Here is a 576716-nt window from a genome sequence, read left to right as displayed (position 1 = left end):
TTCATGCATCCGGCTATTGAGACATGAGACTAAATACAGCTGGTGCATCTTACTTTTAATGAAAATAATCCTGATAAAATACAAAGCGTTTTCTCTAATACTCATGAGTATTTACACATTTTTTTAAAGGACAATATGAGGTCCCAGGGGCTGGGAAAGAGTCATGTGTGCGCTTTGGGCTTCTTGAGACCCTTCTCATCAGGTGAGTCCTGGTGATATTCACACCTGAATCATAGGTGGAAGTGGCACATTTCCTCCATAATTCATCACCTGGCTCAACATGGCCAGGAGAACCCAGGCAACATGTCTCATCTCTTTCAGTTGCAAAATAGGAAGTGAACTAGAGTAGCCAGTGGGGATTTTTGCTTGCAAACTCAGAAAGGATGCCAAGGCAGAGTTGAAGGAAGTACTGACACTGGAAATGGGGTTCATTGATGCCAGGAGCCCATTCTCCCTCCCCTCTTCTTTGTCTCCCCATCTGTGTTCTCTGATGTTCTTTTCTGGGCATTATTCTATAGAAAATTCCTTTCCATGTTATGGCCAAGATGGTTGTTAGCAGCTTCTGCATGACATTCTGATTAGCAAACTCATCTAATTATTTCCATTTATTAAACAATTATTGGCTGAAAACCTCTGTTCTAAGTGCTTGAACTATGTTGGTAAAGGAAAACACTAGGCAAAAAACAAACCAGAACAGAACTAAATGTCATGGGATGAAACCCATACCCTGGCCATACATTTTTTAAAAGGGTTTATATCTTTTGCTTTTTTTAATTGGTTTTTTCATTAAGGTATCATTAATATACAATCTTATGAAGGTTTCACATGAGCAACATTGTGGTTTCATCATTCACCCATATTCACCCCCGCCCCCTGATTGCAGTCAGAGTCCATCAGTGTACTAAGATGTTATAGAATCATTACTTATCTTCTCCGTGCTGTACTGCATTCACCATGACCTACCTATATTATTTGTGCTAATCATAATACCTCTTAATCCCCTTCTCCTTCTCAACCCACCCTCCCCCACCCTTTCATAACCACTAGTCACTTCTTGGAGTCTGTGAGTCTGCTGCTGTTTCTTCCTTCAGTTTTTGCTTTGATGTTATAGTCCACAGATGAGTGCAATCATTTGGTACTTGCCTTTCTCCACGTAGCTTATTTCACTAAGCATAATACCCTCTAGCTCCATTCATGTCGTTGCAAATGGCAGGATTTGCTTTCTTCCTATGGATAAAGAATATTCCATTGTGTATATGCACCAAATCTTCCTTATCCATTCATCTACTGATGGACACTTAAGTTGCTTCCATTTCTTGGCTATTGTAAATAGTGCTACCATAGACATAGGGGTACATATGTCTTTTTGATTCTGAGATCCTGTTTTCTTTGGGTGAATTCCTAGGAGTGAAGAGGAGCCAAGATGGTGGCATGAGTAGGGAAGTGGAAATCTCCCCAAACCATATATATTTTTGAAAATACAACTATTCCTAAAAGAGAGACCAGTGGATACAGTACAACAGCCAGGCTGCATCTATATCTGCAAGAACTCAGCACCTCACGAAGGGGGCAAGATACTAGCTGTGGCCGGGCAGGACCTGAGCACTCCCCCAACTTCAGCTCCCTGGTGGGAGGAAAAGAGTTGGAGCGGAGAGGGAGTGAAAGCCCAGGACTGCTAAATAACTAGCTTTAGTAATCCTCACTGAGAGCACAGACAACACATTGCATGGTGTGCTGGATAATAGAGAAATGGAAAAGTAAAATCTGCAAACAAGTCCCCACAGCCGGCTCCCCTGGAACAAAAGAAAAGCGAGTGCTTCCTGAAAAATAATTCAAAATAAAGGTCATAACCATGCTGATGGACCTGCAGAGAAATATGCAAGAGCTAAAGGATCAAGTGGGGAGAGAGAATACAGAAATAAAACAATCTCTGGAAGGACTTAAGAGAGGACTGGATAAGGTGCAAGGGGCCATTAATGGAATAGAAATCAGAGAATGGGAACACAGAGAAGCTGATGCAGAGAGAGATTAAAGGATCTCCAGGAATGAAAGAATATTAAGAGAATTCTGTGACCAATCCAAACAGAATAATATTCACATTATGAGGGTACCAGAAGAAGAAGAGAGATAAAAAGGGAGAGAAAGTGTATTTGAAGAAATAATTGTTGAAAACTACCCCAAACTGGGGGAGGAAATAGTCTCTCAGACCATGGAAGCCCACAGAACTCTCAACACAAGGGATGCAGGGAGGATAACACCAAGACATATAATAATTAAAATGGCAAAGATCAAAGACAAGGACTAAGTATTAAAGGCATCCATAGAGAGAAAAAAGGTCACCTACAAAGGAAAACCCATCAGACTATCATCAGACTTCTCAACAGAAACCTTACAGGCCAGAAGAGAATGGCATGATATACTTAAAGCAATAATACTGAAGGGCCCTGAACCAAGGATACTGTATCCAGCTGAATTTTCATTCAAATATGAAGGAGGGATTAAACAATTCCCAGATAAGAAAAAGTTAAGGGAGTTTGCCCCCCACAAAGCACCTCTACAGGATATTTTAAAGGGACTTAAGGGACTTCTCCAGATGGAAGCACTCCTAAGGCTAAATAAATGAGAACAGAGAAAATAAAATCATAACAAAGAAAGGAGACCAACCAAATGCTAACTAAAGGCAAAAAACAAAATCAACTACTCACAAAAGCAGTCAAAGGAAACACAAAAGAGTACAGAATAAAACACCTAACATATAAAGAATGGAGGAAGAGGAATATGAAGGGAGAGAAATAAAAAATCATCAGACTGTGTTTATAATAGCATAATAAGACAGTTAAGTTAGATGGTTAGATAGTAAAGAAGCTACCCTTGAACCTTTGGTAACCACAAATCTAAAGCCTGCAATGGCAATAAGTACATATCTTTTAATAACCACCCTAAATGTAAATGGACTGAATGCACCAATTAAAAGACATAGAGTAACAGAATGGATTAAAAAAAAAAAAGCAAGACCCATCTATATGCTGCTTACAAGAGACTCACCTCAAATGCAAAGACATACACAGACTAAAAGTCAAGGGATAGAAAAAGATATTTCATGCAAACAATAAGGAGAAAAAAGCAGGTGTTTCAGTACTTATATCAGACAAAATAGACTTCAAAACAAAGAAAGTAACAAGAGATAAAGAAGGACACTCCATAATGATAAAAGGGTCAGTCTAACAAGAGGATATAACCATTATAAATATATATGTACCCAATACAGGAGCACCAACATATGTGAAACAAATACTAACAGAATTAAAGGAGGAAATAGAATGCAATGCATTCGTTCTAGGAGACTTCAACACACCATTCACTCCAAAGGACAGTCCACCAGACAGAAAATAAGTAAGGACACAGAGGCACTGAACAACACACTAGAACAGATGGACTTAACAGACATCTACAGAACTCTACACCCAAAAGCAGCATGATACACATTCCTCTCAAGTGCACATGGAACATTTTCCAGAAAAGACCATACACTAGGCCCCAGAAAGAGCCTCAGTGAATTCAAAATGATTGAAATTCTACCACCCAACTTCTCACAACACAAAGGCATAAAACTAGAAATAAAGTGTACAAAGAAAGCAAAAGGCTCACAAACACATAGAAGCTTAACAACATGCTCCTAAATAATCAGTGGATCAATGACCAAATTAAAACAGAGATCAAGCAATATATGGAGACAAATGACAACAACAGCACAAAGCCCCAACTTCTGTGGGATGCAGTGAAGGCAGTTCTAAGAGGAAAGTCTATAGCAATCCAGGCCTATTTAAAGAAGGAAGAACAATCCCAAATGAATACTCTGAAGTTACAATTATTGAAACTGGAAAAAGAAGTACAAAAGAGGCCCAAAGTCAGCAGAAGGAGGGACGTAATAAAGATCAGAGAAGAAATAAACAAAACTGGGAAGAATAAATCAATAGAAAAATCAATGAAACCAAGAGCTGGTTCTTTGAGAAAACAAACAAAATAGATAAGGCTGTAGCCAGACTTATTAAGAGAAAAAGAGGATCTACACACATCAAAAGAATCAGAAATGAGAAAGGAAAAAATCATGATGGACCCCACAGAAATACAAAGAATTATTAGAGAATACTATGAAAATCTATATGCTAACAAGCTGGAAAACCTACAAGAAATGGACAACTTCCTAGAAATATAAAACTTTCTGAGACTGACCAAGGAAGAAACAGAAAGTCTAAACAGACAAATTACCAGCAAACAAATTGAAGCAGTAATCAAAAAATTCCCCAGGAACAAAAACCCTGGGTCTGATGAATTCACTGCTAAATTTTATCAGACATACAGAGAATACATAATACCCATTCTCCTTAAAGTTTTTCAAACAATAGAAGAAGAGGGAATACTTCCAAATTCATTCTATGAAGCCAGCATCACTCTAATATGAAAACCAGGCAAATACCTGACAAAAAAAGAAAATTACAGACCAATATCCCTGATGAACATAGATGTAAAAATACTCAACAAAATATAAGCAAACCAAATTCAAAAATACATCAAGAAGATCATACACCATGAGCAAGTGGGATTCATCTCAGGGATGCAAGGATGGTACAACATTCAAAAATCCATCAACATCATCCACCACATCAAAAAACAGAAAGACAAAAACCACACAATCATCTCCATAGACACTGAAAAAACATTTGACAAAATTCAGCATCCATTCATGATAAAAACTCTCAACAAAATGGGTATAGAGGGAAAGTCCCTCAATATAATAAAGGCCATAAATGAGAAACCCACAGCCAACATCATACTTAACAGAGAGAAGCAGAGAGCTTTTCCTCTAAGATAAGAAACAAGACAGGGACACTCACTCTCCCCTGTGCGATTCAACATAGTATTAGAGGTCCTGGCCATGGCAATCAGACAAAACAAAGAAGTACAAGGCATCCAGACTGGGAAAGAAGAAGTCAAACTGTCACTATTTGCAGATGACATGATATTGTACATGAAAAACCCTGAAGACCCCACTCCAAAACTACTAGAACTAATAATATTGGAATTCAGCAAAGTTACAGGATACAAACTTAATACACATAAATCTGTTGCTTTCCTATACACTAATGATGAACTAGCAGAAAGAGAAATCAGGAAAACAATTCCATTCACAATTTCATCAAAAAGAATAAAATACCTAGGAATAAACCTAACCAAGGTGAAAGACTACAAGACACTCTTAAGAGAAATTAAAGAGGACACTAACAAATGGAAACTCATCCCATGCTCTTGGCTCGGAAGAATTAATATTGTCAAAATTACCATCCTGCCTAAAACAATCTACAGATTTGATTCAATCCCTGTCAAAATACCAACAGCATTCTTCAACGAAGTGGTACAAATAGTTCTAAAATTCATATGGAATTAACGAAGGCCCCAAATAGCCAAAGCAATCCTGAGAAGGAAGAATAAAGCAGGGGGATCTCGCTCCCCAACTTCAAGAACTAATACAAAGCCACAGTAATCAAGACAGTCTTGTACTGGCATAAGAACAGACCTACAAACCAGTGGAACAAAATAGAGGGTCCAGATATTAACCCAAACATATATGGCCAACTAATATATAATAAAGGAGCCATGGACACACAATGGGGAAATGACAGCCTCTTCAACAGCTGGTGTTGGCAAAACTGGACAGCTACATGTAAGAGAATGAAACTGGATCATTGTCTAACACCACACACAAAAGTAAATTCAAAACGGATCAAAGACCTGAATGTAAGTCATGAAACCATAAAACTCTTGAAAAACACATAGGCAAAAATCTCTTGGACATAAACTTGAGCGACTTCTTCATGAACGTATCTCCTCAGTCAAGGGAAACAAAAACAAAAATGAGCAAGTGGGACTACATCAAACTGAAAAGCTTCTGTACAGCAAAGGACACCATCAATAGAACAAAAAGGCATCCTACAGTATGAGAGAATATATTCATAAATGACAGATCCAATAAAGGTTTGACATCCAAAATATATAAAGAGCTCACACACCTCAACAAACAAAAAGCAAATAATCCAATCAAAAAATGGTCAGAGGAGCTGAACAGACAGTTCCCCAAAGAAGAAATTCATATGGCCAACAGACACATGAAAAGATGCTCCACATCCCTAGTCATCAGAGAAATGCAAATTAAAACCCCAATGAGATATCACCTCATACCAGTAAGGATCGCCACCATCCAAACACAAACAGCAGCAAATGTTGGTGAGAATGTGGAGAAAGGGGAACCCTCCTACAGTGCTGGTGGGAATGTAAATTTGTTCAACCATTGTGGAAAGCAGTATGGAGGTTCCTCAAAAAGCTCAAAATAGAAATACCATTTGACCCAGGAATTCCAGTTCTAGGAATTTGCCATAAGAATTCAGCAACCCAGTTTGAAAAAGACATATGTACCATTATGTTTTTCACAGCATTATTCACAATAGTCAAGAAATGGAAGCAACCTGAGTGTCCATCAGTAGATGAATGGATAAAGAAGATGTGATACATATACACAGTGGAATATTATTCAGCCATAAGAAGTAAACAAATCCTACCATTTGCAACAACATGGATGGAGCTAGAGGGTATTATGCTCAGTGAAATAAGCCAGGTGGAGAAAGACAAGTATCAGATGATTTCACTCATCTTTGCAGTATAAGAACAAAGAAAAAACTGAAGGAGAAAAACAGCAGAAGACTCACAGAACCCAAGAATGGAATAACAGTTACCAAAGGGAAAGGGACTGGGGAGGATGGGTGGGAAGTGAGGGATAAGCGGAGGGAAAGAAAGGGGGCATTAAGCTTAGCATTTATAATGTGGGGGGAGGCATGTGGAGGGCTGTGCAACACAGAGAAGACAAGTAGTGATTCTACAGCATCTTACTACACTGATGGACAGTGATTATAATGGGGTTTGTGGCAGTAACTTGTTGATGGGGGCAGGCTAGTAAACAATGTTCCTCATGTAATTGTAGATTAATGATACAATGAAAAACATTAATTGTATAGTTAAGAAAATGATAGAAAGGGAAGGGCCTATTAACACTATCCATGAAAAAAATGGAAAGAATGTAAATATAGATACAGGTAATAACAATTTTCCACAGAGAAAGGTTAGCAATATAAAAATACCTTTTAAGGATCATCCAGATCATTAACAATGATCTTAGAACAAAGGAAATAAACATAGAGGATTATAAAAAAAATTTATAGGAGCAGAATTCCTATTTTTAGTTTTTATGAACCTCCATATTGCTTTCCATATGGTTGTATGAATTTACATTCCCACCAACAGAGTAAGGGTTCCCCTTTCTCCACATTCTCACCAGCATTTATTGTTCTTTGTCTTTTGGATATTGGCCATCCTAACTGGTGTGGGGTGATATCTCATTGTGGTTTTAATTTGCATTTCCCTGATAATTAGCAATATGGTGCATCTTTTTATGTGCCTGTTGGCCATGTGAATTCCTTCTTTGGAGAAGTACCTGTTCATATCCTTCATCCATTTTTTAATGTGGTTATTTGTTTTTCAGGTGTTCAGGTGTGGTGTATGTATTTTGGATGTTAACAATTATCAGATATGTCATTTATAAGTATATTTTCCCATACTGTAGGATGCCTTCTTTTTTTAACTGATGGTGTCCTTTGCTCTACAGAGGCTTTTTAGTTTGATGTAGTCCCATTTGTCCATTTTTCTTTTGTTTCCCTTGCCCGAGGAGATGTGTTCAAGAAAAAGTTGCTCATGTTTATATTCAAGAGATTTTTGCCTATGTTTTCTTCTAAGAGTTTTATGGTTTCATGACTTATGTTCAGGTTTTTGATCCATTTCATGTTTACTTTTGTGAATGGAGTCTTACAGTAATCCAGTTTCATTCTCTTGCATGTAGCTGTCCAGTTTTGCCAACACCAGTTGTTGAAGAGGCTGTCATTTCTCCCTTGTACATCCATGGTTCCTTTATTGTATATTAATTGGCCATATATGTGTAGGTTTATATCTGGGCTGTCTATTCTGTTCCATTGTATATCCTTTGTTCTTACTGAATCTTCTTACATCCCCGAGAATTAAAAACATTACACCAAGAAAGACAAAAAGAAACTTAAGACAACGCCAGTGTCTGATATTGGGGCCAAATACAATAGCAGATCTGGATTCTAGAGATAGGGCATTTAATATGTTGGGCCAGTCTCTTGCTAAAGATGCTTTGACTGGCCAGGCCTAGGTTATGTGCCTGTTCCTGAGGCAAACATTGAGGGAGTCACTAAGATTGACAGTTCTTTACCAAGTACGAGGATTTGGCAAAGAAAGTGAAAAATAGGTTATGCCTGGAGCACCACCTTTCTTCCTAACAGCACCCCCACCCCCAGGCAGCCTACATCTCTTCCCCAGGAATCAAACTCACCTTTCCCAAGGGCTTTGGCTCCTGCCCAGTTCTCCTGCCCCCTTCTCTCCTGACCCGACCATGTGTAACTTCAGCACACATGTGGCTGATGGATATGATGCTTGCATTTTGGATTGCTGGACCACTTCTGTCCCTAGCCACCTTTCAGCAGCACTGCAAAATCATCACTGAACTTGGCATTGCCTATTTGCCTATCTCAGACCTGAAAGACCTTTACTTGGTATTCACTTGTGGAAGGCGGGGGTGGGGGGGGCATTAATTTTGTACTTTCCAGAAATCTCCGCTCTCAAAATGCACATCACCCCGGAAATGTTGCAAGAAACATAATCTTCCTACAGGGGTGTTTTCTAACTACCATCTGAGAGGAAACTGTTTGTCAACAGGGGAACGATACATGACGTGCACCTCCCAGAAGGGCTGGGTGTGGCATTCAGAGGGCAGGACAGCATAGGCACTCCCGTGGCTGCAGGGTGAGGGCAGCGCTCTCCTCCCAGGACCCAGCACACCTACCACACCTACCACAGATTGCAGAGCCATGCAATGTCAGCTACCTCCGGAAGAACGGGGGCCTGTCTTGTCTGCTTCCTGGCTTCACAAACCAGAGACTTGGCTTGTGGTGGAGCACTCAGTGAGATGATAGCAGATTTGTGGGTTTCCAGCCAATGCTTCTTCCACAGCATCAGGCAGAGAGCTGCCTGACACACCTCTCCCTGCCTCACAACCTGCTGCTCAGGTGACCTGCCCACAGCGGGAGCTTTGACCTCTCCACAGGCACCAAAAGCTGCAAGGTGGAAACTGACATGGACTCACCCAACAATAGCGGGAAAGCTGGTGCTGATAAATTACACTTACAAACTAATATAAAGCTCTTTCTTGGCAAAAAGAAAAGGCTAAAGAGATGGGATGAGGATTACAGTGTGAAATTTGAGCAAGACAGTAAAGTTGTTACTGAACCATGAGACATTTATTCACTGTGGAGAAAATAATAATAATACCTAACCAACAGCTTTGAAAATGTTAGAAACCACTATAGCCATAGACAGGTTCTTTCACTATACAGCTTGGGCTATGTTAAATCCTTTGTGAGATTAATGTGTCCCCTACAATATGTCATCATCTCTGTTCAGTCAGCCCCAGGGAGTCCTTAACCCCAAGTATAAGGAACACATCATCTCAAACACCCATGCAGGTTTCCAAGCTGCAGAAAGAAAATAGTCCTGAGCCACCAGAGAATCGAAAGAAGCAAAACTGCATGAAATGTCTCCTTATTTACTTTATTGGCTTTTTTAAATAAACTTCTAACAGATGTTCATGTGTATTAGTAAAGGTTTTCCAAAGAAACAACCAATAGCTTCCAGATAGATAGATAGATAGATAGATAGATAGATAGATAGATAGATAGATAAATAAATAGATACATACATACATACATACATACATACATACATATATATATAGATGATAGATAGATAGATAGATAGATATAGATTGACAGATAGATGATGCATAGATGATTGATAGATAGAAAGATAAATAGTTAAATAGTTGATACATAGATGATTGATAGATGATACATAGAAAGATAGATAGATAGATAGATGATAGATAATAGAAAGATGATAGATGATAGATACAGATAGATATAGATAGATGATGATGATGATGAAGATAGATAGATGATAGATGATGATAGATAGATGATAGATGATGATAAATAGATGATAGATAGATAAATAGATAGATAGATAGATAGATAGATAGATAGATAGATAGATAGATAGATAGATAGATAGATAGATAGATAGATAGATAGATATAGACAATGGATGAAGAGACAGGGTTATTATAGGTAACATGATTATGGAAGCCAAGAAGTGCCAGAATGTGCTGTTTTCAAGCTGGAGAACCAGGAAAGCTGGTATCATCATTCAGTCCACATGAAAGGCTCAAGAACCAGGAGCTCCAATGTCCCGGGTCAGGGGAAAATGGACATCCCAGCTCAAGAAGAGAGAGCGATTCAGCCTTCCTCCAACTGTGTGCCCCCTTTGGGCCTTGCACATTGGGGAGGGCAGGTCTCTTAATCAAGTCCACTAAATGAAAGGCTCATTTATTACACACACACACCAGAAATAGTGTTTTACCATCTACATGGCATGTTTTAGGCCATCAAGTTGACACATAAAATTAACCATCAGACCATGTAAGAAAGTAGTAAAATACTAAGTAAAAACTCAGGTCCAGGGAAAATTCATCAGAAAAACCATAGCAGAGGGAAACAACGGGCTACAGAAGCAGCCCAGTTGGGCCTACACATGTGGCTGGCATGCATGAGCCACCAAACGGCCCTGAGGCTCCTCATGGCCAGAGTCTTGGGATAAGTCAGGTACTCCACATGAAAATATTTGTTTTAATTCTTTCAACAACTCTACGAGGTGAGAACTTCTACCTCCTTTATGTGAGATAAGGAAACAGATTCAGAGAAAAACCTGATGGGTGTTCAAAGCCTGGCTTCCAGTCCTGATCAGCCTAACCCCGGCCAACGATCACACCACATGGCGGGGACAGCGCTGCCTCCCACTCGTGACATCATGTGACAGCACCTACAATGACTTCCTCACTGTAGTACTCAAAGCTTTGCCTAAAGAATACAGGTGCTGTGCCACAGCTCTGCCCTGTCCCAGATAAGCCTGCCTAGGAACTGGGCTGAAAACTAAATACTAAGAGCAAAACCTCTGCTGGATCTTTTATCTGCATGTGGTACTGAAGAGCTTCTCTAATGAGTCTGTAGCTTCTGTGCCACTAGGCCTAGGACACAGTCTGAAGTCCAATAAATGTAAGAGACTGTCTCTTTTGTGAATGTTATGGTTAGGAGAATGATAGAATAGACCCACTCAAAATGTATATATAGATGTCCTTGGGTGAGTGCTGCGTGTGGGTGTTTGATTCAAAAGATAGCCATCAGATTACTTGGAAGGTTAGGAAGCCATATATGTACCTCATAAGATCAGCAAATGTCAAAACTGCCCATTCTTGAAATATCAACAGCCACATAACATATCATTGTCAACTGGAGGTCAGTAGGTTGTTTTTTATAAGGGGCCAAATAGTACATATTTTAGGCTTTACAAACCATCTGGTTTCTCTTGCAACTACTCAACTCTATTGATGTAGCACTAAAGAAAACAATACACAAATGAGCAAGCATGACTGTGTTTCAATTAAACTTTAGGTACACTAACAGGTGGTAGGCCAGATTTGACCTTCTGGCCACAGTTGTGGGTCTTGCTATAGGCCAGAACTATCTAACAAAACTTTTTGTAATGATGGAAATATTTTATATATGCCCTCTCCAAAATGGTAGTCATTAATCAACCTGACCACCAATCAACTGAGGAACGGATATTTTTATTTTAGTTTAGTTTAGTTAATTTTAGTTTAAATAGTGACATGTAGCTAGTGGCTACACTCTTTATTGGACAGAACAATCCTTCAGTATAACAATCTGGAGTAAATACTACCTGTGCTTGCTGGGTCCCACTGATGGATCCTTAGGTTAGAATATTCCCAGTAAGTAGGGAAAGAAAGGATATTCAGAGCTCTGAAGAAGCATATGGCCTCTAGAAGGAACCAGGACCTCCTGGAGTCCAGAAGAAGGGAGCAGGGACTGAAATTAAGGTGTTCAATGGCACTGCCTTAAGGACTTAACTGATCTGTTTCCCACGGTCTTGAAGGAGAGCCACATGAAGAACAGCTCAGGTGCTTTTCCTTCTCTTCTGCTGTAATTTCTTTTAATCAGCCTCCACTCTCCAGTAAAATCTTACACCCACCACATCAAACTCTGTGATGGTGCTGTGACGGATTAAGGCATGACTCGCTGAATTCACCCTCTTTCTAATGGTCATGTGCAAGGAAACAGCATCTTGGGAGCGCTGCCCTGTGACTGAAGGCAATGAAGGGGTGTCTGTGAGGGGGAGCTGTGACTGGTGGGTGGTGAGGAGATGACAAGGGGCCCAGCACTGTGGAGGATAATGGCTGCTGTGCCAGGTAATGTCCTAAGGAATGGGAGCTCCAAGGAAAGGTCGGGAAACACTTAGGGTTAGCACCAGCAGCCTTAGGAAAGTGGGGTAGGGTATAAAAGTCATGTCCTCCAACCATTCTTAGCAACTCAAGATCCAAATAAGGATACAAATGGCACCCATAATATTCCTTTCTCCCCTTTCTTACACATTGTTGCTTTTTGCCCTAGCTTCTTCCCGCTGGCAAAGGAAAACGAAGTGATTATATCATCACTGCTGATTATAAAGTCAGTAGAATTAACAGCATCTGAAAATGACACCTTTCCAGTGTAAACCCAGTATTGCTTCATGACCTTGGCCTCACCGCATGGTTCTGGCTTAACGCATCTTCTCTGGGCCTCTCCCCCTCAGCCCGTGCAGAACGTCGAGACCCACTCAGCATCACACGTGGGGTTTGTGGCCTCAGGCCTGGCTCATCACAATGAGTGCCCCCTGTTTTAGAACATCTCCTTCTGCCCTGCTCTCTTACCGTCCAGTTTCCATTGCCCCTGTATCTCACACATTGGCCTTGCCTCTCAACAATAAAGACATGTCACCTCCACTCCTGGATGGCTCCATTTCTGCTATGTGAGAACAAACAAATAAAAACTCCTTCCTTTCTTAACAAGCTGAAGACTGGCTGCCCATGAACTGACCAGCAGACCCCCACTTGGGCGGACCAACAATGCCCCCCCATGCAGACAGCAGTGGCTGGGAGCCCATGTCTACACTAGGACTGGACCAGAAACCTTAGCCCAAGTTGGAAGGAGGACTTGCCACGAGCTGGAACTTGACCTGCTGAGCATTTGCAGGACTTTCTCTTCTTAAATGTTTTCTGATGGGCTGCATTCAAAGAGAGGGGAAACGTCAAACCAGGGTTAACCCCTCATCACTTGGTGCACCAAATACTATGTTTTGCACTCCTAGTCGTGTTGGGCTCTGGGCACGCAGCAGTGAGTGAGGCAGGCAGCTGCCCTCAGGGAATGCAAACCCTCTGAGGGAGCAGGGGGCACACACTGCACAAGCAAAAGCCAGACTGCGTCGTGGTGCCCTAGGGACAGCTGGGTAAAGAAGGCTAAAGCCAAGGATTAAAATGAATCATCGCAGCTACAATTACTACAAATAACCCCTTGTCTTGCCAATGGGTTTCAGCCCTGGGCAAGTTCACTATGGATTCAGTGTGACCAAAGAAAATGACAGCAAAACGTTCTTGGGGTGGAAGGGTTATACCCAACTTTATTTCCAGGTGGCAGGTCAGTCACTAAAATCTCATTCACTCAGAGCGAGTCTGCATCAGCAAGCTGGTCACTGCCTCGCAGCCCCTCTGTACTCGCAGCCATCCTCTGGGCCCCTCTGTCCACACAGCTGTCCCACACAGTTGTCCCGCACAGCTGTCCTCTGGGCCTCTCTGCACAGTCGTCCCGCAAGCTGTCCTCTGGGCCTCTGTCATCAGCACAGCCACCACTCCAGCCTCTGCTCTGCTCTCCGGCAGCCTTGCAGCCCTGCCACCATGTCGTTCCCAGAGCACTGGGCGGAGCTCTTTTTATAGAGTCAACAGCCATGTATTGCCCACAGGTGTGCAGTGAACTAGTCAACCAGGGCCAGGTGAGAATCCTGGCCCCAAGAACTCTCATTTTATCCACACCCCTATAAGGTAAAAGCTGTAACTTTTTTTAAGTAAAAGTCCTAAGTTCAAAGGCTCACTTCACCACTAACAGTCATGACTATCCAGTTATGTATCAAAACAGACATAATAACTCTTAATTCATGAAGCTGCTATAAATAGTGAACAAGTCCTGACAATAGATTATAACAAGTAATATAAAAGGAAACAAAATCATCATATTTCGATCATCATGATAAATAACTGATTAAGGCAAATATCATTAATGGAACCAAAAACAAAATTAGTGAGTGAAAATTAATGAGGAACTGGATATTTACATAGTCTCAAAGTATTTCTCACAAATTATTTATTAATTTTAAAGATAAATAATAACTTCAGAGTGAAGAACAGGATCAAATGTAACATCATCAGTGTTGGGACGAACCCACTTTGTGTTCCCTGTGGTATGTTGCCTTGAGAAGGACACAGTGTCACTTATGATGTGGCCCTGCCTGAACATGCATTATCTGAAATGTCAGGTAAACCCAGACTCAGAGGACATTTTAGAAATAACTGGCCTATACTCTAAAAATATAGGTGATAGGAAAGACAAAGGACGAGGGTCTCTTTCAGATTACAGGAGCCTAAGAGACATGGCAGCTTACTGCAACGTATGCACCCAGATTGGATCCTGAACCAGAAATTAAGTTGCTGCAAAAGACATTTTGGAACAACTGGGAAACTGAAATATGGCTTTAGTTTTGATAATAATATTGTGCCAGTGTTAAATTTCTTGAATTGGATAATAACTGTATTTTGGTTATGATTGAAAATGTCCTTGTTCTTAGGAAATACACACTGAGGTATTAAAGGATAAATGATAAGATATAGGCAACTTACTCTCAAGTGGTGTAGAAAAAGTTAGGTAGATACATAGACACATAGATGATAGATAGATGGAAGGCAGATGATAGAGACAGAAAATAAGTATAGCAAATATTTTAAAAGGTGAATCTTTATAAAAGGTGTATAGATGTTCTTTATTCTACTCCTGCAATTTATCTATAAGTGAAAATATTTCACAATTAAAAAGAGAAAGAATGAAAGATTATGTGTCAAAACCTCATAGAATTGGTTCTTATAAAAAAATTTTTCTTATTCTCTCTGAGTGTCTGTTTCTTCATAAGCATAACAAGGAAATACTACCACATCTTTCATGAGCTGGTGAACAGCATTAGCTAAAGTGTGAAAACACCAATTCCCAGGCTCCCGACAGAACAGTGGGCATTCAGTGAATGCAGGTTGACTTTGCAGTGTTGAGCAATTATTCCCAAAACATAGATAAAGAAAAACGGGTGGATTGCATGTAGTTCACCTTTTGTTACTAAAAAGAGAATATTGTGCTTCCAGACAGTGCCAGCTTTGCTCTCTCAGTTAAGACATATTCTGTTTTTGTTCTATTTTATTCTATGTACAAATGTGTTTTTGTGACTAATCTGACTTTAAAGAAGTTGAACATGTGAGCACCCTCTGTATTAAAATAATAATTTTAAAGCCCACATGTACTGTGCTGTGCTTGACATTTAAGAACACCTGAACAGAAGCCCCAGCAGGCATCTAAACCCAGTGTCTTCACTAGAAATGTGGATTGATTTAGGCAACTATCATTAATCAGACCAAAAGTAAATTAGTGGGTGAAAGTTCAGTGAAGAACAGGGTATTTACATAGTCTCAAAGTATTTTTTACAAATCACTTAATAATTTAAAAAACAAATAATGACTTCCGAGTGGAGAAATGGGATCACATGTAACATCGCCACTGTTGGGACAAACCCATTTCCTACACCCTGTGGTATGTTGCCTTCAGAAGGACACAGCATCGTTTATGAAGTAGCCCTGCCCAAGCACGCGTTATCTGAAATGTCAAGCAAACCCAGGCAGAGAACAGTTTGGAGTCTCATGTTCAGATATTTTCTGCCTGGCAGATTTTAGAAAATTAAATAGAAAATTAAATATATTTTTCAAATGTGAAGGGGATAAAGTACAATAAAGATTAGCATTAACAAGAGCAGGTATAGGCCAAAGAATAAATGGAAGTAAAAATTATCTTAGAGGTTGTTGACACTCTTCCAAGAACAACCACTGAGTACTAATACCTGTGAGATAAATTGTACACCCTCCTTGCAAGGTTCATGTTATTGTTCCCATTTGCTAGATGAAGAGAGTGCTCAGAGACTTACATATGCGCTCAGGTCACACTATTCACTGGAATCAAGGTGTCCTCTGCCCTGGGAGGGTTTTCTTTTCCTGATCTCCAATGAGGTCACAAAAATCAGCCTTTCACCTTAGGAGCTCACAGAAGCCCTTCTCTTCCCACTCCACCCCTTGCTCCTGCCACAGTATTATTGATGCTTCTGCTCTGGAAGAAAAAAAGGTGGAGGTTTGGAAGAATGAAGGGTCTATCTCATCCAGGTCACTTCACTCGCCTGCAGCACTGTCCCTCAATTTTCCTGGAAGTGATGACCCATTATAGTGAAAACAATACTTTAAGGAAGTTGGGAGATGTGAGTTATGAACCCAGCTTCTCCACCGCTATTGACTGTGTTCCTTTCAAGCATTGAGGAATTTGGCCATTCAGTCATTGAACTCTTGCAGCTCAGAGTGCTAAGAGGCAGACACTAAAGATGATGTCACACCAAGGTCCCCCAAATACATGGTTCTTAGAAATCTTCTGAGAGCTGGCAAGAAGCAAACTCAGAGTGGTTCTGGACCACATTCTTGAGACAGATTAGAATCCTAGACCCCAATGTGGAGCCACTGAAGGTGTCTCAGTGGCCTGAGTGGCATTATTTCTCATGAGATGGTAGTGCTCACAGCAGTGGACAATGAGGACTGGCAGTTAAAACAGACGGAGAACAGAAAGCTAGCTCATTGGAAGTTGCATTTGAAGATTTTTTACTTTTTTTAAATGTGCAATTTGTATCCATTTGTGGAGATGCAAAAATCCTCCAAAACAGTCAGGAAGGGAGAAAACACAATCAATACATGTCTGTCCTCTTGAAAAACTCTAGCCACATGGTAATTTGCAGGTTTCCAAGAGTCTGATTAAACATTTGCTCACGTGTTACTCCCAAAAGGTAGACATAATTTCCTTTTATGAGAAAACTCAGGTTAGTAGATCATGCTCAAAGGCACTCAGCCAGCAAGCTGCAGCCCTTTTTTCTGAGGCCCTTCCTTTCTGCACTCTTCCATGCTCCCTGGCTCTTTTGAAAGTAGCTGTAACCAAGTCAAACTCCAGTATTATCCCACAGAATTTGTCCCCAATATTGCCTTTATGTTAAATCAAAACGCATCTGAGGTTGCATTTTAGCCGCACGGGCAGGATGCTGTCATCGTGCACATGCCCCAGTCTGTCCCTTTGCAGAAAGGCTGAAAGTCTGTTTGAGAGGCCTTGTTTTATCTCCATCCCATGACAGCCTCATGTGGAAACCTGATTATCCCTGTCCTTTCATTTAAATCCCCTGTGGCATCAAAGGTTTCTGTTGTTGTTTTATTCCTGACAATAATCACCCTTTTCATAATAAAGTAGCAGCATGTGATGGGCTAGAAGGGAGGCAGCTCCCATTTGCACATCCATCTTGACTAATTAGCCACAAGCAGAAGAAAACAGCCCCACTCAGATGACTGATTTTAATGTGTTTCTCAAATTTGATTGAATGCAGGAATGCATCTTTGAAATATCCATCTTGTTGTCAAATGGTAATCATGGCACAGGGCTGCTTTATTACACAGAGGCAGAGCCAGGCAGTTACAGATACTGCAAATGACAGGCTCTATTGATGCGCTCTAAAAATAAAAAATAAAAAATTCCACCTGCTGGCACCATTGAAAGTCTATTTCTAAATGTTCTTTCAGCCTCCTCAAGACAAGGGGAACAAACTTTCAGAAACAGTTAGGTGACCCTGGTTCTCAAATGCAGGTTCCACATTCCAGGTCCCGTAGCAAATAGGACAGCATTTCCCTGACACTAACACCACCCACCATCACCAACGGAGTAAATATTTATAAATTTCAGTTAAACGAGACCTACGATTTCCCAACAGATGGAGGAAACCAAGTCTTGGGTCAAAATACCTTCTATGTCAATAGAAGTTAACTATGCAGCTGGTGGGCCCCAATGTTTGCCTGTCAAGTTCAGGCCCGTTTATCTGGGCCCCTCTAGCCCTGCAAAACTACATCTGTCCTGAGGGCTGAAGTGAGCTACCTGCTTGCCGGGACCCTCACAACAAGAGCCCTGGGGGTGGGGGCCAGCCTGGACCCCTCTGTGCCTGACAAGCTGGGGCACAGTGCATATTTGTTGAGCTGGCTTGGTGAGGAGTATTGATAGGCCCCCTGTGGCAGCAGAGCAGGCACAACACATTAAATCTCCTCCACAGTGAGATTTTATCCTCAGGAAGGAGCAGACCTTAACCACCTGCCAACCTGCAGAGGTATAATGGTGCTGAAGGAACCCCAAGCTTAAGGTGGGCCCAAAGTAGAAGGGGTTGGAGATGGAGAGCAGGAAGGGAGCTAGCGATGTTTTACTAGAACCTGGCTCAGAATTAACCTGGAGCTTGAACTGCTCAGAATCAGGTTCTGTATTTTGTACAAGGGCAAGCCACTCCAGAGGAGAACTTGCTGGGTGTGCCTAGGCACCTGTCGGGCTAGTCAGCCTCCGGGGGGCCCCCAGGGACCCCCAGGTGCTGGCGTTCTTGCTCCTGTGTGGCCCCCTCCCACAAAGAGAGGATGGAAGATGAGACCGAATGTCAGAAGAGACAGGCAGCTTCCCTCTTGGGCTCCCCCACACCTGCTCCAGCTTTCTCTCTCTCTCTCTCTCTCTCTCTCTCTCTCTCTCTCTCTCTCTCTCTCTCTCTCTCTCTCTCTCTCTCTTGCCATGAGCTCTGGGGGAAGTGACGATGTGAGCAGCTGGGGGCAGAGACGTCAGGGAAGGCTGAAGCTGCCCAAAGCCATGGGAGTGGGCACAGCACCACCCCTTCGGTCCCTCGGTGGTCCCACACAGCGGGGCCAGCCGACAGTGTGGCTGCTACCTTGTGACAGACCCTGACCCAGAACGCATGGCTGAGCCGCTCTGGCTTCCAGACACAGGACCTGCAGGTGGTGAGGCATGTTTTCAGCTAAGGTTTGGGGCAATTTGCTGCAGAGCCTCAGCTAAGCAGTGCTGCTGACAAGGCAGAGTGGGGTCTGTCTGTGACAACAGCCCACCTGAGGGTGAGCCAGGGTGAGCTGGGGGTACCTGGGAGATTTCCTGCAGTGCTGAAGTCTTGAAAGGCTTCATTTAGCCGGGCCGAGGGACAAGGTCTGCGATGCCTCCTCGTATTAGCATACTGTGGCTGCCGCAGTAGGTTACCACAACCGGGGAGGCTTCACCTCAGACAGCACTGCCTCACAGGGAGGCTGGCCTCCCGAGATCACAGCTGCAGCGGCGCAGGTTTCCTCTGGGGCTTGGAGATAAGGAACCGTTCCAGGCCTGTATCTTCACACCATCTTCCTCTGTGGAGTCTCTGTCCAAATTTCCCTTTTTTCTAAGTCATATTGGATTAAGCCCACCTAATGACCTCATTTTAACTTGATTACCTCTGTGAAGACACCATCTCCAAATACAGTCATCTTTGGAGGTCCTGGGGTGGGACTTCGAGGCATGAATCTGGGGGTGGTCACAGTTTGTCCCATAACACTCCCTGCCTCATTATTGGTAAGAAATGGGCAGCCCAGTGAGCAAGCAGCCTTTTTCAAGAGGGGAATCCTCATCCAGCAATCTAAGGCCCCAGTGTGAGTCACGTTGAGGAGTAGGGCTGCACCATTGCTCTCTGTGACTGTTCCCAGGAATGGCAAGAATGGACACGGTATTTCCATTGTCATTCCACCGCCCTTGCTTTTGAAACTATGCTCTGTCAGCCACACAGAGGTGACATTCAGTCAGAGAGGGCAGGTGATCTATATGTATATGAAGTCCTTTTCCTGTGGCTGCTTAGATTGAAATCTGTAATATCTTCCATTCTATCACTACTGTTCTTCTAAATGTGTACCCAGAGGCTATTCTGTGATGGCCACCTGCAAAAGTTAGAACGAACGTATTCCTGCGGCTGTTGCAGTTATTCAAATATAGGAGAAATATACGCTTTACTGAAAGATTAAATTTTGAAGTAGATCTTATTTTTTTAGTATCTGAAACTCGCTTTTGAACAGCTATAAAAGATGCCCGTGTTTTCTTAATGTCTGGGGGAGTGAGACACTTCTTATGTCTGTCAAGACTGGATTCCCTGCCGGCTGAGGCACACCACTGCCTGGGAGTTACTGTGCAGAGCTGCAGAGAGCAGAAGAAAGACAGCTCCCCCTCAGTCCACTGCAACCGGACTACCCATGTGGCTGGTGACATGAGACTGGGGCTGGGGAACGTGGATCAAGCACCTACAAGGGCATACAAAAACCGTTTCTTTATAAAAGAATATGACAACTAACATACGTCTCAGAGAAAATCTGGCAGACCCTTGAAATAGGACAGTATTAGAAATAATATTTACGTAAAACTTCAGTGCAAATTAGAAAACAGATATTAGTTTGGAAAGTGATGTATTGGAAATGTTGTTTATCCTAGTTGGGTTTTCAAAAGCTGGGCTACAACTTGGAAAGAAGCAAGAAACATTAAGCCCCTTCCAGTTCTGGCTCCTACTACAGGAGGATACTGGCACCTTACCCCAGCATCCCTGAGCCCTAACTTCCTGCTCTGTGACACAGACATGGCACTTCCTGTGTAACAGACATGTGCCAGGAACTAAAACTCTACCTTCAAGGAAACATGGTATTCAACTATATATTAAATAAGTATTATTCACTCAGATACAGCTCCAGGCACTGGAATACATAAGAACACAAAATAAAGACCTAGGGGGCTTTACAATACAGTGGAAGGCCATGGAGACCACAGCGTGGGTCCTGAAGGAGACTGGGAGTTGGAAACAGCTGGGTCGTCCATTCACTCAACGCATGTCGCTGTTGCAGGGAACCTCACACAAGCCTACACTGGGCTGAATATCAGTTACACCAAAGAAAAGAGAGGCCCTGTTTCTTCTGCCTCATGGGATTAGACTCTCCTTGGGAGCATAGACAATTAAGCAACTGAAACAAAGTATTACTTACAATTAAACTTAATCTGGATATAAGAAATCATCATAATTAAATTATATGACAAAGTGCTCAGCATAGGGTGGGCACTCAAAAACCCCTTGTTATTTTAAATAAGCTAAATAACTTCACTTGTGTGGGAATAATTTACAAACAATGCTAAATTGTAATGAATTCGGGAGCAAAGAAGGTTAACACAGGAAGTCTCGATGAATCATATAACCTTGAATTAAGTACAAGATCCTGGTCCCCCATCTCTGTGGACTGCTATTTGTCCAGCCCAGATGAATTTTTTTCTCCTAATTTCACTGTCTAGGAGAGCTCATTAAGAGATTTACCTGATCAGACTAAATGTTTCTTTCCTTAATCCATCTCATTACGCTTTGAACACCCCCTGGTACCGGCCTAAACATTTGAATTTCATAGCTTCCATTAATGCAAATAGAATCTCATCAAGGTCTAAAGATTCCTAGGAGAGCTGAGATTGAATGTCTTCATTTGGATGCATGAGATAACGGCATCTCCTTGGATATTTCCCTTGTTTACAATGTTTCCTTCGGTCAGGGGTGAGATCATCAGTGCTGTGCAAAATGAATGAATACATTTCAGATTCATTAAGTGCCTGAATAAACCCAGCTCCCTTTATTCAACTTCAGACCCATCCAATAAAATGCCCATGAGGAGATGAGGGTAGCAAGCAACCTGCATAGAATTTTCAACATTCAAATGTAATTGGTACTCAAGCCAAAATGAAGAGGAATCATGAAAGGAGGTGGGGAGGAAGTAATGGAAGTAATAGGAAGAAAGAGAACCTTGTCAAAAGTGTGGGACCAGTGAGGAATCTCCACTACTGGAGAAGACTGAATCACAGCAAATGTGGATTTGAATGCTCACCTCTGTTTTTACCAGCAAGGAGACCTTGATGGGCTCAGCTGGCATCTCTTTGCCTCTGCTTTCCATCTGAAAAGCAGGGATAAAAATCGTGACCTCAAAAATGGAGGAGGACTGAGAAATAGCAGAGTAGATATGTGCTTGACACACTACCTGGGGAATAGATTACATGCAAAGAACCAGACGTGCCATAGGGATTATATTTCTATGGGAATATATGAAAAAACCTACTGCTGATAAATTCAAAAACTTAAGGGTAATGGACAGTTTTTATAATAGTAGGAATTAATACTGAACCCAAGAAAAAGCAGACAAGATTAGTTAATTATTAAAGAAATTGAAGTATTGTGTAACAGTCTACATATACATACATAAGGAACAAATAGGCAAAATCCTTAAATAAAAATACCCAAAATTATTTTCCACAGAGTTCTAAAAATACTTAATGACCAAATAGGGTCTCTACCAAGAACACAAAATGCTTCAACATCCAAAATCAATTTAATAATATTCTCTGTTTGCAGATCAGAAAAGAAAAATCTATGATCACTTCAAATGATGCAAAACAGCAAAATTTAGTGTTTATGGTTAAAAATTCATCTGGCGAAGCAAGCTAGCCTGGTAAATGATAGCTAACAGAGACCTATAGCAAATACCATAAAGAAAGGTAAGACATTAGATATATCCTATTTAGAGACAAAAACAAGAGAAAGATGTAAATTCTCACTACTTCTGTTCAGTATGATATTGGAGATCCTACCAAAGGGATGAGAAAAATTTCTTCTAAAATTATGAATAATATTTAGAAAGAAATGAAATTGTCTTCATTTTCAAATAATATACCTTTTTTGGCAAATAATTTGGCATCTCTAAGAGAGTCAACAAAGACTCTATTGAAACTATTTAGAAATAAAACAGCAAGTTACCAGATATGACGTATTCTTTCCTAAAACAAACTCTTCACAGGGTCCTGAACTTTCAAGTAGGCCCACTTCCATGTTCCTTTTTGTGTTGCCGATTTTAGCAAGACTCTGATGTTGGTGTAGCCAGCATCCTCTGTCCTCCCTATCTGATCAGCTCATATGCCTGATCTGCCATACTCCAGGCGATAGCTGATCGTGCTGGCCTATCTTCAGCAGGGATGCCCACACTGTATTCAGAGTTGAATCCAATCTCATCCAGCACAAGACCCTATTGTAGTGCTTACATCCACCATGATGGCTCCCCTTTGAACAAAGTCTGTCCTGCCACGCTTTAACAAGTGTTGTTGGATAAGTTTTCTTTAACAGAAATATGATAGGCATACAAATGTCAGTATTATCCTTGCATACCAAGCAAAACTTAAAGCACAATAATACTCAAAAACACAATTCCATTCACAATAGCAACAGGAAATGTAAGACATTTGGAATAAATATTTTTAAGATATTTAGAAATTTGGTGAAAAAATTATAAATCCTACCTGAAAAAAAAAATGGAAATGTAGAAATGTAATATGTCTTCATAGCTATCAATACATTTATAGAGGTAGACATAAACATACAGACATAGATGCAGAACAGATCTAGAATACGGGTAGATACAGAAAAAGAAACAGATATAGATGGAGATGATGCAGATGTGCATGTAGATAGGTACAATCAGTAGAAACCCTAAATACAATGAAGATGTCAGTCCTTCCCCCAACTTATCTATAAATTAATTGCAACTGTGGTCAAAATCCAATAAAGTGATTTATGGAACTGGACAAGCTGAAATTTATAGGGAATAGAGATCCAGGATTACTTCTACAATGTGAATAAAAGTCATGAGGTAGTAGAATTTTTCTTATAAAATATCATCTTATTATTTAAGTAAAAAAGTGTGGAATAAATCAATAGGAAAAAAATCCAAACAGAAGCGCCATAAATATAATAAATTGATACACAACAAAGGTGACATTACCTTAAATAGGATAAGGATGAATTACTCAAGAAATAATGCTGGGAAATTGATTATCCAAATAAGAAAATACAGTAACTCAAAACATATAGAAAAAATAGTTCCATAAAGAATAAAGTCCTACATATGACAACAATACCTTCAAATTATAAGGACAAAAAATATCATTATGACTTCAAACAGAGAAAGATTTTTTTAAAAAAGCACAAACTACAGAGGAAAGATTCATAAATGTGACTATCCTGCATTTTAAAACTTCTATTCAACAAAAGACGAAGATGAGCAGAGTTTTAAAAAATAACTCACAAACAGGTTTTTTAAATATGTTGGAAAAGCATATATATGAAAAAGAACTATTATGAAGAATATATAAATAATGACATACTATATACAAATTATGTCAAAAAGACAACCAATAAAAAATTTAACAATGACATGAATAGTTATCAACAAAAGAGGAAGTCCAAATAGCTAATAAACATGAAAACATTCAGGTATATAAATAACAAATAAAATAATAAGGTAACATTTTATATCCACGAATTTGGCAAAAATCCAGAAAGTCTGGTAGCTTGTCGGAGAGAACAGGGAGAAGGATACAGGGAGGACACAAAATCACTGTGACCATGTTGGAGCCAATTTGGAACCATCTAACAAATCTGAGTGTGTGCATGGCTTTTACTTTATATTTCCATTTCCAGTGTTTATTCCAAAATAGCTTTTGCCTATATGCTCAAGGCAATGAAGAAGAATGCTATTTCAGCAAAAAAGAAAGAGGGATGAAAAAAGAAAGAAAGAGAAAGAATTAAACACCCTTCAACAGGAGACTAGGTAAATCAGCTGGCTTACTTGGACACTAAAATACTATATATAAATTAAGCTGAAAGAAATAGAGCTATTTATTTTTATGCATAAATCATAAAAACATAAAGAATAAAAAATATATAGGAGCAGGATTAAAGATGGCAGCGTGAGAGGAGAGACAGAGGCTTCCTCCTAAAACTGGATACAATTAGAAAATTGAATTGGCTCAACTAATCCTGAGAGAGCAACAGGAAAGAGGACGGCATCAGACTGCACACACCTGGAGAAAAGAGCAGACCTCAGCGAACAGGGTAATGTACCAGAGCTGTGGCTCCACAGGACCCGAGCCTTTCCCCCACCCCAGCTCACTGGCAGGAGGAAAAGAAACAGAGCAGGGAGGGAGTGGAAGGCTTGGTACTGCTGAATACCTAGCTCTGGAGATCTGCTCTGGGAGCACAAACCCACATTTCATGGTGCTTTCATGGAAAAGGCTCACATGACTACCAGGTTGGAGAGTTAATACAGGCAGAGTTCCTGGGGAGACTGGGATTCTGGCTGCTTGTGGAAAGCAGGGATCCATATCCGGCTGCTCTGGGACAAAAACTTATACCTGTGTGACCGGCCCACTGTCTTAGGCAGTGGAGACAGCACAGCAGCTGGGAAGCAGGGAACAGCTCTTTCCTCCCACCAGGCACCAGTACTGCTCCCCTGTGACCCCCGACATTGCTTCAGGGGCTTAGCAGCTCCAGAATAGAGCTTCTGGACACTAGAGGGCGCCATATACAAACAGGAAACGCCAAAGGAACCATATCCACAGTAAAATTATTAATACAACTCCCGAGAAAGATTTAAATGATATGGACCTCATGACTCTTCCTGAAAGGGAGTTCAAAATAAAAATCATTGATATTCTAATGGAGGTAGGGAAAGACAACCAAGAACTCAGGAATGAATTCAGGTCAGAGATCCAATCATTGAAGAACACGATGGAGGATAGTAAAAGCAGGTTGGATATGGTGGAGGAGACAATAAATGAAATAGAGACTAGAGAAGAGAACTACAAAGAAGCTGAGGCACAGAGAGAAAAAAAGGATCTCTAAGAATGAAAAAATATTGAGAGAACTATGTGACCAATCCAAGTGGAACAATATTCGCATTATAGGGATCCAGCAGAAGAAGAGAGAGAGAAAGGGATAGAAAGTGTCTTTGAGGAGGTAGTTGCTGAAAACTTCCCCAATCTGGGGAAGGACATAGTCTCTCAGACCATGGAGATCCACAGATGCCCCCACACAAGGGACCCAAGGAAGACAACACCAAGACACATAGTAATTAAAATGGGAAAGATCAAGTATAAGGACAGACTGCTAAAAGCAGCTAGAGAGAGAAATAAGATCACATACAAAGAAAAGCCCATCAGGCTAACATCAGACTTTTCAGCAGAAATCTTACAGGCCAGAAGGGAGTGGCATGATGTATTAAATGCCATGAAGCAGAAGGGCCTGGAACCAAGATTACTTGATCCGGCAAGATTATCATTTAAATTTGAAGGAGGGATTAAACAATTTCGAGATAAGCAAAACCTGAGAGAATTTACCTCCCACAAACCATCTCTACAGTCTATTTTGGAGGGACTGCTATAGATAGAAGTGTTCCTAAGGTTGAATAACTGTCACCAGAGGTAATAAAACCACAGAGAAGAAGGTAGAACAGCTAATTATGAAGCAAATGCAAATTAAATTAACTATCTCAAAGTCAATCAAGGGATAGACAAAAAGTACGGAATTTGATACCTAATATATAAAGAATGAAGGAAGAAGAAAAAGGAGGAGAAATAGAAAAGAACCTTTAGATTCTGTTTGTAACAGCATGCTACATTGAGTTAAGTTAGACTCTTAGATAGTAAGGAAAGTAACCTGGAATCTTTGGTAACCACGAATCTAAAGCCTGCAATGGCAATAACTACATACCTATCGATAATCACCCTAAATGTAAATGGACTGAACGTACCAATCAAAAGACATAGAGTCACTGAATAGATAAAAAAACAAGACCCATCTATATGCTGCATACAAGAGACTCACCTTAAACCCAAAGACATGCACAGACTAAAAGTCAAGGGATGGAAAAAGATATTGCATGCAAACAATAGGGAGAAAAAAGCAGGTGTTGCACTACTAGTATCTGACAAAATAGATGTCAAAACAAAGAAAGTAACAAGAGATAAAGAAGGACATTACATAATGATAAAGAGGTCAGTCCAACAAGAGGATATAACCATTATAAATATATATGCACCCAGCACAGGAGCACCAGCATATGTGAAACAAATACTAACAGAACTAAAGGAGGAAATAGAATGCAGTGCATTCATTTTAGGAGACTTCAACACACCATTCACTCCAAAGGACAGATCCACCAGACAGAAAATAAGTAAGGACACAGAGGCACTGAACAACACAGTAGAACAGATGGACCTAATAGACATTTATAGAAATCTACACCCAAAAGCAACAGAATACACATTCTTCTCAAGTGCACATGGAACATTCTCCAGAATAGACCACATACTAGGCCACAAAAAGAGCCTCAGTAAATTCAAAAACATTGAAATTCTACCAACCAACTTTTCAGACCACAGAGATAAAACTAGAAATAAATTGTACAAAGAAAGCAAAAAGGATCACAAACACATGTAGGCTTAACAACACGCTCCTAAATAGTCAATGGATCACTGACCAAATTAAAATGGAGATCCAGAAATATATGGAAATAAATGACAACAACACAAAGCCCCAACTTCTGTGGGATGCAGAGAAAGCAATCTTAAGAGGAAAGTATATAGCAATCCAGGCATATTTAAAGAAGGAAGAACAAGAACAGATGGACCTATTAGACATCTATAGAACTCTACATCCAAAAGCAACAGGATATATATTCTTCTCAAGTGCACAAGGAACATTCTCCAAATTAGACCACATAGTAGCCCACAAAAAGAGCCTCAGTAAATTCCAAAATACTGAAATTCTTCCAACCAACTTTTCAGACCACAAAGGTATAAAACTAGAAATAAATTCTACAAAGAAAACAAAAAGGCTTACAAACACATGGAGGCTTAACAACATGCTACTAAATAATCAATGGATCAACGAACAAATTAAAATAGAGATCAAGGAATATGTGGAAACAAATGACAACAACAACACAAAGCCCCAACTTCTGTGGGACGCAGCAAAAGCAGTCCTAAGAGGAAAGTATATAGCGATCCAGGCACACTTGAAGAAGGAAGAACAATCCCAAATTAATAGTCTAACATCACAATTATCGAAACTGGAAAAAGAAGAACAAATGAGGCCTAAAGTCAGCAGAAGGAAGGACATAATAAAGATCAGAGAAGAAATAAACAAAATTGAGAAGAATAAAACAATAGCAAAAATCAATGAAACCAAGAGCTGGTTCTTTGAGAAAATAAACAAAACAGACAAGCCTCTAGCCAAACTTATTAAGAGAAAAAGAGAATCAACACAAATCAACAGAATCAGAAATGAGAACTGAAAAATCACGACAGACTCCACAGAAAAACAAAGAATTATTAAAGACTACTATGAAAACCTATATGCCAACAAGCTGGAAAACCTAGAAGAAATGGACACCTTCCTAGAAAAATACAACCTCCCAAGACTGACCAAGGAAGAAACACAAAAGTTAAACAAACCAATTACGAGCAAAGAAATTGAAACGGTAATCAAAAAACTACCCAAGAACAAAACCCCAGGGCCGGATGGATTTACCTCGGAATTTTATCAGACACACAGAGAAGACATAATACCCATTCTCCTTAAAGTGTTCCAAAAAATAGAAGAAGAGGGAATACTCCCAAACTCATTCTATGAAGCCAACATCACCCTAATACCAAAACCAGGCAAAGACCCCACCAAAAAAGAAAATTACAGACCAATATCCCTGATGAATGTAGAAGCAAAAATACTCAATACAATATTAGCAAACAGAATTATACAGTATATCAAGAGGATCATACACCATGACCAAGTGGGGTACATCCCAGGGATGCAAGGATGGTACAACATTCGAAAATCCATCAACATCATCCACCACATAAACAGAAAGAAAGACAAAAACCACATGATCATCTCCATAGATGCTGAAAAAGCATTTGACAAAATTCAACATCCATTCATGATAAAAACTCTCAGCAAAATGGGAATAGAGGGCAAGTACCTCAACATAATAAAGGCCATATATCATAAACCCACAGCCAACATCATACTGAACAGCGAGAAGCTGAAAGCTTTTCCTCTGAGATCGGGAACAAGACAGGGATGCCCACTCTCCCCACTGTTATTTAACATAGTATTGTAGGTCCTAGCCATGGCAATCAGACAAAACAAAGAAATACAAGGAATCCAGATTGGTAAAGAAGAAGTTAAACTGTCACTATTTGCAGATGACATGATATTGTACATATAAAACCCTAAAGACTCCACTCCAAAACTACTAGAACTGATATCGGAATACAGCAAAGTTGCAGGATACAAAATTAATACACAGAAATCTGTGCCTTTCCTATACACTAACAATGAACCAATCGAAAGAGAAATCAAGAAAACAACTCCATTCACAATTGCATCAAAAAGAATAAAATACCTATGAATAAACCTAACCAAAGTAGTGAAAGACATATACTCTGAAAACTACAAGTCACTCTTAAGAGAAATTAAAGGGGACACTAACAAATGGAAACTCATCCCATACTCGTGGCTAGGAAGAATTAATATCATCAAAATGGCCATCCTGCCCAAAGCAATTTACAGATTTGATGCAATCCCTATCAAATTACCAGCAACATTCTTCAACGAACTGGAACAAATAGTTCAAAAATTCATATGGAAACACCAAAGACCCCGAATAGCCAAAGCAATCCTGAGAAAGAAGAATAAAGTAGGGGGGATCTCACTCCCCAACTTCAAGCTCTACTACAAAGCCATAGTAATCAAGACAATTTGGTACTGGTACAAGAACAGAGCCACAGACCAGTGGAACAGATTAGACTCCAGACATTAACCCAAACATATATGGTCAATTAATATTTGATAAAGGAGCCATGGACATACAATGGTGAAACGACAAGTCTCTTCAACAGCTGGTGCTGGGAAAACTGGACAGCTACATGTAGGAGAATGAAACTGGACCATTGTCTAACCCCATACACAAAAGCAAATTCAGAATGGATCGAAGACCTGAATGTAAGTCATGAAACCATAAAACTCTTAGAAAAAAACATAGGCAAAAACCTCTTAGACATAAACATGAGTGACCTCTTCTTGAACATATCTCCCCGGGCAAGGAAAACAACAGCAAAAATGAATAAGTGGGACTACATTAAGCTGAAAAGCTTCTGTACAGCAAAGGACACTATCAATAGAACAAAAAGGTACCCTACAGTATGGGAGAATGTATTTGTGACTGACAGATCCAATAAAGGCTTGACATCCAAAATATATAAAGAGCTCACCCACCTCAACAAACAAAATACAAATAATCTAATTAAAAAATGAGCAGAGGAACTGAACAGACCGTTCTCCAAAAAAGAAATACAGATGGCCAACAGACACATGAAAAGATGCTCCACATCACTTGCATCAGAGAAATGCAAATTAAAACCACAATGAGGTATCACCTCACACCAGTAAGGATGGCTACCATCGAAAAGACAAACAACAACAAATGTTGGCGAGGTTGTGGAGAAGGGGGAACCCTCCTACACTGCTGGTGGGAATGTAAATTAGTTCAACCACTGTGGAAAGCAGTATGGAGGTTCCTCAAAACGCTCAAAATAGACTTACCATTTGACCCAGGAATTCCACTCCTAGGAATTTACCCTAAGAATGCAGCACTCAAGTTTGAAAAAGGCAGGTGCACCCCTATGTTTATCGCAGCACTATTTATAGTAGCCAAGAAATGGAAGCAACCTAAATATCCATCAGTAGATGAATGGATAAAGAAGATGTGGTACATATACACAATGGAATATTACTCAGCCATAAGAATAAAGCAGATCCTACCATTTGCAAAAACATGGATGGAGCTAGAGGGTATTATGCTCAGTGAAATAAGCCAGGCAGAGAAAGACAAGTACCAAAGGATTTCACTGTCATATGTGGAGTATAAGAACAAAGAAAAACTGAAGAAACAAAACAGCAGCAGAATCACAGAACCCAAAAATGGACTAACAGTTACCAAAGGGAAAGGGACTGGGCAAGAGGAGTGGGAAGAGAGGGATAAGGGCGGGGAAAAAGAAAGGGGTCCTTACAATTAGCATGTATAAGGTTGGGGGGGGGCATAGGGAGGGATGTGCAACACAGAGAAGACAAGTAGTGAGTCTACAGCATCTTACTACGCTGATGGACAGTGACTGTGAAGGGGTTTGTGGGGGGGGACTTGGTGAAGTGGGGAGTCTAGTAACCATAATGTTCTTCATGTAATTGTAGATTAATGATAATAAAATGAATTTTATGTGTATATATATATATATATATACATATATATATATATATATAAAGTTGCAGAAGCATATGTACAATATCTTACTCACCAAATATGCAAAACCATACTATTGTTTAAAAACAGATACGTGCATAGGACAATTCTTCCTTTGGTATGGCAAATTAGCTCCTATTGGTGAAAACCTGTTGACAGTAACAACTAGGTAATCTTTGAAAAAAGATAAAAGATAAATAAGTGACAGCACTTGGTATTAAATAAAAACAGGCAGAAATTAGACAAGAGTTGCCACTTGGAAAAAGGGCAAAAGGAAAGGGTGAACTTCTGTTTTGTAGGACTTTCACCTTGAAGGTAAGCCCAAGACTGTGCCATGAATGGTGGCTAAAACTCCCGTGGAAAATTCATAGTCTCACTAGACAGAAGAAACAAGGGACATGTTTTGAGGGGATTATAGCTGATGGAAAAATGAGGGAGAAATCTCAGAAAAGAGAGAGCCAGCGAGAGAGACAGAGTCCTGTCTATGTATAAACTGCCTAAATCTCTGGCTGACCCTTGAAGCATTTATGGAAGGAATGTCCATGGGGTAGATATGGAGCAGACAAACTAATATGAAATATCTGAATTGAAGTTTGAGCTGCCACCACTACAAGGAAGAAAAAGTTTTATAGTTTCAGCCACTTACTTACCTGCTTAAAAAAATTAATTTTCCAAAAGACCTTAGAAATCCAAATTTCTACAACATATCAATCACAAATTCTATGGAAAATACTATTTTACCTCACCTATGGAGAAGGCAACCAGTTATTCTCAGAAGCAAAGGCAACAGAGACCAATTGCCAAATGATAAATTAGCAAACAAGGAGTTTTGAGGATTGCTAAACTATGCCTAAAGACAGAAAGCAAAGTATGGTCACAATGAATCAAAAGACAGAGTTTCAGAAGAGAAAGAGAAACTCTAAGAAGGAACAAATGAAAATTCTAGAACTGAGAAAACATGTATTTTTTTGATCACCCAATGTGCTTTGCAGCACCATGGGGATGACAGGAAAGTGTCCGTGTATTTGATAACCCTTTGAACCGTTCATAAAAATAACCCAATCTGAACACCAGGGTCTAGAAGAAATGAGAAGAGCCACTGGGCCCATGGGAAAAATATGTTTATGTCTGAAATCCATGGAATTAGAATCCTACAATGGGGAAGAGATAAGGAGAAAGAGCATATGGCACAGAACATATTTGAAGAAATATGGCCAAAACCTGCCCCAAATTATTGAAATTTATAAATATCTGGATTGAAAAAGCTCACTAACTCTGAGTAGGATTAAAGCAAAGAACACTGCACCAGGGCAGTGCTGGAGACCAGAGAAAATCATCAAGGTGGCCAGAGCAGCAGGTTGCGGATGGAAATGACTTTAGGAATGGCTGCTGAAAGAGGGTTGTAATGAGGGCTTCAGCTGTTTGGAATAAAATTCAAAAGTAAATCTGACCCTGTAAGTGGTTTTTATGGACTAGCAAGAGTCTCCTAATTATTCTGCTAGTGCTGTAAGACAACAGCAAATTAATAGAAATACTCGAAACAAGGAAAGGAGAGGATAGAATAAAATACAAATGTTGCCTTTTACTGAAAAAAGGTATAGTTTAGGAAGACACAAATATATGGGGACAAAAGTGATCAAAGGGAGAACATGCACTGTCGGGGGAGGTAAGGCACCATGAAAGATTATGGAAATGAAATGAGTTGTTAGTAGATTACGGTTGAAGAAAGAGCACACCCACGACCTGTGTACAGTGGGAGGAAGGGGAGCAAAACAGCAAGGAGATGGGGACAGGGGAGCCAGCAGGCACAGGTTAGTGAGGAACTCAGGGCACGTGGCAGTGTGCATCCTGCAATTCTTTAGTCTTTCCTGTGTGCTTAAATTTCTTTATAATAAAATAAATAAAACATGAAGATAAATAGAAACTCTAGAATGTTTATACCCTCCTGGCAATAAAAATGAGGGAAGCAAGGAAAAAAATGCTTTTACAATGCGGTGGAGATTTCTGGAGAGCTTCCCAGGGGCTCCTTGCCGGAGCAGCTGTATCTCTACCCCATTCAAAATGCTGTGTGCAGCTTCACCACACGTTCCCCAGAGATTTTATCTTTAAGCATGCCACTTACCTGCGGCACAGCCGCATTTCACACTGGACACTGTTCTGCTGTCACTATTACCTCTTTATGTGTCTTACTCTTTGGTGCACGGTCCAGACAGGAGCACCATCTGGAGCCAAAAAATGGACCTGTCCTCAGGGAGGCACTAAGCAAATGAATGAGAAACAGAGAGGGGATCACAAGTCAAAGCTAAACAGAATGCAGATCACACAGACCTACCTGGAAGCAGCTCTCTGCACTGGCTATAGACCCCAGTAATTTTAGATTCTGTAACGGAGAGAGCATTATTTCAGGGGCCTGAAGTCTACAATCTCCGTCTCTTAGCTCTAGCTCCCTAGATTGAAATGATTTCTCTCCTAATTCTGGTTTTGTCATGACCTCCACACCCCTTCTCCCGGCCCCTCCCTCTCCCTCCCCCTCACAGCTCTGCTCCGCTTGCTCCCTGATTCCCTGGACACCCTGCCCTGTACTCTCTCCGTCCTCCTCGGCAGCACCCCCTCCTTCTAACCACCTCTGTTGCACTTTCTGTCCTTTTTGTCTTGCTTGGGGAAATAATAATGAGGATGACAAACTGAAAAGAGTGAAGGTCTCAATGTATTCCCACTTCAGCCGAGTACACAAACATACCGGCAGGTTTGAAATAAGACCCACGGGTTAGGAAGCCAGCTGAGCGCCCCGTGGACAACGGGATGCCCGGGGTATGTTCTGTGCTGTGCTTGGGGACCCGGAGTGCAGGGAGAGTGGATTACAGGCTCAGCCTCCCCCAACAGACAGAGCTGACTCGGCCTGACTTTTGGCATCTGCAGGCATTTCTGTTCCAGTACTGGGAACTAAAGGGAGGGTAATTAGAAATTAAAGTGTAGATGAATTTGAAGCTTGGTACTTGCCCCATCTCCCTGATTGCTCCACCCGTCAAATGGGGACGTGGTAACATGGAAAGTAATATAAAGTGGAAGAGCAAAGACAGCGGAGACAGGAGAAAGGCTGACTTCAGGAAGCAGTCTGCGGCCTTCACTAGCCAGGTAACCCCAGGCCACCTGTTTTGTCTGTTCATTCATTTTTAGCAAAGGTGTGTGTGTGTTTGTATACATATACACACATAACATACACGTGTGTGCATTGTGTACATGTGTTTATGCATGTGTGTTGTGTGCACTCATATGTGTCCCACATGTTTGTGCAAGTGTGCATTTGTGCATGTGTGTACATGTGTGGGCATATAGTCACACATATGCACATGTGTTCACATATGCATTTGTGCATGTATATACGTATGTGTGTGTATACACATGTATTTTTTTGTATGTCAGACAGGCTTTTATGCCCCTTGTTAAGTCCAAAGATAATCACTTATATTTTCTGGTGTTGTTATAATCATATTTCTGGGGTTTTTTAATGTAAATATTGCTAATAGTAATGTTTCTGTTTAGCTATCACTCTACTGTGAAGATGAGGGTTTAAATTTCTAACATCCACCCCAAAAACTCTCAGATGGCCCTCCCTCCACTAGTCCCTCAGCATGCTTACAGCAGAAATTACGGCAAGCTCTATTATCTGCTTACTTCTTTAGGAACGTATCACTAGTGACAGCTGAGCCACAAGCCGTGACTGCATTTCTTTTCTGGTACAACTCTGCTTTTCCCTAGACCAAGTAAGCTTTCAGTCTCTTTCTGCTGACCTACTCCTCTGCCTCTTTCTTCTCAGTGGAAAGAGGGAAGTTCTGGGTTATCTTTTCTATCACTAAGGCACCCCTAACTCTTGCACAGACAGCTAGTCCTTTCATATGAAATCCCTCTGTGTGACAGAGCCATCACCCCAGACTTCCTCTGCTGAGGATTTTCCTCACCTCTCCCGGGAGGAACCATGCCAGGTGGCTAAAAGACTTCCCAAGGTGTTTTCCTTTCAGCACAAAGGGGCCTCTGCTTCTTTGGAGGAGGAAGCTTCTAACATTTTTGAACTGTGCAAATTCAGAGGCATGTGCACTTAAATAGAGAACTATGGGTATTTTCTACAGCCTAAGAAACATGCAAACAGATTATTTTAAATGTAGCTGGGAGTCCTGATGTTACTAGTATGCAGATTAGCAAATGGAATTTAAAGGTGCCACATCCAAGATTGCTTATTCAGCACCTCTTGCAGGCACTGTTCATCTCTTTATTGGCAATAGCACAACATAAAGTTCCAGAGTGTGATTTCAATGGCTCACAATCTGGGTTCAAATCCTGATTCAGCCTCTTACGAGCTCAGTGAATTTTGGAAAAGTATTTACTTGTCTGTACCTCCATTTCACACAGTAGCTCCTGCCTCAAAGAGTCCTGAGGAGGGTTACACAAAAAATCTGTAAAGGACTTAGGAGACTCTTAATCACAATTAAGTTATGTCATTTTATTTCATTACCATAAACATATTTCAAAAAGCTTGTGTAATTCCCACTCAAAGTCTTGGTTTTCACATATTTACCTGTTCTAGAAAGTTCATGTTGTGTCCCATGCAGAGGTTCAGGAATTCAGTTCAGATGGTTTGGAAGGAAATGTAGCATTTCCAGGAGACAAGCCTGTAAGGTGGGGGGCTGCAGATAAAGGTGGGTGGACAAAGGTTGACAGTGATAAATGTGAATGAATGCTCCCACTGCAAATGAGGACTGCAGGAGACTCTGGCAGGACTGTGGCTCTTGGAAAGTATCTCTACATTTTTCTTTATCATAACAGTAAGTGTAGAAACGTGAACAAGCAGGTAGACAATCACATAAATAAGTAAGTTTCCGGCGGAGCCAAGATGGCGGTGTGAGTAGAGCAGTGGAAATCTCCTCCCAAAAACACATAGATCTATGAAAATACAACAAAGAAAACTTTTCCTAAAAGGGAGACCAGAGGACACAGGACAACATCCAGACCACATCCACACATGCAAGAACCCAGCACCTTGCGAAGGGGATAAGATACAAGCCCCGGCCCGAGCGCCCCTCCCCCCAGCTCCAGGCGGGTGGAAAGAAACCGGAGCGGTTTTTTTTTTTTTGGCGAGTGCTTTTTGGAAGCCTTAAAGGGACAGGGACCCAGTGCTACGGAGGCAGGGCAGCAGGACCAGTGAGCGGGTGCCTGGGACCAGCAACTGAGGGCAAAGAATATCGCACATTTTTCCCTTTTTTTTTGGCAAGTGCTTTTTGGAAGCCTTAAAGGGACGGAGACCCGGATGCCAGGGAGGCAGGGCGGCGGGACCGGTGGGGGGGGTGCCTGAGACCGGCGCCTGAGGACGGAGAAAATCGCACGTTTTTCCCCTTTTTTTTTCTTCTTGACAAGTGCTTTGTGAAAGCCTTAAAGGGATAGGGACCCCAATACCAGCGAAACAGGGCAGCAAGACTGGTGAGTGGGTGCCTGAGACCGGCGCCTGGGGACAAAGAAAATCACACGTTTTTCCCAATACTAGGGAGGCAGGGCGGCGGGACTGGTGGGCAGGGACCTGGGGCCGGCACCTGAGGACAAAGAAACTCGCGCGTTTTTCCCTTTTTTTTTTTGGCAAGTGCTTTTTGGAAGCCTTGGAGGGACGGGGACCCAAATACCAGGGAGGCAGGGCAGCAAGACTGGTGGGCAGGTGCCTGGGAACAGCGCCTGAGGACAAAGAAAATCAAGCATTTCTCCCTTCTTTTTTTCTTTTAGGTGAGTACTTTTTGGAGGCCTTAGGGGGACAGGGACTCCAGTGCCAGGGAGGCAGGGTGGCAGAGCCGGTGAGTGGGTGCCTGGGACTGGCACCTGGGGATGGAGAGGGTCACGCGTTTTTCCCTTTTTTTAGGCGAGTGTTTTTTGGAGGCCTTCGAGGGATGGGGACCCCAGTGCTAGGGAGGCAGGGCAGCAGGACCAGTGGGTGGGTGCCTGGGACCGGCACCTGAGGACAAATGATATTGCGCATTTTTCCCTTTTTTTTTTTTTTTTTTGGCGGCTGCTTTTCAGAAGCCTTGAAGGGACAGGGACGCCGGTGCTATGGATGCAGGGCAGCAGGACCGGTGAGCACGTGCCTGGGACTGGCACCTGAGGACAAAGAAAATCGCGTGATTTTTCCTTTTTTCTTTTTTTTCTTCTTTTTCCTCTATTGTTGTTGCTGTTGTTGTTTTGGTTTGGAGAGTGCTTTCTGGAAGTCTTAAAGGGGCAGGACAGGACACTTAGACCAGAGGCAGGGAAACTGGGGATCTCTGAACACTCTAACCCCCTGGGCAACAGGGAGCACAGAGGCCCCTTATGGAGATAAATAGCATCCCGGCCGATCCCCCTCCAAAAGGGCTCCACCATTTTGGAGGAGCAGCCCCAGCCAGGCCACGGCCACAGCAACAGCAGAGATAAACCCCATAGCAACCGGGCAGGAAGCAGAAGCCCTGTCTGCACACAGCTGCCAAGCATAAGCCACTAGAGGTCGCTATTCTCAAAGGAGAGGAAGGCCACAAACCAAGAAGAAGGGAAGCTCTTCCAGCGGTAACTCGTACCAGCTCTGCAAACTATCTCTGTCACCATGAAAAGGCAAAACTACAGGTAGACAAAGATCACAGAAACAACACCTGAGAAGGAGACAGAGCTAACCAGTCCTCCTGAAAAAGAATTAAAAATAAAAATCATGAACATGCTGACAGAGATGCAGAGAAAAATGCAAGAGCAATGGGATGAGATGCAGAGAAAAATGCAAGAGCATTGGGATGAAGTCTGGAGGGAGATCACAGATGTCAGGAAGGAGATCACAGAAGTGAAACAATCCCTGGAAGGATTTATAAGAAGAATGGATAAGATGCAAGAGGCCATTGAAGGAATAGAAACCAGAGAACAGGAACGTATAGAAGCTGACATAGAGAGAGATAAAAGGACCTCCAGGAATGAAACAACACTAAGAGAACTATGTGAACAATCCAAAAGGAATAATATACGTATTATAGGGGTACCAGAAGAAGAAAAAAGAGAAAAAGGGATAGAAAGTATCTTTGAAGAAATAATTGCTGAAAACTTCCCCACACTGGGGGAGGAAATAATCGAACAGACCACAGAAATATACAGAACCCCCAACAGAAAGGATCCAAGGAGGACAACACCAAGACACATAATAATTAAAATGGCAAGGATCAAGGACAAGGAAAGAGTTTTAAAGGCAGCTAGAGAGAAAAGGTCACCCATAAAGGAAAACCCATCAGGCTAACATCAGACTTCTCGACAGAAACCCTACAGGCCAGAAGAGGATGGCATGATATATTTAATGCAATGAAACAGAAGGGCCTTGAACCAAGTATACTGTATCCAGCACGACTATCATTTACATATGATGGTGGGATTAAACAATTCCCAGACAAGCAAAAGCTGAGGGAATTTGCTTCCCACAAACCACCTCTACAGGGCATCCTACAGGGACTGCTCTAGATGGGAGCACTCCTAAAAAGACCACAGAACAAAACACATAACATATTAAGAATGGAGGAGGAGGAATAAGAAGGGAGAGAAGAAAAGAATCTCTAGGCAGTATATATAACAGCTCAATAAGCAAGCTAAGTTAGGCAGTAAGATACTAAAGAAGCTAACCTTGAACCTTTGGTAACCATGAACCTAAAACCTGCAATGGCAATAAGTACATATCTCTCAATAGTCACCCTAAACTTAATGCACCAATCAAAAGACACAGAGTAATAGAATGGATAAAAAAGCAAAACCCATCTATATGCTGCTTACAAGAAACTCACCTTAAACCCAAAGACAAGCACAGACTAAAAGTCAACGGATGGAAAAACATATTTCAGGCAAACAACAGTGAGAAGAAAGCAGGGGTTACAGTACTAATATCAGACAAAATAGACTTCAAAACAAAGAAAGTAGCAAGAGATAAAGAAGGACACTACACAATGATTAAGGGCTCAGTCCAACAAGAGGATATAACCATTCTAAATATATATGCACCCAATACAGGAGCACCAGCATTTGTGAAACAAATACTAACAGAACTAAAGAGGGAAATATACTGCAATGCATTCATTTTAGGAGACTTCAACACACCACTCACCCCAAAGGATAGATCCACCGGGCAGAAAATAAATAAGGACACACAGGCACTGAACAACACACTAGAACAGATGGACCTAATACACATCTATAGAAGTCTACATCCAAAAGCAACAGGATATACATTCTTCTCAAGTGCACATGGAACATTCTCCAGAATAGACCGCATACTAGCTCACAAAAAGAGCGTCAGTAAATTCCAAAATATTGAAATTCTACCAACCAATTATTCAGACCACAAAGGTATAAAAGTAGAAATAAATTGTACAAAGAAAACAAAAAGGCTCACAAACACATGGAGGCTTAACAACATGCTACTAAATAATCAATGGATCAATGAACAAATCAAAATAGAGATCAAGGAATATATAGAAACAAATGACAACAACAACACAAAGCCCCAAATTCTGTGGGACGCAGCGAAAGCAGTCTTAAGAGGAAAGTATATAGCGATCCAGGAACACTTGAAGAAGGAAGAACAATCCTCCCAAATTAATAGTCTAACATCACAATTATCAAAACTGGAAAAAGAAGAACAAATGAGGCCTAAAGTCAGCAGAAGGAGGGACATAATAAAGATCAGAGAAGAAATAAACAAAATTGAGAAGAATAAAACAATAGCAAAAATCAATGAAACCAAGAGCTGGTTCTTTGAGAAAATAAACAAAATAGATAAGCCTCTAGCCAAACGTATTAAGAGAAAAAGAGAATCAACACAAATCAACAGAATCAGAAATGAGAACTGAAAAATCACGACAGACTCCACAGAAAAACAAAGAATTATTAAAGACTACTATGAAAACCTATATGCCAACAAGCTGGAAAACCTAGAAGAAATGGACACCTTCCTAGAAAAATACAACCTCCCAAGACTGACCAAGGAAGAAACACAAAAGTTAAACAAATCAATTACGAGCAAAGAAATTGAAACGGTAATCAAAAAACTACCCAAGAACAAAACCCCAGGGCCGGATGGATTTACCTCGGAATTTTATCAGACACACAGAGAAGACATAATACCCATTCTCCTTAAAGTGTTCCAAAAAATAGAAGAAGAGGGAATACTCCCAAACTCATTCTATGAAGCCAACATCACCCTAATACCAAAACCAGGCAAAGACCCCACCAAAAAAGAAAATTACAGACCAATATCCCTGATGAATGTAGAAGCAAAAATACTCAATACAATATTAGCAAACAGAATTATACAGTATATCAAGAGGATCATACACCATGACCAAGTGGGGTACATCCCAGGGATGCAAGGATGGTACAACATTCGAAAATCCATCAACATCATCCACCACATAAACAGAAAGAAAGACAAAAACCACATGATCATCTCCATAGATGCTGAAAAAGCATTTGACAAAATTCAACATCCATTCATGATAAAAACTCTCAGCAAAATGGGAATAGAGGGCAAGTACCTCAACATAATAAAGGCCATATATCATAAACCCACAGCCAACATCATACTGAACAGCGAGAAGCTGAAAGCTTTTCCTCTGAGATCGGGAACAAGACAGGGATGCCCACTCTCCCCACTGTTATTTAACATAGTATTGTAGGTCCTAGCCATGGCAATCAGACAAAACAAAGAAATACAAGGAATCCAGATTGGTAAAGAAGAAGTTAAACTGTCACTATTTGCAGATGACATGATATTGTACATATAAAACCCTAAAGACTCCACTCCAAAACTACTAGAACTGATATCGGAATACAGCAAAGTTGCAGGATACAAAATTAATACACAGAAATCTGTGCCTTTCCTATACACTAACAATGAACCAATCGAAAGAGAAATCAAGAAAACAACTCCATTCACAATTGCATCAAAAAGAATAAAATACCTATGAATAAACCTAACCAAAGTAGTGAAAGACATATACTCTGAAAACTACAAGTCACTCTTAAGAGAAATTAAAGGGGACACTAACAAATGGAAACTCATCCCATACTCGTGGCTAGGAAGAATTAATATCATCAAAATGGCCATCCTGCCCAAAGCAATTTACAGATTTGATGCAATCCCTATCAAATTACCAGCAACATTCTTCAACGAACTGGAACAAATAGTTCAAAAATTCATATGGAAACACCAAAGACCCCGAATAGCCAAAGCAATCCTGAGAAAGAAGAATAAAGTAGGGGGGATCTCACTCCCCAACTTCAAGCTCTACTACAAAGCCATAGTAATCAAGACAATTTGGTACTGGTACAAGAACAGAGCCACAGACCAGTGGAACAGATTAGACTCCAGACATTAACCCAAACATATATGGTCAATTAATATTTGATAAAGGAGCCATGGACATACAATGGTGAAACGACAAGTCTCTTCAACAGCTGGTGCTGGGAAAACTGGACAGCTACATGTAGGAGAATGAAACTGGACCATTGTCTAACCCCATACACAAAAGCAAATTCAGAATGGATCGAAGACCTGAATGTAAGTCATGAAACCATAAAACTCTTAGAAAAAAACATAGGCAAAAACCTCTTAGACATAAACATGAGTGACCTCTTCTTGAACATATCTCCCCGGGCAAGGAAAACAACAGCAAAAATGAATAAGTGGGACTACATTAAGCTGAAAAGCTTCTGTACAGCAAAGGACACTATCAATAGAACAAAAAGGTACCCTACAGTATGGGAGAATGTATTTGTGACTGACAGATCCAATAAAGGCTTGACATCCAAAATATATAAAGAGCTCACCCACCTCAACAAACAAAATACAAATAATCTAATTAAAAAATGAGCAGAGGAACTGAACAGACCGTTCTCCAAAAAAGAAATACAGATGGCCAACAGACACATGAAAAGATGCTCCACATCACTTGCATCAGAGAAATGCAAATTAAAACCACAATGAGGTATCACCTCACACCAGTAAGGATGGCTACCATCGAAAAGACAAACAACAACAAATGTTGGCGAGGTTGTGGAGAAGGGGGAACCCTCCTACACTGCTGGTGGGAATGTAAATTAGTTCAACCACTGTGGAAAGCAGTATGGAGGTTCCTCAAAACGCTCAAAATAGACTTACCATTTGACCCAGGAATTCCACTCCTAGGAATTTACCCTAAGAATGCAGCACTCAAGTTTGAAAAAGGCAGGTGCACCCCTATGTTTATCGCAGCACTATTTATAGTAGCCAAGAAATGGAAGCAACCTAAATATCCATCAGTAGATGAATGGATAAAGAAGATGTGGTACATATACACAATGGAATATTACTCAGCCATAAGAATAAAGCAGATCCTACCATTTGCAAAAACATGGATGGAGCTAGAGGGTATTATGCTCAGTGAAATAAGCCAGGCAGAGAAAGACAAGTACCAAAGGATTTCACTGTCATATGTGGAGTATAAGAACAAAGAAAAACTGAAGAAACAAAACAGCAGCAGAATCACAGAACCCAAAAATGGACTAACAGTTACCAAAGGGAAAGGGACTGGGCAGGAGGAGTGGGAAGAGAGGGATAAGGGCGGGGAAAAAGAAAGGGGTCCTTACAATTAGCATGTATAAGGTTGGGGGGGGGCATAGGGAGGGATGTGCAACACAGAGAAGACAAGTAGTGAGTCTACAGCATCTTACTACGCTGATGGACAGTGACTGTGAAGGGGTTTGTGGGGGGGGACTTGGTGAAGTGGGGAGTCTAGTAACCATAATGTTCTTCATGTAATTGTAGATTAATGATAATAAAATGAATTTTATGTGTGTATATATATATATATATATATATATATATATATATATATAAAGTTGCAGAAGCATATGTACAATATCTTACTCACCAAATATGCAAAACCATACTATTGTTTAAAAACAGATACGTGCATAGGACAATTCTTCCTTTGGTATGGCAAATTAGCTCCTATTGGTGAAAACCTGTTGACAGTAACAACTAGGTAATCTTTGAAAAAAGATAAAAGATAAATAAGTGACAGCACTTGGTATTAAATAAAAACAGGCAGAAATTAGACAAGAGTTGCCACTTGGAAAAAGGGCAAAAGGAAAGGGTGAACTTCTGTTTTGTAGGACTTTCACCTTGAAGGTAAGCCCAAGACTGTGCCATGAATGGTGGCTAAAACTCCCGTGGAAAATTCATAGTCTCACTAGACAGAAGAAACAAGGGACATGTTTTGAGGGGATTATAGCTGATGGAAAAATGAGGGAGAAATCTCAGAAAAGAGAGAGCCAGCGAGAGAGACAGAGTCCTGTCTATGTATAAACTGCCTAAATCTCTGGCTGACCCTTGAAGCATTTATGGAAGGAATGTCCATGGGGTAGATATGGAGCAGACAAACTAATATGAAATATCTGAATTGAAGTTTGAGCTGCCACCACTACAAGGAAGAAAAAGTTTTATAGTTTCAGCCACTTACTTACCTGCTTAAAAAAATTAATTTTCCAAAAGACCTTAGAAATCCAAATTTCTACAACATATCAATCACAAATTCTATGGAAAATACTATTTTACCTCACCTATGGAGAAGGCAACCAGTTATTCTCAGAAGCAAAGGCAACAGAGACCAATTGCCAAATGATAAATTAGCAAACAAGGAGTTTTGAGGATTGCTAAACTATGCCTAAAGACAGAAAGCAAAGTATGGTCACAATGAATCAAAAGACAGAGTTTCAGAAGAGAAAGAGAAACTCTAAGAAGGAACAAATGAAAATTCTAGAACTGAGAAAACATGTATTTTTTTGATCACCCAATGTGCTTTGCAGCACCATGGGGATGACAGGAAAGTGTCCGTGTATTTGATAACCCTTTGAACCGTTCATAAAAATAACCCAATCTGAACACCAGGGTCTAGAAGAAATGAGAAGAGCCACTGGGCCCATGGGAAAAATATGTTTATGTCTGAAATCCATGGAATTAGAATCCTACAATGGGGAAGAGATAAGGAGAAAGAGCATATGGCACAGAACATATTTGAAGAAATATGGCCAAAACCTGCCCCAAATTATTGAAATTTATAAATATCTGGATTGAAAAAGCTCACTAACTCTGAGTAGGATTAAAGCAAAGAACACTGCACCAGGGCAGTGCTGGAGACCAGAGAAAATCATCAAGGTGGCCAGAGCAGCAGGTTGCGGATGGAAATGACTTTAGGAATGGCTGCTGAAAGAGGGTTGTAATGAGGGCTTCAGCTGTTTGGAATAAAATTCAAAAGTAAATCTGACCCTGTAAGTGGTTTTTATGGACTAGCAAGAGTCTCCTAATTATTCTGCTAGTGCTGTAAGACAACAGCAAATTAATAGAAATACTCGAAACAAGGAAAGGAGAGGATAGAATAAAATACAAATGTTGCCTTTTACTGAAAAAAGGTATAGTTTAGGAAGACACAAATATATGGGGACAAAAGTGATCAAAGGGAGAACATGCACTGTCGGGGGAGGTAAGGCACCATGAAAGATTATGGAAATGAAATGAGTTGTTAGTAGATTACGGTTGAAGAAAGAGCACACCCACGACCTGTGTACAGTGGGAGGAAGGGGAGCAAAACAGCAAGGAGATGGGGACAGGGGAGCCAGCAGGCACAGGTTAGTGAGGAACTCAGGGCACGTGGCAGTGTGCATCCTGCAATTCTTTAGTCTTTCCTGTGTGCTTAAATTTCTTTATAATAAAATAAATAAAACATGAAGATAAATAGAAACTCTAGAATGTTTATACCCTCCTGGCAATAAAAATGAGGGAAGCAAGGAAAAAAATGCTTTTACAATGCGGTGGAGATTTCTGGAGAGCTTCCCAGGGGCTCCTTGCCGGAGCAGCTGTATCTCTACCCCATTCAAAATGCTGTGTGCAGCTTCACCACACGTTCCCCAGAGATTTTATCTTTAAGCATGCCACTTACCTGCGGCACAGCCGCATTTCACACTGGACACTGTTCTGCTGTCACTATTACCTCTTTATGTGTCTTACTCTTTGGTGCACGGTCCAGACAGGAGCACCATCTGGAGCCAAAAAATGGACCTGTCCTCAGGGAGGCACTAAGCAAATGAATGAGAAACAGAGAGGGGATCACAAGTCAAAGCTAAACAGAATGCAGATCACACAGACCTACCTGGAAGCAGCTCTCTGCACTGGCTATAGACCCCAGTAATTTTAGATTCTGTAACGGAGAGAGCATTATTTCAGGGGCCTGAAGTCTACAATCTCCGTCTCTTAGCTCTAGCTCCCTAGATTGAAATGATTTCTCTCCTAATTCTGGTTTTGTCATGACCTCCACACCCCTTCTCCCGGCCCCTCCCTCTCCCTCCCCCTCACAGCTCTGCTCCGCTTGCTCCCTGATTCCCTGGACACCCTGCCCTGTACTCTCTCCGTCCTCCTCGGCAGCACCCCCTCCTTCTAACCACCTCTGTTGCACTTTCTGTCCTTTTTGTCTTGCTTGGGGAAATAATAATGAGGATGACAAACTGAAAAGAGTGAAGGTCTCAATGTATTCCCACTTCAGCCGAGTACACAAACATACCGGCAGGTTTGAAATAAGACCCACGGGTTAGGAAGCCAGCTGAGCGCCCCGTGGACAACGGGATGCCCGGGGTATGTTCTGTGCTGTGCTTGGGGACCCGGAGTGCAGGGAGAGTGGATTACAGGCTCAGCCTCCCCCAACAGACAGAGCTGACTCGGCCTGACTTTTGGCATCTGCAGGCATTTCTGTTCCAGTACTGGGAACTAAAGGGAGGGTAATTAGAAATTAAAGTGTAGATGAATTTGAAGCTTGGTACTTGCCCCATCTCCCTGATTGCTCCACCCGTCAAATGGGGACGTGGTAACATGGAAAGTAATATAAAGTGGAAGAGCAAAGACAGCGGAGACAGGAGAAAGGCTGACTTCAGGAAGCAGTCTGCGGCCTTCACTAGCCAGGTAACCCCAGGCCACCTGTTTTGTCTGTTCATTCATTTTTAGCAAAGGTGTGTGTGTGTTTGTATACATATACACACATAACATACACGTGTGTGCATTGTGTACATGTGTTTATGCATGTGTGTTGTGTGCACTCATATGTGTCCCACATGTTTGTGCAAGTGTGCATTTGTGCATGTGTGTACATGTGTGGGCATATAGTCACACATATGCACATGTGTTCACATATGCATTTGTGCATGTATATACGTATGTGTGTGTATACACATGTATTTTTTTGTATGTCAGACAGGCTTTTATGCCCCTTGTTAAGTCCAAAGATAATCACTTATATTTTCTGGTGTTGTTATAATCATATTTCTGGGGTTTTTTAATGTAAATATTGCTAATAGTAATGTTTCTGTTTAGCTATCACTCTACTGTGAAGATGAGGGTTTAAATTTCTAACATCCACCCCAAAAACTCTCAGATGGCCCTCCCTCCACTAGTCCCTCAGCATGCTTACAGCAGAAATTACGGCAAGCTCTATTATCTGCTTACTTCTTTAGGAACGTATCACTAGTGACAGCTGAGCCACAAGCCGTGACTGCATTTCTTTTCTGGTACAACTCTGCTTTTCCCTAGACCAAGTAAGCTTTCAGTCTCTTTCTGCTGACCTACTCCTCTGCCTCTTTCTTCTCAGTGGAAAGAGGGAAGTTCTGGGTTATCTTTTCTATCACTAAGGCACCCCTAACTCTTGCACAGACAGCTAGTCCTTTCATATGAAATCCCTCTGTGTGACAGAGCCATCACCCCAGACTTCCTCTGCTGAGGATTTTCCTCACCTCTCCCGGGAGGAACCATGCCAGGTGGCTAAAAGACTTCCCAAGGTGTTTTCCTTTCAGCACAAAGGGGCCTCTGCTTCTTTGGAGGAGGAAGCTTCTAACATTTTTGAACTGTGCAAATTCAGAGGCATGTGCACTTAAATAGAGAACTATGGGTATTTTCTACAGCCTAAGAAACATGCAAACAGATTATTTTAAATGTAGCTGGGAGTCCTGATGTTACTAGTATGCAGATTAGCAAATGGAATTTAAAGGTGCCACATCCAAGATTGCTTATTCAGCACCTCTTGCAGGCACTGTTCATCTCTTTATTGGCAATAGCACAACATAAAGTTCCAGAGTGTGATTTCAATGGCTCACAATCTGGGTTCAAATCCTGATTCAGCCTCTTACGAGCTCAGTGAATTTTGGAAAAGTATTTACTTGTCTGTACCTCCATTTCACACAGTAGCTCCTGCCTCAAAGAGTCCTGAGGAGGGTTACACAAAAAATCTGTAAAGGACTTAGGAGACTCTTAATCACAATTAAGTTATGTCATTTTATTTCATTACCATAAACATATTTCAAAAAGCTTGTGTAATTCCCACTCAAAGTCTTGGTTTTCACATATTTACCTGTTCTAGAAAGTTCATGTTGTGTCCCATGCAGAGGTTCAGGAATTCAGTTCAGATGGTTTGGAAGGAAATGTAGCATTTCCAGGAGACAAGCCTGTAAGGTGGGGGGCTGCAGATAAAGGTGGGTGGACAAAGGTTGACAGTGATAAATGTGAATGAATGCTCCCACTGCAAATGAGGACTGCAGGAGACTCTGGCAGGACTGTGGCTCTTGGAAAGTATCTCTACATTTTTCTTTATCATAACAGTAAGTGTAGAAACGTGAACAAGCAGGTAGACAATCACATAAATAAGTAAGTTTCCGGCGGAGCCAAGATGGCGGTGTGAGTAGAGCAGTGGAAATCTCCTCCCAAAAACACATAGATCTATGAAAATACAACAAAGAAAACTTTTCCTAAAAGGGAGACCAGAGGACACAGGACAACATCCAGACCACATCCACACATGCAAGAACCCAGCACCTTGCGAAGGGGATAAGATACAAGCCCCGGCCCGAGCGCCCCTCCCCCCAGCTCCAGGCGGGTGGAAAGAAACCGGAGCGGTTTTTTTTTTTTGGCGAGTGCTTTTTGGAAGCCTTAAAGGGACAGGGACCCAGTGCTACGGAGGCAGGGCAGCAGGACCAGTGAGCGGGTGCCTGGGACCAGCAACTGAGGGCAAAGAATATCGCACATTTTTCCCTTTTTTTTTGGCAAGTGCTTTTTGGAAGCCTTAAAGGGACGGAGACCCGGATGCCAGGGAGGCAGGGCGGCGGGACCGGTGGGGGGGGTGCCTGAGACCGGCGCCTGAGGACGGAGAAAATCGCACGTTTTTCCCCTTTTTTTTTCTTCTTGACAAGTGCTTTGTGAAAGCCTTAAAGGGATAGGGACCCCAATACCAGCGAAACAGGGCAGCAAGACTGGTGAGTGGGTGCCTGAGACCGGCGCCTGGGGACAAAGAAAATCACACGTTTTTCCCAATACTAGGGAGGCAGGGCGGCGGGACTGGTGGGCAGGGACCTGGGGCCGGCACCTGAGGACAAAGAAACTCGCGCGTTTTTCCCTTTTTTTTTTTGGCAAGTGCTTTTTGGAAGCCTTGGAGGGACGGGGACCCAAATACCAGGGAGGCAGGGCAGCAAGACTGGTGGGCAGGTGCCTGGGAACAGCGCCTGAGGACAAAGAAAATCAAGCATTTCTCCCTTCTTTTTTTCTTTTAGGTGAGTACTTTTTGGAGGCCTTAGGGGGACAGGGACTCCAGTGCCAGGGAGGCAGGGTGGCAGAGCCGGTGAGTGGGTGCCTGGGACTGGCACCTGGGGATGGAGAGGGTCACGCGTTTTTCCCTTTTTTTAGGCGAGTGTTTTTTGGAGGCCTTCGAGGGATGGGGACCCCAGTGCTAGGGAGGCAGGGCAGCAGGACCAGTGGGTGGGTGCCTGGGACCGGCACCTGAGGACAAATGATATTGCGCATTTTTCCCTTTTTTTTTTTTTTTTTTTGGCGGCTGCTTTTCAGAAGCCTTGAAGGGACAGGGACGCCGGTGCTATGGATGCAGGGCAGCAGGACCGGTGAGCACGTGCCTGGGACTGGCACCTGAGGACAAAGAAAATCGCGTGATTTTTCCTTTTTTCTTTTTTTTCTTCTTTTTCCTCTATTGTTGTTGCTGTTGTTGTTTTGGTTTGGAGAGTGCTTTCTGGAAGTCTTAAAGGGGCAGGACAGGACACTTAGACCAGAGGCAGGGAAACTGGGGATCTCTGAACACTCTAACCCCCTGGGCAACAGGGAGCACAGAGGCCCCTTATGGAGATAAATAGCATCCCGGCCGATCCCCCTCCAAAAGGGCTCCACCATTTTGGAGGAGCAGCCCCAGCCAGGCCACGGCCACAGCAACAGCAGAGATAAACCCCATAGCAACCGGGCAGGAAGCAGAAGCCCTGTCTGCACACAGCTGCCAAGCATAAGCCACTAGAGGTCGCTATTCTCAAAGGAGAGGAAGGCCACAAACCAAGAAGAAGGGAAGCTCTTCCAGCGGTAACTCGTACCAGCTCTGCAAACTATCTCTGTCACCATGAAAAGGCAAAACTACAGGTAGACAAAGATCACAGAAACAACACCTGAGAAGGAGACAGAGCTAACCAGTCCTCCTGAAAAAGAATTAAAAATAAAAATCATGAACATGCTGACAGAGATGCAGAGAAAAATGCAAGAGCAATGGGATGAGATGCAGAGAAAAATGCAAGAGCATTGGGATGAAGTCTGGAGGGAGATCACAGATGTCAGGAAGGAGATCACAGAAGTGAAACAATCCCTGGAAGGATTTATAAGAAGAATGGATAAGATGCAAGAGGCCATTGAAGGAATAGAAACCAGAGAACAGGAACGTATAGAAGCTGACATAGAGAGAGATAAAAGGACCTCCAGGAATGAAACAACACTAAGAGAACTATGTGAACAATCCAAAAGGAATAATATACGTATTATAGGGGTACCAGAAGAAGAAAAAAGAGAAAAAGGGATAGAAAGTATCTTTGAAGAAATAATTGCTGAAAACTTCCCCACACTGGGGGAGGAAATAATCGAACAGACCACAGAAATATACAGAACCCCCAACAGAAAGGATCCAAGGAGGACAACACCAAGACACATAATAATTAAAATGGCAAGGATCAAGGACAAGGAAAGAGTTTTAAAGGCAGCTAGAGAGAAAAGGTCACCCATAAAGGAAAACCCATCAGGCTAACATCAGACTTCTCGACAGAAACCCTACAGGCCAGAAGAGGATGGCATGATATATTTAATGCAATGAAACAGAAGGGCCTTGAACCAAGTATACTGTATCCAGCACGACTATCATTTACATATGATGGTGGGATTAAACAATTCCCAGACAAGCAAAAGCTGAGGGAATTTGCTTCCCACAAACCACCTCTACAGGGCATCCTACAGGGACTGCTCTAGATGGGAGCACTCCTAAAAAGACCACAGAACAAAACACATAACATATTAAGAATGGAGGAGGAGGAATAAGAAGGGAGAGAAGAAAAGAATCTCTAGGCAGTATATATAACAGCTCAATAAGCAAGCTAAGTTAGGCAGTAAGATACTAAAGAAGCTAACCTTGAACCTTTGGTAACCATGAACCTAAAACCTGCAATGGCAATAAGTACATATCTCTCAATAGTCACCCTAAACTTAATGCACCAATCAAAAGACACAGAGTAATAGAATGGATAAAAAAGCAAAACCCATCTATATGCTGCTTACAAGAAACTCACCTTAAACCCAAAGACAAGCACAGACTAAAAGTCAACGGATGGAAAAACATATTTCAGGCAAACAACAGTGAGAAGAAAGCAGGGGTTACAGTACTAATATCAGACAAAATAGACTTCAAAACAAAGAAAGTAGCAAGAGATAAAGAAGGACACTACACAATGATTAAGGGCTCAGTCCAACAAGAGGATATAACCATTCTAAATATATATGCACCCAATACAGGAGCACCAGCATTTGTGAAACAAATACTAACAGAACTAAAGAGGGAAATATACTGCAATGCATTCATTTTAGGAGACTTCAACACACCACTCACCCCAAAGGATAGATCCACCGGGCAGAAAATAAATAAGGACACACAGGCACTGAACAACACACTAGAACAGATGGACCTAATACACATCTATAGAAGTCTACATCCAAAAGCAACAGGATATACATTCTTCTCAAGTGCACATGGAACATTCTCCAGAATAGACCGCATACTAGCTCACAAAAAGAGCGTCAGTAAATTCCAAAATATTGAAATTCTACCAACCAATTATTCAGACCACAAAGGTATAAAAGTAGAAATAAATTGTACAAAGAAAACAAAAAGGCTCACAAACACATGGAGGCTTAACAACATGCTACTAAATAATCAATGGATCAATGAACAAATCAAAATAGAGATCAAGGAATATATAGAAACAAATGACAACAACAACACAAAGCCCCAAATTCTGTGGGACGCAGCGAAAGCAGTCTTAAGAGGAAAGTATATAGCGATCCAGGAACACTTGAAGAAGGAAGAACAATCCTCCCAAATTAATAGTCTAACATCACAATTATCAAAACTGGAAAAAGAAGAACAAATGAGGCCTAAAGTCAGCAGAAGGAGGGACATAATAAAGATCAGAGAAGAAATAAACAAAATTGAGAAGAATAAAACAATAGCAAAAATCAATGAAACCAAGAGCTGGTTCTTTGAGAAAATAAACAAAATAGATAAGCCTCTAGCCAAACGTATTAAGAGAAAAAGAGAATCAACACAAATCAACAGAATCAGAAATGAGAACTGAAAAATCACGACAGACTCCACAGAAAAACAAAGAATTATTAAAGACTACTATGAAAACCTATATGCCAACAAGCTGGAAAACCTAGAAGAAATGGACACCTTCCTAGAAAAATACAACCTCCCAAGACTGACCAAGGAAGAAACACAAAAGTTAAACAAATCAATTACGAGCAAAGAAATTGAAACGGTAATCAAAAAACTACCCAAGAACAAAACCCCAGGGCCGGATGGATTTACCTCGGAATTTTATCAGACACACAGAGAAGACATAATACCCATTCTCCTTAAAGTGTTCCAAAAAATAGAAGAAGAGGGAATACTCCCAAACTCATTCTATGAAGCCAACATCACCCTAATACCAAAACCAGGCAAAGACCCCACCAAAAAAGAAAATTACAGACCAATATCCCTGATGAATGTAGAAGCAAAAATACTCAATACAATATTAGCAAACAGAATTATACAGTATATCAAGAGGATCATACACCATGACCAAGTGGGGTACATCCCAGGGATGCAAGGATGGTACAACATTCGAAAATCCATCAACATCATCCACCACATAAACAGAAAGAAAGACAAAAACCACATGATCATCTCCATAGATGCTGAAAAAGCATTTGACAAAATTCAACATCCATTCATGATAAAAACTCTCAGCAAAATGGGAATAGAGGGCAAGTACCTCAACATAATAAAGGCCATATATCATAAACCCACAGCCAACATCATACTGAACAGCGAGAAGCTGAAAGCTTTTCCTCTGAGATCGGGAACAAGACAGGGATGCCCACTCTCCCCACTGTTATTTAACATAGTACTGGAGGTCCTAGCCATGGCAATCAGACAAAACAAAGAAACACAAGGAATCCAGATTGGTAAAGAAGAAGTTAAACTGTCACTATTTGCAGATGATATGATACTGTACATAAAAAACCCTAAAGACTCCACTCCAAAACTACTAGAACTGATATTGGAATACAGCAAAGTTGCAGGATACAAAATTAACACACAGAAATCTGTAGCTTTACCATACATTAACAATGAACCAATAGAAAGAGAAATCCAGAAAACAATTCCATTCACAATTGCATCAAAAAGAATAAAATACCCAGGAATAAACCTAACCAAAGAAGTGAAAGACATATACTCTGAAAACTACAAGTCACTCTTAAGAGAAATTAAAGGGGACACTAATAAATGGAAACTAATCCCATGCTCATGGCTAGGAAGAATTAATATCGTCAAAATGGCCATCCTGCCCAAAGCAATATACAGATTTGATGCAATACCTATCAAATTACCAGCAACATTCTTCAATGAATTGGAACAAATAATTCAAAAATTCATATGGAAACACCAAAGACGCCGAATAGCCAAAGCAATCCTGAGAAAGAAGAATAAAGTAGGGGGGATCTCACTCCCCAACTTCAAGCTCTACTACAAAGCCATAGTAATCAAGACAATTTGGTACTGGTACAAGAACAGAGCCACAGAGCAGTGGAACAGATTGGAGACTCCAGAAATTAAACCAAACATATATGGTCAATTAATATTTGGTAAAAGAGCCATGGACATACAATTGCAAAATGACAGTCTCTTTAACAGATGGTGCTGGCAAAACTGGACAGCTACATGTAGGAGAATGAAACTGGACCATTGTCTCACCCCATATACAAAGGTAAACTCAAAATGGATCAAAGACCTGAATGTAAGTCATGAAACCATAAAACTCTTAGAAAAAAACATAGGCAAAAACCTCTTAGACATAAACATGAGTGACCTCTTCTTGAACATATCTCCCCGGGCAAGGAAAACAACAGCAAAAATGAATAAGTGGGACTACATTAAGCTGAAAAGCTACTGTATAGCAAAAGACACCATCAATAGAACAAAAAGGAACCCTACAGTATGGGAGAATATATTTGAAAATGACAGATCCGATAAAGGCTTGACGTCCAGAATATATAAAGAGCTCACACGCCTCAACAAACAAAAAACAAATGACCCAATTAAAAAATGGGCAGAGGAACTGTATAGACAGTTCTCTAAAAAAGAAATACAGATGGCCAACAGACACATGAAAAGATGCTCCGCATCGCTAACTATGAGAGAAATGCAAATTAAAACCACAATAAGGTATCACCTCACACCAGTAAGGATAGCTGCCATCCAAAAGACAAACAACAACAAATGCTGGCGAGGCTGTGGAGAAAGGGGAACCCTCCTACACTGGCAGTGGGAATGTAAATTAGTTCAACCATTGTGGAAAGCAGTATGGAGGTTCATCAAAATGCTCAAAACAGACCTACCATTTGACCCAGGAATTCCACTCCTAGGAATTTACCCTAAGAACACAGCAATCAAGTTTGAGAAAGACAGATGCACCCCTATGTTTATTGCAGCACTATTTACAATAGCCAAGAATTGGAAGCAACCTAAATGTCCATCGGTAGATGAATGGAAAAAGAAGATGTGGTACATATACACAATGGAATACTACTCAGCCATAAGAAGTGGAAAAATCCAACCATTTGCAGCAACATGGATGGAGCTGGAGAGTATTATGCTCAGTGAAATAAGCCAAGCGGAGAAAGAGAAATACCAAATGATTTCACTCATCTGAGGAGTATAAGAACAAAGGATAAACTGAAGGAACAAAACAGCAGAACCCAAAAATGGACTAACAGGTACCAAAGGGAAAGGAACTGGGGAGGATGGGTGGGCAGGTAGGGATAAGGGGGGGAAGAAGAAGGGGGGTATTAAGAGTAGCATGCATGGAGGGGGAGGGAGAAAGGGGAGGGTGGGCTGCACAACACAGAGAGGACAAGTAGTGATTCTACAACATTTTGCTATGCTGATGGACAGTAACCATAATGTGGTTTTTAGGGGGGACCTGATATAGGGGAGAGCATAGTAAACATAGTATTCTTTATGTAAGTGTAGATTAAAGATTTAAAAAAAAAGAAAAAAAGAAAGAAAGAAAAGGGGGATTACTCCTTGATAGGATAAAACTATTGGTAAATCAAAGATAAACACATGCTTTAAATATCCTTAATGTTGATCACTTAAAGGGTGTCAGATGATCAGCCATGGAGGTACTCTTTTCTGATAATATTCCTTTCTCTTAATTAAAAAAAAAAGAAAAAAAAAAGCAGTTCCTGTGTGCTGACCTCCAATGAGTTCTACACAGGGGTATAGAGGGCATGTCAAAGTGTGGGCAAAGGGTCTGTTTGTTTCTATGCAGAGCTTCCGGCATCAGCACTCTCTGGAGGACTTGTGCGGGGGGATGATCATCAAAAAGCCTCCACAGGGATCCGGACAATGCTGCGGTTGTGGCTGCATCCACCCCACCGTTTCCTGGACTTGCCATAGGAATGAGGAGGAGATGTCTAGGCTGGCATGTGCATACAGTGAGACAACAAATTTGACTGGATATGTACTGTTGGAACTCAACCAGGAGTTGGGAGGGGTGCAAGTTGTAGCACTCCAAAATCTTATGACTATAGACTATCTACGGCTAAAAGAACATATGGGATGTGAACAGATCCCAGAAATGGGTTGCTTTAATTTGTTTGATTTCTCTCAGACTGTTCAAGTACAGTTGGACAATATCCATCATATCATAGACTAATTTTCACAAATGCCTAGGGTGCCTAAATGGTTTTCTTGGCTTCACTGGAGATGGATGGTAATTATAGATTTGCTTTGTTTATGTCACCGTATTCCTATTATGTTAATATGTGAGCGCAAGTTAGTTAGTAGTTTAAAACCTATACATGCTTAAGGTACTCTACAAGAAGATATGTCAAAGAAATAATCAATCCTCCCATGTTTTCTTCCATATGCTACCTCTATAGCTTTTCTTCTTCCTTCCTAATTACAACCCTTAAATAGAATTCGTGCCTCATATCGAATTTACCGAGTATCATAATTCCTCCAGGTGGTAAAGATACCTCGAGACAAGTGCTGGGCATAGTAGCCACAGGGCATAAATCTGCAAAGAAGTAAAAAGCTAACCTTTTCAAACAATATGGCTTCTCTCTCACTTACCAAGTTTACATTTCCCTGTATGGCCCCGGAAGATGACTGGTTAGCCAGAGATGGGTAAGATTCCTCAAGGGAGGAACAACCTAAGACAGGCACAGTCGCAGGGGGCCATCAGGTGAGAAATTGGGGATCAACAGAGGTGAGGCTCAGAACCTCACCCCCACTGTTTTGAGAGAAATCTGCATCCGTGGATGTTTTGCTGCCCTTGTCTAGCTTGGAGTAATGCTTAGTCCATAGGCACACACCTGATCATCTACATTTGCCCTCTTACAGCACTAAACTATGTTTTCTACCTTTATCTTGCATCTACCTACCACTTCAGCATTTTATTAAAAATAAAAATAATAATAATAATAAAGGGAGAAATGTGGGATCCACATATAAATCATGTATAAAAATCAAATGAATATTCATATTTGACCTGATTGTTTATAGTTCATAATGTGTGATCAAAACCTAAAGTTTCTGTGATGACTGCCCTTGTACTGTTCACCATGTAAGAACTTATTCACTATGTAAGAATTAATTCACCATGTAAGAACTTATTCGTTGTGCTTCAGAAGATTGGAGACTGACGAGAATTAGGCTTGAGATGGATTAATGATTGTGCGTTGATCACTGACCCCCCTATACAGAATTTTATTGTTGTTAACAACCATTTGATCCATAAATATGAGAGATGCCCTCTCAAAAAAAAAAAAATAAGTAAGTTTCCAAAAAGTCCTTGGACTCGGAGACACCAAGAGAAATCCATGACAAATGCAATAGTGATTGAAGGAGAATGGGTAGGAAACATGGCACAGAAATTTAAAAATTCAGTGAGCAACCAGTTACAAAAGTGGCTGTCAAACTCTGCTCAGGGGCCTGGTGCTCTATGAGGGGCTCCAAGGGTCCTGCCCCCATCATGTAGCAGCAGCATTTGTCACTGAACATCATCTCCCAGTTGACCAAATTTTCCTTAGTTTAAGTTTTCCCTCCACTAGTGTATCAGAGTTTCCTGTGCTTGTTCCTGTTTCTGGACCCCAGCCCTCCTGAACACACCTCCAGAGCAAAAATTAATCAGAATATCTGTGAGCAGCTGACACAGCGGCAGCCCTGGCTCAAGGCCGTGGCTACCTGCAGACACCTGGGGCCAGAATCTTACTGACCCCTTTGTTTTCAGGTCATCTGTGCATTCATTGCACCAGGGCGGGAGGCTGCTTTCCTCAAACATCCCTTGCTTGATTGATTACATTTCAAGCCAGTGCTTTCCATTTAAACATTTTTGCTTATTTCTTATTGTTATAAAAGTATATTGTTATTGTTGAAAATCTGCGAAGTATAGAGTAGCACAAAGAACAATTAAATCACCTCCAGAGATAGCCACAGTTAACATTACTGTACTTTCCAATAATTATTGTATGTATTTTTATAAAAATTAGGTCATTCTTCTCTGTAGCATCTTACAACACTGGTAGATAGTGACTGCAGTGGGGGGAAGGGAGACATGAGGACTTGATAATATGGGTGAATGTTGAAACCACAATGTTGTTCAGATGAAACCTTCATAAGACTGCATATCAATGATACTTTAATTTTAAAAAATAAAGATAAATGAGGTCATTCTTTTTTTATAAGAATTGGATACTTACTGTACAATGAACAATTTCCTGTTCTTACTCTTCCACCACCTAGCCTCTATCAACCATTATGGATTCTATCTTTTTTATATGACAAAATGCATTTAAAGTATTTAATCCTTCTACATGGACCCTCAATATGTTTCAGATATTTCATCACTAAAAATAATGCTAAAAATATTTCAAAGCCTCCTTTCATGTAAGCAATGTCGCCTTAAGCTTACCAACATACTATGTCACAGTACATTTAAAAAAACAGACATATACTCAATGGAATATTATTCAGCCATAAAAAGAAAAGAAATCCTGCCATTTGAAACAACATGGATGGATTTAGTTAGTACTATGTTCAGTGAAATAAGCCAGGCAGAGAAAGACAAATACCATATGATCTCACTTATTTGTGCAGTATAACAACAAAGCAAAACAGAAGGAACAGAACAGCAGTGGACACATTGAGGAGTCTAACCAAGGGGGAGGGGAGTAAAAGCACACAACAATTTGCAATCACAATATAAGTTTATCAAGGGGACTGCTGAACCACTATGATGTACATTTGAAACCAATGTAAGATTATTTATTAATGATTAATAAAAAATTTAAAAATAGACAATATCCTCTGCATTGGGAGGCAGAGAACTCTATCTTTAAAAAGATTTTAGGAAAGAATTTAGGAAGACTACTGTTTTAAATGGTTAATATTTTTATGGATGTTTGAAATAAGATAAGCTTTATTCATTTACTTGGAAATGTCACTTAAATGAATGGCCTCATTCCCCAAAAATGTCAAGGAATATTAAGAACATTTCACCTGACAGAATCTGATATAGATGAAATTAGAAACAGATAATAGGTAACTTTTCTTTCCTTTCCCATAGTATTGACTGTGACTTTTACACCCCAGAGAGAGCTTACGGACAAAATGGGGGTCAACACAGACGTAAGTACATATGGACAGTTGGAGGCAGAGGGGTTTATTACAGCCTCTCGTTAGACCTATGATGAAACTGAGGCTCGCCAAGCTACCGACTTCTCAAGGTCACAGGCAGTACTGTGGCAGAGCTTGGGCTTCGGACCCCAGTGTACACAGTTCTCATTCTCTATAGCACTGGCTTTGTCACCCCCATGTGCACTGCTGTCTCCCTGAAAAGTCCACCAGAATTAAGAGCTCATTCATTCAGCAAGGCAAGGTAATCAGCCCTATTTCGATGCAGACCACTTGCCAGTCTTAGAAGTGTCCCAGAGGGAAGTGATCAGGAAAGGGCACTTCCACATGTTTGGCCTCAGGTGGTCTTTAAGGTGGGGAATTCAAATTGCAAATGGATGTGGTTTATGATTTAGGATCTGTGAACACAATGTGGTGAGCATCATCAGCCTATCTTGATAAGTAAACAATTACATGATCAGTAAATGCTTGCTGAATTGTCCTGAGAGAAGAGTGGCTTGCCCATAGAAATTGGTTTACAGGAAATTCCTAAGTAACATGGAATTATCGATTGGCTGTGACCTTATCTTTCCAGAATTTCCAAGAATTTCCTGGCACAAAGTGTTAAATCATGTTGTCACAAATGGTAATTGTTCTCAGTCCTGAGAGTTGAATTACATAAATGCAGATGATTCCAATCCTCAGTACTTTAGGAGGGAGCCAGTAGTGAGTCCCTAGTCTGGGTGCTTGTCACCTTAGGAGAAGAGGTTACTAATCTCTGATTGAGGAGTTGCCCTAAATATCTGATAAATAGGCAAAGACACTGTGTCATAAGAACCTTATAAATTTCTGCCTCCAACAATTCCCACTTAATCAAAGGTCTGAAGAACATAAGGTCTGGGAAGACCCCTGCTGAAAGGTGAGCATCCCTAAAATCTTCATTCAAGTCTCAAGGTCAGGGCAGGGCAGCCAGGATCAGCCAGGATCACCTATCCCCTTTAATCCAGCCTCCGTTAATTTTTTTAATTTTTTTATTAAGGACCCATTGAATGCCAAGCACTGAGCTAAACATTTAGATACATCTTAAGAGGTTTGTGATCTAGTGAAGGAATCAGAAAAATATGCAAATAACTCCATTATGTGGAGTGAAGTGGTTAGGAAAGGTGATAATGTTTGTTATGGGATGAATGTTTGTGCCCCTCAGAATTAATATGCTGAAGCTTTAACCCTTGATGTGATAGTATTTGGATGTGGGGTGCTGTAACTCTGGGGGGGAACATCCCAAGCAAAATACCTTTGAAACCAAGTCAGTCAAAGGGAGAAATAAAGTTTAAGAAACCTGTTTATTTCTTACAAGCAGTTGCCCTGCATCTCTCTCAACCAGGTTGCAGCAGAAGAGAGAGCTCTACCCAATCTCTCTGGTCCAGATAAGCCCTTGCTCACCCTTCTGATTACCTATTGATACACAGATGAACCACTTCTCTCCACCCCTTGACTAAAACCAGGCAGAGATTCTGGAAGCATTGCAATTTTACCCACAGAGGTGATCAGGGTTGGCTGAGGTTATGTGAGGTCATGAGGGTGAGACCCTTCTGATGGCATAAGTGCCCTGAGGAAGAGGAAGAGATCTCATTCTTCCCCTCTGTCTCTCTCTCCTTAGGCATATACTAAGGAAAACAATGTGAATGCACGGGAACAAGATGACTGAGTACATCCCCACCACACACCAGATCTGCTGGGAACATGACCTGGATTTCTCTGGAACTATGAGAACTAAATTTCTGTTCTTAAAGCCACCAGTCTATGGCATTTTGTTATAGCAGCCTGAGCTGGCTAAGGTAACATTCAAACTTGGCCATAAAGGACAAGGGATTTTGCCAGGTGAGGATTGGAGAAAAGGTCATTTCACACAAGGCAGATGCAAGTGACCTCCAGAAGTGAGACATTCTGGGAACACCGGCAAGCGCAGTGTTCATGATGGGAACAGAGCAAGGTGGGTGGCGACCGTAGTGGTGGGCCATGTCTCTGAGAGATGTTTATGCCCTTCTAAGGAACTTAGTCCTTAAGCAGATGTGAGGTAGTGGAGATTTTTTTGTGTGTGTGTATCATTAATCTACAATTGCATAAGTGACATTATGGTTACTAGACTCCCCCCATCACCAAGTCCCTCCCACAAACCCCATTACAGTCACTGTCCATCAGCATAGTAAGATGCTGTAGAATCACCACTTGTCTTCTCTGTGTTGTACAACCCTTCCCGTGCCCCCCACCCCTTACATTATGTGTGCTAATTGTAATGCTCCTTTTCCCCCCTTGTCCCTCCCTTCCCACCCATCCTCCGCAGTCCCTTTCACTTTGGTAACTGTTAGTCCATTCTTGGGTTCTGTGAGTCTGCTGCTGTTTTGTTCTTTCAGTTTTTTTCTTTGCTCTTATACCCCACATATGAGTGAAATCATTTGTTACTTGTCTTTTTCCACCTGGCTTATTTCACTGAGCATAATACCCTCTAGCTCCATCCATGTTGTTGCAAATGGTAGGATGGTAGTAGATATTTTTTAATCAAGATTTGACATTGGCTTTATTCAGATATATCTGCACCCTAGAAGACTGATTTAATCAGGAGACCGAGAACCAGACACTTCCCACACAGGCTAGAAGAGACCTGTAGCAGATGAAGGAGCCAGGAGCCCCTCGGTGTCCCCTTGGGTCTGGCTGTGCTATGCTGACACCAGATGAAAAGCAGGTTAAAATGTCTGTTTCTGACGCAGAGGTCAGAGAAGCATTGGCTTTTTAAAATGCCCTTCAGCATGGTAAATGAGAAAACTAAGAATCAAAACAAAGTTTTTCTTATGTGACATGATTTTATCCTGAGTGAGCTAGTAAATTGCTTGTCATTCCTTACAGAACCACTCACCAAATTTACTATTTGGGCCAACCTGACCTTAGATCAGAATGTTTCAAAAGTGGATTCTTCTCTTAGTAATAAGCAGTAGCTTTTGATTGAGAGCTAGATACCATTAGCAGTCTTTGAAGTTAACTCTGGGAATGAGGGTAACTCAGGCTAGAATCCCCTGAACCTCAAATGCAAGCCTGCCATCTTCCAATCAGCTGTAGTGGGAAGTACTAGGAAATCTAAAGGAGGGACTCAAACACAAGTAAGGGAGGCTGGTCTGGGCAGCTGGCCTGCGGACCCACTGTGATCCCTGTTGACCTATGTTCTTGCCTTTGGGTCTCCTGGACTCTTCAATTTGACTTCTGAATAAGCTCTGTGCTCTTCCTGTTTTGCATTTGTGATTGGGTCTTAATAAATCTGCAAGGATATACTTGAGACTGATGTCATTTTGAAACTGTGTTGGCTGTTCACAAGGACACATTTGTGGGTGTGTCTCTCCAGAAATCTCCTTGGATGAATCTGATGTATATTACTGATTAAGAATCTGGTCTAACCAAGTCTTCATAGGAAGCTTTATAGGATGCCCAGACATATCAGATATTCCCAGTGCTAATGGGCAGGTCTTAAGTACTAAAAGATGTCAAGGGCCCACAGAAACGATAACCAGCTAAGATCCCTGAAGACAGAAATTCCCTGGAAAAGCAAGAAGTTTTTAGCCCTCCCATTTCTCATAAAGGTGCCAGCTGCTCCTATAGGCTGAGTGTTGTGAAAGTAATAGGAGAACTGGTGAATTGTACCTGACAATTATAGTGTTAGGGTAGGAGAAGTCAGCTGTGTGAACAGCTGTACAATTTTAGCTCTCCAGACTGGCCTTGACATGTTCCCAACTTCACTGTGCTACGTCTGAGCATTAAAAGGTCAATGAATTATCTGATGTCCATCTTCTCATGACCTGAAGCCTGTGGGGCATAATGCTACCAAGCAGGGCTGTTCAGAGGTCCAGGGACTGCATAATAACTGTGAGTTCAGCTAGGACTAGAATTCTCCCTGAGCGATGCACTCAGTTTTGGGCATTTACTTAATGCATGTTAGTCTCAACTTACGCACCTACAAAATGGAGATAACAATATCCTCAGAAGTCTTATAAAAATTAGCTATAAGACATCAAAAATCATAAGAGTTCCTATTTGTGATATTAATTCTGGACCAGAGCCATTAGCTGAACCATCTGGAGAAATCATTTCATGGAAATGAGGATAGTTTCTGTTTTCTGAAATGACTTTTTAAAAATGTATTTAAAACTCTCCAATTGCCACTCGCAAAAACAACGAAATTAATTTTGACATATGTAAAAATTATTTGCACACCATTCTGTGATCATCACCCCACCAAGATGACTCATTTTTCCTTGGACAAGCATGTGATACAAATCAAAGTGAAGCAGATAAATGCACCTGGCAACAGGGGGCCACCACAGTGTCCAGGCTGCACGTGCCGTGAATAATCTGAATTACCATGTTAGAATGGTCATCGAGTGTCTGAATATGTCAGCTTATGACTTCCACAAGTCAGAAAAAATGAAACTATAAATCAAAGTCTCTGGGGTAAAATGTTTAGTCTCTCTATGCTGTCAGCCATTGCGATAATAAATGGATCCACCCAAAATCCCAAAGTAGGATATTTTACTTCAAAGCATATATATTCACTTCTGCCTCCTGCCTTTCCAAATAGCATTGTATTGGAAATGTGAGAAAAAAAATACTGGAATTTCAGTATTTGATGACTGGATTTAAATTGAGATGTAACTATAAGGTTCACATCCATTAGCTTCAATGTATCTTGAGAAATATGAATTTAGAAACCCATTGCTTCAGCCTTTTCTGGCATACAAATAGTTCAAGTTGCAGCTTTTTCTCACCACTATAGCTATATGTACTCTCTATCCATCACCAAGGAGAAGACAAAGCTACAAATTGAGGACAGTTGTTTCTGATCCTGGCCCTGGACAGGAGCTCGAATCTTCCCACAACCATAGTGAACTCAATGTTAAAAAATTCACAAAGTACATGGGTGACTTAGTGTATAGAGTAGATGGAGCTGTTCCTACTGCACAGAAGAGCAGATTGTGTCTCCAGGAAGCTGAACAGCTTTTCCAAGGTCACTAAAGGCAGTGCCCAAAGGAATACAAGTCTGCAGCAAGCTGAATCCTGTAGTCTGAAATAAGAGCTGATCGAGGCTAAAAGTCAAGATGAGAATTAAAGGTGCAAGGTAGTGACCGAGCGCTTGGCAGCGGGAGTGGAGCGCCACTGCCTGGCTCACAGACGCAGCTGGCTGTGGTAGGAGACCTCCCCAGATGGACCCCAAGTCTAGGGCAGGAAATGGATCCGACAGAACCCACGCTGCCGAAGCACTGCATCCCGAAGCTCAGGGAAACACCCTTAGCCTCAGTCGACTTTCATTTCTGATGGAGAAACAGGAGGGAAAATCGTGCTGTCCTCTCAAGTCTCAGTACCTAGCCGTCCTAGTAGCCATTTTAGAAATGACTGTAACTGGGCTTAATCAACCACTCTTGGGGTTATCAGATGGGGAGCAGATGGGACAAAGGACTTCTCTCGAGGTCAGGGGGTATTAGACATTTAGAGGTTTTGCCAAGAAAAAAATCAGAATACTTTTTTCCTAATTATCAAAATTACTGTAATTTTCAGAATAATGAAACCACTAGTCATCTATTTAGGGACAATTTCACATCATCACATAAATTAAATGTGTGCCAGTATCCGTTCATTTGCCTGTTCTTGTCTGCACTAACCCACGGTGGAAACAAATAATATTAATAATAGATTGCCATCTTTGTACAAGCCATAGCCTGTCTTTGCCATTTTGTATATTCCACAGCAGGCAATTTTTACAAACTTTTAGTCAGTAAAACAGAAAAGTCATTTCAGGACTTTACATAAGAAAATATTCACTTGTTCCTGCAACTGTGAGAGAAGACAAATGGCAGTTGTCAATTTTCTTATATTAAAGTATTGGATGATTTTTAAAATCTCAAATCAAGATGGTTGTGTTTTTGCCAAAGTAACGTGGATCCTGCAACTTCTCAGGCTCTCAGACCCTCCTCATACCTGCACCAGAGTAAGACATGGACTGCAAGAGAAAAGCTGCGTCTGCTGAGCAAAGAGAACTCTGCTGATTGATGCTCAGTATTTAGTCAGGGATTATAAAGTAATGTCTGGACAAGCATCTCTATTACAGTCAAGATCTTTATTCAAAACACCAAGAGAAAGTGTCATGAAATATACAGGAAACTTCTGGCAGCATGGCATGTGAAGTTAGCATCAGCTCAGTCTAGTGGAAATGGAGCAGAATCACAGTGGCAAACATCCCACCCGAGAGATGAAAATTGAACATGAGGATATGAAGCTTGTTACCCAAGTCTCCGGAGGGTCTCAGTTAGGAGGAGAGGGAGCCAGAGCTCTGAGAAACCGAGGGCTTGAAGCCCAAGGGAACGCTGCAGTGCCCACAGGTGGGGGCATTTTCAGTGTGACCACAGGATGATAGAAACAGGGTCATCCATTGGGGTCACAAACCACCAAAGCCCTAAGAATGCAAACCCAGAACAGACTGTGCATTCACCTTCTCCCTCCAGAGTATGTCAACCAAATCCTGGTCCCAGGCTACCTACCTGCCACCTGTCCATTGAAGAACAAAGGACCATGTGATGGTTTAATTTAAATCTTGCTCTTGTGCGGTTGCTATTTGAATGGCTGTAGTGATCACTGTGTGTTTATACTTGGCCCCATTGAATAACAAGGAAATTAATTTTACAAAGAATTCATTGAAAGGTGTGCTGTGCCTCTGACTTAGTCTGCTGAGGCCCCAGCCGAGCTGCTGCATGGTGTGGTCATTACCTAGCTGCCTGGAATAGGGCAGCACCTGATTGCATTGTATAGAGAATTCACAAGATCCATTATTCCTTGAAATGTAAGGTTCTAGAGTCATGGAAACAGATCATGGGGGACCCAGCGAATCAGTAAGGATGACTACAAGGAGGAATTGTCAACAAAAAAAACATGTTTAATTGCAGTACACACAAATAATCTGTTAATATAAATATGGCTCCAAAATTCATGGAGCTAAGTATGAACACACAGCAATTAGCAGAGCCATCACATATCAGTATTGAAACTGTAAAGTCAACTTCAAGGTGAAGAGTTTGGACCTTAGAGCGTGCATCTCCCTCCCACCCCAGGACCCAACTGCTTCCATGGTAACCTGTCCATGGTAGCTCTGCCATCTGTCCTTTCATGAGCCACACCAGCTTATCTGCAAATGTGAGCAGTCTTTGGACAGTTAAGCACAAGGACAAATGTTCATTTGTAACCCTCCCCTCTGTTTCAGACTTGACACCCAACTGGAGGTCCCCAGTGGCTCAAGTTGACAGCTGCCAGTCTCTGCTCCCCGGTGCATCAGCACGATGTCTGCAGGGCTTGAAAAAATCAAGCAGACACATTTCTATCTTTTTATTCCCTTCAGATTCAAGACAAATAACTCCATTTCAAACATCCAATCTTAAATTCTGTAAAACAAAAAAAAAGGCCTCATAGAGTCAATTGATTCTGAGAGGGAGAAGCTAAGCTAACCAACCATTCCATGCTGAAAATTCTGTTTTGTGCCTGAGTCACTGAGGGCAACATGTAGCTGCAAATTCTACATGTACTGGCTCACTCAAAGTGCAAACACACTTACACACACACACGATCCTGGTAGTGTAACATAGGTAGCATTGGGTTCTCACCTCTTTTCTTAAAAAAATAAACTTTATTTCTTAGAACAGTTTTAGTTTCACAGCAAAATTGATTTGGAGAAAGTTCCCATATATGCCCTGTTCCCATTACATTCACAGCGTCCCCCACTATCAACATCCATCACCAGATAACACATTTGTTACAATTAATGAACCTGCATTGACATGGCATCATCACCCAGAAACCACAGGGCTCACTCTTGGTGGTGTTCGTTCTCTGGGCTTGGACGTTTAATGAAGTATTACAGTGTCACGTGGAGTGGTTTTGCTGCCCTAAAAATTCTCTGTGCTCTGCCTGCTCATCCCTTCCCTCCTCCCTAACTCCTGGCAACTGCTGATCTTTTTGCTGTCCCTGTGATTTTCCTTTCCCAGAATGTCATAGAGTGGGAAGCATGCAGTATGTAGCCTTTACTCTCCTTTTTCTAGTTTCCTGAGGTGGAAGATTAGATTATTGAGTTTAGATCATTCTTCCTCTCTAATACATGTATAAATGCTATAAATTTAGAAATGTGCTGCTTATCTCCATGTATTTGGGTATATTTCAGGTATTTTTTTCTTATTGATTTGTGGTTTAATTCCACTGTGATCTAAAAACAGACATTGTATGATTTCTATTCTTTCACATTTGCTAAGGCATGATTTTGGGCCCAGAATGTGATCTATCTTGATGAATATTCTACTTGAGTTCAAGGAGAATGGGTGACAGTCTGTTGTTGGGTGAAGTAGTCTATAGATATCAATTATATCCAACTGATTGATGGGGCTTTTGAGTTTAACTGTGTCCTTACTGATTTTCTGCCTATTGGATTGGCCCATTTCTAGTAAAGGGGTGTTAAACTTTCCAGCTATAATAGTGATTCATCTATTTTTCCTTGCAGTTCTATTAGTTTTTTTAATTGAAGTACAGTTGATAGAAAATACTACATTTGTCATAAGAATATAACACAGTGATTCAACAGTTACACACATTAAGTCCTCACCCCAACTAGTGCAGTTACTATCTGTCAATACAGAAAGATGTTACAGATCCACTGACTAAATTCTCTATGCTGCACTTCTATCCCCATGACCAATTTATATTAGGATTGACATTTTTGTGACCCCTCCTCCCTTTTCCCAACCATTCTCCCAACCCCTCCCCAATGGTAACCACCAGTCACTTCTTTGTGTCTATGAGTCTATTGCTGTTTTGTTCATTCTGTTTCGTTTTGTTTTTAGATTCCAAAAGTAGGAGAAATCACATGGTATTTGTCTTTCTATTTTTTTAGCTTATTATTATTTGGCTTATTTCACTGAGCATAATACCCTCTAGATTCCTCCTTGTTGTCACAAATGGCAAGATTTCTCTATTTTTTATGGCTGAATAACATTTCATTGTGTATACGTACCACCTCTTCTTTATCTATTCATCTGTTATCGGTGGACACTTAGGTTGCTTCCATATGTTGGCTATTGTAAATAGTGCTGTGATAAACAGGGGGTGCATGTATCTTTTCAAATCAAGGATTTTTTTGGGTAAATTGCTAGAAGTGCAATTACTGGGTTACATGGTGTTTCTTTTTTAGTTTTTTGAGAAACCTCCTGTTTTCCATAGTAGTTGCACCAACAATTCTATTTTTTGCCTCAGATATTTTGATGCTCTGTTGTTAGTCAAATACACATTAGAGATTATTATGACTTTTTGGAGTGTTGACTGCTGTATCATTATAATGCCCCTCTTTATCCCTGATGACTTTCCCTACTCTAAAGTCTGCTCTGTCTGAAATTAATGTATCTACTCTGCTTTCTTTTGATTAGTGCTCTCATGGTATATCTTTCTAGATATCTTTCCTTTTAATCTAAATATATCTTTATATTTAAAGTGGATTTCTTAAAGATAATGTATACTCAGGTCTTTTCTGAGTGGTCCTCTCTGACAATGTCTTTTAATTGGTGTATTTAGACCATTAATGTTTGAAGTGACTATTAGTATAGCTGAAATAATATCTACCTTATTTGTTACTATTCTCTCTCTGTTGCCTTTGTCCATTTTTACTATATTTGTCTTCCAGTCTTTTTCTATTTTTTTGGTTTACGTTGAGACATCTTCTCTCCTTTCTTGCCATATCAACTATATTTCTTTTTCTTTTTCTTTTTTTAACTTTTTCTAGTGGTTGCCCTGGAGTTTGCAATATACATTTACAACTAATACAAATACAGTTTCAAATACCACTAAATTGCTTTATGGGTAGAGTAAGCACCTCATAACAAAATATTCCTAATTCCATACACAAAAAAAAAACCCACAATTCTACATAATTGAATGCATTATTGCTATTATTATTTTGAACATACTGTGTCCTGTTATGTGAATTAAGGATCAGGAAAATAAAAATCTTTCTTTTATCTTCACCTATGCATATTCTGATGATTTTTCCTTTTTCTAGATCCAAGTTTCTGAACTATATCATTTTCCTTCTTTCTAAAAACCTTTTTTTAACATGTCTTAAAATATTACTGGCAAAAAATTCAGTTTTTGTGTATCTAAGAAAATCTTTAATTTTCCTTAAATTTGAATGATAATTTAACAATTTACAGAATCCTAGGTTGGTGGGGATTTTTCCTTTCAACACCCTAAATATTTCACTCCACTTTCTTTTTTGCTTACATAACTTCTGAGGAAACATGAGATGTCATTTTTATCTTTGCTATTCTACAGATAAGGTGTTTTTCCCCTATGGCTTATATCAAAATTTTCTCATCATTGATTTTTCTGAAGCTTCAATATGATATGCCTAGATGCAGTTTTTGCTTGTATCCTGCCTGGTGTTCTCTGAGCTTCCTGAATCTGTGATTTGGTGTGACATTAACTTAGGAAAATTTTCAGTCATTACTGCTTCAAATATTATTTCTCTTTCTCTCTGTTTTTATTGTCCTTCTGATAGTCCCATTATGCTTATGTTACATCTTTTATAATTATTCTACAACTCTTGGATAGTCTATCTAATTTTTTTCAGTCTTTTTTCTCTTTGTTTTACAGTTTGGGATGTCTCTACGGTCATATCTTCAAACTCAGAGACTCTTTCCTTAGCTATTTCCAATCTACTATAAGCCCATCAAAGACATTCTTCATTCCCATTACACTGTTTTTGATCTGTAGCACTTCATTTGATTCTTTCTTAAAATTTCCATCTCTCTGCTTACATTATCCATCTGCTGTTATGTATTGTCTAATCTTTCTGTTAAATCCCTTGGCATAATAATGTAGCATTTTAAAATTCCTGATGTGATAATTCCAACATTCCTGTGAACCCAAACCAGCAGGTTAGATTCTGATAAATTAGTTTCTCCTGAGGGCAGGCCTTGTTAAGAACAGAATGCTCTGACATGGTTCCTTTTTGTTCCCATGGCTAGAAGCACAAGGTAATTTTTCTCCAAAATTTATGATGAGGACCTGGTAGAGCTCATGGAAATAAAACTCATAAAATTATGGGAACTCCTTTAAGACTCAGTTCCCCTGGAAATTTTAATTCTCAGACTTGTGCACACCACACATCCAGCAACTTGTCAGTTACAATTCATGTTTGCCTACCCTGGCACTGCTTTCCACGGAGGTTTCAGCTCTGCTAAGCCATGATTCTTTGTCTCTTTCACTCTGCCTATCTGTCTAGCAACAGAGCTCTCTGACCTGTCCTCTCTGGCAAATCTAAGAGTTGGTATAGGATTTTCAGTTTTTCAGTTTCTTACTTGCTGTTAAGATGGAGTGGTGGCTTCTAAGCTTCTTATAGCCATACCAGAAAACAGAAGTCCTCTCCTCAACTCTTTTTAAGGCAAAGAACTGTAAGGAAAAATACTCATATTTTAGAAAAAAAATTCTGTTAAAATATTGATTACTCTGAGTTTCAGTGTGGTTTATCTAATCTTAATAAAGAAAAATTGTTCTGAGCTTGAGCTGAGAAAACCAACTCTTCTGATGATACTTTACAGCTTCCTTTCATACAACAGGACATTTATGGCTCTAGATGTGCATTAATTGTGGGGAATGAAGAGTTAAGTCTCCACTGCATTCAAGTAGCTCTTTCCTTAGCCCGGGTTTTGAGACACCTTGCCCACAATCTCCTTTTAAATACACTTCTCTTTTCTTTGTGAGATAATGATTTCTTTATTGGAGTCTGCCTTTAGTCTTTTGTTCAAACAGATATGGTATAAACACTCATGATCTTTTGAAAAGCCAGTTCTCTATTTAAAATATTCTCTTGATAAGCTAAAAGTTCATGAAAGAGATATATAATAAAGCAGCTAGGACAGAGAGGAAAAAGACGGTGGTGGAGTAGGCAAGGTGGAAACCTATACACACACACACACACCTAGGAAACAACTAAAGCAAATACAACTAACCCTAAAAATGACCTGAACACAGCAGAAGAGACCATGTACATGTGGTGGAGAAGAGAAGACCACATAGAGAACACAGAAATGGAAGAACCATGATGATTGACCTGGACCCAAGCTCCTCCCCCATCCCAGCCCACAGGCAGGAAGAAGAGGAATGGATGCAGGTGGGAAGAGGTGGCCCTGGAGATCTGCTCTGGGAACAGGAGTCCACATTTTGCATTGGTGACTAATGGGGCTGGACACCGGGGAGAGTTGGAACATTCTGGGAGGTTAAGACACTAGCCACTTGTGGAGGACAGGCACGATCTGCCAGTTTCATTGAGACCCAAAACAGAGGAGGAAGTTTGAAAGATTTCCCAGCAGCAGGAAGTGTGCCAGAGGGTTGGACTGGTCTCTCTCTGCAAGAGAAAAGGCAGGTGGACGATGCTTCCCCAGCCCTCCCTCACTCTAACAGGTCAGGCACTCTTGAGGGCCCCATACGCTCCATCCCCCTCACTGGTGGCTCAGCCCTGTGGTGCTTCCCAGCACACCCACCGACCCACTCAGCACAGAAGCTTGAGACTTTGCTGCCTGGCAGGCAGAGGGAGACTTTCCCAGGTTTCTTGGTGTTGTCTCATTCCAACCTGCAGAAGCCAGATCCAAGTGGTCCTTCCTCCTTGCTGGGGGCCCAGTCTGGTGCCACACCCTGCACCACAGCTGCATGCCTATGTTCCCTACACCTCTTTGTGACCACATGCCCCAAACCTGCACAACTGCCCCAAGGCTATGTAACTGCCCCACCTACCCCATTAGCCAGCAGTGCTGCCATTGCTGCAGGGCAGGCAGAGGGTGGCCTTGCCAATAGCCCAACAACAACAACTGGGACTCCACCAAAAAGAAGAATCAGGCACTGAAGAACAAACAGTCTTGAATTTCTGGGCACCGCAGGATGCCTTCTTCATAAATCCATTGCTCTCTAGACCAGAAAACATAGCAGATCCATCTAATACAAAGGAAGAAACACAAAAACCCTGACAAAATGAAGAGGCAGAGGAGTATGTTCCAAACAAAACAACAGGATAAGACACCACAAAGAGGGCTAAATGAAATGGAGATCATCAATCTTCTTAAGAAAGATTTCAAATTAAGAGTCATAAATATGCTCAATGATCTGCAGGAAAGTATTGAAGACCTCAGGGAGGAATTCAACAAAGAGATATAAGTTGAAAAAGAGTCACTCAGAGCTGAAGAATAAATTAACTGAAATGAAACACAATGGAGGGAATGATTAACAGATTGCTGCAAGTAGAGGAGATAATCAGTGAGACTGCAATTAGAGAAGAGGAACATCATGAAGCTCAGAAACAGAGAGGAAAAAGAATCTCTAGAAATGAAAGAATGACCACTCTAAATGAAACAATATTCACATACTAGGGTACCAGAGTTGAAAAGAAAGACAAAGGGATAGAAAGTCTCTTTGAGGAAATAATTGTTGAAAAGTTCCTCAATCTGGGGACAAAAATAGACACCCAGGTCCTGGAAGCACAGAGAGCACCTACTAAAAGGAACCCCAGAATGACAACACCAAGACACAATAATAAAATGACAAAGATTAAGGAAAAGGAGAGAGTACTGAAAGCAGCCAGAGAGAGATAAAAGATTACTTATAAGGGAAACCCCATCAGGCTATCAGCAGATTTCTCAAGAGAAACTTTACAACCAGAAGGAATGACATGAAAAATTTAATGTATTGACACAGAAGAACCTTCAACCAAGAATCCTCTACCCAGCAAGACAATAATTCAAATTTGAAGAAGAGATTAAACATTTCCTGGAAAATGAAGGGTGAAGGAATTTATAACCACCTAACTGGCATTACATGATATGTTAAAGGGTCTTCTGAGATGGAAATGTTCTTAAACCTAAATACTGTTCAACAGTGAAAATAAACCCACAGTAAAGATAGTAGACCACTTACTTACCAAGCAAATACAAAATTACAAAATAAAACAAAAGTAGTAAAACCAACTATATACAAAATCAGTCGAAGGATGCCCAAAAAATGTAGATTATGACATCTAATACTTTAAGTGTGGAAGAGAAAGAAGAAAAACTAAGTACTTTTAGATTGTGCTTGAAATACAGCAATCATCAACTTAATATAGACTATTACATAGTTGGGAGCTACCCTAGAACCTTATGGTAACCACAAATCTAAGGCATATAATAAATACACAAAACATTTGAAGAGAGAAATCCAATCATAACACTTAAGAAAACTATCAAATAGCAAGAGAAAAGCATGAGAGGAAGAAAGAAACAGAGTAGCTACAAAAACAATAAAAAATAATTAATAAAATGATAATAAGTGCATACCTATCAATAATTACCTTAATTTAAATGGACTGAATGCACCAATAAAAAGAGATAGAATGGCAGAATGGATAAAGAAACAAAACCCTTCTATATGTGGCCTACAAGAAATTCATTTCAGACCCAAAGACATACACATATGAAACTAAAGGGATGGAAAAAAATATTTAATGCAAATAACAGGGAGAAAAAAGCAGGAGTAGCAGTAGTTATATTAGACAAAACAGATTTCAAAACAAAAAAAGTAACAAGAGAAGAAGGACATTACATTTTGATAAAGGGATCAGTCCAATAAGAGGATAAAACCAATATAAATATTTACTTATTCACCCAACATAGAAGCACCTAAATATAGGAAACAAATACTAACAAAATTAAAGGGATAAATAGACTGGAACTCATTTCAATTTAGGAGACTAACCCCATTCACATCAATAGATAACCAGAGAGAAAATAAGTAAGGAAACAGAGGCAATGAACAACACATTAGACCAGATTGACTTAACAAACATCTACAGAATATTCTATCTAAAAGCATCAAGATAAAATTTTTTCTCAAGTGTACTTGGAATGTTCTCAAGAATAGATTACATATTAGGACACAAAAAGAGACTTAACCAATTCAAAAGATTGAAATTGTATCAAGCAACTTCTCAGACCACAATGGTATGAAAATATAAATAAATTATGCAAAGAAAACAAAAAAGCCCACAAAAGTATGGGGACTAAACATGCTTCTAACTAATCAATAGATCAATGAACAAATTGAAACAGAAATCAAGCAATACATGCAAACAAATGAAAACAAAAATACCACAATCGAAAATTTGTGGGATGCAACAAAACAGTTCTAGAAGGGAAGTACATAGCAATACAGGCTTACCTCAAGACACAAGAACAGTCCCAAATAAACAGTCTAAACTTACAACTAAGGACACTAGAAAACAAAGAACAAATGAAACCCAAGTTAGTAGGAGGAAAATAATAAAAATCAGAGCGTAAATAAAATAGAGAAGGATAAAAGAATAGAAAAAGAATCAATCAGGAATCAAACCAAGAGCTGGTTCACTGAGAAAATAAACAAAATAGACAAACCCCTAGCCAGAACTATCAAGAAAAAAAGAGAGCACACAAATACATGAAATCAGAAGCAAAAAAAGAATAATCACAACAGATATCACAGAAATACAAAAAAATTATTAGAGAATTCTACAAAAAATTATATACCAAAAAACTGGACAATCTAGAAGAAATGGAAACTCCTAGAAAAATATAACCTTCCAAGACTGACACAGGAAGAAACAGAAAATCTGAACACACCAACTCCCAGTAACAAATTGAATTTGTCATCAAAACACTCCCAAGAAGCAAAATCCAGGACCAGATGGTTTCACAGCTGAATTCTACCAAATATTTAAAGAAGGCCTAATACCCATCTTTCTTAAAGTATTCCAAAAAGTAGAAGAGGAGGGAATACTTCCAAACTCATTCTAGGAGGCTAGCATCATGCTAATACCAAAACTGGACAAAGATAACACAAAAAAGACAATTATAGACCAATATCCATGATGATCACAGATGCAAAAATTCTCCACAAAGCATCATCCATCATGATAAGTTGGAGTTATTCCAGGGATGCAAGGATGGTATAATTTTCATAAATTAATTGACATCATACACCACATTAACAAAAAGAAGGATAAAAACCACATGATCATCTTAATAAATGCTGAAAAAGCATTTGACAAAATTAAACATTCATTCATGATTAAAAACTCTCAACAAAATGGGCATAGAGGGTATGTACCTCAATATAATAAAGGCCATATGTGACAAACCCACAGCTAATATCATACTTAATGGTGAAAAGCCAAAAGCTTGTCCTCTAAAATCAAGAACAAGACAAGGATGTCCACTCTCACCACTTTTATTCAACACAGTACTGGAGGTCCTAACCCTGTCAATCAGACCAAACAAAGAGATAAAAGGCATCCAAATTAGTAAGGAAGAAATTAAACTATCACTATTTACAGATGACATGATATTATATATAGAAAACGCTAAAGACTTCACCAAAAAGCTATTGGAACTAATAACTAGATTCAGCAAAGTTGCAAGATACAAAATTAATACAGAGAAATCTGTTACATTCCTATATACTAATGAACTAGTAGAAAGAGAAATCAGGAAAACCATTCTGTTTACAATTGCATCAAAAAGAATAAAATACCTAGGAATAAACCTAACCAAGGAAGTGAAAGACCTATACTCTGAAAACTACAAGACACTCATGAGAGAAATTAAAGAAGACACAAATAAGTGAAAATATATCCTGTGCTCATGGATAGGAAGAATTAATACTGTGAAAATGATCATCCTGCCCAAAGGAATGTACAAATTCAATGCAATCCCTATCAAAATACAAACAACATTCTTCAATGAACTAAAACAAATAGTTCTAAAATTCATATGGAACCACAAAAGACCCTGAATAGCCAAAGCAATCCTGAGAAAGAAGGATAAAGCCGGGAGGATTACACTCCATGACTTCAATCCACTACAAAGCTACAATAATCAAAACAGTTTGGTACTGGCACAAGAACAGACCCATAAGTCAATGGAACAGAACAGAGATCGCAGATATAAATGCATGCATATACAGTCAATTAATATATGATAAAAGAGCCATGAATATACAATGGTGATAAGACAGTCTTTTAAATAAATGGTGTTAGGAAAAGTGGACAGCTACATGTATGAGAATGAAACTGGATTATTGTCTAAATACACAAAAGTAAACTCAAAATGAATCAAAGATATCAAACCATAAAACCCTTAGAATAAAACATAAGCTAAAATCTCTTGAACATAAGCATTAGCAATTTTTTCTTGGAAACATCTCTGTGGGCAAGGGAAACAAAATAAAAAATGAACAAGTGGGACTACATCAAACTAAAAAGTTTCTGTACAGCAAAGGACATCATCAGCAGAACAATAAGACAACCCACAGTATGGGAGAATTTATTTGTAAATAATCTAAGCAATAAGAGGTTAACATCCAAAAATATATAAATAACCTATACACCTCAACACCCAAAAGACAAATAACCCGATTAAAAAATTAGTAGTGAACCTAAACAGTTATTTCTCTAAAGAAGAACTACAAGTGGTGAACAGGCACATGAAAAGATGCTCAACATCACTAATCATCAGGGAAATGCAAATCAAAACTCACATCAATTAGAATGGCCACCATCCAAAGGAGAAGAAATAACAAGTGTTGGCAAGAATGGGGAGAACAGGAACCCTTCTACACTGTTGGTGGAAATGTAAATTGGTGCAGCTGCTGTGGAAAGCTGTGTGGAGGTTCCTCAAAAAACTAAAAATGGAAAAACCATACAACACAGTAATTCCACTTCTAGGAATTTACCTGAAGAAAACAAAATCCCTGATTCTAAAGGATATATGCACCCCTATGTTTCTCACCACATTATTTACAATAACCAAGTTATGGAAGTCACCAAAGTGTCCATCAATAGCTGAATGGAGAAAGGTGTGGTACATATACACTATGGAATATTACTCAGCCAAAAAAAAAAAGAAATTCTGCTATTTGAGAAAACACAGTTGGACCTTGAGGGTATTATGCTCACTGAAATAAGCCAGACAGAGAAAGACAAACACCATATGATTTCCCTTATTTGTGGAATATAAAAACAAAATAGCAGGAGACTCATAGACATGAGGTGATTGGTGGTTATGACAGAGGAGAGGTTGGGGGTGGTGTGAACAGTCTCAAAGGGGCACAAAAGTCTCAATCATAATGTAAGTTGGTCACAAGGATATTAGTACAGCATGGAAAATATAGTCAATGATTTTGTTACATCATCCTATGCTGAAAGATAGTAACTGCACTAGTGGGAATGAGTATTTAGTAATATGGGTAACTGTTGAACTACTGTGTTGTATACTTGAAATCAATATAAGATTGTGAATCAATGATACTTTAATAAAAAATAACCAGCCAGTGATTCTAGGGGTGCCAAGAGAGTCCCCACTTCTGCCGGTAGGAGCCATCACAAGGCTGAGAGTTTCAGCCCAGAAATTAGGGTCAGCCTGGCCAAAGCTGGGACATGAATGAGAATATACAGAAAGGAGGGCAAACTGTACAGCTTATGCACTAAACTGAAAGTTTTATTCACTGACCTTTAAAGAAGGGCCTAGTTAACTAAGCATACTTCTCACTAAAAGCCTTGTGCCAGTACTAACAAAAATCCATGATCAGATTTAATCCTCTGCAGGAGCACTGGAGCCTGAGTGCTAATGGAATGGATAGCAGAGGGAATGTCAATTCCAGCTCCTTGGGAAGCACTTTAGGAAGGTCTCCCCACCAGCCAGGGTTTAAAGTAAACACAGAAAAAATCAGAGAACCCTCAGTCTGGGGGCCTTCTGAAGGATGCCCATGCAGATTCTAGGCCTCTGTGGAGACAGCCTCTGGAACTGACCCCAAAAGCTGGTTTCCAGCTCCTAAGAGAGACCAGCAAGCACATGCCCTCGGGTTGCCAGCACTGTCTGCCGAGCAGCCTCAATCAGCCTCAAACCAGGATTCTACCCACAATGGGTCTTCTGGCCTGGCCAGAAGGCATACTGTTTTTGGAGTTTTAAAGGATAACATAGGGGATAAATGAGAAAGAAAGTCAAAAGATTCCAGTTACAGTCAACTTTACATGAATATTCCTGGCCTTTAATGAATGCTAAATTAATTTTTCACCTAATTCTTTCCAACTTTTGTCCTCAAGAGCAGAAATTGTATTCTTACCTCACCGCTCTGGGCACCGAGCATCTCATGTCTTCATGAATCTCTTATTCCTCTCCTCCAGGGGATGGATTCTCAAAAAGCAGTCCCCAGACCACAGCGTGTTAGAAAAGTGAATTTTTTGGCCTCATCCCAGATCTACTAAATCAGGAATTCTGGTGGCTGGGCCCAGAAATCATGTTACATCCATCATCAGCAGATTTGGAGACACTTCTCACTGAAGAAGACACATGTTTTCAAACTTAGCCTAAATCTTTTTCCTTACAATTCAGAAGTGCATGGACAAGGACATCACTGACAGAGAGATTTTGGACACATACAGGAAACATATGTGACAGGGAGACACGATGAGCATGTATATGTATCCATCTACAACTATGTATATATTATATATAGTATGAATATAAATATAATATACCTTTGCTTTAAAACAATGGAAGGATTCAGATATCATTGTATATGGCCTTTATCATTGTATATGGCCAATTAATACATGATAAAGGAGCTATAGATATACAGTGGGGAAATGACAGCCTCTTCAACATCTGTTGTTGGCAAAACTGGACAACAACATGTAAGATGAAACTGGATTATTGTCTAACTCCATAAACAAAAGTAAACTTGAAATGGATCAAAGACCTGAATTTAAGTCATGAAACCATAGAACTCTTAGAAGAAAACATAGGCAAAAATATTTTGAATGGAAGGCACTCAAGAAGGTGGCGTGAGTAGGGTGGCATAAATCTCCTCCCAAAACCATATATATTTTGAAAATACAGCAGCAAATACAACTATTCCTAAAAGTGAGACCAGAAGATACAGTACAAGAGCCGGTCTAAGCTACATCTGCAAGAACTCAGCATCTCACAAAAAGGGTAAGATACAAAACAGTGACCTGGTGGGAGCCAAGCACTCCCCCACCCCAGTTCAGTGATGGGAAGAAAAGAATCAGAGTGGGTTGAGAGTTGAAGCACAGGACTGCTCAAAAATAGGCTCTAGTAATCTGCACCGGGAGCACAGACACACACTGCATGGTGTACTGGATATTAGAGAAATGGAAAAGTAAAATTCGAGACTGAGACTGCAAGCAGGTCCCCACAGCCAGCTCCCTGGAATAAAAGAAAAGCAGGTGATTGAAAAGTCTTAAAGGGACAAGGGTTTAGCAGGTGAACAAAATCATACCAGCACACTCAGCCCAGCAGGCTGGGAATCTTAAGGAACTTCAGACGCTCTAACCCCCTGGATGGCAATGTAGCTCCGAAGCCCCTCACAGTGATAAGCAGCCTGCCATTCATTCCCCCCTGCTGGCACTGCAAGAAAACCGGCTGACCCACTACTGCTGTGGACCAGCCAGGGAGCAGCCCCACCCACAGCAACCACACAGAGTCTTCTACCAGCCCGTAGCTAACTGGGTCAGACCCAGAGGCTGCCACCAGCATGCAGTTACCTGGCACAGGCAGACAAAGTCGGGGCCAAGTACAGAAGGCACAAAGGGGCACTGTTCTCACAGGAGAATATGCCCAGCATGGCACCTCAGGGAATGAACCCAGAGACTGCTCAATGTGTGCGGCTAACTGGCACAAGCGGGGGAGAAGGGCAAGGTGACCAATAAGCAGGAAGAGACTTTGTTCTCCCAGCCAACACATGCGCCATTTGCCGGCAATCACTTCTATAGCTATGAAAAGGCAAAATAATCTGGTCCAGTCTAAAATCACTCAAAAAATGCCAGAGAGAGGGCCTGGGAAGATAGATATAACCAATCTTCCTGAAAAAGAATTCAAAATAAAAGTCATAACCATGCTGATGTACCTCCAGAGAAATATGCAAGAGCTAAGGGATGAAGTCTGGAGGGAGATAACAGAAATGAAACAATTCACAGAAGGACTTAAGAACAGACTGGATGAGGTGGAAGAGACTGTTAATGAAATAGAAGTCAGAGAACAGGAATACAGAGAAACTGAAGCACAGAGAGATAAAAGGACCTACAAGAATGAAAGAATATTAAGAGAACTGTGTGACCAATCCAAATGGAACAATACACACATAATAAGGGTACCAGAGAAAAAGGGATAGAAAGTGTCTTTGAAGAAATAATTGCTGAAAACTTCCCCAAGTTGGGAACAGAAATAGTCCCTGAGACTATGGAAGCCCACAGATCTCCCAACACATGGGACCCAAGGAGGAAAACACCCAGACATATAATAATTAAAATGGCAAAGGTCAAAGACAAGGACACGGTATTAAAAGCAGCCAAGGAAAGAAAAAAGATCACCTACAAAGGAATACCCATCAGGCTATCATCAAACTTCTCAACAGAAATCTTACAGGCCAGAAGAGAATGGCATGATATATTTAATGCAATGAAACAGAAGGGCGTTGAACCAAGAAAACTGTATTCAGCACAATTATCATTGAAATTTGAAGGAGGGATTAAACAGTTTCCAGATAACCAAAAGCTGAGGGAATTTACCTCCCAAAACCACCTCTACAGGATATTTTAAAGGGCCTGTTCTAGAGGGAAGTATTCCTAAGGCTAAATAGATGTCACCAGAGGAAATAAAATCACAGCAAAGAAAGTACACAAACCAAATACTAACTAAAGGCAAAAAATAAAATCAGCTATGCACAAAATCAGTCAATGGGAAGACAAAACAGTACAAAATAAAACACATAACATATAAAGAATGGAGGAGGAAGAATAAGAAGGAAGAGAAATAAAGAATCATCAGACTGTGTTTATAATAGCACAATAAGTTTAAGTTAGATGGTTAGATAGTAAAGAAGCTGCCCTTGAACCTTTGGTAACCACAAATCCAAAGCCTGCAATGGAAATAAGTACATATCTTTCAATCATCACCCTAAATGTAATGCACCAATAAAAACACACAGAGTAATAAGATGGATAAAAAAGCAAGACCCACCTATATGCTGCTTACAAGAGACACACCTCAAATCCAAAGACATACACAGACTAAAAGTGAAGGGATAGAAAAAGATATTTCATGCAAACAATAAGGAGAACAAAGCAGGTGTTGCAGTACTTGTATCAGACAAAATAGACTTCAAAACAAAGTAACAAGAGATAAAGAAGGACATTACATAATGACAAAGGGGTCAGTCCAACAAGATGATATAACCATTCTGAATATATATGCACTCAACACAGGAGCACTGACATATGTGAAACAAATACTAATAGAATTAAAGGAGGAAATAGAATGCAATGCATTCGTTTCAGGAGACTTCAACATACCACTCTCTCCAAAGGACAGATCAACCAGACAGAAAATAAGTAAGGACACAGAGGCACTGAACAACACACTAGAGCAGTTGGACCTAACAGACATCTACATAACTCTACACCCAAAAGCAGCAGGATACACATTCTTCTCAAGTGCACATGGAACAGTTTCCAGAATAGACCACATACTAGGCCACAAAAAGAGCCTCAGTAAATTCAAAATGATTGAAATTCTACCAACCAACTTATAAAACTAGAAATAAATTGTGCAAAGAAAACAAAATACCTTATAAACATATGGAGCTTTTAAAAACATGCTCCTAAATAATCAATGGATCAATGACCAAATTCAAAAAGAGATCAAGCAATATATGGAGACAAATGAAAACAACAGCACAAAGCCCCAACTTCTGTGGGATGCAGCAAAGGCAGTTCTAAGAGGAAAGCATATAGCAATCCAGGCATATTTAAAGAAGGAAGAACAATCCCAAGTGAATAGTCTAAAGTCACAATTATTGAAATTGGAAAAAGAAGAACAAATGAGGCCTAAAGTCAGCAGAAGGAGAGATATAATAAAGATCAGAGAAGAAATAAACAAAATTGAGAAGAATAAACCAATAGAAAAAATCAATGAAACCAAGAGCTGGTTCTTTGAGAAAATAAACAAAATAGATAAGCCCCTAGCCAGACTTATTAAGAGAAAAAGAGAATCTACACACATCAACAGAATCAGAAATGAGAAAGGAAAAATCACAACAGACCCCACAGAAATACAAAGGATCATTAGAGAATACTATGAGAATCTATATGCGAACAAGCTGGAAAACTGAGAAGAAATGGACAACTTCCTAGAAAAGTACAACCATCCTGGACTGACCAAGGAAGAAACAGAAAATCTAAAGAGACCAATTACCAGCAACAAAATTGAAGCGGTAATCAAAAAACTACTCAAGAGAAAAACCCCCAGGCCAGATGGATTTATGGTGGAATTTTATCAGACATATAGAAAAGACATAATACCCATTCTCTTTAAAGTTTTCCAGAAAATAGAAGCGGAGGGAATACTCCCAAACTCATTCCATGAAGCCAGAATCACCCTAATACCAAAACCAGGCAAAGACCCCACCAAAAAAGAAAATTACAGACCAATATCCCTGATGAATGTAGATGCAAAAATACTCAACAAAATATTAGCAAACCAAATTCAAAAATACATCAAGAGAATCACACACCATGACCAAGTGGGATTCATCTCAGGGATGCAAGGATGGTACAACATTCGAAAATCCATCAACATCATCCACCACATCAACAAAAAGAAGGACAAAAACCACACGATCATCTCCATAGATGTTGAAAAAGCATTCGACAAAATTCAACATCCATTCATGATAAAAACTCTCAACAAAATGGGTATAGAGGGCCAGTTCCTCAATATAATAGAGGCCATTTACCACAAACCCACAGCCAACATCATACTTAACAGCAAGAAGCTGAAAGCTTTTCCTCTAAGATTGGGAACAAGACAGGGATGCCCACTCCCCCACTGTTATTCAACATAGTACTGGAGGTCCTAGCGACAGCAATTAGACAAAACAAAGAAGTACAAGGAATCCAGATTGGTAAAGAAGAAGTTAAACTGTCACTATTTGCAGATGACAGGATATTGTACATAAAAAACCCTAAAGACTCCACTCCAAAACTATTGGAACTAATATCAGGATTCAGCAAAGTTGCAGGAAACAAAATTAATACACAGAAATATGTTGCTTTACTATACACTAACAATGAACTAGCAGAAAGAGAAATCCAGAAAACAATTTCATTCACAATTGCATCAAAAAGAGTAAAATACCTGGGAATAAACCTAATGAAGGAAGTGAAAGACGTATACCCTGAAAACTACAACACACTCTTTTTTTTTTTTTTGAGAGGGCATCTCTCATATTTATTGATCAAATGGTTGTTAACAACAATAAAATTCTGTATAGGGGAGTCAATGCTCAATGCACAATCATTAATCCACCCCCAGCCTAATTCTCATCAGTCTCCAATCTTCTGAAGCATAACGAACAAGTTCTTACATGGTGACCAAATTCTTGCATAGTGAATAAGTTCTTACATGGTGAACAGTACAAGGGCAGTCATCACAAAAACTTTCAGTTTTGATCACTCATTATGAACTATAAACAATCAAGTCAAATATGAATATTCATTTGATTTTTATACTTGATTTATATGTGAATCCCACATTTCTCCCTTTATTAATATTATTATTTTTTTTAATAAAATGCTGAAGTGGTAGATAGATGCAAGATAAAGGTAGAAAACATAGTTTAGTGTTGTAAGAGAGCAAATGTAGATGATCAGGTGTGTGCCTGTAGACTATGTGTTAACCCAAGCTAGGCAAGGGCAATAATACATCCACAGATGCAGAAGATTTCTCTCAAAACAGGGGGGGTGAGGTTCTAAACCTCACCTCTGTTGATCCCCAATTTCTCACCTGATAGCCCCCTGCGACTGTGCCTGTCTTAGGTTATTCCTCCCTTGAGGAATCTTACCCATCTCTGGCTAACCAGTCATCTTCCAGGGCCATACAGGGAAATGTAAAGTTGGTAAGTGAGAGAGAAGCCATATTGTTTGAAAAGGTTAGCTTTTTACTTTGCATATTTATGCCCTGTGGCTTCTAGGCCCAGCATTTGTCTTGAGGTATCTTTACCACTTGGAGGAGTTGTGATACTCGGTGAATTCGATATGAGGCACGAATTCTATTTAAGGGTTGTAATTAGGAAGGAAGAAGAAAAGCTATAGAGGTAGCAGACAGAAGAAAACATGGGAGGATTGATTATTTCTTTGACATATCTTCTTGTAGAGTAACTTAAGCATGTATAGGTTTTAAACTACTAATTAAATTGCACACACACATTAACATAATAGGAATACAGCTACATAAACAAAGCAGACCTACAATTACCAGCCATATCCAGTGAAACCAAGAAAACCAGTTAGGCACCCTAGGCATTTGTGAAAACTTATCAATGATATGATGGATATTGTCTAACTGAATTTGAATATTTTGAGAAAAATCAGACAAATTAAAACAACACATTCCTGGGAACTGTTCACATCCCATATGTTCTTTTAACAGTAGATAGTCTGTAGTTGTAAGATTATGGAGCACTACAACTTGCACTTCTCCTAGTTCTTGGCGGAGTTCCAACAGTATAGATCCAGTCAAATTTGTTGTTTTACTGTATGCACAGGCCAGCTTAGATATCTCCTTCTTCATTCCAATGGCAAGTCCAGGAACTGGTGGGATGAATGCAGCTACAACTGCAGCATCACCTGGATCTTTGTTGAGGTTTTTTGATGATCATCTTCTGGTATGTCTCTTCCAGAGAGTGCTGATGTTGGAAGTTCTTCTTCATATCGTATCTTAGTTCATTTTCTGGGTAGCCAAATTAGGCTTTGATCCTCTGTATAAACACAAACAGACCCTTTGCCCACACTTTGATATTACAACACACTCTTAAGAGAAATAAAAGAGAATACTAACAAATGGAAACTCATCCCATGCTCTTGGCTAGGAAGAATTAATATTGTAAAATGGCGATCCTGCCTAAAGCAATCTACAAATTCAATACAATCCCTATCAAAATACCAACAGAATTCTTCAAGGAACTGGAACAAATAGTTCTAAAATTCATATGGAACCACCAAAGACCCCAAATAGCCAAAGCAATCCTGAGAAGGAAGAATAAAGTCAGAGGGGATCTCACTCCCCAACTTCAAGATCTACTAAAAAGCCATAATAATCAAGACAGTTTGGTACTGGCACAAGAACAGAGCCACAGACCAGTGGAACAGAATAGGGACTCCAGACATTAATCCAAACATATATGGTCAATTAATATATGATAAAGGAGCCATGGGCATGCAGTGGGAAAATGACAGCCTCTTCAACAGCTGGTGTTGGCCAAACTGGTCAGCTATATGTAAGAGAATGAAACTGGATCATTGTCTAACTCCATACACAAAAGTAAATTCAAAATGGATCAAAGACTTGAATGTAAGTCATTAAAACATAAAACTCTTGGAAAAAACATAGGCAAAAATCTCTTGGACATAAACATGAGCGACTTCTTCATGAACATATCTCCCCAGTCAAGGGAAACAAAAGCAAAAATGAACAAGTGGGACTATATCAACCTGAAAAGCTTCTGTACAGCAAAGGACACCATCAATAGAACAAAAAGGTATCCTACAGTATGGGAGAATATATTCATAAATGACATATCCAATAAGGGGTTGACATATAAAATATATAAAGAGCTCACATACCTCAACAAACAAAAAGCAAATAATCCAATTAAAAATGGGCACAGGATCTGAACAGACACTTCTACAAAGAAGAAATTCAGATGGTCAACAGACACATGAAAAGATGCTCCACATCACTAATCATCAGAGAAATGCAAATTAAAACCACAATGAGATATCACCTCAGACCAGTTAGGATGGCCGCCATCCAAAAGACAAGGAACAACAAATGTTGGTAAGGGTGTGGAGAAAGGGGAACCCTCCTACACTGCTGGTGGGAATATAAATTAGTTCAACCATTGTGGAAACCAGTAGGGAGGTTCCTCAAAAAACTAAAAATCAAAATATCATTTGAGCCAGGAATTCCACTCCTTGGAAACAAAACTAAAAACGCAGGACCCTAGTTTCAAAAAGACTTATGCACCCCTATGTTTATCACAGCACTATTTACAATGGCCAAGAAATGGAAGCAACCTAAGTGTCTATCAGTAGATGAATGGATAAAGAAGACGTGGTACATAAACACAATGGAATATTACGCAGCCATAAGAAGAAAACAAGTCCTACTATTTGTAATAACATGGATGGAGGTAGAGGGTATTATGCTCAGTGAAATAAGCCAGGTGGAAAAAGACAAGTAACAAATGATTTCAGTCATATGTGGAGTATAAGAACAAAGGAAAACTGAAGGAACAAAACAGTAGCAGACTCACAGAACCCAAGAATGGACTGACGGTTACCAAAGGCAAAGGGACTGGGCAGGAGGAGTGGGAAGAGAGGGATAAGGGTGGGGATAAGGGGATTTAGCACATTATGATTAGCACATATAATATGGGGGGGCACAGGGAAGGAAGTATAGCACAGAGAAGATAAGTCGTGTTTTTATAACATCTTAATATGCTGATGGACAGTGACTGGAATGGGGTTGGAGGGAGAACACTTGATAATATGGGTGAATGTAGTAACCACAGTGTTTCTCATGTGAAACCTACATAAGATTGTATATCAATGATACCTTAATAAAAAAATACAATGGAAGGATAAACTTACAGCCTAAGACACCTTCTGACGGAAGGAAGGAGAGAGCCCAGGGGCTATGTCAGAGGCCTTGTACCAAACCAAGCATGTGTCCATTTACCCCTGGACTTGGTGCTCCTCTGGAAAGGTATCTTAAGGACTCATTAGCAGACTGTGAGCTGGCAAATGCACAAGGTTTCAGCATGGAGAGTAACAGCCACAGACAGGGCCAACCCCTATGTCCACCAGAGGACTGGAAGGATGGCCTGTCCACGCCCCACAGAACACTGTATAGTCACCAAAGATGGGGGCAGCACCTTAGAGCTCATCCACGTGTGTGTCCAGTATGTGCAGGAAGAGCCCACTAATATATGCACAGGTCTTGCGGAGAATGGGATTTGAGCATCTGCGTGTGTGTGTACTAGGTATCACATGTCATATGCACAGACACACACACTTTATCGTCTCAAACACCATGCAGGGACAAGCCAAAGACAAAGCAGAGAGCACCCTTAAGAGAGGCGGGATGTCAGAAGGGAGACAGAGCATGCCTTCTTTTACTGTTGATTTTAGAGTCATGTAAATATTTTACAAAATCAAAAACAAAACTAAATATTAAAAAATTAGTCTCTAGGGGGCGGAGCCAAGATGGCGGCGTGAGTAGAGCAGTGGAAATCTCCTCCCAAAAACACATAGAACTATGAAAATATAATAAAGAAAAATCTTCCTAAAATAGAGACCACAGGACACAGGACAACATCCAGACCACATCCACACCTGCAAGAACCCAGCGCCTTGTGAAGGGGGTAAGATACAAGCCCCAGCCCGGCGGGACCCAAGCGCCCCTCCCCCCGGCTCCCGGCGGGTGGAGAGAAACCGGAGCGGTTTTTTTTTTTGGCGAGCGCTTTTTGGAAGCCTTAGAGGGACGGGCCCCCGTTGCTGGGGAGGCAGGGTGGCGGGACCGGTGAGGAGGTGCCTGGGAACGGCGCCGGAGGACAAAGAATATCCCGCGTTTCTCCCTGCGAGACCTGGGGGCGGGTGCCTGAGACCGGTGCCTGAGGACGGAGGAGGTCGCGCGTTTTTCCCCTTTTTTTTTTTTTCTCTTTTGGGCGAGCGCTTTTTGGAAGCCTTGAAGGGACGGGGACCCCAGTGCTAGGGAGGCACGGTGGCGGGACTGGTGAGCGGGTGGCTGGGACCGGCGCCTGAGGACAAAGAATATCCCCCGTTTTTCCCTGCGGGACCGGTGGGCGGGTGCCTGAGACCGGCACTTGAGGACAGAGGAAATCGCGCGTTTTTCCCCCTTTTTTTTTTCTCTTTTCTGCGAGTGCTTTTTGGAAGCCTAAAAGGGACAGGGACCCCGGTGCTAGGGAGGCAGGGCGGCGGAACTGGTGAGCGGGTGCCTGGGACCGGCACCTGAGGACAAAGAATATCCTGCATTTTTCCCTGTGGGACCGGTGGGTGGGTGCCTGAGACCAGCACCTGAGGACGGAAGAAATCGCGCGTTTTTTCCCTTTTTTTTTCTCTTTTTGCCGAGTGCTTTTTGGAAGCCTTGAAGGGACAGGGACCCCGGTGCTAGGGAGGCAGGGCGGCGGGACTGGTGAGCGGGTGCGTGGGACCAGTGCCAGAGGACAAAGAATATTGAGCGTTCCTTCCCTGCGGGACCGGTGGGTGGGTGCTTTTTGGAAGCCTTGAAAGGACAGGGACCCTGGTGCTAGGGAGACAGGGCAGCAGGACCAGTGCGCGGGTGCCTGGGACCGGCACCTGAGGAAAAAAAAAAAAAATCGCGTGTTTTTTCTTTTTTTTTTCCTTTCTGTTCCCTCTCTCATTGTTGCTGTTGTTGTTTTGGTTTGGAGAGTGCTTTTTGGAAATCTTAAAGGGGCAGGACAGGTCACTTAGACCAGAAGCAGGGAATCTGGGGATCTCTGGGCACTCTAACCCCCTGGGCAGCAGGGAGCACAGAGGCCCCTTATGGAGATAAATAGTCTCCTGGCTGCTCCCCCTCTAACGGGGCTCCACCATTTTGGAGGAACAGCCCCAGCCAGGCCAAGCCCACAGCAACAGTGGAGATAAACCCCAAAGCAACTGGGCAGGAAGCAGAAGCCCTGTCTGCGCACAGCTGCCCAGCACAAGCCACTAGAGGTCGCTATTCTCCCAGGAAAAGGCTACAAACCAACAAGAAGGGAAGCTCTTCCAGCGGTCACTTGTACCAGCTCTGCAAACTATCTCTATCACCATGAAAAGGCAAAACTACAGGCAGACAAAGATCACAGAGACAACACCTGAGAAGGAGACAGACCTAACTAGTCCTCCTGAAAAAGAATTCAAAATAAAAATCATGAACATGCTGACAGAGATGCAGAAAAAAATGCAAGAGCAATGGGATGAGATGCAGAGAAAAATGCAAGAGCAGTGGGATGAGATGCAGAGAAAAATGCAAGAGCAGTGGGATGAAGTCCGGAAGGAGATCACAGATGTCAGGAAAGAGATCACAGAAGTGAAACAATCCCTGGAAGGATTTATAAGCAGAATGGATAAGATGCAAGAGGCCATTGAAGGAATAGAAGCCAGAGAACAGGAACGTATAGAAGCTGACATAGAGAGAGATAAAAGGATCTCCAGGAATGAAACAACACTAAGAGAAATATGTGACCAATACAAAAGGAAAAACATTCGTATTATAGGGATACCAGAAGAGGAAGAAAGAGGAAAAGGGATAGAAAGTGTCTTTGAAGAAATAATTGCTGAAAACTTCCCCAAACTGGGGGAGGAAATAATCGAACAGACCATGGAATTATACAGAACCCCCAACAGAAAGGATCCAAGGAGGACAACACCAAGACACATAATAATTAAAATGGCAAGGATCAAGGACAAGGAAAGAGTTTTAAAGGCAGCTAGAGAGAAAAAGGTCACCTATAAAGGAAAACCAATCAGGCTAACATCAGACTTCTCAACAGAAACCCTACAGGCCAGAAGAGAATGGCATGATATACTTAATGCAATGAAACAGAAGGGCCTTGAACCAAGGATACTGTATCCAGCACGACTATCATTTAAATATGATGGTGGGATCAAACAATTCCCAGACAAGCAAAAGCTGAGGGAATTTGCTTCCCACAAACCACCTCTACAGGGCATCCTACAGGGACTGCTCTAGATGGGAGCACCCCTAAAAAGAGCACAGAACAAAACACACAACATATGAAGAAGGGAGGAGGAGGAATAAGAAGGGAGAGAAGAAAAGACTCTCCAGACAGTGTATATAACAGCTCAATAAGCGAGCTAAGTTAGGCAGTAAGATACTAAAGAAGCTAACCTTGAACCTTTGGTAACCACGAATCTAAAGCCTGCAATGGCAATAAGTACATATCTTTCAATAGTCACCCTAAATGTAAATGGACTTAATGCACCAATCAAAAGACATAGAGTAATAGAATGGATAAAAAAGCAAGACCCATCTATATGCTGCTTACAAGAAACTCACCTTAAACCCAAAGATAAGCATAGACTAAAAGTCAAGGGATGGAAAAACATATTTCAGGCAAACAACAGTGAGAAGAAAGCAGGGGTTGCAGTACTAATATCAGACAAAATAGACTTCAAAACAAAGAAAGTAACAAGAGATAAAGAAGGCCACTACATAATGATAAAGGGCTTAGTCCAACAAGAGGATATAACCATTCTAAATATATATGCACCCAATACAGGAGCACCAGCATATGTGAAGCAAATACTAACAGAACTAAAGAGGGAAATAGACTGCAATGCATTCATTGTAGGAGACTTCAACACACCACTCACCCCAAAGGATAGATCCACCGGGCAGAAAATAAGTAAAGACACACAGGCACTGAACAACACACTAGAACAGATGGACCTAATAGACATCTATAGAACTTTACATCCAAAAGCAACAGGATATACATTCTTCTCAAGTGCACATGGAACATTCTCCAGAATAGACCACATACTAGCTCACAAAAAGAGCCTCAGTAAATTCCACAATATTGAAATTCTACCAACCAATTTTTCAGACCACAAAGGTATGAAAGTAGAAATAAATTCTACAAAGAAAACAAAAAGGCTCACAAACACATGGAGGCTTAACAACATGCTACTAAATAATCAATGGATCAATGAACAAATCAAAATAGAGATCAAGGAATATATAGAAACAAATGACAACAACAACACTAAGCCCCAACTTCTGTGGGATGCAGCGAAAGCAGTCTTAAGAGGAAAGTATATAGCAATCCAGGCACACTTGAAGAAGGAAGAACAATCCCAAATGAATAGTCTAACATCACAATTATTAAAACTGGAAAAAGAAGAACAAATGAGGCCTAAAGTCAGCAGAAGGAGGGACATAATAAAGATCAGAGAAGAAATAAACAAAATTGAGAAGAATAAAACAATAGCAAAAATCAACGAAACCAAGAGCTGGTTCTTTGAGAAAATAAACAAAATAGATAAGCCTCTAGCCCAACTTATTAAGAGAAAAAGAGAGTCAACACAAATCAACATAATCAGAAATGAGAATGGAAAAATCACGACAGACTCCACAGAAATACAAAGAATTATTAAAGACTACTATGAAAACCTATATGCCAACAAGCTGGAAAACCTAGAAGAAATGGACAACTTCCTAGAAAAATACAACCTCCCAAGACTGACCAAGGAAGAAACACAAAAGTTAAACAAACCAATTACAAGCAAAGAAATTGAAACAGTAATCAAAAAACTACCCAAGAACAAAACCCCGGGGCCGGACGGATTTACCTCGGAATTTTATCAGACACACAGAGAAGACATAATACCCATTCTCCTTAAAGTGTTCCACAAAATAGAAGAAGAGGGAATACTCCCAAACTCATTCTATGAAGCCAACATCACCCTAATACCAAAACCAGGAAAAGACCCCACCAAAAAAGAAAATTACAGACCAATATCCCTGATGAATGTAGATGCAAAAATACTCAACAAAATATTAGCAAACAGAATTCAACAGTATATCAAAAGGATCATACACCATGACCAAGTGGGGTTCATCCCAGGGATGCAAGGATGGTACAACATTCGAAAATCCATCAACATCATCCACCACATCAACAAAAAGAAAGACAAAAACCACATGATCATCTCCATAGATGCTGAAAAAGCATTTGACAAAATTCAACATCCATTCATGATAAAAACTCTCAGCAAAATGGGAATAGAGGGCAAGTACCTCAACATAATAAAGGCCATATATGATAAACCCACAGCCAGCATTATACTGAACAGCGAGAAGCTGAAAGCATTTCCACTGAGATCGGGAACCAGACAGGGATGCCCACTCTCCCCACTGTTATTCAACATAGTACTGGAGGTCCTAGCCACGGCAATCAGACAAAACAAAGAAATACAAGGAATCCAGATTGGTAAAGAAGAAGTTAAACTGTCACTATTTGCAGATGATATGATACTGTACATAAAAAACCCTAAAGACTCCACTCCAAAACTACTAGAACTGATATCGGAATACAGCAAAGTTGCAGGATACAAAATCAACACACAGAAATCTGTAGCTTTCCTATACACTAACAACGAATCAATAGAAAGAGAAATCAGGAAAACAATTCCATTCACCATTGCATCAAAAAGAATAAAATACCTAGGAATAAACCTAACCAAGGAAGTGAAAGACTTATACTCTGAAAACTACAAGTCACTCTTAAGAGAAATTAAAGGGGACACTAATAAATGGAAACTCATCCCATGCTCATGGCTAGGAAGAATTAATATCGTCAAAATGGCCATCCTGCCGAAAGCAATATACAAATTTGATGCAATCCCTCTCAAATTACCAGCAACATTCTTCAATGAATTGGAACAAATAATTCAAAAATTCATATGGAAACACCAAAGACCCCGAATAGCCAAAGCAATCCTGAAAAAGAAGAATAAAGTAGGGGGGATCTCACTCCCCAACTTCAAGCTCTACTACAAAGCCATAGTAATCAAGACAATTTGGTACTGGCACAAGAACAGAGCCACAGACCAGTGGAACAGATTAGAGACCCCAGAAATTAACCCAAACATATATGGTCAATTAATATTTGATAAAGGAGCCATGGACATACAATGGCAAAATGACAGTCTCTTCAACAGATGGTGCTGGCAAAACTGGACAGCTACATGTAGGAGAATGAAACTGGACCATTGTCTAACCCCATATACAAAGGTAAACTCAAAATGGATCAAAGACCTGAATGTAAGTCACGAAACCATTAAACTCTTGGAAAAAAACATAGGCAAAAACCTCTTAGACATAAACATGAGTGATCTCTTCTTGAACATATCTCCCCAGGCAAGGAAAAAAACAGCAAAAATGAGCAAGTGGGACTACATTAAGCTGAAAAGCTTCTGTACAGCGAAAGACACCATCAATAGAACAAAAAGGAACCCTACAGTATGGGAGAATATATTTGAAAATGACAGATCTGATAAAGGCTTGACGTCCAGAATATATAAAGAGCTCACACGCCTCAACAAACAAAAAACAAATAACCCAATTAAAAAATGGGCAGAGGAACTGAACAGACAGTTCTCCAAAAAAGAAATACAGATGGCCAAGAGACACATGAAAAGATGCTCCACATCGCTAATTATCAGAGAAATGCAAATTAAAACTACAATGAGGTATCACCTCACACCAGTAAGGATAGCTGCCATCCAAAAGACAAACAACAACAAATGTTGGCGAGGCTGTGGAGAAAGGGGAACCCTCCTACACTGCTGGTGGGAATGTAAATTAGTTCAACCATTGTGGAAAGCAGTATGGAGGTGCATCAAAATGCTCAAAACAGACCTACCATTTGACCCAGGAATTCCACTCCTAGGAATTTACCCTAAGAACACAGCAATCAAGTTTGAGAAAGACAGATGCACTCCTATGTTTATCGCAGCACTATTTACAATAGCCAAGAATTGGAAGCAACCTAAATGTCCATCTGTAGATGAATGGATAAAGAAGATGTGGTACATATACACAATGGAATACTACTCAGCCATAAGAAGTGGAAAAATCCAACCATTTGCAGCAACATGGATGGAGCTGGAGAGTATTATGCTCAGTGAAATAAGCCAAGCGGAGAAAGAGAAATACCAAATGATGTCACTCATCTGAGGAGTATAGGAACAAAGGAAAAACTGAAGGAACAAAACAGCAGCAGAATTACAGAACCCAAAAATGGACTAACAGGTACCAAAGGGAAAGGAACTGGGGAGGATGGGTGGGCAGGGAGGGATAAGGGGGGGGAAGAAGAAGGGGGGTATTAAGATTAGCATGCATGGGGGGGAGGGAGAAAGGGGAGGGTGGGCTGCACAACACAGAGAGGACAAGTAGTGACTCTACCACATTTTGCTAAGCTGATGGACAGTAACCGTAATGGGGTTGTTAGGGGGGACCTGATATAGGGGAGAGCATAGTAAACATAGTATTCTTCATGTAAGGGTAGATTAAAAATTTAAAAAAAAAAAAAAAAGAAAGAAAGAAAGAAAGAAAAGGGGATTACTCGTTAACAGGATAAAACTATTGGTAAATCAAAGATCAACGCATGCTTTAAATATCCTTAATGTTGATCACTTAAAGGGTGTCAGATGATCAGCTATGGAGGTACTCTTTTCTGATAATATTCCTTTCTCTTAATTAAAAAAAAAAAAAAAAAAAGCAGTTACTGTGTGCTGACCTCCAATGAGTTCTGCACAGTGGTATAGAGGGCATGTCAAAGTGTGGGCAAAGGGTCTGTTTGTTTCTACGCAGAAGATCAAGGCCTAGCTTGGATACCCAGAAAATGAAATAAGATACGATATGAGGAGGAGCTTCCGGCATCAGCACTCTCTGGAGGACTCGTGCCGGGGGATGATCATCAAAAAGCCTCCCCAGGGATCCGGACGATGCTGCGGTTGTGGCTGCATCCAGCCCACCGTCTCCTGGACTTGCCATAAGAAGGAGGAGGGAGATGTCTAGGCTGGCATGTGCATACAGTGAGACAACGAATTTGACCGGATCTGTACTGTTGGAACTCAACCAGGAGTTGGGAGGGGTGCAAGTTGTAGCACCCCAAAATCTCATGACTATAGACTATCTATGGTTAAAAGAACATATGGGATGTGAACAGATCCCAGAAATGGGCTGCTTTAATTTGTCTGATGGTTCAAGTACAGTTGGAAAATATCCATCATATTATAGATAAATTTTCACAAATGCCTAGGGTGCCTAAATGGTTTTCTTGGCTTCACTGGAGATGGGTAATTATAGATTTGCTTTGTTTATGTCACCGTATTCCTATTATGTTAATATGTGTGTGCAAATTAGTTAGTAGTTTAAAACCTATACATACTTAAGGTACTATACAAGAAGATATGTCAAAGTAATAATCAATCCTCCCAAGTTTCCTTCATATGCTACATCTATAGCTTTTCTTCTTCCTTCCTAATTACAAACCTTAAATAGAATTCGTGCCTCATATCGAATTTACCGAGTATCATAATTCCTCCAGGTGGTAAAGATACCTCGAGACAAATGCTGGGCATAGAAGCCACAGGGCATAAATCTGCAAAGAAGTAAAAAGCTAACCTTTGCAAACAATATGGCTTCTCTCTCACTTACCAACTTTACATTTCCCTGTATGGCCCCGGAAGATGACTGGTTAGCCAGAGACGGGTAAGATTCCTCAAGGGAGGAACAACCTAAGACAGGCACAGTCGCAGGGGGGCCATCAGGTGAGAATTTGGGGATCAACAGAGGTGAGGCTCAGAACCTCACCCCCCCTGCTTTGAGAGAAATCTTCTGCATCCGTGGATGTCTTGCTGCCCTTGTCTAGCCTGGATTAATACTTAGTCCATAGGCACACACCTGATCATCTGATCATCTACATTTGCCTTCTTACAGCACTAAACTATGTTTTCTACCTTTATCTTGCATCTACCTACCACTTCAGCATTTTATTAAAAATAAAAATAATAATAATAATAGGAGAAATGTGGGATCAACATATAAATCAAGTACAAAAATCAAATGAATATTCATATTTGACCTGATGGTTTATAGGTCATATTGCATGATCAAAACCGAAAGTTTCTGTGATGAATGCCCTTGTACTGTTCACCATGTAAGAATTTATTCACTCTGTAAGAATTCGTTCACCATGTAAGAACTTGTTCGTTATGCTTCAGAAGATTGGAGACTGACGAGAATTAGGCTTGAGATGGATTAATGATTGTACATTGAGCATTGACCCCCCTATACTGAATTTTATTGTTGTTAACAACCATTTGATCAATAAATATGAGAGATGCCCTCTCAAAAAAAAAAAAAAAAAATTAGTCTCTAAAACTTCCAAAAGAAGTGGAACCTAACTGTCATTCAGGTTGTAGCATAAGTGTGCTGAGAAGAATTATCAAATAACTAAAGATTGTTTTTGCAACCTCAATGAATTACAGCAAAGAATAAGAAAAACTACCAAAAAAACTTAAGCTACATTCACCAGCTTTATCATTAGCAGTAATGTTGATATTTTTATATTTTATACTAATAAATATATGTTACATAGTAGGACACAGCGATTATGTAATTATATATTATAAGAAATCAATATTCAAATGGACACAGATACAAGTATGAAATCATAGAAGTCGAATCAAATCCTGGTGATATAGAGTTTATAATTAGGAAGAACTCCTGGTTTATGTTTCTCCTTGTTTATGCAAAGCCTGGAACCTATGACAACTAACTCATGAGTGCCCCAGATGCCACCCAAGTACAATCCCACCCACAGAAGCCAGGGGTCTCGAGGCATGGGTAGTGCAGGGAACAAAGAGCAGGGCCTGGGAGATATTGTACCAGGAAGCAGAGAAGTTGCCCAGTACTGTCATCATGACAACAGAACAGAGAAGTTGTCTTGGAGGGACTGTGGAACCATCCAAAAGACTAACCACCTGAAAATCTTACTCAAAATACACACACACATGCTTGTCTCTGATTGGAAGTTGTGAGGACACCAACTCACTATCACAGAGCTGAGAGAGGACTTCTGCCCCCAGAGCTCTCCCACTCAGGCCACAGTGTTTTCATGGCCATGATTCAATGTGCTGGACTCTCCTACGTGAGAATGGACCACAGAGCCACGCGGCACCAGGGCCTGCCCCAGCATGCCCGGCAGCTCACAGAGCCGGAGCTCCATAACATCCCAGCCGCCCGCACACAGCAGACCCAGTCTCCGCTCACATACCGGGCTCCTCCAAGACCAGACAAGGGACAGACGAAGCACGAGTCTCATACTCAGGGGCTCAGCACCAAGTCAGGACTCTTGGCCCGGCCTTGGACTTGGCTCCTGGTCATGATGATAGGTCTGTCTTATTCCTAAAAATGGTGCTCAAGTCCCAGGGACAGGGCTGGCACCTCAGCACCCGCTGTGGATGCCTGCCTTGATTCCCAGTCCAGAACCACCAGAGAGGTGCTCCCTTGCCCTTTCTAGGAGTCCTGCCCGGACGCTGCAGCCGGGACCCAGTCAGAGGACTCTCTCATTCCAGTGACCACCTGCTTTCGCTCACCCCTGGATTTCTTCAGCTGTGCTCTCCTGCCTGCTGGACTGACCGACATTGACCCAAGGACTTCACAGACCAATGACCAGCCTGGAGGGCCATGTTGCTCATTACCTGCCTCAGCTACTGTGTTCTACAGCCCAACAGTCTTTCCTCCAGAATAATCTGTCTCCCTAATTCCTGACTCACCTGAGAAAACAAGCCTAATACCTGCCCCAAAACCTCCACTCACCTGTTCAGTGAACCGAGCTCATGGTGTCCAGCGCTGAGCCTGGGGCAGGGAGGGCAGGGCAGAGCGCCTGCTCTCTGGGCAGGCCTGGAGCGTGTGCCTGAGTGAAGACTGAGTGGGCCCAGGACAGGGAGCAGGTGGAGAGTCAGGGAAAGGGGAAGCGGCCTAGAGGCCAGGACAATGGAGCAGAGACCGGAAGGAAGGCAGACAGACCGCAAGGGGAGCTTGCAGGCAGAGAAAACACTATGCAGACCCCGAGGTGGTGAGAAGAGCAGGTAAGCTAAGCCACTGCTGAGAGGCCACGGGGCACACAGCCTAAGGCCAGGGTCTTACTCAGAGCGCAAGGGGAGCCATCGTCTCCAGAGATGGAAAGACGCACCCTGACATGGCATTTCTACAAGGTCGCTTTGCTGAAATGGATGGAGGTGATGAAAAGTCAGCCTGAGGAAACCCAGGCAGGTACCACAGGGGACATACGTGAGAAAGGGAAGTGGGCACAGGACACTGCCTCTGCTGGGGAAGGACCTGGGGGAATGCGGACTCACACCTGGGCCTGCTGAGGGCCAGGGCCCACCAGACACGGGGACACATACCAACTGCTAAAACAAACACTGGGGCACATTAAACACCGGAGTTTATTGGAGCAAAAATCAATTCAAATTGGGCAGCATCCCAATTTGAGAGGAAGGAGCACCAACCTCACAAAATGAAGACTTTCATCTGCAGAAGGGGCGGGACAAGGATGTTATACAGCAAAACAGTGGGCTGGTTGCTGCTCAGTCACTTTCCTTCAGGGAAGGGCAGGACTGCCAGGCAGGCCCCTCAGCGTGCTCTCCCACAATTCCCAACCGACTGGATTACCAAGTCACCACCTGTGTCCAGGAGAGACTAAACTAAGCAGAGTCTCAGTCTGCTGATGTGGGACTTAGCATGAGCAACTCCGTGGGGGGCCCATTGTCTTGCATTGGACAGCATCACATTCAGGATATAAGCCAGGGCTGGAGAAAGAACACGGGGCCTCCCCAGGGAGGACAGCCACACTGGATTGGGATTCAGGGAGAGCGGAGAAGCAGACCCCCAAGGCCGCAGTCTCATCATTAAAGAGGTGAGCCGGGAGGCTGAGATGGGCAGTCTCGGAGCCTCTGAGGAAGCTCACCAGAGCCAGGTGGGGAAAGCAGCTGACAAAGACAAAGTGCAAATGGCTGGATTCGGGGTTTGCTGGTGTCTTTATATAGTGGGATGAGCACAAGGCCGGAGTGGAGTGGACTCAAGAGAGGGGGGCAGCAACAAGAGGAAATACCAAACTTTTCCTGAGAACTGCAGAAACTGAAGAGGGCAAAGACAGGAGAGCAGCAGCATGAGTACATGTGTGTGCAGGTGCCTTCGTGTAAAGGGAGAGACTTACTGCCCGAGCAAGAGGGGGACATTAGTAGAATCAGATTCTCTCCTAGTCCAGATGATCAGGGTCGGGGCACACTGGGGTGGTGGTCAGTGTCACCTAGGGCAGGAGGACTCCCGTGGTCACTGTAAGGGAAGGAAGAGGGGCCAGAGGTGCTGTACAGACAGGGTGGTGCGGTGATGAAGGGCGCCCGCTCCAGCTGACATAGTTCCCTCAGTGAGACAAGGAGCAAGGCCAGTGAGCCAGGAGCCGAGGCTGGGCTGGAGGCCTGGCAAGGGCAGGTTGGCAAAGCCATCCCTTCAGCATGCTGGTGGGGCGGATTCCAGGAGGGGTGGGCCACGGAGGCCAGGCGTGCGGGGCAGGCTGACCCATGGTGAAGAGACCAACAGGGCATGTGTCTCTCACCATCTCACAAGCATTTTTACAAGGAAAAAGCAACAAGGAAAGATCTTAAGGGTAAAACATTCACATTGTGGCTGTGAACTCTCTGAGTACATTTCAAATAGGCACCAACAGAGAAAACAGAAAGAAAGAAAAGGAGAGTGAATATTTGAAGTGTCTTTCTGTCTTAATACCACCCATTCATTCTGCATTCCTTTTCCTTTTTGTAACATTGTGCAGTGCAACCACAAAATCAGGCGTTGTTACACTACAACCACAGCTGTTCAGGGTGATTACCTCGCTGGGAGAGCTGGGCATTGCACACATCTAAGTCAGGCATTTGTACCAAATGAAAAGAAGCCATTTCATCTTTTCCTAGCCTCTCAAGAAAAATGCCTTTGGTTAAAAGGGTCATTCAATTGCCAAGGAAACAATAACTTCAGATTTTCAGAACAAATAACACTTCAGGTCTTGTTCTGATTCACAGCATCAAGTTCTGCAGCATGTACCCTGCCCATCCTGCCAGGGGCTGAGAGCACTTCCACACGTGGTTGCCTTTGCCAGTGCAAAAAGGCACGAGTGGGTATTTCAAGACTGTTATGAGATAGCAGAGGCATAATGCAAACAGACTGGTCTTACTCAAGGGCATAGAGCTCCTCACAACACAGCGTCAACTAGACATGAGTGTCTACCAGCAGGGTTTTGAACAAAAAACAAACACAAAATGAATTAGTTCTTTAGTTTGAAACCAATCATTCACCAACCCTGTAAAATACATATTTCTGTTTTCTTCCTATCTAGGTGAGTATTTGTATTTACATTCATAAGGTAATTTTATTTCCTTATCAGAGTTTTCATGTACATTTCAGAATATCCTTGAAATGATAGGCCAACACCACAGAGGAAAACTGTGGTATGTTGGAAAGAATTAGGTCCCCGATTTTAAAAAACAATTACTCTCATTGGCATCTTATTTGACAGGAAGCAGGGAGTTGGTGTCCTGGGCTGCATTAGTAGAGTCCCAGTAATGATGGGGCAGAGAGGGCGAGAGGAAAACCCTCCTGCCTGGAGGCAGCAGCCTGCCAAGTTGTGGCTCAGCTGGAGCCAGCCAGTCATGACTTCAGACAAGCAGCAAGGATGTAAGTCCTGGGCTCCTGGCTGTAAAATGAACATGTGCCTCCAGAACCTTTGTGGTCAGACCTGCTGATTTTTTTCAAGAAAAAGGAGTTTACATTTCCAGATCTGTAAATACTGCCAACTATTCAATTCCTTTTCAGTTCACTGTGTGGGCCAAACCGAGCACGTATGCACGTCCAATCTCTCAGGGCCTCATGTTTGCAAATTCTGTATTAGATCCATTCCCAACTGTAATGCTCTGTGATCATTGCTGTTGGCAGTGGTTCTGTTCTAAGAATGTGATCTTGGTGAAGGAGCTCCTGGCCCATCTGTCACCCTGTCATGGGGATTTCAATCACCATCACAGCTCCTCGGTGGGCTCTGCCTTTAGGGGATGGCCACCGTGCTAACAAGGAGGCTTAGACGGAATGTGCTCACTGTTCCTGACACTGTGGTTCGGCTCCTGCTGCTGGGGTGGGCTGTCTTCAGCTCAGTGGCTGGCCACAAACCTCCGATCTGCTCTGTCTCACACTCCTGTCACTGCTACCACAGAAATCCAAAGGGCACAGAACTCCAACGGGAAGCAGAAGGGTCCAGAGCCAGAAGGGACCTCGGCAGCCCCAGACACAAGAATGCTCTGCCTTACACCATCAGGCCGACGGCAGCAGCCACATAAACTCATGTTTTCAACTCAGAGTAGAACAACCTTCTGGGCTCCATTTTGCCAAGGGTCCCCTGGGCTGGCTCACTAATCACCACCTCCCTTCATTCAGGCAGCCAGGCCCCTCCCCGCCCCGCCGATCCCTGCAAGGCCTGCACCCAGAAGGGCCTCGGGCTGTGTAATGCTCCCCTGCGGTCATCTCGAAATCTGTCACGTATCTTTGAACTTGTGTTTTTGTAAGTGAAATCTGCCAGAGGACCAAAACTCCCCTGAGCACAGGAGAGAAGAGAGAGGAAGGAAAGCTTGGGGTGGTGGTACCTTTCACAGGACTTTTCCCTGCCTTTTGAACAGGACAACCCACATTTACATGCTGCACTGGCCTGATCTCACCTGCAGAAATTGCCTGGTGACTTAAGTCTGTGGAGCTAGGAGGCTGTGGAAGGGAAAGCTGGCTGCCTCCATCAGTGCAGGGCAGTGCCCGCTGCTGCTGGTAATGCAGTCTCCCACTGGGAAGGACAGGCCTCCTAACCACCATTTGAAGCCAGGCTGCCCTACGGCTGGACCCATCCCAGCTCAGCAGCACCCCCACCCTGCCCCCCAGGCCCAAGCAGCAGCTCCATCCTGCCCATCCCCCATCAGCGGTCCCTCCCATCCCTGTCCCCGACGGGCACCGCAGCTGGGAGAGGACAGCAGCAGTAGGGCAGACATGGGGGAGCTGAGCAGAGGGGCCTCCACAGGCGGTACTCCAGGCATTGGAGGGACTTCTGGGGCAGAGCGTGGGCTCCAAGTCAGCTAAGCCCACCTTTCTGAGTGAATCACAATAAACCTTTATCAACAATTTTTGCAAACTAAAAGAGGAGAAGAGGAAAATAAGACAGAAAAGAAGTCCCTGAAATACCCGTGTCCTCACAGGCACAACCATTTACGTCAGGAGTGTGTATCCTGGGCCCAGGGCCAGTCGCAGACACTCAGGAAGCCCGAGGCCCCAGTCCATGGGTAGGCACGTGCACTTATACACATTTGTCAAGCCTCTAACATGCATGGACTATCAGGAGCATGCCCGGCTCCAGAATGTGCATTTTGCATACAGAAAATAAAAGTGACCCTGAGCCCAGATAACCTCTGGTGACTGGGCTGGGAGATGAGGAAAGCAGCTGGGCAGGAAGTCGGTACACTGTCCAAGGCCAAGAGGTCGTCAGGAAGGTGCTGATCCTGGAGATTCCTGAAGTGACTCCTCTCTGCCGCCCTGTGGCTGTGGGACAGTTGGATAACCTCGCCCAGCCTGTTCCCCCATCTGTGAAATGGGCATGCTAGCACATATCGCTGGGCTGCTGTAGAGGTTAATTGAGATAATATGGGCAAAGCCCCCAGCTCAGTCCCTGGTGGTCAGCAAGGGGCTTTAATAAGCAGTAGCCCCTTTGCCCCCCAGAGCCAACTTTCTCCCAGTGAGCGACCCCCACCACCAGTGCCCCCCACACTCCTGGGCTTTGCAATTTCCAGCAATCTGAACAGTCTGACCCTCCAGCCCAGGAATAAGATATCCCTGGAATTATTCCACTACTCTGATCCTTAGCTTCAGCTGGATGGATCACCCCTTGCCAGGTCAGCAGTTCTTCTTCACACCTGGCTTCACCCCGCAGGAGCAGGGACCCGCAGGCTTCTCGGCTCCCTGGTGGCTGGGGCCGGCCACTGCTCCATGCTGGCCACTCCACATTGTGCTGACACCCAAAGAACAAGATGCACCTTCCTGGGGAGGGTCTTTGTGCGTAAATGAACCCTGGGAAGGCAGTGAGGAACAATCCTCCAGTCGGACCTTGCTTCCCTTGGTCAGGGGTGTGAGCTCCATTTACGCAGGGCTGCTCCCCAAAATCAGGTGTACAGTTCCCCTCTGTCTACACCCTCGACCCCAGACCCCTAACATAAGCTTCACCTGAAAACTTGTTAGAAACACACATTCTAGGGCCCCACCAAGCCAACTGACTCAGGAGCCCCTGGGGTGAGGCCCAGAAACCTCGCTTGAACAAGTTCTCTTCAGGAGGCTGACTGGCACTCAGACGGCAGCTCCTCTCATCTGAAAACATGCTCGTGTTCCCTGGGGTTCAGTTCAACTACTGCCTCACTGTTGGAGGCCTTTGGGACTGTGCCATCTCTCTCCACTCAGGCAAATGAACCTCTCCCTTCCCAAGGCTCTATATACCTTTTCATACCTAATTTATAGCCCTTTTCACAGACAAACGATGTCTTGTGTGTCCCACCAGTACCTGGCAAGTACGTGCCATGTGCCCAGTGCTGGGGGTGGGGCATGAAGGACCCAGGGGGCACCTGGTGCTGCTCACCTTCCTGCAGGGCCTCAGACCCGAGCCCCGAGGAAAGCCAGGCACCGCGGTGTGTTCCAGGAGGTAAGTCAGTCCTCCAGAGAGGCTATGGGGTAATGAGGCTACTCCCATTCGGCAATGAAAAATCAGAAGCTCGAAGAGGCACCGCCCGCGTCTCGCTGTTGCCTCTGCACCCCTGTGCACATGCTCACATTCAGGCATGCTTGTGGGGGTGCACACACACTCTGGGACACTCTCAGGTCCCATTCTGTCCCTCCAGGAAGGCAGTCTTCTAGCCCTTTCAAAGGGCTCATCCCTTCCTTTCAGTGGATAACTTTTCTTTCGAGTCTCTGTCTTATCTCTAACAAACGCTGGGACCCTGAACTTGGTCCCCTGGCCATCCTCTATGCTGTCCTGCTTTCCAACTTGGTCTGCACATGGCAGGGAATTCAGCTCATCTCAGACCCGAGAACCCAGATGCAAGCCTCCGTTAAGCCATGCGTCACCTTGTAGGATCCTGCCACGTGACACTGATGATCATGAGTCCACCCACCCCCTTCCTTCCTTCCTTCACTCAGTACCCCTGCATTCTTCCTATACTCCAGTGTGTGGGATGGGCCAGGGCAAACTTGTCACTGTGTAGCATCTCCTATATGGACTAAGTGAACGGAGGCAGCTGGATAAAATAAGTTTCATTTAATTTTGCTATCGAATCTTCCTGAATTGGGTCTTTAATTGACTACTTCAAAGAAGGGGAAAAAACATTATTTGACAATGGGTAAAATCAATTTTAAATTCAATGAATTGGAGTCGATATGTCAAATAGACACATGAGATCTACAGTGTTAGCCAGGGGCTAGTGGCCAATGAGTAATGACCACCTCAGACACCCTCAGTCCAATCTCATCTCCATTTCTGTGGGATAAACTGGTGTCTACTTCTTTATCCTTCTGCATACCTGGCATTTTTTTTTCACTTTTAATATGTCTTTCATCAATCTTACAACACCCTTCAGAATTTACTGAGCCTCTAATCCTCCTTTAACAAGGGTTTTGGCCCCACTATCACACAACAGCCATAGTGAGATGACCTAGACTTTGCTGACAACATTCTCTAATTGCCTTTATCACCTGTCCTGCGGTCTGGGCTCATGGTCATCCCTAGGCCCTTTTCTGCATCCGTATGCAATGTCACCCAGTGCAGGCTGTCGCAAGCATCCAGTATTGTGGTGAAGAGACAAGAGCCCAAAAACTGATGGCTTCACTCCTAACTAGTCCCACCACTGCATGGCTGGCTGCCTTTGTTCAAGCAACTGAGCTTCTCGGGTCCACCTACTTCCCCAGGCATGGTGGGGATTCTGTGTGTTAAGTGTGCAAGGGATGGCATTACCTACCTGGCCTCAGTTCCACCAAAGCGAATGGAGTCCCCTGCCATACTCTGTCCTGAGCTGCATTTCCTTGTGTGGACAGTGCGTGGATTCTCACAGTAGCATTCACGGTTCACTGTGCCTGGTGGAGAACGCCATCGGTGCTCCCTGCTTCAGGTTAACAAGTGGCACCTCCCTGTCAGAGGGGGACAGCGTCCCCACCACACACAGAATGTCCACACACTCTGTTTTGTTCTCTATTCAAAATGCCTCCTTGCCAGAGCTACAGAAGAAAGGGCGCCTCCCCCAGCCCCACAAGCTGCCACGTTGCTCTGGTACATGGGACCCTAGCATTATGAAACACATTCAGCACTTTAAAACTGCTTCGTGCCCACACACTGTGCACCCAAGTGCATCTTTATTCTCATGCATTGTTTCTATTTATATACCTCACCTTAGATCAGAAAGGATTTGACACAGTTCACAGTGACACCCTCAATAAATAAAAGTTAGAAGGAAAAAGTAAGATTGAAGAAGAATAAGGCAGGAAACTAGAGCAAGCAGTTTAATGTCGCCAAGAGTGGGCCACCCATACTTGGTTCTCACCTTCCCGTAAACACCTGGTGCTTCTCCTTGGCCTTGAGAGGGACACACTGATGGGATCCCCAGGGTCTGTCAAGTGAAACTACAACAGAGGGAGTTTCTTCTTTGGGCTCTTGTGTGAGCAAGCCATGCAAAGCAGCCCATGTCTCCTGTCTAGACTGTCTGTCTATTCATGGCATATTTACTGACTTACAGTGTTTCATTCTCTTATCTCAAAATAGTGAAATGAGAATAATAAAGCAAGTCGGTTTTCTTTTCTCTGGTCTCTGAATAATTTCCTATATCTCTTTTTTTTTTTTTTTTTTTGAGAGGGCATCTCTCATATTTATTGATCAAATGGTTGTTAACAACAATAAAATTCAGTATAGGGGGGTCAACGCTCAATGTACAATCATTAATCCATCTCAAGCCTAATTCTCGTCAGTCTCCAATCTTCTGAAGCATAACGAACAAGTTCTTACATGGTGAACGAATTCTTACATAGTGAATAAATTCTTACAATGTGAACAGTACAAGGGCAGTCATCACAGAAACTTTCGGTTTTGATCATGCAATATGACCTATAAACCATCAGGTCAAATATGAATATTCATTTGATTTTTGTACTTGATTTATATGTTGATCCCACATTTCTCCTATTATTATTATTTTTTTTATTTTTAATAAAATGCTGAAGTGGTAGGTAGATACAAGATAAAGGTAGAAAGCATAGTTTAGTGCTGTAAGAAGGCAAATGTAGATGATCAGATGATCAGGTGTGTGCCTATGGACTAAGTATTAATCCAGGCTAGACAAGGGCAGCAAGACATCCATGGATGCAGAAGATTTCTCTCAAAGCAGGGGGGGTGAGGTTCTGAGCCTCACCTCTGTTGATCCCCAAATTCTCACCTGATGGCCCCCCTGCGACTGTGCCTGTCTTAGGTTGTTCCTCCCTTGAGGAATCTTACCCGTCTCTGGCTAACCAGTCATCTTCCGGGGCCATACAGGGAAATGTAAAGTTGGTAAGTGAGAGAGAAGCCATATTGTTTGCAAAGGTTAGCTTTTTACTTCTTTGCAGATTTATGCCCTGTGGCTTCTATGCCCAGCACTTGTCTCGAGGTATCTTTACCACCTAGAGGAATTATGATACTCGGTAAATTCGATATGAGGCACGAATTCTATTTAAGGTTTGTAATTAGGAAGGAAGAAGAAAAGCTATAGATGTAGCATATGAAGGAAACATGGGAGGATTGATTATTTCTTTGACATATCTTCTTGTATAGTACCTTAAGTATGTATAGGTTTTAAACTACTAACTAATTTGCACACACATATTAACATAATAGGAATACGGTGACATAAACAAAGCAAATCTATAATTACCAGCCATCTCCAGTGAAGCCAAGAAAACCATTTAGGCACCCTAGGCATTTGTGAAAATTTATCTATGATATGATGGATATTTTCGAACTGTACTTGAACCATCAGACAAATTAAAGCAGCCCATTTCTGGGATCTGTTCACATCCCATATGTTCTTTTAACCATAGATAGTCTATAGTCATGAGATTTTGGGGTGCTAAAACTTGCACCCCTCCCAACTCCTGGTTGAGTTCCAACAGTACAGATCCGGTCAAATTCGTTGTCTCACTGTATGCACATGCCAGCCTAGACATCTCCCTCCTCCTTCTTATGGCAAGTCCAGGAGACGGTGGGCTGGATGCAGCCACAACCGCAGCATCGTCCGGATCCCTGTGGAGGCTTTTTGATGATCATCCCCCGGCACAAGTCCTCCAGAGAGTGCTGATGCCGGAAGCTCCTCCTCATATCGTATCTTAGTTCATTTTCTGGGTATCCAAGCTAGGCCTTGATCTTCTGCGTAGAAACAAACAGACCCTTTGCCCACACTTTGACATGCCCTCTATACCACTGTGCAGAACTCATTGGAGGTCAGCACACAGGAACTGCTTTTTTTTTTTTTTTTAATTAAGAGAAAAGAATATTATCAGAAAAGAGTACCTCCATAGCTGATCATCTGACACCCTTTAAGTGATCAACATTAAGGATATTTAAAGCATGCGTTGATCTTTGATTTACCAATAGTTTTATCCTGTTAAGGAGTAATCCCCCTTTTCTTTCTTTCTTTCTTTTTTTTTTTTTAAATTTTTAATCTACACTTACCTGAAGAATACTATGTTTACTATGCTCTCCCCTATATCAGGTCCTCCCTAAAAACCACATTACGGTTATTGTCCATCAGCTTAGCAAAATGTGGTAGAGTCACTACTTGTCCTCTCTGTGTTGTGCAGCCCACCCTCCCCTTTCTCCCTCCCCCCCATGCATGCTAATCTTAATACCCTCCTTCTTCTTCCCCCCCCTTATCCCTCCCTGCCCACCCATCCTCCCTAGTTCCTTTCCCTTTGGTACCTGTTAGTCCATTTTTGGATTCTGTAATTCTGCTGCTGTTTTTGTTCCTTCAGTTTTTCCTTTGGTCTTATACTCCTCAGATGAGTGAAATCATTTGATATTTCTCTTTCTCCACTTGGCTTATTTCACTGAGCATAATACTCTCCAGCTCCATCCATGTTGCTGCAAATGGTTGGATTTTTCCACTTATTATGGCTGAGTAGTATTCCATTGTGTATATGTACCACATCTTCTTTATCCATTCATCTACAGATGGACATTTAGGTTGCTTCCAATTCTTGGCTATTGTAAATAGTGCTGCGATAAACATAGGAGTGCATCTGTCTTTCTCAAACTTGATTGCTGCGTTCTTAGGGTAAATTCCTAGGAGTGGAATTCCTGGGTCAAATGGTAGGTCTGTTTTGAGCATTTTGATGCACCTCCATACTGCTTTCCACAATGGTTGAACTAATTTACATTCCCACCAGCAGTGTAGGAGGGTTCCCCGTTCTCCACAGCCTCGCCAACATTTGTTGTTGTTTGTCTTTTGGATGGCAGCTATCCTTACTGGTGTGAGGTGATACCTCATTGTAGTTTTAATTTGCATTTCTCTGATAATTAGCGATGTGGAGCATCTTTTCATGTGTCTCTTGGCCATCTGTATTTCTTTTTTGGAGAACTGTCTGTTCAGTTCCTCTGCCCATTTTTTAATTGGGTTATTTGTTTTTTGTTTGTTGAGGCGTGTGAGCTCTTTATATATTCTGGACGTCAAGCCTTTATCGGATCTGTCATTTTCAAATATATTCTCCCATACTGTAGGGTTCCTTTTTGTTCTATTGATGGTGTCTTTTGCTGTACAGAAGCTTTTCAGCTTAATGTAGTCCCACTTGCTCATTTTTGCTCTTGTTTTCCTTGCCCGGGGAGATATGTTCAAGAAGAGATCACTCATGTTTATGTCTAAGAGGTTTTTGCCTATGTTTTTTTCCAAGAGTTTAATGGTTTCATGCCTTACATTCAGGTCTTTGATCCATTTTGAGTTTACCTTTGTATATGGGGTTAGACAATGGTCCAGTTTCATTCTCCTACATGTAGCTGTCCAGTTTTGCCAGCACCATCTGTTGAAGAGACTGTCATTTTGCCATTGTATGTCCATGGCTCCTTTATCAAATATTAATTGACCATATATGTTTGGGTTAATTTCTGGGGTCTCTAATCTGTTCCACTGGTCTGTGGCTCTGTTCTTGTGCCAGTACCAAATTGTCTTGATTACTATGGCTTTGTAGTAGAGCTTGAAGTTGGGGAGTGAGATCCCCCCTACTTTATTCTTCTTTTTCAGGATTGCTTTGGCTATTCGGGGTCTTTGGTGTTTCCACATGAATTTTTGAATTATTTGTTCCAATTCATTGAAGAATGTTGCTGGTAATTTGAGAGGGATTGCATCAAATCTGTATATTGCTTTGGGCAGGATGGCCATTTTGACGATATTAATTCTTCCTAGCCATGAGCATGGGATGAGTTTCCATTTATTAGTGTCCCCTTTAATTTCTCTTAAGAGTGACTTGTAGTTTTCAGAGTATAAGTCTTTCACTTCCTTGGTTAGGTTTATTCCTAGGTATTTTATTCTTTTTGATGCAATGGTGAATGGAATTGTTTTCCTGATTTCTCTTTCTATTGATTCGTTGTTAGTGTATAGGAAAGCTACAGATTTCTGTGTGTTGATTTTGTATCCTGCAACTTTGCTGTATTCCGATATCAGTTCTAGTAGTTTTGGAGTGGAGTCTTTAGGGTTTTTTATGTACAGTATCATATCATCTGCAAATAGTGACAGTTTAACTTCTTCTTTACCAATCTGGATTCCTTGTATTTCTTTGTTTTGTCTGATTGCCGTGGCTAGGACCTCCAGTACTATGTTAAATAACAGTGGGGAGAGTGGGCATCCCTGTCTGGTTCCCGATCTCAGTGGAAATGCTTTCAGCTTCTCGCTGTTCAGTATAATGCTGGCTGTGGGTTTATCATATATGGCCTTTATTATGTTGAGGTATTTGCCCTCTATTCCCATTTTGCTGAGAGTTTTTATCATGAATGGATGTTGAATTTTGTCAAATGCTTTTTCAGCATCTATGGAGATGATCATGTGGTTTTTGTCTTTCTTTTTGTTGATGTGGTGGATGATGTTGATGGATTTTCTAATGTTGTACCATCCTTGCATCCCTGGGATGAACCCCACTTGGTCATGGTGTATGATCCTTTTGATATACTGTTGAATTCTGTTTGCTAATATTTTGTTGAGTATTTTTGCATCTACATTCATCAGGGATATTGGTCTGTAATTTTCTTTTTTGGTGGGGTCTTTTCCTGGTTTTGGTATTAGGGTGATGTTGGCTTCATAGAATGAGTTTGGGAGTATTCCCTCTTCTTCTATTTTGTGGAACACTTTAAGGAGAATGGGTATTATGTCTTCTCTGTGTGTCTGATAAAATTCTGAGGTAAATCCGTCCGGCCCCGGGGTTTTGTTCTTGGGTAGTTTTTTGATTACTGTTTCAATTTCTTTGCTTGTAATTGGTTTGTTTAACTTTTGTGTTTCTTCCTTGGTCAGTCTTGGGAGGTTGTATTTTTCTAGGAAGTTGTCCATTTCTTCTAGGTTTTCCAGCGTGTTGGCATATAGGTTTTCATAGTAGTCTTTAATAGTTCTTTGTATTTCTGTGGAGTCTGTCGTGATTTTTCCATTCTCATTTCTGATTATGTTGATTTGTGTTGACTCTCTTTTTCTCTTAATAAGTTGGGCTAGAGGCTTATCTATTTTGTTTATTTTCTCAAAGAACCAGCTCTTGGTTTCGTTGATTTTTGCTATTGTTTTATTCTTCTCAATTTTGTTTATTTCTTCTCTGATCTTTATTATGTCCCTCCTTCTGCTGACTTTAGGTCTCATTTGTTCTTCTTTTTCCAGTTTTAATAATTGTGATGTTAGACTATTCATTTGGGATTGTTCTTCCTTCTTCAAGTGTGCCTGGATTGCTATATACTTTCCTCTTAAGACTGCTTTCGCTGCATCCCACAGAAGTTGGGGCTTAGTGTTGTTGTTGTCATTTGTTTCTATATATTCCTTGATCTCTATTTTGATTTGTTCATTGATCCATTGATTATTTAGTAGCATGTTGTTAAGCCTCCATGTGTTTGTGAGCCTTTTTGTTTTCTTTGTAGAATTTATTTCTACTTTCATACCTTTGTGGTCTGAAAAATTGGTTGGTAGAATTTCAATATTTTGGAATTTACTGAGGCTCTTTTTGTGAGCTAGTATGTGGTCTATTCTGGAGAATGTTCCATGTGCACTTGAGAAGAATGTATATCCTGTTGCTTTTGGATGTAGAGTTCTATAGATGTCTATTAGGTCCATCTGTTCTAGTGTGTTGTTCAGTGCCTGTGTGTCTTTACTTATTTTCTGCCCGGTGGATCTATCCTTTGGGGTGAGTGGTGTGTTGAAGTCTCCTACAATGAATGCATTGCAGTCTATTTCCCTCTTTAGTTCTGTTAGTATTTGCTTCACATATGCTGCTGCTCCTGTGTTGGGTGCATATATATTTAGAATGGTTATATCCTCTTGTTGGAGTGAGGCCTTTATCATTATGTAGTGGCCTTCTTTATCTCTTGTTACTTTCTTTGTTTTGAAGTCTATTTTGTCTGATATTAGTACTGCAACCCCTGCTTTCTTCTCACTGTTGTTTGCCTGAAATATGTTTTTCCATCCCTTGACTTTTAGTCTATGCTTATCTTTGGGTTTAAGGTGAGTTTCTTGTAAGCAGCATATAGATGGGTCTTGCTTTTTTATCCATTCTATTACTCTATGTCTTTTGATTGGTGCATTAAGTCCATTTACATTTAGGGTGACTATTGAGAGATATGTACTTATTGCCATTTCAGGCTTTAGATTCGTGGTTACCAAAGGTTCAAGGTTAACTTCTTTAGTATCTTACTGCCTAACTTAGCTCGCTTATTGAGCTGTTATATACACTGTCTGGAGATTCTTTTCTTCTCTCCCTTCTTATTCCTTCTCCTCCATTCTTCATATGTTGTGTGTTTTGTTCTGTGCTCTTTTTAGGGGTGCTCCCATCTAGAGCAGTCCCTGTAGGATGCCCTGTAGAGGTGGTTTGTGGGAAGCAAATTCCCTCAGCTTTTGCTTGTCTGGGAATTGTTTGATCCCACCATCATATTTAAATGATAGTCGTGCTGGATATAGTATCCTTGGTTCAAGGCCCTTCTGTTTCATTGCATTAAGTATATCATGCCATTCTCTTCTGGCCTGTAGGGTTTCTGTTGAGAAGTCTGATGTTAGCCTGATTGGTTTTCCTTTATAGGTGACCTTTTTCTCTCTAGCTGCCTTTAAAACTTTTTCCTTGTCCTTGATCCTTGCCATTTTAATTACTATGTGTCTTGGTGTTGTCCTCCTTGGATCCTTTCTGTTGGGGGTTCTGTGTAATTCCATGTAAATATAGATTATTTCCTCCCCCAGTTTGGGGAAGTTTTCAGCAATTATTTCTTCAAAGACACTTTCTATCCCTTTTCCTCTTTCTTCCTCTTCTGGTATCCCTATAATACGAATGTTATTCCTTTTGTATTGGTCACATATTTCTCTTAGTGTTGTTTCATTCCTGGAGATCCTTTTATCTCTCTCTATGTCAGCTTCTATACGTTCCTGTTCTCTGGCTTCTATTCCTTCAATGGCCTCTTGCATCTTACCCATTCTGCTTATAAATCCTTCCAGGGATTGTTTCACTTCTGTGATCTCTTTCCTGACATCTGTGATCTCCTTCCAGACTTCATCCCACTGCTCTTGCATTTTTCTCTGCATCTCATCCCACTGCTCTTGCATTTTTCTCTGCATCTCATCCCATTGCTCTTGCATTTTTCTCTGCATCTCTGTCAGCATGTTCATGATTTTTATTTTGAATTCTTTTTCAGGAGGACTAGTTAGGTCCGTCTCCTTCTCAGGTGTTGTCTCTGTGATCTTTGTCTGCCTGTAGTTTTGCCTTTTCATGGTGATAGAGATAGTTTGCAGAGCTGGTACAAGTGACCGCTGGAGGAGCTTCCCTTCTTGTTGGTTTGTAGCCTTTTCCTGGGAGAATAGCGACCTCTAGTGGCTTGTGTTGGGCAGCTGTGCGCAGACAGGGCTTCTGCTTCCTGCCCAGTTGCTATGGGGTTTATCTCTGCTGTTGCTGTGGGCTTGGCCTGGCTGGGGCTGTTCCTCCAAAATGGTGGAGCCCCGTTGGAGGGGGAGCGGCCAGGAGGCTATTTATCTCCGTAAGGGGCCTCTGTGCTCCCTGCTGCCCAGGGGGTTAGAGTGCCCAGAGATCCCCAGATTCCCTGCCTCTGGTCTAAGTGACCTGTCCTGCCCCTTTAAGATTTCCAAAAAGCACTCTCCAAACCAAAACCAACAACAGCAACAATGAGAGAGGGAACAGAAAGAAAGAGAAAAAAAAAAAAAAAAAAAAAAGGAAACAAGCGATTTTTTTTTTTTTTTTGTCCTCAGGTGCCGGTCCCAGGCACCCGCTCACTGGTCCTGCTGCCCTGTCTCCCTAGCACCAGGGTCCCTGTCCTTTCAAGGCTTCCAAAAAGCACCCACCCACCAGTCCCGCAGGGAAGGAACGCTCGATATTCTTTGTCCTCAGGCACTGGTCCCAGGCACCCGCTCACCAGTCCCACCGCCCTGCCTCCCTAGGACCGGGGTCCCTGTCCCTTCAAGGCTTCCAAAAAGCACTCGCCAAAAGGAGAGAAAAAAAGGGGAAAAACGCGCGGTTTCTTCCGTCCTCAGGTGCTGGTCTCAGGCACCCACCCACCGGTCCCACAGGGAAAAATGCAGGATATTCTTTGTCGTCAGGTGCCGGTCCCAGGCACCCGCTCACCAGTCCCGCCGCCCTGCCTCCCTAGCACCGGGGTCCCTGTCCCTTTTAGGCTTCCAAAAAGCACTCGCAGAAAAGAGAAAAAAAAAAAGGGGGAAAAACGCGCGATTTCCTCTGTCCTCAAGTGCCGGTCTCAGGCACCCGCCCCCCGGTCCCGCAGGGAAAAACGGGGGATATTCTTTGTCCTCAGGCGCCGGTCCCAGCCACCCGCTCACCAGTCCCGCCACCCTGCCTCCCTAGCACTGGGGTCCCCGTCCCTTCAAGGCTTCCAAAAAGCGCTCGCCAAAAAGAGAAAAAAAAAAAAAAGGGGAAAAACGCGCGACCTCCTCCTTCCTCAGGCACCGGTCTCAGGCACCCGCCCGCCGATCTCGCAGGGAGAAACGCGGGATATTCTTTGTCCTCCGGCGCCATTCCCAGGCACCTCCTCACCGGTCCCGCCACCCTGCCTCCCCAGCAACGGGGGCCCGTCCCTCTAAGGCTTCCAAAAAGCGCTCGCCAAAAAAAAAAAAAAAAAAAAAAAACCGCTCCGGTTTCTCTCCACGCGCCGGGAGCCGGGGGGAGGGGCGCTCGGGTCCCGCCGGGCTGGGGCTTGTATCTTACCCCCTTCACAAGGCGCTGGGTTCTTGCAGGTGTGGATGTGGTCTGGATGTTGTCCTGTGTCCTGTGGTCTCTATTTTAGGAAGATTTTTCTTTGTTATATTTTCATAGCTCTATGTGTTTTTGGGAGGAGATTTCCACTGCTCTACTCACGCCGCCATCCTGGCTCCACCCCCCCTGCTTCCTCCTATATCTCTTTTTATAAAATTACAGGTTTTTACCTGAAATTATATTTCTCAAAATGTACTTCCTGAGCCATACCTTCTCAGGTTGAGTGAATGTTCCAAGCCTAGACAACAAATGCATTTGACTTTTGATGAGGTTTCCAGGATTCATGCTGTATAAGTAGGATATTCTCTGATATTTAATGCATGGGAGCATATACAAATCATTCACATAGTGATGTAGAAGGTGTACACTACACTATAAAGAGGAAATAACTGCACCAAAAAGATTTTTAAAAGAATATGAACATTAACTTTGGATGTATGCACATTTTGATCTTTATTTGAGTGGATTCTTTCAGAATGCTGCATTCCCAAAGCCTCAGTGCCACCCCCTCCCTGTCTCTGTTCCCCTCTTCTTCCTTCAGGGTCTATCAATCCAAGCATGCCCAGTCAGTGCCTGGCATGGGGCTATGCTGCTCAGTGCCAGTTTATAGAGCAGATCATACATAGTAACTGGAAGAATTCCTTAGTTAGGCCTTATTAGTAGATACCACTTAGAATCACTATCTTTTATTTTTTGCAGAATAAATGTATTGATTTTTTATCCTCCACAATTAAGTAGGTCTAGCAGGATATCTATTAAGAGAATAAGCCTGAAGACAGAGGTTGAAATCACTTTGAAGCTCAATCTGTTACCCATCACAAAAAAGGAAAGAAAATACTGATCTTTTTTAGAGTAATGTCAGAACAGTGGCCTCCATGAGCACCCATCTGGTGAGCCATCAGCCACCATTCCACACACGTTCCCCCAGAGTAGCCTTCATACAATCAAACTTTCAATCCATGTGGTTTAGGAAAAGATATTTTTATTGAACAAGAGAATAAGTATTTCCAAGTGGAACACTTTTTGAAAACATAATCGTGATGTTTTCAGTTTGGGGAAACGCTTTTCCTGGGCTTCTGTGGTTTAGCAGTGACACCCAGTGGCCAGAGGCACCTGCAGACTACATAAAGTTCTCCTTTACCCCACATTAGTGATGGGAATCATGAAGACCTTTGAGGACCAGGTGTTGAGAAAGGCTTCATGGAAAAGACAGTGGCAAGTGCAGGATGGGCAACAATGTGTGGAGGGGGCATAGGGACATTCTGGACTGATGACACCAGCACTTGGTTGGTGAGAAAGGATAAAGCTTCAGGCCAATCCCAATGTCAACTCTGCCAGCCTAGCCCAGAGAAACAGGGGCCACAAGAATGATGTTTGCCAACTGGGCATAGATGGGATGACGGTAGGTGTTGATGCCGGACCATACCTCAGAGGTCACCAAGGAGAGGTCATCTGACATGCACACTACATCAGCCAACAGCTCTGAGGCTTGGACAGAAATGTGGGTCCCCTAGGCCAGTCATATTTCTCCATGACATTAAAACACATGGCAGTAAATTTGAGGAGATATAAAGTAGGGTGTGGGATGAAGTTAGAATATGCTTCTGATCTTAGTAAGATCTCAAACTGATACTGAAATGCTGGACACAGAATTAGTGCCGTGCTGTAAGTCGCAACCGCTGGAGGTAAAATCTAGTGCCAGCAATGGTTTGTTCCTACTCTAAAGGGAGGGTGGAGGCTGCAGACATGGGGCAGAAGCTAGAGGAGCTCTGGAAATTCTCAACGGTTACTGCTACTGATGATGAGCTGTTCTTCCTAGAGGAAGATGGCACCCCTGCCTTGGATCAAGAATTTAGAGTTGCTTTCACAATCTTAGGACATATTTGTCCCACCACACCTCCCCTTAACTCTCACAAGATGGTTTGTTTAGGCGTTTTTGTTTTTGTTTTTAAAGAAATTTTTTAAAATTCTATTTTATTTTTTAAATATATTTCTGTATTGAAGTACACTTGGTATACAATATTATATTTTTCTCAAGTATATGAGACAGTGATTCAACAGTCACCCCCATTATTAAATCCTCACCCCAACTAGTGTGGTTACGATCTGTTAACACAGAAAGATGTTACAGAACCATTGGTTATATTTTCCATGCTGAACTACCAACCCCGTGACTAACTTATGCTATGATTGAGATTTTTGTGCCCAAGGTGGTTTGTTTCTTAATCAGTACTAAAGGCAAAACATTTCAGTGGAAAACCATTCACCTTAGACCTGATTATATGGATGGAAATGTAAGTTCTATTGTCTATTAATTGTATAAGTTCAGTTAACTTTCTTAAATATTTTGGAACCCTGTTTCCTAATATATATTTAAAAATAATGATACTTACCTCATGACATGGTGGTAAAACTAATGACATGAGAAAGTTTAAAGTGCCCAGCACTTAATATGGAATTATTTTTATTCTGACATATTACTATAAAACATTTTGAACACACAGAAAAGTTGAAAGCATTTCACAGTGAACAGCCATATGCATCCAGCACATATATTCTACAGTTAACATCTAACTACACTTGCTTTATCACTAACCTCTCCAGCTCTCATTCCCATATGCATTCATCAATCCATCTTATTCTGTGATCATTTAAAAGAAGCAGACATCAGTTCATTTCCACACATCATCAACTAGAGGGCAATGTTCATTTATGCTCCTACTTTATTCTTTGGAGGTAAAGTTCACATACAACGAAATGCACAAATCCTAAGCATGATATTCAGTGGATTCTAATAAATGCTCCCACCCTGAACCCAAGCCCCTGGCACGATATAAAACATTTCCATCACCCCAGAAAATTCCTTCATGATGCATTCCAGCAAATTCCTGGCCCACCCTCAAAACCACTGTTCTGATTCTTTTTGTTATGTGTTCATCTTGCTCCATCTGAAACTGACCCAAAGGTACCCAGAACCTGTGTCACAAGCCTGGAAACCTTGCCTCAAGTAGACTTTCAGATAATAACCAACAGTTCTATCCCAAATCTATGCATTCTTCTTTATTGTTTGCATCTTGTTTTCTAAGAAGAGTTTATATCAGTAAGATGATGAAAGCAGGTGCAACCCAAGCCCTCCCTACATGCCCGACATTACCACCAGTGTGGGTCTGCACAGAGACGCTCCACCACCAGGTGGCAGCAATGGGTCGTCATGTAGCTCGGCAACTTCTCTTCACCAGCTTCAGGTTTACCAGCCATCCAGTCCGTAGTCACGAAGTACACTTTGTTAGGAGGAAGACCATAATAGTGATGAACAGCACCTATATTTAGGGATAGAATTGCTCAACAGATCGATTGGCTGGAAACAAAAAATCCACAAAGGAGGCTGGTTACTGTGTGAGATACCACTGAGGCCACATCTCTGGTCAGCTTTAGATGGAGGACAGATTTCACTGATCAGAGTGGACATGGCATAAATTCAAGGACTGATTATAAAATTCCAATTAAATAATTAGTTCCCAAACATTGGTGATATGTAAGAGGGATGAAAGAAAAGCACCTCACCGAAGCTTCACAAAATAACGGCCCCCTTTGGGGTAAGAGGGTCACTTACACACTAACTACATCTCCATCCTGGCTCTCAAATCTAATCTCAGTTGATAAAGGGATGTGAAAGGCTGAAAAACCTGGACTGGAAAGCCAGAAATGGTAGGATGTGAATCCAAAAATTACTGGAGAATATTATAGAAGAGCCAAGAAAGAAATTAGAGGAAGGTCCTAAGGGACATTTCAACACCCACTGATTTTTTAAATAAAATGTACAATGTTCTGGAACCCAAGAAGAGTTCATGCCAGGAACCAACTGTGTGACTGCAGAGGAAAGAACTAGAAAAACTAGAGTAGAATTTGCAAAGTAAAGAAGGTTGGCACTGCTGGTTCTAAAAGACCTTCCAGTGATTAGAGATAGTGACAGTGTAATAGGCATCTTTTCCAGAATTCATTGAGATGATGGAGGTAAAGATGCCCGCACTGGGGAGATATTATGGAGCACAACACGATGGCTAGAACAGATGGGCGCTTTGCAGAGCACAGAACGTGTCCCCTTGTGGCATGCACCATGGTTCAGGTGCAAAGATGATTATAGGAAGTGTGCAGACATTTGCCACAGAACAATGACACAGTAACAAGTCTCAATCTCAGAAACTGGATGATGGGTTCTATGCGATCTTACCTCACAAACCACAATTCCCACTCTCAATCCAAGGAAAAGCACAATAAATATTTGTACAGTTAGGAAGGGAACATTTCCTGCAGCTAGAGGCTGCCCCCACCCACCCAGCCACCTGAGCATACCCACTGCGCCAAGCCCCCACAAAGCACACCACCATAGCCTCATGCCCTCCAAAGGCTCCCTCAGATGGGGATGCCCAAGATTGCCCATAGTGTTCTCCACATAGCAGGCCCCTAAACCAACTCTTCCATGCAACCAAAGGCATGCTGTGCTCCAAAGGCTCTCTGGGGGCTCCTCCAGACCCTCAGCTCTTCCGTTCCAGGCCTCTGATGATGAAAAGGAGAAAGCCCTGGCTCAGGGAGAGTGGTCCTCAGACTCCCCTGCACCTCCCACTGTCTGTCCCATGTCATGAGCCCCACCTCGGCTTCAGATTCCAGTAGCAGCAATATCTGGGTAAAGTCATTGACAATTTGTGGTTTCTAAAGCATGTGCATTTATAGATTGTTTATCTGTAAGTCAAATAATGATGGATTTACATTCACAGCAGTGACATAAATTTTTCTTACCAAATAAATGTATTTAAAATAGTGTGACAACTTAAGGAATATTAATAAAAGTTAGCATTAAGGATAGAAATGGCAGCAACATGAAATGCCAAATGAATGGCAGAAAGTCAGGGAAATACTGATTTAAATGAGCTCATCAATCAGTTTTTGAAAACATACGGCCAATATTTTTTTTAAATGAGCAGCTAATTATAGCCGAAGACTCTTCTCAACAGTTTAAACTCTAAGTCAATTTTGTTATTTATTATTGTTCTTATTTTTTCTTTACAGCTTCAAATGTAGGTCTTTTATATTTTCTCTATTTATAAAATCCATTATATTTTATCAAATATTACACACTGGGGTCATTTTGCCCAAGCTCTTTTCAGGATCAAGTCTGCTGAAATTGAAGTCCATTCAAAATAACCTACTCATCCAAAGCCATGTAACTGGGCCCTAGGTGATACACGTTTCACAGGGTCCCTTTCCCTGGAGAATCAAAGCCCTAATCATTTGCAACAAGAGATGAGCTTTCCTTCATGTATTCAGTAATGTGGCAATTACTCTGACAGCTCAGGCTGACAAGAAGCACACACTACAGATCACCACAGTCAAATACATGCCAAGTCCCTCCCAAATACCCATTTGAAGGTGCAGAGTGTGGGAAAGACTTGTGTGCCCTCTTTGCACACCTTCTACCAGCAGTTCATTCATAAAGACATCAGTGAACAAATTCAAGGACAAACTAACGTATCAGGTTTAGATTAGAAATCTTTGTGTGTTCTTCTTGCCTTGGTTAATGTAAATATTTTGGGAAATCTCCCCCATTGTGATTTTAATGGCAGAACACAACAGTGTTCATTGCTCAGGAAAGTTGGCTGGATTTACTGTTCGCTGCTGGGAAGGAATTTGACAAAGAGCTGAGCGCTAATTAAGACACACAGGTGTGGCCTCATTTCATGTCAAGTGCTCCAGCCCCAGGAGGGAGGTGAACTGGCCCCTCTTTATGGATGAGGAAATGGAGCCGCACAATATTCAGTAACACCCCCTCCCCAGCCACTCCTGCAAGCGGCCCCATCGTCTCCCTAGTGCCCCAACAGAGCTGACATGTGACACTAGCAATTCCCTTCCCTTCCCTTTCAGATCAGAAGGGGATCAAGGGACAGGTGAAAGGGAAAAAGAATTAGTGAGAATGTTCGACATCTTGATCTGGGCAATGGTTACATTAGCTACACACGTGTAAAAATTTATCAAGCTGTACAACAATATTTGTGCATTTCATTGTTTGTACCTCAATTTTTTAAATAAATCAATAAATAGTAAAAACTGAGAAAAGAAAGCACTGGCTGAGCAAGAACAGGACCTTTCTAAGGACACGGCCAGCAGAACTGCACTGCACGAGATGGGGCTCTCGGGATCACATCCCATTCTCATCTTGTATTTCTTCCACTAGGTTCTGCCATCCTTAAATGGACTTTTCTCCACTTCCTTCTTTTTACATTATATTCCTTATGTGAAAAATATCTTAGTATTATTATAATAGGTTAACCTCACTGTTAGTGCCATTTTTCATAAATGCTCAAACTTGCATCGTTCCGCTTAAGGCGCCTGGCTAACCTCAGCTCTCTCCCTTCCTGTCCATCTCAGAAGGGGGCTCCTTGGCAGCCCGCCCTTCCAGAAACATGCCCTTCCGTCAGCCCTGCGCCTGCAGTCTGTTCTCCCTTTGCCCCTCTGTCCCCGTGCACCCAGCCCCGCACGTTCCTGCCCTGCCACCAGCCCAGCAAACCCGATTCCTCCTCCTGCCCTCAGCGGGAACAGTCTTCATCCCCCGCTGGCAAGGAGCAGAGGCTGTGTCATCAGACTTGGCAGAAGACAGAGGTGTGTGCTCCCCAGACCCCTTTCCCCTGTGTTGAGCACGGGCAGCCCTCCCAGTGTCGCTAGGGGAGGGACCTCGGGACCAGGGGGTGCGTATTCTCGCCGGTAACCCATCCTGTGCAGTAGACCGCACACCTCCTTGGGTCTTTTCTTCCCTCAGCATTTTGGGCTCCCTCATGCCAAACAACCTTCTCAGCATCCTTTCCTCCTAAGTAAAGAATCTCTTTGCTGGATCCTTATTTTCCCCTTAACTTTCTGACTTGCTTTTCTTTGCTGCCACAGTGGACGATGCACTGGAAATCACCCTCAACAGCGCAGGTTCTGCTCATTCACACCTGAATCCTTGATTGTCTGGCTTCCATCCAACCCACGGACAGAGACCCTGCAGGGGCCCTTCCAGGGTCTTCCGTGAGCCAGGTGTCTCCCAGCTCTGACCTCCCTGACCTGTAGGTCACGCTGCACCATGACAACCAGCCCTAACCTAACGTGCACAAGGTCTTTCACACTTCTCCCTGTCCTTTTCCTCTCCCTGGGATGCTTGCTTCTGTGTCGGTGGGCTCTTCCTCCTCCATCAGCTAGAGCTTTGAACTCAAACAAGATTCAAATTCTCAGTCCTCCAGGACTGGTTTGACCTCATGCAAATTATGTAAACTCTCTGAGCCTCAGTTTCCTCACCTGTAAACTGGGAAGCATAGGAACAATTATGAAAGCTTAAGTGAGAAAACAACTGTGTAGCAGAGGGTAAGTGTCATAAGAAATTCATGTCCTACCCATTTCCATCTCTGTAGCCCGCAGAGACCCTAGTACAGCGAGTCCTTAGTATATACCTGTGAACTCAAGCAGAATCAGGGGTCATGAAGAGTGGCCTGTTTCTGGCTGATGGGGAGGTTTGCTAAAGGGGGAGAGTACAAAGTAACCCCAGGACAGCCAAGTTTCTTGCTGGCAACTTCCTTGCAAAGACCTTGTCTCTAACCCTCTTCCCATGCGCCACCCTCCCACCCGCCCCGACAGTGTTTGCAAGCCCACGTGCCGGCAGGTGGTGGAATCCACCAAAGTGGGTGGTTAACTGAACTTTCCAAAAATAGCAAAAGCTCAGATGTGGATGCCAGGCTAAAAAGGGAGCATATTTTTGCCCTGCATGTAAAAAAACAAAAAGCCCATATTTTTAATGAACATTATGTTCTAGTATAAATGGTACAAAGTTGATAATATTATCATTTGCAATTTAGAATTTTAAGTTGTTTTCCTTTGACATGGAGTTTAAACCCACATTTATAAAACACTGAGTTACCTTGATATTTTGTTATGGCTAATAGTATATTTTTAGAATTAAAGCATCATTGCAAATTCTTAGAAATCATGACTACAAGACTGTTCTTAAAAGCTAATTCTAGAGGAAGAAATGACTCATTCCAAGATCCAATTTTCAAGTTTATCGAATTTCAGAACTTGTTTAGTGGGGCTTTTAATGCAAGGAAAAAGTGTTAATTTCCAATAAATGTCAGTACTCTTGTGTTAAAGAAGAATTCAGCTATCTTTCAAATCCTCTACGTTTTATTACACAACAGAACTAAAAGCAACCTGGAGGAACTGATGGGAACTATTGTTAACAGCTTGGCTGATACAAATCTCACAAATTGTAAACTTCCCCATGTAAAGTGTAGAGCTCTGTAGTCTTGAATATATACACAGAGCTTGCAACCTCCCCCACAATCTAATCTTAGAACATGTCATTCACCCCAAAATGAGACCCATTAGCATTCACTCCCTCTTATTAGTTGAACTGTGCCCCCCCAAAAAAATCATATGGGGAAGCCCTAAGCCCCAGGTCCTCAGAATGTGACCTTATATGGAAGGAGGGTCTTTGCAGCTGTCATTCACTAAATTAAGATGAGGTCATTAGGGTGAGCACTCACCCAGCATGGCCGCGGTCCTTACATAAAGGGGAAATCAGGACACAGAGACACACACAGACCCTGGGGAGAAGGCAGAGGCAGAGTGATGCCCGCACAGCCAAGGCGTGCCCCAGACGGGCCAGCAAATCCGAGAAGCCGGGTGAGAGACCTGAAGCAGACCTCCGTCGGTCCTCAGAAAGAAGCAATCCTGCCAGCCCCTTGACCTCGGACTTTTAGCCTGCAGACTGTGAGACAATAAATTTCCATTGTTTTAGCCACTCAGCTTGTGGCACTTTGTTACAGCAGCCCTGGCAAACTCACACAGTCCCCGTTCTGCCTGCCCCCCATCCACATCCCAGCATGGGGCAGCCACTCACCTGCCCTCTGCCTACAGTGCCTACTCTGGACATTCCATACAAATTGAGTCACATAGCATGTGGTCTTTGGAGACTGGCTTCTTTCACATAATGTCTGACATTATTTAGCATAATGTTTCCAATACTTATCCATGCTGCAGTTTCTTCTTCCTTTTTTTATTGATAAAATTATTTTCCCTCTTATGGATATACCTGCTTTGTTTACCCATTTATCAGTTGAGAGACACTGGGCCATTTTCACATTTGAGCTATTACGAATCATGCTGCTATGATCATTCATGCACAACTTTTTGTGTGGACATATGTTCTCATTTCTCTTGAGTATACACCTATGAGTGGAACTTCTGGGTCATATGCTAACTTTGAACATTTTGGGGAACTGCAAAATTATTTTCCAAAGAGGTTGCACCATTTTACACTCCCACCATCCACACACAAAATTTCTGATTCCTTAACATCCTCAGTAACATTTATTATTGTCTCTCTTTTATATTATAGCCATCCTGGTACATGTGAAGTGGTATCATTGCATGTTTTATTCATAGTTCCCAAATGACTAATATTTTCATGTGCTTATTGGCCATTTGAATATCTCTGGAGAAATAGTTATTCAAATTCTTCACTTAATTATTATCTGGGTAATTCAACATTTTGTATATTCGAGGCATAGATGCTTTATCATATATATGATTTGCAATATTTTCTCTCAGTCTAGGGGTTGTCTTTGTACTTACTTGATGATACTTTTTGGAATACAAAAGCTTTTAGTTTTTATGAAGTCCAATTTTGCTGCTTATGTTTTTCATATTGTATCTAAGAAACCACTGTCTAACCCAATGTCATGGAGATTTACTCCTGTTTCTTTAAAAGGAGTTTTATGTTTCAAAGAGTTTTAAATGTAAGATAAAAGATTTTACATTTTGTTCTACGAATCACCTAAAGTTAATTTTTGTGTATGATGTAAGGAGAAGTTGAATTCACTCTTTTGCATACAAATACCCATTTATCCCAACACTGGTTTTTGAAACAACCATTCTTTCTTCAATGAATTTCTTGGCCCCATGGTAAAATTCAGTTGACCATAAGTGGTTACAGGTGGTATATTTGTGGACTCTCAATTCGGTTCTGTTGATCTATAGCCTATCTTTGTGCCAGCATCACATAGTCTCAATTATTATAGCTTTAGAGTAAGTTTTGAAATTGAGAAGTGTTGAGTCCTCTAACATTATTTTTCCTTTCAAGATTGTTTTGGCTACTTTGGTTCCCTTGCATTTTCATATTAATTTTATGATCAATGTGTCACTTTCTGCAGAAAATCCAGGTGGAATTTTGATATAGCCTGGATTAAACCTGTAGATGAATTCAGAGAACATTGCCATCTTTAAAATACAAAGTCTTCTGATGCATGATTTATAGTTTTGGTGTACAAGTTCTATACTTCTTTCATTAGATTTATAGGTAAATATTTTATTTTTTTATGCTATTGTAGATGGAATCGTTTCCTTAATTTCATTTCCAGACTGTTCATCCCAGTGTATGGAAATATAACTTATTTTTATACTGATCCTGTATCTTACCACTTTGCTGAACTTGTTTATTAGTTCCAATTATTTGATACTGGATTCCTTATGATTTCCTACAGAAGATCATGTCTTCTGCCAATATAGTTTCACTTTTCCTTTCTAATCTGAAAATCTTTTTTATTCTTTTTCTTGCCTAATTAGCCTGCCTGCAACCAAGCTGAAGTGTGCGCATGGGCATCCTGTTTGTTCCTGATCTTAGAGGAAAAGCAACCAGTCTTTTGCCATCAAGGACGATGTTGGCTGTGGGTTTGTCATAGAAGCCCTTTATCAGGTTGAGGAAGTTCCCATCTATTTCTAGTTTGTTGAATATTTTTATCTTGAAAAGGTGATAGCTTTTGCCAGATGCTTCTTCTTCATCTATTGAGGTGATCATGTGGGGATTTTTGTCCTCTCTTCTATTAATATGGTGTATAACACTGATTGATGTTTCCCAGGCTAAACTAACCTTGTATCCTGGGATAAACTCCATTTGGTCATGGTTTACCTCTCTATAATGCTAGATTTAGTTCATTCATATTCTGTTGAGGATTTTTGCATCTATATTCATCAAAAGTACTGGTCTGTAGATTTTCTGTGTGGTGTATCTGTCTGGTTTGGGCATCAGGGTAAAACTGCGCCATATTATGAGTTGGAAAACATTCCTCCCTCTTCCGTGTTTGGGAAGAGTTTTTGAAGAACTAGTATTAATTATTCTTTAAATGTTTGATAGAATTTACCAATTAAACCATCTGTGCCTTTGCTTTTCTTTGTGAAAAACTTTTAAATTACTAATTCAACCTATTCCCTTGTTAGAAATGTCTTCTTATGTCAGTTTTGGTAATTTGTGTCTTTCAGGGGATTGGTCCACATGTCTACATTATCTAATGTGTTGTCGTAAGAAGAATGATTTAATGATGGATTCTGTATGTAAATATCTGTTAAGTCTTAATATGTGCCAGGAACTATGCTAGAGATTTCAGATCCAATAATTTCAAAAACAGTGTGCTTGCCTTTAAAGGGCTACCAATTTAAGGAGAAAGATAAACACAAAGAGGTAAAACCGTGTAGAGTGAGAAATACTGTTAGAGCTTGAGAAAAGTTTGGAGCTTATACAGAAAAGTAAACTGTGCCTGAATAACCAGGGAAGGAAGAGAAGATAAAGCTGGGTCTTGGAGAATGACCAGGAGTCTGCCTGAGGACAAGAAGCCAGGGCATTGCAAAAGAACACATTTTTTCCAGCACTCTCCAGGAGCCATTTTCCTCATACACTGCAGCAAGAAGTTAATTCTGGACAACCCTCACAAACCCAGGCCGCCATAAATCGTAAGGCACAAGGATGCCTCCAGCAGAATCCAGACAGCAGCTGACAAAGCTTGGAATCTACCTGCTCCTTCCCCTCCACCTTTCCACACCTTAGCAGGTAACTCCAACCCAGTAGCTGCACTATTCCGCTTTGTAAGCCAGAGAGCCTAACATTTACAGGACCCCAAGCAAGAGTCCAAACAGAGGTCCACATAGCATATGTATAAAATATCAAAGGTTACTTTAGGCTAAACAATCACTACATAAAATGCACATTCTGTCCACTTACTTTTTAAGATGCACCTTGGTAAAGACCTCAAGGGCTTAGGGCTTATCAGACATCTTGTCCCTGCTTGTCAGCACAGGAGTCACAGGCAGAGCTAGCACCCAGCCCTGGTGTCTGGCCCTCAGCTGGACCATGTCCCTCTCATCCCACCCCTCTCTCACTCCACCCTGAGAGAAGCCTTGCATACTGGGGTGTGGACATTACAGCTTGGAAACCTGAGTTCTGTCCACAGCTCCTGAAATCAGTCATTGTTTGGACCACTCTGTTGGGGGCCATCGAGAACACATGACCCACCAGCTGGCCCACCAGCTGGCTGGGGGACTCAGAGGCTCCTCACCCGCTTTCCCATCCTTGGAGTGTGGGTTCTGCTTGGCTTCCCTGCTCCCAGAAGCTACCACAAGGGCACAGCCTTGTGACGGTGATGTGGTATTGAGACCCTCTGGACTGTCTGTGTGATTGCACCATTAAGTTCTCACAAAAACTTTTAAGATCTGGGGGGTGCAGAGATCTCCTCTTCTTGCAGCTGCTCCAGATGAGTCTCATATGTAAGGTCCCTTGCTTACTGCACCTGCCACCTGCCTGTCTGGAGCAGCCTGCCCCTGTCTTCCATCTCTCTCCCCTCTGTGTATGGGGACTGGTTTCATACTACAGCTGAGAAGCTCTAGAGAAGCTTGTGAACCAACACACTCTAAGGCCCATGGGTGCCCACGTGGGTGGCATGGTCCACCCTCAGGAGGTCAAAGCAAGACATCAGCCTCCCACAGGCCCTGGAAATATCCTCAGAGATGTTTAGGATGGGAAATGCCAGTTCTAGGCACCCAGAATGTGGTCAAGGCAACTGGATTCCTAGTGGGTACACCTCTTTGGCTTCATGCACCCTTAGCCCTTGGTGGGCAGTACACGGGCAGCAGGGAGCCAGAGACTGAGAAGCAGAGGGACCCAGGGAAGGACACCTCTTGGCCAGGCGGAAGGGGGATTCTGGCTTGGATCCTGCTGAGCATCCTACCCTCCTACCATTCCCAGTCAGGAGCCAAGCTGTGCATCCCACCTCCTAAAGAACTTTCTCTTCTGTCCCAACACCACCACTCACCATCTGACCAGCCTTCTCACACCCACACTTGACACCCTCTGAATCATTCCCCACACTGTAGCCAGAGAGAGCTTCCTACATGCAAATATGGTGGTTTCTTTGCTTAAAGATTTTTTGATGATTTCTCAGTGCTGGTGGGTTGCACTAATCAAGAGAGATTTATTGCAATCATGTGGAAATAACTTGTTGGGTTAAATAAACGTATGTATGGTGAAAGCACCACTTAAGAAGTTAAGTGAGTTTGGGGATGTTTGATGTTCCATGTTCAGTTAGTAGGAAAAAGCGTACATTCAGTCAGATATTCCTGGGGACCACGAGGGCACCGTGACGTAGCCAGGCATCCCAGGAGGGGAGGTACACACTGCCCATTCGTGTGAGCACAGGTGAGACGAACAGTGAGCCCCTGAGGGTGTTCAGCCTGGTGAGCCAGGCCCTGGGTAAGGCCCCACTGAGCCAGGAACTCAGCAGCACATTGTCCTCGCAGTGATGTTACATGGGAACAGAAAGTGCCCTGAGAGCGACATGAAGAGTGGCTGGGATGGAGTGAGTTCTCTGGGCTTTGGGAAGGGTCCGCCTTGACAGAGGCTCGGATCACTGGGGAAAGGGCTTGGGGCCCTTAGATCTGCACCCGGCCTCGCGCCTCTCCGCCCCACCGGGAGGCCACTCCAGGCTCAAAGCCCTGCACATCCAGGGCGCATCCAGCGGCGAAGGCCCCTCCTGGCCACTTCGGGAGCCGGCTGAGCTGCCGGCAGTGCTGGCAGGGTGCTTCCCTGAACGCTCTGCTTGCCCCTCGCAGCTGCCAAAGCAGGGCATCCTGTCCCCAGGAGCACACAGGCAAGAGAAAAAATCTGCCCCTAACCTAGGCCTTTCCACGGGCTCCGTGCCCCTAGCCCAGCGCCTTCTCCGTGCGACCCGCTGCCCTGGCGCCTGCCCCAACCCCCTCCCTCCGTTTCCGGCCTCAGGGCCTTTGCAGCTTGCTCGTTAAGGGATCAAAATGCTCTTCCCTCTCATCTTGCATGGCTTTTACTGACTGTTTTCAGGGTTTCAGTTTATTGTCACCTCCGTGGGAAGCACATTCTGATGGAGCCCTCAAAACTAAGTTACACACTCTCCGAATGCGCTATGCTTCTTCACAGCATCCATCACATTTGTAAATCCTTGTCTAAAGCATTCAATTTTCTATTTAAAACCACAGTTGCCCACAGCTCCTTTGGCCCTGAGTGCTTTATTTTCAAGATAAGAGGAGGGAAGAATGGCCTTTTTAAAAAAAAAAAAAAAAGGAAAAGAAAAACTACATATTTGTGGAATGTTTTGGGCACAAGAAAAAATTCCCCAACACGGTTTGGATATAATGAAACCCTGAGAAAAATAAGCTGATCTGCATAACAAATAAATACAGACTATTTCCAGGCATGGTGGGTAGCAGAGACAGTAGAGAGCAACAAAGAGAGGGAGGGGTTGAGAGAATCCCGAAGGGATGTGCAGGAGGGTGGAGAAGAGAGAGATCAGCTTGCCAGGGATTCCCAGCGGAGGAGTGGGCAGGCGGAGCTGGCTGTCAAGTGCTGCTGAGGAAACACCCACTTCCTAGCTGCACCCCCCCCCCCTTAAGGAGAGTCACAAAACTGCCTTGTGCGATGATGTTTAAGGAAAATCAAGGGAAAGAGGTTGTGTCCATCATCTGGCCACTGGAGGGGAGCAGCAGGCAGTACTGGCAGTTTGGGCAGGGCTGGTTCCAATTTGCTGTAGAAGTCCAGGGACCAGCGCTCCACATCGCCACCTAGGTGACCTGCCGATATCTGCGTGCCACTGGACCGTAAATGCCAGGAAGGCAGAGTGCTTTCAACTTCAGTGCCAGACACATTACCAGTCTTCCTCAAGGATCTTTCAATGGACAGCCTGGCAGACTGGCTGACCAGCTGCACGCTTCAGGGACAGGAGCCTGCAAGATATGAGCCTTCCTTCAGGGAAGGGCAGCACTGCTCTGCGGGTGGCGCAGCTTGGAGAAGCCTCACGTGCTTTCCATCCTGAAAGGACTGCAGCCCTTTAAAGCCTTGGCGCAAGGACTATATATATTATATATTTATATATATAAAGAGATTCATTATAAAGAATTGGCTTATGTTATTATATGAGACCCAGCACTATATTGTCAGGTCTATTCCTCCATGACAGATCCCTGCCTGTCATTTATGTCTTTCACGGCCTATTTAATCCTTCTTGTTCCACAGTGCTCCTCACCATTCCTTGAAGATTTCAGTTCCTGGGTCATCTTCCACACTGAAAAGATTGTCGACATGATTCTTGGTGGTTTTGATAGCCACATGGATGATCTTTCCCTAGTCTCACCTCCCAGCTCCCAGACCTCCTCCCCTCCTGGGACCTGGTCTCCTACCCCGCCAGAGCCACTCGTGCCCAGGGCCATAGTCTACTTTGTTGTTTCCATCAGCTGCAGCCCCTGTGTGGACTCAGTGGTGTGCACCTCAGTGTTTTGTCTTTCCTGCCCTTTCCCTCTGGAATCCTACCCTGCTGCACACACGCCCTGACAACCAGACCACAAATGGATTCTGATGTCTGTTCGTATGTGTATACATGAGGCCCATAATACATAATTCTTTTTTTATTACAGTATCATTGACTTAGAGCTTATGAAGTTTTCAAATGAACAACATTGTGGTTTCAACATCCACCCATATTATCAAGTTCTCACCCCTCATTGCAGTCTCTGCCCCATCAGTGTGGTAAGATGTTATAGAGTTAGTACTTCTCTTCTCCATGCTATACTGCCTTCCCTGTGGCCTACCTATATTATGTGTGCTAATTATAATACCCCTTAATTCCTTTCTCCCTCCCTCCCCAACCCCTTCACTTTGGTAACCACTAGTCCCTTCCTGGATTCTGGTGCTGTTTTGTTCCTCCAGTTTTGCTTTGATTTTATGCTCCACAAATAAGTTAGGTCACCATTATACCCAGGTCTAAAGGTAGATTTGCCAGGAAATTGCCTTTCACTCTACACAGGGTTAGAACATGCTGCAGAGTCCAGAAAGTTGCCCGTGGGGAGGGTGGTCCTGCTCTTATTTCTGGGGTGTGTGTGTGTGAGTCTCTATGACTCTCTCTGAGCTGCAGGATGAAGGTATCACTGTGTAGCTGTCTCCCTGACGCCATGCCCATCTGTCTGTATTTTAGAAGTCTTCATCTCTTTTTCTGGAAGGTGTAGTCATTCTCTCAGGGGCAGGGGCATCTAAGTGGGCACCTATCCTGAACTCAGACTGAAGACAGAGCAGAAGTATAGCAGCAACAAAAACAAATAAATGAAACACACACAGCAGACTGCTCTGCATTTCAGGCATTGAGCAGATGTGTGATGACTGGCCTCAGACCCATCTTCCCAGCATCAGAGCTACCACAAAGGAGCATATGACTGAGGGCTCCTCCCTCACCCCAGCCCTCAGCCCCAGCCCCACCCACATTTGCTCACCTCTCTTCTTAGATGGGTGACTTTCCCTAATCTGTATCTGTACTATACATCTATATTACTTATAAGTCATTGTTCATTTGCAGAATTAATAGGTCAGTTTTCAGCCTGACAGCACTGAATGATGCTACAACAGGGCCACCCAAACCTGTCACTTTCTTTTCCCAAACCAGGCAAGGCTTCCTAGTATATCTGGAATTGGGCAAACCATTCCTGTAATTTGGATTTTAATCTGGGTGCATTACCTGGGTCTCTCAGGCCAATAGGAGTTTCCCAAGCACCAGCCTGACTGGCCTTTGTCTTGACCTCAAAAATGCCAAGCACATTCCTATTTTGAGAAAGATGCCCGTACCATTTTGCTCCTCTAGACATTCAAGTATTCACTTTGATTTCAGACTAAATTAGCAGATGCTCCAGTCACTTTCTATAGCATCTTGACTTATTTCCTTTTAGCATTTAGTTATATCTAAAGTTATCTTCTTCATTAATTCACTTCCAATTTTCATTTTCCCCCTCCAGGAGTTCCATGAGGCAAGGGATATCAGCTGCATTGAATTCCCCTGCCTAGAACAATATCTTGCATACCTTGTGAACAGTAATTGTTCACAAAACATTGTATAATGAATGAAGCAATGAATCAAAATGGAAATATTTAGAGGGAATTAATTAAGAATTAAGTTTTTCACTTTTGCAACATGAACAACTACATAAAATTTTTAAATTGCATTTTGCTTTCCTGGTATCTTTCCTCCCTATTGAATGGTTAAAGATTTCTCAAAAATTCGAGGACCAATTTTTAGTGTAAATTATGGTTCAAAGTGTCATACTCTTTCCACCCCTACCCTATCCCAACCAGCAGCCTCTGGAGACATGGCCACCTTTGCATCATTCACTTATATTTTACACCAACAAAGTAAGACTTTGGATAGCTATACAGCTGTAGAAATACAGTAATGAAGACTTTGTACTTGGGTTCTGAATTTGGCCTGTTGGTGAACTGAGTGACTGAGAATAATCTGCAAGTTACATAAAAGCCCTGACATAAAGAAGTATGGTGGGCAGAACTCCCAAATGGCCCCAGATGGCCACATCTCTATAGACTTTCCTCCCTTTGATTGTGGGCAGGACTTGTTACTGCTTCTCATCAATAGAATGTGGATGGCACAGATGACAGCTATCTCTCCTATGATTATGTTATATGGCAAAGATGAAGAAATTTTGCAAATGTAATTACGGTCCCTAATTAGATGGCTTTAAGTTAATCGAAAGAGATATCTTGGGGCTTGGACATCAGAGACTGAAGAAGTTAGATTCTCTCTCTTGCTGAGCTTAAAAAAGCAAGTCACCGTGAAGGCACTTATGCATATGTGAGCAGGAGGCAGAGCCCTTCATGATCCTCTCCCTTCTCTTGTTTTCTTCAGTCAATAGCATAATATTAACCCCTTTGTAAATACAGGGGGGACAATAACTTACTCAAGAAATAGTTTTTAATCTTTTGTTTTACACTAGACTACATCGTTTGAACTTTAAGAATAAAGAATTTGATGCATATGTGCTCTGGATCCCAACTCTTGGGATACTGAAGAATTCAAACCTAGCACCCACAGTTGGGATATTAACCAACAGGCTATGTTTGTTCTTCAATAGCAAAACAAAATTCAGTGGCTCAACACATCAAGGTTTGTTTCTCACTCATGTACTTCTGCTCTTAGTGAAACAACCGTCCTGCCCTGGTTGTTCCATGCAATGACTCAGTATCCAAGCAACTTTTATTTGGTGACTCCACCATCTCCAGTGGCATTCTAGAGCCACTTGTACCATACCAGCTTACCATGGCCAACAGTCAGCATCTTCTCTCAACTCCATGCGGGAGACAGCATGTGAGTAGCTTGAAATGGTGGGAGTACTTACACTAGGAGATTGGAAAATGCCAATTCATGTTGATTTTGTTCTCCAAGAGCTGGGTGTTAAACATTTACCAGCATCCACTGACCATCTGTCTCAACACATGGCCTTTAAGGTCACCACTCAGAGGATAGATCTTCAGAGTAACACACCAGCTCTTAAATGATTCAACCTGTAAAAGACACATAGGAATTCCAAAACGGCCCATGGGCCAGAACTGGTCACATGCTCTTGCCCAACTGCTAGTGAGCTGGAAAATGTGGGATGGCACAAGGATATTCAGTGAGAAGTCAAAGTCCCTGTCATGCTTGGAAAGGCAGAGTGCAGAGAAAGAGCATGTCCTCTAACAGTAGAAAATACCATTCTACCACATCTCAGGGGAGGCCAGCACTTCCATGGAAGCACAGAGGAAGAGGCAAAAATGTTCAGAGGAGACGTCAGTTACTTAGAATATAAAATAAAATATGTAGAAGCTGCTTGTGACAACTGCTTTCAGATTTTAAAGAAATTTCATTTGTATGAAGGAAAACTAAATTACCTGTTTGGGGATAGTTACACACTGGGTTGGACTGGAACAGAAGCAGGGCATGCAGTAGCGACTAGCAGATTTCTCCTAATTTAGATCAACTGGACCAGTGTTCAGTTCCATGCTGACACCTGAAATCAAGTCAGGAAAGAGCTGATCAAGAGGGGAAATTTCATATGCATCTCTGTAAAATAATGTTGTAATAATTAAATCCATTTGTCAAATTAGGGTCCTCCTAGGTGAAATAGCCAAGACGATTCATCATTTCATTCAGAGTAGGGACCTGGCTGTCCCAAGAAATCCCTGTTGGCTTTAAGATTCAGTGAATCCCAAACGGTCACTGTGGTGAAAAGGGGGGCAGGATAGTTCATGGAGGCAGGAAAATGAGAAGTTAAGAAAATAAAAGGGACAGCAGAGAAGGAATGGTCTTCAGAGAAGCAAAAGGGAATGAAGTCTTTAAGCCACAGTCCTGCATCTGCACCGGGGCAGAGGCGACCCAGAGGTTAAGGCTGAGTGTTGCTAAGGATGCCCTGTCTGGCACCAGCAGCTGCACGAAGCTGGGTGGAAAGGGCATGAGGAAGAACCTTGCTTGTGCTTAGGCATCTTCCCTGTATCAATAGCAGAGTACGTAGAATTCTACTCAAATGCTCAGATTACTCAAACATCCTCCTGTCCAAACATAGGATGTTTGTGTTTGCAGAGACATTAAGGGGAACAGCCATATTATTAAATGGGTTTAGTTGCATTATTTATGATTCACTTATTGCCTAATGGCAAAGAGACTTGAAGCCACTCACCATTTACTTATTCATTTGTCTACTGCTTATTATTATTTGTCTACTGCTACATCTATTATTAACTTGGCTTCAGGATCCTGGGGACATTGGACCCCTCCTTTCTCCCTAGGCCGGAACTGCCCACTTCTATTCCATCAGCGAGCCCTGGTGTCTGTGTTGCCCCCAAGAGCTTTCATGCTGAAGATGCGGGAGGCTTTCCTCTTGGGGGTGCCCTAGAAGGGGAAGACCATCACCCAGGGCAAGGAGACAGGAAGGCTGGCCGGCACTGTGGGAGCACACCTGCAGGACACAGAGAAGAGCCTTGCTGGTGTCAGACCTGCGATTTGCCAGAGGGACCACTAGATGGAAGTGGCTTCCACAGGTTGAATTCTTGCGTTCTAAGCAAGCACTCCACTTGCTCAAGCTGCAGAGGGAGCAATGCCAGTGGGATGCACCTGTCTGTCAGCCACCGTCTTGTAAATTGGCTGCCTTCTTGCTGGGGTAGTAATTGCCTGTTGATGACAACCTAATGCAAAGGTCTGAGCAGAAAGCGGCAGTTAAGACTGTCAAAACCTTGCTGTTTGTTTACCCAGGGTTGCTCACACAATTTCATCAGCTTTTCCTCACAGAATCCCTCTGAAGCCCAGCTTTACAGAAGAGGAACTTCCAGCCAGTGCTTGGACCCAAGGCCTGGCTGTCAGGTGGGGCACACCCAGAGCAGGGCCACCTCCCATGTAGCACCACTGAGCCCTGCCTGCCAGTGGGACCTGGCCCTGTGCTGCCCACCTCAGGCTGGCCCCAAGGCCAGAACCAGTGTACCTGCCCTCCAGCCTCAAGCCCAAGCCCACCCTGGCTGGCCCTTGTCTCTCACGGACTGTCCACCATCTCACTTGTCCAGCTGGAAGGCTCTCCGTGTCCTGGGGGCACCCCTCCCCTGTTCCTGCAGGGAAGGACAACCCCTCTGAGCATGGCCAGCATTTGCAGGTAAGGAAGGTGGCACTGAGATTTCAACCCCTGGCCTTGACCTGATTCTCACGCTCCATCACAGACCAACCTTGTGTCGCCCGTCCTGTCCCGGCCTGGCAAGGCTACTCTGCTGCATCCGTGGGGAGTCCATGTGGGGTGCCTGGTAGCTGCCCCTGTGCTCCTCCTCATGGGCCTGGGAGGGCTCACTGCCAAGCCCAACTGGCTGGGATTTTTATAAAGAGAACCAACTACAAATAAAGGCTACAGCTTTTTTTTTTTACTGAGGTATAATTGACATGTTAGTTTCAGGTATACAACATAGTGGTTCAAGATAGTATATATTGTGAAATGTTCAACACAATAAGTCTAGTTAATATCTGTCACAAAACTTTTTTCTTGTGATGAGAACTTCTAAGATTTACTCTCTTAGCAACTTTCAAATACACACTACAGTATGAACTATAGTTCCATTCTGCCCATTATATCCCCATGACTGGTTTATTTTATAACTGGAAGTTTGTACCATTTGTCCATCTGCCCATGCCTGCCTCTGGCGACCACCAGTCTGTTCTCTGTATATATAGATTTCTTTTTTTTAAGATGCCACATGTAAGTGAGATCATACAGTATTTGTCTTTCTCTGACTTACTTCACTTAGCATAATGCCCTTAAGGTCCATCTGTGTTGCACAAATGGCAGGGTTTCTTTCTCTCTTATGGCTGAATCACATTACATTGTATACATGTACCACCTTTTCTTTATCCAGTCATCCACTGAGGGACACGTTCATTGTTCCCCTGTGGTAGCTATTGTAAACAATACAAGCAATGGATAGGGGTTACATATACATATCTTTTCCAAGTAATGTTTTTGTTTTCTTCACATAAATACCCAGAAGTTAAATTGCTGGATAATAAGATAGTTCTATTATTAATTTTTTGAGGAAACTCAATACGGCTTCCTTAGTGGCTGCCCCATTTTGCATTTCCACCACTGGAGCACAAGGGTGTCCCTTTCTCCACATCCTCGCCAAAACTTATTTCTTATCTTTTTAAGTGTATTTTTTTGATAGAGAAATATATTGTGTATGTATATATATGTAACATATTGTGTATATACATTTACATATATATATAAAATATTAAATTGGTTTAAAGTACACAGCACAGTGGCTCACCAGTCACACACAGTATTTATGGTGTCCTTTGCTTTACAGAACCTTTTCAGCTTGATATAGTCCCACTTGTTCATCTTTACTTTTGTTGCCCTTGCCCGGAGGGATATGTTCATGAAGAAGTTGCTCATGTTTATGTCCAAGAGATTTTTGCCTATGTTTTTTTCTAAAAGTTTCATGGTTTCATGACTTACATTCATGTCTTTGATCATTTTGGATTTACTTTTGTGTATGAGGTTAGACAATGATCCAGTTTCATTCTCTTACATGTAGCTGTCCAGTTTTGCCAACACCAGCTGTTGAAGAGGCTGTCATTTCCACATTGTATATCCATGGCTCCTCTTTCGTATATTAATTGACCATATATTTTTGAATTAATATCTGGAGTCTCTATTCTGTTCCACTGGTCTGTGGGTCTGTTCTTGTGTCAGTAACAAATTGGCTTGATTGCTGTGGCTTTGTAGTACAGCTTGAAGTTGGGAAGCGAGATCCCTCCTGTTTTATTCTTCCTTCTCGGGATTTCTTTGGCTATTCAGGGTCTTTTGTGGTTCCATATGAATTTTAGAACTATTTGTTCCTGTTCGTTGAAGAGTGCTGTTGGTATTTTGATAGAAATTGCATTGAATCTGTAGACTGCCTTGAATCTGTTTATCTTCTTTAGGCAGGATGGCCATTTTGACAATATTATTTCTTCCTATCAATGAACATGGGATGTTTTTCCATTTATTGGTATCTTCTTTAATTTCTTTCATGAGTGTCTTGTAGTTTTCAGGGTAGAGGTCTTTCACTTCCTTGGTTAGGTTTATTCCTAGGTATTTTATTCTTTTTGATGCAATTGTGAATTGAATTGTTTTCCTGATTTCTCTTTCTGCTAGCTCATTCTTAGTGTATAGGAAAGCAACAGATTTCTGTGTATTAATTTTGTATCCTGCAACTTTGCTGAATTCAGATATTAGTTCTAGTAGCTTTGGAGTGGATTCTTTAGGGTTTTGTACGTACAATATCATGTCATCTGCAAATAGTGACAGTTTGACTTCTTCCTTACCCATTTGGATGTCCTTTATTTCTTTGTTTTGTCTGATTGCTGTGGCTAGGACCTCCAGTACTATGTTGAATAACACTGGGGAGAGTGGGCATCGTGGGCATCCTGTGTTGTTCCCAATCTCAGAGGAAAAGCTTTCAGCCTCTCACTGTTCAGTATGATGTTGGCTGTGGGTTTATCATATATGGCCTTTATTATGTTGAGGTACTTGCCCTCTATACCCATTGTGTTGAGAGTTTTTATCATGAATGGATGTTGAATTTTGTCGAATGCTTTTTCAACATCTATAGGTTTTTGTCCTCTTTGTTGATATGGTGGATCATGTTAATGGATTTTCGAATGTTGTATCATCCTTGCATCCCTGAGATGAATCCCACGTGATGGTGGTGTATGATCCTCTTGATGTATTTTTTAACTTGGTTTGCTAATATATTTTTCAGTATTTTTGCATGTATGTTCATCAGGGATATTGGTCTGTAATTTTCATTTTTTGTGGGGTCTTTGCCTAGTTTTGGTATTAGAGTGATGCTGGCCTAATAGAATGAGTATGAAAGTATTCCTTCCTCTTCTAAGTGTTTTATGGTTTCAGATCTCTGATCCATTTCAAATTTACTTCTGTGTATGGAGTCAGACAGTAATCTGGTTTCATTCTGTTGCATGTAACTGTCCACTTTTCCCAACACCATTTATTAAAGAGACTGTCTCGTCTTATTGTATATTCATGGCTCCGTTATCATATATTAATTGACCATTTATGCATATGTTTATATCTGGGCTCTCTATTTTGTTCCATTGATCAATGGGTCTGTTCTGTGCCAGTATAATATTGTGTTCATTACTGTAGCTTTGTGGTATAGCTTTAAGTCAGAGAGTCTAATAACCCCAGCTTTGTTCTTCTTTCTCAAGATTGCTTTGGCTATTCAGGGTCTTTTGTAGTTCTGTATGAACTTTAGGATTATTAGATCCGGTTCATTGAAAAACTGCTATAGGTATTTTGATAGGGATTGCATTGAATCTCCAAATTGCTTTTGCAAAATGGCCATTTTGACATTATTAATTCTTCCTATTCATGAACATGGGATAGATTTTTTTATTTGTGTCTTCTTCAGTTTCTTTCATCAGTGTCTTAGTGTTTTGAGAGTACACATCTTTTACTTCTGTGGTTAGCTTTATTCCTAGGTATTTTATTCTTTTTTTTTTTTTTTTTTTTTGAGAGGGCATCTCTCCTATTTATTGATCAAAAGGTTGTGAACAACAATAAAATTCTGTATAAGGGAGTCAACACTCAATGCACAATCATAAATCCATCTCGAGCCTAATTCTCGTCACTCTCCAATCTTCTGAAGCACAATGAACAAGTTCTTACATGGTGAACAAATTCTTCCATAGTGAATAAGTTCTTACATGGTGAACAGTACAAGGGCACTCATCACAGAAACTTTCAGTTTCAATAACGCATTATGAACTATAAACAATCAGGTCAAATATGAATATTCGTTTGATTTTTACACTTGATTTATATATGGATCCCACATTTCTCCCTTTACTATTATTATTATTTTTATTTTTAATAAAATGCTAAACTGGTAGGTACATGCAAGATAAAGGTAGAAAACATAGTTTAGTGTTGTAAGAGAGCAATTGTAGATGATCAGGTGTGTGCCTGTAGACTATGTGTTAATCCAACCTAGACAAGGGCATTAAAACATCCACAGATGCAGAAGATTTCTCTCAAAACAAGGGGGGTAAGGTTCTAAGCTTCACCTCTGTTGATCCCCAATTTCTCACCTCATGGCCCACCTGCGACTGTGCCTGTCTTAGGTTGTTCTTCCCTTGAGGAACCTTACCTGTCTCTGGCTAACCAGTCATCTTCCGGGGCCATACAGGGAAATGTAAAGTTGGTAAGTGAGAGAGAAGCCATATTGTTTGAAAAGGTTAGATTTTTACTTCTTTGCAGATTTATGCCCTGTGGCTTCTAGGCCCAGCATTTGTCTTGAGGTATCTTTACCACTTGGAGGAATTATGATACTCGGTAAATTAGATATGAGGCATGAATTCTATTTAAGGGTTGTAATTAGCAAGGAAGAAGAAAAGCTATAGAGGTAGCAGATAGAAGAAAATATGGAAGGATTGATTATTTCTTTGACATATCTTCTTGTAGAGTAACTTAAGCATGTATACGTTTTAAACTACTAACTAAATTGAACACACACATTAACATAATAGGAATATAGTTACATAACCAAAGCAGATCTATAATTACCAGCCATCTCCAGTGAAGCCAAGAAAACCATATAGGCACCCTAGGCATTTGTGAAAATTTGTCTATGATATAATGGATATGGTCCAACTGTACTTGAACACTCTGAGAGAAATCAGACAAATTAAAACAACCCATTCCTGGGAACTGTTCACATCCCATATGTTCTTTTAACAGTAGATAGTCTGTAGTCGTAAGATTTTGGAGCACTACAACTTGCACTTTTCCTAATTCTTGGTTGAGTTCCAACAGTATACATCCGGTCAAATTTGTTGTTTTACTCTATGCACAGGCCAGCTTGGATATCTCCTTCTTCATTCCAATGGCAAGTCCAGGAACCGGTGGGATGAATGCAGCTACAACTGCAGCATCGCCTGGATCTTTGTGGAGGTTTTGTGATGATCATCTTCTGGTATAACTCTTCCAGAAGTGCTGATGTTGGAAGTTATTCTTCATATCCTATCTTAGTTCATTTTCTGGGTAGCCAAATTAGGCTTTGATCCTCTGTATAAACACAAACAGACCCTTTGCCCACACTTTGATACGCCCTGTATACCATTGTGTAGAACTTATTGGAGTTCACCACACAGAAACTGCTTTTTTTTTTAAGAGAAAGGAATATTATCAGAAAAGTGTACATCGATAGCCGATCACCTGACACCCTTTAAGTGATCAAAATTAAGGATATTTAAAGCATGCATTAATTGTTGATTTACAGTTAGTTTTATCCTAACAGGGAGGAATTACCCTTCTCTTTCACTCTTTTTTTGTTGTTGTATTTAATCTACACTTACATGAAGAATATTATGTTTACTAGGCTCTCCCCTATACCACGTCCCCCCTATAAACCCCTTTACAGTCACCGTCCATCAGCATAGCAAAATGTTGTAATCACTACTTGTCTTCTCTGTCTTGTACAGCCTTCCCCTTTCTCCCAGCCCCCCATGCATGCTAATCTTAATACCCCACTTCTTTCCCCCCCCTTTTCCCTCCCTACCCACCCATCCTCCCCAGTCCCTTTCCCTTTGGAACCTGTTAGTCCATTCTTGGGTTCTGTGATTCCGCTGCTGTTTTGATCCTTCAGTTTTTCCTTTGTTCTTATACTCCACAGATGAGTGAAATCATTTGGTATTTCTCCTTCTCTGCTTGGCTTATTTCACTGAGCATAATACCCTCCAGCTCCATCCATGTTGCTGCAAATGGTAGGATTTGCCCTCTTTTATGGCTGAGTAGTATTCCAGTGTGTATATGTATCACATCTTCTTTATCCATTCATCTACCAATGGACATTTAGGTTGCTTCCAATTCTTGGCTATTGTAAATAGTGCTGCAATAAACATAGGGGTGCATCTGTCTTTCTCAAACTTGATTGCTGCGTTCTTAGGGTAAATTCCTAGAAGTGGAATTCCTGGGTCAAATGGTAGGTCTGTTTTGAGCATTTTGATGAACCTCCATACTGCTTTCCACAATGGTTGAACTAATTTACATTCCCACCAGCAGTGTAGGAGGGTTCCCCTTTCTCCACAGCCTCGCCAACATTTGTTGTTGTTTGTCTTTTGGATGGATGGTGTGAGGTGATACCTCATTGTAGTTTTAATTTGCATTTCAGTGGTAATTAGCGATGTGGAGCATCTTTTCATGTGTCTGTTGGCCATGTGTACTTCTTTTTTGGAGAACTCTCTGTTCAGTTCCTCTGCCCATTTTTCAATTGGATTATTTGTTTTTTGTTTGTTGAGGCGTGTGAGCTCTTTATATATTTTGGACATCAAGCCTTTATAGGATCTGTCATTTACAAATATATTCTCCCATACTGTAGGGTTCCTTTTTGTTCTATTGATGGTGTCTTTCGCTGTACAGAAGCTTTTCAGCTTAATGTAGTCCCACTTGTTCAATTTTACTGTTGTTTTCCTTGCCCGGGGAGATATGTTCAAGAAGAGGTCACTCATGTTTATGTCTAAGACGTTTTTGCCTTTGATTTTCTCTAAGAGTTTAATGGTTTCATGACTTACATTCAGGTCTTTGATCCATTTTCAATTTACTTTTGTGTATGGGGTTAGACAATGGTCCAGTTTCATTCTCCTACATGTAGCTGTCCAGTTCTGCCAGCACCATCTGTTGAACAGACTGTCATTTCACCATTGTATGTCCATGGCTCCTTTATCAATTATTAATTGACCATATATATTTGGGTTCTGGAGTCCCTAGGCTATTCCACTGGTCTGTGGCTCTGTTCTTGTGCCAGTACCAAATTGCCTTGATTACTATGGCTTTGTAGTAGAGCTTGAAGTTGGGGAGTGAGATACCCCCTACTTTATTCTTCTTTCTCAGGATTGCTTTGGCTATCGGGGTCTTTGGTATTTCCATATGAATTTTTGAATTATTTGTTTCAGTTCATTGAAGAATGTTGCTGGTAATTTGATAGGTATTGCATCAAATCTGTATATTGCTTTGGGCAGGATGGCCATTTTGACGATATTGATTCTTCCTAGCCATGAGCATGGGATGAGTTTCCATTTGTTAGTGTCCCCTTTTATTTCTCTTAAGAGTGATTTGTTGTTTTCAGAGTATAGGTCATTCACTTCTTTGGTTAGGTTTATTCCTAGGTATTTTATTCTTTTTGATGCAATGGTGAATGGAATTGTTTTCCTGATTTCTCTTTCTATTGGTTCATTGTTAGTGTATAGGAAAGCTACAGATTTCTGTGTGTTAATTTTGTATCCTGCAACTTTGCTGTATTCCGATATCAGTTCTAGTAGTTTTGAAGTGGAGTCTTAAGGGTTTTTTATGTACAATATCAAAACATCTGCCAATAGTGAGAGTTTAACTTCTTCTTTACCAATGTGGATTCCTTGTATTTCTTTGTTTTGTCTGATTGCCATGGCTAGGACCTCCAGTACTATGTTAAATAACAGTGGGAAGAGTGGGCATCCCTGTCTAGTTCCCAATCTCAGAGGAAAAGCTTTCAGCTTCTTGCTGTTCAGTATGATGTTGGCTGTGGGTTTATGATATATGGCCTTTATTATGTTGAGGTACTTGCCATCTATTCCCATTTTGCTGAGAGTTTTTATCATGAATGGATGTTGAATTTTGTCGAATGCTTTTTCAGCATCTATGGAGAGGATCATGTGGTTTTTGTCTTTCTTTTTGTTGATGTGGTGGATGATGTTGATGGATTTTCGAATGTTGTACCATCCTTTCATCCCTGGGATGAATCCCACTTGGTCATGGTGTATGATCCTTTTGATATACTGTTGAATTCTGTTTGCTAATATTTTATTGAGTATTTTTGCATCTACATTCATCAGAGATATTGGTCTGTAATTTTCTCTTTTGGTGGGGTCTTTGCCTGGTTATGGTATTAGGGTGATGTTGGCTTCATAGAATGAGCTTGTGAGTATTCCCTCCTCTTCTATTTTTTGGAACACTTTAAGGAGATTGGGTATTATGTCTTCTCTGTGTGTCTGATAAAATTGCGAGGTAAATCTGTCCTGCCATGGGGTTTTGTTATTGGGTAGTTTTTTGATTACCGTTTCAATTTCTTTGCTCGTAATTGGTTTGTTTATATTTTGTGTTTCTTCCTTCGTCAGTCTTGGGAGGTTGTATTTTTCTAGGAAGTTGTCCATTTCTTCTAGGATTTACAGCTTGTTGGCATATAGGTTTTCATAGTAGTCTTTAATAATTATTTGTATTTCTGTAGAGTCTGTCATGATTTTTCTGTTCTCATTTCTGATTCTGTTGATTTGTGTTGATTCTCTTTTTCTCTTAATAAGTTTGGCTAGAGGCTTATCTATTTTGTTTATTTTCTCAAAGAAGCAGCTCTTGGTTTCGTTGATTTTTGCTATTGTTTTATTCTTCTCAATTTTGTTTATTTCTTCTCTGATCTTTATTATGTCCCTCCTTCTGCTGACTTTAAGCCTCATTTGTTCTTCTTTTTCCCATTTCATAATTGTGATGTTAGACTATTCACTTGGGATTGTTCTTCCTTCTTCAAGTGTGCTGGATCGCTATATACTTTCCTCTTCAGACTACTTTCGCTGCATCCCACAGAAGTTGGGCCTTTGTGTTGTTGTTGTTTCTATATATTCCTTGATCTCTATTTTGATTTGTTCATTGATCCATTGATTACTTAAAAGCATGTTGTTAAGCCTCCATGTGTTTGTGAGCCTTTTTGCTTTCTTTGTAGAATTTATTTCTACTTTTATACCTTTGTGGTCTGAAAAATTGGTTGGTAGAATTTCAATATTTTGGAATTTACTTACGCTCTTTTTGTGAGCTAGTATGTGGTCTATTCTGGAGAATGTTCCATGTGCATATCCTGTTGCTTTTGGATGTAGAGTTCTATAATTGTCTATGAGGTCCATCTGTTCTAGTGTGTTATTCAGTGCTTCCGTGTCCTTACTTATTTTCTGTCCAGTGGATCTATGCTTGGGTGTGAGTGATGTGTTGAAGTCTCCTAAAATGAATGCATTGCAGTCTATTTCCCTCTTTAGTTCTGTTGGTATTTGTTTCACATATGCCGGTGCTCCTGTGTTGGGTGCGTATATATTTAGAATGGTTATATCCTCTTTTTGGACTGAGCCCTTTATCATTATGTAGTGTCCTTCGTTATTTCTTGTTTCTTTCTTTGTTTTGAAGTCTATTTTGTCTGATATTAGTACTGCAACCCCGGGTTTCTTCTCGCTGTTTTTTGCCTGAAATACGTTTCTCCATCCCTTGACTTTTAGTCTGTGCATGTCTTTGCGTTTGAGGTGAGTTTCTTGTAAGCAGCATATAGATGGGTCTTGCTTTTTTATCCATTCTATTGCTCTGTGTCTTTTGATTGGTGCATTAAGTCCATTTACATTTAGGGTGACTATTGAGAGATATGCACTTATTGCCATTGCAGGCTTTAAATTTGTGGTTACCAAAAGTTCAAGGTTAGCCTCTTTAGTATCTTACTGCCTAACTTAGCTCGCTTATTGAGCTGTTATATACACTGTCTGGAGATTCTTTTCTTCTCCCCCTTCTTATTTCTCCTCCTCCATTCTTCATATGTTGTGTGTTTTGTTCTGTGCTCTTTTTAGGAGTGCTCCCACTTAGAGCAGTCCCTGTAAGATGCCCTGTAGAGGTGGTTTGTGGGAAACAAATTCCCTCAGCTTTTGCTTGTCTGGGAATTGTTTAATCCCGCCATCATATTTAAATGATAGTCATGCTGGATACAGTATCCTTGGTTCAATGCCCTTCTTTATCATTGCATTAAATATATCCTGCCATTCTCTTATGGCCTGTAGGGTTTCTGTCAAGAAGTCTGATGTTAGCCTGATGGGTTTTCCTTTATAGGTGACCTTTTTCTCTCTAGCTGCTTTTGAAGCTCTTTCCTTGTCCTTGATCCTTGCCATTTTAATTATTATGTGCCTTGGTGTTGTCCTCCTTGGATCCTTTCTGTTGGGGGTTCCGTCTATTTCCGTGGTCTGTTCGATTATTTCCTCCCCCAGTTTGGGGAAGCTTTCAGCAATTATTTCTTCAAAGAGACTTTCTATCCCTTTTCCTCTCTCTTCTTCTTCTCGTTCTCCTATAATATGGATATTGTTCCTTTTGGATTGGTCACATAGTTCTCTTAGTATTGTTTCCTTCCTGCAGATCCTTTTATCTCTCTCTATGTCAGCTTCTATATGTTTCTGTTCTCTGGTTTCTATTCCTTCAATGGCCTCTTCCATCTTATCCATTCTGTTTATAAATCCTTCCAGGGTTTGTTTCACTTCTGTGATCTCCTTCCTGACATCTGTGATCTCCCTCCGGACTTCATCCCATTGCTCTTCCATTTTTCTCTGCATCTCATCCCATTGCTCTTGCATTTTTCTCTGCATCTCCATCAGCATGTTCCTGATTTTTATTTTGAATTCTTTTTCAGGAGGACTGGTTAGGTCTGTCTCCTTCTCAGGTGTTGTCTCTGTGATCTTTGTCTGCCTGTAGTTTTGCCTTTTCATGGTGATAGAGATAGTTTGCAGAGCTGGTACGGTGACAGCTAGAAGAGCTTTCCTTCTTGGTTTGTGGCCTTCCACTCCTGTGAGAATAGCGACCTCTAGTGGCTTGTGCTGGGCAGCTGTGTGCAGACAGGGCTTCTGATTCCTGACCAACTGCTATGGAGTTTATCTCCACTGTCGCTGTGGGTGTGGCCTGGCTCGGGCTCCTGCTTCAAAATGGTGGAGCCTCCTTGGAGGGGGAGCGTCTGGAAGGCTATGTATCTCTGTAAGGGGCCTCTGTGCTCCCCGCTGCCCAGGGGTTTAGAGTGCCCAGAGATCCCCAGATTCTCTCCCTCTGGACTAAGTGTCCTGTCCTGCCCCTTTAAGACTTCCAAAAGCACTCTCCAAACCAAAACAACTACAGCAACAACAACAACAAAAAATAATTAAATAATTAATTTTTTTAAAAAAAGAAAGAAAAACACTATTTTCTTTGTCCTCAGGCGCCGGTCTCAGGCACTCGCTCACTGGTCTTGCTTCCCTGTTTCCATACTATTAGGGTCCCTGTCCCTTTGAGACTTCCAAAAAGCACTCGCCAATAAAAAAAAAAAAAAGGCCGCTCCCGTTTCTTTGTTCTCCAGCATCAGCCTCAGGCACCCACTCACCGGGCCTGCCACCCTGTTTCCCTATTATCCAGGACCCCACGCATGCACTGTGTCTGTGCCCTGGTCTGAATGGCTGGGGCTGGGTGTTCAGCAGTCCTGGGCTCCTTCTCCCTCCCTGCTGACTCCTCTCCACCCGCCAGGAGCTGGGGGGAGGGGTGCTCGGGTCCTGCCGGGCCAGGGCTTGTATCTTACCCCCTTCTCGAGGCGCTGGGTTCTCGTAGTTGTGGATGTGTTCTGGATGTTGTCCTGTGTCCTCTGGTCTGTATTTTAGGAAGAATTGTCTTTGTTATATTTTCATAGATAAATGTGGTTTTGGGAGGAGATTTCTGCTGCTCTACTCACGCTGCCATCTTGGCTCCAGTATTTTATTCTTTTTGATACAACTGTAAATGGCATTGTTTTCCTGATTTCTCCCCCTGCTAGTTCATTGTTGGTACATAAGAATGCAAAGATTTCTGTAGATTAATTTTGTATACTGCAACTTTGCTGAATCCAGTTATTTAATAGTTTTTTGGCAGAGTCTTTAGGTTCTTCTAATATAATATCATGTCATCTGCAAATACTGACAGTTTTACTTCTTCCTTACCAATTTGGATGCCTTTATTTCTTTATCTTGTCTGATTGCCACGGGTAGGACCTCCAGACTATGTTGAATAAAAGTGGTGGGAGTGGGCATCCTTGTCTTGTTCCTGATCTTAGAGAAAAATCTGTTTGATTTTAGTTATTGAATATGTAGCTGTGGGTTTGTCATATATGACCTTTATTATGTTGAGGTATGTACCTCTAAATCCATTTTGTTGAGTTTTTATCAGAAATAGATTTTGAATTTTGTCAAATGCTTATTTTCAGCATTTACTGAGATGATATTTTTTATCCTTCCTTTGTTAATGTGGTATATCACATTCATTAATTTACAGGTATTGTACCATCCTTACATCCCTAGAATAAATCCCACTTCATCATGATGGATGATCATTTTGATGTATTTTTTAATTTGTTTTGCTAATATTTTGTTGAGAATTTTTGCATCTATATTCATCAGGGATATTGGTCTATAATTTTCTTTTTTTTTTTTTGTAGTGTCTTTGGTTGTGGTATTAGAGTGACGCTGGCCTCCTTGAATGAGTTTGGAAGTATTCCCTCCTCTTCTACTTTTTGGAATACATTGAGAAGGGTGAGTATTAGGTCTTCTTTAAATGTTTGGTAGAATTCAGCTATGAAGCCATCTGTTCCTGGACTTTTGTTGTTGGGAGCTTTTTGATTATGAATTCAATTTCATTACTGGTAATTGGTCTGTTCAGATTTTCTGTTTCTTCCTAGGTCAGTCTTGGAAGCTTGTACTTTCTAGAAATTTCTCCATTTTTCTTGAGTGTCCAATTTATTGGCATATAATTTTTTATAGACTTCTCCAATAATTCTTTATATGTCTGGGGTATCTATTGTGACTATTCCTTTTTTTTGTTTCTGATTTTGTGCATTTGTGTGCTCTCTCTTTTTTTTTTTTTTTTGGTAAGTCAAGCTAGGAGTTTGTCTATTTTGTTTATGTTCTCATTGAACCAGCTCTTGGCTTCATTGATTTTTTTTCTTTTGTTTTATCATTCTCTATTTTATTTATTTCTGCTCTGATCTTTATTTCTTCATTATGTCCTTCCTTCTACTAACTTTTGGATTCATTTGTTCTTCTTTTTCTACTTTCTTTAATTGTGACTTCAGATGATTTATTAGGGATTGCTCTTGTTTCTTAGGGTAGTCCTGTATTGCTGTGAACTTCTCTCTTATAACTGCCTTTGCAGTATCGCACAGATTTGGGGCTGTTGAATTTTTGTTTTCTTTTGTCTCCTTTGATTTTTTTATTCACCCATTGATTATTTAGAAGCATGTTGTTTGGCCTCCAAATGTTTGTGAGTTTTTTGTTTTCTTCATGTAATTGATTTCTGGTTTCACACCACTGTGATCTGAAAAGATGCTTGATACAATTTCTATCTATTTTAATTGATTGGGGTTCTTTATGTGTCCTGATATGTGATCTATTTTGTAAAATATTCCATGTACAGTTGAGAAAAATGGGTATTCTGCTGCTCTTGGATGGAATGTTCTGTATATAGTTAAACCCATATTATCTAATGTGTTCTTCAGTGCCTCTGTTTCCTTGATTATTTTCTGTCTGTTTAATCTGTTCATTGAAGTAAGTGGAGTGTTAAAATCCCCTAATATGATTGTGTTGCTGTCTACCCCCTGCTTTAGTTCTGTTAGTATTTGTTTTACATATTTAGGTGTTCCTCCGTTGGGTGCATAGATATTTACAATTGTTCATCTTCTTTTTGATCCCTTTATCATTATGTAAATCCTTCTTTGTTTCTTGTTTTTTCTTTGTTTTGATATCTGGTTTGTCTCATAAAAGTATTGTTTCTCTTGGTTTTTTCTCCTTTTTATTTGCATGAAATATATTTCTTCTTCCCTTCACTTTCAGTCTGTGTATATCTTTAGGTCTAAGATGCGTCTCTTGTAGGCAGCATAGAGTCTTGTTTCTTTATCCATTCTTCCATCCTATGTCTTTTGACTGGTGCATTTAGTCCATTTACTTTTAAGGTAATTATTGATAGGTATGTAGTTATTGCCATTTTAGTCATTGTTTTCCAGTTATTTTTGTATTTCCTCTCTGTTCCTTTCTTCCTCACTTATATGTGTCTCTTGTTATTTGATGGTTTTCTTTAGTGTTGTGCTTAGATATCTTTTTTTTTATTTCTTTTTTTGGGGTATCTATTATAGGTGTGACATTATGGTTACCATAGGTTTCTAAATACTTTCCAAAATATATAATAATCTATATATAAATAGAGTTGATGGCTACTCTATTTTGAACACAATCTAAAAGTACTATTTTTAATTCTCCTTCCTCCTCCACACTTTATGTAGAAGATATAAAAAAATCTACATCTTTTGCATATCCTTTCACTGATTTTTTGAATAGCTGATTTTACGACATTTTTTAACTTCACACATTTCATAAGTAATTGGTCTACTAACTTTACTGTAGGTTTATTTTCACTAGTGAAAAATATTCAGTTAACAACATTTCCATCTATAGAACTCCCTTTAAACATATGCTGTGAGGCCAGTTTAGAGGTGGTGAATTCTTTAAACTTCGTTTATCTGGGAAATTTTTATTTCTCTATCTGGGAAATTTTTAATCTCTCCTTCAATTCTGAATGGTAATGTTGCTGGGTAGAGGATTCTTGATTGGAGATTCTGCCATTTCAATATATTAAATATTTCATACCACTGCTTTCTGACCTGTAAAGTCTCTGCTGAGAAATCTGCTGATAGCCTTATGGAGTTTCCCTTATAGATAACTGCCTGGTGCTTTTAATATTCTCTTTATTTTTAATCTTTTCCATTTTAATTACTAGATGTCCTGCTGTTGTCTTCCTGGAATTTCTTTTGATAGGGGCTCTTTGTGCTCCCAGTGCCTGGGTATCTATTTCCTTCCTTGGATTGGGGAAGTTCCCAGCTATTATTTCTTCAAAAGGACTTTCTACTCCTTTGTATCTCTCTTCTCCTTCTGGGACCCTTAATATGTGGATATTGTTTCATTTGGAGTTGTCACATGGCTCTCTTAGCATCTTCTCATTTTTACAAATTATTTATCTCTCTATTCCTCAGCTTCATTGTGTTCCCATTCTCTAATTTCCATCTCATTATCTCCTCTACTTTCAGCAATCTACTATTTTTCATTTAAGTTAGGTATTCTTCAGCTCTGAGTGGCTCTTTTTCAAATCTTTATCTGTTAAAGCCCTCTTCAAGATAATACTTTTTCTCAGATCAGGGAACATATTTATGACTGTTACTTTGAAATCTTTATAAAGAAGATTGCTAATCTCCATTTCATTTAGTCCACATTATGGAGTCTCATTTTGTTCTTTAGTTTGGAACATATTCCTCTGCCTCATTTTGCCTGGGTTTCTGTGTTTCTTCCTTCATATTACATAGGTGCACTATAAAGCTACAGCTTTTTAAATTAATAAAAGCTACAGCTGATGGCTCAGAGCCCTGAAAGTCCATGTGGAATGGTCCCTCTACTTCTGCCACCAACAAGTGAAAGGTAGATATCAGGAGGAGAGTCTCATCCCATCTCCCAAAGGCTGTCCTGTAGCTTGATACTGACTAGAATAATGATGATGGTTGCGGTGGTGGTGCTGGTGATCATGGGGACATTGGTGGTGGTGATGGTGATGGTGATGGTGGTAATAAACCCAGTATTGGTGGTGGTGGTCATGGTGATCCTGGTGGTGGTTGTGGTGACATCTATTGGGAAGTTACCATTTGCTATGCTGGAGTCTGTATTATTGAACACAGTGTCCACGACCTGCTCAGAGAAGAGCCCTCCTGTGGGCACATGCACCAATGTGGGTACATGAGCCCCATCACTCACCAGGTTTCCAAGTTCTGCATGGGAGGGAACACCTGCTTAAAACAAGGACACTCCTAACACTAATTTCATGTTATATCCTTTTTTTTTTATCTAATAAACTTCATTTCTTCTAGAAAAACAGACTGGAATCATCATTTCTATTTTCACGAATCCAGTGAAGTTAAATTAAACCAGAGTGAAGGCCAGAGTGATGACTCCATAACCAGGCCTCAACTTAGAAGAAACCTTACGGCCCCACCCCACCAAACCCAGCTCTGCCCTTAGACAGGCAAGTACATTGTCTGAGATCACTACAATACTCTAGAGTGGTGTCCATGTACAAGGTAGCATGTGGCAGGCAGTGTCCTTGTACAAGGACATAGTGCCCAGAGTTCTGGGAGACAATGGGGTCCTCTATCATGAAGGGTGCCTTCTTACTGAAGGGCCCATGATGGGAGGGAGGCCACAGGGATGACACCTCAGGGCACTGAGAAGCCTGGAGCAGGCATCACAATCCCAAAACCTCTCACCACTCCTTATCCCAAATCCCAGTGATAGATGGAGGATTGTCCCCCCAACATGGGGCAAGGGGAAGCCCTGTAGACAGAACTCAGTGTTGTGATGAGGTGAGCCAGGTACGATGCTTTGTTGCCAGCCCTGAGCAGACACCCAGTCACATGCCATCATATGGCTGGTCCCGTGGGCTCCCTTTTCCCATAGTTACCCTCGGTTGTTGTGGAGCAGAGCATATCTGGTGCCTCCAGTGACCACTGTGCTAGCTACAGAATGGGATGGAGGAACATAGTATTCCCCAACTGTTGGCCCTCTCCCACTCTAGATGCTGGCTGCAAAGACTTCCAGAAAAGGACTTTACTAGAGAATGTGGCTGCCTGGCTTCCTGACACAATGGTAGTCTCTCAAAGGAGTCCCTACCTGGCCTGTCACAAACCAAGTTTCAGGGTTTGGGGCAGCTGCCCTGGGCTAGGGTAAGAGCAGCCTGTCAACATATGTCAGCCACCAATAGAATCAATTCCTATTCCCAAAGAGTGATTGTGATTCAGTTGGCTGATGCTGAACCAGAGAGCTCAGGGAATAGGCACAGGTGTGGAAGGCCCTGCTCAGACAGCAGCATCCACCAATTACAGCCAGTGTCCACCAGTGACCACTGGTGAGGCAAGGGTCACTCTTCATTACAAAAGCCATGGCTAAAGCCTGCAACATTAATTCACTGGTCAGTCACTAGAACTCTCCAGGGCCTCTTGGGACCTAACAATTATTCTCTCTCTTTTTCTTTTTTTTTTGAGAAGGCATCTCTCATATTTATTGATCAAATGGTTTTTAACAACAATAAAATTCTGTATAGGGGAGTCAATGCTCAATGCACAATCATTAATCCACCCCCAGCCTAGTTCTCGTCAGTCTCCAATCTTCTGAAGCATAACGAACAAGTTCTTACATGGTGAACAAATTCTTCCATAGTGAAAAAGTTCTTACATGGTGAACAGTACAAGGGCAGTCATCACAAAAGCTTTCGGTTTTGATCACACATTATGAACTATAAACAATCAGGTCAAATATGAATATTCGTTTGATTTTTATATGTCATTTATATGTGAATCCCACATTTCTCCCTTTATTGTTTTTCTTTTTAAATAAAATGCTGAAGTGGTAGGTAGATGCAAGATTAAGGTAGAAAACATAGTTCAGTGTTGTAAGAGAGCAATTGTAGATGATCAGGTGTGTGCCTGTAGACTATGTGTTAATCCAACCTAGACAAGGGCAATAATACATCCACAGATGCAGAAGATTTCTCTCAAAACAGGGGGGGGTGAGGTTCTAAGCCTCGCCTCTGTTAATCCCCAATTTATGACCTGATGGCCCCCCTGTGACTGTGCCTGTCTTAGGTTGTTCCTCACTTGAGGAATCTTACCTGTCTCTGGCTAACCAGTCATCTTCCAGGGCCATACAGGGAAATGTAAAGTTGGTAAGTGAGAGAGAAGCCATATTGTTTGAAAAGGTTAGCTTTTTACTTCTTTGCAGATTTATGCCCTGTGACTTCTAGGCCCAGCATTTGTCTTGAGGTATCTTTACCACTTGGAGGAATTATGATATTCGGTTATTAGATATGAGGCATGAATTCTATTTAAGGGTTGTAATTAGGAAGGAAGAAGAAAAGCTATAGAGGTAGCAGACAGAAGAAAACATGGGAAGATTGATTATTTCTTTGACATATCTTCTTGTAGAGTAACTGAAGCATGTATAGGTTTTAAACTACTAACTAAATTGAACACACACATTAACATAATAGGAATACAGTTACATAACCAAAGCAGATCTATAATTACCAGCCATCTCCAGTGAAGCCAAGAAAACCATATAGGCACCCTAGGCATTTGTGAAAATTTGTCTATGATATAATGGATATGGTCCAACTGTACTTGAACACTCTGAGAGAAATCAGACAAATTAAAACAACCCATTCCTGGGAACTGTTCACATCCCATATGTTCTTTTAACAGTAGATAGTCTGTAGTCGTAAGATTTTGGAGCACTACAACTTGCACTTTTCCTAATTCTTGGTTGAGTTCCAACAGTATACATCCGGTCAAATTTGTTGTTTTACTCTATGCACAGGCCAGCTTGGATATCTCCTTCTTCATTCCAATGGCAAGTCCAGGAACCGGTGGGATGAATGCAGCTACAACTGCAGCATCGCCTGGATCTTTGTGGAGGTTTTGTGATGATCATCTTCTGGTATAACTCTTCCAGAAGTGCTGATGTTGGAAGTTATTCTTCATATCCTATCTTAGTTCATTTTCTGGGTAGCCAAATTAGGCTTTGATCCTCTGTATAAACACAAACAGACCCTTTGCCCACACTTTGATACGCCCTGTATACCATTGTGTAGAACTTATTGGAGTTCACCACACAGAAACTGCTTTTTTTTTTAAGAGAAAGGAATATTATCAGAAAAGTGTACATCGATAGCCGATCACCTGACACCCTTTAAGTGATCAAAATTAAGGATATTTAAAGCATGCATTAATTGTTGATTTACAGTTAGTTTTATCCTAACAGGGAGGAATTACCCTTCTCTTTCACTCTTTTTTTGTTGTTGTATTTAATCTACACTTACATGAAGAATATTATGTTTACTAGGCTCTCCCCTATACCACGTCCCCCCTATAAACCCCTTTACAGTCACCGTCCATCAGCATAGCAAAATGTTGTAATCACTACTTGTCTTCTCTGTCTTGTACAGCCTTCCCCTTTCTCCCAGCCCCCCATGCATGCTAATCTTAATACCCCACTTCTTTCCCCCCCCTTTTCCCTCCCTACCCACCCATCCTCCCCAGTCCCTTTCCCTTTGGAACCTGTTAGTCCATTCTTGGGTTCTGTGATTCCGCTGCTGTTTTGATCCTTCAGTTTTTCCTTTGTTCTTATACTCCACAGATGAGTGAAATCATTTGGTATTTCTCCTTCTCTGCTTGGCTTATTTCACTGAGCATAATACCCTCCAGCTCCATCCATGTTGCTGCAAATGGTAGGATTTGCCCTCTTTTATGGCTGAGTAGTATTCCAGTGTGTATATGTATCACATCTTCTTTATCCATTCATCTACCAATGGACATTTAGGTTGCTTCCAATTCTTGGCTATTGTAAATAGTGCTGCAATAAACATAGGGGTGCATCTGTCTTTCTCAAACTTGATTGCTGCGTTCTTAGGGTAAATTCCTAGAAGTGGAATTCCTGGGTCAAATGGTAGGTCTGTTTTGAGCATTTTGATGAACCTCCATACTGCTTTCCACAATGGTTGAACTAATTTACATTCCCACCAGCAGTGTAGGAGGGTTCCCCTTTCTCCACAGCCTCGCCAACATTTGTTGTTGTTTGTCTTTTGGATGGATGGTGTGAGGTGATACCTCATTGTAGTTTTAATTTGCATTTCAGTGGTAATTAGCGATGTGGAGCATCTTTTCATGTGTCTGTTGGCCATGTGTACTTCTTTTTTGGAGAACTCTCTGTTCAGTTCCTCTGCCCATTTTTCAATTGGATTATTTGTTTTTTGTTTGTTGAGGCGTGTGAGCTCTTTATATATTTTGGACATCAAGCCTTTATAGGATCTGTCATTTACAAATATATTCTCCCATACTGTAGGGTTCCTTTTTGTTCTATTGATGGTGTCTTTCGCTGTACAGAAGCTTTTCAGCTTAATGTAGTCCCACTTGTTCAATTTTACTGTTGTTTTCCTTGCCCGGGGAGATATGTTCAAGAAGAGGTCACTCATGTTTATGTCTAAGACGTTTTTGCCTTTGATTTTCTCTAAGAGTTTAATGGTTTCATGACTTACATTCAGGTCTTTGATCCATTTTCAATTTACTTTTGTGTATGGGGTTAGACAATGGTCCAGTTTCATTCTCCTACATGTAGCTGTCCAGTTCTGCCAGCACCATCTGTTGAACAGACTGTCATTTCACCATTGTATGTCCATGGCTCCTTTATCAATTATTAATTGACCATATATATTTGGGTTCTGGAGTCCCTAGGCTATTCCACTGGTCTGTGGCTCTGTTCTTGTGCCAGTACCAAATTGCCTTGATTACTATGGCTTTGTAGTAGAGCTTGAAGTTGGGGAGTGAGATACCCCCTACTTTATTCTTCTTTCTCAGGATTGCTTTGGCTATCGGGGTCTTTGGTATTTCCATATGAATTTTTGAATTATTTGTTTCAGTTCATTGAAGAATGTTGCTGGTAATTTGATAGGTATTGCATCAAATCTGTATATTGCTTTGGGCAGGATGGCCATTTTGACGATATTGATTCTTCCTAGCCATGAGCATGGGATGAGTTTCCATTTGTTAGTGTCCCCTTTTATTTCTCTTAAGAGTGATTTGTTGTTTTCAGAGTATAGGTCATTCACTTCTTTGGTTAGGTTTATTCCTAGGTATTTTATTCTTTTTGATGCAATGGTGAATGGAATTGTTTTCCTGATTTCTCTTTCTATTGGTTCATTGTTAGTGTATAGGAAAGCTACAGATTTCTGTGTGTTAATTTTGTATCCTGCAACTTTGCTGTATTCCGATATCAGTTCTAGTAGTTTTGAAGTGGAGTCTTAAGGGTTTTTTATGTACAATATCAAAACATCTGCCAATAGTGAGAGTTTAACTTCTTCTTTACCAATGTGGATTCCTTGTATTTCTTTGTTTTGTCTGATTGCCATGGCTAGGACCTCCAGTACTATGTTAAAAAACAGTGGGAAGAGTGGGCATCCCTGTCTAGTTCCCAATCTCAGAGGAAAAGCTTTCAGCTTCTTGCTGTTCAGTATGATGTTGGCTGTGGGTTTATGATATATGGCCTTTATTATGTTGAGGTACTTGCCATCTATTCCCATTTTGCTGAGAGTTTTTATCATGAATGGATGTTGAATTTTGTCGAATGCTTTTTCAGCATCTATGGAGAGGATCATGTGGTTTTTGTCTTTCTTTTTGTTGATGTGGTGGATGATGTTGATGGATTTTCGAATGTTGTACCATCCTTTCATCCCTGGGATGAATCCCACTTGGTCATGGTGTATGATCCTTTTGATATACTGTTGAATTCTGTTTGCTAATATTTTATTGAGTATTTTTGCATCTACATTCATCAGAGATATTGGTCTGTAATTTTCTCTTTTGGTGGGGTCTTTGCCTGGTTATGGTATTAGGGTGATGTTGGCTTCATAGAATGAGCTTGTGAGTATTCCCTCCTCTTCTATTTTTTGGAACACTTTAAGGAGATTGGGTATTATGTCTTCTCTGTGTGTCTGATAAAATTGCGAGGTAAATCTGTCCTGCCATGGGGTTTTGTTATTGGGTAGTTTTTTGATTACCGTTTCAATTTCTTTGCTCGTAATTGGTTTGTTTATATTTTGTGTTTCTTCCTTCGTCAGTCTTGGGAGGTTGTATTTTTCTAGGAAGTTGTCCATTTCTTCTAGGATTTACAGCTTGTTGGCATATAGGTTTTCATAGTAGTCTTTAATAATTATTTGTATTTCTGTAGAGTCTGTCATGATTTTTCTGTTCTCATTTCTGATTCTGTTGATTTGTGTTGATTCTCTTTTTCTCTTAATAAGTTTGGCTAGAGGCTTATCTATTTTGTTTATTTTCTCAAAGAAGCAGCTCTTGGTTTCGTTGATTTTTGCTATTGTTTTATTCTTCTCAATTTTGTTTATTTCTTCTCTGATCTTTATTATGTCCCTCCTTCTGCTGACTTTAAGCCTCATTTGTTCTTCTTTTTCCCATTTCATAATTGTGATGTTAGACTATTCACTTGGGATTGTTCTTCCTTCTTCAAGTGTGCTGGATCGCTATATACTTTCCTCTTCAGACTACTTTCGCTGCATCCCACAGAAGTTGGGCCTTTGTGTTGTTGTTGTTTCTATATATTCCTTGATCTCTATTTTGATTTGTTCATTGATCCATTGATTACTTAAAAGCATGTTGTTAAGCCTCCATGTGTTTGTGAGCCTTTTTGCTTTCTTTGTAGAATTTATTTCTACTTTTATACCTTTGTGGTCTGAAAAATTGGTTGGTAGAATTTCAATATTTTGGAATTTACTTACGCTCTTTTTGTGAGCTAGTATGTGGTCTATTCTGGAGAATGTTCCATGTGCATATCCTGTTGCTTTTGGATGTAGAGTTCTATAATTGTCTATGAGGTCCATCTGTTCTAGTGTGTTATTCAGTGCTTCCGTGTCCTTACTTATTTTCTGTCCAGTGGATCTATGCTTGGGTGTGAGTGATGTGTTGAAGTCTCCTAAAATGAATGCATTGCAGTCTATTTCCCTCTTTAGTTCTGTTGGTATTTGTTTCACATATGCCGGTGCTCCTGTGTTGGGTGCGTATATATTTAGAATGGTTATATCCTCTTTTTGGACTGAGCCCTTTATCATTATGTAGTGTCCTTCGTTATTTCTTGTTTCTTTCTTTGTTTTGAAGTCTATTTTGTCTGATATTAGTACTGCAACCCCGGGTTTCTTCTCGCTGTTTTTTGCCTGAAATACGTTTCTCCATCCCTTGACTTTTAGTCTGTGCATGTCTTTGCGTTTGAGGTGAGTTTCTTGTAAGCAGCATATAGATGGGTCTTGCTTTTTTATCCATTCTATTGCTCTGTGTCTTTTGATTGGTGCATTAAGTCCATTTACATTTAGGGTGACTATTGAGAGATATGCACTTATTGCCATTGCAGGCTTTAAATTTGTGGTTACCAAAAGTTCAAGGTTAGCCTCTTTAGTATCTTACTGCCTAACTTAGCTCGCTTATTGAGCTGTTATATACACTGTCTGGAGATTCTTTTCTTCTCCCCCTTCTTATTTCTCCTCCTCCATTCTTCATATGTTGTGTGTTTTGTTCTGTGCTCTTTTTAGGAGTGCTCCCACTTAGAGCAGTCCCTGTAAGATGCCCTGTAGAGGTGGTTTGTGGGAAACAAATTCCCTCAGCTTTTGCTTGTCTGGGAATTGTTTAATCCCGCCATCATATTTAAATGATAGTCATGCTGGATACAGTATCCTTGGTTCAATGCCCTTCTTTATCATTGCATTAAATATATCCTGCCATTCTCTTATGGCCTGTAGGGTTTCTGTCAAGAAGTCTGATGTTAGCCTGATGGGTTTTCCTTTATAGGTGACCTTTTTCTCTCTAGCTGCTTTTGAAGCTCTTTCCTTGTCCTTGATCCTTGCCATTTTAATTATTATGTGCCTTGGTGTTGTCCTCCTTGGATCCTTTCTGTTGGGGGTTCCGTCTATTTCCGTGGTCTGTTCGATTATTTCCTCCCCCAGTTTGGGGAAGCTTTCAGCAATTATTTCTTCAAAGAGACTTTCTATCCCTTTTCCTCTCTCTTCTTCTTCTCGTTCTCCTATAATATGGATATTGTTCCTTTTGGATTGGTCACATAGTTCTCTTAGTATTGTTTCCTTCCTGCAGATCCTTTTATCTCTCTCTATGTCAGCTTCTATATGTTTCTGTTCTCTGGTTTCTATTCCTTCAATGGCCTCTTCCATCTTATCCATTCTGTTTATAAATCCTTCCAGGGTTTGTTTCACTTCTGTGATCTCCTTCCTGACATCTGTGATCTCCCTCCGGACTTCATCCCATTGCTCTTCCATTTTTCTCTGCATCTCATCCCATTGCTCTTGCATTTTTCTCTGCATCTCCATCAGCATGTTCCTGATTTTTATTTTGAATTCTTTTTCAGGAGGACTGGTTAGGTCTGTCTCCTTCTCAGGTGTTGTCTCTGTGATCTTTGTCTGCCTGTAGTTTTGCCTTTTCATGGTGATAGAGATAGTTTGCAGAGCTGGTACGGTGACAGCTAGAAGAGCTTTCCTTCTTGGTTTGTGGCCTTCCACTCCTGTGAGAATAGCGACCTCTAGTGGCTTGTGCTGGGCAGCTGTGTGCAGACAGGGCTTCTGATTCCTGACCAACTGCTATGGAGTTTATCTCCACTGTCGCTGTGGGTGTGGCCTGGCTCGGGCTCCTGCTTCAAAATGGTGGAGCCTCCTTGGAGGGGGAGCGTCTGGAAGGCTATGTATCTCCGTAAGGGGCCTCTGTGCTCCCCGCTGCCCAGGGGTTTAGAGTGCCCAGAGATCCCCAGATTCTCTCCCTCTGGACTAAGTGTCCTGTCCTGCCCCTTTAAGACTTCCAAAAGCACTCTCCAAACCAAAACAACTACAGCAACAACAACAACAAAAAATAATTAAATAATTAATTTTTTTAAAAAAAGAAAGAAAAACACTATTTTCTTTGTCCTCAGGCGCCGGTCTCAGGCACTCGCTCACTGGTCTTGCTTCCCTGTTTCCATACTATTAGGGTCCCTGTCCCTTTGAGACTTCCAAAAAGCACTCGCCAATAAAAAAAAAAAAAAGGCCGCTCCCGTTTCTTTGTTCTCCAGCATCAGCCTCAGGCACCCACTCACCGGGCCTGCCACCCTGTTTCCCTATTATCCAGGACCCCACGCATGCACTGTGTCTGTGCCCTGGTCTGAATGGCTGGGGCTGGGTGTTCAGCAGTCCTGGGCTCCTTCTCCCTCCCTGCTGACTCCTCTCCACCCGCCAGGAGCTGGGGGGAGGGGTGCTCGGGTCCTGCCGGGCCAGGGCTTGTATCTTACCCCCTTCTCGAGGCGCTGGGTTCTCGTAGTTGTGGATGTGTTCTGGATGTTGTCCTGTGTCCTCTGGTCTGTATTTTAGGAAGAATTGTCTTTGTTATATTTTCATAGATAAATGTGGTTTTGGGAGGAGATTTCTGCTGCTCTACTCACGCTGCCATCTTGGCTCCAGTATTTTATTCTTTTTGATACAACTGTAAATGGCATTGTTTTCCTGATTTCTCCCCCTGCTAGTTCATTGTTGGTACATAAGAATGCAAAGATTTCTGTAGATTAATTTTGTATACTGCAACTTTGCTGAATCCAGTTATTTAATAGTTTTTTGGCAGAGTCTTTAGGTTCTTCTAATATAATATCATGTCATCTGCAAATACTGACAGTTTTACTTCTTCCTTACCAATTTGGATGCCTTTATTTCTTTATCTTGTCTGATTGCCACGGGTAGGACCTCCAGACTATGTTGAATAAAAGTGGTGGGAGTGGGCATCCTTGTCTTGTTCCTGATCTTAGAGAAAAATCTGTTTGATTTTAGTTATTGAATATGTAGCTGTGGGTTTGTCATATATGACCTTTATTATGTTGAGGTATGTACCTCTAAATCCATTTTGTTGAGTTTTTATCAGAAATAGATTTTGAATTTTGTCAAATGCTTATTTTCAGCATTTACTGAGATGATATTTTTTATCCTTCCTTTGTTAATGTGGTATATCACATTCATTAATTTACAGGTATTGTACCATCCTTACATCCCTAGAATAAATCCCACTTCATCATGATGGATGATCATTTTGATGTATTTTTTAATTTGTTTTGCTAATATTTTGTTGAGAATTTTTGCATCTATATTCATCAGGGATATTGGTCTATAATTTTCTTTTTTTTTTTTTGTAGTGTCTTTGGTTGTGGTATTAGAGTGACGCTGGCCTCCTTGAATGAGTTTGGAAGTATTCCCTCCTCTTCTACTTTTTGGAATACATTGAGAAGGGTGAGTATTAGGTCTTCTTTAAATGTTTGGTAGAATTCAGCTATGAAGCCATCTGTTCCTGGACTTTTGTTGTTGGGAGCTTTTTGATTATGAATTCAATTTCATTACTGGTAATTGGTCTGTTCAGATTTTCTGTTTCTTCCTAGGTCAGTCTTGGAAGCTTGTACTTTCTAGAAATTTCTCCATTTTTCTTGAGTGTCCAATTTATTGGCATATAATTTTTTATAGACTTCTCCAATAATTCTTTATATGTCTGGGGTATCTATTGTGACTATTCCTTTTTTTTGTTTCTGATTTTGTGCATTTGTGTGCTCTCTCTTTTTTTTTTTTTTTTGGTAAGTCAAGCTAGGAGTTTGTCTATTTTGTTTATGTTCTCATTGAACCAGCTCTTGGCTTCATTGATTTTTTTTCTTTTGTTTTATCATTCTCTATTTTATTTATTTCTGCTCTGATCTTTATTTCTTCATTATGTCCTTCCTTCTACTAACTTTTGGATTCATTTGTTCTTCTTTTTCTACTTTCTTTAATTGTGACTTCAGATGATTTATTAGGGATTGCTCTTGTTTCTTAGGGTAGTCCTGTATTGCTGTGAACTTCTCTCTTATAACTGCCTTTGCAGTATCGCACAGATTTGGGGCTGTTGAATTTTTGTTTTCTTTTGTCTCCTTTGATTTTTTTATTCACCCATTGATTATTTAGAAGCATGTTGTTTGGCCTCCAAATGTTTGTGAGTTTTTTGTTTTCTTCATGTAATTGATTTCTGGTTTCACACCACTGTGATCTGAAAAGATGCTTGATACAATTTCTATCTATTTTAATTGATTGGGGTTCTTTATGTGTCCTGATATGTGATCTATTTTGTAAAATATTCCATGTACAGTTGAGAAAAATGGGTATTCTGCTGCTCTTGGATGGAATGTTCTGTATATAGTTAAACCCATATTATCTAATGTGTTCTTCAGTGCCTCTGTTTCCTTGATTATTTTCTGTCTGTTTAATCTGTTCATTGAAGTAAGTGGAGTGTTAAAATCCCCTAATATGATTGTGTTGCTGTCTACCCCCTGCTTTAGTTCTGTTAGTATTTGTTTTACATATTTAGGTGTTCCTCCGTTGGGTGCATAGATATTTACAATTGTTCATCTTCTTTTTGATCCCTTTATCATTATGTAAATCCTTCTTTGTTTCTTGTTTTTTCTTTGTTTTGATATCTGGTTTGTCTCATAAAAGTATTGTTTCTCTTGGTTTTTTCTCCTTTTTATTTGCATGAAATATATTTCTTCTTCCCTTCACTTTCAGTCTGTGTATATCTTTAGGTCTAAGATGCGTCTCTTGTAGGCAGCATAGAGTCTTGTTTCTTTATCCATTCTTCCATCCTATGTCTTTTGACTGGTGCATTTAGTCCATTTACTTTTAAGGTAATTATTGATAGGTATGTAGTTATTGCCATTTTAGTCATTGTTTTCCAGTTATTTTTGTATTTCCTCTCTGTTCCTTTCTTCCTCACTTATATGTGTCTCTTGTTATTTGATGGTTTTCTTTAGTGTTGTGCTTAGATATCTTTTTTTTTATTTCTTTTTTTGGGGTATCTATTATAGGTGTGACATTATGGTTACCATAGGTTTCTAAATACTTTCCAAAATATATAATAATCTATATATAAATAGAGTTGATGGCTACTCTATTTTGAACACAATCTAAAAGTACTATTTTTAATTCTCCTTCCTCCTCCACACTTTATGTAGAAGATATAAAAAAATCTACATCTTTTGCATATCCTTTCACTGATTTTTTGAATAGCTGATTTTACGACATTTTTTAACTTCACACATTTCATAAGTAATTGGTCTACTAACTTTACTGTAGGTTTATTTTCACTAGTGAAAAATATTCAGTTAACAACATTTCCATCTATAGAACTCCCTTTAAACATATGCTGTGAGGCCAGTTTAGAGGTGGTGAATTCTTTAAACTTCGTTTATCTGGGAAATTTTTATTTCTCTATCTGGGAAATTTTTAATCTCTCCTTCAATTCTGAATGGTAATGTTGCTGGGTAGAGGATTCTTGATTGGAGATTCTGCCATTTCAATATATTAAATATTTCATACCACTGCTTTCTGACCTGTAAAGTCTCTGCTGAGAAATCTGCTGATAGCCTTATGGAGTTTCCCTTATAGATAACTGCCTGGTGCTTTTAATATTCTCTTTATTTTTAATCTTTTCCATTTTAATTACTAGATGTCCTGCTGTTGTCTTCCTGGAATTTCTTTTGATAGGGGCTCTTTGTGCTCCCAGTGCCTGGGTATCTATTTCCTTCCTTGGATTGGGGAAGTTCCCAGCTATTATTTCTTCAAAAGGACTTTCTACTCCTTTGTATCTCTCTTCTCCTTCTGGGACCCTTAATATGTGGATATTGTTTCATTTGGAGTTGTCACATGGCTCTCTTAGCATCTTCTCATTTTTACAAATTATTTATCTCTCTATTCCTCAGCTTCATTGTGTTCCCATTCTCTAATTTCCATCTCATTATCTCCTCTACTTTCAGCAATCTACTATTTTTCATTTAAGTTAGGTATTCTTCAGCTCTGAGTGGCTCTTTTTCAAATCTTTATCTGTTAAAGCCCTCTTCAAGATAATACTTTTTCTCAGATCAGGGAACATATTTATGACTGTTACTTTGAAATCTTTATAAAGAAGATTGCTAATCTCCATTTCATTTAGTCCACATTATGGAGTCTCATTTTGTTCTTTAGTTTGGAACATATTCCTCTGCCTCATTTTGCCTGGGTTTCTGTGTTTCTTCCTTCATATTACATAGGTGCACTATAAAGCTACAGCTTTTTAAATTAATAAAAGCTACAGCTGATGGCTCAGAGCCCTGAAAGTCCATGTGGAATGGTCCCTCTACTTCTGCCACCAACAAGTGAAAGGTAGATATCAGGAGGAGAGTCTCATCCCATCTCCCAAAGGCTGTCCTGTAGCTTGATACTGACTAGAATAATGATGATGGTTGCGGTGGTGGTGCTGGTGATCATGGGGACATTGGTGGTGGTGATGGTGATGGTGATGGTGGTAATAAACCCAGTATTGGTGGTGGTGGTCATGGTGATCCTGGTGGTGGTTGTGGTGACATCTATTGGGAAGTTACCATTTGCTATGCTGGAGTCTGTATTATTGAACACAGTGTCCACGACCTGCTCAGAGAAGAGCCCTCCTGTGGGCACATGCACCAATGTGGGTACATGAGCCCCATCACTCACCAGGTTTCCAAGTTCTGCATGGGAGGGAACACCTGCTTAAAACAAGGACACTCCTAACACTAATTTCATGTTATATCCTTTTTTTTTTATCTAATAAACTTCATTTCTTCTAGAAAAACAGACTGGAATCATCATTTCTATTTTCACGAATCCAGTGAAGTTAAATTAAACCAGAGTGAAGGCCAGAGTGATGACTCCATAACCAGGCCTCAACTTAGAAGAAACCTTACGGCCCCACCCCACCAAACCCAGCTCTGCCCTTAGACAGGCAAGTACATTGTCTGAGATCACTACAATACTCTAGAGTGGTGTCCATGTACAAGGTAGCATGTGGCAGGCAGTGTCCTTGTACAAGGACATAGTGCCCAGAGTTCTGGGAGACAATGGGGTCCTCTATCATGAAGGGTGCCTTCTTACTGAAGGGCCCATGATGGGAGGGAGGCCACAGGGATGACACCTCAGGGCACTGAGAAGCCTGGAGCAGGCATCACAATCCCAAAACCTCTCACCACTCCTTATCCCAAATCCCAGTGATAGATGGAGGATTGTCCCCCCAACATGGGGCAAGGGGAAGCCCTGTAGACAGAACTCAGTGTTGTGATGAGGTGAGCCAGGTACGATGCTTTGTTGCCAGCCCTGAGCAGACACCCAGTCACATGCCATCATATGGCTGGTCCCGTGGGCTCCCTTTTCCCATAGTTACCCTCGGTTGTTGTGGAGCAGAGCATATCTGGTGCCTCCAGTGACCACTGTGCTAGCTACAGAATGGGATGGAGGAACATAGTATTCCCCAACTGTTGGCCCTCTCCCACTCTAGATGCTGGCTGCAAAGACTTCCAGAAAAGGACTTTACTAGAGAATGTGGCTGCCTGGCTTCCTGACACAATGGTAGTCTCTCAAAGGAGTCCCTACCTGGCCTGTCACAAACCAAGTTTCAGGGTTTGGGGCAGCTGCCCTGGGCTAGGGTAAGAGCAGCCTGTCAACATATGTCAGCCACCAATAGAATCAATTCCTATTCCCAAAGAGTGATTGTGATTCAGTTGGCTGATGCTGAACCAGAGAGCTCAGGGAATAGGCACAGGTGTGGAAGGCCCTGCTCAGACAGCAGCATCCACCAATTACAGCCAGTGTCCACCAGTGACCACTGGTGAGGCAAGGGTCACTCTTCATTACAAAAGCCATGGCTAAAGCCTGCAACATTAATTCACTGGTCAGTCACTAGAACTCTCCAGGGCCTCTTGGGACCTAACAATTATTCTCTCTCTTTTTCTTTTTTTTTTGAGAAGGCATCTCTCATATTTATTGATCAAATGGTTTTTAACAACAATAAAATTCTGTATAGGGGAGTCAATGCTCAATGCACAATCATTAATCCACCCCCAGCCTAGTTCTCGTCAGTCTCCAATCTTCTGAAGCATAACGAACAAGTTCTTACATGGTGAACAAATTCTTCCATAGTGAAAAAGTTCTTACATGGTGAACAGTACAAGGGCAGTCATCACAAAAGCTTTCGGTTTTGATCACACATTATGAACTATAAACAATCAGGTCAAATATGAATATTCGTTTGATTTTTATATGTCATTTATATGTGAATCCCACATTTCTCCCTTTATTGTTTTTCTTTTTAAATAAAATGCTGAAGTGGTAGGTAGATGCAAGATTAAGGTAGAAAACATAGTTCAGTGTTGTAAGAGAGCAATTGTAGATGATCAGGTGTGTGCCTGTAGACTATGTGTTAATCCAACCTAGACAAGGGCAATAATACATCCACAGATGCAGAAGATTTCTCTCAAAACAGGGGGGGGTGAGGTTCTAAGCCTCGCCTCTGTTAATCCCCAATTTATGACCTGATGGCCCCCCTGTGACTGTGCCTGTCTTAGGTTGTTCCTCACTTGAGGAATCTTACCTGTCTCTGGCTAACCAGTCATCTTCCAGGGCCATACAGGGAAATGTAAAGTTGGTAAGTGAGAGAGAAGCCATATTGTTTGAAAAGGTTAGCTTTTTACTTCTTTGCAGATTTATGCCCTGTGACTTCTAGGCCCAGCATTTGTCTTGAGGTATCTTTACCACTTGGAGGAATTATGATATTCGGTTATTAGATATGAGGCATGAATTCTATTTAAGGGTTGTAATTAGGAAGGAAGAAGAAAAGCTATAGAGGTAGCAGACAGAAGAAAACATGGGAAGATTGATTATTTCTTTGACATATCTTCTTGTAGAGTAACTGAAGCATGTATAGGTTTTAAACTACTAACTAAATTGAACACACACATTAACATAATAGGAATACAGTTACATAACCAAAGCAGATCTATAATTACCAGCCATCTCCAGTGAAGCCAAGAAAACCATATAGGCACCCTAGGCATTTGTGAAAATTTGTCTATGATATAATGGATATGGTCCAACTGTACTTGAACACTCTGAGAGAAATCAGACAAATTAAAACAACCCATTCCTGGGAACTGTTCACATCCCATATGTTCTTTTAACAGTAGATAGTCTGTAGTCGTAAGATTTTGGAGCACTACAACTTGCACTTTTCCTAATTCTTGGTTGAGTTCCAACAGTATACATCCGGTCAAATTTGTTGTTTTACTCTATGCACAGGCCAGCTTGGATATCTCCTTCTTCATTCCAATGGCAAGTCCAGGAACCGGTGGGATGAATGCAGCTACAACTGCAGCATCGCCTGGATCTTTGTGGAGGTTTTGTGATGATCATCTTCTGGTATAACTCTTCCAGAAGTGCTGATGTTGGAAGTTATTCTTCATATCCTATCTTAGTTCATTTTCTGGGTAGCCAAATTAGGCTTTGATCCTCTGTATAAACACAAACAGACCCTTTGCCCACACTTTGATACGCCCTGTATACCATTGTGTAGAACTTATTGGAGTTCACCACACAGAAACTGCTTTTTTTTTTAAGAGAAAGGAATATTATCAGAAAAGTGTACATCGATAGCCGATCACCTGACACCCTTTAAGTGATCAAAATTAAGGATATTTAAAGCATGCATTAATTGTTGATTTACAGTTAGTTTTATCCTAACAGGGAGGAATTACCCTTCTCTTTCACTCTTTTTTTGTTGTTGTATTTAATCTACACTTACATGAAGAATATTATGTTTACTAGGCTCTCCCCTATACCACGTCCCCCCTATAAACCCCTTTACAGTCACCGTCCATCAGCATAGCAAAATGTTGTAATCACTACTTGTCTTCTCTGTCTTGTACAGCCTTCCCCTTTCTCCCAGCCCCCCATGCATGCTAATCTTAATACCCCACTTCTTTCCCCCCCCTTTTCCCTCCCTACCCACCCATCCTCCCCAGTCCCTTTCCCTTTGGAACCTGTTAGTCCATTCTTGGGTTCTGTGATTCCGCTGCTGTTTTGATCCTTCAGTTTTTCCTTTGTTCTTATACTCCACAGATGAGTGAAATCATTTGGTATTTCTCCTTCTCTGCTTGGCTTATTTCACTGAGCATAATACCCTCCAGCTCCATCCATGTTGCTGCAAATGGTAGGATTTGCCCTCTTTTATGGCTGAGTAGTATTCCAGTGTGTATATGTATCACATCTTCTTTATCCATTCATCTACCAATGGACATTTAGGTTGCTTCCAATTCTTGGCTATTGTAAATAGTGCTGCAATAAACATAGGGGTGCATCTGTCTTTCTCAAACTTGATTGCTGCGTTCTTAGGGTAAATTTCTAGAAGTGGAGTTCCTGGGTCAAATGGTAGGTCTGTTTTGAGCATTTTGATGAACCTCCATACTGCTTTCCACAATGGTTGAACTAATTTACATTCCCACCAGCAGTGTAGGAGGGTTCCCCTTTCTCCACAGCCTCGCCAACATTTGTTGTTGTTTGTCTTTTGGATGGATGGTGTGAGGTGATACCTCATTGTAGTTTTAATTTGCATTTCAGTGGTAATTAGCGATGTGGAGCATCTTTTCATGTGTCTGTTGGCCATGTGTACTTCTTTTTTGGAGAACTCTCTGTTCAGTTCCTCTGCCCATTTTTCAATTGGATTATTTGTTTTTTGTTTGTTGAGGCGTGTGAGCTCTTTATATATTTTGGACATCAAGCCTTTATCGGATCTGTCATTTACAAATATATTCTCCCATACTGTAGGGTTCCTTTTTGTTCTATTGATGGTGTCTTTTGCTGTACAGAAGCTTTTCAGCTTAATGTAGTCCCACTTGTTCATTTTTACTGTTGTTTTCCTTGCCCGGGGAGATATGTTCAAGAAGAGGTCACTCATGTTTATGTCTAAGACGTTTTTGCCTTTGTTTTTCTCTAAGAGTTTAATGGTTTCATGACTTACATTCAGGTCTTTGATCCATTTTCAATTTACTTTTGTGTATGGGGTTAGACAATGGTCCAGTTTCATTCTCCTACATGTAGCTGCCCAGTTCTGCCAGCACCATCTGTTGAACAGACTGTCATTTCACCATTGTATGTCCATGGCTCCTTTATCAAATATTAATTGACCATATATATTTGGGTTCTGGAGTCCCTAGGCTATTCCACTGGTCTGTGGCTCTGTTCTTGTGCCAGTACCAAATTGCCTTGATTACTATGGCTTTGTAGTAGAGCTTGAAGTTGGGGAGTGAGATACCCCCTACTTTATTCTTCTTTCTCAGGATTGCTTTGGCTATCGGGGTCTTTGGTATTTCCATATGAATTTTTGAATTGTTTGTTTCAGTTCATTGAAGAATGTTGCTGGTAATTTGATAGGTATTGCATCAAATCTGTATATTGCTTTGGGCAGGATGGCCATTTTGACGATATTGATTCTTCCTAGCCATGAGCATGGGATGAGTTTCCATTTGTTAGTGTCCCCTTTTATTTCTCTTAAGAGTGATTTGTTGTTTTCAGAGTATAGGTCATTCACTTCTTTGGTTAGGTTTATTCCTAGGTATTTTATTCTTTTTGATGCAATGGTGAATGGAATTGTTTTCCTGATTTCTCTTTCTATTGGTTCATTGTTAGTGTATAGGAAAGCTACAGATTTCTGTGTGTTAATTTTGTATCCTGCAACTTTGCTGTATTCCGATATCAGTTCTAGTAGTTTTGGAGTGGAGTCTTTAGGGATTTTTATGCACAATATCATATCATCTGCCAATAGTGACAGTTTTATTTCTTCTTTACCAATGTGGATTTCTTGTATTTCTTTGTTTTGTCTGATTGCCATGGCTAGTACCTCCAGTACTATGTTAAATAACAGTGGGGAGAGTGGGCATCCCTGTCTAGTTCCCAATCTCAGAGGAAAAGCTTTCAGCTTCTTGCTGTTCAGTATGATGTTGGCTGTGGGTTTATGATATATGGCCTTTATTATGTTGAGGTACTTGCCATCTATTCCCATTTTGCTGAGAGTTTTTATCATGAATGGATGTTGTATTTTGTCAAATGCTTTTTCAGCATCTATGGAGAGGATCATGTGGTTTTGTCTTTCTTTTTGTTGATGTGGTGGATGATGTTAATGGATTTTCAAATGTTGTACCATCCTTTCATCCCTGGGATGAATCCCACTTGGTCATGGTGTATGATCCTTTTGATATACTTTTGAATTCTGTTTGCTAATATTTTATTAAATATTTTTGCATCTACATTCATCAGGGATATTCGTGTGTAGTTTTCCTTTTTGTTGGGGTCTTTGCCTGGTTTTGGTGCTAGGGTGATGTTGGCTTCATAGAATGAGTTTGGGATTATTCCCTCCTCTTCTATTTTTTGGAAATCCTTAAGGAGATTGGGTATTATGTCTTCTCTGTGTGTCTGATAAAATTCCGCAGTAAATCCGTCCTGCCCCGGGGTTTTGTTCTTGGGTAGTTTTTTGATTACCGTTTCAATTTCTTTGCTCGTAATTGGTTTGTTTAACTTTGTTTTTCTTCCTTGGTCAGTCTTGGGAGGTTGAATTTTTCTAGGAAGTTGTCCATTTCTTCTAGGTTTTCCAGCTTGTTGGCATATAGGTTTTCATAGTAGGCTTTAATAATTCTTTGTATTTCTGTGGAGTCTGTCGTGATTTTTCCATTCTCATTTCTGATTCTGTTGATTTGTGTTGATTCTCTTTTTTCTCTTAATAAGTTTGGCTAGAGGCTTGTCTATTTTGTTTATTTTCTCAAAGAACCAGCACTTGGTTTCATTGATTTTTGCTGTTGTTTTATTCTTCTCAATTTTGTTTATTTCTTCTCTGATCTTTATTATGTGCCTCCTTCTGCTGACTTTAGGCCTCATTTGTTCTTCTTTTTCCAGTTTCAATAATTGTGATGTTAGACTATTCATTTGGGATTGTTCTTCCTTCTTCAAGTGTGCCTGGATCACTATTTACTTTCCTCTTAGTACTGCTTTTGCTGCATCCCACAGAAGTTGGGGTTTTGTGTTGTTGTTGTCATTTGTTTCTATATATTCCTTGATCTCTCTTTTAATTTGTTCATTGATCCATTGATTACTTAGGAGCATGTTGTTAAGCCTCCATGTGTTTGTGAGCCTTTTTGTTTTCTTTGTAGAATTTATTTCTACTTTTATACCTTTGTGGTCTGAAAAATTGGGTGTAGAATTTCAATATTTTGGATTTTGCTGAGGCTCTTTTTGTGGGCTACTATGTGGTCTATTCTGGAGAATGTTCCATGTGCACTTGAGAAGAATGTATATCCTGTTGCTTTTGGATGTAGAGTTCTATAGATGTCTATGAGGTCCATCTGTTCTAGTGTGTTATTCAGTGCTTCTGTGTCCTTACTTATTTTCTGTCCAGTGGATCTCTGCTTTGGTGTGAGTGATGTGTTGAAGTCTCCTAAAATGAATGCATTGCAGTCTGTTTCTCCCTTTAGTTCTGTTACTATTTGTTTCACATATGCTGGTGCTCCTGTGTTGTGTGCATATATGTTCAGAATGGTTATATCCTCTTGTTGGACTGAGCCCTTTATCACTATGTAGTGTCCTTCTTTATCTCTTGTTACTTTCTTTGTTTTGAAGTCTACTTTGTCTGATATTAGTTCTGCAAACCCGGCTTTCTTCTCACTGTTGTTTGTCTGAAATATGTTTTTCCGTCCCTTGACTTTTAGTCTGTACATGTCTTTGGGTTTGAGGTGAGTTTCTTGTAAGCAGCATATAGATGGGTCTTGCTTTTTTATCCATTCTATTACTCTGTGTCATTTGATTGGTGCATTAAGTCCATTTACATTTAGGGTGACTATTGAGAGATATGCACTTATTGCCATTGCAGGCTTTAAATTTGTGGTTACCAAAAGTTCAAGGTTAACCTCTTTAGTATCTTACTGCCTAACTTAGCTCACTTATTGAGCTGTTATATACACTGTCTGGAGATTCTTTTCTACTCCCCCTTCTTATTCCTCCTCCTCCATTCTTCATATGTGTGTTTCGTTCTGTGCTCTTTTTAGGAGTGATCCCACCTAGAGCAGTTCCTGTAAGATGCCCTGTAGAGGTGGTTTGTGGGAAGCAATTTCCCTCAGCTTTTGCTTGTCTGGGAATTGTTTAATCCCGCCATCATATTTAAATGATAGTCATGCTGGATACAGTATCCTTGGTTCAAGGCCCTTCTGTTTCATTGCATTAAATATATCACGCCATTCTCTTCTGGCCTGTAGGATTTCTGTCAAGAAGTCTGATGTTAGCCTGATGGGTTTTCCTTAAAAGGTGACCTTTATTCTCTAGCTGCCTTTAAAACTCTCCTTGTCCTTGATCTTTGCCATTTTAATTATTATGTGTCTTGGTGTTGTCCTCCTTGGATCCTTTCTGTTGGGGGTTCTGTGTATTTCCGTCGTCTGTTCGATTATTTCCTCCCCCAGTTTTGGAAAGTTTTCAGCAATTATTTCTTCAAAGAGACTTTCTATCCCTTTTCCTCTCTCTTCTTCTTCTTGTACCCCTATAATATTGATATTGTTTCTTTTGGATTGGTCACACTGTTCTCTTAATATTGTTTCATTCCTGGAGATCCTTTTATCTCTCTCTATGTCAGCTTCTATGAGTTCCTCTTCTCTGGTTTCAGTTCCATCAATGGCCTCTTGCATATTATCCATTCTACTTATAAAGCGTTTCAGAGTTTATTTCATTTCTGTAAGCTCCTTTCTGGCATCTGTGATCTCCCTCCAGACTTCATCCCATTTCTCTTGCGTATTTCTCTGCATCTCTGTCAGCATGTTTATGATTTTTATTTTGAATTCTTTGTCAGCAAGACTGGTTTGGTCTCTCTCTCCTTCTCTGGTTTCTCTGTGATCTTGGTTTGCCTGTAATTTTGTCTTTTCATTGTGATAGGAATAGTTTGCAGAGCTGGGACTAGTGATGGCTGGTAGAACTTCCCTTCTTGTTGGTTTGTGGCCTTCCTCTCCTTGGAGAATAGGGACCTCTAATGACTTGTGCTGGGTAGCTGCGTGCAGACAGGGCTTCTGCTTCCTTCCCAGCTGCTATGGAGTTTATCTCTGCTGTCGCTGTGGGTCTAGCCTGGCTCGGGCTGCTGCTCCAAAGTGATGGAGTTGCATTGGAGGGGGAGCTGCTGGGAGGCTATTCATCTCTGTAAGGGGCCTCCATGCTCCCTGCAGCCCAGGGGATTAGAGTGCCCAGATATTCCCGGATTCCGTACCTCTAGACTAAGTGTCCTGCCTTGCCCCTTTAAGACTTCCAAGAAGCACCTGCCAAAACAAAACAATGACCACAAAAAAAAATTAAATTAAATTAAATTAAATTTTTTTTAAAAATGGCCGCTCATTGTTCTTTATTCTCTGGCATCAGCCTTGGGCACCCGCTCACCCGTCTTGCTGCACTGTTTCCCGAGTATTGGGGTCCCTATCCCTTTAAGACTTCCAAAAAGCACTCACCAAAACAAAACAACAAAAAAAGAAAGAAAAAATGGCTGCTCGCTTTTCTTTTTTTCTCCGGTGCTGGCCTCCAATACCAGCTCACTGGTCTTGCTGCCCTGTTTTCCTAGGATTGGGGTCCCTGTCCCTTTAAGACTTCCAAAAAGCACTCACCACACCAAAACAACAACACAACAACAACAAAAAAAAGATGGCCACTCGCTTTTCTTTTGTCGTCCAGTGCCAGCCTCCGGTACCTGCTCACCATTCTTGCTGCCCTGTTTCCCTACTATCCAGGGCTCTGCACTTGCAGTGTGTCTGCGCTCTGGTCCGGATGGCTGGGGCTGGGTGCTCAGCAGTCCTGGGTTCCTTCTCCCTCCTGCTCAGACCTCTCTCATCCCCCTGGGAGCTGGGTGTAGGGGTGCTCAGGACCCGCAGGGCCGGGCTTTGTATCTTACCCCCTTTGCAAGGCGCTGGGTTCTCGCAGGTGTTGATGTGGTCTGGATGTTGTCCTGTGTCCTCTGGTCTCTATTTTCGGAAGAGTTGTCTTTGTGATATTTTCATAGATATATGTGGTTTTGGGAGGAGATTTCTGCTGCTCTACTCACGCTGCCATCTTGGCTCTGCCCCATTATTCTCTCATTTTTAAGAAGCCTGTTTTTTCAAGATAATCTTTGTAGGAAAGAGGAAACTAAATCCAGAAAATTTCAGGATATTCTGGAGCTTCCTCCTTGAACTCAGCAGATGTTGTCAGACCTCAATCCCATGCACACCCTGCCTGGACAACACGTGGCCCAGAAACATCACTGAATCTTTATACACGTGATGAGAGGAGCCCGCTACAAAGGGGCACGTAGGAGGCTAGGCCTGGTGTCAGGAGACTGTGCAGCTGCATTTCATGAGTCCAGCCTGTGAACACTGATGTGCGGGTGCAATAATTCTGGTTAAGTGAAGCACTCCTCATCATAAGGCATCTGTGTTAAGTGAAGGGGCACGCAGCTAGGGTTGGCCCCTTTGCCTCAGGCCTTAGCCTCCTTCCCCTCAGTCCCAGAGGGCACAGTGGAGTCTGGGGACTGGTGGTCAGCCTCCATCCATCCCCGATCCCCCAGCATCTTTTCCATACTAAATAGGACAGAGTGGCCAAAATCTACTCCCAGTCTCCATGGCAGTGAGCTTTCAAAGCAAAGAGGAAGCTCCCTCATGGGCCTCATGGGACGAGGCTGGGTGGGTTTCCTGGGCGGTAGGCCTGGCTAGGAGCTGGGTGGGTGCTGAGGAGGGGTGGCAGGGACCAGGTACTGCGGGCAGCTGCGGGAAAGCTGACCTCTGGGGCTCAGTGCAGCACCTCCCCTGCCTCCTGGCTACCTCACAGCCTAGAGCCCAGACACTGCAGAGTGGGGGGGGAGGTGCCTGGGGCTGCAGCCCACTCCTGTCTTCAGGCCTTTTCTCCAAAATCTAGATTGAGAGGAAGCACATTCACTCAGCTAGAAGGCAGGCCATGCACAGCCCGAAGTGGGGAGGCCCCCGCTCAGGGAGCACAGGGAGGAGGCAGGGCTGTGCCCTCTCTTTCTCTTCTCTCTCCTCCTCTCCTTCTCACTCCTGCTCTCCTCTCTTTCTTTGTCTCTTCCTCTCCCCACTCAACCCCCTACCCTAGAGAGAGTGGACAGTTGTAACAGGTATAATATGACTCCTATAGAAAAAACAGCTCAAAAACAGTTAAACAAAAATAGAGGAGAAGTTATAAAGCCCCTCTAACTGTCAAAGAAATGAAAGTGAAATGACCAGAAGATATTCTAACGTATCAAAGGAAAACTTGTCCTGATGGTAGTGGCTGACATGGCATAAAATGCAGGCAAACAGGCCCCTTAAATCAGTCAGTGATTGGGGCTGCTTCCCCGCTTTGACCAACCCAACTAACAGGCTTTGTAAGCTTTACACAAATGTTCAAAACCCTTGACCCTCACTCCCATTTAACATTGAGTTCATTTTCATTTCTCATCCTCTATTTTCTTTTTTTACCTATTTGTACTTTAAAAATTGTCTACTATGATCAAATATTACCTTTTCATTGAGGTTTAACTGACATAACATTACATTAGTTTCAAATGTACAGCACAATGATTTGATATTTGTGCGTATTACAAAATGATCACAATAAGTCCAATTAACATCCATTACCACACATACTTACAAATTTTTTTTCTTGTGATGAGAATTTTCAAGGTCTAATCGCTTAGCTTCTTTGAAATATACAACCCAGGATTGTTAACTAGAGCCACCATGCTGAACATAGCCACCCCAGGACTTAATCATTTTATAGCAAGAAGTTTGTACTTTTAATATGTCTCATCTTTTTTGCCCACAACCCACCCGGTCTCAGGAACCACTAATCTATTCTCTTTTGTTCATTTGTTTGCTTTTTTTGTAGATTCCACATATAAATGAGATCATACAGTATTTATCTTTCTCTGTCTGATTTATTTCACTTCACATAATGTCTTCAAAGTCTATCATGTTGTCGCAAATGGCACAAATCCCTTCTCTTTTATGGCTAATGTTCCATTGTGTACATGTACGACATTGTCTTTATCCATTCATCCATTGATGGGCATTTTAGTTGCTTCCATATGTTGGCTATTATGAATAATGCTGCAATGAACATGGGATGCAGATATCTTTTGTAATTAGTGTTTTTGTTTTCTTCAGGTAAATATCAACATTGGTATAGCATGATGACATGGCAGTTCTCTTTAATTTTTTGGGGAACCCTCACTCTTCTTTTCCATAGTGTCTGCACCAATTTACATTCCCACCAATAGGGCTTGAGGGTTCTCTTTTCTTCACATCCTCATCAACATTTATTTCTTGTCTCTCTGATGACAGTTCTGACAGACATGGGATATTATCTCATAGTGGTTTTGATATGCATTTCCCTGATAGTGATGTTGAGAAAATATTACCTTTTCTGCCAAAAAAAGAAGCATTATCCTTAAAAAGTTTAGTCTCATTACAATAAACTCTTTGACCCTGTGATTTCATTTCTGGTGATAATTTCTGAGAAAATAATTGGAGATGCCATGAGAGAGGGAACTACACATGCGAGCTCTTTCCTGTTTTCACATGGTATGGTTACATTATAAAAATAATGACTAATATGTGTTTATTATGATAATACACATGTGATATGATATAAGCATAACAGTTTGATAATGATTACAAACATAAGTTAAGAGGTTTTTTTTATAATAAGGTAATTGATGGTTGGTGAGACTATAGGTAATGTTTAGTTTTTATACTGTAGTTGAATCATTTATTCAGTAAATATTTTTAGAGTATTTACTGCTGTATCAATGAGTTCCAGGCTTGGGGGTACAGCGCTGATTGGAACCAACCAAGTCTCTGCCCTCCAAATGCTTATATTTTATGGAGGAGAGAAAAACAGTAAGTATATTAGCCTGCTACCATAACAAACTACCACAGACTTGGGGAATAACCCACAGAAATTTATTGTCTCATAGGTCTGGAGGCCAAGAGTCCAAAATCAAGGTGTCTGCTGGTTGGTTCCTTCTGAGGGCTCTCCCCTCGGCTGGCAGACAGCTGACCCTCGTTGTGTCCTCACATGGTCCTCCCTCTGTGTGTGTGTACTCCAGTAGGGACACCAGTCATATTGGATTAGGCCCACTCTGGTGACTTTAACTTAATGACCTCTTTAATGTACCTATATCCACATATAGTCACATACTGATCTCAACATATGAATTTGAGGGTCAGAGGCACCATAAGGCCCATAACAGAAAATATATTAACAATATGTCAGATGATGATGAAAACCCAGCCCAGAGCAAAACAGGGGAAGGAAGGAGATTAGGAAGAGCAACTTTAAATGTGCTAGTCAAAGAAGATCTCTCTGATCAACTGGAAGGACAGGAATATACCATGTATTTGCTGAAGGAAGAGCATTCCAAGCAGAAGGACCAGCCAAAGCAAAGGTGAGAGGCACCTGCCATGCTCAGGGATGAGCGAAGAGCTTGACGCGGCCACGCTTTCCTGGAGTGGGTGTCAGTCTTGGGCTGGAGTTGCTTGTGCTGACCAGTGAGAGCCTGTTACCAAATGTTTTCAGAACTTTGTGTGCATGGTGACTCCACATGGCTAGCTTGAGATTGGTCACACTGGGAGTTCTGATACCATAGAAATTGGCAAATGTACAAGTCAGGGCTTTTTTCCCCCTGGAGAGCCCACTGTTAAGTATTTCCACACACCAGTGGATAAGGGAGAGAGTGGTGAGAGAGAGATTGAGAGCCGTAGTGGGAGGTCAGATCCGAGAACCGAAAAGCCATTCCAAGTGCACTGGCTGTGTCCTACATGAGATGAAGGGTCTCTGGAAGGCTTTGAGGAGAAAGAATTTTTCTTTTAAAGGGATCACTCTGCAGCCACACGGGAAGCAGACTGTTGGTGGATGAGGCTGGAAGGTAGACCAGCAAGGAGCTGTTGCCAGAATCCCGGAAAGAGGTGATGGTATCTTGGATCAGCAGCATAGAACTGGCTGTGTTGAGAAGAGACCAGACTCCAGTATGCTTATTTTGGAAGAAGGACACTGGCATAGGCTGCAGGATAGGGGATAAAAGAGGAATCAGGGCCTTGGGGTGCAGCTCCCAGCAAGAGGTGGGGAATGCTCTTTGAAGAAGAGCAGGTTCATGGGGTAGCCAGAAGTCTGAGATGGGCATGGACATCCCAGTGCATTGAAGGGTCGGCATGTGGATAAATATGCCTGAGTTTCAGAAAAGAGGCCCAGATAACACTATGTTTCTGTCTCGAGTATTCATTGCCTTTAATGAAAAATAAAACAATGGGACTTTTAATACAATGTCAGTAAGTTCTTTGGTGAAGTGTTGCATTTATTTATCACTAGAGGACAACATAAATTTTTTTTCCTATTTATCAATCTTAAGAGGGAATTAAAACATGTCTGGTAAAACAATGAAGAATATTAGGCTAACGAGTCAGGTATTCTAACCCAGAATGGCTTTTCCCATCACAGAAAATGTCAAATGATATTGGGATCATTTAGAGCAAGCCATCACAAGCAGGGAGATTTGAAAACTGACATGTTCAAAATGGGTGAAAAGGCCATTTTTTACTTGAGTTAGATCCACTATTTACTTTTGCATTTGGCCAAAAGGTAGGCAGAATATTGCCTATCATTTCTTCATGAATTAGCATGCGTATTGGTATACACAAAGGTCACAGTCAAGTACGGTCCTTGAGAAAAGGCAGCGTGATGTCATGATGTTACTATGGCCCCACCTTACTTACCTTAGACCTCTGTCTGCCTAGTTACAGTTTTCTAGAAAGGACATGAGGGACGGAGGAGGGAGAACACGTTTCCCAGGAGAGCTACAGGCTCAGAGGCCACATCAAGGCAATGAATAACCAGCTGTAACACATTAAAAGAAAGTTAAACAGAGTGAGGAAGGAGTGTCATAGTTACAGTGTGACTGGCTTTGCATGGGGGAAAGCAAAGGACAAGATTGATATAGACAAGATCCAGGGCCGGGAGCAGTTTCCCAGAAGAGAGAATCCCCAAAGGTAGCTCCAGTCGCTGCCTCCAGCTGCGAGCAACCTTCCTCATCAGCACCCTCCCCTGCTGCTCTGACCCATGTACAAGTTTCTTTCCGGGGGTGGCAGGGATTCATTCCCCAGCCACCCAACACCATTCTCTTGAGGGAATGTTATCTTCACCAACAGGTAAGACATCCACACAGTGACTCATTCCATCCAGCCCCTGGGTCTCTGTGCTCAGGACTTCCTGCCTGTGTTTACAGAACGCCATTAGTTACATGCCTCATAAAAGATGCTGAAGTCAAAAGACCTACATAAAATATATATAATGTGTGTATCTCTATTTTCCCAGATACTTGAAAGTTCCCAGCAATAAGACAAACATATTTGCTTGTTTATTTTTTCTTGGAAGAATCAAGGAGAACGACACTTCCCTTGTGCTCCTGAACAACCAAACTTTACATGTGGCCTTGGATATTCTTTTTTTCTCACTATAGAAACAGGTACAGATTGTAGCAAGGAAAGTAAAACATTTTAAAGGTCATGATGTGGCATCCATGTCAAGGAATAAACAGCAAGCCAGAAGCAAAAAAGCATATTGCTCTTTGCTCTAGAGTTCACAATTTAACATATGTGATAACAAACTAGCCTAATTGTTGAAAACTGGTTTTTTCAGTAGCAGAAAAGTATGTTCTCCAGTGAATTCTTATCTGGGACCCCAAAGCATGAATTCATAAAAGGTGACGGTACTGTTTGGACTGAGGTGGGAAGGGCTGAACCCCTCAAGTTTAGTGAGCCCTCACCCACATCGCACGTGGCTGTCACCGAGTTCCACCTCGCAAATATTTTTATCTTCAGACACATGTAAATTTTGACTGAGAACCAAATTTGCTTAATGCCCAAGGTAATTTAAAAAATCAATTTAATATTGAAAAATAAACATGCACGCCTACAATCCACACAGCAGCACACAGCCTCCCGCCCTCCACTCATCCTGGGAACATGGTCCCATCACGTCAGTCCCTTGCTCACACATCTGCAGTGCCTCCTGCCTGCACCAGAATGAGGCCTGAGCTCACCCATTGTGGCCGGGCTGTTTGCTGCCTTGCCCGGCCACCCGCTGTCTCACGAGGCACCCTCCTGTTTATTTAGCCAAGGCAGCACCAGTGGAAAGTCCTGGATGGGGCAAAACCAGAGCAAGGCACTTTCAAAGCCAAGGTAGACCAAGAGAGGGGTCACCTCTGGCACCCAAGGAATCAGATCTCTAAGTCATGCCTAAGAGGCCAAGGTGATGGAGGGGAAAAGAACACAGGGAGCCGGCTCTACAGGGTACAGACAGAAACAAGAGGGAACAAAGTCAGGGCCGGGACAGTGGGAGCGGGCTGCGGCCTGGGCTAAGCAGCCAGCTAGGGAAGAGCATCAGCACCAGGCCTGGCACTCTGAGAGCAAGTGGCAGGTGGCACCAAGAACAGAAGAGGGGAGCCTACAGAGCATTCAGCCACCGTGGGGAGGAGATACGGTCCAGAAGGAACCGCACAGGAAAGCCCAAAAGTGTGTACACAAGACAGTGAATAGTTAGACGCATCCTGGAGGGCTGTGTTGAGAGTCACATGGTGCCCTCAGACCCCATAAAAAATGAGAGCCACGGCCACAGACCCAGGAGATGTCGCTCTCCAAGGACACCTAACACTTGCTCACCTCCATGGATGCCTAACACTTGCTCGCCTCCAAGCTGTACTCATGCTTTCAACCTTGGAACCTCCCCCTGCCAGCTTTCCATAAGCTACCTCGATGACAGACCCAGCTGCTATGGAGGAAACTCCCAGGTACAGACTTCCCAAATGCCACAGCCAGAGATGTACTATACACAAAATACTTACATGAGTGTTTCTGAAAGTAAATTAAAATTTATGTAATAAAATAGGATGTTTCAGAACTATCCCTTCCACTGAGTTGGGCACAGATTTAAGGGATATCAGCCCAGACATGAAAGCCAATCCCATGTTGAGCTCTCCTGTGAGTGTGTGTGAATAGAGTAAAATGGACCAAAGACTGCAATCGGTGGCTCCAGGCTAAAGAACTAGAAGTGAATCAAATACCAGCAGAGGAAATGAGCGGAGAAGCTGTCAGAGGGTGGGGAGACCAGCAAACTCTGGATGGTGGAGGAAAAGCTCATTGCAATGTGCCAAGCGTCATCAGTGTCCAATGGCAGGCTAGGGGAAGGATGCTGAAATTGGAAACAGCAGGCCACTGGGCCTCATCACATTGCAGTTTTTGTTTCATGTGTGGATTTCATCAAATAGAGGGGCCTCTATGATAGGGAAGGCTTGGAAGAGGGATGGAGATACAGAAATAGCTGGTCAGGAGCTAGAGCCCACATATTAAAGAATCTGGACAGCACAAGGAAGTAGTTCAGAGGATGGATATCCAACCAATGAAGCATCATCTGGAAAAGATAAAAGATTAGGTCTCAGAGGAGGTGCATGGCCGCTAGCACATGGCCCCTCTAGCTGACCTTGTCACTGTAGTGTCATCTCAGGTTAGGGCCTTAGCCTTAGCTTCTCAAGTAGATGTTCAACCTTCTCTTTGAACTGATTTGATCAAGGACAATGATTCACATTAACTAAATACACAGTGCCCGAATATCCACTTATTCAATTATGATAAGCACCAGTCACCAGGACAGTGCAATTAAGATCACAGTGAGATGCCTTTATGAATGTATCAGATGGTTAAAATTTAAAGGGATGACAATACCAAGTACTGACAAGAGTGTGGATCAGTGAGAATGGCCTCTCATACTCTGCTTGTGAAAATGTGAATTGGTACAGCCACTTTGGAAAACTGTCAGCAGCTTCTACAGCTGAATACATGCTTGCTATATGGCCTGGCAAGTTTATTCCTAGATAACACTAAGAAAAATGCATGCTCCTGTCCACCAAAACTTAAGTACTACAAAGCGCAAGAGAAGCTCTATTCATTATTGCCAAAGCCTAAAATTAACCCAAAGGTGAATGTACCCATACAAGAGAACACTATGGAGCCATACAAAGAACAAACAGCTACTACCTGCACCTCCATGGATGATGAATCTCACAGAACACATCAAAGAACACATCATTTTTTCTGCTGTATTGATAGAGACGACACAGGGAGCCTTCTCGGGTACTGAAAATGCATCTGTTCAACATTTTGACCTACAGTGTGATAACATACATATATGCATTTATAAAAACTCATGAAACTATATATTTAAGAACTGTGCATTGACAACATGTGCGGCTTAAAACAAAATTAAAAGAAAAAGGAAAAGAACTTAATTAGATAGTAAGTGGAAGTTAAAGAATGCAACTAAGATTTTTATTAGATGAATAAGAACAGTTTTCTTTGAAATCAGAATGACAGAACCCCAAACACATAGACTGTGGAAATTCCCCACTAGACTGGAAGTTCATTAGCATCTAGGGGTGTCCTCAATGCCTGGAAAAGTCTCTGGAACATAATGCATTCAATAAATAAGTTGGTAATGAACAAGCAATGAACAAACCAAAGCTGATCTAAAGGAATAACTCAAAGAAGCAGCACTTCAAGATTAAAACAGCAAAATAGTACCTTGAAAGCTCTGTATGACTCTCTCCTTCTCTCTTTATATTTTATATCTTCATGACTATATCCTTTGTGGTGGAATTGAGGCTCATATCTGTGGCTCAAATCCAATTTGTTTTATTTTTTATAAATCTGATACATTTGGGAAACCTTGTAAACTAAATCTTAATTCAATTAGGAAATCCTGGATTTTTGCCAAAATTGGTGATACCGAAATGAACAATGGTGAACTGAAACTACTGTAATTGATGGATAAAGGCTGTCTTTGTCAAATTTCTCCAACTTAGTGAAACCTGCCCAGCAGGTAAAGCGTGGAAACTTGGAGAGCAAAGCCTCCCAAGTCACCAGTTTCAGGCTGTTACAGAAAAAGGTTATTTAACACAGCAAAGGTGGAACAAAATCCAAAGTAAGATTTCCCACCTGCTGTTGTTACTTGGAGAAACATCTCATCCAGTAATGCAGTCATCCAACAGGCTGGGAAATGTCGTGAAGTGTCACTTGATGAACTGAACTATTGCACTGTCCCATGCAACAGCCACTTCTAAATTTTGTCTTCCTTTTTAACGTCTCAGGCTTCAGTATTCCATTTGTAAAAACCCAGCAAGCACAAGTATAATCTGCTCAGGAACATCAGGGATGCCATCATATACAGCAGGGTCTCATGTCATGAAACTCATGCCAAGAGAAGCATGTGCATCCCATTGGTGCTGGCATCTGGAAGGGGCCACAGCCAGGCTCAGTGGCAAAGCATTACATGATGGACCAATGCTGTTCACAAGAGCAGGGGGGAAGAGCGCCACCTCTGGTCCTCCCTGGTAGTACACAGAGGTCTAGACTGGAATTGGGTAACACGGTGCAGATGAAGGGAGTGGATGGGCCAATTGAGCTGGGCCTGGCAAGGCTCTTAGCATTGTACAGTCATCTCAGTTCAGGGTCTTATCATCAGTCTTCTAGTGGAAGTTTTGCACATGTGTGAGCCCAAGAGTGATTTGTTTAAGGAAAATAATTCCCATTAACTAAATTCATAAGAGGCTGACATTGAAGCCAGATATCAACTTCTTAAATTATGATCACATATATCAATATTGATAACATACATTAGTCATATTCAACTTGTTGGGAAGCATACATGGAAAGTAAATCGCAACCTAAAAAATGCAATCCGAAGCAGTTGTCAGTTTGAAGACACAGACCATGGAGCTGACATGGCCTGAGGCCACTATTTCTCCTGGGGACCCCCAGCCTGTTGGTTAGCACACTGCTGCCCCTGCATAGAGCTGACCACAGCAGACCTGTGTAGGCTTTATCTACACTCTGTGAAGTGCAAGCCTGGAGTTTCTGTTAAATCTCTCTGCACAGATGTTAGCAGGCACCAGACTATGGCACATTCAAAAGTGTTCCTTCTTAGGGCAATTTCTGCAGACACTCAGGCTCATCCATTATGTAAGGATTGTATTTGCTGAGCAGTTAGGGTCTGACTCAGAAGTTCTCAGCAACAGCCTCTATACTGCCCACCATTTCTAGTTTCATCAGATACTAACAACCCTGGGACCTGTGGCAAGTCCATTAGCCTATTCAGTCTCAGGCTATGGGATCTATAAAACTGTGGTGTGTCAGCAGGGTTTAGACACGTTGACTTCTTGAGGCTACACCCAAATGAGATCAATGTTTTCAAGGAGAAATGAGCCTACAGCCTGAGCATTCATGTACAGCAGAACGACCATTTGCACAGAGACCCCTGGCATTGGCTGAACCTCTTCCTGACACAATCCTCTACATGTCTTCCACTCAGCCTTTCCTTAAGTGAGCATGAAGAGACATGCTTCTTGTCATACAATTGTTCCTTACATCAGTTTGGTAGCATACAGTTTACAAAACTTTGCTGCTTCATAACAGTTACGTAAAGCATTCATTATTCACCCCCAATTTATAGACTGGGACAAAGTAGTCCCAGAAGCTGTAAGTGATGTACCCTAGTTTCTATCCCTGATGATTATATGCTGTGTGCCACGCCAGGAGAATTGTAACTTCAAATCCAGTGCTTCTCCCAATAAACAAAGTGTCTATTTTCCTTTGCACAGTTTAGAGGGGATTACAGCCCAATCCATTCATGCACAGTCTGCTTTAAATCAGTATCACCACCATGTAAAGCAAGCAAGGTTTAAACACAACAAGATATAAAATGAAGTTTAACATGGTTCTGCCCCAGAGAAAGATTGGCTCAGGGTACGCGGAACTGCTGCATGGGTCCCTCAGTATCTGAAGTTTCCGGAAGGGGAAGCATGCCAAGGCAAACCTGAAACCAGGGATCCCATGCGTCTTCCTCGTGGATTGAAATTCAACACCTGCCTCCACGATGCACACCCTGCTATCCTTCCTCCTTCTCTTCATTTGGAAGGTGCTATCAGAGCTCGGCCCTGAAACATGAACAGCCCTGACACTGGACAGACTATATTGTGTGTCGTGGGAATATCAGATCCAGAAAGAGGTCCTTGAAGGCCTAGGTGCTGCTACTCTGGGAAGCTCAGCATGAATCTCTGACTCGCAGGCCAAGGACCTGGTGGTTGCAATGCACATAGGATGACCACAGGAACGCCAAGCAGGCAGTGCTGCCCAGCAGTGACAGCAAAGTCCAGAAGCGTGGCAGTGAATGTTTTTCTCCTTTTCCTCTTAACACCAATGTAAACCAGCTGATTAAACGACTTCCATTCAATCAAATCTATTCCTCTTTTCTTGGAAATGTGCCTGAATTGCCTATGAGGAAGACAAATGGAGTTTAATCACTGTATCTCGGACCAGAGAAGCCACAAATCCTGTCTCTGTTATCTCCTTCAATTTCTTTCCAGCAAAAAAAAGAAGAGAGAAATTCTAATACGTGCTGATTCACAAATATATTTCTGAAAAAAAAAAACAAATTAAAAAATTCACAGTGGCGCATCCCCTCATAGTGAGAGGGCCACCCGGCCATTCCTTAACACTCTGTATCTGAAAAGAATGTGCAGCCACCATGCCCCACTGCTAACAACCCTAACGTGAAACATCTTATTACGTAAAGGAAAGCGATTGTCCAAATCCAGAATGAAGTGAGGTCCCAGACCGGGAAAGCTTCCCACTGGTCACAGAGAGGATGAGGTCAGAGGCCGGGGAAATGGGTGGGGAGCCGGGGCTGCCACATGTATGGCTTTTTCCCTTTTTTTTCAAAGTAAAGCATTTGCCTATTTTTTCAGTTACTGATGTTCTTAGGAATATATTTTATTCCCATAGTAAGCAGTTCATGTAAAGAAGTACAAAGAATGCTTTCTGGTCAAGTCTTTATTAATGACTTAATTCCTTGAATTATCCTGGCATCCAGAGCCTTTGCATTGATTGGCAAGCTACATGAAGCAAGCCAATGTATCTGCCTCCAATATATTTAGCGTAAAACAAGGAAATTTTTGTATTTTTTATTTACCAACATAATCATTAATCATTAATATGAATACTTTATTTAATTCCTAGGGTGGGTTCATGGGACCAGCATTTTTTATCAGCCCGTTTTATCAGTGGGACCTGCAGCCAGGTGAGAGAGCCTTGCTCAGGTGTCCAGACAGTGGGAGCCTTAACCCATGCCCACCACCTGCGTGGCAGTGCCTGCCCCCTGAGCACAGCCTTGCCCTGGAAGTTACACTCAACTGTGCCATCGTTTATGATTAGTATTTTAAAAATAAACCATTAATTTGGGGATTCTGTATTATTGACTGAGAATCCGTACCTACTTTCCCATTTTCTGACACGAGCAGGTGTCAGAAATTGGGACATTGGAATGAATGAACTTCCAAACAGCAAGTTAGATGCACGAATAAACCACGTTCCTTTCCTCAATTTGATCACTTGAAATGTCTCTATAGTATATATATCACCTTCATTTCACCACTGAGAAGTGAAGAAAGCTCAATCTTTGTTGATATTTTCAAGAGATTTTTAAATAACTTTTTAATTTTGTAAAAAAGAAGATACTATATCAAACAATACCATCTTTTTTAAAAATTTTAAATCACCACAAACCCCACTGATGCTGGGGTTCTTATTCGCGAAGCCAAAGAATGAGCTTCACAAACACTCAAGGTAGGAGAGCAAGGAACAGGCTTTTATTTAGAGATACAGTGAGAAGACAGAGCTCCTGGCTCAAGCCAAGTGGGGACAAGAGAGTCTGTGGTTGGTGCATTGTCTAGGGATTTTATAGGCAGATGAGGATTTTTTGAGAACATGAAAGAAAGCTTAGGGGTGTGGACTTATTAAGTGGTCCCAGGATATTTACAATTAACTTGATATAAGTAACCTCCTGCCCTGTTGATTTCTCCCTGAGATACCAGTATCTTGGTCTGGGGGCATATGAAACAAGGCCACCTGCTTAGTCTGACCCCAAGGTGGGCTGAGGCACTGTTTGCTTAAGAGTAAATTCAGGGCAATCTTATCTTTAAGGTGGAATCCTTCTTGCTTTTACTGTGTTATGGCTGGGCTTGCATGAGGAATTAATTTGCCCAGTTTGCAAAATCACTTCATCAGATCTGAAAGAGGAAAGACAGCACACAGGCCTGGGCCTTTTAGCATGTTAAAGTGAATCTTACATAGGATTATAAATAATTAGCATAAAATAAACATGTGCTACTCTTCTTTGTCTGAGGAATATTAATTGATCTCACTGAAGAATGACTGTAGAGCTGAATGTTTAACAGAGTTCTGATAGGGGGTTTCCTTGCGTGTAGTTATATTGCTCTGACTGTGAATATCCTGCCTTGCTTTTCCCCGAGGCCCTAACCCTACTCTGACTACACCATGGTCCCTGTCTCACCATTATCAGAAGTAAGTGCCGTCAACATTTTGTTGAACTGTTGTAAAATCTCTCCATGTATGTGTGCGTATGTGTGTTTATATCTGTACATGCATTTGTGTGTATGTGCATAAAGTTACACAAATAGGATCATGTCCTTCCATGTTATTAGAAGGGTGTAATGGATATATAATTAAAATAATTCAATGAAAGAATTCTGTAGGCAAAAAGCCTTATTAAATGGCCAACACACCTGGGCATTGATCAGAGCTCAATGCTAACATATTATTTCAGCTTGGATTCTAAATGACACATACAAATCCTCTAATGGAAATCGAAAACTAAGGCTATAGTAACATACTTACTTCAACCATTCCGATTTGCAGCTGCTTCTTGGAAGTTGGGTAGAAGCTGTATTAGGTATTGACAATGTATCAAAGTAGAGACATTAAATTGAAAAGCAATAACCCAGTATTCCTTAGAAATTTCCAAATAGCATAATTGCCCAGCATTGAGTTGAAAACACCAGCCCTTTAACTGTGGATGAAGGGTCCACATCAAGCCCCAGAGGCCTTGTTTCACCATCACTGACACTTGCAGCCAGAGAGCATTCTTTCTGAAGTCTCAGCAGCCTAAATCCTTTAGCAATACTTCTGAGTCCCTTTTCTAGTTTTCTTCCTCTTACTGGGAGTAGAACATTGTTTTTATTTGTATTAACTTTTGCTGTTTTCAGAGGAATCCATACGGGGAGAGGGAAGTTGGCACATTTTTGCCCAGTGGATAGGTGCATTCTTTCAATGCAGGAGGTGCAGGTGCAGCGAAAAAGGAAGAGGGGAGGAAGGGCTGACATTTGCAAGTGTAGAGAATGAAATGGAAATTTTGGAGGGCTCCTTTGTCAGCCTAGAGATCTGACACCTTTCTGTATTTCCATCTAAATAGACAGAAACTTTGAGAATGGCCTTTACATTGTGAAGCAGATAAAAGAGATCTCTGGGTTCTGATCACCTTAGGTGGGCAGATGGCCCTTGAGAGCTGCCTGAACCCCAGGTGGGAACCCGCCCCCTCACTGAGCCCTGTTCTCCCCTGAGACAGTCCAGACCCACAACCCTTCCCCCTGCCCCCTAAGCTTCACAGAGGATGGTAACCAGCTTGCAGATTGTAGAGTCTGCTGGACCATCAACACCTGTCAGATGGCAGGGGCACCTGGACACAAAAGGCTTTTGTAGATCACTTGGCACCATCTGTGAAATGCTCCCACAGCTGCTGTCCACTTTCTTGTTGTGTTCCCCCTGCATAGAAAGTAGGAGAGAAGGGGACACTCAGATCTCATCAGACAACTAAGTGATGGGTCTTTCTTTACAGGGCAGAAAGGCAGCATCTCCACAGCTAGCAACGGCTGGGCAGCCACGAGGGCGGCAAGCCCATTCCATGGCCTCAGGAGGTCACCAGAATGGTGCTTGCGTCCATCTCATTGCCCGCTTCTCACGTGTTGGTGGGAGAACTGGTGTCTTGTGCCACACCATTTTATGCCATCTGGTTTCATGATGACAGTTGATTAAAATCCACAATGAGCATTGCTGTTTAATAGGACAGGAGAGATACTCAGCTGCTGAGTTCGGCTGTTTGGGAAAAATCTGAGAAAATATTTCTATTTCACTCTGTACCAAATGGCTAGTAACAATGTGTTACCTACTGCTGGATTGTTCCCCTCTATAGTCTATACTTTTTAATATAACAGAGAACTGACAGACACCAGATCCAAAGCACACACACACTGGCCCAAATCTCAGCTGTAGGCTTCCTCTCACGTAGGAGCACATCCATGCCTTGCTAGAAAGATCAGAATTTACCTTGACTTCAGAAGTCTTCATGCAGGAAATTTCATTACCTACTTCAGCATCCTTTTTAGGTAGGAAATCAGTTGCTCTGGTCTGGAAAGTCTTCGCCATGTTCTGGGTCAAAGCTTTTCTGGTCTCCAAACTAACCAAATCCAGCCATTAACTGTCTCGGGTGGTTTTCCGCTATCTCATTCACAGGCTGAGAAAAGCTTTAGTCTGACCATATACTCAAAAGGACTTAAAAAGGGTAAATTTCATGATGTGTGAATCATAGCTTGGTAGTAAGTGCAGAAAAAGATCCCACCCTATATACACAGTTTATGTGAATATATGCATATTATTTATGTATATATATGCGGGGTTTTTTTTGCTTGTTTACTTTCAAAGAAAATATAATTAGTATAAAGATTGCCTCACAGTAAAAAGCAGACTTTTGACTTTTTTCCACCTCCCAACTCCAAATTTTTTCTTTTACATGTCAGAACTCCCATCTATAGTTTTTTTTTTACTTACACTGACTTCTGCACAGTCTAGATTTACACTATACTGTGTTCCTATATTGACACTTACTTTATATGACCTTAAAAGAATTTCTTTATTTTTGCTGCTTTCATTATTTATTTTCCACAGCATTACAAAATCAAGTGCTTGTTTGGTACACTCTGCTGCATAACCAGCCAGAGGGACGGCCCAGTCTCTGCTCCTCCCAGACCTCCTCCAGAGGCATCACTTCTTCTTTAAGTTGTCCACACCTAGCCCCATCTCCCTCTGTTCAACCCAATGGCTTCCACCCCTCCATTCAACCCAGGCTCTCAGCTGTAGAGAACCATCATGCTGGGTGCACAGTGCACACCACCTGTTCCCTTGGGTGACCACCTTTGCTGTGTGTTGCCTGGTCCGCAGTCCACTGGCAAACTGCTGAAGAAGAGAAAACATTTTCTACTTTCTTCATAGTTCTCGTTTCTCTCAAGACGCTTCTTTACCTATGGAATCTAGTCTATGCACGCTGCTGAATTGTGGGACATAATGTGCCAAGGTCAACTTGAATTATAACCCTCTATTCTGGAGCCCTATTTGTCCTCTTATCAGCTGCACATGTACGAAGTGTGCTTTCCATTCCATCTCACACAGGTCACTGATAAAGACATTCAACAATACTGGCCCAGGCCCAACCACTGAAGAACACCTGTTCTGTTACTCTAGGTATTACTGATCCATTGATAGCCACTCTCCAGGTAAACACCTCCCGCCAGGTGCACTGTAATGCTTGCAATGCATTTTTCCCTTTGCAGCCTAACATATCTATCTGATAATATTTGCTTGTTCCAGGTGTTTTATAAGTGAGATACAAGCACAATTGTGATACAAGTCAATGTTTAATGGAATGTTAAATCATTTGTTATGTAAAAGAAAGAACTGTGAGGGTTCATTACTGTAACTTCCATTACTGTATCTTCCACGTAAGAGAAAATAAGGCAATTAATGGCTGTGTAAGGGAGGCCAGTCTTCACTATCCACTTATTAATGTTGGGGGAGAGGTGTTGTGCATTTTCCTCAGTTCTTGTCCCCGCCATGACAAAGAATTGAAGGGCAGAGACACAGTAGTGAAGCAGAGTAAAAGTTTTATTTAAAATTTCTTAGAGAGAAAGAAGTGCAGGCAACCTCAGAGAAAGAGGAGCATCCTGAAAGGTTGGAGAGAAAGAGTTTAAGATTAAAAGGTTACGCACTTAGAAAGTGTGGACAACCTCAGAGAGAGAGACACCCTGAGAGGTTTGGAAAAGTTAGTTACACAATCTGAATGCGGGTGACCTCAGAGAGAGGAGCGACCTGGAAGGTTGAAGGTTCCCCCTTTTAAGGATTTTTCAGGAATGTGACAAAGGGCTAGGGTGTGGGCTTCTTAAGTGATCTCAAGTATCTTTGATGAGACATTAAGTTTCTTATCAGTCAGCCCTCTAGGTAATTCTGCAAAATTAGCTTATCAGTCAAGACTGCCCTTCCTCCAAGGTGGGCAGAGTTATTTGTTTGCTAAAGAGTATGTTAAGAATCTTCTTAAACTTCCTGGTTTTTTTCTCAAAATGCAATTTTGGCTTTAAAGTGGGATCTCCCTGTCTTTATTATGTATTTATAGGTGGGCCTTTTAGCAGGCTAGAGTAAATCTTACAATGATCTAATTGACACAGTGAAGACAGGGGCTGTGCTCAGAAACTTTTCTTTATCTGGGGAATATTCAAACATTCAAAGCCAAGTTGCTCTTGACCTTTTGAGCTTTAATTGATTGACTCATTAAATCTGAGTCTTTTCTGGATTTCTAGTTTTAACTGGTTAACTGGGTCCTTTCTAGGGGGCTCATTAACAGGTTATTTGTAACATGCACTTCATGGTTAACTTTCAGGGGTGGTATGGAACTGAGAGCTATCACTAACACACTCTTCATTTTCTCTATGCCAGTTTTTTGTATTTGATATTGTTCCACCTTTGTTGCTCATAATTCAGAAGTTCTGACTCAAGTGCCATCTTTCCAGCTTATAACTCCTACTGATGCTGGGGTTTTTGTTCACAAAGCTGAAGAATGAGTTTCACAAACACTCAAGGTAGGAGAGCAAGGTACAGGCTTTTATTTAGAGATAAAGTGAGAGGACAGAGCTCCCGGCTCACGCCAGGAGGGAACAAAAGAGCCCGTAGTGGTGCGTTGTCTAGGGGGTTTTATAGGCAGTTGAGGATTTTTCGAGAACATGAAAAAAACTTAGGGGTGAGGATTTGTATCACCTGCCCTGTCCTCGAGCTGGGCTGGGTCATAGCCTGATTGCTAGGGTTGATAGTGGAGTCACGGGTTATGCTGCTACCCTTGCAGAACACTCAGACATTCCAGGCCAAGTTGCTTCTGGCCTTTTGAGCTTTAACTGCTCTCACTGAAGATGTCTATATCTTTACCCTAGAGAATTAGTGTGACCTTGACTTTGCATAATGCTTAGCACAGACTTTCAATAGGGACTTCTTTGCCCATTGTTACATTGCTCTGACTTTAAATATTCTGCCCTGCTTTTCCGAAGGCCCTCACCCTACTCTGACTACACCCACAATTCCTGCCTCACTACCTTAAAATAAAACTAGATGTAAATGGAACAAGACTGAGTTGAAGAGTGTTAGATCCTAAGACTGAATATGGCCTAAGCAGTAGAATTGTGTTCTTACTTTACCATCAACCCTCGGAGTCTCATGGTGGGATGAGATCTGCCCGGTGGTTTTGTTATCTTCTGGAAGACACTCAGTGCTGAGGAACTCTCAGACTCCAAGGTACCTCAGCCCCCCAGAGGATCACCACTGGCTTCTTCCCCCGGAGTTGCAGGGGTGCCACACTGTCCAGCCATGCCCTGGCCTGGCTCAGCCTCCACTCACAGCAGCGTGGGCTGCCAATCGGGCTGCTGGGCTCCAGTCCCGCCAGAGTCCCCACTAACCGTGTGAGCATCCACGGCGAGTCAATGCCTCATCTGCCACATGGGGGTAAAAGTTGTAAGTAATGACTTCAGGAGGCGTTTTAAAGATTGTAAGGTAATAGTGATGCTGGAGTTCTTGTTCACGAAGCTGAAGAACGAGCTTCACAAACACTCAAGGTAGGAGAGCAAGGTACAGGCTTTTATTTAGAAATAAAGTGAGAGGAAAGAGCTCCTGGCTCATGCCAGGAGGGGACAAGAGAGCCCGTAGTGGTGCATTGTCTAGGGGGTTTTATAGGCAGTTGAGGATTTTTCAAGAACATGGAAAAACTTAGGGGTGTGGACTTGTTAAGTGGTCGCTGAATATTTATAATTAACTTAACACAAGCAACTTCCTCTGATGACTTCTCCCTGAGATAACAGCATCTTGGTCTGGGGGCATATGAAACAAGGCCACCTGCTCAGCCTCCAAGGTGGGCTGAGGTATTGTTTGCTAAAGAGTAAGTTAAGAATTTTAATGTCTTAACTTCTTGGGTATTAAAATGCAATCTTATCTTTAAGGTGGAATCCTTCTTGCCTTTTACTGTGTTGTTTATGCCTGGGCTTACTTGCTAAATTAGTTGCCCAGTTTGCAAAATCACTTCATCAGATCTGAAGGAGGAAAGACAGAACATAGACCTGGGCCTTTTAGTATGCTAAAGTAAACCTTACACATGATTATAAATGGTTAGCATAATAAAACATTGCTACTCTTCTTTATCTGGGGAACATTAACTGATCTCACTGAAGAATCACTCTAGAGCTTAATGTTTAACATAGAGTTTTAGTAGGGGGGTTCCTTGCATGTAGTTACATTGCTCTGACTGCAAATATCCCGCCCTGCCCCCTCCGGAGGCCCTCACCCTACTCTGACTACATCCACTGTCGCTGTCTCAATTGGTTAGGGAAAAAACCACTTTGAACATTGTCTGAGACATAGTGATCAGTCAGCTTAAAAATTCTAAAATTCTAGAAGTCTATGGAATTCTTGCCCAAAATGCCTTCATCTAATTATGAGAAAACATTAGACAAGCCTGAACTGAGGGGCATTTTAACAAAAAAAATACTAATAATACTGAGGAGCTATCAGATTGGATGAGGCTACAGGAACGTATCAAATACATGCAGTGGGGACTGGTTTGGATACTGGGACAAAAAAAAAAACACTTGGTGATTTTCAACTAAAGTCTGCAGTTTAATTAGTATATTGTGCCACTGGCAGTGCTCTGGTTTTGATAAAGCTCCTACTGTCCTATAATATGTTTCCTACACACAAACTCTCCAGGCTATTTTTGCAACTGATCTGTAAGCCTAAAATTATTTGAAAACATTTTAAAATGTTATTTTTTAATGTAAAAAAATCTTAAAGTTCTGATAGTTTTTTTAAAAATCTGCCTTTGTGTCTGTTAACTTATGCCTCATTATGCCCCATGTCTTTGTTAGACAGGAAAATAGATAAGAGTGGGGTGGAGAAGAGAAAAAGACCCAAAATTAATCAATTAAAGCTCAAAAAGCCAAGAGCAACTTGGCCTATAATGTTTGAATATTTCCCAGATAAAAGAAGGTACTTCAGCATAGCCCATGTCTTTATTGTGTTAATCATGCAGGCCCAGCTTTTTTTTTACCTTTAATGAAACAGGTGGCTGACAGTCTCCCTGGGGTCACAGTATGTGGCCTGGAGCAAAGGGTGTTACTTGACATTTTGTTTTGCTTGGTTTTTAACTGCAGATGATTCAGACTCCATCTCCTTCACACTCCCAGGAAGGCAGTGTGAATTCCATGATGCATCCTGAATCAGTGAGCCCCAGAATGTGGATTCCAGAGGCAAAACAGAGGCCTCCTGGTAGCTGAGGCACACTTGCTGCCCTGCCAGAGCAGAATCCATCTTTAGAGCCCAAGGGGCGCCCACAGGCTGCTGGAAAGGGCCCACCTACAGCTGTGGGTCATTCTGAGGTGGCCCCTAATGGAGGTGGCCTGCCCACAGGCCTTCTGCTCTTCTCCTCACCCCTGCATGACCTGGGCTTTTGGTTTTTGCACTTCTCTCAGCGCCCTGGTCTGGAGACCTGGATTTTAGCTTCATCATCTCTTGCACCTTGAGTTTATTCCTCAGCTAATCCCTTGGCTTTGCAACTCCACTTTCCAAAGGTTTACACAACTTATGTTAGGGTCTAGGACTCCGGGGTTTCCCAGAGAACAAGACACACGGACACGGAGATGAAAATCCAAGCAAAGTCTTTATTCAGCCAGCAAGCTGGGGTCGACAGCCCCTCCCCTGACACGCAGGCCGAGTCCAAGCTGCCGACCCTGAAGCAACTTTGGGTATTGATTATATAGGATCTTCACAGCAGTTACATCAAAGCCCGCGCAGCTCTACAACTAATAGGTTTAAAACACACTCTATATTGTAACCAATGGGAAACATTGTAACCTTTTTAGGGAACGCGCCAGTTGCCTGCCCGCTTCAATTGTTATCTCTTGCTTACCCAAGCATATCTATGTGACTTATCACGGGTTACATCCCCAGGCGTTCCCTGGCTGTTGCCCACTTCTAGTTATCTAACTTAGGGTAGGCGCATTTCTCAGAAGCCTCGGGTAATTTACACAAGAAAAGACTGGGTGGCTCTCGCTCTAGGCAGTCAGGTTAAGTGTCATTAGTTCTTTTTCCTGACTTGATGCTCTCTGCACTCCGTTACATTTCCCCCCTTTTCTTGATCAGACTAAGGAATCTTCCGCAGCGGTGTCTAGGGCCTGATATTTTTGGTGAAGGACCAGGAGTTGGACGGTGTCAAACCTCTCCTGCAGAAACTTAAGCAGCCTGTTTATTATACACGGACTGATGGTAAGCAAAAACAGCAGGATGACCAGTGGCCCTGCAAAGGCTGAGAGGAGGGTAGCAAACCATGGCTTCTGCTTGAACCAAGACTCAAACCAGCCTTCGCTGCTGCTGCTTTCATATTCTTTATGCCGCCTGTCAAGATCTTTTTTTAGTTTGGCTAAGGAATCTCTGACTGCACCTGTCTTATCTACATAGAAACAGCATTCTCCTTTTAGGGCTGCGCATAGCCCACCTTCTTTTAAGAACAAGAGGTCCAGGCCTCTTCGGTTCTGTAGGACCACCTCTGACAAGGAGGTGCGGGATTGCTCCAGGTCTGATATTGACTGTCAGAGCTGTTCTAGGTCCCTGTCGACTGCCAGCCTCAGGGCTGTGAGCCCTTTTTCCCGCGTCGCAAGGGCTGCGACCTCAGTGCCTGCCCCTGCTATCCCTAGGGAGAAGAGGGTCCCAATGGTCAGGGCGGTAACAACCTCCCTCTTGCTCCGGTGGGGGCTCAGCCTTTCTTCCCAATAAGAAAGGAGAGATTCATGAGAATGATACATTAGGCGAGGTAGAATGGCCACCAGCACACAAAACTCACTGTTAGCATTGAACACAGAGGTGGATAGGGCCGGAGTGAGGCCTGTCTTTGAGCAGAGCCACCAGCCCGAGGAGGGTATAATCCACTTTCCCTGCTCCCATGTAGTGTTATTATAGGAGGAGCATAACTGGCTCTGGGTCGTCGGGACTGTGCCTACACACGTACCAACGACTGAGACTTGAGCGATTGTAAGTCCCCACGGTCTCCCGTCCCAGTAAGTGGGATGGGAGTTGTTGATAGTGTAGGAGCCATTTATCCCGATTGCCTCATAGAAGGGGGGTGAACCCGGGTAGCATAGCCAACAGGGATCGGTGAGGGAGGAAGTGGTATGGTTAAGAGTCTCTACTACTGCCTGTACCATTTCCCACATGGGATTATCTAACCCGGAGGGAGTGTGCTGGGCCCATAACCCAGAGGTCGATGGACCCGGTCCTCTCGTGGGCTCTGGAGCAAACGTTCTGGTCGGCATTTTTTCATCCTTTCTGCTCAGGCCCTTGTCCTGGATTGAAGGTTTCTGGGGATTTATAACTGGGTTGGGACCTACGGCGGCGGTGGGAGTTGACACGGTTAATTTAATGATGAGGGTCGAGCCGGTATGCCCCCCATATTTATAATACACCATTCCCCACGCTAGTCTGTTTATCCAGCGCGATACCTCAGTGTTTTTGCCCATCTCGGGGAATTGAACTCTTACCCAATCCTGGTCCGTTTTGTCACAAGCCTCGGTTTTGTAAAGGGTCATAGGCTGGTGACGAGGGATGCCCTTGTTGACATAAGTAAATTTGACAGAATCGATTTTTGTAACTGTCCATCTCCAATCCCCATCGTTCGAGGTTACACAGTCCCAGCTGGCACAAAAGAAGTCATGCCCCCCCCCCACAGTGCCTTCCTTTACCTGTTCCTGGGCAAGCATAAAACCCATGGGAGCGAGCCAAATTTGGAGGGATGGATCGGTAAACGGGGTTGATATGCCGAAAGCAGAAATACAGGTCAGGCCACCAGGTTCCGATTGGCGCACTGTGTTGTGTGGAGTTGATGACTTCCCCATTGTCACTATCAATCAGGGCTGTGAGCCCTTTTTCCCGCGTCGCAAGGGCTGCGACCCCAGTGCCTGCCCCTGCTATCCCTAGGGAGAAGAGGGTCCCAATGGTCAGGGCGGTAACAACCTCCCTCTTGCTCCGGTGGGGGCTCAGCCTTTCTTCCCAATAAGAAAGGAGAGATTCATGAGAATGATACATTAGGCGAGGTAGAATGGCCACCAGCACACAAAACTCACTGTTAGCATTGAACAGAGGTGGATAGGGCCGGAGTGAGGCCTGTCTTTGAGCAGAGCCACCAGCCCGAGGAGGGTATAATCCACTTTCCTTGGTTAATGGGGGTTGGTGCCTCTGATCCCCACAGATGTGGCTCCCGTGAAGATCCATACTAAGGAGCTTATTAGCAGGATCTCTTTCATCTTCGGCTTAAGTGTATTTTTAGGGGACTGGCAGGATGCTGCTGCACCTTCCACTCTTCTTTTCGGTTCCTTGGATCGTTACAAGGTAGGATCCGAATGTGGGTGTGGTGCACCCATGGAGCGATACCATCAACTTTGAGAGCAGTGGGGGTGGTAAACAATACAACGTAAGGTCCTTTCCACCTGGGCTCGAGAGTCCTCACTTGGTGTCTTTTGACCCATACCATATCCCCTGGGACTATGCCATGTTCTGGGCTCGGAATTTTCCCGCCCTCATAATATGCTCTGATCAGGGGCCAGATTTCCTGCTGCACTTTAGCAAGAGCTTGCAACACATTCAGATAGTCAGGGGATGGGTCCTCTGCACCAGGAAGCTGCACTCGCCGGGTTATGGGTGGAGGGGCCCCGTACATTATCTCAAATGGAGTTAAACTATGTACATAGGGGGAGTTCCGAGCGCAGAAGATGGCTAAGGGAAGGAGGGTCACCCAGTCCCCGCCAGTCTCCAATACCAATTTAGAAAGGGTCTCCTTCAGGGTCCGATTCATTCTTTCTACCTGCCCAGAGCTTTGTGGGTTATAAGCACAATGTAACTTCCAATCTACTCCCAAAGCTAGGGCTAGTCCTTGCAGGATTTTGCTAACGAAAGCCAGGCTATTATTGGAACCTATTGCTTCAGGGACCCCATATCTGGGGATGATTTCTTCAATTAATCTTTTTGCTACTACCTGGCTAGTCTCATGCTTGGTTGGAAAGGCCTCCACCCACCCAGAGAAAGTATCTACCATAACCAGCAAATACTTGTATCCATACTTCCCTGGTTTTATTTCAGTGAAGTCTATTTCCCAATTCCTCCCTGGAGCCCTTCCCCTTTCCTGGGTACCTACCGGGTGCAGCCCTCTTGGGGCTGGTCTTAGCATTGCACAGCTACTGCATTCTTTCGTGATCTGACGAGCTGCCTCATTCTGGTGGGGAAACACCAACTGCGCAGACTGGAAAAGGCTGAGCAGCTTTTTCCAGCCTAGATGGGTGGACTGATGCAGATTAGCAAGCATGTACTGCCCCAATGCTTCTGGCAGGATCAACCTACCTTCTTGGTCCCTACTCCAATTTCCCTCCTCAAACACTTTCCCCAAGACTTGTTTCTTAATCCACTCAAGATCCTGGGGGGAATACTCAGGTTTGGGTGGCAAGGCGGGCAGTTCAGGTATGGGTATTTTGAGGGCTGCAAGTACAAGGGAGTCCGAGAGGGCTGCCCTCTTAGCTTCCGCATCAGCATGGCTGTTGCCGATGGCCTCAGGTGTCTTCTTTGATTGGTGGCCCGGTACGTGTATAACTGCTACCACTTTGGGTTTTTCGACAGCAGCTAGTAGTCTTTGGACTTCTTGCAGATTCCTCAGTCCCTTCCCTTCCGCGGAACGGAATCCTCTTTCTCGGTAGATGGCACCGTGGACATGGACAGTGCCAAAGGCATATCTGCTATCTGTGTAAATGTTGGCTCGCTTGCCTTCTGCCCTTTCCAGGGCCTCAGCGAGAGCAATAAGTTCCGCCTTCTGTGCTGAGGTGCCAGGGGTCAGAGCAGCGCTCCAGACAACTTCACCTTCGTGGGTTACTACTGCTGCCCCTGCTCTCCTGACCCCCTCCTGCACAAAGCTGCTCCCATCCATATACCAATTTAGCTCACAGTTTGGTAATGGTGTGTCTTTCAGGTCTGCTCACACCTGGATAATTTCGGAAAGGATGTCTCTACAGTCATGGATGGCGGTCGTCAGATCTGGGTCTGGCAGAAAGCTGGCAGGATTTAGGGTTACCGGGTCAGAGAAGGCAATTCGTGGAGAATCTAGTAGGAGCCCTTGGTAGTGGGTGAGTCTTGCGTTCGTCATCCATTTTCCTGGAGGATGCTTGAGGATCCCTTCTACGGTATGTGGGGCTGTTACTCTCAGGTTCTGGCCAAAAGTCAGCTTGTCTGCCTCCTTTACCAGTAGAGCGATAGCTGCTAGGATATGCAGACAAGGTGGCCACCTGGAGGCCACTGGGTCTAGCAGCTTGGACAAATAGGCCACAGGTCTTTTCCATGGGCCCAGCTGCTGAGCCAGGACTCCTTTAGCCACTCCCTTCTTTTCATCTATAAACAGGATAAAGGGTTTTTCTGGGTCTGGCAGAGATAGGGCGGGGGCCCAGAGGAGAGCTTCTTTTAGTCTGTCAAAAGCCTCTTGTTGTTCCTGAGTCCATTGCCAGCCCGGCCCTTCTTTGGTCGCTTCATATAGCGGTCGGGCTATTTCTGCGTACCCTGGAATCCAGAGCCTGCAAAACCCAGCTAAGCCAAGAAATTCTCTCACTCCCCGGGGTGAGGAAGGGACGGGGATAGTCAGGATAGTTTGTTTCATAGCCTGCGTTAGCCACCTGGCCCCATTAGATATTTTGTACCCCAAGTAGACTACTGACCTCTGACAGATGTGGGCTTTCTTGGCGCTGGCTCGATATCCCAGTTTGCCCAGTTCAGCTAGCAAGTTTTTTCTGTGGCTTTTTCGCACTCTTCACGGGTTTCCGTGGCCAGCAACAGGTCATCTACATACTGCAGCAGTGTCACATGGGGGTGGCTCCTGTGAAAGGGCTCCAGGTCCTGGCTTAAGGCTTCATTGAATAAGGTGGGAGAGTTCTTGAAGCCCTGTGGTGGTCTAGTCCAGGTAAGCTGCCCTTTTCTCCCCCCCCACCCCCCAGCTCTTGCCACTCAAAGGCAAACAAAGGCTGACTAACTTCAGAGAGTGGGATACTAAAGAAGGTGTCTTTCAGGTCCAGAGTAGTATACCACACATGCGTGGGTGGCAGGTGGCTGAGTAGGGTGTAAGGGTTGGGCACTGTAGGATGGATGTCTTCTACCCTCTCATTGACTTTCCGCAAGTCCTTCACTGGTCTGTTATCTCTACTGCCAGGCTTCCTCACTGGAAGCAGGGGCGTATTCCATGCAGATTGGCAGGTTTTAAGGATTCCTGTCTCCAACAGTCTATGGATATGGGGTGCTATCCCTTTCCTAGCCTCTTCCGGCATTGGATATTGCCGGACCCGGATGGGTAGAGCTGCGGCTTTGAGTTGAACAACGACTGGGTATAGGTGTTTAGCGAGACCATTTCCTCTGGTCTTGGCCCATGTGGAAGGGAACCTCTGTAACCAAGAGTCCATTTCTCCCTGGCCCCCCTTTTCTTGATCCACCTGAAACAGACGATGTTTGTCGGCCAGGGACAGAGTTAACACATGCGCCAGTTGTAGGGGCTGCCCTTCTTTGTCCATGATTTTTATCCCTTCGGGTTCAAAATGAATGCGCGCCCCAACCTTGGTTAGTAAGTCTCTACCTAACAACGGTGCAGGGCTCTCAGGTATGACCAGAAATGAATGAGAGACCTGATGCCTTCCTAGGTCCACTTTTCTGCTAGTGGTCCAGGCACATTTCTTGGACCCTGTCACTCCCTGGACTATACTTGTGCGTCCTGGGTTCAGGAGACCGTGGGCCTGGTTAAGAACTGAATATTGTGCCCCAGTATCTACCATGAACCCAATGGGAGTCCCCTCCATGCACAGGGTTACCCAGGACTCGGAGAGGGGTGCCGAGCCCCATCCCCGTCAATCCTCCTCTCCTACGTGCAGGGTCTTAACAGGGTTCCCTCTTCCTTGTTCCCTCCTTTGGGGGCACTCCCTCTTCCAATGTCCATATCTCTTACACAGGGCGCATTGATCTCGTCCTAGTCAGGATTGGCGGGGTCCTGTTCCTCGAGGTGGCCTAGGGCCCTCCTTCACCCCGGCCAGGAATATCCTGGCCATCTCCTCCCTCTGCTTCTTGTTCTCCCTCTTCTGAAATTCTCTGTCTTCCTTCCTATTTTTCTCCTGCATTACCCATTTCTCTTTCCTCAGCCTTTCCTCTCTATCCTCTGGAGTTTCCCTAGCATTGAAGACCTTCTCTGCCTGCTGCAGCAGCTCTCTAATAGAGATCTCCCCCACGTCCTCCCGCTTGTGGAGTTTTCTCCGGATATCGGGGGCTGCCTGGTTGATGAATGAGAAGACTACAGCTGATCTATGTTCCTCTGCTTCCGGGTTTATGGGGGTATACTGCCTGTAAGCGTCAAACAGCCTTTCCAAATACGCAGCTGGGCTTTCCATTTCCCCCTGAACAATAGTTTTTACCTTAGCCAGGTTAGTGGGCCATCTGGTGGCTGCCCAGAGACCGGTCATCAGAGTCTGGCGGTAGACCCGGAGACGCTCCCTACCTTCTGCAGTCCCGAAGTCCCAATCCGGGTGCGTAAGTGGGAACGCCTCGTCGATGATGGGCTGGAGGGTAGTGGGTCTTCCATTCTCTCTGAGGACATTTCTCCTGGCCTCATTGAGGATACGCTCTTGCTCTTCCGTCATGAAGAGAGTGCGGAGCAATTGCTGGCAGTCGTCCCATGTGGGATGATGGGTAAACATAATGGACTCCACTAGACCTATAAGACACTTCGGGTCCTCTGAGAAGGGAGTGTTCTGAGTCCTCCAATTATAGAGGTCACTAGATGAAAAGGGCCAGTATTGATATTGTTGAGTGATGCCTGTACCAATGGCACGTACAGGCAGAACCGGCACTGCTCCTTCTGAGGTGGAGGAGGGAGCCTCCCCTTCTTGTTCCCTGGCCCCCCGAGGCCTTAACTGCATTCCTCCTGTTCTACCTGGCCCCCAGCATGGGGCCAGGGCGGGGGAGTGTGGGGAAGCTCTTTCCGGCCTCCTGCCTCCCTCTGCTGAAGAGTCTGGGGAAGCTGCGGCCGCCTGGTTCCCGCTGGGTTCCCCAGCCTCGTTTTCTATCCTCCCGGCAGCTTCACTCCTCTCCTCCACATACGGGGGTGGCTGCTCAATCGGCAGAAGGGAGTAGAGAGGAGAACTATCGGAGAGGACAGGCGGCGCACTCGGGCGCACAGGATTTCTGGCCCTGCGATCAGAGGGCTTTAATTTTTCCTGAGCAACTAGGATGGAGGTCTTTAGTGGGTCAGTATGAGGTTTCACCACCAAAAAGGGCCTCAGCCAGGATGGAGGGTTCTCGGCTAGATTTTCCCAGACCAAGATATAGGGGAGTTGGTCAGGGTGGCCCTCAAGGTCTGGTCGGAAGATAATGGTTTTGACTTTGCCGATAAGGTCCAGGGAAAGAGACCCCTGGGTCAGCCAGCCTACTCCAAAGGAAGGCCACTCGACTGAGCAAAAGGTGTCGAGCTTACCCTTCTTGATGCCAAGGCTCATATTTAAGGCTTGTTCCTTGACCTCCAGGAAGTGGGAAAGGATCAGACTCTTAGAAGTAGCCTGAGTCTGACCCATAGTGAAAAAGAAGAAGAAAAAGAATATGAGGGAGACTAAGCCAAAGGATGAAGATGCCACTTCAAACAAGATGACTGTTGTATGTGCTTGTGAATAGGTGCTTGTCGTTGCACAGTTTTTCTTCTGGGGGGACGCGAATTTATCTGGGATTCATGGCTGTGACCCCCTTATCCTGTCACGGGAGTCTTCTAGCGGCAGGCACCCTAATGGCTCTTAATTGCCCGACCCGTGCCCGCGGGGAATGATGTAGTAGCAGAATGGAGGAACGGAAAGAGCAGGGGAACCTTAGAACAAGGAAACTGAAACCAAATATGAAACCAAAACACAATAAAACAATCAATGATAACACCAAGCATACACACCACATCTGATTGCACTCGTTCAGACCAGTCCTTCTTTCACTCTGGTGCACACCACCCTCACCACTTTCAGGATCCTCAAAAACTCTCATGATTCTCCCGAAAGGTGTCCACTTGGACTGTCGCAGGGTGACGGAGCTCGATCCTTTCCTCCTCGGGCGCCAGGTTCCTGCCAATTGGACTTGCTTTCCTAAGGCCGAGTCACTCAAACCCTAGGGCCAGGATTAGTCACCTGGACTTCACCCAGGGTCACTAACCCGGGGGCCGGGACTACCAACCTGGACTCTCTCACTCAGGGTCACTAACCCGAGACCATACACAGGATGGCGACTCCCGCTTTATAATGGATTTATGCAGACACGAGGGGGCGACCCTCGAATTACACTGCCCCATCTGGACAATTAGACCTTACCTCCAGCCGTCCTTTGTTCTCAGGGAAGCTGCATGGATCCCGGATGAGCCCCCAAATGTTAGGGTCTAGGACTCTGGGGTTTCCCAGAGAACAAGACACACGCACATGGAGATGAAAATCCAAGCAAAGTCTTTATTCAGTCAGCAAACTGGGGTCGACAGCACCTCCCCTGACACGCAGGCCGAGTCCGAGCTGCCAACCCCGAAGCAACTTTGGGTATTGATTATATAGTATCTTCACAGCAGTTACATCAAAGCCCGCACAGTTCTACAACTAATAGGTTTAAAACACACTCTATATTGTAACCAATGGGAAACATTGTAACCTTTTTAGGGAACGTGCCAGTTGCCCGCCCGCTTCAATTGTTATCTCTTGCATACTCAAGCATGTCTATGTGACTTATCACGGGTTACATCCCCAGGCGTTCCCTGGCTGTTGCCCACTTCTAGTTATCTAACTTAGGGTAGGCGCATTTCTCAGAAGAAGCCTCGAGTAATTTACACAAGAAAAGACTGGGTGGCTCTCGCTCTAGGCAGTCAGGTTAAGTGTCATTAGTTCTTTTTCCTGACTTGATGCTCCCTGCACTCCATTATACTTGGGCCTTGTTCCCTTCAGAAACAGGCTTCCAGAGCCAGCTCCTGGCTAGGCTTGTAGCCCCTAGGGGTCAAATCTGTTGCCAAATCTATTCCTGCCACAGCCTGTTGGGGCCGACTTTGCCTGAGCACCTTCCATTTCTTAAGGAGACCAGACATCAGCTTGCTTTCTGACTTTCCTCTCTTGTTAAATAAAAAAGGAATTGTTAGATCCATCCTAAAATACACTGTGGACTCCCAAGTTTATGTCTAGCTCCATACCAAAACTACATGGTAAGCACAGAGCTCAGGGTGAGACTATCCATGGGTGCGGATGACCCAGCATGGAAGGTCCAGGCCACTCTGAGGTCTGTGACCCTGGGAGGCCATTAGGATTCCTAAAGGGCCCTTCTTTGCTTCACTGCAGCAGCATTTGGATCCTTTCCAATGTATCTTCGTCTCCCCTTGCTTACTACAGCCCGTCACATGGTAGGCATTGCTGGCACATTTTGGTTGAGTGATGAAGAGGATGCCAGGAAAGAGCTCAAGGTAACACTGGAGCACATAGCCAGGCAACACGATGTGCCAGCTCTGACTAATGTCAGTGAATGGGGCAGCCTACCAGCAGCAGTCTGGTGAAATCAGAGGTATCTGCCAAGAAAATATGGAACAGAACCAGAGCAGAGACACAGACTGAAGGAATCTAGAAGGAGCCCATAGTAAGGATGAGTTGGGTCTCAGGAGTGAGAGTTGAAACTGTTCTCCCAAGGGTGCTCATTCTTCCCTGGGTCCCGCCAGTCTGGGACAGGACAATCACAAGGCAGAGAAAGTGGGTATTGGTTTTATGTCCCTTCCCCAAAATCACCCTGGGGTCCCAGCTCACTAGCCCCTCCCCTCTGTTGGCAGGGTCCAATGACGGGCAATGCTGGATACTTTCTGAGGTTGCTATGGGCTCCGTCCTTTGCTCCCTGCTTCCATCTCCCCAGAATGGTGCTGCCCTCAAGGCCAGCTCTCAGAGCCGCTGATGTGCACTGTCAGCCTGGTGCTCCCCAAACCATGCTCCCTTTCAGCTTCTTAGCTGCTACTCTCTAGAGCCAGTTCAGATAAGCCCTCTGCAGGTTAGAGCAGAGCTCTTTGGGGGGCAAAAGCCAACATTCCTACTGAAAAACATGCACACCCCACCACCCTGTGGCTGGAGCACTTTATATCTCTTCTCCCTAAAAACCCTGTGCCTCCATGGGAACACCTGGATGTCAGTGGTGCTGTGATTCAGCATCTTAATTCTGGTGTCACTAGACCTGACAGCCTCCAGAAGCATCCCTACACATCTCCCAGGAGGCCTGTTGGGCCCCCGTGCAGATGGACTCTGGTCTAGAGCCCTGGGACTTGGAGGTTGCCTTCCCTCTGGGCCTTATGCTGACAGAGCCCATGGCCCTAGACCCTGAGAAAAGAGGGAAGCCTGGCAGCCAGCACACACCAAAGGGCTGTGCATCCTCAGTAAGGACCTCTTGGCATCAGGCCACTCAGGGGCGAAGTGTCACTGTGAGACCAAAGGGTCACATCACATAACCCCCTACAGAGAAAATCCAGAGGCACTTCCTCGGGGGACTTGTGCACAGATGTGCCCACCTCACTGCCTTCATTTGGAGACACACTAGGTCACATGCTTGGGAAGGGCCACAGAAGAGCAGCTGGGAGGCAGCAGCTGGGAGTCATCCTGTGGGTATCGGTGCACATGTACATGAGAGGAGGCAGAGGCCTGGCCGGGCCCAGAGGCATGGAGTGTGGCCCAGAGAACACCATCCAAGAGGCAGCAGCCTGGCAAGGTGGGCTGCAGTGTGATCCTGTGGAGGGGCTCCACGGGTGCGCGAACATTGTTATTTTCCTTAGTGTGCACCAATGTGTATGACTTGGTTCTCATTTTCCCTTAAATTCCTATGAAACTGTGAACATATATCAGGATTCAAAAGCTGGCAGTCATTCCACCCTCTAGGTACCTCCCAACACTGTGTTTTGCGGTCTGCAGCTTCTGTCCAGGTTCGTACACAAGAGGTGGAGCTTCAGGGCCACTGAAAGGCTGGCCTGGGTTGGGCACCAGGTGTACCTACTCTTCCTCCAATAAGCAGCTGGAAAAGAATAGCACGATGAAATGCTAAATAGACTATGTAGGAAAATCAGACGTCAGTGTGAGACTTGGCCACTGAGATGAGGAAAAGAAAGTCTCTGACATTCAGAGGTGTGAGGTGTGAGGACCCGAGAGGGCTGTCTGAACACGGACAAGAATCTCCTTTCTCTTTGCTTGGTAAATAGCAGGTTTTTAAAGCGAACAGTCCTCTATAGGGGATTATTGCTCAAGCAAGTCCAAGACTAGGACAGGAAGTGGGTGGGAAGGAGCGCTCTGGTTAGAGTCAGGTTTCCTGTGTGCTCTTTTTTGGGGGTGAGGTGAGTCATCTCATGGTTAGAGGAACAGGAACCCATGAAGTGGGACATTTTGCCTCCAGCATTCACTGAGACTAAAAATTGGCTTTTGGGATATATTTTATTTTGTAATGCAGGGATCTTTGGTTTAGCTCATAGAATGTTTTCTTATATAGGCTTACTGAAGTTTAATCGACATGGAATAAACTAACATATTTCAAATGTACCCTTGGTTGAATTTGATATATATGCACACCCATGAGGCCATCAGGGTGACTATCGAGACCACAAAACCTCCAAGTTTCTTTGTGCCCCTCTTTAATTGTCCCCTCCCAGATCTTTACCACACCGCTCCCCACCTGCTCTGTCCATGCAAACGTTGCTCTGTCTCTGCCACTATGGATTAATTGGCATTTCTAGAGTTCTCTATAAATGGACTCATCCAGTAGGTACTCCTTTTTTGTCAGGCTACCTTCATCAGTATAATTATTTCAAGATTTTTCCATGTTGTTGCAATGTAATATTGTGATTTATAAGAACTAATATGTTTGGTCATTCCAATGAGCAAGGTATATTTCTCAGATGTTTTTGGTGTTTTTTCTGTTTCTGGCTCACAGCTCCCCAAACCCTTGGAATTTCCTGAGCATAAAAGGTATGGGAGCATTTTTTGTTATACTTTTTGGTCTTATGTTCTCAGTTCCTGAAACCCCTTCAGAGCCATACAGCTGAAATGGGTGTCTTGTTATTCATGACAAGTCCCTTTCCACCACTGCTGGGTCTATGTTGATGAGATGACCTTTGGAGAGCACCCACGGATGGGGGCCGGTTGCAACAGGGAACTACCCTGTGACCAGAGGTTTGGTGCTTTCAGTCTCCCCTTCTTCTGCAACCTCAGGAGAGGGGAGAGGGGCAGGAGAGTGAGTTCATTCACCAATGGCCACAGATTTAATCAATCATTCCTCTGCACAAAGCCTCCATAAAACCCGAAAGCACAGGGTCCATAGAGCCTCCTCTCGGGTGAACACATGTGTGTCTGGGGAGAGCAGGGCTCTCGGAGAGGGCTGGGCAGCTCCTCCCCACTCCCCGAGGCCTTGCTCTCTGCTCTCTTCTGTGTAGCTGTGTCTGAGCTGCATCCTTTCATAACAAACCAGTAATCTGGTTAAGAAAAATGTTTCTCCGATTTGTGAGTCACTCTAGCAAATTAGTCAAACGCAAGGAGGGGGTCCTTGGGAATCTCCCATCTAAGCCACTACAGCTGTTGGGTCAGAAGCACAGGGGACAACCTGGGCTTGCAACTGGCCTGCGCAGTGGGGGTGGGGAGGCCTGCACGATTGAGCCTCTAACCTGTGGGATCTGATGCTCTTTCTGGATAGTGTCAGAACTGAGTTGCTTGCTGGCTTATACACACATGTATTGGAAATATGGTCTAGAACTCTAAGTTTGTGTATATATATTAAACTTCCTTTTTATTGATAAGTAATATTGCATTATATGGCAATAATACAATTTTTTTTCCATTTACCTGCTGTACATTTGGGTGTTCCCAGTTTGGGGCTATTACAAATAAGGCTGCTTTTGAACAGTGGTCTGTATATCTTCGTGTGGATATAAAGAGTAGAATGGCTGCATCATATGGCAAGTGTACAACTAATTCAAATTCCAAACTGCCTTCCTAGAAGCTGTATCATCTTACATTCCCATAAGCAGTGGGTGAGAGTTCTAGTTTCACATCCTGTTCAACACTTAGTATGATCAGTGTAATTTCTGCTACTCTAAAAGGTGTGTGATGGCATTTCACTGTGGTTTCAATATGCATTAATCTAATGACTAAGGGATTTTGAGTCAATCCATGTATCTTTTGTGAAATATATGTTCAAATCTTTGCCTGCATTTCTCTGAGTTGCTTTTTTGCTTAAGCATTTTGACATTTATATATATTGTGAATGCAATTTATCAGATATATGCAATGCCAATATTTTCTCTCAGTCTGTGGTTTATCTTTTCATTCACCAATGTTTTTCAATATGCACAAGTTTTTAAACTTTGATGAAGTCCAATTTGTAATTTTTTTTATGGATTATGCTTTTGCTGTCTTATCTATGAAATCTTTGTCTAACCCAAGGTCACAAAGATTTTTTTCTATGTTTTCTTCTGGAAGCTTTTTGATTTTAGGTCTATGATCTCTTTTACAGTAAACTTTATTTATTACACACATTAGAATCAATGGATTTTTTCTTTTTTTTCATATGGATATATACTTGGTCTACCATCATATCCTATCCCTTCTCTACTTAATTGCCCATTTGTTGAAAATCAGCTGGGTATATTTCTGAATTCTCTATTCTGTTCCACTGATCTATTTGTCTAGCCTTATGCTAAAGTAATATGCTGACAAATCAAAAACTCTAGAGACCAAGAGATCTCTGAAACAGAAGGGTTTATTGAGCCTTTACAGATGTTAGCCAGAGTAAGGACTGAGTCCCCGGACAGGAAGTTCCTCTTTACCAGCAACAAGGCCAGTTAACAGAAACAATGTGTCCACCAGATTCAAGAAACAGGACACATATATGAGGAATCTCAAGGAAAGAAAGTTCTTTAAATTAACGTTGGCTACAGATAAGGAAGGTGGGCTAACTGAAAGCAGGGAAAATCCTGGGACAGGTGGTTAATCCACAGACAAGGCTCGTGGATTGGTTGTTGATGAGGGTCAGACACTGGTCACAAGCAGTGGGGATGCCGTGGTCCTGGGGACTTTCTTCTAGATGATTGTTGAAATGACTTCATTCAGGAATGTGGAGTGTCTGATTTGCTTCTGCCTCCGGCTATTGACTGATGACCTTCCCTTGTCTCTTTCCCCTCATTCTCTGGCCCTTATGTCACTTATTTAGGACATTTCAGAATTTGTCCTTACCAAGGCTAACTACAGTGTTTTGATAATTATAGCATTATGGTAAGTCTAGAAATCAGATAATGTCAGTTCTTTAACTTTGTTCTTATTTTTCCAGGCTTTTTTAACTCCACAAATCTCTATACATTTCTGTATAATTTTTAGAAGTATAGGTCAATTTTAGAATTATGTTGTCAGTTTCTGCAAGAAAACCTGTTTCTATTTTCACTGATATTCTATTGAATCTATAGATAAGTGTGGGGGAAATTGACATCTTGACAAGGTTAGTCTTGTAACCCTTGAGCGTGGTATAGGCACACCTCATCTTATCACACTTTACTTGATTGCACTTCACAGACATGTATTTTTTACAGACTGAAGGTTTGTGACAACCCTGCTGCCAACAGTGTTAGCTCACTTCTGTATCACATTTTTATAATTCTTGCAATATTTCAAATTTTCATTATTATTACACTTGTTATGATGGTCTGTTATTAGTGATTATGACTCACTGAAAACTCAGATGATGGTTAGCATATTTCAGCAATAAAGTATTTTTTAATTAAGGTCTGTACATTGCTTTATGGGACATAATACTCTTGCACACTTAATAGACTGCAGTAGAGTGTAAACATAACTTTTATATAGCCTTAGAAACCAAGAAATTTATTTGACTTTTTTATTGCAATATTTGCCTTATTGCTGTGGCTTGGGACTTAACCCTCAATATCTCCAAGGTACGTCTATTTCTTTGTTTACTTAGTGTGTCCTTAATTTTCCTAATGTTTTTTAGTTTTCAATGTTCAGGTGTGTTACATCTCTTGTCAGATTTATCTCTAGATGTTTCAGATTTTATGTTATTTTAAATGGCACTGCTTTGCTAATTTCAGTTTTTTGTTGTTTGTTACTAGAATATAGAGATAACATTTAATGTATTTGTATCAATCTTGTGTCCTGCAACCTTGCTAAAACTACTTTGTTGATTCTGGTAACTTCTCCTATACAGTCCACCAGATTTTTTACATAATCATATATATCTTGTCTATGAATAAAGACTGTTTTATTTTCTCCTTTTCATTCTGGATAGCTTTTCTTTCTTTTCCCTCATCAAGGTAGTAGATTTACACTACCCTATTTGAGTGGCAATGACCTCCAGTATGCTGTTGAACAAGGGTGGTTATGAGGTAGAGCAGAGACATGGGACAAGCATCACAATCAGTTTTTCCCTGACTGTGATGAAAAATGCTGAGATTTAAATAATAAGACTGGTATGATTCTTACTATAGACGTAGTGAGAATATTAAAGCTAAGATTCCATTTTAAAAATCAGGGAGTTAGGAGGTAAGATTCCTAACATATTTTATGGTGATTAGCCAACAAATGACTTAAGGCAGGGCAAGCAGTTCTAAATGATATGTTTCCACTGCTTGAGGGTAACCACTATCTTGAGGAAGAACAGGATCAATAGATCCCTTGTACTAAGTTTATCTTACAGAATATCCAGGGGATGACAGTGGGTGGTGACATATGTCTCTCACCTGAGACACATCAGGAGACCATCTGCCAGCCTACGCTCCCCTGGCCCTTTACCCCGTTCTTGAAATCCTTAAAAATCTTAATCTTAAACCTTTAAACATGCCTCCTCTCTGAGATCACTTGCACTCTCCTCTGAGTGTGTACTGTCTTATCAAATAAACTTTCTTGTGGCAAAAGCCTGTTGCACCTGTCTCTGAACTCTTTTTCATGATAAAGACAAGAACTCACTGGATAGGAGGAGCACCAGTGGCCAAGCAGCCCAGCTTTGCCAAGGCTTCCCCGTGCCATGGCCCCCAGGTTCCAGGTGTGTGCCACCCTGCCACCACATGCCCAAGAGGAAGGTCAACTCCGCGGAGGGCTCAACGCAGGAGGAGCCCAAGAGGAGATCGGGGAGGATGTCAGCTAAACCTGCTCCCACAAAAGCAGAAACGAAGCCAAAAAAAAGGTGTCAAGAAAGGATAAATCTTCAGACAAAAAAGTGCAAACTAAAGGGAAAAGGGGAGCAAAGGGAAAACAGGCTGAAGTGGCTAACCAGAAAGTGAAAGGTTTACCTGCTGCAAATGGAGAAACTAAAAATGGAGAGTCCAGCATGTGATGAAGCAGGAGAGAAAGAAGCCGACTCTGAATAATACCATGTACCAGGGCTTATCAGTGGTCCCTTGTTTCCCTTCTTGAACAACCCAGAGAAATATTTTTATCAACTATTTTGTAAATGCAAGTTTTTTAGTAGCTCTAGAAACATTTTTAAGGAGGAAATCCTACCTCATCCCATTTTTTAAGTGTAAATGCTTTTCTTAAGAAGTGAAATCTTTAGTGGTTGTGTGTTTTTTTGGCACAGAAAATAGTGGTATATTGAATATGGGAGGTTTGATTGTCTTGGGTATCATTTTAACATTCCACAGTGGAGGTAGTTTTTATATCCTGTAATATAAACATACTAAATGGCAATTTAGAGTCAGTCATGCATTTAATATATCTAACATTTTAAATTACTTCTACTCCTGTGTTGTTTTCAGTAGAATTATTTCCTAAAGAAAACCACTCCTTGATCTTGGCTCTCCTGGTCAGAATTCCGTGCACTCTATAATATCTCTGTGGTCATCCAGTTTTCCTAGTAACTTTGTTAATGTGCTGTGGAAGATTGAAAATTTGTATATGTGGTGAATATGATATAAAATTGTGAGTTAGTGGAACTTTCACAATGTAACAGCATATCAACATTTGAAGAAAATGGTACTTGATATCCTATTAAGGAAGATTTGTTTCCAAAGTTTAAGCTGGAAAGTCTCTGTTATAACTGTTGAGAAAAAAAATCACTGCATGATTTTTTAGATATTCAGTACATATGTTAAGAATTGTGTACAAATTGAAATGCTTGTATACTGATCCTCAAAACAAAATCTCAATTATAAAAGAAAAAAAGAAAAAGAACTCACTGACCTCCACCTCCGTGGTCAGTGACTTTGTTACTTTATTACTTCACTCAATTTTCTCGACTTAAGCACAAGTCTTCATTCTCTCTGTCCTACTTCAGACAAGTAGGGAAGGGCTGCTGAGATCTCTGATTTGGGCTTGTATGTTCCCGTTGCCTGAATGACCCGGACAGGACTGCAGCTGTACGATTATGCTCTGTAGCAGCCTGCCCGAAAATGTCCTTTCTTTGCTTTGGAAGTTCTCAGAACATAATCTCACTCCATTCAGTGTTCTAGGGGCTCCCCTAAATCCTGGGGTGGTAGGGACTTAGCTCCCATGCCATATAGATTCAAGTGGACGCTGGACGCCAGGTGACCCTGGCTGAAGGAGTTGGCAAGGGATCTGCCCTACCTGGAGCAGGAGTTCAGTGAACTACCCTTTCCTTCCTCTGTCTGCTGACAGACAGCTGCTGCCATTCACTCTACCCACACTTTAATGAATTCCTTTCCTACCTACACCCTTTAACCTTGATCAAGAATTATTCTTCTGTCAGAGTCAAGAACCCTATCCCAGGTTGAGGTCTCACCTAGCGTGCAAGAAGATCTCCTAACAACAGAGCAATACCCTTGTCCTGTGAAAAAAGTTTTTTCATAGATGCCCCTTATCAAGTTGAGTAAATTCACTTCTATTCCTGATCTGCTAAGTTTTTTTTTAAAAATCAGGAATGGATGTTTGAATTTTACCACTTGCTTTTTCTGTATTGAGATGATCATGTTTTTTTAAAAATTTTATTAATATGGTGAAACAGTGATTGATTTCTTTAATATTTAACTTCATTCATAGGATAAATCTGGTTACTGTGTTTTAATACATCACTTTTTTTTTTTACATATTATTGAATTCAGTTTGCTGAATTTTGCTAAGACTTTTCACATCTGTGTTCATGAGGAATACTGGTTGTAGATCCTTTTTTCCACTGAAATATCTTTCTCTGGTTTTGGCATCAGGGTCATACTGGCTTTATCAGGTGAGCTGGGAAATACAGCCTCCTCTTCAATTTTCCAGAAGAGTTTCTATAGAATTACTGGTATTACTTTTTCTCTTAAATGTTTTGTGAAACTCACCAGTGATGCCCTTTGGACCTGAAATTTTGTTTGTGGAAGGCTTTTAGCTACAAATTGAATCTTTAATAAACACTGGAAGTTTTAGGCTATTTCTCCTGAAGTGCTTTGGCAGTTTGTATCTTTCAAGAGATTTGTTTACTTATCTAAGAAGTCAATTCTACTGGGATAAAGTTGTTCATAATGTTTAGTTTTTAATCTCTTATAATCTGGCAGAACCTGTAATGATGTGACCACCCTTATTCCTGATATTGATAATTTGTATCTTTTGTCTTTTTTTCCCCAAATTAGTCTGTCTGGAAGTTTGCCGATTATTCTTAGCTTCTCAAAAACTAACATTTGATTTTGTTGATTTTTCTCTAAAGTTTTGTCTGTGTTCTATTTAGTTTATATAATTTTGAATTTAATTTTATATTTATAGTTAATTTTTAAATTTAATTGTTATGTCTAATTTAATATTTAATTTCTGCTGTAATATTTATTATTTCACCTCTGATTAGTTTGGGTTGAATTTGCTTCTTCTAATTTCTTACAGTAAGAGCTGAAGTCCTTTTTGCAAGGCCATGCCTCTTTCCTGATACAGGTCTTAACTGTGACGTGTGGTCCTCACGGCTGACTGAACCATGTCCCACAGAATTCATACAGTGTATATTCATTCTCATTCGATTCAAAACAATTTCTAATTTTCCTTTTGACCTCTTATTTGACCGCTGGCTTATTTAGATGTGTGGCATTTAGTTTCCAAATATTTGGGATTTTTCAGATACTGACTTCACCATGTATCTCAAGTTTGCTTCCATTATGTGGAGAACATACTCTTGTGACTTGAATTCTTTTGTGTTTTTTGAGACTTCTTTTATGGCCCAGATTTTTTTTTTATCTTGAAGAATATTTCATGTCCACTTCGAAAGAACATACATCCTGCTGTTATTGGTGTAGAAGGCTCTCTTTCATTTAGGATAGAAGAAAAATAAACTCCAAAGTAAGGATATTTTCGTCCTCAACACATTCCTCTCCTGGGTTGGAAACTGGCAGTCTATCCGGGCTGTTTTTGCCCTGCAGATTTGCTATCATCATACAGTCCTTTAAAATAGGTAAATAATTTCAGCATTTAACATGGGAGTGGGTTCCTGCCAAAATTTGAGCTCCAGGGACCCAATAATCCCAACCCAATGACCAGGTGAGCAGGATGCCCCAGCTGGCTTTTACTATCCCAGAGAAAAGCAGGAGGGTGAGGTGGAAGCCAGATGTATGCAGGGCCTTTAAGGTAGGCATACCAGTTAGATGACTTTTTTCAGCTTGGGAGCCACTGAAGGATAGTAAGGGACAGTTATGTTGACTGGTAGCCTGAGGTGGGACTTGAGTCCAGGCAGATCATTCGCAGGCAGGGTGAGTGGCACAGGAAGGGGAGAGGTGATCGGAGACTGGCACCACTGTGCCAGGAGAAATTCTGAGTGCCTGAAGCATTGGTCATTTTCTGTCTTGGGTCAAGGAGGGGAACCACAGTGCCAGCTGCCTTTTGGGCATTAGGCAGGTCTGTCGGATTAAACTAGGTTGATTCAGAAGCCTCTGGCTTTTTTCCTTGACTATAAAAACATTATTCCTCTGTTTATTCTCATCAGATGGAGCTGTCAAGTGACCAAAGCACTGAAGAGGGAATAAAGACTGAAGCTCAAAATTGGGGGTGGACTATATGCTACACTTTCAGCTCACACGACCAAGAAACGAGAGGACCACCTCCCAAAAGTGTTCAGAATTGATCACTCACTACTTTGGAACTTATAATTCTTTGCTATTGGCTCTCTTTTCTGCATATAGTAACCCTAGTGAAATATGTCAGTACTTCCTAAGCATTTAGTCTTAGATACGATACATATTTGAATTTACCAGTTTTTTGTGTGTGTTTTGGTAGTGTTTCCAAGAGCAGCAGCCTTAAAACTGCCATAGCTATGGCATCCACAAAACTTTGCTTTGTTTGAGTCCCTTATGGCCTAGAGAACAGAGCGGCCCTTTCTCTACCTGGGAAATGTGCTTCCATTCCTCTTGCTTCTAGAACTCAGGATATTGCTGAGGGAGGTTACCCTATAATCTCTTAAAACTCTGTAGAGGGATTATATTTTGGAAAGAGGTAATCCATTTCTCACTCTTCTCTCAATTCAACTACATACACTCTAGTGCAATACACACACAAACACACACCTGCCCCCTAGGTGGCCAAGCACGTCAGGACATGACCACCAGGAACAGCTTTGCTGTTTTCTCCTTAGAGCAGGTGACTGCAGCAATACACAATACACTCACCTACACAAATGCACATGCACACACACAAATTCCTTTCCACTACCTGGGGTTACCCACAAGATCCAATACTCAATTGACAAATGGAGAAGCCATGAGTTTTTCCTCTTTCCTGAAGCATCTGATTTACTCTCGTAGATTAGTTACGTCTCAGCCAACCACTTACACTGGAAATGATGACATAGAAGGAAATAGAAAAATAGGACAACCCATGGCTCCTTTTCCACTCGCCTGGCCTTACCTGTCTCCTGCAGGAGCAGGTGTGCACCAGGAAGTGAAATGAAAGCAGTAGAGTTAGTTTTGCGCAGAGCGTCCACTGCTCTGGTGTGAATGCAGTACATGAGCAAGTGCAAGCTATGGATACAAATGTGTGATCTTGATGGGCCCTTGTACAGGTTACATTCCCTTACATTTCCACTTAAAGCTGGCATTGCACAATATGAATGGCTCATCAGTATGAAGGCAGATGGTAAAGTTCATGCTAATTGCTTAAATTTTTCAGTTTTTCTCTACTTAGAATGACAGTAAACGGCTAGTGAAAAACACTGTGACAAGTAGAAAGAGGCTGGCAGGAAAAGGGAAAAGCTTTATATTTTAGTACCTTTAACCATATTATTCCCCTAGATTTTAAACAAAAGGCCTGGCATTGTCATTTCTGTGGGACTGCATGCTGCTGGTCCCATGTCATGTTTCTGGTGGCAGTGAACAGTCAGAGGAGGGTGTGAGGCCTTGAGGCTCCCTCAGAAAAGCTGCTACTCTGAGCACCAGCAGGAGACAAAAAACGCTCAGGACACCTCTTCACTCTGCTCCCTGCCCACCTGCTGGATCAAGGGAGTCCTGCAGCCACCTTACAGCAGGTCCTGCCCCCCAGGTGGCCTAGCACGTTGGGGCATGACCACCAGGAACAGCTTAGCTGTTTTCTCCTTAGAGGGAGGTGGCTGCAGCAAGACCAGGTGGAGGCACAGCCCCCTGGGGCAGATCCTCCCAGGACCACTTGATGCCTTCATTAGTTATGGAAATGTGGACAAGCAGGTCCCTTTGGCCCCAGAGGGGTACCAGTGGCAGGAACAACTGTAGTTTGTGAGGCTCAAGTCCATTCCTGGCCACAGTTGGAGCACAGCTGGAGGTAGGCCCCTTCTGCCCTAAATCCAGGGATCCAGACTATACCTGGCACCCTGGGGTCTGGTGTGTGCCTGTGAAGAGAGGAAAATTCCGGATGTCACCCACACTCTTGAGCCGCTCTCCACCCTGCCTTGCTGTTACCCCATCTGACTTCTGGTGCCGTGATTGCCCCTGCTAGTTCCTTCACACAGTTCCACACAGCGCTGTGGCTCAGAGGCTGCTGCTGGAGCCACAAGTGTCCCCACAGGTCTGGACAAGGTCTCAGTCTGTAGGGTGACACTGTGTGAAGCTCAGAACACCCCACCCCTACTACCTATAGAACCTCTGGCCTGGGGCTGCTCCTGCACTTCTCACCCTCTGTCCTTAGGAGGACCTCCTTCCAGTAGGCCCCTCGCTCGCCCTGAGATCTGACCCCCAGCAGACCACTCCTCTGTCCATCCCGCATGCCCAGACTGGCCTGATGCTGAAAGCAAATACAGCATATGTGTCAGCTGGGAGCTCTTCTCCATAGTCAATGCTTGGGAATCTTAAGAACACAAAGCCTATTTCTTCCTCTTTCTGCTCCTTGGGAACCGCAGCCCATAGACTCATTTATATAGACAGAACACACATCAATCCCAGTCAGAAAATCCTATGTAGTTGAAAATCCAAGGATGAGTGTTCTGAAGAGGTTCATATTTCCAGAAAGCACTGCAAGGAATCCTAAACCCAATTGCATAATCCTTGCGTGGGTTGAGGGTGTAGGTGCAAAGTTATGTAAGTTCACCACCCAAACATCTCGGCAGGGAGGCAGAGAGATGCTTCCTCCTGACGATGCACCATGGGAAGGCACAGCTTAGTCTGATCTCACCAGGAGAAAAATGATGACAGATGGTGGCTAAAATAAAAGCTTCCTGACAAAGTGGCAGGAGAGCCACACCTACACATCCTCTTCATTTGCTACTAGGCAGCAAGCTGGGCACACGTTTGCTGAGGAACACTAAGTGCCCACACGAACTGCTCCTGCATTGAACTGTTCATAGGAGAACTGGGTGCTGGGCAGAGATGAGAGCACTGGTGTTGGTGTGATGACCAAGAACATTGTGTAGTGCTGGTATATTGGTGAAGAAGGCTCTTAGGTGGTGCTGCCGGGGCACAGATCCTTGCTTTGCGTTATCCTGGGTGACTTAGTTAATGTCCCTAACTTAGTTTTAGTCTCTAAAATGGGGGACACAATAGTACCTATCTTTTCGGTGGCTGTAATCTTAAGTGATTAGCGTTGTTTCAGAGTTTAACATAGTGCTTGGTATCTAGTAACTGTCCTTAAATATTAGTTATTAATATAATAAATAATTCATCCAACATGTATTTATTGTCTATTGGGTACATGAAGTTGATTACTATAATTGTTGGTAAAGCGAGGGAAAGAAAAAGAGATGTTTGTCTTCTGGTAGGTGTTGGAGGGGGGCCCAAAAGAAATGAACCATGGAAAGGGTGACAGGGGGGTGCTCATTCAGCCCACAGGATTGTGATTTTGAGACCCAGCATTCACGAACCTCTCCCAGAGGCCTCCTTTAGGAGGAGCCTAGAACCAAGAACCTCTTATCTAACTATGTCACGGGCCCTGCCCTCTCTTGCTTCTGTTCTGGCTCCTCTTCTGCCGAGACTCTCAGTCACGGAGGTGCTGTGGTCCTGACCCCTCCCTCCCTGACAATGGTTTCAGGATTCCTGGGAATCAGAACCCCTCTCCTGCATGTCTTCCTCAGTTGCTACTACCTGATGCCTCTTTGTGGACTCCATCCCTTGGATTAATGTCTGTTGGCTATTCAAATGGAACTGGCCCTGATCCAGTCAGTTGTTTTTAAGGGGCCCTAATCAAAGGACAGGATACGGAATGATAAGGCTGGAGTCTCTGTGGACAGTCCTCTGCTACTTCCTAAATTTTCCTGTGTCCTGTGCTTATGCCTGTGGCCCTGCCTATGAATTATCACTTTAAAGAAAGTGTACTGTGATTTTAAAAAAAGCATTAACACTTGATAATACACTACGTAATAGACCTTTAATCAGGCAATGGTTTCTTGGCTATGATAACAAGCAACAAAATCAAACAATAAATTAATTGAACTTCATCACAGGTAAAAAATTTTGTGCTTTAGAAGATATCAGCAAGAGTGTGAAAGAATAACCAGTATTATGTGAGAAAGTATTTTCAAGTCATATATATGATAAGGGACTTGTGCACAGGATATACAAAGAACTCTCACAACTCAAAGATATAAATGCAAATAACCTATCTGCAAAATGGGCAAAAGACTTGAATAACATTTCTCTGGAGAAGGTACGCAAATAGCCAAAAAGCACGTGAAAAGTTGCTCAACATCATTAGTTGTTAGGAAGATGGAAGCCAAAACCACAGTGAGATACCACATAACACCTGCAGGATGTCTATAACCAAAGACAGACAATAGGAAGTGTTGGCAAGGACGTCAACAACAGCCTCATACACTGATGGGTGGAAAACAGTACAACCAGTTTGGAAAGACACTTGACTGTTTCTCAAAGGGTTAAACATATAATTACCTATGACCCAGGATTTCCACTCTAAGGTATACACAAAGGAGAAATGAAAACATATGTCCACATAAAACTTATATATGAATGTTCATAGCAGTATTAGTTATAGCAGACGAAAAGTGAAAAACCACTTAAAAGTTCATCAGCTGATGAATATATAAACAAAATGTGGTCTACCCATGCAATGGAATATTATTTGGTGATAAAAAAGGAATGAAGTCCTGGCACATGCTACACCACGAGTGAAACTTGAAAACATTATGCTAAATCAAAGAAGCTGGACACAAAAGGTCACATTATTGTATGATTGCATTTATATGAAATGTCCTGAATAGGGAAATCCATGGAGACAGAAAGATTGGTGGTTGCTAGAGTGGGGTGAGGGAAGAATAGGGAGAGAATGTTAACAGATAGAAGGTTTATTTTTGCGGGTGATAAAAATGTCCTGAAATTAGATAGTAGTAACGGTTGTACAACTCTTTGTATAACCATAGAATTGTATAACCATGGAACTGTGGTTATACACGGAACTGTATACTTGACAGAGGTGAGTTTTATTGAATGTGAGTTATGTCTCAATAAAAATAAAGGACTCTACGTAAGTGTTTCTTGGAGTTACTGTTGCAGTTAATGATCTCACATAAAATCTGTTCCGTTTAAATAGCTTATCATCCTACAAAAAGAAGCGATGAAATCTTTGCCTGAAGCCAGCTTGTAAGTATAACGGGGAGAGAGTGATCTTGTTTCTCTTTCTTTTCCTATAAGGACACCTATAGAATTTGAGCCCCACCCTTATGACTTCATTGATCTTTTTTTATGTTCTAAAGGCCCATCTCCAAATGCAGTCCCAGGTTTTCAACTTGTGAATTTTGGGGGCAAAAAATTCAGTCAATATTCCAAAAATTTGTGTTGCTCATATGACATACTTTTTTTTAAGGTACTTAAAATTGTATAACCAGACCAGCAAAACCTGGATCTGCCCCTGATTATTCTCATTTTACAGAGGAGGAAACTGAAACTTAGAGAGAAGAGATTAGTTCTTGGTAACTGCTATTGAGTGGAGGGTCTAACCTGAAGCTAGTATGTTTGACCCAAAAGCTCGTTATTTGAAGTGTGGTCCCTGGGTCAGCAGCCTCCACATTGCTGAGAGCTTGTTAGAAATGCAGACTCTTCAGGTCCTGACTTGGACCCAGTGGGCCAGAATCTGCAGTTTAACAAGACCACAGAAGCATCTTGTGCATATTCAAGTTTAGTCAGCACTGCTGTAAGCTGGCCTGCCCTTAATGTGCATTCTTCATTTCCTTTCCTTCCAATACTGGAGAGCTTAGAGTGACTCTCTGCATGTTCCTCCAGGCCCTCCACCTCACTGCAAGGGGGGCTCAGTACAAAGGGATGTGCAGCACCGACAGGCTGGTGCTGCCCCAGGCAGGCCTGCCAACAGGAAGGGGGTGTCTGGGAAGACAGGTAGGAATGAAGTGGGATGCAGTGTCAGACAAGGAAAGAATGTCCCTGAAGGGGCCTCACTCTCTTGTTCCCAGCAGCAGTGAAGCTCCTGCTTCTGGGGTCAAGAGCAGACAGCATGGTAGTCCAGAGCCCTAGCCAAGGTGTCAGTGACAGCTGCACAAGGACATCAGGCATGGTGCTCTGCTATGCTCTGTGGACAAAAGGGACAAAGGTTTAGCTTTTGTGCAGTACGAGGAAGGGGAGACCTGGGTCACTGCAATGGGGTATAGAGGCCAATGCTCAGAAGTATCTGTTGAACTGCACAATTTTGCAAAACACCCCTACATGAGTGTATCTCACCTGTAAGGGAAGTTTGGGTTGCAATTCAGAGATACTGGGTCCCAGGTCTGCCTGCTTCCCTGGTACTGTGCCTTCCCCTACAACTGGCTGCCAGGTCCAGCTCATTTTGAAGCTCCACTAACAGTTTGGGAACTCAGCCCCCAACTCTGGTAGCAAGTCTGACCCTGCCCTCTGCCTCATTGTGACATCTCTTCCCAGCCCTCACTCCACTCCATTCTTGGACAGTGGTGCTTGCTGGGTTTTGGTGTCAGAGATGCTTAAGGATTTCCAGGAATCAGAGATTGTCCAGGCCCCTTCTGGGTCTTCATCCCAGGAGAGCAATTTCAACCTCAGCCTGGAGGTGGAACATTGCCACCTTCCAATCATTTTCCTAGGACATAGACTATCTTGCTTGGAAAATCTTCAACAGCTATCTGCTCTGAGTACACTGGACTATTCTGTGCTCCTGGTCCCCCACCTTCCACCTGATTCCTCCTGCTGCCTTTAACAGGCCCAGGTTACATGTGACCTATGAACTGGGGTCCTTCAACCTAGGGTCCTCTGGGGGGTCTAGGTGCACTGGTCTTAGTCCACTTCTAGGTCAACCCCTTAGTGTCCAGAACAAGAAGCAGCTTCCAAAATCCTGGGAAGGACATCCCTGCTCCTGAAACCTAGAGGTGGAAGGAGTTATAGAGATTCATTCATTCAGTGTGCTCTTCATTTAGGGAGCACTACCTCTATCAGCCAGGCACTGTCCTAGAAGCTGGGTGTTCAGTGATGAATAAAACAATACCCAGTACCCAGCACTCACTAAAATCACATTCTGGGGGAGGAGATGGATGGCAAGCCCACCGACAGAATGTATACTGAATATATGTATTTATCTATTTATGTTCCACTAATACATAATGTGCACACCCATATTTGTTTATATAAGCAAAACTTATATACACATTCATACATATATGCAGCTGATAAAAAATTTACAAATGTAAACAAAAACATAAACATTTCTTTATAAACAAACATGCAAATATATTCAAACAATGTACATACACATATATAAACAGTGATAAATGCTCGGAGGGATGAAGCAGGACAAGCAGAGCAGGAGGTCCTTGCCTGCATTTGGAGGGCTTAGGAGGGGCTTCCCTGGGGAGGTGGTATGGCAGCAGAGTGTGGGAAGGAGCAAGAGAGGAATCCTGAGGGAGTGCATCCCCAGGTAGGGGCCCGCCGGGAGGGAGGCTGAGCTGCAGTGCCCCCAGACCCAAGGCTGTGAGCACAGGTGGGAACTGGGCTCTGGGTGGGCGCCCGGGACTGAGCACTCAAGGCCTTGCACGTCGTGGCAGGGACTTTGCATTCTGTATCTAGATTGGTTTCCCCCTTTGTTAATGAGAAAGCTGGGTAGCAGCGGGGAAAGGCTCATACAGGCCTCAGGACACCTCATCCAAGCGTGAGATACATGAGGAGCATCCCCTCCAATGTTGATCATTATTCCGTATCTTTTCCCCGTGTTCTAGTCCTCAGAACCACATAAACATTAACCCAAATCTCTATTGTTGCTTAGGGGTTGTTCAAGATTAAGTGCGGGCAGATCAGCGGCCTGGGGCTGATTTGCTCGGGCCCCAGGCCCCAGCTTCCCTGCCTCTGCCCGCCAGCCTATATACTAGAATCCATCCCAGGGCTGCACAACCCTGGCGTCCAGCAGACCATCTTGGCAAACTAGAGAGCACATTGCATCAGCAGGGGCTTCTGGTAGCACAGCTGGGCCCTACTCTAGACCCCATTGTTTCTGATTCCGAAGGACGCAGTGGGGCACCGAATCTGCTGTGTTTCTAACAAGGTCCCAGGTGCTCCCGGTCAGGGATCCACCTTGAAACCCAAACCCCGTTCCCCGCATCCCCTCTCCCCCACTAGACATCTGGTGCATGGAAGAAGTTTCTGTTGGATTACAGGACAGAGAGAGCAACACCGGTCACTCACAGCTCATTCTCCAACATCAACGCTCTCCCCTGACCCGCCCCTGTCGCCCTCGACCAGCCTCGCCTGCAGCCAGGTGGTTCCCCCTTGGGCCGTTCCTCCCAGCGGGCCCGGCCAGCGCCTCGGGACATCCCCCTCCCCCGCCAGAGAGGGGCGCTCTGCTTCCCGGGGTGGAGGACCCGGGCACAGGCCGGGAGGGGCCGCCGCCCCTTACCGGGACGCTCGCCTGCGACCCGGCGGGACTCTGGGTAGCCGAGCCGCGGGCGGGCAGGGGCGGCGCTCCGGTGGGCGCGGCGCACCTTGCTCCCGGCGCCCCCGCCCCGCGCCGCGCCAGCCCCTCCCCGCGCCGCCGGCGCCCCCGCCCGCCGGCCCGCCCGGGACGGTTCCAGCCCCTTCAGTCCGCTGGGCCCCGCCGCTGTCCTCCGCCGGCCCGCGTGGGAGGACGATGGGTCAGCGCGGAAAAAGTGAATGAGGGCGGCGGCGGCGGCAGCGAACGCCTGACTCGGCCGGGCCCGAGCGCCGCCCGCGTCCCCCGGCCGCCGACTCCATGGACGCGCCCCGCGCCTTGGTGGCCAAGCCCCCCACCGGGTAAGCAGTCTGGCGGAGCGCGCCCGGGGGCTTCGCGGGGCTCGGACTCCCGCACTGGGCGCTCTCGGGGCGGGGTTGGGGGGCGGGCGAAGGGAGCCCGGGACGGGGTGCCCTCCCCTCTCCGGGCCGCGGGCCCGCGCCCTGCCGGGAAGGGGGTTGTATACTTTGTGCACCCGGGTCGTTGCCCAGGTAACAGTGTCAGGCTAAGGCCCGAGTACTTTCGCGTGGGCGCGTTTATGAGCGCGCGCCCTTTTTGGGGGTACCCGCGGGCAGAGCCCCCACGGAGCCCCGACCCTTGTTCAAACACCCCGCGTGTTCGCTCTGGCGCGCGGCGGGGTGGCAGACCCGGCCTCGGGCTCCAGCCCTGCAGCTGACTGGCCCCGTGTCCGCCCGCGTGCCAGTCGAGTCGGCCGGCCCAGCGTCCGCTCTGCCCGAGCAGGGCTGGGCGGGCTCCGGGACCTCGCAGGCACCTGGGTCCCGCGTTCCCGGAGCGGACCCTAGAGGGTACCGGCCTGAGGTGTTCAGCACAACTGCTCTCCCCGCCCGCTTTCTTTTCCGGGGGTCCCTTGTTAGTGTACAGGGCGCAAGGTGGGCTCGGCCCGGGGAGACCCCAGCGTCGCACTTAGAGGCGGGGCTTCCTTCCATCCTGCACTGTCTGCCGCAGCCCCGGCCTTTCAGAGTGTGTTTACCAATCTCACACCTTGCGTGCGTGTAGGGCTTACATGTCACATTACCATTTTACTCGCAGGAAGGGTAAACTTCCCTAAAACAAGGAAAACAATTCTGCCCTTCAACCGGATACGAGCGGACCATAACCCCACGCTCAGTCCAACCAGGCCGCAGCTTGTGGACCGCGGGTCGCGCGCCCCCGCGGCGTCCTGCGGATGGGTGAACTCCCTCAGGGCCCGAACAAATGTGTTATGAGTCTTGCAAATGGAATGAGTGGTTGGGTGGGCCCTGCACCTGCTCACCGGGTGGGTCCACTTTCCACTATAGCAACTGGTCTTCACGAGGCAGCTTTGGGGACACCTAATCTCTTTTCTGTGCAGTTGTGACCCACTGACTCACTCTGCCCCTGTGCCCGTTTGCCGCTGTGTTGCCCAAGTCTGCACAAGTTTGAAAACTGGCTTTTTTCTCTAACTCTCTCCCTTTAATGCCAGGAAAAGGTGAGCCAGGTTAGCAAATCAAATAATTCTGAAGCTGGGGAATGTTAAGAGAGATTTTTGCAGTGCACTTAGCGGTGGTTATGTAATTCCTTTTAATAAACAAATCTCCAAGAAAGAAATTAAATGTGGGAAATCCCTTTTCGTGGTCATGGGCACCCTGAAATGACACAGTTGGAAATGTGAAACAGAATTACCTTTAAATCTGTCTCTTTGGGAACCTATTTAATGAGTCTGTTTAAGGAGACTGAATCGTTGTCGCTAGCACCTTATGAACAAATATGACAGGGCATTTAAGAGGCCAGCAAAACTGTGTCCGAAGAATATCTGTAAAATCCTTTAAAGGACTCTGATTATACAAGTGAAACAGCAAATCCGAAGTTGGGGCTGTACTTTACAGCCTGGTACTATATAAGCAAGAGGTAAACCCTGGCCTGGTTCTGCACACTGCGTTTCAGAGCCCCCGTTGGCCTTCCTGCAAACTAAGCACTTTTGCCAGGGATAACAAAACATGAAATTGTTGTTGTTGATGCATTTGGTTCTTTTCCCACGGACTCCTCTGGAGCATCTCATCTGCTTGTTGGAACCTCCTTGTCCACAAAATGTAGACATGTTGCTTTTAACTTCCTTTATTCCCAATTATTTTATCATTTGTCATTTAGTTTTAGGACCTTTAGTGAAGAGACATCACACAAAAAAATCTCAGTGTGCTTTTTTCCAGAAAAGAATTACATGTTTAGTAATAAAGCTCTGTTGTGTTAAAATCAGAGGAAAGAAATGGTTTTGGGCTTTTTGTAATGTTTTGTATCGTTTTTGTGTAAGGATTTCCTCCCAGAAAAAATAGATTGGGAAGATCTCTGGAAAGGCTAGATTGTGAGATCCTTGGAAAGGCTAGGTTGTGAGATCCCTGGCTTTGGTGTATTGCTAGTGGCAGTTGGTTGGTTTTTCCCTGAAATGACCATTTCCTCTTCTCTGACCTGCCCCTCTTGCTGCCCACTTGCTCCAGGGAAATTTCGTTTCTCTCTGATACTACAGGGGATGGCTCTCAGATCAAACTTGGAGTAAGCTGCCATTTTTCCCCCACGATGGCAAACATCTGATGTGATGACTGAAACTGTCTCTAGCTCTTGTGTGATGTAGGAAAGGGCTGGTTGGGGAGCTGCGAATTAGGTGATTTCACCTTACAATAAGGTCTATAAAAGCCCTTCCTAAGGATTATGAAAGAGACAGGTAAGTTAGTGAATGTAAATAATCCCAAACTAAATTATTAATAGTTACTTTTAGTAACGCAATTATACATTTTTAGTTTGATTGAAATTGAATGTTTTTATTAGTAATTTCATTAAAGCAATGGCTTATGATTAACTTGTCTGGGAAAAGTGATCTTTTAGGAAGGAGGGCATTTGCAAAAACTACCAAGTCAGACTTGATGTGACTTTTGAGGAATTTTACAACTCAGTTGAAGCATAATGATTGATAGAATATTCTAGAATACAGGTAAAGGCAAATTGCCTTTGGTGAATGAAGTTTTAAAATATAAGTCCATTTAAGAATCTGTTTACTTTTAGTTTATCTGTTTGAGTATTTGTTAGATCCGTGAAAGTAGTCAGTTGCTGTGGGACACAGGGTTACATTTACCCCAGACCCTATTTGAGGAAGAGGCAGAATTGAGTTTGGCAGGGTACTGGTTAATTTTTTTCTCTATGGAGTAAACACATATTTCTGTAGAAGAGAATAGTCTCTAGTGACGTGAAATAGCAAAACAGCTGGTGCAGTTGATCAATGGCTATATTCAGAACTATGCTTGTGTAAAGGAAGTTGCTAATCAGTTGCATCAAAATGTGAGTTTCATCAAGACATAGCTGGTGTACATTTGCATAAATTTGTATTTACTCAAGTTATGAGAACAAGAAGTAATTTTAGAAAATTAATCGAACTGGGTAACTTGAGCTATGCTAGTGCTCTTAATGTCTGACATGATGTTAAGTATAGGAGGCCAGCTACTCTGGGAGGTAAAAAGGGGCCTGCACCATGACATTCTCTGTTTCAGCTCTTGAAAGCATACTAACGTGTACATCATAATAAGTTTAGGTTTCTAGGCCCTTATTTTTTTAAGGTTTCAAGGCTTTCAGTTAACAAGTTAGAGAATGTATTCAGTCTATAAAGTGATAGCATGTATAATTATCTGTTACATGTTCCATTAAACTGTCCCTGTTTAATTTGAGCTAATTTTTGAAAAGATGTTACTTTGGAGCTGTACGTCATGTTGGCAGTTTGTTTAAGAATGTAAAAGTTAGGTTGTTTGATACAAAGTGGAAAGAAGGCCTTGGAATTTTTATCTTTTGTAATTATAGCTTTTCTTAATAAATGATAGGAGTTGGACACTTCCCTATCACAGTAGCAAGTAACCTTAAGGCATCTTTAATATTTCCTATCTGGCTGTGAGGATAAGGATGACAAAACTAAAGCACAATTAATATTTGGTATGCAGATACCTGTGCAGTGTTGGCCTCTCCTGTGCCCAGGAGCTGCACCCTGTAGTCTGGCCTGCTGTCTGCTTGACTTTCCAGGCCCAGCAGAGCTGGTCATTACTGGGAGGCCAAGGTGGAGTGGCTGGCCCCCGGTACATGCAGGTCTGGGTTACGTGGCCTCTTTAATTAGCAACTGGGGGAGTGAAGTTATAATTTGCATGCACCCAAGGGTGCTTCCATACCTCTCAAGAAAGCAATGATCATAGGCTGTATCTATACACCATAATAAGTAGGTTAAGTTTCTAGGTTGTTTGTGTTTTGTTATTACAGTTATCATTAAATTTAATTTTGCCATTGATCAGAAGTTTTAAACAGTGAGTAAAAATATTTGATATCAGATATAAAGGTGACCTTTAGGGCTGTGCAGCTCCTGGCCTCTTCTGTCCCCAAGCAGGCCCGTCTGGAGAGATCACGTCCCCAGCCGGGAGAGACTTTGGAGCCTTTCGGGATTTTACAGGCTTCCATCTGGTTTCCCTGATGCGGTGGTCAGCTGTTGCTTGTCATGAGCATGTTTCCTACAGGCCAGTTAGAATAAAGTCCACAGCCCAAAAGCATTTGTGTTTAAAAAAGGAAACAAAAGGCTTTTCTAGCAGCTGAAAAAATGAATTTCTTTGGTGCATCTGATTAGACCAGAGACACTTTTGCACAAGTCCTTTTATGCATCTAGTCCCCATCTGAAGCCAAACCAGCGGAGCCTTTTTAAGATGTTTAAGATACACTGATTAGTTTAGATAAATCACTGAAGTCCTTATCCTTTAAAAAAGTATGTATGTATATGTAAAACAAATCCCTAAAGACGAGCCAGATAAATCAGGAGTTCTCGTTCGCTGATCTTCCCTCTTCCTTCTCACCCTGTTGCCCGGCCCTTGTCTCTGAGATGCTTTTTTCCTCCAGACAGCAAGCTGTCCTTTCTCAGGGGACATGAGTGGGCGTCCTCACACTGCACTGGGTGTGGCAGAGAGGACAGGGCCTTCCTGAGCCAGGGGAGGTACCTTTTCCTAATCCAAAATGCCATCTGCTTGGTCAGAAGCCCTGTTTGACTTCTCCTATGAAAGGCTGACAGGCAGGCTTAGAGGAAAGAACAGTGGCTCAGGATAGAGGACTTGGGTCCTCATGTTGGCTGTGCAAGATTGAGTTTACCCTTCTTAGCGGAGCCTGACACCCATCTTGATGTGGCTCCTGCCTCTCTCCCCAGCCCAGCGCTGTCTGAACAGATGTCCTGTGTCTGTTTCCAATACTGAAGCCTCTGAACACTTGAAATGGGGAAGTGAATTTTTCACCTTCTTCAGTTATCATGAATTTAATTGTTAATAGCCACGTGGGGCCATGGGTGCCTTTTTGGGCTCTGCAGCTCCAGCCTGTTCTGTCACTGCCCCTTTGTCCCTTCTGAATCAGAACGTCCCCTGGTTCCTCCTACTTTCTCTGTCCTTCGGCCTGTGGACCTTCTCCTCCTGGCCTGGAGTGATTCCTGCCCATTCACCCAGTGGCAGCTGGGGGCTCCCTCCGTTGGTCTTGGAGGGATGAGCTATGATGTTCATCTTGTCTGTCACCACTGCTTCCTCTGCTGGAAACCCTCATATGGGGTTAGGATTTTCCATTTACTTGTGTGGATCCACCGATTTCAAATCTTCTCTGAGGCAGACATGTTGTCCTGTGAGTTTATGTCGTGAATTCATGGCATAGGATGTGACATAGAGCTGTGACTCAGTGAGGGAGCTCTGCTTCCCGTGTGCATCATCAGCGTTGGGCAAGAGGATCTCAAGACTCATACAATTCGAAGTGTTCCCAGAAATTCTAAATACCTCTTTCTAAAAGAATCAACTTTTGTCTTAAACTGCTGCTTCCTCTTGTTTTTGCCAGACCATATGACAGCAGATCGATTGCCACCGAGATGTTTCAGGCTGATGGGCATGGACTCAATGTGCCAGCTGTGTGGTGCTGTTCTTTGCAGACCTGGGAGGTGTTAGATAGCTTATTTTGAGGAATAGAAAATGACTGTATTAGACAACCCAAAGTGATGGTGGCTGAAAGAGGAGATAGATAATTTTCTCTTTCCTTATTTAGAAGTCCACAGTGGTTGTCCAGCGCTCGTAGTGAGATGTGCTTGGTTTGAACGTTTGTGTCCCCCCAAGAGTCATACGTTGCAATTCTAACCCCCAAGGTGATGGTACTAGGCGGGGTGGGCCTTTGCGACGTTGTTGGCTCATGAAGGAGGAGCCCTCATGGTGGGGTTAGTGCCTTGTGGAAGGGGCCCTGAGGGCTCCCTTGGCCTTTCCGCCATGTGAGGACACAGTGGGCAGTCAGCAGCCGGAAGCGGGCCCTCACCAGACCTGCTGGCACCCTGACCTTGGACCTAACCCCTCCAGTGCTACGAGCAATACATTTCTGTTGCTTATAAGCCAGCCGGTCTGTGGTGTTTCATTACAGCAGCTGGAACAAAGATGAGGTGCCAAGCCATCGGGGAGCTGCCTCCTCTCTTCTCCCTGCTTCGCCCTGGTCAGTGTGGCTCAGGTGGCTCCCACCCAGCTGAAGAAGGGCATGGAAGAGGACTTGCCCTTTACTTCTAGGGTCTGACCCACAAGTTGCACAAATCCCTTTGCTCACATTTGTTCACCTGATCTTATTTTTTATTGTGGTAAAATTTATATAACATAGCTTTTCACCATTTCTACCTTTGCTGGCATTCATACATTCACACTGTTGTGTGCCTATCACCACCATCCACACCAGGACGTTTTTTCTTCCCAAACTGAGACTCTTGTTTCCATTAATCCCGACCTCCCTCTCCCCCAGCCTCCGGCACCCACCGTTCTGCTTTCTGTCTCTGAACTTGACTCCTCTGGGATGTCCTGCAGGTGTAATCAGACAGTATCTGTCCTTCTGGGACCGGCTTATCTCGCTCAGCACAATGTCCTCAAGGTTCATCCTGGTTGTGGCAGGTGTCAGAGTGCCCTTCCTTTTAATGGCTGCCTGATGAGTTCCTGCCTTTGCTTCTTTGTGTATACACCCAGAAGTGGGATTGCTGGGGCAGGTGGCAGTTCCGTGTTCAATAGCTGGGGCACCCCCACACGGTTTTGCACAGTGGCTGCACTGTGTAACATTCCTGCCAGCAGTGTGCAAGGGTTTGAGGTTCCACGCATCCTCTGCACTGGCTCAGTCCTAATTACCTGGCAGGTAAAGTCTTGGAGGAAAAAGGAACAGGAACCAGGCGGCTTGCAGAGTCTTTGAAGATAAGGTTCTCTAAGTCTTGTGAGGGCTGAGAGGAGCTTGCACGTAAGTGGGCAGCCGGGACAGGTGGCTGTGCCCCTCTCCTCCTCCAGGATTCTGGGAGACCGCTGGGTTCTTCAGAATGGGTGCCCTGGAAGTTCCTTGGCCTCTGCTGGGGTACACATGCTGATTGCTCTGAGTGTAACTCACAGGAAATGGTACAAGGCTCCATAGTGTGGCTGTGTTTCTCCCTGATGCAGGCCCTGACTGGCAGTTGGCATCTCTGGACAGCAATCTCCTTGTGCATCCTAGGCCTGGAGGAGGTGGGGACACCTCCATCTTGACCCCAGCCAAGAGAGCTCTGATACATAAGGCTTGCATTGACTGGGGCTTCTTGTGTGGAACAGATCAGGTGTGGAACAGAATAACATTGTTCTGATACAATGTCATGCATGCCACACCACTTCTACTTGTTCAGATGGGCTCCCCAGCCTGGAAATGTGGTTAGGCAAGAGGATTTCTGAACCTGGCCCCTTAGGGTGGCTGTGGCAGGAAAGTCAGGGTTCCCCAATCCTCTGGCCTGGGGAAAGTGCTTGCCTGCCATGATGAGTGTGTGATCGTGTGCATGTGAGAGTGTGATCGTGTGCATATGAGTGTGTGAATGTGTGCATGGGTGTGTGTGTGTTACGTGTGAACGTGAGAGAGTGTGTGGTTGCATGTGTGCTGTCTGTCCTGGAGGTAAGAGTGAAGTTCAAGCTAACTTTCGGCGCTTGGCAGAACAGCAGAGTCCCAAATCAGATGGGCAGTTTTTTCAAACCTAATGTTTGGAGAGTTGAATTTAAAAATAGCTTCAGTGGGAGTGATAATGTAGAAAATGTGCATACATTTGTTCATGTGGCTAATTTTTGAGAATTAAATATAGTTTTCTTGGCTGGAGCCCTGATTATTAAGAGCAAAATGCACTAAGGTTCAACAAACAAACCATTAGGTTGGAAAGAACTGATTCACTGTGGCCTGAATCTAGACATTTGCCGCTGAGTAGCTCCTTGACAAGATTCCCCGCCTGCCTGCCGCCTGCCTGTGTGCTGTCTGTAATTATCATATAGAACTGGTTCTGGGTAGACTTGAAAACTTTCTCCCTCCTATTCTGTGTCTAAACCACTTGTCCCTTCATCGTGGTGACCAGCGTTCTGACATCATGTAGGTAGGACTCTCAGAGAGCCTAATGATCTGCTTAGACATATAATGTGCTCGTGGGGCCATGAAGGCCGAGTGTTTCTCTCACCAACCCTGCTAATTCACGCCCTTTGCCACTTCTCACATGTATTTCATCAGTTTTAATGCACTGATCTGTCGTTGAAGAGTACGTCCTAATGAGGATATTAGGTGAATTTTACAATATTCAGAAAAGCAATGAAAACTAGTTTGGAAACCAGGCTCATTTAATTTGAAAAATATTTCAATTGGAATATTTCTTTATAATTCACCAAATTTTTTTTAACTGACTGTAATGTTTCTCACTTTTAGAATGGTGAAGTTTTGGTTACAAATGTGTCTAAAAGGAAACAAAAATGTCCTTCACAAGGACCTGGATTCTTTAGGCATTTTCATCATCTGTAGTCCTGGTATTTCCCAGCTGTCAGGACAGTTGTCACCTGCCTGCATGGGAGGTCGGCTCCCCTCTGGGCTGGCTGAAGTTGGTGGCAGTGCTGCTCAGTCTGGCCTGTGCGTGAGATTGTCACATGACTGAGTCACACGAGTCCAGGGTTCTACTCCTCATACTGTGGTCATCCCACTGCACAAAGCAGAATCCTGGGACACAGTTTCCAATGTCCCTTTGCTGAATGGCTTTGCAGGGCAGGAGATGGTCTTGATCGGCTGTTTCTGAACCACCTGCATTTCTCAATAGCATTGTTCTGAAGAAACGGTCCACTTATGTTCATGTGGCATCTTCCTTGTACTGGAGACCCATGCTGTTGCCCGTTGGACTGTAACAGTGTTAATGTATTTCTAGATGCATAACTGCAGAGACCTTTGGATGGGATTTTATTTTGTGAAAGAGATGTAGGGTGTGGTAGAAGAGGGTTGAGCGCAGCTGTCAGGAGCACAGTTAATGTGTCTGAGAATTAATGTCATACATCAGATGCAGACTTTGTAATTCCCCCAGCAAGATGTTCTGCCTGGATCTGGGCTTATGAATTAATAAATGTTTCATAGCCTCCCCCTTTTGTCCTGCATGTTGATGCAGCTCACAGTGTCTTTTTCCTGGAGATTTAATGAAAGCATGAGTTCTGCTTTGCACAATAAGTGAGCTTCCTTCAAAGAAGAAGCTGCACAGACCTGAAGTGTCACACATCGGGTGGTTGTGTTTTCTTGCGGGTGACCTCAGCCAGACCTGGGTCCAAGCTGGATTGTCCCACCCGTGACCTGGGTGTCTCTGTAACGACTCTCCTGTGGGTTCCTGTCCTCCGTCTCTGACCCCCAACAGGATGCTCTTAAGCACGAAGAGCGAGCCCAGGGGTGGCCCTTTGGAGCCAACTCACGGCTCTTTGTGTCTGGGGTTGCTGGTCTCTGCTGTATCACAGCTGACACCAAGGCCCGTGAAGGTGGGAACACTCGCCACTGCCATCTACAATTCACCAAACGCCCACCTGGAGTCCGGTTGGGGGCATTTTAGTGTCATCAAGGTCCCGTGCTCATGTGTTCTTGTCTCACCCAGGCTGACACAAGCCCAACCCCACAATCTGTTTTCTCATAATTTTTTTGAGCTTGTTTTTAGTCCTAATTCCCAAAATAATTTATCCTCCTTGATGATGTTTTACTTAACCTGTGTGGAACCCTCTCCTTCTGTCAATTATAACTGATTGTTATAAATGACAGGTGCAAATTTAGTTGGAAGAATATACTTCTGTCTCTTTATTTTAACTGTTGGTCTTTGGAACATGGTGCTCTTTAGATGAGGCATCTGAATGGCAACCCTGGAGGAAAATTATATGTTTGAAGTGTTTTCTTGATGTTTACTTTGCATTTTATGAGTTTAAGATTACACTGTATTCTTATGTCAGGGTTTAGACTTTAACTAGGAGATGAATGGAGGTAGTGGATGACCTGTTTTCAAACTGGGCTGGCTTTAGTAGGACACTCACACATGCAGGAGGGCATGCACATCACTTTCCTGACATTTTTCCTGGTGTTTTTAGGGTGCTAAATATTCATTGGCATTAAAAGGTGTTTTCATTTCTTTTGTACATGCAAAAGTGACATATCCTCGGGACAGAGTTTCCACCAGGTTTCACTTTTGTGTCCCTTTTTCTCAAAGTGGAATAGAGACTGACTGCTCCTTGCTTCCATGAGGGTCCGACATTGGAGCTGGGGGTCTTGAACGGGGACCATGAGCAGCTTGCACCCTGGGCACTTCTGAGATGAGGGTGTTGATACAAGAGCAGTGGTGGAGACCTAAGGCCTTCAGGTCCCCAGTGGCCACCTGCAGCTGTGATCTCTTCACCCCTCAGGTGGAGAGACTTGTAAAAACCTCCAGCTGGAGGTTGGTCTCCTGACTTGTGAGACCACTGAGGGTTTTTGGAGAAGGATTTTGCTTTTTTTAACATCACTGCATGGTATCCTTTACCCATTAAAGAGAGTATGAAATAGTATCTGAGTTCGGGGTTGTGTACAAACAGTGATCCACTCACAGCAAAATAATATCATAGGATGATTTCCTTAAGACATAGGTCTGAATATTGGCTAAAATGCAGAGCAGTTCTGTTTACCACTGGGAAAGTGTATACAGGAAAGGAATGCTGATCCAAACAGAGCAGCTCACAGGACATTTGCACATTCCCAGTAGAGCCTGATGTGTAGATAACCTACATCTTGATAAGTCTGTCCTTGTCACATGAAGAGCCATGAGCTTAGTCAGTTTGGCACCCAAGCACATTGACTTGGGATACACAGACATAGTTCCTCTTAAAACGACTCCATTTTCTGCTGAAGGAAAGAAATACTGATTGAGGGGCTGAACCCACCTCAGCTTCTGCTCTTTTAGCCTGGGAGGAGTGTGGGGCTACCCACACCTCCCCAACCCCGTGCCCTTGCTACATATATGTCAAAGCAGATGAGCACGTTAATCCTGTTCATGGATATGGACAACAGACTTTCCAGTCCAGGTTGGACCCACCTCTTGTGTCTCCAGATTTTGTAGAAGGGAGAAGGGCCTAAGAGGTTTCTCGTGTCTGTTCCCTACAAGTGAATGTAAGAGGCATAACCTGAAATTACAGTCTGTTGTATTACCTTTGTAATGGGGCTAGGAAAATATGCATTTATTTTAAGACATTCTCATTTGTGAAGTACAGGTTTTTACCACAGTGATGGAAACAATAGCTTATTTTTAAGAATGAGTGGTATATTATCAGTCTCAGCATTGCGCTGGGAAGATTGAGCCAGAGTTTAGCACATGCCAGAAAATGAGTCACCGAGACTGCCTGGCAGACGTGTTGCGCACCCAGTAGCCATGCTTTGCGCCCTGTACTGTGTGCCTTGAAGGTGGTAGCGGTGCTTCCTTGTCAGGTAGTGACAGCGCACTTGGGTTAACTTTGTATGTTTTGAAAGCACTGTTAGCAGCAGACTGACTGACTCTTCAGAGGAAAAGGAATGGTCTCATCACTTAGAATGTCCTTGGGTGGTTAATGTCTTCAGCGTTGGTAATGGGGGAAGTGGTGGCACTGCTGCTCTGTTGATGGGGCCCCCAGTTATTCTGTTAGCACCTCCCAGCACAGGGGATGAGAATCGGGACCAGGTGAAGCCAAGGCCTTGAAGAACAGCTCATCCACCTGGGAGGAACGTTGTTGGGCCATGACTGGAGGAGGCAGGGCAGTGAGCCAAGCTCGTCTGATTTGGAGCTGGGGTTGAAAATTGGGTAACGGTTGTCTTGGTGGAGAGGCTGAGACGAGGCCCTGTCGGGGAGTACACCCAGAATGAGTAGCAGGGGTGACGCCTAAGGCTGTGTCCTCCATGTGGGATTGACCCACAGGCAGCAGACCCCTGGTCAGCTGAAAGGGAGACTGAGGCTGGTACATGTCTAGATGCCGGATCAGTGGCTAGGGGCCAGCTGCTTCTGCTGTGACCTGAGGGCCTGCCCGGAGGTGGTGTGTGTGTGTGTGTGTGTGTGTGTGTTCATTTTATCTTGAAGAACAAGGGTGTCAGCCGGAGGTATTGAGCAGAAGAGCACCCTCCTTGTGGACGAAGATTGTTCTTTAAGATCAGACTGAGGCCAGGATGTAAGAGGACCAGAGAGGCACAAGGGAGTCTGGAAACCTGCTGGGACAGCCAGCGTTGCTGTGGCCCAGGCCGAGGTACCAGGGCTTGGCCTGGCCTCCAACGTGAACAGGGAGGGAATGGTGTGCCGGCCTCTGGGAGGCGTGGTCCTAGGGTTGCAAGGCTCCATGGGACACATCCAGGCTCCAAGCCTGGATACCTGGGAGAGGCCAGTGACTTTGGGGAGCAAACAGTGGGAGCTGGGTGCAGGGGAGTGAGGGAGTTAGGAAGACAGATAGTCACTTCCTCCTTCTCTCGGGGGTCCATGTGCCATGTGGAGAGTGGTGAGGAGAGGCTGAAGCCAAATCAAACAGGACTGTCCTTTGAGTGCTTGAGTCAGTAGAGGGCATGAGGACCCTCAGCACAGTTGACGGGCCAGCCAGGGCAGTTCGGAGTGCAGAGCAGCTCGGGCAGAGCCCATGGAGAGCCAGGACCAGCCCCACGCAGCCGGAGCCTGTGTTGCAGGGTGCCCACCAAGCTGTGCTTAAAGTGCTGTGTTTAAAGTGTCCCCTCACTCGGTCTTCACAGCAGCCCAGGAAGGGGGCCTGTTGTTTCTCAATTTTCATTCAGATGAGGAATGTGGGGTGCTTTCTTCAGCAGCACAAACACTAACTGAGGAACATGAGGCACAGAGAGGTTAATCAGGTGACCAGGGTCATCCAGGTGACCCGGTGGACCTGGACCCAAACCCAGCAGTCACATGGCCCTGCACAGCCTCACCCTGCTGTGCCTGTCGGGTATTTGTGGAGAGGTTGCTGTGGCCCTGAGGAGAGTCCTATGTCAGGTCTAAGGCAGGGAGGGTCTTCTTGGAGGTGTGAGCAGCAGGAGTGAGTGTGGCCCTGAGGGAGGCGCAGGTGTGGAAGAGGAGCAGGCATTCTGGGGTGGGTGTGGCTGAGCACCTCTTGGGGTGGTCTGGGTTATTCATTCCCATTTTATCCTAGTGGCGGTGGCCTCAGCCAGTGTTCCTGCGTCAGTCGTGCAGGTGGAGCTAATAACCTATGGGATTTGGGCCTAGGCCTGCTAAGTGAGCACGAACTGCTCTGCTTCTCTCGCCATGGGACACGCTTAGGGCCAAGTGTTGGGACCTGGTGAAGCATGATGCCTTCTGTGTTCTGATAATTGCAATCTGGAATAGACGTTGAAGGCAGGCACAACACTTGCCATATTCATGTAAGAAGGAAGCAAGGCCAGTGACCTGGGCTCTGGGGGTCAGAGATGCATAGCCTGTGTTTGCAGCAGGCTTGAGAGTGTGGTCCCTTACCTGTGTGCAGCAAGATACACGTGCAACTGAGAGTGGGCATCCACATCTCTGACTGCACCTTGACGTGACTGTGACAGGGTGTAGACAGCTGTGCTCTTAGGGAACTGCATGGGAGCACCTGTGATATGAGCACTTCTCTGTACTATTCATTTGCCCCATCAATAGACCTGATCATAGTCCATTATTGCTACCATTTTGGGTATGAGGACACTGAAGCCCAGAGAGGTTACTAACCTGCTTAGGGTTACAGAGCCTCTGCCTGTAGCCAGGAAGCAGTGTGTGGCCGCACTTGTGCACTATTTCATTTTTTAGTATGTTCTGTCTTCTCTGAGCAGGACTGCTAGCCTCCTGCTGTCCCAACCCCCATAACAGCACCTTGTATGTAGGGCCCAGGCTCTCAACACCCATGCCCCATAGAACCCAGAGCTGGTCTGAAATCCAGGCATGCTGCCACTTAGTGCTACTGGGACCTGTGCCGGTGCCCTGGGGATTATTAATCCTGCAGCCAGATTGAAACCAGTGACCTTAGAGAGAGAGAGAGAGATGGGAGAAGCTAAGCAAAATCTGGGATTCTTTAGTCTTCAGTGACTGACTTCTTTTCTGTTCCCAGCAGAGTGGAAGCTAGGGATTTGCAAAGTTCTTTGGAATCTAATACTTTATTAACAGCCAGCTCTGCAGCTCCCAGGCGGCCAGGCAGTGGGCCTCTGGCTGCAGGGGGGACTTGTCAGCAGCATCACATTCTTTCAGTGTCTTTAGATGGCCCAGTGTCCAGAGACAGGTGTGTGTGTGTGTGTGTGTGTGTATGTGTGTGCACACATGCATGTGGATAGAGATCCAAAGGTTGTCTCTGCTCAGTTTTGGGGAGGGTGATAGTGCAGCCTGTCTGGCACCAGGGTAGGGCAGGAAGGCACTGGGTACATTCAAGAAACACCTACACCTTGGCTTCCCTGGCCAGACCTTTGCAGCTGGGGGAGCACCGTGCACCAGTGCTTCCTCGCCTCCACCAGTATGTGCAGCTGTAGGGCAAGTCTGGTTGGAGAGTGTTATGGGAGGGGAGGGGAGAAAGAGCCGAGATGTGAGAAAGCATTACTACCGGCCAGCGGATTTGTCTCAGGGCTAGGGTGTCTTCTATACTCAACTCCAAGGAGGCTGCTCAAGGCTTGGTCATGGTTTTAAATGGTACGGGGTTGTGCAAGTGGTTTGGGGTCATGGGAATGTTACAGGGTCATGGAAATGGGTCGGAGCAAGCCTGCTGCTCAAAGGTTCACCCTCCATGTTGGTGGGAGTAGTCATTGCTGTCATCTAGTGAGTTAGGCTGAGACTGGTATGGAAGTGGTAGGGTCCTTTTAACTGTAATTTACAATCATGCACCATTTTGCAGCTTTCAAAGTACCAGCATCTACATTTTGTGGGCCTGCAAGGCAGGCGTTTCTTCCCCCACTTTCCAGATGGAGAATGGTCCTGTGCATTAATTAAAAGCGATGGAGAGGCCCGCCTTGCCTTGCCTTGCCTGTGTGGCCCATGCCCATGTGTGTGGGTGGCTAGAGCCCAGCAGCCCCTGCAGGAGCGTGCTCAGGCAAGAAGCTAAATAATTACCCTAGGTAGCAGGTGGCCTGGAAAGGCATGGTCTGATCCCAGAGGGGCTGGAGAACATGGTGGTGTAGTTATCTATTGCTGCAAAGCAAGTTACCCAAAATTAGCAGCGTGAAGTGACAGTGGCTTTCTTGGGCGGTTCTGACTCAGGCTCTTGTGGGGGATGAGGCTCTTCCTTTTGATGGGAGCAGGGTAAAAATGTGCCCATCTTTTGAAACTTTCATGTGGCAATCTGGGCTTGACTGCGTTTTCCCAAAGCAACTTGGTTAAGCCACTCATGAGGGCACATTAAAAGCCTGCCTGGAGGGGCCTCTGAAGGAGTTTTATAACCATTCCGCTGGAGGTGGCCCTGCTCCAGACCCTTTTCATGGTTGGCTTTTTCATGTACCAAGGCTGCATGTGGCAATTTTCTTTATACAAGTACATATTTTTGTTTACATAAAGACTTTCGAAATAATTAAAACTTGACCTGTTGTTAGAGGAACAACAAAACAATAGGTTGCAGTTACCCAAACGTGACCACATGTGTACCAGTCCCAGCCTCTTGCCCTGGTGTAAGTCCTGTCAATGCCCTTCACCCACTTAACTGCCCTGTCTGGACTGTGACTGGCATGGTCGCTCGGCCTGGACACTGAGTCTGCCTGCCAAGCATGAGGGGCTCCGTTCTGTCCTGGTGGCTGTTAACCATGGGTGTGCATTATAGGATCACAGCAAGGTGGGGTTTGTGAAAGTTATTTTTAGCTGAAATTCTCCAATTAATGTTTGTATATCAAAAATTTTACTGCATAACACTGATATCTGGGTTCTCTATCATGAACTTGTGTAAGAAGTTATATTTAAAGTAATTTGGGGAAGAAAATTTTAGTTCCAGGGTCTTACTTGTCCCTTTAATCCAATTTCATGTGTTCTTATTGTTCAGGATGGGGATTTAATAGAGTGAGAAGGTCAAGTTTTACTTTTTTTTGTTGAGATATAAGTAACCATATCATACTGTGTCCTTTTTGGTGTAAAACATCATGATTTGATAAATGTATATATTGTGAAATGGTTAACACAGTAAGTTTACTTAACATCCATCACTACACATAGTTATAAATACTTTTTTCTTGTGATGAAAACTTTTAATATATTTTGAAATCAAGAAGTGTGATGCCCCGAAGCTTGGCTCTTCTTTCTCAAGATTGCTTTGGCTTTTGAGGGTATTTTCTGATTTTCAGTGAATTTTAGGATTATTTATTTTATTTGGGTGGAAAATGCCATTGGAATTTTGATAGGGTTGCATTGTAGTTGAACATGGCTATCAGTAGTATGGCCATTTTAACAATATTAATTCTTCCACTCTGTGAACACGAAATACTTGTTTGTTGATATAGGTGTCTTCTTCCTGGGCAGCTTTTGAATAAAGACACCCTCAGCTCCTCTCTGGGAGGTTCTGATCAGACCTAGATGGGTGAGGATCCAGCAGGAATGAAGAGCTCCCAGGTGACTCAGATGGCCAGTCCTGGGTAAAGATTAATTGTTCACCCACCCATCACATCCTTAAATGGACGTATGAATAAAGATGTTGTTCCACCTCTCCTGGAGGCCAGTCTGGGAGTTCTGTTTAGTCTGAAAGAACTGTTTACATAGGCACAATTGTTCTCTGCTAAAAACATTTCTCTTCAGAGCTCTTTCTGTGTATGTTTTAGTTCACGTGTTTTCACCAAGTTGCTTTGGAAAAGGACAATCAAGTCCAGATTGCAAGCAAGCACTTCATTTTTTATTTTTCCCTCATTTAATCAAATATCTTCCAGCGTCTTAAAACATGCTCTGAATTAAAACATGTTTGTAAGATTGATTCTGTGTTAGTTTTTTGCCATTATGCTCTCCATATTATGGGAGTTTAAGAATGAAGAGATTGATTTTTACTGACGTAGGACCATTTTAAAATTTATTAATTAGTCACAGCCTTTTTAAAAATAAGAATTAATTAAAATGCATCCATGTGCGGACATCTTGGGTGTGGATCATTTGTTCCTGACTCGACAGAGCCCATAGTATGGAAGCAAGGCCAGGTCCCTAAACCTGTGGCTGTGACACATGCTGTAGCAGAGATGTGTGCAAAGTGCTTCCGGAACACCCAGGAAAGGAGCAATTTGTCCTCCTTAGGGTGGGGCTAAGATAACTCTGGTTTATTTTCATGAAAGGCTTTCTCAGAAAATGGTTTTGCTGGAGCAGTTCTTAAATACAACACTCCTTTCAGGCGCCAGCAGCAGCCCGGGGGGTGGAGCTGTGAGTGCTGCACTAAGATTAGCTCAGGCAGACACTGCAGGCTTCATGCAGGGGGGATTTTTTTTTTCCCCCTAATGATCAAAAGGAGACTGACAGTGAAGAGCTTTGGAAAAGTGCAGACATCTCTAAGACACTTCAGACTGGACACTTTTCAGAGAGGTTATTGAGAAGGTTGATGAGATGAGGTAGCACCTTCAATTCTCTGGCCCTGGTGGCAGTTTTGGACACATCTTTACAGACCTACAGACAGTGTGGGGCACTTACAGGGCACAATGAATGCGATCTGATGGACCCTGGGACTGTGTTGTCTCCAGATGTCATGTTTGCTTGGCTGGGTGGGTCCTGGCCCTTGCATAGAGGCTCCTGTCAGTGATGGTGTGGCACGGTTGGCCTATATCAGTGACTGGAGACAAGGCCAGGCACTCATGGGATTACTTCTTGGGCTCCATTTAATTCAGTTGCATTGCTTTTTTAAAGACACAGGTTTTTTTTTTTGATATCATCAATGTACAATTACATGAGGAACATTATGGTTGCTAGACTACCTGCATTATCAAGTCCCCACCACATACGCCATTACAGTCACTGTCCATCAGCGTAGTAAGATGCTCTAGAATCTCTACTTGTCTTTTCTGTGTTGTACTGCCTTCCCTGTGCCCCTGCACCCTACATTATGTAGGTAATGCCCCTTTTTCCCCCTTATCCCTCTGTTCCCACCCATCCTCCCCAGTGCCTTTCCCTTTGGTAACTGTTAGTCCATTCTTGGTTTCTGTGATTCTGCTGCTGTTTTGTTCCTTCACTTTTTTCTTTGTTCTTATGTTCCACAGATGAGTGAAATCATTTTTTCCACCTGGTTTGTTTCACTGAGCATAATACCCTCTCCCTCCATTCATGCTGTTGCAAATGGTAGGATTTGTTTTCTTCTTATGGCTGAATAATACTCAATTGTGTATATGTACCACATCTTCTTTATCCATTCATCTACTGATGGACACTCAGGTTACTTCCATTTCTTGGCTATTGTAAGTAGTGCTGCGATAAACATAGGGGTGCATATGTCTTTTTGAAACTGGGCCTCTGCATTCTTAGGGTAAATTCCTAGAAGTAGGATTCCTGGGTCAAATGGTATTTCTATTTTGAGCTTTTTGAGGACCCTCCATACTGCTTTCCACAATGGTTAAACTACTTTACATTCCCACCAGCAGTGTAGGAGGGTTCCCCTTTCTCCACAATCTCTCCAACATTTGTTGTTGTTTGTCTTTTGGATGGTAGTCATCCTTACTGGTGTGAGATGATATCTCATTGTGGTTTTTTTTTTTTTTAAGTGAAGGGTAGTTGACACACAGTATTACATTAGTTTCAGGTGTACAACACAGTGATTTAACATTTATATACATGATAATTCTAGGTACCAGCTATCACCATACCAAGTTGTTACAATATATTGACTATATTCCTTATGCTATACATTACATCCCAGTTACTTATTTATTTTACAATTGGAAGTGTGTACTTTTTTTTTTTTTGTGAGGGCATCTCTCATATTTATTGATCAAATGGTTGTTAACCACAATAAAATTCTGTATAGGGGGGTCAATGCTCAATGCACAATCATTAATCCACCCCAAGCCTAATTTTCATCAGTCTCCAATCTTCTGAAGCATAACGAACAATTTCTTATATGGAGAACAAATTCTTACATAGTGAATAAGTTACATGGTGAACATTACAAGGGCAGTCATCACAGAGGCTTTTGGTTTTGATCATGCATTATGAACTATAAACAGTCAGTTCAAATATGAATATTCATTTGATTTTTATACTTGATTTATATGTGAATCCCACATTTCTCCCTTTATTAATATTATTATTTTTTTAAATAAAATGCTGAAGTGGTAGATAGATGCAAGATAAAGGTAGAAAACATAGTTTAGTGTTGTAAGAGAGCAAATGTAGATGGACAGGTGTGTGCCTGTAGACTATGTGTTAATCCAAGCTAGACAAGGGCAGCAAAACATCCACGTATGCAGAAGATTTCTCTCAGAACAGGGGGGGGGAGGTTCTAAGCCTCACCTCTGTTGATCCCCATTTTCTCACCTGATGGCTCCCCTGCGACTGTGCCTGTCTTAGGGTGTTCCTCCCTTGAGGAATCTTACCTGTCTCTTGCTAACCAGTCATCTTCTGGGGCCATACAGGGAAATGTTAAGTTGGTAAGTGAGAGAGAAGCCTTATTGTTTGAAAAGGTTAGTTTTTTACTTCTTTGCATATTTTATACCCTGTGGTTCTATGCCCAGCATTTGTCTTGAGGTGTCTTTACCACTTGGAAGAATTATGATACTTGGTACATTTGATATGAGGCATGAATTCTACTTAAGGGTTATAATTAGGAAGGAAGAAGAAAAGCTATAGAAGTAGCAGGTGGAGGAAAACCAGGAAAGATTGATTATTTCTTTGACATACCTTCTTGTAGAGTAACTTCAGCATGTATAGGTTTTAAACTACTAATTAAATTGCACACACACATTAACATAATAGGAGTATAGTTACATAACCAAAGCATACCTGTAATTACCAGCCATCTCCAGTGAAACCAAGAAAACCAGTTAGGCACCTTAGGCATTTGTGAAAACTTATCTATAATATGGTGAATATTGTCCAACTGAACTTGAACAGTCTGAGAGAAGTCAGACAAATTAAAACAACCCATTCCTGGGGACTGTTCACATCCCATATGTTCTTTTAACAGTAAATAGTCTGTAGTTGTAAGATTTTGGAGCACTACAATTTGCACTTCTCCTAATTCTTGGTTGAGTTCCAACAGTTTAGATCCAGTCAAATTTGTTGTTTTGCTGTATGCACAGGGCAGCTTAGATATCTCCTTCTTCATTCCCATGGCAAGTCCAGGAACTGGTAGGATGAGTGCATCTACACCTGTAACAGTGCATGGATCTTTGTTGGGGTTTTTTGATGTTCATCTTCTGGCATGAGTCTTCCCAAGAGTGCTGATGTTGGAAGTTCTTTTTCATATCATATCTTAGTTCATTTTCGGGGTAGCCAAATTAGGCTTTGATCCTCTGTATAAACACAAACAGACCCTATGCCTACACTTTTATATGCCCTTTATATCATTGTGTAGAACTCATTGGAGGTCACCACACAGGAACTGCTTTTTTTTTTTTATCATTAATCTACACTTACATGACGAATATTTTGTTTACTAGGCTGTCCCCTATACCAGGACCCCCTATATACCCCTTTACAGTCACTGTCCATCAGCGTAGCAAAATGTTGTAGAATCACTACTTGTCTTCTCTGTGTTGTACAGCCCTCCCCTTTCTCCCACCCCCCCATGCATGCTAATCTTATTACCCCCCTTTTTCTCCCCCTCCCTTATCCCTCCCTACCCACCCATCCTCCCCAGTCCCTTTCCCTTTGGTACCTGTTAGTCCATTCTTGAGTTCTGTGATTCTGCTGCTATATTGTTCCTTCAGTTTTTCCTTTGTTCTTATACTCCACAGATGAGTGAAATCATTTGGTATTTCTCTTTCTCCTCTTGGCTTGTTTCACTGAGCATAATACCCTCTAGCTCCATCCATGTTGCTGCAAATGGTAGGAATTGCCCTTTTCTTATGGCTGAGTAGTATTCCATTGTGTATATGTACCACATCTTCTTTATCCATTCATCTATCGATGGACATTTAGGTTGCTTCCAATTCTTGGCTATTGTAAATAGTGCTGCAATAAACATAGGGGTGCATTGGTCTTTCTCAGACTTGATTGCTGCATTCTTAGGGTAAATTCCTAGGAGTGCAATTCCTGGGTCAAATGGTAAGTCTATTTTGAGCATTTTGATATACCTCCATATTGCTTTCCACAATGGTTGAACTAATTTACATTCCCACCAGCAGTGTAGGAGGGTTCCCCTTTCTCCACAGCCTCACCAACAATTGTTGTTGTTTGTCTTTGGATGGCAGCCATCCTTACTGGTGTGAGGTGATACCTCATTGTAGTTTTAATTTGCATTTCTCTGATAATTAGCGATGTGGAGCATCTTTTCATGTGTCTGTTGGCCATCTGTATTTCTTTTTTGGAGAGCTGTCTGTTCAGTTCCGCTGCCCATTTTTTAATTGGATTATTTGCTTTTTGTTTGTTGAAGTGCGTGAGCTCTTTATATATTTTGGATGTCAAACCTTTATTGGATCTGTCATTTATGAATATATTCTCCCATATTGTAGGATGCCTTTTTGTTCTATTGATGGTGTCCTTTGCTGTACAGAAGCTGTTCAGCTTGATATAGTCCCACTTGTTCATTTTTGCTTTTTTTCCCCCTTGCCCGGGGAGAGATGTTCATGAAGAAGTTGCTCATGTTTATATCCAAGAGATTTTTGCCTATGTTTTTTTCTAAGAGTTTTATGGTTTCATGACTTACATTCAGGTCTTTGATCCATTTCGAATGTACTTTTGTATATGAGGTTAGACAGTGATCCAGTTTCATTCTCTTACATGTAGCTGTCCAGTTTTGCTAGCACCATCTGTTGAAGAGGCTGTCATTTTCCCATTGTATGTCCATGGCTCCTTTATCGTATATTAATTGACCATATATGTTTGGGTTAATGTTTGGAGTCTCTATTCTGTTCCATTGGTCTGTGGGTCTGTTCTTGTGCCAGTACCAAATTGTCTTGATTACTGTGGCTTTGTAGTAGAGATTGAAGTTGGGAAGCGAGATTCCCCCCACTTCATTCTTCCTTTTCAGGGTTGCTTTGGCTATTCGGGGTCTTTGGTGGTTCCATATGAATTTTAGAAATATTTGTTCCAGTTTGTTGAAGAATGCTGTTGGTATTTTGATAGGGATTGCATTGAATCTATAGTTTGCTTTAAGCAGGATGGCCATTTTGACAATAATAATTCTTCCTACCCAAGAGCATGGGATGAATTTCCATTTGTTAGTGTGCTCTTTAATTTCTCTTGAGTGTCTTGTAGTTTTCAGGGTATAGGTCTTTCAATTCCTTGCTTAGGTTTATTCCTAGGTATTTTATTCTTTTTGATGCAATTGTGAATGAAATTGTTTTCTTGATTTCTCTTTCTATTAGTTCATCGTTAGTGTATAGGACAGGAACAGATTTCTGTACATTAATTTTGTATCCTGCAACTTTGCTGAATTCAGATACTAGTTCTAGTAGTTTAGGAGTGGATTCTTTAGGGCTTTTTATGTACAATGTCATGTCATCTGCATATAGTGACCGTTGGATGTCTTCTTTACCAATCTGGATGCCTTGTATTTCTTTGTTTTGTCTTATTGCCAAGGCTAGGACCTCCAGTACTATGTTGAATAAAAGCAGGGAGAGTGGGCATGCTTGTCTTGTTCCCAATCTTAGGTTGAAAAACTTCCAGCTTCTCACTGTTAAGTATGTTTTTGGCTATGGGTTTATCATATATGGCCTTTATTATGTTGAGGCACTTGCCCTCTATACCCATTTTGTTGAGAGTTTTTATGATGGATGAATGGATGTTGAATTTTGTCAATGCTTTTTCAGCATCTATGGAGATAATCATGTGGTTTTTGTCCTTTTTGTTGATGTGGTGGATGATGTTGATGGATTTTTGAATATTGTACCATCCTTGCATCCCTGGGATGAATCCCACTTGATCATGGTGTATGATCCTCTTGATGTGTCTTTGAATTTGGTTTGCTAATATTTTGTTGAGTATTTTTGCATCTATGTTCATCAGGGATATTGATCTGTAATATTCTTTTTTGATGGTGTCTTTGCCTGGTTTTGTAGTATAGTGATACTGGCTTCATAGAATGAGTTTGGAAGTATTCCCTCCTCTTCAATTTTTTGGAATGCATTAAGGAGAATGGGTATTATGTGTTCTCTAAATGTCTGATAAAGTTCAGCAGTACATCCGATTGGCCCAGAGTTTTTTCTGTTCCTGAGTAGATTTTTCATTACTGATTCAATTCCATTGCTGCTAATTGGTCTGTTTAGATTTTCTGTTTCTTCCTGGGTCAGTCTTGGAAGGTTTTATTTTTCTAGAAAGTTCTTTATTTCTTCTAGGTTATCCAGCTTGTTAGCAAATATATTTTCATAGTATTCTCTAATAATTCTTTCTATTTCTGGGATGTCTGTAGTGATTTTTCCTTTCTCATTTCTTTCTCATTCTGTTTATGAGTGTAGATTCTCCTTTCTCTTAATAAGTCTGGCTAAGGGCTTATCTATTTTGTTTATTTTCTCAAAGAACCAGCTCTTGGTTTCACTGATTTTTTTCTATTGGTTTATTCTCAATTTTATTTATTTCTTCTCTGATCTTTATTATGTCCGTCCTTCTACTGCCTTTGGGCCTCATTTGTTCTTCTTTTTCCAGTTTCAATAATTGTGACTTTAGACTATTCATTTGGGATTGTTCTTCATTCTTTAAATAGACCTGGATTGCTATATAGTTTCTGCTTAGAACTACCTTCAGTGTATCCCACAGGAGTTGGGGCATTGTGCTGTTGTTTCACTGTATAGTGCTTGATCTATGTTTTATTTTGGTCATTGATCCATTGATTATTTCAGAGCATGTTGTTAAGCCTCCATGTGTTTGTGAGCTTTTTTGTTTTCTTCGTACAATTTATTTCCAGTTTTATATTTTTGTGATCTTAAAAATTGCTTGTTAGAATTTCAATATTTTTCAATTTACTGAGGCTCTTTTCTGGCCTAGTATGTTGTCTAATCTGGAAAATGTTCCATGTGCACTTGAGAAGAGTGTGTATCCTGCTGCTTGTGGGTGTAGAGTTCTGTAGATGTCTGTTAGGTCCATCTGTTCTAGTGTGTTGTTCAGTGCTTCTGTGTCCTTACTTACTTTCTGTGTGGTTGATCTGTCCTTTGAAGTGAGTGGTTTGTTGAAGTCTCCTAGAATGAATGCATTGCATTCTATTTCCTCCTTTAATTCTGTTAGTATTTGTTTCACATATGTCAGTGCTCCTGTATTGAGTGCATAGATATTTATAATGGTTATATCCTCCTGTTGGACTGACTCCTTTATCATTATGTAATGTCCTTCTTTATCTGTTGTTACTTTCTTTGTCTTGAAGTCTATTTGTCTGATACAAGTACTGCAACTCCTGCTTTTTTCTCCTTATTGTTTGCATGAAGTATCTTCTTCCATCCCTGTACTTTTAGTCTGTGTAATTCTTTGGGTTTGAGGTGAGTCTCTTGTAAGCAGCATATAGAGGGTCTTGCTTTTTTATCCATTCTATTACTCTTTGTCCTCTCATTGGTGCATTCAGTCCATTTACATTTAGGATGATTATCAATAGATATGTCCTTATTGCCGTTGCAGGCTTTGTATTTGTGTTTAACAAAAGTTCAAGTGCAGCTTCTTTACTATCTAACCATCTCACTTTAGCTCAGTTATTACACTATTATAAACAGTGATGATTCTTTATTTCTCTCCCTTCTTATTCTTGCTCCTCCACTCTTTATATGTTAGGTGTTTTATTCTGTACTCTTTTGTGTTTCCCATGACTGCTTTTGTGGATAGTTGGTTTTATTTTTTGCCTTTGTTTAGTATTTCGTTGGTCTGTTTTCTTTGCTGTGATTTTATTTTCTCTTTTGACATGTATTTAGCCTTAGGAGTGCTTCCATCTAGTGCATTCCCTTTAAAATATCCTGTAGAGGTGGTTTGTGGGAGACAAATTCCCTCAACTTTTGCTTGTCTGGGAAGTGTTTAATCCATCCTTCAAATTGAAATGATAATCATGCTTGATACAGTATTCTTGGTTCAAGGCCCGTCTCTTTCATTGCATTAAATATATTGCCATTCTCTTCTGGCCTGTAAGGTTTCTGTTGAGAAGTCTAATGATAGTCTGATGAGTTTTCCTTTGTAGGTGATCTTTTTTCTCTCTGTGGCTGCCTTTAATAATCTGTCTTTGTCTTTCATCTTTGCCATTTTAATTATTATATGTCTTGATGTTGTCCTCCTTGGGTCCCTTGTTTTGGGAGATCTGTGGGCTTCCATGTTCTCTGAGACTATTTCCTCCCTCAGCTTGGGGAATTTTTCAGCAATTATTTCTTCAAAGACACTTTCTATCCCATTTTCGCTCTCTTCTTCTTCTGGTGTCCCTATTATGAGAATAATGTTCCTTTTGGATTGGTCACACAGTTCTCTTAATATTCTTTCATTCCTGGAGATCCTTTTATCTCTCTCTGCCTCAGATTCTCTGTACTCCTGTTCTCTGATTTCTATTCCATTAACAGACTCTTGCACCTCATCCAGTCTGCTCTTAAGTTCTTCCAGAGATTGTTTTATTTCTGTTATTTCCCTCTGGACTATATCCCTTAGCTCTTGTATGTTTCTCTGCAGGTCCATCAGCATGGTTACCACCTTTATTTTGAATTCCTTTTCAGGAAGATTTGTTATATCTGTCTCCCCAGGCCCTCTCTCTGGGGTTGTCTGAGTAATTCTTGACTGGACCAGGTTCTTCTGCCTTTTCATGGCTTTAGAGGTGGCCATGGGCAGGTGGCACATGTGTCAGTTGGGAGAATGAAGTTCAGTCCTGCTTGCTGGTTGCCTTGCCCTTTTCTGCTGTCTGTGTCGGTTACCTGCACAGAAGGAGCAGTCTCTGGGCTAATCCCCTTAGCTGCCATGTACAGGGCAGCCCTCCAGTACCCTGGGGCCATGCAGGGGTGGCAGACACGTAGGGGGTCTTCTGCGAGAACGGCGCCCCTTCCTGCTTTCCCAACCTTATCCCAGCTTCGGTCTGTGACAGGCAGCTGTGTGCCAGCGGCAGGATCTGGGTCTGCTGCAGTTAGCTGTGTGCTGGGAGGAGACTCTATGTGGTTGCTGTGGTGGGGTCGCTCTCCGGCTGCTCCCCCACTGTGGCAGGTCAGCTGGTTTGCTTTTAGTGCTGGCCGGGGAATTAATGGTAGGCTGCTTATAGCCATGAGGGGCTTCGGGGCTTGGTTACCCCCCAGGGGGTTGGGTCACCTGAAGTTCCTTAGGATTCCCAGCCTCCTGTGCTGAGTGTGCTGGGATGGTTTTGTCCAGCTCTTAAGCCCTTGTCCCTTTAACGTTTTTAAAAAGCACCCGCTCTTTTCTTGTCCCAGGGGATCCGGCGTTGGGCATCCGCTCACAGATTTTACTTTTCCGTTTCTCTAATATCCAGCACACCATGCAATGTGTCTGTGCTCCCAGAGCAGATTACTAGGGCTGGTTTTTTAGTAGTCCTGTGCTTCCGCTCCCTCCCCACTTAGATTCTTTTCCTCCCTCCAGAGAGCAGGGGTGGGGGAGTGCTTGGGTCCCGCCAGGTCATGGCTTTGTATCTTACCCTTTTTGTGAGATGCTGAGTTCTTGCAGATGTACATGTAGCCTAGCTATTGTACTTATCTCCTCGTCTCTTTTTTAGGCGTAGTTGTATGTGTTATATTTTCAAAAATATGTATGGTCTTGGGAGGAGATTTCTGCCACCCTTCTCATGCTGCCATCTTGAGCCTCTCCTTTCCACAATCCTCTTGTTGGGAGTTTTTCTGATGAATGGATGTTGAATTTTGTCAAATACGTTTTCAGCATCTATGGAGATGATCATGTGGTTTTTGTCCTTTTTGTTGATGTGGTGGATGATTTGGATTTTCAAATGTTGTACCATCCTCGCATCCCTGGAATAAATCCTACTTGATCATGATGGATGATCTTTTTTATGTATTTTTGAATTCAGTTTGCTAATGTCTTGTTAAATATTTTTGCATCTATGTTCATCAGGGATATTGGTCTGTAATTTCCTTTTTTTGTGGAGTCTTTGCCTGGTTTTGGTATTAGAGTTATACTGGTCTCATAGAATGAGTTTCGAAGTATTCCCCCTTCTTCTACTCTTTGGATTCTCTAATAATTATTTGTAATTCCATGCTGTCTGTAGTGATTTTTCTTTTCTCATTTCTGATTCTGTTTATGTGAATATACTCTCTTTTTTACTTGATAACTGACTAGGGCTTTATGTGTTTTGTTCATTTTCTTGAGGAACCAGCCCTTGCTTTTATTGATTCTTTTTATTGTTTCATTCTTCTTAATTTTATTTATTTGTGCTGTAATCTTTATTGTGTCCCCCCTTCTACTGACTGCAGATCTCATTAGTTCCTCTTTTTCGAGTTCTGTTAATTGTGAGTTTAGACTGCTTATATGGGATTGGTCTTCTTTCCCAAGGTGGGCCTGTATTGCAATATACTTTCCTCTTAGCACAGCTTTTGCTGCATCCCACAGATTTTGTGGTGTTGAATTATTGTTGTCATTTTGTCTTTCTGTAATGCTTGATCTCTGTTTTTATTTGGTCATTGATTCATTGGTTATTTAGGAGCATGTTGTGAAGCCTCCACGTGTTTGTGGGATTTTTCATTTTCTTTGCGTAATTTATTTTTAGTGTCATACCTTTGTGGTCTGAGAAACTGGTTGGTACAATTTCAATCTTCTGGAATATACTGAGGCTCTTTTTGTGGCCTAGTATATGATCTAGTCTTGAAAATATTCCATGTGCACTTAAGAATGTGTATCCTGCTGCTTTTGGGTATAGAGTTCTTTAGATGTTTGTTAGGTCCATCTGTTCTAGTGTGTTGTTCAGTGTCTCTGTGTCCTTACTTATTTTCTGTCTGGTGGATCTATCAATTGGAGTGAGTGGAGTGTTGAAGTCTCCTAGAATGAATGCATTGCATTCTATTTCCCCTTTTAATTCTGTTAGTATTTGTTTCACATATGTAGGTGCTTCTGTGTTGAGCGCATAGATATTTCTGACAGTTGTGTCTTCTTGTTGGATTGACCCTTTTATCATTATGTAATGTCCTTTATCTCTTGGACTTTCTTTGTTTTGAAGTCTATTTTGTCTGATATAAGCACTGCAACTCCTGCTTTTTTCTCTATATTATTTGCATAAAATATCTTTTTCCATCCCTTCACGTTTAGTCTGTGTATGTCTTTGGGTTTAAAGTGAGTCTCTTGTTGGCAGCATATAGATGGGTTTTGTTTTTATATCCATTCAGTGACTCGGTGTCTTTTGATTGGTGCATTCAGTCCATCTACAATTAGGGTGATTATCAATAGGTATGTACTTATTGCCATTGCAGGCTTTAGATTCGTGGTTACCAAAGGTTCAAGGTTAACTTCCTTACTATCTAAGAGTCTAACTTAACTTACTAAATATGCTGTTACAAACACAATCTAAAGGTTCTTTTCTTTTTCTCCTTTTTCTTCCTCCTCCATTCTTTATATATCAGGTATCATATTCTGTACTGTTTATCTATCCCTTCATTGACATTGGGGATAGTTAATTTAGTTTTGCATTTGCTTTGTAATTAGCTGTTCTACTTTCTTTACTGTGGTTTTATTACCTCTGGTGAGAGGTATTAAACCTTAGGAATACTTCTATCTATAGCAGTCCCTCCTAAATACACTGTAGAGATGGTTTGTGGGAGGTAAATTCTCTCAGCTTTTGTTTATCTGGAAGTTGTTTAATACCTCCTTCAAATTTAAGTGATATTCTTGCCGGATAAAGTAATCTTGGTTCCAGCCCCATCTGCTTCACTGCATTAAATACATCATGCCACCCCCTTCTGGCCTGGAAGGTTTCTGCTGAGAGGTCTGATGATAGCCTGATGTGCTTTCCTTTGTAGGTGATCTTATTTATCTCTCTGGCTTCTTTTAATAGTCTCTCCTTATCCTTGATCTTTGCCATTTTAATTACTATATGTCTTGGTGTTGTCTTCCTTGGGTCCCTTGTGTTGGGAGATCTGTGGATCTCCATGGCCTGAGAGACTATCTCCTTCCCCAGATTGGGGAAGTTTTCAGCAATTACGTCCTCAATGACACTTTCTATCCCTTTTTCTTTCTCTTTTTCTTCCACTAACCCTATAATGTGAATATTGTTACGTTTGGGTTGGTCACATAGTTCTCTCAATATTCTTTCGTTCTTAGAGATCCTTTTTTCTCTGTGTGCCTCAGCTTTTTGTATTCCTCTTCTCTAGTTTCTATTTCACTTATCTCCTCCACCATATCTAATCTGCTTTTAATATCTTCCACTGTGCTCTTCAGTGGTTGGATCTCCCACTAGAATTCATTCCTGAGTTCTTGCATATCTTTCTGTATCTCCATGAGCATATTAATGAGTTTTATTTTGAACTCCCATTCAGGAAGACTCATGGGGTCACTGTCATGTAAATCTTCTCAGGAATTGCATTAATAATTTTAGTTTGAACTAGGTTCCTTTGGCATTTCATAGTTGTATATGGTGCCCTCCAGTGTCCAGAAACTGTACCCTCTGGAGCTCCTCAGCCTCCGAAGCAATGTTGGGGGTTGCAGGGGAGCATTATTGGTGCCTGGGGGCAGGAAAGAGCTGTTTCCTGCTTCCCGGCTGCTATGCCTATCTCCACTGCCTGAACCAGTGAGCCAAGCACACAGGTATAAGCCTCTATGCTTTGCATTTGTAGTTGCTGTAGACAGATCTTCCATCTGGCTGGCCTAGCACCAGGGTAGGGTTTTCCAGTTTGCGAGCCAGGTGAGGCTGGCTAGGAGAAAGGTAGAGTAGGCTGCATATCACCAAGGGGGTCCTTGAAGCTGTGTAGCCAGCCAGGGAGCTGGAGCACCTGAAGATCGTGAAAGCTCCCAACCTTCTGGGCAGAGTGCACCCAGACAATTTTGTCTACCTGTCCTTTCCCCTGAGCAGTAAGCTCTGTGCAACCCTTGCCTTTTTAGCAGCCCTCTTGCTAAGTGCTTCCTTGTTAGGAAGTCTCTCAGACTGCTGTCCTTTCTTTTGTCTCAGAGCAACAAGATACTGATCCCTGCTTTCCACAAGTGGCAGGAATCTCAGTCTCTCTAGGAATTCTGCCTGTCTTAGCTTTCCAACCCCCTAATCACGGGAGTACCATGCAAGCAACATGAAATGCAGGTTTGTGCTCCCAGAGCAGATTTCCGGAGTTAGATGTTCAACAGTCCCAGGCCTCCACTCCCTCCCTGCTCCATTTCTTTTCCTCCCACCAGTGAGCTGGGGTGGGGAAGGTCCTGCTGGGCCACACTTTGGTACATTACCGTGTTCCGTGAGGTCTGCTCTTTTCTCCAGGTGTATGCAGTCTGGTGCAATCCTCTTTCCTGTTGCTCTTTCAGGATTAGTTGTATTAGTTAAATTTCATATTATATGCAGTTTTAGGAGGAAGCTTCTGTCTAACCAATCATGCCACCATCTTTAATCCTCTCAGTATATATATATATATTTTTCTGAAATGTTAGCAGAATTTTCCAGTGAAACCATATTGGCACCAAGAGTCCTTTTTCACAATGTTCTACAAGTTCAAGATTTTAAATGAGTATTTGGGATTATCTATTTTACCTTCAGTGAGATTTGGACATTTGCAATTTTTGAGGAATTGGCCAATTTAATATAAATTGTTGAATTAATGTACATGGGTTTGTAGAGAGCATTCCCTTATTATTCTTTAAATGTCTGTAGTTTTGTGTAATGATACCTTATTTTTCCTTCATCATATTACTAACTGTTGTCTCCTTCTATCACTTTGTTATAAGTTTATCAGTTTTATTGATCTTTACAAAGAACTAACTTTTGTTGCCATTTTCTCTTACCTTTATTATTGGCTGCCTTCTATGTGATTTTTGTGTTTTTTTTTTTCTTTTTAAAATTTGGTTCGGTTGAGCTTAGATTATTGACTTGAGACATTTGTAATGTGAACATTTGATTCTATACATTTCCTTCTACATACATCTTTATTATCATCCCATCAGTTCGGATTTTTTAAAATTTATCTACAAGTTCTTAGATTTCTTCTTATTCCATGGAATATTCAGAAGTATATTTTATTTAATTTGTAAGTACTTATACATTTTATGGTTCTCTTTCTGTTACTGATTTCTTGTATTATTCCAGTATGGTTAGAAATGTACCTTGAGTGTCTTCAATTCTTTTTGTATCTGGCAAGATTCATGTTAGTCTGTCTTGGGAAATAGAAAGCAATGTGTTTTCTGCTACAGTTGGGTAGGGTTTTAAAAATGTCAATTAGATTTGGTTGGGTGATTGTTCAGTTCTTCTGTAGCCTTGTTGATTCTGCATTAGTTATATTGATTACCAAGACAGGAGTGTTGTCTCAAAATTTAATTGTAAATTTGCCTATTTCTCTGATTAATTTTGTCAGTTTTTATTTCAATGCTTCATTGTTTGATGCACAGAAATTTTGGTACAGGGGAATCCCTCCATTGTCTCCAAGCATGAGGGTCATCTTGGTGAATTGACCCTTTTATTATTATATAATGCCCCTTTTTATGCTTGGTAACTTTCTTTGATTTGCCTGACATTTCCCTTTGTCTGATATTGATACAGCCATTCAAGTTTCTTTTAGTTAACATTTGCATACTCTGTTTCTCATTTTACTTTTAATTGTCTTTTTCATTATATTTAAAATCAGTCTCTTGAAGCATGTACAAATCTTCCTCTACTTACGATAGTGTTATGTTGTAACCTTATGATGGTTATGAAAAACTCATTATAAGTGAAAAAGCATTTAATACACCTAACCTACCAATCGTGATAGCTTAGCCTAGCTTATCTTTTTTTTTAAATTAAGGTATTATTGATATACACTCTTATGAAGATTTCACATGAAAAAACGATATGGTTCCGGCATTCATCCATATTATCAAGTACCCCCATACCCCATTGCAGTTACTGTCCGTCAGTGTAGTAAGATGCTACAGATTCACAATTTGCCTTCTCTGTGCTACACTGTCTTCCCCGTGACCCCTTACACCATGTGTACTAAACATAATACCCCTTATTCCCCTTCTCCCTCCCTCCCCACCTGCCCTCCCACAACTCTCCCCTTTGGTAACCTCTAGTCCCTTCTTGGAGTCTGTGAGTCTGCTGCTGTTTTGTTCCTTCAGTTTTGCTTCATTTTTATACTCCACAAATGAGGGAAATCATTTTAGCCTAGCCTATCTTAAATGTGCTCAAAACACTATATTAGCCAACAGTTGGTCAGAACCATCTAACGCAAAGCCTATTTATAATAAAGTGTTGAATATTTTATACAATTGAATACTGTACTGAAAGTAGAAACACTTAAGTTGTGTGAGTATAGGATGGTTGTAAGTATATTGATTGTTCACCCTTGTGATAGTGTGGCTTACTGGGATCTGTGACTTAACTGCTGTTGCCCAGAAACATGAGCGAAGATCATACTGCATATTGCTAGCCCAGGAAAATATAAAAATTCAAAATTGGAAGTAGTTTCTATTGAATGCTTATCACTTTCACATCATCATAAAGTTTAAAAAATCATAATTTGAACCATTGTAAATTGGGGACTGTCTGTATTTGAATAACTTTTTAGTTGAAGTGTTTAGACCATCTATGTTAAATTATTATATCAACCCATTATATTACATTAAACCATTAACATGAATGAAGAATATTGACCTGTACCTTTTCTTGATAGTTTTGGAGTTAAGTCAACTCTTCTTTTTTTCTTTATTGCCTGTTTTGCATTTGTTTCCCCTTTCCTGTCTTATTTTGAGGCATTTGAAATTTTTTAGTATTCCACTTTAATTTTTCTGTTGTTTTGTTTTGCATTTTTTATTTGCATGGTTTTTGTAGGGATTAAAATATGCAAACTTTTTACAGTATCCTTAAAATTAGTACTTCATCATTTCATGTAGAATATAACTTATTGTAATATAGGTACCATCCATGGTTATGTGTTACATCTGTATTACAAAGAAGTCAAAAAGAATAGTCTGTATGTTTGCCTAGATGTTTACCATTTTCTTGCTCCTCATGTTGCAAGTTGCCTCCTCATATCATTTCTATTCTGTCTAAGTAACTTCAGCAAAATTTTTAGACCCTTTTTTTTTGGTTTGCGTTCATTTGAGAATGTCTTTATTTCACCTTCATACAAGAAGGGTACATTCATTGGATATGGAAATGTAGTTTTACAGTTCTTTTTTCCCAGTACTTTAAAACTATTTTTCTATTTTCTTCTAGCTATTATAGTTTCTATAGTCATTGAATCATTCCCATATAAGAAATGTGGATTTCATTAGTTGCTGTCAAGACTTCTGCCTTGTCCTTGATTTTTATTAGTTTATTACATCTTGAATGTGAATTTCCTTGTATTTGTCCTGTGTACACTTTGTTCAGCTTCGTGAATTTGTAGATTCATGTCTTTAACCAAATTTGGGGAATTTTCTGCCATTATTTCTTGAAATATCTTTTTCTGCAACACATTCTTTCTCTTCTCCTTTTAGGACTGTTGACATGCATGTCAGACCTTTTGATGGTGTCCCGTGGGTTCCTGAGCCTGTGCTCATTTTTTGCCAGCTATTTCTCTTTATGTTATTCACATTAGTTAATTTCTATAGACATGTATGCAAAATCAGTGAGTCTGCTATTGAGCCTGTCCAGTAAGTTTTTTCAGTTACTGTATTTTTAATCTAAAACTTCTTTTGGTTCTTTATTTCTATTTTTTTTTTTGCTGAGACTGCCTGAATTCCCATTCATTTCAAGTGTGCTTAGTTCTTCTTGGAGTTTTTAATGATAGTTCCTTTAAAATCTTTATCAGATAATTCCAATATATATGTCATCTTGCTGTAGCATCTGTTGGTTGTCTTTCCCCATGTGCGTTGAGATTTTTCTGGTTCTTCATATGATGAGTAGATTTGGATTGCTTCCTAGACATTTTGAATGTTATGATGTTCTTACTTTTATTTAAATCTTATGGGAGTGTTGATATTTTTATCTTACCAGCTAACTGATTCTACTGCATTCTTACTTAAATTTATGCCAAGCTTCTTTCTGTGGTTATCATTTTGATGTTAGTTCTTCTTATAGAACCTTCATAGTGCATTCAGATCTTTCCCAGTTTGTGCTGCCATTGGTCAGTCTGGGCCTGGGTGGTGGTGTGTCTTGTAGCCTGTGGAATGCTGCTAAGGCTCAGGTCCATGGTTGTGCAGTTTAGAGATGCCACCAGGGATCCATAAATGACTTTGTGGACTTCCCTGAGCAACCCTGTTTAAAATCTCTTCAGCACTGTCTTCTTCTCTAGGCTTCCCCTTTTGGTCCTCCAGGTAGAAAACCAAGGTTGTATTTATGCTCCTTTGAGGAGCTTTTCTGTGATTGCCCACTTCTGGGGCAAAGCAGAACAGAGAGTGCAAAATGCACTGCGGTCAGTCCATCCTCTTGGGACCACAGATGCTCTGATGGTAAAGAAGAGGATTCCCCCCTCAGGGTTCCAGGCTCCTTGGGTCCCCGCTGCTGCCACTGTTGTGTGCTGGTACCACAGGACTGCTTGGGGGCTGGACCCATGAGAACAGACATGAGTGTACAGGGGAATCCCTCCGTTGTCTCCAAGTATTAGGGGTCCTTTCCTTCCCTTGGAGCTGGCACTAGAGGCTTTCTCCTGCAGTGCACACTGTACCCATGTGGGGTTCAGGATGTGTTTGAGTCCAGGACTGGAGGAAAAAAAAGGTAGATGTAAGAGCAGTTTGGTGGGTGGTATTGTTAATTCTGATATTCATCCCCTGTACTCGTCTTACAGTTTGCTTCTCAGAGTCCTCAACTAGCTGCTCCGTGCATTCTGGCCAGATTTTATAGCTGCCTTGAGTGGGAGAGACCAGGCATAGTATGTTTATTCCATTGGAATCACTTCCCTTTTTCTGTTAAAATGCATGTGCCTGACACATCCAGACAATGGGATTTTGTTCAGCACTAAAAGGAAATGAGCTATTGTGTGGTTGTGTTTTCCTGCATATATGTATAATAATAACCATATTATACACAGCAGTAATAGTAGTGTAACTCCATTCGGGTTCCTGGACCCAATTCCAGTGTGTGTAAACATGAGCGAGGGGGTCTTCCCACACATAAACCAAGCAATTCTTGAACACCAGCAGGGTGTTGGAGAACTCAACTCAATTCTGATGCTATCTGCCCGGAGACAGCACCAGAGTCCCCAGGTTAAGGGCTCCATCCTACAGGACTGTCCTTTACCCCCGATTCCAGACACCAGTCACAAGCCCCAGGCAGCTAGTGACCTGTGCTTCTGACCTACTGTCTATAGTTTGGAGGTTCCTACAGACTCCTGCTTAGGTTTGATTAATTTTTTAGAGTGGCTCACAGAACTCAGAAAGTTTATAAAGGATACTGTAAAGGATACAAGTTAACAGCCGGATAAAGAGAGACATAGGGCAAGGTCCCAAATAAAGGAGCTTCCGTCCTCGTGGATCTTGGGGCCGGGCTCCGTGGCACATGAAGGCCTTCTGGTTCCCCTGACTCTCCCCGACTGGTTCCCGAAGCTCTCCCCAGCTAAGAAGCAGGATCCAAGAGAGAGGAGAGAGATAAGCTCTTCTCAGAGGTTTTGTGAGGGCCTCATTGCCTAGTTATGATTGACTAAATTACTGGCCATTGTCTGATTCAATCTCCAGCCCTGCCCTTGGGTGGGGGTCCAAAAGTCTCTTATTAACATGACAAAACACATGTTTCACCTTTAAGACTGCAGTGTTTTCAGGAACTGTGGATGAAGACCAGATATCCCTGGGAGATATGTATTGCTTATGGCTCATTGTGGATAAAATGAAGTTCCCTATGGCCAGGATTGTCACCTGGCCCTGGTCGGCTAGCTCACTACACACATGTGGGCAATATGTTGCTATTGACTCTATATAAAGAGCCCCCGCCCAGTGCTCTGGGAGACACGGTGGCATGGCTGCAAGACTGCAGCAGAGCAGAGACGAGACTGGAGTGGTGGCAGCATCTAGGACAGAGACTGAGATGGCTGTGCGGTTAGAGAGGTGCAGAGGTAGGGACCAGCTTGCTGCATGCAGACTCGCTCTGAGTGGATGGGATTCCAGTGACTGACCTGCCACTGTGGGAATACAGTTGGGTATATATAACCCTTTCACCCCAGGAACATTCTACTGTCATTTCTTTGGTCACATGACTCCATAGCGAACTTGCCCGGGGCTGAAATCCGTTGGCAGGACACTCATTATCGCAGCTATCAAGTCATGAAAAGACATGGAGGAACCTTAAGTGCATGTTACTAGTGAAAGAAGCCAGTCTGAAAAGGCTATGTGCTGTATGATAACTATATGACATTCTGGAAAAGACAAAACAATGGAGACAATAAAAAGATTACCCCATGTTAGGGAGAAGGAGACGGATGAATGGGGGAAGGAAAGAGGAATTTTAGGATTGAAATTACTCCCATGTGACAGTGTAATGATAGAGAAATGTCATTATATGTTTGCCTACCCACAGACCATCAAGAAACACCAGAGTGAACCCTAATGTAGGTGGTGGTTTCTGAATGATAATGATGTTGGTGTAGGGCTTATCAGTTGTAACAAATGCCCACTATGTTGTGGGGTGCTGATAATGGGGGAGGAGGCTGTGCATGGGTGGGGACAAGAGGTGTATGGGAACACCCAGGACCTTCTGCTGAATTTTGCTGGGAATGTCAAAGTGCTCTAAAAAGAATAATAAAGTCTATTAAAATTATGCATGTGCCAGAGGATCTCATTAAGTAATTGTAAAGCCTGGGAAATATAGTTGAACATTTCAAGCAGTTAATTTTAAAACAGAGGAAATAAACTTACCAAAGAAAGTATGATGCCCTTTTGGAAGTACATTCAGTAAATGCCACACATTTCATGTCCTTTTCTGTAGTTAGGGCATGACTTAATTAGTTTATTCCATACACTGTCTGGGCTGACTCCCTTTCTAGAATTATCTAGGTTTTAGTAGATAACTTTAAAGACATGAAAATGTCATGAAGTTAAGTCAGAATTAAAGTGCGTATGATGCTTTTCACATAAATTTGTCATGTGGCCTGTCAGTAAGTCATTGGCTTTTTGAAAAGCTAAGCCCTTGGATCCTTAGCCTCTAAGTGCTGGGTTGGTACGCAGGGTGGGGCCTGCTGGTAATTTGAGAATAACGACAGCTGTACCAGTCCTCCCAGGGCCCCAAGTGGTCTGGAGCTGAGGGTTCCCCACAGGCTGCACGCTGTGTGGGCCCCGGCTGGTCATAAGGAAGCGTGTGAAGTCAATACTCAGCCTGTGCAGCAGCTCGGCTATTTCTGTTATTACCAATTATCTCCAGATTGAGACCCTCTAGAAAACAGACAAGACATGCTGAGGGATTTCCCCCCCTGGTTCTGCAGATCATAGCTGTTGTTCATTTTACTATTTCTCATAGTGTTTTGCTTCTGGAAGAAGAGCACATGGAAGAGGCTGGTTGTAATTCACTGGCTTTGATGTCTGGAATCATGGACCTAAAGCCTGGAATAATGGACCTATCTAAATATAGTGCTGTTGTCTCCTGGTGTGGCTGGAAAGGGGGGATGGGAGTGGCCATAAACGGGAGTGCCCCTGGCTCTGCGCTCTCACTGTGTGTGCTAGCACCGGCCTGCTTCTCAGTTTCTCAATTCAGTTAATCTCCAGATCAGATTTACCCTGCTCAGAGTGCATGTGTGTGGGAGTTTCTGTGAATGTGCAGCTTCTAAATTTATTTATCATTTGATATGGGTATTTAAGTTGGTGTTTGTGGTGCTGGCACTCAAGGTCAGCCACTGATTTTAGTAGAAGTATGATTGGCCTTTTTGAGTCCCCAGGGACCACACTTCTTACTTGGTGCCTCTCATGTAAGCGGACCAGTAAATAGCGTGAGACTGCTCTGCTCTGCCTGCCGACAGAGGCACCTCTCACTCCCTGAGGTCCTCCAAGATGGCCTAGGAAGATGACTGCGAGCTCACAAGTGCTCTGAGAGCCTGGGTCAGGGGAGATGATCTGTCTACTTACCTGCAGTCGTTTGTTAATTGCTTCTGCCTCTGCTGTGTATGGGGTGCATTCACAGATTGCAGCCCTACTGAGTGCTGGCAGCAGCCCTGTGAGGCAGGACTTGTTATCATCTCCGTGTGATGGTTGAGAAAGAATATGCCATCCTGGGTCCATCCACCATCCATCTGTCTGTATGTGCCTGTTACTAGTTAGTAGTTCCATACACACAGGTCACTGAGGTGAATTTTTCAGGACCACAGTATCTTTCATTTTCTTTCAGTGATGGATGACTGACTCACAGGGGAAAAAGACAGAGTAAAAAAAAAAAAAAAATTACCCAGAGAAAAAAATGAAAAAGAAGCTTTTCACTCATTAGATATATAAAATTAAAAAATGTGACCATAATGTTTACGTGGAAAAAGTAACAAACACTCTTTTAAGTAAAATTTCTTAAATTCTTTATCTTACACATCCTAAGTGTAAAGAATCCCCTTGTACACTCATTCCGATTCCCCAGTTAATAGTATTTGCATTTGCTGCATCATCCTCTCTCCCCCTTCCTTATTTTCATGTGTGGATGACACACACACACACACACACACACACTGTCACAGACACAGACACAGACACAGATGCACACACATACATGCACTCTGACACACACTCCCTCCCTGAGCAGGACACAGCAGTTCCTGAATTCACCGTTGCACCCCAGCCCAGCATCACCGCCTCGTCCCAGATGCACACACGCACTCTCTCGCACACACACATGCAGTCTGACACACACTCCCTCCCCGAGCAGGACACATCAGTTCCTGAGTTCACCCTTGCACCCCAGCCCAGCATCACTGCCTCGCCCCAGATGCATACACGCACTCTCTCACACACACACATGCAGTCTGACACACACTCCCTCCCCGAGCAGGACATCTGTTCCTGAGTTCACCCTTGCACCCCAGCCTTCCTGCTGTCTGTATTTGTAGCTTGTTCTCTGACCCCGAGATCCTGACCCTGTCTCGGTATTTATGCCCTGGTGTATAACTAGCCCCGTTGCCACACCTGTCGCCTCTTCAGTCATCTAAATCAGTACTCTTTCAAGAAAGGATAAACAAGGGAAGGCATACCTTTTAAAGAGGGTTTTTTTTCCCACTGAAGCAGTGAAGGTCATACCTATCAATCAAGGTTCAAGAGATTTTAGAAATGTTCTTTGAGACTTTGGAGTTTTAGTAGGTAGAAGAATTTACATTGAAATATGCATTTCATTTCTATAATTTTTAAAAATGACAGTTTTATCTAGATACAGTTCAGGTATTATGAAGTTCATCCATTTATTTCTGTGAATTTTTAGCAAACAAGAAGCCTCTGAATAGTTCAGACTGGGAGCGTGTCCTCATGAGCTCAGGGACCGCTCATGTCCCTCATCGGCATCCTGAGGGTGGAAAGTGCAATGATCTCTCCGGGGGTGGGTGGGGATGTGGCACAGTTTGCTGGTGATAGGATCCTGGTCCGTCAGTGGTGAGGGCTGCTGGCTGGGGCACCGTGCACTCCCAGGTGCCACTGTGTGCTGATGGGGCTCCTGACAGGGTGGTGGGGAGGCCCCTCCCTTGCTGACCTCAGAGGCAGCCACAGCCTTCATCTGTGGGCGAGAGCCAGCACAGTTCTGGGCCACGAGCCTTGCAAGCGCAGACCTGGCAGTTTCTGAGTCAGCCAAGGACGTTTCCTTGGATCCCGAAGCATCCTCGTTTGTCATGGCAGCCAGGGTCCTGCCCTGCTTGGCCTGTGGGCCAGCCTCTGGCCGCTGCCCTGGCAAAGGTTGGTGACAGAGCCTCACTAAGGGGCCACCTGCCTCAGGCCCCCCCCCCCAACTGTGGCGCTGTCAGCGCTTCTGGATGGATGTTTGTGAGTAGGAGCGGCAGCATCCCGTACAGGGCTCTTGTCCGCCAGCCTCACTCTTGACTTCTGAGTCCTGGTGACACTTCTCCCTTGTGTGCTGAAGGCCTGCCACTCTAGGGCTGGGACCCCACCCCTTTCCTCCAGCCCCACGAAGGCCCCTCCTTGGGAATAGGGCCTGAGAGGCAAAGGCCAGGCCCCACCTGTGGCCAGTGCATGAGTCACCGCACGTGGGGCCTCCCACCTGTGACACCTGTCCCAGAGTATGTGTACCATCCTTTCCCGGGAGGAGCACAGCAGGACAACCGGAGCTGCTGCCTATTCTCCCAGGGCTGCAGCGTCCGGGTCACAGCGGCTTGAACAGCCCCACGTCCATCACAGGCTGGAAAGGTACTGCTGTGGGTGGTGGCCATTGGCCAGGTCTATGGGTTCTGATGAAGGCACATCCCTTAGAGTGGCTGCTTTACTGTAGCCCTGTGGGGCCATCCTGTCCAGGGGGCCCAGTGTACATCTTCATTAGGAGCCCGGCACCTGGTTGGATGTCAGTCACCTCAATGGCATTCCTGCCAGTGTTTCTTGTGTTAGCTTTCATTAGTAGAAACCAAAGGGCATTTCCTAGGAAAAAGAACGGAGCTCATGGCTGTGTGAGAGTAAGTAAGGTGATGATAAGGGCTTTATTAAAGTAGAGAAGCCCATAAAGTGGAGCCAGGCAGATTAGAGGAAACAGGAAATAGAATTGGAGGTGGCGTGGGGCTAGAAAATGTAGCCAGGCTTCAAAAGCATAAAAAGTGTAGGCAGTTGTTTCTCTTTTCCACTGTGAAGTTGCAGCTGGAGCTTCTAACCTTCTGCAGTTCTTTGTCCTGCCTGGTGGCCTGCCTGGGAGCACAGAGCTCCCAGCTGATCAGGGAGCGCTATGGCTGGTGAGGGCCCTCCCACCTCATGGGGGCACAGCCTGGTGGCCTGGGTCTCATATTTTTTCACTTTTCCCAAGTGACTCCGCTGGAGTAGGAGAGACTGAGGATGTCTGCTGGGCCAGGCCATCTCTCAGACCTCTGCTTGCCAGATTCCTGGTTGGCAGACACTGGCTTCTGCTTCCCTCTGGGTGTGCCCTCATATAACAGGACCCCTCCTTTCTCTGGTGGAGCTGTTCTTCCTTGCCCCTCCAGATCTGCCCTGGGAAGTGGGGGGCAGTGGGGACAGAGCTCCAGAGCAGTCCGGCCTTGATGGACATGGCCCTGTGAGACAGGTCTGAAAGCAGGGTCCCCAACAATCTGAAGAAATTCTGTGTACAAGGGGTCTGACCCTGGCTTCCATACGGCTGCTAGTAAATTACAAGCAGCAGATTCCAGGCATCTGCTTTAGGATTTGGATCTGCACTCAGCCGTGTTCTTGCCTCTCCTGATACACTCCCAGGCCTCATCCTGCAGCCAGGAGGTGCGGTCCTAGGCCCACCTGGCTCTGGTAGCCCTCCCACCACTGGCCTGGTGTTGCCTGGATGCTCTCCGCATCTGGAAAGGAACAGACGTGTGACGGGCTCTGCTCCCACCTGTCCTGGTCCTCTGCCCTCCTCTGCAGCCCAGGCTGCATCTCTTCCCTTGCTCTGCTGCTTGGGAAGCTGGAGTTCAGGCACTGAGGCATTTAAGTACACAGCCAGATGATTTATTCTTTACTCTGTTAATCAATTGGTGTTTCCCACTTCAAAAACCACTATATATAAAAAGACAGACCTGAAAATCAAGTCAAATTATTTGTATCACAGAAGACTTCCTTCTGATGAAAGTGTCCGAATAGTCCTGTAACACCTGAGCTTAGCATGGTGCAGGGCCTCGGGCAGAAGGGCCATGTGGTGGGGTGGGTCTGGCGGAGGAGTGGTCAGCTGTGGCCGGCTTTGGGTGTGGGGACGAGGAAGGACAGCTGAGATAGAGGGGTGCTCTTCACCTGTCAGCCATTGTGGGAGGAGGAGTGTGTCTGGGAGGCAGATGTTGAGATGCAGTTGGTGTGAGTTAGAGGTCCCGGTGTTTAGGGAGCGGTGGCCTCTGGGGCAGGGCAGGCCAGGGACCCTCACCAGGTTGGGGGAGGAGAGATGCCAGCCTGAGGCTCCCCCAGGAGCAGTCATGGGGGAGGTGGTGTTTGAGGCCTAGATGGCCTAGAGCGACTGTACAGTCACCAGGAGAAGAGGCGCGAGAGCCAGTGACTGAGGAAGGTTGTGATGATGGTGCTGGGGCTCAGTCCTCTGCAGGGGAGCTGGTGCTCCCCGAGAAGACAGTGCTGGGCACGTGGATGGGTGGCTCAGTTACCTTAAGTGCAAACACCTAAATGGGTTTCACAAGGTGCTGTAATTCCAGAACCACTGATGTTGATGTATTTTTGGAATTGCACTTGATTATTAAAATATTGGGCAAGTTGACTATTTTAAATAAGTAAAATTAGTCTCTCCGGTGAAACCTGTAATTCATTTTTAGAATCTTGACTTTAAATGCTAGATAAATCCAGTCACTATAAATATGTGACGAATGTAGCTGCCAGGCACTCGGGAGGTAGGAGCTGCCCAGGATGGGTGTTTTCCTGTCTGAGGGCAGAAGCAAGTGTGGGAAGGTAAGTGAGCCTCGGTGCCTGGCCCCTGCTCGCCTGCTCTCAGGCATAGTTGTCTGGGGAGAATCACTGCAGATAGGGGTTTCCTTTGTGGTAAATGGGAATTGTAAACTGTGTCACATGCCGTACGTTATAATTTACACTGTGGATAGCCTTGTGTTTTGAGGTTGCTTTACTCTTGCGTATGGTTTGGCTTGTATTCTAGAAAAGAGAATGGTTGTTCGTGGAGGTGTTGCTGTCGTGTTCTGCAGACAGGCCTCAGACAGAGAGCGGAGTCACTGCCACATCAGCTTGCGGGCTCTTCCTTGGATTGCAGGCCGTGGTGTGCGGGACACACGCCTTGTCCCAGCCCACGCACCTGCTGTCCTCAGGCTTTAAGTGCAGGCAGGTGGACAGTGGTGAAGTGCTGGCTTTTCTGTGAAAACCTCAGTAAAGCCTCCTTAGAGTGAATGTCCCAGGCCTGTTGGTCTGCCTTGAGTGGCTGTTTGCTCGTTGTAGCATGCGGAAGTCTGAGCACAATCTCACTCTTGTCTCCGACCTGCAATGGGACTGCTCAGTCTCTTTCTGAGTGCATTTCTTCTCAGTAATCAGAATTTTCTTTTAAATGAGTTAACTTATATCAAATGATTTTAAATGTGCATTTACATGTTTTGGCAATTCTTTGATAGAGGGCCCACCCAGAAGTTGTTAATTCTCTAAAGTCAACTAACCCTTCTGGTACTGACAAAATTTTTTTCCCCTCAGCCTTTTTCAAGTGTTTGTCCATTACTTAGGTGACCACACATTTGTGTATGTATGCTTGTATAAATTACTTTAGCTACTCTGTGTTCCTTTAACTTTGGTATCATGAAAATAATCATACTCTTTCTCTTTACACCCATCATCTTCTGTAATATTTTATTTAAATAAAAGAATTAAAACAGAGGCTGCTGGCATAAGCACTTTGGGAGAGATACAGTGGCCACTTGGAAAGACTACCCCAAACTGGTGGGTAATGCTTGCATCTGGCTTCTCCAAGGATCACTCCATGTGCACTGTAGGAAGCTGTGGGAACACTGGGACAAAGAGGTGCACCTATCGCGTAAGATGGTAAAAGTGGAGGACCGTCCAGCTCCTCATGTCCTAAAAATGCACTCAAATTTATTCTGCTGGCCAGGAGTCAGCACAGTTTTCTGTAAAGGGCCAGATAGAAAATATTTTCCCATTTATAGGCCACGTGTCCCTTTGGGGGGGGACCACCAAGTTCTGCGGTTGCATGGCACAGGCAACCTTAGACCATACCTAAATGAGTGGGTGCAAATAAAGGTATATTTGTGGATACTGAAATTTGAATTTCATGTGTTATGAAATATTCTTCTTCTTTTGATTCCCCCCTGCAGCCATTCAGAATTGTAAAAACCATTGTTAGCTTGATAGCCATTCAAAAACACAGTGGACAGGAGTTTGCTGACCCCTGGGATAGACTGTTCTGCCTTCTCCGGCATGCAGTTAACCAGAGAATTCAAGACCAAATCTACCATTCATGCCTACTTTTTAAAAATTAATGAATTTATTTATTTATTGTGGTATCATTAATATACAGTTACGTGAGCAATATTGTGGTTACTAGATTCCCCCCATTATCAAGTCCCCGCAACATACCCCATTACACTCACTGTCCATCAGCATAGTAAGATGCTATAGAGTCACTACTTGTCTTCTCTGTGCTGCACAGCCATCCCCGTGCCCCCACCCACATTATGTGTGCTAATTGTAATGACCCTTATTCCCCTTCTCCCTCGCTTCCCACCCACCCTCCCCAGTCCCTTTCCCTTTGGTAATTGTTAGTCCATTCTTGGGTGCTGCTGTTTTGTTCCTTCAGTTTTTTCTTTGTTCTTATGCTCCACAGATGAGTGAAATCATTTGGTACTTGTCTTTTTCCACCTAGCTTATTTCACTGAGAATAATACCCTCTAGCTCCATCCATGTTGTTGCAAATGGTAGGATTTGTTTTCTTCTTATGGCTGAATACTATTCCATTGTGTATATGTACCACATCTTCTTTATCCATTCACCTACTGATGGACACTTAGGTTGCTTCCATTTCTTGGCTATTGTAAATAGTGCTGCACTAAACATAGGTGTGCATATGTCTTTTTGAAACTGGGCTCCTGCATTCTTAGGGTAAATTCCTAGGAGTGGAATTCCTGGGTCAAATGGTATTTCTATTGAGTTTTTTGAGGAACCTCCATATTGCTTTCCACAATGATTGAACTAATTTACATTCCCACCAGCAGTGTAGGAGGGGTCTCCTTTCTCCACATCCTCGCCAGCATTTGTTGTTACTATTCTTTTCTATATTGGCCAGCCTAACTGGTGTGAGGTGATATCTCATTGTGCTTTTAATATGCATTTCCCTGATAATTAGCAATGTGGAGCATCTTTTTCATGTGCCTGTTGGCTGATACAAGTACTGCAACTCCTGCTTTTCTTTCCCTACTAGTTGCATGAAATATCTTTTTCCATCCCTTTACTTTCAGTCTGTGTATGTATTTGAGTTTGAAGTGAGTCTCTTGTAGACAGCATATAGATGGGTCTTGTTCTTTAATCCATTCAGTGACTCTGTCCTTTGATTGGTGCATTCAGATCACTTACATTTAGGGTGATTATTGATAGGTATCTACTAATTGCGATTGCAGGCTTTAGATTCGTGGTTACCAATGGTTCAAGGGTAATTCCCTTACTATCTAACAGTCTAATTTAACTCACTTAGTATGTTATTACAAACACAACCTAAAGGTTCTTTTTTTTTTTTTCCTCTTTTTTTCTTCCTCCTTCATTCTTTATATATTAGCTATCATATTCTGTACTCTTTGTCTATCCCTTGGGTGACAGCTATTTAGCCTTAGGAGTACTTCCATCTTTAGCAGTCACTCCAAAATGCACTGTAGAGACAGTTTGTGGGAGGTAAATTCTCTCAGCTTTTGCTTATCTGAAAATTTTTTAATCCCTTCTTCAAATTTAGATGATAACCTTGTCATGTAGAGTATTCTTGGTTCGAGGCCCTTCTGTTTCATTGCATTAAATATATCATGCCACTCCCTTCTGGTCTGTAAGGTTTCTGTTGAGAAGTATGATGATACCTTGATGGGATTTTCTTTGTAATGTGATCTTTTTTCTCTTTCTAGTTGCTTTTAAAAGTCTGTCTTTATCCTTGGTCTTTGTCATTTTAATTATCACATGTCTTGGTTTTGTCTTTGGGTCCCTTGTGTTGGGATATCTGTGCACCTCCATGGCCTGAGAGACTCTCCTTCCCCAGATTGGGGAAGTTTTCAGCAATTACCTCCTCAAAGACATGTTCTTTTTTTTCTTTCTCCTTCTTCTGGTACCCCTATAATGCAAATATTGTTCCATTTGGATTGGTCACACAGTTCTCTCAATATTCTTTCATTGTTAGGGATCCTTTTTTCTCTCTGTGCCTCAGCTTTTTTGTATTCCTCTTCTCTAATTTCTTTTCCATTTACCATCTCTTCTACTATATCTAATCTGTTTTTAAATCCCTCCATTGTATGTTGCATTTCATATATGGAATTTCTTAATGACTGAATCTCCATCCTAAATTTGTTCCTGAGTTCTTGAATATTTTCCAGGAGCATGTTTATGATTCTTATTTTGAACTCTTTCAGGAAGATTGGTGAGTTCAGTTTTATTTGATCCTTTTTCTGGGGTTTGTGAGATTTTGGTCTGAACCAGGTTGCTTTGACATTTCATATTTCTATGTGGTGCACTCTAGTACTAAGAATCTCTAATCTCTGGAGCTGCTCAGCCCCTGGAGTGAGGTTGAGGATTGTAGGGGAGCAGCACTGGTGCCTGGTGGAAGGGAAGAGCTGTTTTCTGCTTCCCAGCTGCAGTGCCTGTCTCCAGTGTCAGAGCCAGTGGGCCAAGCACAGACGTGTAAGTTTTGTTTTCTGTGTATATGTTCTAGCTGTTGTAGGTGGGGCCTCCCTTGGCTGGCCCAAGGCCAGTGCAGTGACTGCTAGTTTGTGAGCTGGTGCAGGCAGGCCAGGAGGGAGGCGCAGTAGGCTGCATATCACAGTGGGGGGTCTGAGAGCTGAGTAGCCAGCCAGGGGAATGGAGGACCTGAAGCTCCTCAGAGTTCCCAACCTTCTGGGCAGAGCATGCCCAGACAACCTTGTCTACCTATCCCTTCTCCTACGCAGCAAGTTCCGTGCAAACACCACCCCTTCAGCAGCCCTCTCACTGCTAGGAAGCCTCTCAGAGTGCCCACCTTTCCTTTGTCCCAGAGCAGCAGGATGTGGATCCCTGTCCTCTACAAATGGCTGGAATCTCAGTATCTCCAAGTATTCCACCTATCTTAGCTTTCCAACCCCACTAATCTCCAGAGCACCATGCAATGTAGATTTGTGCTCCAAAGGAGATCTTCAGGGCTGTGTGTTCTGCAGTCCCAGGCTTCCACCCTCTCCCTGCTCCATTTCTCTTCCTCCCGCCAGTGAGCTGGGGTCGGGGAAGGTCTTGGGTCCCGCCAGATCATGGCTTTGGTATGTTACCTTGTTTTGTGAGGTCTGCTCTGTTCTCCAGGTGTGTGCAGTCTGGTGCAGCCTTTTTTTCCTGTGGCTATTTTAGGATTAGTTGCATTAGCTATATTTTTGTACTATATGTGGTTTTGGGAGGAGTTCTCTGTCTCACCTCTCATGCTGCCATCTTGATTTGCCATTCGTGCCTAGTTTTTTTTTCTGTGTGTATGTTCCTGGACATCTTAATTTTAGTCCCTCCTTCTCAGTACCTGGGTCTAAGAATTACAGGAGGTAGATTGAGTCAGTTGAGTCAATCGGACCTGTGGCAAAGAACTGTTGTTCCTTCTTCTTGGCACTTGCTTCTCCACTCTTGGCTCACCCCAGGGGTTGGTTCTCAAAGTGTGCTCGGATCAACCATGAGGCTTTTAAAATACTCAGAAGTCAGAATATGGATAGGGAGTCTGCATTTATCAGGAGCCCTTCAGGTGGTTGTTCTACATATCAAAGCTTGTGAGCCAGCACCCTGTCCTGCCCCATGGGTTCCAGCAGGATCTGATGGGTTATCCCATAAGGACTCCTGGGAGAGGGACTTCGTGTGGACAGTAAAGGATGAGCAGGATTTAGGCTGATGCTGAGTGGCTAATCCATGTTCCTTAACTACTGAGCTCCCATGGTAACTCTATAAAAAAAATTTTAACAAAAAATTAGTTGAACTTTGGTGTCGTGCTTTTGGAACTCTCTTTCACACTTGCAGATTTCTAGAATCGGACATTCTTTTTTTTTTTTTAAGTTGAACAATAAAATGTGTTGTAGGCAGATAGTAAACATTGAGTAAATTGCCATCAAATCAGTTTTGAGGAAGGAGACCTTTGGGTCGTGCAGCCCCTGCCTTGCGTGACTTTTGCTGCTTTATGTATTCCTTGCCTTTTTAGTTCCCCTGTCTTCTCTAGAAACACTCTATCAAATTCCAGTCTCAAAGATCTGATGATGGTTACTAAATTTATGTCAGTATGTTATTTCTCCCAGGAATATTTGTGTTTGCATTATTTCTGTTTATCTAATGAAAAGCAGTGTCCCTTTAAAAATGACTAAGCTTAGGCAAGCCAGATGTTTTTGTGTTCTGCCAAAATGCACTCTGCCTTCCTGGCCCTCTTTTCCCCATGAGCCTCCTGAGAATAGTTTCTGGCACATAGTAGGCACATGATAAATGTGTGAATGAATGAGCGTATTGAGGAAGTTCAGGACTCTGACCAAGGATTTGCGTCTTTGGAAGAAATCTTGTTTTGAAGTCTTTCTTGAAGGAACTACTTCTATTCAGTACCTCTGAGCCACTGCTGGCTCTGAATCTGCAGTGTTTGGGCTGGATAAAGAAATCTTTCTAGAGAAATATTTTGTCCTCTCTGCTTCTTCAAAGAGTGCATTTTACTTTGCTCCAGCTGAGCCTCATGTGCTCTGATGGGTGTCCAGACTCGGTTACTGTCTGCAGGTTATGCTCGGCAAAAAGTGCTTCCAAAACAACACAGGTGCTTTAAAACCCAACTCCATTTCAGAGGGGGTTTAAATAGACTTGAGATGGAAATATGCATGTTGGAGACACTTTGGTTTCTATTTTCCTAATTTGCTGACTTGATTAAATCCAGACACAGGGGAAGAGAAGTTATACACAGGCAAGCTTCTAACAACCTTCTGTCCCAGGCTCGTACAACTGGCATCTTGCTTAGGAGTTTCTTCAGTGCATGTTCCTGCGACACCTTTAATTAGGAGGACAGCACATACCTGGTTTCTTGACCAAAGATTCTCTGATTTAGAGGATTTGTATAACTGTGAACAACAATATTCCAATTGAAACTCTCCAACTAACAGACAGTGTCTATAAAGAAACTGTAAAAGCTCATTTCCCTCCCTGACCAGCTTGTTACAAGGCAAACCAAGGCCAGCTGGATCTGCTTTGGTTTCCACTCTGTCTGCTGCCCTGGAGGAAAGCACGAAGGAGAGCAGCACAGCCCCAGGCAGGGCTGAGCCGGAGCCCGCGCGCCTCAGCCAGAGCCCCTCTTCCGCGTGCAGGCCGTGGCTTGTCGTGGCAGGCTGCTCCCCATGTGCACATGGGCCTCACTCTGTGACCTGACTGTTCAGATGAGGGGCCCTGTGTGGTGGCTGCGTCTTGTCCTGTGTGTCACTTAGCACAACGTGACAGCCCCTGGCCTCCCTCCTGTGCCACCCATCTCTCTCCTGCTTTCCTGGGGCCTCTGATGTATGACGTGACTTGGGGCCCAATTGCTGTGAGCATAAAACTTCCTTCTGCCCCCTAAGGGGTGTTTGGAAACACGGTGGCTTTAAAGAGCCTGCCTGAAGTGGCACTGGGCAGTTAGCCAGATGCAAGCTGTAGGCAGCCAGGGACCTGGTAACCTCTACCAGCCCCTGCTTCCCCCTTCACTCTTGCTTCCCTGGGATTGCACGTACTAAGGGGTTAGCACGTAAAACTGTGTCCTGTTTATAGGGAACCTGGTTAAGACACCCTGTGTTAACTCTTCACTGTAAAAATAGGTGGTGATACACCTTGTAGAACTCTGAAGAGCAAATAATTTAAACCTATGTAATGCCTTACTCAGCTTGAACAGTTGAATTTGGGGCTATTATTACTGTTTGTGACCACTGTAAACGTGTGATATGAAAGACTTTTTGTGTCAGGATGAAAGTTCTGCCCATTCTCTGCTCTGGTGAGTTTCCAGTGGTAGAGTTGGTGGAGGAGTTCAGAAACTCAGAGGGCCTGCTTCTACAGAGGCATCATCCCCTACCGGGAATGGTCACCACAGCAGATCCTGCCTATTGCATTTGCCTTTGAGACTATTTCTAGGTAGGCTGGTGCTGCTTTTCACTCCTGGCTCTGTAATGCTTGTTCAGAATGTATCACTGTTCCAGGTTGCTTGTCCCCTTGGAGGAATGGGAAAGTTTCCTTATTGAGGCTGGGCATGAAGATAGGCCCAATGATGCATGGATTGACAGCAGCAGTAGGTATCCTGCTCTCTTGGGAGGGTCGGGGGGAAAACTGGCCAGGACGACAGGAAGTTTTGACTTGCTAATTTCTTGGAGGCCTGGTTTCCGAAGTGGAAGTGTGTCCCCCAGCATGTGTGCCTCCCGATCCATTGAGTTTGGGGAAGAAAATATTTATTTGTATCTTAGGTCCTTTCCAAAGCTTTATTTATTTATTTATTTTTGGCTATCTTTCTATTTTTTATTTTTTATTTTTATCAGTAATCTACAATTACATGAGCAAGATTATGGTTAGTAGACTCCCCCCATTATCAAATTCCCCCCACATATCCCTTACAACAGTCACTGTCTATCAGCATAGTAAGATGCTATAGAATCACTACTTGTCTTCTCTGTGTTGTACCTCCACCCCCTACATTATGTCTGCTAATCATAATGCCCCTTTTCCCCCTTATCCCTCCCTTCCCACCCATCCTCGCCAGTCCCTTTCCCCTTGGTAACTGTTAGCCCATTCTTGGGCTCTGTGAGTCTGCTGCTGTTTTGTTCCTTCAGTTTTTTCTTTGTTCTTATACGCTACAGATGAGTAAAATCATTTGGTATTTGTCTTTCACTGCCTGGCTTATCTCACTGAGCATAATACCCTATAGCTCCATCCGTGTTGTTGCAAATGGTAGGATTTGTTTTCTTCTTATGGCTGAATACTATTCCATTGTGTATATGTACCACATCTTCTTTATCCATTCATCTACTGATAGACACTTAGGTTGCTTCCATTTCTTGGCTATTGTAAATAGTGCTGCTATAAACATGGGAGTGCATATGTCTTTCAAAGCTTTATTTTTGTGCAATTTCTGTAATGTTTATAATATGCTAGTAATGTGTAAACATTTATAAGTAAATACATGTATAAAAGTGGGGGAAGAATCCTAAAGTACTTGTGGGTGGGGCCATGCTGCAGAGACTATATTTCTCTGGACCCTGCTCGCTGGTAAGTGTGGCTGTCCTGGTTAGACGTGTCCCTGCATTTGTCTTGTCTCGCCTTGTTTGTGCACATCAGCGTGACCACCCTTCAGGCTGGGAGGGCGTCTGGACAGTCGAGCTGGGAGGAGACCTTTCACGCAGCGATTTACTGCTGTAAAGTTGTACGAGGTTGGGAAGTTGTACAGGGCTTGGTATTGTGAAAATGTTTTAATTACAATCTGAATTATGTCAGAACAGAAAAGTCAGATTTAAGTAAATGAAACAGGTTTTTGTCCCTGAAGTTTTCCTTCAGACATTGACCTTGTGTGGCCTGTCTGTTCACCTGGAGGGAGAATAGTGGCAGGTGGAAAATGTTAAAAGGCAAGAGGGTATCTTTTTGGGTTTATCACAAGCTCCTCTGGAGGTCTTGACCATCGTCCATATTACATGCTTGTTTGTGATCATGTTAGTCATTCAGCTCCATGATAAACCATAGTTGAAGAGAAGGATAGTTGAAGAGAAGGAAGAGGTAAGATGTAAGTTAATAGGGAAGACGAAAATGGGGACCACTTTGCAAATTTGCCTCCTGGTACTCCTCCCAAGACAGCTGCTAACTATGTATCTGAATGGAAGTGTTAATCTCTTGGTCTGGTTGTCCTAAAATCTGTTCATTTGTTTCATGGAGAATAAGGTCTGTCTTTTAACATACGGCACTACTCATGCAGAAGTACTTCTAAACAGCAGCCCTGAAAAGCCAATTCTCGCTTAGTAAGTTAAGATAAGGACCAGTTTGGTCTTTAAAGCAAGAGCAAAAAAAAAAAAAAAAGCCAAATATCTAGTTGCTAAACAAAATGTGTAGGAAAAAGTAAATTGAAATACATAGTTAAATTTCAATCTACATTTTCTATACATTTGATTCCATACAGAAAGTGAAAAATGTATCACTTTGTAATTTGCCCACATACAAGGTATTTTTCACAAAATTAGGATATGCTAACACTATGTCCCACTAGATACATAAAAAGCCAAGATTTGTTTTCATAGGCAATGAATTTTATTAAACAGCATGTTAAATGATTTCCTGGGGGATTTATAAGGTATTACATATATAATTCCTTTGTGAAAGAGGATTGTGCGTCAAAATAAGGTTGGGAGACATCCATATACTGAGTCACAATTGGCCTGACGTCTGCATAGATTTAGAGGTGTGTCCTCATGCCGGTGCTCCTGTGGGCTGTGTTGGTGGGTGTGTGGCTTAACCTTGTGGTAAGACACCTGCCGATGCAGGTGAACAGTTGACCCATGAGACTTCCAGCTCCTGAGCAACAGGACAGAGCCCGGGCCCTGGAGGCGGGGTCACAGGAGTCAGGCCACCCGCAGAGCCAGGCTATGGGTGGCCTGTGCCTGCCTCCTGTCTGGCACTGTGGGCAGGGCTCCCCTCCCAGGGCCGCCTATTGTGGCTCTGGCTGAGTCAGCCCCCTACACTGACTCCTCCCGTTCTTGGTGAACTTGTGCATTTGGATCTTTGGACTGGGATAAGTTCTGTTCCCAAGGCTGGAAACAACCTGCCTCCACTCACGTGTGTGGAGCTCGGGCAACAGGCGCCTCGCCGTCACTGTCCAGTCCCCACTGGGTGGTCCTTCTGCCCTGACCCTCTTGGCTGTCAGCCGCATGTGCTCCTCTACCCCAGGGTTTCTCACCACATAGATGGTGTGCTGCGGTGGGCAGCTGGGGTAGCACCCCGTGCTCCTGCTGGGGCTTTCTGGGCGCATTATTGGTGTCTCTTCTTCTCTGTTCACAGAGCTATTTAATCCTTTATCCCTTGTTCCCTATGACTTGAGAGTGGTGGTGGGTGGCAGACATGCCTAGCCTGGGAAAAGCATTGTGACGCTGCAGCAGGGGAGCATGTGACTGTCAGGCCTGGGAAAAGAAAAAGGAGGGTAAGAAATCCCTCTGAGGTTCTGCTTTGTAGATGAACCACGCCTGAATTTTTTGAGTAGGGCATTGGACATGGTTGTAAAGCACTGGGCTGTGCCTTTCAGGAGAATTTCAAGGTAGAAACAAAGGCTGTGATTGACCTGCCAGTGGTAGGCCTTCTCTGCACCTGCCGTCAGAAGGAAGCTAGGACCTGACATCTAGGGCCTCTTCCATGCCCACAATCAACAGCTAACATTCATCTACAGAAAATGTAGTGCATTTATTTACATGCAGTTTCATTTGCCACAAACACATACCCATCTGTCTGTCCACCCATCCACACACCTATCAACCCACATATCTGTCCTACCAACCACTTATCCAGCCAGCCAGCCATCAGTCTGTTCATCTGTCCATCCTTCCTGCCTGCTTGCCTTCTGCCATCTTTCCATAAGTATAGCTGAGAGAACAGTATGTGGACCCTGCATGCACCCTTCAGCATGACATATTTTGTTTTACCTTAAACCCCACTCTCCTCCCACCCCAACTGGAGTGTTCGGTGTTACCAACTTAATGTACATTCAAAGTCATTGCTTTTTTGCTTCCAGCTTTAGAGATAGTTTTTCAAATGTATTTTGTTTAGCACTTGTATAAGACAGCCACCTTTACACAGAACATCCTTGTGCCTTTGTTCAGCTGTGCTTCCATGTTTGATCACACCATAGTTCATTTAAAAAGCCTCCTCAGGGTGGCCTTTGAGTTGTTCCTACTGTTACTTATGAACAGACCCCCATAGAATTGCCTTGTGTGCAGGTCCTCTCTGTCCCTGTGGTTTCATCCAGAGATTCTGAGAATGTAGGGATGCTGCAGTTTAGACCCTGAAAGCATCTCGTGGCCACAGGTGCAGAAAGACCTGGATTCGAGTTCTGCTCCATCACTTCCTAGTTAGGTTGTCTTTTGACAGTTACTGAGTCTAAGCCTCCATTTCATCTGCAGTACCTCCCTTGTGGGCTGTCATGAAAATTAAGTGAGCCACTGTGTAAGGTGCCCACCATAGGTACTTATAGCTAGCATTCCGTAAATAGGAGTTACCTCCTTCCCTTGTTTGAAATGCTGATAGTGCTCTGTATGGCAAACTGCTTTTTGTACAGGGAATCATTACAGAATATTTTGGAGTTGCCAAAAAGGTGTTCAGTGACATTAGGATTGTGTCACCGTCAGCAGTGCGATCCAACCAAACCAGTCTGGCTGGTTCCCTCCCAGCCTTTCCAGCCCTTGAGACCCATTAGCCCAACGGCCACACCTGGGGATGCCTGGCCCTCACAGGTACTGGCATTCGACTAAGAGCCCCAAGGCATGGGCGCACAAGTTACCACTGGCTGGGGACCTCCCGCTGCTGTGTGTAAAGACGAGACCAGTTTACCTACCTAATAAAAGGTTTTCCTTCCTGCCCATGAAGAAGTTAATAGGTGCCATCGTGAACAATTTCCTAGCTTGTTTCTGTTACCATTCAATTCACTTGTAATCCCTAAACCTGCAAATAGTTGGTAAACATGCAAAGGCCGGCTCCATGACTGGTTTGGGATCCTGTTTAGGGTGGCTGGTTGGGTCTGTCTCATGGGGTGAGGGCTCACCATCCTGTGTAGATCTGATGCAGATAAGAAGCTAAGCTGGGATTTTAGGGGACCTTGAAGATTAGCTCTGCCTGCCCCCTTTTGTGGCCCAGATGGTAGAGTGACTTACTGAACACGGCTCAGCTGTGGGAAGCTGGACCGAGGCAGTGGGTGATAAGGCCCCTGTGTGAGATGGTGCTGTGCGAGGGAGGGGCTGGAGGTCCTGGGAGCTTGCAGACACTTGCCAGCCCCCTTGGTCTCCGTCCCCAGTAGCCTCTGTCTCCTCTGGGTCCTCACCCCTGCCTGTCCTTTCTGTGCGGCTGTAGCTCTAGTTCAGGCCCCTGCCAGCCTTGTCCTGCCTGGACCAAGATAATTTTTGAAACATGCCCATCTGTCCTTTTATCCTCCCACTTAAAACCCACTGCTTCACATCTTGTTCTTAGGGCAGTGCTCTCCGGAGTGAGGTCTGTGTGTGGCCGTGTGGGTCTCCCAGAGGCCGGATCCCAGCACTTTTCTTAGGCTTCTCCTGCGGGGTGGACTCCCGCTACTTGTTGATGTGTTAACACAGGTGTGTCTGGATATATGCTCATCACTTTGAGTATTTGCTTTTTTGTTCCTAGCTTCCTGTGTGACAGAGTGTGTGCCCAGTGCCCTGTTGGTCACAGGCCTGGTGACTTGCTGGCTCACCATGCCTTGCCCAGCCCAGGTCCCTGCATGACTGAGTCTTTGCCCCATTGCCTCAGGCCCACCCCTAAGCCCAGGGGTCTTTTCCCGCATCCTGCCCTGTGATGTCACTGCAGCCCGTATTTCCCTTGCTCTGTCCTCAGCGTGTGACTGGTGACTCTCTTCCTGAGCATTATCTCTCGCCTCCACCCATTCATTCATCCACTTTATAGGTATTAATTGTGGATGTGTTATTCACCAATGTTTTATACCTGGGAATATAGCCATTAATATATACATGATGCTCTAGTGGGAAAGATGGATAGTAAAATCGTAACCATATAATTTCAGGGATGATAATGGAGCTGACAGGGAGTGGTAAGGACTGCTGTTTTGGGTAAGCTATGAGGGAAGCTTCTTGCGGGGGGGTTTCATTGTGAGTAGACCTCAACAAAGAAAGGATGGAGCCACGCCAGGGTATGGGGCAGCACATGCAAATGTCCTGGGCAGAAGCTGAGCTTGGCATGCACATGGTGTGGGAAGATGTGTGGCTGGAGCTTTGGGGAGAGGGCAAGAGATGAAGGGGGAGACAGCTGGGCAGTGGAGAAGTGGGTGCAAATCTTTTCTCAAGTTTATGGGGTGCCCTCAGAAGGTTCTGAGCAAAGACAGGATGTGATCTAAACCCACCTTCCTCACCCCTCCAGGGAGGTACTGCTAAACAATCTTGTCATTACCCCACCTGGAGCCCCCATGGGTGTCCTGTCATCTCTGGGAGAATGACCAGGCTCCTGTACTGGTCCCTGTGCCCCTTCTGCTGCTGTCCCCAGCACACTGTCGCTCCAGCCACAGGCATCCCTACAGCCCTCCTCCCCCCACCCTCTACGCCTTTCCTTCCTGACACACACCATTCCCTGCTGAATGCTTCTCTGCCCACTCTTCATGCTTAGCACAGCCTGCAGTCTCCTGATGCTGCTGTTCCTGCCTGCAGCTCCAGAAACGTTTTGTGTGAGGCTTAATCACATTACCAGCCTGTTGTCTGGGGTGGTGGTGGTTTTCCACCAGTGGAGCACTTGTGGCAGAAAGGGACCGTGTCACCTCACTTGGGGGTATCCAGGCTTTTACTACAAAGACTGACCCACAGAAGATAAACAGTAAATGCCTTTTTGATAAATGAGTGAGTAAAAAATCATCTAGTCTTCCTCCCTTTTCAATGCAAATTTTAGATGTGACACAGCCCTGCAAGTAAGATACACAACAGGCATTTCATAATGTTTTAGATGTTTGAAAATACTGTCTGGTTTTGACTGTTACAGAGCCATACTCTTAAATTTAACAAGCTCTGAGTTTATTTAGAATTGTAAATCCTAACTATCTTCATTAATTAAGTAAAAGTAGGGACTAACAGTATTCTTTCTAGTTATAAAAAAAAAACACATTTCAAAAACAGCTATCTTATTTCCAGGAAAAGTAATTTCAAAATTAGCAAGTAAGTACATTATGTTACAGGTAAATAAATCATGCATTTCCTTTGGTACAACAAATACACAAAGTCCTGAATGCTTAGCTTTAAAGTTTAATTCATTAATCGAAATGTTCCACATTGGTTATTGACAACCAGTTGAAAATACTTTCTTATAGGAACAGAAAGGAGAAATTTATTCAAATCTGAGTGGAGTTTTAGTACTTTTGTTAATGTATCTGTTTTTCTTCAGGTCAGATTATTTTGATAAACATAAAATGACTCTAGCTTCTTTGCTTTCATATTTTGTGTGATTGTTGCCAAATATTAGTAGTAACTTTACAAAACATAGTTTTAACTAGAATGAGTTTTACCTCTATGTTTAATAGATATGTGCATATTTTATAGATTTATCTATAATCCCAAATAACTTTTTCTCACATGAAAGCATATTCAGCCAAAATACTAAGTTTCCAAGTCTTAAGTTCTTGTAAAGACTAAACCTTTGTATATTGTTTTAAAGTATTTCAGGTATGCCACATTAATTCCTTGTTTCATCCGGCTGGCCCTCTGCCTTCTTTACATGTGCCTCTAACATCCTCAGGCAAACCCAGGAGGGAGCTGCCTATTTTGAAGGTGTCATTTGGACTCTGAATGGAATCGAGCGGTGCTTGGTGTCATAGTGTGGGTTTTACTGAGGGGGGAAGCAGCTGTTAGAAAACTGTTCTGGTAGTTTTGTTTCTTTGCATGTCATTAGGGACATAATTCTGTGTGTAACACTATGTCCTCAGCACAGGGGCCTGTGGGGGGTGGAGCTCCAGGGCACTGACCCCTTCCGCCTGGGAACGTGGGACCTTTGACTCCGGCTCAGCTTCTCATCTGCACCATGCCCTTGGGGAACACAGAGCCTCAGCTGCTGTGGGGCCGAGAGGTGTGGGGCGTCACATACCAGACTTACCCTTGCTGAGGTTCTCTTCTTCATTCCCTCCTAAAGTCTCATCTGTGTTCTGTGTGGTATAAAGAACAAACAGGTACAAGCAGTAAAGGGGACCCTGACTGTGCTGTGGCTTGAATGTAGCTTTAGACAGTAAGGGGGGGGAGATGCAGGATGCTGGACAGGAAGTAGTTCTGAGTAAGGCAGCCCAGTAACATTTCTCATGAGCACACCTGTTATCATTTCACCGGTTGGTGGCCTGTCCAGCTTTGTAGCTTCTCTGAGCCATCATCTCCTTGCTAGTAACTGGCGATGGTGTTGCTGGCCCTGACTGCACCTAGGATGACCGTGAGGACAGAGTGTGCTGGTAGCTGGGCATGGGAAGGAGGCACATAGGGCTCCCTGGAGCAATTCCCAGTGGATACCAATCTGAGCATGGACACTGCTGCCCAGCAGATCCATGCCAGCCCTGTAGTCCCCACCACTAATTCTCTCCGTATGGCTACGTCCACACACGGGTTGCTTCTCATGCTCTGCCGAAGCTCAGGGGACATAGCAGGCCTGTGCGGGAACAATTGCTGGTCAGCTGAGTGACCTTGGTTGAGCGAGGTGACCTCCCGGCCGGTGGTACTGCGTAGTGGCATAGGGTAACTCTTGCCACCTTCGTGTGTGTTGTGAGAATTTCATGAGATAACCAGTACTGAGTGCCTGGCTCAGTGCAGGCGACAATTCAGTGTGACTCCCCCTTCTTTCCACCCAGGCCCTGAGGACTCTTTGTCCTTCCTTAGGAAGTAGGTCTCAGAAGGAGGGTTTTCCCTAGTTGGGTCACTGATCAATCCTAGTACGTGCCAAGTATTTTTAATCTCTTCCACGGGTGAGCCTGTGTCTGGCCAAATTTATGACCAGCAACTCCAGCCTGTCAGAAATAAAGACCTGCTTTCCTGTGGATCATCACATCGTGAGGATGAGGGCAACTGGTCTGCCTGAAGTAAACAGGGCCCTGGATGATCGTGTTTCTTCGGTCACTAATAACTAATAAAGAGGAGGTACCTGGGGACCATGGTGTGGCTGGTTGCCCAGAGAATGTAAAAGTCCATGCAAATCGGCTGACTGATTACTCTACACCTGGCATTATCCCAAGCAACTTTACAGACTTTTTCTCCTTTTGTCATTGCCAGATTCATGCCAGCCCTGGAGTGGTATGAGGTACCTAGAGTTATATCTTCTCTAATTACATTTGCACTTGAAATATTCATTTTCAGGTAATCTGCAGTATTCTAAATAGGGTCAGAAATGGGATAAAATATTCAGATGGATTCAGACTTCACATGGATACAGTTTAGTTTTTTATTTATAATTTTAAGAAATGTTTGGCTAATAGCTTGAACTGTTTGCAGAGTACTTTTTAATTAAGTGGGGGGAGGGATGCATAAAGGTTGAAGTCAGTTTTAAGAAATAATCTTTAAAAACAAAGCTTTTAAATATTACCCTAGGGCAAAGAACTTAAGCCAGCCAGGTTTACCTGTGGGCTTTGTTAAGGCCTGAGGAAGACGACGAGAAAGTGTAAACCAAATGGAGTGGGGCTTCCCAAGGGTGGGTGTTTTCACCTTACAGTGCCCCTTGTGAGGTCAGATGGTGGCCTTGATGTTCATGAAAGGAACAGGGTCTCAGAGATCATTCTATCTTGGCCAGCAGACTCATGAGGACTCCCTAGGCCACTTGCTAGAGAATTCTAGGCAGTCAGGTTCTGGAATCTAATCTGGAAGAGTGGTGGAGAGGAGTGGGGAGCACATTATCCACTTGATTACCTCAAAGAAGATGGAAAAAGGAGAATGACAGCAGATCCAGGGTTATATGTGAGTGTTATTAGGATTTTGTTTGATAAATGGGCAGTTAGTTTCTTTTTTAATTTTCAATTTTGATTTTGGTATCATTAATATACAATCACATGAGCAACATTGTGGTTAATAGACTCCCCCCATTCTCAAGCCATTGCAGTCACTGTCCATCAGTGTAGTAAGATGCTATAGAGTCACTACTTGTCTTCTCTGTGTTGTACAGCCCTCCCTGTGCCTTCCCTATATTATGTCTGCTAATCGTATTGCCCTCTTTCCCCCATTGTCCCTCACTACCTACCCTTCCTCCCCAGTCCCTTTCCCTTTGGTAACTGTTAGTCCATTCTTAGATTCTATGAGTCTGCTGCTGTTTTGTTCCTTCAGTTTCTGTTTTGTTCTTAAGCTCCACAGATGAGTGAAATCATTTGGTACTTGTCTATCTCTGCCTGACTTATTTCACTGAGCATAATACCCTCTAGTTCCATCCATGTTGTTGCAAATGGTAGGATTTGTTTTCTTCTTATGGCTGAATAATATTCCATTGTGTATATGTACCATATCTTCTTTATCCATTCATCTGCTGATGGACACTTACGTTTCTTCCATTTCTTGGCTATTGTAAATAGTGCTGCAATAAACACAGGGGTGCATATATCTTTTTGAATCAGGGATCTTGTTTTCTTTGGGTAAATTCCTAGGAGTGGAATTCCTGGGTCAAATGGTATTTCTATTTTTAGTTTTTTTAGGCACCTCCATATTGCTTTCCACAATGGTTGAACTAATTTACATTCCCACCAACAGAGTAAGTGGGGTGGGATCTTCTTTCTCTGCATCCTTGCCAGAATTTGTTGTTCCTTGTTTTTTGGATGTTGACTCTCCTACCTGGTATAAGGTGATATCTATTTGTGGTTTTAATCTGCATTTCCCTGATAATTAACGATGTGGAACATCTTTTCATGTGCGTGTTGGCCATCTGAATTTCTTCTTTAGAGAAGTGTCTCTTCATATCCTCCACCCATTTTTTAATTGGATTATGTGCTTTTTGGGTGTTGAGGTATGTGAGTTCTTTATTTACTTTGGATGTTAACCCCTTGTTGGATATGTCATTTACAAATATTTTCTCCCATACCTTTTTGTTCTACTGATGGTGTCCTTTGCTATACAGAAGCTTTTTAGTTGGATATAGTTCCCATTTGTTCATTTTTGCTTTTGTTTCCCTTTTCCGAGGAGATCTTTTCAGGAAAAAGTTGCTCATGTTTATATTCAAGAGAGTTTTGCCTATGTTTTCTTCTAAGAGTTTGTGGTCTCATGACTTAACCTTCAGGTCTTTGATCCATTTTGAGTTTCCTTTTGTGTATGGGGTTAGACAATAATCCAGTTTCATTCTCTTACATGTAGCTGTCCAGTTTTGCTAACACCAGTTGTTGAAGAGGCTGTCATTTCCTCATTGTATATCCATGGCTCCTTAATCATATGTTAATGGACTACATATGCTTGGGTTTATATCTGGATTCTCTATTCTGTTCCATTGATCTATGGGTCTGTTCTTGTGCCAGTATCAAATTGTCTTGATTACTGTGGCTTTGTAGTAGAGCGTGAAGTCAGGGAGCGTAATTTCCCCAGCTTTTTTCTTCCTTCTCAGGATTGCTTTGGCTATTCGGAGTCTTTTATGGTTTCATATGGGGTTTAGAACTATTTGCTCTAGTTTGTTGAGGAATGCTGTTGGTATTTTGATACGGATTGCATTGAATCTGTAGATTGCTTTAGGCAGGATGGCCATTTTCACAATATTAATTCTTCTTATCCATGAGCACTGGATTTATTTCCAGTTATTGGTATCTTCTTTAATTTCTCTCATAAGTGTCTTGTAATTTTCAAAGTATGGGTCTTTCACCTGCTTAGTTAGGTTTATTCCTAGGTATTTTATTCTTTCTGATGCAATTGTGAATGGAATTGTTTTCCTGATTACTCTTTCTCCTAGTTCATCATTAGTTTATAGGTATGCAGCATATTTCTGTTTATTGATTTTGTATCTTGCAACCTGGCTGAATTCAGAAATTAGTTCTAGTAGTTCTGGGGTGGGTTCTTTAGGGTTTTTTATGTACAATATCAGGTCATCTGCAAACAGTGACAGTTTAACTTTTTCCTTGCCAATCTGGATGCCTTGTATTTCTTTGTTTTGCCCGATTGTCATGGGTAGGACCTCTAGAACTATGTTGAATAAAAGTGGGGAGAGTGGACATCCTTGTCTTGTTCCCAATCTTAAAGGAAAAGCTTTCAGTTTTTGCTGTTAAATACGACATTGGCTTTAGGTTTGTCATGTATGCCCTTTATTATGTTGAGGTACTTGCTCTCCATACCCATTTGTTGAGAGTTTTTATCATGAATAGATGTTGAATTTTGTCAAATGCTTTTTTGGCATCTATGGAGATGATCATGTTGTTTTTGTTCTTCTTTTTGCTGATACGGTCTATGAGATTGATGGATTTTCTAATATTGTACTATCCTTGTATCTCTGCAGTAAATCCTACTTGATCATGGTGGATGATATTTTTTATTTATTTTTGAATTCGGTTTGCTAATACTTTGTTGAGTATTTTTGCATGTATGTTCGTCAGAGATATTGGTCTGTATTTTTCTCTTTTTATTGGTGTCTTTGCCTGATTTTGGTATTTGAGTGATGTTAGCCTCACATAATGAGATTCGAAGTATTCCCTCCTCTTCTACTTTTTGGAAAACTTAAGGAGGATGGGTATTAGGTCTACACTAAATGTTTGGTTAAATTCAGTGGTGAAGCCATCTGGTGCAGAGGTTTTGTTCTTTGGAATTTTTTGGGTACCAGTTCAATTTCTTTGCTGATATTTGGTCTGTTCAGACTTTCTGTTTCTTCCTGTGTCAGTCTTGGATGGTTGTATTTTTCTAGAAAGTTGTCCATTTCTTCTAAGTTACCTACTCTGTTTTCATATAATTTTTCATAGTATTCTCCAGTAATTCTTTGTATTTTTGTGGTGTCCATAGTGACTTTTCCTTTCTCATTTCTGATTCTGTTTTTGTGTAGACTCTCTTTTTTTTCTTGGTAAGTCTGGCTAGGGGTTTATCTATTTTGTTTATTTTCTTGAAGAAACAGCTCCAACTTTCATTGATTCTATTGTTTTATTCTTCTCAATTTTATTTATTTCTGCTCTGATCTTTATTATGTCTGTCCTTCTGCTGACTTTGGGCCTCATTTATTCTTCTTTTTCCAGTTTAATTAATTGTGAATTTAGATTTTTCATATGGGATTGTTCTTGTTTCCTGAGGTAAGCCTGTATTGCAGTATTCTTTCCTGTTAGCACTGCATTCACTGCATTCCACAGATTTTGTGGTATTGTGTTACTGTTTCCAATCGTCTCCATATATTGTTTGATCCCTGTTTTTATTTGGTCAATGATCCATTAATTATTTAGGAGCATGTTGTTATTATACCTCCATGTGTTTTTGGGCTTTTTTGTTTTCTTTGCATAATTTATTTCTAGTTTCATACCTTCGTGATCTGAGTAACTGGTTGGTACAGTTTCAATCCTTTTCAATTTACCAAGGCTCTTTTTGTGGCCTAGTATGTGATTTATCCTGGAAAATGTTCCAGATGCCCTTGAGAGAAGAATTTGTATCCTGTTGCTTTTGGTTGGAGTGTTCTGTAAATATCTGTTAGGTCCATGTGTTCCAATGTGTCAGTGCCTCTGTATCCTTACTTATTTTCTGTCTGGTTAATCTGTCCTTTGGAGTGAATGGTGTGTTGAATTCTTCTAAAAGGAATGCATTGCATTCTGTTTCCCCTTTAATTCTATTAGCATTTGTTTCACATATGTAGGTTCTCCTGTGTTGGGTGCACAGATATTTATAATGGTTATATCCTCTGGTTGGACTGACTCCTTTGTCATTATGTAATGTCCTTCTTTGTCTCTTGTGACTTTCTTTGTTTTGAAGTCTGTTTTGTCTGGTACAAGTACTGCAACTCCTGCTTTTTACTCCCTATTAGTTGCATGAAATGCCTTTTTCCATCCCTTTACTTTTAGTCTGTGTATGTCTTTGGGTTTGAAGTGAGTCTCTTATATGCAGGTTATAGATTGGTCCTGTTTTTTTATCCATTCAGTGACTCTTGTTTTTTGGTTGGTGCATTCAGTCCATTTCCATTTAGGGTGATTATTGATAGAAATGTACTTATTGCCATTGCAGGCTTTGTATTTGTAGTTACCAAAGGTTCAAGGATAGCTTCTTTACCATCTGACAGTCTAACTTAACTCACTTAGTACACTATTACAAACACTATCTAAAGTTTCTCTTTTTCCTTCCTCCTTTTTCTTTTTCCTCCATTCTTTATATATTAGGTGTCATATTCTGTACTCTTTGTGTGTCCCTTGACTGACTTTGGGGGTAGTTGATTTAATTTTGAATTTGCTTATTAATTAATTGGTCTACTTCCTTTACTGTGGTTTTACTTTCTCTGGTGACAGCTATTTATGTTAGGAACAGTTCCATCTATAGCAATCCCTCCAAAGTACAGTGTAGAGACTGTTTGCGGGAGGTAAATTCACTCAACTTTTCCTTATCTGGAAATTGTTTAATCCCTCCTTCAAATTTAAATGATAGTCTTTCTGGATATAATATTCTTGGTTCAAAGGCCTTCTGCTTCATTGCATTAAGTGTTTAACGCTACTCCCTTCTGGCCTGTAATGTTTCTGTATGGAAATATGATGATAGCCTGATGGGCTTTCCTTTGTATGTGATCTTTTTTCTCTCTCCAGCTGCTTTTAAATGTCTGTCTTTATCCTTGATATATGCCATTTTAATTGTTATATGTCTTGCTGTGTTGTCTTCCTTGGGTCCTTTGTGTTGGGAGATTTGTGCATCTCCATTGCCTGAGAGACTTACCTCCTTCCCCAGATTGGGGAAGTTCTCAGCAATTACCTCCCAAAGACACTTTCTATCCCTTTTTCTCTCTCTTCTTCTTCTTCTGGTACCCCAATAATGTGAATATTGTTCCAGTGGATTGGTCTCACAGTTCTCTCAATATTCTTTCATTCCTAGAGATCCTTTTTCCTTTCTGTGCCTCAGCTTATTTGTATTACTGTTCTCTAATTTCTATTTCATTTACCGTCTCCTCTACTTCTTTTAATCTGCTTTTAGGTCCCTCCCTTGCATGTTTTATTTTGGATACTGTATTTTTCAAAGTTTCTGTCTCTTTCTTGAATTTGTCCCTGAGTTCTTGGATATTTTTCTTTTCATGTTCCGTGAGCATGTTTATGATTTTTATTTTGTAATCTTCTTCAGGAAGATTGGTGAGTTCAGTTTCACTTGGCCCTCTTTCTGTTTTTTTTGGGATTTTGGTTTGTACCAGATTCTTGTGACGTTTCATATTTGTAATTTGTAATAACTTGGTGTAGGCTGCACCCTTTAGTTCCCAGAAGCTCTACTCTCTGGAGCTGCTCAGACCCTGGAGCTATGGTGGGGGTTGCTGGCTTGCGGCACTGGTGCCTATCTGGAGGAAAGAGCTCTTTCCTTCTTTCCACCTGCAGTTCCTGCTTCCATTACCAGGGCCAGTGGGCTGAGCACTCGGGAGGAGCCTCTATGCTATGTCCCTGTATCTCCTGTAGGCAGGGGCACCCTCTGCCTTGCCTGGCACATGGCAGGGGCAGCTGATTTGCGAGCTGGTGCAGGCCGGGAGCAAATAGTGGCAGACTGTGTATCATGGTGGCAGGCCTCAGAGCTGTGTTGCCAGCCAGGGGGATGGAGCGCCTGAAGCTCCTGAAAGTTCCCAACTTACTTGGCTGAGTGTGCCAGGAGTATTTTGTCTACCTGTCCTTTCTCCTGAGCAGGAAACTGTGTGTAATCCTTACCCTTTAGTAGCTCTCTCACTGTTAGGATGTCTCTCACAGTGCCTGTCTTTCTTTTGTCCCAGAGCGACTGGTTGTGTTTGCCTGTTCTCCACAACTGGCTGGAATCTGAGTCTGAGTATTCTGCCTGTCTTACCTTTCCAACCCCACTAATCTCCAGAGCACCATGTAATGTAGGTTTGTGCTTCCAGAGCAGATTTCCAGGGCTGGGTGTTCAGCAGTCCTAGGCCCCCACCCCTACCCCACTCCATTTCTCCTCCTCCTGTCAGTGAGCTGGGGTGGGAGAAGGGGTTGGTTCCTGCCAGATCATGGCTTTGGTACTTTCCCCTTCTCCTTGAGGTCTGCTCTCTTTCCCAAATGTAGGCAGTCTGTTGCAGCCTGCTTTCCTGTTGGCTCTTTCAAGATTAGTTGAATTTGCAATATTTTCATATTATATTAGGTTTTGGGAGGAGGTTTCTGTCTCACCTCTCATGCTGCACCTATCTCTAAGCCAATCCTCCAAGCATTGTTCAAGTGGGTTTGATTTTGAACCATGAAGTGTTTTACATAGTGAGAAAACAATGTAGCATAAGACATAAAAAATGGAAATCGTGAGGTTAATCCAAACAGAAATAAATGAGTCTAACTATATAAAGTTGATAACACAACCATCCAGAACACTTTAATCTGATAATTTTTCAACAGAGTTTTCTGACTGCATCTTTAGTGGAACATATTTAAAGAACAAAATAAATAGCAAAGAGCATTTGGGCATTACCTAATTCAATTATACATGATAGAGGTGGTGGTATAATTCTGAAATAATTCTGTAGGCATTCCAGGATAGTATAAGAGATTAAAATGCATTGATGTTATTGGGCACTGAAGTTGCAGATGCAGGATAAGAGGGTTCCAAATAGCAGGAGTATGCTCTCGCTTTTATGTATGTTGTGTAAAAGCAGTGACACTTCTCTAGTAGATACATTAACTAACTATAATCTCCCAAATGGATTCTCGGGAAGTTACTTATTCCCGGTTTTCTTCAGGGTGAGTCTGGGGCCTTGTACCAGAAAGCAAGAAAGTGTTCAAGGCTGTGTCAGAAAGAACTAACAGTTGGATTGAAGGGCCTCCTACTGACAAGAATAATCAGAGGAATAGATTACAGTGTATTAATGTAAACACCCATGAGTCTATAGTGTTACTCTTGTAGATAAATAAAGAGAGAAAGGAGAAATAAATTCAGAAGAAGTAATGCTTAAAAAAAAATCTCCATTTTACAACCTTGAAGTAAGTAAGGATTATGATGGGATGCTAAAAATCACTGGGTAAAGGTTGTTGCACAACTTAGTATTTACACATTCTCAAGTGTTACCCCACAGGTTAACTTCTCCTTAACTTTACAATGGAGCAGTCTGGGAGCTAGCCCCTTAACCTTGTGCTCAAACTCAGCATCTCTGGTTGCAGGACAGATCTGACATTATGTGCTTTCTGATGTAATGCCACAAGAAATGACCAGTACTCCTCTTTACCATTCTTGCCAAAAAAAGTTTTAAATCTGAATCTCATAATGATGAAATACTTGGGCAAGTTGAGAATATTTTTCAAACAGCTGGAGTGAAATCTTCCACAAAACTCAATGCGATGATCCTAAAAGCCAGGTGGAAATGCAAGAGACCCAGAATAGCCAAGTGAATCTTGAATTAAAGAACAAATTTGGAGGACTTCCATGTTCCAATTTCAAAACTTGCTATAAAGCTATGGTAGTCAAGTGAGTATAGTACAGGCATAAGGATAAACTTAGGACAATGGGGCAGAATTGAGAGTCCCAAGTACCTTACATTTAATGGTTACTGATTTTCATCAAAGCCACCAAGTCTGTTCAATGAGGGAAAGCATCATCTTTGCAACAAATGAACCTGGAACAACTGGATGTCCATATGCAAAAGAATGAATTTGGATCCCTTAAATACGCTGTATATAAAAATAAAGTCTAAATGGGTCATATGCTAACATGTAAGAGCTAAAACATAAGTAAACCTTTATGGTTTAGATGAGGCAAAGCCATTTTAGGAATAACACCAAAGGACAAGTGAGAAAAGGAAACGTGTATTTTGGATTTCATAAAAATTAAAAACTTCTTTGCCTCAAAAAACACCATGAAGAAAGTAGAAAGACTACCTACAGAATAGGGGAAAATATTTGCAAATCATATATTTGTTAAGGACTTGTATCCAGAATATATAAAGAACACTTGCAACTCAACTAGAAAGACAAATGACTCAATTGAAAAGTGGCCAGAGGATTTCTGTAGACATTTTTTAAGGAAAGATATCTTGATGGCTAATAGGCATGTGAGAAGATTCTCAACATCATTAGCTTTGGGAGATGCAAATCAAAATCACCCACTTCACATTCACTAGAATGGCTATGATTAAAAAGACAGACAATAGCAAGTGTCCTTGACAGGATGTAGAGAAATTGGAACTTTCGTACATTATTGATAAGAATGTAAATGTCATAGCTGCTTTGAAAAATGGCTTGGCAGTTCTTCAAAATGTTAAAAATGGATCAACCATATGACAGAGCAAGTCCATGCGTAGGTAGGGATGTATAGAAACATATACAAAAAATTGAATGCATATGTTCATGGCAGAATTATTCATTATAGTCACCAAATAGAAGCAACCAAAGTGTGCATCAACTGTAGGATGGCTGGCCCTGGAAAACATTATGATCAGTGACAGAAGCCAGCCACAAAAAAAACACATACTGTATGACTCCACCTATATGGAATGTCCAGAATAGGTAAGTCCATAGAGACAGGAAGTAAATCAGTTGTTCCCCAGAGCTGGGAGATTGGAGGGAAAAGGGGAGTGACTGCTAATGGATTTGGGGGCTTCTTTTTGGGGTGATGAAATATTTTAGAATTGATTGTAGTGATGGTTGTAAGACTGAAAATACTAAAAACTGTTGACATGTACAGTGCAATTGAGTGAACTATAGGGTGTGTAAAATATATTCTCAATGAAGCTTAAAGTTTTTAAAAAGTCAGTGTCATGAACAATGAAACAAAACGAAAATACAGGGAAGTGCTTAGCTTTAGAAGAGAGAGAGTATTGAAATGCAATTTGTGAACCTTGATTGAATAAAGTAGCTGTGAAAGGTAATTTTGGTACATATGAGGGAAGTTAGAGTTTGGATTGGAAGCTAGATGATACTTTTTAGGTGTGATAAAGAGACCAAGATACATAGGAGAATGTCCTTATTCTTACAAGTTGCTTGCTGAAGTACTTTAGGGTGGAGTACCATTTATTCAGCAACTGACTTTCAAACAATGAAAAAACAATTATGTGTGTACATACACACACATAAGTATGCACAAAGAAAGTGAATTTTGGCATCTGGTCAGAGGGTATGCAGGTCTCCAACATTTTTGTAGTTTTGAAATTTCATTTTACAGATTCCAAATTTTGCACCGTTTCTATTCAGTCTAGTAGACTGTTGAGTACCTACTGTGTGCCTGGCACTGGGATGCAGTTATATAGTCAGGAAAGTAAAATCTAGTGATGTTTACACCATGGGGTACTTCATGAAGTGTGGAGAATTTGATATAATTTAGAGATAAGGTCCCTACCTTCAAGGAGCTTGGTCTAGATGCATCTGAGACTAGACAACTACCACTGAAAATAAATTCTAAATGAATCTAAACTGTTTTAAACTAGTAGTAGCAGTAGCTTTGCTTGCATTCCTTGGTCATTTGAGAATGATCACCCTTGAGAAGTTTAAACTGGCATGCCCTTAAGTGACTAGGAACATGCTAGAGTGAGTGATGAGAACCCTCCATCATCAGCAGTGTCCTGTGACTGACATAGAGTGCTACCATTTGACCTTTGCCTCCATAATATCATGAGCTAATGAACTACTAGGTGTGTTTTGATCTTTGAGTTCCTGAAATTCTTGTGATTTACAGGAAAATGGGATACCTGACATGTCACCCAAATTCTCCTGGTGTCCTTTCCTATGTATTTTTCTTATGTCCTATTTTGCAGGTGTGCCATAGGTCCTCTGCCAGCCAGGTGATCTTTACTAGTCAGGCTTAATCATTTCAAATTTAAAATACACACTGTAATCTCTTATCTGAACATGACTATCATTAAGTAAGTTTAATAGCTCTGTAAAAATCGACTTAGCACAAGTAAGACCTGTAATTGGTCAGTTATTTTAAAGTCATTTAAAGGAAGGAATCATAAAATATGACACATACACAGCCTAGTACTTTATTTTACCTAAAACACGTGGAAGTGGGTATATTAGCCAGTTCAGTCCCTCTCCATTTTAACAATTTGTCCTACTCTGTCTTCAAAGTGTTCTTGCCCACACCTAATTTGAGACTATTTTTAAAATAAAATAACCTTTATCAAATCATCTATTGTATTTTACAGAGTTTTCATGGAAACATCAAATCTTACTGTCAAACATAAATTTCACCAGTTTACATAATATCCCTTCTTTGATGTGGTGCCACGTCCACTTCTCGAGTGTGGGCAGACCTGCTGTATCAATTTCCTGTGGTGCCAGCAGAAGGGTGCCCAGCCCAGGGGGCAAGTGGGGCTGACATGCAGCCTGTCCACACTTGCCAAGCCATGCTTCCAAGGCTGTGTTTGCATGAAGGTGTGCCACCTCTTCTCAGTTTACACCTAGGCATATGCAGTATGCATGACCTAGCTGTATGGGTCCATTGCAACTATGTAAACCACTTCAGTAACACATGAACTGGCAGACTATTTTTAAAATAAAATAACCCATACTATTGTATTTGTGGAAACATCAAATCTTACTGGCAACTGAACTGCCATACATTTTGAACTGTTTTGCTTTGGTCATTGTAAAAGCCAGTGGTGGGAGAAGTTCCCTGAGCACGTCCCTGTCACTGGAGAAGGTCCCTGAGCAGCACACCCCTGCCACGGGCTGGCTGCCACACTTGTGTGTGAGGTGGACACAGCCTATGCTCATCAGACAGGGGGTTGCTTCACCTGTCAGGCTGGTCCCTTGAGGTCGGTGAAGGGTGCATCTACTCTCTATTTTATTTTTACTTTTATTAAGTTATATTTTATTTCATTACATTTCATTATGTTTTACTTTTATTTTTAAATCAGTTTTCTAACTTCATAATTTATATGTTTTATTTTTTCAAATGTAATTGACATATAGCATTGTATTAAGGTTAGGTGTACAAAATAATGATTTGGTATAAGCATTTATTGAGAAATGATTGCCACAATAAGTTTAGTTGGCATCTGTCACCCACATGGTTACACATTTCATGTGTTTACCTTTTGTGACGAGAATGTTTAAGGTCTTGTCCCATAGCCACACTGGCCTGTCTCCTATGGGTGACTGTCATCCTCAGGCTTGTCGAGGGTATGGGAGTTGAGCCTCCGTTCCATGTGGGTCTGGTGAGCTGGTGGCCGGGTGGGGACTCCATTGTTAACACTGATGAGTGAAAGAACCGCAGCAGTGACCGCGGAAGCCAGTCACAGCTCCTCCCAAGGAGCAAAGGCCAGCTCCCCGCAGGTCGGTGCAATAATGTGCCTGCTCCACTCTAAGAGTGAGGCGCCGCATCCTACTGTAAGAAACAGTTTACAGGGAGTAGCAGTGGAGTCTTTTGTAATGTAATTCAGATGATCTGTTATTGAAGGCTTTAAGCAGAATCCCTTCAGGATCTGTGGCTCCATCCTCACTGAAAAGGATTCGTGTGTGAAAACCGGCTCAGTCAGCCCTTGTAGGCTGGCATCTGGGGGGCACAGCGTTCTGGGCGTGCTCCTGCCTCGGCGTCCACGGCAGCCTGCCTTGCTTGTTCCCACCTCATTCCCTTCCCTAGCAACGATTCTGCTTTCTGCTAGACCCCTGCTGTTTGGGTCGCCTGATGGATGTGTGTTTCTGTGGCAGGAGCCCCCGGGAGCTGCCTTCTCGCTCCGTCTGTCATCACACATCAGAAACAGCCTGACCTTGCATGTCTCTTACTTGCCTCTGATACGGTGTGGTCACTGGGGATAATAGATCAGATTGGTAGCAAGTTCCTTCATTTCAATTTACTGAAGACTGGGTAAAGCAGATTTGGATAAATAAATGCAAATAAATGCTGCATATTTTAGAAAAGGGCACATTCAGAACCAGTCTTAACCCGGTTTATTCCAATGTATCTTGCAATCCTTAAGATTGTGGGGGTACTACCACAATCAGCTTGGAAGAGTGAGTTAATGAATTCTTTTCAAGGAGGAAAAGGTTGTAAAGTTTCTCTTAGTTAAATTTTTGAGATACTTCTGTAGCTTTGAGGAGGAATTGAATAACCTTCTCCTTAAAACTTAGACTAATCAGTAGGCAGCATTTTTGTGTCTATGGCCCTTATTCTATGTGAGGCTTCTTTTATTTTATTTTAAAAAACTTCATTTGCAATTAAAAATATTTTTCTAGTTCTTCTGAATTTAATTCATATTTAGATATTTATAGAGACTGGCTCAATTAGGGAGTATTAGTGAGGATATTTTGTATCATTAGAAAATAATCTTCAAAGAATCATCTGTTCCTAATTTGCGAAACACAACAGTTTATCACATGCATATTATGTGCTTTCAGATGCCCAGACTCCCCCTTGTGCCCTCCCACTGCATGTGGGGTGAATGATGAGTGGAGGACGGTCCTGCAGCATTTCTGAGGGAGACTTTGTGGACCAGGCCTTCTGCAGGGCTTTGCTAGTGTTTGTTGAAGAACCACAAAGCCCGGGTCGGGCAGGTGCTGGTCTTAATGTTCTTTCTCAGTAAGGATGCCAATTAAGTGGTGTTTTCTGTATGAAGACAGGGGTAGCATTTCATGCTATAAATCAGAGTTTTATGTGTATGCTTTGAGAAATGTAACCATTTCATAAACAGAAGATGTACAGAGGGGTATATTCATTTTTCTTTACATTAAACTCTTGTGTTTGCTTTGATGTTACAATTCTGTGTGCAAAGCCTTAAAAAAAACCCTTAAATAAAAGAACTCTTTTTGGTCTTGTATCAATAGTGATCCAAGTGACCAGTCTGCCTTAGAATAATTTTAATAGGGTCCATTATGGGCAGAAGTGACCTAGCCCATTGCTTAGCAGAGCAATGCAGAACTTACAGTGATCCACTTTGAATAGGTTGAGGAGAAAGATATACACAGCCCCAGAAATACCCTCATTTTATAGGAACTGGGGGAAGAGGGCAAGCCTCATCCAAAACAATATCACAAAAACCTCCTAAAGCCCCACTATCTTCTTCCTTTCAGCCAACTAGTATACTTCTTAAAGTTTAGAATTTAAAAAATGAATTCCTATTTCCTTTTCACTTCTTAGCTGTTGTGTATACCCTGCTAGAAGAAAGAAACCTGGGGAGGTCCTGGAGCAGAGGTGCTTTGGGTTGTTGAGAGGGAGAAGAGAACGTGGTCCCACCAGGTGGGGAGGAGACAGTGCCTGGAGAAGGCAGACACCCAGGAGGCCCAGGGCCTCAGAGTTCTCCGCCGCCTGAGGCCGCGCAGGAGCCAAGACCCAGACTTGACTGCAAGCCTTTGGAGGACTCAGCCCCATGGCTGGCCTCTGGTCTTTGAGGTGCCGGGCCTGTGATCTAGCTGGCAGGTGGGGAAGTGGAGGGGAGCAGCTGCTCCCATCAGGAGTGGAGGGCACGCCCACCGCAAGACTCAGGTGCTCACAAGTGTCAGCTGGTCACAGGCACCAAGTCCCAGAGGCCTGAGGTCCTCAGTGTTGGCAGAGAGGCTGAGCCCGGCTTGGCGAGATGAGTTCGCCGAGGCATGCTGGGCCCTGATGCTTAGGACTAGGGGAGTCTGCTCTGAGCCTTAAATATACTGCTGAGTTAATTAGAATGCTCAGATGACTTTCCCCAGTTGAGCTGAAGCGAATCCTGCTGTCTGATTTCTAGCACACAACTTCAGCTTGATTAGATAGGTGCCACTTCGATGGTACACAAGGAGCCAGCCACAGACAAAATAGCAGTGTGCGTCAGTAGAGTCAGTTCAGGGGTTAAGAGCAAAACATTTATCTCTTGCAAATAACCAGCCCAGAGCTTGTCATGCCAGCCAAGTCTCTAGTTGGTTATTAGTTCCTGGTTTCTGGACACATGCTCTGCTTTACCAGGTTATCCACTGGTTACCAGGATGAGGAGACAGTGCTTGCAAAAGGCTATCAGATAACTTGTCACAAGAACCTCCCTCAGGACAGAGACTTATGCTGGAGTGCAGCCCAATGACGTCAAGTTCTGTCTGTGGCAGGTACAGGCGTGCAGTCTCCTGTGCCCCCTGCACACCCACGCCAGCCCCACAGTGTCTGTGTGTTGGAGGTAGCTGGCCCATGGTGTTGGTCTGGCACCAGCTCTTGGGCAGTAGCACCTCACAGCTGAGTCAGGAAAACCAGCTGGCGCGATGCTGGGCAGAGACAGGCATGTCTTCCCAGGGGAAGGTATGGGCAGCCTTTCTAGGCCACTGCATCCTGCTAAGCTCTGGAGACCTCCGAGTTCTCTCTGGAGTGACCGGTCACCTTCCTTTCCTGATGCCTCTTCAGCACTTTGCTTGCTGTACCTTAACCTGTGGCCATTAGCTCTTGGCTCATGCCTGGCACTCCATCCTCTCTCAGTTCCCTGGTTGTGACTGTCCAGGCTGGATTTGGATTGTCTCTGGGTGTCTAGTTTTGGGGGGTCCTGGTCCTAGGCTCAGGCTTGACTCTGATGTCCCCTTGGGTGCTTGATGCCTTCTGCTGGCCATGCAGAATATGGCGCGGTCATGACTCAAACATAGTTATGTATCTGTCCCATATGTTTGGGCCTTCAGAGTTTCTCATTTTTATTGTATTCAAACCAACCTTTCAGTCACAGTAGCTGAGTGGTGGGAGCAACCCAAGTGTCCATCAGGGATGGAAGGAGGAACATGTGGTCTATTTATACAGTAGAATATTACTCAGTCTTTAAAAGGGAATTCTGACACCTGCTACAACATGGATGGCCCTTGAGGACTTTCTGAGTGAAAGAAGCCAGTCACAGAATGACAAATACTGTCTGACTCCACTTTTCTGAGGTCTGTAGGGTCATCAACTCATAGCAACAGAGAGTAGAATAGAGGTTGCCAAGAGCTGAGGAGGGGAAAATAGGCTGTAATTTTCTAATAGTTACAGAGTTTCAGTTTGGGAATGTGAAAACTCTGAGATAGGTTGAAAAAACAATGTGAATATACTTAACACTACTGATTGTATGCTCAAAATGGTTAACATGGTAAATTTTATGTTATATGTACTTTATCATAATTAAAAAGGCCTTTAACCAACCCCGACTGTCTTACCTTACTAAGTAATAGAGATGGCTGATAGGAGCACAGGGCTTCTTCTTCTTTTTTTAAAAATTTTTTATTATGGTATGATTGACATGCACTCTTATGAAGGTTTCACATGAAAAAACAATGTGGTTACTACATTTACCCTTATTATCAAGTCCCCACCCATACTCCAATGCAGTCACTGTCCATCAGTGCAGCAAGATGCCACAGATTCACTATGTGCCTTCTCTGTGCTACACTGTTCTCCCTGTGATCCCCCACACCATGTGTCCTAAACATAATACCCCTCAATCCCCATCTTCTTCCCTCCCCACCCTCCCTCCCATACCCCTCCCCTTTGGTAACCACTAGTCCCTTCTTGGAGTCTCTGAGTCTTCTGCTATTTTGTTCCTTCAGTTTTGCTTCATTGTTATACTCCACAAATGAGGGAAATCATTTGGCATTTGTCTTTTTCCACCTGGCTTATTTCACTGAGCATAATGTTCTCCAGCTCCATCCATGTTATCACAAATGGTAGGATTTGTTTCTTTCTTATGGCTGAATAATATTTTCCATTGTGTATATGTAACACCTCTTCTTTATCCATTCATCTACTGATGAACACTTAGTTGCTTTCATATCTTGGCTATTGTAAAAAGTGGAGCACAGGGCTTCTTGTGTGCAAGCTGCTGTGTAGAGTGGGTTCCCTTCCCTGCATCAGTCCCTGAATCCTCAGAACAGCCCTGTGTGCTTGGTGCTCAAAACCCCACTCAGAGATGGAGGACAGCCTGCGAGGCTGTGGTGCTGGCCATCAAGGGGCTAGAAGGTGAGCCCAGGCGTGAGGCTCAGAGCCCACTCAGGCCCCAGGATGCCCCATTGAACCCTCAGACTGAGTTGTTCCTTCTGTGGCTGGAACCTAGCACTCCACCCACCAGCTAGAGCACATGGCAATGCTTCCCTTGAAGTGAAGGGTGCTGTCCTCCCCACTGGGATTTCCATGGGCATGAGTGGTCAATATCCAGTCTGCACTAGAGGGCTGCTTGGTGAGATGTGTCCGACCGAATGGATGGCAAGGAGAGAGAGATAAAGGATACCTTTTTTCATTGAAATGCTGAATTCATGTATGATGGATAAATTTGTCTGCAAGAAATAGTTCTTTGTATGTTTTCCAAGGTGTTGATGAGGCATTCCCATGGAAGAAAATGGTTCTTGGGACTCTTCTACTAGGACCAGAGGTACTCATTGGCCAGGTGGTCATTCCAGGGACCAAACTTCCCTGAGCCCAAAAATACTCCTCTCGCTCTAATGGCCTCAGGAGGGGGGGGGCTCCAAGAGTAGTTGTCCTCATGTGCTCAGCATAATATTTTGGGCAAGTTTCTTAGCTTGGCAACTGTCCATTTCCAAATACCTAGCTCATAGTCCTGGAGGGAGGATTAAACTACGTGACTAGAAGGAAGAGCCTTGAGTGGCTCAGGCACTGAGAATGTGAGTGGGAGCCTGAAACACAGGCCAGCCCTGCCAGCCTCCGTGGCCGTGGATGGACATGGTGACCTCTGGTGCCCTTCAGTTCAAGTTTCATGATGTGAAACTGTCATGATTTCAAAGCCACCTTCTCTGCCTGCCAGCTTATTTGGAGCACACCTGAATTTTTCTTTTAACAAGTCACCAATGTAGTAATTTATTTCTCATGTAATTTCACAATGCTCATTAAAATGTAAACATGCCGTTGGCATAAATAAGCCCATTTTTCTTTACAAGCTTTGGAAGAAGTCTGCAAGTAAGGTGTTGTGTTTATAAACCCTAATCAAGTCAAGGGTTTCCTAGAACAGCAGCCTCAAGAGCTGACTGTCTTTTCTTCATAAACATTTGAATGCTTCATCATAAAGCATTTAATGCATTTTATTAGGCTGATATGAAGTCATATGACCATGATCTGAAGTCACACCCCTGTGCCAGGCTGTGCTGTGTACAGTTCTAGCCTTCTCCCACCCTTCCTGGGGCTGACAGCCGGGCAGCCAGGGCTGGGCTGCCTGCCAGGGGTGGGGTTCACTCAGAGCTTTGGGGAGTGACCCATGAATGGACGTGGAAGGACAGGGCTGGTGGAAAGCTCTGGGGACAGATGGAAATGCTGGCAGGGAGGGGAGTTGTTTGGTACATACGTCCTGTTGACAAGGAGTGGCATTTGTAATGGGTGCCTGGGACACCTCAGTGCGGGGCAGGGCTGCCTGGCTGCCCTTCTTCCAAGCTGCCAGGGACAGAGATGAGGGTGGCCCTGAAGATGCAGCAACTCCCTGGAGAGATGTGTTTTGGCCATTTGTCTCCCCGGTACAAGCATACAATAAAATGCCATCTTGTTAATATTGTTCCTTTAATGTCAGGTAGGAAATTTAAATGCTTGCTCTTCTGCATTAAGACTCGGATATTTAATTTTTTATTTATTTTTATTTTTAAATTCATGGAGTGATAAAAAGTTTGAAATATTTTCTGAATGCTACTAGATATTTTTAGTCCTTTCTGTTTAAAAATAAATGAGATACATAACCACATGGTATAATTCATAGATGTCTTATTTTGTATTTGCAGAGATCTTTGAAATTTGCAGACATCCATATTGAAAAGTAGAAAATGTGCTACTTTTACTAAAATAATTTCCTTCCAAAATTTTAAGTCACTCTGCAGGCAGGGTTTGTCTCTTGGATCTAACTTTGTTTTTCATAATTTAATAATGCTAATAATAATAGCTTAAAAATAATATTTCAATAGAGCTTTATGGCTTGCAAGATGTGCTTTGCATATTTCACATCACTGAATCACATGCTTTCTTTTATTGGATAACTTACCACGTCAAATAGACTTTTAGGTTCTTGAGATCTGGGACCATAAATTGTAGGATGATTTAGGTCACGGGCTCCCTAGAAAATACCTTTGTACATGATAAAGTTCTTATTACCTGTTCATGGAATGTATGAAGTTGTGTTTAGAATTTTATGTTCTTTGTATGTCATTCTTTCTGTGGCTGTAATTCATTCACTTGACAGGGATTTGTTGAGCAAAGGTTTTCAGCAAGCTGCCGGCAGCTTCTTGGTGGTGGTCACAGTTTGGAAAGAGGACAGCAGCTTACACACCGGAGGAGTGCACAGATTGCTGTAGAGCTGTGCAGAAAGGGTTCAGTATCCTAGACTGGAGCGTAATGTAGAGGTTGCAGAAATCACTTAGTTTGGCATGGGTTCGGAAGAGGGGAGGTTAGGATGGTATGGGAGGAGCCAAGGTTTCTGTTGGGCTTTGAAGGGTGGTGCAGGCTGAGGGACCTCTTCACTAAGAACTGAGGGCGAGAAAGCAGGACTTGGTATCCCAAGGAGGACGGCTTCGAAGGGGAGAGGGATCCATTGGGTGGGAGTCCCAGAGGTGGCAGCTGGCATGGAAGGCCTGCGTGATGAGGGCAGTGGGGCCGTGAGTGTCAGGCCACCATTTTAGGAAGTTCCCCCTTTAAATGGCAGGAGATGTGGAAAAAGGAAAGGACAGCAAGGGTGCGCTGAGCAGGCTGTGCAGGGAGGACTGGGGAGGCCTGGCAGGCCCGAGCCTGAGCGGCGCCTCCTGGGGCTGCACTGCCCCTCCTGGCCTCTGGGGGCGCCGTGTGGGCAGACCCCATGTGAGCACCTCGGGGTTTACGGGCTTGGGAACCTGAGTGGCAGCGGCTCATCTCCGCACTGCTTTGCCGCCCAGGGACAGCAGGGCCAGAAGGTTGCGCTTGCACAGGGCTGGGCCTGGGCAAGAGGGAGTGGGCCTGGACGGGGTCCCCAGCCGTGGGAGGTGCAGGTAGAAGGCGGAATCGCCCAGCTGGGTTGTGGACCAGTAAGTGGCCATGCCCAGGACTCCTGCAGGGGTGCAGCCGAGAAAGCGGGGGAGCTGAACATGGCAAGGAGCAAGGTGTCTGGACGGCCCTCGTTACTGTGTCATGTGGACAGCGTTAGGACAGCGGGAGGGGTCAGAAGTGCCCCTGTCCCGAGATCACACCAGAACGCCTTCCGGAAATCTGGAGGCTGACCTCGCGGGTACTTTGGGTGTGCGACCCTTTTCATTGTTTCCCTTTCACACCAGGATATTGTTTGTGGTGCCAAGTGCTGTGGGCAGGTGTGCGCCTGCACCTGGTCCCTGTTCAGGAGTGAGGCCCTGCAGGGCCAGAGGCCGCCACAAGGACAAGCCCTTCCACACAACACTCCTGCTTTCCCTAGCTTATTCTCCTTAACTTTTAATTTTGAAGAGTTCACAGAAAATTGGAAAGACAGTACAGAGAGGTCCTGAGCCCTGTCCCCAGATTCCCCTGTAGCCCATGGCCTATCACTGGGTGCGGCACTGGGGCCAGGAATCCATGGCCGCGTCGGGTGAGTGTGAAGCTGCCTGCACTTGTCACGGGCTTGTCCAAAGTTGGAGAGGTCCCCCCACCACAGAGACCACTGCCCATTTAGTCCACCTGTATAATTTTATCATTTACCTTTTGAGATTTTTCTTCACTGGGTAAAATGCCCTTGAGATCCAACAAGATTGTTGCCTTTCTTCCTTTTTATTGTGGAAGTTTAACTACTCACCAAAATCCAGGCGCAATATTTTTTGCAGACACAAGATTATGTGTTGGCTTAACTTTGATTGCGGGAATAATATGAAGTTATAGAAAGCTAAGAAAGGAAAAGAATCACCCATAACGTCATTCCTCTTGAACCACTGTTTTTATTCACCCCATTCTGTTTCTCTTTCACGTGTGCATAGTAACCATAGTTGAAAGGAATCACGCTGTTTCACACTTTAACACTGTGTTTGAAGCCCTCTTTTTACCTCCCAGGATGTTCTCTAAGGGCTGCAGCCTTAGCAAAGCCAACCCACTGCTTACTTTCTGATTTCCTGGCAAATGGACTGACACAGCAAGGACTTCAACATCTTACAAATTTTATGAAAGTGAATTTCATTTCAGTCTGTTCAACAATAATATAACTGGGATCAATCAGGAACAGGTGGCCTGCTTCCCTTGTTGATTATTCCTCTGTGCAATAGGACTACTTGAAGAAACCCCTGCGCCTACCTGTGGTGGTGCCTTCATGCATTCCAGTTCTCCCATCTCATATTTGAAGCCCAGGTCTCTGGCCTGTTAACCACAAGCATGGGCAGAAAGCAGGGTTGGTGCCTGGTAATGAAGGAAACAAGTCCTGTGACAGCCTCAGGCTCATGTCTGTGGCTTGGCTGCAGCCTCATCAGGTCCTGGGAAGATGGAGAATGTGGGAGTGTGGGAATGGCACCCTGGGGTTCCCTGGGCCAGAAAACTGGTGGTTGGAGAAGGAAGAGGAAGTTTCTTCAACAGGGGGAAGGTTGGCCCTTGGCTGCTGTGCAGTGATAAAATGATTCCCAAAGAATCATTCCTGTTGGGAAATAAAGAAACTCTGTGCCGTGAACACTGCCCTGTGCCTTTTTAGAGCAGGAAAACCACTCACACAAGCCGAGTGTCTTTGGGCTTTTGTGGTGGGCCTGCATGTGAATGGTCAGCTTCCCCCAGAACAGAAACCTGGACGGGCTAGGGTAGGGTCCCAGCTCCCTCCCCACACCACCTCTCAGTGGCTGTTCTGTGCGCCATCTGCAGTTCATGATGACACAGTTCAGCCCCCAGTGTAGTAGAGAAAAGCCTGGACAGCAGTCAACCCTGGTTATTTGTGAAGAAATGGGTATGGGATAGTGAGAATAGGACTTCATTATTTTTACTTTATTCACTTACTGTTAATATTTGCATTGTGCACACATGATTTTATATTTCCAACAGATCCAGTGATTGTAGCTCATATTTATGTTGAGTGGTTTGCGGTCTTCACGTGCTCACAACCCTAGAAGTGAGGTGACACCACCATCACCCCCATTTAACCACTGGGAGCCCAAGGCACAGAGAGGTGATGTGATACACTTGCTGCCTCCTGAAGCTGTTACAACAAAGGAACCAAGCAGGTTCAGCTTCAGGGGACAGCTTCCAGGGTAGAACCTCTACCTTCTTTTCTCTGTCTTGACATCAGTTTGTGCCATGCTTTGCTGAAGGGAAGTGTTTACTCATCCAGGTAGACGTGTGGACAGCTGACCTGGCCTGGTCTCCTTCTGGCTTTTCTCTCCTGGCATCTGATGACCATGGGCTGCTTCCTGGGGAGAGCCTGGCTGGTTTCTTGTGACCCTAGACTGGCTTTCATACCCATCATCAGATCCTTCCCCTGTGCTAGGCACCCATTTGAATGAATTAGTCCAGGTGGAGGTGCTGGTGTGGGCTGCCTGGAAAGTAGGTGCCTCAAAAAGTCCTGGGCATGGGGTCTGGACACAGGGTTAGCGTGCAAGGCAGGGTGTAGGGATAGAGCTCTAGGTCTGGGTGCAGGGCTTGGGGTTGTAGTGCAGGGGTAGCGTACAACCTGCTTCCCTGGCTCATGTCTGTGTTTGGGAGGGCACTTTCAAAGGAGGCTGCCAGGGTATCAGCTCTGCATATATGGCATGAAATTGGATCACCAGTACCTACAAAATGCACTGGCTTACATCCTTGAAGGGTTTTTAGCTGTGTTCAAATCCCATATTGACCTTTTTTTTGTTCATAGAGCTTGGGAACCTTAGCAGCAAGTAGGTGACCCTGAGACATCAAGTCATTTCGTGGGTGAGAAATTGGAGGTTCAGAGGGGTCAGTGGCCAGCCCAGTTTCAAGCAGCTGTCAGTTCACTGTCACTCTGGAACTTTTGGCACCTTCTTTGCAATATTCAATGAGAAGATGAATTCACAGGGACATCTGTCACATCCCACGTGAGAGAGTTAGACCCTGAAAACTATGGGGCTTTATGGATGGACCTCGGGAACCCGTGTAATGAGGACGATGAAGCTTCAGAGTACTTTGTTATCTTCCTAAAAACGTAGCAAGGACATAGTCACACGTGGCCCTGTGGCTGCCCAAGTATTTTTCCTTTCTTGCCTAGTCAGGTGTCCAGACTTCTATTTCATAAAATCTTTTCTTCTAATTGCAGTTATTTTTATGCAGTATTATTCATTTTTTAAATAGGAGACTAGCTTATTTCTCTTCTCCTTGAGCAGGATCCAGTTACTTTAACTACACATCAGGTTGTGGGAGTGTGACTGAGAAGCTGCCTGCCTGTTCAGAGTCAGTACATACAGCCTGTGCTGTCTGCACCCTCAGGGCCTCCACCAGGCACTTCTCTGTACAGAGGTCCACATGCTGAGGTGCAGACTTCTCACCAGCACTGGGTTTCTTATGTTCTAATAAGTTTAGACATGAGATTGTCCTGAATAACATATGTAAAATGTTGTCAAGTTGCAAACAAAGCATAGTAAGTACCAATTAGGATAGTTTTTAAAAGTTTGCATGTAATCTGCATGCTTTTGTTACTGAATTGACTTGTAAGTAGTCACTGAAACATTTAAAATACCACATTCAAGACTGGGTTTAGTTGTCCCTAATTCTAAAAGATGAGAGACACAGCAGAAGGCGCCATGGACCAGGTACTTATTCATTTGTTAATATATTATTCACACTCTGCACACCAGCCTTACCAGGTACTCTTCTAGGGGAATAAAAGGCTAGATCAGGTCCAGCCCCCACCCCCTGCCCCCCCACCCCCAATGGACACATGGAGAAGGATGAGCAACAAGACTTTTCCTCATGGGCCGTGGGGGTAATAAGACTTTTCCTCGTGGGCCTCGGGGGTAAGGCAGTGGTGTGCTGGTACATGTCTAACAACCAGCTCTCTAAATGAAATGGTAGTTTTATTATAAATTTTATGTACATGAAGGATGTACAATGTGTACTTCAAAGTACTAATAAAAGACTCAATCCACTTTAATGTCAGTTGCCTAAAGACAATTGATGAGACTGATGCTTTTGTTAGCTCTCGAATCCATCGACACTTTTCTGGCCACACTAATGAGATGATGTAGTTCTGAATGAATATTGGTGGATTGTTTTTCATTTATGACAAGTAAGACAAAAGTGAAACAAGGAAAGTTGAAACTTCACACTGTTTTCAGTGATGTGAGAGACTTCTTTGATGACTAGGAAGAGTGTATGAACACTAGGGACAGTTTGCTTGACATTTTATGCTATTCACAGTGCAGTGGCTACAGAAAAGACACCCTTTTAAGATAGATATGCATTGCGAAGATATTTTCTCCATCATGTTCCTAAGTGTAGGCCAGGAGTTGGAAAACTATGGACAACAGGTTTTGGTTCAGCCTGAAATCTGAGAATGGTTTTCAAATTTTTTAATGTTTAAAAAAAAAATCAAAAGGAGACTAGTATTTTGTGACATATGAAAAATATATGAAATTCAAAGTTCAGTGTCTATAAAGTGATATTTTATTGGACCACAGATTCATTCATTTATGAATGAATGGCAAAGTTGAGTAATTGGAAAGGAGACCGAATGTCCCACAAAGCCTAAAATACTTACTGTCTGGCTGTTTATGGAAAATGTTTGCTGGTCCCTTATCCAGACAGTCAACAGAACAATCAAGTGTTCCTGGTTTGCAGTCTTTGCCCATTTCCATGGTGAACACAACATAGCTACTTTCCAGCTCCCAGCGCAAGGCCTGAATGCAGAGCTGGCAGGAGATCACACTGCCTCTCAGGTCACGCATGTACCCTCAGAAGCCATAGCTGCAAATAACCTCCAGGGCACAGATAACAGTAAAATAATTAGGCAGTGGTAAGTGCTGATTTTTTTTTTTTTTTACATGAGGAACATTATGTTTATTAGACTCCTCCTCCCTTCACCAAGTCCCCCCCACATACCCCATTAGTCACTGTCCGTCAGCGTAGTAAGATGCTGTAAAATCACTACTTGTCTTCTCTGTGTTGCACAGCCCTTCCCGTGCCCCCCACCACATTATACATGCTAATCGTAAGGCCCCCTTTCTTCTCCCCCCACCTTCTCCCTCCCTCCCCACCCATCCTCCCCAGTCCCTTTCCCTTGGTAACTGTTTGTCCATTCTTGGGTTCTGTGATTCTGCTGCTGTTTTGTTCCTTCAGTTTTTCCTTTGTTCTTATACTCCACATAGGAGTGAAACCATTTGGTATTTGTCTTTTTCCGCCTGGCTTATTTCACTGAGCATAATACCCTCTAGCTCCATCCATGTTGTTGCAAATGGTAGGATTTGTTTTCTTCTTATGGCTGAATAATATCCCATTGTGTATATGTACCACATCTTCATTATCCATTCATCTACTGATGGACATTTAGGCTGCTTCCATTTCTTGGCTATTGTAAATAGTGCTGCACTAAACATAGAGGTGCATCTGTCTTTTTCAAACTGGGCTGCTGCATTCTTAGGGTAAATTCCTAGAAGTGGGATTCCTGGGTCAAATGGTACTTCTATTTTGATCATTTTGAGGAACCTCCATACTGCTTTCCACAATGGTTGAACTAGTTTACATTCCCACCAGCAGTGTAGGAGGGTTCCCCTTTCTCCACAACCTCACCAACATTTGTTGTTGTTAGTGCTGAGTTTTTATTACCTTTATTTCTAATAGTTTATTTAATCATAATTTAATTTTAAATAAGGAGCATGCTACTAACATTTCTAAAAAGACACCAGTTGGAGGCAGATTCAGAGCACACCTGGGTAGAGGTGCCTCAAGAAGGAAGGGGGTGTGTCTTGCTCTACCTAGGAATCCTCCACAGAAGGATTTCCTGAGCTGGATCTTTAGGGCTGAAGGGGAGATGCTGGGAACAAGAGGTGAGAATTCTCTGCAGAGGAAGGGGCAGGTTTCAGGGTAGTGGTGAGAGAACCACAAGTTCAGGGTGCTGGACTAAACATGGTGGCCAAGGGGGCTGGTGATACACCCTGAGCCCAAGCCCTGAGTAGAAAATAGAAAAGATGTGAATATGCATTAAGTTTGATGGACATTTTGAAAACAGAGAAAAAATGGTGTATATTCTAAACCAACATAATTTTTCCTTTGACTTACCTTAAGACACAGCATTCCTGTTTGTAGAGATACGGTGTGAGTGTGACCATGAGTGGGTGGGTGCACCTGACCTCCTCTCCCCCACCCCCCAGTGATGCGCCTGGTGACAAAGGGCATGGTTGATGGATTCTCATCATCTGGCTGTGTCTGCCTGCCAGGTTCCAGCATTGGACATCTGGTCATTACCTGAAACACCACACTACTGTTACTTGCATTTTTAATTGTTTTTTTGTGAAGTTTCAGTGTAATTTTGTTGAACATGGGGGGAGGGCAGGAATGTTGTCTAAAGGCAAATGGTTATGAGTATGTAGAGATGTTTACTACTTTATTTATTCAAAAGCTTTTTATTAGTAAGTTAGAATTTAAGTTGTAAATACCACTCGTGTCATGTTGCTCTGTAGTATTCTTAATAATGCTCTTTTCTAATACATCTTCTGTTTCCTTTTCTAGCATGTTAATGTTTCTGAAATAGAGGCTGCTCTTAGAATACCCTCATTGAAAGACTGTTTGTCTAGATGTCCCAGAATGGAGAAAATAGGACAATAATTCTGTATTTTTTTAGTAATACCACATTAAGATTTCAAAAGCTGGTGACAAAACTGTGCAGGCTTGTGGCATAATTTGTTACTATAGCTTCGCTTTATAAGTTAAAAAAAATAGTAAAGGGACTGAATTGATCTATATACAGTTTATGTGTTTTGAGGTCAGCAAAGCCTAAAAGTAAATTCAGTTGATACATCTTAGCCAAATTTATTTTCCACACTACTGTTATTTGCATTTTTAAATGTTTTTTTGTGAAGTTTCAGTGTAACTTTGTTGAACATGGGAGGGGTCAGGAATGTTGTCTAAAGGCAAATGGTTATGAGTATGTAGAGAAGTTTACTACTTTATTTGTTCAATAGCTTTTTATTAGTAAGTTAGAATTTAAGTTGAAAAAATATTAAGGTTGAACTTTTAATTTGGAGTCATTAAGTTCCAGGTCACTTTGCTGAGACCTAAGTAGCAGCAGACTAGGCTGCCAGGGAGTTGCTGGGGGACTCAAGTCTAGGGAAGGACAGCACCCTTGAGCTCGCACATGTTAAAGGACTTCCAGGCTCCAGGCGTCAGGCAGTAAGTTGGGCATTTTGCTTTATCCTTTCTGTTTTGATTTGAAAGAAGTAAAGGGCAAGCAACAGAGGTTGTCAGAACTGCAGGGAAGGGGTTGCTCCCTGGGCCTTGCTCAGAGCAGCCAGGTGCAGCCCAGGTAAGGTGTTAGGCAAACAGTGCAGCATGAGTGCACAGCAAGGTGCTGGCGAGTTCAGGGAGACATGCCACCCTGCGTCCAGCTTGGAGTGGGTGTAGTAGGGGTGTGGCTGCCCATAGGTTTGGAGGGCAGAGACAGGTGAGAGGTGGACTTAAAAAGCCAACTGTGCTGCCTTCCCTGCGAGAGTGCATCTGTGTGCCAGATGCCTCACCTGCTTTATTTTATATGCTGCACCCCTCACCTGGGAGTAGTGTGCCCATTTCTAGGTGAGGAACCTGAGCTGCAGAGGGATGGCTGGTACCAGCCGACCCAGGACCCATGTGTCTCCCACCTCAGTTCTCACCATGCTAAATTTAGGCTTGCCTAGGGGACTCTGAGCTTGGATCTGCTGTGTATTTAACACTGAGCAACCCTAAGGAGCCTAAACTGCCAACCCTGAGCATTTTTTATTTAGAGGGAGACAATCCCTGAGTTCTTTCAAAACCGTGTTCACCAGGAGGGAAGCATGGAGCCCACTGAGACCCTGTGGCCTGCCGCCCTCCTCACCTCCCTGCGGGCCCTGTGCTCAGCCTGCCGAGTGCAGCCAGGCCCAGCAGCTCACAGCTGGAAGGGTTGTTTCTCCCTTGCATGCCTCAGGACAGAGCTTCCAGTTCTCTGTCCAGCCTCTTGTTTGTATATCAGTCACCTATGGGCAGGAGCCAGGTTTCCCTGTTTGATCTTCCCACCACTCACCGTGGGGCCCTGAACCCCACCTTGCCGTGGTACAGGAGGGTCACCCTCAGAAGGCCTGGTGCCCCGTGGGTTTGAGCCTCAGTGAGGCTGTCTTCTTTGGAAGATACCTGAGTGCATGAGGCCTCTGGGGGCATGGTTCCAACTGAGCGAGAGATCCAAGTTGCCACGAGGTTTTTCTGGTGATGCCTAGGAAGTGAGTAGTTTTTTTTGGGTTTGGTCAAACTGAAGTGTTCTGGCTTTGGGGGGAGTGGAACGTGGACAGCCCACCATGAGGGGGGTGGGCCGGGCTGGGGCTGGTCAGGGCTGCGTGGGACTGGGGTGCAGTGGCCAGAAACAGCTCAGAGCAGGGGACGGCCGGGAGGGTAACTGGAGACGGGCTTGCCCTCCCCTTTCAGACTGCTGAGGCTGGACAGTCAGGGCCACACGTGTTTGGCTGTGTCCACCCTGACCTGCTTTTGTGTTGTGCTCTTGTTCTTTCTCTTAAAGGGGCCCCAGCCTTTGAGAGGTCAGAGATAAGAAGACTCCCTTCCAAGTGTTTGACTTGTGGTTAAGGGGACCTAACTGCTCCCAGAAATCACAGACTTGCAGTAAAAATTCTGGCACCCACTTCAGCTTTTTTTATGTGGTTGTTAGAGGTGGATATGGGGCCAAGATACCCTGGAGGAAAGAGAATGGAGGGCGGCTGGACTTGTAAAGTGGTGGAGGGAGGGCATGCCTCCCTTCCTCCCAGTCCACAAGGTAAGGAGGCCTAGGAGGCCTGATCCTCCCACAGGGCTGCTCCCGGCTGCTTGGTGGGTGGCGAGCCCCTGTGGATGGCGGGGCAGCCGCCCAGCCTCCATATGACCAGCGGGGTGTCACCCTCGTTCCTGTGGCCTGTGTTCAGTACTGCAGACTTCCCACACTAGGAGTGCTGGGGAAGAAGGCCTGACGGGCTCTGCAGCGCTGCACTTGGCCGGCGGGTGGCGGCGGGTCTGAAGGACTGGCTCCAGCAGAGCCCGTGGAAGAGGCCCAGCTCAGATTTCGCCAGTCCAGTGATCCTGTGGGAGGCCCAGGGCCTATTTTGAGTAACAGTTCCTGAAGCGGTTATCAGGTGTCATATTTTTAAAAGAGAATTAAAGGCACCCAGCGCTTAGCTCTTGGGCCAGAAAGTATCCTTATCGAAACAGACCGACCCTTGGCCTCTATTTCTGTGTGTCCTTTCATGTCTTCATTCCTCTCTGCTATTTTTGTTGAAGGTGTCTGATAATAGAATAATGTCAACCTAAATAAAGTTCCATTTCTATGTATTTTGGGCAGTTTAAGTTCAATTTATTAAGAGAGGCAGAAATGAGATTGCACGGTAATTGCATTTGAGGTAGTGAATATGTGGTTTAGCTATTATTATAGCAAATAGACCTGAGCTTGTTCACAGGAACTTCATGATGGCAGTGAGGTTGTGAAAACGGGCCTAGAAATCAGACATTCTCTAGGAGACATCAGGCGCAGGGACCACATGAAGGTCCTGTCCTCTCCCTGAACCATGATTTTATGAGTCCGTGGCCTCTAGTGAAAAGAGCTGGGTTCATTTTCCTGAGAAATTCTCAGAGCTATGTTCTGTTCCAATCAGTTACTGGCTGTGTTGAAAGCTGGCTAGTCAGATTTCACGGCTTTTCAGTTATTTACAAAAGCAAAGAGAAGTAGAATGGGCTTATCAGCAAGCAGCAGGATGCATTACGGAGTGTGTGGCATCCTATCTGTTTTCTTGCTTTGCAATTTTTATCTTAGGATTCCCACTCAGTTTTGTTCCTTTTTTCACACTTTGCTAGAAGGCATGGAATACAGCCTAGTTCCTTTTTTCCCACTGAAGGGGGAAAAAGGCAAGAGTATGCAGCTCAAAAGCAAACCGTTTATCCCTGTGATTTTCTTGCTGATCTGTGTTCTGCCATAAGTCTGCCGAGCTAAAATCAGTGCTCATTGGGCAGCATGTCTTCTTGGATGCAGATGTAAAACTAAGGGGTTTTCTGTCACTACAGATAATTAGATGTGTGTTACAACCCAAAGTGTGCTTACACCGTAAGGAATTTCATTATAGTTAATCTCTGTCACCTTTCATACTGGTGTATTCAAGACCTTAATTGCTGTTTCTATTTTCCCTGCTTCCTCTTGTATAGTAGACTATTTACCATTTCTGTTTTATCACATTGTATAATTTATTCCTTGCTTGTCCATAATTACCTTAATTTAATGCTTTAATTGTCGAACTCACAGCTTCCTGAGTAGTTTCATGGGATGTGGCTACTAATGGCAAACACCCAGGGACATGTTCAGCAAGCGCTGAGCAGAAAGTCATCACTATCTCTGGCTAGTGTTTTCTCTGGGAAGTAAGGTCAGCCCCTGATGCCAAGCCTCAGCCTAGGGACGCCCTGGAGGCACCAGCATCTGCTCGGCCCTGCTTCCTGGTTCTCAGAGTGGCGCCTTCTCCAGTCCTTCCAGACCACAGCCAGGCAGGTCCCAGGGAATACCCAGTCCTACCCTCCCCTCTGGATCTTACAGAGGAGGGAGAAGGAAGAGATTGAGTTTACATGATGGTTCTTTGCTTTTTCACTGCTCTTCTCTTCTTCCTCTCTTTTTGGGACCACTTCCATTTCTGAAGAAGCTGCAGCCCACTTACAGAGTGGGCTGGCCTCAGTGGGTGTGGGCATATCCCTGCCAGCACCCCCATTCTGGAATGTGTCTCGGGCAGGCCCTGTAGCCTTTAGTTCTTGTCCTCCACCAGAATGGCCTCATTCCTTGCCTGTTAAGAAGCTCAGCTCCACATGAGCTGAAGCTGCCCCTCCCCACCCTGCTCCCCACTCAGGCCTGACCCTCGCACCTGCTGGGGAGCCTGCTGCCCCGCCTGCTCTCAGGCTCCTCAGGACCCCTGGGGCTGCTTTTGAGGCCTGGGTGGGGGTGGTCACAGACTATGGGGGAGGAGCCAGGGTGTGTCCTTTGCAGGGACGCTGCTGGTCAGCATGCCCATTGGTGCAGCAGGCAGCCTGTGGCCCCCTGCTGTGTCCTCTGTAGGTCTGTGAGTGGGGAATTCTGTGCCGTGTGCAGCTGCAGCCTCCTCCAGCTCAGCCCAGCCCCGAACTCGACCCCTACCCCGGGCCTGGCCCGCACCCCAGCCCCAGCCCAGGCCCCCCAGGCTGTCATCTTGCTCAGGTTACTTTCAGGTCTCACAGGTCTGCTGAGTCCTGCACCCTCCGCCTGCCTGAGGACCTTGGCTTTCTCAGGCTCCAACCAGTGGGCCTGCAGGTTGCCCATCACTGACTTTCTCTGTCACCTTGATACATGGGCAGCTCCTGCCAGCCTCCCTCTAAAACTCATTAGGCCAGAGACACAGGCATCAGTGTTGTTCCTGAATGCTGCAGCCCACATCACAGTGCTCCTGGGCAGCGCCAGGTCTGCGTGGTTCTCCAGGACCCCTGCCGGATTTGGGGGAGGATGGAGAAGCACCAGGTCTGGCATGGGGCGTGGTGATGTGGCCTCACAGGCTGGCTGTGGAGAGCCTTTGCTGCCTGTGGGCCTCTGATCTTCTCTTGAATATACTAGAGGGGTGGGCAGCAGTGCTTTCTTCTTTGTGAGGGCTGGCAGGGGGCCTTCTAGCATCTAGAGCCTGGGGTCTTCATCTCAGCTTTAAGGCTTTGTGGATATGTAAGAACAAGATGGGCCAGTACCACCCTGTGTAGTGATAGTTACCAGCTGATGTTCAGGTGCCAGGCTCTGTAAAAGGGGTTGGTGAAAAATGAGATCGCTTAACCTAAATATGATCCTAGGAGCAGTTGCTGTATTATCCCCATTATACAGGTGAACGACTGGAGGCAACAGGAGGGCAAATACACGGTGTGAGGTCACTTACCGGTTAGCTGTGATGCGAGGTGTGAACTCCAGTGTCATTACCCTTGCTGCCTGTCCCTCCTCCAGGGTCCTCTTCTCCGTGACCGCCTTCCCCATGATAGTCCACTACCATGACTTTACTCCTGCCTTCTTGCACTCATCGACGAGGACTTCCCAGATGGAGCTGGTGAGGGATTGACAGGGAGATGGGGTGGATGGGGAGAGGCCTCCCTGTGTGCAGGACACTGAGGTTCGGGTTACAGCAGCGTAGCTGATGAGGGGGCATGGAACAGACACATTAGGATGAAGTAGCTCAGGCAGAGGTGTTTGGAATTCACCCCGTGAGGAGTGGGACCCCTGATGTGTTTCCAGCAGGGGATGGTTGGGTGCAGCTGTCCTTGAGGAAGGCTCCTCTCAGCCTGGGAGGATGGGACTCAGAAGGGGATGAAGGAGGAGAGTCCTTAGGAGTGTCTGCTGTAATGATCTGGGAGCGAGAAGACAGCAGCCTGGAAAGGAGACATGGCAGAGTGGGAACCTGCTTGGTGCAGCCACTGGACTAGTAGGAGGACGGGGAGGGGGTGGGGGGGGGAGATGGAGATGACAGTGAGGTAGAAACTTTGGCCAGTAGTGAAGCCACTGACCTGAAAGGGAGAGGCAGGGAGGCTGTGTTGCATGCAAGACTGGCCTAGAAACCAGCTGACTTACACAGTCTCTGGCTTGTGTGAGGGAGGTGGGGGCAGGGTGTGGGTGTGGCCTCTGTGGTGGAGCTCTGAGGAGGCTGGTGCCTTCTCTGGGGCAGCTGAGGGGCAGCACACTCCTTGCTTCCTAGTGGAGGTGGTGGGGGGCTGTGTTGGACTGGCCACGCCTCCCCAGTGGCAGTGGGGGGTCTACCAGAACCCTGGGGGCTGCCAGCCAGGGAAGCAGGTAACTTGGTGACATGGCAGCCTACACGGAGCAGACTACAGAGGCCAAAGGGGGAAAGGTGCTGTCCTGGCAGCCAGAAGCTGTCATCCCCAAGCCTGCTGTGCCCTCACTGGGACCCTTGGCCCTTGGCTTGAGAGCTGAGAGGGCATCAGGCTCATAGGGCACGCATTATCTGTGTGGCAGCATCATTGGTAATCCTGGGACAGTGCTATTTGGTAGAAATGGAATTAGGCCTTCAAGCGTGAAAAACCACACACCTCAGAGTGTGGCTGCTAGAAAACAATGAGCTGCTGGTCTCAGAGTATTTTGGAGAAAAGAAAATAAAAAAAGAAAAATGCTTCAGGGAAGGAAGGTGCTAAATCCTGCATGGGAGATGACAAGAATTGAATTATACAAATTTACAAAATGCTTGTTTGCACAGGCTTGGTTAGCCAAGCTAAAGGTCTGACTTATCTTTGGAATAATAACCAGACTTTCCTCCTGAGGGAACTCCTGCATCGCCCACACCGGCCCACTGCGGCCCACTGCAGGAAGGTAGGTGGTGGACAGGTAGAACTTTGCCCTAGAGCAGCAGGTTGCTGCCCCGCATCCTCATTAAAGACGGCACTTTGCTCCTCCTCCTGAATAGCTCTGCCTTTTAGTAGTTCATTTTTGCAGTTCAGAAGGTCTGTGACTTTGAACGAGTGACCCAAGGTGACCGGTGATTTTGTTGGTTGGTCGTGTGTGCAGCTGAGCATGCCAGCAAGTGCAGGGACCGGTGCTGCCGCTCTCTCTGAACAAACCCTGCATTGGGTGGCACCTTGATTAATAAGTCACTAGGCTGGGTTGGATCAGAGGCCTCTGCTTGTTCTCACGGCACTGCTTTGCCGCTGCTCCCAGTCCAGGGAAGCACCTTTATCTTCTGGGACTGCGTTGGCCAAGTGTAAAGACCCTCTGCTTTCTTCGTAGGGGAGCAAAGCAAGCTGCTCCAGGCGGGGGCAGGGGAGAGTTTGTGATATGTGCAAACATGGCCAGGTGGTTTGGGAATCAATAAGTTTTCTCCTCTGATCTATTTCATTTTTTTTCTTCATTTCATTTAATAAGAATGTTCAAACCTCAGTGAATTAGCACTGCCTACTTTCTGGAAAGAGCAGTTCTCTCTCTGTAATGTTCAACAGTGCAACAACTTGTTTTTATCTTAACTTGGAGCACAAACTACTCTGCTCAGCTTCATCGGGAGTATTTGCCCGTCTTAACTGACTGGGAGTTGGGTGATAGCTGTGGGATTTAGCTCTCAAATGTTCCTCTTTGAATATTTACTTGATGTGTGCTGAGATACCAGCGTTCCCATATATAGCAGCCCAAGTTTAGAATTCGGTGAGTGTTACAGATATCTTTTATTATTATGTCTCTGAAAATCCTATCAAGAAAGCTAATCTTTTTCTGTTGAATTGCTGAAAGCTTCTCCAACCCTACGTCATAACTGTGAAATTCCATTGTGAGTAGGATTTCTTCGCTGGTTTTGAATGCATTTGCTACACAAATGATCCTTATTGGGTTTCTTGAGGAGCCAGTTTCTGCTCTACCTTCATGGAGACGGGAGGCTTGTTTGTCCTAAGGAATAAGCCTGCTAATGGCAGCAAAAGTAATCCTAACAGCTACTGGTCCCTGAGCACGAACTGCACCAGTGCCTCGCATGAAACCTCTCACACGTCGTTTCATTTAAACCTCATCTTAAGCTCATCAGATACCACTGCAGCCTGTCTCTGTTCAGCTCACAACCGGCAGTAGCTTCGCTAGACTTGAGCTTGCATCTTTCTGACTCCAGCATGTCAGTGGGGTGGGGGACTCTTTGCAGCCGTAAAAGGGTGTTCTGGGGCAGAATTCCAGACGATGGTGTCTACACATTGCCCTGAAGTGTGGTATTTTATGAGGAAGCCTTTCCCCCCTGGCTTACTGGAACGGTGTGGTATTAACTACCTTATGCTGTGGCTCGCCTTCAGGGGGCAGCTCAGAGGTTGTCTCCTAGTTTGAGTTTCTTAGATACATGTGTCTAGTCCTTACTCATCTGCATCTTCTGTTGAATGTCTCTCTTATATAAGATTTGTTTGTAAAGGCAAAGATGGTAGGAAAGCATCTGGGGGATTTGCTCATTTCTTATTAGAAGGAGCTCTCTTCTTGGCGGGAGCACTGCCATGGTTTGGGAGCTGCTGAGCTACGAGAGAAGGCATTTGGGGGCTCTGCCTGGGTCCTTGTCCCTCTCGGGACTGCAGGGATTGTGTGCATGGGAAGGTGCCTTGTGTACCTTGCCCAGAGAGCTGATCCACAGGCCTCCTCAGATCCTCGGAGCACCTATCCCGAAAGGCACCGAGGACCCTGAGGACTGACCAGCTCCTGTCCCCTTCCCAAGGCTCCACCTTCTTCTCCAGTCTGTGAGGGTGCTGAATGCAGTCCCCATGACTCGTGGGCACTGTGAGCAGCCTTGAGCACTGAATGGCATTCGTGGGGGCTCTGACTCTACTAAGAACAAGGCTTGTCCAGACCCCCTTCACAGCAGAGGGCTCATCTCTATGACCATGTGCCAGAAACTTCACCAGAGAGTGCTTCCTGGCCTGCCCTGTCCTCACAGCTGCTGCCATGGGCTGCCACATTCTGCCATGTGGCACAGAGCCTAGGCGTTTAAGCACCAACCTGCCAAGTGTCCAGGGGTTTTTGTTTTCAGGAATAATGAAGGAGAGGGGAGGTGGTGCCACATGGCCAGGGTAGCATCTTACACTCAGAGAGGCCTCAGCTGGTATGCCTGTCTTTCTAGCTGTGTGATCATGAGAAAGGTATTTAACCTGCTGGACCCTCAGTCATCCCATCTGTAAAATGCAGTGGGCAAACCTGTTATGTGAAGCTGTTGTGGGGACAGAGTATGCGCAGAGTGCTTGGCATGGAGGCACATAGTGTTCAGAGTGTGAGAGCTAAAGCCCATTGGTATTGGACTTAGAGATGCGGGAGCTGGTGACGGGGTGTCTGTTGGGGGCTCAGTGGCTCCCGTGGCAGCCAGTCCGGTCTGCCCTTAGGAGCACCCTGCTGTCCTCTGGGCGTTCGGCCTGGGTGTCTGCATGTTCACCTTCTCCTGGTTGTTAACTGGGCAGCAGAATCCCATCGGGGATGAACTCAGTCACTCATACAGCAAGTGGTCGCCAAGTTACCCTCTCTGGTGATGAACACAGAAGTCATGGCCTCTGTTCTCTTGGAGTTTAAGTCTAGCATCGTGGCTGGTCACAAACAGCTGAACAAAACCCTGTGAATGCAAATCAGGAGAGTGGGAAGGAAGCCAGTGAGACTGCTAGAGGATAACGGGCCAAGTTGGGAGTACGGGGAAGGCCTTTGCAGGGAGTGGAACGTGCGTGCCATTCAGTTTGTCCTGGAGGTTGGAAAGGAGTCAAGAGGAGTGGGCAGAGCATTTCCAGCAGGGGAGCAGCGTGTGTGAAGGCCTTGAGGAGGAAGCACGTGCTTATTCCAGGAATAAGAAGTCTGTAGGAACAGAGTGGGTGCCGAGCTGGGGCTGGCAGGCATGGAGGTAGGACATCCCAGGGCTCCAGGGCTTAGAGATTAGGCCGGGCCCCAATGCTGTATTGATTCCTACAAAGAAAAGCACTGAAGGTTCTAAGCAGGGGCTGGAAACAGATTGTGATTCATGTGTTAAAACCATAGCTAAATGTAGAATCTATCCAAGGAAGTGACCAGTGAGACATGGGAAGGAGCCCCTGCAAATCACATGGCAATTATGAGGGGGATTTTGTCTAATGGCTTCTACATGGGATGCCATCTAAACTTTCAAGAACTTCCTGGAAAGTTCCAGTCCCTGTCCCTCGCTTCTGGCTGGGCTGGGCAGGAAGGGGCAGTGCTCACCTGCATTGTGGCCCCCTGTGCCGAGCACAGTTGTGAGGACCTGCTGCCCAGGTTGCTGCCACAGTATTTTTTGTCCTCATTTCTAGCAATTAAGTTAGTTTATTCCTAGTGTTGGCTTTGGGATCTGATGTCTTTGTTGCACTTTTTTGGGAAGGATAAACACATGGGTGTTGTCAGCCAGCAGAGGGGCCTGCTCCTTGCTGATCCCCGGAGTCTGCCTGGTCCATACACCCGGGCCCTTCGTTAAGCTTCCACTGAGTCTCCTGAGAGAGCTATAGATGTGTCTTACAAAGGGAAACTACCAACTCGATAAAATGCACTTACAAAACTGGTTCATTGCCATGGTGATGCCAACCGTGTTCAAGGCTCTTTCTGGGTGTGACCCTGAAGTGTAAGGTGATCTGCAGACCTCCCTCTGAGATCCTGACCTCAGGGTGGTTCCTGAGTGGACAAAGCCGAAGGGGAGTCACACAGAGGAAGGAGCTGGGGGCTGAGGGTCAGGGTCAGTGCAGCCCCCAGCCTGCCAGGCAGTGTGTGACGTGGTGGGCTCCCAGGCGGTGATACCCCTGCACAGGATGGGAGGCAGGGGGAGGACCCTGATCTCTCTACAGGAGCGTCTTGAGCTGAGTCCTCTGAGGACGTCTGGCTCTGTTCAGAGCAGAGCATATTCCGCTCATGTGGATGTGTTTTGAAAGGCTCTAGACTGTTCTTGGGATTGGGGCTGCCTTGACTGTGACCTTAGGAGGGGTGACCCTCTTCTCTTAAGAGCAGTAACTCTCTTCTCTTAGGCAGATGTGAGGCACCCAGTCCGAGGTCACGTGGGCCTCCAGGGCGGGACCCAGCAAGCAGAGAGGAGGCTGGGGGGCAGGCACTACACAGCCCTTCCTCTGCAGGTGCTGGGGCAGAGGGCCCTGTTCTCATGCCCACAGTCGGCTCTGGAGAGTCAGTGTCCCTCCTGGCCGTCAGTGGGACACTGGTCATCCTGGCCAGCCCCTCCTGTTCAGACATGTGGTTAGAGATGCTTTAACAGCTCTGAGGAGCAGCAGGGGACTGCCCGATAGATCGTGGGCCCGCAGTCCAGCCACCTGTCTCAAAACTTGAGTGGTGTGTAGACCCAGTTAAGAGAGATGGGAAGAAAGGGTGACTTCTACTAAATTAAATGTGTGACATTTTTCTTAAATAACTACAAACATGAAGTTAAAGTGCAAACATTTTACAAGTTAAGTAAAAGCAAGTACAAAAGCCACATTAACAAAGTTAACTGATTAGCATGTTGTAATAGCTAACATCTATTAGGAACTTGCATGCTAGCTAGTCTCTGGGCTGAGTATTCTTCCATCAAAGCTTTGGAGCAATGCTGCAGTGTCATTCTTTTCTCCAGGTGAGGAAACTGAGGTGCACAGGAATACCTCAGGGGCTGAAATCATATGAATAGTAAGTGGTGGAGCCTCGCTGTGAGATGAGGCTGCCTCTGAATCACAGCTCAACACTGCTGTCTGGCTCGTGATAGTTGGCTGACACAGCCAACATTCAGTTTTACATGTAGAGAGTTATATCTTTGTATTTCAGTTTCTCATCATACATGTTAATCTTCTGACTTTTAAGACGATAGCCATCATTTACACCAACGACATCTCCGTTAAGGTAGCTTTTGTTTTTATGCAGATAACTTAACAAGATCCCTTAATTTGATGAAAGGATTTAATAATCCTCCAAGCACAGTACTGAGATTGCCTGTTTGACACTCCACACAGCTAATTAAAAGGGCAGGACCTCCTTGTCAACTTGGGCAACAGAGAAAAAACATGGTCTCTGCTGAAGCCATGTAGGACTTGCGTTGAACTTTGGGGGATCCCTTTCCCCTCACGGTACAGGGTCATGTCGTTCATAATTTGTTTTAAGCGTAGTCCCAACCCCCACCCAAAGCTGATGCTGAGTGGGGTAGCTGTGAGTACAGTGCACGTGACCTCATGTGGGCAGCTACTAATTTTTTAAAAAGTTGAAATCACTGCACTTGTTAAGAAAGTCTTTTACATTTTGGTTGGCTAACATATGATTGTAGATCTTTAAGGATTGGTAAACTCTAGTTTTAAAAATGTGTTACAGAGATGAATTTTTTTTGGAGAAAATTTTACTCAGGAATTCTGTAATTACTTCAGAAATCTGTAAAGCATTTGTTTAAAAAAACACACCCAAGTACATTTAAGTTCCCATGCTAACATGATACACCTTTTTGCCATAATGAGCTCAGCACACAGTATTAAGTCCATTTTAGATTTCTTCATTGGTCCAGCACCCTCTGGAGGGAGCATTAGCGAGTACTCAAGGACGGGTGACCTCTTCTGAGCACCTACGCCTTCCCAGGTCCTGTGCCGTTTTACATGTTACCTACGTTAAAACTGACAGACCCGTTTTGTGGGGTGGAAACACAGACCACAAAATCTGGCAGGATCCCAGGGTGTTTGTGGGTCCCCAGCAGTCGCTTCTGATCCCAAACCAACTGCTTCTTCTTCACCCAGTTAGAGCACACGCTCTTCTTCGAACATGGTCGAATCTTCTTGTAGTCCTGCTCATCCATATCTTTCTGCCCCTAATTCTTTCTAGCCCCTGCCCCTCTCTTGTTTGCTGTCTGTGTTGGCAGGATTTCTCATTTGGGTTTGAAGGTCAGCTGCCTGGAATTGCACTTGTTTGTGAACTTACCTTCCAGAGCTCTTAGTATGTGTGCAGGCATGTGTGCACATGTGCATACATGTGCTCCTGTGCATGCTTCTTGAGAGCAGACATTGTTTTGTTCATGTTGTTCATAGGAAATTTCCCAAGCCCTTTTTGGGGTGCCCAAGGCTCCCATAATCCCGTCTACTCTTGTCCCTCTGCTTCACGTAAGGCCACCTGCCCTTGGGCGCACTGCACTCCAGCCTTGCTCTAATTTGTCCAACATCCTGCACGCTTCCTGCCCTGCTGGACACGGCCTTATGCTCACACTTCTCCTTGCCACCTCCAGCTGATTTTTCAGATCTGTGCTCACAAGTCACTTCTGGAAACTTTCTGAACTCAGACTAAATCAGAGCCCTTTGTAATCCCTCCAGAGCCTGCCTGTCCTTTGTTGTTCGCATAGCGTCACTCTTATTCCTTCAGTAAGTGTTTATTTTACCTCTGCTTTTGCCCATTTAATATCCTTGCACCCTTGGAGACCTTGAGTTTGTGGAGGAACTTAAGACTGTGGTCTCAGTCTTGGGATGGTCCTGGGATGTGATGGGACCAATCACATGTTTGTTTAGTGGATGACTATCTTCCCAGACACACATGGCTCTTCATAGGAGAAGTTAAATAAGTATGCAAAATAATGTTCAATGGTATCATTATTGGGAATCCTGTTACTTCTATCCCCCTTTCTCTGCTGCTTCTACCAAGCCCAGTGGTGCTCAGATCACGAGTTCTTTGTCACACTAGCAGTCACTGGAGCCCCGTCAAATGTGAAGTCTGATTTGGGAGGTCAGGACGAGGCCCAGCAGCCAAGTCTTGGGTCAGCAGATGGATCTCTCCTGCTCAGATGCAACTGACAGCCTCCATGGGGCTGTGGCAGAGGCCTGTCCGGCTCCTAGCAGGAGGAACCCAGACCATAGCAACAGCGAGGGACCCTGGGAACCTGGCAGCTTGTTTCCAACTTTGCAACTCCTCCAGGAGGAAGCAAAGGTCCTGCTTTAGGAGAATATTGGGGAGAGAATGGTGACTGCCTTCTGCCTGCAGCATAAGCCGACCCACTTAGGCAGAGCTTGCCTCACAGGTGGATCGTAACTGGGAGGAATGGGGTGTGCCTGGGTTCTCTGTAAAATTCCCCTAAGCAGATGCTGTTTATCCTGCTTCCTGCCTGGGCAGCCAGCAAGGTCAATGGGTGTCAGTCATGTAGGGTGTGATGCTCGGGTGAGCAGGCAGCAGCCTGGCATTGACTTCAGTGTCTCTGCTCTTAGACAATAAGAACATGTTTGAGCAGAAACATCAAGCAGAGGAATGCTCTTTGGGCTCTGACCAGGGAAGCAGAGATGCCCGGATTTTCTCTTTGTCTGCAGGTCCTGCCGGCTCCAGGCTCCTCTTATTATGGGGGCTCTGGGCAACCCTTACTGGGCACTGGCTGGAGAGTTGGGCTTTATTTTAATTCAGCTGCCTGTCTCCTGCCCTAGGATTTGCATGCATTGAGCCCCAGTGGCATCAAATGTGCAGTACACACCATCTGTGGTAGATGGTGTGACTTTCAGGGGGCAGATCGTGAGCATTCTGCTGCACGTCGAGGAGTTCTTAGAATAAAACCCCTCTGGCAGTGTCCCAGCTGACGTGGGAGCTAGCAAACTTTGTCCTGAAATGCAGACAGTAAATATGTGATTGTCTTAAGCTGAAACCAGTTGGACCTTCCATTGACTGACATTTGAAATTCCAGACATGTTTTATATATTTTTTTCATCTTATAAATAGTTTCTGTCCCAGCACACCCAGCTTTCTAACCTGGAGGGAGCAGAGGGCGGGTGAGCATCTTGCTGGGTGAGGCATTGCCTGAGGAGCTCGGGACCGGCCCTGCTTCCTGCTGGGCTGCAGGGTTAGCCCCCACCTTTGTCAGGCTCTGCATCCCCCATCCTGTCTCCCAGAAGCCTCTTGTGTGTGGATGGACATAAGAGGCAGGGGCTGAGGGGTGCCAAAGCAGGAGTCTCCCGTGGAGAAGAAGTGACAGTCAGACTTATAAGTATGAACTGATACATGACTAGGGTGAGGTTTTTATGATTAAATGGTGATGAAATACACATAACTTAAAATTTACCATACTGGCCATTTTTAAGTGCACAGTTGAACAGCGGGAAAGGAGGCACATTCACACTGCTGTGCAGCTGATCTCCAGGACGCTCTTCATCTCGCAGCACTCAAACTCTGTTAAACAAATGTCCTGTTAAAACCATTAAACAAAAACCACTTATTCCCCCTCCCCCAACCCCATTCTACTTTCTGTCTCTAGGAGTTTGATTCTTTTAGATACCTCGTGTAAGTGGAAACATACAGAATTTGTCATTTTGCTACATGCTTATTCATTTAGTATAATGTCCTCAAGGTTTATCTGTGTTGTCGCCTGTGTCAGTACTTGCTCCCTTTTTAAGGCTGAGTAATATTCCATAGCATGTGTTTACCACATTGGGTTTGTCTGCTCATCCCTTGATGGACACTTGGGTGCTTCCACATTATGGCTATTGTGAATAATGCTGCTATGAACATGGGTGTACAAATATCTTTTCAAGTCTGCCTTCAGTTCTTTTTTGGTGTATACCAGGAGTGGAATTACTGGGTCATATGGTAGTTCTACTTTTAATTTTTTGAGGAACCTCTGTGCTGTTTTCCATGGTGGTCACCCCGTTTTACATGCCCACAAGCAATGCACACAGGTTCTAATTTCTCTACATCCTTGCCACAACACTTGTTATTTTGTTTTTTTTTTTTTCAATAGTGACCATCTTTATCATACCTACAGTTTAGTTTGATATAGTAGTGGTATTTTTTACATTATACTTGTCCCTTGAAGAGTGTGGTGATTAGGGGCACCGACTCCACACCCCATCCAGTCTCTGTTCTAAAGAAATGTGCAATTCATTAACATAAACCAGCTCTGAGATACTCACATTTGACTGGCCTGTGGTGGGACTTGGAAACACATTAAGATTCCCAAATTCTTCTATAGGGCAGCCAGGTCGAGAGATCCCTGACCGCAGCCCTGTGTCCGTAGGCCTGCAGCACCCAAAGCGTTCTCAGAAGACATGGTTTTGAGCAAAACTTGTAGGGCAGAGTGTGAGGCCGAGGCAAGGGGACATGTATTGTGAGTTTTCCAGGAACAGTGAGCTGCTGGCCAAGTAGGGGAAGCATGAAAAGTTGTTCGCGATTGATGGTTGGGCGGACAGTCCTGATTTTCTGGCTCTGCTGGCAGTTGGGAATGTCGGTCACAACCCATAGGGGACAGACATGTGATGGCTTTGAGTCAAGGGGTCCTGATGGGAGCACATAGCTGGTTTTTGCTGTGAAGGTATTTAGGGCCTTATCTGATCATTTTATTTTATTTTTTTCAAAAGGAGCCAGAAATTCTTTCTGTTAGTATGAAAGATCCCAGGTTTTTCACTGTTGGCTAATGTGTGTGCACACACAACACTGCACTGGGTGACAAGCCTCTGGGTGGCCTGCAGCCCGCAGGGCAGCTCTGAGGGTGCCATCCACGTGCTGCTGCCCAGCAAGGTTGTTGGCACCCCTGGTGGCAGTCAATGGTGTGTGGCATCAAGGGCCACAGAGGTGGCAAGATGGCCTGGTGGGAAGCTGGGTTGTAGGAATAGACTGCATCTGTACAGATGCCAACCAGCTCTGGGTGGTTGGGAACCGGTTGTTTATTCAGGGGGCTTACGAGGAGGGAAAAGCCCTTGTACCTCTCTGCCTTTGGCCCCAGTGGAGTGCTGGCTGAAGGGCTCAGTGCACCAGAGCCGCTTCCCTGTAACTCAGAGAGTTATAGAGGAACTCAGCCACTTTTATTTGTATCCCGAGGTAAACATGTAGTTCACTTGGAAAATAAATCCATTTCCTAAAATGATAAACATTTTTTTTTCTAAAGGCACCTTTGGGAGGTAATTTGAATGGCAAGTGTGCTTCTCAGAGACTAGGCAACCAGCCCTTGACTAAAGATTGATTAACAAAGGACCCCATAACCTTTTCTCTGTGTCTTGACTTTTCCATCTGAAGAATGGGGTGGCATCTGTTCTTCCTAATAGAGGTTGAAAAATGCAGTGGTTAAAATTGTCTGGCTTTGACGTTAGATCTGCCACTGCCCACACTCCTTAACTATAAAACAGGAATAAAGGTAATACCTCCTCAGGGTGCTATTGTGAAGAATCAAATGACTTAATAATATACAGCCCTTAGACCAGAGCAATATGTTGACCACCCATTTCTGTAAGTTGAGAGCAAAAAAAGTATGTAATGAATAAGAAGAAAGCATAAAAATTATGATACAGATTTAAGGTTTTTATAAGAAGAAAATAATTTTTGTCTACTTATAGTAGAGGATGAGACCCAGATCAGGAGCAGTTAACCAGGAGCATGAATGACTAGTTTGTGGCCTCATCTGAACCCCATTTGCTGGTTTTCCCAATTTTAAGCAACCTCTTTGTTTTATAAGTAATACATACACAGATATTATAGAAAAATTAGGAAATATATATAAGTGGAAATAAAACAAATGTTGGGCTAAGCATTACCCAGAGATCACAATTACTAATTCTTTACTGTGTTTTCTAGACCTTTTTATGATTATTCCTCTAATTCAGACTTTGTTAAAAATTGAATTTTCCAACGCAGAAAGTATTTTGCAGTTTGTTTCTCTAAGAAAAGAACTATATTGAGCATTTTGGCATAAAATATTATGTACTTTAAAATATATTTAACTAGTACTACTATAGCATTGGTTTAAAAACCATAACTTACTGAAATTTTCTCTTATTGACCTGTAGTGAATTATTTGTTTGCCACTACAAATTACAATGTACTGAGCATCTTTGACTCTCCCACAATGTATTTTTGTGCAATTATTTCTTTAGGATAAATTTCTGGAAATGGAATTGCTATGTCAGATTCTTTAGGCCAGCCAGTGGGCCCCCAAAGAAGATTGTTCTACAGGAGAATTGAACCTGTTTAGGGTCTGAGTTGCATCTCTAACTAGAGTAGGGCAGGACATAGGGAAAGGTGGCGGAGCAAGCCCCTGGGAGTCAGGCACGCCAGCTGTCCTTGCCTGCTCCTGTACTGGTAACCCATGTCTCTGGGGAGTGAGATTGCTCACTGACACTCACTTTTCTCAGCTGCCAAATAATTTGAGGACTGAATAAGGTGAACTTCCTAAGTTACTATTAGCATAGATATTCCTGGAGCTGAGTAAATATTATTATTATTATAAAATATCCAGGGTCTGTATTTATACTTTAGTAAGGTCCTCATGTATAAATAAGTGTATTTATTTGCACATATAATATACACACATACATACATATATGTATGTATACACATACACACGTATATACCTATATGTGAGGTAAAATGCTTGCATAAAGTGAGGCCAGTTGCATTCCCTGAGTAATCTGGAGGAGACAGGAATTTCTAAAAATGTTCATGTTCATCAAAACAGATGACTCATTGTCAGGTGTTCAGAAGTCTCCTGCAAAATGAATTGAGAATTCAAAGCCTACCAGAAATCAGGTGAAAACATGAGGTTGAGTGTTAAGACAAGATTGCTGCCATTAGCCGCCCACATCCACAGAGGCCTGTGTTGGGTGTTGGTCTGATGGTCATTCCGGCTAATTCAGCCCATCATGATGTTGTCTCCTCCTGGATCTGTGGGTTCCAGACCCTCAGCTGGCCATAGATCCAGAGCTGGGCAGTGATTTAAGCTGGAGCAAGGCTGCCCATCACTTAATTAGCTGTCATTTGGAACCCACCCAGAGTTCAGAGAAGGCAGGTTCAGGCAAACTGGGCCAGCCCGCACTCTGATCTGTCAGAATTATGGTCACACCACTCCCAGGTGGCGAACACATCTTTAGGTTGCTTCTTTCCAGGAACACTTCCTCTTAAAAATGCTCTCTCTATTTTTTAGTTGTCCATTTTCCATTAACATCAAAGAGTGCCAATTACTGATTTTGAAAAGGTCATGTAACCCAGAAGGCATTTCTGAGGAATGGTATACTCTTGAACTCCTATGGGGAGCAGTACTTAGAAGCTGCTGGGTGTTAGTGGGTGATTGTAGTAACCTGTGGTTGGACGCTGCCCCTTCATTCAGCCCTTACATGTTGTTGTCATTTTTTAAGGAGGAAGATGAAGCCTCGTGCTCCCCCTCCTCCTGGAAAGCCTGCCACCGTGAACATGCACAGTGAACAGAACCCTCCCCAAGATGCGTCCCCTGGCCCTCAGCAGAACCTGCTCAAAATGAAGGAGAACCTGCAGAATAGTGTGGTGGCCATCACCGTGGTTCTGCCCAGTGGGCTGGAGAAGAGGAGCGTGGTCAATGGGAGGTAAGGCTGGGTGCTTCGGGAGGGGTCACTGTGGTCCAGTTTGCAATCCCTAGGAGAACTAAGGGGGTCACACCAGATGCGATGCACTTCCTGCTGTGACAGGTGGGACCTGGGGGCCGTGGGGCTGTACATCTGGGCCTAGGCAACAGCATCTCACCTGGAGTGACTGTATGCTAACTGGCTCCCTCACGGCTCACCTTAGTCTTAGGAGAGCAGACACTGCACGGCTCCCTTCTGTTATGGGGGTGGACTCAAAAGGAAGGGGGAGGTCATAGGCCTGTGTGCAGCTCAGGTGGGTGACCAGCTGCCAGAGTCCTCACTGCATTCTTGTTGCTGAAATCATACAGCCAGAGGGCAGCCTCCTGGATTAACTAACCATTCAAATGTCCATGTATGTGGTATATTTACATATTACTGTAGGGGTGAAAAGATAATCTGTAATCAGTTCTACAAATGAAAACAATGCAAGCTTAGTTTAAGGAGCAAACTCTGACCCATGGATTTTAAATTTAAATTTTAACCAATTTCCATACTGGAGATTCCCACCTGAATTCATTCTCAAAATGGATTTGCCTGTGAAGGTACGTGTGGTAAAGGTCAGGTACCACTTACTTTCCCCACATCAATCGTAAAAGGCACGTTGAAGCACTGGCAAAACCTCCTTCATCCATAGTATTAAGATTTTTCTTATCAATAGAATTTCTAATTTTGCTGGATGCTTATCAAAATATATCATAGTTGTGTTGTTTGATCAATTTTGTACTCCTACTGTTGTTACTGATGAGTCGATCTGTAATAAGATTTCCACAAAATCACAGGAAATGAAAAAATTAAATTTAAATGTTTATATAGTTTTTGTTGTGGAGAGAGTATGATAGAGTGATCAACTATAAACACTTTTAAGCATAAGATACATTTGTATAATTCTGAGGCATGAGTGAATAGGAGCAATATTTCTAGGAAAATGAGAACAAGAAATGATAAAAAAAATTAAATCTTGAAAAACAGTTTGCTTCAATACTTTTAAGTGGATAATAATAGAAATCATCACTCTGGGTGTTTTTAGTCTCGTGGATATATTGAAAACAGCAGTGGAACAGTTTTATTTAAAATATTATTATTTGGATTCTACCTGAAATTATATCCTTTGCAACAATTTAAACTTTATCATGAAAACTTTAGGTGATGACTTAATGAGCAAAGGGCAATATGTTTTTAAAATGGTTTTATGGGCTATGTCAGTGAAAATCTGAGGAACATTGCTATGGGCCACATCATACACCTAGGGTCAAAGCTGTTGAGTTATGGGTATAAAATCTCCGACTGTGCTGGGTGATGACAAACTGCTTTCCAGAATGGTGCCTCCTGGAAGTCCCAGGCTTGCTCCTTACAGGGGGCCCTCCTCCTGGGCTGTCTCAGCAGTGAGCACCTACATCCGTCCGTGCAGGAGGCACCTGGGCCTGCAGCTTCACAGTCCATAGGAGCCGATAGGCAGTGCCCTATGCTAGCTCCCAGGGTTCACACAAGAGATGTCCAAGTTAACAAGAGTTTCTGTTTCTGTTTCACAGAGCCATCCTTGTTCTAAGTACAACTGGAGAAACATACCATATTTTATAGGTCTGCAAACTACTTTAGTAGATGAATGAACTTTTATCAGTGAATGTGCTGTGGTTTACTCACCATTGTTATATTTTTGGCCCAATTTCTAGTTACATTTTTGTTTTAAAAACCCCTTTATGAAGTCTTTAAATACTGTACAAAACCTTTACATATTTGATATAGGCAATCTGATGTGCTTGTAAGCAAGTGTACACCCATGAAACCATTGCCACCATAAATCTAATTGTATATTTTTTAAGAAAATGGCCTGTGGGTCATGTCTTCATGCTGTCATACATGGTTCAGTTTTACAAACACATGAGAGGGATAAGATGCCTACTGTCTTGAAAAATAAGAATATTGTTTTGGAAAATGTTTTCAAGCTGAATACATTCTTCCAAGTGTATCTTTATTTTTTTCCCTTACAAAATAGAAGCTATCACAGTGAAGGTTTTCAGTATAGCTATAAGAATAGGCATGATCTTAGAGACTGTTAAAATACTCAACTCTTTTCTACTAGTAAATTATAATCCCTTCTCCAGTGCCTGCAGGATTAAGTGAGTCAGAGTAGCATCCTGTGGGCTTCCTTAACTGGGTTAACCATTGCTAGTGTGATAACTATTGCTGATGCAGCCTCTCGCTTTGGGAATAGGTTTTATGTGTCACACTCTTTAATAATATAAGAGTGGGCTGAAGTCAAATTCCTGACCCTTGCTTAAAATAGATCTACTAGTTGTTCATGTATGTCGCTTTTCTCTTCTGTTTTATTAGAGAACATGCCTACTTTTTCATAGGGTAAGCAGATAGTTTACAATTTATAATCAGCCCCTTAGCCATGCTATTTCTCACTAGGCAAGATTCTTTCATCTCTATGAGACAATACATTAGTAATTGGAGTCTGATGATTCCATTCTGCATATGGCAATGACGTTTTTAAAGCTTCCTTTGGATTTAGAAACTGAAATAGAAGTCTAGTCTGCTCTTACAGAGGTGAAGAGAATGGGATTCCGTGTTCTGGGCCATTCATAAGGAAATGTCCTGGTGCACACGTAGGAATGGTGTCACAAGCACTGTGCCTGGCTGCTGGCCGGAGGCCCCCAAGTCTATCACTTTAATTGGGGCACCTGAAAAGAAGATCTTTGAAGAGACAACACCCTCCACCATGAGAGCGCTAAGCTATGTCAGGCATCAGAGTGTTGGCACTGTGTCATTCTGATGTGGTAATTAATTAGTCATGTCCAAGTTGGTATTCATACCCAAGGGACCCGGGACCAAAAGGGTGTTTGCTTTGCAGAAGAGAGGAAATCTGCTCTAGTATTCAGGCTTGCATTTCTGACTCTTCGGTCATCATACCCCCTTTACTGTAGACATTGTTTACAGCCATGTCTGGTTCTTGGCCCCTGTGAAACAGCACAGGGCTCTCACACTACAGGCTCTGAGCCAACATGTTCCTTCTGGAGAGAGCCCACCTGTTCCAAGATGAAGGGGAGGCAGGCTGGGAGCGCCCCCAGCCCTGGTCTGTCCATCTTCCCAGGCCACCCAGGCATTGGGAAGCCATTTGTGGAGGGAGTAGATGAGCTCTGAAGGGCCATGGCCTGGCCTCGCCACCTGGTCAGCTCATGGCCCTGTGGCTGGAGCTTCTCATCTCTAGTACTCAGTTAAAGAAGTGACCTGGGAAAGGGCAGCTTCAGGGCTGGGGAGATGGCCAGAAGACAGCTCTCTAAATAACTGGCTAACAGTCAGGTTTGGTTTGGTTTAGTTTAATTTCCATTTCCATTTGAAGAATAACTTTTTTTAAAAGACACTATTTTTTAGAGCAGTTTTAGGTTCACAGTGAAGTTAAGCTGCAGGTACAGAGCTTTGCCATGTGGCCTCTGCCCCTGCACATGCTCAGCCTCCCCATTAACAGCATCCCCATCGGCGGTGGGGGAGGGGATTGGCTGTGATCAGTGAACATACACAGACATGTCTGTACCCAGGGATTATAAATGACAATAGGATTCACTCTGTGTGGTACACTCTGTGGCTTTGGACAAATGTATAATGGCATGTATCCACCATTATAGTTTCAAACAGTATTTTCACTGCCCTAAAATCTCAGAAAAAATTTCAGGGACTCAGAGCCCCTGTTGGTCACATTAGTTAGAGGTGAACCCCACTGAACAGCCTTAGCCCACATAGTGTGTTTGGTCATCAGCCCTAACTCACACTTTCTAGTGAATACCTCCCTGCAAAGTTTCTGCCTCCTGAAAGCTTTGTTTGGGCTAAGTCCAGGAGATGCAAGACAAAATCCCTATTCCATGAAGAAAGTGATCATCGGCCTACAAATTCTCTGGTGTTTTCTCTTTCCAGCAAGGAACTCAACAAGGTTAAGGGGCTGACTGTGGATTATAAATGACTTGCTCCTCCTGTGCAAAGGTGGTGTGTTCTTTACCAAACCCACCATTCAGTGGTTCACAGGGGATGCCAGGTTGTTTTGGACTTGGTGCTAACCCAGTCCTACAGAGGGGAAGTTCTGCTGAATGATACACTACAAAGGTGTGAATGATCATTTGTTCATTGAGTGAAATATGTACCGAACACCTAGATTTTGTGAGGCACTGGGACATGAGGAGGAGGACATCCCAGTGGAGATGGATGAGGAGAGAGGCCCAGAGGAAGGCTGTGCAGGCAGAGAGGCCCAGAGGCAGAGGGAAATGAATAGCATTTGCAAAGTGACCTGTTTGTGTAAGAAGTGGGGAGTTTGGGCTGCTGGAGCCCAGATGGAGGAGGAGGCACGTGGGCCTGGATATTTGGGGTGGCATGTCCTGATAAGGATCCTGCAAGCCATCCTGTAGCTCCACGGGTCTCAAACACAGTGGCACATGCCACCAAGGACACAAAGCTCTGGTACTTGGCAAGTCATGAGAGAACAGGTGTATCAGAACACTGATTTTCCTCAAACATATGGGAAAATAGTTTTATATTGAACGTAGCATACCAAATTGGTGTATGTTTTTAGAATAAATACTAACAATCAATTATCAGATATTTGGGCTGTATTCTAGTACCCTAGGGGGCTCGTTGACACCCCTGACACGTGAGAAGCACAAAAAAGGCCTGCTTTGCCCATGACCCGGACACAGGAGGCTTAAGACTCTGAAGCAAGATGACCTCTGAGAAATAGGTCAAAGATGGTGAGGTCAGAGCTAAGAGAAAACACAAAGTTAGTGGGGTGAGAACCTAACCAGAATGCACCCCTCATTAGATACCACCTGTTCACACCAGGTAACTGCTCACAGCTTCACATCTGGTCAGGACATCTGCCAGGCTCCTGGCCTGTATAATGGCATGTGTCCACCATTATAGTTTCAAACAGTATTTTCACTACCCTAAAATCTCCAGGGATATCTGGGTCCTGGGCCTCTGCATACCTCCTGTGGATAAAATGACAGTTCCTGTGGCCAGGATTCTCACCTGGCCCTGGTTGGCTAGCTCACTGCACACGTGTGGGCAATACGTTGGTATGACTCTATATAAAATAGAACTCTGGCCAGTGTTCTGTGCAACACGTTGGCACAGCTGCAAAGCTGCAGGAGAGCAGAGCAGAGGCTGGAGTGGTGGCAGTGCCAAGGACAGAGGCCTAGAGGACGGCTGTGCAGGATGACTGTGCAGAGAGGCCCAGAGGACGGCTGTGCGGGATGGCTGTGCAGGCAGAGAAGCCCAGAGGCAGAGACTGGCTTGCTGCCTGCAGACTGGCTCTGAGTGAACGGGATTCTAGTGACTGACCTGCCACCTGGAAATAAAGTTGGGTATAACCCTTTCACCCCAAAGAAATGTTTTACTGTCATTTTCTTTGGCCACATTGAATCCATAGTGAACTTGCTTGGGGCTGAAACCCATTGGCAAGACACTTCCTCTGTCCAGGTCAGGCACTCTGACCAGCATTGTCTTTCAGTTTCCATAGTTGAATGACTTCAGAGAAGGCTCGTCCCCTTGGTAGCATAACCCAGACTGTCCCAAGGGTCACACACAGGCACCTGCAGCAGCCGCCTGGCCCCAAGAGGCGTTTAGGTTTTGTGAGTGTGGGGCTGGCTCTCTGAGATTTGGTATTTCATTCTGATGACTGGGCTGCTGACTTGCACCTGAGATGCAGCCCTACACTCCCTCCCCAGTCACTGGCTGCTGCCTTATTCCCTCATGTCTCACCTATGGGCCCAGGGCCTGGGCTGCTTGCTGTAAGACTGGATACTCACTGGTGACCCCAGCCTTGAACCCAGAGCCCTGCCTCTGGCTAGCCAAGTTCCTGGCACTGGGCTCCTTCAACCACCCATTATCATTACCTGCTTTTGTGTTCTGACCATGTTCTTGTACAGACCGCATTTTGGGTGCCCTGCTCACATTGTGTCATATCGTACCTCCTGATGCTGCAGGGCGCTGCCAGGCTGGACTTTCTCCCAGGGCTTGTCCCTACCCTGTTACACAAGAGTTTGCCTTGCCCAGGGCTTGGGGCACAAGGAACCAGGTCATGGTCAGCCAGTTTAAGATTTGACAAGGCACGCTAATGAAGCGTGTTTGTTTTAGCACTAGGTCCAGAAGCAGCTAGCTCAGTGTACTTTGTAAGCTCGGCGTCGAGGGACCCATTCATCCAGCCAGTGTACAGGTACTCAAGCCCCACTTCAGAGCAGTGGTGCTCAGGTTCTCAGAGGATGGTCCCAGGTGGCATTGCCTGGGACCTGTTAAAAACGCTAATTTCCAGACCAGACCCTCCATCAGGAGGCCCTGGGGTGGGGCCCAGCAATCTGTGCTTTGACCCACCCACCCAGATTTCTGATTTCCTGTTGCACTTTGAGAACCCCTGCTTCAGAGACTGCCACTGGTTCCGCTGGATGTCAGGGTGATGGGATGAGCATGCAGACCCCAGAAGTGAGCCTAGGGTCGCACTGGCATGATGGCATGAAGACAGAGGGTTGTAGGAATGACTGATGTAGGCAGCTCTGTTTTGCATTTTAGAGGTGCTCTCCTGGATAAGCTGATTCATTAGCTGGCTCCAGCTGTATGGGAACAGGGCTTGGCCCCTCTGATGTCCATGTTCACATTGTGTGGTCCCCAGACGGTCTGCTCACTGTCGTCTGGCCCCTGAGTGCCCTCTGCACTTGGGGAGCATGGGAGAATTGGCACATTCTGTCCTGTTCATTGCTCTAACTCTCCTCCAGGATTTCAAAAAGAACCACGTGTGAAGAAAGACAGGTTTTCCTACTGATGCCACTGACTCGTGTATAAACTTCTTTTGTGAATTGTATATTTTTAATCAAAACTTATAAATTGAAGTATATTTGACATAGAAAATTATATTTGTTCTAGGTGTGCTAGTGATTCGATATTTATATATGTTACAAAATGCTTGTCAGGATAAAGGTATTTACCATCTGTCACCATACAAAGTCATTACAATATTACTGACTGTATACCTTGTAATCCCTATGACTTATTTTATAGCTGGTACAAAAATATTTTTTGAAGTCTGTACCCACTTGGAAAATAATATTTCTTTAAAGAAAGAGGAGAAAAATTCTACTCACTTTTAAAATTTAAAAATAGAGACCACAACAAATGCTGAAAAATCTGCTTCACCCCTGTGTTATGAGCACTTAGAAGATATTTGGGGAACAGATGATGAGGTTGGAAAGAAGATTTTGGGGAGCAATGGGAAAGGGGCCCCTGGGATCTGCCCTAGAACCCCCTCCACCACTGGTAGTGTGGTTTTGGCTAAGCAGTCCTCTATTACTGTTCATTATATTTTACTCTTCCTTTGAATTTGGGGTTAGTGATTGAGAGACCTAGCTCAGACTTCCTTAAAATACCCAGCCTGGACAGCTGGAACAGGGATAATTCCCACAGTTCTGGAGGCTGAAAGCCCAAGATGAGGTGCTAGTGGGTGAATCTCACACAGAGGTCTTTTCCTGGCCTGTAGGCAGCCACCATCCCCGTGTGCTTACATGACCTCTGCTTCGTGGGTGTGCAGAGAGCAAGCTCTCTGGTGTCTCTCCTTGTAAAGACACTAATCCTATCAGATTGGTGCCCACCTTCATGACATTTAACCCAAATTGCATTCTTGGAGGCCCGATCTCCAGATACAGTGACATTGGGGGTTGGAGTTCAACATGAACTTGGGGGATACAGTTCTGTCAATGGCAGTGTTCATATGGGGGGGTGACTGCTGGGGCTGAGGAGGTGTGCTCTGGGTCCGTAGCACTGATAGTCTAATCAGCTTCAGTACACTTGACTTTTCATTTAGCATTCTGAGAGTGTCTGATTGCCTTCATTTCCCTCTTTGTCAGATGGTGGAAACTTTTATTCTGCAATGTGTCAAAGATGCTAGTTAAAAAGAGTCTTGGTATATCTTCATATTTGCTGAGACCAGGCTAGTTCAGCCATAGACAGATGGGACGCTCTGCTCCGAGCCAGGTGAAAGGAATCACTGCATGGAATCCTAAAGAGAAAAAGCAGGAACAGATTAACTCATTTATTCAGCAAATACATCACACTTACCACGCCTGGCACTGTGCTCAGTGCACTATGAAGTGAGCGACTCATTTAAGACTCTTTAACAGGTGGATGCCATGCTTATGCCCTCACTGATGAGGAAACCAAGGCAGGTCTCAGAAGTGCTGGGCGGTGTGCCAGGACTCCTTCCAGGGCCGCTGCCTCTCTGTTCCCTTCTCCGCACTGCTGCCGTGGGCCGGTGCCCAGCCTCTCCTCTGGTGGCTGCCATGTGCAAAGCTGGGGATCTAGGGCAGCTGGGAGGAGAGCAGCAGGGCAGGGCAGGTTCAGGATGATGGCAATGGTAGGAGTAACCAGGCAGCCTATGCCAGTTGCCGGAGGTTCTTCCTGTGGCTCAGTGGCACTTGGTCCTGCTAAGAACCCTGTGCGGTTAGAGAAGCCATTGTTAGAAAATGGCTCCACATTGTTAGAAAATTTTCTCCACACTGACGCCCAGTTAGAGAAGCCATTAACCCTGTGCAGGCTGAGGTCTGGTGAATCTGTAAGGACCCCCAGGGCCAAGCGGTACCTCTGTGCCCTGCACTGGGCACCACTACTGTGGGTGTCCATTCTCTTCCTGGGCGGATTCCCCAGTAGCATCAAAGGAGCCTTACTGTTCGGGCTCCAATGTTTTAAAATGTCAGCCAATACAGATTAAATGGTGTGGCGAAAAGTGGCAAAAAGGCCACCCACTCACACCTCATTCTATGAGGACATGACCCCGAGAACCATGTAGGGAGAAAGCAGTAAATGAGATCATGTTGGAAAGGGTCTGGTGAGACCCACACAAAGCGGCAGATCCCACAGGAAACATGAGATGACATGATTTTGTCCCCAGATCCTCCAGTTTGGGCCTGTGCACCTGCAGCTTCTTAAGTGTAGCCCAGGGTAAGTCTTCATTGGGACGCTGTGTCCATCCATTTGAGAGTCAGAGGTGGCCCAACAGAGAGCAGGACCCTATCAAAGCATTAGCTGTCCCCCCAAACCTCCTCACTTCCCTGGAGACACCCTCTGTCCTGCTGGGGTTCAGCTGCTTGGGTGGATAGTGTCCAGTTTGCTCACCCAGGTTGAATCGGTGAAGGCTCTGTGCTCCTCAGACAGCACATACAGTGTTCTGGCCTCTGGTGTTTAGTTTTATTATCATGTCTTCACTGTGTTTTATTTTTATGTCTTGTCTCTCCTTCCTCAAATGTAATAGTGAATTTGAGGAGGTAGGCCTCCAGTATATGGATTTTTCAGCTTGGGAACTCTTTCCTTCTTGCCTCACCCCTCCAAACATGTGGTCAAGAAACTGCTTCTATCCTCAACTGTGAAAAGTGTCTCTGACTCTTTGTCGTCAGGCCCTGGGAAGAGCCGTGTGCTGTGTTAGGGTCACGGGAGAGTGCAGGCCAGTTTTGTTGAGTATTACCAGTCAATTGTGGAGGAAGTCCATTCCATGCAAGGTAGAGATTCGGACACCCAGGTATTTATTCGGAGAGGAAATAAATACTATGTCACTGCCATGCTAATACATCCAATGAAGTGCTGGCTTCTGTGATGGAAACACGAACTTACTCTGTGTATTGGAGGAAAATCCATCCCCAGAGCTCGTTGCTCCCTCTCCTAACTGTTACTTCAGTGTTTCCAACCTGCCAACCAGCCACTGGTTTAAAGGGGCAGCAGGCACCCCCAGGAGCCTGGTGTCTCGGTGATCTGAGTTCTGGTATTTGTTAGACAGTTTGTGTTGGTTCACTTGGGGGCAGCAGAGGGAGGGTGGGGATGAGGGGGAGTGACGGCCGCAGGCGGACCAGGGGCCCACCCAGCTGTACGTCTTCATGGAAGCCTCGGGGCCGCTGTCCCCACCTCTCAGCCTTGGTGAGGACGAGAGGAATGATGTGATGGGTGGTTGTGGGTACACGGTGGCTGGTACCAAGGAAGCTGTGGTTGGTCAGCGTTGTTGGAAGTCTGGTTTCTGTACTGAGCGCTCAGTGGGCCGTCTTCATGTCTTAGAAAATTTGGTGGTGTCTCTCCCTGCACTGTCGCCTTAAGCTCGTCATGGAGATAAAGATGATTTTTATCCCAGAGCTGAAGAAATTAGAGTTCTTAGTATTCTAAGCCAGCACAGTGAGGCTATTGTGGCACTTGTTGGGGTAGCCCTGTTCCCCCAAGTCCCTCGTCAGCAACTCCTGACTTCACAGGTGATTCCAGGGTATCCTGCGCCCCTGCCTCTGTTATCCCCCGTCCCTCTCAGTGCTGCTGGGTAATCACTGAACCGTAGGTGGGAGTGAACGTCTCAGGATGGCTTTGGCTTTGAAATGTTGCTTTGTTTCAATCATAGCATTTTGATTTTCTCCATTTGGAGCAGCTGAGTGAGAAACCTGCAATCTGGGGATTCTCTCAGGCAGGGGCTCTGCCTGAGGTCTCACTGCTCACTGGCAGCTCAGCCCTCAGGGTGAGGGATGGGTGGCCGCCTGGCAGCAGGGTGCACCTGTTTGCAGAAGCGCTGTGAGTCCCAATCTGCATATGCCCGGATCACCCCACAACTGGCTGACTATGTCCTGCAGTAATGGCCTCGCCAGTTGCTGATTAAGAACGAGATCAGCAGAAAGAACTGTGGTTTCAGGGGAGGTTATGCTAACTGCCTGGGAAATTAGGAGAAGAGGTCAGCTTTAAACATGAAATCATTCTGCCAGACAAATACAATAGATGGAAGTGAAGTTTTCCTTTCTTTGGGATGATCTGAATTGTTTCCTGTGGTGAAGGACATTATGAAAATCTTTGACATTCCCAAAAGATAATATTCTCAGGTGTTTGTCTTTTAAAAAGCATAGTTTTTTTAAGCTAAAAAGAAGCCTATCATCTTCAACTTAAAATTGCTTTTTTTAAAGATCTTTTTTTAAAAGATACATTATATTTACGAGTATGAAATGTAGTCCCGAGTAATACTATTTGTGCTCACTGACTTTCTGGGATTCAAGTCAATATACCCATGGATTTGACTAAAATATAACAATTTTTCCAGCTGTTCTGATTCTGATCTGCTGCTTGTTCTTTTAGTAGATTAGCTTATTAGGAATGAAAATGTTAAGCTGTACAATCATGCATAAGGGATTAATGAGCAGCTGCTGTCGTTCCTCATAAGCACAGCCAGCTTCTCACTCATCCAGCAGTTTGTCCGTCCCACCCTCATTCAGTGAGACAGAAGGGAGGTACAGACATTCCTAATAACCTTGAGCTCTTTCCCTTTTCCAGCCGTGCAATGATGGACCTACTGGTTGAACTCTGCCTTCAGAACCACCTGAATCCATCACACCATGCCCTTGAGATCCGGTCTTTGGAAACCCAACAACCTTTGAGTTTTAAGCCAAATACATTAGTTGGGACCCTGAATGTGCATACTGTGTTCCTGAAAGAAAAAGTTCGTGAAGAGAAGGTTAAGCCCGGCCCGCCTAAGGCACCTGAGGTTAGTAGGACGGAGGACCCTTGGTCATCTCAGGACACACGCTGACACCTTGGCTGCGGATCCTGGCAGTGCTGAGGTGGTAGCTGGGCAGCCCCTTACCTGAACAGCACATGCAGACAGCTATGGCTGAAGTTTCTGTGTCCGTGTTAGGCAAAGTTAAGTGCTAAACTGAGTTTATTTTATTTTCAGGAGGTGGAAGTTTATAGAATTTAATAGTATTCATGGTTGTAACATTGCTCTTTGGAAATTATAGAAGAGGAATAATCAAAGGCAGAGCTACCCGTTAGAGCTTTTTGGAAAGATGGAAATGGTCTTTCATTCAGCACTTTCCAGTAGCTACTGGCCACTTGCAGCTATTGAGCATGTGAAGTGCAGCTAGAGTGAGTGAAACACTGAACTTGTAATATTACTAATTTTAATTAATTTAAATTTGTATTACCACAAGTAGCCAGTGTCTACCTTATTGGACTAGTTCTAGAGGTTCCTGTCCAGGTCTGGAGGTCTCCCTGTCTAAGATGAGTTGAAGCTTTGAGCATCTTCCTAAGGAGAGCAGGAAAAGGGATTTTCCCTTTTGGGAGACTGATCTTAGAAATACTCATTGCCATTAGAGAATATCTTATACATAGATTTATTTCAGGCTTCTGATTATTGATGAAAGTGGACTCCAGCTGCTTTTTGTACTTTTTTTTTAATAACCCTTTTTAGCTCCAATTAAATCTTTTGGCTATTCATTCTTTCAGACTCTGAAAATATCTACAAAATTTTCCTGCTTTAAAAAATGGCAATTTGGCCAATAGTTATTAACCTCCTATAAATTTCTAGGGTTAGGTAGTAAATAAATTTTAACTGCTGCCATCTATAGTCTATTTGAGATTTCCCTAATTCTTCTAGTAAAATCATTATTCAGGAGAATAAAGCCCTTTATATACTCCCGGCCTTGCTCAAATTCCTCATCCTCAGATGTGAGCCCCAGGGGTAGGTGAGCCCCAGGGGTGAACCCATGGGGTTATGCATGATTCTGGTTCGAGAAGCATGGAAAAGGATCTGCAGTTCCATTTTTCCTCCTAGAATTTATCAAACTCTGGCAGTCAGACTGGAGAAGAGAGTGAGGTCTCCCTCGGCTGGTCTTTGATTCAGTGCACATTTACTGTGTCCAGGATCTCTGCACAATGTGGGTGATCAGTGAAGGCCATATAAAGTTGACTGCATGAAACTTTGGCATATTAATTTGGGGGGGCACTTTATCTGTAGACATTTAGAATCAGCTGTACTTAGAATAGAATGTCTATTATATGTCTACTATATATGTCTTGTATTTTGTATTGAATACATATATGTATGTGTACACAGACATGTATACACACTATATATTTACACAGATACTAATTTATTGCTGTGGGTATTTTGGCTTCTTAAAGAAAAATTTGATGTCCTGTTTGGTAAGAGTTTTTCTTTAAATTGAATTTTTCATAATACTTCCTAACTATATTCCTTTGAAAAATTAATGTACATACCTTGAGTTCAGGCCTTTTGGAGTCCTTGGAAGCCAGTGTATGTATTAGATTTTAAATTGAGACCCTCAGGAGTGTCCCTTTCCCTGGGTTGTTAGCAGTTCATTAGTAAAAGAGCTTCTAATGTTCACTATTCAGTATGCCATCTTCCCCCGCAATCCACTGAATTTTGGAAGACTCAGGCTAAAAATCTTGGCACTTGGTTCTAATATAAAGACAGAAGTTGAACCCATTGCAGGAAGATGTACTTACAGAATTCCTTTGCCTGGTGTGTTCTTCCAGAAATCTGTACGTCTGGTCGTGAATTACCTGCGAACACAAAAGGCTGTTGTGCGTGTGAGCCCCGAGGTGCCACTCCGGAACATTCTCCCGGTCATCTGTGCAAAGTGTGAAGTCAGCCCAGAGCACGTGGTACTGCTGAGGGACAGCGCTGCTGGGGAGGAGCTGGAGCTCTCCAAGTCCCTAAACGAGCTGGGGATAAAGGAGCTCTATGCGTGGGACAATAAAAGAGGTGAGGCTACCTTGGGGCTTTCCCTTGCTGCTATGTGAGAGCACAGACAGGGAGCGCGCCCTGTTAGCGCTCTGTGCAGGGCCAGAGTGCCCGGGAGAGGCAGGCATGCTGGTCAGGGCGCTTGAGTTTCATCCAGACTGAGTTGAAGTGGGCAGAAAATTAATGTGGTTTGTTCTTGGTCCCTTTGATTGTAATTATGCCTCTTGCTCGTCCTGTCTCCTGTGAGCTTTTGAGATAAGACGCCCTCCCATAGAGTCCCTCGGTAGCCGCACAGAGACCAACCATACTCTTCTGAATTTCCTCTCAGCTGCCATTAGCTGCTCCAAGGTCTCCGTCGTTGCTCATGTCCAAAACCAGCTGCTAAACCACATGTAGCTATTCACAAAAACTGCCCAAATTACCCAGTTTTTGAGATGAGTTGCCCAGTTTTTGAGATGAGTCCCTAAGACAACTCCTGATGCCACCTTAGTTCTTCTCTGTCAATTCTGGAATGAATTTGGTAATTGACCCTAGATCGCAGAGCCACCTGTGAGAGGCAAGAGGCGATGCTGGTACAAAGACTGGTACAATGTGTGACCAGGTTTCTCTGATTGACACCAAGGGCATACTGTATTTAAGCACCTGTTGGACCAAAAAAAAAAATTCCTTGACCTTAAAATTATTAAGATAGACTCCGTAAAAGTATCTTATTTTAATGAGGTGTATCTGTTGCCTTTTTATTTATTCCACAAATACTGAATAGGTGGAGCTTTTAAAATATATACATATTCAATTTTTTTCATGATTTTCTACAGTTTATTTCAAATTCTTCCCACAAATCTTGTTTTTTCTTATTACCAAATCTACTATGAACTCGATCATAATGGAACCTCCCCTCCACCACAAATCTCCTCCTGAATGGCATTTAACATTGAAGAAAAGGTTTCATTTAGCTCAAAAGAGTATAAGATTCATACATTATTCCTTCTGAAATAGTGTTCAGACATGTAAGAGTAATGTGTCTTGTTTTATATCCAGTATCTTTTTTAAAACTCAAGACAAGACGATTCTCAGCATCTGCTCCCCGGGCCTGGATGTAACAGGCGTGTCTGTCTGGTTATAGCAGCCCTATATAAATTTGGTTTCTGTGACTCTCTGAAAATAGAGACAAAAAAAGAAAAGAAAAATTGTCCCATATTTAAGTATGTGGAATAAAAAATCTTCCGTAACAAGTACTTCTGTTAAATGTTCATTGTCAGATATATCTTGAAAGGTAGATAGAACCTGTGATCTGGAAAAAATCATATAAAACCAGCCTCTGCTCGAAGGAGTGGAGCCCAGCACATCCATGGTCATCTGGGACACAGAGCTCCGGCGTGTTGCGGGGAGACTTCCATAAGTCTGTTGATCCATTTTGATACCCAAGCAGACCAGGGCACATGGGCACGGCCAGCCTGGCCATTCAGATCTGGAAACACTTCTGCCCTGGGAAAGAGCTGCACCCAGACCCCAGAGTCCCCCTCTATTGCCTCTAGCACCCTTCAAGGGATCCTAGCAGTCTCCCCAGAAAATAAAGGAGTAACACCCGGCATAATGGGACCTGCTTAGCCTGGTGGCCATCCCACTCATCTGGACCATACTGTTCTGTGTGTCCTGCTGGCTGTGAAAATGTGTTTACCATCCTCCCACACTCCTCCATCCCACCCCACTGGCAGTTAAGTATTTGGGAAAAAAGGAGACCATTCCGGAGAATGTCTCGGGGAGCCCCCAAGACAACCTCTTGGGCTGTCTCCCTTCCTCCCCAGCCAGCAGCTGCTTGAGAGCAGGCGGGCGGGGCCACCTGCAGGAGGCGCGAGATCCCCCGCTGTGGCCCTGGCAGCAGCAGCTTGAAAGACCTGAGGTTTTGCTGCCACCTGCTGCAACGGAGGCGCTTTGCAGCCTGGCCCCTGTGGGTAGGAGGTTAGGCCAGGCATGAGGCCCTCTTTACACTTGGCCTTGGCCTTCTGCACAGCACAGACAGACCCCAAAGTGGCTGTAGGGGTGCCTTGGTAGGTACTGTTGCAGATGTGGATGCTGGCCCTCATTCTCTCTGCTGCCTTTTCCAGTTCTTCTGACCAAAACTCAGTCGGAGCCTTCCCTGAGCTGCGAAGGTACAGTGAGCCCGGAGTGCCGCCCCGCCGGGGTGCACTGTGCATGGCTCTGGGCTGGGCCGATGCATGGTACTGACCTGTGTGTGCAGGACCTGAGGGGATGCAGGTGTGGCTTGCGGCTCTTCCAGGGGCCTTTTGCTGCCTAAAATGAGCTGTGGTTTGGTGTCCTAAGTCCCTGGCTGGCTAAGAGAACAGTGTTCCTTGTGGAGGACCGGCTGTGTGTTCTCACTGGTGAGAAGTGAAGGAGGCTGCTGTAGAAAATGGGTCCTTTCTGAACACAATTTCAGGGTGGAGCAGAAGTGGTTCCTGCAGAGGAGGCCCTGCTTCCTTCTACCTGTGCTTATCTGTGCTCACCTGCCCTCAAGGTCCACCTGCTGCTGCAGAACTTGGGGGCAGTAGCAGTTGTAAAATCAAGTCCTTCCTCTCATAAATGCAGGTGGATTTTGCTTTTATTCTGACACATTTGTTCTTATAAATTTTACATATATACACATACATGCATACATATATGTAGATATACACACACATATATTGAGATTTATGTGGACTTTCTGGATTAATACACTATCTAAAAAGTTCATTAAAATCCCAATGAATATTTATATCATACATAAACTTTTGTCCATATTTGCTAAAGTGTTTAATAGATTTTATGTCTAGACAAAAAGTGAACAGAAGAAAACTCAGCATTGGTCTGGAACCCCACAGCCTGCGGGTGTCATGTCTGGCAGTGGCCAGGCCTCATCTCTGCTCTGTGTACAGGACAGGGCAGTACAAATACGATTCTCTTTTAAGAAGCACCATGAATGGAGGATTGTTTTGAGCCAAAAACTCAGAGGTGAAGGTTCTGTCCATTCGGGTTGACTTGATTTGGGGGTGTGGGCAGAGTAGTTGAGACAGCAAATCAAAGATCCCTGCATCACACGGTCTGGTGATGGGGACTGGCACCTAGACTTTAGCCTTAGGAGAATGCCCGTGCCACACCTTACAATGTAGACCTGCTTCTCCTCTCGCATTTACTTGTGTGGTGACTCTTCTGGCCAGTGAACAGCTGATGTCCAGTTTTCCTGTCAGGAAGAGTGAACGGTTTAGACTAGCTGCTCTCTGATGAGCTCCTTCATTCTCTGCATCTTCCTACTTCCCAAGCCATTTTAGTGCTTCAGAACAGTATGTGCTTTCTTATGGGTTAGGCACAACCTCCTCTAATCTTTTGTTGATATTTAAGTTTTAGTAAATTAGAGTAGACTGAAGCAAAGTAAATTGCATGCTCAATTGTCATGCATTTGGAACCATGGATTCTAGGTCTTATGTGCACATTGCCCAGTCCTGGCTGCATCAGCTGTCAGATACCACACTGACTGTAGCAGGGCGCCCCATGCAAATATTGGTTGATGCAGACACTATAGGGGAAACCAAGTGCCCTTGTTCAGCTCTCAAGCAACCCTTCTGTCACAGAGGTCTCACAGGAGGCTCATCTCAATTCTGCACCTCTAAAAAATAACCATCTGCTTAGGGCCCAGCTCAGGGCTGCATCCTGGGTCCCTGTGGGCTCCAAACAGCCGCAGCTTGTGGCCACATGAGAGACTACCTCTTGGACCACCATGGGGCAGCCAGGATGTCTGAGCCTTCAGTCCTGTGGGGGTGGCGACCAGCCTCTGTCACCATCATGGGGAGGAAAAAGAGGCTCAACTTTGTAGCATCTTTCTGTCCACTGTGTGTTTTTTGTGGCTGGTGTAATAGCCTGTGTGCCACTAATGTGCTCTCCTGTTCATCTGCTGGGTACTATAATGTCATGCACTTTACTCTGCTCATGTCATATGCCACTCAGTTCTAGAAACACCCTAGGTTATCAACACATGCATTAATGCATACTGTGCTATACAGGTAGTTATACTCTGTCATGTAGTATTGATAACCCTTTACAGCTGTGTGCCTGGTGAGGATTTTGAGGAGATTAAGTGTGAAATCTGTCCATGTATGTGCACACATGGATGCGTGCCTCATGACTGAAGCCATTTTGCTTGCTGGTTGGGATACTGGATGCCACTGGTCAGCTCAGTTGGAACCACCTGCCTGTTACCGAGAGCCCCAGCCTCATGGCTAAAATCTGAGCCTTTGCCACTTACAGGATGATTTAAGGGGCACATGTGCTTGCTCTTTGCTTTGTGGGGTATTAGTATTAACACATATTTACTAATGGCCTGACTTGCATGCTGTCCTCTAACTAGTATAGGAAATTCTATGTCAGCAGGTAAGTAAGTTAACCCATGTTTCCCTGTTTGGGTTGATGATTTGGCAGCAGAGTTTGTAAAATACTAGTCTGGATTTTTGAACCAGTGGGGTGACATCTGGCTCTCCAGCAGCTGGCAGTTGTGTGGGGAAATTCATGTTTTGAATCCTTCAGGAGAACCTAAGTTTTCCTCTTCCTATATCAGTGTGCTTTGGAGATGAGCCGAATGAGCTAGTGACAGAGGCTAGGAGTGACCTTGGCAGTGTCAGCAAATCAGTGAATCATGGCAGTCAGTTATTTTAATAATGTGTCAGGCATTCATCTGATTCATCCCCAGTTGGCAGATGAGGAAACTGAGGTGCAGGTAGTGGAGCAGTTTGCCTAAGCGTGTTCACACCTTGGTGCTCATGACCGGTACTCTGCCGGTTCTCAAGCATGGTCCCTGCAGCTTAAGCATCTGGCGACTTAGTGAATGCAAGACGCTGGGCTGCATTGCTGCTCCCTGGGTCTGGAGGGGCCTGGGTTCCTAGGGGTGTGATGCAGCCAGCTCCTCTTCACCCCCAGAGCTGCATCCCTCTGTTGTTTTCAGCTGCCTGACAAGTCCAGGTTTTGATGCCCTGTCTGGGACATGAGAGGCCCTCTTCTACTTCTAAAATCCCAATAAAGTTAAACACTAAGAGAGGGAAAAGTTTGAGATCTAGAGCTCAATATTAGAAAAACAATAGAAGAGAAACATGGGCCCCGCTAAAGTATTAATAAGAGGAAAACATTCTGGCTGAAGCAGAGGAAGGGCAGTCTAGAAACATGGGTCCTTGAAGATCTGGTGTGATAATTTCAAATCCTTCCTGGTTAAACCATCGCTGTGTTTCTAGGTTCTAGAAGTGAGTGTGATTCCTCAAGCAGAAAAGCTGTTAACTTATGTTATTGAGCTATCATTTTTACCCCACTCTTAGTTCGTAAAGCAAGTGTTTTGCATGGGTGTCACAGTCCTTAGAGCTGTGCTTTCCGGTATGATTATCATCAGCCACATGTGGCTACTGGGTTCTTGCAACGTGGCAAGTCCAAGCTGGGATGTGTGTGTGACATGTATACTGCATTGCAAAGATTTCGTACCAATACAAGTGTGTACCATATCAATGTACAATGTCATTAATAATTTTAAATTGGTTATATAATGGAGTGGTAATACTTTAGATATGTTGAATTAAGTGAAACACATTATTAAAATTAATTTCACCAGTTCTTTCTGATGTGGCTACTAGAGAATGTAAAATTACATGTGTGGGTCACCTTATTTTCTATTGGGCAATACTGCCCTAGAATTCTTTGGTTTATTTTCATTCTCACACAGGGTATAAATAAGCACACCCAGAGAAGGATGCCACCATTATCACTAAAGATTGTCAAAACCTTTAGTGATTTCATAAGCAGAATGGGAGGTTTGAGGCGAGTTGAAATGCTCTGAAAGAAATAGTTGATGGTTTTACTTTCTTGAGAGAACTAAAATGAAGTTTAAGAGATGATTCTTTTGTAGGGATTTTTAAAATAAAGTGTTTTATCTCTTGTTTCATATGCTGACAAATAACTCACTTTTTTTTCCCCCCAGAAACCTTTAGAAACTCATCACTTGGCAATGAGGAGACAGATAAAGAGAAGAAAAAATTTCTGGGATTTTTCAGAGCTAATAAAAGAAGCAATAGTAAGGTAATGGATTAAATACATATATGATTCTGTATCCTGTAAAAATAGTTCCTTGGGATGTTTGTAGTCAACCTGTCTTGGGATTTTTCTAAATATATTGAGGAGCATTAATTCCTTCAGGTAAAAAGGTGCACTCAGATGGCTGACTCAGGATTCCTAAGCAGGTAACTTAGAGGCAGTGTCTTGCCAATGGGTTTCAGCCCCAGGCAAGTTCACTATGGATTCAATGTGACCAAAGAAATGACAGTAGAACATTCCTGGGGTGAAAGGGTTATACCCAACTTTATTCCCACAGCGGCAGGCCAATCACTAGAATCCCATCCACACAGAGCAAGTCTGCATGCAGCAGTCGGTCTTTGCCTCTGGGCTTCTCTACCCGCGCAGCCGTCTCAGTCTCTGTCCTCAGTGCTGCCACCTCTACAGCCTCTGCTCTGCTCTCCTGTAGCCTTACAGCCATGACACTGTGTTGCCCGGAGTACGGAGCGAGGCTCTTCATATAGAGTCAGTAATGATGTACTGCCCACACAGGTGTAGTGAGCTAGCCAACCAGGGCCAGGTGAGAATCCTGGCCACAGGAACCTTCACTTTATCCACAAATGGTATTTTATTGACTATCAGAACATAAAACTATGCCCTTCTCTGCTGGGACTTATATAGCTGGCATGTGATTGTAGCCCAGGAAATAAGCTTTGCATTGATGAATGGCTGAATCATGGTGCAGTAAGTTCACTCCAGATAGTCAGAACTTGGTATCTGTTTACCGTACAGGTGACCTGAAGTTTCAGAATTTGTTTAGCATGAAGCCTTGAAAAGCTGTTACTCGCCACTTTATAGAGGAGAGTATCCATTGTTAAACAGGGCAAGTTGCTAGAAAATTTTGCTTGTTCTTTGGCCCTCCTATTGATTTGGGAGTATGCTGCATGCATGATGTTAATTTTATTGATCTTGTTGGTTTTTATTAAATACATCTTCAAGTCATATTCTGGATACAGTGTTATTGAATGAAGTCAGAGTATAGACAGTAAAAATGAAGATATTTACAATCATGGAATTCTTAAAACTTAATGTTTTCTAACTACCAAGACAAGGAAAATGCTCCTTATCCCTATTACATTTGTTTCAAGGGCATGTTTTGCTGCTCTCTGGTGTCTTCTCCTTACTGATAAATGGGATGGGGAAAGACACAGCTGTGCTGGTGACTGATAGGCTGGAATGCAGTCAACTGGGCAGAAGTGCCCACCAGCTGTACTGATTTAAAAGAAGCCCAAGGAAGGGTGAAGGCCTCCCCCCATCCCCCCATCCCATTGCATAGATCGGTGAGTCTGTGCACCTGGCCTTCCATCTCACTTCCTGGCCCTCTGGTGTCTCTGGTGTCAGAATAGAGAAACTTGCTCAGGTTTCCAGGGTTAAAGCCCAGTTCAGTCGTCTGTAAAGCACAGAGGTGAGGTGACAGGGATGCTGGTGGAGCTGATGCCCAGATGGCGTTCATGAGGCCCCCCTCGTAGAGGAGCTTGCTGGCTTTCTGAGGTTCCCGCACCTTGTCTCATTTTTTTATGAATCAGAAATGATGCTTTGATTATGGTTTTGTGATCCCTGCTTTCTCAGGTTTCTGTGTGTTCTTTGAAGATCTGTACTCGGCTTGTATCTCTTTACTGAAGATTTTGGGGCCTCCCTTACCCCTCCCTGTTCTGCCTTTCCTGTCAGGATTACTTGGAATTACAGACTCAAGAGTAGTGCATTTGGATTTCCCTTCACTCTATACATGATAAGTATTTTTCCAGAATTGTCTCAGGTGAGTCTGCTGGGACCATGTTCACCAGTGATGTGGTCCTCACAATACCAGCTCACAGTAAAACCCAGATTCAAGAGGCCTTCTTGTGTCTTCCTCCTTTTGAGAAATGAAGCTGCCAGCAAAGCCAGTAAAAAAAAAAAAAAGAAATGTTTTTGTGTTGGGCAAAGTAAGGTAGCCCAGTGCATTGGGGGCCAGCCAGCTGGCTTGGCTTCCAGTGTTTGGCAGGAGACCTGCAAGGATGGACGTCTGTGCATGTGCCGTGGTAGTGAAGCCGGCCCTGTGGTATTGGACTTTTCTTTCTATCCTGTATTTTCTGTCTGGGACTGGCTGGAACAATTTTCCTTTCTCCTGTACCTCACTTTTCCTGCCATTGATCTTACTGTATTTTGCTCTGACTTCCCTTATTCTGTCATGTCCTCAGTGCCGTATTTGTTGTTTTTGGCATTAGCTTCTCCATACCTTGTTTCTTGCTCCATTTGTGGTTTGAGGTGCTGTGCTAAATGCAACCTCATTTAATCTTCTAGACACTTGGTGAAAGGGGTCTTATCAACTTCATTTTTATAGGTGAAGAAAAAAAAGCCTGTGTGCTGCTGATTAGTGCTGGGATGGCCAGAGGTCAAATGTGCCTCCAGACCCCTGGCTTCTTACGGCTCATTCATGCTGTACATTGATTGCTTAACTGATCTGGGGCTCAGTTTTCCATCATGAATAATAAGTGGTTTGGAGTAAATGGCTTTTTAAATGATTTCTAAAATCCTATGATGCCAGATAGTATATGGATGTCTCAGAATAAAACAGTAAGAATGGAGACATAGCAAAGCATTTAAAGCTAACATATGTTTCTACCATATCTCCTTTAAGAACAAAAATGTGTGTGTGTGTGTGTGTGTGTGTGTGAAATTTCAGTAGAGAATATATTTAAAGGGATACTGTTTTTGCCTGAATTAGGTGAGGGCAAAATATCTTCCCTTCTCTTTAAACTTTGACTTTTAGTGTTTTTAAAACATGATAATTTTGTAACATTTTATTATGTTATTTATTCTCCTAACCCAATAGTTTTGCAAAGGCATCTGAAGACCTGTGTGCCCCCAATCAGTAAGCAGTGCAATAGTAAACTGAGTAAAACTTAGAAATCCTAGTTAACTAATTGATTTTTCTGAACTAATTCCATCAGCTCAGCCCTAGTACTGTTTTTGTAGTGCATCTTTTAGAAGGTAAAGAAATGCTTTTGGGAAAAAGGAAAAAGAAAATTCATCCCCCATGCATCATGGATCTCAAAATTTTGATGATCAGATTAGTGGAGCTTTGGTTAGGGGCTGTTTTAGAACAGATTTCAGATTCCTAAGCTGAGGGACATGGCTATGTCTGTGGATGACAACTGCTTAGTGCAGATTCTGCTGCCTTGAAGAATGGCGAAACTGGCAGTTTTTGTGCTAATAAATTGCCAAGGACGACTCTTGTTGAACTTACTTGCTCACTTGGAGATGACGTGGGCGTGTGCTTCTGTTCTAGGCCGAGCAGATCGGGCTATCAGGGGTGGACAGCGATGAGGACACCTCCAAGTCAGCGTTGGGAAGGGGCTCCAACGTGAGTACTAACACCCCCCCACCCCCTGCAGGTGCTTCTCGCTAACTTGGGGGCACCTCTCGCTGCTTTGCAGGGCCTTCCAGGAAATGAAATTATAGGTTATTTTAGCTGTTGTTGTTTTAAATAGATGCACAGAGTTGCCTGTGGCTTCCTTTGTAGTTTCCCGTGCTACATGTGGAAGGTGTGGGGTATTTGAAGTTCTGTTTCCCTCTGCACCCGTCGGGTGATCAGGACGAGGCTTCGTTAGGTGAACCGCACGTATGCTCTCTGGGATTACTTCCATACATCGCAGGAGCAGGTGATGGTTTGGGAGCCACACAGCCGTTTCCTAGGCGGTACCTTCAAGCTCCTAAATTCCGCACCTTCCCTTAGAAAGAACTTTAAAACTCCCCATGTCCTCAGCCTTCAAAGTTGGCATGTAAAAAGTTTCCTCACAATTTAAGTACTTGAAAGAAAATAAATTATACTGTCTTATAAATGTTATTTTAAATATATCTAGAAAAGTTTGACACTACCATCAGTTTTTAATAATTACATAGACAAACTCTCCTATAATAGTAAGAAATTTTGTATTTTTTTTCCTTGATTTCACATTTCTGTGCCAGTCCCCATGTGAAATTTTATTCTTACTATATATTTTATACTTAAAAATCTTTCAAAAGACTTGAAGTGAAATGTGGTATGAAATAAAAATATCAAATTAGATTTTTTAAATTTCATGTGATCATAAAGCTGTCAGTAGGAAAATAGTCTTCTAGATTGAGTTCTAATTACAATTGCAAATAAATAAAAACAATATAAATATATTACATTATAGCTGTGGATATGTAATTGTGCAGCATAGAAAGTAAATTTTCCTTGAAAAGACATTATCTCTTAATAAGATAAAAGTTAATCTCTTGTTCCATGTTTCCATTAATAAACATAATTTATTGATAAAATTAGGTAAGCTTCAACATTAATTCTGTTACTCCTTTCATTTTTATTGGTTTAAGCCCAGAGGAAACATTTTCCCTAAATAAGCGTATGAAGCTGGGGAAGTTCTGGTATAGACATGCCTTTCAGTTCTTTGGAGTCCTTCTAGTTAATCACATGGTGATCTATCATCAAAAATTATTCTGAGTAATCTTTTATCTGTACCTGATTATGTTCTCTTTCGAGTCTGTCAGTAAACGAGATTTGGAAGCCTTTTGACTTGCAAAGGGATTTGCAATTCAGTCACACTGGAGTTACTGACTTCTGGGTGGGTAAAAGAAAAAGAATTTATGAAGATTTATCAAATAATAATTTACTCATTACTTATAGGCACTTTTTAAAAATAATGTTTAAAGGAACCAATGCAATAGAAACAGATGTAGAAATCAAATAATATATGTCAAAAAAATTTTGTGTCTATAACAATGATGTTATAGACACATAAAGGGGTATTATAGTTAGGTATAATGGGGTTACTGACTGCAGATTATTTCTAGATAATTAAAATATAGTCAAATGACTGATTTCTCATGTTACTCCTCTTTTTTTTTCTTTTTTTTTAATTCTTGTTATTGTATGAGTAGTGTCAAGTTTGAATTCCATGCTTCACAGCTGCTGAGTTTACTAACATGTTCATCTGGCTCAGAATCAGCAAAACCGGCCACATTTTTCTTAAATTTGTTGACATAGAATTTACAGGTAGCATTGTGTTTTAGCCTGGGGTATACAGTATAATGTGAAATAGTGCAAAATGGCAACCACAACAAGTCTCATTTTAGACCATCAAGATCGTGACTCTGGGCGGTGGTGGGTTGTCATAGGTACATTCTAAACCTCACATATCATCGGCAAGTTTCCAGGACATTGGAAATATTCTCATTTTCACTCACATTTGCCAATATACTGTTTTCTTTTTTTTAATTAAGATATTATTGATATACACTCTTATGAAGGTTTCACATGAAAAAACAATGTGGTTACTACATTTACCCATATTATCAAGACCCCCCCATACCCCATTCCAGTCACTGTCCATTAGTGTAGTAAGATGCCACAGATTAACTATTTGCCTTCTCTGTGCTGCTACACCGTCTACCCATGACCCCCTACACCATGTGTACTAAACATAATACCCCTCAATCCACTTATCCCACCCTCCCCATCTGCCCTCCCACACCCCTCCCCTTTGGTAACCCCTAGTCCCTTCTTGGAGTCTGTGAGTCTTCTGCTGTTTTGTTCCTTCACTTTTGCTTCTTTGTTATACTCTATAAATGAGGGAAATCATTTGGCACTTGTCTTTCTCCACCTGGCTTATTTCACTGAACATAATACGCTCCAGCTCCATCCATGTTATTGCAAATGGTAGGATTTGTTTTCTTCTTATAGCTGAATAGTATTCCATTGTGTATATATACTACATCTTCTTTATCCATTCATCTACTGATGAACACTTAGGTTGCTTCCATATCTTAGTTATTATAAATAGTGCTGCAATAAACAAAGGGGTGCATATGTTTTATTGAATCTGAGAACTTGTATTCTTTGGGCAAATTCCGAGGAGTGGTATTCCCAGGTCAAATTGTATTTCTATTTTTAGTTTTTTGAGGAACCTCCATATTGCTTTCCACAATGGTTGAACTAGCTGTGTAGGAGGGTTTCCCTTTCTCTGCATCCTCGCCAGCATTTGTTCTTAGTCTTTTCGATGCTGGCCACCCTTACTGGTGTGAGGTGATATCCCATTGTGGTTTTAATTTGCATTTCCCTGATAATTAGTGATGTGGAGCATCTTTTCATGTGTCTGTTGGCCATCTGAATTTCTTCTTCGGAGAAGTGTCTTTTCATATCCTCCACCCATTTTTTAATCAGGTTATTTGCTCTTTGGGTGTTGAAGTGTGTGATTTGTTTATATATTTTGGATGTTAACTCCTTGTCAGATATGTCATTTGTGAATATATTTTCCCATAGTGTAGGATGCCTTTTTGTTCTGTTGATGGTGTCCTTTGTCACACAGAAGCTTTTTAGTTTGATGTAGTCCCATGTGTTCATTTTTGCTTTTGTTTACCTTGCTTGAGGAGATGTATTCAGGAAGAAGTTGCTCATGTTTATATTCAGGAGATTTTTGTTTATGTTGTCTTCTAAGAGTTTTATGGTTTCATGACTTACATTCAGGTCTTTGATCCATTTCGAGTTTACTTTTGTGTGTGGGGTTAAACAGTAATCCAGTTTCATTCTCTTGCATGTAGCCGTCCAGTTTTGCCAACACCAGCTGTCGAAGACGCTGTCATTTCCCCACTGTATGTCTGTAGCTCCTTTATCATAGATTAATTGACCATATATGCTTGGGTTTATATCTGGGCTCTCTAGTCTGTTCCATTGGTGTGTTGTTCTGTTCTTGTGGCAGTACCAAATTGTCTTGATTACTGTGGCTTTGTAGTAGAGGTTGAAGTTGGGAACTGTAATCCCCCAGCTTTATTCTTCCTTCTCAGGAGTGCTTTGGATATTTGGAGTCTTTTGCAGTTCCATATGAATTTTAGAACAATTTGCTCTAGTTTATTGAAGAATGCTGTTAGTATTTTGATAGGAATTGCATTGAATCTGTAGGTTGCTTTAGGCAGGTTGACCGTTTTGACAATATTAATTCTTTCTATCCATGAGCATGGGATGTGTTTCCATTTATTGGTATCTTCTTTAATTTCTCTCATGAATGTATTGTAGTTTTCAAAGTGTAGGTCTTTCATTTCCTAGGTATATAATTCTTTTTGATGCAATTGTGAATGGAATTGTTTTTCTGATTTCTCTTTCTGCCAGTTCATCGTAAGTGTACAGGAATGCAACAGATTTCTGTGTACTAATTTTGTATCCTGCAACTTTGCCAAATTCAGATATTAGTTCTAGCAGTTTTGGAGTGAATTCTTTAGGGTTTTTTATGTACAATATCATGTCATCTGCAAACAGTGACAGTTTGATGTCTTCCTTACCAATCTGGATGCCCTTTATTTCTTTGTGTTGTCTAATTGCTGTGGTGAGGACCTCCAGAACGATGTTGAGTAAAAGTGGAGAGAGTGGGCATCCTTGTCTTCCTAGTCTTAAAGGAAAAGCTTTCAGCTTCTTGCTGTTATGTATGATATTGGCTGTGGGTTTCTCATATATGGATTATGTTGAGGTACTTACCCTCTATACCCATTTTGTTGAGAGTTTTTATCATGAATGGATGTTGAATTTTGTCAAGTGCTTTTTCAGCATCTATGGAGATGATCATGTGGTTTTTGTCCTTTTTGTTGTAGTGGATGATGTTGATGGATTTTCTAATATTGTACCATCCTTACATCCCTCTAATAGGTCATACTTGATCATGGTAGATAATCTTTTTGATATATTTTTAAATTCAGTTTGCTAGTATTTTGTTGAGTATTTCTGTATCTATGTTCATCAGGGATATTGGTCTGTAATTTTCTTTTTGGTGGTGTCTGTCTGGTTTTGGTATTAGAGTGATGCTGGTCTTATAGAATAAGTTTGGGAGTATTCCCTCCTCATCTACTTTTTGGAAAACTTTAAGGAGGATGGGTATTAGGTCTTCACTAAATGTTTGATAAAATTCAGCAGTGAAACCATCTGGTCTAGGAGTTTTGTTCTTAGGTAGTTTTTTTTTATTGCCAATTCAATTTTGTTGCTGGTAATTGGTCTGTTCAGGTTTTCTGTTTCTTCCTTGTTTCTTCCTGGGTCAGACTTGGGAGGTTGTATTTATCTAGAAAGTTGTCTATTTCTTCTAGGTTATCCAGTTTGTTAGCATATAATTTTTCATAGTATTCTCTAACAATTCTTTGTATTTGTGTAGGGTCCATAGTGATTTTTCCTTTCTCATTTCTGATTCTGTTTATGTGTGTAGACTTTCTTTTTTACTTGATAAGTCTGGCTAGCGGTTTATCTATTTTGTTTGTTTCCTCAAAGAACCAGCTCTTGCTTTCATTGATTCTTCCTATTGTTTTAGTCTTCTCGATTTTATTTACTTCTGCTCTGATCTTTATTATGTCCCTCCTTGTATGGACTTTGGGTCTCGTTTGTTCTTCTTTTCCTAGTTTCGTTAATGGTGAGTTTAGACTGTTCATATGGGATTGTTTTTCTTTCCGGAGGTAGGCCTGTATTGCAATACACTTCCCTCTTAGCACGGCCTTCTCTGTGTCCCACAGATTTTGCAGTGTTGAATTATCATTGTCATTTGTCTCCATATATTGCTTGATCTCTGTTTGTATTTGGTCATTGATCCATTGGTTATTTAGGAGCATGTTGTGAAGCCTCCATGTGTTTGTGGGATTTTTCATTTTCTTTGCATAATTTATTTCTAGTTTCATACCTTTGTGGTCTGAGAAGCTGGTTGGTACAATTTTAATCTTTATGAATTTGCTAAGGCTCTTTATGTGGCCTAGTATATGATCTATTCTTGAAAATGCTCCATGTGCACTTCAGAAGAATGCGTATTCTGCTGCTTTTGGGTGTAGAGTTCTGTAGATGTCTGTTAGGTCCATCTGTTCTAATGTGTTGTTCAGTGTCTCTGTGTCCTTACTCATTTTCTGTCTGGTTGACCTGTCCTTTGAAGTGAATGGAGTGTTGAATTCTCCTAGAATAAATGCACTGCATTCTATTTCCCCTTTTAATTCTGTTATTAGTTGTTTCTCATATGTAGGTGTCCCTGTGTTAGGTGCATAGGTAATTATAATGGTTATATATTCTTGTTGGATTGACCCCTATATTATTGTGTAATGTCCTTTTTTGTCTCTTGTTACTTTCTTTGTTTTGAAGTCTATTTTGTCTGATAAAAATATCACAACACCTGCCTTTTTCTGCCTATTAGTTGCATGAAATATCTTTTCCATTACTTCACTTTTAGTTTGTGTATGTTTTTGGGTTTAAAGTGAGTCTCTTGTAGGCAGCATATAGATGGGTCTTGTTTTTTAATCCATTCAGAGACTCTATGTGTTATGATTAGTGCACTCAGACCATTTACATTCAAGGTGATTATTGATAGGTATGTACTTATTGCCATTGCAAGCTTTAGATTCATGGTTACCAAAGGTTCAAGGTTAACTTCCTTACTATCTAAGAGTCTACCTTAACTCACTTAGTGTGTTATTACAAACACAATCTAACGCTTCCTTTTTTCTCCTCCTTTTTCTTCCTCCTCATTCTTTATATATTAGGTATCATATTCTGTATTCTTTGTCTGTACCTTGATTGATTTTGGGGGTAGTTAATTTAATTTTGCATTTGCTTAGTAATTAACTGTTCTACTTTCTTTACTGTTGCTTTATTAACTCTGGTGACAGCTATTAAACCTTAGGTACACTTCCACCTATAGCAGTCCCTCCAAAATACACTGTAGAGACAGTTTGTGGGAGGTAAATTCTCTCGGCATTTGCTTATCTGGAAATTGTTTATTCCTCCTTCAAATTTAAATGATAATCTTGCTGAATGAAGTATTCTTGGTTCGAGGCCCTTCTGCTTCGTTGCATTAAATATGTCTTGCCACTTCCTTCTGGCCTGTATGGTTTCTGCCAAGAAGTTTGATGATAGCCTGATGAACTTTCCTTTGTATATGATCTTATTTCTCTCTCTTGCTGCTTTTAGAAGTCTGTTCTTATCCTTGATATTTGTCATTTTAATTATTATATGTCTTGGTCTTTGGTGTTGTCGTCCTTGGGTCCCTTGTATTGGGAGATCTGTGCACCTCCATGGCCTGAGAGACTGTCTCCTTGCCCAGATTGGGGAAGTTTTCAGCAATTACCTCCTTAAAGATACTTTCTATCCCTTTTTCTCTCTCTTGTTCTGGTACCCCTATAATATAAATATTGTTCTGTTTGGATTGGTCACACAGTTCTCTCAATGTCCTTTCATTCTTAGAGACCCTTTTTTCTCTCTGTGTCTCAGCTTCTTTGTATTCCTCTTCTCTAATTTCTATTTCATTTATTGTCTCCTCCACTGTATCTAATCTTCTTTTAAAACCTTCCATTTTATGTTTTATTTCTGATACTGTGTTCTGTAATGATTGGAGTCTCTGACCCGAATTCATTCCTGAGTTCTTGAATATTTTTCTGTACCTCCATGAGCATGTTTATGATTTTTATTTGAAATCTCTTTCAGGAAGATTCATGAGATCCTTTTCATTTGACTCTTTTTCTGGTGTATGTATGATTTTGCTTTGAACCAGGTTCCTTTGATGTTTCATATTTGTATGTGCACCCTCTAGTGCCCCGAAGCTGTACTCTGGAGCTGCTCCACCCCTGGAGCGATGTCATGGGTTGCAGGGGAGTGTTGTTGGTGCCTGCGGGGAAGAAAAGAGCTGTTCCCTGCTTCCTGGCTGTTATCCCTTTCTCCACTGCCAGAATCAATGGGCCGAGCACACAGGTATAAGCCTCTGTGCTTTGCATTTGTAGCTGCTGTAGGTGGGGCTTTCCTCTGGCTGGCCTGATGCCAGGGCAGTGTTTGTGGGTTTGCGAGCCAGGAGGCTGGCCAGGAGGAAAGCACAGAAGGCTGCATATCACAGCGGGGAACCTTGGAGCTGCATAGCCAGCCAGGGGCTGGAGCGCCTGAAGATCATGAATTTTCCCAACCTGCTGGGCAGAGTGCACCCAGACAATTTTGTCTACCTGTCCTTTCTCCTGAGCAGCAAGCTTTGTGGAATCCTTGCCACTTTAGCAGCCTTCTCACTGTTAGGAAGTCTCTCAGAGGGCTCACCTTTCTTTTTTCCCAGAGCAGCTGGATATGGATCCCTGTTTTCCACAAGCAGTTGGAATTTCAGTCTCTCTAGGTATTCTGCCTGTCCTAGCTTTACAACCCCCCTTATCACCAGAGCACCATGCAGTGTAGGTTTGTGCTCCCAGAGCAGATCTCCAGAGCCAGGGGTTCTTCAGTCCTAGGCCTCTACTCCCTCCCTGCTCCGTTTCTCTTCCTCTTGCTGGTGAGCTGGGGTGGGGGAAGGTCTTGGGTCCCGCCGGGTCATGGCTTTGGCATGTTACCATGTTCCTTGAAGTCTATTCTTTTCTCCAGGTGTGTGCAGTCTGGCGCAGCCTTATTTCCTGTTGCTCTTTCAGGATTACTTGTATTAATTACATTTTCATATTATATGTGATGTTAGGAGGAGGTCTCTGTCTCTCCTCTCACATCACCATCTTTAATCTCTCTTCTGTCTCTAAAGTGTTTTCTAATGGAAAAAAAATTTTGTCTTATCCCAGACATTAAAGCTATTTTTGTTGAGATGTTAGGTTTACAGATTTAGTCTGTTTGGTTTATGGAGAATGTCAGCCATATAAACTGATTGGTGAAACAAATGCTTTTTGTTCAACCAAAAAGCCAAATTAAATTTACTTTTGTCTCAAAAGAAATCAAGTTACATTAGTTAATTTAAATAGATATCTTGTATGTGTCCCTGTGGTATTTATTTCACCTCTGAATCTAACAGTGACTGTGTGGAGATGTTCTCAATTTCTCAGTCACTTTAAAAACATGAGTTTAATGCCCTTAATTTAATGCTGTTTTTCCCTTTTAACAGCCATATTTTAATACTCCGTGAAAATTGGCTGTTAACTTCTGTGATAACTAGATCTTGCTGGTTTCCAGTTTGAAGGAGGATTTAACACACGGAAGGAACAAAGGCTGGGCTTGATCCTGTGGCAGTAGCCTGTCCATAAACGTGTGTGTGACCATTCTCATCCAAATCCACATCAACCTGAATAAAATTATGTAATAATTTTTAAGAAAATCTCTTCTTCAGTTGTAGAATCATAAGGAAGTCTTTACCCGCCTTAGCCATAATAGCAATGTTGTTTTCTTTGCTGCAAAACAGACCTAAATCACCTGAGAATGTTTTGAAATGTCCATTGAATCACTAAATGTCATTGACTCACACACTAAAATGTCATTAGTATGTAATTACAGTCTCAATTTTGGCCACAGATTATTAGAAAATGTCTTCTAATATTTCATGTGCTCCACAGACAACATTTGTGTTTGAGTAGGGCATCTAGTTAATCACACTGAAGGGCTTGTATGCTTACGCCTCTTTGATTACTACAATGTGCCAGGTATTATAACTGTCACAACTTTTCATACAGAAATTAATGGTAGCCAGTTTTGTAGTGAACATTGCTAATCTGTTTGGGATATTTTTTTTCTCATGAATGCAACAAAAGAACACATTCATGAGATAAATGCATACATAGAAAGATAGATAAAAACCTATATAAAGTAAGCCAGGCAGAGAAAGACAACTATCAAATTATTTCACTCATATGTGGAGTATAAAAACAAAGAAAAACTGAAGGAACAAAACAGCAGCAGAATCACAGAACCCAAGAATGGACTAACAGTTACCAAAGGGAAAGGGACTGGGGAGGATGGGTGGGAAGGGAGGGAGGGATAAAGGCAGGGAAAAAGAAAGGGGGCATTATGATTAGCATGTATAATGTTGGGGTGGGGCATGGGGAGGGCTGTGCAACACAGAGAAGACAAGTAGTAATTCTACAGCATCTTACTATGCTGATGGACAGAGACTGTAATGGGGTTTGTGGGGGGACTTGGTGAAGGGGGGAGCCTAGTAAATATAATGTTCTTCATGTAATTGTAGATTAATGATAACAACAACAACAAAAACAACAAAAATCCTATGTAAAAACTTCATAGGAAATATCCAAACCATTTATAAGGGGAAGTATAAAATTCTACAAATACACACCAAAGTAGAACTGTACAAATAGAAAGACATGCCACATTCTTAGATACAAAGACTAAACATCATTATGTGAATTGGGTTTGTTATAGAGCAGATAAGTTGATTATAAAGTTTACTTGGAATAAACAAGCAATGATAGGAAAACCCTTAAAAGCAAGAGGTATAGATAAGCGTTACTAGTTTGAAGAAATCTTCTAAAGGCTCTTTAATTCAAACTGTGTTATATTGCTCACAAATAGCTGAATCGAACGGAATAGAAAATCCAGAACTGATTGATGACAGAATATGATACACACTATGGCCAACACATCAAATCTGTAGATGGAAACCAACTTACTAATACATGGATGTGGGATTATTGAATAGCCATAAAGAGAAAGATAAAATTGAATATTTTCACAATAAACATCAGGAAAGAAAACAAATGGTTAAGAAATGTGTATGTCAAAATTTAAACCATGCAGGTACTAGCAGAAAACAGGAGTGAATTCATGTATAAATAGAGAGTAGGGAATACTTTCTTCATTATGAGTCAAAATCTATACGTGATAAGATGAAACAGTGATAAACTTGACTTCAAGAAAAACTTCTTGAATGACAAAAGAAAGAAAAAAAATATGATAATCAAGGTAAAAATTCAAGCGACATGTAATTGTAGATTAATGATACCAAAAGAAAGAAAAAGAAAATAAAACCCTTCAACAGATTTTTAAATTAAAAAACAAAGAAGGAGAGTAATTGCTAATTTCAGAATGGGATCATTTGGAGAAATGTCAACAGGTTAATTTGCAGGGGAAATGAATGGTGAGACTACTGAACTGTGAAAATAAAAGGAAAAAATTAAAAAAAAATTCAAATGACAAACTGTGGAGGGCAGCTTTTAAAGATAGTAGATGACAACTTGATCTAGATAGATATGCAAAGAAAGTCCATAGAAAAAAAAATGAAAGAGGTGTATAAATAATGTAAAATGCTCAAAAATACTCTTAGCTGCAAATGTAAATTAGAACTACCACGACTTCCATTTATCACCCAGTAGATTGGCAAGAATCCGTGTTTGTCAGTACACTCTGCTAAGCTATGGGCCCGTTATAGACATTGCTGGATGGAATGCAAAATGCCGCAACATTTGTAGAGGGGATTTGGCAATATCTAGCCAAATTACATATGCATTTACTCTTTGTCCCAGAAATCTTGCTTTTAGAAATCTATCCCAAAGACTCACTGGCAAAAATCTATAGCAGTTTATGTGCAGAGCTGTTAATGACAGCATTGTTTGTACCACCAGAGGTGGAAGCAACTCAAATGCCTGTCAGTAGGGGCTTGTGGTAGGACGCTCAGTACTGGATGTCCACAGTGTTGAGGACCATGGAGCTGTTAAAGGGGAGGAGGAAGAATGTTGTATAGTGATAGGAGTGTCTTTTGGGATATGTTTTTTTTCCCCCATTTTTTAAAGGTTAGTTTTATTGAAAATGAAAGTCAGTAAGTGAAGCTGTGGTGTGGTAGATTAATTACCAGCTGACAAGTAAGAGCTTACTGGGTTTGAAGCCCTACGGCAGGACAGCACCTAAAGAAACTGTCCTAACAAAACGATGGTGGCCAGTGATGACAGTGAGCACAGCCGCCGCTGGACACCTGCCCGGGGTGGGCACCTGCTTAGTTCTGGGACTTAGCTCCACCTCCCCACAGCTCTGTAATGTGTAGTCTCCCTTATACAGACATAGGAATTCCTGGTTCCCAGAGGCCAAGTGCTCAAACAGATCTGTTGATGTCTACTTATGGTTATTGATGTATTTTATGTCCATGGAATTTCTTTATATCTATTGTACCTAATGTTTGATACTAGGCTTGCTTCTGTCAAGCATGTTGGTGATGTAACATTACTTCAGAGTACTCTGCTGTCATTTTGATACACTTCTCCAAAGCCATTGACTTCCAACTGAGTGTTGGCATCTGTCCTTATGGTGTGAGCGGTGAGCCTCCAGTCCCACACAGTACAGTGGCCTCTCTGCCTCCACTTTCCTCCTCTGTTTAACAGGCTTAACACTGCCCACCCTGCAGGCTCCTTGTCAGGATCAGCAGTTACAGAGCTCAGCTTACACCCTTAGGAAGCATTCTTGCAATGGGGAGTAAACTAGATCAGACCTTTATTAGAAAACTTGCAGATATTATTGCTTATTATTTTACCTTTAGAAAATGTAAGTGATTTATCGTATTTATAACCTGAAGAATCAGGAGAGAAAAGATTTTCATTTCAAAATAATTTATCCTATGTAGATGGCCAGAATAATCATATCTTCCCTGGAAGGTTAATTTCAGTTAAAATAAAAATTACTCTATTCCAAGATACATCTTCATTTTCTTAGTCAAAGGGTCCTTGAATCATAGCAAATATAATCAGTACCCAAATCATTTCAAGCAGTTTTCCTGGAATTTTACATTTTCCAGGAACTCTTCTTTCTGCATCAATACATAGCACACAGATCCCTCATCCCGCACATCCATGTCCCGAGGTGTAGGGAGGGGATGCTGTCGGTCCCCACTGGGTGTGACTGTAGCCAGGTGGGAATGGTTCTCTCTGTGTCTGTCTCCATCCTCTGCTCTTCTCCTAAGTCACATAAACAGTGGTGATAAGCCGTGTATAGGATCAGCTTGATACAGCTAACTGGTGATTCAGCACAGAAATGCCACAACACAAATATGGTATCAGTCTGATAAAGTAGCAGACATTTTGGTACAGGAGGAAAGTGACCTGAGTTCTAATTCTGGTTCTGTTATTAACTGTGGAATGTTGGGCAAATTTCAAAATGAACTGTAGTAACTGAGTTTTTACGGCCCCTTGCCTGGGCTAAAGAACAACAAAAAAGTCAAATTCTATGAATTTGACCAATTTAAAATTTATCAACTTGAGCTATCTCAGAAACCACTGCCTCAATTCTTTTAAAATTGGAAGTATTCTGGGGCCATTTTCCAGTTGCCCTGTTAAGTTAGTTACAGGAATATTCTGTCATTGTCATGGATGGAAGAATCCACTCTCTGTGTTCTGAGGTGCTTTCCATATATCCAAAAGCCCAGAACAGTTCCTGGAGTCGGGCTGCAGTGTTCCCCACTGAGGAGGCCGCTGTTGTACTTGGTCCTGCACTGAGGAGCCCAGGATTTTATAGGGGCACCCACCAGTAAATGGCACTTTTAGAATAAGTTATTAGAAACTAAGTTGTAAGGCAGATTCCATATTTTGGTCACATGGAGTCCCATGCTTCATGAGATCCTATATTTCTACCCAGCTTGCAAGGGCCTGTTAGGAATCCTGTGTCAAGTTGATTGTCAAGAACTTGAAAATGCTCCTCAGAAGCATGTGTTGAGTCAGTTCTGCCACAAGGGGACAGTATTTGCACACCAAGTCCTGAAACTGCCATTCTGGCCTGAAAGAGCTGAAATTCCATTTTGGGAGTGTTCACAGATTGAGAGCAGAAAGTATGTCCTGAGGGCTGAGCCACGTGTTTGTGATGTAGAACAAATTTTTGTTATAATCAGTTTTGAAGAGATACTTAAAAAGTATAATCTTTACCTTTTGAAACTGTTTTTTTTATATACAAAATTGTAAAATAAATAGCATATGGGAAGTTTTAAAGTTGGAATGAGGGGTGGTCCCATAGAATGCCCACAGTCCAGCACGGTTTCCTGCCCTACTGCATGTTCCCTCGAGCCTGTCTCAGCATGGACCTCTGCGTCTACCTGATTCCCACCAAGATAGCGTTGTCCTGTTTGTCATTTGGCATCCTGTAATTTACAGTGTCTCTGGCCCATCAGGGTCGCTCAGTGATTGTTTTTAAAGGCTGTATGATTTTCTATGAAGAGCGAAAAGCATGACTTTTCTTTTTGCTTGAATTTGGATTCTTACGTTAGCAGGTTCAACTCCAAGACCCCTTAGAACCACATCTTTAGCCATTGGGTCTGTGATCCCCACCCCAGGGTCCCTGTGCAGATGACCCGGGACTGAATGGGTCCCAGCGCAGGGGTGAGCTTACATTTAGTACTCAGTCTAAGCTGGGTCACTGCCCCATTACTTCTTGCTTCTTTTCTCTGGTGTTATAAACAGCAAGAAGGCTGTCTCTGTCCTAAAAACCCTTTGTCACTTGGGGTTTCTTATGAAAGAGCCTTGCCAACATCACTAGGGAATCAAAAGATGAGGCGATTTTATAGCTTTCATGACAATACATGTTACCTCTTTGTTTCCCAGCAACATTAGACTACTGTATTGTAGCCACAGTTTTCCTTTTCTAATCCACTGTCTTCTAGATAAAGCTCCTATCAAAGAGTGGGGGAAAAAAAGACCCCAGAACGTAGTGTAGAGAAATGATCCTAAGGGTCTTTGCATACCTGCTTGCCCATTAAAAGTAGCTTTTTGTATTTTCATATCATACTCTCTCTAAAGCAAATCTGGGAACTATCAAAGGAAGGTTTTTGGTTTTAAAGCGTCAGTGAGTTTTTTTCCAAATGGGAATAATACACAGCCAGAACCTGAACAGTGGATCATGAGCCTAATGCTGATACTTAGTTCTTAGAGTGAAAAGGTGTACTGTAGATGTTTAACCTCATGGCTGAGTTTAATGTTCAGAGGGAAGAGACATAGAAGATGTCCCTTTCAAAACACAGCTTGCCTTTTGTTCCCATAAGATGTGGGTATCTGTCTGTTCTCCCTGCGCTCTGAGGAACAAGTCCAGCTGCCTGCACGTGGGCTGACAGAGTGAGTGGCATTCAAGTTGTTTGGGAAACGGGGAGGGGACGGAGGCAGAGTCTCTAGAATGACAGCTCTGTGACCGTGCACCTCCGGCCACAGCCTTGGAGGCCCTCTGGCCCCCACACTCTGTGTGCAGCCATCCTCAAACCCTGACCGTAGTCCTCAGGATGTAGCCAGAGAGTCACCGCTTCACACCTCCTTGTGGTCCCCTGATGGTCGCTGGGCCCAGAGATCTATCAGCAGGCGGGTCCCCACGAGGCTCCCCCCTCCCCGCTTGCTCAGCTAAAGGCTGTCCTTGTGCCCTCCCCCCTCTTCCCACCGGGGAACGTTTTTCTTCCCACCCCTGGGCCTCAGGAACCCTTCCACTGGCTGCTCTGATATCTATCTCCCTCTGCAGGGCTGTTGCATTTTTACACAACCATCTTGGCCCTGCTCTCATTAGCGCTGCTCAGACCTCAAGTGCAAGGGCATCATGGGGTCTTGTGGAAGTTCTGATTCAGGGGACCAGGGCCTGGGGTTTGGCACTTCTAATGAACTCCCAGGTGCAGCTGTCGCAAACCAAGTCCCTGAGCCCCAGTGAGTGGTCATCAGACCTAGAGGGGCACATGGAGCAGGGGCACGAGGAAGATCTGCGCAGAAAGGGGCCAGCTCAGCTGGGACTCAGGACACGGGGGTGGGGGGAGGGAACAGGCCTGGTGGCCCGTGTGCCGCAGCAGAGGAGTGGGCCAGGGGCTCTTGAGTACTGTCCGGTGTGCGTGCGTGCGTGTGTGTGTGTGTGTGTGTGTGTTGGGGCAGTTTTCAGTAACTCTGGATGGGGACATGAATGTCCAGAAACACTGCCCCAGTGACCTAACTGCTCAGTACTTGCCCTCGATCTGGGGTGCGAAGGGTCAGCACTTTCTTTCCAACTCATGATCGGAGTGACGCTTGCGTGTGCCTGGCTAGGAATGCTTGCTGCCCCAGGTGATAGACTGCGGGGCTATAATTACATCGTCAGGTTAACTTCTGAACAGCAGCCTCTGGGACGTGTCCGGGTGGTGACTCCTGGCGAGCCTGGAGTCGAGGGGACTCTAGGATCAGCTTTCAGGAAGGGACGCTTAGAAATCTCGGTACTGAACTTCAGGCTGAGATAATTTGATGGACTTGAACAGTAACTGCTGTTCAGATGTTCCTAGGAGATAAAAGGAGAAAGACCAAGAGAAATAAAAAGCCAAGAACAGAGTAATTTGCCTCCCTGACTTGAAAAAAGCAGTTTCTGTGTTGTATGTGTATGTATGTATGTATATGTACACACACACACCTGTCAGAGTATTTTGTTGCACTATAAGGGTGCATGTTTAATGATACTTCCTAAGTGGTTTGTCTTTGGTATTTGCCTTCTTTTAACATAAGAAGTTACTGGATGGTATTCTAACTTTATATAGCAGAAAATATGAGCAAATCATAAATGCAGATGGGTGTGAAGCCTAGTACATTGAAAATAGAGTGATTTACAGAAAGACAAACAAAAGGTACTTCCTTGCACCTGCATTTCCTCTGCACCACTGTGCTGGTGTGATGGGAGTCCTCTGGACGAGTGGAGGTCCGCAGAAGTGCAGGCCAGCCTCCTCCTCACTGATGATGTGGGCTTCCTTTGTGTAAATCAGTGTAGTGGGACCGAAGCACAGCTTCCAGGCAGCTCTGAGGTGCACCTGAACTGCTGCTCAGCAGACGTAGGGCTCCCGGTTTAGGTCCCACAAAGTCGCACGTTTCCATATTTGGATGACACTGTTCATCACACACCACCTGCAGGCTCCCGCTTATTTTCAGGGAGGATGGTTGAGATCTGTAGAGGTAAGTCGAGTCTGTGTATGAATCACCCAGTTGCCTTGTTGCCCAGGAGAGCTGTCCTTACTTGTAAATGTCCTACGTTTTGTCCTGTGGGAGTGAGTGGCCCCAGCTGTGTGTCTCTCAGCTCATTGCTTGGGTGGTGCCAGGGTTCACCTCTGCACTTCGCAGGATATCTCTGACCTCAACAACCACCACAGTCTGGTTTTGTCAAAAGGTTGGAGTAAATTGGCAGCCCAAAGGGGAAATGACACTAAGCTCTAAGAGGGCAAGACATTTATTATTACTTTTTTTCATAACTGTCTCCCAAGCAAAGGGGAGGTGCCTGGAACCAGAAGGAGGCAGCTCATTCCTACCCAGGAGCACACCAAGTTCAGAAGTGCAGCCGACGAAAACTGATTTCTGGATCAAGCTGTTACTCCTTTATATCCTCCACTAAAGATAAGCATTTAGTCTAAACAAAGTCAGGTTGTGCACAGAAAAAAGAAGTAATTCATGCTGAAGTATAACCTAGTTGCTCAACACTAAATTTTTATGCAGAGTTTGAGTAACAATCCCCTCATTGGAAAGGAGAGGGCAGTAAGGATTTGAAATAAAGCTGATGTTCCACAATTCTGTTGACAGTTTGGGCATTGTCAATGCTACTCCTGTCCTTGAACAGCTGCCCCAGGTAAAGGTCAGGATGGGGACCACCTGGCAGGCACGCCAGTGGCCACCTTTCCAAAGGCCTACCGGACGCTGGTGACACCCCACAGTCCAGCCTGCTCTATGGCATGGACACTGTAAAGGGGAGGGAGCTGCTCCGCACTTGTCCCCTTTACTGGGGCAGAGGCAGGTGAGAGCAAGCTTCACTTCAGTGTTTTTGATAAGTCAGAGTAAAATTGATTGTTGTCTTTAACAAAATTGTACCAAGGTTTTGCTGCCTCCTTTAGAGTGCAGCTGCCCCTCTGGACCCCTTGATGATAATGTTGGCTGTGTGGTACACCTCATCTGAGGCTCTCAAAGCCCTTTCATATCTTGGCCCTTGTTGCCGCTCCCCAGGTAGTGGCAGGATCTCCTACCAATCCGTGGAGTTAGGGAAGACTTTCCTCTGCTCTCAGTACTGTGCTGGAGTCCCATCTCTCTCTGCAACTAGCAGAGACTGGTGTCCTCCACTGTCGTGAGGACCCTATCAGTGCCCAGGCTGCCACCTGGGGAGTTACAGATAGTACAGAGTGAGGGCATTTACTTTACTTGTAAGAAACTGAGACTGTAAGTCAGGGGGCATGGTAAGAGATGAGAAGACATGGGCGTCATACTGTCAGGTGGTTCTTGGAAATAGTACAATGGATGTTGCAATTTCAGTAGGACCAAGTGGATCAGGTGAGCTGAGAGGGGTTGTTCCATAGAAGAATAAAACTGTGGGGCCATTTCAGAGCTGAATGTGGGAGCAGCTTATGACCAAGGGTCAAGGAGCTCTGGCAGGCTGGCCACCGTCACTCCCATAAAGGGGTGGTCAGTTCCAGTAAAGGGCATAATGCATTCATCCATACCTGTTCTACAGTGTTAGACCCAGCAGCCAGTCACCTTGTTAGATTTCTACTCAGGGCTGTTATTTAAAATAGTAGTGGATTCCAATAAACAAAAGTCCTGCGAGTCAAGCAGCTAATGGATGCAAGGATCACAGCTTCACTGGTGAATTCTACCAAACACACACACACACACACGCACGCATGCACGCACACTGGAATATTACTCAGCCATAAAAAGAATGAAACCTTGCCTTTGCAACAACACAGGTGTGTCTAGAGGGTGTTTACAATAGGGAAGTCAGGCAGACAGACAAAAGCCTTGTGATCCCACTTATATTTGGGTTCTGAAAAACAAAAAAAAAGAAGTTCAAAGATACAGAAAACAGATTGGTGGTTGCCAGGGGGCAAGGGGTTTAGGTAGAATGAGTAAAGGGATTCAAATGGTACAAACTTCCATTTATAAAATAAGTCATGGGATGTGATGGACAACATGGGGACTATAATATATGTGCTGTGTATTTGAAAGTTGCTAACAGTAAATCTTCAACCCTCTCTGCAGGCAAAAAACATCTGTGATTCTTTGTGGAGGTGGATGTTTACTGGACTTACTGTGATCATTTCACAATCTATACAAATATTGAGTAAATAACAAATGGTAGTGGATGTTCTTCCTCAAGTGTGCGTGAGTTCAGGCTGTCTACTGATACCAGTGGCTCTCCTAGTCTTCTGACTGTGGCCACCAAGCGTAAGAATAGGCTAAACTGCTCCAGCTATTTAAGTTCCCCAGATTAGAGGCTTAGATAAGCAGTTCATGATTTCTCTTTAGTGCTTCCAGGACTGGAGCAGCCTTGAGTTGGAGGCACGAACTATGGGGCAAGTAGCCCAGTGGTCAGCTCTCTGTGGGCTGGGAGGGTGGCAATGCGAGTGCACATGGGCGGTGCCAGTGTGGGCATGGTGGACCGTCAGGTGCTCCCCTGCTTCCCTGGTGAGAACTGAATGAAGAGGCTCCACATAGCTGAGGGAGCGTAGGAAATGCAGCTGGGCTGGCCTCCGGGCATCAGGGAAAGGGCAAGTGGCCTCATAGCACCGCCTGCTGTCCCCCACATCGCCCTAAGAACACCTGCCCTAGCACACCTGCTTCTGCTCTTTGCTCATTCCTTGATGATTAGAAAGAACAGGCTCTAAAGAAATGGCCGAGTTCAAATTAACTTGCTGTTGGCAGCCATTTTACTCGTTTACTTTAAACAAATCTAAGTTTGTCTGTGAGATTTTAGGTAAGTGAATACACTGTCAACCAAAAACTGAAGAAATGACAGTCTTATGCATTTTTAATGTGACATATATTAAATGCATTAGTTTTAATTAATATTTCAATAATACAGTACTGCAAGTTTAATTTTTGATTAAATTTCAAATTCTCAAACTGAAATAGTACTTAATCAACTAGAATTAATTTAGTAATGAGATGTTACTATACGAGTTGGGCAGAGTGTATTTACATTTGCTTTTTAGCATGAACATATGGATTCCTTCTTTTCTGATTATTTGAAAATTGCTTGCTATATATCCTGTGACTGTATATATTTATCAGCCATAATAATTGGTAGCAACAAAGCAAAGGCGATAGTGATACAACATTGAGAAGCAAGAACGGCAGCATTTGAAAGCCTGTTTAATACAGGTTAGTGTAGTAGACGTGCTAGTGAAGCTGTCCTTGGCCGATGCAGAGGGCTGCTCCCAGAGACAGCGCATGTTTGCTGAGAACTCAGTCCTGCGGCAGCAGAGAGCCACCAAGCGGACAGAACTAGAATCCAGGGTAAACTCTGACGCTGCTGGAGTTTAATCGCAGGACAGAGGGATAGCTCCCCATCCTGGAAAAGGTTCCTTAGCCAGGGGTTAAATGTGAAAGGAAGGCCTGCAGTTTGGGTTCGGCTCCTCGGCTGCCCCACCCTGGGTGCTCCTGAGGCCACACCAGGGGAGATCTGAGTTAGAGGACACCTGCCCTGTGGCCTCCAGAGCGTCCCCCTCTCAGGCCTGAGAAACAGGACTGTCCTGGCCATCACCCCCACCAGATGACAGGCAAATCTAGGGCCAAGGATGAGAGGCGCTGCCGTTTGCAGGCAGACTGGTACAGCCAGCTACTCTGTGCAGGAGCTGCTTTTGGTTTCGGAGTCATCTTCTGCCTTCACCAGCTCCTCCTCAGCAACAGAAAATGAACGTGAGGCTGTGGGCAGCTGTATACTGTGAATCGCATCCTGGCCATGGTAGTCCCCAAACGCAAAGGCTTCCTGGGAACTGCAGCAAATACTGACTTGTAGTTCATTGCTGTCAAACATGGTGACAAAAAGATGTGGGAGTCAAGTGCAAGTCAAGCAGCTAATGGATGCAAGGATTTGTCTAGCAGTGCAAAGCCACTGATCCTGGTCGGACTTACCACAGCCCCTCTTCAGCACTTTTCTCACCTTAAATCAGCAAGTAACCCAACCTCCGGAACACGTCTGCCTGCTTGTGGTCTGTCTCGTGCCCCAACAGCCCTTCCTGGCACTTTATAGCCTTTAAGCACTGTTACATTTCCACATTGTCTCTAACAGTGCTTACACTTTTATGACACCATTGTAGAGTGTATGTATTAAAAACCATGACTTTTTAAAAATAAGTCTATTTTGTCCTAAGGTCATAGGATATGTGAATTAGGGGTGGCTGTTAAATCGATCAGGTCATTAAAGCACACGTACACCTGAGGGGCATCACGGCCACTGGTGAGCAGGAGGAGAGGTTACCTGGCCATCCGCTGGGGCCTCCCTCAGGTGAGGCTAAGCCAGCCAGGCTCACAGGTCTTGGAGAAATGCTCCAGGCTCCTGTGCTCACCCAGGAAGTTGGGAAGCTGCCCACTGCTTTTCGCTGGTGTGATTGCTTTTCAGTGTGTTTTGGGGCCTGTAGCTTCCTTTTGGCTGAGGGACTGTGTGGCTGGCTGACCTTTTGGGTTGGCCACTGCCTGCACTACAGGCTGTGCTTCCCTTTGTGTGTCCTTTCAATAAGCAACCATCTAATGAAAGAGATGCACAGAGCTGTTAAGACTTGAATGTCATTTTTTTAAAAAAAATTGGAATGTTTCTTTCTCCCTTGTGGCACTTCAGTCAGCATCCTATGGACTGAGAAGGGCAGGCAGGACTCCAGGAGTGACAGTGTTTTGTCTGTCCAGCATTTGGTTTCTGACCTCTAGTTGCTGTAAGAGAGATGTCCCTGTGCATTGCACGGCACAGGATTCCACACACTTACAGCCCCCCAGAGGAAGACCTTCCCGATTACAGGTGAGGTAGCCACTGATGAATGAAGCTCACTATAGCTCTTGGTTGTCTGTAATGCCAGACTGCAGAACTTGAGCATAAATTAAAGTGTTTGGGTTGGAAGCTTTTGCACATGGACAGCAGCCTTGCTGAGGCCGTGTGAGACAGATCTGAGGGTTTTAGCTCTCTGCAAGGTCACCGCGCTGAGGTCTGTGTTGTTCTTGCCTGCTTACCATAAGCACAGGTCCTCACTTACACCCGTTCGGTTTTGCCGTGAGACAGATCAGTACTGGGAGGAGTTGCTAATGCTGTGATTTGGGGCCAGGGTGGGTGACTGTTGCCCCTAAAGTAAGAGCTGTCCTTCCTGCGGAAGTGCCACCTGGGCATCTTTAAGGAGCTGACACATGGCTCATATCTGGGTGAGAAGTCGACATCCTAACCCTCAGAGCCTGTAATTTTGCCCTTAAAATGGAGCAACTGCCCCAAAAAGCCAGTGCCCCTTAGTCAGGAGACACTTAACCCTTTGGGTAGAAGGGCTTGTTGTCTCTGTCCAACCTGGAGTGGCTACTGGTGGCCTTCATTTGGATGGTGACATCAGTGAGAATCATCCTCCCAAAGTGGCCAGATGGCTCTGTTTCTCATCAGCCAGGTTGAATGAAGGCCCCTTGGAGTCTCTGCTTTCTCCTGGAGGACTGGAGAATTACCTGTCCCTGCAACTTCTCCAGGAAATGTTAACATTTGTGTGGAGGGCACTTGAAATATGGGAGAAGAATGTGACCATTTGAAAATAATTGTTGTATCTGTGTCAGCTCTGTGTATTTGGGGTCTTCCTGGAACACTGAGTCGAGGGGACCGTTGATTGTTTTGGTGTATGATGAGCATGAGAAGACATGCTGTGTGCCTTCCCGGTTCCCGGTTGACCAGAGGGTGGGTTTCTGTGCTCAGGCACCATGAGACTGCACAGGCCGCATAGCTGACGACTAAGCCCAGGCGTGACCCTCCCCCTCAGCAGGGCTTGGTTTCCTCTCCTGCGGTGCCCGTTGCCTCTGGGGAGGGGATAAGTCCATTGATCCGTGTATGTGCGTGCAGACAATGGTGTGTTCTGTGTGTGTGTGTACACACAGCGGTGCACAGGTATGCAGCATGTGCATAGACATACCTCCCTAGAGAGTGTAAGAAGGCCTGAAATAAGTGGTGAGTTTTGTGTCCACATTCCAGACATTCTGGGGAAACTATGGAAATAAATCTGTCAGTGACTCAAATCTGTGAAATAGCAAATCCACCAAATAGCCTAGAAACAAGAAAAATGTATTTATTGGCTCATTTCAGTAAATGGACCAGCCAATTTAAAAATTTATCATAAAGTGAGAAAAATGTAGCTATCATGGGCAGGTATTCACTCATGGTGAGAGGTACGTGTAGGAACACATGACCCTTGAAGGAAATGCAGTTTGGGAAGAGCCTGGAGCCTGGCCACACTGCTCATGACCCTCAGGTGGGGAAGGTTCCAGTACGGCTGCCCATTACCACTGTTCGGGGAGAAATTATTTGCCACCATGGCCTTTAGAACTCATATTTTTGGCCTTTCTGAATCCTCAGGAGAGTACTCTGTCCACGAGAGGTGCCAGCGCTAGTGTTTCACGCTGACTCACAGCGAATGGGGATGAGCCACGCCACGCGGCAGGACAGCGCCCCTGTGGCGAGGAGGACTTCCGTGGATGGCGAACTACTGAGGCTCAGATACAGTGGGTGGGGTGTGGTGCCCGCTTGGCAACCCAGCACCACGCCTGTCCATCCAGGCTAGCTGTGCCTGTGCACACCTGACAGCAGACCCAACATAGGGAATGGGAGGTTTGTCTTAGGGACTTAGAGAAATAATCCAGAAGTGGGGGATGAGGTTTCTGTGTTAAAATTGGAGTTGTGAACTCAAGTATTTACAGTAATAAGGACTTATTGTAGAAGTGAGTTTCCATATATGTGTATATGTACATGCACATTAGCACACATTCCCATGCCTCTGTGTACATGCACATTCACACATTTCTGTGTGTATGTATATGCATATTCACAACTCTTCCACATGTGTATGTGTACGTGCACATTCACACATTTCCATATGTGTGTATGTGTATGTGCACACTCACACACACTAGGTGAATAAGGGGACATTGTCACTGGAGACTGGCTGGCATGATGATACTCTGCGGGATGAGGGCCACGGACCGGCTCTGACAGTGGACAGAGCACCTGGGGTGGTTCACAAGCGCAGCCCTTTGCAGATTCTGGGAAGCTGTCCTCAGGAAGGCGCTGTGGAAAGATGGCCTTCACGTTTGCCAGACCAGAGAGAGGCCACAACCAACACTCACTGGGGTTGGCAGCATCTCTGGGCCAAGGCTGAGAAGCAGCTGCATCAGAGAGAAGATGAAGGGATACGGGCCCCCACTGGGTGGGTCCAAAGGGTACCCTGATGTGGGGGGAGAGAGGCATTGAAGAGACCATACCTTTGCTTAAGGGCAGTAGAGTTCTAGCTGGAATCTAGCTGGGAGAGACTTTGATGCTGATGCAGCTGAGAGGGCAACAGAGCCAGGGAGAAAGGAAAACCCGCTCGCCTATCCTTTCCAGTGTGTCCCCACCTCTGGGCCCCTTCCCAGCTGTGCTGCATCTGCTGCGACCACGTGATAGGGTAATGAGGCTTGCTGACCCTGGCGCCACCCCCACCTCCGTGGACCATGATCCCCACTGTGAGCCAGGCCCCCCTCTGTAGGCCGTGCCCCCACCATGGACCTTGCTCCCATGGACTGTGGCACATTCCGCATCTGGGTAATGGCCTTCCTGAGGAGAGGCATCACACATTATGCATCTTTGAATTACACAGGATCTTGTTTTCTTTTAATCCACTTCTGGCTTGCTAAAATTGTTATTAAAATTGCTGATTATGAATAATCAGCATATTCCAAACATTCAGATGCCTCTTTCTTTTAAGATGCTTCTATAGCAAAAGCTTTAGATAAGTACTGCAACTCACCCTTAATGTCTCCACTAAGTTTTGTTAAGAGAAAATGAAATATTACTAGTTGGATGTTGTTTGCTCATTTTAAGAAAAGACCCTCCTAGTAAAGAAATGAACTGATGCTTATAACCGTCAGAGAGCTTATGTGACAGTGTGTTTTGTTGGCTGAAATATTGATCCAGACTAAATAGCTTCGGCAACTTTTCTTCTAAAGAAATGCCATCCCTTGGGCATTCTCAGGGAGGAGCTTGGCCAAGAGAACGCTGCTTTCCCAGTAATCTCACATAATAGAAACTAAATTCATAATTTCCATCTCCCTGCCTGTCATGGGGATTAGTTCACACAAAGCTGGCATGCTTCATGCCTCTTGGTTTGTTGTTTACTCTGAAGTGACGCAAGGTTCCCAGGGCACCAGAAGATAGCATGCCCTTTGGCTGAGGGATTCAGCTAAGGGTGCGTCTGCCAGGAAGGCTGTGCTCTGAGGATAAGGGGCAGCAGGCAGAGAACAGCCAACCGAGAGGGGAACTTTGTCTGACCCCTTGCCCAGGACTGAGCTGGCCACGTGGAATGGGAAGCAATGTTCTCTTGCCTCTCACCAGAAAGCGTCAGTACCTTTGCCAGCTCTGTGCTGCTCTGCCCCGTAGATGCTGTGAGTGTGGCAGGACAGCCATGTCCGTCAGCCCAGCTGGTTTGCACCCAGGAATGCTGCGCTGGATGTCTGCCAAAAACGTATCAGAAGAAAAGGGAATGAGGATCATAAGTCTGTATCCTCTCTTCCACTTGATTCTTTGACAAAGCTTACATAAAAGGAGAGTTACATTAAAGCCTTTCAAAAGAGGGCAGCGTGGCATAAGGAGAGGAGGAACTGGCTGTAGTCTGATTGCAGCCCAGGCGACTCAGCCACCCCAGGATCTGCTCACCATCTTGGGCCTCAGTTTTTCTCACCATTAGCACTCTGCAATCCCACCATCCTAGAAGTACCTGATCTAACGTAGAAGAGCCTGATGCTGTCAGGACTGTGGGCAGCTATTTTAGGTATACTTACTGCAACCAAAATGCTTTCCTTGATTTTTAAATGAAAGTCTATCTGAATTCCTCACTAACCATGTCAGCAGATCTACTCAGGCTTCTGGTAGACTTGGTAACACAGTTGGTTCTCACAAGGTACAGTTTTATTTGTTAGAATGGATGGTTTGAGAGATGGGGATGAGTCAACTTATCTTAAATAAGAAGGTTTCAGGTGCAGCACTTACCTGAGTGTCTCTGGAAGCATTTTCTAGTCAGAGGTCACTGCGTCCCTTCCTAGTTAAGGGGACCCGGGATTCCCTCTCGAGGCTGCATGACCTGGTGTGCTTGTACAGCTGCTCTCAGATGCACGGAAGGAACGTAAGCAAAGGGCAGCAAAGCCTGGCAGCTTGCTTGGGCTTACGCTAGAAAGGTGATGCTGGCCTTGGCACACTCGGTTTCTTGCCCTGTAATGATTGCCTGTCAACTTATGTAAATGGGTAAGGGAGAAAAACCTGCTTTCTGTCGTGCCTGTGCACCCCGATATTACTCGAGGGAAGCCCAGCCCTTCCAGAGCCACTCCCAGGGTCATGTGGATTGAGCTGTCCCAGCAATGGCCTCTGCCTTAATGCCAGTGCTGGCCCCACGGAGAACCTCATGCGTGCTTAATGCTCCTGCTGGGCTGGGACAGAGCTAATTTCCGAGGCCAAGCTGAAGGTCACCCACCCGCTACCTGGATGATGCTCAGGGCCTCTCCTTGCTAAGCCCATGGGGTTGGGTTGGGGATTGGGCTGTGCTTCATCCTGGACAACCAGAGAAGCTGTGACAATCAGATGCAAGGAGAATGGACTTGCCAAGGAGACAAACACATTCAAACACAGACAATTACGTTATTTCTAATGTAAAATTAGAAGTCTATGGCAAAATCAACCATTGCAGATGATGTTGGTCCCATTTTGAGCTGACGCTCAGATCCTGAAATTTTAAGTTTTCACCTCTTCTTTTTCCTCCTAGATATGTGTGTGTGATACAGGATCGAGTTACCATTTTACACTGACTGCAAGAAATGAATTAATGGACTGTTAGTTGTGTTGTGGATACACAGAGACAATCTGACTTTACCTCCTGCTGCCAGCAGGCTGTATGGCAAAGGTTTACCCCCAGAGTCTGAAGTTCCGGGAGGTCTGGGACTTGAAGGTTGTGTTTGCTTCATTCCCATCTCTCCTGAGTATTCATTGCTTTTACATTACGATTTGTAGTGTTTTACTCACAGGATAAAAACTTGAGAGAAATTCTCATGAGATTATGATAGCTGAAATCTGTGGATCTGGCCACTGACCTTTGGAGAAGGAAATGACTCATTCCTCTAAAAGAAAAGGACTTGATTAAAAAAAATTTTTATTGACCAGTTTGGACAGGAATGGGAAATCAAATCCCCTTGTAGGAAAGCCATGGTCTGCCCCTGATGAACGTGGCCACTTTGTAGCAGGACAAAGTTGGACTAATAAGACATGAGCCAGGCTGTATTGACTCTGAGCTGTATGTTTGGACTAAACTCTGGGTTTTTCATTTTATTTAATATTGATGTGAGCCAGCATTTTAAATGACTTAACAGTGTTTTCCACCCAAATTATTTTTGGATTTTTTTCCTACATTCTGTGCCCAAATCCCAGAAGTGGGGAAAAAAGGAAGATAGAAGTTAAACCAGAGATGTCTGTGGGCTTGTCATATATGGCTTTCCTATACTGAGGTACATTATTATGGCCATCTATATATACATTGTTGGGAGTTTCTATCATTCATGGTTGTTGATTTCTTTTTTTTTTTTTTTTGGTATCATTAATCTACAATTACATGAAGAACATTATTTTTTCTAGGCTCCCCCCTTCACCAAGTACTCCCCAACACACCCCATTACAGTCACTGTCCACCAGCGTAGTAAGATGCTGCAGAATCCCTACTCGCCTTTGTTGTACAGCCCTCCCTGTGCCCCGACCCCCCACTGCACATGCTAATCGTAATGCCCCCTTTCTTTTTCCCCACCCTTATCCCTCCCTTCCCACCCATCCTCCTCAGTCCCTTTCCCTTTGGTAACTGTTAGTCCATTCTTGGGTTCTGTGAGTCTGCTCCTGTTTTGTTCCTTCAGTTTTCCTTTGTTCTTATACTCCACATATGAGTGAAATCATTTGGTACTTATCTTTCTCCGCCTGACTTATTTCACTTAGCATAATACCCTCTAGCTCCATCCATGTTGTTGCAAATGGTAGGATTTGTCTTCTTATGGCTGAGTAATATTCCATTGTGTATATGTACCACATTTTCTTTATCCATTCATCTAATGATGGACACTTAGGTTGCTTCCATTTCCTGGATATTGTAAATAGTGCTGCGATAAACATAGGGTTGCATCTGTCGTTTTCAAACTGGGCTGCTGCATTCTTAGGGTAAACTCCTAGAAGTGGAATTCCTGGGTCAAATGGTATTTCTGTTTTGAGCATTTTGAGGAATCTCCATACTGCTTTCCACAATGGTTGAACTAATTTACATTCCCACCAGCAGTGTAGGAGGGTTCCCCTTTCTCCACAGCCTCACCAGCATTTGTTGTTGTTTGTCTTTTGGATGGTGGCGAACCTTACTGGTGTGAGGTGATATCTCATTGTGGTTTTAATTTGCATTTCTCTGATGATTAGCAAAGTGCAGCATCTTTTCTTGTGTCTGTTGGCCATCTGAATTTCTTCTTTAGAGAACTGTCTTTTCAGCTCTCTGCCCATTTTTTAATTGAATTATTTGCTTTTTCTTTGTTGAGGTGTGTGAGCTCTATATATTTTGGATGTCAACCCTTTATCTGATCTGTCATTTATGAATATATTCCCCCATACTGTAGGATACCTTTTTGTTCTATTGATGGTGTCCTTTGCTGTACAGAAGCTTTTCAGCTTGATATAGTCCCACTTGTTCATTTTTGCTTTTGTTTCCCTTGCCCAGGAAGATATGTTCATGAAAAAGTTGCACATGTTTATGTCTAAGAGATTTTTGCCTATGCTTTTTTCTAAGAGTTTTATGGTTTCATGACTTACATTCAAGTCTTTGATCCATTTCTGATTTACTTTTGTGTATGGGTTTAGACAGTGATCCAGTTTCATTCTCTTACATGTAGCTGTCCAGTTTTGCCAGCACCATCTGTTGAAGAGGCTGTCATTTCCCCATTGTATGTCCATGGCTCCTTTATTGTATAGTAATTGACCATATATGTTTGGGTTAATGTTTGGAGTCTCTATTCTGTTCCACTGGTCTGTGGGTCTGTTCTTGTGCCAGTACCAAATTGTCTTGATTACTGTGGCTTTGTAGTAGAGCCTGAAGTTGGGGAGCGAGACCACCCCCCCACCCCCCCACTCCCACTTTATTCTTCCTTCTCAGGATTGCTTTGGCTATTCAGGGTCTTTGGTGGTTCCATATGAATTTTAGAACTATTTGTTCCAGTTCCTTGAAGATAGGGATTGCATCAAATCTTTATCTTGCTTTGGGCAGGATGGCCATCTTGACAATATTAATTCTTCCTATCCAAGAGCATAGGATGAGTTTCCATTTGTTAGTGTTCTCTTTAATTTCTCTTAAAAGTGTCTTATAGTTTTCAGGGTACAGGTCTTTCACTTCCTTGGTTAGGTTTATTCCTAGGTAGTTTATTCTTTTTGATGCGCTTGTGAATGGAATTGTTTTCCTCATTTCTCTTTCTGTTACTTCATTGTTAGTGTATAGGAAAGCCACAGATTTCTTTGTGTTAATTTTGTATCCTGTAACTTGCTGAATTCCGATATTAGCTGTAGTAGTTTTGGAGTGAAGTCTTTAGGGTTTTTTATGTACAATATTATGTCATCTGCAAATAGTGGCAGTTTAACTTCTTCTTTACCAATCTGGATTCCTTGTATTTCTTTGTTTTGTCCAGTACTATGTTGAATAACAGTGGGGAGAGTGGGCATCCCTATCTTGTTCCCAATCTCAGAGGAAAAGCTTTCAGCCTCTCGCTGTTCAGTATAATGTTGGCTGTGGGTTTATTGTATATGGCCTTTATTATGTTGAGGTACTTGCCCTCTATACCCATTGTGTTGACAGTTTTTATCATGAATGGATGTTGAATTTTGTTGAATGCTTTTTCAGCATCTATTTAGATAATCATGTGGTTTTTGTCCTTCTTTTTGTTTATATGGTGGATGACGTTGATGGATTTTCGAATGTTGTACCATCCTTGCATCCCTGGGATGAATCCCACTTGGTCATGGTGTATGATTCTGTTGATGTATTTTTGAATTCGGTTTGTTTTGTTGAGTATTTTTGCATCTAGGTTCATCAGGGATATTGGTCTGTAGTTTTCTTTTTTGGTGGGGTCTTTGCCTGGTTTTGTTATTAGGGTGATGTTGGCTTCATAGAATGAGTTTGGGAGTATTCCCTCCTCTTCTATTTTTTGGAAAACTTTAAGGAGAATGGGTATTATGTCTTCTCTGTATGTCTGATAAAATTCTGAAGTAAATCCGTCTGGTCCGGGGGTTTTGTTCCTGGGTAATTTTTTGATCACCGCTTCAATTTCGTTGCTGGTAGTTGGTTTGTTTAGATTTTCTGTTTCTTCCTTGGTCTGTCTTGGAAGGTTGTATTTTTCCAAGAAGTTGTCCATTTCTTCTAGGTTTTCCAGCTTGTTAGCATCTAGTTTTTCATATTACTCTCTAATAATTCTTTGTATTTCTGTGGGGTCTATCGTGATTTTTCCTTTCTTGTTTCTGATTCTGTTATGTGTGTTGATTCTCTTTTTCTCTTAATAAGTCTGACTAGGGGCTTATCTGTTTTTTTTATTTTCTCAAAGAACCAGCTCTTGGTTTCATTGATTTTTTTCTGTTGTTTTATTCTTCTCGATTTTATTTATTTCTTCTCTGATCTTTATTATGTCCCTCTTTCTGCTGACTATAGGCCTCATTTGTTCTTCTTCATCCAATTTTGATAATTGTGACGTTAGACTATTCATTTGGGATTGTTCTTCCTTCTTAAATATGCCTGGATTGCTATATACTTTCCTCTTAAGACTGCTTCGCTGCATCCCACAGAAGTTGGGGCTTTGTGTTGTTGTCATTTGTTTCCATATATTGCTTGATCTCTGTTTTAATTTGGTTGTTGATCCATTGATTATTTAGGGACTTCATCCTTTAGCTCTTGTGTATTTCTCTAAAGATCCATCAGCATGGTTATGACCTTTATTTTGAATTATTTTAGGGGGAGATTGGTTAGGTCTATCTCCCCTGGCCCTCTCTCAAGGGTTGTCTGGACTATTTTGTACTAGACTAAATTCTTCTGCCTTTTCATGGTGATAGAGGTAGCTGTAGGCCGGTAGCACGTGTGTCAGCTGGGAGAACAAAGTTCTTTCCTGCTTACTGAATGCTTTGCCCTTCTCTGCTGCCTGTGTTGGTTACCCCCACTTCTGGAGCAGCTTCCGGGTTAATCCCCTAAGATGCTGTGGGCAGGGTCTCCATCAGGGTAGCCCAGAGCCCTGCGGGCAATAGCAGGCATGCCGGGTGCACTCTCCTATGAAAGTGGCCACGGGCTAGTGCAGGCCGCTCCTGGGCCCCTCTGGTGCCACCTCCCACGGTGCGCGTTGCTGCTCTCCCACTACTGGACCAGTGTGTCAGGGTCCACGCCAGTTTAGGGAACGACTGGCAGGCTGCTTATTGCCGTGAGGGGCTTTAGAGCTGTGCTGCCGCCCAGGGGGTTAGGTCACCTAGAGTTCCACGGATTCCCCAGTGCTGGGGTGTGTGTGTGTCGGGAGGAGTTTGTCCAGCTGTGAGGTCTCTGACCCTTTAAGAGTTGCAGAAAGCACTCGCTTTTCTTTTTGTCTCAGGGGCGCCAGTTGCAGGGACCTGCCCACAGGTTTTGCTTTTCCATTTCTCTAATATCCAGCCCCCCATGCACCTTGTGTCTGCGTTCCGGGTGTGGATTTCTAGAGCTGGTTGTTTAGCAGTCCTGGACTTTCACTCTCTCCCCGTTCCAACTCCTTTCTTCCTGCCGGGTTTTGGGGTAGGGGAGCGTTTGGGTCCTGCCTGGCCGCGGCTTGTATCTTACCCCCTTCATGTGATGCTGAGTTCTCGCAGATGTAGATGTATCCTGGCTGTTGTACTGCATCCACTGGTGTCTCTTTTAGGAATAGTTGTATTTATTGTATTTTCATAAATATATATGTTTTGGGGAGGAGATTTCCACTGAACTACTCAAGCCGCCGTCTTGGGTCCTCCCAGTTGATTTGTTTTTATTGAAGTATCATTGATATAGCATCTTACGTTGGTTTCAGTTGTACAACAAACACAGTGGTTCAACAGTCACCCATATTACCTAATCCTCACCCCCTCTAGTGCGGTTACTGTCTGTCAATGTAGAAAGATGTTACAGAATCACTGACTATATTCTTTGTACTGTACTACCATCCCGTGACCAACTTTTGTGAATTATTGTGTCCCTTTTGGATGTTGAATCTTTCTAATGCTTTTTCTGTGTCTGTTGAGATGATCATATGATTTTATTCTTTGTTTTGTTAATGAGATGTTATCACATTGACTTTTCTGGATTTTGAACCATCCTGTATCCCTGGAATAACTCTCACTGGATCATAGTGTATGATCCTTTTAATATGCTATTGAATTTGGCTTGCTATTACTTTGTTTAGGAGTTTTATGTCTATGTTCATCATACTCAAAGTGAAAAGCCAACAGCATTTCCTTTAAGATCAGAAACAATACAAGGACACCCCCTCACCACTTTTATTCAACATAGCTTCGGAAGTTAGGCAAGAAAAAGAAATAAAAGACATCCAAATAGGAACAAAAGAAGTGAAACTGTCACTGTTTGTGGATGACATGATAGTATAGTTAGAAAACCCTAAGACTCCACCAAAGAAAAACATTAAAACTAACAAATTTGGGAAAGTTGCAGGATACAAAAGTCAATATATAAAAATGTATTTCCATTCACTAATAATTAATTACCAGGAAGAAAACTTAAGAAATAATCCAATTTACAGTTGTAGCAAAAAGAATAAAATATGTAGGAATAAAAATAGCCAAGGACATGAAAGAGTTGTATATTGAAAACTGTAAGACATTAATGAAAGAAGTTGACGAACATGCTAATAAATGGAAAGATACTCCATGTTCATGAACTGGAGAAATCAATATCATTAAAATGTCGACACCACCTCAAGCATCTACAGCTCCAGTGCTACCCCCATCAATACTCCAATGCATTTTTCACAGAAACAGAACAAATAATCCTAAAATTTGTTTGGAGCCACAGTACAAAACCCTGAAGAGCAAGGTCTTGAGACAGAGGAACAAAGCTGGCAGGACCATTCTCCCTAATTTCAAAATCTGTTACAAAGCTATAGTGATTAAAACAGTATAATACTGGCCTAAGAACAGGCACATGTATCAGTGGAACAGAACAGAGGGCCCAGAAATAAACCCACACATATATGGTTAATTAGATCTACAATGAAAGAGCCAAGAGTATTTGAATTCTTGGGGAAAAAACACTCGCTTCAACAAATGGTGCTGGGAAAACTGCACAGCGAAAGGCAAACAATTGAAAGATGACAGCTATCTTAAACATGTACAAAGATGAACTCATAATGTAATAAGGACCTAAAACATCCCTAGAAGAAAATTTAGGCAATAAGTGCCTAATTGGTTTTGGTGATGATTTTTTGGGGTTTGACACCAAAAGCAAAGACAACAGATGAAAAAATAAACAGGTGGGACTACATCAAACTAAAACGCTTCTGCCCAGCCAAGGACACCATCAACAAAATGAAAAGACAGCCTACTTAAATATGAGAAAATATTTTCAAATTGTATATCTGATAAGGGGTTAATATCCAAACTATATAAAGAACTCATACAAATCAAAAGCAATAATACAAATAATCCAATTAAATAATGGGCAGAAGATCTGAGTAGACATTTTTCCAAAGAAGACATACAGTTGCCAACAGACACATGAAAAGATGCTCCACATCACTAATCATTAGGGAAATGCAAATCAAAAGCACAATGAGTTACCACCTCACACCTGTTAGGATGGCTATTATCAAAAAGACAAGAAAATTCATATTGGCAAGGATATGGTGAAAAGAGAATCCTCCTGTCCTGTTTTTGGGGATGTAATTGGTACAGGTACTATGGAAAACAGTATGGAGGGAGGTTCCTAAAAAAATTAAAAATAGAAATACCATGTGATCCAGCAATCCCTCTCTTCAGTTTCAGTTTCCAAAGAAAACAAAAACACTAACTTGAAAAGGTACATGTGCCCCGTGTTCATTACATTACAACATTATTTATAATAGCTGAGATACGGACACAGCCTACATGTGCACGGTGGATGAATGGATAAAGAAGATGGGTACATAACACAGTGGAATACTTTTTGGCCATGAAAGAGCAAGGAATCTTGCCATTTGAGACAACATAGATGGACCTCAAGGGCATTATGCTAAGTGAAATAAGTCAAACAGAAAAAGACAAATACCACAAGATCTATTTTATATATGGGATCTAAAAGAATAGGTCATAGATACAGAGAACAGATTGGTAGTTGCCAGATGTGGGTAGGAGAAACAGGTGAAGGTATAAAAAAGTGAAAAGAAAGAATATAAAAAACAGAACAAAACACACATATCCTCTGGGAAGCCAGAATAACGTGGCTGCCCCTGGGTTGAAGGTAAGAACCAGGGGTCTGTCCAAGAACTGCCTGCTGTGTCTGTGAGTATGGCAGGCAAGGTGGTGAGGAGAGATGTCAGTGAGTTGTACAGAACATATTTGGGCTAAAAAAAACCATATTGTGTCAAAATTCAGTGATGTTCCAGAGATTCAAGTAATGGAGAAGCCCGTTGCCCAGGGTAACATGTCAGAACTTGCAGTGGGTCTAAGAGGGAGTGTGTGCTGGGCTCTGGCTTCCTACCATCTGTGGCCATTTCACCGTGGCCCTAATGGGGTTATTCTTTTTTTTTTATTTTGGTATCATTAATCTACAATTACATGAGGAACATTATGTTTACTAGACTGCCCCCATCACCAACTCCCCCCCACACCCCATTACAGTCACTGTCCATCAGCATAATAAGATGCTATAGAATCAGTACTTGTCTTCTCTGTGTTGTATAGCCCTCTCTGTGCCTCCCACCTACATTATGTCTGCTAATAGTAATGCCCCTTTTTTTCCCCTTATCCCTCCCTTCCCACCCATCGTCCACAGTCCCTTTCCCTTTGGTAACTGTTAGTCCATTCTTGGGTTCTGTGAGTCTCCTGCTGTTTTATTCCTTCTGTTTTTGCTTTGTTCTTATACTCCACAGATGAGTGAAATCATTTGATACTTGTCTTTCTCCGCCTGGTTTATTTCACTGAGCATAATACCCTCTAGCTCCATCCATGTTGTTGCAAATGGTAGGATTTGTTTTCTTCTTATGGCTGAATAATATTCCATTGTGTATATGTACCACATCTTCTTTATCCATTCATCTACTGATGGACACTTAGGTTTCTTCCATTTCTTGGCTATTGTAGATAGTGCAGCGATAAACATAGGGGTGCATATGTCTTTTTGAAAGTGGGTTCCTGTATTCTTAGGGTAAATTCCTAGGAGTGGAATACCTGGGTCAAATGGTATTTCTATTTTTAGTTTTTTGAGGAACTTCCAAACTGCTTTCCACAATGGTTGAGCTAATTTACATTCCCTCCAGCAGTGTAAGGGGGGTTTATCTTTCTCCACATCCTTGCCAACATTTGTTGTTGTTTGTCTTTTGGATGGCGGCCATCCTTACTGGTGTGAGGTGATATCTCATTGTGGTTTTAATTTGCATTTCTCTGATGATTAACAATGTAGAGCATCTTTTCATGTGTCTGTTGGCCATCTGAATTTCTTCTTTGGAGAAGTGTCTGTTCAGCTCCTCTGCCCATTTTTTAGTTGGATTATTTGCTTTTTGTTTGTTGAGGTGTGTGAGCTCTTTATATATTTTGGATGTCAACTAATGGGGTTATTCTTACCAAAATATCAGTGAAGAAGGAAGCCGCATATATTAGACATGTCTATGTGATGGGGGTGTGCTAGGAGCTGCCAACAGCTTTGAAGTGAGTGGCATTTTCTGCTGTGGAGATGAGGGTGTTCCTCTAAGGTTCCAGCCTGTGTGCACATGGGGTCCTGTGTCACCAGAACTGCGGTCTGTTTCCTGCCAACCCAGATGTCAGAGTGCTTCAAGGGCAGTGGGATTACAGAAGTAGAAGCTGAAATCAGTATACAGTGGGTGACCTGTGAAATACTTCCACTGGGGTGTTCCGCCCAGAGCTTCCCACAATGCTTAGGGCATTTCAAGGGCAGAGATGGATTAATAGTGGTGTTGAGTGACTTGTCAGGCACTCAGAGTTGTGGTAAGGGCTGAGGGCAAGGATTTGGAAGTCCCAAGTCCAGACAGGGTGGAGTGAAGAGAAGCAGCTAGTGTCAGGGTTGTGAAATGCGATGTCATGAACATCAGGTTTACAGGATGCCGGATGTGCCCACACATATTTCAGAGGTAACAATGCTGGTAAGGGTGTATATTCTCTGTTGCATTTCACAAGCTTTAATAAATGTCCATAACAAGTGCCTGCATCCCTCTTGTTTGGGAGCATTTGAGTGAGGCAGCCTTCCCCTGAACTACCCTTCACAGCTCTGGACCTGGATTAGCTAAACTCTGGTTTGGCTCATTTACTTCATTTTATCTTCTGGACCCTGTGTTGTTAAGTAGATCTAAGCTCTGTCTCCATGGGTCCTCATAGTTGCTATGGAGGCATACGTAAGGCAGAGGAAAATATTTAACAGTTCATTTTGCTCTGGCTTATTTGTCTAGTGACGAGTCCCATGTCTGCAGAACTCAAGAATTAGGAGAAACATTTGCATTTTTCCATGAAAATCTAAATAGGTATCAGTGAATTTTCTGGGTGTCAGGCTGTTTCCTGTAGATCCTGCCCTCTTTTTGTGGGAATGCTGCGTTTCATCAACAAGGCATTGTTACCTTTGACACTTGGTGTCTCACAAGGAAGCATCGACTGCCACAAAAAAGAACCTTCAGGGATCGTTTCTTCCTTTGACTTTAATATTTAAGTACAAGAAAATCTGAGTCTCAAAAATTTTGTTAGGGACAGAATAGATTTTGAGTCTGAGTACAGGTAATCCTGGGCTGTTGAGTAAAGTCGTGGGTGCTCATCACAGTTACTTTAAATACAGAGAAGCAGTTCAAATGAAAGCTTCCTCACAAGTTCACTGTGTAAAACACCAGGGCAGTGCTACCCAGAGGCTCACTTATCCATTCATTCATTCTTGCAAATCTTAACTCAGGAGGCCCTCCACACACCAGGAGCTGGTAGGCACTCAGCACAGTATTAGGTAAAAGTGGGTAATAATACTGTCCCCGTGGCTCCCACATTTTAGCAGGGGAGAAAAATAAATATATAATAACCATGATAGCACATTATTGGGTATTTACCTTGTGCCAAGAACTCTCCATAGCTCTCACATGTCCCATGTGGTCAACGTAGTAACTTTCCGATTTAAGTACCAGGATTTGCCCCAGTTTTACAGTAGATGAACTCAGGCAGAGAAGAATCAAGAAACTTGTCCGAGATGATGTAGCTTATTAGAGGCAAAGCCGGGAATTGAACCCAAGCATTGTGTCTCTGTGCCCTATAGGTGACCTGTCCTCTGCATCGGCCCCAGTGTGGAATACACAGGTGCTGGGGGAAGTCACCAGGGTTGGTGTAGCCCCCATTTTTGTTTTTAATTTGAACTTGGGGTGCTAGTTCTCTAAACATTTTTCCTGCATTAACAGTTAGATGATTCTGTTAAGTAGACCCTGGAGGCAAAAAGGCTGAGAGGGTGTGTGTGTGAACTTTCGCCTGTCCCGCCCCTGCCCTGTGTAGAAATTGCTTCTTGGGAGCAATGAGCAAGTGTGTAGGGAATAGAAAAGAACTGATTCCCAGTTTTTTAGGTATCTCTCACCAAGTACTGCATCCCATGGTCACATGAAGTCTTCTCAGCATGCATTTATTATACCACGTGGCCATCTGTTCATAACTTCTGAACATGAGAAGAATCCCAAGGCCCTCCCTGGTGGCCGGGGGTGCTGCAGTCTCCTTGAGAAAAGGGCTTCGCGGCCCGCCCGTCCCTTTCTCTTACAGCCACCTAGTTGCTCACTCCCATGACAGGTGAAAAGTTGTAAGAAGGCTAATTCATACCCAGATTGGCCAAGACTATGAAATGATTCTAGCTGGTAAGTATTCTTCTTAGAGGTTTAAAAAGTCTGCCATTTCCTTCATGGTTAAGAAAACAAACCTCACAGCCTGAATCTGTCATGCAGTGTCTTTTACTGTGATTTACCCAGGAAAGTGGAAATGCTGGTTTTGCTCAAGCCATTCGAGCCTGTCCACAGAAATGATGGCATTAGAAGCCTGCGTGAGGTTTGGTGCCGTGTTTCCAGGACTGAGCACTCGTACTAAGAAGTCTCCTGGTGCTGATAAGATGTTTGTCTCTTCCCCTGGCAGGGCTGTGTAACCACACCAAACTCCCCGGCTGTGAATCCCCGTTCTGCTCCCTTGGGCCCATCCCTCTCACTCAGCAACATCTCAGGGGTGTCTGTGAAGTCGGACATGAAGAAGCGCCGAGCGCCTCCACCTCCTCCCCTGCCCGGAACTGGAACGGGGCCGCCTGCGCAAGACAAGCCATCTGAAAAGGTAGGCAGAGGCGCTGCTCGGGACCCGCACATCTGCCCCAGGACCCGGGCACTCTGGGCGCTCCCTGCGTGCACTGTGAGCCTTCAGGCCTGTGGCTTCAGCATGGAGTGTGTTTAGAGTGAATATTTAAGCTTTATTTAAAAGTAAAGGTGAGATGCCACACTTTGAATTAGAGAAGGTAAGAAAATTTTTGTGCCTTTAGTCCTTAAAGGCCTGTGCTTGTTGACAAACGTTTATTTTTACCATTGAAATTTGAGGCATTATCATGGTCACTTAATAAGATCACATGTTCAGGGGCACTGAAAGAAATCTGTAGTTTGTGTAGAGCAAGGATGATTTGTAATAAAATATCGATACCCCCTGAATAATTCAGATTTACAGGAAAGCTGAGATTTTTGCCTATTAAGTTGCTTTCTATGCAATATAACATTTGTCTGTGGAGACCTTGTATGGAAGCAGCCCCGATTGATGTTTATCCCAAGAGTGCCATTGGAATGCCTTTGCAAGTGATCGGCATCCCTGCCGGCTGGAGAGAGCCTTTGTCCTCAGCATCCGGCATCTACATTAGGACTTCTTCCCTCCATCTTCCGGCTGACATCTTGAAACACTTTCAAATCACATGCTCTCAATTTCCAGGGTGTTGGACACTCTTTGACAGGAACTCCTCTTTTTATGGCTTGGAATGTGACACTGAAAATGTGAAGTTTTTATTTTCCAAACCCTCCTGCATTTGGCAGGGTGTGGTCAAGTGGGGTGGGCACTGAGCACTTGAGGAAGCTGAGTTCTCCAAAGCAGCCAAGCTGTGCCCGGCAGCCCGGCCCGCTCCACACCTACTCTACGCAGTGTGTCAGCCTCGGTGTAAAGATGAGGGTGCATGATCCTTCAGTAAGCTGGGATGCTTCCCAGTGACACACATACAGCGGCCTGGTGAGATGCCACACCACGAGCAGGCACCTTTACCTAATGCACATTTAAAGGCCATTTATTCTCTCTTCAAGAGAGCATGATTTCCTCTTTGCTTCTGCGTTAGTGTCCCGTGACCTGTCTCTGCTTCATAGTGGCTGATGGCATCATGTTCCTGCTCGTCTTCAGGTTCCAACTCTTTTTTGCTTGTTCATGAAACGACTCTTCCTTAAAACAAACTAGAAACTAAGTCTATACTCCCCACATGGGTGGGGGATTGAAGGTGCATGCGTGGCTTTCTGTAGCAGTGTCATGATACCTCACTTACTTTCCTTTTGGGCCTTTCTATCTATGTATCAGTCCATCTGTCCATTTCTCTTTATATCCCATGGTGTTCTCTGGCCCCAGGACTCAGAGCCCACCCTTCCCATCTGCAGAGCTTTCCATTCAGAGCCATACCCACCTGTCTGAAAGCCTGTAGTGCAACACATTTTAGAAGAAAGTATTTGAGTTTTGTATTTATTAAACATTTTTTAATGCTACTGATTTGAGTTCCCATGATATTTTAGCTGTCTTTTGTTAAGTTCAGGCACAAGTGTACATCGTTTGTTACACACGTGCATGGTTCAATGGTGCAGATTTCACATGAGCAACTTCCTTTGATGTCTACAGGGTGTCTGTTTATTTTGCTTGGGTTTAGGTTCTGAGCTTTTTTGTAACACACAGAGCATATTTATAGCATTACAGCCCTTTTCAGCCACATACCACTGGGGATGTCTTTTGCTTTTGATTGGAAGGAATATTTCTGTAGCAGTGAAAATTAAGAATTCCAGTATCAATATTATTTAACCTTTTTTTTCCCAATGAGAGTTGCATTTTCCTAATGTTACAGGATGTAAATGTAAGCCATAACAGCATTTTTAAAATGTCTTCTGTCCAGAGATGTTGTGTGTTTCAGATTTGAATGTGTTTGTCCAGAATGGATAAAGATGGCTTGAGTAGGCAAATGAACCCTAAGTAGATAATTGGGAATTCTGAATGAAAAATAAATAGTACTTCATACCCTGAAAAATGAACAGAGTTTCCTCTGAGGCAGTAAAAGCTTTTTATTGAAATCTGTTTTGTTTGGCACAGAATGAATAGAGAAATTGGCTCCCAGAAACCATCTCCTTTTTTTAAGCATATGAGTGGCATATGCATTAGATTTAAGCATTTGCTGTGAATATGCTTTTTCTTGTTAAATGAAAGGTATTTTTTTATTTACTGATTTCTGGGAAAGGAACCCAAAACTGTATTGTCGTCAGCGCTGGGGAAGAACGTCAATTCCTTCTCGAGAACTTCCTTCCAGAGAAAGATAAGGAGTTTGTTTGGAGAGCTGTGTTTATCTGCCACCGTCACTAGCACCGGGATACTGAATGGGAAGGGGAGGTTTCTTTCAAGGACATGACTGATTAATAAGAAAATGAGAGTGTTTAGGTTTTCATATTTAAAAGACATTTTTCTCATCATCTAGTATTAAAAATTCACTATTCACTTACTCAGGTCTGGGAGGTGGAATAATTTCAGGCATCTTCCAGTTTACCTGAGACTTTAAAAAGATCTGTAGTCTGTGTAGCAGTATGTTACTTGATTTTCTACTTGTAATTTGATCATTAGTACTGGTCATTTCTTAAAGTACTTTCCATAGAGATATTCCTGGAGGTGTTTGAGCCCATGAAAGGCTTCTGGAAGTCTGGTAGCAGAGAAGTTGGTAAGGGGAGTAAAGCCCCATGCTGTCTTTCAGGACGTGGGAGAACCACTTTTGGGCCAGACCCTGGTCTCTCTTCCCAGGCCCTTGGGTGTAGCTTCAGTTATGTGGAGTGCTCACATGGGAATGATACATTGTATATGTTAGGGCACCATATGCTAAGTCAGGATTTTTCAAACTAAAACAAGCATCAGAATCATCCCCAAAGAGCTTCTTACTAAGACACATTTAATTTGCTTCCCTCAAGAGTCTCTGATTTAGTGGGTCTGGGGCAGGGCCTGAGAATGTGTGTTTGGACAAGTTCCAGATGAACCACATACCTCTCCACAGCATGCTACCACCCCGATCTGCCTGCTTACAGTTCAAACTAATCAAATGTGACAGAGTGTTCACTCATTGTAAATATTTTTAACAGGTCTGGAGAGATTCTTCAGGAGGAAAGCTACCTGAAAATAATTGAATCTATGCTGAGCAATAATCGTTAGCTGCAGTTTACCATAAAGTAGCTGAGGTCCAAAGTTAGATGCTGGGCTGAACGAAGAGCTCTCACTCCTTGCTGGGACCTGGGGAAAGCCTAGGTTAGGGACCCAGGGGCTGCCTGTCTCACTGGGCTTGCTCAATCCTCCTCTTCCCTTTGAGGCTCCGCACTGTCCTCCCCGCCATGCTTGTTGCTGAGGTGAGACGACCTCATGTCATGACTCTGGCCCTGATCAGGGCCTAGAATTCTTGCCTGCTGCACCTATGCTTGGTCAGGGCTCCCCTTTGTGTGCCCAGGAAGATTTGTCTTCTGTCGTTTGCACACCTTTCTCCCACTCAGTGCTTTCTGATCAGCGTAGGTCCCTGCTTGGTTGTGAGTGGGAGTTGTGCACAGAGGTGCTGGGTGGGCATCCCTCCACTCACTCTCTGGTCCTGTGTCCTCTGCAAAGTGGGAGCAATGACAGCAGTATTGCCAGGTGCTTGGTAGGAGGGCAGAGCATGGAGCCTGGAGCTGCTTCCTGGGTTGAATCCCAGCTCCGTCATGCTGGGTGTTGTCTCCTTGGCAAGTTGCTCAACTCTGCACCTCGCTGCTTAGGTGCACACACTGCATGACCGACTGGTGGACGTGGTGGTGGGGGAGCCAGTGCCTGAGGCAGAAGGCTGGCAGTAGAGGGAAGGTTCTCTGCCCTGGCCAGGGTCCTGCATTCACCAGTAGCAGATTATATTTAAAAATTGAACTCTGTTTCTAAAACACCAGATGCGTAGTAGAAGGTCACCACACCCCTAGAACAGGTGAAACAATACCAAAGCCTCTCCCTCTGGGCCACAAACTGTGGATACCCCAGTCAATAGTCCACAGCTTCAGAGGATTATAAGGGAGGACTGCTGCTTGTCCCACTGTCCTTGGAGCCCATTTGAGAAGAAGGAAGTTGCTGTCAAGTGATCCTTAGTAGGTGACTCACTTTACCTAATAAAGATGGACCCAGCCCTGTAAATCATGCTTGATGGACATCTTCCTCTGTACCATACTTTACTGTTGACTGAGCTGCTTATTTCAGTTCATTGCTGTCACTTGATTCACTTCATTGTCTGTAAGTTTACTAGGCAGTGCTGTGTTGTCTAACCTTGGCTGCTGTTATCCACAAATACAGGATACACAGCTATTCATAAATTTATTCAGTCAGCATGTAGTTCTTACACACCTGCTTTTGTGCCCATAACAACTGTAAATCCTTTTCTGTTGTAAGGAAAAGTAATTCAAAAAATATTTCAGTTATCTGCATTTTCTTTTGTCCTATATATTTGCATTCATTACATTCAATACCATAAAATTCCAACATGGCAAGTACATTTCTACATTATCTCAAGTTTACTGCACTGGGACTAAAATAGCTAGTGATGTTAGCCATTAAAATGGGAGATGATGGAGGCTTGTGTTATGATCAGTTATTAGTATAACCCAAAATAGATTTCTCCATGAAAAATTTGCTTATGTATACAATAAGTATCTGTTGAACAGCTGCTGTGCACAAGCCCCTGCCCTGGAAAGTGTAAATTGATGCTTGCTGCTCTAATATGTCAGTGCAATGTCCACATAAAAATACAGCATTTTGTTCTGTGGAGATATTTAAGATAATCTGCCTATGTTAGAAACTAAGCAAAAACCATTACTACTGGAAATTCCATTTCCAGGATCAGCATGAGAGTCAGGTAATTAGAATATTACAGGAAGTCATCAAACCCTATGGACTGGACCCCCAAAGAGACGTGTCATCAGCACTGAAGCATGCATTTGACCATTGTCAAACTCAAAGTCGCTTCTGTGCTGCTGTGGCCAGTCATTCTGGCATGTTCCAGCCCTCGCTCTGCTTTCCTGGCTGTAGGGGAGGGGAGGCCCCAGGGAGGCAGCCCTAGCACCCTGTCTGTGGGATCTGCGGGGAGCAGGGCCACAGCCAGGGGACTGCAAACCCACTCCCCTCTGTCCCATCAGAACCAATATTTTGCCCATTGAATGGAATGTCAGTGAGGATGCTGCGTTAACCAGTTCGCAGCCCCACGGTCACTCCTGCTGTCCCTCTCCTGGAGGGGGTCTGCTTTCAGTTTCTATCATGTGCCCCGTGGTGGTTGTCAGTCTGTTTCTGGTAAAGTAGATGATGCTTGGAGATGCGCTAAAATGTATTTTTTTTTAATAATAAAGACCTTTGATGACCTCCAGCATGTGGGTGGTATCTCAGGGGAGCCCCGCTCGGCCATGGGGCACCTTGGAAGTCCTGGAATGCAGCACTGTCAGGGACGAGGTAGTGGCAGGGGTGGCAGAACAGAGTGTCCCCACAACCAGCCATGTGCGCAGGAGCCCTGCCAGGCCCCTCCACATGTCTGAGAGGCTCATCTCTCTCTCTTTCTCTCTCTGTGGCGCATTCCACATGTTGCCAAGTCCTGACTGCAGTCCCACCATGCCCACCACACCCGTGCAGGCTGTCCCTAGTCCACTAGGATGAATCCTACGGCGGCCTCCTCACTGTTCCCAGCTTCTGCTCCTTCCCCTCTGTCGGCAGACTCTTCTCCACACCATTGTTAGAGTAACACTTTTCAGAACAGAAGTGGGTCATGTCTTCCCTTAAAGCCTCCGTGCTTTGCATCCCACTGGAATGGGACTGACTTCTTAACCTCCCCGGCCTGTGTGCCCAGCTCTGCTGCCTCTTGCCCAGCCCTCAGCACCCAGCCCTAGGGGGCCTTTAACTTGTCCCTCCACACCACCCTGGTCACGTGCTTCCCAGCAGCGTCTCCTGAACCCTTCCACCCTCTGTTGCTCTGTGACCTCCCCCATTCCACTTTTCTCCTGGCCTCTGACATGGAAGCCCAGGGCAGGGGACTTAGACACTGCAGTCCTGGTATCTAACGCTGGGCCGTCACATCAGTAAACACTTGTATTAACTTACCTCATATACACAAGATACAATCTAGCACATAGTGAGGGATCCTCTCTAAGAGAAAACACTGATTTCAGGATTTATATGCACAGAGCTGATGAATTGCCCCCTCAGGGAGCTGATCCAGAATTGGCCAATGCCTGCAGTATTTGCTGGTCACTAAGGGAGAGGAGCTGCCCCAAAAGTGCAACAAACCCAGACCAGCTGCCAGGGCTTTCTGCAGATGGGGCCGGAGTCTGTGTGCCCACTGCTAACTTAACAATACTGTAATGTTCTGGAATACCATGGGGGTGCTGTGTTGCTTTCTCATTTTGTAGGGCTCGTCCACCTGGGTAGGTCAAGAACAGAACAGGGTTTGAGCACTTTGTGGCTACATGTTGGTAACTGAACAACACATCTCCCTTTGGCCCTGGGGTTACAATGCAGAGGAGCCCCTCCACCTGCCATGTGGACCTGCCCAGTCCTCCTTTCTTCTGTGCAGACAGGATTGGAGGCTCCCCTTTAGGGCACTCACCCTGGCAGACCTTTTGGCTTCTTCTGTGTGTTTGGCTTATTGTGAATGTTTCTTTCTTTGGAAAATTCAGAAGTCTTCCTAAAACAAAAGACACGCACCACCTCCGTCATACCCAACAGTGGCTCCACCCAACTTTTTTGTCCAAAGCAGGATGCGACAAGTGGCTTCCTGTCAAAAAAAACATGTACTTTTCCCATTGCTTTTCCCCCCCTAGCAGAGTGCAAAATCTCCTTGGCTTGTTCCCTTGTTTTGGTTTCTCTGAAGATAGAAACAGAACTCTTTCCTAAAGCACAGGTCTCCCTGGAGCCTTGGTTGCAGTGGGCAGTCTGAGTTGCTTGTGGGGTGTGCATTGCCCTCTCCATGGCCCCTGTCCCTCTCCGTGTCCAGGATGAGATGTTCCACTTGTGACTCGGTGCATTTTACGACATTTGTGATTTTCCAGTTCAGTGTCTTTGTAGCAACTCTATTCTTAAGCCCTTCTTAGAGAACTCCTAGTAGAGGTCAGTAACACATCACTATGTAGAGGGGTCACTGGTGACTCACTACGGCAAGATCCATGGCACCCATCCCCCTTCCCACAGTCTCAAGCACACAGCTTGAAGTTGCCATCCACTTGACTGAATCTCTGACTCAGGACAGTATTGTCCCCCATTATGTCCCTGCCCCATGCACAATACCTGGCATGCAGTGGACCTTCTGAGGATTTTATGAACAGGAGTACAGGCTCAATGATAGAGGTCCAGGAAAGCCACGCCACACGATGTGACTTCACCCTCAGTGTCATGCTGGAATTAGAGTCTATCAAAAGGGAGGACTCTGGTGACACGTGCATCAAGAGTGGGCCTTGTTTAACTAGTGACTAGACTAGCATGGTGCCCATCCAGCTAAGTTAAAGGGTGACTTGTCTTCTGGACTACTCTGCCCCAGCCGGGGTTGGGGTTGGGGGCTTAAACCACAGGCATTTATTGTCTCACAGTCTGGAGGCTGGTGTAATATTTTCCAGGGGGAAAATATGTTCCCACCCCAGGGCAAATAACCTTTGAAGCTGAAATCAGTCAAAGGGAAAAATGATGTGGGAGAAACCCAATTTCTGCTTACAAGCAGTTGTCTACTGCTCGTCCGTGTCTCTCGCAACCTGGCTGCAAAGGGACCCCACCCAACCTCCCCAGTCTGGGTGCAGGGTTGCTCTCCATCCCCTTATAATCACCTATTGATAGGGAGATGGACGAAGGCCAGGTGAGAGATTCTGGAAATACTGCAGTTTGACCACACTACAAATTCAGACCAAGGTGCTGGCAGGGTTGGTTCCGCTGAGGCATCTCTCTTGGTGTGTAGAGGGCCGCCTTCTGGCCACTGCCTTCTGGCCACCACCTCACATGGCCTTCCCTCTGTGCCTCGCATCCCCACCCCCAACCCCATCTCTTCTTTTATAAGGAAGCCAATCATATGGGGTTAGGAACTACCCTCATGGCCTCACTTTCATGTAATCACCTCTTTAAAGACCCTATCTCCAGTCAAATTCTGAGGTCCTGAGGGTTAGGACTTATACATATGAATTTGGCAGGGGTCAGAATTTAGTGCATAACAAAGGGAAACTAAGTTTCTCTTTGTGTGCAAATGTAGTTTTCTTGGCCCAAGAAATTCAGGACAAGTAAGATTCAGTCCTTTAAAGACTCAGTATTTAATTGGAGCACAAGTTTTATGCCCCCAAAATACCAGAGAATGGCCCTTGTCTGGGTAGATTATGACATATATGGGTCCAAGACAGCAGCAGCAATTGAGCCCCTGGGAAGTTCCCACTTGTAACATTGCCTTTTATGATTCCACCTAATACCCATTCTAGAAAATCATCAGTATGGATCCCATCAGAGCCAGAGATTAGACCAGGAGAAGGTGTCACTTCTAAGTTATTTCCCAATAGGTGGCATGCAGATCATGGATAAAGTTCTAGCGGAAAAAGATTACCCATCTTGGCTGGCAGCGTTTTCACTGTAAAATCAGTTGGGGTGAAAGATCCTGTGGCAGACCCAGCACAATGTGGAGCCACCCTCACCAGCAAAAAGACTTCCCTTGGCTGCTGGGCAGAGAGGGGACCACACCCCATCCTTAGCCAGCTGGCCTGGAGCTCAGCACACAGACCATTAAATGGTGGTTCAGTTCTTGTGTTTCAGCTGCTGTGCTGAGACCTCCTCATGTACATCACCTCGTTCAGCTTAGTCTTTTACCGTATCCTCACGAAGTAGGTGCTGTCCTTATATCTTCATTGTAGCAGCAAGGACACTGAGTTTACCCAGGTGAGGTGAGGTTGCTGGGCTGTACCAGGAAGGGGCAGATCATGGGAGGCAGGCCTGCAGGACAGGGGAGCTGTCCCACCTGGGTGCTGGGATCAGAGGGGCCCTGGGACCATCAGGTGGCAGTGTGCTCGAGGGGGTGGTGTGAGGCTTGAATCCCTGCCCGTCAGTTTCCGCAGTAGGTGACGGACGCTAGGGGGCAGCACACACCGGTGCGTCAGGCCACGTCTGCTCCTGTGATATCGTGTGCTGTGGCTTCTCAAACAGACGAGCTCACTCTCTCATTACTGACAGGGAAGTCATGTGCTTGCTACTAAATCAGAACTCAAAACAAAGCTTAAGCAACTCTAAGATCTTCTTGAAGGAAGAATATATTCATGCTCCAATGCGACAGTACTCCTCAGATGCTGCAGCAGAGCGTGGCTTAGTGGCTGCGTTCATGGAGCTCTGTCTCAGCAGCCCACTCTGCTTGGCATAGAAGTAATAGTGGAGTGGAAACATCTGGCAGGATCAGGAAGGAATCGTGTCCTTGCTCAAGGAAACTAAGCAAACTGGCAAGCTGGGGCCGAGGCATGCCCGGCTGTGCCAGATGTAATATTGTTCTCTGGGTGGGACTCCCGGATTGGGAGGAAATTTCATCTGGTTCGCCATTGCGAAAGGATGTGAACTTGACACGTCTGAAACCCGTATTAAACTCATATTAAAAGTGAAGCACCATGCCTTTACTGTGGGCATGGCCAAACCCTGTAAGTATATCTACCAATAAGACCCAGAAGTGGATATCTGCTGATTTTTTGAGATGCCTCCGATCATTTTTTACTCTATCCAGTTTCCACAAATATGTTTATTTGCTATGTACTATGTTATGGGCCTTCAAGAGTCTTGACAGGGATGAAGACTGGAACAAATGGGTCTGCCAAATGGCCTGTGAGTGGACACTAAAAAAAAAAAAAATTTGTACCGGTCAGTCTTCAAATGCTCCAGACAGAAAGTCTTTCTGTCTATTTCGCTGGTAAACAGAGCCAGCATAAAACTAAATAATGGATTTGCACTAGTTCCTTTGTAATAAACAGCCAAGCACACGTTTATCCGAAAATTTGGAAAAAGTATATCCTGAAATACGGAAACACAAATACAAAATGTATTATGGTATGGAAGAATCTTTGAAAAACCTGTTGGGGGAAGTGGACACGCTGAGGAGATCCCCCCTCTGGTGTTGGGGACGTTTCCTTCCTCCCTGCAGATGGCAAGGATGGGGACTGCATTGTGCTCAGTGGAAGTGGCATTCCTTTGCCAGGACAAACCTGCCTGGGAACCGGCGGGTCCCACTCAGAGCCTGTGAACACAGTAGCTCCTGCTGCAGGGGACCTTCCTGGGGGGAGGCATCAGGGCGTCCGGAGTGAGGGTTTACAGAGAAGGGAAGCAGACCTCTTGCAGTATGTTTCTCAGCTGCCTTTGTTAGTGACTGTTTCCTCCCTTACACTTCCCGCTCACAAAGCAAGTGTTTGTTGGAAAAAGTTTAGATTCTCAGGTATTTTTAGCTGGCGTTGGAGTGTGACGCTGTGCGGAGGCCTCTGTGATGAGCTCAAAGCGAAGAGTGAGCTTGCTGCTGTCCTCCCCCCTGATGTGTCAGTGACACAGGCATAAAAAGTGGGCTTTGTATTACAGTTGCCCTGTTTAAATATGCTGTTCGCATCCTCACGCTCCGTCACGTTTGTCACTTTGTTCTGGCTGTCAATTAGGTCAACAGCCGGTATGTTTCTCATTGTAAAAGGAATCTGGTAAAAATTGCCATTTCATTATTTATATTTTGCTTTTTTGTATCCAAGTATTTTCATCCTCTTTCTGATCATTTTGATTATCAACAATCAGATAAATGGATTTTAGAGTACAAATCAGTATTTTAAATTTACAGTGTTGAAAGGCTCTGGTTCCATTCTTTGAGGCACTATTCAGCCTTTGGAACCCACAGCCAAGTGTAGGGCTCCCCTGAAGCCCATCCTGGCTTGGAGTTGCATTCCCAGCTCATCTTTGTCCAATCTGGGTTCATTGTAGTTAATGACCTTCATCTTTAGGAATATTTGATTTCTCTTTGATCAAGTTCACACAGTTTTAGTCTGTGTGAAGCTTTTACTTCTGTATATCAAAGCACTTTGTCAGCAGAATAAAAAGCCAACCACAAATAAATGGAAGAAAATATTTGTAAATCATATATCTGATAAAGGGTTCATTTCAGAATACATAAAGAACTCCTGTAACTCAACAATAAAAAATACACAACCTAATTAAAAATGGGCAAAGGACTTGAATAGACATTTGTCCAGAGAAACCATACAAAGGGCCAGTAAGCGCACAACAAGATGTTCAACATCACTAATCATTAGGGAAATGCAAATCAAAACCAAAGTGAGATACTACATCACACCCACTAGGATGGCTTGTATCAAACAACAACATAAAGCCACAAGTGTGGTCAAAGATGCAGAGAAATTGGACCCCTTGTGCCCTGCTGACAGGAATGTGGGATGGCCACTGTGGGAAGTAGTATGGAGGTTCCTCAGAAATTAAAAACAAGTATCATATGACCCAGCAGCCCCACTTCAGGGACTAGAACCAGAAGAAATGGAAGCAGGGTGTGAAGATGCTTACACACCACTGGTGCTCAGCCACAGTTTTCACAGTAGCCAGAGGCAGAACAACCCAAGTGTCCATTGATGGGTAAGTGGGTAACGAAGCTGGTCTGTACCCACAGTGGCATAGTATGCAGCCTTAAAAAGAAGGGAATCCTGACCCATAGCACAACATGGATGAGCATTGAGGGCATTGTGCTGAGTGAAATAAGCCAGTCACAGTAAGACCTGTACTGTATGATCCCACTTGCATGAGGTAACTAGAGTTGTCAGGCTCACAGAGACGGAAAGCAGAGTGGAGGGGAGAAAGGGAAGTTGTTGTTTAATAAGGGCAGAGTTTCAGTTTTGCAGGATGCAACAATCTGGAGATGTACTTGCTGCGGATGTGTATACTTAAAAATGGTTAAGATGTGAAGTTTTAGGTTGTGTGTATTTTACTGCAATTAAAAAAACAAACATAAAAGGTGATTCATCACTTATTAGTAAAGAGTTATTAATAAGTGATTTCACCATTTCCTTTAAAAGGTAAAATCTTAAGCAAGATATTTTCACTTAAATATGGTACATATACTTTCCCCAATTCCAGTGAGCTTGCAAATGGATATTCCAGATGGGGGTACAGGCTGGCTGACATCTTCACTGTAGCTTTGTGAGACTCTTAAGCAGTGGACCCAGAAGAAAAGAGTCAGAGAGCCATAAATACACTGCATAAATTCTGCCCAAATGTCTGGCTGAGCCTTGAATTTTATGATCCCCTTTCTCCAGGTGTGTTGGGACGTCATGCAGGAGACAAGCACCAAGTAGCCTAGGTAGGAGTGAAAGAATTGAACTGAGATCTGAATTGCCAACCTAGAGACAGAATTTTTACTGTGAGCCCACAAGCGTATTAACCACCTAAAACAAAAGAATTGACGATCTTTATAGTACTGTAAGAGGATATTGCATCTCATAAGCATAATATTATAATGTCCAGGATACAAACCACAATTATTTAACATATGAGGAATCAGGAAAATAAGATTTGTTCCCCCCCAAGAAAAGGCAGTCAACAGAAACCAATCTAGAGATGACCCAGATGTTGGAATTAGCAGACAAAAATTTTACTGCAGCTTATGAATATGCTTAATAACAAAACAAAAAATATACTTACAATGAATGAAAGAAAAGAAGAATCTCAAAAATTAAGGAACAATAAAGAACAAAAGTTATAAAATGGAAAATATAGTATCTTAAGAATTTCACTGGATGCGCTCAACAGAATAAAAAAGGCAGTGAAGTTGGCAGATCAGTAGAAATAATCCAATTTCAAGGGAGAAGAAAATTTTGAAATAAAAATAGAGCCCCAGTACCTGTTGAACACTACCAAAATAATTGTCACTAGACCCCAGAAGAATAAAGACAAAAAATGTTTGAGGAAACAAAGACCAAACAAAGGTTTCCAAATTTTGTAAAAGGCACAAAGGGTGACTCCAATTCTGCCACTTTTTGCTTCATGTTTTTTGAAGCTCCGATATTAGGCACATACACACATGTGATTATTAAATCTTCCTGATGCATGGATTCCTTTATCATCATGAAACACCCATCTTTAACTCTGGAAATACTCTTTCCTTAAGTCTATATTTGCTGTTCGCACAGTCATTCCAGCCTTCTTGGGCTTACTATTTACATGGTATCTTTTTCTATCCATTCACTTTTAACCAATCTGTGTCTTTTTTTTTTTAATAATAGGTTTCTTGTACATGGTATTTCTATCTATTTTGACAATCTAAAGACTGTCCTTTAACTGCAATGTTTAGTCTGTTAGCATATAAATGTAATTACTGATATGGCCAGAATTATGTGTAACAGTTTATTTTATTCTGGTTGTTGTTTTGTTTTATTCCTACTTTACTTTAGATTTTAAAAATGTATCCACTCCAATAATAAGTAAGATTAAACCATTAATTGAAAATTTCCTAAAGAAGAAAAGCCAAGATTCTATCAGTGAATTTTACCGAACTTTCAAAGAAAAATTAATATCAATTCTTCTTAAACTCTAGCAAATAGGAAGAAGAGGGAATACTTCCAAAAACTCATTTCATGAGGCCACCATCACCCTGACACCAAAACCAAAGACAACACAAAAAAGAAAACTACAGGCCACTATCTCTAATGAACATATCTCTCTAGATGCAGAAATCCTCAATAAAATACTAACAAATCAAATCATAAGCACATTAAAATGCTCACAAATCATAGCCAAGTGGAATTTATCACTGGTGTACAAGGTTGGTTTTACCATAAACAAATCAATCATTGTGATACACCATATTGAAAGAAAAAACACATGATCATCTCAATAAAGGAAGGAAGAACATTTGATGAAGTTCAACACCTATTCTTGATGAAAATTCAGAGAAACGGGTATAAAGGGAATGTACCTCAATACAATGCCATATACAAAAAGCCCACCACTAATATCAGAGTTTGTGTGGAAAATCTGAATGCTTTCTTTCTAAACTCCACTACAATGCAAGGACACCCACTGTCACTACTTCAGTTCAACATGGAAGTACTTGTCAGAGCAGTTAGATAAGAAAAAGAAATGAAAAGCATCCAAATCAGAAAGGAAGAAGTAAAATTATCTTTTTGCAAATGACATTACCATATATGTACAAAATTCTAAAGACTCAACAAAAAACTGTTAGAACTAATAAATGAATTTAGTAAAATTTCAGGATACAAAATCAACATACAAAAGCAGTCACATTTCTATACACAGTGAAGTATACAAAATAGAAATTAAGGAAACAGAAATAGTCCCATTCACAATAGAAACAAAACAAATAAATAACTTGGGAATAATGTGAGCCAAAAAAGTGAGAGAACTGCACACTGATAATTATAACACTGATGGAGGAAATTGAAGAAGACACAGATAAATGGAAAGATAACCCATGTTTATGGGTTGGAAAAACTAATATTGTTTAAATGTCCATACTACCCAAAGTGATCTACAGATACAAGTATTACAATCCCTGTCAAAATCTCAATTCCATTCTCTGCAGAATTAATTAAAAAATCCTAAAATTCATATGGAACCACAAAAGATGCTGAAGAGCCAAAGTAAACTTGAGGAAGAAGAGAAAACCTGGAGGCATCACACTACTTGTATTCAAAATATATTAAAAGCAGCAGTAATCAAAACAGTATAATGTTGGCATAAATACAGACATATAGACCAATGGAACAGAATAAAGAGCCCCAAATAAATTCATACATCTACAGTCAACTGATCTTCAACAAGGATGCCAAGAACATACAACGGGGGAAAGATAGTCTCTTTAATAAAAGGTTTTGGGAAAATGGAAGACTGCAGAAGAAAGACATTAGACCTTCATTTCACCTCATATACAAAAATCAACTCAAAATGGATTGAAGACTTAAATGTAAACCTGAAACCATATAACTACTAGAAGATATCATAGGAAAAATGCTCCTTGACATTGATCTGGGCAAAGATTTTCTGGGTATAACACCAAAAGCACAGGCAGCAAAAGCAAACATAAGTAAGTGGGGTTACATCACCCCTTAAAGCTTCTGCACAGCAAAGGAAACAGTCAACCGGGTGAAAAGGCAACTTAGAGTGTGGGAGACACTTTTTGCAAATCATTTATCTGATGGGGGTTTAATATCTAAAATATGTAAGAGACTCATATAACTCAGTAGCAAAACCCCTCTACAAAAAATCCAACTAAAAATGGGTAAAGGACTTGAATAAACATTTTTTCAAAGAATATAAACAAAGAGTCAACAGGTACATGAAGAGGTGCTTAGCATCAGTCATCTTCAGGGTGATGCAAATGCAAACCACAGTGAGATGTTATTTCACTTGTGTTAGGGATATCTATAATCAGAAGGGCAAGAAATGACAAGTGTTGGCAACACCGTAAAGAGGGAACCCTTGGGCACTGTTGGTGGGAATGTAAATTGGTACAGCCACGATGGAAAACAGTATGAAAGTTCCTCAGACAATTAAAAATAGAACAACCCTGTGATCCAGCAATCCCACTTCTGCATATATATCCAAAGGAAGTGAAATCAGGATATCCACGAGATGACATTATTTATAACAGCCAAGACATGGAAACGATTTAAGTGTCTGTCAAATGGGTGAATGGATAAAGAAAATGTGGTGTATATCTATACTGGAATATTATTCAGACATAAAAAAGGAAAATAATGCCATTTTTGACAACATGGATGAATGTGGAGGGCATTGTGCTAAGTAAAATGTCAGACAGAGAAAGACAAATGCTGTATAATCTCATTTACATGTGGAATATTAAAAAAAAATCTCTTAAGAAACAGCACATTGGTGGTTACCAAGGGCATGGAAGGGAAGTGGGTGCTGGGTGATGCCAAACACTATAACTTGCAGTTATAAGATGACTAAGTTCTGGGTTCTGAAGTAACAATATTGTATTCTATTCTTGAGAGTTGCTAAGAGAGTAGAACTTTAATGTTCTCACTGAAGCAAAAGGTTCAGTGTGTGAAGGATGTGTTAACTAACCTTACTGTATTCATTTCACAATGTGTACATATATCAAATAGTGTTGTACACCTTACACGTACACAATTCTGCATGTTATTTACATCTCAATAAAGCTGGAAAAAATGCTCCAAGTCAATGAAGAACAAAGGAAATTAGAAACTACTTTGAACTGAGTAATCAAAAATACCACATATTAAAATTTGTGGGATGCGGCTAGAGCAATGCTTATAGGGAACTTTATAACTTTTAAATGTTTATATTAGAACAGAGAATCTTAAGTCAGATATTTAAGATTTTATCTTAAGCTGATAGAAAAAGTAGAACAAAATAAATCTGAAGAGAAAAGGGATATGTAATGAAGAGCAAAAAATCATGAAACAGAAAGTAGAAAGACATTAGGGAAAATCAATAAAACCAAAGCTATTTCTTGGAAATGATCAACCAAATGATCACCTGATATCTAGACTGGTATAAGAAAAAAAGAGAACATAAATTAACAGTATCAAGAATGAAGGCTTATTCGTATGATTCTATGAACATTAAAAAGGTAATAGGAAATAGTGTGAACTTTATACCAACAGTTTTGAAAACTGAAATGAAATGCACAGATTCATTGAAAAATACAATTTACCAAATCAACACATGCTGAACCAAAAAATCTAAATAGCACATTTGTCATGGCCATTGCAGTGGGTATTTACCATTAGTCTCAGCTTTCATTCATTCAACCAAATACTTGGAGAGCCTGCTACATGCTTCAGGAGACAGCTAAGTACTCCAGTGGAGCAAGTATCAGGAGATAGAAAATAAAGTCAACAAATAGAATAAATATTTTCAAATGAAACGAGTACAATGAGGAAAATAAATTGGTGACATGAAGAAGAGTGACGTTACAGCGTGGCTAACTTAGATTCTGCGGTCAGAGAACTCCTGTCTGAGGCGAGCCCAACATGTTTAGAGGAGCTGGCCATGTGGCAGTCTGGGAGAAGCACACTCCAGACAAGGGACATGTACTGCAAAGGCTGTAAGTCAGGGCACAGTGTGTTCAGGGGGCAGAGAACGGGTGATGTATCATTTGTAAGACTTACAGGCTATTCTTTCATCAGCCTAATTTTTTTTCACATGTTAGATGAAAGACCAAGGCAAAGTGGTCCTGTTACTAATATTCTTTTCTCCCACATCTAATAAAAATGAATCTCACAAACTTACTTCTGTAGCAATAGGGAAGCTACATTGAAATGTCCTTTTATCTGGTGATCATCTGTGGTTGTGTGTGTCACTGATGTGGGCTTGGTCCTGGGAATTGTTCTTCAGGAAAATGGGACAACGTATGCCATGGTCTACTGCACTTCTGACTATTTAATTCCTTCAGGTGGTAGGAAAATTCATTTAAATGAAACAGCCTTGCTGAGCTTGTGCCCAGGGTCCCTGCAGAAGATCCCTGAACAAATGGCGGTGCCATGTTTGTGTGGATGATAACTGGATGGCCCTCTTGATCGATGGAACCTTGTGGAAACTGTGGGGGGCTTTGGCTAACTGTGTGTTAAATGCCCAATCCAGAACACCTGTAGTTTTCTCCTAAGTGAGATTTTTTTGTTTTGGAAATCATTTTTTATGTTAAATGCCCAATCCAGAACACCTGTGTATTTTGGGACGCATAATAACGGTGGTTGGGCCCTGTGCATGCCAGCAAGAAAAAGGCGGTGACGTGGAGAGGAGGCGCTCTCAGTGAAGAAAGCTGGCTTCTTGCGTGACGGGTCGCCCTCGCTGGCTGTAGCTGCCCTCAGCCAGGCTATGGCTGCCGAGGCCCTGATCGCAGCACGGGGTAAACATAGACCTGTGGCTCACTTCTTTGCAGCAGCTCCCCATGCAAGGGAAGATGGAGGTCTCCTGTGGAGACCCAGAGTTTAGGCTTTGGATCTTTCACCACAATTTAGAGTGTTGGGCACACTCTTAATTCATCCACTTGGCAGTGGTGGGAGGATCAGACAGAATCACTTAGAAGACGTGTACATTTGCCAAGGCTGCCCTTTCGCGTCTTGTGTGGTCTTTAGATAAAGAGACCGAAGAGTGATTTGTGTGTGTAGATTGAGGTCATAAGGAAAATGGAAATGTTTCAACTCAATCATAGGTCCTTAATTATCTTTAGACGATGCATATAAAATAGGCAATCTCAGGTTATATGAGGAGAGCCACACTTAATTCTATCATGTACAAGATTGTTTCATGTTTCTAGTAAACATATTAAGTGCTGAGGATAGCAAATTAACACATTTCTGGTACAGAGGAGATTCACTTCAAATAATATTTTGAAAAACCTGATTTCCTTATAAAGAATTCATTCAACCATAGCAAATGTCTTTTGTCTTTTTTTTAAATCTATTGTTTTGGTAGATAAAATTACAACAAAAGATGCACAGTCTTCTTTGTGTGCTGCTGTTGAGCTTTCTGCATTTGCCAAGGACAGAATGTTAAGAAGCCGCTTTAGTGGTTTTATGCTGTGGAGTTGGGGGATGGTAAAATCTTCCAGTCACTACAAAGCTTCTTAACAAAGAAAGTTTTGTAAAAGATGATAGAAGATTATTAAGGGTAATGAGGGAAAAGTAAGAGTATGGTTTCTTCATGGAAACTTAGTAAACAATAGCAAAGGTCAGTCGTAAAACCTTTTACTTTTCATTACATAGTTCTAATAGCCAATAGAATAATACAGCCTGATTAAGTCTTCATTGCTTATGTGCTTCACATTTTATTTCTATCACACATTCGGAGTAGTGGTTTGCACTTGACACATCTGTGGAATCGTGGCACTAAAAAAATCAAATGACCCTGTGATGAAGTGTGGACACTCCAAAGAAGCTGTCCTCCCCTGAGAAAGTCTAGTCCCTGGGTGGACAGGAATGAGTGCTACCCTGAGGGAGGAGAAGCAAATGCAGCTCACACCCTAGTCCTGCGCAGAAGGATCCCCTTAGTGCTTCCAGAAGAAAGCTCAGATAGGGAATCTCCCACATCTCACAGAAGGCTAACATTAGAACATCCAGTCTCACTTGTCTTGTCAGAGTTGTGCTATGTGAGGGCCCAGAGCTCAGGGTGGTCCTCTGCAGGTATCGGTAGGTGAAGGCACTCCACGCATCTCACTCGACACAAGACTGGGTGAGCGTGACGGACGCCAGTGAGGAGTGTGTCTAGGACAGGCCCGATTGTGCCTGAGCGTGTGTACGTTTATCTATGCCCCAAGCACTTGGGTTACACAAGGCCACCTCAGCTGGGCCACAGGGCAGATAGGTGCAGGGGAAGACAGTCCCTGTAGACTAAGTGCCCCTGGTCACGGGAGGGTCACAGCCCTTGTTTAGACTCTGGCTGGTGTGCAGTGAAGCAACACATAGAAATCCTCAGATCTTGTGAGCAGACATGGGCATGGAACTTATACCTCCCAGGGACCTGGGGATGATGGGAGCTTCCATGAGCTGAAGGTCTGTGGCTTGTCATGAATGCCTCAGAGATAACACATTTATATGTTATGTTTAAGTGACATGTTAATAATCAACTTTATTTTTTAAATGGCCCACGTTAGGAATACTCTGTAGTCCTTGCTTCCAAGTTTACATTAGGAACAAAAAAACTTTCAGGAAAGGAGGCCAGATTCCATCAATGACAAAGTGGAATAGAAATGTTTATACATAACAAGGATAATTATTCTGTATGCAAATATATATGCATATTGTATATATTTTATAAAGCAGTTTTAGGTTCACAGAACAATTAAGTGGAAGCTACTGAGGGTTCCCTTCTATACCCTGCCCCACCCCCATGCACAGCCTCTTCCATTATCAGCATCCTTACCAGAGTGATATATTTGTTACAGTTAATAAACCTACGCTGACATGTGACTATCACCCAAAGCCTGTAGTTTAAATTACAGTTCACTCTTGCATATTCTGTGGGTTAGGACAATGTATAATGACTTATGTCTGTCACTACAATACCATACAGAGTACTTTCACTACCCTAAGGATCCTCTGCTCTGCCTGTTCATCTTTCCCTCTCCCTAACCCCTAGAAACCTCTGATCTTTTTGCTCTCCATAGTCGTGCCTATTCTAGAATGTTGTATGGTTGGAAGCACATAGTATTTAGCTGTGGGTAAAATTGTAATATTTCCAGAATATCTCACCTGGCTTACTTAGTACGTCTGCATATCAATAGGCATTCAGAGGTGGAGAGAAGTGTGGCTTTAGTGCATTTGCATCATTCCTCAGAGGTGGAGAGAAGTTCATTTCCATATCAATGGGCAATTACCTGGGCACGGAGGCTTATCTGTACCTGAGAGGTGAGCCGTAGGGCCGGTTTTGCTTCTGCCCAGAGCAGGAGAGAGAAACAGCCCTGGACTGCAGTTTGTAAGCAATTAACAGGTTTTAAACTTTATTTCTCCCTTTGACTGGTTTTGGTTTCAGAGGTATTTTGCCCTGGGATTTCCTCTTCCTGGACTTACAGTAGCCTTTTCAGATTGGCTTCTTTCACTTAGTAATATGCATTTACGTTTCCTTTTCATGGCTGGATAGCTCATTTCTTTTCTTTTTTTTATTAAGGTATTATTGATATACATGCTTATGAAGGTTTCACAAAAAAATCAATGTGGTTACTACATTCACCCATATTATCGAGTCCCCCCATGCCCCATTGCAGTCATTGCCTATCATAGTAAAATGCTATAGAGTCACTGCTTGTTTTCTCTGTGCTACACTGTCTTCCCCGTGACTCCCCCACACCATGTGTGCTAATTATAATGCCCTTCATTCCCCTCCTTCACCCCTCCCCTTTGGTAACCGCTAGTCGCTTCTAACTCATTTCTGTTTAGCACTGAATAATACTCAGTTGTCTGGATGTACCACACTGTACTTACCTATTCACCTACCGAAGGACATCTTGGTTGCCTCAAAGTTTTGGCAGTTATGAATAAAGCTGCTGCAAACATCCACGTGCAGACTTTTCAACTCCTTTGGGTTAATGCCAAGGAGTGCAATTACTGGATCCTATGGTAGGACTAATGTTTAGTTTTGTAAGAAGCCACCAAACTGCCTTTCATAGTGGCTGCACCATTTTGCATCCCACCAGCAGTCAGTGGGAGTCCCTGTTGCCCCACACCCTTGCCTGCATTTGGTGGTGTCAGTGTTCCAGATTTTGGGCATTCTAACAGATGTGTGGTGATAGCTCTGGCTGTTTTCATTTGCATTTCCTAGAGATGTGGTGTAGGGCATCTTTTCACATACTTACTTGCCATCTGAAAGTTCCTTTGGTGAGGTGTCTGTTAACATCTTTGGTCCACTTTTCATTTTTTTTGTTTTCTTATGGTTGAGTGTTAAGGGTTCTTTGTATGTTTTGGATAGCAGTCCTTTATCAGATATATCTTCTGCAAATATTTGCTCCCAGTCTGGGCTTGTCTTCTCATTCTTTTGACAGTGTCTTTGCAGAGCATGGATTTCTTTCTTTGATGGATTGTGCCCTTGATGAATGTTGGAAGTCATCACTACACCCAAGGCCATTTAGAGTATCTCCTGTGTTATCTTCCAGGATATTTTTGGTCTGTGATCTGTTTAGAGTTACTTTTTGTGAAAACTGTAATGTCCATGTGTAGACTCACCTTTTAGCATGAGGATGCTCAGTTACTCTTACACTGTTTGTTGAAAAGACTTTGTTCTTCATTGTGTTACCTTTGCTTCTTTGCCAAAGAGCAGGTCACTAAATTTGTGTAATCTAATTTAGAATATACTTTTTAAACCCACCCTATGACATTTTCCCTTTCTCCCTTGCACTGTTGCAATCACTACCTGAACTGTGTGTGTGAGTGTGAGAGTTTGGAGCAAACAGACATGGGTGGATGCCCCTGGAAGTCTGTGGGATGTAGGCATGCCCAATCAAGTCTGCTCAGAAGCATCCCAGTGAAGGTGGCATTGCCCTGTCCTGAAGTCTTCCTGGGGTGTCCTTTGCCCTGTATCCCGTGTGAAGGAACTGTCTGTACATTGCATTACATAGGTGGGATCTTTCTCCTGAGCCTCACCATTCAGAAATGAACCCATTTCGCTTCCTACCTGGGAAAATTTGCTGGGGCTGTTGCCTGTCCTGTCTGGTACCACACTAGGTACTGAGCAGCACAGATGGACCAGCTTTAACCCTGGTTTGGGGAGACCCCAGTCTAGGGAGAAGACATGCATGTGTTCTCACAAAGCCAAGGCATGTGCAGTGTCCTGGGGCGCACGAAAGGTGGACACTTATTTTTTGGTGAGATGGGACATTGCCCCTGGGCCTTGAATGTTGGATGGAGTTTACCAGACCCAATGACTGGATGGCACAGGTAGAAGGGATACCAAGGTGTGTGAGGCCCACCAGTGAGGTGAGGAAGAATCAGGCTTCACCGGGGAGCTGGGGCTACTCTGCACATCATTTGGATTTGATCCTACATGTCTTTAAGTGGGAGCCATACCGTGTGAAAGCTGAGCTCCCTTCCAAGGCCTGTAGCTCTGCTCCAGGGCCTCTGGTCACGATGGCCTCGCGCCACTCGTCATCTTGTTAGTATTTAAACAGCCGAGTGATTCCCACCTTCTTGCTCACTGTCTGGAACATTCTCCCTGTACTTTGGCCGAGCAGTTTCTTGTCATTCAAGGGAAATGCCCGCCTGCTCAGAGAGGCCTTTGTTGCCTTTCTTGTTTGCATTATGCATGTGAGCTCTGTCTCCAGCCCTACAAAAACACATCACTGTCACATGCAGTGCATGTACCTAGTGTGTATCAACATATTTCAGTACCTAAAGTTGCCCAATTACCTATTTCCATCTTCTCCTTCCCAAGCCAGGAGCTCTGTGAGGCGATGGAGGGAACCTGCCTTTTTTGAGCCTCTGTGCTCTTAGGGTAGACCGTGCCTGATGCACAGTAGATATTTATTTGGTGGAACTTTGAGTAAATGAATGCTCAACACCAGTGGCAGTGAGGACACTGACCGAGAGGAGGGGGCGCTGTGGCCACTGAGTGGGCTGGGAGGCGGAGGGTTGGTGCAGGTGGGCATCGAGGGAGGAGGCATGGCTCCGAGAGGCTCGGAAGAGGGGCCAGTAAGGGAGCCCTGTGATGAGGGAAGGAGTCGGAGGGCACGGTCGGCACCGCCCCGGGACATGCTCCGTGCTGAGACTCAGACAAGGACCCGGCTGGAGCTATAGGCTGGGTTTTGGTTCGTGACTTGCTTTGGAAGCATCTAAAGGAAACACACCTGAAAAGGCCAGTTGTCACCTGTCCTGGGACCCCCCAGGGGGTGAGGGGGTGAGGGTGTAGTCACATGGATAATTTGAGAATTGTCCCCATGGGGGAAGTAGCTGGTGGTGTAGGCACAGATAAGAAACCATCATGTAGAGAAAATAGAGCAGCCTGGGGGCAAGAAAGAATCTGCAGGAAAAAATTATATGGTCCAGGGAGGCAGACAGGGCTGCAGGAGAGGGCCAGGTGGAAGGACGGCACCAGCTAGGCTGGGCCGTGGAGAGGCCTGGTGAGCTGGGATGGCCGGCCACTCTAAGGGCGCTGCTGGCTGAGGAAGAAGAAACACATGTGTCTGTCGGCTCCTGGCAAGAAGGCCATTCATTCTCTTGGGCGCGGTGCGGTGTTTGCTCTGGGGGCACATCACCATTTTTCCCTGGCTCATTCTGCTGTCCTCACTTGTGTTTGCTCAGGACATGCCCTGCTGGTTCTGTGTCACCCCTGGTCTCCTATCACATCTGCAGGTCATGGGATGAGCGCTGTCCTGTTCCTCTGCGGGAGTCCTTGTGTCCTGTGAACATGGTCAGCCCTCGGGGAGGTGCGGGCTTGGCCCTTGATGGGCCTGTGCCCACCACTAGCAACTTGCATAGCTGTGAAATTTTTAAAGGTGGAATTTTTTCTGCCATTAATTAAAGTACAAAACGATAATAAACTTACAGATAATGAGCTATGCACACATTTCCAACTTTCGCAACTTTAGCAGAAAAATTCACCTTCATAAATATTTGTTGAAGTCATATAAGATTCTTTGGTGTACCTTGGGAATATGTAGGGAAATCAGACTTGAGAATTCTGTGTTAAAATTTTCTATTTAGAAAACAAAAGCAGGTAGTCAGTTTCTAAGTAAGGTAGCAGGAAAGTGCTTAAACAGCAACTTTTGTTTCTTCTCATAATTTTCCATGAAGCATGCCCAGTGTTTTCCCTTCTGGAATTAGCAAAGATGGGGGTGATAGGAATTGTTTTCCCTGGCAGCATGCCTGCTCCCACCTGGGAAGAGGGCTTTCATTTTAGCAGATGGAATATAAACAACCGAGGGGTTGACCCAAGGCCTCAGAGTTTGGTTGGAGTTTTCTCAGGCTTTATTAGGCACCTAAGAATAAACAGATTCCCAAACCATTTGATGGATAATGGAATTGTCAGGGCTGAAAATATAGTGACTTTGTATTTGTCTAATCGTAGAAAATAATGGATAAAAATTTCCTACACCTTGTGTGCAGGTCTGTGAGGTATGGTTCATACAGTTCCTGGAAGGACTCTTCTTTTTTAAGGAGTAAAGTGGCTCCCTGTCAGCTCAGTTAGAGTTTGCCCCATCCGTCTGCCCAGCTGACACCCAGCCAGGGTACTGCTCCATCAGGCATGCGTCTGCTCACACAGGATCAATACTACTTTATTTATAGTGACCAAAATAAAATGGTGGCTCGTCTTCTTGGAAGAAGGACTAACTTTTGAAATGACTATGCAGGCAAAAATCTAAGATTCAGAGTTCCTGCCTTTTCTATTTCTCCAGTGCCTGGGGTAGACATATGCTTGTTGGTGGAGTTCAGGGGAGCTTGCACAGTGCACATTGCTTCCAGATTCTTCCTGTAAGGGCAGAGCATGATGCCCCCATCTCCTGGAACCCCTTCCCAAACTCCACAAGGAAACTTATGCCTTAGTATTAATACCTGAGCACTCTTTCCACCAGGCCTCTCTCACCGTGGTGTCGGGGCGGACATTGAGGGAACAGGTGTTGTAGACCCACGGGGTGGGGCTGAGGGCTCATTGGAAGGGCAGCGTGCTTGACAGAATCAGGGTAAACGAATGAGTAAACTAACAGAAACACGTAAACACAGACAGAAACTGCCCGCCTCCCCCCGGCCAGGCTCTAGGGGCTTCCTGTTTCCACAGGGGCTCTTTGACCCAAAGCCCCAGACTCAGAACCCTGCTTTCTCCCTTATTCCCACCTATCCTTCCTTCCTTGAGGACACTGCACTGTGGCCTGGGCTCAGCCGTCTGGTCCCGCGGGTTGCAGCTGCCCCAAGTGCACACCTGTCTGCTGGTCCGCACATCTGCTTATGCAGGGTTTCAAAGAGGTGCTCCCTCTCCCTCCTACCCAGCATTCTGCACTCCCTTTGCTGCTCCTGCGCAGGATTGGAGGAGCCCCGCCCTGCCGCCTGAGCAGCAGGTTGTCCTCCCATCACCGTGGCCAAGCTGGCACCCCTCCCACCAGAGAACTACAGCGCTGTGCTATCTCTCCCTCATCTTCAGCACCCCTTCTCCCCTGGCTTTCTCCAGCTGCATCTCACTCAGTCATGCAGTCAACAGATATCTATTAAGCACCCACTGTGTGTTACATACTCTGCCAGGTGTGGAGAAACTGCGTAAGTCAGCTGTCCTTAATGCAGTTATTCTAAAGCAGGAGAAAGCCAATAAATATACAGAAATCTGGGCATATGACGTGGGTGGTTTTCAGGGATGGTCAGTGGGCTTCATGAACATTGGGGCAGAGTGCACGTGCAGGGGACGGCAGGCTGGGGACATACAGGGACAGCCTGGAGGGCAGGGAATGGGAGTGTGGGGGACTGCGAGGTGGTGGGTCAGGTGAGGCTGGCATGGGCAAGACTCTGCATTTTACTTTTTTAAAAAAGTGAAATGTATTTGACATATAATGATGAGTATGTTTCAGGTGTACACCATGTTGATTTGATACATTTATGTATGATGATTGCCATGGTAGTGATAGTAAGCACCTCTATCATTTCTTTTTTGTTATTGAAAATTAAGATCTGGTCTCTTAGAAAGTATGACAATTATAATACAATATTGTCCTTAGTCACTGCCCTGTGTATTAGATCTCCAGGATGTATTTACCGACTCATTGCAGGTTTGTTCCCTTAAATAGCATCTCTGCTATTCCACCTCCTCCCAGCCCCTGGGAACCACCACTGTTTTTATGAGCTTGGCTTCCTTAGATTCCACGTATAAGTGAGATCATACAGTATTTGTCTTTCTCTGTTTGACTTAACTAACTTAGCATAATGTCCTCAAGGTTAATTCGTATAAATTATTTAATGCAATATTTAACATGTGTCTTGCCAATGGGTTTCAGCCCCGGGGCAAGTTCACTATGCATTCAGTGTGACCAAAGGAATGACAGTAGAACATTCTTGGGGTGAAAGGGTCATACCCAACTTTATTTCCACGGTGGCAGGTCAATCACTAATATCTCATTCACTCAGGGCGACCTGCATGCAGCAAGCCAGGCTCCACCTCTGGGCCTCTCTGCCCACACAGCCGTCCTCTGGGCCTCTGTCCTCGGCGCAACCACCAGTCCAGCCTCTGCTCTGCTCTCCTGCAGCCTTGCAGCCCTGCCACTGTGTTGCCCAGAGCACTGAGCAGAGCTCTTTATAGACAGTCAGTAACCACATATTGCCCACACGTGTGTAGTAAGCTAGCCAACCAGGGCCAGGTGAGAATCCTGGCCACAAGAACCTTCACTTTATCCACAACATTTCATTTTACTTTGTCACAAATGGCAGCCACATGGCCAACAGACATGTGAAAAGATGCTGGACATCACTAATTATCAGGGAAATGCAAATCAAAGCCACAATGAGATATCACCTCACTGCTCTTAGAATGGTTACCATCCAGAAAGGAAGAGATAGTAAGTGTGGGTGTGGGTGTGGAGAAAGGGAGCCCTCCTACCCTGCTGGGGGGGATGTGCATTGGTACAGCCACTGTGGAAAGCAGTATGGAGAATCCTTAAAAAACAAAACAGAAATAGTATGACTTGTGGGGGGTTAGAACCCCGCCGAAACAGGTGAAAGGACCTGACAGATTAAACTAGATACATTTACTCTAATAGAGTAAAATGCAGAAAACTTACAGGCCATGGCAAACTAGGGAAAATAGCAGAATATATATGTAATTTGGAGGATTATATCACTAAGCAAGGCCAACACCACAGTAAAAGAGAAAAAAACCGTAATGGCTGCGAACGGACTCATCTCTCTCTCACACTAATAATCATTAAAAATGGCTAATACTACTATTCATAGAACATGGATTTTAAGAGTAAGTAGAACACTTTTCACTGAGTCTCTTAAGAACCAGAAGGGTGATCCCCACTGTTGCCTGGGGGAGAGGCTGTGATGAGGGCTGAGAGTGACACAGCCTTTATGAAGGTATGAAGGCCTGTTGAGCAACATGTGACACATTCTTTTTACAGTTTATTCTATTGTTGTAAGAATGTTTAAGATGAGCTCTACCTTCTTAAAATGTAAGCATGTATTCCATTATTGTTGCATCTAGGTGTAGGGCTGCAGGGCAAAGCTCCAGAGCTGCTCCACCTGGCTTGATTGAAACTTTACGCCCGTAATGAATAAATCCCATTTCCCCTCCTCCCAGCCACTGGGAACTCCCATTCCATTCTTTGGTTCTATGAATCTGTGTACTTTAGATACGTCCTTAAGGGGAATCATGCAGTCTCTGTCTCTAGGACAACTTACTTCACCTCACACGGTGTCCTCTAGGTCCATCCATACTGTTGTGTCGTGCGGAATCCCCCTCTTTGTCAAGGCTGAATACTTCTTGATTGTTTGACTACACCATGCTCTCCTTATCCGTTCATCTGTCGGGTTTCCACCTCTTGCTATTGCGCATACTGCAGTGAACATGGGAGAGCAGAAATCTCTTTGACATCCTGATGTCAGTTCACTTAAAAACCACATTGCTTGTGGGCTAGGAGGTTTATGGAGCTGTATTATAAGGGAATATAGACAAAGTGGGAAAAGATGAATACATAAGGAGGCCCATTGCAATATTGTTGGAAATCACAACAAATTGGAAACAACTGAAATGTGAAACCTTGAGGATGGGTAAATTATACATGGTCCAGTCAGGGTGGACACTTCCCATTGCCCAGTAGCAGGCAGAGTCGTAGGTGACAAAAGCAGCTGTCATTCAGAGGGGGTGTTCTCATTTTGTCAATTTGCACGTATATAGGTACACACAAAAAAGACTGAGGAGACAGTGGGTAGCATTAAGGGGAGGTTTTCACTTTGTACTTTATATGCTCCTATCATTTGTGATGTTCTCAGTAAGCATATATGACTTGCATTTATCAAAGTAAAAATAATAGGGTATTTTCCTTTTAAATAAAAGAGAAATGAGAATATGGGCCAGGACTGTGTTGTTCTTACAGGCTTTCATTGAAAAAGAATATTTATAAACGCCTTCTATAGCATGCCACATTGATATAAAATGCCTGCTTCATTCTTTCTTGTGTTCACTAAACACTAATGATTCCTGATGTGCAAAAAGCATTAGGCTAGGAACTGTGGGAATTCAGAGACTAAAAAATGCCCTTTACTGTTCAGAACTTAGAGGCAGTGGGGGAGCCGGGCTTGGAAGCTGCCAACTGGTTGAGACGGGGCGGAAGAAGGCCTGTGTGCTGAGAAGCTCATGCTCAACACCTGAGTCAGGCGCTGTGGAGTGTGTCGAGCAGGGGCTGGCTAACCCCCACTGCTGGGATTTTGGGGGCTACCTTGAAGGCAGCATTAAAGGGTGAAGAAGATTTCAACAGGGCAGAAGACTGATGGCAGTGATGGAAAAGGAAGGCACTGTAGGCTGAAAGAGCAGCTTGAGAGAAGTCAGAGCCACCTAGACCCAAGCTGGCATGGCCCAGCCAACGTGAGCCATCAGCTGAAGGGAATGCACCTGGTTTTCCTTCCCTACTAGGTGTGCCCAGTGTCTAGTATGGAGCTTGGCACAAAGTGCACATGGGGAGGGATAGAGAGTATGTTGGAAGGATGGAAGGATGGATGGAGGGATGGAGGGATGGACCAGTGAACTAAGGAATACATAAATGGGTGCAAGGCCTAATAATTTTATTTTACAGCATAGACTTTTGGGGATCTACTGATGTGGCTCCCCTTTAGCTGAACACTTAAAACCTAGAGGAATATTACCACTTCTCCTAAGAATAATGTGAACATATTGGATGCATATAGATAGAAACTAAGGGAACACACACACACACACACACACACACACACACACACACACACACGAGACTTTTGATCACAAATAAATGCACAGCCCTAAGCGAGGTGCAGGAGCCACAGTGGGAGCAGGAGGCTCTGTTCCATGGTGAGAGTCCTACTCATTCCCTTCAAATCAGAATTCCCACCCCTTAAACATGTTCTCATTCGGGTCTGGTGTTGCAGGTAACTGGCACAATGGGAGTAAGAGACAAGGAAGCCACTGTGGAATGGGTGCTTTCTAAGAAAGACCAGGAAACCCAGGGCTGTTTCCACTGTTGGGGAGTCTTCCCTCCATACACTACATGGAAGGCATGTTAAAATCAGTCTTGATCAACCCACAGTGGCCACTACATGTGCTGGTTCTAAGAAGGAAAAATCATAGGCACGACCTCCAAGAAATAAGCAGACCTGGACTTCAAGAGCTCCTGAAGGATGTGCCTACGATGACATTGGGTTTGAAATATGTTTTCTAAAGCAACACCTGCAAGCACAAATCCATCTCTCTATGTGCCATAGGGAGTATTTATCACATGCAGCAGTGAGAACTCCGTGGGCTTTTAGTCACTCGTGGAACCATAGGCATAGGCATTTCCAGTCAAGACTACATGGGCACTTCTTCCTGACCTGCTGGGCTAGGGTGGAAAGGCAATATAAGGAAAGCAGATTAAAAGTGTAGGCTTCGAGTCAAACCAAGTTCAAACCCAACTGTCTATATTAGCTGTGTGACCCTGAGCAAGTTACCTTCTACAAGCTTCAGGTGTTCATTTTCAAAGCACAGATAGTGAAATTACCTCTCCATGGGGGCTTTTGAGGTAGTGATAGCAGATTCAGTTGTCACCCAAGTAAATGTTTAATAAACCTTTGTTCCTGCCAGTGTTAATGGTCTGTACATATATCTCTAGAATGTTTTTCTAAAATGCCTTAAACTAACATTTTCCAGAAAAATAACAGCTTTTGCTCATTAGATCTTGTCTTAATTAGAGGTCTCAGACCTTGTCAAACACTTTCAAACACATCTTAATTAATTTATTGAGAATAGCTCCATGACTGGAAAATACATGGTCTTCAACAAGTGTTTACTGAATGCTTGTGATTATTTCTGGGAGAACAACTCTTGGTGGTGAAGCTGGACCATATCTGCAAACACTCCATGAGTTTGCTGCTTCTCTGATTCCTATAACAAGGAATGAGCCAGAACTTTCTTTCAACAGGTGAAATTGCTTTTCCAGACTAGTAAGCCAGAACTGCTTCCACTCTCCCAATTATCTCCATCCTGATGTTGACACTCAGCAGAATATCCGAAACATGTCATTATTACGCAGACATCAGTAGGAGCTCAGAGGGCTCCAATTAACCAGCGTGAATTCACTGAAGCAACCCTGTCCACAAGGGAGCCCCAAATTACAGCTTTTGGCAGTGTTTCCAGCCTAAACGATCATGCAAATGTCATAGAATTATCCCTCCTTCATTAGACTGTGAACGACATGGGGTCAGGAACTCTATAGTGGCCTTTGAATCCATAGGCAGTTTTCTCACAGGCAATTCCAACACCTGCTTCCCGATTAATTAGAGTAAGTGAATAAATAACATTTAAAAAAGTCTCTCACCATCTTTTGAGATTGAAAAATGTGGACTAGAAAACAATACAGGTAGGCAAATCCACACATTTGAACAATTACGATAGATTAATGGATCAATGCCAACCTTGAAGGAAGAACTCCAGGAATTAGAGCGAAGGCCCTTTGCCTTCCATGTTCCCATCAGTAACTGGGTGGAAGGTAGAGGCAGGATTATGGCAGTGTAGGTAAGCCCAGGCGTGCCACTCTTACCTAGGAGCACACCAGGTCAGGGGCACAGCTGAGCAGGGTGTCCCCACTCCACACCAGCCCAGGCCAAAGATAGAACAATGGGCCAAAGAATTCTGTAGATTTTAACAGAAAAGTGGAAAGGTTTGGTATCCATGAGCAGATGGCTGGGCTGGAGAGGCTGGTCCGAAGGCACCAGAGACCACAGGGCTCAGAATGTGAGGTGCATGTTTCCCTGCCCACCAGTGTTCAGAAGGAGCTTATGACAATGGACTGTGGACACGAAGCAGTAAGACCACCAGCCGGCCTGCCTGCACCTCTGGGCATCTGCCCTCCACCCTGTAGACATGGAGGAGCCCAGAGCTTCTGCCTCCAGGGCATCAGGCACACCAAGTGGACTGGAGGCAGGAAGAAGGGGCTCCCACGTGTGGAATGAGAGCTCAGGGCCTCCCACTGTCCCCCCAACCCTGGCTTCCAAATACCAGCTCTCACCTGCTGGCAGGAGACTGGCAGAGCCCCTGTGTGGAGGGGGTAATCCTTCAGACTGGCTCTTTGGGGATCCCTCAGTGTGCTAACCAGTTTTCTGCTCAAACACTTCAGTGAATCCCATTCCTATGTCAGCACACCACATTCGCAGAAACCCACTTAATTATAAGCGATTGGCTAAGGATTGCCAGAAATTGAGGAAAGTTTCAAGTATGATAGAGGTCAAGACAGAGAAAGAAAAACAGAAGCTGGAGGAAACAACAATGCATAAAATAGAAGAAAATGAAGTCAGAAACATTGTTTAGAGATATAAAAAATAGCCTCAGAGTAAAGAGAAGACACTGTTTCCAGGAAACAAGATGTGATACTATTTAAAAAATACATAACAGGAAAGAGCTCTTAGAAATCAAAGACAGAGTCACAGAATTCCAAATATTTGAAGAATTGGACAGTGAAATAAATTTCCAAGAAAGAGGGAGAACACTTATTTTCAATTAAGCAAGAATATTCAGGAAACATTAGAAAGTTGATTGAACTAATTGGAACCGAGAGAGAAAACAGAGGGGTGAAATAATCTGAAAGGAATAATGCCAGAACATTTTGCAGGGTAAGAGGAGTAGGATTGCAGGGCCCAGAAAATGTGCCCAACAGTGGGTGAAAGAACTCCACCCCAAGGCATGCCAGCATAAGAATTCAGGGCCCCATGGAGCAAGAGCGAGGGGACCCTCACAGCTCGCAGACCACATGCTCACGGAAGCACGGTGGCAGATTCTTCACCTGCTTTGGCTGTAAGCTTAGGCGACAGCGGCGTTATGCCTCAGGGTTTGAGACACAGTTATCTCCTGTCTAGATTTCCATAGATACCTCCTGACTGTTAAGTGTGACAGAATAAAAACAGTTGTAGATTTTCAAGTTTTCGTAAATTTACCTCACATACGTACATCTTGTCCCAGAAAGCTGATAGAGACTGTGCCCCACTAAAATGAAGAGGTGGATTTTAAAAAGGCATAGGAGCCACAATACAAGGGCTAAAAAAAATCTGAGTTAAAGGAAAGAGAATTTCCAGGAAACTCAGGAATAAAATTTAGAAAATGAATCAGTTATCAAGTTCAGAGAAAACAAAAAGTAATCTAGAAAACATATTTTCAACATCCACAGTGTACATCTCAGCTGGAGAAAATTCCTCTGGAAGAAAATTTGTTTTACATAATTACGTGTATGGTAACTATATATGTTTACATAAAGAGTCAGTTTCATTTAAATCTTGTGCTATAATTTTTGGAAAATTGGGGAGGGGGCGTGTGTATGTGTGTCTCTGTGCATGTCTGTGTTTTCATGTGTCTCAAAGAACAAAGTTCTCATCTTCTGGAATAGGAAACCAATATCTAACATAGGAAAATTACAAAATAGCAGAATATAAGAAAAACAGAGAACAGTGAATGCTAAAAAATAAAAGAGTTGGAAGCGGCTGCTGCTGGGGTGTGGGTAGTAGACAAGGAACTGATTGGCCCCTAAGCTTGTGGGATGATTTGGCTCTTCTAATATCCATATTATATATAAAATTAGAATTTTAAAGGTATAAGAAGTGGTTATAATATAGTAGAAGGACAGAAAAAATGTGACTTCAAAGAAAAACTAAGGACCAGAAAAATGTATGTCAGCAGTTAGTAGTTAATGTATTAAATAGTGATTTTTCTTCCTTTTGCATGCATTATAAATTTTTTTCTGCAGTAAATGTGTATTAATGATAAAATGTTAAAATGAGACTTTTTACACACATCACGCACATAGTGTGGAACACCAGGTCCAACTCAGAAGGGGACATCGTCCTCCTCGGGAAAGGGCAGCGTGTCCCAGTTCTGGCATCCGTGCTGTGAGCCTGAGCTGATAAATCAAGGGCCCCAAGACTAGAAGTGGGTGGGGCTGGGAGGCAGATTGCACTTTGAACCAGCAGGCCTGCCCATTATTGACGGGTCAGAAGCTGTGCATTTGTTATCGTTAAAGTCTTTGACAGGAGTTGGGTTTCTGTGTGGATGGAAGCTTGATGTCCCATATGCAGACCTAATGTCCCCCAGGGGACAAATATCGTTGTGTTTCCAGTCGGTGGTGAGCCTGTGGATGGTCAGCCCTGGCTGCTCGGGACCGTGCAGAGGCAGGGGGAGCCTGTGGGGTTGGGGCGAAGGTGCGGCACATGATGCGATCTGTGTGGGCACAGATGGTGGCCTTGGGAAAAGTTTCTGGCAAGAATGGCTTTTACATTTAATTAAGGCCTAAGAACCGCTTCTCATCTTTGTGCTGAGGGGCAGTTACCCAGTATCCTGATTTGCCTGAAGTCCGTAGGAATTAGAGGGCAGAGCCCCAGCTACCCTGCACAGAGGTCTTGGACATGTCTGTGGGCAACCCTGGGCCACACCACTGCCACCCCGGGCAGCACAGTCAGCCCTCACAGCACAGTCCCACACCTGCTCTGGGAGCCAGAGCTGCCCCCTCCAACTGGGTGTCCCACGTGCATGCTGTCCCCAACACAACCCCCCGCACACTGACTGCCTGTGCTTCCTTGTGCTTCTTAGGTATCCCTGGGCTCACAGATAGATCTGCAGAAAAAGAAGAGGCGGGCACCAGCACCCCCACCGCTGCAGCCACCGCCCCCCAGCCCCGTGGTGCCTGCACGCATAGACGACAAGGAGGAGCACAGGAAGAGCGGGGCGGGTGAGTGACACGCTGCTCTGCCCCCTGGGCTGCTGGCCTGCGCCTGAGCTCCAATGCTGCCACTAACTCTCACTGTGGCCTCCGCCAGTGTAGCATTAACTCGGGAAATATTATGCTAAAGAAAGAAAGTCTGGAAATAAGCAGTTACAAGTTCACTTACTGTCCCACAGACATACTTGCTGAGAGTGGTGTGGGCATGTGGAAGGGGTGTGGTGGGTAAGGTGGAGAGTGGCTGCAGGCGCTCAGAAGAGGGTGACAAAGGAGAGTGAGTGAGTGTGGGTGTGCGACGTGGGTCTCCCTGATGGGAAGAGGGAAGTTCCTAGGATGGGTGCTGTTTTGAAGGATGTCTAGACCTCGGGAGATTTAGAGATCTGTGGACAACAGTTCAGTAATATTTTGGAATTGATGGTCACTTTTATAGGTTTTATATATGTAGCAAAGACCCTGATATTTGAGAATAAGCCATCCCAAAGGGAGGAGGGTGGAACCATAATACTAGTGAGAGGAGACCTGTTAGGTCACCATGGGTCACCCCTCCTGCTACGGGGCAAGTGGAGGACGTGACAGATGTCTCTAGGTCCATCAGATGGGGTGATTAATCTTATTTTAAAATCATTCTGTTTGTAATTTCATTTATGGAGGAACAGGAACAGCTCTTAGGTAGCAGAGTTTCCTGCAACAGCCCCCCAGGATGCTCAGTCCATCAGGGAAGCCCTCTGAGGGCCACTCCCATGCCGTTTAGTATGTCAGGCACCCCACGTTCTGCCTTTGACCTGATGGCTACAGTTCCCAAAGGGGACTAAAAGACGCCTAAGGACAAGTGGCTGCTTTGTCAGTGTCTGAAACTTTAACGTGAGCCACGTGGCTGTTTGTCAGCATTTTCCCCCTGGTCAGTACCTCACTTTGTGTCTCAGCATTTCACAGCCTGAAAATCCATTATCCTAAGGAGCGGTAGCTATATTTCATGCCGGTTCAGCCTCTTTCCCACAGGAAAACACTATCAAATTTGAGAACAATTGTAGCTTATTAAGATAACCTAGTTATCTCCTTTTTCACAATGACAGCCCTGTTCTTCCTCCCTAGCTCTCACCCCCTCTTCATAAAGGGATGACAGCCCTCGGGTTTAGAGCTCCTCATTGCAGTTCCAGGTTAAGTGATGATGTGGATTTTGTTGAGTTGTACCAACTTCCTGTCCAGACAACCTGTTTCAACCCAAGGAAGGACCTCCTGATTCAGCCTTGAAGGACTGAGGCCTTGTGCCTGACATACTTGGGTGTGGGCAGCCAGCCAGTGCCCACAGGTGTTGCAGGAGAAGTGGGGGTGGGGTTGTTTTAAAATTGAAACCATAGGGAAGATGTCCCTGCTGAGGATCATTGCCAAGGAGGATGTATAGATGGTAGCGATTCACTACAAGTCTCTCTCTCTGGTCCATAAACTTTTGTTTGTGAGGATTGAGAAGGAAGCCAGAAGCTGTCTTCTACTGGAATATAGCCCTATTTCATGATGTCAGAGGGATGGCAGAGAACGTGACAATTTCAAGTCCGACTTCCATCCCCCTCAAAAATCCCATGAATTAACTGCACATGTCAGCACTGTAAGCAGAACTTTAAACCCCAGTCTATGTTAAAAGATAAAAATAAAAAAGCAGCAATGCTGCCACCACCACCACCACCACCACCACCACCACCACCAACCCAGTATCTTTTTCTGGTTGGATACCTAGACATAAAAAGAACTGAAAGGCTTTGGAACTTGCACTGAAATAGCATTAGAACCAGCTGGATTTGGGTCTGACCCAGATTCCTTGGACAGAAACGAGCCTCCCAGGAGAAGCCTGTTCTTCCTACATGTCTTGCCATGGTGATGCCCTCCTGTGTGTGACATTTACCTGGGCCGGACAAATACTCATCCACACTGCTTTTGGCTTTGAGGAAGCAAATGAGGCATACATGTGAGGAAATGAGTATTTCCATCTAAAAAACTCCATGTCCATCTAAAAAACTGCAATCAAGAGGAGTAAATGGATATAGCTCTTGATGAAGAACTGATGTTTCTTCATATTTTTATTAATAATCTGATGAAGGGCATGAAGCACAGAATCTGTTACAGAAGATTGTAGCCCTTAAAGCTTAAAGGAAGTATTTTAAAAGCAGTAAGAGTAAGCATGACATATGACATAATAATTCATCATTTATTATATTAAGCCTTTGACCTTCAAAAATTTTATTAACAGAAGAAAGTCATTTTCATATAAAATTCTAAATGGATCCCCACATTTAGGCAAATAAAACAAGGCAGTTCTGATGGTCTGAGGGTCAGATGCAGTGAGGAATCCCACCCCTAACTCTTTCTTCAACTCAGGACCCCCTTCTCAGCCAAGTCTGAAAACTGTTCCCTGGAAGAGTGGAAGAGGTTGATAGTGTCACTGGGCTTGAAGAGGCAAGCTAAGTTCCACAGCAGGTGACAGATGCAAGCTAGAAGCCATGCCTGTGAACCTGAGAAATGACGAACTTGAATAAAAGGAGCTTTTTACTTGACAGAGCTGTGAAGGGGCTTTTATAAATAATTTCTAGGCCAGCATTTCAGGTCATTGTGCCTGCCCAAACCAAATTGCAAACGAGTAGGTATTTCCATACTGGCCTGAGGGTAGGACACCGTGTGTGCAAAATGTTAAAAGCGTGAGTGAGGTTTACACTTGGTGCCCTGAGGTTGAATTTGGTAATGACTGTGGTTGGATTTGGTGCTGAGTGAGGTTGGATTTGGTGCCAGGTGTGGCTGAGTTTGGTGCCTTGAGGTTGTTCTTGGTATATGGGTAAGTGACAGTGACGTGCCCTCTGTTGAAGGCAGAGTGTCTCTGGGCTTAAATGAACCATCTGAAGTAATCCCCGTTGATTCCATGTAGGTGTCGGACGGCAGGTGCCACAAAAGCCCCCCAGAGGCTCTGCTCGGGGGCCCCCCCAGTTAGTGCTCCCCCCGCCCCCGCCCTACCCTCCTCCCGACATGGACGTGGCAGAGCCCCTCAGCTTTCCCGGGCAGAACGCTGGTCCCGAGGCCTCCGACCTGACACCCACACGTACGTGCCTCTTGTCTTCCCCACTCTGTGTTGACCTCTGACTCTCTGGTCACTGGTGTAAGGGCTGTTTCCAGACTTTCCATTCTTGCTTTGGGGTGTTTGTGACTTTCTTCTCCAGCTTTTCTCTCCAAATGCTCAATGCAGCATGTCTGATTTAACAATGAATGCACTCCAAATGCCATGCAGGTACCATAAGGAATGATCTGACCCATTAATCATTCATGTTGCGGTTAGACTTGAGCCAAAATTGTACTGGGTGGGTGGAGACAGTCAGCTAGGAGCGAATTTTCCTCAAATTAGAACTAACCCTGGAATGTCTGCAGATAGCAATGGTAGCTTGGCACCGCCCACAGGCCTGGGGTGTTGTTGGGAAGCCCCCTCCGGCCAGCTCTCAGGGCAAACGAGCCGGTTGAAGGGCTGGGAGGACTTGAGAATGAGGACCTTTGAACCATTTGGTCAGCGGCAAAGCACTAGTATTGCTACTTTGTGAACAGGGAAACAGGCACCACCAGATGGGGAAGCAGCTTGATCTGAGTCTAGGAATTGCCAGAATTAAAATCTCATTTTGTTTCTTTTTCTTGTCACAGCCTGTCTGAGGTCAGGCTTCCTTCATTGTTTCCTGGAGTTTCTTTTGGGCTTTAGTAAGCACTATGTATAGCATTCCTGCATCCAGACAGATAGCAGTTCTACGTATTTAACTATTACATTCGGATGGCATCATCTGTATGTCACGCCTGCACTCACGCCCACTTAGGACACCTCAGCTGTGCAGTGGCAGAGACTCCATTACAAGGCAGCCACAATCCCCCACTGCATTTGCCGAACAGTGAAATGTTACTGCACTCGGCCCCGTAAGCAGCTGGCACCCACCTGAGCATGGGCAGCCTTCTGGTGAGGAAGTTCACACGTTTCCACCAGTGGACCACTTTCTGTCTCCCTTGGAAATGAGGACAATCTCACTGCCAGCTTCTGGGTAACAAAGATAGTTGTTAGATGGATTACTACCTACTTTTCTGGGCAAGATAATCCTGATTCATTTTATCTTTCTTTAGGAATGCCTCTTTTCCATCCTTAACATTTCTTTTACATTTTTACATTTGAACATTTTACATTTTTACATTTTACATTTGATCATCTTGATGTTCGACATGCCTCTAAATACAAATGCATTTTTACAGGGTGTTCAGAACTTAAGGATTAGGTACATCAGTCAGAAAGATGGCAGCCAAGGGTTACCGATGGAACCATTACATCTCTGAAGAGAGGGCGTACTAAGTCCCACGTGCCAAGGGGTGAGCTTTCAGTGGCTGCTCTGGTGGCTGCTGCTCTCTTCTGTGGATTCTCATGCTGGGGAACAGGTGAGGGAGGACCGCTCAGTGAAAGTGGTGAAGCCAGGTGCAGCCCCCTGGCAGTGGGGGAACGGCCTTGTGGGACCTACACAGGGTGGGCAAGCAGACCTCATGTGCTTTCCCACACCTGACTGTGTGCAGACTGCAGGTGCCCACTTCCTCCTGGGCCTCCAGGGTCAGGGGGTCACTGTACACCTGTGGCATCAGCTGGGGAGACCAGTGGACGAGATTTGGGGGGTTGCTCACAAAAGCCTTGAGGAGAAAGGCTTCCTCCCAGGTCTCTGTGGTGCAGGGGAAGTGGTTCCCACCCCAGCCCCCAGTAACTCTTAAAAAGAAAGTTACTCAAAAAGTAGAGAATGGAACCATGCAAAGGACAAAAGACGAGACTCACTTTCCTCTTGCATCACGGGCCCATTGCCCCTCCTGTGTACAGTATTAGTTTCCACCATGTGTCCCTTTCCCCAGGTACACGTCACTGGGGCCTCCTCTGCCCTCTGGTCATGTTCCCCTTCCCATCTCACATGCCCACAGACATGCCAGTAACAGTTAGGTAAAGAGGAGAGGTGGGTAAACAGGGTGGAGGCCTGTGAGGCGCGAGGATTACTGCGCGGCCCTGGCCCCCCTCAGCACCTAGCCTGGCACACAGGCCACAGGGCTCAAGTGTTTCTCCCTCCTTCTGCTCCCTGCTCCTCTCTCGTGGCTGCTTGTGCCCCAGAAGGTAATGCATCCAACTGGGGCCTTTATTTCACCAAATTAACTGACTCTCCTGACCATTGTTTACAGCATTACAAACTGGGGTCTCCTGCCCAACGATGTGGCAAGCGGCTTGCCTTCTTTGATTGAGGACTGGAACAGTTATCCCTTGTCATTTGTTTCAGTTTTTCCCATAATGTTGAAGCATGGGTACTACCTCCCGTCTCAGGGAGCTGCAGATTCTTGGCACATGAATGCCGGATGGTCATTTCTGCCTCTGGTTGGCACATAACATCTCGCCTGCACTTCTACTCCAACTTCTGGCTATTTGTAGCTGTGTAGATGCTCAGTAGGGGCATTTTTATGCCAGCCGCAAGCTCTTGTATCTCTTCTCTTGAGTTTAGATCTGTGCTCCTTGTAAATGGTGTTTCCTGGTGGAAACTAACTCTGAGTCCATAGTAGGCATCTTACCCATAACATCTCCCTCAGCCCACACTGCAGTAACAGGGTAGGTTCTATCAATAGGTAGAAACTGAGCCAAAAGAATTCACGTCAATGGCCCAAGGTGTCGGCCACCACAGATCAGGGACAGCAGGAATTGTCATTGTGGCATCTTTACTGTCGTCACGCCGCACCCCGCCCCATGCCAGAAACACCCACAGGATGGACACCTTTGGCTTTGCACAGTCACTCTGATTTTTATACCAGATGGTTTATTCCACTGAGGTTGTTAAAGAGAGGAAAGGTCCATTTTCTTGAAACCACTAAGCACAGCCAAACTCCTTAAGGTAAAAGGAATTGAACAGCTACCAGATGGCAGATTTGTACACAGATGGAGAGATGGAGAAGGCCGTAAGACGACATGAGGTAAGCCCTCCACACCACCACCTGTGCTCTGCGTCTCTCCCACGTCAGAGCTTCCCATTCCAGCCACTTCCTGTCCCCAGTCCTGGCCTCTGGAGGGTCTTGCTGCAGTCCCAGTCCTGATGGTGGAGCTGTAGACCCCTTACTAGGAGGAGTCCCCCCAGCCTTTACTAGCATCCTGAGAACTAGCTAGGCCCCAGGTCCTTAGCCCAAGGACGAGTGCCTTAGTTCCCATTTCTTGCTTAAAATCTTACCAGTATTTGACACATGTTCATTAAAACATTTACCTGCAACAAAAACAAAATGGAGAAGCCCATGTTTTCTAGGCCACATTTCTGTGGGACTACTGAGCTCTCTTTGAACCTCTGCATGGTTTGTAGTCAGAGGAGAGAGAGTGACCATCTGCTAACATGTGTATTTGGCTCTGAGAGGCCGCCTGTGCCCAGCCTGTGCCCCAGCTGGCCCGGGTGCACCCAGTAGGTATCAAATGAATGTACGTACTCTCATATCCCAGCCGCAGTCAGCGGGGTGAGTGCCCTGTGCACCCCCTGCTGCCATCTCTGGAGCCTGTCTTTGGCAGGCCTACCACTCCTTCTAGTCCAAAGTCCGCTTCCCATCCTCTAAGGGTTAACCTTTATTCACCATCCTGCATTATACACACCTGCACGTGCCACTCCACTAATTCAAGCCAAATGGAGGCTCTCATGGTCTTAGTCATAGTTGTATCCATTCTTCAACACACAGCATATATTCAGTAAAGGATTATACCAGAGTTGTCTCACTGAATTATAAGTATCAGATTATAATGATACATGATATTCAAGTCAGCTTCATTTAACTGAGATGTTTCCAGGTTGGAGATGGTACCAGCTTAGGTCTGTCTACAGGATACTCTGAATACAGCCAGCATTGTGTCAGTGACCTGTACAGTGTCATGCTTGGGGAAGGTAGTATTCAGCACCCCAACCTTTGCTTCTCTCCTCTTTAGCTTTTTCCTAGTCTGTCCTATCCGAATGATGCCTTCAGTTGTGTGGTGGGTACCGCTAACATGGCCCCCAGTGGTCCCCACCTCCTGTATTCTGCCCCTTGCATAACCCTCTTCCCTTGAACCTAGCCTGGATTTAATGACTCACGTCTAATAGAAAATAGCAGAAGTAGCGGATGTCCCTTGTCACTTCTGAGATTAGGTTAAAACAGCTGTGACTTCCCTCTTGGGCGCTCTCACTCACTGTGAGGAACTGGCAGCTCACTGAGAACCACATCATGGGGAGAGCCACATGGCAAGGAGCCGAGCCAGCCTCTAGCCCACGGCCAGTGAGGAGTGGGGGCCCTTGGCTCCCGGCTGCAAGAGCTGCATCCTGCCAGCAGCCACCAGCAGGAGCCTGGAGGCAGAGCCCCCTGCGGTCCAGTGCTCGGCTGAGTCCACATCCCTGATGGGCAGCTCAACTGCAGCCTTGTGAGAGGCCTTGGGTCAGAAGCAGCTAAGCTGTGCCCGGCTTCCAGGCCCCCAGGAACTGTGAGGTAATAAATACTTATTCTTTGAAGTCTCTAAGTTTTGAGGTAATTTGTTCTGTAGCAATAGATAACATACAAGGTGCAAGTAAGAAAACCCATGTCAAGCCTACTTAAAGGGTTAGGGACTCTGTTACCTCATGGAACAGGAATCCCAAAGTGGGACAGGCTCAGAGTGAGTTGGATCTGCAGCCTGCAGTTGTCATGGAGGCTAGAGGATCTGTCAGTATCTTCCCTGTACCACCTCTGGGGCTGACCTCCTCCATGGACTGGTATTGAGGGGGCTGTGGCTGATTCATGCATCACATCTACACTCCAGAATTTCCAAAGGAAGAAGAGCGACTTCTCTTCTAATAGTTCCATAGGAAAAGGACACCTTTCCCAGAACCCTCAGCTGCACAGTTTCGATCATGTCTCATTGACCATATTTGGGCAGTACACGGCCCCAGTCCCTGGTAAGAATGGAATCACCTCTGAGAATCAGGCCCATCCTGAGAGCTGGGGAACAGGCACAGCATTCCCTAGGGTGTACGGCATGGCCGCTCAACACTGGAGCTCTCGTGATTGGAGATGTGGGGAATGCACACTACCATTGGTGTCCACTACAGCTGGGTTGCAGCCTCAGCTGGGTTTCAGTCTGCAGAGCCTGAGACATGGTGAGTGGGTGCAGAGAGAGGACTGGATGCCAGTCATGAAGATCATGTGGTTGGCAAAGACAGTGTAGCCAAGCCCCTGGAGACCAAAGAACTGTCCTCCCCAAGGAACAATTTCAGTGCAGGACTGTCCACTTCAGGCCTGGCCTCCACCTACATTCTCATTTCCTACTTTTGCAGACCAGAGGAGCTACTGGAAATGCTCCTGACTTTAGATATACCCGTGTAGAACCCAGAGACTGAAGGGTCTGGTTTCTTGATCATCTTTGTAGCTTAGAAGAAAACAGAGTTAGTGAAGTTGTATCTCCGACCTGGCAATCTTTGGAATCCTGTCTCATTTAAAATTACTTCCTTCTGTAAGAAGCATAATTTTATCTCTTCCAAGTGAGCTTACAGTAGATAAAAAGCAGGCTTTTTAGAGTTAGCCTGGGGCCAGTGTGGAGCTGTGTGCCCAAAGATCAGGACTTGCTCTCTGCCACCTCCTGGAGCAGGAGTGAGGCTTCCCACGCCTGCTGCTGTGCTGTTGGCATCCTCTTGGTGTGTGGCCAGCACAGCCTGTAGAGTTTGAGTTAGTACATACTTACTATGCATGGGGGAGAAGAGTGATTAATCTGTGTAATCTCTCATAAAAGACTTATGGCAGAAAGGTTGCTGTGGGTGTGTCTGTGGTGATATGTTCGAGCTTTTTTTCAGCATAATTGTAGTAACAGACGAATAGTGGCTCCCTGGTCTAGGTTTTGTAACCTTTCTGTCACTTACTGGTAAGATTTCATGTTAACCCTTTGGTATCTGACCATTTACATAGATGGTTGGTGTGCATGCCTAAACCAATACAATGATTTGCACATACCGAGTTTTGCCTGTAACATCTAATCATTTTGCTATCTGTTGACACTTGGTTTCAGTTGAACTTTCTGTGAGTCACGATGATGGAGCCCATCCCACTACTTGCACTGGATTGTTTGTGCACAAGATTTGCAGTGCTGGTTATGATTAGGCTATTAACGTGTCATCAATTACTTATTCCAGTGAGAAGACCCTAGGGATTTAAAAGTCAATGCATATAGAGCTCAAATTACAGATCTCAGCTGACTTCACATTTTTAAAACAAAACCGTCCAATGACAGCCATTGTGTAATACATTTTCCTACAGCAGGCGCAAGCAAATCAATCTTTCTTAAGAACACATTTCTAGGGTAATCTGCAAAGGATTTTAACGGCCTAGAGGGAATAGGGTCATGATCTCCTGTCCTGAATGATGAGTGGAGTGGAAGCACGACTGATGACAGCCATCACGATGTCTTGAGCTGATCAGTTTCAGTTTGTGAGCAAGTGTCCCATAAAGAACTTTAAGGAAATGCTTAAAGAGGGAAATAAAATGAGAGAAACAGTTTTCATTTGAAAGTAGTAATTTGTTTGTTCAATGTAAAATTGATAATAATAAGAACTCACACGTTAGGCAGTGTGACTCAGCAGAAGAATTGAGCATCTAGAAATATCCTGGGCACAGCTTACTGGCAAATGGCTGCAGTCAAATCCCCACACTCCTGGACCAGGTGCTCACAAAGGCCCCAGCTCAGCCAACAGCCAGGAGCCAGCCTGGGCAGAGAGCATGAAGGGGGAGAAGGGAGGATGCCCCTTAAATTGGGAACAATCCTCTTTAGGGTCACTGAACATCTTACTCTAAAATTTGAGCCAAAATTAAGCACTTTGCCTTTTTCACAGCAGAGTAGTTAATCCTAAAGCTTGTGTTTCAGACACAGTTGGGGGAGTCCTATTTGTCAGGGAAGTGCCCTCGAAACCTTGCAGGTGCGTCAACCCCAAGGAAGTGCTCTCGCTCTTGCCTTGTGTTGCTGTGCGCCTTCCTTCCCGTGTTGAGAGAGCCAGCCGCACAGCTGCTCCTGCTGCCATGGGAAAGGGTTCTGCATCAAGGAAAACAGGAAGCACAGGGGAGGCAAATGGCCCTGCTTACAAAATAGGAGGAAATAGGCCACTGTGGGAGAGTCTGTCTTCACTGAAGTATGCTCAAAAAAGTGGAACTGAATTTTTAGCCTGTTATCTTGTACCTTGAGAGCCATTAAATACACCCAGTGTGAACTGAAGATTGAATGATACTTAGAAGCAAAGCAATGAGAATCACAATAAGCTATGTATAGCATTTTTGTAAAAAGCCCTGTGAACTTTTTGTTTTGCTGATTATTTTTTTAGCCCTTCATTTACAAGCTAGGTTGTACCTGAGAGAGAACTGAGGAACTTAGTGACGCTCAGAGGAACAGGTGTGTGCTTGACCTGGCTTATGCCAGCTGCTGAGAGCAGATTGTTGAAATTTCAGGAATCTTGCAAGTCAGTTGTTAAACAGAAACATTATTTAAAAAATTAATTATGTAAGCTTATAATCAAATAGATACTGTTAAAAACAAAGGTAACAAGTACTGAAAACATCACTCCCCGATTATTTTACAATTTTGTGTTTCTGTGTTCTTGAGGTTATTTACAGCTGTCAAATCAGTGTGATTCAGAATATGTAAGAGCGAAAACACCATCTAACAGCATGCTACTGCTCATCTCTTCCCAGCACCACATGCAGCGACTGACATCCACTGCTGGAAACCAACCAGGAGAGAGTATTCACACCAGGGAAATTGGCAGAGGTTACAAATCAGGGCTTGAGTCACTGCTTCTTAATGGTCTAGATGTAAGAGAGTGATTGGAAATGTGAATAATGCAGATTAATTAAGAAAGCATGTCATATCAGTAGCCAGTGCCTTGTGAAGAGCACACAAAAAAGTGAATTGTTCTTCAGTTTTTTGAAAACCAATATCCAATTCAGCAGTCATTCGTGCATTGACAGGCGAGCTGAGTTCCAACATACGTCTTCATGGTTTCACTTTCATCTTACCTCTTAACGGAAAGCTATCTATATTTATAACTGAAATTCTTTTTTTTTATAACTGAAATTCTTTATGCTGTTTTATAACAAAATTATATGTACCCACACACATATAAAGTGACCTATATTCATGTCAAAATTACACATGCTTGTCAATAGTAATAACAGGTTGGCTACAGATAAAAGATAAAGGTAACAGAATTTGGCAAAAATTAATGAAAGCACTCTGTGAGAATAAATTGGTTATATAGAATTTAGAGCAAGAATATTGTATATTATTACAAGTTTTGTGGTACTCATACTTTATGTCAGTAAAACTTTATCTGTCTATCCAATACCCTTGTATTTGCTCCACAGAGCTGGTTGTTAATCATTTACCAGCCTACCACTGTAGAGGAATAACAAATATAATAGCAATGCTGATAAGTAAGTAAAATCATTTAGTTAAGAAAGCTGACAGCAAAATTATCTTTGATTTTCATAAGTTAGTGCTGAAGTTGTGAGCTGACAATCACAAGGCTATCTGTGTTTCTTAAAGTTTGAGCTGGCAGCATAAAGTCGGGTTAGGAATAAAAACCAACTTTTTTTTAACATCAAGAATTATAAGCATTTCATTCTGTGTTCATGTAAATTTAAGTTCTTCCCAGAAGTAAGGAATGGACAGCTTGAATTTTTGAGAATGATTTAAGATTTTTATGAATAAAAGGTGACTAGGGACTGTGTACCAAATATTTGCCTACTGGCAATAGTCTTTTGACTGTTGCCTGAGGTTGTTATGAGATATGATGTGAATTAGGACACAGCCTTCTTTATGTTAATCCCTACCCCTCAAGACTTTCAGGGGCTTAGTGACGCCCACGTAATGGCCTTTATCAGATGGTCAGTCTCTCACAGGAGAAAATAACAAGAACTAGGAGAGGTTTGCCCCTTGAAAGCAGTAGATCTCAACATGCATTTGCAGTTGGTGTGTTCCTCCAACTGAGCACAACAGTCACTCTTGTCTGAGTTTATGCATGAGCCCTGCTCAGTATCAGCTTTATCAATATTGGGGTAGATTGATCTGTAATTGAGGGCATCATGAAACAGTATTATCTATTTCTCTCTGGAGTCCTGTGAGTTACTTAGACTTTTTTCATAAGCAGTAAGAAATAGTTATTGCCTACCAGCTGGTCAGTGTCTCTGCCTGCAAGGACTTTAAGGTTATACATATAAATGCATAAACAACAGAGATTTGTTTGAGGTAGAAGAACAGGTCAAGTACAATACGTAATGTAACATACAAAATATGTTAAGTGTCCTGACTCATATGATATCTGGAGAATTTATTCAACAGCAACCTGAGAGACAACAGTGAGCACAGTGACGCTTATGATGCCGTTGCTCCAGGGAACAGAATTGTGCATGTTGGATCAGTAGACCCTTCTAACAACTGAAAGAGACAGAGACTAAAAGGAGATGGACAAAAACAGAAGTAGCATGGTGTGGCCAGTACATCCCTCTCTACGCAGTAGTAAATTCCCAGGGCTTAGAGATGAATGATAATAGTGACATTTATTTTACCAGAGTTTGAGTTCATATTTTGCCATTTATTTTCCCCCCACAGTTTATTGCTGTGCATCATTCCCTACTCATGCCAAGCGCTTCTGACGGATGGCCCTTTCCTGGAGCTCCATACCTCTGATTCTCCCCCGTGCCTCTACTGTCCTGACTCTGATTCTCCTGCTGTTCTTCCACCTGCCAGCATAAAAGGGCTCATGTGTACACCTGCAATTTCCTTTCTTTAGAATTTACATATAAATGCATAAACAACAGAGATTTGTTTGACTGAGGTTCTTATTTCCTTGATGGAGGTAAAGACTTCTGTGTAAATTCTGAGTTGATATATTGACCTGTTTGAAATTCTCCTTCCACTGGTACATGGATGTTTTCTACTAAGAAACACATTTTAATCTATTATTTTATTTTATTTTTTTTTAATTCATTATTAATTCAATTTTTTCTTATTTGATTTTTCAGTTGCAGAATTTCTTCTCCATTCTCCTTTAAGCTAGATTGTGCCCATAAATTGACCAGTGTGGTCAGTTTGGGTAGAACTGAAATAATTTACTAAATGCCCAAACATATGAACTATAAATATAATCTGTAGGAACTCACAACTCATGATGCATACAGTTGACCCTTGAACAACATGGTTTTGAATGCACAGGGCCACTTATATTTGTGGAGTTTTTTCAGTAAGTGTATCGGAAAAGCTTTTGGAGATTTCTGACAATTTAAAAAAGCATTTTCTTTTTCAAGCTTTTTATTATAGGAGTACAGTATGTAATGTAACATACAAAATATGTTAATTGACTATGTGATCTGTAAGACTTCCACCAACAGTAGGCTATTAGTAATTAAGTTTTGGGAAAGTTAGAAGTTTTCAAATGTACAGGGGGTAGGTACCTCTGACCCCTACATTGTTCAAGGGTCAGCTGCATATCTACCCACTCAGGGATTCAGAGGACCCAAATTTGTAAAGGTACTTTTTCATCCTATTGCTGTTCTCTGCCACTCAGATAGTTTGCAAGAAGAAAATATAGGGAGAGGGATGTGTCTCCCTTCATCTATCCACTACACAGCCAGTGATTCACCATTTATCCCCCAGACATCAAGCTCTGGCTTGCGGACGGGCACAGTGCTGGCTTTGGGGGCTGTTAGTGTGAGTGGCACGTGGCCTCAGCCCTCGGAGTTTGCTTACCTGTGGTTCCCCATGCACATGAAATAAATGATGATAGTTCCATTTTATAAACACTAGTCTGGAAGGTTGTACAAGTGGTGAAGATGCCCCCGGGTGGGTAACAGGTGGTGAAGATGCCCAGAAGGGGGAGCAGGTGGTGAAGATGCATGTTGGCACAGTTGAGTTTGTCGCCCGCTCTGTCTGGGGTGAGGTCCCTCTCCTATCTTGGGAAATCCATCCAGTCACTGAGAACTAGTCACCTAGCTGACCTAAGACAGAGCAGGTGGAAATAATCACATTAAGATAAAGGGTTTAGGAAAAAAGACTTACTTGCTTGGATTAACTTTTTTTATTGTACAAAGATGAATTTGAACTGGAAAGGCTTGTCGTGTTTTTTTCCAAAAGATTTGTTTAAATGTTCTCACTTTCAGTAAGAAAAATGAATCAGTGTTTTCTACTTGTGTCACTGTTGTCTGGTTGAACATGATGAAAGCATCGGTGATGACTGACATAGGATATCACAGCTGATACTGGTATTAGTAATAAAGAAATAGAAGCTAGTGCTTATGGAAGTATACAGTCAGAGCTATATATAACCAATCTTGTGCTGTGTGTTGGTGAAAAAACAAAAAATTACAGAAATTACAAGGAAACAAATTAGAAAGTGCCTTTCTTTTTCTTCCTCCCTCCTTCCCTCCTTCCCCCCTCCCTCCCTCCCTCCTTCCCTCCCTCACTCCCCCCTCTCCCTCCCTCCCCCTCCCTCCCTCCCTCCCTCCCTCCCCCTCCCTCCTTCCTTCCCTCCCTTCCCTCCTTCCTTCCTTCCCTCCTTCCCTCCCTCCCTTTGTGCAAAAGGTAATGTTTACCTAAATGTTGGGGGAAGCATCAGGATTTATGACCCAGACATTAAGGTTGTAGAAGATTGTATGTACTCAAGGCAATAAGTGTTTGTGTAAGAAGTAGCTATTATGCTGAAGAAAATGGCTGTAGAAAATCTTAAGGCAAAAAGTCAGAAGAACAGGGGAATGTGTTCTTGGCCACAGTGAATTTTGCTCAGAGAATTACTGGTTAGGGGCACAGAAAAAAGAATGCAAAAAAACATGTCAAACTCTGTTAGAAAATAGGGGATATACATGTCTGTGTGTGGCAGGGGAACAAACTCAATACACCTGCATCGGTTTACATGACGAACAGAATTCCGCCACAGCACCTCTGATTAACTGGATCATGAATTAGCCAAAGACATGGATTTTTGACAGCACTCAGGGATCCCTATCACCAGGATGGCCTGGTTCATGCTGGGTAAAATTCAGGTCGCTTCAGTGAACAAGTTTTAGGGATCTAAGTATATCACAACACCATACTAACTAGCATTAGAAATTAGAAATGCAGTTGCAATTCAGAGAGTTTTTCATTTTTCATCTTTGACTCCCTGCCTGCCTTGTGGGTCGATTCTCTTTATAAGCCCACAGGGAAACTGTTTCTTTTCCCTGTCATGTTACACATACTATCAGGAGTTAAGGTAAAAGAAGAGATTTGAGGTAACTCACATTTTTAAACAGAAAAGACACAAATCAAGCAGACCAATGACTGGTATGTCCCCATGCCAGCTCAAAGGGGTCCCTGGGGAATACCAGTTCTACAGCAAGTGCGGAAGTAAAAGGAAAATAAACTTAACATTTTTTTTCATTTACAGTTGGCTGGCCTTCTCAAATTTTCACCGTAGAGGCAATGTCAGCAGTGGACAGTGGAACAGGCTGCAGTGTCTGAACTGCAGGCCAGTTTATATGATAATATTTTGCACCTTACTTCACTAGCACTTGTGACCTTTTCATGTGTAGATTCTAAAATTACTCAGTTTTGAGTAAATATTGGAAACTATAGAGGAAACAATGTGGGAAAATTGCAATGCAGTTTACTAGTTTACTCACTGGTATTTCATTTTAACACCCATTGTAATCAATCACACATTTACATCTATGTGATGCTCATCAACTGCTGATTTTCACAGTTTTCATGTTAATTTGGGACCATAACATGATACTGTTTGCTCACAACTTTCATAACTCATGTAATCTGATTCAAAACATGTCCATATGCAGACTAATGTTTCCATGGCAAAACAAACTTTCCTATACGAGGGACAGGATCACATCTTCCAAACATTAGAAAAGGCAGTGAGGGGCCTCCCCACAAGTATTGAAGGTGTCTTGAATCAATACAACCAATTATACATTGTTCATGAATTAATCCACACACAGACCACTCCCTTCTGAGTGCTGTGTGTGTGTGTGTTAACCATTTCATCATTCATAGCCAAGGAATTTGGAGCAGGAGAAAAACTCAAAATAGCTTTAGTCCTTAGTTGCCATGGAAAGATAACCACAGGCAAACTTCAAACACTTCAGTGAAGACAGTCTTAATGTGAGATGAGACTTGGGGCTGTGCCTTACTGCAGAGATCCTGTGGTGCTTTATTTGTCATGACTAGCAACAGAATTGGTAACCCTTCTGCTGAAACTCCCTTCACTGGAAACTTCAAGATTTAATGTATCGGCACTTTCTGTGTTTCTTCTGCTCTTAAATGCCTTATATAATCCTTCTTTTTCCTTCCTAAGAACAAACTTTTACTACTACAGATGAAGCTGTGTAAAAGTCAGAAGATGTAGCTGCCCATATCCTTCAGTAAAGGAAAAAGATAAAACCCAAAAAGAAACGAGAGCTGTGGAGATTATTTGAACTGGCTTCATTGTTTCCAGGGTGATAAACCTGCCATCCAGTTTTCAGGGAAGAAATTGAGGGGAAATCAGCAAATGTGCAGTCCAGGCCAGAGCACGGCCACCAGTGCACGCCACACTTGCCTTTCAGCTTGTGAGGGAGCGAGGGTTAAAGAGAAAATAGATCCTCATATGCTGTGAGTGAACATGAAATGCAAATGAGGGATATGCAGGCTGCTGTTTCTGGCCCACAGACATGTCACTCTGGCCGCACAAAGTTGCCAATACCACGGCAGATTGGCCGTGAAATTCTGTCTCCCCCTGAGCGCGGATAGAGCCTCCTGCTAGCGCTCCTTCCTTCAGGCTGGAGCTCACCGTGTGCCGTGCACCCGCCCTCCCCACGGCCCCAGCACCCTGGGAGTCCCTTCAGTTTGTCATTATTCTTGGGCTGTTGTTTTAATAATGAGAATAAAGGGAAAAGATACTGTCATCCAGTCAGATTCCTGACTACATGCAAACTGGAGCTGCAGGCTCAAGAAAAACGAGAAAGTATAGTTATTAGTGGAAGGAAGGAAGGAACATTTGTACCTTTGGCCTGTTTCTGTCGTTGATGTTTCTGCCTGATCCTGTTGTAGTGCGTTTGCAATGTCTCTCAACCATTTCCTCCTCCCACCCAGTCTTCTCGTGCAGGCAGGCCCCCAGGCTGCACCCAGAGTGGTGTGATTGCCAGAGCAAGGAGGGGTGTGCTGGGGACAGCTTGTGCCTCTTGTGTGCCGACCTCTGTCCTGTCATCATGCTTGTCCACGAGTAAGAACAGCACCCTCTTCAGAAGGCTGGGGTGCTGGGTCTGCTCCATGCCTTGGGCAGCTGGGGCCTTTTGGCTCAGGGTCAGATATATTATGCATGAAGGCAGAAGTCATTAAGGTTGATGAATATAAAAGAATACTATATATGGTTTTAGATTGAGATTTACTAAAGTCTCTAGTAGTGAAATTTTAAGTATCCATTTAATACTGCAAGAGGCAGTGGATGAAGAAAATAGGATTCGACAGTTTCTATGTTTTTTTTCCTTTTAACAACTTCACTGATGTATAAGTGGCACCCCCAAAACTAAGTGTTACGTGTATCAGTAAGTCTCAACTCTTGTGCACCCCCCGTGAAACCAGCACGAGGCAGGGAACTGCCTCACCCTTGAAAGCTGCCTCGTCTGCATGTTGGTCTCAGTCTGGATGAGTGTGTGTGTACGTCTATATGCACAAAGGAAACTGATAGACAACTATCCAGATTACCTCACAACCATCTATAAATCTAATGGGAAAAGCCAGCAAATACAATTTTTAACAGTGGAAATTCTAAGTCACTTGGGAAGTGAAGTTCTGTGATAACTTTCGGGAAGTGTTAAGATGCAGAATATCAAGGGTTAAAACTGATGACTTCGGAGGTCAAGCTGCCTGTTGATCTGAGGGGAAGGAAAGCTGGTCGCAGTGTTTTCAGCCAGGGCAGCAGTTTGAGTGCTCATTTATGAAATACAAAGACCCAAATGCTTGTGCAGCCATGAGCCATTGAACTGTTTCTCTTGTATCCAGGTTTTCAAGTGGAAATGAAAGATTGTTCTAGCTGCATAGTTTCCTCCTGCTAAAGAGGATAAGCATGTGGGTTAAGCCATGTCCTCTGCTGCTCTCACCCAGCACAGGACATGCTGACGGGGAGGGTGGGCCTTGGCCAGGAGCCCTGCTGCCCGCCCGGAGGGCAGTGAGGCCAGGCACCCTGCTAGCACCTGGCCCAGCTCCGCTGCAGGGCAGCCACCCACCAGCTTCATTCTCTGCTATCTTAGCAAGCAACCAAAGGCGTCTGTGTGTTAATAACAGTGGTGCTCCTGGGATAACAAGTGGGGTTTCCCTGCTTATCTCAATCACCGGGGGGGACCCTGATTGTTCCAGTGATGGGCCATCCAAATAATAAACATCAGGGCTTTAAGTTGATGCCCGTATTTTGTTGTACGGGTCACACAAACAGGAGGCTTCAACAACTGCATGCACAGGGTTGGCCCTTCTGTTCACAAAGGAGAGAAAGTGAGGCCAGGAGAGTACAGTGACGTGCCCGGGTCCCCGCCGAGGAGAGCCACTGTTAAGATGGCAGACCTCATATCCCTGGTACTGGTGTGCTGCTGGGACCTAGAAAGGAATGGTGATGTGGGGCATATGTTTGCCTAATTATGTCTGCCTCTGTGTCAGTATATCTGCGTCCATCCTTCCATCCAGCAGCTATAGGTCTGAGGTCAGGGACTGTGTTTACTACATCAGCCCCACACACTGAGTTCCTGAGCCCAGCACATGGCTCACAGTGTGCTCCACCAGGACTGTGTGCTTCCCACTCAGCCCTCACAGAAATAAGTGTGAGGCCCTTCCTCAGTTGCTGACTTAACCACAGAGCTGAGGAGAACACGGCATATCACCTTCCAGGTGCACGTGCATGCACGGACAGAGCAGAACCTGGACCATGTGAGTGTGTCCAGCTCCACCTCTGTCTCCTCCTTTGTGTGTGATCCCCCTGATGTGTCCCAGCCAGACAGTGCCTGCTGCAGGGGAGGCAGCCTCTACCAGGTTGCTGCCTGCGCGGAGGTGCAGGGTGGGCCTGCAGAGGGAGCCCTGTCTTCCCTGACTCCCCCCAAAGAGGGTTTGGGCTAAAAGCAGCCCTTGCAGGGTCTGTGGATTAACTAACTCCTCATCTCCACCTCAGCTCTGTCAGGCTAGTGCTGTTATTCTCTTCCTCTTACAAGTGAGAAAATGGAGGCACGGAGATGAGAAATTTGTCTGAGGCCTAAAGTGAGAGCAAGTTAAGATTCAGGCAGCATTGGGCCCTGGGACCTGGTCCGCGAGTCTGGAGCACAAACAGTTGGTACTGGTGTGGTGGTCTTCCCTCTTGCCTGAAGCCCACCCCAGAGGGCCAGGAGCTAAGAGCTGAGCTGTGAGTAAGGATGGGCTGCACAGAAACACCAGCACAGGGCCAGCGCAGGAGCCCGGGGAGCCCAGGGACAGACCTCACGTTGCTGCAGGTCACACCTCAGGCCCCAGACTTCCTCAGACTGTCCAGTGCCCGGTGTGTTCTTCACGGCAACACAGGGCTCTGCTGAGGCAGCCAGGCAGACCCCAAGCCTGGGGCCTTACACGGCAGATGTCCACCTCTCACTGCTGGAGGCCAGGTGGCCCCACGGGGTTGGTTCCCCTGAGGCCTCGTGCCCTGTCACCTTCCAGCTGTGTCCTCACGCTGTGTGTCCTCTGTTGCCCCACCCCATATCTCTCCCTCTTATAGGGACACCAGTCATACTGAGTTGAGACCCACCCTAACCAGCTGCATTTTAACTCAACCACTTCTTTGAAGCCCTTAACCAGACACGGTCCCAGCTAAGGCACCAGGAGTTAGGGCTTCAACATACAAACTTAGGGGACACTGGTCAGCCCATAACAAGTGGTTTCCATCCTCCTGTTTGCTGACAGGATGACTCAGGTGGCAGTGTGTATGCTGTGTACGCAGGGGGAGTGCTTTACTCCAGGCTGGGCCCACTGCCTCTCTCTGCCTGAGCCGACTTTGCCCATAGCTGGCGGAGGCCCATGCTGCTCAGTGGTCCTGCCTGTGCCCTCACAGTTCATGGAGCAAATGCAGCCCTACTCACACTCCTACACCTACTTCTGAATAGGGCCAGGTCAAGTCCTTGGGGGCATTTCTACCACAACTTCTAAATCACACAGTTCTGATGTAATGGAGCCTGTCTATTTTAAAAGTCACCATGGTTTCATGGGGGTTCACCCCACTGTGAGGGCTTTGAGGAAACAGGGCCCGTGTGTGAACCAGGGAGGTTGCCCACTATGCAGACTCTCCAGGCCAAAGGTCCTGGGGTGGCATCCTCTGTGCTTTGCTTAGGTATACTTTGTTCAACCCATGAAGGGCTGCTTCTGATGTTTGACTAAGCTGCTGGGTCAGTAGTTTTTTAAATTCAACTGTGAATTTTAAAAGATCAGCTACAGCATTTAACATTGTAACAGTTTTCCAGTGTCTAGTTCAATGACTGTACATTCACATTGTTGTGAAAAGGATCTCCTGAACCTCAGCATGCCAACCCAGTCTTTATACCCATTAAACATCTACTCTCCCATGCCCAGTCTTAGGCACCCACCATTATATTTTCTGTTTCTTTGACTACGAACCTCAAATAAGCAGAATTTTTTTGTGTGATCTTAATTCATTTAGCTGGTGTCCTCAAGGTTCACCCATTTTGTAGCATGCAACAGGATTTTCTTCCTCTTTAAAGGCTAAATGGCACTCTGTTATCTGTACTTACCATATTTTGTTTATCCATTCATCTGTTGATAGGCGTTACGTTGACTCCATTTCTTGGCTACTGTGAATAGTTGCTGCATAAACATAACAATGTGTGGGTATCTCTTTGAGACCCTACTTTCAGTTCTTTTGGATGTATATCTGAAGGGGAGTGTAGCTGGTGAATCTGAATGTTTTGGCCAGCAAACAAACCAACTCAAGTTGGCAATCCACAGGGAAATGTATAGCTTCCCACAAATACAGAGGTCGGGCAGGCCCTTAACCCAAACTCAGGCCCTGAGAGTTCTGAACCAATCACTGTGGCCTAAGCAAATGCTGTACACCCATTGGCTACAGCTAGATTGCACAGACCAATCACCAGTAAGGAGGATGGAATCACCATGTTTGATTGGATGGTCAGGGTCCATCTCCCAGGCTACCCGATGCTGAGGAAGTCCAAGCAGGCCTACTAGAGTCTAGCTCGTGTTAGGACCGCAGTCTAGAACCAGGGACCTCGGCCAGCTCACCCACCTCCCTGTGCCTGAGCTTCCTTATTTTACTGACAAAGGTGGTTTTGAGAATTACCCATGCAAGTGCCTGTAAAGCATTTAGAATAACGGCCAGCTCTTAACAAATCTTAACTATTATGAAAGTAACATTTAAAATGCAGTGCAATGTACCTTAAAATCTTGATTTCTGCCTTTTCAAAAGAATTATATATTGCAACATCAGTTCTCATGAAAGGAGCAGTGTGGAATGCCGCAGTAGCTGCTCACTTAAACGGACATAGCACTCCTCTGGCCCCTGTCTGGCTTCCCGGCCTCGTGTTGTCTGACAGATGTGCCCTGCTGCCTTTAGGCATATCAGATTGGGGTCCCTGCTCTTGTCACACTGAAGAGACGAAGTAACTCAGGCCCTTGTTAAAAAAAGAAAATCAGTAAATATACAAATTCTGTTGTCAAATAAGCTGTAAACAAAACATTTAATTTTATCTTTCATATGCTCACACAAATGTTGCAGGGTGGTTCCTGTCTTCTTTTTCTTAGGATATGAAGTGACTGTATAGATTGCCTTTGAAGAAACTTTAAAATGTGCCCTTTTACAGCTCATGAAAATGAGGCGCCTGTACTTGGGAAGGGCCTGCCTTCCAGAGGCACTGAGGGGGGTTGCCCTAGACCCTGTCCTTACATGGGTGCTGGGTCATCGCAGCCGGGGCCAGCATGGGGTGAGTGAGAATACACTGTGGTTGCCTCTGTGTGTGCCCTTGAGCTCACCACTGGTGTTCGGTGCTCCCTCGGGGGTAATCCTGCCCCCTCCAGGACAGCTGAACTGGGATGCTACAGGTCTGCACTTGCCCCTGTCTCCCCAAAGACAGACTGCCTGGGGCCTGCCAGGCTCAGAGCTGCCTCAAGGCCACATGGAGCCGTGCCTGTGGCTGACAAGGATCAGCAGGAGTTCCTGTGTGGTGATGAAACAGAAGCATATGGGCCATGGTATCATGTGCTGTCGCCTGAGCCCATGTGGCTGCTCTGGAACAGGTCCAGTTTAGTTGAGATATTTCGAGTGGCTGCACTTCGGCCACTTCAGAGAAACCACGGGTGATAATTGGAGGTCCCTTTCCAAGTCTCAGCAGTCAGCGTGGACACTGAGGCTCTTGCTTAAGCCACTGCCCTGCGGTACACTGTGACTCAGGGTGTGGACCCAGAGCTGGGGGTTACAAAGGCATCCATCAGAGAGGCAGCTGTGCCTGCAAACAAGTGCCCTTGCATCTATCCGTCTGCCACCTCTCCCAGGCATGTAGGCAAGCAAGCAAAAGGCACTATGAGCTGGGGTGTGTCTCTCCAAACACCCACACCAGGCCTGGCCTCCCAGTCACGTCACCCTGTCAGAAGGCACACTGAGAAAGCTAATTTTACAGACATAACATAATGAATTAGAGTATTGCTAAATGCATGTTTTACTTCTCAGAACAAGTACAAATCATTAGAAAAGAAATGAGGCTTAAAAAAAAAAATTAGGACTATTTGAATCCTCTTTACTATTTAGCCCTGACAGAATAGAGAGTCTTCGGAGTGTGTCTGTCTTGGTGCAGCACAAGACAGCAGTTCACACAAAAACACATTTCCTGATCACCCGCTGTGTGCCCAGCAGTGGCAAACAGAGTCACTAGGAAAGACCAGAGGGGCCCAGGCCTCCCAGGGGTGGTAAGGGAGCACTCTACCCTTCACCAGCCCCTGAGGAGGGCTGGCCCAGAACATGTCCTGAAGATGGTCTGTTCTGTACCTTTGATTATTATGTCTTCAGAAAACCAGGAAACAAGCAAGGAAGGGAATAGGCCCACAGGTATATCACATTGTGGGGCCGGAAATTCAAACCACACTAGGACGCCAGGTTGGGAGACACTTCACCTCATGCAGGACTGAAAACCCCAGAGCCACAGGGGAATGCAGATTCGGCCTATCCTGCCCCCTTCCCCTGCCCCCATAAGAACCCAGAAGCCTGAGCATCCCATGCTGTCTGCTCTTCAGCGTTCTGAAGTAGAGGCATTTTCAGAGACATAAGGTTCAAGTTGTGTAAAGGCGTGGCTCTACCTGGAGATAGATACACTTTCCTTGAAGGTCTGCCCTTCCCGGGTTGTTTGGACAGGGGGGAGGGAAAGGAGCCGGGAGCCTGTGATGGCAGCCTTTCCCTACCAGAAATTCTCACTCAGGCCACCAGGAAGGCAGGGTACCCGCTCAGGCAGATAACAACAATGGGCGGAGAAGGCCACACTGCACCAGATTCAATGGTCGGTGTACAATAACTGTCCATGAGCTGTTGTGCAGTTTTACTGTGCGAGGGGTGCCCCAGTATGCAATTGGGGGTCAACTTTATTAGAGAGCCAGGCTTGAGGCAGAGGGCACTGTGGAGGGCTGCTCTCCCAGGCCCTGTGTGGTGAGCCAGGCTCTGTCAGGAAGGAACAAATACCCATGCCGACACCCGAGGGAAAAAACACTCATGGAGCATTGCTTTTTTAAAGCATTATCCTCAAGTCAGCCTTAGGAGAAAACTAATTCGTTTTTTTAGACTCACTGCTTCTTTTGACTAAAATAATCTACAGCTCTCTCACACGTAGGACTCGCATGGGCCAGAGATAGATGACTGGAGGTATATGTAAAAATCAGGACACTCTAGTCTTCAGGACTGTCAGTTTCTAAGGCTGGTCACGAGAAGGTCATACTTGGAAGGAGACAGTGCAGGACTGTTTGGACGCTTCACCCAGCATGACCAAAAAGCTGGGTGACCTTTCTCAAGCCATTTCATCTCCTTGGCCTCAGTTCAGGTAAGGATTTGGACAAGAATGATCCGCAATCTCCCTCATAGCTCTGAATATCATGTGCTTAGATTTCTGAAGTCAGGGCCAAGGGAAATCCACACATGCTTGGGCTCCCAAATGAGCACCTTGGTGCAGCTAATCTTAGTGCTGTTTGTGGTGCTGGAGCTGTACTTGGGTCTAAGAACCAAATGCCTACTGCGAGCGAGAGCATGCAGGGAAATAAAAAATAGAAATCACTGCTAATGAATCATCCTGCTACCTGTGCCCCATGCTCACTGCAGCTCAGAGAGTTCTGTGTGTGTGTGTGTGTGTGTGTGTGTGTGTGTGTGTGTGTGTGTGATTTTAAGATTCCCTAATGCTCAGTAGAGACAAACATGGCATTTAAGAAACTGTTTGTGGTGAAACTATGAATATAAGGATAATAAATCACATGGAAAAATGTATTTTTGATCATTAAAATGTGGTAGTTAAGAGAAGAATGATTATCAGAAATATGCAGATAAATCATGGCAAATTTACTATATTTACTTAGTGTCCACAATTTTTCTATGGCTAGGAAAAGTTAAGTAGAATTCCAAGGAGTGGGAAAATCAGACTAAGGATTAGAGATGGAGAAGCAAGTGGGAACCTTGTGTTCCCATGAACTGGTTCCCTGTAGATAAGAACCCCTGCTCTCATCTTGCAGAAGAGCTGACGTATTAAGTGTGGTTTCAGAGCTGAGGGGGTGCTGTTGTGCTCAGCAGCCTCCACAGGCATTCTGGACTGTGCCCTAGCCTGGCTCTTGTATTCAGGCCTGCTGGAGCGGCACATGTGAGCTGCAGATGAGCTTGGCTGTAGGGGGAACCCAGGCGAGTTTGAGACGGGAATGCATCAGGAAGGTGATGGTCTCTGGAGGATTTGCTGGGTATGATTTGGGAGGGAGCACCCTGATGCCATAGCAGTGTGGGCATGGGGAGCCCAGGGCTCACTCTTGATGGATGAAATGAAATTGTGATCAGTGAGCAAAGGGCCACAAGAGCCAGGAAGAGGACTCCATCCGAACTCCAGAGGGCACAGGGGACAGGCGCTTGGGGTGAGCAAGGGAGACGGAAGACCAGCTACCAGCAGAACAGAAGAATGGGAAATAATGACAGTGACATTGGGTTGTATTTTGGGATGGAGTTGGTGCCATTGACAGCAAAAGCATGTGGGGCACGTAGTGGGGAGAGGTATAGGAGAGAGCCCATGGATGGGCCACCCTCCACCAGTGTCTCTTATACATGGGACCAGTCACCACATTTCTTCGTCCAACCACCATCAACCAAAAACACGGAATGCTGGAGGCAGGGGCGCAACCCGGAACTAGAGTGTGGGCCCAGGGGGTCCGGGCAGGAAGGCCCCCATGGGGAGGCAGAGCTGAGCCCAGGAGGGTGAGGAGACACCTGGCAGGTAGACCCCGCGCAAGCCCCCGGCTCTGCCACGGGCTCCCAGGCCTTTGCCAGTCGGTGTCTGCAGAGGTTCACTGCTTGCGGTCTTGCCCAGGTGCGACTGCCTCTGAACTCCTTGGCCTGTCACCCAGCAGGGCCAGCATTCCCCCTCCACTCGGGTGAGCCCTCCCTGCAATCCCAGGGCTGAGAGCAGAGAGGCACGGAAGCCCCAGTCCACTGGAGGCCACCCACCTGATAACGGGGGTCACCTGTGACCCATTCAGCTGGATCAGGGACCCACCCACTCCACTCCTGTCCTCCCTCCGTCCCTCCCCCCATCCCTGCCCCCGTCCCTGCCCAACCCGAGGCTTTTCTCATCTGCAGGTTCCCACCTCCTCTCCTGCCTGGCCCTCCCTCCGGGAAGTGACCCCTTTCAGGACCACATCTCTCCTCCCACACTCCTGGGCCTGGCCTTGGAGAGCTGTCATTCCCTAGGGAAGTTCTGCAAAGTCTTCAGACTAGTTTCTGAGACCCCCATGTACTCCAGATTCTTAGAGTCTCCAGTTTTTGGAGAGACCTTGCCGTAAACAATGACGTCTGCCTGTAGCCAGGTGGTCGAAAGAACAAACACATCATGGTCGTCACATTTTCTGAGCCTTTGGCGTGTCCCAGGCACTGTTCTCAGACTTCCCCTGTGTTGCGGCCTATCGTCTCCATGATGGCCCCTTGATGGAGGGATGATGGCCCTTTCCTCCTGCACAAGATGGTCGGGGACTGTAGGGACTCATCCGTTCAAGGCCACTGTTAGTCAGCAGTTGGCACCATGACTGTTTACAACGAGACAAAAGATGTAAAAGAAAACTGTTCAGTCAGATGTAAATACGTAAACATTATAAAGTGATGTAGTTGATTTTCTTCACCTATATAATGTTTTGTTATACATTTATCCTAAAAGTTTCTTGAAAATAATAGACTAGAAGGAGTAGCAACCAAACGTAAAACTCATCTCCAGGGTCAGTGGTTACTTTATTTACAGTTGTTTTCCTTACCTCCTATCCTAGAGAAAAACCTCTTTATTAAAATTCAAAAGAATCCTAATAGGAAACTGGCAAGGTGCAGTTGTGGGGGTAGAAGGGAGGAGGACTGCCATCCCAAAGATGGAGGACCGGTGGGTTCATTCACCCATGGGGGGCAGCCTCGAGCCCCCGGGGCAGCTTCCAGAGCCTCTCCATTACCCGGAGGCTATTTTGGGTGCTGGTGAGTTTGGCTGAAGCGAGTGCCTTCTGCCCAATAGGGCCAAGTTATTTGGGGCCACCACAATTGTATGTTAGGTGGTTTGTGTGCAAAACGTTTAATTTACTGGCTGGGCAGTCTGCTACTTTGGACAAGGCTGGAAACAATTTTAAAGAAGTTTCCTAAAATGATAGACTCTGATCATCGTTATAAGCAGATGCACATTTCCAAGGCAGGCTGGACTCTGGTGAGGGGTCGGGAGGGAAACGATGGTCATGTTACTTATTGTTACGCCAGCCATTCTGGACTCTGTGAGGGGCTTTTAGGTAGTGGTTTTCCTGTGTGTGTGTCTCAGAGGAGCACAATATACAATCATAGTTATGAGTCACTTAGCTTCCTGCTACTCACTCCTAATGCCGTGCTGATACTTTTGTAATTTCTAAAAATGTTTAGAGAACTTACTTTGAAACAAGCACCTCTCGACTGTTCTCAGTATTAAAAATATGTGGTGTATGTTAGTCCAGACCCCAGTGACACTTTGAATAAGCCGTCCTCACAGGCCGCACTATTCAGTCAGTCCCAGGCATCAGGCAATTAATGCAAAACAAGCACAGAAATAATGAAAATGGCACTAAGGCTGCTTTGTCCTGGGGCTTTGTTGAGGTGACTCAGTAGCTCTGTGGCGGCCTTTTGCGGGTGACTCGGGGCCCCGTGCTCTGCCTGGCATTGCTGTTCCCCAGTGTATTGAGTGCAGTTCCCTCCTACCCCAGACCTGCTTCTCTGGGGCACTTCCCACTCACCTCTCCTTTCCCAGCCCGTCACCGTCCTCCTCACAGTACTTCTTGTTTGGGGGCATATTTTACAGCCATTTGGGATGTGTTTTGTTTTTCCAACTTTCTCAGTCTCTTTCTGGAATATTGTAATGTAGTGACCTCAAGTAATTCTGCTCTGCTGTCTTGAGGGAAACGTCACCACACTATTAGTGCCATGGTGACAGTGGGTGACTTCGTTGAGGGCATTCTATGGTGACTGCCCCTGAATGAGAAACCTGAAGGCACTGAGGATCTCCAGTGTAGGAAAGAGAAAACCACTCCACCTGGAGGGCAGGTCCTGACCGTGAGATGAAAAGCAGTGTGTTCGTTAATGCTGGTGTCTCTTTTTGGAGCAGCTGCATCTTTGAAGCATAGCCACGAAGGGGTTTTCAGTAGCAGGAGGATGGGAGGCTGCTCAGTGATGCACAGAGTGAACATGGGGACTGGCCTCACCTCAGCTGAGCCAGTAGAGAAAGGGATGCTCCAGGCGACCAAAGAGGTGTTTGGGGAGAGTCCCCCCACCAAGGTGTGCAACTGGACCAGCAGCCAGCATCTCCCAGGAACACGTGCAAATGACAGTTCTGTGGTGCCTTCCCCAAGCCTGCTGGATTAGGATCTTAGCAGAGAGAGGGGATGCTGGGCAGTCTATGTAACCATCCCCCAGGGGACTCTGGTACAGGGGGCTCATTCCCTGAGAATGCAGGATGCTTAGGGCCAAACCATCTGCTGAGGCCCAGTGCCTACTAACAGTAATCTTAGCTGCCATTACTGAGCCATTGACTGCCATGCTGTCCCCTCCACACATGTCATCTTGTAGAGATGTCCCTGTGACCTCAGAGGACTCTCTCTCCAGTTCTTGGCTCACCTCCAAGCTGGTAGACACACTATCAGTGCCGTGGTGACAGTGGAGTGGGCACTGTGCGGCTGGGAAAGCATGCAGCCGGAGAAGGCTTACCTCATGGAACAGGGAGGGCCTGAGCTGCCCTGGAGGGAAGAGACAACTCCTCAGGTGTAAAAGAAGGGCATGCTCTGAACTTGACAGAGCAACTCAGTGAGGTAGAAATGCTTATAGCAGCTGCCCTTGCGTCAGACACCTGTAACTTCCCTCCTTTGCCTTCAAGGTTGCTTGCTGTCCTGCTTCTCCAAATGCTTGGGACCGTTATCCTGAGCTGTAGCTCTGAGTCATCTGTGCTGAAGGGGGGAAAGGTTTCAAGCCTGGATAACTGGGTGGCCTTCTCCCACAGCTGAAACAAGAAAGGCTGAGAAGGCACAGATATTCTAAGTTAAGAGTAAGTTGAGGTGTATTGTGCTTACAGCAATATTGTGGGTTAAATGTCTGAAAAGTCCTTCTGCTCTAACGGGATCCACTGAAATAATGGATTTTACATAGTGAACATGTTTGGTCAAATAGCGTGCTTTCATTTACTCCAAAGAGGAGAAGAGGAAGATGTAGATTTTAGGACAAATTAAAATGGATGCTTTTATAACAGACATTGGGTGCTATGATGGAGAAGATCTCCAACAGGTCTGCATCAGATGAAGAAATGTTCTTCACTAGGTTACTTTTATGTCTACTTTGAGTTTAGCAATGGCTTACCCTGCAGTGCGTTACAGAAAGCTAAGCAAAAGCAGACCATGTGCTCTGTTCTAACACTAAAGGTACAGAACTTGGAAGAAGCCAGCAGAGGAAATAGACAGTATTTTCTTCCATTGCTTATCTCAAGTGGCAGTTGACTCACTTTGCTTCAAGCAAGACCTGACTCATAGTCAATTCAAGATCAAGTCCCTTGGCAACTTGGCAAGTCCCTGAACATCAAATTTTCTGAGATGTTGATTAAATGCCATTCATGTGCTTTACTATACTAGACTACCTGGAGACAGAGTTTATTTTGATGGTGGAAACTGAAGCATCAGCTTTGTTCTTGCCAGCATAAACTAGTGCCTGACTCCCCACACCTCCTGCTCCCTTCAGAGGTGCGGCCCCAAAATATATATGTAAGAAAAAACTGAATTTTTCTCTCAAAAATAGTTTAAAATATACTGGAATATCTGAACAAATGGGACCAAGAGTTGTTCTAAAAAACGTGGAAGAAAATATTTTGGCTTAAAAAGTTTGAATGTTGTTATTCTCAGTAATATTCACCTAATGTTTTCTTGATGAAAGAACTGTAATTTGATTCTTGCCGAACACGTGATTTTGTGTGATTTTGAATGGACTTGCCCTTTTAATGGGCCTGGCAGACTATGTTTCTACAACACACACCCTCAGGGATAAATGAAATAATTTGTTGGCTTGGGCTTCATTTATAATTTGCAAAATAGGAAAAGTGATATCCATACTACAGGGGCCATTAGATTAAGTAAGAAGGTAAATCAATATTATCTGTTTGAACATTGCAGTATGTCAAACCCCAAGTACCATTATGTGGTTTTCAAAAATGTTGAACTGTACAATCTGATAGTAATTTGCCAATGGTCTAATATTCTAGACTACTCCTAAAGCCGTGGTACAAACATAAGGGATGAATCCTGTTTAACTCTTTGCTAGAACAGACATATGCAAACATGGTAAAACATCAGTTTCAAGATGGCTGAACTGAGTGGTAGGTGGCCAACCAATGTCAGTATGTGGCATGTAGGTATGTGGCTGCTCAGAGAAACTGGCAACCCACCCACTCAGAGTCCTCCGCAGAATGTCACTTCCCTCTGCCCAGGGACTCTGCTTAGCCCAAACTACCATAAGGCTCCTGTTCTTTCCCAAGCAAACAATGATGTCTGTGGGTGTGAAAGAAACCCTTTCCCTGCCAGGACTGACATCCTCATTTAAACACTTGAAAGCAGTCAGGAATCACTGAGCAACGTTTTTACGCATCAGAAAGTGACAGCAGACTAACCAGATGAACTGGTTCTAAGGAAGTAGAATTAGTTTAGGAAATAGAACAGGTAAGTATTTTAAGATAATAATATTTGAAGATAAATATTTTTTGTCATTGCTTCAGACAATTTTAATAGATCATATTCATAAAACAAGAACAGGGTGTTATTAAAAAATAAATGAGTAAAAGAACATCCACAATTTCTTGGAAATTAGCTACACATCCTTAGAGACATACATAGACACATTGTGGTGAAATTTTTGATACCCACAGATAAAGAGGAAAATCTTACTAGCTTCTAAAGATGAGGTTATGTATAGTTGGAAAGAATTATGTGGGTTCCCATCTGGGAGCAGGATGCCAGAAAAGTTGCTGAGGATAGTCCTGAGGAAGCTGGATTCGAATCTAAATCTTACTGAGATTTAACCACAGGCTAGTAAAGGATGAGGAACCATGAAGACAACCTTCAGACACGGGAAGACTTAGAGTAAATTAGATGCTAAATTATTCTGAAGTTATAATTACTCAAATGTTTAATCCAAGCAATGGAAAATAAGTCCAGGAACGGGAAACTTATGCAGCTTCACATTTAATGAAAGTTCCTGTAATGGAAACACCACTATGTACAATATATATATTTCATAATTATATAATTATTTATTACAGTTATATATTATAATCAATTTAAATCTATAAATTATGTTGTATTTATATATTTATAGTTATACATATATTTTGTTTAGAATAAATGTATTAATGCATGTTAATAAATATATTAATACATATAGTAAATATATTTTACAAGATGGTTTTATGTTTAATAAATATATATTTACTTATGAAAAAATTGGGGCAATTTACTTGTTATTAGGCAGGACTCTTTAGTTCCGAGAGATAGAAACTTGTCTTGAACTATTTAAGAAAAGTGGGTTTTTGTGGAGGTTTTTAGCTCACTTGGCTGGGGATTCCAAGAGATGGATCCTTGTTATGGTCCTGAGTGGGTCGAGGAGCCCGCGTCCTGTTCAGGGCTGTGTCCCTCTCCATCTGTGGGTGAGCTCTCTGCGTGTGCTAGTCCAGATGACTGCCGTTTCTCCAACACTGCCCACTTCCTTGATTCCAACCCAGTGAGACCACCTTGCCCAGCAGCTCTGGTAGGAAGGTCCTAAGACAGGTTTGTGTGTCCCCACTTAGGCCACATGCCCATCTTTGGCCCATCATTGTCCACAGCTCAGATAGGCTGGGTATTTGGTTATCTCATGCCCAGCCCTTGTGGTCAGGGGTAGTTTGGTAGATCCACTCAGATGTCAGAAAACAGGTTAGCTGTCAGAAGGAGGAATTCGTTTAGAGGGAGGGGCAGTGCTGGCCAGAGAAAAGCAGCAGCTGTCTCCTATATCTGTCTTTGAAAGAACAACAGTTGGAACACAGCCCTGTTTAACAATGGTAAAAATTGGAATTTCGTCCACACAGAATCTCTAACAGGCGCATTAGGATTCTAGGATTAGTTACAGTTCAGCCTTTAGAGAAATACAAGTTGATTGATACCAAGAATACATTACTTGACTCTTAAGAGAATCCAAGTCTATTTCAGGTCCATAAATGTTTTCAAAGTCCTCATTATCCTACTTCTTGAAAGAAAAAACAAGCCCATATATACTAATGCTCTGAAGTGAAGTGGCTGTCCTACTGTCCTCGTCATGCAGTACCTGCAAGGCCCCTGTCTGTGGGTCTTTTGGAGGAGCACAGTAATACAAAGTGAATGTTAGTGCTCATCCAACTGAAGAGAAGTGACCACTCGAAGTTCACTTTGAGGAAAGTACCCGAGGACTCACTTAGAGGCAAAGATGGTAGCCAAGCCCAGGGCCACTAGTCAGGGCAAAGTGCGTTCAGTGCTGACACATACAGTGCCGGTGGCAGAGGGTCTCTCGAAGGCTAACCCTGAACCCCACCTCTCCACTCTCCTGCTCCTGAACATGTGCACACACACAGGCATGGTCACATCCAGCTCATGAGACAGTGGAGAGCCCAGCCACTTGAGGATCTGACATCTCCGGTTCAGCAGTGTTTCTGGGTGTGTGCCCACTCTTTGATCCAGCTCCCCGCCTCCAGCTGCCCAAACCATGCTTTTACAAGACCAGTAACGGAGGTTGCTCTCCCACCCTGTCTCACCGGAAGGGATGGCGCCACCTGTGTCTTCCTGGTATTCTCCACGTGCTCCCGGCACCCCGCACTCTTACATTGACCTGCATGGGGCATGTCGCTGATTTAACAGGGTGATGCGTTCCTGGGGAGAACATCAAGACCTCCCGCCAGAGCCCATTGCAGATGGTATGCCTCCCCCTCTCCTTTCTTACCACCAAGGCACCTGAGCACTGCCCTTGGCACCTTCATTTCAAGTGTCCCCCAACTCCGCCATAGGAATGCCTCTCACCCTCAAAAAGGGCCCATTTTTAAGCCCCTTTGGGACTCTCCCTTGGGTGAAGTTCCCTAAGATGGGCAGACAGGTGGAATTCCCAGCACCAGACTGAGCAGGTAAAGAAGTTGAATGGCTAGGCAGCAGATTGGCAGGTGGTTTCCAAGTTTCTTTCCAACCCAATTGACAATCTGATCGAGTTGTCTGATTATAGATTAGGACACAAAAATTTTGTGACAGGTCAATTAAATGCCACAGAGGAAAAGTTTAAAAACTGGGTATACTGGTGTCACTGCAACAAAACTTTAATTCACCTTTACTTAATCATGTGAACAAGGCTTCCCACTGCTTAATAATGGTAAGGATGAAAAATAGCTGCATTTATGCCAAACCCTGCCTCATTCTAGCTATAAGTAATCCACTTGTTTTTAAGGAATTAATTGAAAAGATCCTCATGTAGCTTATTGTGAGATGCATTTCCAAGGACATTGACCTTTTTGTTTAACAAATGTCAAAATTTGTGAAATATTTGTGAAATTTTTATTGGCTCTTTCCTATTAAGTACCACAATGATAGCTGCTCACTATAGAAAAAAGGATTTAATGTTACCATGTTATGGTGAGAAGACAAAAGTTAAATCTTAATTTATATACATATTTTAACAAAGATTTCATCAATAAAATAACTCAAGCATAAAGTATATTCAATTAGGATTCAACTCTGTGGGGTAGTGAAATGGAAACAAGTTGAAGGAAGATGAAACATCTCTAAAACACTTTCTGCTAAAAGGAGAGCTTGCTCACTCTTTTATATGGAGGGTTCTGAGCATTAAAATACTGTCATATTGAGGTTCCTTTGATTATGTTTCAAAAAATATATTTAAAAAATACTGCTATTTACAGTATCCCCATTGCAACCAAGTGAACTCATGATGGAAATTTCCAGATATGGATTCAAAATGTAAGGGGCACATGGTTGCTCCGAATTATTTGGGAATATATGTGAAACATGCTGACATGCATCATGTCAGGTGGCACTACTTCAGGAGCACTTGAGTGGTGCCCTTAATTTCCCCTTTATTCCTAGTGCCTAGAACATCAAGAACTAAGGGTAGGTTGGAGGTGAAGGACAAGCTGTGAGTGGCAGGTAGAAGCCATAGGCATCAGTAGGAGATGAGGAAGAATTCTATCTGTCTTTGAGATATTCCCTCTGGACCGTATATATGTGGTAAAACTCGCTCTTGAAAAATCTCCTGTAGTAAAGACCAGCAAATAAATAATATTGCAGGGTACAAAAGCTTTCATTTGCATTTAATAAAATAGCAACAAAAAAGAGTTTATTATTGTTGAAGATGATGCTTACATTTAGTGTTTGAAATTTTCTTTAGTGACTTTGTAAAAGAAAAACTCAATGGAGCCAGTACTGATGGTGTTTGGTTTGAAAAATCAAGTCGTCAGTTAGCGTTTTCTTCTTTACACTTGAGCTAGAGAGTTCTCCAAAGCTCTCATTTAGATATAATGGCATGTGAACCATGAATTTGGATAATTTAGGTGCAGAACAATGGAAAGGTTAGTATTCCTTACTTAAGTTCTATATCTATTCATTTGAAAGAAAATTTAATCATGAATTTATATTAGGCTTCTGCTAAAGACAGATTAGGTGTGTTTTTCACATTTGCAAAAATCCTACAATAATAGCTCTTTAGTTCAAAAATGTTCACACATCAAGAGAAGAGTACACTTGCCAGTGTGTTAATTAACTCAAAATTAATGACTTATACTTTTAAGGTGGACAGAAAATAGCAAAAAAGGATAAAGGCAATGTTGTGTTCCTTTTAAGATACCTAATTAGTCCCCAGTTAATTGTCAAAAGAATGCTTATATCCTGTATTTTGATTTGGAATTCCAAAGGATGGTAGAATTCTAGATCTAAAAGGGATTTTAGATCTTACCAGAACCAACTTGCTTATTTTAAAGAAAGGAAAGAATTGTTCAAAGTTCAGAGTAGAACTAGGACCACAATGTGGGATTCTGGCTCTTATTTCAGCCCTTCTTCTGCTGCCCCTCGATTCTGAACTGTGGTCCCTAGACCACTGGCTCCATGGAAAACTCAGGAGCTAATTGAGATTGTGATGTGCATGCACAGAAGGATCTAGAAGACGGGACCTGGGCCCCAACCTCTTAACAACCAAAGCTGCTCCATGTTTTCCTTTCATGTTTTGGGCTCCTGTTTAGAATTGATAAAGAAAATAAAAAGGCTCCTGTACCATTATCTCATTCAGAAGTTGTCAAAACATGTTATAGCACATGAGGTTAACCGTCAGAACCAGGCAGAAGGGGAGAGAATAATGGGGGGTGGGGGTAGGGTGAGAGAGATGGGGATGTCTGATCCAAGCAAAAAGCACGCAGGCTAGCAGAGCTGACTACAGAGAGAAATCGTCAGGAGCTCCTGAGAGCTAACAGCGGCCCAGCCTGGGAGCCCCAGGACATTTGTTCATCTCCAGATTGGTGCTGTCTTCCACAGCTCCCACCACAAGTGCCCGGACGTTACTCACTCATCCTGAGCCTTTGCACGCGCTGACCTCCCTTCCTGGCCTGCTGTGCAGCCCTACCGGGCCTCCCAGCTGGGGCAGGCCTCGCTTCCTCCTCCCTCCCTCCTGTCCCCGGGGCTCACCCAGTGCCTGGTGCAGCTGGCTCTGCCCTGTGTTCCTTCTCACCTGCTTTCCCCAGGGCATCAGTACCGTTCTCCCCATTCCCGTGTGACCGCCCTCACGACACTCAGGTGCACCCCCTAGAGCAGCGCCTCCCTTCCCTGCTCATGCCAGCTCTGGGGCGCAGCCCTTCCTGAACCACTGTGGGATGGGTTCCAGGGCAGTGTCATCTGGGCCCTGGGAAGGGCGGCCCTGAGAAATGGAGGGCTCGGCTTGCCTGGGCACCAGGGGAGCTCTGCCGACTGCACTCTGCCTGCAGTTTTAAAGTAGTTCACACTGAATGTAGACTCCTAATGCCTTGTTGACCTAGGGTTTGCAGTTGCCTTAATTTAGAGCAGTGACTCTCAACTTCTTTTTTTTGTTTTTTGTTTTTTTGTGTGTTTTTTTGCCTCAAAACTCCTGAGAGACAAAGCAGGCCAGATAAGCATTCTCAATCTTATAACTGGTTATTAACAGGGGGCAGTCTTGGAGTGCCCCTTCCACCACAGATGTATTCTGAGGGCCTGTGTGCCAGGAAAACCATCTCTATGCACGTGTTTCTGGGGGCCAGTTCAGAGTTCTGCTTCAGGGAGCAGGTCTCATGCGGTCGCTTCACGCCTGAGGGGTGACTGCTGGAGTGGCGCGAGGGAGTGGGGCTGCACCCAGCCCTCCGTAGAGGTGCCCCACTCTGACCAGCCAGCCCACTCCACCTGCACAGATCCACCCAGAGCTGGCATTACTACATGGCACTGCTGGGCTTTGAGTGCATGTCTGTCCCCTCATAAGCTGTGAGTCACCAGAGAGTCCAGAAATCTGTCCCCAGCCTAGTCACAGCTCCTCCCAGCCTGGCGCCTACCCAGCTGTGAAGACGGCCAGGGGCGTTGTGTTGAGGATTGGTGTCACACTCAGTCCTCAGAGCTGTCTGCACCAGTGTGTCACCTCCCCCTTCCCAGAGGAACAGAGACGGGTCCAGACACTGGCCTTTGCTGTCAGTCAACTGCCCTGCTAGGATTTGAGCCCAGGTCTCTGGGACCTGAACCTTCCATGCTGTTTCACATACTTGAAGCTACATAGAAGAAAATGTTAGTTTAATTGACCTGCTTTTTCAGTGATGGTGACAAAAGGAAGGAGGAGACAGTCCAGCTTGGCTGGCTGGGCCAACTCTGTGCTGGGCGGAGTTGCTGCTGTGTGCACTGAGCAGCCGGCCACGTTGGAGGTGTGACGGCTCATCAGCAAACCACGGGCAGGAAAGGTTTGGGTCATATTAATCCCCAGGCAGGATTTCTCCTCCATATCTGCCCTCCCTCTAATGAAGAGTCTTGAGACAAAAGCCAGAAAGCAAGCAGGGATAAAGGTTACTGTGAAGAAGCATTCACTGCATTCAGACGGATTGCGTTGTGCATTTGCTCTTCTCTGAACAATTCCTCCTTTGTGCTCTAGTCTTTGCTTTTGGGTTCCTCTGTGAAATGTCTGTTCTTTCTTTTTCTTTTGTTCCTTTATTTTATTGTTTGGGACCTGAAAGAATGTTCTCCTTGGTGCTCTTCTGGTTTCGTGGACTCTATGTTGTTAGTCGGCTGTCCAGTTAAAATCATGGCCATGTGGAATGCAAGCATGACACTCGGCACTCAGCGTGTGAGGGTGTGGAGTGTGCGCTCGGCATGTCTGCAGCCTTCATTCATTTTAGGCAACCAGTGACTACTTGGAGGAATGGTTTTAAAACAAAGTGCACTGAAACTATAACACAACACAGTCTTTATGCCAGACTACCTTAAACTGTGTTCCAGGCACATGTCTTCCAGTGTCTTGAAGTTTAAACTATTTGTACATTAAATGTAGCAATGGCATCCCCTCTGGTGTGCACCTGGCACAGAGCTGTGGACCCCTGTCCTTTCAGCTCCAGCCTTAGTGGGTGGGGTCTCCTCTATGCACAGAGCTTTCAGGGACCTTAATGAACCTAAAAGCTCAGTCAGAAAAAATAATAAGAACCATGCTCTACTTATACTTCATGCCCCTCCAAGCTGGCAGATGTGCCAAGTGGCCAAGCATTCCCCATCAGTAGCAATTAGAGTTTGGTGACACTTGGGCCCTGCTAGTGAATTGTAACTCTGTGCATCTCATTCTGCCACTGCAGTAAACCTCATTTAGTGCTCCAGGTTAGAGAGCTGCAACCAGGCATGCTTTTGTTCTGATTCTTTTCACTTTTATTTGAAGATAATCTGTGATCATCTCTATGTCTCACATGTAAAAGTGAAGGAGAGCCAGATGCTGACTAAGTGTCATAAATGTTTGAGGCCAAATCCCTTTGTGCCTATGGAACACTTGTCAGAAGAGCCAAGACCGTATTAGTAGTTACTCCTAAGTTTGTTTGTATTTTTAAAACCTCTGTTTTTAAAAAGAACTCCTTTTTAAACAACTTCAGTTAAACCAAGGGTCGGGCTAGAAACAGTTGGACTCACCATGTCATTACTCTGCATTTTTTAGTGTGTTTGCCCATAGTCATATACCGGATAAAAGTTCAAAAGACTGATTCATAATGTGCCGAGTTTGGAGGGAGAGTGTTGCTCTCAGTCACTCTTGGGCATGTGGTTCTGCCCAAGTTAGCTGTGTCTGGAGGAGTTGTGCTCAGATGGAGTCCAGATTTTGAGTGAGGCAGGCAGGTCAGTGTTGCACTTGTTGAGTGAAGAAACTGGAGTGCTGGCTGTCCTGTCCGCTGACCTGTCCCTGCCATGTTTTGTCCAGTGAGCCTGCTCCTGGGGCCTGGCAGTCCCTGTAGCGAGGATGGGGTCCCACCTGCGCTGACTGAGGCCGAGGAGACTGTGTCTGTGGGCAGCTGTTTCGCATCGGAGGACACCACTGAGGACTCCGGAGTGATGAGCTCCCCCTCAGACATCATCTCTCTGGACTCCCAGCATGACAGCATGAAATCCAAAGATAAGTGGGCCACAGACCAGGAGGACTGCAGTGACCAGGACCTAGCTGGGACCCCGGAGCTGGGCCCCCAGAAGAGCCCCTCCTGGGAGAGGAGCAGCTCCGGAACCTGGCATCCGAGGTGAGTCCCAGGACAGCCGGAAGGTAGGTCCCGCCCCAGTCGGCAGGAGGGAGGCCTTCTGTCAGGGCAACCCCTCCCCATACATACTCACTGAGAGCCGACTGTGGGCCAGGTGTCCTCCACAGAAGTCAGCATTTGTGATCTGGGGGTGTTGTCCACAGTCACGTCTTCATGCTCTTTTGAGATATGCAGGTGTTTATACATAACGCATAATGTTGCTTGTTTTTACCCTTATACAAACGGTACCATACCCCTGTGTGTACCTTTTTGCCATCATGTCTTTAAGATTTATCCATGATGATGTATTTCAGTCGTTCATTTATTTTTCCATTGCTTAGTTAATGGACACTTAGATTCTTCTGGTTTTCCACCACTGAAAATAATGACTGTTTACCTGTAGAGAGTTTTCTAGAAGAGAAATTATTAGACCTGCAGAAACACTCATTTTCAACTTTATGAAATATTGACTAATTGCTCTCCAAAATGATTGTCCAGTTTATTCACCCTGCAGGGGTCCATGTGCCTGCCAGTCCTCATCTACACCAATATGTGGGATGAGTAGACAAGATCTCAAGTTTCACCAGTCATCCAGGTGTCAAATAGCATTTCCTGGGGCTTTCTTTACAGTTCTCTGATTAGTAAGGAGGAACATCTTCTCATATATGTATTAGAATTTAATCTTCCTGTTCTATGAGTTGCTTTTTCATAGACTTTGCCCTTTTTCAAAAGTTGGGTTATTACCTTTTTTTAAAAAAAGTTAATTTCTCCCTTGTCAGTTATTTATACACAGAGAGTCTTTAAGACTTTGGCTTGAATTTAACTTTGTTTTCTTTTGTCAAATAAAAATTGCTTTTTAATTTTAATGTTGTTGAACATGTCCTTTCCCCCTGAATAGATGTGATTTTTGCATATTTAAGAGACCCACCTCATACTTTAAAGACCAAAGATTGTTTGAATTTCTTGTGTAAGTGTAGTGTTGCTTTCTCACATTTGAGCTTCTCATCTACCTGGGGTTTATTTCCGGGTGTGGTGTGAAGGAATCTGGTTTTTTCCCACTGACTCCTAGTTGTACATTCATCATGAATCAAATCTCCAAATAGGTATTGGTCCATTTCCAGTGCCCTTTCCTTAGCACTGGCTTATTTGTCCATCACTGCCCCAGAATCATGCTGTCAAAATCTCTTTCTTCATTCTTATGTAGAAAGGCAGGTTAATTCTCTGCAGCCCGTCAGTTTTTTTCACCTTTTCAATGGTTTTAAGAACCAATCACACAATGTTATACAAACATTACTGGAAATAAAGTAGAATAATAAAAAAAGAACCCTCATAAGCCAGTCACCAAAATGAATAAATGTTTTATATTTTTCATGTTTTATTTCAATTCTGTCTTCTGAATATACATATCTCTATAAGGTTAATGTAATTACAGTGTCAATAATATTTTATTTATTTTTACCTAACGACTTAAAATGAGCATTTCCCCATTTGTTAAATACGCTCTCCAATAATTTTAATGTATAGCTCATCAGTCTTAAGGCCAGTTCCAAGGACAAGTTCATTTATCACTAGACAGGAAGTTTGAAGATGGCAGTTGGTCCATTCCTCATCTGCCCCACACAAGGAGTTTAGCTGAGTTTGGCTTATACTGTTTGCATCTGTGAAAGCAGAGAAAACTACAGTATTTTCTTAGTTCGTTTAACATAAAGAAAAAATTGCTTTCTACAGTAATGTCCAGGTCTGTTCTGTTGGTTTGCATGGGGATTTCACATACCGAGCTCTCCATGTGAAACCCATCAGACGTTTTTAACCTTGGCCCCTAGGAATGCTCGTGAAAAGCCAGAGTTTGCTTTGCTGGTGTAGATTCCTGATGTAAAATCTTGCTGATATCCACTGCCAGAACAGAATTGTACTCTTAACTCACCCTTTAGAGTACAGCCTGTAGGATTTAACACATCCCTATGCATACAAAAGCAGCCCCACGTTGGGCGCCAGTTGTCCCGGCCCGCGGGACGAACGTGGAGTGTGCCAGAGACGCCTGCAGAAATGAGACAAGCAAGGGACACAAAGAATGACCAGCAAGACAGGATGTCTGATCAAGCTGGCGCAGTTTATTTGCAGCAGGCTTAATTTATACCGATCAGCAAGGAAGGGGAGGGTCGGAAGATGATTGGTCACCAGGTGGTGCTAGCAGGAATGTGTACAAGGGTGATTGGGTCTCGGTGGGCACTGGCGGGAATAGCAAACCCGGAAAAGAAGCAGGAAATCCGCCATCTTGTGGGTGTGGGCCCTTTTGGTCTCCGGCATCAGTGAATGTCTGTGGCGAGAGCCAGGATAATCATGGAGTCTTTGGAGCCTGATGCTTTATCATAACAGGGAGAGGATGTGTTTTTCTGCCTTCATCCTTGGTGTACCACCAAATTTGAGAGTATCTTGGGGAGCGGGGGTGCTCTGGAACCTGACAGACCCACAGGGGCAATCCCACCACCACTAACCGGTTGTCTGGGCTCCCGGAATCTACCTAATTTTGCCAAGCCTAACATTCCACCTATGCAACGCACAGAGGAGGCCTCCTGCTTGTCGGGTGTGCTCAGCCTGTATGAGTGCCCAGCATGCGTGGTACACACAGTACCTGCTACACAGCTGTCCAGCAGGATCGCATCAGACTCACATGTTGACTTGGGACACAGCACCTTGTACCTTCCTGGCAGCTCACGTTCCTTCTCGGGGCTTTGGTCAGCTCAGCAGTCGAATGAGGGTGGAGGTGATCCCAGAGCCCCTCCGCTCTGTCTCTGCTCTTCCATTTTGCCCCAGGAGTGGGATCCACTCTGCCCATGATTTTTCATGGAATGACAGGGTTTTTTTAGTTCTCTCCATGAACACTTTAGACATACTCGTAGAATTCAGTGTAGTATACACCTATTTATTTCCCAATGTATGATTTTCAGTAAAATTCAGGATTACTTAAAAGCAGTGCCTGTAGTGTTGCAAACTCATAATGCCCACAGGGGCCGGGCAGTTAAGGAGGCTGAGGGAGGCTCAGCAGTGAGTGGCCACCAAGAGCTGCAAAGCCCATGTTCCTCTGAAGAAAGCAGCTTTACTCCCTCCTTCAGCTGCCGCCTCAAGGGATTACAGACCCAGTGTGGCTGGTTTTTTAAGAGAAGCCAGAAAGCTAGATTTTATGTGAAGTCTCCCAGATTTTAAATGCTGGCAACCAATTCAGACATTCAGAGCTAAACTGAACACATCTGCCCGGGGGTGTGTGGTCTGCTCACAGATGCGTGCTGAGTGGGCAGGAAGGGGCCTCGCCCTGCCCCTCTGCTCGCCCCTGTGCCAGCTGTTGGGTATTGTGCAGTTACTCAGGTTTTTCCTGTGATATAGCTCTCGAAATAAAACTTCCCAAATCAATCTCGGGATTCATTATCTCCTCCTCTTAGTAAAATATGAAAAGTCTTACAAATTTTGCTGCCAAGAAACCTGTTTAGATGAAAAGGAAACGAACTGCCTCTTGTCCCTTAGAATGATGTGCATTAAGCACTGGGCACTTCGGAAATGTCACCAACTTTCCATCTGTCACACTGAAAGCATGTAGACAAACAGCACAGTCAGGCAGTTACAGAGAGAACTCACTGCTCTTGGTGAACGTGGTAGTGGATTCTCGAGATGCACCCTGTGGTCCAGCCCACAGCAGACAGTGCTGAAAGCCTGGGCAGCAGAAAGGCAGGCAAGGCTGGAGGGGGCAGGGTGGGTTGGGCCAGACTGGGTGGCTGACCAGTACTGGGCAGCTCACCTCAGGTGAGCCACAATGGAGCAGGTCGCAGTGAGATGAGAACCTGGGCCAGGGGTTGGCCATAGAGGCTTCACAGAGGTGTGGCCACCTGGACAGAAGACCTTTATTGAAACACTGCACAGTAGCAGCCATGTCCAGAGAAAAGGGGCAGTAATTGAGAAGCCATTAGGAAGGACATGTTTCCTGACACACTGCTGCCCAGCCTGGACGACAGGGCACCCAGAGGCCCAGCACAGTGTACGGGGCATGTGCTCCTGAAGTGTGTGTCCCAGGACCACCTTTATAAAGGGAGGCCCTTAAAGGGGTGCTTCCCCCATTCTCGGTGCCTGATGCAGTCCTGGGACCCAGCCTCCTGGCCCTGCCCTACATGATCTGATGACTGTCAGCAGTTGATCCTCAGGGACCATTTGTGTTCCCAGGAGGGGTGTTCTTCCTGTGTGACAAGCAGCACTGATACAGGGTCTGGCTGTGACAGTGACACCATTCCAGCCTCTGAACACCAGCCAGAGGCTTGGGAGAAGCAGAAGTTAGTTACCCTTTGCCATGACAGGCAAGGCTGGGTCTCTCCAGGTAGAGGATGTGTCTGATAGGTTGTGAAGCCTCCCCAACAGTCTGAGACACCCTCACTTGCAGAATCTCCCCTATGGAGTCAGTCCCCAGAAGAAGAAGGTGTGTTTGTAGTTTGCAAGGGCACCCTGTCCTTTTGCTGCTCTCTGTTACTCAGGTGTTCAGAATTGAGCGCTGTTGGAACAGTGCCAGACCCTCTGTGGCCTGAGAAGACCCAGGTTTGTGGACCTGCAGAGGTAAGTTCTTGTTGACGTGGGTACTGCTCCTCCTCTGCACCCTGCAGGTGTTGGGCATGTAGATGTCTTCACATAGGATTGCCTGGGGTCCCACCTCCCCAACTTGGAGGCAAGTACTGTGTCCTTCAGAGCTGCTGCCGGCCCAAGGGGAGCCTGGAAGGCTGGCCTCAGCTGAGAACATCCTTCCACCTCTTCAGTTCCGCTGCACAGTGCACAGCTGCCGTTCCCAGTGCTGACTTAGAAACTCTGTTGCAAATTGGACTACAATTTTTCATGAAAAAGGGAGTCTATGCCCTCAATTCATACTTGACCAAGTAGATGGGATGTCTAATTCCCAGAGTCTTCCTCTAAACAAAGTTCAGCCAGTAAGGTCCTTAAAGAGGAGCTCAGCCCAAGAACACAGGAACAACAGGCATGTGCACAGAGCGATTGCCCCTTGTCCCAGGGACACCTGGAGTGGCCTTGTGCAATGCTCTGCCCAGGGCAAACAGCAATGGTACCTATGGTTGCTTAAAGACCTCCTTCCAAATTCAGACCCCCTTTGTGTGTGGCCCAGACCAAAATTCCTAATTCTCAAAGAACAGCTTGATATGAAGACTAAAAAGTCCAGAGTCAGCCGGCCTAGGTCATATCTTCCTATGGCTGGGGACTGTGCTTTTGGCCAGGGGCTTGACCTGCCCTTCAATTTCCATGTTACAATGGAGACATGCAGTTCCTTCCCTCAGCTAGTGCCAGCCTTCAAAAAAGGAGAGCTGGTATTGTTATTGTTGTTGATAATATTTATGACTGCCTGAGGAAGAATAGAAATTTGATAGTTGGGGAATCCTTGTAACCTGGCTCTAGTTATGATTGTCTGCCTCTTTGAACCATTTATAACATCTTTGAGAAGAAACAAAATACATACACATATATGTAATATAAAATTTATATATTTAAAATAGAAAATTTATATACTGTAAAATTTATATATATATATATATATAAATTTATAAATTTGCAAATATATATGGTGTGTGTGTAGATAGGGGAAGAGACAGAGAGGGTTGTTTCCTGCTTGGGGGAAGTTACAGTGGAACTTGCATCATTTCTAAACCTGTGAATCCTGAAGGCAATATTACTGTAATCAGATAATTTATCTTTGTCTGTGTATCAGTATTGCAGAGCTCTTAATTCTGGCATCCCTATTGGGAACCTGAGTTCTGCAGGAATGTGGAAAGGAGTGCGCGAGAGATTGAGTAGGTGGTTTTCAGGCTGTTACTTCATAGGAGGACGCCCCTGCCATCATGGTCAGAGCCACAAAAGACAAAGTGTAGCCTCTCCAATGAAGGGAGTGTCTCTGCCCTTCTGCCTGACAACCCCTACGGTTCCTTCTCAGCCCCCACTTGTCACTGAGTGGGAACCATGATGTCTGGAAGGGAGAAACCCTATTGTTAGCCTCAGGGCTATCTATGGCTGCAGGTCGCTGTAGGGAATGATTGCACAGGTGCTAGCCTAGAGGCTGGAAGGTTCTCAGAGCCAGACTTTCCTCTAGATCAGCCAACCTCTAGGGCCCTGCAACTTTGTAACTGTAGCAACTCCATCCCTCCTCCCCAGAAGTATATAGAAACATTTTATACCTTCTAGAAACCAGAAACATTGTAACTATGGAACTTTGGGAAGGCAGGAATATGTAGAAACATTTTACACTTTCTAGAATCTGAACTTTGTAACTATTTTCAGAGGTGCTTTTAAAAAACATTTAAGACCTTTGAGAATTAGCTGTCGAGCACAGTAACCACAGGGCACATTCACCTGCTGTATACTTGCCCAGAGGCTGGCCCAAATTGAGGTGTGCTGTAAAGATAAAATATGCACCACGTTGGGTATGAAACAAAAAACGTTATATTAACAACATGCGGAAATGATAACAATTTGGATTAAAATAAATTAAATAAGGTATACTAATTAATGTCCAATAAAATTAAAGTTGTGATTAAAATTAATCTGACCTATTTGTTTTGGCCCCTTTTGATGTGACTACAAGGAGATTTTAAGTTACACATGTGGCTCATGTTACCTTTCTGTTGGACACCTGTTTGCTAGAACTCTGAAGCTGTGCAAGTGCAGCACATTTGTAAATGCAATGGGGGAGGAAGTTAAGCACGTATGACCGTCATCAACTGTGTATTTTCCCAGGCTTCTTGCCTTTAGTTTACTAAATAATTGTATCAGAATCACATGGGTTGGTCTGGTTTCGTCAGCAAATTGAATTGCTACCTGAAAGGGGCAGCATATTCTTCTCAGATTCTCTCTCTCTTTTTGTTTTAAATAGTTCTGCCATTGGATAAACCACTTAAAGATTTAGCTCTTCTAGCCACATTATGAAGAAAAATTATGTAGTGTGCTGAATGGGTCAGAGTCAGCCAGTGCTCTTTTTTCTTCCTCATATGAAATGAAAACAGAAAACGAGAAGCAACTGTTTTTCTGGGTGCCGATTTGACACGTCTCCTAGTTGCTGTTTTGCTGAAGCCACCAGGCCCGTGACCACTGAGCTGGGCGGAAGGTGCTGTCCCCCAGTTGTCCCCCCACCCTGAGCCTAGGGAGCAGATCCAGGAGGCAGCCCCATGTCCTGGGCAGATTCTGTTTTGAAACTTTGTCCTCATGTTTTATGTGGCCGTGGCCTACACATTACCATGTCCCCTGCAGAGTCACACTCTGGGTGGGAAGTGCTGCTGCTCAGGTGTATCGGCATGTGAGGCCTGCTGTCAAAGGGTGTGCACTCCATGTGCTTGTTTGCTTGGTCTTAAGCCGAAACAAACTGTCCACAGGAAATGTAGCTAACAGCTGGTGTGTGTTGGGGGCTGGGGACAATGCCCCAGAGACAAACATCTGTGTGTTTACTTTAAAAAGAGGCTGATGCTTCTGGCCAGTGCTCGCCTGTCCAGGAACACATATGCAGGCCCCCCTGTGAAGCCCACAGAATGCTGCCCTCCAGGAGTGCTTCCAGCTGATCTCACGAGGCGAAAGGGATAATTATAATCCATTACTTTACTAACCTTTGGGGAGAAGTAGTGGGGGGACATGAGAAAGGAAAAGCAAACAGTGCCAAATCTCTCCCTCCTGTGGGAAAGCAAAATGCCGTTGGCTTTGGCTTTGGGCAGATAATCCATTCACACAGAAGCCCTAGACCCAGAGCCCAGGCACCCTGCACTGTATCAAGAGAGGAGCCAGCTGCAGGGGCAAAGTTGTCTGCAGCCTTGCCTCCCCCATCGCTGGAGATGCCACAGTCTCAGCAGCCCCGGGACCTGGGCTGCCACAGGCAGACCCTCCCTGCCTGTCTGGGGGCTCCTGCCATGGGTCCACTGTCTCCCCCAGGCAAGCAGGGCCCCAAGGAACCAGGCTCACGTTGGAGCCTCAGGAGCAAGGCCAGGCCAGGTGGAATGGGGACGTGTCAGCAGAGCATGCAACTGGGTGGCAGTATCTGGGGCAAACCCGTGTAGGTGAGGCAGATGGAGGAAGTGGGGAGAGTAGAACCCAGGCAGGAGGAAATAGAGGCAAATGTACTGTCGCCAGACTTTAGCAAGAGGGTTTGGACAGGAGGTGGGTGGGAAACAGCTCAGGAGGCCGGAGCCCTCGGGTTGGGGCCACTCAGGCCCAAATGGGTGGGAGGAAGATGGGGAAAGACTGAGGCCTTGCCTCAGCCATGTCACTTAGGGCTGTCAGGCTGACAACTGTGTACTGGGTCATTGACCCTCGGTATTGTAAACATAACATAGCCAATTTGTGTGTGTGTTGTGCCCAATATAACAAATGTGCAAACTACTCTGCAAAAAAGAATTATGGCTCATTAGAAGACTACAGGATTGTTTTAAATTTAGCCATTATTGAAAACTTGCTTTATCACTCAAGCTGCTTTGTACCAAAGTGAGCATAATTCCAAAGAGAAAGGATAAAATACTCACTGTAATCTGTCTGTTTCAACAAGTCACAGTGGTTGGTGGTGGTGATCTAGATTTCTGACTCCTTTGTCCACAGGCACATGTTATTTGTAGATTGTCTTGATCATACTATATATATGTATGTCTTGATTTCTTCATATAACATGCTGGTTTAAGCATTCATCTGTATTCCCACACAGATACTGTGATCATCATGCTGACTGATTTTAATGCTCTTCGAAGTCACCATTCAGAGCTTTAGGTGCCTCCCTACTTTGGGACATTTTGGCATTCTTCCCATCAATACAGTGAACATTGTTGCATTTATATTATCTTCTGTAGGATTATTTCCTTAAGGCACATTGTCGAAAGAAAGACTAATGAGCCAATATTCCTACAAATATAAAGTGATGTCTTTATTTATTTATTTATTGTTGCTCTTTTCTCATGGTACAAAGTCTTTGATACAATGAGTAACCAACTGTAGACTACTCAATATATGAAAGTGATGTTTATATTTTTTGATGCACAGTCGATCCTTGAACAACACAGGTTTGAATAGCAGAAGTCCACTTATATGTGGAGCTTTTTCAATAAATACACTGGAAAAATTTTTGAAGCTTTGCAACAAACTTTGTGACAAATTTGAAAAGCTGTTTTCTTTCCTCTAGCCTACTTACTATAATAATAAAGTATATAATACATATAACATACAAAATATATGTTGATCAACTTTGTTACTGATCAGACTTCCAGTCAGTGGTAGGCTATTGGTCATTAAGCTTTTGGGGAGTCAGGTTATAATTCAGATTTTCAACTGTGTGGAGATCACTGAGCCTAATCCCCTCATTGTTCAAGGCTCACCTATACATTTCCACATTGCTTTCCAGTAAAAACCAATAGCGGAAAATTTTCATTAGCTTGCATTGATTTTTTTCGTAGTTTAACATTTATAATATGATAGCATTACTGGAACTTGTATCTTAAATTAGTTTTTAACTCTTCTTAATATTCTGTTCTCATAGAGTGATGTGATTTGGTATGCTTTGAAGTTAAGCACGTGTGTGTGTGTGTATGTAAATTTTGGCTGGCTGGTTTTTAAGCATCTTAAACCAAGTGCAAGCATTTAAACAGTACTCTTTTCTGTTTCAATCGCTATTTTATATATCAGTTTCCTTTTTTTTTACACTTCCATCTATTTGATTCAGTATTTGAATTAATTTAAAACATCACACTCCATGATAGAGAAAAACACAACTTTAATGAAATGCATTCAATTAAGATCCAAAGCAAAAGCAACAGGAAGGAAGTTTTGTGCATCTTGTGGTCCTTATTAATTGGTCCACATGCACACACATCCCTAACCAAACCCCTTTGTCTGGCTTGTCAGAGAACATTAGCAGAGACTAATCTAGAAGCAACTTCCTGGCTCCCAAAAGGACATAGTCACCGAGTAAGAAAGGCTCATTTATCAGAATGTGAACTTGGCTACGTAATCGAGGAGTGTGCAAAAGCATATTTCATGCATCATTATCAGGGCCTGATTAGCAATGATGGAAATTGGCCCTCAATTTTAACAATCAGCGGAAGAGACCTTCAGCTTTCACTGAAGATAGACAATTGCCATCCACATATCTCTGGTTTCTGCACAGTGGGAACAGAGAGACAAGCCCTTGCAAAGACTTTAAATTGTTTGGGCAGCATTGCCTCGCTGGTGCTATTTCCCAGTGACGTAAGTAAGGCCAAGTCCAAGTGGGTTGACATCTTCCTGGACCCCCATGTGGCAGCGACCACACTGTGCCTCTGGACAGCAGACATGGGAGCTTGTGTAACCCTGGGCAGGTTGTCAGTCACTCAGCAAATGGTTTCCTATCTATAAAATGGTGGTAACAACATTTACAAAGTGCTTGTATGAATTATAAGAGAATTTGTACAAAAAGAGCTCTGTTTGGGGCCTGGCATGTGAAGCCTACCTGTGGCACAGAGGGATGCTGCTATTATTGTCACTGCTGTCGTGGTCATCATTGTGCCCTCTCCCCCCTACCCCCAGCCCCACACACCATAGGTGTCTTAGTAGCTCCAGAGGCAGCAGTGGTCCACTGAATAAGGAGCTGCACGAATTTGACAAAGAGTTGTACCTTCCTCAGATAGTTCCAGAAAATAGTAAATTAAACAAGTGATAAGATAACTAAATGCCCTTCCTTTCTCTTTGGTCTTCCCTAGGAGTGAAAAAGCTGCTATATCCTCAAATGGTGAAGATCTATTTATTACTGGACAGTTCCAGAAAACGCTTGCAGAACTTAATGAAGATCTGGAAGGTGAGAGCCCCCCTCCCTACCCTGGCAGTAGACACTGAAGGTTATTTTTCTGACTCTACTTTGTTTAACCATGACAGAAAGGTCTGCGGAAAGGATTGCAGGTCAGCCTGAAGAAAGCCTGGATTTAAGGGCTGAGCAGGGGGGAGCCCAGTGCTCTGGGCTGAAAACTGTTCTATGGAAACATCTCCACAGCCACTTAACATGTCCTCTAAAAAATACTGACTTTGCACATTAAAAACTATTCTATACACATTAGGAAAAAAACAATTCTCCAATTGGGGAATGAGTTAGGGAAACCCTTGATAATACAGAGATCAGCAGGTCCCTTAACAAGATACCCACCCCTTTCCTTGCTAATATATGGCATCTCTCTGAGGCAAACAGTGTACAACAGCTTGATGGTATACCCTTTTAGAATGGAGCATCTCAGGGCAGTGCTATTTTGTGGCTATATTTTGGGTAGATAACACTAGGAGACCAAAGCAGATGCAAAATATCTCAGTTAAAACCTAGGGAATCTTTGAAACAAAGGTACCCAGTGAAAATAAATGAAAAAATAGATATTGGCCATACCTTAAAATAGAACGGAAACAAGAAGGAAACAGACCACAGAGCTGACATTAGTTTTGTCTCACTCACTTTTCAGTCTTCTGTCCTCAGAAAATATAGTTGACAGAGTTAGAAAATCTGCATCTGCCGCCCTGTGTCCCCAGGGCTCTGACCATATGGCCTGCTCCATCCTTTCGGGCTAATTCTGAGGGACTCGGCACTGAGTTGTTTTCCCTTAACAAGTTAAAGCAGGAGAAAATTGGCCCCTCATTTTGTGGTGCTTCTGGTGAGCACAAGCAATTTGAAGGTCAGAACTCAAAGGTCACCTTCATGTTCAATGCCAAGACAGTGTTTCCAGAGGCCTTGGGTCTAGAGATCAATTTTTTCAGTGAAGGATATGGGCAAGGTGTCTCACCTGGATACCTCACCTAGACACACGGATGTGTAGACAGCTCCTCTGCTGAGGAATGAAAGTGGAGACTCGGGCCCTGGCACATAAGGATTACCCATGAGATGACTTTAAAATGTATGTAGATAACTTTCACAGAAGTAACCTCAGGGAAATCAGCGTTGTGGAGTGATGACACTGTCATTGGCTTAGGAATCCTACAGGCAGTGCCAGGCTGTGACTTTCATTTGTCCTTTGCAGAAATGGAAGAGAGTTACGAAACAGACACCAGCTCTCCAACCAGCTCTGTAAATGGCATGTCCAGCGGCTGCACAAGGGACACCGTGGTCCCCCACAGTGATGTGGACACAATCCCAGTGACGTTCATAGGGGAAGTTTTAGATGATCCTGTGGATTTGGTATTGTTTTCCAATAGGAACAACAATGCTGGTTCTTTTGACATGGGGAACATAGCCAGCAGGAGAGTTGACCTGCCACCAGATCATGCCGAGCATAGCCAGGAACACAGCAAGAAGAGGACAGGACTGCCCACCTCAGCCGCCGTTTCCCATGGTGTTGGGAAACAACTCAAGTTCTCTGTGTCCCAGACCTGTAAAGATGTGAATCTGAACCAAGGGGAGCCCAAGATGACCTCTGCTCCAAAGCTTCATACACATGACCTCAGTGCAAAGGAGAAAGGCAGGGAGCCCACCTCCACCCTCAGGGGGAAGACACAGGCTGTCAGGACCTCAACTCCACCCCCAGTGGAGGAAAAGGAAGGAGGTGGAGGTAAGAACGGAGTCTCAGCACCACCGTCATGGTATCAGCGAGCCCAGAACTCAGGGGGGAGCTACGGCCTTAAGTACGGCCTCACGACATATAAAATTGTCCCTCCGAAGTCAGAGATGCGGTGTTATGACAGAGGGGTTTCCCTCTCAGTTGGCGCCATCAAGATTGATGAGCTCGGGAACCTGGTGTGTCCCCGCACACATGCAGGCAGGACCACAGCCTTGCCCTCGTCCACTCTTGAAGCAGAAATGCAACCCATCGGAAAAGTCAAAGATTTCTGGAGGTCAAACTCAATGGGAAAGCAGTGTGGCCGGCCCATGGAGTGCTCGGCCAAGAGGTCCCCCACCCCTGCCGCACCAGTGGAGCTCCAGCATCCAGAAAGCAGGCCCAAAGCAGAGCCTGCCTTCCCAGACCCCAGGGTGGCACTGCCCCAGCAGCTGGCCACCCACCACGGAGATGGGAGCCATGCGCAGGAGGGGAGAAGCCGGCCTCCCACGGCAACCCCGGGGCAGCTGAGGGGGCCAGCAGCTACCACGGAAGTCCCATTCCTTAAGCCTCAGAGAAGAACCTCCAGTCAGTATGTGGCCTCTGCCATTGCCAAGCGGATTGGGACCCCTAGGGCCCACCCGGATGTAGTGAGGAAGCAGGACGACGTCCAGGAGCCCCACGAAGGCAGAGGGCCAGAGCCAGCTGGACGGCCTCCCACTGCAAAGGACGCAGCCACTCCCAGCCGGTGCTCAGAGTCACACGATCGTGAGGACAGCGGGGAGTCTGCAGTAGGAGCCCATCCCAGACAGCAAGTCAGCAGCCCTCATGGAGAGCTGTGTACCCAACACTGTTCTGCTGGCATCCACAGGGGCTCCTCTGTCCCACTGGTCCCAGCTTCCCAGAGGGACCATGTCTCTGTGGGACGGAGCTGTGATTCCAGTGGGCAACAAAGTACCAGCAGCCACAGGACCAGATCAGCCTCTGACCCCAAAAGCACGCTGGACAGTACCAACCCCCTACGTCCTCACTCAGATGATCAGACTCACGTCAGGGCCCTAGTGAACGACTCCAGGTGGGTCCCCACCCACGGCGAGCCTCCTCCCTCTTCAAGGGCAGCTGGCACATGTAGCCATGCTGGATGGGAACCTTCAGAACGGGAGAAACCCAGTTTGTCATGCACAGAGGTACACACGTCCAATGGTGTGTTGCCACCCAGCATCTTTGGGCCAAAGAAAAAATTCCGACCTGTTGTCCAGAGGCCAGCGCCAAGAGACACGTGCCTGCACAGTGCCCTGATGGAAGCCATCCACTCAGCGGGCGGGAGGGACAGGCTTCGCAAGGTGAGCACAGCAGGTACCCACCTTCAGGAACACACCTTCCCACCTGCACGCTTCAGTGCCCTGGACACAGATCTCAGATGGCATTGGAGGAGGGAGGGGGCAAGGATAGGCATGAGGGTGGATGCTCCAGCGTCGCTTCACTGGGAGTCCTGTCCCAGGGCCTGTGGAGAGGAATTATGGCCACTACAGGGACAGGCCTGGCAGGGATTGGGGCTTCTCTGCAGCACAGTTGGGCCCGACTGCCCAGGAAATGGTGTTGCCAGCAAACAGTCCCTACCTGGGCTGGGGCATGGAGAGATGGGGGTGGGTCATGCATAACTGCATTGAATGGGGAAGTGAATAAAGAAAAAGTCAACCAGGCCACCCTGCCTGGGGTGTACTTACTCCATTGTTCATAAGAACAGGAAAGATTCTGTGACACCCCTCTCCCCCTATAATCACTACCCCAACACTGACCATTGGGAACTGTTTCCTCCAGTTGGCAGATGAGAAAAGTGATGCACAGTGAGTTCAAGTGCCCTAGCCTGAGGTCACATTGTCAACTAGTGGGGACCCAGAATTCTGATCCAGGTCTGCAGGACTTAATGCATCTATTAGCTTCAGAGAGCTAGGACCAATCACAGGAGTGATAGGACGTAAAAGGCCCACCTCCGATGCTACCTCGAATGCATAACCTTTGAATTTTATGTAGCATAAGATCAGTGCATAATCTTAACATGATATTATACCACAGGAAAAAAATCTATCTGCCACCAGATAGGGATGGCAAAATCGGCCTGCACGCCTCCACTGACGGACGGTTGGTGCTCTTTTGCTCTGCCTTACAGTTAGCATTTCTCACTTTCTGAGTAGAATGTGTTGACACTCCTATTCTAGACCACAGAGCACACCGCGGAGGGAGGGCCAAAGAAACCATCCTACGTGGAGGCAGAGAGTGAGCGCTCAGCCCTGCTGGCGGCCATCCGCAGGCACAGTGGTGCCTGCAGCCTGCGGAAGGTAACAGAAGGGCCCCCGTTGGGGGACAGTTTCTCCACCCACTCCCCCCAGGGACTGGGGGATGCTACAAATGCTGGGGCAACCCTCTGATTCCCCAAGTGGATGCTAAGCCATCACCAGAGTGGCCAGCCCAACCGCCACTCAGAGGCACCGAGGGTGGCACTGCACCCTCTCCCTTTGGCACCTGCCCACAAGGAGTGAACCTTTCCCAAGTTGCAATGCCTGGAGGGCTGCAGGGCCCAATGCCCCGAGGGCTGCTGGGCCAAGAGCCCTGCAGCCCGGAGGTCAGCCTCTCACCTCCGGGGCCAAGTTGCTCACACTCTAGGCTGATCTGACAGAAGCTCAGCAGCCAGCATGGATTTGACTTCAGGGGTAGGAAGGTGTCCTCCAGCTTCTGGGTGCAGAATCCAAGGAGCATTGTGAGGGGTGGTGGGGTGAGGGTCCTCCTGGTGACTGGTCAGACTGCGGGTCTGTCCTTGCAAGCCGCTGCCGGACAGGAGGCTGGGGTTCTAGGCAAGGAGCCAGCCGCATTCCCTGCCGTAGGTGTGTCCCCGCGGCACGCCCTCAGAAAGTGCTCTGGAGACACTGTCACCTAATCTCTCGTTGCCAGGTGTCCTCCTCCGCCTCCAAGGAGCTCCAGAGCGCCCGGGACACTGCGCTGTCTGCACCCAGATCCAAGCCCGCGGGGCTGGAAGACCTTCCTGCTCAGCCCTCAGCCAGCCTGCCGGCCCCGCCCCCTCCGGCCCCCCGGGCCCCCTCCGCAGCCAGGACGGCGTCCAGGGCCAGCTCCGGGCCCGTCAGCAACCCGGCCGAAGCCAGGCAGGCCTTGATGGACGCCATCCGCTCGGGCACAGGGGCTGCGAGGCTTAGAAAGGTGTGTGTGAGCATCCCTGGGAGAGAGAGATACCAGCAAGGGCCAGGGCAGCCGGACAGCAGCGGGCTGGCAGCCCTTTGACCCCTACCCCACCACCAGAGGAAAAGGGGCCCTCACGGGGTGGGGGGCCATCCCCCACAAACTCCTGGGGACACGGGATGCCTCCCCCATGGTTCCAATCTCAAATTACATCTCCACACCCACTCTGAATCTGGTCCAAGGACAGACTTCACAGCCATCGTGGTGTCCTGAAGAGGGGCCATTCCTCTTAGGACATTTTCTTGACTCTTCTTCCTTTTGTTATATTTGTTTTTTGTGTATCTTGGGACAATTTCTTGTCTCTTCTTTCTTCCTTTTATTATATTTGTTTTTTGTGTATCTTGGGACGATTTCTTTTCTTTCTTCCTTTTATTATATTTGTTTTTCTGTCTAGCCTAATGTTTGTAAGTTACTGAGTTTGAAGTCTCTTGGGTAGAGCCCATGCTTTCTGGCCTTGCAGCCTACTGTGAGCTATACGAGTCTGCATATATACAGCCCACCTGGCTCCTGGAAACAGTGGGTCTTGGCCCCCACAGCAGGATTCCCAAATTAAAAGAACTCAGACCAGATGGCTTCTGAGGTCTGGTCCAGTCCCCAGATGGTCCTCAAATGACAGATCCTCTATCCCTGCCCTTTTCTAGTGGGTTTGGGGAGATAGGCTACTAACAAGGAGGCTAGTGACAGCTACGATTTTCTGAGAAATTATTTCCAATTCCTAAGCTTACAGTTTTCATGTGAACCTGGAGAAGGTAGTGCTAAGATTATCCTCATTTCATGTATAAGATGGGTAAGGCTCCAAACACCCAAATACCTTGGCCCTGGTCACGCACAGCTGCACTCAGACAGCTGTCAGCTTGTGCACAGAAAGCCCTTCTGAGCAAGTAGCCCGGGCTGTGTGCTCTGTAGGACAGCAGGTAGCCCACGAGACAGGGTGGCAGCCTTCACCTAGGGCTGCTGGCACTGCTGAAAGGCAGGTTGCTGCAGTCCCCCACCTCAAGCCAGTGGCAGCTCCCTGAAAGAAGCGTGGCCGTGAAAGGCGGTCCTTGCAAAGCCCAGAGAGGTGTGCCCCTGTGCAGGAAGGGCTGGACACCCACTGACCAGGAGCTCCCCAGGAGCTGCTGTCATGCCTCTTACCTGTGTGAGTGAAGGGCAGGGAGCTGTGTGTGTGTGGCCCTCGGTAGGGATCTGAGACATCACATAGTGAGGGTGCTGGCCAGTCATCTCTGAAAGCACAGCCCCACCCAGGATATGGGGAAAATAAAATTTCTTAACTGCACAGCAAAAGAAGGCAGCAAGTTTCACACACTCTCCTTAGAAGGTGAGCAGTTACAATTAGTGAGGGCTTTGTGGTTTTTCTTTATGCTTTCTTTCCTTTCTGGGGAATTTATGTCTTGATGAACTTATGTACTTACATGATGTAAGGTGAGGAAAGGTGAAGAAGTTGGGGTGAATGGCTAAAAGATAGTCCTAAAAATCAGACCACAGGAGTCCTCATAAAGATAGCTCTATCTGTGTGTTCACCCTGAGCCAGCCTCTCTCCTCCAAGCACGTCATAATACCAAATGACAGGCAGATGGTTCAAAAGTGCCCTCCAAGGAGTCCAAGCAGTGCAGTTGGTTATCAGCCCTGATGGTTTGACTGATCCTGAGGCATGACTGTAGTTTCTGCAACACTGTTTCTCCAAGTGAAATCCATAGGTTCAAAGGGGTCTGAGCCCACGAATCTGCAGTGTACTTTACCAAGTAACTTCACATTTAGGTTTGAGATATTTATCTATGTCCTCTGAGGATTTAATATACTTTAACACTGGATGCAGTCATAGAGGAGCCGTGGCCACACGCACATGTGTTTCTTAAATACGCCGTCTCATTGACTGTTTTTGGATCTTGTCAAACAGGTGCTCCTCTCTCCCACTTGGAGGAGTCATGAGGAGCTTGGGCCCAGAGAGGCAGAAAGCTTGCCCAAGGCTACACAGCTTGGCACAGGGCCATGCAAACCTGAACCTCAGGCTCTCTCTCTCTCTCTGACAGCACACTCCATGCCTTCTAGAAAGAAAGAAAGAAAAAAACAAAACAAGTTTGGGAATTGTCTGAACAGAGAAGGTTGCATGTGCCATGGGGAAGGAGTGGGAGAGATTCTGGGCAGTGGAGACAGGCGGGCCCAGCGTTGGGTGACGGTGCAGAAGGACTTGTGTGTCCAGACACTAGGCAGGCCACGAGGCCTGCACATGCCTGCTGGACAGGTTCTCGGGTGGTAGGTTCCGGCTGGTCCTTCTCACAACGTCAGCTTGCTTTTGGCTGCTTCCACCAGCATGTGCAAGCCCTGGTTGTGATTGTTTCTTGGGTTGAGTCTAAGTGTTGGAACCTGCCGTCTCCACCCTGAAAAATCTAGGTAGTAAATATTTACACAGCATGTCTGAGGTTTTGAAGGCAAACAGTTTATAGATATCCTAGGCTGAAAACCACCAGGATAAATGTGACTGGGGAGCCTGTGTCCCTTTGTTCGTTATCAGTTCCTCACGCAGATGTACTACATTTTGTATGGACGCCTCCAGGCCACACTCAGAGTCCTGTGTTGCTGCTCCACCCGGTAACCCCATCTCCCACCCTTACCCTCTGCATCTCAGAGTTACATAAAACCAGCTAAAGGAGATGTGACTTAGCAGGCCAGGGACTAGATGGGCACCAGCCCAGCAGCCTCTGTTTAGCCGTCATCAGGGACACACAGATGCAGCTGGACCAAGCTGGCCTGACCTGGAACAAGTGTTCTCTTGGAGGCATGTAGCTGACCTCACTCATTAGTGTCTTCTCCTTATTCATGTCCAGCAGTGCCCCTGTGACACCAGGGGGAATGTGCAGTTTCCACAAGAGGGGCCTGGTTAGATGGCACTCTCTGCTCAGCATGGACGGTGGACATTTCTGTTGGCTTTGCAGCAAATGCACTTTGCTGTGTGTTACTGTGCTTGACTCAAATCATTGGAGTTTTGCCTCTTGTTACCTCTGTAGCTTCCTTTCACCTTGTGGTTTATATCACATTGTGGCTGACTATATCCTCAGGCTCTCTTTAACTGAACTAAGCCAGATGTTTTTATGCTGTCCTTCAATTTACTTTTCTACACCAGATTTAGGAGAGTTACCCTTTCCCTTCTAAATATTTTCTTAATTTGCTGAGAACTTTTCAAATCTGGATTTAACCATTAGGTTGGGGTTAGTGGTGATTAACAGGCCCTCCAGGTCTTCAACCCAGACACTGATCCAGTACTCACCTGCCTGGGGCTCCTGTGCTGCCAGGTTCTGGGGCTGTCCTGGAGCAGGGAGACCACCCCTCATGGGCCCACACTTCCACTCATCCCTCTGTGCCCTAAGAGACTTACTGTAGCAACTCAAAACAGCCTTCTGATAGTGCCTTCTTCCAGCGTGCCAGCTTTTAGGTGGCCCACCCCAGTCTTCACTCAGTTGTCATCTCAACATGGCCTCTAGGAAGCTCAGTGAAATGAAATGGCAGTGGTGATGGGGATGGTGCAGTGGGGTACACTGCATGTCCCACTGTGCCAGGCTGCTGTATGGATGCTTTTTTAGTCACCCTTCCCAGAAGGCAGTACCAGATACATTATGCCCAGGCACCAGGAAGGAAGGGGCGGTGTGAGTGAGGCACCCCCCAGGCCCACCCAGCCCAGAGGCAGGCAGACTCCAGTGTGTGTGCTCTGAATTCTATACACACTCTTGTTTTTCCTTTCCCAAGAGTGCTTATAAATGATGTCTTTATTACTGCCATTTTTTCTCAGTTTTATTGAGATATAATGTTGGCATACATCACTATGTAAGTTTAAGGTATACAGTGTAATGGTTTAACTTAAAAACATTTTGAAATGATTACCACAATAAGTTTAGTTAGCATCTATCATCTCTAATAGATATAGAAAAAGAAAAGGAAAAGACAGTTTATCTAACCGATAAGAACTCTTAAAATCTATCCTCCAAACAACTTTCCTGTATGTCATACACAGTGTTAACTATGTCATCATCATATATAGTCATCACATTGTACTTACATCCCTAGTATGTATCTTATAACTAGAAATTTGTATCTTTTGACCACCTTCTTCCAGTTTCCCTTCCCTCTACTGCCCCCCCCCCGCCCCCACCTCTGATAGCGACAAACCTGATCTCTTTTCCTGTTCATTTATTTTTTTATTCTACCCATAACTGAGATCACACAGTATTTATCTTTCTCTCACTTACTTCACTCAGTATAATGCCCTCAGGGTCCATCCATGTTGTTCTGAATGGCAGGGCTTCTGTCTCTTTTTCTGTGACTGAGTAATATTTCATTGTGTATATGTAATACATCTTCTTTATCCATTCACCTATTGATAGACTCTTGATTGTCCCAGGTCTTGACTATTGTAAGTAATGTTGCAATGAACATTGACTTGCAGATATATTTTTGAGTTGATATGTTTGTTTTCTTCAGATAAATACCCAGAAGTTGAATTGCTGGAACATATGGTAGCTGTATTTTTAATTCTTTGAGGAAACTTCATAAGCCTTCTTACTTTAAATCCAAGTAGAATCTGTGGTTCCTTTCATAGGAATTTCAAGGCCAAATGAAATGTTTCCTAGGAAGCCCATCTAGATTTCATAGCTCTCTTCCCTGAGTTTTGATAAATCCAGCTTAATATCAAAATGCATTTTTCTTGTTGATGTTTTTTAAAGGATTTCTTCTATCATTTTGTCACAAACAGTTTCAAAGATTTTGAAAAGTTGAAGTAATTGTGCGATAAACCCCCTATACCCATCATGGACAGTTGATGATAACATGTAACATTTTGGCTATATCCGCCCATCTACCCCTCTACCCACCACATGAAATTTTGTTTTCTGTACATTTAAAGTATATTACAAACATCAGGATACCTTACATCTAAATAATTTAGTATACTCTATTATTAAAGTTTCATATATTTTAGAGTTTTTGAGAGTGTAGGTGAAAAGCACACATCTTCAGGGCACCATTTGATGAGTTCAAAACCTGTTTTACAGTCCTCACCCCCACTGAGTTTGACTCTGGTTTTAGATAATTATTAGGAGGAGAATAAAACTGAAATAGTTATATAAAATTTCCAGTTCTCAGGATATGTGTGCATATGTATACGTGTTTATAGTGTGTGTTTGTATGTCTATATACAGCACATATATATAGGCACACACACATACACACACATATTTTGGGGTGACGTACAGCTACTTGCATTATCCGGCTCGGAGGAGCTGCACGGACACAGCTGTGGCAGGATGGTTGGAGAGGGCAGGGTCTGGGTAGAGGAGGCAGGAAGGAGGACTCTGCATGGCCCAGAGCAGTGGGTAGTTAAAACAATCAGTGCAAGGAGGAGGAGTAAGATAGTGCTATTAAAATATGTTCAGTTCACTTGTTTAAAAAGAGTCACTGGGAATTCTAGCCAAAATGAAGTTTCAGAGACTGGATTTACCATCCCACTTGAAATAACCAAATATGCAAATAAAATACAAGAAACCGTGGTTTTCAGCTCACTGGGTAACAGGCAACAGGGAGGAGAGACAGGAAACAAATGAAGTAAAAACCCTGTGGTTTCCCCCCACCTTTCTGTCTTGGAAGTTTCCAGGCCCTGGTGTAGGCTAAGCCCAGGAGAGTCCAGCAGACCCCCCAGGTTGAGGAGCAGAGCTGAGAGTACAAGGGAGACCAAGGCAGCTAAAGTTTGCAGGGCAGAGTCCTGCAAAGGAGATTGCATCATGGAGCGAGAATCCCAGGGTCCTGCAGAGCATCCCCTGTCATATTCAGCTGGGTACTGATCAGCATGAGCTGGGAACAAAACCATCTGAAAGGATTAGATGAAGCAGTGCAAGGAGCTCACAAGGTCCAGGAGGGGCCCTGTTTGCCTAGCCAGGCCAGAAACCTCTAATTCTTTGGCCTCAGGTACAATACTCAGAAGTGTCTTACCTCAGTCATGGGCAATAGTTAACTTTAACATGGCTCTCATGCTGCATAACAAATCTTAAAAGCAACACCTAAAAGGGTCAAAGTGTTTCCACATAACTGTATCCCAGAACAAAGCTCAAGAATATTTCTGGGAATGCTAACATATCCAGCACCATGTCTGGCTTCCAATCAAAGATTGCCAGGCAAGCAAATAAGCAGAGAAATATGAAACACTATAAGCTGAAAATAAGTCAATGAAAACCTCCCTAAACTGGACACATGTTAGACTTGGCAGACGAGGATATTAAAGCAGTTAATATAACTGTATTTAAAGAATCCAAATAGTACTGAGTACGTTCTGTGACTACAACAGGGTTAAATTAGAAATCAGCAACAAAATGATCCTGGAAAATCCCAAATATTGAAGACTAAATAATACATTTCTTGATCACTCATGGCTCAAAGAAAAAAGTAAAAGGGGATTAGAAAGTATTTTAATCCAAATGTAAATTGAGACACAACATAAAATGTGTGTGATGATACAAAAGGGAAGTATATTGTTACGTTAGAAAAGAAAAAAGGTCTCAAATGAGTGACCTTGCTTCCTTCCACCTTAAGAAACTAGGAAAAGAAAAGCAAAAACTAAACCTAACATGAGCAGAAGAAAATAAATGATAAAGGTCAGAGCAGAAATCAATGAAATAAAAAAGAAAAAGTAATAAAGAAAAATCAGTTAAACTAACAGCTTGTTCTTTGGCAAGATCAACGAAGTCAGTAAACTCTGGCCAGGCTTATCAGGAAAAAAAGACAATTTGCCAATATCGGGAAGGAGAGTGATAACATCACTCTAGACTCTGCCAACATTGAAAGGATAATAAGGTAATATTATGAACAACTGTGCTAAATAGACAAATTCTTTGAAAGACACAAACTGTCAAAGCTCCCTCAAGAAGAAATTGTTATCTCTTACAGCCCCCATATCTATTAAGGAAATTCTATTTGAAGTAAAATCCTCCCCCAACCCATACACACATATAAAATCCAAAACTTCCACCAGGCCCAAATGACTCCACTGCTGAGTTCTACCAATCTGGAAATTTCATTCAGAATTTTCTGAGGAGAGATGCCTTCCCAACCTCTATTCTACAGGGATAATATTATACTAATGCCAAAACCAGACAAAGGTATTACAAGGGAGGAAAACTATAGAGCATTATTTTTCATGACCATAGATGCAAAAATAGCTAAGTAGAAATTTAGTAAATTCAGCAATATATAAAAATAATGCATCATGACCGACTGGGATTTATACCAGCAATGCAAGGTTGGACTAATATGTGAGAAACAATTAACTCCCCATATTAACTAAAGAACAAAAAACAACATACTATGAATAGACACACTAGAAGAATTTGACAATTCAACATCTATTTCTGATAATGAACTTATGTTCCCCAAACTGAACTACAAGTTCAACGTGATCCCAATCAATATTCATATAGGCTTTTTGTAGAAATTGCCAAACTCTAAAGTTCATACAGAAATATAAAGACCTAGAATAGCCAAACTACTTTGAGAAAGAAGAACCAGGTTGATGGATTATCACTTCCTCATTTTAGCACTTAGAATAATGCCACCCTAATTAATATGGCATGGTATTGGCATCAAAATAGATCAATGGAACAGAATAGGCAGCTTGGAAATAGACCCACATATATGGACAACTGATATTTTTCAAAAGTACACAGCCAATTCAATGGAGAAAGGACAGTGTTTTCAACAAATGATGTCATAACCATTGGGTAGTCTTAGGGAGAGTAATTAACTTTGATCCATACCTCACACCATGTAACTGAAAATGAGTTCTATATCTAAATAAGAAAGTCTGAAATTTCAAGAAGAAAACGTGCAAGAAAATCTTGATGCTGGCTAAGGCAAAAACATCTCAGATTTGAAACCAAAAGCACAACCCATAATAAGACAAATTGGGAAATTGAATTTTATCAAGATTGAAACTTTCTGCTCTTTGAAAAGACATACCATCCAGAGAAGGAAACTATAATAAGCCTTGTGCTAGAACTACATGTTGGCCAACCATATATCTAATAAAGGACATGTATTCATAATTCAGAAAATGCTCAGTCATAAGAAAGCAGCTCATTAAATGAGCAAGAGATTTGAATAGGCATTAAAGAAGATACACAGGTGCAAATAAGCACATAGAAGAGTTCTCCACATTTTTTGGTCATTATGAGAAAGAAAAAACCTCAAGATACTACATACCGACTAAAATGGCTACAGGTTTATCTAAAAGTGTTGACAAGATGTGGAAAACTGGAACTCTCAGAAACTTGGTGAGAATGTAAATAGTACAACTGCCTTGAAATACAGTTTGGCACATTCTTTAAAAATTAAACCTGTGGCTACCATATGGTCCAGCTATTCTACCCTTAGGTGTTTATCCAAGAGAAATGAAAGCACATATAATAAAAAGACTTGTCTTTACATATAGTGTTCATAGCAGTGTTATTTGAAATTGCCCCAAACTGGAAACAACCACAGATGTCCATCAATAGAAAATGGAATACACACATTGCAGTGTTTCCATACAAAGAATCACTACTTAGCAATAAGAAGCATGTTGATCATGCAGTGACAGATGAGTTTCAAAATAATTATGCTGAGTGAAAGAAGCCAGACCAAAAATAGAGTACATAAAGTACATAACTGTCCCATTTATTAAAATTCTAGAAAACACGAACTAATCTATGGTGATAGAGTATCAGTGGTTGTCCGGGAGGAGGAAAGGGAAGGGTTAGAAGGGGGTGAAGACCCTCTTGGTGTGGTAGATGTGTTCATTGTCTTGATGGTGGTGATGCTTTCATGGACATACAAAATATATCAAATTTTACACTTTAAATATGTGCAGCTTATTGTATGTCAGTTAAGCTGTTAAAACATGAATATGCATTTTTGAAAAATCCCTCTGCCCTGCATGTACCCCAGCCCCCACAGCTACCTTCAGAGCCAGCCTTCCACATGCACCACCTTCCCTGCAGCCCCACTTCTGGCCCACTCTCCCCTACCTCCTCCTGCTCCCAGAACTGCTCTCCTCAAGGCCAGCACTGCAGCCGGGTCCTTGGACATTTCTTGTCTATTCTCCAGGTTTCCAAAAGTCAGTAAAGAGGGAACAAACATATTGCTAGAAGGATGCTAGCTGCATTTTCTGATAATGGACTCAACCTGTTTTCCTTCAGCCTGCACACACACTATTTTCCCTTCTTGACTTCTCAGTCATTTGGTAGTGAATTCATTGTGCTTTTTCAGATTAACAATTAAAACCATTGTTTTGAAGCTAGAGGTGTCTAGTTTGAAGACAACTGCCTTGAGTCTGTTGGAAGTGTGATGTACTCTTTAGGAGTATGCTTGTCTGTCCCCAGCTTGGGCGCTCTTCTGGGTCTCTTAGCTCTTCTGGGTCCCTGAAATGCAGGCATGGCCCCGGTCTCCCTGCCTCTGGCCACCCAGTCCGCATCTCCTCTGGGCACATTTTCCTCGGCCTCCGGCGCTGGCCCCATGACCTGACCTCGCCACATCTACTAACCCTCCAGGGAAAAGCCCTCACCATCCGGACATTAGTGGCCTGACTCCTGTCTGCCAGGCCTGTCCTGTGCTTCCACAGCCCCCCAGCATTCACGGTGTGTGTCCACAGGGTCAACCTCAGCAGGCCCAGACTGAGTCCTCCCCATCAACACCCCCAAGCCCACTGCTTGTCCTGTGTTTCATTTCTCGGTGGGTGTGGAGGTGCCTGTAGCCAAGGGGGCTGGCATCACCACACTGGGAGGTTGGGGACTGACATGTTCATCACACAGGTCAGCAGGCTGGGGCCGTGCTCGCTGTTTGCATGAGCCCGTGGGGATTGCCACTTACTAGTATTTGATCTGCAGCAGGTTACTCTCTCTAACTCCCAGTTTCCTGATGGTTATGTTGGAGGCAAAACATGCTTTAATAGTAACAGCAGTAATGCGTCACTCACAGTGGAGCTGAAGCTGGGATGTTAAGATGTACTTGCAAAGGGCTGCACACAGCACACACGGAGTCCAGGCATCACTGGCAGGGTCGGGAGTTGGGGGGAGCTAGTGTTAAATCTGTTCTTGTCCTTGGACACTGGCTTTGATAACATGCTGAAAAGGTGAGACAACATGCCCGAGTCACAGCTCACGGCACCTTGTCTCATCTTGTTCAATTTAGAACATGTTGAACTCAGTACAATTGTGAGAAAACTAACCATGTTTTTACATGGCTTTACATGAATCTGTTACTTTTCTAAAAAAATGCTGTTGAATCTTTGCTTTAGAGACATTGAGGTATTTCCTTCAAAATTCTACAAATCAGATTTTCTGCAGTTGGACTGTCACAAGAGGGGACAGAGCTAACCCAAGAGTGGGAGCTTGAGCTTTTCCCTCCAATTCTTATTCCCTCCATAAAAAAGGGATCTGTGTGCATGTGCTCAGCACTGGCTGGGGTCACTGAAGCACCAGGGCTGATTGGAACTGTCAGCCCAGCACCAGGTCACAGCAGTACCAGAGGTCGTATGAACACGTGTTCTCGAAGGAGGGTGCTTCTCCAGCAGCAAAGGGGCACCCCTGACACCACACAGATAGACAAGCTCAGATCAGGGAAGACCCCAGCAGATTTAGAAAAGGCTGGAGGGAGGGATGGAGGGAGGGCTGGGCCTGGGGCACCTGGCAGGCACCAAGGATACCTCAGAGGCCCTCCAGTGGGTTCACACTTTATTTGCTGAATGCAAAGCAGGTCACTGAAGTGTAATAAGCATGTTTGTGTCTCATGAAGTTTTCTCTAAGTAGGCTGGATATCAACCTAAAGCTTGTTGTGTTGGAAGAGTAATACGGCGAGGGTGGTCTTGCCCGCGGCTGCTATCAGTGCCCCCGGGTCAGCGGGCTTTGTTCGCTGCAGGTGCCCTTGCTCGTGTGAGCCATCGCTGAGATCAGATCCCGGGAACCGCGCCTGTGACACAGCCACACCCACTGCTCCAGGACCTCGGCAAGGGGCGTCCAGAGTTGCTGTACTTCTTGTCTACAGGCCAAAACTCGCACGGTTGAGTTTCAGTCTCGGACAGTGGCTCAGAGGGAGGGGAGATGCTCTGCTGCACGGCTTGTGTGCCAAGGAAATGGATTTGCCTCTGAATATTTAAAGTTGCCAATAAACTATTCTTGTTGGCAGGTTAATGGAATATAAGTGCTGGAGTCCACACTACTATTTAATTATAGCGACCTTAGACCATAGACTGGTTTTGGACCTTTGAGACTTTTACCATATAGAGATGATGACACCGTTTAGTTTAAAATTGTTTGAAAGCCAATGAAAATATTTGAAACAATCAGAGTATAAGGCACTCCACGATGTTTTGGGAGTGAGCAGGAGTAAGGAGGCTTTTGAGAAGTTGACTTTGTTGAATAGTGAAGCTATTGGACTTCATTCCTCAAAAATTTGGGTTAAAGCCTTATGGTGGGCTGCAGACCATGATCTGACCAACTAAGCTTTTTAAAACTACTGATCCTGCAAAATAATAGTTATAAAGGATGTGTGGACAGGGCATATCTGCAGTCTCCAACCTGAGATTGGGGTGACGGTGGAGTGGGCCGTTGCTGCCCCATTTGGACAGTGTTCCTCAGTGGGCTGTGAAGAGACTAGGCCCCCGCAGGGGTCTGTTCCAGAGCCAGGTGGCTTCCCTGGGAGCCCTCCAACATCCTGCACAGGGCCAGGAACAGGGATGTGGGCCATCTGCATGTCACCAAGATCAGATCAAAACTGTGCTAATAGTTCACAGTTTGGGTTCAGTCCTGATGGTTTGGGCTAACAGATGAGTGGCTTCCCTGTAACATACGGCAGGCAGCCACCTGTATTTATAACAGAGTTTAGTATGGCAGTAATTTTCCCATCTCTTTAAAATATTTTGTTACATTACAGAAAGCTCTTTAAGAGATAATAGAAATCAAGTTCATGAAAACAAAATGTCATAGACAACAAATATGGTAAAGTCATTTTAATGTTTCACCACGATTTCAGATCCAGACATCAGGTAGAATGGAAACTTTGCTCTGTCTGATTACTATCACTGCTTCCTCGGTGTGGCAAGAGCATACAGCCAACTGCTCTGAAACCACACTGTCTCTACTGTACTTTGTCTCTCAGTGCCACAAATAAAAGAAAATGAAATTGTTGCCATTGTATGAATTTCATGATTTTATACCATGATTCTCTGGTAGAAGTAGGGAGGAGGGAAGCATTTTTTAAATCAATAAACATGACTGCCTGCTGCACTTCTCCGGGACTGGGTTACAGCAAAGAGCACAGACAAGAATCCCCACCCCCTCCTCACAGTGTTTATATTAAGTGGAGGAGACAGACCATGAAGAGAATAGCTAAGCAAAATTGAGTGTATTTAGATGCAGATAAGTGCTCATCAAGGAAAAGGATGAAGAAAGTCCTCAGGGATACAGTGACATTTGAATAAAAACCTGAAAGCCTTGAGAGAGCAGACTGTGCATGGACACGTAGCTGGCAGGGAAAGAGCAGGTGCAAAGGCCCTGAGTCAGTATTTTGCCTGAAGGATGGGAAAAACAAGGGGGTGGCTATACAAAAATAGGCCATGTCCCTGGCCTCTGACCCTCTGGTCTTCACACAAACCTTCATACCCCCATTTCTCTTGAGCAGCCTTGCTCCCCCAGACCAAGAGAGCTGCATACAAGCCCAGAATGGGCCTGGAGGTCAAGAAAGACGGTGCGGTTGAATGCACTCCCACCCCTTACTTTTCTTCTCATAAGGGAAGGAATCATTTTATACTGAATTTATTCTTTGTTGAAATTGTTGTTCTGCATCTCAAGCTATGCTGAAGCCTTGGGTGCTGAGCTATGGAATGGGGACTAACACCGCCTTCTGAGTTGTGCCTCAGTCTTGTTGCAGAGTGCTTTTGCAGCTGTTCATGGTTCTCAGTAAACCTGTGTGTGAAGCACCATTTTCCAGAACAGGAAACTAAAGTCAAGATTAAGCACCTGAAGCAACTTGATTCTCATTCTTTAAACAGCACTGCTGGTCTCCCCTAAACTCCTTAGCTGGGAGATGCTCAGTGGCCCCGCCCTGCCCCCCACCTGTTCCCTGCTTCCGTGCGGAACCACCACCAGGTTGTTGATGCACCCAGAGCATGTGGCACTGCCTTACCCCCAGTTTCTCTGCCCTGACAGCATCTATGCTACAAAGCCTTCAGGTGGCCAGGTCCACCCTGTCCTCAGCCCTGCTCCTCAGTGGTCCAGCCCTCTACACTGCTGCCCTGTATGCGCACTTCTGGCTTTAACTCAGCTCTGCCCCACACGTGGCTCCTCACCTCTGCCGCACACCTGCTTTGACCACAGGGAGTGGCCTTAGGGCAGGAAGCAGGGTCTGAGTGAACTTCCCAGGAGCAGAGCGCCTTGTTTTGTGTGCTCAGGAAAAGCCAAGTCTACACCTGTTTCCCCAGGGTAATAGCTCCCCTCAATCCCAAAGTGTCCCACTTCAGACAATAAAGCCTGTAGTCTCATGGTCTGGTCCAGACGAGGTATTCAGTAAGTGCTCAATGAGAGAATGAGCATCATGGGAAGCTGGGCTGGAGCTCAGGCTTCCTATACCCTGTCTGGGATTTTCATTTTTTTTCTCTGCCTCTATATTAGCGATCATATCAAGCAGTGAGCACCTAAAGATCCTTCCAGGCCTCCCACCAGCTGGTGTCCAGATGAGACTGGTGAGAATCTTCCCAGATGGGTCTAGTGTCCTGAAACAGGACCTTATTCATAAGTGGTGCCTTGGCCCAGAGTGGCAAGTGCTTGACGTCAGCTTAACAATTTCAAGTGTTTCCTGACCTTTGGCGATAATACTGTCCTCTTACGAGGGCACTAATCCCAGCACGAGGGCTGCCCCCTCCCTCAGGCCACACCACACACTGTGTGGTGGGCTGGCCCTGATGGAAAGACCCACCTGAAAGGCAGAGAGCTTGGCTGAGGCAAAGCTATGCCCAGTGGCACCCATGCCCTCATCGTGGCCGCCTCTAACCCAACACGGCCAGCTGCGCTTACTGCTCGGCCTCACCCCTCTCCTTCCCCACCCTATAGGTGCTCAACTGCTGGTACTGCCCCACGCACACCACGTGGCTTCACTCCTCCGTGCTCAGCCCTCGAGGTACTCATGCTCAAAAACCCGTGGGAAACCCTCCCTAACTACCCCCACCACCTTGCAGAGAGAGCCTCGTGCTGCTGCGGCCTCTGCACTCCAGAACCCGTCAGCCTCTGTGATGGGGAGCTGCGGCGCACTCCTGAGGACTGTGGGCCCAGAGCACAATACCAGAGCCGTGAGCAGTTGGTACAGTTGGAGAGTATCTGCTCCAACGGGAGCCGTGGCAGCTCTGATGGAGCCAAGAGTGCAGGGCCTGGCGGTGAGTCTGTGCACGGCCGCTGGGACAGAGCAGGGAGAGGGTCTTGGGCTGTCCCAGCTCAGTGGAGGACCCACGTGGCAGGACAGCAATGCCAGGATTCCCAAAAGGAGCTAGGAGAAGAGCCTGGGTTAGGCTTTGCCCCCGGGTCTGGCCTGCAGCCTCGAGGTGCAGTCTGGGGTCATGTGACTGCCTTGTCACTGAGAGCCCAGCACCACTTCTCCCCATCCTCCCCAGCCACCTCATTTCCTAGTCCCTGCAGCAGGCCCTGTGGCAGAGAAGCAGCAGCTCTGTGCCTGTTGCATGTATGTAGAGCAGCACCCTACTCAAAGAGAAGTCCGTCTTTAAAAGGCATCATCAGTCGTGCAGGCTGGGTGGTCACACGGCTGTCCCCGCCACCTGCAGGTGGAACCCTATGGCAGGCAGTAGGCCTGGGACTGTGGGCTCACTCTTCCCACCAAGCCCAATGGAACCTGTGTTTCTGGATCTGGTTTGCTGTGGCCTTTCTGCTGCCCTGCTCAGCCTTGAGACAATAGAATAGATGATACCAGACAGAAAATTTCAGAAGGACTTGCTTAGTTAATGGCTAGTGAGTCGAATGCCCAATCGTGGGAAGGAAGGGCACGTTCCTAGGAGGCAGCTCCCAGGAGCTGGAAAGTCTAGTCTCCATGTAGGTCTGCCAAAGAGGGAGAACCGAGGGAGGCCGCACTAAGGCCTGGGTGGGGAGACAAGCAGGAGGTGGAATCCGGAGGACCAGGACCCACTGAGAATGTGGAGGTGGCTCTGTCAAGCAGCTCCAAAGCCAGGCTGTGTGAACAGTGAGGCTGTGGGCCACCAGAGGCTGGGGTGAGCCCATCATCTCTGCTGGGTTCTCTGGGGACACAGCACAGCTGTGTCCTTATTATCAATAAGGACAATTGTTCCAGCTTCTTTGGACAGCCTTGTGAGCAATAAGGTGAATAGGAAAGGCGGGGCCTGGGAATTGCTTGCAGTTCTCACCGCTCTCAGTGCACACCAGCTCCCCCATGGCGATGTGGGCACGGCAGCCCTCCCACCCACAGTGGCCATGAGGACAGTGAGATGTGTGTCAGAGCAACCAACTGCTGACAGCGAGGGGCTGGCTGTGGGTGAGCGCTTACTTTTGCAGAGCAACGAGAGCAGCGGGTCTAAGCCCTCCTGAAGCCCACGTGGCATCCTCGTCTGCATGAGGGCAGAGGGGTAGCCAGCAGATGCCACCTCCTTTCTCTTCCGATGCAGCCACTCTGCAATTCCCTTCCCCTCTGCAAACCAGGGCGCCATCACTAGTCAGCCTCAGCGGGCCAAGGAACCGGGGGCTTTCTAAATGTATGAATGTTTGGAGGGTTCAGCCAAGCAGGTCTCACAAGCATTCCCTGATCCCTCTCAACACCAGACTGCGGGCTGGGTGCTCAAATGCATGGTCCCATGATATCTGCTGTCTCCATTTTGCAGCTGAGCCACAGCACCTCCAGGGAGACTTGACCACAGTCATGGCGTAGTGTGCGCCAAGCTAGAGTCACCCTCACACTGGTGAGCCCCCCAAATCTGGCTTTCCCCTCATCATCTGCAGTGGATGATGCAAGCAAGAAGGAAGACAGAGGCACCAATGTCTTAATATCACAGAAAGGAAACAGCCATTCCTTTTTGTTTCCCCGATCCAGCACTGGGAAGGTTCCCGTACACTGAAAGGCATCCCCCACTTGGGATCTTTCTAGGCCTAAGGTCAGCCTGTGTGTCAAGGCAGGTCTGAGGGGTGGAGGACAGGTCCTGCTGCTAGAATCCTAGAATCAGGATCTCCCTCGAGGACCACAGCTGCAGCCCCATCCCAGCACCTGGCATCATATCAGCATCCACCAAGGGTGGCTGGGGTCTGGTAAGTCATCCCATTGTTCCAGCTTCTTCGGACAGCCTTGTGAGCAATAAGAGCCTCACTACTCAGAAATGGGGCTTAGAGAGCCAGAAAGGGCAGATGCAGTGTCCTGGTGAGCAATTGCATGGCTCATTCAGTTTCTGGCCAAGGTTTAGCCCACAGGGGCACAAATAAAAAACCTCACTAGGCAGGCAGAGTAGGAACCTGCCTCAGGAGGGAACCCCCACAGGTGCCACTAGGACTGAGACTTCCCATGGGAGGATTCTGGCTCTGCTGGCCCTGGAAATTGTGGCTTTAAGTCATCTGAAGTTTCTCTGATAGAAAAATCTGTGGGGTGAAGATCAGGACGGGGGACCTGCTGAGGGGCAAGAGAGAAGCCCACCAAGCACAGCTTGCTCCCCAGAGAAATCCTCTTGATGGGGCCATTCCTGAAATACTTTCACCTGCTTGGGCAGAACACTTACAGAGAAGGAAACTGAAGCTCAGAAAACATGACCTGCAGAGATGACACAGCTGACGACGCCAGAGCCAGGCCAGGTGTGCCTACTGCCTGCCCCCTGCTACTCCCTGGGTCCTTAGTGGCCAACAGGCAGCAGGGCTGGGTGTGGGATCCCCAGGGAATGTGGCAGTGGCCCCGGGGGGTTCTTTGCCAGACACCACATTGGGACATCTCCCCTGACATAGATTTCCAAGGCCAGGGGCTTCTGGGGTGAATGTGGTGCACATTCCCTGGCTGGGAGGGTGTACTCTCTCTTCTTGACTTCCTCATTTATACCAGATTTTCTTTATTCAGCAAGAACTACTTTGATCATTTAAAAAATAGGTATGGACAGTCGCTATGAGGCCTACACACCTGCTGGAGGAGGGACAAGCTCTCAGTTGAATGGAGCCCAAGGGCTCCTGGTTTCCTGTGTCCCTGGTTCCTGTGAACTGACAGCTTTCACTTCCGGCTCTGGGCGCCAGCATGGCTCCTGAAGCACAGGGCACCTCCCAGTGATTTCAGCTCACTGCCCGTTTTCCAGGGGCTCCTGCCTGAGGCGGCTGCCTTTCTGGTGTGATCTGCTCCAGAACAGCTGCTTCAACTGTGGTGGGGATGGTGGGAACTGCACACCTGCCCTCTCGCTGAGGATGACCTGCTACCTGGATGAATCTCTGGGACATCACTGGTTTCAGATTCAGCCACAGGACAGGTACTGGCAAAGAGGCCCACTACAGGGGTGGTTTGAATGTGACTCTGGAGTCAGGCAGACCCATACATGAATCCTAGCCATGAGGCTGGCCTCTGAGCTTCCTCATCGAAATCACTGGCTGAAGCACAACAGGGCCATTACAGGGTCATGGGAGCTAAAGGGGACACCTATGCATGCAGGCCACAGAGCCTGGCACACAGGAAGCCCCCAGGGAAAGCTAGCTGTCTCTGGAGTGATGATGATTGCTATCAATAAGGAAGCTCAATGATGTGATCCATGCCAATGGGCACCTAGGTGAGAGCTTTGGTCTGAAAAGACAAGAGCCTAGAGCCAGGGGTTGGGGCCGGAGCCCTGCATGAACGGCTGCATCATGTCGGGAAGGTTTCCCCTTCTCTGTATTTTTTTATTTTTTTGGTTATAAGTCTTTATTTATTTATTTATTTATTTTTATTTTTTGATTTTGGTATCATTAATCCACAATTACATGAGCAACATTATGGACTCCCCATTATCAAGTGCCCACCAATACCCCATTACAGTCACTGTCCATCAGCGTAGTAAGATCCTATAGAATCACTACTTGTCTTCTCTGTGTTATACTGCCTTCCCCGTGCCCTCCCCCTACATTATGTCTGCTAATCGTAATGCCCCTTTGTCCCCCTTATCCCTCCCTTGCCACCCACCCTCCCTAGCCCTTTTGTAACTTAGTCCGTTCTTGGGTTCTGTGAGTCTGTTGCTGTTTTGTTACTTCAGTTTTTTTCTCTGTTCTTATACTCCACAGATGAGTGAAATCATTTGGTACTTGTCTTTTTCTGCCTGGCTTATTTCACTGAGCATAATACCCTCCAGCTCCATCCATGTTATTGGAAATGGTAGGATTTGGTTTCTTCTTATGGCGGAATAATATTCCATTGTGTATACGTACCACATCTTCTTTATCCATTCATCTACTGATGGACACTTAGGTTGCTTCCATTTCTTGGCTATTGTAAATAGTGCTGCTATAAACATAGGGGTGCATCTGTCTTTTTGAAACTTGGTTGCTGCATTCTTAGGGGAAATTCCTAGAAGTGGAATTCCTGAGTCAAATGGTATTTCTATTTTGAGCATTTTGAGGAACCTCCATACTGCTTTCCACAATGGTTGAACTATTTTACATTCCCACCAGCAGTGTAGGAGGGTCCCCCTTTCTCCACATCCTCGCCAACATTTGTTGTTGTTTGTCTTTTGGGTACTGGCGATCCTGACTGGTCAGGTGATATCTCATTGTGGTTTTAATTTACATTTCTCTGATGATTAGCGATGTGGAGTGTGGTGGAATAATATTCCATTGTGTATACATACCACATCTTCTTTATCCATTCATCTACTGCTTTGGCTATTTGGGGTCTTTTGTCATTCCATATGAATTTTATCCATGGCTCCTTTATCGTATATTAATTGACCACATATGTTTGGGTTAATATACAGACTCTCTATTCTGTTCCACTGGTCTGTGGGTCTGTTCTTGTGCCAGTACCAAATTGTCTTGATTACTGTGGCTTTGTAGTAGAGCTTGAAGTTGGGGAGCAAGATCCCCCCCCACTTTATTCTTCCTTCTCAGGATTGCTTTGGCTATTTGGGGTCTTTGGTGGTTCCATATGAATTTTTGAACTATTTGTTCCAGTTCATTGAAGAATGCTGTTGGTAATTTGATAGGGATTGCATGGAATCTGTATATTGCTTTGGGCAGGATGGCTATTTTGACAATATTAATTCTTCCTAGCCAAGAGCATGGGATGAGTTTCCATTTGTTAGTGACCTCTTTAATTTCTCTTAAGAGTGTCTTGTAGTTTTCAGGGTATAGGTCTTTCACTTCCTTGGTTAGGTTTATTCCTAGGTATTTTATTCTTTTTGATGCAATTGTGAATGGAATTGTTTCCCTGATTTCTCTTTCTGCTAGTTCATCCTTAGTGTATAGGAAAGCAACAGGTTTCTTTGTATTAATTTTGTATCCTGCAAATTTCCTGAATTCAGATATTAGTTCTAGTAGTTTTGGAGTGGATTCTTTAAGGTTTTTTATGTACAATATCCTGTCATCTGCAGTGACAGTTTGACTTCTTATTTACCAATCTGGATGCCTTGTATTTCTTTGTTTTGTCTGATTTCCATGGCTAGGACCTCCAGTAATATGTTGAAAAAAAGTGGGGAGAGTGGGCATCCCTGTCTTGTTCCCGATCTTAGGTGAAAAGCTTTCAGCATCTCGCTGTTAAATATGATGTTGGCTGTGGGTTTGTCATATATGGCCTTTATTATGTTGAGATACTTCCCCTCTGTACTCATTTTGTTGAGAGTTTTTATCATGAACGGATGTTGAATTTTGTTGAATACTTTTTCTGCATCTATGGAGATGATCATGTGGTTTTTGTCCTTCTTTTTGTTGATGTGGTGGATGATGTTGATGGATTTCTGAATGTTGTACCATCCCTGCATCCTTGAGATGAATCCCACTTGATCATGGTGTATGATCCTCTTGATGTATTTTTGAATTCAGTTTGCTGATATCTTGTTGAGTATTTTTGCATCTACGTTCATCAGGGATATTGGTCTGTAATTTTTTTTTATGGGACCTTTTCCTGCTTTTGGTATTAGAGTGATGCTGGCTTCATAGAATGAGTTTGGAAGTATTCCCTCCTCTTTTATTTTTAGGAAAACTTTAAGGAGCATGGGTATTATGTTTTCTCTAAATATCTGATAAAATTCAGTAGTGACACCATCTGGTCCAGGGTTTTTGTTCTTGGGTAGTTTTTTGATTACCGCTTCAATTTCTTTGCTGTTAATTGGTCTGTTTAGATTTTCTGTTTCTTCCTGGGTTAGTCTTGGGAGGTTGTATTTTTCTAGAAAGTTGTCCACTTCTTCTAGGTTATCCAGTTTGGTAGATAAAGTTGTTCATAGTATTCTCTAATAATTCTTTGTATTTCTGTGGTGTCCATAGTGACTTTTCAATTCTCATTTCTGATTCTGTTTATGGGTGTAGATTCTCTTTTTGCTTAATAAGTCTGGCTAGGGGTTTATCTATTTTTGTTTATTTTCTCAAAGAACCTGTTCATGGTTTCATTAATTTTTTCTATTGTTTCATTCTTCTCAATTTTATTTATTCCTTCTCTCACCTTTATTATGTCCCTCTTTCTGCTGACTTTGGGCCTCATTTGTTCTTCTTTTTCCAATTTCAATAATTGTGACTTTAGACTATTCATTTGGGATTGTTCTTCCTTCTTTAAGTATGCCTGGATTGCTATATACTTTCCTCTTAGAACTGCCTTTGCTGCATCCCACAGAAGTTAGGGCATTGTGCTTTTGTTGTCATTTGTTTCCATATATTGCTTGATCTCTGTTTTTATTTGGTCATTGATCCATTGATTATTTAGGAGCATGTTGTTAAGCCTCCATGTGTTTGTAAGCCTTTTTGTTTTCTTTCTACAATTTATTTCTAGTTTTATACCTTTGTGGTCTGAGAAGTTGGATGGTAGAATTTTAATCTTTTGGAATTTACTGAGGCTCTTTTTGTGGCCTAGTATGTGGTCTATTCTGGAGAATGTTCCATGTGCACTTGAGAAGAATGTGTATCCTGCTGCTTTTGGGTGGAGAGTTCTGTAGATGTCTGTTAGGTACATCTGTTCTAGTATGTTGTTCAGTGCCTCTGTGTCCTTACTTATTTTCTGTCTGGTGGATCTGTCCTTTGGAGTGAGTGGTGTTTTGAAATCTCCTAAAATGAATGCATTGTGTTCCATTTCCTCCTTTAATTCTGTTAGCATTTGTTTCACATATTTCAGAGCACTTGTGTTGGGTTCATAGATAATTATAATGATTATATCCTCTTGTTGGACTGACCCTTTTATCATTATGTAATGTCCTTCTTTATCTCTTGTTATTTTCATTGTTTTGAAGTCTATTTTGTCTGATACAAGTACTGCAACACCTACTTTTTTCTCCCTATTGTTTGTATGAAATATATTTTTCCATCCCTTTACTTTTAGTCTGTGTATGTCTTTGGGTTTGAGGTGAGTCTCTTGTAAGCAGCATATAGATGGGTCTTGCTTTTTCATCCATTCCATTACTCTGTATCTTTTGATTGGTGCATTCAGTCCATTTACATTTAGGGTGATTATTGATAGATATGTACTTATTGCCATTGCAGGTTTTGGATTTGTGTTTACCAAAGGTTCAAGGGTAGTGTCTTTACTATCTAACCATGTAACTTAACTCTCTTATTACACTATTATAAACACAGTCTGATGATTCTTTATTTCTCTCCCTTCTTATTCTTCCTCCTCCATTCTTTATATATTAGGTGTTTTATTCTGTACTCTTTTGTGTTTCCTTTGACTGCTTTTGTGAATAGTTGGTTTTATTTTTTGCCTTTAGTTAGTATTTGGTTGGTCTGCCTTCTTTGCTCTGATTTTATTTTATCTGGTGACATCTATTTGGCCTTAGGAGTGCTTCCATCTCAAGCAGTCCCTTTAAAATATCCTGTAGAGGTGGTTTGTGAGAGGCAAATTCCCTCAACTTTGCTTGTTTGGGAATGGTTTAGTCCCACCTTCATATTTAAATGATAATCGTGCTGGATACAGTATCCTTGGTTCAAGGCCCTTCTGTTTCATTGTATTAAATATATCATGCCATTCTCTTCTGGCCTGTAAGGTTTCTGTTGAGAAGTCTGATGATAGCCTGATGGGTTTTCCTTTGTAGGTCTCTTTTTTCTCTCTTTGGCAGCCTTTAATGCTCTGTCCTTGTCTTTGATCTTTGCCATTATAATTATTATATGCCTTGGTGTTCTCCTTGAGTCCCTTGTGTTGGGAGATCTGTGGGCTTCCATAGTCTAAGAGAGTACTTCCTTCCCCAGCTTAGGGAAGTTTTCAGCAATTATTTCTTCAAAGATACTTTCTATCCCTTTTTCTCTCTCTTCTTCTTCTGGTGCCCTTATATTGCAAATATTGTTCCATGTGGATTGGTCACACAGTTCTCTTAATATTCTTTCTTTCCTAAAGATCCTTTTATCTCTCTCTTCCTCAGCTTCTCTCTTTCCCTGTTCTCTGATTCCTATTCCATTAACAGTCTCTTGCACCTCTTCCCGTCTGCTCTTAAGTCCTTCTGCTGATAGATTCATTTCTCCCTCCAGACTTCATCCCTTAGCTCTTGCATATTTCTCTGCAGCTCCATCAGCATGGTTATGATTTGTATTTTAAAGTCTTTTTCAGGAAGATTGGTTATACCTATCTCACCAGGCCCTCTCTCTGTGTTTGTCTGAGTGATTTTTGTCTGGACCAGATTCTTCTGCCTTTTCATGGCACTAGAAGTGATAGTCGGCAAGTAGTGTGTGTGTCAGCTGGGAGAACAAAGTCCAATCCTGCTTGCCGGTCGCCTTGCCCTTCTCTGCTGCCTGTCCTGGTTACCTGCACACCAGGAGCAGTCTCTGGGATGATCTCTTGAGCTGCCATTGGTGGGGCAGCCCTCAGGATAGCCTAGGGCACTGTGGGGAATTGCAAACATGCCGGGTGTGTTCTCCTGTGAGAACGGTGCCCCTTTGTGCCTTCTGGACCTCACTCGGACTTCCTCTGTCTGCCAGGCAGGTGTGCTCCAGTGGTAGCCTCTGGGTCTGTCCTGGTTAGCTGTGTGCTGGGAGAAGACTCTGTGTGCATGCTGTGGGCGGGGCTGCTCCCTGGTTGCTCTACAGCTGTGGCAGGTCAATCAGTTTACTTGCTGTGCCAGTGGGGGGCAATGAACAGCAGGGTGCTTATCACTGTGAGGGACTTCAAAGCTGCATTGCCACCCAGAACATCAGGGTGCCTCAAGTTCCTTAAGATTCCCAGCCTCCTGGGCTGAGTGTGCCAGGATGACTTTGTCCACCTGTTAAACCCTTGTCCCTTTAAGACTTTTAAGGTGCTGGCTTTTCTTTTGTCCCAGGGGATCCAGTTTTGGACCCGCTCACAGTCTCTATCTCAGATTTTACTTTTCCGTTTCTCTATTATCCAGTACACCAAGCAATGTATGTCTGTGCTCCCGGTGCAGATTACTAGGGCTGGTTATTTAGTAGTCCTGTGCTTCCACTCCCTCCCACTCTGATTCTTTTCCTCTCACCGGTGAGCTGGGGTTGGGGGAGTGCTCAGGTTCCGCGAAGTCACGGCTTTGTATCTTATCCTTTTCGTGAGATGCTGAGTTCTTGCAGATGTAGATGTAGCCTGGCTGTTGTACTGTATCTTCTGGGCTCTCTTTTAGGAATAGTTGTATTTGTTGTATTTTCAAAAATACATATGGTTTTGCAGGAGATTTCCACCTCCCTACTCATGCTACCATCATGAGCCATCTCTCTCTCTCTCTCTCTCTCTCTCTCTCTCTCTCTCTCTCTCTCTCTCTCTCTCTCTGTATTTGTAAAGTGAAGAGCTAGGAGCAAGTGATCGCTAGACACCTAGTGTTCTGGGATGGTGTTTCTCCAGCCCAAAGATCTCTGATGCTTGTGTCAGCCAGAATCCCAGGGGACAGACAACTACTCAGATGAGTGACTTGAGGAAAATTTAGAACATGGATTGTTTACCAGAGGGATTTAATGGTTTAAGGAAAGTAGGTCCAGACCAGTAACGAGGAGCACGTGACCACCCCTTGGTCTAATGGGCCAGGCAAGAACCAGTTACCCCAAGCCAGCAAGAGTTCTGGGCATTCAGAGGGTGTGAGTTTGCAGAGAAACACAGCTGCTGCCAAGCCACCCGCTGCTGGGGACGAGCAACACCCCAAACTCTCTGCCCTCCTGTCTCATCCAATGCTTTCCATTGTCCAAACCGCACAGAGAGCCCAGGACAAGGGAACCGGATGCCACCCCATAATGGTCAGCCTCCATGGCAGAGAGCAAGTGCGGAGAGCGAGAAGGACATTCTGGAAGGATGTGCATCCCTATGACTAATGAGGAAAGGCAAAGAAACAAAAGTTCAACACCATATCATAATAGTGGTGTTTCAGAGGGGGCAGCTTGCTTTGGATGAGTGACACTAGTGAATATCTGAATTCAGTGTGCATTTGTGATGCTTCCAAGTGAAATAAGGCTTAATCTTTCTCTGTAGCCATTGGAGGTTTGCCACTTCCTCTGACATTATTATGACCGAGGAAATGTGCATCCATGACTCTCATTTAACAAATGTTAAAGTAATTATTCACTTCCCTTCCTAAATAATTCATGTGGCCAAGAAGCTCAAAGCTGCCCCAAGTTTACCTTGCATTTAATAAGCTTGTCTGACTGTGAAGATGAAAAGGTAGAGTAGAGGCTCATATTTTAATCATGTTTTGGCAAGCTACTTTATTCCTGTCCTTAAGGGCCTGAAACGAGCCAACTCCAAGGAAAAACAAATATTTAAGAAATTGGACAATATGATGAATTGCTGATTTATAACAATGGATAGTGATGTGCAATTTTCAGGGACCCAGAGGGGACAGGTGAGAAGATGCCGCAGCCTGAGTTAGGCACCAGTTCCCAACTAGTGATTGCAGTCCGTGTAACAAACCAGTTTTGGAAGCCTTAGGAAAGTTGGAGAAGGAACAGGGAGGAGAACAAGTCTCGAGCAAAATCAGAAATAAATGGGCATGAATAGGGCTGTATCCTTCCTCTCCTTAAATTCAACAACCCCTGAGGGCTGATATGTGCCAGGCAGTGGGCTACATGTTGGATAATCAGCCATGTCAGAGCCACGGCTCTTCCTCATAAGGTTGCTCAGCCTTGTGGGGTGAGGTGGGACAAGTGAGGGATGAGGTGGGACATGTTACCATATGTACACAAGGGCTGGTCCCAAACCACAGCCAGGGAGCCAAGAAAGCTTCCTGGAGGAGGTGACATCTGAGTTGATAACCAAGGAATGAGGAGTTAGCTAGTCATTCTAGACAGTGAGAAAGTGTGCAGTAAAGCCAGGGAAAACAAAGCCAGGAGGAAATTTCAGAATGTGGCTTCAGAGGAAAACAATGGAATGCTTTGCAGCTTTATAAGCCACAAACATGGATCATGGGGTCCTGGGGAGGCACTGAAGAATCTTCCAGTGGGTAGAACCAAGATTAATTCACAAACATCACTTTGACTACAGAGTGGCTGATGGATCAGAGAGAAGCAAGAGTGGAGGGAGAAGAAAACCGATTAGGAGGTGAGCATTAACAGTCAATGTGAGCAGGGAGGCAGAATTGGTAGTTTACCTGGGTGGGGGGAGCCAATAGGGTGTCCCTGGCTATGTACAGGACGGAGCTCATGCTGAGTTCTGAAAAGTGTCAGAGACTGAAAACAGGCACCAGTTCCCCCAGATACCCCATACATGACCCACAGAGGAACTGAGCATAACCAGAGACATTGTGAATGAAGTATGTTAAACTGAGGACCCATGAGATTTCCCATCATTCATATAAAATCAACAACACAATTGTAGATTATATTGTGTTTTCTATTATTACAGTTTTTTAAATTGTAACTATGACTGGGGAGCTTTTCCTGCATCCCAAATATTCCAACCATAAATGAGTGTAAGATGGTGCCATGCCATCCATCACAGGGGCCAGAAAACCCAAAGGCTTCTCTCCCTCATTCTCATGGCCCATCCATCATGTAAATGTTCTGTTTTGTCTCATAAAAGCCAAGAATACCTTCCATCTGTCCATTTTTTCTTCCCTTCCACTGCCAACTTTGTAAATATCCATATGCAATTGGGTTTATTTCCAGATTTCATCTTCTGTTTTATTGTCTGTCTATGTATGTTTTAGTCAGTCTTACTAAACATTCTTGTGTTTTAATATGTGGAAGGACTAGCCCACCAACATTGCTCTTTATTTTCAGGATTTCCTGACTAGTCTAGATCATTTACTCTTCCAAATCAATTTTAAGATCAACTTGCTTAATCTCAGGGGAAAAAATGGCATTTGTTATTGAGATAACAATGAATTTTACATTAAACTTGAGAAAATGGACATAATAAACATACATGTAGATATGTATTTAAATGGATATCCACTTGTCCAGGTCAATTTTTGTCTTGTGGTTTTCCTATGAAGGGTTTTGGACATGTTTCACTAGGTTTATCCTAGATATTCTATTAAAATTTTGCTGTTATAATTACATCTATTTGCTATTTCATCATATCTACTAAGATTCTTGTTTGTATATATGAAGATGATTGATGCAAACTTATAAATCTTTTTAGCAGTAATTTCCGTCAATTGTTTTTTCAGAGTACAGTGATGTCACTTGTAAATAGAGATCATTGTATCTCTTCCTTTCCAATTCTTATGCTTCTAATAGCATTGCTTTTGTGCCTCCAATACAACATTTGGTAGTAGTAGATATAGTAGGCATCTTTGCCCTTTACTTGGTAGAAATGCCTTAAAGATTCCCCATGAAATATGAAGCTGGCTTTTGATATGAGTTATATACATCTTAGTTAAGAAAGTATCTATTCATTCTGTTTTATTAAGTTTTTGAAATGATAAATTAGTATTGAATTTTGTTAAATACCTTCTCAATCTGTTGAGTTAATAGGATTTTTATACTTAGATCCATTAATATATTGAATTATATTAATAGATTACCTAGTATTGAACCACTTGCATTTCTGGAACAAGCACCATTCAGTCATATTTAAATAAGATATTGGATTCTATTTACCATAATTTTATTTAATATTTTGCATTGATATTCACATGTGAGATTGGGCTATAGTTACTTCATATTGTATTTGCCCAGCTTGGGTACATTATCATACTTACTTCACATCCTGCCTTTTTAAGCCTCTGGAATGTTTCAGGTAGCACTGCAATTAACTGATTTTTAATAATTTGATAAAATTTTCCTAAGAAATCAACTGGTCACTGGGCTCATTTGTAAAGAAGTATTTTTACTGTTTTCTCTATTTCTTCTATGGAATCGGTCTGATTACCATTTCTGTCTCTATGAGGATCAGCTTTGGTAAGTTATGCTTTCTTAGAAACTTACCTATTTAAGTTCTCAAATTTATTTGCAGAACATTGTGATAAATGTGTGATTTAAAAAACTGTCCTCTCTTTTAGTGATTATTTTCTGATTGTCATCTTTTATTTTGAGCACTTATGCTGCTTTATTTCCTTCATTTATTTTATTAAGCTGGCTAATGGCTTGTCAATTTTGATGCTGTTGTTTTCAGAGAGGTATATAATTTCTTATTAAATTCTATCATGGATTTTCCCCCTAAACCTAGATTATGATGTCTTGTGTTTCTATTATTGCTATTTTCTAGAACTTCTTAAATTTGGTTTTGTATTTCTCCTTTGATCAAAGAGTTAACAGCCAATAGGGGCTTAATGAAATCATTCCTGACAGAAAGAAAACAAATAGGGTGAGCCTTGTAATTGCCCAGGCTTACTGCTTTGAGCTGGTTTCTAAATTGTTGGAGAGACTTTAAAAATGTATTGTTAACTTTTATGTTATTGTATTATGATCATAAATCCTGTTAGTATTATTTTATTTTTTGAAACTACTTAAGAATTTTTTTTAGAGTGTACTAAATTATGTGAATTTTTAAGGCCCACTTGCACTTGAAAGGAAAGTGTATTCTCTATAGTCTGGTTTCAGAGTCCCATGTGTACCTATAAAACATAATCTACAGAGACTTGTGGCAAAAAAGATGATTTATTAGGAAGGCAAGGTGGAAACCTCCTCCCATATACACCCACCAAGGAAGCAACTACCTCAAAAACAACTCACCCTGGACACGCTATGAAGACTTCCGAACAGACCATATACACCTGGTGAAGAAGAGAAGACCACAGAGAGAAGGGTGAAGTGGCAGAGCCACAACTGAGTGGGACCCAAGCCCTTCCCCCATCCCAGCCCACAAGCGGGAGGGAGAGGAGCAGAGCAGGCAGGGGATAAGCATGTGAAAACTGCACACCTGGCCCTGGAGATCTTCTCTGGGAACACAAGTCCACATTACACTGGACTTTATTGATTAACAGGACAGGACATGAGGGAGGGTTGGAGCACTCTGAGAAGCTGAGACTACTGCCACTTGTGGAGGACAGGCATGCTCCACTGGTCCCACTGAGACCCAACACAGAGGCAGCAGTTTGAAAGATTTAACAGCAGCAGGAAGGTTACCAGAGGCTGGGGGTTGATTGGAGCTATCTTCACAGGAGAAAGGGAAGGTTGACATCACTTCTTCAGCCCTCCCTCAAACCAACTGGTTGGGCATTCATGGGAGCCCCAAACACTCTATCTGCTTTGATGGCAACTCATCCCTGAGGCATTTATCTGCTCACCAACCTGCCTGCCTTCCCAGCCCCCTGGGCCCAGCAGTTAGATTTTGCTGGCTGGCAGGTGGAAGGAGGCTTTCCCAGTTTTCCTGGCCAACTAGGGAGGCACCTGCAGGAGCCAACTCCAAATGCTCCTTCCTTTTTCTTGGCAGTCCACCCCACACTGTGGTCTCCTACCCCACCCACCCAGTCGGCCCAGCAGCACTGCCATCACTGCCAGCCCCACCCAACAATCCCAACAGAAGCACTGCTACATGTCCCACAAAGGGCCTCTGCTGACAGAGACCAACCACTGCTGGCAGACAGACAGAAAGGTGGCCCTGCCCACAGCCCACCACCAGCAACTGCACCTCAGCTATAAAAGAAAACTAGGCACAGATGAGAAAAGTGTCAAGCTTCTGGGCACCACAGGACCCCTTCTTCATAAAGCCATTATTCTCTAGACCAGAAGGCACAGCAGATTTATCTAATACAGAGGAAGAAACAGAAAAACCAGACAAAATGAGGAGGCAGAAGAATATGTTACAAACAAAAGAACAGGTAAGATACCATAAAGAGGGCTAAATAATATAGAGATACCCAATGATCTTCAGAAAAGTATTGACTATCTCAGGGAGAATGCCAAAAAAGTGATACAGGACCTGAAGAAGAGCCACTCAGAGCTGAAGAGCACAGTAACTGAAATGAAACATACAATGGAGAGAATGAATAGATTGCTGCAAGTAGAGGAGACAGCAAATGAGATGGAAATTAGAGAACAGGAAAACAGCAAAGCTGAGGAACAAAGAGAAAAAAGAATCTCTAAAAACCAGAGGATGCTGAGAGCTGTGTATGACTCCAAATGAAACAACACATGCTTAGTAGGGGTACCAGGGGGAGAAAAGAGTGAGAAAGGAGTAGAAGTTCTCTTTGAAGAAGTCATTGCTGAAAATGTCCCAAATCTGGGGAAGTAAATAGACACCTAGGTTCTGGAAGTGCAGAGAACCACTAACAAAAGGAACCCTAGTAAGATAACACAAAGACATATAATAATTAAAATAATTAAAATGACAAAGATTAAGGATAAAGAGAGGGTATTAAAAGCAGCTAGACAAGGGCAAAAGATTGCTTACATCTTATAAGTATTACTTATATACCCATAAGGCAGTCAGCAGACTTCTCAGCAGAAACTTTACAGGCCAAAAGGGACTGGCATGAAATATTTAATGTATTGAAATAGAAGGACTTTCAACCAACACCCTCTACCCAGCAAGGCTATCATTGAGAAGTGAAGAAGAGATAAGAAGTTTCCCAGATAAATAAAAGTTAAAAGAATTCACCATCACTAAATGGATCTTATAGGATATGAAGGGACTTCTATAGATGAAGTGTTCTTAAGCCTCAATATTTTCCATCACTGAAAATAAACTCATAGTAAAGATAGTAGAACAATTACTAATTAAGCAAGTATGAGGTTAAAAAAAGAAAAAAAAGGACGGGGAGCCGGAGGTTGGGCTGCAGTTGCTCCCGCATCTGCTCCTGTTCCCTGGCCCTTGAGCAACATGGCATGCGGGGCGACATTGAAGTGGCCCATGGAGTTCGAGGCGGTGCTGCTGAGCCCTGGGTCCCCTAAGTGGCGGCACTGTGCCCCCCTTCCCGGCCCCACTCCGGGCCTCAGGCCCCTGGACGCTGAGCCGCCGCTGCCGCTGCTCCAGACGCAGACCCCACCGCTGTTTCTGCAGCAGCCCGCCCCACCTGGCAGGGAGCGGCGCCTCCCAACTCCGGAGCAAATTTGTCAGGACATAAAGCAAGAATACAGTCATTATCAGAGGTGGAGACATTTAGAAGTTGTTCTTAATCAAAGTGAAGCTTGTACTTCAGAAAGTCAGCCTCACTCCTCAGCACTCACAGCACCAAGTTCTCCAGGTTCCTCCTGGCTGAAGAAGGACCAGCTCATCTTTACCCTCTGACAAGTTGGAATAATATGTGAGCATCTCTTAAAAGACTATGAAGGGGGTGGAGCCAGGATGGCGGTGTGAGTAGAGCAGAGGAACTCTCCTCCCAAAACCACATAGAATTATGAAAATATAACAAAGACAACTTCCTAAAATAGAGACCAGAGGACACAGGACAACATCCAGACCACATCCACACCTGTGAGAACCCAGCGCCTTGCGAAGGGGGTAAGATACAAGCCCCGGCCCGGTGGGACACGAGCGCCCCTCCCCCCAGCTCCCAGGGGGTGTAAAGAAACCCCGGCTCCTGGGGGGTGGCGTGGTTTTTTTCTTTTTTTTTGGCGAGTGCTTTCTGGAAGCCTTAAAGGGACAGGGACCCCAATACTAGGGAAACAGGGCAGTAAGACCGGTGAGCAGGTGCCTGAGACCAGCGCCTGAGGACAAAGAAAATCACGCGTATTTCCCTTTTTTTTTTGGTGAGTGCTTTTTGGAAGCCTTAAAGGGACAGGGACCCCAATACTAGGGAAACAGGGCAGCAAGACTGGTGAGCGGGTGCCTGAGACTGGCGCCTGAGGACAAAGAAAATCGCACATTTTTCCCTTTTGTTTTGGCGAGTGCTTTTTGGAAGCCTTAAAGGGACAGGGACCCCAATACTAGGGAAACAGAGCAGCAAGACCGGTGAGTGGGTGCCTGAGACCGGCGCCTGAGGACAAACAATATCGCGCGTTTCTCCCATTTTTTTGGGGGGGGGGAGTGCTTTTTGGAAGTTTTAAAGGGACAGGGACCCCAATACTAGGGAAACAAGGCAGCAAGACCAGTGAGCAGGTGCCTGAGACCAGCGCCTGAGGACAAAGAAAATCATGCATTTTTTCCTTTTTTTTTTTTTTTCCTCTTTCGTTGTTGCTGTTGTTGTTTTGGTTTGGAGAGTGCTTTTTGGAAGTCTTAAAGGGGCAGGACAGGACACTTAGCCCAGAGGCAGGAAATCTGGGTATCTCTGGGTACTCTAACCCCGTGGGCAACAGGGAGCACAGAGGCCCATTACAGAGATAAATAGCTTCCCAGCCACTCCTCCTCCAACAGGGCTCCACCATTTTGGAGGAGAAGTCCCAGCCAGGCCACGCCCACAGCAACAGCAGATATAAACTCCATGGCAACTGGGCAGGTAGCAGAAGCCCTGTCTGCGCACAGCTGCCAAGCATAAGCCACTAGAGGTCGCTATTCTCCCAGGAGAGGAAGGACACAAACCAACAAGAAGGGAAGCTCTTCCAGCAGTCACTCGTACCAGCTCTGCAAACTATCTCTATCACCATGAAAAGGCAAAACTACAGGCAGACAAAGATCACAGAGAAAACACCTGAGAAGGAGACAGACCTAACCAGTCCTCCTGAAAAAGAATTCAAAATAAAAATCATGAACATGCTGACAGAGATGCAGAGAAAAATGCAAGAGCAATGGGATGAAGTCCGGAGGGAGATCACAGATGTCAGGAAGGAGATCACAGAAGTGAAACAATCCCTGGAAAGAATTATAAGCAGAATGGATAAGATGCAAGAGGCCATTGAAGGAATAGAAACCAGAGAACAGAAACGTATAGAAGCTGACACAGAGAGAGATAAAAGGATCTCCAGGAATGAAACAACACTAAGAGAACTATGTGACCAAACCAAAAGGAGTAATATTTGTATTATAGGGGTACCAGAAGAAGAAGAAAGAGGAAAAGGGATAGAAAGTCTCTTTGAAGAAATAATTGCTGAAAACTTCCCCAAACTGGGAGAGGAAATAATCAAACAGACCACAGAAATACACAGAACCCCCAACAGAAAGGATCCAAGGAGGACAACACCAAGACACATAATAATTAAAATGGCAAGGATCAAGGACAAGGAAAGAGTTTTAAAGGCAGCTAGAGAGAAATAGGTCACCTATAAAGGAAAACCCATCAGGCTAACATCAGACTTCTTGACAGAAACCCTACAGGCTAGAAGAGAATGGCATGATATATTTAATGCAATGAAACAGAAGGGCCTTGAACCAAGGATACTGTATCCAGCACGACTATCATTTACATATGATGGCGGGATTGAACAATTCCCAGACAAGCAAAAGCTGAGGGAATTTGCTTCCCACAAACCACCTCTACAGGGCATCTTACAGGGACTACTCTAGATGGGAGCACTCCTAAAAAGAGAACAGAACAAAACACGCAACATATGAAGAATGGAGGAGGAGGAATAAGAAGGGAGAGAAGAAAATAATCTCCAGACAGTGTATATAACAGCTCAATAAGCGAGCTAAGTTAGGCAGTAAGATACTTAAGAAGCTAACCTTGAACCTTTGGTAACCACGAATTTAAAGCCTGCAATGGCAATAAGAACATATCTCTCAATAGTCACCCTAAATGTAAATGGACTTAATGCACCAATCAAAAGACACAGAGTAATAGAATGGGTAAAAAAGCAAGACCCATTTTTATGCTGCTTACAAGAAACTCACCTCAAACCCAAAGACAAGCACAGACTAAAAGTCAAAGGATGGAAAAACATATTTCAGGCAAACAACAGTGAGAAGAAAGCAGGGATTGCAGTACTAATATCAGACAAAATAGACTTCAAAACAAAGAAAAGTAACAAGAGATAAAGAAGGACACTACTTAATGATAAAGGGCTCAGTCCAACAAGAGGATATAACCATTCTAAATATATATGCACCCAACACAGGAGTACCAGCATTTGTGAAACAAATACTAACAGAACTAAAGAGGGAAATAGACTGCAATGCATTCACCTTAGGAGACTTCAACACACCACTCACCCCAAAGGATAGATCCACCGGGCAGAAAATAAGTAAGGACACACAGGCATTGAACAACACACTAGAACAGATGGACCTAACAGACATCTATAGAACTCTACATCCAAAAGCAACAGGATATAAATTCTTCTCAAGTGCACATGGGACATTCTCCAGAATAGACCACATACTAGCTCACAAAAAGAGCCTCAGTAAATTCCAAAATATTGAAATGCTACCAACCAACTTTTCAGACCACAAAGGTATAAAACTAGAAATAAATTCTACAAAGAAAACAAAAAGGCTCACAAACACATGGAGGCTTAACAACATGCTTCTAAATAATCAATGGATCAATGAACAAATGAAAATAGAGATCAAGGAATATATAGAAACAAATGACAACAACAACACAAAGCCCCAACTTCTGTGGGATGCAGCGAAAGCAGTCTTAAGAGGAAAGTATATAGTGATCCAGGCACACCTGAAGAAGGAAGAGCAATCCCAAATGAATAGTCTAACATCACAACTACTGAAACTGGAAAAAGAAGAACAAATGAGGCCTAAAGTCAGCAGAAGGAGGGACATAATAAAGATCAGAGAAGAAATAAACAAAATTGAGAAGAATAAAACAATAGCAAAAATCAACAAAACCAAGAGCTGGTTCTTTGAGAAAATAAACAAAATAGATAAGCCTCTAGCCAAACTTATTAAGAGAAAAAGAGAATCAACACAAATCAACATAATCAGAAATGAGAATGGAAAAATCACAACAGACGCCACAGAAATACAAAGAATTATTAAAGACTACTATGAAAACCTATATGCCAACAAGCTGGAAAACCTAGAAGAAATGGACAGCTTCCTAGAAAAATACAACCTCCCAAGACTGACCAAGGAAGAAACACAAAAGTTAAACAAACCAATTACGAGCAAAGAAATTGAAATGGTAATCAAAAAACTACCCAAGAACAAAACTCCGGGGCTGGACGGATTTACCTCGGAATTTTATCAGACACACAGAGAAGACATAATACCCATTCTCCTTAAAGTGTTCCAAAAAATAGAAGAGGAGGAATACTCCCAAACTCATTCTATGAAGCCATACTCCCAAACTCATTCTATGAATACCAAAACCAGGCAAAGACCCCACCAAAAAAGAAAATTACAGACCAATATCCCTGATGAATGTAGATGCAAAAGTACTCAATAAAATATTAGCAAACAGAATTCAACAGTATATCAAAGGGATCAGACACCATGACCAAGTGGGATTCATCCCAGGGATGCAAGGATGGTACAACATTCGAAAATTCATCAACATCATCCACCACATCAACAAAAAGAAAGACAAAAACCACATGATCATCTCCATAGACGCTGAAAAAACATTTGACAAAATTCAACATCCATTCATGATAAAAACTCTCAGCAAAATGGGAATAGAGGGCAAGTACCTCAACATAATAAAGGCCATATGTGATAAACCCACAGCCAGCATTATACTGAACAGCGAGAAGCTGAAAGCATTTCCTCTGAGATTGGGAACCAGACAGGGATGCCCACTCTCCCCACTGTTATTTAACATACTACTGGAGGTCCTAGCCACAGCAATCAGACAAAACAAAGAAATACAAGGAATCCAGATTGGTAAAGAAGAAGTTAAACTGTCACTATTTGCAGATGATATGATACTGTACATAAAAAACCCTAAAGACTCCACTCCAAAAATATTAGAACTGATATTGGAATACAGCAAGGTTGCAGGATACAAAATTAACACACAGAAATCTGTAGCTTTCCTATACACTAACAATGAACAAATAGAAAGAGAAATCAGGAAAACAATTCCATTCACAATTGCATCAAAAAGAATAAAATACCTAGGAATAAACCTAACCAAAGAAGTGAAAGACTTATACTCTGAAAACTACAAGTCACTCTTAAGAGAAATTAAAGGGGACACTAACAAATGGAAACTCATCCCCTGCTCGCGGCTAGGAACAATTAATATCGTCAAAATGGCCATCCTGCCTAAAGCAATATACAGATTTGATGCAATCCCTATCAAATTACCAGCAACATTCTTCAATGAACTGGAACAAATAATTCAAAAATTCATATGAAAACACCAAAGACCCCGAATAGCCAAAGCAATCCTGAGAAAGAAGAATAAAGTAGGGGGTATCTCACTCCCCAACTTCAAGCTCTACTACAAAGCCATAGTAATCAAGACAATTTGGTACTGGCACAAGAACAGAGCCACAGACCAGTGGAACAGATTAGAGACTCTAGAAATTAACCCAAACATATATGGTCAATTAATATTTGACAAAGGAGCCATGGACATACAATGGTAAAATGACAGTCTCTTCAACAGATGGTGCTGGCAAAACTGGACAGCTACATGTAGGAGAATGAAACTAGACCATTGTCTAACCCCATATACAAAGGTAAACTCAAAATGGATCAAAGACCTGAATGTAAGTCATGAAACCATTAAACTCTTGGAAAAAAACATAGGCAAAAACCTCTTAGACATAAACATGAGTGACCTCTTCTTGAACATATCTCCCCGGGCAAGGAAAACAACAGCAAAAATGAGCAAGTGGGACTACATTAAGCTGAAAAGTTTCTGTACAGTGAAAGACACCATCAATAGAACAAAAAGGAACCCTACAGTATGGGAGAATATATTTGAAAATGACAGATCCGATAAAGGCTTGACGTCCAGAATATATAAAGAGCTCACACGCCTCAACAAACTAAAAGCAAATAACCCAATTAAAAAATGGGCATAGGAACTGAACAGACGGTTCTCTTAAATAGAAATACAGAACAGATGGCCGACAGACACATGAAAAGATGCTCCACATCGCTAATTATCAGAGAAATACAAATTAAAACTACAATGAGGTATCACCTCACACCAGTAAGGATAGCTGCCATCCAAAAGACAAACAACAACAAATGTTGGCAAGGCTGTGGAGAAAGGGGAACCCTCCTACACTGCTGGTGGGAATGTAAATTAGTTCAACCATTGTGGAAAGCAGTATGGAGGTTCATCAAAATGCTCAAAACAGACCTACCATTTGACCCAGGAATTCCACTCCTAGGAATTTACCCTAAGAACACAGCAATCAAGTTTGAGAAAGACAGATGCACCCCTATGTTTATTCGCAGTGCTATTTACAATAGCCAAGAATTGGAAGCAACCTAAATGTCCATTGGTAGATGAATGGATAAAGAAGATGTGGTACATATACACAATGGAATACTACTTAGCCATAAGAAGAGGAAAAATCCTACCATTTGCAGCAACATGGATGGAGCTGGAGAGTATTATGCTCAGTGAAATAAGCCAAGCGGAGAAAGAGAAATACCAAATGATTTCAGTCATCTGACGAGTATAAGAACAAAGGAAAAACTGAAGGAACAAAACAGCAGCGGAACTACAGAACCCAAAAATGGACTAACAGGTACCAAAGGGAAAGGAACTGGGGAGGATGGGTGGGCAGGGGTGGGTAAGGGGGGGGGGAAGAAGAAGGGTGGTAGTAAGATTAGCATGCATAGGGGGGAGGGAGAAAGGGGACGGAGGGCTGTACAACACAGAGAGGACAAGTAGTGATTCTACATTTTGCTATGCTAATGGACAGTGACCGTGATGTGGTTTTTAGGGGGGAGCTGATATAGGGGAGAGCATAGTAAACATAGTATTCTTCATGTAAGTGTAGATTAACGATTAAAAAAAAAAGAAAGAAAGAAAAGGGGATTACTCCTTGATAGGATAAAACAATTGGTAAATCAAAGATTAATGCATGCTTTAAATATCCTTAATGTTGATCACTTAAAGGGTGTCAGATGATCAGCTATGGAGGTACTCTTTTCTGATAATATTCCTTTCTCTTAATAAAAATAAATAAAAAAAAATATCAGTTCCTGTATGCTGACCTCCAATGAGTTCTACACAGTGGTATAGAGGGCATGTCAAAGTGTGGGCAAAGGGTCTGTTTGTTTCTACGCAGAAGATCAAGGCCTAGCATGGCTACCCAGAAAATGAACTAAGATACGATATGAGGAGGAGCTTCCGGCATCAGCACTCTCTGGAGGACTCGTGCCGGGGGATGATTATCAAAAAGCCTCCACAGGGATCCGGGTGATGCTGCGGTTGTGGCTGCATCCACCCCACCATTTCCTGGACTTGCCATTGGAATGAGGAGGGAGATGTCTAGGCTGGCATGTGCATACAGTGAGACAACGAATTTGACCAGATGTGTACTGTTGGAACTCAGTCAGGAGTTGGGAGGGGTCCAAGTTGTAGTGCTCCAAAATCTTACGACTATAGACTATCTAAGGTTAAAAGAACATATGGGATGTGAACAGATCCCAGAAATGGGTTGCTTTAATTTGTCTGACTTCTCTCAGACTGTTCAAGTACAGTTGGACAATATCCATCATATTATAGACTAATTTTCACAAATGCCTAGGGTGCCTAAATGGTTTTCTTGGCTTCACTGGAGATGGATGGTAATTATAGATTTGCTTTGTTTATGTCACCGTATTCCTATTATGTTAATATGTGTGCGCAAGTTAGTTAGTAGTTTAAAACCTATACATACTTAAGGTACTCTACAAGAAGATATGTCAAAGAAATAATCAATCCTCCCATGTTTTCTTCCATATGCTACCTCTACAGCTTTTCTTCTTCCTTCCTAATTACAACCCTTAAATAGAATTCGTGCCTCATATCGAATTTACCGAGTATCATAATTCCTCCAAGTGGTAAAGATACCTTGAGACAAGTGCTGGGCATAGAAGCCACAGGGCATAGATCTGCAGAGAAGTAAAAAGCTAACCTTTTCAAACAATATGGCTTCTCTCTCACTTACCAACTTTACATTTCCCTGTATGGCCCCGGAAGATGACTGGTTAGCCAGAGACGGGTAAGATTCCTCAAGGGAGGAACAACCTAAGACAGGCACAGTCGCAGGGGGGCCATCAGGTGAGAAATTGGGGAACAGCAGTGGTGAAGCTTAGAACCTCACCTCCCCCCCCCCCCCGTGTTGAGAAAAAGCTTCTGCATCCATGGATGTTTTATTGCCCTTGTCTAGCTCGGATTAGCACATAGTCTACAGGCACACACCTGATCATCTACAATTGCTCTCTTACAACACTAAACTATGTTTTCTACCTTTATCTTGCATCTACCTACCACTTCAGCAGTTTACTAAAAATAAAAATAATAATAATAATAAAGGGAGAAATGTAGGATCCACATATAAATCAAGTATAATAATCAAACAAATATTCATATTTGACCTGATTGTTTATAGTTCATAATGCGTGATCAAAACCGAAAGTTTCTGTGATGAATGCCCTTGTACTGTTCACCATGTAAGAACTTATTCACTATGTAAGAATTCATTCACCATGTAAGAACTTGTTCGTTATGCTTCAGAAGATTGGAGACTGAAGAGAACTAGGCTTGAGATGGATTAATGACTGTGCATTGAGCATTGACCCCCCCTATATAGAATTTTATTGTTGTTAACAACCATTTGGTTGATAAATATGAGAGATGCCCTCTCAAAAAAAAAAAAAAGACTATGTAGACAAAATTTGGGAGGAGTATGAGGTGATCCTCAATAGCAAACTAGCAGAACAATATGAATCTTTTGTGAAATTCACACATGATCAGATTATGCGACGATATGGGACAAGGCCAACAAGCTATGTGTCCTGAAGCTTTCTTTTGCATATCTGGGTACCAGGTTTGACCTCAAGAGATGGCTGCTGTACACTTTTTGCAACTGGTTTGATACCACATTTCAGCTCCAACTTTGCATCCTGAGAACACTTAAATGTTTCTGCAGGTCCATTTTATACAACTTGAAAGACCTTTAAACTTCTGGTTGCCACAAGCGTATCTTTCTTTTCTGCTCATCCAATAAACAGCTGTGCCCTACTGTGAGATTTTCCAAACAAAAATATCTGGAGCAGCAGTTTAGCAAATATGCCCTCAGGTGCACTCAACAAATGGAGTTTCCCCAAGCACAATTCTGTAAGAAGTGTGTGTGAGTGTGTGTGTATATGTGTGTGTGTGTTTTAAGTTATTATTTGTATTGTGGAAATTTTTTTGATCTTGGGGTATTCTGGCTGTGAATTTGATGCACCACAGTTATGGTTAAAAACATTTGGTTGGTCTACCGAAGATCATTAATGTTTTGTGACCATATAATTTGTAACAGTGGATCATTTTATGTGTAGATATTATTGTTAAATACAGGGACTGCTTCCAGGCACAGAATATGAATCATAAGTTAGGATGGATATTATGTGATTATGATGACATAGCAAAGGTCTCTGGTCCTAGGTCTACAAATACTGTGGTGAGGAATTAGGATGAACTGGAGACAGGCCATTTGAAACATGGACTCTGTCTAGCCGTGTCACAAAAATACTTTGACTCCAAGCCTTAAAATACCCATGTGGAGTCTGTGCTCACTTCATTCACACAAAGAGCTCCCTGGACACTGAACCTCTAAAAATAAAGTCTCCCCTGGAGCAGGAGCATCAGGGTTTGCTTGGGAGCATAACAGGTGAGCAGAGGTCTGGGCCAAGCCCTGGCAGCACTGCTACTTAGGAGGAGCCACTTCACCTTTGTATTGGTTATTAAATAGAATTCGGATCCTTGGTCAGGGTTCCCCCAAATTCTAAGAGGTGTCCATGATCAACTGCTTGAGCTTTGTTTTGGCAACCCCCTGCCCAAAGTTGCTCACAGACTGTTCTTCACCTTGTTTCCAAAGCTGAAGAACAGAAAATGGCCTCTGTTTTGAGGAGGTGGTAATTAAGTATACATTTATTTTTTACTGTGACTTGTTCAGGACCACATTTTACAAAATGCTTTGTTTTCTTTATTATTGTTTCTGGAAAGGAAAGTCATATTAAAATTGTTTTAGTTTGAATATAGAATAGTTTTATTAATTAGGGCTTATTTTGAAAAAATTCTGAGTTGAATTCTAATGTATGCCAATACCTTCCAAAGTAAGGTAATATTCAGAGACAGTTGTTCTGATCAAATGGCTTAGAGAATTTCTGAAATATTCACAGATTTCTTATTAATGAATGTCTTTGACTTAAATCTAACCAAAAACTGCAATATTATTCTTTGTACATTTTCATTATATAGTGTTAACAAGCTTAGTTGCAAACAAATAAAATACTTAAGCTAAAAAAAAAAGTAATATTCAACTATATACAAAATCAGTCAAAGGATACAAAAAATGCAGATCATGATATCTAATACATAAAGTCTGGAGGAAGAAAAAGAACAAAAAAGTACTTTTAAACTGTGTTTGAAATAGAGCAGCCATTAACTTAATATAAACTGTTATATAGTCAGGAAACTATCTATGAAATACAAGCTTAAGGTCTATAAAAATAAACAAAAAATATTTTTAATCCAATCACAACACTGGAAAAAACCATCAAATAATAAAAGTATAAGAGAGGAAGAACAGTTCGGACAGAAACTACAAAAACAACCAGAAAACAGTTAGTAAAATGGCAGTAAGTACATACCTATCTGTAACTACCTTAAATGTAAATGAACTGACTGCACAAATCAAAAGACATACAGTGACAAAATGAATAAGGAAACAAGATCCATTTATATGCTGCCTACAAGAGACACATATAGACCTTAAGACATACATAGACTGAAAGTAAAGTGACATAAAAAGATATTTCATGCAAATAATAGGGAAAAGTAAGCAGGAGTAGAAGTACTTGTGCCGGACAAAATAGACTTCAAAACAAAGACAGTAACAACAGACAAAGAAGAACATTATATAATGATAAAGGGGTCAGTCCAACAAGAGAATATAACAGTTATAAATATCTATGCATCCAACATAGGAGCACATAAATAAGAAAAACAAATACTAACAGAACTAAAGGGAGAAACAGACTGCAAAAGTAAACATGTTAGGGGACTTTAAACACCACTTACATCAATGGACAGATCAATCATACAGAAAGTAAATAAGGAAACAGAGACATTGAACAACACACTAAATCAGATGGACTTAGCAGAGTTACACAGAACATTCTACCCAAAAGTAGCAGGATGCACATTTTTCTCAAGTACACATGGAATTTTCTCCAGAATAGATCACTTAGTAGGACACAAATAGAGCCTCAATCAATTCAGAAAGATTAAAATTGTATCAAGCAACTTCTCAGACCACAATGTATGAAACTAGAAATAAATTGCACAAAGAAAACAAAACAACCCCCCCCACAAACACATGGAGTCTAAACAACATGCTTCTAAATAATCAATGGATCAATGAACAAATCACAGAAGAAATCAAGCAATACATGGAGACAAATGAAAACAAAAATATAACAGTCCACAATATGCGTGATGACACAAAAGCAGTCTAAGAAGGAAGTGCATAGCAATGACAGACCTACCTCAAGAAACAAGAACAATCCCAAATAAAAGTCTAAAGTCACAAATAAAGAAACTGAAAAAAGGAGAATGAATTAAACAAAAGTTGGTAGAGGGGATATAATAAAGATCAGAGCAGGTATAAATAAATAGAGAATGATAAAACAGAAAAAATCAGTGAAATCAAGAGCTGATTCTTTGAGAAGATAAATAAAATAGACAAATCCCTAGTCATACTTACCAAGAAAAAAGAGAAGACACAAATAAATAAAATCAGAAATGAAAAAGGAATAGTTATAACTTGCACCACAGAAATACAAAGAGTTATTAGAGAGTTCTATGAAAAATTAGATGCCAATAAATTGTACAACCTAGAAGAAATGGACAGACTCATAGAAAAGTACAACCTTCCAAGACTGACCCAGGAAAAACAGAAAATCTGAAGAGACCAATTACCAGTAATGAAATTGAATTGGTAACCAAAGAACTTCCAACAAACAAAAATCGCAGACCCAGATGGCTTCACAGCTGAATTCTACAAAACATTTAAAGAAGTGCTAATACCACCCTTCTAAAAGTTTTCCAAAAAGTAGATGAGGGAATACTTCCAAACTCATTCTATGAGGCCAGCATCACTGTAATTCCAAAACCAGACAAAGATACTATAAAAGAAGAAAATTATAGACCAATATCCCTGATGAACATAGATGAAAAAATCCTCAACAAAATTTTAGCAAGCCAAATCCAAAAATACATCAAAAGGATCATCCTTAATGACCAAATAGGATTTATTCAAGGGATGCAAGGGTGGTACAATATTCATAAATCAACCAATGTGGTGCAGCACATTGACAAAAGGATAAAAAAACACTATTATCTCAATAGTTGCTGAAAAACTCTTTGACAAAATTCAACACCCATTCATGATAAAAACTCTTAACAAATTGGGTATAGAGGGAACATAACTCAACATAATAAAGTCAAACCCACAGCTAACATCACACTCAAAGGCATAAAGCTAAAAAGCTTTTCCTCTAAGATCAGGAATAGGTAAGGATGCCCACTTTTACTACTCTTATTTAACATACTACTGGAGGTCCTAGCCATGGCAATCAGACAGGATACAGAGATAAAAGGCATCCAAATTGGTAAGGAGAAGTTAAATGGTCAGTATTTGCAGATGGCATGATATTATATGTAGAAAACCCTAAAGATGCCACCAAAAAAACTATCAGAACTGACAATTGGATTCAGCAAAGTCACAGGATACAAAATTAATACACAGAAATCTGTTGCATTCTTATATATCAACAATGAACTAGCAGCAGGAGAAACCAGGAAAATAATTCCACTTACAATTGCATCAAAAACAATAAAATACTTAGGAATAAACCTAACCAAAGAGGTAAAAGACCTGTACTCTGAAAATTGTAAGACATGCATAAGAGAAATTAAGACAAAAACATGTGGAAATCTATCCTATGCACATGGATAGGAAGAATTAATAATGTCAAAATGACCATCCTGCCCAAAGCAGTGTACAGATTCAATGCAATCCCTATCTATAACAATGGTATTTTTCAGTGAACTAGAAAAAATAATCCTAAAATTCATATGGAACCACAAATGACTCCAAATAGCCAAAGCAATCCTGAGAAAGAATAAATCTGGGGGGATTACACTCCCTGACTTCAAGCTATACTACAAAGCTACAGTAATCGAAACAGTATGGTACTGGCACAAGAACAGACCCATAGATCAATGGAACAGAATAGAGAACCCAGAAATAAACCCACACATACATTATCGTCAATTAATATATGAATATATGACAAAGGACATGTATATATACAATGTGGAAAAGACAGTCTCTTCAATAACTGGTGTTAGGAAAACTGAACAGCTACATGCAAGAGAATAAAATTAGATTACTGTCTAACCCCATACAAAAAAGTAAACTTGAAATGGATCAAAGACCTAAATGTAAGACATGAAACCATAAAACTCTTGGAAGAAAACATAGGCAAAAATCTCTTGAACATAAGCCTGAGAAATTTTTTTCTGGGCCTATCTCTCCAAGCAAGGGAAACAAAATAAAAAATGAACAAGTGGGACTACATCAAACTAAAAAGCTGTATAGCAAAGGACATCATCAACAGAACAAAAAGGTATCCTACAGTATGGGAGAATATATTCATAAATGATTTATCCCATAAGGGGTTAACATCCAAAATATATAAAGAATTCACACCACCCAATACTAAAAGAACAAATAAACTGATTAAAAAATGGGACCTGATCAGACATTTCTCCAAAGAATAAATTCAGATGGCCAACAGGCACATGAAAAGATGCTCCCCCTCACTAATCATCAGGGAAATACAAATCAAAAGTACAATGAGATATCAGCTCACACCAGTCAGAATGGCCAGTATCCAAAAGACAAGTGTTGGTGAACATTTGGAGAAAAGGGAACCTTCCTACTCTGTCGGTGGGAATGTAAATTGGTGCAGCCACTGTGGGAAGCAGTATAGAAATTCCTCAAAAACTAAAAATAGAAATACCATATGACCCAGTAATTCCACTTCTAGGAATTTATCCAAAGAAAACAAAATCCCTGATTTAAAAAGTTATATCCACCCCTATGTTTATGGCTGCATTATTTACTTACAATAGCCAAGATATGGAAGTAACCTGAATGTCCATCATTAGATGAATGGATAAGGAGGTGGTACATATACACAGTGAAATATTATTCAGTCATAAAGAATAAAGAAATCCTGCTATTTACAACAACATGAATGGACTAGAGGGTTTTATGCTCAGTGAAATAAGCCAGGTGGAATAAGGGAAATACCATATGATTTCACTTATTTGTGGAATATAAAAACAAAACAAAATGAACGAAATAGCAGTAAACTCATAAACACTGAGAAATGACTGGTGATTACCATGGGGGATGACTTGGGGTGGAGGGTAGGTGGGGATGGTGAGGAGAGATAAAAGGGCACAAAAATTCTCAATCATAATATGTTGGTCATGGGGATAGTAGTACAGCATGGAGAATATAGTCAATAATTTTCTAACATCTTTCTATGCTGACAGACAGTAACTGCACTAGTGGGGGTGAGGATTTAATAAGGTGTGTAACTGTTGAACCACTGTGTTGCATACTTGAAACAAATATAAGACTGTATATCACCTATACTTCAGTAAAAAAGTGCATATTGAACATACAAGTATGGAATCATGTTGAAACTATTATGTTATATGTCAAGTATGTCTCTATTTACAAAATAGCATATTGAGTGCCTAATATAATAAATTTTTTTAAAAAAGCAACAAAACATATCAACTTGAAATTTCAGACCAGAAAAAAGAGAAGATTCGAGAGGTTTTCAAAGGAAAAAAAAAAAAGACCACATTAAAAAAAGAAAAACCTGTCAATTTTGCTGCTTAGGTATTTATATCCTTATTAATGGTTTTGTCTACTTGACCTATCTTAGACTGAGAAGTTGCTGTTCTGGACATGTTTGGGTCTGTTTCTCCTTGCATCTTTTCTAGCTTCTGCTTCATGTGTCATTGCTCTGATATCGAATTCAGAACTCTTGTCTTCTTTATAAATTTTAATTGGTAGCACTACTGATGTGTGTATTGTATTTTTGTTTTGTTTTGTAAATCTGCCTTTTCTGATATGCTCTTCATTCGGATTCCCTTGAAACAGATCCTGAGACAATGATTCAAATGCAAGTGGTTGATTTGGGAAGTGAAGAACACGTTGATAGGGATGGGAAAGGCATCAGGGAAGGTGGGCCCCCAAGAAGTGGTACATGATAAAGCCACCTACTGGACAGTTAGAACTTTATTCCCCATGGCATCCCTTGTTATCAGCACCTCCAAGTTATTTCATGCAGAGGGAGAAGGTGCTGGGTATGCACGTACCAGCTCCCATCTCTGTGAATTCAGGACAGCTCCCAGGGGATAGTAAGCCTCCAGCATTCTGGCCTGCCACATGGGTAACTAAGACTCCAAATGACGCAGAAAACCATCATACAAGGAAATGAAGCACTAGAAGTTGGAACTGGGGCTGCTAGGTAGGAAGTAGAGAGAATGAGGGATGTGAGCAGCATCTGAGGTGCCCTTCTCACCCCCAAGAACATAGATCCTACTTCTTTGCTATTTATTTTAACCTGCTTTTATTTTGAACTTTCTGAATCTCTTTATTTTAGCTGTGTCTTTTAAGTAGCAGAGATCTGGATTTTGCTCCCCTAGTCCACCCAGTCATCTTTTGCTGTTACTAGATGAGTTCAGTCAATTGACATTTATAAGTTAACCAATGTTTGGCTGACAGTATTGTTTATGTTATATCTCAGTCTAAGTATTTTACAGCTGGTCAAAATGGAGTTATTAAAAAAAAAAAGATTTGCTCTCCTGCCTGAAACAACGCAAAACAGACTGAATGTCTAGCAGTGAAGCGATCCTGATCAGAAGGAAAACAAATAGGTGAGCCCCCAAAGCGGCCAGCTTCTCGCCTTGGGAGTTTCCAGCGTGGGGTGCGGGGAGTGGTGTGAGCCCCGCAGAGCCTGTGGCTCCCTGAGTAGAGCAGATGGAGCTGAGAGTCCAAGCAGAGTAGGCAGCCGGGGCTCGCAGACAGGGCCCTTGGGAAGGACCGCTTCTCACCTCTCAGAGGGCACTGCGGAGTCTGCGCAGGGTCCTCCCCAGACGCTCAGCCGAATGCTGATTAGTGAGTGCACGTGAGGAAATCACCCCAGGCGGGAGCAAGAACCACCCTAAGGGACCAGGGGGAGCGGTGCCAACACTCACACAGACCGAGCAGGCGGTCCGTCCGACAGACCGAAATCCTGTGTCTCACAGGCCGTTGAGGAGAGGGGCCTGGCTTCAGTTGTGTGGAATCATTAGAAATGTCTCAGTGATCTGTAGGGAAACGGTAACTTGAACTAGATCATCGACCTCAATGTAAGATTCTTGCAGAAACTTTCATTCAGTAAATGGCTTTGATACCGTCAAAACAAATTCAATTGAATTCGTTTTAAAGATCTTACTGGCTTTGTTCAACGGTTCATGAATCAGGCAGCATCCCATCCAGCAGATAGAAAGGAGCTCCGAAGAGCTTCATAGAAACGAAAGACTGTTTAGTCTTAATGGAAGGCAGAGGGGGCAGGACAAGGCCATTACTAGCAAAGAGCAGACTGTTTGTGGCAAGGTCACCATCCTTTAGGGGACAGCAGGGGCCTGTCAGGCAGATTACTGTTAGTGCTGGCCAGGCAAATCCAGACTGACTAGTTTGAGATTCCACTCCTGGAAGATGTTGAAGTAATTTTAAGTCAGTTTTTAAGTCTCAGTTTGGTGGGCTTAGCACAAGTGACCCCATCTGGGGCTGTTTTTTCTCTTTAAATAACATTTATCTATGTGTGACATGTATCAAGAGTTCATTGTATCTTATTATTTTTATTTCTTCTCTCTCAGTGTCTAATTGAATGTATAAACTTTTATTCCCAGTTTATCCCTATGAAGCAATCAGCAAGCTTGTTCTACATTCCATAAATTTTCTCCCCTTTTTGACTCACCTCTGTTAGCTGTAATACATTCATTGATTTAAATACCATTCCGTCATTCTTTTCACTATCATTTAATCTTAGCCTGCAGTGAAATAAATGCTCACCGCCAGGGCCCATGTTGATGCTGCAATGATTTCTTGATTATCTGAATCTCATTCTCAAGTCCTCAGGATTTTGTGACACCAGCTGGGTGTCCTACAACTCAACCCAATCCTGGCACCATCTGCCTGGAGATAGCATCGGACCCCACAGGTTAAGGGCTCCGTCTCACAGGATCCACCCCACCCCATTCAGACACCACTCACAAGCCCAGGTGCTTCTGACCAATCAGCTATAAATTAGAGGTTCATACAATCCCTTCTCTGGGTTCAATTACTTTGCTAGAGTGGCTCACAGAAGTCAGAAAAACATTTTACTTACCAGATTACCAGTTAAATATAAAAGGATGTAACTCAAGAGCAGCCACATGGAAGAGATGCATGGGGCTGGGTGTGGGCAGGGTGTGGGGATTCCACACTCTCTGGGTGCACTGCTCTGCCAGCACCTCCAGGTGTTCACCAACTCAGAAGCTATCTGATCCCATCTTTTCTGGGTTTTATGGAGGACTCATCAGCCACTGGTGACTGAACTTAATCTCCAGCCCTTCTCTGCTCCTTGGAGGTAGGGGTGAGGGTGAAGGTTTCAATCCTCCAACCCCTTGGTTGGTTCCTCTGGCAACCAGTCCCCCACCTTCAGGGCTTTCCCACAGTTGCCTTGTTAATATAAACATAGGTGTGTCTGAAAGGAGCTTGTTATGTGTGTAACAAAAGACACCCATTTCACCTTTATTGCTCTAAGCTATTTTAGGAACTGGGAACAAAATTAAATATTATAACAAATGATGCCCCTATATTCTTACAGAGGAAACAGCAAGGGTTGTAGGAGCTATGTTCCAAAAACTGTGGTCAAAGAGCAAATATTTATTTTTTATAATAAATTATAGCATCACACTTACAAACTCTATAATTTGAATTGAAGAAAAATGAGAGTATATATCAGAATTCTCATGAAGAGTGTTCAATATCATATTCTCTACTGAAATAAGGCTTCTCTCCCTTTGCGCACAAGTGTCAGAAAAATGTTAATTTACCCAGAACCTTTCCCTCTGGATGTCATGTCAACAGCTGTTATGTTATTTAAAATATTTCATTTGAAACCTCTAATTACATCTGTGAATTCCAAATAAAAGAATATAAAGGCAATTCTTCTTTCCTTAGTAGAGGTGTGGGTGTCTTTGCCTTAGCTAAAATTAATTGGGCTAAAAGACTAACACTGGCAGACAATTGCTCCTGAATGTGAAGATTAAGCAATTGACATGTTGGGATTTAATAAAGCAGCACGATTTTTGGTTATTATGCTGGGCACATAGAGCAGGTCATATGCATTACCTAAATGTGGCCTATATTTAAAATGTCACTTCAGTTGACTGCTACCAAGAATTCACTCATTGGTGACACATATTGTCAACCTGAGCAAGAGCATCAAGAAGATGATGACAATGGAAATGTAACTGTTTATTAAGTGAGATCTGTTTCAAATGTTGTCATAGTTTATTCCCTTTTAATCCTTAGAGGGAAACGATTAGGCTTTTGTTTTTGTTTTGCTAATTTTCTTCCTCTGTCATGCAGCATTTTAAAGTAAACACCACAGGATATCAGCTGCTAAAAATCAAGAGGGTTTTAAATAGATGAACGAAGGGCTCTGGTATTCAGAGATGAACACGGAGTGTCAGTCCTGCCCTCGAAGCTGTAGCAAAGACCATTCCCTGCCCATCACCTACTATGCACTATATATAAAACACCTTTGTTTTATGAAGAGTTGTTGGGGAAAAGCCTTATAAAAATTCTTATCAGGAGAGAGATTTCATACGAATCAACCCCAAGGAATGTAACATGGTCAACAATTGTTCATCCTCACCAAATAATAACTCAACAGCAATGATAAGAATGCACATCTCACATGATATTTGGATTAAAAAGGAACAAGTGGACAAAAGATCCCTGTCACAAATCTAGGAAACAACTGGATAAATCCATAAAGATTGTCAAACCCAAACCATGGGAGCTGTCCCCAGCTGTGCTCATCCTCTACATCATCCATTTTCTCAACAGACACAGACTGAAAGCCTACTTGGCATTCAGAGGCGGAATGCGGGAGAGTTCAACCCAGTGGTGGTAGGTGGATGGACTGCAGCCCGAGGGCACCTTTGCCAAGCTGTCTCATTTAAGGTTTCTTAACTCTTTGACAAACTGACTCTTATTCACTTTGGTAACTAAAATTTAGTCTGGTCAGTATATATTTTCATCTAGTAGTTTCCTTAAATGATTGACTTTCTTCTAGGGTTGCCTGTATGTTTGTATTTTACTGGTTTAACTTTCAGCCACAGCTAATATTTTTTATAATTGAAGAATGCATTGTTGACTTTATTTTTATGCCTTTATTAAGTTATAATTGACATACAATACATTGGATATAAAGTATAGAATTTGGTAAGTTTTGGTCTATGTGTACATCTGTGAAACCATCACCATAAACCAGGTAGTAAGCATCTTCCTCATGTCCCTTGTGACACTGCCCTCCTGACCTGCCCCCCTCCTCTCCCCACCACGTTCCAAGTTAGTCATGACCTGCGTTCCATCACTATACATAAGCTTGCAATTTCTAAAGTATTACATAAAATTCATGCAGTATGTTTTCTCTGCCTTTCATTCATCAAAATTGAGATTCATACATATTGAATCATGGTTAAATAGTTCATTCCTTGTATCACTATCTAATAATCCAGTGTATGCATACACTACCGTTTGTCTATGTAGTCACCTGCTGATAGACACTTGGGTTGTTTCTAGAATTGGGAAATTACAATTGATATGGCTATGAACATTTGCTTATGATTCTTTGAATGAATGTGTGCTTGTTATACTTCTGGATAAGTACCTAGGAGTAGAAAGACTGGATCATATGGCAAATGTAGATTTAGCTTTTGTAACTGTGGGGGGAAAAGTATTTTCCCAGCCTGGGGCAAATTACCTTTGAACCCAAAATCAGTCAAAGGGATAAATAAAGTAGGAGAAACCGCTTATTGTTTACAAGCAGTCATCCACTTATGCTCACCCAGGTCTCTCACAACCTGGCTGCAAAAAGGGACCCCATCCAAACACTCTGGTCCAGATATGCCCTTGCTCCTCCATGTAATCACCTACTGATATGGAGATGCATTAAGGCCAGGCGAGAGATTCTGGAAATATTGCAATTTTACCCACAGTTTTTAAAGAAATTTACAAACTGCTTCCATTTTACATTTCCATCAGCAGTGTATGAGATTGTCAATTGCTCCAAATTCTTGGCAACACATGGTATGGTTAGTGTATTAGTCAGGATTCTCCAGAGAAAAAGAACCAGTAAGATGTGTGTATACATGTAAAGAGATTTACTGTAAGGAATTGGCTCATGTGATTACAGAGCAAGTCCAGGTTGGAATTTCAGGCTGGAGAATCAGGAAGACCTCACTTTACAGTTCAAGTCCAAAGACCGTCTGCTGCAGAATTCCCTCTTCTCTGGGAGAGGTCTGTCTTTTGTTCCATTCAGACCTTTGATTACATGAGGTCCGCCTGAATTGTAGAGGGTAATTTGCTTTACTACCAATTTAAATGTTAATATCAACCAAAATCACTCTCACGGAAACAAACAGAATATAATGTTTGAATACATATCTGGGTACCATGGCCCAGCCAAGTTGACTCATAAAATTAACCATCTCAGTTAGTGTTTTATATTTTAGTCATTATACTAGTTGTATAGTGGAATGTCATTATGGTTTTAATTTGCTTTTTAATAATTAATACTATTGAGTATTTTTTAAGTATTCATTTGCCACTTGTACATCTTGTGTGGTTAAATATCTGTTCAAATTTCTTTTACCAAGTTTAACTGATTTTTCATAGTGAATTTAAGAGTTATATGTGTATTCTGCATATAAATCCTTTATCACATAGACAGTTTGTAAAGATTTTTCCCAATCTGTGTCTTGTCTTTTCCTTCTCTTGACTGTCTCTTTAGAAGAGCAGAAGTTTAAATTGTGATAAAATCCAATTTTTCAAATATGCTTTTGGTGCTAATATCGTATTATCTTAACTATAATGTTTAGAGTGAAACTTGAGTTCAGATAGCATTATTTCTCCATTTTGTTCTCCTTCAAAGAACTTTCATTTTTGTTTTTGCTATTTTACGTCCTTTGATATGCTCTATAAATTTTAGAGTGATTTGTTGATTTCTGCAAAAATGTCTGCTGGGATTATGATTGGTATTGCTTTGAAGCTATTGATCAGCCTTAATAATATTATGTACCCCAAACCAAGAGTATGGTATATTTCTCCATTTTACTTGGGTATTCTTTAATTTTTGGGGTTGTGGCATTTTTCTATCAATGTATGTCTTCATATCTCTTGTTGGATTTGGCCCTAAATATTTCATCTTTTTAGACACTACTATAAATAATATTTTTTAAATTTCTGTTTCTCATTCTTCACTACTAGTGTACAGAAATACAGTTGATTGTTGTATATTGTACTTGTTTTCTGCAACATTGCTAAACTCACTTATTGGTTCCGATGGTTTTTTTTGTAGATTCTATTTTCTACATAGATGATCCTGTCGTCCATGCATATACTTTTGTTTCTCTCATTCCAATCTGGATGCCTTTTATTTCTATATTTTGCCTTATTTTACTTGTTATATCTTCACTTCAAATGAAAAGAAGTGGTACTAATGGATGTCTTTGTTCCTTATCTTTGGGAAAATCATTGAGTCTTTAAATATTAAGCATGATGTTAGCTGGCAGTTTTTCACTGATATCCTTTATCAAGTTGAAAATGTTCCCTTCTGTTCTCACAATGAATTTGAGAGAATTTGTCAGAAATGAATGTCTTTATCTATTGAGATGGCCATATGGTTTTTCTTTCTTAACTTGTTAATATGATGAATTATACTGATTATTTTGCAAATGTTAAAGAAAACTTGCATTCCTGGGATAAAACACACTTGGTTATGATGTTTTATCTTTTTTCTATATTGCTGGATTTGATTTATTAAACCTAGGTTTAGAATTGTTATGTCTTTTTTATGACTGATACTGGTCTGTAGTTTTCTTGTAATGTCTTTGGTTTTAGAATCAAGAAAAAACTCATGGGATAAGCTGGACAATATTCTTTCTTTTTAAACTTTTCTTGAAGGGTTAGTGTAGTATGGCTAGTATTTCTTCCTTAAATGATTTATAGAATTTACAAGTGAATTCATCTGGACCTGTAATTTTCTTTTGGGGAAGGTTTTTAATCTGCACATTCCAATACTTGAATAGATATAGGGCTGTTTAGATTAGGTATTTTCTCTGTGTAAACTCTGATAACCTTATGCGTTTCAAGGATTGGTGAATTTTTATCTAAGATGTCACATTTATTAGCATAAATTTGTTGACAACGTTCCCTTAGTATTCTTTTAATATTGTAGAATCTGTAGTGATGTCACTGCACTCATTTTTGATATTTATAATTTGTATCTTCTCCCTTTCTTCAACTGTTTGGCTAAAAGTTTATCAGTTTTATTGATTTTCTCAAAAGCTATCTTTGGGTTCACTGAGTTCCTCTATTGTATTTCTCTTTCTTTTTTTCCACTCGGATGTTTATTATTTCCTCTCTTCTTTTTACTTTGGGTTGACTAGTTCCTAAGGTAGAAGGTGAGGTTATTGATTTTAATTTTTAATGTAGTTCTTGGCACTATAAATTTTCCTCTTGAAGCATCAAAAACATTTTCTATTGTGCTTTTATTTTCATTCAGTTCAAAACTTTCTAATTTACTTTTGATTTCTTTTTTGTTCCAGGTTTTATTGACAAATTTGTTAAATCATTTTCAAATATTTGGTGATTTTTCCTTTGTTAATTTCTAAGTTAATTCCATTATGGCCAGAGAACATAACTTGTAGGATTTGAATCCTTTTAAACTTAATTGACTTGTTTTCTGACCCAGGATGTTGTGTATCTTGGTTAATGTTCCATGAATACTTGAAGAGTATGTGTATTCTACTGTCATTATGTGGAATGTTTTATAAATGTCAATTAGGTTATTATGTATTCTACATTCTTCCTAAGTTTTTTCATTTGTTTTATCAATTTTTGAGAGGGGGGATTGAAATTTCTTTCTGTAATTGTGAATTTGTTCATATCTCTATGCAGTTATATCAGTTTTTGCTTCAAGTATTTAAGAGCTGTTATTAGGTCCACATACTTTTAAGATTGTTATGTCCTTCTGATGAACTGATCCCTTTACTAACTTTCTTTGCCCCTATAAATATTCATTGATTGGAAGTATACTTTGTATAATATTAATATGGTGTTTTCAGTTTCCTTTTTTTTAGTGTTAGCATCATATAACCTTTTTCCTTCTTTTTACTTTTAACCTGTCTATATACTCATATTTGAAGTAGATTTCTTGTAGTAAATCTCAAGTTCTTTTGGACATCAAATATTTGGTACCTTTTCCAACATCATTCCTCTAACTCTCTGATTGTCCAACATCAACTGGATGTCCTATAATTCAGTCCTACTTTGACACTAGCTACCTAGAGTTAGATCAGACCTCAAAGGTTTAAGTTTTCATGCCGCAAGACTATGTTCACATCAGACTCCAGTCACAAGTACAAGGCCTCCATGTTCCCCACACTTCTGTCTCACCTGGCTGCAAATTTTAAGCTTAGATAATTTTGCTAGATGTACAGAACTTGAGAAAATGCTATGCTTTATACAACTTATTATAAAGGACACAAATGAACAGCCAGATGAAGAGGTAAATAGGGTGAAGTCCCAACAGGTCTTGATGTCTCTTTCCTCATGGTGTTGGGCTCTGCCACTCTCCTGGCATATGGGTGTTTTCTCCAACTCAGAAGCTCCTAAACCCTATTGTTTGGGGTTTTTTGGAGGTTTCATTACATATACATGATTGAATTGTTGGCCATTGGTTATTGAACTCAATCTGAGGCCCTCCCCACCTCCCTAGAGTTTAGGGTTGGGGCTGAAATTTCCAATCCTCTAATCATAGCTTGGTCTTTCTGGGCGCCAGCCTTCATCCTGAAGCTCTCCACTGGCCAGCCAAGAGACACCTTATTAACATGAACTCAGGTATCGTTGAAAGGGGCTTGTTATGAATAACCAGGAACTGGAACAAAGACTAAATATACATTTCCTATTATACTGTAGCAATATAGTTGGGTCTTGTTGTTTTATCTGACTTGCAGTCTTTGTTTTTGTTTCTGTTTTTCTTCTGCCTTCTTTTGGATTAATTGATAATATTTAATAATATTTTTATGATTTTGTTATTTATTTTTGTTGCTTTTTAGCTATAATGCTTTGTTTTGTTGTTTTAGTTTCTTTAGGGTTTATAATATATATGTTTACCTTACTGCAAGTCATACACCCCTTTATATACAGTATAATGTTACATTAGTATACTTCCATTTTCTTTCTCCCATCCTTTTTCCTATTCTTGTCATACATTTTAGTTTTTACACATGCTATAAACCCCACACTATATTGCTGTTATTTTTGTTTTAAACAATTATGTCTTCAAGATAATTGAATAATAAGAAAAAAAAGCCTTTTTATTTAGTCACCTTTTCCAGAACTTCACATTAATTTGTGTAGATCTGTATTTCTTTTTGTTATTAACTTCCTTCTGCCTGAAGACTTCTTTTAAAATTTCTTATAGTTTATGTCCACTGGTGGTGAATCCTTTCAGCTTTTGTGTGTTTGAATAAGATTTTATTTTGGTTTAGTTTTTAAAAGATATTTTCACTGGGTATATAAGTCTAGGTTAATAGTTTTTCTTTTTTTCCATACTTCCAGTCACTGTCAACTTATTTCTATAGTTTCTTATGAGAAATCTTCTTGTTATCTGTATATTTGTTCCTGTGCATAGACATTCTTTTCCCTCTGGTTGGTTTTAGGTTTTCTGTTTATCACTGGATTTGATATGCCTTAATGTAGTTCTTTTCATGTTTCTTGTGCTTGATGTTCCTTGAGCATTGCATTTTGACTTTGCATATTTATTGTGTTCATCTGAATTAGAAAATTTTCAGGCATTATTTCCTCAAATATTTTTTTCTGTCTCCATTCTCTCTCCTCTTTCTCAGGACTCCAAGCATATATATTATGCTTTTTACAGTTGTCCCACAGTTCACTACATTCATTTTATCCATTCTCCTTTCTCTCTGTATTTCTTTCTTTACTTCATTTTAAATAGTTCCTACTGCTCTGTTTTCAAGTTCAATAAAATATTCTTCTGCAATGTCTAATCTGCCAATCACCCTATCCATTACATTTTTTATCTCACACATTCTAATTTTCATCTCTAGAATTTTTAAATATTTTCCATGTTTCTATTTAACTTTCTAACATGTAGAATTTAGTTGTAATTATTATTTTTATATCCTTGTCTACTAATTCTAGCATCTGTGTCAGTTTTAGGTTAGTTTTGATTAATTGATTTATATCCTTACTGTGAGGCACAGTTACTTAGAAACTGTTGGATTCTTGCAGGTTTTTCTTTGAGAAAGGTAGAATTGGAAGAGTGCTCGGCCTAGCACTAATTATTTTCACTTACCTAGGCAAGACCCTTCTGCTTGCTTTATTTAATTCTCATTCTCCATGAATGCTTAGATTTCCAGTCTGCAGTGAGAACAGGTACTATTTCCTGATGTGTGTGAGTGCTGAGCGCTGCTCCCTCTAACCCTTTTGGGTGGTTCTTTCCCCAGCCTCAGATAGTCTCCTCACACACAGTACTCAGCTGAATACTCAAGATGGGCCCTCTGCAGATCTTGGAATTCTCTCTTTCTCTGCAGGTTTTTATTCTATGGCACTCAGCAAGCAGCCACTCTCCTTGGTCTTCCCTTAGTCTCCTCTCAATTTCTTCATCTTAGGGAGTCTTCTAGGTTCTGTATGAACTCCTTTCCATGCACTGGGGCCTGGAAATGCTCTCAAGGAAACAAGAAGAAGAAATCACCATGTTTGTTTCCCATTTTTCCCAACAAGAAGAGGATTCACCATGTTTGTTTCCCATTTTTTCAGGGACCACTAGCTTTCATTGCCTGGCTTCCAGTGTCTTGAAAACCAATGTATCATCTATATTGCCTTGCTTTTGGTAATTTCTGGTAGAAGGGCAAATCCAAACTCTATTTCCCCACCTTGAAAAGAAATACAAGTCCCAGATAATATTTAGCAAATAATAGCAAGCTAACCAAGGATTAGAGGGGAAAAATTAAAAGGTTGAAACCTAAGTACTCCAATAATCCAGAGGTAAGTGGTTCTAAATCCCCATGACTTCCAACACCGTAATGATCCCAAGGTCGCTCATCCCCAGGATAGAGAATCAGAGGAAGCAGCAAAAATGGAGGTGGCTGTCAGAGAATTAGTAGATTTAGAGCCTGTGCTTCCATCTTTCCTTGCACTTCTTCCAATCCCTCTCTGTACCTCCTTACCCTAGTCTAACAAGAGCCTACAATGATGTCTCAAAAGCCCAGTCTTTCTCTCTCTTCCCAACTCTCATTAAATGAGTCTGGCTGTGTCCCATTCTTTAAGAGGCTTGCATGGTGACTTATTTATTCAACAAGAATGATGAACTGAAATACACAAGACAAGTAATGGGGCATAAGAGTTTGTGTTCTTCCTCCCAGGAAACTCAGCAGCCTCTTCAAGGTCTAAAGCACCCAGATCATGACAGGATGACAGTATAGGATGGTTGAGTGGGGACTGGCTGGTGCTTGTGAATAGGACCAGCTCCCTGGACTGGGAGCTTTTTATAGCACGACCCACGCAACCCAGCTTCTATCTTCATGTCTTTTGCTCAGTCAGACCTCAAAGACTGGAGTGGATATGAACAGACATTTGAGATTAATGGAGATTAAGGAGGATCAAAAATAGCTTTGGCCGTGCAGTCAGAATAAAAAACCTGGACTTCAGTCATGACACTATTACAAGGTCAGTTCAAACTCTGCCTCCATTCCTACTCCAGTAAAACAAGCTGCATGAAGATGGATGGCAGGTAACATTCCCCTTACTCATGGGGGTAGTTCTTATACACTTAGTGCCCAGACTCACCTCAGCATAGGGATGCTAAGTGGGTGGCATCTGCAGATCCCCAAATGACACCATTTCAGAGGCAAGTCTCCCCTTTCATTCAGGAGTTTAACAGCATTTGCCCAGATGCCACTAGAGCCCTGGAGGTCTTCAGAACCATCAGTGTCTGAGCCCCATTTCACTACCCTAACTCTGCCTGGGAGTGGAGGGCGTTGTCCTGACCAACATCACATCTCACTCTAAAAAATTCTCACACTAGTTCTCCTGGTGTTACAGCAGGGGATAGCTACTCTCAATGATCTTCAGATTCTGCCATCATTTTAAACAAAAACCAAACTACTACAAGGCTTTTTATCATCAATCAGTGTTCTCGGATAATTAAAACCCTGTTCATTCTTGGCACAAAGTATAATTAAGAGGCTTAATTACGTCTGTGTGGAGTAAGGAGCCTCAGCAGGGCCTAAGGCAGAGAATTACCCACAGAGCTTATTAAAAATGCAAATTTTCTGGATCTTTGCCAAGGTCTCCTGATCAGTGGGTCTGGGTGGGACTCAAGAAGTGCAATGTTCTACATATAAACCACAGGTAATTCTAGTGCATTTGTCTTTGATGGCACATTAAGAAGCACTTGTCTAATAGTAAGAGAAACAGTACTGAAGGCAGAAGGGGCCTGCATGGCAGAGACCAGCCTCAAGCTCACTGTCAGTGGTCCTGGCAGTGTGCTTCCCAAAGTGGCTGTGACCCTCCCACCAAAGCTCTGGTCTGTGACCCTCACTATGACCCAACACCAAGTGCTCAGTACTCCCTTCGTCCTGCCAGCATTTTTACATGTGAGGTCAATATTATCACCTACTGTACAGAAGAAGAAACAGGGGAAACAGCTTTACAGAGGATAAATAATTATCTCCTGGTTACACAGATGTGAGAGTTCACATTGCTGGGGAGATGTTACTGTAATAGGGTTCTCAGAAACAGAACTAATAGTGTGTGTGTGTGTATGTGTGTATTTTAAGGAATTGGCTCCTGTGATTTGGGGGTCTGAGGAGTCCAGACACAGGAGACCCCGTCTCCTGTGGTTATAGTCCTGGCCCACAGGCCCAAGAAGCACAGCTCTTGGTGTGAGTTCCACTCTGAAGTCCGAGCCCAAAGCCCATGTCTGGTGCTAATGTCCCAACTTGAAGACAGTGAGGCAGAGAGAGAATTCTCTGTCTAGCCTCTTGAATGGATTGGATGAGGCCTTTCTCCATTGGGGAGGGCATCTGGGTTACTCAGTCTATGGATTCCAATATTCATCTAATCCAGAAACACCTTCACAGACACCCCAGAACAACGTTTAACCACATTTCTGGGCTCCCTGTAGCTTAGTCAAGTTGACACATAAAATTGATTGTCACAGTCACTACTAAATGGTGTCTTTGTTATTCAGCATCATTCAGAATCATTCACAGACTTCCTCTCTTCTGTCCCTGCATGTCCCAACTGTTTGTGGAAAGGGCTTGTGATACAGCAGGTGGGGCTGGACTGGACAGGAATTGACCTCCGCACAGATGCTTTCCTGCCATCTCCTCGGGCAGACATGCCTTTGTCTCCACATGTTGCTCTGCTAACTCCAGAGGCCAAAAGCCTGGAGGGAGTCCTGATCCCGGCAGCAGCCTCCAGGGAGGTGAAAGGGAGCAGCAGCCATACGTTCAGGCCTTCAGTCCACACCCCCTACTCCTGGGGATGCAATCGATGCCCACAGAATGATTTTCTGGGAGAAGAGACCAGACAGCAGTTGACTGTGTATTTTATTGCTGCTATTTTGATAATATTAAACATTTACAGGATATTTTCATGCGGTTCCCACATTTGATGCTTACAAAGATCCAGAGCAGTGAGTAATATTACCAGTATTTTACAGTCGAGGAAACCGAGGCAGAGCCAGTAAATAGGAAACGCAGATCACAAATCTGGGTCTCCCACACCCCACATCCTGTTCTCTCTTATGGGACCCTAAGACTCCCCAGAGGAGAGATGCAGGCCATGCTCACAAGCCAAGCATGGAATGGGGAGATGTCTTTTTTAGAATTCAGCAACTTTAGGATTTAATTGCATGAAAATCTGCAGAACAATTGGAACTACTGGTTGGATCTTGCAATAATGCCATTGAGGAGGCAAAGGATGAAGCCCATGTTTGACAAGTGCTGGAAATGAGGTGGTTTCTTGGGAGGACACAGCTGTAATGACAGGATGGGATCGGCTCGTGTTGGCGATACTCCGTCTGGCCCTGGGGCTCCACCACAGAGTCAACATGCTGGCAGGTACAGCTGCCCGGAGGGAAGCCAGGGTCCCATGGCCGGTCAGGAACCTGGGACAATGGCAGGTGCACAATCTCTGTGACCTCACATCGTGGGAAGAAAGGAAACAGGACAGCCCAAGGGGGCAGGTGACAGCCTGCTGGAACTTGTGAGATGGCTGAGGAAATTCCAGGTGACGAAGACTGCAGGTTGTCAAAGCCATCGACTGGTTCCCTGGAGCTTAAGGGAAATGCAAATTAAAACAGCAGTGAGGTAATTTTGTCTTAGGTAAAATTACCTAAGGAAAAAAAATTACACTGAAGAGGGTGCCTGGTAGTAGCAATGTAGCTACTGGTGAAAATATAAGTTATTACAATGCTTTCAGAAAGGATTTGGAGATACATATATACATATTATACAGTTTTAATTAAGGAAGTATTTGTATCCATTGAATTATAAGTTTACTTCTGGAAGCTATCTTAGGAATAAAGCCTGCAGTGTGGCTGGGTAATTCCGTGACTAAGGGCTCAGCATCTGGAGCTGTGTACACCTGGGTTAGCATCCCAGCTGTACCACTTGTGAGCCATGTTAGGGAAGATTATTAACCACTCCCACCCTCCATTTCATCCTCTGTAGGATGGGGACAATATTACTACCTGGCTCATAGGGTAGGTAGAATTAAATGTGATACTGTAGATATGTAAATGAGATATTCCATTCTAGGTAGATGAGATAAACTACAAAATAAGGGTTTCATAAGTTGTATTTCCTTTCTAAGAAGTTCTTCCAAGCATTACTTACAACCTCAAAAACAGAATGTTCTAAGGGTCAAACATCAGGAAACCAGTTAACTGAAGCTGTGGTAGAGCCTAGACACAACATTTTACATGAATAAAAGAAACGTTGTCATGGTGATGGGAGCATGAGTGGCAGCAAGCACAGGGAGATGGGCACTGTCTCATGTACCTACTAGTGAGAATATAAATCATGACAGCTCTCCTGTAGGGCAATTTGAAAATATGTTTCAACCTTAAAATAAGCATCCTTTTATTCAGTATTTCTTATTTTCAGATTTGAGTATAAGTGAAGAGGCAAAAGAAAGAAGGTGCATGTACAAATGTTCAATAACAGAGAAGTGGTGCAATTAATTATGGCTTAGCTCTAGAAAAGGAAAATCTGTAGCTATTGAAAATGGTGTTGTTGAAATACTTAAATGAAAAGGCATTAAAAATACTAAGTGAAAAAGAAAATTAGAAATCATTATATATGACTTTACAATTAGATCTACCTGAGCAAAATGTTTTCCACTTTTAAGTTTGTTCAAACCAATAAAATTAACTAAATATGATGATAATGTATCCTATAGTTTTAGGTCCTCAGCAGAACAGATATGTCGACTGACAGCACTCAGCCTTGAAGAAGCTGAGTGTGGTGCCAGAAGGTCCTTACTGTCATTCAAATGACAAAGAGGTGAAAGAACTGGTGGCTACCCTTCCAGGTTCCAGGAGACAATTTAGGATTTGACCCTAAATACACGCTCTGCTACCCCCCAAGTCCTTTCTGCTCTTGGCCTTCACTTTACTTTCAGCTGTGACAATGGGTGGGTTGAACCTGGGGCATTGCTGACACCAAGCCTATGCATCCAGTGCACTGCATTAGAGCTCCCAGCCCCCGCAGGATCCATGTGAATGACAGATCCAGTCTTGTTGACCATGGCGTGGAAGGGATTCTAGTCATCAGCCAGCACAGTAAAGCAGTTTACTTCAAGCAAATTCAGGCTGCCTGTATTTTCTTTAAAACCCAGCTACAATGTCAGTCAACTGAATACCATATTTTATGATGGCATTGGGCTGCCATCACAAGACTGCAGGGAAAACCCCATAAATATTTCACATACACACACTGGGAGGAACCAGTAATTCATTCTGTCAGCTGGGTTACACTGACATCCCTCCTCCTAATCCCTGCTTTGTTAAACAACTGTAATTACTAAAGGCATAGTACCCAAGAAGATATGATTATAATCACGGACTGATATCACAACAGATTACTTTTCAAATTTTTCTTTGTCTCCAAAGAACATGCTTATTGCTCTACTGGACACTGGAACAAAGTATACAGTGCCTTGATTTTTATCATGTGCAAGGGGCAAGGGTGAGAATATGTGGAAGTGTCACTCATGTGGCCAGATTCCTTTAGAAAGCTCTTTGATTTCAGCAGGGCTTTGAGCCAGAAGGCTTCAGAACTGCTGAAGTGCTGTCAGTAAACATGAGGAGCAGTTGTGGAGGGGGAGAGACCCTTGTTATTTCTTTAACTGGAGCTATGCAGAACTTCGAGTCAAATCATATTAATCAAATACTGGTCAATGTCTTTGACTTCAAAACAAGGTGGAAATGGATTTCAGACTTCTAATAATTAGAAATCTTTAAATTTTGACTTCACCTGCCATGGCTTGTTGAGCTAAGAGCAAGTAGGGGAACCATCTGATTTTCGACCTGCTCTTGGGTAAGCTAAGGAATGCCATGGGGCCACAGTGTTTCTCAGAGAGACAGCTGTGAGGTCTGGTGGCTGAAAATTAAGAAGTGTTCTATGTGTTTGCCAATGTCTAGGTGCAACACCCTTCTGTTTGTTTCCATTTTTAAGACTGAGTGGAATTGATAGTACACATTTTCATGAGAAAAATATTTGTTCTCTTTTTAAAAATTTGTTTGATTATTCCCTTATTTAGTTTTCCATTGTTGTCCTAAGAACACACATTGCAGTGTCACTATTTTGTTCTCCTTGGACTGTATCCTTTCCTTTTTCAGCTAACAGCACCCTTTTTTGCCTTTAAAGAGGCACTAGTCTCCTGCCTGAAGGGCTCCTGGCCAGGCTGAGACCACCTGCACTATCTCCTCAGTCCAGGAGGCTGCACATGCCCCAGCCGCTCAGTCAGAGAACCTGTCCCTGGATAGCCTGGGGCTCGAGCCCTGGTCACCCTGGTTATTTGTAGGTCTCTCTGTCAACTGAGACCAATTTCACAAATGGAGATCAGCAAACTTTCTCTGCAGAGGGCCCAATAATAAATATTTTAGGCTTTGTGGGCTTTGTTGTGATGTTCAACCCTGCCGTTGTACCAAGAAAGCTGCAGACTGTACATAAAGCTGTGGACATGGCTGTGTTCCAATAAAACTTTATTTACAAAATCAGGCAGTGGCTCAGGTTTAGCTCATGGGCCTTGGTTTGACAATCCTGGGTTTAGGGTATTCTTTTTCAAAGAGTGTTCCAAAGAAATGTCTTAGGTTGGAAAAGGGGGTGGGCAATGGGACCACCCTCCCCACCTCACTTCACCTCTTAAGGATCAGAGAAGCCCTTTCCTCTGTTGATATACTGAGAACCCATTTACAACTTCATGTGAAAATGACATTTTTCAGTTCATAAAATGTTTGAAAATTGGTGACAAGGTAATAAATGATATGAGTTATTAATGATTTAGCTCTGGTTCCAGGCTCTGAGAGAGGTGGGGTAACATCTGGGGACTCCCCAGGTCAGGCACTGTGCTGGTTCACATACATTTCTCACATATTCCTCAGAGAATTACTTATGGTGAGTGACCCAGGCCAGTCTGCATCACACCATGACATGTCCCTGCTGTCAACTTTGTTGCAACTTCTGTTAACATGTCTAAAGACAGCATTAGAAATTTTGATTTGGTCTTTGCTGAATATTGTAAGGAAACTGATGAACTATGCTGACAAGGCAGAATAAATATTATTAATATATGTGCTTCTTAATATGCCCACTGTTGATGAATAAAGTAGGAGAAAATTACCTTTTGAAGAGATATGGAGATAATTATTTTAAAAAGGTCTTTCATGTGGGAAAACTGGAACACTTTTACCCTGCTGGTGGGAATATAAACTAGCACAGCCACTGTGGAAAATAGTATGGCAGTTTCTTAAAAAAATTAGAAAGAGAATTGCCTGCATATGATTCAGCCATTCCACGTCTGGGTATGTATCCAAAATAATTGGAATCAAGGTCTAAAAGAGATATTTTTATATCCATGTTCATAGCAGTGGTATTCACAATAGCCAAAAGGTGTAAACAAGCCAGTGTCCATTGATGGATGAATAAATGGATAAACAAAAAGTGGCCGATACCTACAATGGAATAGATTGAGCTTTTAAAAGGAAGGAAATTTTGACACATGCTACAGTTTGGATGACCCTTGAAGACATTATGCTAAGTGACATAAGCCACACAAAACATTCCACTTACCTGGGGCATCAGGACTAGTGATTCATAGAAACAGAAAATAGAACAGTGGTGGCTAGGAGTTGGGGGAGCGGTGGTAGTGGGGAGTAATTGTTGAATGGGTATAGAGTTTAACTTTGAAGAGGACAAAAGTTATGGAGACGGTGATGGTAGCACAGCAAGGTGAATTGCTTAATGCCTCTGTACTGCACATTTAAGATGGTTAAACGGTAAGTTTTATGTTATGTATATTTAACCACAATTAACAAAGAACAAAAAAGGATTTTCCAGATATAACATTAATGGGAAAACATATGAAATTAATAATTGCAAAGAAAACCTGAACTCTTGTCAGCTAGAGCCATTCCCAAACTACATTTGATGCATTATCAGACTGGGCTAAGGAACAAATTCTTTGGGAGTTTGGGTTCCACCATGGACAAAGGACACACAAATATGAGCTAGGAAGACCCCTGTGGGGACAGACTGGCTTTGGAGGGCCTGGCTCTGTCCACAAAAAGGGACCAAGAAGAAAGACACCTTGGAGTGACCAGTGAAGGACCCAAGGATGCTTGGAAAATGGTGGATTCCAGGTTGAAGCAAAGTAGATGGAACCCGTAACAGCTTGTTGGGCCATAAAATAGGGAAGGGCTCCCACACAGGGTGGAGCACGTCACCAGGACACAGGAACGAGCTGGAAGGGAGACTGCTGGGCAACCTCGGTCACTGACTAGAGTTCCAGGACAGTCAAATGCGGTAGTGAATTACACTGCACTGGAAGTGGGATTCAGAGGAGTCCATGCCGATAGTGAGAGTATTGATTAACCACTTCAGGAATGGGGGAGGTACAGGGGTTATGCTGAAGGCCAGAAGTAGGTGTGGAGATGCATAATTGAATCTAATCATTTGGAAACATTAATGAAGCCAAATGGAGGGATATCCTATTAGAAAAGGAGACAGGTGGGGCTGAGGAATTGCTCTTCAAAAGTGTCAGAGTTATAAAAGACAAGGGAAGACTGGACCTGTTCCAGACAGAGAAGGAGGCTAAAGAAATAGGACAAGGAGATGCCACAGTGACCCTAGCCTCTAGTGGGAGAAATGCAGAAACAGACCTTAGCTGGGTGGGTGACAAAAATGGACACAAGTGTTGATCAAATTGCTGTGTCTATTTCAGTGCATGGAGGTGGACACTGCTCTGTGACTGCAGAGGAGGACAGCGCTCCCCCTGGGAAACACGCACACCGGTGTTTAAGGCTGTGATGCATGTAACTTCCTTTAAATGGGTTCAGAAAAAAAAGAAAACAGTAAAGAAATGAAGGGAAATGCAACTGTAGGTGAATCTGGGTAAAGTATGCTCTTCGTTATGCTGTTTTACTTTCTTGATTTTCCATTAAGTTTGAAATTAAAGATTTTCCCTCCATTTTCTTTGTAAACTCCTTCCCCTTTGACTATTGAATTATGCTTTCTCGTACATGGGTGTCCCACAGAATGCCAACAGTTGTCATGCGAGTGGTTAGAAAGCAAAAGAGAAGCCATAAGCCAGAAGGCCTAAACCAGAGCACCCTCCTGGCTTGCCAAAAAACCCCGATTCAGAACACTGTCCTCAGCTCCCCACCACATTTATGTTGCGGAATCTTGTTCAAGAAAAAAAAAATCTGATAATTTCATAGACACTAAGACCTCAGTAGCTGAAGAGAGCTCACTGCATATACCCTCCAGATATTGACACTTTTGTGGGGATCTCTTAAAGGAAAATGTTTTATCCTTAAGAATGCCCTCTCCAGTGGGGGGTGTCCTTGCCTGGGGGCCCCATAGGCGCCAGGGACTCTTCTTGGTGTTTGATTGGTATCTTGGAGGTAATAAGCATCCCTCCCCACCCCAGCCCTGGAAACTAAAGGATCAGCTGCTTGAGTCCCTGTTTGTTGTTGATTTTCTGGACACTCCTGCTGTGACTATCCCAGCAAACCTCCCTTGAAAAGTTTTGTTTCTATTGTCAACAGGGCTCCTTAATTAAATTCTGCTCTTAGGAGAAACAGCTTTGCACATACTATGCTGCCTCCAACTTCAGGGCCTTTGTACAGAAAAATCCTTTATTTTCATGTGATTGAAAAATTATCCGTGCTCACTGGGGAAAACTTGGTAAATTCAGAGATGTCTAGAGAAATCAATGACTCATCATCCTGTGACCATAGAATAATCTGGTAAACCTGGAGCTTTTTCCTTTAAGCCTGTTACCCTATGTATGGAAGAGGGAAAGCAAACTTGCTATTTAAATTCTCCAGTGCCTTCTTAAGGCACATTTAGTTAAAACAGGCCTCCCTCCCAGTCCTGTGTGCAACTAAGGACCTGGAACAGTCTGGATTCCCCAGATTTTGGAATAAACCTGAACGTGGCTTTGGGAATGGTTTGTGGGGAGAAAGCAGTTTGCATGAGCATGTGCGGGGATGTGCAGTGCGATGGGTGGGAGAGGTTGGGAGGCAGGAATGGCCGGCCAGAGGGGCTGGCTCGGCTTGCCGGTGGGGAGTGGGGACAGGAAAACACACCCTTGGTCAGAGGTGACCTTTGGGCAGAAAATGAGGCAACATGAGAAGATGGAGGAGATGCTCTCAGTAGACAAGATTCAGAGAAGGGAAGGAGAAGAGTGGTGTGTTCTAGAATTAACCAAACCCCGTGGGAGCCTTGGGAGTAAAAGGGGAGAGCAGCCCGCCACCGTACCCCAGGCTGGCGGCCCCAGCAACGGAAGTACACTTCTCATAGGTGCGGGGGTGGGGAGTCTGAGGTGCGGGTCCCTGCAGGGTGGGGTTCTGCTGCGGCCTCTTCCTGGCTGGCAGAGGGCCACCTTCTTGCTGTTCTCTCACATGGTGGATAGAGCATGATCTCTCTCTTCGTATAAAGACACTAATACCACGGTGCGGGGCTCTCCCAGTGACCTCATCTGATTAATCGCCTCCCAAAAACCCCTCCATCTCACTGGGGGTTAGGGCTGCAACCTCTGAATTTGGGAGACACAGTTCAGTCTAAAGCAGTTTAAGTTTTGTTTCTCTAATTGGGGATACTGAGTATATCCGTTTCAGAGCAGAAATGGAGGTCAGCTCCTCCCTGGGGCAGGCTCCTCCCTCGACCTCTGCCTTGAGGGTCCTAAGCCAGCCTGCCAGTGTCAGTCACACTGGGACACCAGGCGAACTGCCAGGCCCTTCTGAGACAGGGACCGAGGATGAAGTCAGAGTAGGGTGAGGGCCTCCGGAGGGGGCAGGGCGGGATATTTGCAGTCAGAACAATGTAACTACATGCAAGGAACACCCCCGCCCCCGCTAAAACTCTATGTTAAACATTGAGCTCTAGAATCATTCTTCAGTGAAATCAGTTAATGTTCCCCAGATAAAGAAGAGTAGCAATGTTTTATTATGCTAACCATTTATAATCATGCGTAAGGTTCACTTTAGCATACTATAAGGCCCAGGCCTATGTGCTGTCTTTCCTCCTTCAGATTTGATGGAGTGATTTTGCAAGCTGAGCAACTAATTTAGCAAGTAAGCCCAGGCATAAACAACACAGTAAAAGGCAGGAAGGATTCCACCTTAAAGATAAGAGTGCATTTTAATACCCAAGAAGTTAAGATGTTAGAAATTCTTAACTTACTCTTTAGCAAACAAAACCTCAGCCCACCTTGGAGGCTGAGCTGGTAGCCTTATTTCATATGCCCCCAGACCAAGATGCTGGTATCTCAGGGAGAAATCATCAGAGGAAGTTGCTTGTGTTAAGTTAATTCTAAATATTCAGAGATCACTTAACAAGTCCACACCTCTAAGTTTTTTTCATGTTCTCGAAAAATCCTCAGCTGCCTATAAAACCCTCTAGACAACGCACCACTACAGGCTCTCTTGTCCCCTCCTGGCATGAGCTGGGAGCTCTATTCTCTCACTGTATCTCTAAATAAAAGCCTGTACCTTGCTCTCCTACCTTGACTGTTTGTGAAGCTCATTCTTCGGCTCTGCAAACAAGAACCCCGGCATCACTTCTACACTGCTTGCTCAGTTCTGTCAGTGGTGTAGACTCTGGAGCCATCTAACCGCATCACGGATCACGGAGGAGGGGCTCAGGGCTGTGCCCCAGTGCCAGTGCCCAAACAGGAAAGGTCTTGCAACTTAATAGCTTAAACATTTAAAAACATCTGTTTTTAAAAGGTATTTTTTTTTTATGTCAAGGGCTTGGACTAATCTGGATAAAGGAGAAGAGGATGACACTGTGGTAGTATCCTACCTAATAGGCCTCTCCTAATAAAAGCTGAAGCTTTCTGAGCACACTGCCAGCAGCCTTGCAAGAACAATAGGGACCCGACATCCCCAGGTTGAAATGAGGCTTAGGTCATTTCTGTAACTCCTGTAGCTTTGACATTATTTCCCAATAAAAGTTGTTTTAGAAAGAGTGGTCCTGCTGTGATCCCCTCCCGTAGGCCTGTGTGCTCTGTGCTCTTCAGGCATTGCCTGCCCACCTTGGCCCCTCACACCGGTGAAAACCAAGGCTCCGCGGAATTGGAAGCACCTGAGCACAGGTGCTGTGACTCTTCTACCCCGTGAGCTGCCTCTGTCTCCCCCCATCACAGACCGGCCATTCAGGCCTGAAGGAAACATGTGCGATCTGCACCTCAGCTGCCCTGTGTCTCCAGAGATGGGAAGTCTCGCTCTACCCGTTGCCCGCCACCCTTCAGAGGGAAGAAGGACGGAGGGCCCCAAGCCAGGAGGCTGAGGATAAGCTGGGGGAGGTGCCGGGGGAGGGAGGCAGCAGGTGGGGGCAGGCCGCAGGAGGGCTCAGCGGAGTCCTGGCGACAAAGAGGCAGCTGGAGGCTCCCTGCAGTGAGCAAAGTCCCCATGCAAAGACTGGAACGTTGCCAGATGCGATGAGGCGATGAAACTTGCTGGACCTGGGCCCAAGGGGCAGCCCGTGAGCCTGGGGAGGCCGGGAGGTGACTCAGCGCAGCCGCGGGACAGGCCCACCCCAGTGGGAGAAGGGAGGCCAGGAGCAGGGAGGGCTGGACAGGCTGCTACCTTTCCCAAAGGAGCTGCAGGGACCAGGAGGGGAGAACGGCAGAGGCTTACGCATGTAAGTCCAGTGCAAGCTTGCCCTGAAAGGGGTTTCAAATCCCCCGCTGATGTTGGATTATCTCTGCCTCTCCTAATAAAAGCTGAAGCTTTCTGAGCACACTGCCAGCAGCCTTGCAAGAACAATAGGGACCTGAAGTCCCCAGGTTGAAATGAGGCTTAGGTCATTCAGGTAACTCCCCAAGGTCACAGAGCTAACACGAAATGCAGCCCTGTTAGCACACAGACCTACCTGCTGCCTGCCTTCGCTCTCGGCCTGCTTGGCCTGCTCGTCCTGCTGTCTGTCCCTGGCCACACGCTGGCTGGACTCTGAGACTGTCTCAGTGACCTTCTCTGTTCCTCTGAAATGTTTCTCAAAGTGGGGTCCCCAGACCACCAGCATTGGTATCACCTGGGAATGAGTGAGAAATGGGCGTCTCAGAGCCGGTCTGAGACCTAGGGCCCCAGAAACTGTGTCTGCACATCTGAATTTCATCAAGGCCTTCTGGTGTGTGACTGACTGACTTGCATTCCCACCACATTCAGTCATGTTCAAGCCCCAAGTCTTATGGTGACAGTATTTGGTGACAGGGACTTTGAAGACGTGATTAAGGTAGTATGAAGCCACATGGTATGGCCCTAATCCCATCTGATTTTTCAGAAGAGGCAGTGAGGGTGCAGACATGCACAGAGGGACAACCCCATGGGGACACAGGGAGCAGACACCCTGATCTCAGGCTTCCAGCCTCCAGAAATCTGAGATGCTGCATTTCTGCTGTTTACACAGCCTCGTCCCTGCTATTCTTTTATCATTCCCACACCTACCTCCAGGCAGCAGTAGCTGCAAGTCAGGACAACATGTCTCACCTACTGTCCAATCCCCATAGGTTGTGAGAGCCGGTGACAGGCAGATGCATCCTTCCTGCAATACAGCAGCTTTAGCAGAGATCTCAGGTCTCAGCTCTGAACTCCCAGCCAGAGAACAATGGTGACTTAGGCAGCCTGAACAAGCTCTGGGAGATGGAGCATCGGGCCACCCAGGATGGTCTGAGGTCCCTGCTATGGGCTACATTGTGTTCCCCCCAAATCAGTATGTTGAAATGCTAACCCTCAGTACTTCAGAATATGACTGTATTTGGAGAGAAGATCTTTAGAGAGGTGATTAAGGTATAATGGGGTCACTTGGGTGAGCTCTAACTCAGTGACTTGTGTCCTTATAAGAAAAGGAGATCAAGATGCAGATGCAAACAGTGGGATGACCAGGTGAGGACACGGAGCAGATGGCTGTCACACGCCCAGCAGAGAAACCTTGGAAGAAGCCAGTCCTGCTGATACCTTAGCCGTGGACTTCTAGACTCCAGAACTGGGAGAGAATAAATGTCCGTTGTTGATTGACAGATGCCCTGTCTGTGACATCTGTTAAAACAGCCTGAGCTGACCGATGAAGGGTGGCTCTCAGAAGCCCTGCTCTGACACACTGAGGGCTCCTGCAGGAAGCATGGCCCATGCTGGCTTCCCGCCTCGTGAGGCCTGCCCTGGGTGTGGGCTCAGCACAGCAGCCCTGCCCTGTGCCTCCCTGCCTTCTTCCTCCCCTGCGCACCATAGTTCTGTGTGCTCTTAGTCAGAGCGTGTGACATAGGAGATGGTCATGTTCATTTGTGGTGAGCTGTTTGTCATGTGCATCCTGCACCCTAGGACCTGTGATCCATCAATTAGGGCTCCTATTTCTTGTTCATGTTTTGGCTCCAGCATGTCAGACAGCGACGCTGATGTACAGGAAGTGCTCAGTAAAGGTAGCAGGAACAGGAAGTCCCCCTCATGGCACAATGGAGGGCTTGGAGCAGCAGGCAGGAATGCCGGGGAGTGTCTGAATGTCTGGTAGCCTTGGATGCTGGCTGCAACAGACGCTTTCTGGGACTCAGTCCACAAGGTCAGAGGTGGACTCTGGTGCCAGACCCCAAGACCCAGGTTATGGCCAAGTCAGTTAGCAGCTGTGTGCCCTTGGACACGTGACTTCAACCTGCCAATGATGTGAAATGGTGCTGTTGCTGTTACAATGATTAAAGCGAGGAAGGAAAGCCACATGCCATGAATTCTTTTTCCTTTGAATGTCTGGGCATGTTGGGATCACAGAAGGATTGTGAAAGCAGCTGTTCCTTCTGGAGGGACATTCCTCTGAGACCCACAGGGGTGCTGGCACAGGGTCTGGCTGCCATGCCGTTCCCCCAGCAGGGGTAGTGCCTGCATGGCACCTTGCACACGTAAACCCTGCCAGACCACCACTTGTGACTCAGGGTCGCTATGCCAGTAGAGTAGCAGCCCTCTTTGCTCAGAGCGATGAATTCAGAGATAAGGTGTATTGGAATGTCCGCGTCTGCAGAAAGAATTCATCCAGGAAGCACTGTAGGAAAATAACTTTAAAGTAAAATATGAAAATTCCTTCCCCCTCCTAGAGGTTGGGGTGACATCTCCAGGCTCCCTTGCTGAATACCCCCCAAACTGGCTGCCTGAGGGCCAGCAGCACACAGCCCATGGCCAACAGTGACCAACGATGGGCGGTGTAGGGTCCCAAGGGGGACATCACAGGACAGAAGTGAGATGGTTCCTTCAAGAGCAGCTTGTAGCACCAGCTTCACCATGCTTCTGAATTCAAGATTAAGAATTGAGTGGATACAGCAAATACAGAAATGAGTGGATGTGACTTCTGTGAGCTTTCTGCCTCCAGGCTGCTTACTGATCACTTCCGGTTGTCTTTAGTGTTTCTGACTGGGGTGGGCCATTCTTAAATGCGAGGTGATAGACCACTAGAATTGCTTTGGGCTTTGGTTAGATCCTGGGTAACACAGGCCTATTTGGTAAGGATTAAATTTGGAATTTATGCTGGTGTAGAATTCACTAGTAGCTATTCTTAGCACAGTAATGGAAAATATTGCTTCCCTCTCTGTAGATCGAGGTACTTGGCACATTCTTGTTTGCTTCATGCCTTGCTGCCACTTGAAAATGCATCTCCTTAGCCAGCTATGACCTCCTGCATGATCGCCATGCAGGTGCAGAGGTGGACTGATGGTGAGTTTAAAAGTGGTGCTGTGTGGGGATAAATGCACCCAGGAACTACAAGTCAGGTGAGTTTCAGGGTCTTCTGGGTTCTTGTGAAGCGAGACTGTTTTCACAAACACTCTATTTGAAGAAAGAGCCGGATTTTGTAGTGTAAACAGTTTGTACCCGAGGAGCCCTGTGTGTGACATGGAGAGGAAATGGTGCCGGTGCCTGGCAGGCCTGTCAATACTGGGGAGGTTTAAGGTGCTGAACAGGTGAATCCACTCTGCATATACCTTTGTGGTTTCTGATACAATATGTTTGTGTTAGCAAGATGCTAGGACCAGCTGCCTTACAGAAATGGGTCTGCTACCATCCAGGGCAACTCAGCATTTCAGGAAAGAAGGGAATTCTCTTTCCCGGGACTTACTGAATATTTTATCTTTCTCAATCTGAAAGATTAATATTAGTGCCTACTATGTTAACTACTACATGCCAGGAGCTATGCTAAACACTTCACCTGTAATGTGAGTATGGTTAGCGATGCCCATTTTATGGATGAGGGAACTAAGGCCTGGGGGTGGGTTTCAAAGCACAAATTCTGCAGAATGTGGTCTGTTCATCCTGTCTCAGTGACAGAGAGTATCTGGACTCACACTACTGCCAAACACAGTAAAAAACCTGGTGACGCAGTTGTCAGTGTCCTTAGAAGCAGTGAAGAGCTGGAGACTGAAAGGCATTGCCCAGCCTCCGTGAAAGAGAGCGCAGGAACCCAGAGAGGGGAGCAGGGCTAAGAAGCTGCTCTGAGCCCGAAGGCATCTACTGAGCTGAGAGTCGAACCGCAGGCGGTGAAGGTGTCATGGAGCCCAAGGACAGAAAGGGAAGCCCTAGGTACCCTGTGGGTGGGGGGCCTTGCAGGGCAGCCCCACAACACGCTGGGACCCCAAGGGATGCCCGCTGAGAGTGGCAGTGAGCCAGAGGGGAGGCACCAGGAGAAGCGGAGCCCAGGCCTGGGTCACTGGGCGGGCCCAGTGCATTTAATGCTGCGGACTTGGGGCAGTGGGACAGGTTAGGGGTCCCCAAGGGCCAACTCTTTCCCAGGAGGTTGCTTTCCTCCTATACATCCTACTATTTCAGCAAATAATTCTGAAATCACAATGAGTGGCATACAAAGATAAGCAAACTTGACTCCATGAGGGAGAACAAGTAAAATATAAGCATCATGAGAAGCATACCTGCAAAGACTGGAAGTTTGGACTTAAACAGAGATTATCAAAGCTCCCTCCTGACTGTACTGGAGGCTTTAAGGCAAATTTAAAGAATGTGCCATGAAAAGGAAATTAAAAAGCCAGGGCAGATTTGGGGAAAAACCCAGAACTCTAGAAATAAAATGTACAATAATCAAAACTGAAAACTCAGTGGTTAGTCTAAACCACAGATTAGGCACAGCTATAGACAGAATTACAATCTGGTGAGAAGGAAATTATTTAGTGCCTTCATATGAGGAATCCATCCTCGCCTCTCCCAGCTTCTGGGGGCTCCTGGCGCTCGGTGACATTCCATTTCACTTACCAGTTCCTTCCTTAATTTATCTCTTTCCTCTCATATTTCATTCAAAAGCATCCAGGAGAAACAAGCCAGACCTTTGACACTTTACTCAGCTAAATACCCAGTTTATTACTGACTTCTACTTTCTGCAAAAGATGTCATGCTAAACATAAGAAACATAAACTCATCTTAATTAATTACATGGGCAATGATCCCATCTTTAAATATGGTCAATTCTGAAGTTCCAGGTGAACATGAACTTTGGGGAGATGCTATTGTACCCAGTATAGACACAAATCCACCCCGTCCAGAAGCCCAGTAAATTCCCAGTAGGAAAATCTAGGAAGTGTACATTTAGACAAACCATAATGAAACTAAAGGGAGCCAAAGATGAACTATTGTGGAGCCAAAGATGAACTATTGTGGCAGCCATGAGGGAAAGAAGTGAGAGCCACAAACAAGGTCTGATGCTTCTGCAGATGTGTAAGGCATGGTTGCAAACATGCCAGCATCACATGTCCCATGCTTTTCACAGCTTTGGCATGAAAATGCTCCTGGGAACAGGGAGAGCAGGGGGCAGTGGTTCTGACCCTGTGGTCCTGGATAAATTCAGAATCCCTCCTGATGTAGCACACAGGGTTGGGCAAACTTGTGATCATTTTGCTTCAACCTCACCTCTAGAGTAAACGTCCCGTGACTCTAAGGCCTGTGCCAGTGTGATAATGCCAGAAAGAGACGATCCCGGCTCGTGGTCCTTGCTCACTCTTCAGATGGGAAAGGTCCAAGTGTGCACAGATGGAGTTCAGAAATGCTAAGACACAGACCCGCAGGGCATGCTGCGGCCGTGGCTGGCAGTCGGTGCTAGTGGCTTTTACTCTTAGGTGTGTTCTGGGTTAACTGAATAGGGATGACTTCTCTCTCTCCAGCCTCTGAACCCCTCTGATCCTCCTCTTTGGGGAAGCCCACTTCCCTGTGGTTTTGGGCAAAGTGCGTCCTCACACTTTGAAAACCAAGGCAGACCCATGCTTCCCTCCTTTTCCACCTCCTGCCACCAGAACAGATTCTACACCCAGCCCAGCAGACAAGTCCTCCTCACCTCCGTCGGCCCAAGGAGCCTGAGGCCTGCAGAAGCAAGAGCAGGGGTGCCTTGCAGCACTGGGAGCAGCCTCCTGTGATGGCTTCTGCCTCCACCACCCAGCACCCTGCAACCACCGCCCAGCACCCCCAAGGTTGCCCTCCAGCTCCCCTGTGGGCCCCCTGGGCCCCTGTGGCCTTGCCCAGCACTCCTGCAGCTGCCCACCACACACTTTCCCCTCCCTGCTTTCTGTCGCCCAGTAGAAGATGGTTGGTCTTGCCAACTGTCTCAGTTCCTTCCCACTCTCTGAGTCTTGTTCCCCAACTGGTATCCTCACTCCATGTCCTTTTTTGCCCTGAGATTTGTCACTGTGACTTACAACTAAGAAGCCTCACCAAGATAAAATCCATCCTGCAAACTCATGCCCACAGGGAAGGACCATCCCCACACAAAGGGACATTTCTGGGAGCATACTCCCCTTAGCCAACTTTCTAAATTCTGAGCTATTGTAGAAACTCAGGTATTTATCTATATCCATCTATCTAGAGATACATACTCACACATAAACACCCAAAAGAAAGTTCCAGAATAAAAACCCACATGCCCCAACACCCTGGCTGTGATGTCAGTGGTGAAAGTCCTTACCTGACCCGACACTCATAGTGTTCTTCACCAGAGACATTTTCCTTTACTCGTCTCTCTGGCTGGTTAATATTTAAGGTACCTTAATGTTTCTATCAGGTTTTGTCACATCTTCAAAGTCTGCCAAAATCATGGGGGACTGACAGGCAGCCAGGGGTCCTGAGAGTGCCTATTCAAAAATTAAAAAGCTGTGCATAATTGGAAGCACAGTCCCTATGGAATAACTTTCATCATCAACATACTGAAATAATCTTTTATTTTTCACAGTATGAAGAGTACATTTTTAGTCCCCGTGAACTAAGTTCCCTTGTCACCCAGGGACTAGGATAGGTGTTTCTCTTGCCATCTCAGAGCTGTGCATCAGCTCCATCCTTCCTTTAGCTGCAAGCATTATTATATCCCAGGTATGTCACACTACCTTTGTATAGCTAAATCTTCCCATCACTCTCTTTTCCTTATTGAAAACCTGCCATCTGAGCTCTTCGGCTCCCCATACCTGCACTGGCCTGGCCCTCCTAGCCAGATGCACCACAGGCCAGGATGGCCGCATCTGGGCTGGCCCTGGGCTCCTCTTGGCGTTGCCCATGGTTTGCCTGACCTCCCCCAGCACCCTGCCTCATCTGCCTGGCCTCTCCAGAAGGCGGTTCCAGCTCCCCGCAGCTGGTGAGCACAAAGCTGGGCCAATGGGTCTTTTTCCCCTTGTTGCATCTTTGCCCAGCCCCTGGGCCAGACCTCATCTTCCTACTATCATTGGTTGGGTCTCCACAGAAGGTATCCAGCTGGCCTTCTTCTCAGAAATGGGATTTACTGGTGTAGAATACCTGCTGCCATGCAAACATGAGTGCTCATTTGAGGGCCAATACTAGAGAGCAGACACTTGGGCGCTGGCTGAGGGCCACGGGCCTTACAACAGGTCCTGTTACCAGAACGCACAATTTACAAATGCAGAAAGGGAGCCTCGCCCCTTAGGCTGCTCAGCCAGGGAGGGGGAGCTGGCAGATGTGCAGCGCCAGCCCCAAGGTCGAGGTTCCTAAGGTGCCCCTCACTTTGCTCTCCTGCAGGCTGCCTGCCACTGACCAAACAGGCCTGCGATGCTCGTCAGCACTCACAAGAAGGGCTTCAAGTTTTGGAGATTTAAATGTTTCTTCCTCATTTGCCTGTTTCTTTCCATCAAGAGAGCAAGGAAATGTTTCCTATCTAACAAATAAAACTCACCAACTTAGGTATTCTTTAAAGGGAGTGGCCTGAATAGTCCCCTTTAACCCCGATACAAAATTAACTGAAAAATGTCAGGGAAGAGCTTCCTCTCTCATCAGAAAAATCATTTCCTTTCCCTGTGTGCATTACAGGGTCAGGAAAAGCAGAAGAGAGCCAAGAGGCTGCCCAGGCTTCCATGGCCATCCAGCCCTTTGGGTTGAGGTTGGAAAGAGTACAGAGAGCAGTCAGGTCACTCTGAAGTCCATCACTTACAAACCACAGGGCCTGGGACAAGCCTTGAAGGCCACTGACCTGCAGGGTCACTTCTCTCACTTCATGCATGTTAGCTTGGTCTTACTTTGTGACATAAAGTGACTCACAGTAATCCTCAAGGCACCTTTTGCTGAACACTCTGTCACATAACTGTGCCACTGGTTAGGGACAGAAAGGCAAGAATTTAAATTCATTCCTAACTTTTATAAAATCATGTGTCCCAATGCCCAATCCTTTCCTGCGGTGCTGAGAGGAGCCCCTGTTGGGTTGTCCCACTGGCCACACGGTGGTCTCTGAATCCCTGCGAGCATCCTGCAAGTATGAGTGAGCAGCTGTCTTCCCATCCTCCCTGGAGAGCAGAGCAGCGGCTTGCAGGGAATGCTTCTCCCACTGTGGACCCCGTGCACGCTAACTGGTCCGTGGCTGTCTTGCTTTGGGCACGGCTGTTCTGTCCTTTGCTAATCTGCCAACTCATGCTTGTGCCCTTTCCGTATTATGTTCTCACTAGCTCCCTGCATGGTGTGTCCCTACTGATGCAATGATTTGCTGGAACATCAGGGACTGAATGTTCCAGAAGAATTGCCCAAGTGTCTGTCTGCTTTGGACAACGCTTTATTTATGTTATCTGTGTAAGGCAAGTGCCAAAGCTCTCACACACTCTGGGAGTCCAGACAGCCCCAGGCAGTGCAAGGGGGCCAAAGCCAGCCAATGTGTGCTGAGTGGAGGAGGGTGGAGAGGAGCAGAGAAACCCCACCCCTGTTGGCAGCAAGTGAGCTTGGGAAAAGGGATTCAGTGGAAACCAGGGTCTTCTCAGGGGTTTCCTTCATGACCAAAGATCTAACCTTGAACTGCTCCCTCTCTGCAGAATTTTCCTACTTCTACTTGAAGAAAACCCTCTGTTCTCACTGAATGCCTTGAATTTCCCAGTGCCTGTGGGAAACAGGGAAAGATGCCTATCTCTATGCAATATGGTGCATTATGGAAAGCTTGCAATGTCATTTCCCTGTGGCACCATAGAGTTTTTTTACAAGAAGAATTAAACCACCAGTCTGCCTTCCAGTTTGCAAAAATATTTTTTTCACAGGCTGCCAACCAAGAAAGGATGTGTTGCCAAGCAAGCTTAGTGGTAATTAAAATGTGATGGCACCTATCACAAAGAGCTCCTCAAACACTTCGTAAAGAACTGTGCAAAGTTTCACAATCAGGGGCAGGTGCCAGCCCTGCTTCCACCAGAACTGTCAGTGCCAGCACCCACAGCCAGCTCAGCTTCAAAAATGAGCCTTCTATCGTGCATGTGACTGCTTATTGCTCAATAGAGCACTTTTTCAATAGCAGAAGTCTGCAGGGAGCTTTTGGGATTATCAAAGCACAAACAATGGGAACCCGTGAAGGGGATGGTAAAGGCTTTGCTCAGCTGGCATCTTCTCAGGCAGGCTTGCTGCATGGATGTGGGGAGTCCTTGGCTGGACTGGATTAAGTAGCAAGCAAAAGAGACCAACAACAATACTACTTTTACCTTCTGTCGCACAGAAGGCTCGAACAGGTAGTGATGCCCCACGCCTCCCGAGGTATCCACTGAACACCAGGGTTGCCACCTGTACTGAACACACCTCATGAATGAAGGGCTTCCCAGGCATTGCTTCTTCTCTCCTCAGTTCTCTGTGAGCTAGGTGGTAGGTGATATCGACCTATTTCTAGATGAGGAAACATGAAGAGCATAAATCCTGCCCCCAACTGTGCACTAAGATGCACAACTGGAAGCAACCGCAGTCGACCCAGCTCCGAGGCGTGTTTTAGCTGGGAAGACAGTTTCCTGCTCACAACATTGAGCTTTTTACCTCCAGGAAATGACCGCCATTGGAACTGATTTCCTAACTAGGAAAAATTGCTTGCTGTGACTCTTAAACAGTCGCATCAAGGAATAATGAGAACATGGACTCTTTTGGTAGATTTTCTGGAAAAATTAAGCAAGAGAGTTTTTGAAGAGGATATTTTCTCTCTATCTCTGTCTCCTGTTACCAGGTGGAATTCAATAAAAGGGAGAGAAGCCATAGAAACAGTTCAGAAAATGTTTGCTGGGCCTGTGTCTCATCAGTACAGGCATACCAATGACCATCTTTTTCACTTACAAGATTTCAAGTAATAATTTTTTGCATGCACTATTTTTTTAAAACATCTCTATCTGGTCTTATTCATAGGTTGGATTCCTATGGATGTTATAACTACATTTGTAACTCCAAGCAATTCCAAAAACTGATCTTCAAGTCTTTGTCAGATTACACTACTATTTTAATTCCCTATACACCAATTTCACCTAAAAAAAAGCATGGAGATATGATAGGCATAGAACAAAATGATTGAAAAGATAAATAATAACAAATCACATTTACTCATATCAAATAAAGAGATAATGATTTTAATTCTAGCAGCGAGAACACACCCAGACAAACTCAAATGGCCAAAGTGAAAACAGCAGAAATAAGATATTCCCACAAATGAGCTGGGCCTTGTTATAAGACTGCCAAAATCATCTCTTGGTGATGACATAGCATGGCATAGGAATGAAATTTCAGAGTATGTGTGTCCTGTCCAATCTCAGCACATGTTGAGTTGAGCACTCATGCTGCCTTACAGACCACATGGTTGCATAGGTGAAAGTAAACTGAGAATGAATTTTTTAATTTTGGTATCATTAATATACAATTACATGAACAACATTGTGGTTACTAGATTCCCCCCATTATCAAGTCCCCCCCACATACCCGATTACAGTCACTGTCCATCAGCATAGTAAGATGCTCTAGAGTTATTACTTGTCTTCTCTGTGCTATACAGTTTTCCTCATGCTTCCTCCTATGTTATGTGTGCAAATCATAATGCCCCTTATTTCCCTTATCCCTCCCTTTCCACCCCCCCACCCCCAGTCCCTTTCCCTTTGGTAACTGTTAGTCCATTCTTGGGTTCTGTGAGTCTATTGCTGTTTTGTTCCTTCAGTTTTTGCTTTGTTATTATGCTCCACAGATGAGTGAAATCATTTGGTACTTGTCTTTCTCCACCTGGCTTATTTCACTGACCATAATACCCCCTTGCTCCATCCATGTTGTTGCAAATGGGAGGATTTGTTTCCTTCTTATGGCTGAATAATATTCCATTGTGTATATGTACCACATCTTCTTTATCCATTCATCTACTGATGGACACTTAGGTTGCTTCCATTTCTTGGCTATTGTAAATAGTGCTGTGATAAACATAGGGGTGCATATGTCTTTTTGAAACTGGGCTCCTGCATTCTTAGGGTAAATTCCTAGGAGTAGAATTCCTGGGTCAAATGGTATTTCTATTTTTAGTTTTTTGAGGAATCTCCATACTGCTTTCCACAATGGTTGAACTAATTTACATTCCCACCAGGAGTGTAGAAGGATTCCCCTTTCTCCACAACCATGCCATCATTTGTCCTTAGTCTTTTCGATGCTGGCCATCCTAACTGGTGTGAGGTAATATCTCATTGTGGTTTTAATTTGCATTTCTCTGATGATTAGCAAAGTGAAGCATCTTTTCATGTGCCTGTTGGCCATCTGAAGTTCTTCTTTGGAGAAGTGTCTGTTCAGATCCTATGCCCATTTTTTAATTGGATTATTTGCTTTTTGTTTGTTGAGGTGCATGAGGTCTTTATATATTTTGGATGTCAGCCCTTTATCAAATATGTCATTTATGAATATATTCTCCCATACTGTAGGATGCCTTTTTGTTCTACTGATGGTGCTTTTTGCTGTACAGAAGCTTTTAAATTTGATACAGTCCCACTTGTTCATTTTTGCTTTTGTTTCCCTTGCCTGGGGAGGTATGTTCATGAAGAAGTTGCTTATGTTTATATTCAAGAGAGTTTTGCCTATGTTGTCTTCTAAGAGTTTTATGGTTTCATGACCTACATTCAGGTCTTTGATCCATTTTGAGTTTACTTTTGTGTATGGAGTTAGACAATGATCCAGTTTCATTCTCTGCATGTAGCTGTCCAGTTTTGCCAACACCAGCTGTTGAAGAGGCTGTCATTTTTCCATTGTATATCCATGGCTCCTTTATTGTATATTAATTGATCATATATGCTTGGGTTAATATCTGGACTCTCTATTCTGTTCCACTGGTCTATGGGCTTGTTCTTATGCCAGTACCAAATTTTCGTGATTACTGTGGCTTTGTAGTAGAGTTTGAGTTGGGAAGCGTGATCCCCCTGCTTTATTCTTCCTCCTCAGGATTGCTTTGGCTATTTGGGGTCTTTTGTGGTTCCATATGAATTTTAAAACTATTTGTTCCAGTTCATTGAATCTGTAGTATTTTGGTAGGGATTGCATTGAATCTGTAGATTGCTTTAGGCAGGATGACCATTTGACAATATTAATTCTTCCTATCCATGAGCATGGGATGAATTTCCATTTATTGCTATCTTCTTTAATTTCACTCACGAGTATCTTGTAGTGTTCAGAGTATAGGTCTTTCACTTCCTTGGTTAGATTTATTCCTAGGTATTTTATTCTTTTTGATGCAATTGTGAATGGAATTGTTTCCCTAATTTCTCTGTCTGCTAGTTCATTGTTAGTGTATAGGGAAGCAACATATTTCTGTGTATTCATTCTGTGTCCTGCAACTTTGCTGAATTCAGATATTAGATCTAGTAGTTTTGGAGTGGATTCTTTAGGGTTTTTTATGTATAATATCATGTCATCTGCAAACACTGACAGTTTGACTTCTTCCTTACCAATCTGGATGCCTTGTATTTCTTTGTTTTGTCTGATTGCTGTGGCTAGGACCTCCAGTACTATGTTGGATAAAAGTGGGGAGAGTGGGCATCCTTGTCTTGTTCCCTATCTTAGAGGAAAAGCTTTCAGCTTCTCGCTGTTAAGTATAATGTTTGCTGTGGGTTTGTAATATATGGTCTTTATTATGTTGAGGTATTTGCCCTTTATACCCATTTTGTTGAGAGATTTTATCATGAATGCATTTTGAATTTTGTTGAATGCTTTTTCAGCATCTATGGAGATGATCATATGGTTTTTGTCCTTTTTGTTGATGTGGTGGATGATGTTGATGGATTTTCTAATGTTGTACCATCCTTGCATCCCTGAGATGAATCCCACTTGATCATGGTGTATGATCCTCTTGATGTATTTTTGCATTCAATTTGCTAAAATTTTGTTGAGTATTTTTGCATCTGTGTTCATCAGGGATATTAGTCTGTAGTTTTCCTTTTGTGGTGTCCTTGCCTGCTTTTGGTAGTAGAGTGATGCTGGCTTCATAGAATGAGTTTGGAAGTATTCCCTCCTCTTTTATTTTTAGGAAAACTTTAAGGAGCATGGGTATTATGTTTTCTCTAAATGTCTGTAAAATTCAGCAGTGAATCCATCTGGTCTGGCGGTTTTGTTCTTGGGTAGTTTTCTGATTACCAATTCAATTTCATTGATGGTAATTGGTGTGCTTAGATTTTCTGTTTCTACCTGGGTCAGTCTCGGAAGATGGCATTTTTCTCGAAAGTTGTCCATTTCTTCTAGGTTATCTAGTTTGGAGGCATGTAGTTGTTCATAGTATTCTCAAATAATTCTTTGTATTTCTGTGGTATCCATAGTGATTTTTCCTTTCTCATTTCTGATTCTGTTTATGTGTGTAGATTCTCTTTTTTTCTTAGTAAATCTGACTAGTGGTTTATCTGTTTTGTTTATTTTCTCAAAGAACCACTTCTTGGTTTCATTAATTTTTTCTATTGTTTTATCCTTGTCAATTTTATTTATTTCTTCTCTGATCTTTACTATGTCCCTTCTTCTGCTGACTTTGGGCCTCATTTGTTCTTCTTTTGCCAGTTTCAGTAATTGTGACTTTAAACTATTCATTTGGGATTGTTCTTCCGTCTTTAAGTAGGCCTGGATTGCTATATACTTTCTTCTTAGAACTGCCTTCACTGCATCCCACAGAAGTTGGGGCTTTGTGCTGTTGTCATTTGTCTCAATATATTGCTTGATCTCTGTTTTAATTTGGTCATTGATCCATTGATTGTTAAGCCTCCATGTGTTTGTGAGCCTTTTTGTTTTCTTTCTACAATTTATTTCCAGTTTTATACCTTTGTGATCTAAGAAGTTGATTGGTACAATCATTTTGAATTTACTGAGGCTCTTTTTGTGACCTAGTGTTTGGTCTATTCTGGAGAATGTTCCATGTGCATTTGAGAAGAATGTGTATCCTGCTGCTTTTGGGTGGAATGTTCTATAGATGTCTGTTAGGTCCATCTGTTCTAGTGTGTTGTTCAGTGCCTCTGTGTCCTTACTTATTTTCTGTCTGGTGGATCTGTACTTTGGAGTGAGTGTTGTGTTCAAGTCTCCTAAAATGAATGCATTGTGTTCCATTTCCTCCTTTAATTCTGTTAGTATTTGTTTCACGTATGTACTTACTCCTGGGTTTGGTTCATAGATATTTATAATGGTTATATCCTCTTGTTGGGCTGATCCCTTTATCACTATGGATTGTCCTTCTTTACCTCTTTTGTTTTGAAGTCTATTTTGTCTGATACTAGTACTACAACACCTGCTTTTTTCTCCCTATTGTTTCCATGAAATATCTTTTTCCATCCCTTCACTTTTAGTCTCTGTATGTCTTTGGGTTTGAAGTCAGTCCCTTGTTGGCAGCATATAGATGGGTCTTGCTCTTTTATCCATTCTATTACTCTGTGTCTTTTGATTGGTGCATTCAGTCCATTTACATTTAGGGTAGTTATGGATTGATATGTACTTATTGCCATTGCATGCTTTGGGAGAATGGATTTTTTTCTACTATAGCTTACTTTATTATAAGAATAAATAGATACAGCATGAATATAATACAAATATGCATATAATACAAAATAACATACAAAATCAACTATGTTATTGGTAAGTTGTAATTAATAGTAGGCATACTAATGATGTCTTGGGTAATCAAAAGTTATACATGGATTTGTGATGACATGTAGGCTGGTGCCCCTAGTTCCTGCACTGGTGAAGGGTCAGCTGTACTGTTCCTTCAGTCTCCTTGGCTTGTGAAGTCAGAGAATGGATTTTTTTTAAGTAATTTCTTGGAGAGATTCTCTTGCTGGTCTTGAACAAGTAAGAAGTAAAGTTGTGAGTGAGCAAGGAACTGCGAGGGGCCTCAAAGAGTGGAGAACTGCCCCTGGCTAACAGCCCACAAGAAAGCCTCTTCTACAACTGCAGGAAACTGAGTTTGAATTTTGCCAACAACAAGTGATCTGGGGAGATGTCCAGTGGATCCAGTAAGGAAGGCAACTCAGCCACAGCTCAGTGCTGCCTGATGAGATGCAGGCAGAAGGCCCGGCGATGCCCTGCCTGGACTCCTGACCAATGGAAATGGGGAGGAAATAGATCTGTGTTTAAGGCACTTAAAAAAATTAAGCAGAAATCACAGTGTTTTTGTTCCACAGAAGCTTGTTTTTCGTTAACAATCATTGATGGACATTTTGCGTGCCACTTGGTAAAAAGTTTTCAATATTAAATATTCTAATATAGCATTGTCCATAGCTCTAAAAGATTCTGTCTGCTGGGTCATTCAAAACAAGCCCGTTTTGCGCTGGGCATGGCTGATTTGTGAGTGGCAGGAGGCCTAGAATCACTATTCCTTCTGCCTAAAGGCCAGAAGTGTTCCCCAATCATAGTGACAAGCAAATTTAGCTCCAGTTTTCAAGAAGGCCTAGTGGGGTGTGGCAATCTCTGAGAAGACAGTGTAGCCTGCAGCAGATTTCTCACACTCTTTGATGAGACAGGATCTTGCTTCAGCCCGCCATCTGGTCACTCATCTCTGGTGGTACCATCCCAGGCCCCTGCAGAAGCTGAATTCCCAGCCATGTCTGCCAGCTCACAGACTCAGAGAGCACACACCCTCCATATCAGCTCTGCTCCACACTGCATGGCTTTGCATAGCCAGTTTTGTTTGCTTTTCTGATTCATGGAAATGTTTATATTGTTTTTGAATTTGGGTGTATTAGTTCTCTCTTTTTGTATTTCATCTATAATTATTATGTGTTTGGAACATGATGGGTTATGTCCAAGCATATGCTTATTGGGTCATCATGAATGGAAGTTCCTCCAACCCCGCAAAAGGATCAGCAAAGTATGGCCTTAAGTCTAATGGATCATCTACTTTTGTAAATAAAGGTCTGTTGGAAGTAAAAGCCCATTCTTACACCTGATACTCATTCTCTGTGGTTCTCTGTCTCTCTCTGCCTCTGTCTCTCTCTGCCTCTGTCTCTCCCCCTCTTCTCTTCAGTTTTATTATCAGATCTCCAAGGATTTTTTCTGTTCTATTGATCTTTTCAAAGAATCCACTTCTGATTCTCTTGACCAAGTCTACTATGTTTTCACCATTCTATTTTATTACATGTGTGCTCCTGACTTTGGTTTATTTTGTTGCCCATTTTACAACTTCTTGAGTTAAATAATTAGCTAACTGGTCTGCACTTTCTGATAAATGGGATCGTACATTTTTCCTGCCCTCCTCGGCCCCATTGCTTCCAGTGTCCCATCATGTGTAGGGCTTCATTGTTGCTATAGTTTCTCTGTGGTCTGTGACACCATTTTATTCACTCTTTTTTCCAAGAAGTTTCAGAACGCTGCTGCTAAAATAGCAAGTGGATAGATTTTGTTTGTTTTTCTAGTTTTTTTGCATTGTCATTGGAGAATGTGGTTGCATTGTTTTTCACCCTTTGGAGTTTACACAGCTTTTCTCTGTGGCCCAGGACATGGTGGTAAGTTTTTATGAACAGTCCATGGGTGTATTCTTCCTCTCTTGCATCATGTTCTGAAAATACATGTGATGTAAATAATATTCTATATTCTGTATCTTCACTTATCTTATGTCTAACAGCATTTGAGTTACATAGATTTCAGTGTCCCTGTCTGAGGTGATTTAAGTGTTATGTATTTGGGGGAGGGTCAGTTTCATCAACAGAAGAATTGTCACTTTGCCCCATGTGGTGTTTTTTGCTTGAATCCCATTTTTTGTAGTCATTTAACTCTTTAAGCTTTATTTTTTGATATTTGCTATTCTATCTTTGCCTACCCCTATTTTGCCCTCTCTAATTGAATGTGGGTGTCTGGCCTATAAAAAGCATGTCACTAGAACGTTTTCAAACCAAACTTGTGAGTCTTGTCTCCTGTTTTGTGCTTACTTTTTAACAGACTTATTTAAGACTGTACTGTTTGATCCACACTGAAAATCAGTCACAATTGATTATTTCCTCTGTCCTCCAAGCAACAGAAAAACGTTAGCATGCTTTTCCTTTTCCTACACCTTACGCTCCAGAGTCTTGTGGCAATTGTCTAAAATTTTTGTGCCCATGTTTTTCTACATTATGCCACTTTCTCTCTAAGAGTAATTTAAAAAATAGTTTTGTATCACTGTTGTGTGTTGCCAAATTAAAAATAAGAAACAAGCACGCAAGTCTGCCTAGACTGATGTGAAGCTACCGGACAGCTTCCAAGGTGTTTAAAAGGAAGGAACGTGGGCTCAGGGCCACTTCTGAGTGCAATTTCTTACCTGCTTCTGGACCTTTGTATGCCTCCCTGGATGGCGAAATTTCCATCAGGAATGCCTGAATAGCTGGCCCCTGGTCACTTCACCACACCACAGATCAGTCCAGAATTTTAGCATTTTTTCTGGATTACATCCTCAATAATTTCTTTCACAAAGGATTCATAGCAGGAAACTCTCCTGAGTCCTGGCTGTTTGAAATTCTTAAGCTTTACTCATTCTTTAATTAAATCTTAGCTAGGTGCAGACTTCTCATATGTGGATGATCAATGCAAACAGATATAAATACAGAGTAACACTCAGGCATATCCCTCATTTTATTGCGTTTCACTTGGTTGAGTTTCACAGACACTGTGTTTTTATTTTTTGCAAATTGAAGGTTGGTGGCAAGCCTGAGTCGACCAACTCTGTCACGGCCATTTCTCCAAGAGCATTTGCTCACTTCATGTGTCCGTGTCACATTTTGGTAATTCTCACAATATTTCAAACTTTGTCATTATTTGTTATGAAGATTGTGATCAGTGATTACAACTCACTGAGAGCTCAGATGATGTTTAGCAATTTTTAGCAATATGGTATTTTTTAATTAAGGTATGTCCATAGTATTTTAAGGCACTGGGAAACCAAAAACTTCATTTGATTCGTTTTATTCTGATACTTGCTTTTTTCTCACACTTGTTTTATTGCAGTGGTCTGGAGTCAAACCCGTGATATCACTGAGGTGTGTCAACACAGGGGTGCTAGAGGGAAGTCAGTGGGAGAAGTAGGCAGGTCCCAAGGCCCTGGGAAGGTGCTGGAATGTCTGCTGAACTCAGCAGGACACTCAGCTCTGCAGGGCTGTGCTCACTGCCTGGGGGCCTGTCAGAACTTCTGCTTCCTCCTGAGTGTCAGATGCTGCACAAATGGGCCCTCTCCCCACTGCCCCGGTGGTCGCACACCCCAGCCCAGGCACCCTTGTTCCATTGACCTGTGATGCAGCCTCCATGGTAAACCTCTCCACCTGAAATATCTCACTGGCCTATTTGCTCATTGCCTGCCTTCCTCTGTGAGAGCCAGGAATGTGTTTTGTCCACTGCTGTGTTCCTGGTGCCTGACAAAGAACGAACACTCATTGTTTGCTGAATAAATAAATGTATATGAGCCAACAGCTGGCTAACACCCTCATTTGCTAGTGGCCGAAAGTCTGCAAACATTTACCTCATTTAAACATCACACCAACATGCCCAACTGAAGAAGCTGGGTCTTGCAAATGCAGGGCAGCAGCTTAGCCCTTCCCGCTACAGCTCTGCATTGCTCCAGGGCGCTCACTGTGGGGCAGCTTTATCTTCATCTCCTTTGCTGACAGCAGAGAAGACTCCGGGCTCCCATCCCTGCACTGACATCTGTGGAAGGAAAGAGGGACAAGGTCCTGGGAGCCTGGGCTTCCCTCACATCACCAGTGCTGCTTCCTGTGGCCAGAGGGCATCCTGCCCTCATGGTTACTCTGGGATGTGCAGGCCCTTGACTAAAGCAGGTTATATTTAAGAAACTAAGACCCTGTGCATGACAAGCTGGAAGTTTCAGCCAAGTATCTTCCCCCCTGCAGACTCCTACTTGAGGACAGAGAGGTGGGCTCTCAGTAAGGCAAGCCTGCCCAACCCCTTGCATGTGCCAGAGTTCACAGCTGCTGAACATGTGGCTGCATTCTTGACACCAAAGAGAAAATAACAGCCGAGCATTTTATGCGTCTGCTATTTCGAAGGCTGCAAATGCCTTGAAGGCTTCTCTCTGTCAAGAGAGGGAGCAGAGATCCCTGAAATAGTTACTAATCTGGAGGCGTGTTGTCCATAAAATAACAAGGGGAAAGAGGCCGAGGAATCCTGAAATAAGGTGGCATGGAGAATTGGGGGAATCAGCAGGGTTTCCATATACAAGATTCCTTAACACAGCCCAGCTGAAGGCCAGCAGGAGTGAGGGGCTCCAACGTGCCCTTCCGCCTCCTTCACCCTGAGGAAGGGGCTTCGTCACCGGTCCCTGCAACCCTTCCTTACCAGCCGGCCGCTCTTCCCCCTGCCCATCCCAGCTCTGTTCACCCACTGCTTCCCACACCACCGAGGCTATGGTCCAGGAGGGAAGAGGGAAGGGCTCTCAGAGAGCCTAGAAAAGCAAGTGCTCATCTCCAGGCAGCACACATAGGAATAGAGCCCAAGTGGGAGTAACAGACGGGTGGCAGATCTGGAGCCCCAGCTCCCACCCAGCTGTCCTTACAGCCACTGACAGCCACTCCAGCATTATGGAGGGCAAATTTGAGGTGATTTTTAACAATGTTGCCTTTGCACATGGCAAGTTCATGAAGAATGATTAGACTTCTTTCCTCTAACTGTGTGACTTACATACAGCTGTTTGGAAACATCTCAGGTAAAATGGGCACATCTATGACATGTTTTTAAGTGGTGAGGCTCCATGGACTCCTCTGGACCTCCACCCCAAGGGACTCCATCTCAGGCAGCAGTCCCCATCTCCAGAACAAGCACCTCACACAGGCTCCCAGGCCAGCCAGCCTCACTTCAAGGCTCCTGAGTAAGGCCTCCCCTTGGCCTCCACCACATCAAGGGTTGAGACACACTCAAGATGCCCCTCAACTGCAGAGGCTGGCTGACATGACCCCAGGCACATTCGTATTTCATTCCTGTGGTCATGGAAAGCAGCTGGTCTGCAGGACTCGGCTGGGCAGCTGGAGAAACTATTTTCAATTGCACACAAGCACTAATGCCCTAAAACACCTAATTCGTATGATATGAACAAGTGAGGATTCCAAGTGATGGGATTCCCCTGCACTCATCCCTGGTCAGGACCCAGCCGACCCCAGCCAGACAGGGGCGTGGACCATGGGTGGCCACTGGAAGACTGGAGTTTCAGATCATGGTGGCCTTTGCTATAAATGTTAAAGCTCTAAGGAGTATTCTTTTAAATTAAAAGCTTATCTTCTGAAGTGACTATTTTGTGTCTATTCTAAAATACATAATGCGAACTCTATGGTAAACTTTCTTTCCCCTTCTAGTTCCCAGGGACAAGCTCTGTGTGGGGAACACAAGCTTATTTCTCTCAGTTCTCATACTTTTTTTATAATTTAAGAGACAGGTTTATTTATTTAACTTCTGAAACACGGTGTATATCATTTCTTTAAAAGTGAGAACTTTAGATTGGGTTACTATCCAAAATACATAAAGAACATACAAGTGAAGAGCAGAAACCCCCAAATAATCCAATTTAAAATGAGCAAAGGACCTGAATAGACATTTTCCCAAAAAGACATATAAATGAGCAAAAGGTATATGAAATGTGCTCAAACTCACAGAAATGCAATCACAGAAATGCAGATCAAAGCCACAATAAGATGTCACCTCATATCTGTTAGAATGGCCATCCCCTAAATGACAAGAAATAACAAGTATTGGTGAGGATGTGGAGGAAAGGGAACCATATGCACTGTTGATGGGAATGTCAATTGGTGCAGCTGGTGTGGAAAGCAGCAGTATGGAGGTTCCTCAAAAAACTAAAGGTGGAACTACCATGTGATCCAGTAATTCCACTTCCGAGTATATATCCAGAGGAAATGAAATCACTATGTGAAAGAGCAATCTGCACTCCTGTGTACATTGCAGCATTATTTACATTATCCTATATATGGAAACAACTTAAGTGTCCATCAAGTGATGAATAAAGAAAATGTTATATATCTATTCAATGGAATATTACTCAGGCATAAAAAAGAAGGAAATCTTGCCATTTGTGACAACATGGATGGGTCCCATGGGCATTATGCTAAGTGAAATAAGCCAGCTAGAGAGAGACAAATGTTATGTGATCTCACTTACATGTGAAACCTAAAAGTGAAGGAAAACAAAAAAACTCAAAGAAAAAGATCAGACTTGTGGTTGCCAAAAGAGGGGGTTGTGGTGGGGAATTGGATGAAGAAGGTCAAAAGGTACAAACTTCCCATTACAAGATAAATAAATCCTAGGGATATCATGTACAACATGAAAAAAAGTCAAGGTAAGATACCTTTTTTTAAGGGGAAGTTCACTTAAATGCCAAAATGAAATTTTGCTTCTGGGAATTTATTCCTAGATGCATGTTTTGCTTTTTTGTGTTTGTTTTTAAATAATTTTTAAAAAATTTTGTTTGCTATCTCCCCAATAAGAAAATAAGAAAAAGGTGTCAGTGAAATTGTTGCTATTATGTGTAATCAAACAATGGCTTGCACTGTGTTGTTGGAAACAAAGATACAAATCAAAGACATGAATATGTGGAATAAAGCCTATCTGAAACCAGGCCGTGGTTCTTGGGGCTCCTGTAGGCTGATTTTACTGTGTCCCATTCTAATAATGAAGCATTCCTTGTTATCCTACAAAATAGGCTTTCCCTTCATTTCAAATGGAACCCAACTTTGGGCCATAAACCACTCCCACCCCAACACCCAAACTGCCACTTATTCTGGATTTAGGGTTTCATCAAATCAAGTTTTATTGCCAGCACTTCTGCTGGGGTCCTCTGATATCTATCCAGGGTACTTCAGGGCCTCAGTGTGTCCACCCTGAGCAACTTTCCCATCGCCTGCAAAGATCTCTCCAACCTTTGATACACAGCTCACATACATAGAGATGCTTTTGTCTGGCTTATGGATTGTATGTGCCTGTGAAAATATCTGCTTATCAGTCATTTACACATGAGTATAAAGTATTTGGCCTGAATTATTCCTAATACCTGGTTCTGATCAGGGTCCAAGGAAAGAGTAAGTGGATAACTGAGGTGTGGAGGGAGAAAGGCAAAATGACATTTGATTGGGAGAATATTGAGGGTCATTGCTGGAATCACAAGACAAACTTTGTTTATTACTGTTTCAGTTACAGAGAAGTTTGAGTGATGCTTGGTTTTCCTAATCCTTGGTTTTATTTAAATCACATGAGCTCAGGATACGTATTGCTGATCTGCATCATTTTGAGGTTCTAGGAATGCATTGGTGGGTGAAATACCTCTCATCGCACATGCAGGGCAGACTTGACCCTCCCCTGTGGTTCAGGCAGACCTTCACCCAACCCATTCCCCACCCCAGGAAGCCTTCTGCTCCTTCCAGAGTCAAGAAGCATCCTGTCCTGGCTTTTCGTTCAAATTTTATCCTGCCAATTCTCTCTCCTGCCCCTTCTCCACTGACTAAGGATAAGAACTGTCCCCAGCATCTGACACTCTGTCTAATATCAGATTTTATGGACTGAGGAATCAATTGCAAAGTAGGCAGGGTAAAGAGGGTGGGAGTGAGGGCAGAAATGGGAAAGAGAGAGAACAGAAAAAAGCACAGCCTGTAAGTGTTCCAGTCACTTTGAAATCCCAGCAGACAACAGGCAGATGCAGCTTTTGAAACTACAACCTTTGGGATTTTAATTATATCCAGTCAAATAAGCTGAACCATCTTCAGTATCCTTCATTATTTATAATAGTAAAAAAACCTTCAAAATCAAATTGCACCCTGACATTCTGTAATTTGTACTTGCATCTTTCTCCAAAGAAGGTTTATATTAGCAATCACTACCAAACTGTGGCCCAAGTTATGTCATGAATCTTAAGGTGAATTTAGTTGAATGGCTGTATTATCAAAATCCATCTTTGAAGCATGCAATCGAATGTGAACAAGAAACTTTTGACAGTTGTTAGAAACACAAGACACATAAAATCAGATGTTCCTGTCAAACCATGATAATCTTCCTTAATAATTAGAAAGGAGATGAGAAAGCCTGAGATGTTCTGTTACTGAGCATATATGAAAGAATGAATGCATCATCAAAATCAAAGATGTTGGAAATATCTCATTATACCCTTGATATTTAGCACATTGAGAAAGAGTATAATTCAAATATTTTTAATATATAAATAATATTTGAGAGGGCCTTTTGCCCAAGAAGGTGAGTAGCCTCTGGTGCAGGCCCCAAGTATCCCTGAGCACACAGAGTCCACCTGCTCAATCCAGACACAAGAATGCAGGAGAGGAAACACCCATCCACCTACCTGTCCACCATCTCAAGCTGGAGGTGGAGACCATACCCATTCCAATTTGTGGCCCCAACTAGGTAAGGTAAAAGTCAGAGGTTTGGGGTTCTAGACACACTCAGGTGTCCACAGAGATGAGGGACATGCACATGTCACATGTCATGGTTGACATACAGTGTCCTCAGTTTATGAATGTCAATCTGGAGCCATGGTCTAGTCATGGTCCACATGAGTGGCAGCAGAGTCCTTCTAGCTCTTTGCCCACATTGGCTGACCACCTACAGTGGCTAAACCAGCCCTTTACAGTACATGGCAGGCAGGCACAGTTCTTGGATACTTAATACCCTCAGCAACCAGGAGGGCAGGTCCTCTTATTACCGCCACTTTAAAAGGAAGGAAGCAAAGGCAGAGAGGAGCCAATGAGACAGGGACCATGGATGTAGTCAGAGTAGGGTGAGAGCCTCCAGAGGGGGCAGGGCAGGATATCTGCAGTCAGAGCAATGTAACTACATGCAAGGAAACCCCCCTGCTAAAACTCTGTTAAACATTGAGCTCTAGAATCATTCTTCAGTAACATCAGTTAATGTTCCCCAGATAAAGAAGGGTAGCACATGTTTTATTATGCTAATCATTTGTAGCCATGTGTAAGATTCACTTTAGCATGTTAAAAGGCCCAGGCCTATGTGCTGTCTTTCCTCCTTCAGATCTGATGAGGTGATTTTGCAAACTGAGCAACTAACTTAGCTGCAGACCCAGCTGTAGGTCGCATAGTAAAGGACAGGAAGAATTCCATCTTGAAGATAAGATTACATTTTAACACCAAGGAAGTTCAAGAGGCAAGATTCTTTAGCAAGTAGACAATACCTCAGCCCACCTTGGGGGCTGGGCAGGCAGCCTTTTGATATGCTCCCAGACCAAGACAACGGTATCCCAGAGAGAAATCAAGGCAGGAAATTACTTATGTTAAGTTAATTTTTAATATCCAGAGACCACTTAACAAGTCCCCACCCCTAAATTTTTTCATGTTCTCGAAAAATCCTCAACTTTCCTGCTTCAGTAATCCATTCAGGAGTTGAATATTCACCAACCATCCAGGATGTGCAACATGCTCTGCCAGATCCTGGTTCACTGTGGTGAACAAAACATAGTCCCCCATCACGAAGCTTACAGCCTTGTAAATGTGCCAACATAAAACCTGATAGCTGGAAAGTTATTAAATGCAGTTGGAAGGCAAACATAAGCTCCTTCGGGGGATTTTTCGGTCAGCACCAGGGTTTTAAGGAAGGTTTCTTGAACAAACGATCCTTCATCTGAAATCTGACCTTCATGAACCAGGTAAAGGGGTTAAGGAAGTGGGTTCTGAACATAGGGACCCTGAAGTGGGGGACCATTACACTTCCAAAAGCCCCATGAGATGGCCATAATGATAGAAGAGCAGTGAGCAGGGAGGAGGTTGCCCTGATTTTTTTTTTTTTTACAAAGGGCTTTTTCTATAAGTAAGAAAGTAGCAGAAGTAGGTAAATCTAGCACAGGTAAGACTTTGTGGCCATATCATAATATCAAGAGCAAAGAGGAAAGCCATGAGAGTGCTTTCCTTGAAAATTGAAAGCATTTGAGAGTCTGGGAAATTAGCATGTTGGTCTGCTATTTTGCTGATGAGAAAACTGAGCATGTAGAAGACAAGAGACTTATTCATTAATTCTCACTGAGCTGGTCAGGAGCTGCTGAGAGGCCCCTTCACATTAGCAGTGGAGAACTTTTGTTCCACACAAGGAGTGGAGCAAGTAGCCAACCTGAGTCATTTGAGGTATTGCAGTCCTGTAAACAGTGATTGCTTTAAGCATAAGAGCATGACATAAACCCACACAGTCATAGGGAATCTCAGAACTATTTCCTGGAAATCCTAGGTCAAAGATTCACTCTAATTCTCAGAGCAAATTTAAACCAACAATGATATGCTTAGAACAGTCAATTAAGAATATGTGAGTGGTAGATTTTTTAAAGGGTCTAAATCATGTTAACAAATATCTATACATTAACACCAACAAATATCATAATGGTTTCTACTTCATCACATGAAGGAGTCCCTGACTGCCTTCTCATTATACGCAACTAGAAAACTGGACAAAATGTATGAAACAGTTGTTTGGACTTTGTACAACAAACAGATCTATATTTCCTGAGAGAAAGGGAAGAAATAAGGTACATCCTATGATAACTGTGTTTCTGCATAGAGGGAATGTTTACACTGCATCATGGGGGTGTGGTGGAAGTCTTGACAATTGTTTATTGTTTGTTTCTTTGCTTGCTTGCTTGCTTTTATAATGCAAGTTCCTGACGTTAGCTTTGATTGTGGAAATATCCACTTCAAAGATGGCTATCTTGAATAAATATGTTGCCAGCCATACAAGTAGATAAAAAGCCAGTCCAGCCTTCCCCACTGAGTTTCCTTTGTTTTAGAGAGCTTCTTTGATATTAACTGATTATTAGGGTGACTTGTTTTTCCTCCCAGTGCTTCAAATTTCCACTCTTAAATTTTAAATTCACCAATGAAGAATAAGCCTGTGAAACCCCAAGGCCCCACCCTTAGGTCAAATAAAATGCTGGCCCATGTATTCTCTCTCTCTCTGTCTCTGTCTCTCTTGTCTCTCTCTCTCCCTCTCTCTCTCTCTCTCTCTCTCTCTCTCTCTCTCTCTCTCTCTGTCCTTGCTTTGTGGTCCCAGGTATACTGTGTAATTTTCAGGTCTTGTAAGTAATAAACCTCTGTTTTTCAGTTTCATGATGACCGTTACTGAAGAGCATCTTGCAATCACAGAAGAACTAGAAGGGTCAGTCCAGTTGTAACATTGGTTTGGAAAGGAGCGGTGTCTGTGGGAAGCTCACCAGGGCTCAGGTGAGTGTTCCCAGGCATTTCTAGCTGATGTCATTACCATCAATTGGCTGAAACTGGCACAGAACAGGGGGTGCAGAAATGAAACAGTGCGTGAAAGTCTCACTGAATAGAAGAAACAAATCGAAGTTGAGGAAGGCCAAGCATCTTCAATCAGTGAGGCAGATCATAAGAAAGAACTGAGTTAAACAGAGAAAGAGTTCAGTAATGTGGAATAAGGAGTCTCGTTAAGTCTTTGACATTAAAATTCCGATATGCATAAACTTCAGGAGGCCCTGCAAAGAGGAATGTACTGGGAAAGAACTAAGTAACTAAAACAAACAACTTCCAGAATTCACATAGGGCTCAGTTTTCATGGGGCAGAGTAGAAAGATCTTGAGGAATATATGGAACAATCAGTATGACTATGAAAGTTTAAGGACTTAGAAATGGGACAAAATCTCATGTGGTCAGAATCTAATTAAAAAAATCACTAACACACAAAGAAACAAAAACATGAAATGTAATAATATAAACAGAACCACAAATGACCAAAAAACCTTGAAACTAGCAAGCAAGAACCCTGAAACAGCTATTGCAAAAATTTTAAATATGCTCAGAGATATAAAGGAAAACATGAACATAAATAGGAAAGAAATCGAAGACAAAAGAAAGAACCAAATGAAACATCTACAGAAAAAAAAATGAGAGTAAAAAAAATCACTAGATGAGATTAAAGGAAACTAACACTGAAGAAATAAAGATCAAGAAACTTGAAGTAGCAACAGAAGCTATTGACACTAAAGCCAAGAGTAAAAGGAAGAGAAGACAGATAAGAAGGGGAAGAAGAGAAAAGAGCTTCAGTGACTTGTAGAACAGCAGCGAATGGTATAACATATGTGTCACTGGAGTTCCAGAAAGAGAGAAGAAAAAGAAAAGAATGTAAAAATATATTTGAATAAATAATGGCCAAAACATTTTCCAAATTTGATAAAAACTATACACCATAGATCCAAGGAGTTCAACTAACCCAAAACTAGATAAATACTTGAATCATTTAAAAGTACTGATAAAATCATTGATATAAAATTCTTGAAACTATCAGACACAAACACAAATACCCAACAATACATGTATAGCAAAGATAAGAATTATTACAAATTTTGTGTTGGACACTAGGCAAGTCAGAAAATGATGCAATGGCATCTTTAAAATGGCTAAAAGTAAAACAACCCATCTGTCTAGAATACTAGACTCAGTGAAAATATATTTCAAATTTAAAGAATTTTTTGCAGACAAATAAGACCTGAGAGAATTTGATCACCAGCAGACCTACACTGCTTTTAAAAAAAGTTCATCAGACAGAATGAAAATGATACTAGATGGAAATACTAGGTGATCTACACAAAGGAAGAAAAACTGCTAGAAATTTTATTCTCTAATTTCAGATAATTTTTCTTCATTTAAAAAATTTCTTTAAAAGTTAATTGACTATTTAAAGGAAAAATAGCAATGTCTCTTAGGATTGATACTGTATGTAGATTAAAATATCTAACAACTTAGAATATAAAACAGGGACAGAGTAACAGATTATACTGTTTATATAACACTCTACATCATATAATACTATTGAAAGGCAGACTGTGAAAAGATAAATATAAATATTGTTAAACCTAAAAGAGTGGTTCTCAATCTTTTGCATACATCAGAATCATGCTAAATTTCTATTTCAGTCTAGGGTGCAGACCAAGAACTTCTTTCCAAAAAAAATCAAAGATTGTCAAAATGCATTAAAAATAAATATATAACTATATTTTAATCATAGGAAGCACACTTTAAATATAAAGACACAGCTATATTAAAAGTAAGAAGAATGGAAAAGGATATACAAACAGATTATGAGAAAGCTGAGGTAACTATATATTCAGCAAGGTAGATTTTATGAACAAGGTAGATTTTAGAACTAGGAATAGTATAAGGAACCAAGCAACAATATCACATAGTGATAGGGGATCAATTCATCAAGAAGACATAGAAATCTTGAATACATATGAACTTAATAATAGTTGCAAAATACATAAAGCAAAAAATGACAGAGCTGAAGGGGGGAATAGACAAATCCATGATCACAGTTGGAGATTTCATCATTGTTCTTCAAAAATTGACAGAAAATGTAGACATTATCTGAACATAGAAAACACAATAAACACTATAAATGTGTTTCTTCAAAAGGTAAAAAACCAAAATGACATTGATTCCTTAGCAGCAACACCAGAGACTAACATAAAATTCCTTAAAATTCATAGAATTCAACTCTACCTATAATGAAATATATGAAATAGAACTTACTTTCACCCAAAAGATAATTTAAAAATTTAAAACCTGTTGAAGGCACTGGAAAATAAAAAAAGAAGCCAGCATTTGAAAACACAAAGTCTTTGTAAGAGAAGAAAAAGGTTGAGGTAAGCCTTTACTTATCACAGCTTCTCCTTCATAACTTGGGAACAGAGGCAAAGAATCTAAATCAAAAACTGTTTCTAGATCTTGCTGCAAATCCACTGAGCAGGGGAGACAAAAATCGGAGTTTAAGGCTTCCAAGAAGCCAAACAGCTGAGTTCTTAGACAAAAGAGAATGAGAAAAGGAATGAGTTTGACATTCCATATACAATTTCCTCTTAAGGCTTTTGCAAGCTCCTGAAGTGAATCCTAGGGCAAAGCAGATCAAACTAAAACAGTGGCATCTAAATTAGAGAATTTGGGGCTCTCATGATAGTAGGGAGACAAAAACCAGATTTTAGGGCCTGCCAAGGAGAACACTGGTAAGCACACAAGAATCTCAAACAAGACTCAAGAAAAGTTATCCCAGCAGTAAGGGCAATAGGAAAAGAGGCCAGCCTACTTCAAGGTGACTTGCTCACACACTATCTGCCACAAGAAGAAAATTAAGTTGTCCCTAGAGAAGGTTAACAGTTTCCAGAGCCTCAATAATCTTTTGTAAACAATGTCCATTATTCAATCAAAAATTACCACAAACACATGCAAGGTGACTACAAAATTAGAGCTACCATATATAGGATTTAAAATAATTATGATTGTGTCTAAAACAATAGCAGAAATCTGTGAAGATTTTCACAGAACTGTACCAAAATGGATGAAATGAAAATTCTAAAATTGAAAAATACAAAAAAAGTACAGCATATAGGTCTTCAAATCATATTAGACCCAGAAGAGTACATTATTGAAACAAAATAAGTTGGTAAAAAAAATCCAGATTGCAACATAGAAAAAATAAGGATAGAAAATAATATGTAAGATACAGAGATTGAAGATGGTGGTGTGAGAGATGAGACAGAGAACTCCTCCCAAACCACATATAATATGAAAATATAGTTAATACAACTAATCCTAAAAGAGCAACAGGAAAGAAGGTGGCATCAGACTGTATACACCTGCAGTACAGAGCAGACCTCAAGAAACAGGGTAACGTACCAAAGCCTTGATCCATCAGGACCCAAATCCTTCCCCCACCCCACCTCACCAGTGGAAGGAAGAGAAATGGAGCAGAGAGGGGGTGGAAGCCTAGGACTGCTGAACACCCAGCCCTGGAGATCTACTTTGGGAGCCCAAACCTACATTATGTGGTGCTCTGGAGATTAGTGGGGTTGGAAAGCTAAGACAGGCAGAATATTGGAGAGACTGAGATTCAAGCCATTTGTGGAGGACAGGGATCCACTTCTGGCTTCTCTGGAACAAAGGAAAGGCAGGTGGTCTGAGAGGCTTCCTAGCAGCTAGAGGGCTGCTGAAGGGGCAGGGTTTGCATGGAGCTTGCTACATGGGAGAAGGGATACATGGACAAGGTTGTCTGGGTGTGCTCCACCTAGAAGGCTGAGAACTTTCAGGAGCTTCAGGTGTTACATCCCCCTGCCTGGCTACTCAGCTC

General features: G+C 43.4%; 2 protein-coding genes, 1 long non-coding RNA gene and 1 pseudogene across 11 annotated transcripts; all 4 read left to right on the top strand.

Moving 5' to 3' along the window:
* Positions 1–210740: 210740 nt before the first annotated feature.
* On the top strand, positions 210741–211043 carry LOC108392527 (non-histone chromosomal protein HMG-14 pseudogene; annotated as a pseudogene).
* Positions 211044–222878: 11835 nt separating this feature from the next.
* Positions 222879–489445, top strand: COBL (cordon-bleu WH2 repeat protein). 9 transcript variants are annotated; one of them, XM_073239146.1, is made up of 16 exons: positions 222879–223271; positions 327448–327651; positions 339004–339214; positions 341008–341236; positions 343321–343365; positions 347202–347299; positions 350601–350675; positions 388350–388538; positions 422748–422886; positions 425789–425959; positions 461151–461460; positions 472191–472285; positions 473484–475339; positions 476216–476335; positions 476946–477209; positions 488178–489445. In XM_073239146.1, exons 1-16 carry the CDS (start codon positions 223231–223233, stop codon positions 488193–488195), a joined length of 4065 nt encoding a protein of 1354 aa, XP_073095247.1. In that variant the 5' UTR covers positions 222879–223230; the 3' UTR covers positions 488196–489445. The 9 variants fall into 9 exon arrangements, with proteins under 9 accessions (XP_073095247.1, XP_073095244.1, XP_073095245.1 ...); XM_073239143.1 differs by lacking the exon at positions 222879–223271 and adding an exon at positions 263546–263689; XM_073239148.1 differs by lacking the exon at positions 222879–223271 and adding an exon at positions 300322–300343.
* LOC140849954 (uncharacterized) lies at positions 428875–435733 on the top strand. The gene is made up of 2 exons (XR_012132422.1): positions 428875–430386; positions 435524–435733. It is a non-coding gene; the product is annotated as an uncharacterized lncRNA (long non-coding RNA).
* An 18139-nt stretch (positions 489446–507584) lies between the features above and the next one.
* Positions 507585–517919, top strand: LOC140850108 (akirin-1-like). Its single transcript, XM_073239892.1, has 2 exons — positions 507585–507948; positions 516428–517919. The coding sequence occupies exons 1-2, from the start codon at positions 507585–507587 to the stop codon at positions 516508–516510; spliced, it is 447 nt and encodes a 148-aa protein (XP_073095993.1). The 3' UTR covers positions 516511–517919.
* Positions 517920–576716: the final 58797 nt, after the last annotated feature.

The sequence above is a fragment of the Manis javanica genome, chromosome 6, assembly GCF_040802235.1.
Source record: "Manis javanica isolate MJ-LG chromosome 6, MJ_LKY, whole genome shotgun sequence".
Lineage (NCBI taxonomy): Eukaryota > Metazoa > Chordata > Mammalia > Pholidota > Manidae > Manis > Manis javanica.
This window is presented reverse-complemented; position numbering and strand designations above follow the sequence as displayed.

Bases quoted from the DNA above. Each gene is read 5' to 3' on its own strand.
- COBL (XM_073239143.1), top strand. From the start codon at position 263,565: ATGTGTACCATCCTTTCCCGGGAGGAGCACAGCAGGACAACCGGAGCT. The intron at 422,887-425,788 runs GTGAGTGACACG...GATTCCATGTAG, and splicing joins GCACAGGAAGAGCGGGGCGG to GTGTCGGACGGCAGGTGCCA. The intron at 475,340-476,215 runs GTGAGCACAGCA...CTCCTATTCTAG, and splicing joins GGAGGGACAGGCTTCGCAAG to ACCACAGAGCACACCGCGGA.
- LOC140850108 (XM_073239892.1), top strand. From the start codon at position 507,585: ATGGCATGCGGGGCGACATTGAAGTGGCCCATGGAGTTCGAGGCGGTG. The intron at 507,949-516,427 runs GTTCCTCCTGGC...GCAAACTAGCAG, and splicing joins CACAGCACCAAGTTCTCCAG to AACAATATGAATCTTTTGTG.